Below are 564,523 nucleotides of genomic sequence, written 5' to 3'. Positions count from 1 at the left end.
ATCAATTGCCACAATCCTCATACAAAAGAAAAAGAAAAGGAAAAAGAAACAAAAAAGAAAATTTTCACCAACCGAGCATATGGTCTCCGGATGTTAGTCATAAACCTTCTAACATTCGGTAATCATAAATGTTGCATATTGTCATTGTTAGAGCACGTTTTAACCCGCTCAACATACAATAGTTAAGAGGTGAAATGGTTTGCCTGGAGAAGACATGAAGGCAGATCTCTCTCGACTACGGACATGAACGCGTCTCCGCCGCGCAATCAATGTGGATATCGATAAGTTTTTTTTTCCCTTGTTATATTTGATAATATAAAGTAAAGACTATATTTATACATTAACTGACTATTTCATCCATCTCCGTGTACCTATACCATTCCCACACCAAAGTGGTGACCCCGACGTGATCATTCTTTTTTTTACGACCAAGCGCAAAGTTTCGCGGAATTGTGACAATTAACGCGTGTTTGTGAGTGAAATTGTGAGTGCACGGCCAGACAGAAGTGCAGCAACATGCCTCTCATGCACGACGACGAGGGACAGGCGTCGATACAGACGCCTAGGCAACCGCTGGTGCAACCTGCGATAATAGAGCCGCCAGGATATTTTATGCCTGGACCTGAGGTGAGCCGCGTGGGCATGCGAATGCCGGAGTTTTCGCCCACGGATCCGGAATTATGGTTTAGCATCATAGACCGGAGTTTTCAAGCCGCAGGAATAACGGTCGATTCGACGAAGTTCGGGTACGCGTTGACGGCAATCGGTCCGCGTTATACCGCCGAGGTGCGAGACATCGTACTGAATCCGCCGGAGGAGCGCGCGTACGAAATATTAAAAGCAGAACTTATTAAACGCCTTAGCTCATCGCAGGAGCATAAGACGCGTCGCTTACTCGAGCACGAGGAGATCGGCGACCGCAAGCCATCACAATTTTTGCGTCATCTTCGTAGCCTCGCCGGCAACGTTGTCGGCGATAAAGTATTGCGAACGATTTGGCTGAGCCGCCTACCCGCTCATATTCAGCCGCATCTAGTGACGCGAACGGAAGATTCGCTGGATCAGGTGGCGGACATCGCGGATACGATTATGGAAGCGACGCGTGCCCCGCCGTTGCAGGTCGCGGAAACGACGCCGTCTTCATTTTCGCGCAGCGCAGGACAGGACGACGCGACATCCTTAGAAGCAAAAATTAACTTGCAATTAGCGCAGATGCGCTTATCGATGCAACAAGAGATGGCAGAGCAGCTGACGGCCATTCGAAAATCTATTGAGGCGATCGGCGAGCTCGAGCGGGGCCGTAGCCACGAGCGACGGTACACACGCCCGCGTTCGCGTTCGCGTTCTCGCCCGCGAGCTCATGGCCATGCAACCAATGGCTTATGCTACTATCATTGGCGTTTCGGCCCAGACGCCAGACGATGCGAGGCTCCATGCTCCTCACAACAGCAAACGGGAAACGCAACGGCCAGTCGTTAATGGCGGCAAGCGATTCCGGCCAGTTGACACGTCGCCTCTTCGTAACAGACCACGATACGAGAGTCAGTTTCTTAATTGACACGGGAGCTGATCTTTGTGTCTATCCGCGGAGGATGGTGCGTGGTCCGCGACAAAAATCGAATTACGAGCTGTCGGCCGCAAACGGAACAACTATTCATACATATGGCACAGAATCTTTGGCACTGAACTTCGGATTGCGACGAGTTTTCGCGTGGCGTTTCGTCGTAGCAGATGTATCCAGGCCGATTATCGGGGCCGACTTCCTTTCGTTCTACGGACTGCTGGTAGATCTGAGAAATGGTCGACTCGTGGATGGCATGACGAGTCTGACGGTGCAAGGACGATGTTTACGATGCGAGACTCCGAGCATTAAAACGGTAACCGGAGCAACTCCGTATCACGAGTTGCTGATGCAATATCCTGACGTGACGAGGCCAGAAGGACGGCCGAGAGAGACCAAGCATGATACACGGCACTTTATCAAGACGACGCCGGGTCCGCCGGTGGTCGGTCGGCCACGAAGACTCGCGCCGGAGCGGTTGGCAGCCGCGAAAAGAGAATTCCAGAGGATGATGGAACTCGGAATTGTACGACCATCTAAAAGCTGTTGGTCCTCGCCCCTGCATATGGTGCCGAAGAAAGGAGAAGAATGGAGACCTTGCGGAGATTACAGGGCGCTCAACGCACGAACGATTCCCGATTGCTACCCGGTGCGTCATATCCAGGATTATGCACAGAACCTACAGGGAAAGAAGATCTTTGCAACGTTGGATCTCGTTCGAGCATATCATCAGATCCCGGTAGCGGAAGAAGATATACCAAAGACTGCGATAACAACACCGTTTGGTATGTATGAATTTCCGTACATGTCGTTCGGGCTGCGCAATGCCGCGCAGACCTTTCAGCGCTTCATCGACGAAGTTCTTCAGGGTCTGGAATTCAGTTTTGCATATATCGACGATATACTGGTCGCATCGTCAACGGAGGAAGAGCATAAGGAGCATCTCAAGATACTATTTGAGCGACTGCAGAAGTACGGAATCGTAATTAACCCGGCTAAATGCGTATTTGGACAGCCAGAAATACAGTTTCTCGGATACCTGGTGACGGGAGAAGGAACTCGACCCTTGCCCGAGCGAGTGCAAGCTATCCGACAATACCAAATGCCAAGGACAGCCAAAGATCTTCGGCGATATCTAGGCATGTTAAACTTTTATAGAAGGTTTCTGCCGAGAGCTGCCGAATCACAAGCACCGCTCAATGACCTTCTTCAAGACAACGCAAAAGGAAAGGAACCGGTACCGTGGACACCACAGGCACAACGAGCGTTCGAATTAACAAAAGAAAGCTTGGCACAAGCCGCTTTGTTGGCACATCCAAGGATGAGCGCGGAGCTGGCTTTGTTTACAGATGCATCTGATCATAGCGTCGGAGCCGTGCTGCAACAACGAGGTGACAATGGTTGGGAGCCATTAGCATTCTTTTCGAAGAAATTAAGCCCAGCCGAATCGAAATATAGCGCATTTGACAGAGAGTTATTAGCAGTGTACCTCGCGATTAAACATTTTCTGCATATGTTAGAGGCGCGAGTTTTTACAGTGTATACAGACCATAAACCATTAACCTTCGCGTTTCGACAAAAACCTGACAAGTGCTCACCACGTCAATTTAGACATTTAGACTTTATAGGCCAATTTACAACGGACATTCGATATATATCCGGAGCGGATAATATTGTTGCCGATACATTTTCGAGAATCGACGAAGTGCGGTCGCCGTTGGATTATGCAGCATTAGCGGCGTCGCAGAAATCTGACGAGGAGCTAAAAGATTTTTTGAGCCAAGAATCGAGTTTATGGTTGAAAGAGGTCGAGATCCCTGGAGCAGGAGTGACAGTGTGGTGCGATACAGCAACTGCAACGCCGAGACCGTTTTTAACGAAGATCTTTCGCCGAGCGGCATTCGAGAGCATCCACAACCTGGCCCATCCAGGAGTTAAAGCGACGGCTAAGCTCATATCTCAGAGATATGTTTGGCCGTCAATGAATACCGACTGCCGAAATTGGGCTCGTGCATGCGTACCGTGCCAGCGATCCAAGATTACGCGACATGTGGTAGCGCCCGTCGGAAAGTTTTCTGCACCATCCAGTAGATTTGAACATATCCACATAGATATAATTTTGATGCCGAGCTCCGAGGGAAAGAGATACTGCCTCACGTGCATCGACCGTTTCACACGATGGCCAGAGGCATTCCCGCTGGAAGACCAAGAAGCGGAGACGGTTGCTAGAGCTTTTTACGAAGGATGGATTTGCCGATTCGGAACACCTCTCCGAGTTACTACTGATCAGGGACGTCAATTTGAGTCCCATCTCTTTCGGCAGTTGAGCGAGTTGACCGGAACAGCACACCTAAGAACAACAGCATACCACCCGCAAGCGAATGGTATGGTGGAGAGATTTCATCGTCAGCTTAAAGCGGCGGTGAAGTGTCATGCGAACAGCCGCTGGACCCAAGTGCTGCCGACCGTTCTGCTAGGGATACGAGCGGCCTGGAGAGAGGATCTGCAAGCGACTGCAGCGGAACTTGTTTACGGAGAGACACTTCGTCTTCCGGGACAGTTCCTGACTCAACGGCCGATGGAGAATTCAGACGATGGCGCTAATTTCATAAAGGAATTGCGCCACCGTTTTGACGATCTGCGCCCGATCGATGGAACCCGCCATGGGGAACGACGTCCGTTCGTCTTCAAGGACCTGGGGACAACCGACCAGGTGTTCGTCCGACACGACGGACCAAAGACAATGTTGCAATCACCATATGATGGCCCGTTCGTGGTCGTGAGACGTGATGACAAGAATTTCATCATAAGCATGCACGGGAAAAATGTAACGGTTTCAATAGACCGTGTTAAACCAGCATATCTGCTTTCAGATTCGTTAACAGACGCTGGCGAAACACCACCAGAAGAAACACAAGGACACAGCGAAGATAGCACTCGGGGCATTCGTCGAGAGCAAGACGAGAACGCGCCGACTCCCAGGGAGCAAGGAGAAACGGTGACGAGAGCCGGACGAAGGGTTCGCTTCCCGGATCGTTTCCAGGCGGGCCTCAGATAACAATAAGATTTATCCAAACATGCATCTATTTTATATGACAAAACGTTAAATATTTATAGATGTAAAAAGATCGGAAACACGTATTATTATTATAATTAATCATTAACATGCATTTACGCAATTTGCTTATTTTAGTTATCTTAATTCATTATTTTCTTTCCTTGCATTTATTGTAATTAAGCTTAGAATATTTATCGTACTGCTGGTGCATTACTGGCAGGGGGGTCATGTGGCAATCAATTGCCACAATCCTCATACAAAAGAAAAAGAAAAGGAAAAAGAAACAAAAAAGAAAATTTTCACCAACCGAGCATATGGTCTCCGGATGTTAGTCATAAACCTTCTAACATTCGGTAATCATAAATGTTGCATATTGTCATTGTTAGAGCACGTTTTAACCCGCTCAACATACAATAGTTAAGAGGTGAAATGGTTTGCCTGGAGAAGACATGAAGGCAGATCTCTCTCGACTACGGACATGAACGCGTCTCCGCCGCGCAATCAATTTGGATATCGATAAGTTTTTTTTTCCCTTGTTATATTTGATAATATAAAGTAAAGACTATATTTATACATTAACTGACTATTTCATCCATCTCCGTGTACCTATACCATTCCCACACCAAAGTAGTAATACTATAGCTCTGATGAAATAATTTCAATTAAATGTTTGAATAATCCAATCAAATATTAATTACATTAATAATATACTAATATTAATATTAGTATATTATTAAGTATTGATATATTATTAATTAATACCAATATTAATATATTACTAATATTAATATATTCACATATATTACATTAATCTATACATTAATAATCAACCAATTAACAACCGGTTACTAAATTTGGTTATATTAACCGAAGCTTAGTAACTATCATCAAGACTCGATTATTATTACCAAACTCCCTTTTCAGTGTAGTGACTCTCACATTTTTTCCACGCGGGAAACTGTCGTTCCTATCGAGTCCCCGATCTGGCCGTTACATCACGTAAAAGATCGGACTAAATATGATGTTCCGGCGACGAGAAACAATCGGGGAAAGCCTTGCAACAGGCATAACATGACACGTAAACGAGCGCGTTACGATTTCGCGGTCGCTAGAAAAGTCGCGCGCGGCCATTCTACTCTCGCGACACACACGCGAACACCGCGCCGGTCTATCGATGCGAGCAGATCGCGTCAGGATAAGTCAGACACGACGTAATTTACTTCTCTGATGGCTCGGCATATCGAAACTTACGGTAGCTCGATCGTTCGCCCCGCGTTACGTTATGATTACGCTCCTGCCAGCGTTACTGCATTGACGCGAAATGAGAATGCATGGGCGCTCAAATAACTCGTCATTAAAAAAACTGGCCATTATTCCTCGATCGGCACTGTGGCATTTAAAAAATCGTGAGAGGTTTCATAAAAGATATCGGCTAACGGTAAACGTCAGCATAATCGTATAATTAATTTCATGCTACTGCATAAAATTTTTTAGTTATTTTAAATCGTAATAAATAATAAATATTTCTAGCTAATATAAATAACATAAAACAAAACAATACTTTTCATCATTCATAATTATATTTATAAAATAACTCTATAAAATAACTTTTATAATTCTTTATAATTCACAAAAAAATTAGATTAAATAATAGATTCTTTATATTTAATAACTTTCTTTAATTAGCCTTAACAATCTTTTTTTTAATTAAGCTAATTCTAGCACCTATTTTCATCAGCTGTTAATATATTCTTAATTGACGATCTCAAATTATATATAATAATTTCCGTCGGAGTTATCAAAGCTCGTGAACATTCCAATGCGATCGCTTCTCATATACTTCTGTATTTTTTATCGACACGGTTGCAAGATGAAACTGAAAGGTGCTCGTCGTTATCGCCAATTCAAGGACTAAATCTCGTTCCTTCTGTGCGGCGATGGATGACAATAACAGCGTATAATCCGTTCAAGGCTGAATAGAAGCCGGCGCGTAATCCGATGCAACCGACTGACAGATGCGGCGCAACGAGTGCAACGAATTCTCCATTCACCTGTCGGACATGCTCGTGGAATTGTAAACGAATGCCGGCACGAGAAAGAAAAGAATTCGCGGGAAAATGTACGGGGTGCGTCGAAAAACAGGATATACGTCTTAATTAATGAAGCAGATTGCGATCGTAATTCGTGTAACTCGAACAACGGCGTTTCCTTTTCGTACTACGAAAACGATAGGAATGCATTACGGGGAACTTCGCTAAAGCGAGAAATCTACGTTTGCTTTAGTTAGGTAAGATAAATATAGCAGCGACTAAATTTGCAGCAAGAATAGGTAGAACTACTGGATTTTGCTGAGTTTTGCTATTAGATGCTAAGTTAAGTAAGTAGAAAGATGTCAAAATCCAATAAGCTTACCCATCCTTCTTTAATGATTTTTTCGCAAAGCATATATTGTAACATGCGTTTTAAATACTATATTATACAGTACAGTATGAACACATTAATCCTTTTATTAATTTATAAATATGTTATATTTATGGACCATGGATATGTGTATATTTTAAAATAAAATAGATTATTCCAACTATAATATTGCATATTTTAATTACCCGAATACTTACAAAATGAATTTGGATACAATTATGACTTGTGATTAATTTGATCGAGAAAAATCAGACCTACTAAAACTGAATATTGATTAATCCTCCAGATGAGACACAATAGTCGACCAATTGCGTAAGAGACACCACGATAGAATACAAAATGCTCCAATTGAAAACGGTGTATATGTGTGCGTGTGTGCGGGCGAGTAGTTAAGTAACGACAGAAGAAAATACGGTAGAAAGACAAGGAAGGAAAAAAAAGCATGAAACAAGGAGAAAGAGAATGAAAAAGAGTGTGAGTGAGTGAGTGAGAGAAGGGAGGTTATTCTTAATTAAAATGATTACCGACATTACGGCTAAACTCTCGCAATTATAATTCTCTTTCTCCCATAAATGTGCTGCTTGATGCCCGCTGGTGTTCGTCGTATTTTCAGCTAATAACAGTCTTACGCCCCGCGCCATTCTTATCGGAGTTCATCATCCAAGAACAGCGAGACGAGTGCACCGGTGTAACGAGCATCGGCGGCTAATTTCGATGAACTCTTAGCCTCGGCGCAGAGCGAGGCGACCTAATGACACGTCGAAAACGCGCGTATCTTCCTACGTTCTCCTCTCCCGGGAACCGGCTCGGTAAATTAGGGTGGTGGACCCCTCTCGGGCGATTCGACCACGATCTCGTTTCTTCCCTAATGAGCGATTAATACGCGAGTGTTCACACGCCGTGAGCATCGCGCTCGGTTAAAAAAATCGAGCTCTTACGTCGAACCGTCCTTCTTGCTATGGAGTTTCAAAGATTCGCAGTTCCTTTTTTCAGCGAAACGATTTACATATATAAATTTATAATGAAGATAATCGCCCCGAAATTCATTACATGTATCTCAGCTTGATATAGCTCAGATTAACTTTATGCGAATATTGATGTTAAATGTACACTAATATTTCTACAATATAAACAGTGAGAGACAATATTAGTTGTGCGTATCAACATTTTGTATTAATTTATATTACAATTTATATCAGTATGTAAATTCATATAATTTAAAGATCCATATTCCACGGTCCATACTGCATAACGTATCCTGGAATTATGGAGCACTAGTTTTTCTATTACAATTTTCAAAATAATCAATTTTGAATATTATAATAGAAAAACTGAAAATTATAACATTTCCATAAAAAGAAATAAATATATTATATATTTCTTTACAAATAATTAATAGCAATTTCTTCAATTAATTTTATCCTAAAATTAATTAAAGATAATTGCTATTAATTATTCGTCGGAAAATGGATCGTGTCTCGCTGATCCAATTTTCAAATTAGCATGTTATCTAATTTGAAGTCTGTTTTCCGTGTTTCTAATTGCTTGTAAATTCGTTAATTTAATAATTGTTTAAATAATATAAATATATTAATTGCATAAATGACTAATTAATGTGATAATTTTATCAAATAATTATATAATTGTTTAATTAAAATATTTATTAAATTTGTAAAAGAAGGAGCGTCGTTTCGTTCTAGTTCATTAAAATCTAGAGAAATTGAATAAATATAAACGACAAAAGTAAAAAAATAAAAAATCGGTCTTAAAATACGACGCATGTCCATCTGATGCCACGCCGCTAAACGTAACGAATCACTCGAGGCAGGCGCGTCATCGGAGGGCCTCCTCCTTTTATCAACCATCAGCTGGACAGGCTATTCTCGAATTCGCAGTCTCACAACTCGCGCCTTCTTCGTCGCGGCGCGGCGCGTCGTCCGAAGCGGGAAGCTCGACGACAGGGAAACACCGTCCCGTAAATATCGCGGTCCCGCGACGCGAGTTAATAGCGCGACGGAAAGAGAGATGACGACGGCGATGCGACACGCCGCCGGCCGGTTAACTCACACTCGAACGAGGCTCGTGACTCCACTTGACCGGACGACCGGAGGAGGATGCGGGAATCCGGAGACAGGTGCGCGCGCTCGCGTCCGCGCGCGAGAACCGCCGTCGTCGTCGTCGTTGCCGTCCGTCGCGAAAAGTGACCACGCCGGTTTACGCCGGCAATCGATTTTCCTACCACCTTTGATGATTCCGTCCGATTGCGCCGGCTGACATTCAGCCGCTGATGTATACGGGCTTTAAGCCTATAACCTGTCCGCGGGCCGTTTCGTTTCGCTGTATTCGTATACGGGAGCCTGAACGGGACGAGGGGAAGACCCCGCGAGACGGGGCCTGGAGCCGGTCCTCGCGACATCTGCGACGGCTTCACAAACGCCGCTGTACGCTGTACTGACCAAGTGCTACGAGTGATCGACGATTGCGCGGACAGGTGGAAAGAAAATTCTCTTTCTCTGTTTCAGCCTGTATGAAAATTCCTCTACCCCGCCACCTCTCTCTTTTCTATTAATGCACAGTTTTTGAAAAAAAAATGCATCGCGTATGATAAAACAGCAGAGAATGCAAGTATCTGCGATATTCATTAACTTAACAGAATTTAAGTATTGCATATTAATAAAAAAAGAAATAAAATAAAAAAATAGATATAAAATCAAATAAAATAATTTATCTCTATTAATTCATCTCTGTTTTAAAATAATTTAAATAAATACATTTTTTAAGATGCATTTTATTACGTTTTACTACTACTTTTTTCTCCAAAAACATCTTTGTATTAAAAAGTGTTACCTTGCAATTTTATTTATTTTTATATTATTTGTTTTAATTATTTATTATTTTTAACCCAATGATTTTGCATGTATGTATACAATATTATTGATATTTCATAAACTTTAGTTTCAAACTATAACAATTTCGAATTTTTGGATCTGAAGTGAGTTCGAATTATTTAACATTCAATCTTGAGATTCAAAGATTCAAACTGTATAAATTAAAATTTTATTTCGCGACATTAAATTTACGACAAAATAGCTAATAAATTTATAAATAATAAATAAAAATGTTAAAATTAAATAATAGAAATTATTTGAGTAATTAATAATGTAAATCTATCTCCAACTTTTTTCAATGCTTATATACATAGTACAGATAAATAGGATAAAAACGTCAATCGTTTTAAGCATAAAAACGCATCTCAAAAGAATACAATAATAATCATATCTAAGAATAAATAATTTTTGACAAATAAGAGGAAGAGTAGCACAAAAAAGTACGAGGAAGTGAGTTAATGAATCAGATAAGCCGATTTAGCTTTCAGTCCCCATTCATCCACCATTATTATAATATAACTGACTTCATTCTTTCGCAACGACGAAGAACGGGCTTCTCCTTTATCGCCGCTTCACTGAAAATGACAGTGCAGTTTAACGGTCGGGATGTGACGAACCCCACCGGCGTTGCAAAAGATAAAGTTAATAATATAATTAATACAACTCGCTCTCCGCCTTTGTGTCTCCCTCGGTCATCTGCATATCGACAATCGCCGAACGTTATTATCGCCGCGATTACCAGCCGATAAATGAGCCGTTCGTTACAAACCGGCGCCGTTTCTCGTCACGCAGCCGCGAAGAAAGGTGTCGAGCGTCAAAAACCGGCCCGGTTCTCGGCCGTCGCGCGCCAAGCCTTGCCGATCGCCGATCTCCATCGTTTCGCGTCGGGCCTGTGCTCGTTTTGTGTGCTGCCCGCCGTACTGGTCGATATTCGGCCTAATTGCCGCGTTTTTAATAATGACGTTAATGAGCGATGCGTATCGCGTGTCCGGTGGGCCCGGACTCGGCCCAACTTGGCGCGTTGCCGATCCGATTAAAGGCAAATCGGATCTCTCTCCCGATGGTTTCTTTCCCCTCTCTCTCTCTGTTTCTCTTTTCCTTTCTGTCTGTCAACCTCTGTTGAAACGGACTTGTCCCCGACACCGATGGCGATACCGATCGTCGCGCACGCGTACCGTGTTTTCGTCTACAAGAGACAAGGGGATGAAAAAAGCGCAGTTCACACAGACAGCTAACAACAACGAGCTCTGATCCTTCGTGCGCCTCGTCATTTGATCGAAAATAACGCGTTTTCTGCGACGCCAAACGTTCCTCGCCGGCTACCAAACCCGGCAGATGTCTCAACGTATTTTTTCAGCGTCTCTCGCCGAAACGAGCGATAAAGGAGAATTGACAATAAAGACGACGACGATTGTTGCTTAATGCGAGAGATCATAAATGAAATTGCCCGATATCAACCAAATTTGCATCTGTGATTCAATATACGTTTGGTCTGATACAGAATCTGGTCTGATTTTAATATTCGCTTATAAATATTAATGAATATTACCTATATTATATGCTCATCTATATGCAAAGATAATTTTGCTAAAGAATCTAAAATTTTAATACATCTGAAAATAATGTTATAATAATCTGAAAATAACTTCCTTTATAATTATTTTGATAGTCCAACATAATTACTTTCAGATTTGTATCTAGCTAAAGTTTTACTCTAGCAAAATCGTTGTTTCCGTGCACTATTTGAAACTTGAAGAACCAGAAATCACTTTCACTTTCTTTTTATAGTTCATAAATTATTTTTATGAAGATAAAGTTAGCTCCAAACTGACACCTAAGCTTCTATAAATGTTGCAACAGCATTACAGTTCTATATATTATGAAGATCAAATGTTAAATAAAAAATTTTAAAGTCACGGTTATATTCATTTTAGGATATATTAAAAATAAAATTTTTATTAGTCATTATTCTTAATGTTAAATCGATACACATTTATTACATGTCTGTATGTAGATACAGACGTTTATCTGTTAGATAATTTACAACATAGTTTATCCAAAGGTAGAAGAACAGACCCTTAAAGTTCACGAAAGTTAAAGCTCGCATTTTTCTTCGAGATAACACAAATAATTACTAATTTCGACGTACACGACGCACGAATGCAAAACTAATGAACTGCAGAATAAATGCGGCACTTAGAAAGTTCTTTTCGATCGATCCGATATGAATATCAGGAATTTACGTCCAGAGTACATATTGCAACTTTGTTTCCAGATCGCGATATCAAGCTGCTTAACTTGAATCCAAAGTGGAATAACTTTTAATCTTCTAGATATACCAAAGTTAAAGTAGCGAAATTAATTGGGCACTTCCTCGAGTCCGCGCTAACAAGGTGGCTCGCGAATAGTAATTAATCCTCAAATTGATTTCGTCGTTTAACTTCTTTTCGATATTGATATGATATCGATGCTAAATAAAAAGAGACGCAATGCATATCAATGTTCTCTTCACCATATTTAATTTTGAGAAGACAATTCGTTTAATCGCGCAAAAGGAGAAAATGGGATTCTGCGACCACTCACGAATTAACGTCGCGATAAAGTGGCAGTGCACATTATGTGTTACAATTCATTGTAGTAACTTCGTTTTCCGAAGGAAGGCAACTTATAAAAAAAAAAAAGAGAGAGAGAGAGAGAGAATCAACGTATGCGAACGTAAATCCTTCGAAAAGAAGAGATATTAAGCCGGATAGGTTTTATAACGTATGCCATTATTCGTCGAGTTAACAAACTTGCGCCGAAGGATGCTCGTGGAATCGCGTCCACGATTGCCGATGGCTATCGATGCAAACGAGAGGCGCGACTCCGATCTAGAATGAAATCATTTTTCAAACGGTCGACGGACGAACGGACGCGGCGGATTGCAAAGAGCGGCCGAGACAAGACAGGCGAGATGGAAGCCGCTGACGACTCTATAAAACGACATGCGTAGCTCATCCAACATATTGTCCGGTAAAATCGTGAGCTCTCTCGCCCGCATCGCGATAATAACATGAAAAATGAATTCCGCCGCAGATAATCGGTGAAATTAAATAATTGCATCGGGCGGCGGAGCGCCGTTTCCATCGATTGATCGCATCTTTCTTAACCCTTTCGCTCCGAGCGTAAATGCGCTTTTTATTTATTCGCGGAGGAAGTAGCCTAAAATGTATTCCTTATCACAATTTGGCTGAAAAGCAAACAATGATATCTCAAAACTGATCGGCAGAAAGATTCTGACATGTTTATAGCTCTGTAGAAATACGCGTACAACTTGACGTAATAAATGCAAACGTGTAAAAAAAACAAAAAATTTCACGCTATTTAAATTCTCATTCTACTTCTGGTACTCAACGTTGTTATCTAAAAATATGAAATATTCATTGCTTTTATTTACATTAAAATATTTTAATTCGACGATACTTCCATTTTCCGGTTATCCTCGTAAAATCGCGCAAAAAAATCGCTGCATGTTATATTTAAAAAGAAAAAAAAAAGATATTAGAAGCGTAGTCGAAAGGAATGCGATGTTATAAACACTATGGTCATAGCCGTCGTCGGAATAAAGATGGAAACGTTAGTCCGAAACATTAATAATAGTCGCAGGACTAATTACTCACTGGGCGAGCGCATCAAATACTCATTACACAATTCGTTACCCTCAGACGCCTTAATCAAAACGTACCACACGTGAACATGACATGGTGGCAATATGTGCGCGATATATCAGTCTGTGACACTGTGTAGAACGTCTGCCAGCAAAGTCATTCAAATTTAAAGCAAACATGTCAGCCGAATCTCTCATAATTTTCAAGAATTATTCATAAACTAATTAATCCCGAATAACTTCTTCTTAAATAATCATCGAGTTACAGAGATATATCTTTATTATAATTAAACACATGTATGAATATGTATGTATTTAAATAAGCTCAATAAGTTTACCGTGTATTGCTAAATATCTAAAAATATATGTATACTAAAATTATAACAGCCAACTGCATACTGAAAAAATTTGTTATCAAATAAATATATTTATTTTAGTATTATTTTCTCGATTACTTATATAAAATATATTCAGGAAATATTTAAGTAGGTTTAAATAGGCTTATTAGAAAAATTATTTTATACCTGGTAATATTTATTTAAATAAAAAAATGATACTAAAATAAATATATTTACTTAATGTTAAAAAAAAACTTTTTCAGCGTACGGTACGATCTTGTATATGTAGATAAAAATGTTGTACTGCTTTATTAAAAAAAAATTTATTCAAAAAATTATATGCTGAATAATTAATAATTCTAGATATACTGACACGCGTTCGCGAAGATTAGTTCTATAGAAAAAAAATTGCATAACAATCTATTCTTTTCTAAAATGTCGGGGGACCATTTTTATCCTTCGATTAATTTAACGCGCATCTACCGCTGGAGTTCTTTGAATTTTTTCTGATTTTCTCTCGATTACTAGTTTCATGCAAAACATCCTCTGCATTCGTCAACGAGTTTTACGAAGTTATTCTGACAACGCGCCGCAATTTCTCAGCGTATTAAAGACCAGCACTTTCAGACCGTCTACGTTAATTAACCATGACGCTTCTGTCACCTTATAGCTGTACATACCTAATAATTAAATTGCGGAACGGACTGCTTTCTTATTAAGCGCGTAAACGTTGCAAAAACTTGACCTCGAGATATTAAAGGTATCGTCGTTACCGTCATTTTCTTTTTGTTAATGTCTATAAATAAAAGCTTCGAAAATAAATCTCAACTTCTATTTCTTCGTGATGTCCGATCAAAATGTACTGCCAGCGTGAAACTGTATTTAAATCATCAATTCCAGTTCATTTAAATTTGTTTCAAGAATTTATCACGTGAAAAATGTGATTATTTAAATGAAATAAGTTTTTGTTTGTTAAGTGAGGCGAGATCGGGATTAATCGTGACTGCGTCCTATCGAAAAATCATCGATTTACCAACTGCCGCTGGCACGAACAAACCGCGAACAGCGATGTTTACCGCCAAAAAAAAGGGGCACGCGCGTCTCGTCCCTAAACGATCCGATCGCCTTGGCCGATCAATGTTCGCGCGCGAGCGCGTTTATAAGTAGGCACGCCTATGCTAATATATCATACACACGTGTAAATGTATATCATAAACGTCCGGGAGAGATGCGTAAGTCCGCGATGGAGAGATACAGCCGGGCGATACGGTTACCATCTCGTTATTACGCCTTATTTGCATTTTCCATTTCGTCCTCGCACCTGGCAGAGCGAGAGAAAGCGAAATAGAGAGAGAGAGAAAGGAGAAAAAAAGAATGAGGACCCGATAAAAGGGAGACGAATGAGAGAGAAGCAAAACCAAAGAGAAATCAGCGAGACAGATCTGTCGGCCGAAAACCGGAAGAGCGCAAAATAAAAATACTTTTGATAACTCGACTCATTAATTGTTAAGAAAATCTGAATGTGTGTGTGTATACATGTCTCGTATAAATTAATTTTATACGGTGTTAACTGTGTAAGAATGTCTGAGATTTTATACAAAAGAAAAGGACGATGAGTAAAAAGGGTCGATTTAAACCTCCGGAGTGTGGGGCAAGTAAAGAATTTAAAGGTCAGAATCGGCATATAAATATAAGCTGATTTTAATACTTTTCCCATAAATTAAAATTTTTTTCAAAGGTCAGAATATGTAAGAAGCTATCATGAGAATAGCATGTTAATGAAAGTATAAAACTATAGTAAGTATAAAACAAACAGTATTAAGTAAAAATCGCAATGTGTAGACAACATAAATTAATAAGTGAAGAAAACTGTATTCGATCCAAGTGGATCTTGATATTTTTTAACGCGAATCTTACAATACTCTCAAGTGCAAGTCAAGATTTAAAATAGTTGCCATCGATAATACGATGTTTTTAGATACTAATATTTTTTACGCTTTTTTTATCAATCACACATAAATTGTTAATAAAATCTTATAGCAAATGCAAAAGAATTACAGCAAATTTCAACTTAGACTGTACGCAACTTAATGTGACATTAATATATGAAGTGCTCAAGATAAACATGCTCCAATTTCGAATCGGCGATCATTATGACGTCAGACCATCGCGAACGAAACAAATAGACAATTTGTCAGATAAATATAATAAATGTACCGCTATTTTCTCCTTTCCTTTTTGAGAAAGTGCTTATTGCAATTGCGATCCATTTAAAACGAGGGAATAACATGAAATACGCTCCAATATCGATTAATCGCGCTACGCGCGTGACACTCGAAAAATTCGTGCGGCTAATTACTATCGCGTATCTTAATTAATCCAGCCCGATACTTCCGATACTACTCGAGTGCATTCAATGCACTTCAGACGCGGAGGATGCGTCTTGATAATTAAATCGTTCCAATGAACGCGGCGTCGACTCGACGCGCAGCAACGCATGTCGATTGCAAATATCGAAAGATCTATTAATTATGAGCGCACGCGTTAATTAACACATCGCGCACCGATTCATCATTCCTATATGCAACTCGCACTCGATTGGGAAATCTCGCGGAAAATTCCGACAACCTTCGCTGAGAACCACGCGAATATGAGAAAACAAAAAATCGTTTATAGTCGACTGATAATTATCGCGTATCGCTCATTTCCTACAACACGTAACTAAAAAAATTTTCATACCGTAGAGAACGAGTAACGACGATACTTTATTCTTCTATAATCGGTAAATCAAATCGCATTTACAAAAATAATATTATAAAGTTTTTATGATTAAAAATATTCAAATTAACTTGGTATTTTGAGTTATGTCGTTGTAGCAAATGAGCGATATGTAATCTTAATTAATCTACATTTATTAAGTACAATAATTTAATCTCACTTTGATTTTACAGCGATAATCTCGGTATCTATAAAGCACGATAAAGACAGTTCTCGGATTTATGTTTTATGTTTACTAATTAAATCAGTTAAGTCAATTACTATTTCATAATTTACACGCAGTAAAAAAAAATTAATTTTTCTATATTTGCGCGATAAGTTCAGTGTCAAGACCACATAATACAGATAAAAATTGTATTTCATTATAAATTAAACACGAACCATCCCAATTAGGAAGCGATATTGCAATATATTGTTGTGTGTTACTTTCGAGCGAATGTTTATATGCTTTTCCCCGGTGTGTTTACGTGGAAGCACTATACCGTGCAGTTTTTTTCCGCGGATACGACAGCCTTGCCGCCACGTTCGCGTGCTCTTTAAGCAGCGATATCGAGGATCGCTCAATTCATTAAAATTGCAATGAAAAATTTCTTCGACTTCGCCAAGTATAATTGCCAGCATTAAGCGCTTGTTTCACTCGGATACACCCCGGAGGCACAGTCTGAGATATTTAAAATTCGCATAAGTTGATAACGACGTGATATACGCAACGCGTCTCGGTTATAAATCTTTTTTTCTACTAATTACAGCGATAAGGACGTCGTAAATCATCGAAATAATTGGCCGCGCACGGTCAGTCACGCATTGTGTACGATCCTATTTACGTGTACGATCCTTTTAACGCCTGTCCGTGCACATAGAAGGGCCTTCACGACACAGCTATTAAGTTCTCAAACGCATCGAGCGAAAACCGATCCGGAAAAACTCCTCGCTGCGACATTTAGTCACGCTTAATCGAGCATTAAATGTGATACGACACGTGAATGAGCTCCGAGCTGTAGCCTCTTTAATCATTCCCCCTCAATATTTTATTTTACGTGTCCGACAAGTCTATCAATTTGATACGTATACGCAAATACAAAGAATCCGACAGATAAAATAAATCAATTAAATTAATTATTTTTAAACTGTCTATAGTGTTATCTTCTATTTATACAAATGTATTATATATATACATGATCAATAAAACTTTCTATTTTGTTTCATTCGTGTGTTTTGAAATAAATTCACATAAGTGTGTAATACATGTGTACTAATTCATTACATATTAATTACAACTTTTCATAGACATTAAAAATAATGGAAAATATACATCCAGATATTTTTTTAATTTATTATTAATATTATAACTATTTCTCTTTTTCTCCTTTTTTCTGCTATAAATAAAGGCTTTGAAAGATTAAAATAAAATTGGTATGCTAAGAGAAAAAAGATCACATTAAAGTATTTCATGTTAAAAAAAATATAAATTTTTGTATGTGCAGTAAAATTATGAAATATCTTCAGTTTCTGCTTATATTAAAAGAATATGAGTATTGAGACGTCTTGCACCAATTTTTCTGGAAAAGTAGCCAAAATAGAAAATCAAACGCAAACCTTAAATAGGATTAAAGGAATTAAAAAAAAAAAAACAGTACAAACTGATGATTTGTTAGTCATAAAAAGGAAGTAAAGAGTAAATGGCGTTTTGTTCGTCACGAATGCATTTCAAGAAGTGATAGCGCGACGACACGCGGAGAAGATCGCATCACTACACACTCGCTTGCGTTCTACCGTGTGAATGGCGAACAGTTTCTGTGCACAAGTCACTAAACAAATGTCAACGCCATCCGGCATCTTTCTACGAAATATAAGAGTTCAATAAAACATGAATTCATTTCGAAAAATTATGATTTAATCTCACCTTTCTTTAGTGTAGTAAACTCATAGAATTTTATATCTCTCGTTCTCTTTCAGAGCATGAAAAATTGAAGAAAAAGTAAAGTTATTTATAAAATAATTTTCGAACATTTTAAACGAAATAATAATAAATCATTATTTATGAAAATAAATATTTTTTTAAGTCTCAATCATTTTTTAAGTGTATGCAATCCATCATTGTTAAAATTTTTATTAAAATTTGGCTTATATAATTTGCGAGTAATAGTTAACATTTTCTATTAAATATCAAATTGTGAATATTGATTGCAGTCAACAATACTTATCAATTTTATTCCATTTTTAATCTTTCATTGGGCGTGGTGTATCTAATTATCAGAGGTGTATCATTTGATCTAATAACAAGTAAAATATTTTATATTTCTTGCTTGAAATTAACTTTAGGACTTTTTCCACTACCAGAACTCTCTCTTTCTCTCTACTACGTCAATCATTATAATGTTAATTGTGCATGTGTGAGATGTCAAGAGCGCATAAAAAAATTAAAATAAAATATTATATGTGTGTGTAAGGATCTATTTAAAAATAATATATCACTTCTCTTAATTACAAATTCTCATATGTCTTTCAGCAAAACAGATAACCGTTTCTCTTGAAATTGAAGAAATTTGTCGAAGAGAAAAATAGCGGCACTGAGAAAAATTAACATCGGCAGATTTCTCTTACAAAAAAAACCCAACTTCCTCCGTAGTGTTGCATTCTGGCGCAGAGACGCGTGGAGGACCGCGCCGGAAGCGCGGCTCGAAACCGAAGGCTGAAGGCGCGGAGCATCGAGAAGGAGAATCAAGGACGACGCGCAGGAGAGACCTACCAATAATAAGACTAAGTGGCGTAGGTTAATTGCCGAGATTCTCGTTCGAGCGGGATCTCTGCGACCGGTAGCGCGGCGAGCAACGGCGTAGAGTGCGAGAGAAGAGGAGCCTCGGACGTGTGAGAAAGGCGAGGGAGGTACAGCCTCTGGGGAAGATCTGCTATCTGGAGCTCCGGAGGGTACCAGAGTACAGGGACTATCGCACACCGCCTCTCTTCGACGCCCCGGCGAATTCACCTCTGGGGCCCGGGGGACTTTGCCACCTTATTCTTCTTCTTCTTCCATTTCTTACACTTCTTCCTTCTCATCTCCTTCTTCTTCCATCGCTTCTTTCTACCTCGAGGCGAGGGAGGCACGCACCACGTGCCTACTTGAAAAATCAGCGCAGTTACCGAGGGCCCTAATTAATTTACATAGAGAGCGAAGGAGGAGGAGGGGAAGGATTCCTCACGGGTTACTACCCGTGTTACTCGGATTAATGTTGCCGATCGAATGCGAAGCTGTTAATCTTGTTAACAGCTGCAACGCTCGCCGAGGCGCGAAAGACGCTTTTTAATCGGGGGCTACTTGTTTCTGCGGAACGGAAGTCGTTGGCGTCGATAACTTAACCGGAAATCAAACCTCGCAATCAATAGCCAAAGAGTACAAAAACGGAAACGACAGTGCGATTCCATTAATGTTTTTAATGTCACAATATTTTGTGTACTTAAACGACACGATTGAGCTCATCGTTAGACTTAACTTCGACTCTTATGATTGCCAAGAACAATTGTTGTACTAAATAAACATACATTTACGTGTAGTAAATATTTTATCAGCACTATTCAAATAAATATTAAAATTTAGAAACGTTTCCCTCAGTGTGGTATTAAAATTTTATTCCTCCTGCCACCAGTTCTCTAACAAATCCTCTAAAAATAGAACATAAATAAGCGAATAAACAAACTATTGTTAAGCGGGCCGAGATCTATTATTTCTATCTTAAATTCCCTCAATTAATCCCACACCTTAATTATTCGTTCCCACGTGATTCCCCATCTTAATTATTCGTCACAAGTCACAGTTACGATCCTCTCCATTTTTGTCTACATAAAAAAAAAACGAAAAACATAACGAGACTCTAAACACGTATATCGCAAATAGCGAAAGCGACGGGGCGAGGAATGAGGAAGGAAAGGACCTTACGAACGCGGGAACTCCCAGATATCGGAACAGATCGGGGCGACACTCTGTTGGGAAGAGCCTCAGCAGAGATCCGAGTCCCGACAATGAATACCTATTAAAATGGTGTGAACAATGCGCTGCGGGTTAGGTCGCTGCGTCTTTCGCGCGCGTGCAAGCCTCGGCCCTGCGGTATCGCAGCTGCAGCAGCGAGCAACATAGCGACATAACGGCAGCAACAAGAGCGCTAAGTAGAAGACCGGGCCGCAACCTCGCGCGCGGGTCCCGGGTGATATACTGCGAGATCCGCGATATCGCGCGGAGGTAGCCAGCAGCGTGCAACGCACGTACACAAACGGACGAACCAGCATCACGGAGGAGGCGTCCTCCTCCGCGCGCGTTCAATCCGGATTCGTGCCCGTGCATTACCTTGCATACGCTATTGCGCCCCGTTGTATCTGCCATCTCGCTTCCTCGCGTCCTCTCGAAACGAGGATCGGCCGTTCCCGACTCGCGCGCGTACGACCATCGACCGCGCCGTGTGATGCCCACCTCTTCCGCTAATGGACTCTTTCCCACCCGTTCCTCCTCCGTTTGCCACTCTCTTTCGAAGGAAACGCCGTCTCCTAGTCGTGCGCGTTTAGCACGACAGTCGTACGTCTGTAGTTAATTGCCCCTATTTGCAGAATCGGAAAATCCCCAAATTTTTAGATATCAAGAAGATTTTAACGATTAAACATAACAAACGATGATTCAGTACAATACTAGTGCCAATATCACATTTTTTGGACAAAAATTAGAAATAACTTATTTTTTAACTTTTTATTTTAAATGCAAGATCAGTTTTAGTCACATCTTTTGACAAAATTTTAAAAAAATTTCCAAAAGAAATATTTAATATTTATGTCTTGTATTTAAACTTTAAAAAAAAACCAAAATTTTTATTAATTATATTAATATTCTGAAAATAGAAGCATTAATTTCACAAAAGTGATAATCGTCGCATTTAAATATTAAAAAACTAAATTAATACAATTAATAAAAGATAATTCAAAATAAAAGCAAATAAAGACAAGACAAAAGAGAATATAGAAATCTCAATTTAAACGAATAATAGTAATAAATCTATTCTATTTGCTATGTTTACTTTAAATATAATTTTATATTTAAATAAACTTTATAACACAATCGTTATTTATTGATGATAATTATTATATCCTCGTACAATTTTTTCAATTGTAAAATTAAGAATTATTAATGGAACAAGCTACTGTTATAAAGAAACTCTTGAAGCAAAGGCCATTGCAATAGGAACTTCATTGAATAAATAACCTCTTATACATATATGTATACATTAGAACTGACAAAGATACGCTTTAAATGGCATTGATGCAATTCGACTTAACGTCAAAGAAAGTGAAAAATGAATGCAAAGACAATCTCATTTTTTCCGCCTATCCCGATAATCCCCGGCGTAAAATCAATGAGCTCGATTTCACGTTGGCGCAGAAGTCACTTTGCTCGTCGCGAGATTGGAAACAAGGGACGAAAGCACGGTGGCGGATAATGGTAGAGGAAGAAGACGAGAGCGTCTACCCATTATTCCGCGGCGATTCTTCGATTGGCCCTACCTGATTGCGATTGCAGATGAGATTGCACACCCGTGGTGCAGGAAGGCGTTCTCTCGCTCAAGTTGCATAATTTCTGCATTGCAACCGAACGTATTACTCGCAGCAGCGAATCAGTTCTTTCCCTCTCTTTAGATGCAAAGTACGACAAAAATAATCCCGGAAAAAATTCTCGTTAATTATAAATGAGAATTAAATATCGTTCATATAAACGTTTACTTTATCACAATGCTTTTTTACTAATTTTCTCGTTAAATAAAATTCATTCTAATATATTAATTCTTAGCATTAACATATAAAATATCAATTAATCTTTCAATGTTTCTTATTTATGTTCTTCTTTGTAATCTCTTATTATGAGAATAATACTGCATTTAATGGTTTAAAGAATATTTTTCATTGTATTCGAATAAAAGATTCAGTTCCGATACTTTATTCCCGTGCAGAACATGATTTTGATATTAAGCTATCAGTCAATGGATTGTCTAGAAGAATGATAGGTAGGTTATGGACCGCGCATTGTTTCCGGATCATATTGTCTTGAAAACGTAATGAGTATCTCGCGTGCTAACGGAAGATCATGATTAGTTGTATGATAATGGTGTTCATAGCTACAACTTAAGATATTTGTTGTCGGTATTCTGCGTATATCAGCTATCATCATATAGACGATGAGGAAAAAATACATTAATAAATTACATTAATTCTATCATCAGCTTCTGATCTAACGTAATTATTAAGTGAGCTATTAATAAATGTACACGTACAATGTATGCAATATGCTTCTCGAATGCAAACCGTCAAATAACTCAGACTCGTATAATCTAAACCGGATTAGATTTCTGAATGTAAGCCGTATTATTTTACATATTTTATTTTAAATCTTTATATTGTATTTCTCACAGAATTGTGTGGGTAAAATTCTCACGAGATAATCTTACAAGAAATTCTCACAAGAAATATGTGGGTAAAATTTATACGCGATAAATTGCGATAATGTACGCACAATGTAACTCCGAATACTAACCTTGAAAATAGCTCTTGGTGCGGAGGTAGCTTACGCTGAGTCTGAGGATGCTCAGTCGATCCAGCTTGCTGAGGATATTTTGCTCGAAAGGAAGTAACGATGCCAGCGTATCCAGCTCGGCGTTTAGTCGCTCTCGATGCCGCTTGCTGGGATTCGACTTTGTCACCCCGTCTTTCTGTGGTGGTTTTAAGCTGCAATCAGACAAATACACATTTATGTAATATTTATATTAATATAAAGTTTAATAAATTGAAAGAAGAGAGAGAAACTAAAGATAGATTCTTTGACAAATGCGTTATGTTATAAAAATACATTGAATTTTAAAAGAAGAAATAAATAACAATGCATTTCTTCGAATAATTTCGTATTATTCTTTAAATAAAGAGTAACAGTATTATTTACTCTCTAAAATCTTTGGAGTGAAATCCCATTCTAAAAGTGTGAAAATCCTGCCAGTCTTGATAAAGAGTGGCAGGATTTTTACACTTTTAGAGTGGAATTCTTTTAGATGAAATTCCACTCCAAAAAATTTAGAGAGTAGTAAAGAAATTGATTTAAAAACCGGAGCGTTTCAATAGATATTGCACATGTACATTGACGATGCATTAGAAATCAAAACGCTCGTTCTGAAGCAAAAAACTTAGAACTGCAGAGCAAAAATATAAAAAAAAAAAAAAAATCGACTTCAAATTTTAAAAAATATAATTAGTATTAACGAAAATCGCTGTTCAACAGAGATTGCAAATAAAAATGCAGCGAAGCGCCGCTCTATAAGTGTCGGGAAGACTCGTTGCAGTTTGCTAAAAATAAAGCTGTTGCAACGCGTGGCAATCAACGATCTTGCTGGTCCGTGGCGCGATGAGGGTTCAATAACCAGCGGGCTTTTGTTCCGAGTTCCATGACTAGGGGATTAACTTTAATAATCAATTCGCGGCAGAGCGGCGGCACGCCGACCGTTATGTGTGCGCGGATTTACATTTTACTCTTCATTACTGGAATCAGCGTGCGCTTCTCGAATCGTTAACAACAGGCGGCCCGTGTCCCGCAGGATTTCGATAATTAAAAGTTGCCGGTGTGCCAGCCGGACTGATTGACACCCTGCCGACGCGTAAGTGCATCCACTCCGCCAATGTCCTTAGGCGAGGATACGCATGCCAGGCTCGTAATTTGAAGTATTTACGTCGGCGAGCGGACCGCTCGATTCGGCGTAAAATGTACGAGTTATTTTAGTAGATGTGACAGTGGTAACTGACGAGTACGGCTACTACATGGTGGCCCGATCACTGGCAGGTTAATATCTGACGTAAATATCTTATAGAAACGTCTTCGTTCATCTAATATCACATTTAAGGAGCAAATTATTTTATTTGTTAAGTTAATCTTAAAAAAGTATTAAACCGTTTTCTTTTCTTGTTGGCAAAATAAGCAAATTATATATACAATGTAAAATATATGAGTTATCATAAGTAAAATTAACTGATGAATCTTAGAAGATTATCTTTCAAGAAATTTCGTTAATTAATAAAACAATCTTTCGGGATTAAAATAAAATACTAAAAAGACTCACAGACGTTGCGAAATTTTCAACATTCTAAAAATATGCAAATGAGACAGTGAAGAGAAGCGACGTGTGACGCCGTGGTGTCGGCAACTTACAAAACATTAACATGCAAACTTCATTTTTAAGCATCGCGCTGTCTGCGTAATTAAAACGTGAATATGAAAGCCATTGACACGCATCATGACACATAATATGACACGCAATCCAATAGCAATGGAACGCTAACGAAATTAACATTGTAATTTCGAACAAACGAAGCATATAGAATACTTAAAAATTGGCAATAATATGTGACTGTAATACCGAGAAAATATTGCGTATTAGAACCCAAATATTTGCTCAACTATGGAAGTTAACATCCAAAGTTAAAAGTATCATTGGAACTCGTAATGATAATTAAGTTATTAGAATATTAATCGCGAATATGGTTTTCTTTATTGCAGCATTATTTGCAGAGAAAAAAAAGTCAAAATATCCAAAAGTAAATGTAAGACTTGTTTCCTTCGATATTGGTCGTAAAAAAATTTTGATGCGACAACAGAATATACATTTCTGTGAGATACAACTCATTTTTCTTACTAATTGCTAGAAAAAAAATTTATTCCGCTTTCCATATTTAAATGAAGATTTATTTCAGTAAGATAAACTTATATTTCACAAATAAATTTTTAAATATCTTTTTCTCTGTGCACGCTTATGGAAATACAAGGCACTCTGTAGTAGTTCTAAGTTTCTTTGCTCCAAAACGAGCGTTTCATTTATCTTCAATTACAAATATTTCTCTCTCTTTTTAGTCACATGATCCAATACGTCCATTGACTCTCGCTGCGTTTAATGCACCGTAAGTTATGTCGTTAACGACTTTTGCGGTTTCCCCGCCATCGACTACCCGCGGAATTAATATGTAAAATCAAATTTTACGCATCTGGCTCGGGACTGTTTGTTTAATTGAAGCGCTCTTTCACCATGGGAAACGACGACTACATCACGAGACCAGAGGGCGGAATACTCTCGGACTCGTCAAAGACACCGCGCTGACCGCGCGATGGCCATTCTCGCGCAAGCCTATACTTAGGAATAATTATTATTCTTACGCAGTATATACATATATTTAACGGCCTTTGCGCGGCCTTTACTTGTGGTGCTCCCGAGGAGCCGGCCAAGGCTGTGCAAGAAAACGAGATGGACACGTCGGAATGGTTCGCGGGCAGGACCAGTTCTTATCGCGGGTTATTAAGAAAATAGTGTTAATGAAATGTCACTGTGAGTTCTGCCGCTTCTAGAGACGCTTCGTTCGAGATCGATGCCTCTCATTTCCCGGCTTTTGCACCCGTGCATCTTGTGTTGCACTGCATTCATTCGCAAAAATACCAAAGTATTTATAAGTAAATATTATAAAAAATGTTAGACATAATTTTCGGTGAAATTATTCCAATTGACATTTTGTTTAAAGAAAGATTCGTAAACATGTGATCTTTAAAATATTAAGAGAGTTTGGCTTGCAAAGCGATACAAGCCTTACCTATACCTCACACTTTCACTTTTGTTATTTTTATATCTTATTGCTCGGACTCTGTGCGTTATTAATTTATTCACTTATTTATTATAGTATTAACGTTCTTTTTTTTGTAATTATAATGCGTTTCTATGGGCATTTTTAAAATAATTTGTTTTGCAATGTGATAAATATTTTTAATTTCATTGTACAATTTAATTTTTCAATAAAAATATACAATTTTCTTCATATTACACCATTTTAAAATTTCATAGCGTATATTATCTTTATACATGTTGGTATTAAATCTCTTAAATAGATACAATCTTTAAAAATATAAATCTCAACAAAGCTATAAACTTTTGTAAAAAAAAGATTATCTTGTAATACAAAGATACATGCGCAAGCAGTCTGCACACGATATTGAAAATTGCTTATGATCACTCGGGAAAAAAATTGGAGAAATTATCTTATATCCTAACAGATCAGAAAAGTACCTGGAACTTTTTTATCCCGAGAGACACTTTGGTATTAAGATTGAATTATTAGAGATAAGTTTCATTTATTGAGAAGTCTTATAACTTAAAAATCAATGTAGTAATATTTATAATCAAATAAGTATTAACATTTAATGATTTAATATTGGCTACGAAAAATTCAAGATATAATAAAAGAAATATTCTTATTATACTTTAAATCAAATTTACAATTATTAAAGGCTGTAGGGGCCAAGCTAAGTAGACGTGCTAATATAAATACTATTCATATAAAAACATTATACTTTAATATACTAAACGTTTCAATCTTGAATTTGGTCATCCTCAGCAGGCAAAATGTACAAAATTAATTAACAGATATATAGATAAAAATCAATCACATTACACGGATAATTATCACGGATTGTAGTGAGACGAATTGTTAATTAATTTTGTACTACCCAGCTTGGCTACTACAACCCTTAGTACTTATAAATTTGATTTGAAATCTTCAGAGCGTTACCTTGTTGTATTATTGTAATTTTTTGTTATACTTTAGCCATAAACACTATAAATTCCAACCTATTATAATTACATAATTATCGAAACTCCATCATTCTTCTTATTTTATATTCTCCGTTATAATATCTGCGCTTGGAGGGACAGTTTCGAAGCAGCCCACAAGTTCGTTTTTAGAAGCATATGGGTCCAATGGACCCAACGGAGGGGACGTAGGGTTAATACCGGACCCACGCAGCCGTGGTGCCGCGCCTGCCCTGTCCACGGGCCCAGTAATTAGCTTTGTTTTATCGAGGAGGAGGAGAAGAAGAGCGAGGAGGAAGGAAAACGAACGTCCGGTGAAACGCTAATAGCATTCGAATAGGATTATTCCTCGCGGACCTCCGTCACTCCTCGTCCCGGATAATGGATTTGGTGTCGTCTAATAATTAATAGAGTGCTTCTTGGTGCGGCCGCGTCGCGCAGTATACGACCGACAATCTCATTCATCACGCCTTCTAACCCCTAAGCATTTTAATTAACAGCATCGCTTTTTCAGGGCGTACGCCGCGCTCACCGTTTTCGAAGATTCGCGGCTTTCGAAGACAATAGTATCTTCGTCTGTCTAAAAAATTACGTCCTATAAATCGTCAGTTGAAGAACATTGTGAAACGCACGAGAAAATTGACTATGCTAATTAAAATAAAATTTTTTTCACACGCAACATTAACTTGTAAATCCTATTGCTAAAAATTAACAATAAAAAGAAAAGCGCAGCGTGATTTGAATAATGATTTTAATTTCGAATTATATAATTCAAAATTGCAATTATGTTACATTATTCTTTACAAAAATTAATACTTTGACGCTTTATTACGTAATGTAAGCACCAAGAAATAATTGCTTACGGTTGTTCTTCTTAAAAACAATAAAAAAGATTGTAAATAAAACCAATTTATAATTTTACGTATTATTTATATGCAGATTTAGCTAATTAGTATTTAACTGAGCCTTCTAATTACATTATTAACGTCAAAATTATTCAATCGAAGTCAAAGCGATATGACGTGAAAGTAAGTCGGTCAATCTTGCATAGGGCAAAGCCTGCTTACGCGTATCGAAAAAAATCTATGCAGTGAGAAATCGTGCAAACGTAACTGCATATGGTATGAACGCGGACCATGGCCGCGTGGGCACGATCATAGCTACCTCGGAAATATAAACGAGGCCCAACGCTATAGCATTATCTGTAGGTGCATGGTAACTGTACCTCGATGACAGATGGATAAAAAAATTATAGATCCGAAGGAACAATGCGACGCGTCCCGCCTCTGAAGAACATACACGCCGTTATGTAATCGACAACACGCCGCCACTACTGCACAGAAATACGTTCTACATTCGAGACCGCTCCGATCTTGTTAACTTATATTGGGAACGGAGTCAATCTACCCTTTCGAAACATTAATTTCGATTAGACGCGGTGTATTATTTTATATTATTTTCATACCTGCTTGGATTCAAGTATACGTTTCACCTCGCGCGAATGAATGCTTCAATAAATTGAAATGAATTCAATTGAATTCGAAATTTGATATTTGCATTTGTTGCCACGCGCAAAAAAGCATCAATTTTACTGCCAAAAAAAGCGATCATTCAATTAATATTTTTAATAATCTTTAATAATAATTATCTTTAACAAAGAAAATTTTCTTAATAACTGTCTTAAAATATACTGTACTTATTACCATGTAAACCAACAACTCACAAGCAAAACTTACTTTTTGAAGAATAGTACAAAAAAAATTTTTTTTAAGAAACATCAAAATATTAGCAAATCAAATTTTTATTTTAACTTAATATTCTTGAATAAAATATTAAATTACTAAGAATCAGAATATATTTATGATAAAGTGATGATGGATTTATGGTTATATAAACTTATGAAATATTTGTGAAATAAGAAATATCTAATTAATTCAAGTGGTTTATAGTACATATCTTTCCGCGTGTACGTAGAAGTTTATTTTAAATGCGCTAAGAAATTCTTTGTAAAGATAACCGTTACTTAAAAACAAAAAATAAAAACTTGATTGATTTCTTAGCACACGAGAATGATATTATTTCGTGTGCGGCATAAAACGTAAGAATAACGGCTCGATTATTTCATCTTGAGTGCTTATCGATTATTTCAATCGAGCTAGAAGTGACGCATGATTCTGGCCCGGCCAGGTAGGCCAGGTGATAACGTGTCAAGTCCTTGCGCCCCTCCCCGATAATCCACACGCGTAACGCATTTGTAGCATTAGACCAGTTGCGTAGATGCGTATCGACTCCGCGAACCGTGACACTATAACACACTCGAAACATACGCGTGTATATACTTCAGACTCCGCTTAATGGCCGGCAATGTTACCGCGGTCGTTAAGGAAAGGTCTCCTGGCAATTTTCATCCCAGAGCACTACCAGGGTAATTTTCGACGGCGTTTTCCTGGAGAGACAGGTTCACCGACTTTTCGAAGAAAATCGCGCGAGAGGCTCCGTGTGCCGGCAAAAACGCATTCCTGCATTATATTCGAGCAGAATGCGTTTTTTTTGTGACTAAAGAGGAAAAGCAAAAGCAAGGCAATTTATCCTACATTGTAATATAAATCAACATTAATTAATAAGAACTTATTTCATTTCATCCGTTAAATTTGTAAGAATTATTCACTTATATCCGTATTTGTAAAAAAATTAGTAAATTTTTTCACAGTTTATGTATAAGCTTTACGGTTTATATATCACGCGACTTGTTGCGATTTGCATAAATTTAATTTAGAAATCCTTTTGCAACAATAACGTGTTACAACACGTGTGTTACAACGATCAGAAGACAAATTTCCTCGGTATCTGCAAGTGCCGAAAACGTAACTGTTAACTAGTAATCGATTGTTCGATTAGAAATTATAAATTGGTCGCATTCTCTCGTCGGCTAATTCCGTAAGCGACTGACTGATTAGAATTAAATAACATGAGTTACAAGGTGGCGCGTTCAGACGGTCGGAAGCTCTCACCGCACGCCATCCTCGAATCCATCAGGCGGGTAAATCCCAGTCAAGGTTGCCTCGGTGCTCGCATTAAAGCCTGTTTTGTACACTGCCATCTTCCGCGCGCACGGAAAGCGGAAGACGAGTGGACAAAAAATAGCCGATGATTCGAAACTATAATCGATCGATATTTCAAAGATTGAATAAACATGAAAAAAAAACAACTGCACTGACAAGAAAAACAAGATCAAAAAGCATTTCTCTAAAAATGACCCATTGACTTAACTTCTCTATTATAGAAGTTTAAATCTTTAAAGGATCAAATAGAGAAACAAACTTTATATTCTTGCAATACTTTGAAATAATAAATAGTTTGAAATAATCGCGTTACGTATTATTTTCTTTTCTAGTCAGCTTTCTCTTCTATCGTGATTGAATTATCTTTAATTCTATTGAACTATCCAATCTTCTCACGTACATCTAATTTTTCAATGGCAGTCGACGTGTATTTGAGATAGATAAATACATACGATACATTGCTCGTAATAATATAATATTATTAGCTACGTTTTGTTTATGTGTATTTGCTCGACGCTGTTCCGCGACGAGGGCAAGAACGAGGGATTGGTCGTTGAAATGAAACCAGGAGATGCGCAGGCGCCACCGAGGGTGGGTCCACTATGGATTTTCGAGGGTAGATACACCACCGGTCGAGTTCCGGGGTGGCAGACAGCATGGGGTAGCAATGGAAGCTCCCGCCGCGGGAGGGATGGTCACCCCGATAGCCGCCGCGTACGGGGGTGATATATACCCCTCAAAGAGAGCGTAAGAGAAGGGTGGAGGGAAAAGCTACCTGGGAGTGCTCGGCTTCGACCTTGGACCGATCCCTTCTCACGCGAGAGAGGCGATGGCAGCTAAAATGGAGCACGTTGTCTGTCGTTTCCGAAAGATGGATTGTAAATGGAATAGAGCGTTCGCGACTAGTTGGCTTGTGTACTACATTGGTGCATCGAGTGCTTAATTTAGGCCAGAGAAAGAAAGACGCTCTGTCATTGAGATAATCACATCAGTCTATCGGTGAGAAGATGAAGTTTTGAACGACAACAATCGTATTATTGTAAGTTTTCTGATACCTAATAGGTTTTAATTTTCATATATTTTTATAAACTATGATACATTAAATTATTGGAATCATGATCATTCGCTGCGATAATATGAATAATATCATCAGTTTTATACGTAGGTAACAGTATTCCAGGGGTTAAATCATGAATAAATACTATCGAACGTTATAATCTTAAATTAATATGCAGACGAAAAGAGCAAGGAGCTCTTTTCGTGTATATTTATTGACTATATATCCAAAATAAATTATGCATGCCAAAATGTCTCCATCGCAGTTAATTACATTTTACACGTTGCTGGCTTTTCGTATTCCGTGAGAGATCGGAGAACCGATTTTATCGAATCACAGATCCTACGGGACGATATCGTAGGGTATCGGTCACGTGGCCGAAAAATTATGACTTGCTTTACTGCGGATAATGGTTCAGGTGCTTTCCAGAGACACGTTCGCGATAATTACATTCTAATGGAAAAGTGAAAATTCCGTTCCACCGGAAATGACATGCGCAACCGGCTGTCCATCGCCTCAAAAAAATATCCGATTGCATATTCACACAATAATGAATAGAAACCCAGAAATAAACGCATGCATTTCAGCTCCAAAATGTATTTCTATTCACATTTTTATTATATTGTATATATATTCAATTATACATGAACAAAAATCAAATAAGGCAGTTATTACAACATTGACGTTGGTAATAAATTAGAAAATTCTAGTTAATAAATTTCCCTCTTTCCTATTTCCTTCAAATTTAGTTATTATTTCTATCCAGAACAGAATTTTATAAAAAAAAATAAATATTTATTGATATTAAATTATCTCGTCGTTATTCGTGCAGTTTGCAGTGATAAATCGTGAACGCGTATCTATTTCTTGTTTAAATTGTAAAAGTAAACGACATAATAAATATCGTAGCACAATTGTCGTAGTCTATTACGAAAGATTTAACGGTCCGTAACTGACAGATCTCAACGCGAGACGGGGCATTGAATCTAATAAGTGACTATCTCCAACGCGATCTGGAGCCGGTAACAATACGCTGAATTCACGGCTGCATCCGTTTACCCGGTTCAAAAAGATTCTCCCAGCGTTCATTATGCCGCGTTGAACCTGTTTAGAAAAACACTGCACATTATGGTAAAAACGCTTAACCCTGTTGGAAAATAAAAATTACGAACAGCCGCTATAAATTACTACTGCCATGTAAGTATCCTTCATCACGCCACAAAAGGCGAGAGAGTGTCGAAAAAGCATATCCTTGTTATCGCGATATGCTATCGAGTGCGAGTAAAGTGGACATTAATCCTGTATTGAAAATCAATTACCCAAATAAAACTTATTATATCCAAATAAAACTTATTATTCGAACACAGCTGGCACTATTTTTCATAATTTCGTAAACGTTTCTCTTATAAGTATGTTTCAGTGTATAACCCCATGCTTCAATTAAAATACATAAATATTATGCTGAAGAAAAAAGTCAAAATATCAAGAATTAAATGCTTCTTGTGATGCTATCTTCGATATTTCTTAATTATAATAAATTGATATTAATGACTAACATTGCTGTGAAATATTCTATGAAATAACATATATTTTTACAAAATATGTCCTAATTAAAGAGATAACACGTAGCTTGCGGAAAGATAAATTATTTCCTTACCAAATATGTATAAATTATTTATTTATTAAAAATAAAACTTTTATTTCGCAATATTTAAATAAATAATTTATTATAAAAAAAATACTTCAAAATTTAATTGTAAAATGTATATTTCATTTCAAAAATTTTATTTGTAAAAAACTAACCAATTAATAAAAAAATAAGACATTTTACAGCAATATATACTTTATCATCACAACTACAATTTTTTATAATCAATAAATATAAAAAAAGATCACAAAATATATTTGATTCTCAATATTTCTACTTTTCTTTTAGTGTAAAAAATAATAGATATACATTTTTAATTTAGTTTAATTATTAAACTAATTAACTATTAACTAATTTAGTTTAACTATATTCGAGAAAAGGTTCCTATTATTATTAAATTACGTTATTAAATTAATGCAAAAATTTAAAAATCTAGAAATAAGCTCTTTTCTTCTCTTTCTCTCTCTCTCTCTAAATTCGTCTTATCGTTATTCCCTGGAAAACTGTATTTCTCCATACAAATAAGGTGATGCTACTTAAGAATCTCGCGTTTCGCGAATAAAAAGATACGTGTAACTAACTTTGTAAGGATGGACTTGCTAATGAGTAATGAGCACTCTTAATAAATTGCGAAAATTGCTATTTACCTAGCTCTACAAAATCATTTCTCGCAGGTCAACCATGCGTGGAGCGTGAAAACGCATTCCACGTATCGTTAGCAGCGCAGATCCCGTTTCCAGTCCACATAACGCAAAATATTCCATAAAGGTTTACTTCACGTATATATTTCACTGTGAAAAATTCCAAACACCGAAATTATCATCACAAATGTCTATTTATCACCATTCTAATAGCAGCAGAAACATGATAAAAAATTGCCATGGCAAATAAATGTCAGAATATTTCAACATGATATAAACTTGAAAGATTAAGTGATCTATTATATCACGATCATTTATAAACCGTCCAGAGACATTCGGTAAAAAATGCTGTCAATCAACGCGCGTATATTTTTTCATATATATATTTCAATAAATTTAAATTATACAAACAATATCCCCAAAATTAATGTACTTTTTAAGTAGAGATCAAAATTGATATTAAATTTCTATCTTATCACACACGTCGCACGATCATCCATCTTACGAGCAGCTCTCGGCTGGGCCAGAACAGGTTGCGCACAGCGTCGGGGATTACCGCATCTCGTCAGCGCGGTCGGCGCAATTAATTTCGCACAACCGCGGCGATTATAATAATTAACTTTTAGGAAGCGGTAAGAAGTTCCGCGACGCTCTGGTTCGGGACGACTCTTCCGGCGGCGCTTATCCACGTGTAATAGCATGTAGCACCATACGTCTTCCACACGCGCTAATGTGTCTAATGCGGCGCGCGTGTAAGGAGAGAACAAGATACTTTACGCTCCCGTTAATATCACGCGCGTCTCGGAATATCACGTATAATATGCCGATTATACCACGGATCGTGCGCCATTACGTGAGGCGCGGGCTGTTGGTCGCGCTGGAAAAGATCCTGCCGATTAAGCCCTAACAGGATATGAAATTTTACGTTGAGAGGAAAATTTGTGAAATTTTAATAAATATTTGAATAGTTGCAATGAAATATTTACTTACGGTACATAAATATTTACTGAATAAAAAAAGATATTTAAATTAGTAGTTCTTATACTAAATAATTATTTATTTACATTTAGTAAATATTTCATTGTAATTAATTAAACAAAAATATTTATTAAAATTTAGTATCTCATTTTTTCTCTCAGTATACATTCTCAATGCAAATACAAACCGATCTTGAAGTCAACTCGTTATTTACACACCCTTATGTTTTAGACACATTTTCTTAAAATTATTTTCTCGTTACCTTTATTTCCACTTTGACTCTAGTTGTTTATACTTTATTTAAAAATCAATAAAAAATTATTTAGGTGCAATATTTTCATTATTGCATGTATAAATGCAGTACTAGGCTGTAAACATTCTAAAATTACACTAAAATTTTGAAAAATTGTACAAAAAATTTAAAGAAAATATGTAAACTTTCTCAATATTTCTTAAAAATGTTCCAATTTGTATAAAAATTTTAGGAAACATTTTTACCATTATCTAGTGTGTAGACTTAACTGCTTAACCGTTATCAATTTAATTGCCATCGCTTTTCTTCAAGAGGAGATCACGGAGAGAAACATTAAAAATATTTTATGTTACGCCAACAAACATGTGTATAATTGTGCACCAATACTGTAAAAACAGATGTGCTAAACTATGTTGAAACAACATGATTTAAATCACGTTAAATCGCTTTTCGTTAAATTAACCCGCCAGTTTTTTGTGTTAAAAGTAGACACTTTAACTTGAAGCATGTCGTTTCAACACATCTTTTTCGCAGTGAAAGCAGAGCTTCGAATTAAACCGACAGAAATGGCCATTCCGGCCGAAATTGTGCAGCCCCATTGCGGAGAGAAGACGCGCTGCGTCGCGACGCCCGAGCCTCCCCTCGTCCAATGCGGCAGCCTTATGCGGCATCGTGGTTGCGCGTCTGCGATGCGCGTGCAATCTCTCGCACGACGCTATGTAGAGCGCGTAACTAGCGTGACAAACGGAATTATTATGCCAGCACAAGCGTGTTATCGGGATGATGCGATTCCGCGGTGCCGGAACTAATTGAGTATAGAAGTCCGCGACATTCTATCGTGGGGCATCGCACTTTGGGATGATTGACGCGTGGATTTGGAGCAAAGCGATATCACGAATCGATTAGGGTCCATCGAGAGTTTTATTGCAATAAATAACATTAACAGTTGAGAAGTCTAGAAAACGCAATCGTAAGAATTTATCGAAAAACCAACGTAGATCGTATCATCGCAATTTTATCGAAATAATAATCCAGATAGAGGCCTGATACCTGCCTACATTGAACGAGTCCATGATTCATTTGTGATTAATTTTTTTTTTTTTTTTAATACAACTGACAGTTCTAGAATGATACAAACGTTTAAAAACTTTAATTGAAGTTTAAATGTGCAATTTTGTATAACATTCTCAAATAAATATATTTTACAATTTAATGCAGAAGTGAGAGATTTAATAATGTAAATTCATTGGCTTTTTCGTCGTATTTGTAAATCACGAGATCAGTAATCATCCATTATGCGTTATCGATGCAAAGCTACTCGAGAAATTATTCTGGTCTGAAGTCTGAACATGATTTTCAGGGTACGAACCATTCATACATCAGCTCGTTATCCGCTTCTCGTTATCCGTCGCATTTGGCATTAAATTACGTGCATCAATTCACAACATGCAGCAAAAACGTTCACATCGCTCTCGCACATTTTTCAAGATTAATTCGCTCATTTTCGCTCGATAAGGAAACATTTCGTTTAAAAGACATGTTCTTTCCAAGAGACATACTCAACACTGAAAGAACTGATCAATAAATAATTAAAAAAAGTTTCAAATAATTTTAGATACACAGACAAAATATTAAGAATATTCGACAAAAACAGAAGATAGATTGTATAATTAGTTTGAAATGTGATTTTAAATAAAACACGAATCAAAATTAAGGCAACGTATAAACTTTTAACAGAATGTTTGAAAAAAATTTTTACTTTTTTCAAAATTAATATCTTTACTGATATCAAGTACCATTAGGAAAAGCATCTACAATAATCAGACACATTTTAATATACATATATCGCTAATTTGCTGCAACATGATTTAAACTTGTCATTTCTGAATTATGTGCAAAAAAAGAGAATTCTGATGAGAATTCAATATACTAAATAAAGAGCTAATAAGAATTTTATTTTACCATTTAGCATCAATATATCAAATTATTACCCAGACAGTAAATAATATTTGCGATAAATACTCATAATTATTTATAACTGTTGTTTGTTTTTCAAAATATTTTATAAATATTTTATACATGAAGGAAAAAACTCAAAATCTTTATATAACATGTATTATTAAATTATAAATTAAATATTATATACAATATTTATGATAAGTAAAAGAATTAATAGTATCTTATAAGAATATTTTATAAACATTTTTATTGTGTGTGATATTTATAATAAATCTTTATAATTTGTTCAATCTAAGAGATCACAAAAGTATTTATAAAGTATTAATAAATATATTAGTAAATATTTATAAAATATTAAAATAATTATAATAAATATTTTGTAATTCTTTTATAAATATTGTGTACTGTCTTAGTACATCAAAATTGCATTTAAAAATACTATTACAACATTTTGATGATTCCAAACGGAAAGTTTCGTTTTTAAATTATGTCGTTGAAGCAAAACGATATATAATAATGTCTTTCATCGAGAAAGGAGGAGGCGAAGAAAAAGGACACGCTATGACTTTACAACATTTCAAACACCACAAATCGAAACGAACGTTTTTGCGCATCGCGAATTTCTCGTAATTGTTGAACTCGGTAGACATTGACGTTCACAATATTTCGAGCATGCGTGGCGTGCGTGCGTGTGCGGGAAACACAAAGTACAGCCTGACGCATACGAAAGTTTCGTGCCGACCGCCGGCTGCAATTGCATTCTCGACGCGCTGGACAGCGTATTGTTTGACGTCGCGGCTGAAAACCACTAATTCGGGTGTTTCGGGCATTCGGCCGGCATTCGGTGCGGCATATGGCCGATTGTTTGGCACACAGGATGTCGAAAGTTGTTCCGCTGCCAAAGTCACTTTCTTTCCTTCTGACCGATACTTACGAAACTCTACGTCTGACTCGAAGTCCGACGCGTTTCCGTTGTGCTTTTTTTTCTTTTTTCTTTCTGTATTTTTTTTTTTTTTCCCCTGATGCAACAGCGACGGAAGAATAGACAGGTCACCATGACTGCTGTACGTTTCGGTATGTTATTTTACGCGAGGAAAAACGTATATAAAATAAATCCTATGTCGTAAATTTGTATAAAAATCTCTGTTGTATATAAAACGAAAAATAAAAAAAATATAAATTAATAAGAACATGAAAATAAGTAATGACTACAGCTGATTTTAGTGAGTAATTAATAAAAAATTAACAAATAACAAAATCATGCTCGCTTTACTTACAAACGTAATAAATCGAAGATTAACAGTCTCAATAATGTAAAATTAAACTAAAACGTCTTTAATGTGTAGATATTTCATTTATTTTCGAATATATTCTGTAATTATTCTATTTTAATTCAAACGTTTTGACTTGCACAGAGTTTTAAGTGTATAACGCTCTTCGAACAGAGCATTATACACTTGTAAATATCTTATCTTAGAATTTTATCAATCTGATTCTCGTTTTGACAATCTCGTGAATGATCGGATTCAACCCACTCTCAAATGAAGAATAGATGATGTAATTTTTACACTTGGCCATTTTGAAGTTTTATCATACCGCACTGACTATTCAAGTCCGTATTTTTGTTATTTTATATATGTAAATCAAACGTTATTACATCTTTTAGGTTTGCGCAACGCTTGCAAAATAATAAATGGATAGGAAAGCAATGATCACAATCGAATGTGGAGGGACAAAAAAGACGATTTCCGGGGTATCTCTCCTCCGCAATTCTCGTGATCAATCACATTCGAGTTACGACGCTTTCGTAAGAAAAAAAAGGGCGTAGTAGACGAGCGATAGGTGAGAGAAAAAAAAACGTGGAAAGGCTACTGGATACTCTTGATAGGGTAACGGTAGGATAAATTAAAGTCAGATTAGGGCAGCTTCAGAACATGGCCGTGCGCCTACCTGGAGCACACTTAAAAAGTCATTAGCGGATATTGGGCTGTGCCCATTTCTCCCACACTCGGTGTTCGGAAACAACGAGGTTCGTAATTCTCGTTGTGCTCTTCCTCCATAAAAATTAAAAACATTCCCGTATGAGAAAACGATCATAATATTTATCCAACATTTATTCGATTGCCGATTTACTTGTATTTTCTTTGCGAATCTTCCTCTACTTAATGTGAAATTAATGAAATCCACTTAATATAAATTTAAATATTTCAAATTATTTTAACAATTTCCCATCAATCTTCTTCAGATAAAATTGCATACGCTGCACTGCTACGTTGCATCAAATAAAAAAAGTTATGCACAAAGCGATTAATACACAAGAAATTCGTTCAAAGTTAAACTGCCTTGCTTTCTCACGGCACGCCGGGGAGAAGAGGTTGAAGATCGCTGAGGCAAAGTCTCCCTTGCATTTGGATGCAGCCCACGAGTCGTTCGTTAGATACCACTGATTTAAATTTCGCGATGGGGCAGCTATCGAAAAGACGAGTGATCCCGAGAAGGGCTTGGTAACCGCTGAAGAGCATCCGAATACCTGAATACATTACTCGATGGAATGCTAATTGCGAGGCACTTTTATTACGATTACACGTTAATCACCAGACACCCGGTCCCCGATAAATCTTTTTCCTCGCATTTACGAATCAAATTTTTCTCAAATATGTACAAATTTACAATTATATAATTAATCAATTATACATAATATAAAATTAATTAGTTTTTGAAATCAACCTCGCGTCGACAAGCAAACCGTCTTTGACGTAGACAGTGATGGATTTAGAGCAAGGACTCTATGCGACAGGACATTTCAAAGAGTTCTTTTTTAAAACTACACATAAAAAAAGAACATTCTTATTTTGAGAATACCCTTATTTTCGAAATGTTAAATATTAAAATAAGATTACATAGGCAAACCATACAAACGTAACTTGCTTACACAAAGAATTTTGTATAGTTTTATCAAAAAAATTTTATCAAAAAAAAAATATTCTTATTATTCAATAATAATTTTAATGAATTGAGAAAAAAAGTATCAAATAAAAAATATCTTCTAACTAAAAATGAGAATCTTTTTTAGGTATACTATTATTATCAAAATAATCATATTGTGCTCAGATAATTATTATAAAATATAAATATAAATATAAAATATAAATATAAATATAATATTTTGCTGAGATTTAAGATCAAATTTTTTAAAGAAGATTAAATAATGTACAAGTAAAATTATCATTATCTCACATATAAGCAAGAATATAATTGCTAGAGAGAGCATATTAGTTTTTAATTTAACATTGCTTTTTCTGTGTATTAAAGATACAGAATATCGAGAATGGAAAAATAAAACAATTTACATTACTGTTTAAAGTCAGCGTAGCGATCAAAAATTTTTGCTCGCCAGTAATTACGTCTTTCTAAAGATATAGGTAGTTATAAATTCACAAGTCGTTTTAAAGATCCATATCAATCACAGCTTTATACGATCGCTTAGACAGTTTATCGGTAAATCCACCGTCGCCACGTCGGGGCGCGTGAGTATGCAGTATGCCGATTTACGTAGCAACCGGGCGGCGAGTTGATTATTGCAGAAATCGAAGATATCACGGCGTGGAGATCGGCGCTCAATTCCGTACAATTAACGAAGATCCGTGAGGCCCCTCTGCTGAACGTCCCACGTCTTCTTGGCTTTGTTTACGATGCTTCTCCGGCGACGTTATTCCCTCCACTGATCCCTATCGGCCATTTCTCGCCGCGCCACGACACCACGGTTTTGCACGGATTTCCGCAAATGCGATTCCTCCGCGCAAATGTGCGACAGCAATGTGGAAATCGTAATTTTTAATGTAAAACGCGATATTACATTGCATATTAGATGCCATCGCGACGCACGTTGCTACGCAAAAACTATAAAGGATACAACAACCTCTTTCCAGTAATCGCTTCGCTTTGAAATTATTCTATTGCAGAAACTCTCTCAGAGTGAAACTGCACGATATTTACGCGGATATCCATTTATATCTTATTTTTTAATCGTAGCGCCATAATCGGCTGTAATTTCTGCTATATCACTTCGAAAGAACGGATTCCAGATAAAATAATTGGCATCGCGCGTTCACATCCAAAACAAATAAAATAGTTCACATGAAAAATTAAGATATTTAAAATTAAAATAAAGTGCTAAACTGTAAAGATAATTAAATATAATTACACGTTCTAATTACTTTGATATCACAAGCATCTGTTACTTAGAAATCATTAATTCAATGTGTGTTTTTTTCAAGCTTTCTTTTCCGGCAAATTGGTAGAAAGCCTCTCTTTTGATTCGTTGAACATCACTATATTCGTATCTAATTTGGAAAAATATGAAGTCGATATGAGAACGTCACGCAAAACAAAATGCTTTAATTTTCCACAAAAACATTTATATACTAAATGCACACAGAAAAAAAAGTCATTATACTTGACTAAATTTTTCAACTTGATTAAATTTTTTCAGTTTCAGTATTTATGTATTAATCAAATTTATAAATTCTGTCAATTTAACAACTTTTTTTCTGTTAAAATCGATTTTTTTGTTATATTTTCAGCATTTAAAGTGCTGCAGCAAGTATACAGTCATATTTTGAGGGAAGAAAAAAAAGGTTATAGAAAAATGTGCAAAGCGAACATACGCATTTGCGAATAAATCTAAATGCGTAAATGTGATACGCGTCAATCCGTGAACTAACGCATAAATCGGCACGCAAGACACTAATACCTTATTACGTGCAAATGCATTCGCAAAAGTCGGCATCCAAGGGGAGAAAAAGGTCCAACGGTGAAAATTGATCTCTCGAAATCGATAAATCTGTCGCACGGATCTTTAATCAGATATATCGGTCGCACGAATCGACTTCGTTATTTCTTAGGAAATGGACGGCCTCCGTGTTCACAGTGGGCAGTTAATGAATTGCCTTTTTTTCTGAATTTCCTGTCGCCGGTAAAATACTTGCTCACAGTCTAGTCACCTCGACGTGGCTGGCCATCGAAAACGACTAAATTATACCGTGAGTTTATAAATCGCATTGGATCGCTTGAAATTCGACGAACGCAAAATTCGTGTCCAAGTAGCTAATTATATTGATTTGGACTGATTGGATTCGTTCCTGTTGCTTTTTAATTTACAAAAACATTCTTTTTTACCGCCAACATGTTAATTTTGAAGCTTGCATAACAAAAACTGATACAAATTTATAAAGATTCTACTTCTCTAGTATCTATTGTTATTTATAAAAATTAAGAAGTAATCTATTTTACTCTTAGAAAAGTTTTTTTCCGAAAAAAAGTAATATTCGTATTATGATATAAAAATTAATATTATTAATGACAACGATGGAATTATAAGAAAAGAAACGCGAAAAAAATGTTATAATTAAGACATAAACTCGTTTATGCAAATTATATTATAACAATATTATATATAAATATTATAATAATAAGAACAATAAAAAATAACCTTTTAGTTGTTTTTTTATAAAAAAAAACTTAAACGATTTTTTTCCTCTCACATGAAACCTGAACAAAAATAAGCAACGAAAATGCCTCTCGTTTCACTACCGCATTACATGGTGCAGCGTCACACTGGCAAATCCCTTCTTAGCCAGTTTCTTTTTTTCTTCGCTACATCCTCTCCCTTTCTCTCGTGTAATCGCACGACGGTATACCGAATTTCGAATTTCGATCGGGAGAATTTATGGCGACGCGTTCGCGAGCGGGGCTAGCGCCAATCCCTAGTAGCTGTCCGTGGGTTTGGTCCCGAAAGTGAGAGAGAAAGAAAGAGAGCGGTTCTGCACCCGTCGGGTTTTTCGGCAGTCGGAAGATTTGTGGAGCCCGCGTTCGAGACGATTTAGATGTTCATTTAATTTAGTCCTCGTCCCGCGCGGTCGGCCACCGTGGACCAGGCGGGACGTGCGCGCGCGCGCGCGCGCACGCTCTGCGCGCCATTAAGGGCACCGTGGAAAAAAGGAACGGCGAGACGTAATTTATATACACGTGTTCATGTTTCATTAAAATAATGTATCGGCCGGCCGCGGCCGCGGCATTAATTCGTGCCCCGGCGCGCTCGGTAATTATTAAATCACTTATATATTGGGCCCGCGGTGCCGGGGAATTTTTCGCGTGTCTAGCTCGCTTCTCGATCAGGTTCGCTCCCATTAACATTAATTTATTGTTAAGTAGTGTCTAACTGATTCCCAGTTCTCGTGTATATGTATATTAGCCCAGTCCTTAACAAAACTCTAATAAAGAGATGGTTTCCTAAGCATCTATTTATAACCTCGTTAAATAAAAATCGGTCGTCCGGATTTTAATAGCAATATTTATTAGAGAATACATAGAAAAACTAGACTTGAGCCGATATTCATAGTCAATTCTTATTTCAAGATCGTCTTAAGTAACGTCTCAAGATGCTAATACAGCTCTCTGATTGGTTGATGGCATCTTAAGATGATACTTAAGATGATCTTAAATATAAGAATCGACTATGAATACTGGCCATAGTCCGTTCTTATATTTAAGATCCTCTTAAGTGTCATCTTAAGACGCCGTCAACCAATCAGAGAGCTATATTAGTATCTTAAGACATTACTTAAGATGGTCTTGAAATAAGAATCGACTATGAATACTGGTCTTGGTGTTAAGGAATTCGTAAAGATATAAATATTATTCACCAATATCCTATACACTGACCTGTCTAGTTTACTGTAACGGTAAGGCAAGATAACGTGCGCGAGATAAGTGAAGTCGAGGAAGATTAAGGGGTGGCCGAGTTGTTAAAACTATACGCTACTGCATTAAATTGTTTCACGCATTTGTTACGCAGCGCTCGCCGCGGGAATTCATTTCCGCGGGCACCCGCAAAAGAAAAAAGAAACGACGAGATACAAACATCGGGGTTAAGTCGACTCCGTCATCCTTTATAATCATGCGGAATAATTACTTCGGATGATATATAATTCACCGCATACACGTGATTTATTACGCATCGCAGCTATCTAATCACCGTGTGCAGTACTTAGCACTGGACCGACGGTCATTCCCCAAATAAAACGCGCACGATAGAGACGTTAGCTCTAGTATTATCAAAGTATTTCTTCTAACTGTACACCCTGCACGTATAATATAAAAGCGTATTTCAATCTCTGTAGTACAAAATAATATAAAACGGTTCGAACGCATATTTGTCTTCCGCGAAAATTCTCGACATTTTTTTTTTTGTTTCTCGACATTTCGTTAAATTACTTTTTTTTACGGAACTTTGATATCGTAAGTTAACACTTTCCAAGTAAAAATTAGATTAATCCCCGGAGTTATTGATGACACTTTAAATGATCGATGACGCTAATAATGTAGTAATCGTCGATGCATACACATAATCAATGATCATAAAAATCAATGATCTGGAAATTGATACATAGGTATTCACGGCTATTGAGTATCCACCGCGGCTGAAAATGAGTCGAGCGTGTGATCATATCGCGTACATTTCGATAAGTACGAAAAGCGGTCGTGAGGCCATATGATTCTGAAAGCGGTGTCGTTAATCAAGCAATCTTTAGAAGTCAACAGGTGCAAGTAGAGCGCCGGCATTCGAGCACGGGTGTGGCATATGTGTGACAATCGGCAACTTGCACCATGCACACTCTACATTCGTGCAAACCACGAGAATATCTTATGTATCGAATTACGTATGTAAACATAAAAATATACGTGTGCGATAAATTTAATTTATTTTGAATAATAAAAATAATACGCAACTCGTACATGCCTTGAGGCGTAAAAGTTGATTAAATATTTTTAATTATGAGGCCCTGTAAAAACATCTCGTTAATGTTATGAAGAGTGCCTAGTTCTATGATACAATTAAGAATAATAAAAAAATTTTTATAGTAAAGACAAAATATGAACAATTATTTCTTTACAATTAATTTAAAAAATAAAAAAAATAAATTCTTACAGCTTAAACAGATAAATTTTAACTATCGAATCAATTTTAAATAAACTTTGATTCAAGAATTAAATTACGAACGTATTTAAAAATAAAACCTTTCTCTTCCAAAATTCGTTGAAAAATGAGAGCTTTAATTATATTTAATTAAAAACAAACGTTTCGATCACTAATACTTTTTTGCTGAACGTTATCTTATGATAATGTCATTAGATAAATAAGTTAGTGAATATAAATGATGTGCAATTATATTCTTTAATTGCACATTTCAGCTATGCTACACCATACGACACAAACACAAACGAAAATTCATTTGTTTGTTCCTTTGTGTGCGATTTATATATATTCGACGAGATATGCAGTTACACACTAAATCATACGCGGCGATTAGCACGGGACTCATTTACTCGTACATATGAGAGAAGTAGAATTAGGTGAATCCACGCAAACCGGTTTGTTTCACCGCCGAGCGCGTACTACCCATCCTTTGCTTATTGAATTACGAATAGTGGTTCTATATCGGCGTAATTACTAACCGCGGTCTTGTTAAGTATAACATTAATGATAGTTGAGAAGCTGCATATGTAAATATTACGTTCGTTTAATTAATTATCTGCCGATCTGATCTGATTATCAGGTAATAACGTAATCACATCATAAGCACAGCTTTCTATGAACCAAGTAATTCATCATCGCGTGGAACGAGTCGTAATCAAATCGGGAAATATATCACAGGACTAAATATTATAATAAAATTTAAGGATGCATAGTTTTTGCCAGATTATCTATTCTATTATTTGTCAATCGAGACACAATGTCATATTTTGAATCCTTCAAGAAGTTGAGGAAACTATATATCTTGGTTGAGCAATTATAAGTATTCAGAATTGGAAATAAAAACTTTTAATTACTTCCTTTAATAAAAACGCAAATCCTTGTAACATCTGGAAGTTTTTATACGTTTCAAATTTTCATTACATTCTTATGTTAAAATACTGTACAAAAATAAATATTTATATCGACCTGTTCTTCTTCTCTCATACTGTTTTTAATACTTTTTTTTTGTACTGTCGCGTTTGTAACAGCGCATACAAAGTTTGCGAAAGGAAACTGAAGGAATCAAATAAAACGGATAAAATGAAGCAGAGCAAAGTGGCTTCGTGAATCTATATAACGTGTGAAATTCATCCCATGTTCTCGTCTCCGTTCTAAATGCGATAATGAAGAGATCGTCGGGACACGCAGTTCTTAATCAATTCCTCGACGATTTCTTCGTACATGTACGCACACACGGTACGGTTTAGTGCTACCGAATTCGTGTGACATAGTACAAGCAATCCCGAACACGAACGTTCTGTCCGACGTAGAGAGCAAAAAGCAAATCGTGGCTGACCTAAGGGAGGGAGGGGAGGAGGAACGAAAAGGGTAAAAGAGAACGATCTCAAATCCATTTATCGGGTGTTGGCCCCTTGCTTGTCGGCCTTTCACCGCCGAAGATTAGTGGTTCGAGTCTTTCCTCTCTCCAACTTCCTTTTCGTTATTCCTCTTTTAACTTTACTTTTTCAGAAATTTTTTTAGAATTGTAATAAAAACTGGGAGTTCCAATTTTGTTAGACCGGAACATTACATTTTTCATTTAATTAGTACAAATGTGTGGGAGAGAGTTTCCAAATTAAGTTCTTTTTTATTAACCAGTTTGTTAACCAGAGTAGCACTTAAGTTATTTTTTTATTATACTTTTTGTTTGGTACTTATATGCAAATAAATGTTGAAAACTGTAGCTCAATGCTTCAAGTTCCTATTACAATGTTTAATAATTTTCACTAATAAATTAGTTTATTATAAGTCTTTTACGACGCACTATAGAATATCACTAATTCCTTAAATTATACTGCTTTGGAAAATATCAAATTTATAAATTAAAATTAAAAATATAAAAGTTATTAATACTTATTTTATTAATAATTTATTAAATCAATTTTTTTATATTTAATAAAATAATGAAAAAAGATCAAATATTTGATAATTAATAAATAATGAAAAGGTAAAGACGTCAAAATAAAAACTAACAACGAAGAATGCAAAAATTGTACAGTAATACGTACACGTAGTAGAAAGATACGATGATATTTACAGATTTAATAATAAATCGTAATTAATAATAATAAAATAATGCTAAATAATGCTAACATCAAGCAGGTTCGCGGAGCGTGCAGTTCGCGAAGAAACATAGAAGGGGAGACCTGTAATTATACTTAATTAATTTCCCACTTTCTGACCGACGACACGACGTACATCCTCCGCCGGCAGAAAAACTCGAATAAATAAGAAGGACCGTTTGTATCCCGTGCCGACTGGAATTCGCAGGTGACAAGTCGGAATGAGATATGTTTCGTACGTTGCTGCCCCTTTTCTCCGGCAGCAAGTACGCGCGGAAGGGCTGCGACGACCTATCAATGTGCGTCTCCGCGATGCGTGGGCATACGTGAATAAACCGGCCGAAAGTGCCGTTCGTGGTGACTACCGTAGATGTAAATATCCTACGCGTCACACATTAACATACATCCCCGCGGCCTTATTAAGGACGAAATTAATTATCTAATGGAATCATTTCTGTGCGCCATGCCGAGCCCCCCCCCTATAACCGCGGTCAGTCCTTTCCAGTCTCTCCGGCCCCGGATACGGAAAAGTTGCGTCCGTATGACGCGGAATTTGTCAAGTGTGCCGGATGTCGGCCGCATGAAAGACGCATTTTAAGAAAGCACACTCCTCTCTTTCTCTCTGTTTCGATAAATATTTTATAAAACAAAATTATGAGTCGCGGCAAAACATTTTAATAAAATTTAATCAAAGTATTTTCTAACATAAAATTATTTGGTTAAATTTTGCTAAAAGTTCATTGAATTTTATTAAAATTATAATAACATTTTTCGAAGTCCTCGAAAGTTATCCCTATTGCTATTTTGAGAAAATAAATTCTAGGAGAGAATTCTTCCCGTGTATTTCAGTACAATTTTTTGCACAGTCCACGAGATCGTTTGCAAAGATTCTGCGAATCTCTTCTGCATTTCTATCTCATCTTTGCAAAAACCGCGAGAAGCCGTAATCTCGTCAACGATAAGCGAAAGATGACAAGCTAACTGATTTCAGCGCCAATCGATGAATTATCGTACATCCACCACTGCGTACGCGAAGCAATCAACGAGAGGGTGGAGGTAAGAAAACACTACGGAGACATAGAGAAGCAATTATCCTAATGGATGCGAGTCGCGCCCCGATCCCTGCACCGGGCATGGTAATGAGTCGATATCACCGCATACCAGGACCTTGTATTCTCCCGGTTCGGTCCCGGAGCCAGCGCTCGCGCGGAGGAGGAAAGGCACCGTGGAGAGGCATCTCTTTCTCCGACTCCTCCGCCACCCTTTTTCTTCCTCTCTCGCGTATCTCTCTTCGTATCGTAGCGCGGATCCTCCCTTTCGCTCCCTCTCTCTCCGGAATCCAGTCGGACACGAAATTCGCGGTCCACAGTTCGCACCTTAAACGCGCGACCGTGTTCACACATTCGTCGCGCGCACACGAGGGCAGATAACGCGGCAGACGTCTAGCTACCTCGCTGAGCTGCTTCTGATTCTGTCTCTACCGTTGTTTTTCTGCTGGAGTTCATTCACACGACGGGGCGTAATCTAAACTGGCATTCTGATCAAATGGCACAAACACATCTCGTGTTTCTATAGATGTAGATGAATATCAAAAATCTTCTTCTATATAAATCATAATTGTAACTTTGAATTATTATTTTTTCATCTCCTTATATAATTTATAGATTAGAGGTGTGCGGACTATTAAAATACAAATCGAATCAGGTAAGATTCGATTCGATTCGGATTTGGACTTCTATGATTCGAATCCGAATCACATACATTGATACATATTTAAAATGACTTTATATCATATAATCAAAGTTATTTTTCTTGTAGTATAAAAATCTTTCGTTATTATCTATTAATAAAATATATAAGCTAATTATTACTTCCATAATAATTAGCTGCGGCAATAATTGTATTGTTGCAAAAAATATTTCAATGCTTTAATTTGATTCAATTCAGATAAAATTTTGTCAATTCAATTCGATTCGAATTCGAACAAAGAAATAAAATTCGATTTGATTCGATTCAAATTTCGTGCGTCAAGAAACTGATTCGCAGAGAAATCTGATTCTAGACTTTTCTCTTTTCTACAAATACGAAATAATATAATGGAAAACTGCATCACTGTGTTGTTATACAGTACACCGATGAAGACATTCGTCGTATTCGTGTTTGTACGGGATATTTCTATATAAAATAAATTTTTCTATCAATGAGAAAAAAATAAATTGCAATTGGCTCAATACTTGAAATGGCTTCGCACTTGCCGCCCAGCACAATGGGATTATCAGATCCATTCGTAGAAGGTGTTTAGTAGTGCAACAGAGGCATCACGACATTATGACCCCTGCTGCTCGCGTACCTGCTACACGTTGGTACCTGCCATCTTTCGAGTCGCCAATGACTCGCTCACGATTCTCTGAACCTTCGATTTAGCTACTCATCAAAGAGCGAACTGATAATCGTACATAGTCATGTATAGCAAAATCATTAATAATAAACACTTGCTAAATGATACGTCCATTGTTATAAATATATAATAACATATGTATCAAACGTTTATAATTATTAAAGATATCAGGAAAAAGCACTAGTATATTTTATGCTATCAGAAAATGCTATTAGTATACACTAAAAAAAGAATAGTTAACTTGACTAAAAATTTCAACTTGATTAAATTGATTTAATTCAAGTTTATATATTTGAGTTAAATATATAAACACTTGAACTAAAGAAATTTACTCAAGTTGAAAAATTTAGTCAATTTAACAATTTTTTTTCTGAATATACAAATAGTAAAAAAATTGATTAAAAAAATTAATTTTACTTATGTGTTTAAAATATTGTTAAATACGCAAATTGTCTGTATAATAACAAATAACTTCAAAAGAACGAGTTTACAAAACAAAAATGCAATAGCAACAACGATTTTACTCCGGCAGCAAAATTCTTTCTTTTAATGTATATCCAGCAATTTATCACCTTTGTTATTATTGCAAATTTTTTATTTAAAAAATCACTAACGAAAAAGAGAAAGAGAGATGCATCTATACATAAATATCTTCTTAATAATAATTTAAAAAAAAGACTATTATGAGTACAGTTTCGACTAGAATTTTTAAAACCTTGAAAGTACCTAACTAGAAAAAGATATTATTTGCTAATTATTCATACATGATAATCTGCAATAAAAATTGCCTTTTATCATGAACATTATCGCTAAAATTATCACATTTAAGCAACAATGATTGAATCTCGACTTTGAAGTTTAGCAGTATGTAAAGATAATCGTGCGTAATACCTGATTTTCCGATTTTCTCAAGTTAAATGGATGCGAAAATTGCGATGAATACGCGATGGTATCGGAAGTTTTGGTATCAGATGTCGGGTTGAGCACAAAGAAGTCGGCGAGCGTGAACATGACGCAAATAGCCCGCGTTCGCGGCGCAAGAGCCGAGAGTTCTCATCGGAGTAAGGACGCGAATAAACTGCGGACAATGCGCGCGTCTCCAAGAGTTTTTGTACGCAGCAAGTGCATTGATTGAAACATGAACCAGTTAAAGGGTGCAACATAATCCCGGAATAAACAGATCTCCGACAAGCGTAACGTACTGCGGGAACTTTTACATTATACCTTCTATTGCCATCGTCCCGTGCTATTGCTTCGCCCTAACCTTCGCCGGGATTTAGATTCGGTAACGGTGTCGTTTTCCATCCGCTCACGGAAACAAATAGATTCGATTAACTCGCGGGTGGGCTCGCGGTGAGAACGAATTAAGTGAATTTGCGATAAGATGAGCGATCGAGCGATTGAAAATATTTCCACGTGAAACGATGAAGCTATTAATTGTATACATTATTGTGCATATCGCCGACACTCGTGAATGATTTCTTGCAGCTAAACGTTACACGTTGACACGATTTATTATTAATATATTAATATTTATAATTATAAAGTCAAAATTAACATATTTATTTTTAAATATAGAAATTATAAATATACAACAGCGGGACATGTATTTGACTTACAAGGACGCCATATTAACGTGATGCAAAGCATTACTTTTGCTTTCTTGTATCTTTAAGTAGTTTATTATATTACAGATGTTTAACGAATTTGTTAATATAATTGTATACGAAATAATAATTGCTTGAATAATATTCATTTAAATGCAATTACAGGAAATCTAAAATTAAAACAAAAATCAAATATATTTGTATATTGCGTAGATAATGAAACAGATATAAATTCTTAAAGTTATAATATGAAGATGAAAGAAATAGATACAAAATTATTTTTGCATGAAATATAAAAGTCAATGTAAAAGTTAAATAAATGTGTCAAATAAGAAAATACTTGTTTCTAAATTTTACATATATTAGATATCTAGTTAATTCTAAATAATGATGTAGTTATTAAAATAATGACATATCTCGTATGGACACTTATACCAATGTTAACAGTCCGATACCATCGGATCAACATTCCTGGAATTGATTAGTTAAATTCTAAAATCACCGCTGTTTTCCCTTGCAAACTAATCCCAGCACGAAAAACGAGCGGATTGCGGTTCACCGAGAGCAGCACCGAGTCATGTCACCCTAGAGTAAACAAATTAGATTATACGCCTCGATACCAGGGGTGTCCAACATTCCGCAAACGTCAGTTTAAATTACAAAACGCGTAATACGATCTGAATTAACTCTCAAGCGACTATTTTCGACGACCCTTTTAGCTTAAGTTCCGTGTGCCGTCGAAAACACAGAATGCGTAAAAAAAAATACACGTCGTTCGAGTCTTCGTTTTCTTTTATCGCGCTCCTACTTCTCGTTTCTATCCTTCAACTCTCAATCGAGAAGTCGCGTCGCTCTCGATGTTAGCAATCGATCGCAGAATTTTTTTTTTGCAAATTTTATATGTAAAATATATACAGCTTTTCGAGAAATAATCGCACTCGTTTGGGCGTGGTTTGCCCATTTCTGGTCAGCGCGGATAGGCTGGATTGGCGGAACGGCAAACGAGATTACGCTGATCCCGAATCCAACAAACTCAGACTGATGCCTGCTAAGCGCAGCTTCTCTGCACTCGTACACTTCGAATAACCCGATAGCTCACACCGGCATCGCGCGACGTCGCTGGCTTACGGCCGACATATCCTGCATTCGCATTCATTTTTGTAGGATGCATCGGAGCGTCATCGACGCGGACGTATCGAGTTTGAGATCCGCTAGCATAGCTGGCTTATATAACGCGGATTAGTTTAGAAGACCGAGAAATGTCGTGCCGATCAAAAGGGCTGTTTCGTGGATTAAAAAAAACTACGAAAAAATGTAATAATAGATATGAGAGTGGCCTTCTTACATTTTTAAGCGCCTTTGCTGACAAATCAAAAAACTAAAAATTCAATTGCAGTAGAAATAAATTATGACATAAGTCATAACGCAGGCTATTACGTAAGCTATATTTCGATTTAAATTACTTACTTTTTCTTTTAAGTTACCTTTTTATATATTTGCACTCATTTCTAGCACGCATTCATATTTATTTAGAAAAAATGCTGGAAACTACTTCATATGCATATACGAGAAAATTTTATAGGGACTTTTATTTATTTAGTTAATTGTTAATTTATAAAATTAAAATTTTCGACTAGAATCAAACTGCATTGGATGACTGAATAACAGCTTTTGTTATTCAGCAATAAAAGATAAAATTAAGAAAATTATGTTTTTCTCATGTATAAATGCAAGGTATTTCGGAATTCTAAAATAATTATGGCTTTGCACTATACGATAATTACAGCATAAGATTATATGGCGTGTAATTACTGAAATAATGCATACTGCAACGCATTCATACTGGAACTTTATGTAATACAGAGAAGAAAAAACACGTTGGTTATATTATTTTACCTGGTTGATAGTATCACCCATATCATATGAAAGAGAAACTTGTTTAAAATTATAGGCTCTAATGATACCCGATAGAAAGACTGCGCTAGTAGATAAACAGATAAAGTGCTTGTAGTCTTATGATCGCAATCCAGATCGTCTACAGATACGCGTTGCAAAAAGAGAAATATCCGCATATAAATGGTTTGCATTTGCTCTTAATTTCGACATTAGCAATTCTACACTTGCATTTCTATTTCTATATATTTTTTTAAATAATAAGACCTCGTCAAATTAGTATCTCGATAAATACTACAATTTCCAAGAAAAAAAAATATTTTTTAGCTCATTATCAAATACTCTTATGAATATTTAACATTACGCTACAGCAATTCGTCTTAATAACTTTCGGAATAATAAAATTACATGTTCATATTATATTATAAAAATTGTATAATCTTTACTGTTCATCTATAAATTTCTGGGCTCGTAAATTGACATATATTTTTTAATTCTGTTTGTTTAGAAACAATTCGAGCGTATTTTGTTCTAACGCTTTTTAATTTTATAAAATCATAATTTTTAAACTTGATAACAAAAACATAAAAAAAAGATGTAAAAAAGGTGAAAACGAAACATTGCCACATTGCTCACGATAGACCGTCCAAAATTTGAAGAATGCAAGCATTTAAAAAATTATTTTAAGTTTCAAGTACATGTAAACATTTTGATATTCTTGCATCGGACTTTGTGTGGAGACCTACAATGGATAAGTTTCACATTTTCACCGAGAGACGCGCTTTCCAATCGCCCATCATAAAAGATATCGTTGTCCCAAAAGGCGATCTCGCGGCGCTCAAGCTGGCGGCTTAAAAACGCTCGCATCGCGTCGACGAACGTCGTCGTCTCGATCGCGAGGTGGTCGGATAATTGCATGTTTGGTTATCGAGAACAAGAGTCGTTCGCTCACGCGCGTTTCCCTCGGCGGTGGGACCTTCCGTGTGCTGCCCGTACGCACACTCGCTCGCTCTCCCGTATCTAAATTACTCCCGGCGACTCGAAGGTGCAGGCTCACATCGTAATTCCATCTTCTTCGCGTGTCCCCTTCCGTTCCCCGCGCCGGAACCGAGGTGAAGCAGTACCGGCTCCGCATTACACCGGCGTAGCACCCAGGGCAGATGCGACGACTAATTCTCCGATTATCGCGGCACGCGGCCGCTATCTTAACGGTAATGTCGGCCGTTTCGTATTCCAACAAGATTATTTATAATATTCGACGGCCGCAAAATCGTCGAGCCAGTCCGTTGCTCCGACCGACCGACCGACCGACCGACCGACCGACCGGCCGGCCGGCGGCACTCGTCTGCGACAGCTCGGACCCCGAGCGTACGATCGCTCCGATGCCTTCTTATTTATTTATTTAATTTACTTCTTAATGCCGGACGGTTAAGTGAACGCACCGATAATGAGGTCTCGTTTCCTCGGCTTTCGACTAGCGACGCGCAGTGAACAACCGTAATTTCGGCTGCGAAGCAATGCGAATGAAAGCGCATCAGGACCGGTCTGTAAAATTCTATCGATCCTTTTTCTAGTTTAATTAAATATCTAGCGTATTGCTTTAAATACTGAACTGAATACAAGTGATAAATTGGGAAAGCGTAATATTACTATGAAAAAGAGCTTTTTATGTCAAATAAATTTTCAAGTGTACGTAATATCTCTTTCTAATGAATAAATTTTTTCTAGTAGTAAACACTCTGTATGCAATTACACAGCTTATTTTATTATTTTATATTGTCCTTAACGTACATCTCTATAATATTATGAAAGCAAAGATAAGACATACATTTTCGGAATTTGGAGCATTTTTCAATTACGAGCTGATTTCTTCAAAGACAATTTTAGTCTCTAATTAATAAACATAACAGTGATTGAACTTTAAACGGTGGTTCAGCGCCGTTTTGTGACTCAAAGGATTTCGATCGCTGACGATAATCAAACGATATCCTCGATTACGGCTGAATTGAATTAACATTAGCGAATGATACATTTCAGTCAGTGGGGACGATCGAGAAACATTTTCAATCTGTAATTAAGTCCAGCGACTGGATACTCGCCTTTAGTGCCATTGTTATTACCGGCACTCGATCGTTACCACTTTAAGACTGAAATTAATGATCGACCGTTAAAACGATACCCTTCCTGCACTCGTAGTCGAAAGTAAGAGCACCTGCTCACCTTGAGTGATTTCCAACGAAGCGTAATGTGTCGCGGAGAAAGGAAGATGTCGGTTATATTTAGACGCCCTGATATTAAGTTGCCTTTTTTTAAATTGTTTATTACGACTAATTATAAATGGCACTTTCAATTACAAAATCATTATTGACAACCTATTGATAACGAGACAACTGATTAGATATTGAAAAAATTCGAAACATATTAATCTCACTGACTCAATTGTCCAACGCACAAGTTCAAGTTTAGTTCAAGTTTATTAAAATTCGTCATAATTTGTGCGATTCTTTTTTTTTTAAGCTAAGATTGTAATTTTTTTTTAAAGCTAAGATTGAAAATAATATGATAAAAATAAAAAGATTTCTAAGGCAAGAATAAGGTTTTTTTTACTTTTTTCTTTATACAATGTATAAATTATACAATGTATGATTTCACGATGTGGAAATGTTTAATAATCGCGTATTGACGAGGATTCTTCCTCGCGGAATATCCGGGCTTGGCCATTGCGACGATCCGTGCTGATCGAATCGATCGGAGAGACGTCGTGACGGGAGGAAGAAGGGGACGCGGAAGAAGAAGAAGAAAGAGCTCGAGACGGAAGCGCACGAAGCGCGCCCGGTCGCGGTGTCTTCGTGACGTTCGACGTTGTAGCTTCGCGTGGTCCATTCCGCGGGATGGTGCACGCACGATGACGTGATCACGTGACCGTTAAAAACCTGACCTAACCGACACGGCGCGGCGTCTGCCATGGCACGCTATCATACGCGCGCACCGGTGCTGGTGAATGAACCACCGAGGTGCGCCGAAGTGTGCACAACCTCGGCGGCAACGGCCCCGACGACGACCCCGTAAATCTATCCGTTCCTCCTCGAGACCGGGAGACATGCGAGAACTGATGAACCGTCCGTCCACCCCGTTATCTTCCCACCCCACCCCGTCTCCGTTTGTCCACGCGAGCAAACGCGTGTGCATGCGTTTTCTTTCCGTCGATCGTTCCGGCGTCCGTCGCTCTCGGTTCAAGGTCTTCACGTGTAGGCGCATATCGCGCGGATTCACCTCGCGTGCTGCATAGACTTATATTTTTCGATAGACGATTAGCCATCGATGATATCAGGACAGCGAGTTCGGCGATAGGCAGAATTGACGATTGAAGGTTTTTTTTTCCTCCGAATGTCGGAAATAAAAATTACTGCACGCAAACCAAATAATATTTATAGTAAAATTATTATTTTTTTTGCATATAATGTAGTTACTAATTAAAAAAATTATTAAAACAGACAAAATTTAACAGAAATTCAACGCTTTATTAATAATGTTATTATAAATATATATTTATTAATTAATGTTTTGTGAGCCGCGTTTTTAAAATAATCGTTTTTTCCCCATTTTTCCGTAAATTCTCTCAATTACAGGTAAACTTATCCAATAAATTTTGCATCCCTTGAGAAAGAAACCAAGAAAATCCGTGAAAAATTGAAAAGCTCCAATTTTTTCGAAGCTTTTAACTATAACGTCGTATCATTATTAATATAATATTTTAATAACAAATGTTTAATTATGATTATTAAAAAAAAAGATTGTGCCTTTCTAGAAATGAATTTCTCAGATAGTAGACAATTACAACAAACCGCAGATTAAATAGTAAATTCTATAATAATTCTTTGTAATATTCACCGAAAGATGGATAAACATAGAGCACAATAAAGGATCCCGCGTGCGTGCGTTACACTATTATTCCGTACATTTATCAGGTTAGCGTGTTGCAAACCGTAATTTTCCATCCCGTATATGATCGTTTACGCTTCAATACACGCATATGTTTGCCACGCGTCTTTTTTTTTTCGCGACACGAAATATGAATAAACCGCAAAAGTGACCATCTATATGCTCGCTACAGCTAACTACAATACATTATTACCTAGGGGCCCGTCGTAGGGTTCTATTAGTACAATGGCCTCAAAATACCGCAGTGTTCTCTCGTTACAAGTACTCGGCGCGATGAAGTGTCCCCGCCCGTTCAGAAACATTCGCGCTTACGCGCGTCGCGAATGAATGAACGGGCTACATCCGCGTGCACTTTGTTCCACATGCGATCCAATGAACCGTTGTCCTTCCTCATCAGGAGTGCGTGCGCGTTTCTTTGCCCGATCGGTTCAAGGTCTTACATGACCACGAGCGCACCGTGCATCGCGTGATGCATCGGTATTCGGTCGTCGGTCAATAGGTTAGCACCGCCGCTGCCGCGACGACTTTCACGTACACGTGATTCCCCACTGTCATTGAACCGGAATAATTACGAGGGCGAAGTTTTCACGTTCGCAGTTTCTATAACTTCTTTTTTTATTGTTCTATCAATAAAGGATGTTACAATAATTTTGTCATTATTAACGAGGGGAAGCCCAGAACGGTTCGTCGAGTCTTATGCTAATTTTTTGATGGTTCTTGAGGCAAAAAGAATATTTGTCGCTGCGTTTATCAACATGCGGCTTTGTTTTCGAGATACAAATTTTTGAAAATTTCGAAAAATTAGACGATCGCTCCGCGGCAAATTTGCATTCTAAGTTCAACAACTTTTCTTTTTATTGAATATGTGTTCTATTGTGTTTGTTGGTTCTTCCAAATAATTTTAATATCGATATCATAATAACAAATTTTCGTTAATAAATTTCTCGCAAATACTTTGCTGTAATTGCTGTGTCAATATTTTAGCTAAATATTATAACTTTAATGTATTTCAATAAATCCCTACAAAAAACAAGAATTGGAATCAAAAACAAAGCGATCATCCAATTTTCTAAATTTTCAAAAATTCACAACTCCTCGAGAATAAAACCGCATGTCGATAAACGCTACAATACGTATATTTTTCTGACTTTAAAAATCACCAAAAAAATTGGCATCAAAAAACGCTTTCAACACTTTTAAGATTCTCCTTGTAAGTTGTAAATAATTAATGTAATTGCCTATACGAAGAAAATCTATTATAAATTGTTTCGTAATGTAAAAAACATTAAAATGTCGCATTAAAATGCCAATCTCAAAGAAATGTGAAATGTAAACACATAGAAATAAATTTCGAAAAATTAAGTCGAGACGGACGAAAATGTTGGCATACGTATCTTTCAACAGAGACCGAACGGTTTCTTTAAAGCAATTATTTTAACAATCCCGCAAGAATTTGGAGTAGAGTATCATACGTCCCCATGTGTACACAAATGATATTTAGAATAGAATTTTAATTGGTGACATAAAAGAAGAGATTCTCGAATGCTGAACTATCTCGAATAAAGTAAAGCCACCCGGTGGCAAACGGCAGGGTGCTATTACGATTCTGTGCTCTTCCCGGAACCGCCGTAAACGTTAAATACCCCCCACCTGACCTCATCCAATACGATATTAATAAAAACAGATTTTATTGGCCGACCGACTGACTGTGGGAAACCGCGCGAAGAAAGCGAAGGCTGGGCCAAGCTCGACTACCGGCTAATCAAGTAACTCGGATCGATACCGAGATTTGGAAGAGAAAGACGTTACGAGGGTGGACGACTTCGGCATTCCTTCCGAATATTTAATTCTATTCCTCTAATCAGTCTACTTTCGCGAAGAGCAATTATAAGATCGATGAAAATAAATACAACCAAAAATAGGAAAAATTGCATCTTAATTCGCGAAAAAAGAATCAGTTGCAGTTAGTTGCAGCAGCAAAAATCTGTTTGTGCTGGTAGCTGAATTTTAGCTATATATAACTGAAATTTAGCAACCACAAACAGATTCTTGTTGCACCAATTAATCTTTTTTCCTTGTTATAAGACTGTAATAAGGAACATTACAAATATGTGAACTACGAATACTTAACTATATCTTCATTCTTACAACCTATGTTATTATTACATTATTTTACACAATTTTATTTTAAGGAATATAATTAAATAATGTAAAAAATTCAAAAACCTTTTAATTTTGATAATTAAAAGAGCTGTTTAAATAATAATCCTACATTGAGAAAAAAAAATTGGTTGAAAAACTGAAATATTTAGTCTGATACGTTCAACTAAACATTGGGTTGATTCAACAATTATTTAGTTGCACAAAAAAAATATAATTTATTCATATCAATAATTAACATTTTTAAACCATGAATAACTAAACCAACTCAATATTTAATTGAACATATTGGACTAAATTATTTAAATTTCCCACTAAACTTTTGTTCTTACTGTAACTTTATAAACCATATTTATTATAACTTTGCGCGCATGATATTAATGAATGTCAATCACAAGCAAGCTCTTAAAGCAACTCCCCCCCCCAACCCCGCAGCAGCGAATCGAAAGTCGGTTCCGATTTCGTAGATACGCCGTACATTTCGGGAGACAGATCGGCAGATGGGACTGCCCGGGCACGATTTCGATTTCGATCTCTCGCTCTCGATCCCATAAATATCAGGGCGAGGCAACCCGCCGGATAATTACGTATCGCTGCCATGTACGTGGGGCGGAGAAGAACGTGGCGCGCGTTCAATAGGCGCCGATATTACGAACTATACGTAGTCGTGGCACGCTTGACCCCCTGACATCCGGAATGATATAATAATAATTGTAATATCGCGGTAATCACATTCGCGCGCGGGTCCATCGGCGAAGAAGGAGCAGGGACTTTCGCAGAACGCAGAACCTCCCCCCTCCCTCCAGATATTGCTCGGGGTGGCCCGACGCACACGGGGTGGAGCACGTAACTCGCACTTCTCACTCGAAAGAGATACTGCTCTCGCGTTAAAAGGTTATTAAGGCCGAGAGCTGCGCGGGTCAATCTCTTTGCAAGACCAAAATCGAAATTGTGTTTTGCGATGCTGATGCTGGTGGAGTATATTAAAAGCATCCGACTGAATTCTTTTATTATAATAAAGCTTATTACTTTTTTCAAGAAGACTTTTAATCCTTTTTTTCTGTGACTACATGTACTTATGCGGCACTTATCTCTGACTTTTTATAAAAACGTGGATAATGTTCTTTCAATAATACAATAATGTAATAATACAATTATACTTAATAATATTTTATTTTATTTTATTTTCCCACTATATTTAATAATATAATATATTTTTACCAAAGAAAAATTTTTTTATATATAATTATATATAAAAATTGTTTTCTAAGTTACTATACATAAAGCGTGTGTAATAAAAAAATACAAAGTGTCTCGAAACTCGCGAATTAAAATACTACATCACGAAAGTTTGCAAAACAATTATTTATAAATTTTTATTTCAAGCGGTATAAGTTTCGAGATATGAGGGCTTAAAGCTGGTCAATCAGAGATTACGTTTAGATGTCATCTGTCATGCAATCAGTATTGCACGTGCAACTCACGGACATGCAACTGATTAAACGCAATGTGATTGGTCAACTTAAACATTTTTTATTTAAATAAACTACTGTTTGAAATAAAAATTTACAAATAACTCTAATATTTTATAAAATTTTTATTTTTTATTACAATACTTCGCAAATTTTGAAACGCTTTGTGTATTTACGTATAAACAGTTTAATTTTAAAAAACTATTCGATAACTTCTTTTTAGGTAAAAACTTTTATTGTTACTGGATGAAACTATATAATTATTAAATTGTTAATCTGTCTTACTAGTTAATAAAAAATATTAAAAAATATCTTTTGCAAACCATTTCGTTGTCGAGGAAGACATGTACCTCTCAAGAACAAAACAGTTTGTAAAATTCTTCATAAAATTTCTCTCGAAGTATCAATTGCACGATCGATCTCTCAACGTATAAAAGTAAGGCGGTTCGCGAATTTAATTTCTTCCGCCGGCGTTTCAATCTCGTTCCACGAAGGAAATCCCAACTCTCTCGTCAGCTGTTCTCCCGTGGGGAGAACAACGGATGTAGCTGCGTGAGAAGAAAAGGAAAAGCAAGAGAAAGGAGAGAGAGATACGAGCGCTTGCAATTGCTGCGTATCGCGAGGCGAGTGGTACAAGCGCGGAGGGTAGGAAGGAAGGGACAGTGAGGTCGTGTATAGTAGAGCGATGATCGGCCGGCCATGAAATACGTGGCCATTAACGGCCATAACCATTACCGATTCGACTGAATTGTGAGGTTAGCGTGGTCTGATCCCCCTACGTGCTTTACTTAACTGTCAAGAAATTAGCATATTATCTGAACGGTGGCTTCTCGCTGCCTCCGATTCTCTGGGAGAAACGCCACGCCGGTGATTTGTTCCCTCCTCCCTCGCGCTTCCCTTTCGCTTTCGGAAGTCCTCTTAAAGCGCTCAGGATCGGCGTCATTACGGTCATTAAAACTGGAGTAAGCTCGGAATAATTAAAACCTTGATAAGTCCAGCCGCTCCCTATCTGCCGCGCTTGATGAAACATTCTCGTTTCGAACGCGAAAATTCGTTGGGGCCAGTTTATTGCCTTAATTAACTTTCAGCATTTCGCAAACGCGAGAGAACATAAATCATAACGAAAACGTGATAAACGACGTCATGTTAATCCAAAAATAACTTTTTCTTTATCGGTACACTAATCTCCAACCTATATGCATCAGTATTTTTTATTTCTCGAATTTTACGCATTTAATTCATGTAATGCAATAATTATAATGCTATACTTATCAAATTTATATCGTTTCTATTTAAGTAATTAATGGAACTATTGTCTAGCACATATTTTTCAATTAGTTTTTCTTTCTATAAATTTCTAAGAAGATAATTCCCAAACTTTGTTACAGATGTTACGGCTTTGGATCTGCTGAATCAGTGAAGTTCTTGGTTGTTTGAACAAATCTATTTTTTCCGCGAATATCTTGATTTTTACCATCGAATCAGTTTTGCATTAATCTCCCTGATCCGCTGCTCTCCATGAAACCAACTGAATTGATCGCAACCTTTGACCGTCGCAAAGAAAGAAGACGTTCCACTGATTCAGGTGCCGCACGCTCGAAAAGTCTCGCTCGGCAACGAGAGATCGATAACGAGAGACCGTTTCGGGACGAGAGAGCCAGCAATTATGAACGAAGCATTGTCGAAGGTTTCCTCGAAACTTCGTCATTGACCCGGCCGGTCGTAATCGACAAAAGGGAAACATTCGCGGCGGCGGCGATCCGAGCGAGCTGTCGAAAGCCGGAAAGGTAAACACGGAGCCACGGAATACCGGCAAAACCGTGGTTTTAAGTAGGCTTATAAACGGGTAAGAAGCGCGGGAGCGTTTCTACGTAGTAAGAAACGGTGCGGGATTATCGGCTCTCTCGTAAAACTAACTGCCGCTCGTTCAGCGATTATCTCTTATTCTTCCAGCTTTCGAGCAGTTTCGTCGGAGACGGAACTCCGACCTCCTGCCAGTCTCTCTGTTTCTCTCTTTCTTCGTTCCTTCTCATCTCTTCGAGGCAGTAAACGCCCGAGATGAACGGGAATCAGTTGAACGGGTGGCTGGTACCTTTCTATGAAGCTGTTAACTTCTCGCAAATATACGCGTTACTAACTCGTTGTGGTCGCGCGAAACTAACCGTCGATTTCTTAAGCTCTTAAACCTTCCACTAAAAAAATGATCACACTGTCAAGACCGTGCTGGTCTCCATTGAAGACAGCTGATCAAACCTTATATTTATATTATATAAACACACAATATTACTAAAATATTATACAAATATTATTAAAAAATAAATAATATTACTATCAATATTCCGAAAATATTATTCGTCATTTTTTAATATTATAAAAACAGTGTGTTAATGTTATAAGTCCGTTTTTACATAATATTAATATATTACTTCAGTATTCGTAGAATATTGTAAAAATGTTCTACGATTATTATTGTAGTTAAAATTTTATGTGAATTATTATACACAAAATATTCATAAACTTTATAATTATTACATTTAAAAGTTATAATATTCCGAATAATTTAAAATATTGAAGTAAATAATATTATTTACTTCTTTATATAATATTATTAAAAATGAACATACAACCATTTTTATTAATATATTTCAAAAATATTATTCAATACTAAATAATATTACACGCTTTAGGGAATACATATTATTTGAAAATAGCGTATTATAATCGATGTATTATGTAATTATACAATTTTAAACAAATTAATGTATGCGTATGAGTTACAATAACAAATATTATTCTTTATAATACTCCAAAAAATGTGCAATAATGTAATAAGATTCTTCAAATTTTTTTACGTAAATTAAAAAGAACTAAATTTATTTCTATATTAGATTAAACAATTTGATCAGAAAACTAAGCAAATGATATATCATTTAATATTATCATATTATCATTTTTATCTTAAGAGTCTCCAGTAACATTTGCAAATTTTCAATTATTACGTACGATATTGCAAAAATGTACATACTGTGTAACTGATTTTAATTTTTATCATAAAAATTCAAAACAAATCTTTCTTCCATGTTAAAAAATTATTATCGTGTTGATTTATTGTCGTGTATATAGTATTTTCACATCAATAAGTGCTGCAAACTTTTAAACCGAATTTTTAAAAAATCACAATAGCGAACCGTTATTTTTCACGTTTCACAGCGCCAGGCAATAAACCCGAAAAATGTTTAACGTAAACGAACATAATTGGATCTTGGAAGAACGAAACGAAATAAAGATCGCGGTAGCTTCTTACGGCATCGCGAACTTAATGGGGTTAACCCCGGCTAACCCAGGTATAATTAAAAACAGAAAATGATCCGGGACGAATCAGCATTATTGATCTGTACTTTAATTTCGTACCTTTCCGTTATATGCAAGTATTTGTAATTACTACTTCACAAAATTAAGATTTCACATCCACCCTGATAAAAGCAATTCAATATTTTGCTTAAGCAATTAGAAATATTATGCCTTTTGATTCATTTCCTCCGCAAATAGCTCATTAAAATGTTGCTGCGTTATCACATAACGAGCTTAAACGATTAAACGATTGTGCGTATCAGTCATCCCTGCGGGATTTGTATAAAAAGAATAATTCGCGAAATGCATCCCGCTAAGTAAGATTTCGACGTTAAAGAAGCAGATGCGCGCACCGGTGCAACCAGTGCCACGCGTAATGCGTATCATTGGCCCCAGTCCTCGTAAACACGAGTGCAAAAAACAATTATTAAGCGGAGATTGAAGAGAACGGCGATTACAGAAAGGAGCAGAGGGCAGACGCGCGAGGCGAGCATCCTTAGCGCGAATCCCACGGTCGTTCTTGCCCCTTTGGTTTCGGCTGCACCGGCTGTGCATCCTCTTTAGCGCGAAGATATTAATGCGCTAATCGTAAGAATCAAATTTACTTCGGCTAACGTCGATAAACTGGAGCAAACTCGACAATGTGCCGTTGAAAGCTAACGATATAAACGTACTTCTTTTTTTCTTTTCGCTCAACTTTTTTATATCAAAAAATCAAATCTGATCAAAACATTGATAACAAATATTTTCAATTTGACTTTTTATTAAAATATTTTGTTGTTTATATTTTTTCTTACGCGTGTTAACTTTTTAACTGCATTGATTATTGAACTGTACAATATGTAACATACAACATAATAAAAATTGCAACGACCGTTATAGAGAAATTGAAATAATTAAACATTAATTTAAAAAAAATGCATCTGTAATCATTGCTTTAGATTTTTAGAAATAGAGTAGGTGCATTTTATGATTTATCCATCTGCGTGCTATGCGTACGATAAACTGTAAAAGTCATACTCGCATGCCACATTCGATCATTAGATGTAGCGTTCGATTCTGAACTTTATATACAACGGAGATAGCGTGCCACGTTATTATGGGTTGAGAATCGCATCGCGGTGCATTTAGCGCTAAATGTGGGATATGAATGCGGGTCTGAGACGTCAACGACGAAGCAATTGTATCGATCTCGCGGCTGCCGGCGCGTGATTGAACAATTCCAAGTTTCTCACGATTACATAGCTCGAGTCAGCGGCCGACATCGATTTCTGCGCATCGTGAACGGCTCACTGTCATGATGCCGTTTGAATAATGAAAACGGTCTCTCTCACCGCGGCCGCGCCCGGCATATGTGGAATCGCTCGAGATTGCAACAGCAACAGGAACGATAATTAGAATCGTTAATTTCTCTTCGGAGAACCTAGCCTAACGATCAAAATCACTTCGAATTCGAAATAATTCATGATGATTGGCTGACAAGAATTTTGCAACCAGTATACATCACATGATTGTTATTAAATACAAGATTAATGCAATTAGTATTATGATATTTATTCTAAAAATTTATATCTATCAAAGACAAAATAAAAAATAAAAAGTCGTGTTTCGTGCACGATTCTTAATGCTGCGAAAAATAAAGAAAAAATGAAGAAATAAAAAAAAAAAAAGAAATATTTTTTAAAATCCGTTTCATGGATTATTCGCTAATTTACGTATTTATTGCAACAAGTTCCTAGATAAATCATGAAGCGTATATTGTCGAAGCAAAATCACTCGAGTTTTATTATTATCATGATTAAACGCGTGAATAAATAAAACATATACATTAAATTGAAATAAATTAACCCCCGTATTATGCCAATAATTTCTAAACCGCGATAAAAATAGCACGCAGATGTAGGAATACAAAGGTCGTCGTAAGATCTGCTCGCTTTGCGGCGAAGATCAAAGATTTAACGAAATTGGACAACGAGTACTCGTCATACACTTGACGTCCCGCGACTTGAAATACTTAGAATCGCTAATTCGAGGCTTCATGGTTGAGACTGTCGGTCGGAACTCATGCCCTACCGGGTGTCTTCAAAGTACTGTTGCACAACACTGCGTTAGAATTTTTATTAACATTGATAATTGATGCAGCAATACTCCTATTAATTACGATACATTTTACTTAAAAAAATTAGAATTAGTTTGTCAAAAAATACGAAAAAAAAATATAAGAATGCTTGACATTTTTATGTTTTAATAAAGCTTTCAAATAATCACAAGTAAAGCTGGAAACTTATAATTGCGTTAATATAAAAAAAACTGTGATGATTATATTCTCAAAATTATGAGAAATTAAAGTGGTGCTCAATAAACAAGTTAAAAAATGTTTTGCCTGCTTTTCCTAAATATTTATTAATTAAATCCACATATGTTGGATGAAAAGTGATTAAAAATAAACGTGATGATTTCTTTCTTCTGAGCAAAGATAATTACAGTAGTACAGATTGAAAAGGATCAAGAACGCATTTTCTGACAGAATCTTAGCATGATTCTGACAGAATCCGTCGAGACGGATTCGTATCGACTAGATTGACGAACTTAAGCATCACAAAAGGGATATATAAAACTGGAGGGGATTAGAACGGGAAGCGGGATTAGCGATTGAGGAGAGTGAGTTAGTACCACCACGAGAAATCGCATATTTATAAAATGCAAATTCTAATTGCGGTAATAGAAACGCAAAATTAATGATTGCATTTAAAACGCTTTATCAACGAGCGGCGCAATTTAACTCGCGCTACAAGCGGCACCTACACACGGCGAAACGTACGATGGGCTGCCTACATAATACTAAGCCAATGTACGCGCGATCGTGCATAGAAAATAATATGGACATTAGAGCAGCAAGATCAAACTGCGGAAACTTTATGCCCGACACTACACATACACACACACACGAAATATAATACATTGTGTCATTGTATCGACGTAGAGACTGCTGATAATTGCACATTCCTAATTAGCGTAATTAACGGTGTAATTGAACCCTGCCTCAGTGCATGCAATAATTTCTACCCTCGCTGAGGCTGTCAGCCCTTTTTCCCCACTCCATCCCGGAAGGGGCAATCTTGTCGACGCCATTTCTTTTCCTTTTCCCGAGAACGGAATATTTTAGTGACGCACACGCTCCATTGTCCTGATTTGACGGTGTACACGTTCTGCTTCAATCAACGATTTTAATTGGGAATATGATAATATGCGGTGTTAGAGGGTAAATTAGAAATCCACAAACTCTCTCGAATGGAACCTGCCCTAATATCATTTAATATCTTCTACGTATTTCACGTCATTCTGCGAATGTTATCTTGCGAAACAAAGGAAAGCGCAAAAGGCTCGTTGAAAGCCATCAATACAAATGCTAATTAATTAAAATTTCTTAGATCTGGAATAATCGTCCAAATATTGTGGTGTTATAATCATATTTATAATGACAGGTGTCTGATTTTTTAATTACACCTCAAAGAGACAGCAATTTCTCGAGGTCTATGAAACAATAGATAAAGAGTTTTCTCTTCAAACAAAATTTTACACCGTAAATTTGAGAAATTCTCCCTTCGGGGATCAATCTACGTTTCGCGGTTCGACGCGCGCGCTCAAGTTTCTGATAGCGCCGGCTAACTTTCGACGGAAAAGCGAGTTAAAAGGTAGATCGAACGAACGTAGAATTTCCGGTGTGCGCAGTCCTCGCGAAAAATAGAAAAGTATTTTCGTTATCGCCCCGCCGGGGCGAGCAAACGGGCGACCACCCGCCCAATGGGCGGGACTTGCATTTCGCGACGCTTTCACATCGGGTACGTAAATAGTCGGCGAATGTGCGTTGTAGGGTTAGACTGGCAGCCGACCACGCCTACCAGGCGGAGAGAACTTTCGCACACACCGGCATATTACGTGATCCGGCCGATACCGGAAGGAGCTTTCGTTATTTTGTATGAAAACGCACCCTGCGCACCGGTGCTCTGCGCCTGGCCGCTATCTTTTTTTCATTCCTGCAGGGAGGAGCCGAGTCGTGTCACTCGCCGCGGGGCGCGACGTGCGTTTCAGTATTGCGAGTATTACACGGTTTGGCGAACCTCTCTTTGAAATATTACAACAGAGAGCGAACAGCTTTTTTTTCACCAAGAATACGCCAAGTCGATCATTTTTACGAAATGTAAAATGCGTGTCGCGTTTCTACCGCAAGACTCGCTTCAATAGCTTTAAATCTGCTTAAAATGAAATAAAGTAACTATACAGAATATTTTACACGATTTCATTTAGACGTGTGACAGAGCAAAAGTGATTACACTTTACAACAGTAAAATATTCATTCAAAAAATGATTAATATGAATACTTTATAAGTAAATTATGAACGTCAGCTTTCTATTCACTGATAAATTTTGTACACTAAGACCCCCAAAATGTCTTAAAGTTGTCACTGGCAATGTACAATGGCTAATATTAATATAAATTTTAATGATACGCACCTGCCGCAAAAGAGGTGAGACGCGTGTATCTCTGCTACGATTAAAGAACGACGCTTCATATTTCACATTGACTAATCGCATCACGTGTTAATTTAAACGGGAATCGGCCGCAAGCTGATTACGCACGTGAAAGTAATTATTCTTGTGCACACGCACTTAATTTATGCCGGAAGAGGGTTTTTGTATCGCCTAGAGGAACGGAATGTCTACCGCTTTATGTTCATTAAGATTTTCTGGCTTTTTTCCGGCTGCGTGCATTGCGTATCAACTCAAAACCTAATTATATATACGCGTCTGAATATAGACGTTGTGAATAAACGAAGAAGCGTGTTCATCCTCCACGTGCAGCCAGCCAAGGTGTGCAATTTATCTAACCGTGAATTGAAACGTTACCACCGTTCTTCAGTTATCTGGCTAGAGAATTTCCATGTCCAGATAACAGGTATTGGCACGCGATACAATATCGATATACAATAACTTTTCAACTAAAGTAATATCATTCATCAAGATAGAAAAGCAATAGTTCTACAACTGTTCTACAAAGGTAGAAGAACAATTCTGCAACTATATTGCTTCTAATCTAAAAGATGATAAAGAATATAATAAGTAAAATTGACGAAATCTGAGAATTTATTTTGCAAGTATCATTTTTTAAACATTTAGAAGTGTAGAAGCAGTAATAGGGGAGATTGCAGCGTGAATGAACATCACTTAAGTTATATTTTATATTTCCCATTTGGTATACTGATCTATACACGAATAGACGTTGGAAATTGTAGCTTACCTATTACTACAATGTTTAATTTTTCATTAATAACAAATTGATTAATTACAAGTCTTTTTACAACATACTGCAAACAGTATATAATATAGGTAATTATAGTCACTTAAATCATCTATCTCCTGACCTAAATCATAGCGCCTTTGAAAATATCAAATTTATAAATAAAAATAATTAAAAATATAAAAAATTATAAAGTAATATTTATTTTATTAATAATTTATTACAAATAAGAATCAAATATTTAATAATTAATAAATAATAAAAAAGTAAGAATGTCGAAATAAAAGCTTGAATTTATTTTTGCAATTTACATATTTTTAATCGTTTCAATTATTAGTTTTACTGTTATTACTTATGTTTTACATTATCATTTACTGCAATAAAATTTGTGATGGTATAATTTGAGAAAGTTAATAAATTATATAAAAATATCTATTTAATGTTTATAAATTACAAATATATGTGTACAATAAATGTAAAATTTTCTGGAATATTTTTGTAAAAATTCAATATAAAATTCCATTATTACTAGCTATATAAATTGTTCAAAAATTAGCACCAACTGATATTTTAAAGTATTGTTAGACAGACTCATACAAGATGTAGTCTGTTAAATTTTTGTCAATATCTTATTTCTCAATTATTTCCTATTTTTGTCACTAAATGTTGTTTATATTAAGTAAAAATATAAAATATTAATAAGGTGCAATTTAGGCGACCGGTACGCATTCAGCAACTTTCCCCTACTTAAGAAAGTATATATATTGCTTTATTATTACTCTCTCAGTTTATCAACATTCGTTATTTAAGTAGAATATATTAGTTGATCTTATGGACGCATCGATAAGACCAACAGTCGCAAAAAAGAAAGATAACATATCCGATTATTAATCTGTCACCGTGGGCCGCGAAAGGCTTTACACGAAACTGGAAGCGTGCAGGTGCAACGATACTAACATACTGCATATACGTTCATTAATTAACGCGGTTTCCCATCACTCGTTAACGATCGATAAGTATCTCGGCGATTAATAGGGTATACCTCGTTTCCTTTAACACGTCTGTATAAGTGATCGCAGTTTGAGAAACAGAAAAAGGGGCGCGTGCTGCAAGGAGGTCGAAGAGAAGGGAAGTGACAGAGGTGATCTCGATAGTTCCGGAAGTAACGAATCGAGGCGAGTGACAGTAACGTTGCCTTCCTGTTTGTCGCGATGAATGTGACGTTCATCCGGTACAGAATATCCAGGTTGTACGATATACGCGTGACAATCTGATCTCACTAGGAAAAAATGTTCATGCCTTCAGCAAAAAGCTGTTTAAAAATTGAGGAATTTTTCAGTTCGTTTTATAACAACAAATTTAGTTGCTTCTGCAAAAATTCGGTTGCTCCTGCAAATTTTATATATCAAACAATTGATTTTCAACTCAATTTTTTTTATATATAAAACGGAAAATTGTTAAAAAATCCTCAATTAAACAATTTTTGCTAAAGACACTACATTGCTTTTTTATGAATATTAAATAATATACCCCTAATCTTTAAGCATAATTTCACATTTTAAATTTTTTTCAGTGACGAACAACAAAATAACTAGTAAATGCTAGATAAGATTCTGAATTAAAATTTTGGATTACTAGGCATCAAGATTCGCGAAAAAGTTAGATGTCAATGTTATTTGAAATTTAAAACGAATATCATTACGCACTATTAACTTAACGCACTTTTAAGCGGGTGGAGCTCAAAGTGATCCAAACACAAATAAATAAACCTTTCTCTGTACTATAAATAAAAATCCAATAGGTTTTATTTTTACATCCTATAATGTCACGGTCTTTATAATCGCACGAAGTGTTGAGCGAAGAAAAGTGCTCGGTCGATTCGTCACGAATCGTTATCGCGATATCTCTTCTCTCGCTCTCACGAGGAGACGCTTATAGGACCGTCGCGTAACTGGATTGTAGTGAGAGAACCCGCAATTTCTCGCGTTCTTGCACCACGTCGCTCGCTCGCTTTCTTCGCTCGGCCGAGTGTAATCGAATTCGCCATTATACCCGCTTCTTTTCCACAAATGGGCGCGGCCTCGCGCAGTGAGTAATTCGCTCCGGTTCCTTTTTCCGGACTTTCCCGTCCCTTGAGAATGCATGGCCGGCCAGCCGCCGCACTTTTCGCGTGGAACTGTCGCGCGTCTGCGCCACAGGGACCGGTTACAAAGCGCACCATAAACTTGATTAATCCGCGAGCGGCCGCGTCACGAAAGCCGCGTGTGTTGCCAGCGTTCCGGACAGATGATGAACTCGGATGGACATTGTGATAAAAATCAGGGTCAAATTAGACGTGCCGAATTTGACGCTCGGAATTGATTCGATTCAAATTCGTCACTGAGAAGAGATGTAACGCATTTTGAAAATTTGAGCCAAGTCATGTTCACCGAACTGATATAGTGACAGAATAAGGCTCGATCAGATAATTGAATTTCGTATAAAGATACAATACATATTGCATTTGTTGTAATAATATTGTAAATTATATTACACCCAAGATTATTGTATCTTAATAACCAGCCAAATTAATCAAGTTTTGAGACTCACTCTATAACTCAAGTTTGATATATATAATAAAATTTTTTCCCCTCTGTACTCTAAGAATAGAAATATAATGACGCGAAATCAGAACTTTAAAAATAATGTTGCATTCTGATATGAAAGTCTCGGAATTTCATTTCAAAATTTCTCGTATTAAGATATAATATTTCCGAGATTAAAATATCTGTCGTTTTCTTTTTTCTCGTCTCGTTTCATTTTGTTGTAATTAAATCTCAAATCTTTTTTTCTTTCTCTTTCCTCACATCCAAGAAATATCAATTTACAGAACATGAGAAACTGTATACATCAAAAATCGTAATCACGAGGTAATTACAGCTATACGAGCGTACATAAAGAAGTATCCAGATATTCGGATACTCGACACGCTAAGTGAAAAGTCGAAAAGCTGTGATGGTTTCGTGAGCGCAAGTGCCGATGTGATTTCCGTCGAAATCGCCAGGGCCGCGCGACGTAAATTTCTCTCGCGCCGACGTGACCGACACGCGCGAAACACGACGCGCGAAGCGGCATTAATATGCGCCAACTCGGAAATAAATCCTTTTTACCCAGAACGAGACTCGATTTCCATATTCGCGCTTGTTGCCACGCGAAAAATATTTGCCGCACCGGGCAACAAGCGAAAAACGAATCGCGCGCGGAAAGACAGGAAGAAAGAGAAGGAGAAAGAGCAACGGAAAACAAGGAGAAAATTAATATAACGAGCTCAAATAAGAAGAGGAAGAAGAAGAAACAGAAAGAGAGAGAGAGAGAGAGCGAGCTAATCTTTCACGCCGGGGTAACGAAAATTATGAAAATTTCGGCACCACGATAGACAAGGACGACGTCTACGGCAAAAGAAATGCGGCGAGGAGGCGAAGGCCATTAGAATCTTTCGCAATTACCGAGCTGGATTAAATTAGTACCCCGAGGTTTCGCGTGCTCGCTAATGGCCTTAACTGTTTGTAAATGTAATCGTGGATCCTTACGTATGCACCACAATGCATATACATGCGCGCGGATCTATAAGTGTGCGCGTGTGCGTACGTATGTAGATTTGTATGTGGAAGTCTCTGCTCGTGTGTTGGAGAACGGGTGTACCAATGACAGCCAGGCTGCATAGTAGACTGTACGATTGTACGACTCATCCGCCCGTCGTACCGGCTATCACGGTGATTCGTCTGCGTGAACAGCGTTTTGAAAGCGTAATGTATGTAAACGGACCGAGTATATTGTCGTTTTGCGCCTCTCCTTATCCCGTTTGCTTTGCCCTTTCCCTCTCGTCGACGTCAGAATAACGTTTAGTTGTCATTAGCAACGTTCTTTCTTAAGATGTATCGGATTAATATTAACACTTCAAATAAACTGTATAATGTATGAAAATTGTGTGGATAAGATTATGTATCCATTTAATAACAAATTTTTATAGCTTATTTACCCTGTTATTAAAAATTAAATTATTTTTTACAACATTAAAAAAATCTCAATTTTTTTGTATTATATATGTATTTTAAGTATTCAAGATAATTTATATAAAGTTTTACTGTAATTGTCTGTTTACTTATTTTGCAAATAAATAAATAAATTTTGATTATTTTACAGAACTGATCGCTGCATCGTAATAAAATTTTAAATAAATCATCTTAAATATTGAAATTACTTAAATAAAAAATTCAGATTCTTTTCATTATTTCATTATTAATTATATTTTCATTAAAGCACATGTCTATCTCTAAAATAATTTTTTATCCAAAATATCGTCGTCAACTTTTCTCTATTACTTTTAAAAGCAACATAAAACAATCTGTAATTTTCTTAATGTTTTGAGAAATGTCATATACATCCTTAAGCTAAGTAAATAGCATGCGTATAAACAAAATCTCATTGTCAGTGCAACGATATTAGTGGCATTAAATTTTATTATTCTTATATTTGATGCGTTTCGAATAAAAATAAAATCAAATTTGTAAAGTTTGCTGCAAATAATGTTTCAATTTAGAAAATTTGCAATTCACAAATTTAATCTATTTTTCAAAATAATCATTTGATATCTTTAACGTAAATTTCATAGGAGTTTGTTTCTTAATAACAAAATTAAATATAAAGCAATCTATTTATATTTCTTCTATAATCTACATTTCTTCTAATTTTTAATTTTTAATAGCAACGCAACTTCATAAATAGGATAAGAAACGCAAAGATGGATCTGTATTAATAAAAACTTCTTACAACTTTGCTCATCAAACTAAGCTTACCTGATTGTTTGTCGATGTATAAAATTTAGGCTCATATTTATTATTCCAAGAGAAAAATTATGCACGATGACTTACCTGAAAAGAACAAAAGACAAAATTATTAAGACAAACAATGAAGAAGAATATACTGATTTTTTATATAATCTATTAAATAACAGCAATCTCTTTAATTTCTCGATATGTAACGTGTGCATATTAAATTACGCGGCATGCACGAGAGTAAAAAGATTTATTTTATTTATTATTTATGGTTACCATTGCAAATAAATTTTTGGCATATATTTCACTCAATGTCCGCAATTAGTATTTTCTCGAGAAATTAAAATTACACAGAGGTAACAATAACCTCGTCACGGGGAACATATTGATAAAATAATATAGATGTGTTTATATAACGTCACGAAACACCGTGGTCGAAAATTCTGCACCGTAACGCATCGATCTTATCCTCATTCATTTAACTTAAGCACGTTCCCGCAATGAAACGCGATTGATGAAAGACGCCGGCGGCGAGGTTGTTGATCGCGCGTGTCGCAGAGCGATCGCTGATACCAGAAAGACTGTATAAGTCCGATAATAAGTCTTTTAATCACCCGTAGGCATCGCGCACTGCTCTGTCCAAATACATTTTCTGCAATAAATGATACATCATCGCCCGGCGAACAATTTACGAAGTTTTATTGATCGTTTACAACGCAACAAATTTTCGGTGAAACAAGATATTTATTTACATCTGAATATTATATCTGAATATTATCAAAGTAATAGAAAAATAATTTTTTAATAAAATCTCGTGTCTGTAAGCATGTGTGTGAGATTCCGTATTTTATACATTATACAATTTTATAAGACAAATCTGTGTCATTAAAATATATTAAAGTCCCGCACGTCATTGGAGTTTGTTACACGTAATACGTATATTTAATAATGCATGACGTAGCACTACATGCAAACGGCACGCAGTAATTTTAAGTGGTTTAAAAAATGTAAGAAGATATATTATTTTACTTTATTTGCAAATTTTTGCGTGCTAATGTGCAATTGAAGAACGATCCGAATATTCAGCCTCGCCGGCGTCCGTGTCACAGCGCACGAAATTTATGCATTTAATTAACTAATCCTTCGCCGATAACGTTAAACGTCACGGGAAAGGGTTGACGGAGGATAAAAAATAAGTTAACGGCCTATCAAGAGAGTTCATGATATCACGACACAGCTTCAAAAATTCTATAATAAATCCTTCAATCAGCTGTAGCACTGTATAATTTGCAAAATTAACTTCATTAACAACCCTTTCTTAAGTATAAATTTCTTAAATAAAATTTTATTTATTCGAGAAAAATTATCATAAAAATTTAAAGCAGTTTTTGCAATAAATTATTTTATGTAAATATTAAAGCCGTTTAGTTTGGTTATCATTTCCGCGATCAATATAAAAGAAAGTATATCTTTCATGAGCCAATTATATTTCTCCCTCACATTAAACAACCAATTTTTTAAATAATTTAATGACTTGAACCTTTAGCAAACTTGCAACATGTACGTATATTAATGCATTTTCATGAATTGGCCGTTTCCGTTTCTACAGTAGCGTAAGACAGACTAAAAAGGGGATGATAGTGAACAGGGAGAAGGAGAGGAGGCTCTACTGATACCAGAGAGACTTATGTGCTCGAGCTTTACCATCGTAACCCACATCTTGACCGGAAATTAGCCGGGGAAAAATGAAGCCGCGCGCTATCGACGAAAATCACTGTGGAAGGTATTCGCAATTTTTTCGTGTATACGATTCATCATTGCCCAGACGTTTACGTAACGAGTTTGGAGGTCGGACCGAATAAATATAAATCCAAACATTATCTTGATCACAATCTTGTCACTTAACAGTTTCTTATTAATTATAATTTTATCTTCTGTACCTAAACAATTATATTAATCGAATTCTGGTTTAACGTAATACTCTTTATTCAATTTTTCTTTATCATTTGAAAATTAATCTTAAAAAAATTCATCCCCCAAAAAATTAAAGTAAAATGATAAATGATGCAAGACGTTTGTCAAACAACATGTTAACTCGAGAGGTACGACTTTTATATGATGTATTGCTAACTACCAAAGCGAAAATCGTTTCTCTGGCTCAAAGTGCATTCTATTAGATATATCTACTTCGCCGTATAAGTTCGCGCATGATGCGACTGCGGCATGGTAAAATATGGAAATACGTCAGCCCTTTAGGGCATATCTGGAATAAGCGCGTCTACGGTGGATATTAAGTAACATTAGGCCATTACTTTCGAGTCTAGCTCGGCAGAACTTCGCAGGGGAGTCTGACTTTAACTCGGCACGCCTCTGCAAATTGTCCGACCATTAGGGTTACATTGCGCAAAGATGGATACGCGCATATATACACGCCGTGCCAATGGCCGATTCGACGAGTAATCCGTATCTTTTTTTCCTTTCAAGCAAATCAAATTATCGATCGATAGAATACGTAAAAATGCGACGCGATGTGGGAATAAGAAGACCAACAACTAGCCGACAATGATTGGCATCAATGCCGCGAGGTGTGAAACAGCGTGACTCCGCCAAGAAAACAGTTATGTGATTTATGCACAAGGTTCCCTCTCTGTATTAATCAACCTTTGAAATTAAATGTTGTAACAAGGTTCATTGAAATTCCTACGTTTGAGTTCTCCTTTAAAATTTTTCTATAACATATAGTATACACGTAATTCTACTGAAAGGACAATTTTATTGAAAATACAGATATGAAAATAATTATGTTGGACCATTAAAATAATTACATTGCACTGAAGAAAGGATTTGGTACCTTTACCAAATTTAGTAATATTTGTTTCTATTTCTTTCAGTGCAATAAAGAGCCGAACACGAGGTATTCGCAGGTTAATACTGTCTTAATGTATTCTTCATAAAAGCTTTACGTACAAACGATCACAGGATTTGAACCATCTTCGGTAAAATATTTATCAACGTTATTGACTTTGAGTCGGGTTCCATACAAACAATGATTCAAACTAACTCCTGCATAACAAAATAATTGTCAGCAAATTAAGTGGATTGCAAAAATCTATTCTATATGTAAAGTTTTTATAAAGAATACGTTAATACATACGCGAATGCAATACCTTGTGTTTAGCTCTTTATTGGAATTACGTGTTATATGTTTGATTTATTTCAATTCAACCTATTGGATTACAATTTTCTGTAATGTATTGATATTATGATTCTTTCACTTTATGGCAAAGTTCAATTAACTTTAGAACTAAAATATCTTCTTTCTATGTTAAAAGAAGGACATTAAATACATAGAAACTGTAATATAACAAATAATGACATAATATAATTCATACAAATTTGTATAATTAAGGTTCTCTCTTGGTAGCATAATTATTTTATGATAAATTTCAAAATAAAAAAGTTTGCAATATTACAGTCCATAATAAAAATTATATGCTTTGCATTTATTTTCTCAATGAAAAGCGAGACAAATTTAAATGACTCCCATGATAATTACATAAATTTCTCATTCTTAGGATTATGTGCAAGATGCGACTCTTTCTCTCTCAAATTACAAATTGTCTCTGGGATAACTTTATAAAAATCGCGCAGAAAACTTGAATTATATATTACATAAGTAAAAGAGAATATACAGATGGCTATGTAATAAGAGATAAAAATTATCGAAATTTAAAAACTAAAAATTTCTCTAGATTTATTCTCTTTTTCCTAATCAGAAACAAAAAATTTTAATCGCAAATGTTCAAATTTCGTGTCTGATACTAAACAAAAAAGAAAACAATAAAATATTTAACTTATAACGGTTATTGCAGCAAAAATTATTATATTTTGCTGCAGTTTTAAATATATTAATTTTAAACAAATAAATGAGTCTAAATAAATTTTTACACAAATATTTATTAAAGTTTTATTGTTATTAAATGTAAAAAAAATTTGATTTAATTGGTAATGCTACTTCCCTATAAAATTTGCAAACAAGTACTGCAAAACGCAATTTTACATAAGAATCAAGAATAAACAAAAAATGAAATAACTTTTAAACCATTAAATAAATTGTGTTGTTTTTCACAGATAGTTAAACATAATACTAAGATATTCTATAAAGTTTTATATTTTTGCTAGTGTTTTGAGAGATATGATCCATACATCCTTAATTCTCCATCCAAAACAAAGCAGTTTCCGCATGACGTATCTCTCATTCACGGTGTCTGACCGTTCGCCAGTATAAGTAAAAAACAGAGAACCTGCTTATGTCCCGACACATATAGTAGTAGCTCTCTAATACCGTCAAAACAAACACGTACACGAATATAGACACAAACAACATGCCGATACTCGTTCGCACACATAACGGGTCACGAAAAAAAAACGTGTGGCAGGTGGTCGCATAATAGTTTGCATATTCATTGGTTTTCTTGCTTATCAAGTCCGTATCATCAACGGCGTGCTTAATTGACTTCAGATTCTCTCATTAGCGCAAATGGGTTAATTTCGAAACTGTGTTGCGACGTGAAGAGCCACGAAATCGCAATCGCGTTCGAAGAAACGTACACGTACCAAAAAGATCAGACTCCAAAATGCAAAAAAAAAAGATACTTCAAGCGAGATCCAGATACAGCAGTCGCGCGATTCAGAAATTTTTCCTCTCGAGATTCTCTCTTGCACTTTGAAAAAAAGTCCCATCGTTTCCATCAAGAGCGATATACGGGTTCGTCATATAATTTACGATATTACGTTTTACGATTGTTACCTCGCAATTACGAAACGAGCGGCGCATCCGTAAAGTTCAATGAGTCGTGATATTTATCGCTGAATGCGCACATAATTCTCAAATTCTCGGGGCGATTCTTCAGCGGCGGCGACAGCGGCGACGGACGCTTACTTTCTATGGCGAACAACAATCACGATGATTCTATACCGCGATAATTGACGTGCGGCGCGTGTAAAACTTCCATAGGTTGCCTCGCGCATCGCTCTTTTAGTTTGAGCGCTTTGTGATAGCTCGTCGCAACGCGAACCGAGAAAATTCCGCGGAACTTTCAGAAGCGAGTTCGTGCGGACGACACGGAGCCGCGCGCGCGGCAGCGACAGAATTTCGACGTCCCACGCGTCGAGACCTCATAATCGAGGATGTAATTTCGAGCAGTTACATCCAGAACAATTTGCCGGGCATGCACTTGCCGAGTAGCGTCTCTACTCGGTTGAAAAGAGTAAATAATACCGGACGAATGCCTCCGAGTTATTAGCGAGCGGGAATGCGCGGGAAACTTTCCAGACTGTTTCCACGGGACACAAGAGGCGGCATAAACTTCTGGAAATTCCGTCGTGCATACGTAAACGAAATTTACTGCAGTACCTTCCAGCTCGGATAAACTACAACTCTCTAAATTTAAGCCGGCAAGTTATACCTTCCGAAGCGCTCCACGTTCCACATTAACTGTGCAAACAGAAAAGCCTTTGCTATTAACTACTGTAATTCAGTGTCCACTATAGAGAGAATTATTCTCTGCGTTTCGCGTACCTATTTGAAGATTACCATAATGTATGTGTATCAAGATGTGTTATCTCAGTGATAAGATAAATGTCTCGGTGACCAAACGTGATCCTATACCTAGACACTTTTACGAAAACTTATTTTTATTAATCATGTGTTTTTCTTACAACTTTAAAATTTAATTGTACTGGAACATAACCGACCAATCAAAAACGCGGAAAAGAGGCTTCAAATTAAAGGTTTCAGATTAGATAACACGCAAACTTTAGAAGAGATCTTTAAATACTTTAAAATATTGATAACGTAGGTTATTTTAAATATTACAAAAATTAACATTAAAAAATCTGTAATACGACTAGGTTAGCGTTTACAGTTTGATGATCTTACAATTTTTTAAGAAACATTGTATTTGTCAAAATAATAATTTTTTATTTTATAAATAATATATTAAAAACAAATATTCAGGAAAAGCGTTTTAGATTATTCAGATAATTGGTTAATTTTATTCAGATGCTTTACATAATTTGTAATAATTTAATTTAAACTTTCTTCGTATTTTAATATATTAATAACAACATTTAATTTTTTATAGTTGCTTATATAATTAGATTACTCCGGCTGAAATATCGTTATGGTACTTTGTGATTTTTAATAAAATTGTTACATACTAACATGCAGTGAGAACCGTGACTCTCATTAGCCTTTTCATAATGATCGTTTTTTTTTTAGATTATTTTATACTGTAAATCCTTACAAAAAATCAACAATCTTGGCTCTGCATCGTTACATATCCGGTTACAGAAAACATTTAGCTCAAGTACCATAACAATATATTAATAAATTAAAACATATGGTTTTCATTTGAGGGAGAAAATTATTTTTAGATTTACATTTAACCGCAAAAAGAAAAATTTCTAATTACAAACAGGATGTTTTCCACAAGCGGATACTCCCATACATACAGAGAGATCTCTAAAATGGTAACACTATTCCTATTGCACACCACAGCGTGACTATCATGTTGCAACCGCGCCCACAGATAATTTTTAAAAGCGATCAATTTTTCTGGTGGCCATTCGGTCGAGAAAAGTAAAACTCGAGAGCAAAACCCAATCGTGCCACATGCTGAGAAGATTCTCTCTTCTCGTCTTCAGCTACCACGATTTAATCTATTCTGAAGTACAACATTAAAAGAATCGCGATTTCATCTCTATCCATCGTCGACCAAATGCACAGCGCAATCTCAGCTCAACGAGCTTACAGACGGCCGCAAGCCTCTACCGGGTGTTCAGTTGATTAAGGAATTTGTTAAAGGTTTAATACTGCACAAAGTCTAATGTCAAATTATCACTTATCAAAATTTTTTAATTTTCTTTACTCTACTGATTAAATTTTGAATGGAACCATTGTTCATAAAAAAATTCAATTAAAAGTAATTGCAAAATATAATCAAAATTGTTCACTAAAGCAAAAGTTTATTTTCAAATAAACCGATAAAAATAACAAAGAATAATTCAATATGCAATATATATTTTGCCAGGGAGAGGAAAATTATTGTGCTCTTGTCTTTTTTGTTAATTAATGATGCTTCGTTATATTACTTCAATCATAGCACACATCGACACGCTACACAAACGATCGTTTAGGATGTTAAAAATCCTATATGAATATCAAAATAGACGAGGACCTTCGTTAATGAGAGAACCGCGCATTTATTATTTATATCGCGTTCGGGCAATCAACAATCTACTACGCAGCAAGTGTACGTTCGTGTCGAGAAAGTGCCATAACTTTGTGGCCCGTAATGATTATAATCTAAGCTTTGTTACCTGTAATCACTGCCACAATGTATCTTTGAATTATGTTTATTCTCAGATCCTAATCGAGGAGGAAGAGAGTCAAAAATGTGGCTTCTAGATTAAGTTTACGCACTATATAGTACGAACCGCTATTATATTACACTCGTATCGTGAAAAGCCCTTTCCGATAACGATACAAGGAGACGTTATCAATAGAAATTTGCATATCTTTTATATTTTTATGCATTCAAGTTAACTACTTATTTGTGCGTTAAAATAGATTCATATCTTTTTGTACTTGATAATAAGTAATCTTAGAAAAAATGCAAAATTTTCTCAAATTTTTCTTTACAACAAAATACTTTTGATAAAAAATTGGCATATATAAAAAAATATATGTATTTTATATAAAAACAATAACTTAGTTCCACAATTAATGATTTAAAAATATAATTAATATTGGACTGTATTATATATAATAATCTTATACATTTTTATGAAGTTTTTATGAAGTTTTATAAACAATTTTTATAAAAGTTCTCAGTGTTCAAAAAACATTGATTTACGTGATCCACCTTTCTCTAGATTTTTTTCAAGTGTCGAATCTCAACAAATTGATGCATTATTTATTATCTTGTTTCGGCTATCGATTTGTCGACTTCAGGTTGCCATCTTAAATCAGTGCACTCGATTTTATGTATCTCCCCGTTATACTTGTCGTGGGCTGATGTATATATTGAGTAAATCAATTTGTTAACCGTCCCTGAAGCCGTGTCGACGTGATGTTTGCAAATTAATTATGATGGCAACGAGTAAGAGAATTTATTGAATGATCGGATAAATATTAGAGATTGACATCTGCACAAGTATCTCAAAAATTATGCAGTTACTTCCAATCGCTAATGGCAGCCAATTTAAATTTTCGAAGGCAGTTTCCTTAATTAAGTATGTATAAAAAGATAAAATAATTTAAATCAATTATTAAAATACAAAGTACGTGACGTGCGCAGATGAAGTTATAATTAAGCGATATTCGTATGCGAATCAAGGTTACTTCGATGCATTTTATGAATGATGCGCAATAAATATCACGCTTCAGATTTCATTAGACAATTATGACGACGACCCGCTCGCACGCGCGATATAATCATAATCTCGCTAATTAGAGCGCTCGTTAACTCGCCTCTTCGATGCTCATTCTAGCTCAATTATCGTGCGTTTAGAATTGAACGTTTCCATCATGTTATACATTTTATCATATAATCCATGTCAAAATTCTCCACCCGATATTCCTTCGATTGTCTCGTACAACGTATGATTATATTTTCTAAAAAAAGAACGATTAACAGAAAAATTTGCTTAATCGTCCTCCAGAGATTCTGCGAATTTCTCTGCCGTATCGCGTTTTCGCCAAAAAATATGTAACGACATTACCCGACAACGCCCATATAAATATAAGAGAGTACGGCGCTGTTTTGTTGCTCGCGATATGTTTAATTAGCATAATTTCATGCCCGCCAGTACTGGCAGGTGGGACATGAGCGGACGGCCCCGCTTCCGGCAGGCATTCGAGAATCGAGTCACTGCTACTTCGATGCGATTTATTTAACCCAATTACGCCAAAAAGTAAAGTAAACGGCCAAAATTTCATCTCGGTCTTTACAGTATACCAAAATTTCAAGTCCTGCACGGTCGCCGTATGTAAGGGAACGATGCTGAATGCACACCGGTCGTGTTAAAGCGTACCTATTCAATATTTTACATTTTTACTTAATCAACATTTAATGACAAAGATAAAAAATACATAAGTAGACAAAAATTTAACAAATTTTATTTTTTACCGATTTTTTAAACTTTTCGCAGCATGTTACAGAAAAACTTATAACAAATTAATTTGTTATTACTGAAAGGTTTAAAACGTAATAATAGATGACTGAAACATCAAGCTACAATTTCAAACTTTGATTTGCATCCAAAACACCAAATGCAAAATGTAATAAAAAATAGCTTAAGTGGTACGCATTTAGCAACTCTCCCCTAAATTTTGGTCATCAAGATGCTTTCTCCACGGTACGGATTGATATTGCACCAAAAATAATACTATTTTTATTTCTTCTATCTATCTCTCTCATTCTCTGTCTTTCTCTCTCTCTCTCTTTCTCTGAAACGACCGATGCCGCCTGCTAGCATGCAAATCCCGGCGCAATCGTTCTTACAAATTCGTGTTAGGTCGGGTCAGCTTGAGCCAAACTCGGCTCGCAGACGTGTAATCTGCCGAGCTAGCCACTAGGCGGGGTAATGATACGCTCGCGATCGGCGCGGAGGGGTATCAAGATAGTAGTAGCCACTAGTATCGCTATAGAGAGACGTGGTACGGTCGAAGGCGCGGTGGTGAATACTCGGTGAGACAAGTCGGAGCTTCGAGACGGGAGCGATCTATATTTACGTACCTGACGCGAACGCTTGATCTAGACGTACAGCTACCGACCAATTCAACCGTACTGCATTTCCACCGTCATTCGCTAAACGCGAGTAAAACTGCCGCGAAACTGCCCGCAAATCTGTCATTGAATATTATGATTCGATCCTCTCGGTCTGCAATTCGAACGCTTTCTTTTCAGAAACACGCCGCGATCAACCTAACAATTTTGTGCACGTCTTTATGAAAAATTTTATTACCTCTACAAGATACGTCTTTTGTCTTGAAAATCTCACTGTTTTTTTCAAAAAAATTTCTTTAATAATAAAAGTACGCTTCCTATTCATAAGAAATTTGTAATGAGAAAAAATAAGATTAATAAACGTTTAATCTAAACTTATTTGTTTCCTAAGACTTCGAGCAAAATGCTATTTTTTTTCAAGCTACTTTCTATCTCGGATTTTGATAATTCAATCTGGACGATGCGGTATATTATTGCGCTCCCTCGCATTTTTACGTTATGGGAGAACGTACATTTCGCAATTTCTCGCGGAACGTGACTAATTAAACGTCAGGCAAAGAATTTTATCTGTAACTGCGCAAAACTGTAACTGTCAGTAAGTGGTGCAAAATGTGCATCTAATCAAAGTTGGCAAAGATATTGCAATATACGCTAGGCGGGATTATTTTACGCCACTTGCCTTTAAATGCACATCGTGGCATTGCAATGCTGTATAAATTTTACGGATACGTCTCCTTGTATATTTTTCCATTTAACGCAAGTTGCAGCCTGTTTGCCAATCGTTATTGAATTTATTCACGCTTCCAAAAGTAGATAGCAAAAAGACAACAGAATTAAAATATCTATTTAAATTTAAAAAATTTACCATATAAAATATTGATAAAGTTAAATGTTTTATCAAATAAACGTTATTGCATTCAGTGACCATAAGATTAAGTATGCGTATTACACATATTTTCAAAATTATAAAAAAATATTATTAAAAAATTACAAATTATTTTATATTATATTTAAAAATAATTCAAAAAAACTTAACAAAAAATTTCTACTTGAGTAGCAATCATATAACTTTTTCTTTAAAATAAAAAAGTAAAAAGTAAAAAATTTCTTCATTAATTTCAATAACAAAATTTCTACTTTTCACGTTTCCGCTCTACAGAAAAAGTTACATGATACTCTAGATGAAAAATTATTTTTTATAAAAAAATAGAAATAGGCTTTAATGCAAATGTATTAAGAAATAATGACAAAGAAGTCTAAATTTTTTTATACAAATACATACTTAGTATTCCAAATAATTCGTATAAAATTTTATTACACATTAACTGTTTTGTAAATAAACAAGTTTTATTTATTTATTTATTTACAAAACACTTAAGCTCAGAATCGTAATAAGAAATTTTGCAAAAATTATCCCAAATACTTAAACTACATGTACAAAAAAAATTAGGATTTAAATCAGTATTTTTTAAGTTTTAATAAATCAATAAAAATTAATAACAAATAAAGCAAATAAATCACAAAAATATTTTTAACAGATTTACGTTTTTAATGTAGCACCCCTTCTCTTTGTGTTGCAATTGACGTATATACAGGGTGATTCAGAACGACCCATGTGTCCCTGTAAAGACGTGTTCTTGGATAAATTCTGAGACGATTTTTCCTGTACGAAAATTTTGTCCGACGCTTACTTTTTGAATAATAAGAAGATAAAGTTAGCAAATCACGGGCCGTGTACACATGGTAGACAAAGGCGGCGCAACTCACCGTCCGACGCGGGCGCTTACCCGTATCGGACGGTGAGTTGCGCCGCCTTTGTCTACCATGTGTACACGGCCTGTGATTTGCTAACTTTATCTTGTTATTATTCAAAAAGTAAGCGTCGGACAAAATTTTCGTACAGGAAAAATCGTCTCAGAATTTATCCAAGAACACGTCTTTACAGGGACACATGGGTCGTTCTGAATCACCCTGTATGTACGCTAGTTTTATTTAATACAGCATCAGTGGATACGAATTTGCTAAATACGAAGCAAGAATTAATTGTATACAATCACTGTTATTATTCCTTCAATTGAATGTCTTTAAATCTGCATGCGTACCGACAGTTTTAATTGCTACCCGCACTCTCTCTTTCTCTCTCTCTCGCGACGCAACACGATTCCGACTATGATCCCGAAAGTTAATTGTACGGACAAGAATTCGGCTCGTAGTAGTGACTCTGAGATAATTTTTGTATGCGAATCGAAAGCTCTTCGCTCTAATCGTAAGTCAGTTCGTAATAATACTGGTTGAGAGAATAATAGAGGTGCAATGCGCGTTGCAAAAGATATCGTACACGCAACTATCGTGGTAATAGTAATTAACTTTACAAGAGGATGTCGCTCGTTCGACAATTTGATAGAATTAATTTCCTATTTTTTAACAAACGCTCGGCATATTCTTAGACACACCTCTATGAACATATACAAAACATATTTCTACTTTTTATTATAAATTAATATTTATTATACTTTGACATAAATTTGTATAAATCTGCAATATGATGTTAAAGGTTTTGTTGACGTTAATTCTTTTTAAACGAAACGAAAGAAAAACACAATCATAAATTATACTATAAAGATACGTATGCATCGTGTTGATTACGGAACACGTGTCTATGTAGCAACGCAAATTGATTATAATATATTCAATTTACGTCACGGGAAACAAATTACGTCAGCCGGGATTCTCATGGCTGCTGGTTAAGCTTATACACATATATTACACGTTTCCTTCGATAAAAAATAAAGCTACATGTTTCGATGCACAGAATATGGTAGTCAAAGCGTCCTTTAGAGACACGCGATGTTATATATTCATATAATGCGTCGATACGCATGAAATCTATCACGAGGTAATCAATCGTTACAGTCGATCCCCATTTATCGGTTAGTAACCATGTCCCCCGAAGGAAAATTTACAACGTCATGATAGCAATCAGCAAGCTTCACAGTTGCTACAATTAATGACAATTAACAGCGATAAAAAAAATGATCTCGACTACTTTTTGCTGCAATTGATTATACGACATGGAATAACTGTTTGATTTCTTATATAAATACGCTGCCTTTCACTGAATCAAAGAAGTAAAGGACGGAGGAGAGAAGCTTATAATGGTGAGAGGTGGACCAAAGCATGACGAGAAATTTAATTGCAGTTATCTTAATTGCACAATTTTTTCCAACATCAATTTGTAAAATTAGCTGCTATTATTAAATTTATGCAATGCATAAGATTCAAAACAAGTTATCCAATTTATCGCGTATGTATCTTATAAAATAAAATTAAATTAAAAAATGGAAACATCAAATTACTGTAATTTTTACAATTTTAAGAATTAATAACTTTTTTTCTTCAAAAAACATATTTATACTATTTATATTAACACAAAAAAATTAACATCTTTGTCGTCTGTTAGACAAAATTAATGATACTTTTATTTACAGAATAAGAACGCCACTGAAGATGCAGCAAATAGAGGTTTATCCAATTAACTTCCACCCCTTTATTGCCAAGAAAATAGAAGAGTGAAACTCCCTAAAGCATCAATCCTGTCAGTGTAATCTCATTTCGGAGCTCATCGGTAGCCTCACTTTTAAGCCAAAAACGGAAAGCTCGACATAAAGTCGTGCTACAGCGGAAGATGATGTGAAGTCAAAAAAGGGGGTCCCGGACTACCCTGTGTTTATACGGTGCGGCGAGCCGCCCCGTGAGCATTAGCTCTATCTTTCTACCGCCCAATCTCGCGTTTCTGAAATGCAAATTCTACCGAAACGAGCGGATGGTGAAATGAAGGGATGCGGCGCTTCGACGACGATCTAACCGTCGGTTCCCGCGACTTGTCCCGAACGCGTTGCATTCGTCGCGTCGGTACGAAACAGAAGTTTCTCTCTAATCGATAGTTCTTCGTCCTAACAGAAATAGAGTTGATCAGAGTGGATATTTCATATTTTTAAAAATACAATTATATCATTGAAAATGTCAAAATGTATATAACTTAATAATTAAAATCAGAAAACATATTATTCTAATAAAAAAATAATCTTATATTAAAATTGGTTTTAAATTTAAATCTACATTAAAGGAAATCGTTTAGTGAGATCAAAGATTAGTTAAATAGTAATTAAATGAATTTTATAGTTACTCGCCAAAAACTTAGTTACATTTAATAAAACTTTTTATAATTAGTTGTATAAAAATAATTGTTTGGTTAAGATTACAAATTATTACGTCAAAAAAACTATATATTTAGTAATTATAACTATAAAATTTATTTGATCACTATTTAACTTAATTTAAAGCCAATTTTTAAGATTAAATATAATTTTAGGTCTACAAATTTGACATCTCATTGTATATATTGTTAAAAATGTCATGAAATTTAATGTATGTTTAGGTTACACATTAAATTTAATGTACTTATAACTGAAATGCATGAACATGAAATTTAATGCATTTTGGACAACATTTAAAGTGACATCAAATGTACATTACATATCTTTAATGTACCTGCTTGGAATTTACTCTTATTACATTAAATTCTAGTGCCGATTTTTAACAGCGAATGTATATTACATAATAATGAATATAATAACGAATTTTCTATGAGTATTAATATCAACATGGATTACATTCTCACACTATTAATAGAATTCTTTTAATGGAGTAGATTACTGAAAATATTGCGCATTAATAAAGAATTCAGAACAAGATTTTACTGCGTCTGTTATAAGCGCATTATGGAGCACGAAGGCAAAAACGAACTATTGCTAACGATTGTCTTTCAAGAAATGCGATGATATAGAGTCGTCAGCGTTGACATGTGTCGAGTTCACGAAAACCCCGTTATTCAAATCCGTCATTTTCTTATGGCGAACTTGCACGTGACTTTTCAATGGACATGTAAAGAAGGTGCAAGAAGCTATACATTTAATGACAGACAAATGCGTAATGCTTCGAAATTTACGAAAATGTGATAACATAATCAGAAAAAATTTTTCTTGAGTAGAATAAATGGACATAAATAAAATAAATAAAGTAAATAATAATTTAATTTTTAAAAATGCTTTTTACCTATTAATTATTACTTGCGTTTTTTCTCCGTTTCTTTACATCAAAATTTATTTCAATTACTCTTTTTTGTGTTTACTAATACTAAAAAATGAATAAAGTAATAAAAATAAATTAAAAAAGTATTCTTCAAATAATATAAATATAATAAATACAATAAAAAAGGTACAAAACCTACTATCTAGCGTGGGGAATCAGTCTTAAACTGTACAAAAGATTAATACTCGTGAAAGCTTTGGGAGCAAAGTGGTCTCATACGTTAATTTTGTTAAACCTTACGAGAGGACTGGCACCAGCACCAATTTCGTTGTGCCTGGGGAGTAAGCCACACCCTAATAGGAAGGCGAATTCAGGATACGCCAACCATCGGGTATACAAAGTGCGACATGGGGAGTGAATTCTGTCACGAAAGAAGGGCAGCGGTGGTACTTGAACTAATGACAGGACTGCCTAATTAGGAAGACGCAGTCATGGGGAATCAAGCTACGAATTGTACAATTTACGACTGAATAACGTAATGTCAAAAGAACGTTTAACGTAATTATAATTCTCTATAAATATTTTTAATAAAACTTTTAGATTTCTATGTTTTTATATACTTAAATTGTTATTACCATATCGCTGAAGTATAAATGGTTAATTCTAAATAATTTAAATAATTTAAATTTGAAAATTTAAGTGGTAAATCCTAAAATATATTATACTGTTTTAATTTTATATTAATTATTTTAACTTTAAGGTGTATTTCTATATTTTAATAATATATGTTTTCACATTTAAACCGTATTAGATTGTAGATTTGTACACTAAAGAAAGCGTAGTAATAATAATCAAACCTAGATGATAATTACTAAGCTTTGGTGAAATAGTTACAATTAAATACCAAATTTTAATTTAATACCAAATATTTAGTAATATTTACTAACCGTTTGGTAACCGTTTAATAATTGGTTACTATTAACATAATTACTAAATGTTTGATTATATTAATCAAACATTTACTTGAAAATATTTCACCAAAGCTATATCATTATTATGCTAAACGCTTTTTTTCAGAGTAGTGTCCTAAATCGCAAAAAAATTTTCGATAGATCGTTTTTCAAAGACGATTTAACCGCTGTCGCTTTCAATCGGATATAGTTGGCAAATTCCCAACAACGTTACGTGCATCGCTAATTCATAAACTGGCTCTATGTTGCGTTCGAGGTTCAATCAACCACGTTTTTCAAAGGGAAATCGTACACACGCGGCCAGCGTTAATCCTCCTATCCTTCTCAGAGGCTAGCCATGTATAATTACGATCATCAAGCCCTCTATCCTCGCGGTGAGAAAACGGACGCTTGAAAAACCAAATGACAGCCTCTGGTGACGTAATGACAATGAGAATACCCGCCTTTGCCTGGCACCGGAAGTGCCCGCTACGTCGGAGAACCGAACGGTTGCGCCGGGCCGCCAGTGTCATATATACGCCGGCGTCTTCTTCGTGTAACGAATAAATGACTAAATTGCCGCGGAACGATTGCCGCTAATTATCGACCTTCGGAAAACAACAAAAAGCGACGCTTCGCGAAATGATACGAGAAAACCTCGCTCGCCGAACGAAGAAGTCGGATTTACGACGAAGTTAATCTTTACATGAAAGTCCGATGGAGTAGATATTACAATAATATCCGACGTCAATAAAAACAATTTAAATTAACACGGTAAATATCAAGTCATACTTTCCCTTAACGCGATAAACTTTGCAACACATTTAACATTCCGTAAGGCATTCAAAGCGATTCAACAACTTTGTATCGCAAATTTCTTTTCTTTGAAAAACTAATTAGTTATAATATTTATTTAAAAAACTGTAATTAGTTATAATATTTATAAGCAATTTTTATACAACTCTTTTTAAATAAACAACCATACTGATACTTCCTAAAGATGTTAAAGTATGTGTAAGAGTGAAAGAGTTGAAGAATTTTTTTATTTATATAATAAAAATAATAAAAAATGACTCGGAAGTGTTGTGGCTCAACGTGTATAGAAAGAGTACCGGAAACTAATAGTGTACAATTTTAAATCGACCTTTACTTGCAAGTTTCTATCCATGAGCATAAAATTTCTTGGCAATCGAATCTTAAAGTTAAAGATTAAAAAAGGAATATTATCAAAAATAAATTTCTTTAAAATAAAATCCAATTAACATTGATTGAAGAGTAAGATCTGGTTAAAAACGAAATTCTTTTCTTTTCCAAGAATTAAAAAAAAAACTTCTTGTTGGAGTAAAATATCAAAGTTCGTTGGAGCCGTTAGCAATTTAAATCACATTATTGTTGCTCTTCCATAACGAATTAGCCGTTTGGTAATAGCTAGCATGATTATCAGCGAAAAGCGTACAAACGACGCTGTTCTGTCTTATTCGTCATCTGCGAGAAGGACGTAACATAAATTACGCATAATGATACCGCCTTGGGAATTTGCAATCTAAACTCAGAAGTTCTAGTGCGCTTATACGCCAAATTTATTTGAATGCTGGTTTTCAGAGCACATTCTCACGATCTCTGATAAAGTTTATTTATGTTGATTATTCGCTAATATAACTATTTATAAAAAAAAATAGAATAAAGTATATAAAAATAAAAAACGTATCCTTGTACATATAATTTTCCTCCTATATTTTCTCGTGACTTCAAGAAACAAAAACTACATCAATAATTACAATTACACATATATGAAATTGAGCAAACAATAAAATATAAACAAAAAAATATAAATTTTAATAAAATAATATTTTGTCAAAACATAAAGATTGTCATTATTCAAAAGCTTGCAATGTAGAAAAAATTAACTGAGAACTACTTACTAATAGTCATTAATTTTCATTAATACCGCACAAAATCGCATCAAAATTTCGAATGCTTTTTAATGCAAATTTGTTGCACATACAACTTTTAACTCGGCGAATACTAGATGAGCGAAAAGTCCACGTATTCGGACTCGTGAGGCCAATGATCGTTCCTATCTTTTATTCTGGTGCACGAATTTCCGAGAAAAAGGGGCATATTCGTATCCCGGGACCCGCATCAACTATTTAGGAACGTGTTCGCGCGCGACTCGACAAATCAGCACAATGGGATTGGATGCCGCGCGCGCCAAACAAATCGCGACTAATAAGAGGTTGATGCATGGTGCCGCGAACTGGAGGGGGCCAATACATAAAAATAAGATAAATTTTACACTCGGCTGGTGATGAATGGCGGGATGAATTATTGAATAGTTAAACACACAGCGCCTTACCGGACCGGCCGGGCCCCGGGCCCGGGCCCAGGCCCGAAGCCGGATGAGATACATCGTTACCGACCAGAGCCAGGGCCGCTTCTTGCGAAACGGAGTCTCGAATTCCGCCTCGAAACGCCGCCGGATCGTGTCGACAAATCGATTTTTCGCTACGATGGGTTTTAACAATTCGGCTACGTCAAATAATCGTGTCCAAAATCGATATCGATTTCTCCGATTTTTATTATGTTCGATCAAGTATCGACAAATCTTTTTCACGTGTCTACGACATTACAGAGAGGTTCGTCTGTTCCAAATAAGAATCATATGCAAGATCAGTGCGAAATAAGAAAAAGAGGGGGAAAAAAGAGTGATTGCATTGTAAAACAAAATGAAGGTATTTGGCGAATATGACGTATACGATAGGTAACAAGTGGGATGATGAATTAGGTATGCGACGATACTATCGTTACTTTTGCTTTCCGAGACGGGCGATTCTACGGTTTTAATGGCTGGGAAAGCTCGTAATCGCCTTCATCGCGAAACGCCTTACCAATGTTACATTTGAAAGGGTAATGGTGCGACGGAGGTGTACTTCGAGAAATACCAACGAGACGCAACGCGACACATATCCCGCGACTATTTATATTTAAATTCTTCCCCGACGGAGATCGCCGCGTCCGATAACGAAATTTAAATTCCATTTGAGAAAGTGTAACGAAATTCGTATAACTCGTCGAAGGAAGTCAACGCGGAGATTGAAGTGCATGTGTTGTTGGTGGCGTAACGCAATGAGTAACAGCGATAACGGCGTTCCATATTCAAGCTCTTAACTGTGTCGTCGTGCAATACAAATGGTCCAATTATAACGACCTTAGGAGTCTCCAGCTTTCTATATATCATGAAGAAATCCTGGATTTAAAAATTTTCTAAACAAACACTGACCTGTACAAACTTTTTTCTTTTTGTTTCTCTTACCTTCTTTTTATGCGGCATCTAATTATAAATAAATTGTTTAAATTGATATTTAATTAATATTTATCAACATTTGTAACAGTCTCACTAACTAATTTAGTTTATTTGAGTTTTGTAGAATTTTCACGTCTCGCTTCACGGAAAAATCCTCGCAAATCTATGCAGATATTCATTGGACAGCAGCGCTAATATCTATATATCACTCAGAAAGATAAGACGCTCGTTTTTCAAATCGCGGTCGTAAAATGTAAAAAAGTTTCTCATTAAAACATACGCGTAAATAAAATTGTCGCTGCAAATACGAAGATGCATAATTTTTTATCGGGCGCCGAAATTGGTCATTCGAGATTATGAAGTTTGAAAGCTCCGGTGGTTCGACGTCTCTCCTTCTCTTTCTCTCTCTCTCCCTCCTTCCATGTGCCATTTCATTCGTCCTGCCTCTTTTTATCTGTCTTGTCCCTTTTAGAGTTCGCCTCAAAGGCACTCTTTCTCTCGCTCTCTCGAAGCTCGAAGGCGTTTCGGCGCTTATTGGTCTCCTCGTCGGGCGCCTCCGTTCCTGCGGCATAAATTCACCTGCGCGTTTCACTTCGTTATGGCTCTATTCACCAGTGCCGTAACCACGCGAGGACGGATATTCCTTGCTGTGCGGCCCATTCAACACTCTTGAAACACCAAAAGCATCGCGCAGCGCCAACCGCGGCTGGAGAACGCGCATGGTGCATATCGGCCGATTGTTTATGCTTTGCTCTCCAGAGAGCAAAGCATAAATGTGGCGAATGCAATCATAAAAACGTACAAATGACATTATTATCAGCGCAATATGTTTACGGCGTGGAAACAATGTGGCAAGATTAAGTAAAAAAAAAATTTCTTAACGGCGTTTATAACGAGATGCAGAATGCAAAACGCACGATTCCCTTGTACCATCTTATTTATATAATAAATTCATAAAGCAAACTTTAATTAATTTTAATATACCGGTATTAATAATAGAATTATTTCAGTGGAGCGATCGGTATCTTCAATGCTGTCTGAAAAACATTAAGCGTTGAATATAGTGCAAAAAACTAGCACTATAATTCTATTCATTGGCATTCCTCGTGGCAGCTACTACCAGTGCTATACGTTTCGGGAGCGACGGCATCGATACATAATGCAGCATCAATCACACGTGCGACAAGAGGCATCTTTGTAATTGGATACGAGGTGTTAAATCTGCTGGGTGTGGCCGCACACTAAAGTTATGCCCGCCACCAATAATCCTCTTGTCGCGTAGAGACGTTATATACGTATTATACACGGCCGCAACGCATCACGGCGCTGACTAACGTAAGGGGAATCTATTAAATTACAGCGTACGCGTTACGATGTAGAAAGTAGGTAAGCGATATCCTTCTTTAATGCGGAGTGATATCGCGGGTGGTATGTAAGAAACCAAACGAATCTATTTTTGCCGACAAACGAAATTTATAACGGGGAAAAACGTATATGCGAAATATTCCCGATTGAAATAACACGATTCAATTTTACGGATTGCGTGCGCTACATTTATCGCCAGCGTGTAGCCCGGCTATAAATTGTATTGCATAAATTATGCGGCGCGTTATCTATAGATACAAACGTCACGAATTAATTTGGAGCTCGTTGAATGAAACAAAAACTACAACTTTTAATTTATTTATGGCCGGCATAGACCATCGCCCGCGCTCGGAACTCCCGATATGTATTCCCGGCCATTCATTGATCGTCCGAGTATCCGCGAGCCATTAATCGTTAATGGTAAAATCGATTTGCGAACCTGTTTAGCCGATAGCGTAAATAAATGTGCTACATTTTGTGGGCATCGGCAATGGTTTAATGAAAAACGAAAATCTTGTGCGCGCCTCGGAGGCTTCGGCCCACGGTCCTCGACTGGTTGAATGGAGCAAAGGTCTTAGAAGCGGGTTCATTACAAGGCTATAAACGCGCGTTATAAGGCCGTAAGGATACGCGGCAATTACTTAAGAACTAATCAGCCGAAACCCGGGACGACGGCAGCTATCCATCAAGAAATCATCGACCCTAAGTCCTGCTGCGCCTTCGCGTAACTTGCAATGCTCATTGAAATTTTTCGGTTCTCTCGTTATAATTGAAAATTCTCCAGTGATCTCTTGTAAAAGATTTGTTTTTACGAAGAATTATTTAACTTCGCAGTTCCTCGTAGAATCTCCTTTTCGATTGTACAAAGATTTCTCTGGCAAAGAAAACTAATTCGCCTTTAATATTCTTCTCGTCTTTGTCAAATTTTTACGCAAATATAGAAATAAAAACCGTTTTTCAAGTTCTATACTACGAAAAGATTTTTCAAAGAATTTTTATTACATATTTGGAGAATTGAAAGAAAGCCTAAAAAAATTGTATTTTTTATACATTTTTCATCGTATGTTTACTGTCTGATAATAAATCTAATAATAAATCATACATCGAAAAAATAATTTGTTGAAAAACTAAAATATTTAGTCCAATACGTTCAATTAAATATTGAGTTGATTTAGTTAGTTCTTGACTAAAAAAACATTTGAATGATTGACATGAATGAATACAATTTTTTGTGCAACTAAATAATTGTTTAATCAACTCAATGTTTAGTTGATTGTATCGGACTAAATATTTGAGTTTTTCAACAAATTTTTTTTTCAATGTACTAACTAAAAAACGATATTATAATTAAAAATTAATTTACAAAGATAATTTTTCCACACGTTTCTACAACACCTTGATAAAGTCAATTTAATCCAAATATAATTCAACAAAAGATAAACATCCGTGAGAGTATAATCCCTAACGACATATACACCTCTACGCGGCTACTGGTGTCGCGCGAAAGGATCTCGAAGCTGCTAATAGGCGAGATACTAGATCGTGCTTTCAGTGTGAGCATCGCGCGGGGAGAGCGGGGAGTGAGATTTGCGTGGTTAAAGGATCGTTCGGAGGATCGCGCGAGAGGCGGAATGAGAGAGAAAAAGAGAGAGAGAACGCTCGTCCCGCGGAGGAGCGCCGTGAAGGCGAATGAGAGCGAAGAGCTGACAGTCGAACGAACGGGTCAAGATCGGGAGAGTGAGACTGACTGAAGTATAATCAGGTTTCGACTGAGTCCGCGGCCGCGTGTAATAACAGTAATCCCTCCCTGCGCCGGTAATTTGGCTGTTCGCTCAAAAACTCCAAATTATAGAAGCTGCTGTCATTAGGCCGCGGCGAGCACCGTGCGCGCAGCATCGCGCTGCGCTCGCCCGCTTCCCCGAACCCAACAGAATTTTGGGGGAAACTCGACAGCGAGTTCACGTCCGATCGTTAGCGATAAAGTTCCCTTTGACGTTGACAAACCCCGCGGCCTGGACATTTTACAGAACTTCGGAGTGCTCGAGGTGCACGAGGATGATATGATGTTCGACGGTTCTTCTCAGATACTTCTTGTTAGACTTAAGTAGCTGTCAAGCGGCTCTGCGATGCGATTTTCGATGCGAAAGTAATTGGCGAGTAGAAGAGAAGCGAAGAACAAAAAGGAGGAGTATAGAGGAGATTTTGTCGTGACATTTTGATTAGCGTATTACGTATAGCTTGAAGATATTTCTGACAACATCTATCTTCCTGCCGTTTCAAAATTATATAATTCGAATAATCGTAAATGTTACCCAAAATATATGCGTCATTATTTCAAAGAAACATTTCAGCTCGATATTATAATTTTTGCAAGCAAATTGCATTCTGCAACGCTAGTGAGTCAAAACAATGTTAAAAATGTATGCAACTAAATATATCAAATATATTCTCAGCAGAATTATTAAATCAGGAAAAGCTCGCTGTGAACACGACAGCTAGTGCTACACACAATGGCACCATCGATCGTCGCAGTCTTCGATAATTCATTCGCACATTCGGAGATCGAGACAAAGCGAAGCGCCGCGCCGCCCGCGCGAAGCTGTTTTAGTCGAAATGGAATTTGCGAAATGGCGCTCCAGACGCGCGCACGCGCTTATGCGCCTTCGAAGGTGCATTCGCCTAGGACCGGCGGAGCCCGAGGGAAGGACTTCTTCGAGCGAGGGATCCTAAGGAGCCAAAGCAAGCGAAGAAGAAGCGCGGGGGAACGAGCCAGGCTGAAACCCTGCGGGCATTCTCTGCATAGAGCGCCGTGTCCGTTCTCCGTTGCCTCCTCCCTTTCCCCTGCCTCGTATCGTATCAAAAGCGACTCGAGGGGCAGGAATGAGAAAAACATCGTCGATCGTTGCCCGTATGCCTCGAACGACCGTTTAAAACTCCATTACGCCCGTTCGTGATCCCTGAACGGCGCGATCACCGGGTACGCTCCTCACCGTAGAAGGCACCTACGTGAACTGGAAAAGGGTTCGACCGATTACTCAACGTGACACGTTGGTCCCGAAGCTACGGGGGAGGAAAGAGACCGTCTTCAACGTCGGGGAACTGACGTTGGCTGCTCGAACCTGCGGGACGCGGGTCCACGATTGTCGCGATCATATACATTATACACCCTGCTTGAATAAATATCTGAATAGGCCCTTGATGCACAGAATTTTTCAAGAAATATTTAAGTACTTGCATTAAAAGCTTCAAGTTATCTTTGTTGCATTCCACATTAGAGTTGCAATATTGAATAATCACTTGGTGCTCGAATGATTTATTGTTAGTAAAGACTTATTGTTAGTAAAATTAATGTGTAAAATTAAAAATGCGTGAAGTATAATATACAATTATAATTCTTTTGTTATAGTATTTTGGTGAAACATATAATTATATAAATTAAAGTGTGTCCGTATTAGCTACACTTATTGCTGTAGCAAAAATAAATACAGATTGATATTCAATACTATTTGTATAATACTTTTTAAATCTTAAAACACATATTTCTTTTTTTAACATACTTGTATTTAAGCAAATTTTCAAAAACACATAGATGATTATTTAATTTAAAAATTAAGAATACATGCTACCCGATTTTGTTTTCATGAAACAGTGAGCCTATCTCAACGTACTCGATAGAAATCACATTTTTCTCCAGCGGGAAAGAAATGTACGATACATATTAATAAAAAATGCAAACGGCTCCGAGACGGCCTTCAAAAATTAATTCAACAAATTAATCACGCCTCCTGCCTCGCGATACTTTATGAAGACATTCAAGCGGGCACACAAAACGCCAAGTGTACAAAGTGGTTGAAGTTAATGGGCTACCCCGTATACGTATCAGTGGCTAGCCTTCGCACAAGTTCGCCTTGAGTAGCACCAGCGAGTCTGCAAAGTACTCTGCATTTGGAGGCGCGACGGTCTGCAAACGCGCCGTTGCAAGCGCGATCCATTCCGAGGTTAACAAGGTTGCGGAAGAGTCGCGATTCGAAGGAGAGACTCCGGGGGCTCAGAAGATTTTAGTCTTCCGCTTCTGCGCAATCAGCCGAGCCGCTCCATCTCTGTCGGCTTAGCGGCCGACTACCCTAGGTGCATCCTCCTTTTGATGCATCGAACGCGCCGCGTGTGCAACCCGTGCGACTCAGCAACCCCTCGCGATTCATGCGCACCCACACACACGTACGCGAGCGCACACACCGGAGCGCATCGTGCTCGCGAGCGAAGAAGAAGCACCTGGGAGCATGCGAGATCGTCATGAGGGGATTAAGAGCTTACCAGATTGGTGCAGATTGCCTTAATTTCTCAAGTAACGCCCGAGCAAGACGCACAGTCTCGCGGTGAAGCGATGAAAAAATTCTACGGCGCTCGATTTGCTAATACAATAAGATACTAACGCCCCTGATTTCCTCTTTTTGCTGACGGACGGCGCGATTTTTTCGGAAAATTGCTACTAATCGCTCCTGTATTACACGTGTTAACTCGAAGTGTAATGTAACGGAAAGTCTGTTTTATAAAAACAAAAGATTTAATTTTTAATCGATTACCACGTGGGGAAATCATATTTTGCAGAAAATGGAAAACATACTCGTCAGAGTATTACGTACATTTAGAAACGTCATCATAACGTCAATCATAGTGATATTCGATGCAAATAAAACGAGTGAGTATTTCTTAAAACTGGAATTCTGGAAGTTTGAGTGCTTCTACTTGTCTAATTATTTGCGGATTTCTTTTTGTAGCGATGAAGCTACTGAACTCCGCGGAACAACGGCAGAACTATGCATTCCTATGCAAGCACTGCCAATCTTAATTCCATTAACGCACGCGAGCCTAATTAAACATAACGAAACTTTCAGGACATCAATCATCAAACTCAACTGCATCAGCATAATAAACTGTCACGTAAAGACATTAAAAACGAATCGTAAATTAATGTCTCCATTATGTTTCACAAGAATAAGAAGTGATCAAAGTTCATTTCAGCTAATAAATTATTTTCCAAATATATATGTTAAAATTATGTAGATTTGTTAATGCTTTTTCATGCAAAAATAAAACTACATTTAGATTAAACTGCACTTAAAGTATTTTCTATTTTTGTACGTATTACAAGACAGATAATTGTGTTTTATCAAACGCGAATAATGTATTTCTAAGCAAATATGGGAGTTTTCATTGGATTCAAGTTTCCTCGAATAATCGTGATATAATCACATTGCATCTAGAAAAACTAAATTAGCGTGAGACAGTAAACACAAAGAAGAAGCATCGCACATTCGATTTGATGCTCGGAAAAATAGCTTGATACACATGTTCCAGAACAAACAAACACGCGACCGTACATCTTATTCCGGCCCCATCATTGTTAATATGTAACCGTATCTTGTCTGACAAATCACAAATGATCGTTTGCGGGCTCCTGGCTTCCACCTAATTCGCCGCATATGTGCGCATAGGAAACATTTTGTGGCGACCCGTGCACCTGCAATTTCGGTCATCAGTCGCAACGTTATAAAGGTAACAACAATCTTTTGTGATGCGCATCTATTATTACGCCTTGAAAGCCGCTGTGCGGTATTGCAAATATTATTTGCCTTCATGATAAAAGTATTATTTTAATGCAATCGCGTTTTCATTTTTATTTCCAATAAATTTTGAAAGATAAGAAATTGAATAAAAGTGGAAAAAAAAATCTTTGAAATATTAATGTCTATTAAATAAGTCTATATGCTACAAAATAACAAGGCATACGCATTGATCAAACAAAAATGGTTAAATTAGAATTACATTTTTGTTACGTTTTTATTTTTTTCGACATAAATACTTTGAAAAGCGTAGAAAAAGAGTAGAAAAAGAATCAAGCCTTAATGCTAATTCAACAAAATATTTAATGTAATTCAATCATCGCGTAACACAATCATATTTGATTAATTATTGAATAAATTAAAACAATATATTGTAAAGTATTATGTAATAAAAGATATAAAAAATTAATTTTTGTAATGTTTTTATAAAGATGTAGTTTCATAAATTTCCACAATAGATTATGTATACCTAATTAATTAATAATGCGAATCTAGGCATAAAGCACACTCAAGCTACTCATGCAAGCTAACTGAATAAATACTGAAGGATGTCTGTGAATCAGTCATCGATATTAACTTTATGAGTGAACGTACAACTTTATGTACATACGAACACTCGGCTTCGCCCCCCATTAGCACCGACTCTGAACGCGTGAATTATGTATGCGTTTCCAACTACGATACTTTGAAATCTATCAGAATTAATCCTATAGTCTGCTTTTTACGAACTTCAATAACCTCCCGAGCGTGCAAATAATATTTGCAATTAAATCACGAAAATGTTAAATCACTTTGACGTTTTTGTAAAATTCTTGTAACCTTGCGCAATTTTATATTTTTTGTCATAATAATTTATGTAAATTGTGACATAAAAATATCATTTTAATATCGCGTGAATTTATTTTTATATGCAAATATCTCTAGCCTGTGTCTTCAATTACGTTAACTCGTACTTATTTCCTTACTTGGTTAATCATTCCCTATTACACTTAATTGTGTTAGAACAAATGTGCAACATCATCATCATCACACCTCATTCACTTTTCCTTAATTAGATTTTTATTTCTGTTATAGGTACATGTGAACAAAACTCGCCGCTGTAATGCTCATTGGTTTTCAAACATTCTTCGAAACTTAAATCTCTTTTAATATTTTCATGTTTTTATATTTGTAAGCCCAATAGTTTATTTCATTTCATTATTTGAAAGCCCCTTTTAAGTAGGTTAATCCAACATTCTCTAATCCACACATCTCTAATCCAAAATATAACGGATCATTGCATTTTATTTCAATACTTCGAAACGAGAACAACTTGTATCGTTTCGCGACTCAGAGATAAAAAGAAACGAAAGAGTGTCACGCATGCAGCACCAGCCCGCTTTCCGCTTCCGAGCCACAAAATAACATCGGTCATTCTCGTTCTGTCTGTCGTATCGATTTAACGGGTACTCGCACCGACCTCTTTCCGTTCCGACGCCGTCTCTTGGTGGCGTAGACGGTCCCCAGCTGGCTCATGGCGACGGGGTTGTTGGGGCCCGACGCCGACGTCGGGGTCGGCACCGGCGCCGAAGTGGGCGTCATCGCGGGATCAACGACGTGGGGCTGAGGGTGAGTGGCGGTCAGGGTGAGCTGCGATCCCGGGGGATAGCATGCCGCCGTCACGTAATCCGTCGGCGCGAGGGACGCGGTCGGCGGTCCACAGATCCCAGCGATCCCCGATGCACCACCGCCCCCGCTGCCGCTGCCGCCGCCGCCGCCGCCACTGCCGCCGCCGCCGCCGCCGCCGCCGCCGCCACCACCACCACCGACACCGACACCGACACCCCCGACCACCCCCAGCCCCGCCGAGGCGGCTCTGTCCAGCGCGTACACCGTGCAGACCGTGACGCCCCTTGCCTCTAGCGACGACGCTACGTCATCCTCTGTCACCGTCGGTGCCACTGCCACCAGCTGCTGGCGTCGGGGCACTTGCTCCTGATGACACCACTGTACGCGCGCGGCCGATTACGACGCGGCAGCTGCGACAGCTGTTGCCGCCGCAAATTCGCCTTGTCGAGCAAAGTCGAACGACCAGTGTCCCCTGTGGACGCGGGATTCTTTTGACGATTCGAAACCGAACTCTCTACGCGTCACCACTCGTCAATTGACATTTAACTACTTCGACGATGAACAATAGCCAACTGTCATTGGATAATAAACGGATCTAGACAGTTTAAGTGTATGACTCTGAGAGTTCACATCGGGTGTTTCATTTTTCTTCCCTAAACTTCACAAAATGTAATGAATACGTAGCGTTATTAGAAAATTCTTAGACTTGGCCAGCGATTCGTCGATATCGTTCTCAGCATCAATGTGAAATTCGCGATACACTGTACACGGGGCAAGATCATCTTTCCACGTCATTCTCTACGCAACAAGTTCACTGTCACTGGGAAATCGCGGCGCAACATCAACTAGATTGCAATCGCTAGTCATTCACTTTCCCCGCTGATAGAATCGGAGCCAACAATTGCATTACGATACACTGTACGGGGAACGTTCAGCAACGTTCAAAAATCAGCGACGATCACGACACTTGGACAGTACCATGTGATTTTCCACTTTCAGCCTGGGATGAAAACGAGACTCTCGTCCCATCCTCGGCTCCGATGGACTGCGGACGTAATCTAATCCTCACTGCAAACACACGTAAATTTCACTCTCACTATCTTGACGAGCGCCAGCATCCTGCCCGGTACCACTCGATATTACTATTATCCGATTGCGTGACGGTCATGTAACGCGATATCTCGGTATATCTGCCCAGAACACTTGGGACATCCACAGTTGGTCGACCGGTGCACGACGCTTATCACCGAGACTTCCCGATCCGGTCGTGTCACGTGTGCGCGGAAACTGACCCGCACTCGTCCCTCTCTTGTCACACGATCGTCCTCTCGTTCTCTCCCTCCCCCGATCGGTGTGTCACAGTCCCTCCCTTCCTATCTCGCGAACAGGAAAGAGAAAGCCTCCTCTTTCCCCTACCAGAATCTCTCTTTACCACCCTTGCGATTCGTCGGAACGAGTCGATTGATATGAATCGCCGAATAGGTGATCCCGTTCAAACGCAAATCGTCAAAGAGCCGTCGATCTAGGATTTATCTACACTCGACAATGCTGGAGAACTCGAAATCAGTGGCGAACGCGAAGACTAATCGGTAGGTTGGTCGCGGAACCCTCGTGCTGGCAGGTTCGCGATAGCGGAGTGTGAGCGCGTACGATGCGGTGCTCGCTTCGTAGAAGCGTATCGTGTACTGACGGGCCTGCCGGGCGTAGCATAAGTCAGGAGAGCGTGGCATAGATCGGAGAGTGGAGGCGCAGGCCAGTGGTGGTGGGCCCAGCAGAGGAGTAACCCTCCATGGGTCGACCGGGAGACCGGCCGCTGGTTTCTATCCACCGTGACGCAGGGTCACCACTCTGACCCCCACCCGCAACGCTCGCCACGCCTACGAGTAAGCCGAAGAGACCAATCGTGATGCCAGCATGGCGCTACCGGCCTAACCACCGCGGAACCACCGATGGAACGATACCATCGCGCGCGCCTCGAGATTCCACCTACTCCCGGCGTGCTTTTCCTTCTTCCACCGCGTCCGCGTCCTCCTCCTTACACTAAGTCCGCGAACCTGTACATAGCGCCTATCTGCTCTCGGAAACGCATTGATAGAAACGCGCAAGATATTTGACTACTTCTCGGACAAGTCCGGAAGAACGGTTGATGTTTGTCCATGTTAAGCAAAAGTACTGCAGTTTATTTCACAAAGAATGTAAGCAATGTTGAGAAAAGTTAAGATAGCTTCTCATAAAATGGGAATAAAAATGCATAAAAACATCTTGCATTATATCTTTAAATTACTTTAGTATAGAGCATGGATGAGCCAATCATTTTAAATCTAAAACGCAAAATTATAAATAAATGATACTATGTTTAAAATTTGATGCAATAAATTGAATATTAATTGTGATTCTGAGACATTCAGAGCAATCAAGATAATAATTAGAATTAATATCTATTAATAATGCAAATTAAAACAGTTACCTAGTGTAACGTAGATAAAACTAGGCAATTAAAACAAAAGGAAATTGTCAAATTTAAATTTAAAATTATAATTGTTTTAATCAACAAGCTTTACGCAATTTAATAAAAACCCTATAAACACTATAATATTGCTTAATATTAAATAATATTCCTAAAATATTAATTAATATTAATAAAAAAAGAGTTATATGCTTACTCCTAAATAATATTATATGAATATTATATGAAAAGTAAATAATATTATTTACTTTAATATTTTAAATTATCTGGAATATTATAATTTTTAAATGTAATAATTATAAAGTTTATGAATACTTTATGTATATTAATTCATACTAATTTTTTACCACAATAATATTCGTAGAACATTTTTATAATATTCCAAAGATTTTGAAATAATACATCATTAAATTAGATGAAAGCAGACACATAACATTAATACAATATTCCCATAATATTATTATAAAATAATATTGAAAATATTGAATAGTATTTTCGGAATATTATTTTAAGATTATTTTAATTGTTAATAATATTCGTATAATATTCTAGAAATATTGTAATATACATAGAAAATTAACGAGAAAACAAAATTTTAATTCATAAGTTAACGATCACGTGTATTCCGAGATTAGCCAAGTAAGTCGTATGCCAAGTAAGAGAGAACGCACATCTCATAACCAAGATTCAATCTATTAAATCTGCATCTATAGATGCAATAACACGCTTCCTCTAAACTCGTCGCAACGTGACATCGATCACACACGTTTGGTAATCCAATTGCAAGCCACAAAATACATATATAAATTGCACGGCCGCAGCGCACGATAAGCCAGACCGGAACAATAATAATGTCCCGCGATCGTTGACGATTCTCGTGCTACGCATCATCCTGACGGGTGACGCGTATACACACGCTCGTCCGGCGACACGTACGTTCCCCTCTTATCTGAAGAGCCTGAGCTCTTCGTGAACGCTATCTGATCGCGAGACATGAGCGATATCACCGTGGCTAGAAACGACAGCAGTTAAAGCGAACGCCGGTATCGGTTGTATAGCAACATTACGATCGAAGAAAGATCAACGGTCTCGCGGAGGCCGCGGCGAAAGCGATTCCTCATGCACCCCGGCATACATCGTAAACTGATATCGACAAAGTCGGATATATGCCGAAAACGAGTTTGTAGGTGATCGAAACGCTTGGACGACACGCAACACATCGCTCGGCGATATTTTGTGTTATCGGTAACAATACGTCGAACACAGATAGTTTCCGTATATTGTTGTTGCGATGTACTTTCTTATTTTTCGAAGACTCACGAGATAGCGAAAAGTATTGACGAATCACTAGATAAGATTCGGTACATATAATAATTGACTTGAAGACAAATAATTCTATCCTTTCTTCATTTAATTCTTCGGTAAAATCCACATTTTTTATTCACGACGTTCTCGAGCCGCCGGACGGCGCGAGTTAAGATGGCACAAGCCGTCGCTTGCATCGCGTAACGTTGGGATTAATTTTATTATAATCGTGTAAATTATTCTTCCTTGAATTACAAGAGAAGTTGTTAATTTTGAAAGAAGCCGACAAAATAATATTATAATGTACAATTTAATATTTGAATTTTTTCATTTCAGAGATAAAACTTCAATACAGCTGATTATAGTTGTATAACATGATTGCAATAATATATTTCGTAATTTAATGATAAATAAATTATATTAATTTTATCGCGATATATAATAAATTAAATTCTACTTATTGCTTTTAATACGAGCCAGCATAACTTTATTACTACTAAATCGTTAAAGATATTCATATTAAAAATTATCCTTAATAAATTGCAATAAAATTTATTATCAGCTTAATTCATTTTACAAACTTATTTTATTGCTCTCATTTCGTAATGTTTAATATTCTGTATTCGACAAACCAAAATTTTTCATGCTTGTGGTTGTCTGATTTCTCATTTTACTGTGACGTCGGGCAGTGTTTTTGTATTAAATAAATTAAATTAAGAGATTTATTATGTTCAACGCAGAATATGTAATAAGAATATCCTTTTTTTGTACATAGAAAAGAAATTAGTATTAAGCGGACAAGTCATTGTTTCATATATAAGCAAGAGTATAAAATCTCCTTGAAAGATTTTGATAATCTTAAACAGACATAACTTGCTTACATGAAAAAATTTTGTTTCTTCATGCAAAAAAAATTATGTCTGTTTAAGGCTTATATATAAAACGAATCGTTAACTTGATACTAATTTTTTTTGTGTACCCCTTGCAACTTATACGGCAATCTCTCTTTTCGGAGTCGCCCCACCTGTCTATTACCGAGTAATAAATACTCCGTACTTTGTCTTGTTTTAATAACGTATTACACACTTTTTTACGAAAAATCTCATTCGCGTTAAGAACTCATTTCACGCATGTGGCACTATAACGCTGTGCGGATGCTACCTCGCGTCGCGGGGACTTCTTACACGCGAGACGACCTGCGGCGTGTACCAAAAGCTGTCTCTCTTTCTCTTTCATCCACAGCTGAGATCGTCCTCACCCTCCACTGTCCTTTCTTTCTCGTTCAGTCAACGTACGTTCTGTATCGTGCCCTGTCTCCTCTCTTTCGTCTGAGTCACGCGAATTCGGGCAACGTAGCTCGTTTACTTCTTCACCGGAATCGAGATCTGACAACTTTTACTTTCGTCTCCGGTCTGCCGGCGCACGTATGCACATCGATGCCCCTTAATTATGAAACTTAACACCGCGTAACCGACGCGTCATTTTTTAATATGGATGCGTGCGAGACCCAGCTACGAATAATGCACGCGGCGTGTTACTTCTTGGTGCACAAGTTCAGACAGACTTGCGAATAAGGAGGAATTGTAAATAGAGAAGTCATTAAAAATTGTATGGCAATTCTATCAATTGTACAACATGTCTGTTGCAAATGCTAATATTTATTATTCGTTTTTAGGAATGCGAAATTTAACTGTCATAAAATTTTACATTTTATTGAAAGCGCTAGTTAAGAAATCTATTTCTTTTATCACACAGAGAGAAAATAACCCCCTTGACTGAACGCAATATAATCATTGTCTTCATAATTATAGTAGACTTCATATGTGGAAACCTCCTCTTTATGACTTTTCATCATCGGTACATATAGATACTGGACAAAGAATTTTAATAGATTTGTCCTCCACTATAGAAATGATTGTTAACTACATTCGCAAACGGCTGCACATTTACATGTAAAATCGTCGAAACAAAAAAAAGGAACAATAAATATCTATTACATAAAATTGCATTTATATTTAAAGATATTTTTTATAATTGTATTACATTTTTCACACCGATATCTTATGATATAATAATTCAATTTAAAATTAATGATATTTTGATTATGTATGTAGACATTTTAAAATATAATAAATTATACTCTTAAAATTTTTTTATCACAATTATTTTAATGTTTTAAAAATCTTAAGAACTCTATCACCAAATACATAAAATTTATATGCAATTTTCTGATGATACATAACATTATTATTAATTTTTATAAGATATTAATTTCTTATCAAACTCGGAAATGAGTATTTACGACGCAGAATCATTCTAATGTAGATTCTCATCCTTTTAAAATAAATTTCCTTAAATTAAATATTTTTTTATTTTTACGAAAATAAAACGTTTCTCCACAACAATTCAACAATAGTAATTCAATTAAATTGTATTAATAAAATATTTGAAATATTATAAATACATTTTTTTATTTCATAATAAAGTATCAGTGTAATAGAATAATAGATATATATCTTTAAAGTAACCTTTTCCGCACAATTTTGGTGCAAGTTTGTAAGCAAAATATCCATCTGTAAGTGAAATAGACCTGTCATTTTTTTGTCGTATCACTAAAAGAAAGATATAGGTATATCTCGCGCTTGTTTCCTGCGACGGAAGTGCGATATCAGTGAAATTGCCTTCAAAGAAACGAAACGTGTATCTTAGAAAGCGATTAAGAGAGTACGTAGATTTTTCCAACTATAGGAAAAAGAAGGAAAACAGTGTGGGAGATTAAACGCAATGCTATTATTGTTCCTTCCTTACTATGTACGATTTTGCAATAAAAATATCCACGTTGATATACGATGCAGCTTTTAATCTGTTAATTTTACTTATATTGTACAAAATGATTTCAAATTGATTTCAAAATAATAAAGAATAAAAATTATGCGATTTGATACTTCTCTTAAATTAGTTTTTTAGAAAGAAAAAAACAGAAGAAAGAACTTGTATTCTAAATATACAAAAAGTATTAAAAAAAATTTTTTTTAATTAATGTTATGTCAGTTTGCGATTTTAAATATTTAAAAAAATATTAATGAATTACGGAGAGATAGGTTATTCAAATATTAATGTATTTATAATTAACATTTCGAAGATTTAATAAAAAACATTCTCTAGAATTATAATTATAAATCAATAAAACATATTTTATTTTAAAAATATAATTACTTTTGAATCTAGTATTATCAAAACTTTCCCGATTTCAAATCAAATTATTATATTGCAAAAACTCAACATCCTAAGATGTGACACAATAAGAACTTTTCCAGTTTTTACTCGCAGTGGAAAATCTGAGAAACTGGCTTACGTAATTTTTTCATTGTTATAAGAATTGTACATTGTTACAACATCACAAACACATGGAAATCATACATACAAATCATATATTTGCCCTTGCTGTGAAATATCAGATATCATCAGTAGATGTAGATAATGAGAATCAGACTTCATTAAGCATTATTATTATTATTATTATTATTTCGTCCAATCTTTTGTGTAATATTTCAGAACGCAAACAGAATTGTAATATCGATAGCATCTTATGCCGATTTAATTTTAATATTTATTATTAAACTCAATTTATTTAATATTAAAATAATTTACATACTCTTTTTATTCTGCTCTCAATATTACAATAACAGATTTTCGTTGCGCATCTCGTTAATGTATTGCATTAGGTATTAAATATTTATGATATTTGTGACGAGTGACCTTTCTAATTACGTGCACTTGTAATTATTGAATACGCGATACAGGTGTTCGATGTTCGGTGCAAGAATCAATTTCCCGGTGAACTGCACGAAAAAAGATTCATTTGAATCGTATAAGCTGACCGCAGTAGTACTTATGCAAGCTGCAATGTGTTTTTATACACATTGCAGACAATTGCGAAGAAAAGAAACTTGCTATTGCAACCTAACCTCATAAAAATTTCGACAAGTTTTGACAAAGTTCTTGAAAACTGCTTTAAATAAAGTTTATTTATAGTTAACACGTTACAGGTGTTAAAATACAGTAAAATGATAGGTTACTCACCTCCCGCCGCCCCCCACGGTCGTCCGACACCACCCGACACCAGATCTTTCTCTCAGAATCCTACGTGCCTGCCTGAGCTGCTTCCCCATGGCACTCACACATACGTAAAAACGCGCGATTTCACGAGCGAGTAAAAACGCGCGCGCGCGCGCACTAATTACCGAAACGCAACGAACACTGGACCGATTATTACGCGGACCAATATTTCCCGATTAAACGTGTCGCGATTCAGGACCGCCTGGCTCTCGTCGCGTGTCCGTGACGTTTCGTTGGCCGTCGTCGAAAATTCCGATGGAGACAACATCTGCACTCCGGTTTGACGCGCGCGCGGCACGCTAGGGTTAGGAATGCCGAATCGAGAAATGCCGGTCGAAATCCTTGCTTTCCGTGCATACGTTATTTAGCGCGAACGCACGTCTTTATGAATCACTCGAATCGAATGCGTGTTTTGTTCAAACGTGCCCGTGTAAAGTAAACAGACCAGAGATTTTTTGCGCGCATTGAACGCGCGGCAACGCGTACATGGAAAGGAGGGGTTAACTGTACACAACGCGACGCGACGTGACGCGACGTGACGATTCGTCCGGAAATACAAAGAGACGGAGGAGAGTGATACAGGATTCAGTATTCAGTACAATGGTAGCACAATTTTCGCGCGAATTCCGCGAAACTCGCGTTTTACTAACAGATGGATCGGGGATTGCTGTTACTCGAGTACGCGACTCGCGACACACTTCGCGCCTTTCAACGATCTGAAGTTGGCGGATGAACGGCGGGCGCTTCAATCGGTGCGCGGTGAAAAGTTCAAATCGTTCAATGCGATGTATCTTACGTACATACAATCACGTAATAATTATGTGCTTTAAATTAAGCTTGGTTAACAAGAAGTCAGTAGCTAAAAGTATATATATATGTTCAAATAATTTTTAATTATTAATTCCTTTCAAACAAATATTATATATATTCATTCTCAAAGATTAAATTTCAACATACATAAAATAATTGCAATTGAATCAATACAGTTCTTTGGCAACAGTTTGAAAATTGAACAAAAATATATTTTTTATTTTCGTAAAAGCAAGAATACACGGCAAACTTAAAAAAGATATGCCACATACAAAGAGAATGTAGCCGAAAAAATAAGCTAAAAATGGTTTGCCAAATTTTGTTCAGAAAATGTATCTCCACGCTCTAATCGGTCGACCAAATCAAAATTTTAATCGACAACGATTAGCACCAAACAACTTTACAAATCGCAAAAATATTCAAACATTAAAAAAATAACTGAGGCACTTACATGTCATTTTATGTCCAAATTTTGCCCAAAAAATCAAATGAACTAAACCTAATACATTTATAATAAGTAATAATATATTACTAAATATATAAATAAAATAGTTTATATAGCTATGACTACTTTACAAATACATTAGTTTGACTTTTCTCATTGATAATTCACATTTTTTTAATTTTGTTATATTTTATACATAGTATGTATAAAATGTATACTAATGCTATTAAAGGGAGAAGATAAAAATTAATTATTAAGAACTGCTTATTTTTGAAAAATCTTAAAAAAAAACAAAAAAATAAGTGAGTGTAAAAAGTCAATGAAATAAGATCAATGAAAATTAGATATTAATTTAATAAAATTATATATTTAACACAACATGAAATTTAAAGACACATTTTATTTTTATCCAAAACGCTGAAAATTATTTCTTATCATCCACATGAAATAGTATAAATTATTTTAATCTAAATACTATTACTTGCATTAATAAATTTTACATTCCGTTCTTCTCATAGGCTTAATTTTGATTAAAGGAAGAAAGTTGAAGTATATACTTCACCATTAAGCAAAACTATTTATGAAAATAAGATTTATATTATTTACACATTAGCTTTTTACATTCAATTATCTCGTTAATTATCACACGAACCGTTTAATATTTCTTTTAATTTACATTATGGTATATAATTCCCAAAAATAGTTGTGAAACACATAAGATCACTTTTAAATGTAATACGTTCGCCATCTATTGGTGAGACCTTTGACTATCCCTTCAGTGTACGATAAGACACAAAATACCTGCCGGTAGGCCCCATATTTCCCACATAATCTCATAATTACTTTGCTTTTTTATATAAAATATAAAACAATGTAATAAAAAAAATATTGTGCACAAAAATGTTAATACAACAAAGCAATCAAAATCTTTTTATTAATGATTTTTTCTGATCATTTGCGATCTGAATTTTTTATAATGCCATTTTTCATAACAAAAAATATATTAATAACGAATATGTTTTAAGAACATAATGTTACCTTTTATGCAAAACTGTACAAAATGATCATTTATTACAAATTATTATTTATTACAAATATTTCATTGAACTTTTTACAGTTAGTAATTAAGTTCAAATTTCGCGAAAAAAGTCTGAAAAAAAAGATTTTGCTATTTAATTGCATTCTATGAATTTTACTTAATAACAAAATACAGGAAGTTTCAGCTTTTTTTTAATTTAATTTTCAAGTCAAAGAATACATCGTTAAAAATAAATATTAGTCTTTTAGAAATATCCGGGAATGGCTATCGGGGATTCCTATCCCTCGGTTACCGTTAGCTTCCGCAATCGTAGCAACAGAGAAATCGCTTTTAAATTCCACGAAATCTAAAGAGAGGCGAGTGCCATGATTGCATGTAGTTACGTTTCCGTAGACATGGAGAGAATGGACGAGAATGAACGACTCCTGTACGCGGCTTTCCGGGAAACTTTTTCCTCGCGTCACCGGCAAAGGCGATCACGTGCGATTTACGAAAAAAAGTGAAATAAAAAGCGGCTGAAGAAGGCGAGGGAAGGAAGGGATCGCGATCGGAGTGGGGTCGTGGTCGTCTATCGCTATTTCGTGCCCCTGGAGTAATGGGCGCGCTGGGATAATGGGCGAGCGTACAACAACGAAAGCGCGGCTAACAATGCAAAAGTGAGGCTTAATTAGATAAATCATTGTTTTGAAACGTGAGCCCGCAATCAGGGCCGCAACTAGCGCCCGCAATTGATGCAGCGATACCGTCGCTGCGCCAGCGCGACACGGCCGCGCACTGCTCGTAATTGCGTGCTATGAATAATTACTTCTGCACTACCTGACCAGGGGTAGCCAACTGCGAGACGCGCCGCGGCTTTCTTTTACATAATATTATTAGCGGCACCCGTTTCAAGGAGAACCGAAAAGGACAGCCAAAGATGTAGACATCTTTCAACGTCGCTGCACAAATATTAATACTTTTGAGCAGTAAAAGTTCCTCGTACAAAGTGCGAAATAACTCCATTTGTACTTCAGTAAGCAAGGTCCAATCCTCGTTCTACATTTTATTAGCAAAGTTACATGGAAAGAACAATTTTACTACAGCGTTTAAAAACTTAACTACACTGAGAGACAAATTTTTTTAATAAAAGAGAGATACGTTTTCTTAAAACCATATATTTTGATTCCAGCATTTGTTTGTTCTGTTTAAGTAAAAATATGTACTTTTAAGTAAATAGACATATTATCTTAAGTATATAATTATATGTATTTTTACATTTTTTTATATGTAAATAATGATTTTACAAGTAAACTAATAACATTACTAAACTTAATTAAATTACTTTCTCAGAAAAATCTGATTATCTTGAATATAAAAATAATCTATATTAACAATAAAATATTTTCTAAAACTGCAAAAAAAATTACTTAAATAAAAATTATTTCTTTATTTTATTTACCTAAATATTTCAAATTAGAAATGTTTAACTTGACTACAAGTAAATAAGCTATCAAAACCCATCGAATAAATAATTTTTTTGTGTTAAATAAAATTTTTTTGTCATAAGATATTCTTCCTTTCAGATACAGATTAGAAAATAATTTTATACAGAGTCAAAATAATTATAGACGCACAAGCCTGATAATATTACTGTAAACAGTTTTGACATTCCAGCAATCAAGTTAAACATCCGATACAATTTTTTTAACGGTTCGACATAATTATTTTCAGATCTGTATTTCAGCAAGATTGTTCCTTCCGCGTATCAAATTCCAAATTAATCAGTAACAAAATGAACTTCATAGATATCACACAGAGTGTTTCAGAGTGTATTCCTCAACCGTGGAAAGTTTGAAATATCCTGTTTCCATGAGGCAATGGAAAATAAAGAGGTATACATAATTTAAGTATACAAGATATCTATTAAATATAAAATAATATCTAATGTAGATCTGAGATTATATTCCGAGATACACGTTTAACCCATTCTAGCTTTAATTGCCCAATTCTGTTTCTATTATCTCCATTTCAAATAATCTTCCGGTGTGGTATAAATAAAACACTCACACAAAAATAATTTCTCTCAAATCTAAAAAAAGACCTAAACCGTTTCGACAGCGAGACTAAAAGCGTCTTTCTCACTTGGCTCGACACGCGAAATCGCATTTCATTGTCGAGAAAGTATTGAGGAAATGACCTTCTTGATTCTTTCGCTCCTAAGTCTTCGACTTGTTTCACGGCGCATCTAAAAGCGAGTATATACTCGAAAAGAATACCACGACAAAAATTCGGAAGCTCGACGGGTCTTTCGTGATGCGTGGCCGCACCACCATCTCTCGACCGTCAAATTTCGAACGTGCATAAACAACCGATCCATGAAATTTCGGCGTAACGGCTAAGTCCGCCGGCTCTTCATTTCCCCCCGGATAGAAGACTTTGGTTTCGTCGCGTTCTTTCCGCGGCCGGTCGAATTTAATGCAAACAACGGCGCGGTCTGCGTGTCTACGAATTCGCCCTTTAGTTTTATTTTGACCACCACCTAGCGCAAGGGGAATAGCGCAAGGTTGCCGTCCGACAACGCGGCGGCCTCGCGGATTCGCAGTTTCTCGACATGCATCGCGTGCGCGTGTCATTTACAGCGGCGCTGCCATATAATGCGCGATGCGCCATGAAAACGCTTTTTTCCGCCGCGATCGGACGACCCCGCCGCACTTCAGGCGTCGAAAGAAGCGTGATGTCCAGTTGAATCAACAACGAACTACTATTGATACGTTGACAAAATTATTAGTTTCACGTTCTATTGATCACATCAGTATCGTCACATAGTAATTACCTTGTCCCCATGGGGGTAACTTCGCTAAGAGAATTTCTAACGAGTTGACTTCCAAGAAAACAATTGAGAGAGATAAATTCTGATCTTTTATCTCATTATTTATTTCCATAAATACTAGGCAATTCTAAAGTAATCTTTTCCCTTAACATACTTAATGTGAGATGCTCTTGGGGATTTCAACGTTTTCATTATGTATATAAATACATACTTTTTATGCCAAGGGTCTTTTTATCTCAAACGAAGAAAAAAATACGATATTTTGAAATGTTTATGTATGTTATTGTAAAGAAACGCTTTTTTAAATTATTTCGAGGTATTATTGAGAAAAATATTATTAATGATAATAGAATATTTCGCAAAACTAACTCCTATCATAAACTTTTACATAAATTCTAACAGACAAACAAGTAAATACGTAAAATAAGTTCTGCTATATACAATTATTCTTATATTTTAATGCAAGTAGATGTGTAATTATTTCTATATACGTAATTGGATACAAATAATAAATAAATCATCTCGTTAACGATCATACCAACTCACTAAAATGTAATATAAAACACGATGTAAACAGTTCACGTTTTCTTACACAAGTTTCGCGTTTCAAATAAGTTGTATTATGTATTTTATTTTAATAAATTATTTCTGTATTATATCATATTCTTGATACGTAATAATATCGTCTAAAAATAATTTTAACATCGTTTTGAAAAGTAAATAAAAATAAAATCTTGTTTCTTAATAATTTAGGTGCAGTAATAATTTTTTAAATTATAAACAAACTTATCACGATATTAGAAAAAATATCTATATTATTTTTTCTGTCTTAAATCTTTATGGTTTTGTAATAATTTTCGTTTCAAATTAATTACATATTAAAAATATTGTATCGACTATTAATCTCACTGAACAAATAAATAATTTTATCCAACTCTGTATCAAAAAATGAATGAGCTATCGATAAGTTCAGAGTCAAAATACGTAACCCCAATTTCCAGTCTGAAGTATCGCTGACAAGCCAAAGTCAAAGCTAGGCGCCATGTCAAACGAAGCACTGAACTTTGCCACTGCGGGGCCTTTCGAATTAATGGCAATCGTCGTCGACAGGTTTCGCCGCCTTCATGCGATTATTGGGGCCAATATCGGACGCGATCAGAGTACATTGAACTCTATATACGCAAGTGGCAGAATGACAGCATCACAAACACAATTCTTTTAAAATACTAGGAAGTGTACGTAGTTAACGGTTGCTCGGGGTTGAGCATCAAAGACGGACAGATGTTATTTTACTTCTTTCGAAGCATGCAACCTCACATAGCGCGCGCGATAAAGTATTTATTACAGGAAATAGAAGTATCAAACGAGAGATTCGTTCATCCATTTTCTCAGAAACGTTCCCCTCTGATTGTCACTACAGCAAGATCACTAGAAGCGAAACACTTTCGAAAAAGGAAGTCCTATTAAAAACTAAACGGACTCTATATATAGTCGCAACCGTATGAATTCCAATATCCGTGCAGACATTGTAAATGCGTTTTCGTGTATTGCGCAGCACGCGATCCGCAGTGGTACGTGGTACACGTGGCGCGTACGTTATCCCTTCATTATCGAAAATGCAGCAACGCGGCTCGGCTCGGTACGTCCGCGAGACTCGGGGCGAATAGAGAAAAGAGCAGAGAAGGCGAGCGAGATCCAGGGGCAGTCCCAGCTTTCTACCTACCTACTCGTGTTACGTTTATCTAATTGGCTCGGGACGTACGTAGCTGAGAGCCGCAAAAATACATATCCAGAGCCCGTATCGCGGCGGTGTGTGTCGAACCGATGATTATCCCGGCTTCCAGCGGGCCGTGCGGCGCGCGTTACATTGTTATTATAATGAAACAAGGATAAATACAAGCCGCCGGTACGTGATCGGTGCAATTACCTTCTTATGATGATTTTCGTGGCCGAGAAGAGAGACGAGAGAGTGGTGGTGAGCGGTGCGGTGGAAGAAAAGAGAGAAAGAGAGAAGAAACGGAGAAAGAGGGACGAGGCTGGCCGCGCCAGTTCGCTCGGTCCGGAGAAATTATCAGAAATTATGAGCGAAGAAATTGGTAGTCTAGCCCGCGGTTGATTGACAGCCCGGTCTGCCCAGGCTGCCTTCTTATTCACCCCCCTTGCCCACCCGGTATCTGTCCCTTATACCCAGGCATCTCTCAACCATCGCTCGTCGTACCCCTGTTCCTTCCGCCAGCCACCGTTCTCTTCCTCTCTCATCGACTCCCCGTTTCGCTCCCCTCTTTGCCCCGCGTACTGCGAGAAGCCGCGCGTCGCGCGCATCTTTTTCCTCGATTGTCCCTTAGGACGACGGAGAGATAATCCCATGATTGGAAAGCATTACGGAGAGCCCTAAGCGACTCTCTCAAGCGGCAACGTATGTCGGAAGAAACAAAGAAGCCCCACTGAAATTGTCGTCAATCGTACGCTATAGTGGGGTCGGCTGTTGCGACTTGCTCGCTTGACCGAGAGCCCGGCATTCCGGGAAGGCTGGCGGACGAATAATTTAATAATTGTTAGGTGAACGATTTGAATGCGGGGCAACGATAATGGAACCACTGTCCTTGAGCGCGAGAATTAAAGCGTGGAGCTGTTCCCGTTTAAAAAGGCTGTTCCCTCTTATTGTGAAAATTTGAGGATGTTCCTTTTCAATATGTAACATGAAGAATGCCAAAGAAAAAATTCCGAAAAGGAATTTCGACCAAATTTTAAATGCTTAATGTTATTATTATATAAAATTGTTCTATATTTTAAATAATTGTTTATTAACAGAGAAATACTCAGTTTCTAACTCAAAGTTAATGCGGCTTAAATCAGCAAAGAAATCGTTGTAGCAAGATACGATAAAACTGTTGTAATCAACACCAATTAATAACGCGTATAACACGAGCAATATCTGAAATTCATTAGAATAAGATTGCACGAAAATTCTTAATGTTCTTAATAAGATTTCAAGAACATTACACGTTGCGGGTTATGTCCGCGCACATAATGATCGGAAGTATCCATCACAGCGCCGACATATGCTCAAGATGGCTGCGTCTGCAACCTGGCTGCAATAATTAAAGTATTTAGTGTGGCTTCCTTTTTAGCTGATGAAATCTCGCTACCTCACGAGATCTTTTTCTCGGTAACAGTAACTATGTATTTTCCACGTTCACGTTTTTCTTAGAAATATATATGTATGTATGTTGCATAGAAAGCGAAATGATGGCAACACACTGTTTTATGAGAATTAAATAAAATTGTATATACGTAAATTAAAATTGGAAGCAAAATCGATGTGTAAAATTGGTATTTAAATTAATTTAAGCATAAGAAAAATTTGAAATAAAGTTGACGCATATGTTACAAAAAATTTCCATTGAACGGTAAACAAAAGTGGAATCTTATAAAAAAAAGAAGAGAGTACACCGATGTAACAAAAATACGCCTTACGTTTCGAGAAAACCAATAATAATTCTATTTTGATTTTTTTCAACGATCTATTAAAATACACAAGAAGCAGATGTTATACTCACAATCACAATTCAAGCCTACAATCAGTCGTCTGGCGACTAAATCTTGTTCTAAAGTTTAATAAAAGGCGTTGTTCCAACGAATTTATGATATCGCGATTGAAATTACAGCACCGGGACAACACGAGACGCAGTACGCCAAACTAATGCACGCTTCGCGTCTCTCTGATCGATACCGGCACTTTTCAAACTTCGCGACTGGCTCTTTACAGTAAATTACTCCAGTGTATCGTGATTATCGAAGCGGACAATCGGGCGGACTCGATTCAAATGTCAAGGATGGAATAACATTAACATTATTAACATCGTAAATTACATTATATTGTTATGTAGTTCCAAATTTTACCTTCTCGCTAATATCGAAAACTTGGTTTCTATCGAAATAAAATGTGAAGAATCAATCGATAATTAAAAAGCCATGAAGGAAACATCGATCACGAACCGATTCCCTGCATTCGTGCTTATTAAAACTTATTGCTAGATTTAGATTAGATTCTCAATTTTGTTCAGCACGGAAATTCTGGAGAACGTTCGATAAAACTACTAAATTACTTTTGCCTCAAGATTTATTGACGATTATAAACACGAATGTAAGCTTAGCTTAATTTCGAGATATCGCAATATGTTAGTCAAAAGGGAGACTATCTGTCAAATGCAGAGGAATATTTGATCACTGTTCAAATTGAACCAAATGGGGAGATATCAAAATATATGTACATCTGTATTAGAATATTTAGGGTTCATTGTAATCCTCGCGATAACTTTCTTTTCAATTCTTCGTTTTTATAAGAATATATGGAAAAAAATAAAACCCTTAGTCTCTCGTAATATAAAAATAATATCATTTTTCGTAGTGAATATTATATTTTGTATTAAGTACTCAAATATGTGTTACACGTACGTATAACAATGTGAGAAATAAAACTTTACATAAAATGTTATAATTGATTCGATGGCTCTCTGTAATTATACATCGTAGTTCTTTAAAATGCGAATTGATTTTAGCGTTATTATACCTTTTATTTTAAATTTATCGTTAACGGCATTGCTTATCACATATCAAGTCTATAATATTCTCTCACAAATGTAATATCAGATTTTAAAATTATATTCTGACGATTAATTAAAACCAGAAATTCTAAAATAAAACATTTTGAGACAGTTTTGAGATAATTTTAAGTTATAAATAGTAAAATTTGTGTTTAAATCCGTAATTTATGCATATGTTCTAATTTATCAATAGTTATTTTTATATTTAAGATAATATAGGTTTTCATAATCATAATATAAAAATTCAATATTTCATAATTGAAATAAAAAGAAATGTGAGTTCCAAATAGAAACAACAGAATGTTTAAAAGAAAATTTAAACTGTGGGCCTTTTACGTAATAAATACTGCAAGTCAGTATAAATTTTTTACATTTTTATAATGTATATTTTATAAATTTTTAATGTTAATATAAATATTTCACTAATATACTAATATTCTTTTTACACCAAATTATTTATGTAATGTTATATTTCTCATCTTACTTAATTTCAAATATTATAAAGTTCTAATTATTAATATATGCAAAATGCAATACAGATAAATGCAATTAATAATCATTAATGTTTCATAAATAAATTAATGACCTAGCGTTTATCATTTTTTACCCCTCCCCCCCCCAACTTTACTTTATCTATAAACTATATCTTATCATTTATGAGATTACTCTATGAATTTTAGATATATCTTATATTTCTTATTATTTATAAAATTACTTTATTAATTATTTATATATATCACAATTAGTATTTTATCATATAAAAAAAAATGTAATTAATGACACAGAAATGTACTTTAAGTAACGTATTGATATAAACTCGAATTTGTGATTTCAATATGTGTACATACAAGAGCATCTTCGTACGCATATAAATTCTAAGATTAAATAAGTTCTAATTTGTTTTAATTTAGTCTATCTTAAAATAATAGAACTTTCAGTCATATTTTTATATTCTCAACTTGTGATATGTACGTACACAATTGAATATATCTTGTACATCTATTCATAGATCTGTTACCTCAAATAATATCTAATAAATTGTAATTTATCACTCACCAATGCGATGCGCAGCAGCGGAGTTGATTTGTGTTGAATTACGTCGAATCATGTCGAACTGTAACATACAAGCATATCTACATTATAACAGCGTTTCAAATAATATTTCAAGAGATAATTGATGCATACATAAATAATAATTTGTTTACCTTCTAGAATTCTAGACGCTTCGCCGTCGCTCGATGCCTCCCAAGCCTTTTCCTCCTCTCAGCTTCCTTCGATGCATTCGCACGATACTTACGAAAGCACTGTAAATTACATAATTACGACTTAATACACATACAAAAACTACGATCTGAATTAATAACTATGACGTAAAAGTTTAAAAATATAAAATTACTTTTAAATCCATTATATCATAATTGCACGCGTAATACGTTTTGATTGGCGATTCATTAAGGATGCATCAGACATACAGTCCGAGCAAAGTAAATAATTTTTGAAATGTATTTAATATTAATACTTGAAATATACATATAAAAGTTGTGCAAATAAGAATAATTATATTTTTATTTAATAATATATTTTTACGATTTATTTAATATATTTGTTATTAAAAATTAAATTATTTTTTACATTTAAAAAATCTCAATTTTTTGTATATTTTAAGTATTCAAGATGATTTACATACAGTTTCATTGAAATTGTCTGTTTAGTTATTTTGTCAATAAATAAATAAGTAAATTTTGTTCATTTTACAGAACTGATTTCTGCATCGCAATGAAACATATAAATCATCGTGAATATTTAAAGTACTTAAATTAAAAAATTTAGATTTTTCATTATTGATTATATTTCAGATTAGAACATATGTCTACTTTTTATTGAAATAATCTTTTAGCTAGATAGAAGGTTACCGCCAAATTTTTTCTGCTACTTTCAAATGCAATATGTTATACAACTTGTAATTTTTCCATAATTTTTTAAATGTTTCGAGAAATGTCCTGTACATCCTTAAGAAAACTACGTGTGTTGTTAATAAATAACCGATGCCTTTTAACAAATTGCTCAATTCACGAATAAAAATATAGGTAGATGATTGTTTAAAGAGACACATGATTGTTGACCGTAAGTATCATAACAAAACAAGTTTATAATCTTATTGTTGTTTTGATTCCGATAACCGTTATCTCAAAACTTAAAAACCACTAAGAAGTAAATTTTTTTTTTATTAATATTGACTCACACAGCACATCTGACATTTCTCCATTCGAGGAACATTGCGACGTCCATGCAACGTTTCTCGAATGAAGTGTGTTGTGTGGGAATTAATTGTTTCTAATGAATGATCCGTTCGGTATTCATCGCAACGAAAGAGAGTAAGACACCGCAACTACCTGTTTGCTCAAGTCTCGCATCGCTAATGAAAGACAAATCGACTTCGTAAATATAATCTATCGTACACCGATGATAAAGTCGTTGACAGCGAATAATATCTGAAATTATCGTATGCCGAATTTTCTAACTTAAATCTCTCGAAAATCCTTGACGAATATGTCTATATAAATATCATAACTTTCTATTACGCGAATCGATTCATATACGAGTATGTATTACTTTTCATTGTTACAACAGAAATGATAAGTAAATTATACCTGTGAATTATACTTCTACAAAATGCGACTTGAATCCAGTAAATAAGAGTAGTTAAAGAAATAACCAGTCGTAAATATCACGCCAAAATAGCGATTTAATATAAATTTTATTTGCTTTCGCTTACGACTTTAAAGATTAGATTAGATTACTTCAAAGGAAAGGATTAAGTCGCGCGAGATATATCTGTTTCGAGAGGTGGATTAAACATGAGAATAATCAATCGCGCAAACCAGTAATCCTTCACTGTTCCTAGAGAATACGATCGCGTTTTTCTGTAGTATTTATCGCTGTCACGTAGGAATAATATCGCGACGCAACACGGAGCACCGCGCGCTCTGCTACCCGACTATTCAAGTGATACAGCGCGAATGATTGCCCAGTGTAATAATAATACGCCGTACGCTGCATAAAATAAAAATGCTGAAAAATGTGTTTCAACCGACGTGCTTATCGTTGTACTATGAAATATTTAAATTGTAAAATTTATATCTACGGCTAAGTATTTCTGACATAAAGCTCTGTAACGACTTTAGATGAATTATAAATTTATGCCGGAATTCATAATAGAATTCTATTTATAGTGTAACGTGCCGTGTAACAGGAAACAGTTTGAAGAATTATAGATACACACACATATATAAAATATAATATACAAAAGTACATACGTAAAAAATAAGATTATAAAATCATTTTATTCTTATAGATCGCCTAGTATAGACAAATTAATCTTTAACAAATATATAACGGCTTTCTATTGTTTGAAATAGATTCGTGCAAAAATAATTATGGTTTTCATTATTTTGAACTTTGACGCTTATTTTGGAGTAATCTTTTATTCGGCTATTATTTTTTGAACAACTCAATGTTTAATTAAAACAATTCATATATTTTTCATGCAAATCTGTACATTCTTCACGTTCTCACCACAGAAATAAGGCAAATTATAAGTTAAAAGAATAAAATGTAATGTGTTCAATTCAAATATCTATTAAAAAATTATTTTTCGCAAAAATCACAAAAAGATAATTTATAACTTCCACTATTATTATTTCAAAACAAAAGTATATATCGCAAAATATTTGCTTCAAAAAATAATCACTGTCTTCATGTAAATCGTTAATCATAAAAAGTAATGTAATACAAGAAATGAGCGCTAAGCATTACGCACACAATTCTTTAATGCAAATTATTTAATGGTTTTTAATAATTAAATGTTTTAGTTGAAGATTTATCAAATTAAAGCTTATTCAAAAAACAATGTGTTTGTTTTATATAATGAGATAAACGTTTATATAAAATTAATATTACCCGTTGTTAATTTTTTCCAAGTTATGATATCCCGAAATTAATAAAAATGTATTTTAATAAATTAATAAATATAAATCCAATAAATACAAAAACGAAACTAAATCACTAGCAAAAGTACAACTTAATCTCATTTTCTTGATTTATTAAAATGATAATTTCTAAAGGCACAAAATACCGTGTGTGGGAAAATAGTAATAAAAATACAATAGTAGATTAATTTTTAATTCAATAAATAAGACAATAAATCGATAAATTACGAACTTTAACACGGCGAATTCTACGCGATACTATTGATGAAATTTATTTACATTAAAAGAAAACTATTTTGATCCCAAGATCAATTTTCAGATTAAATTTTCCGATTTCAATCAGAAAAGAATGCACCATTGCTATACGATAGTCTTTCAATCCTACCGTTTCAATTCACCTCGCTCAATTCTCATAACGATGTCACAAAGAATGCGTTGCGGTGTCTTAAAAGCGACATGTCGATCAAAGGGACTACGAGAAACAAAGTGGCATAGAACTTGACCTGAAAGAAGCGATTCTACGGAATGGCGCGGAATGGGACCACGAGATTCGGCGTAATTCTTTAACAGCCCAATTTCACGATATAAAGGAGTCGGGACGTTATAATGCCGCCTCTGCTTCCTTCCAGGGAACTCCGTCGCGGTCGATTGTTTTGTGTTTCGGGGAGGCCCAATAAAGCGTAGTGCCGACGACGGTGTGTCTCGATGTAAGAGAACAGAATGCGCCCATGGCGCTTATTAAGGCTTCGGATTTTCGTCCGACCCGTCGCTTCATCTTGACAAGGAAATCGCTTTCAATCGTGGCGGCCGCGATGCCGATCCGAGGCCGCGAATATATATATGCAAGCGGAAATTACCCGAATTTACGTGTAGGAAGTGCGTTAACCTCTGGATATAGGAACTCCTTCTAGGAATCGTTTTGTGCTTTGAACAAAATACTCGAAATATCATTAAATTTTTACGAGTTGTTCAAAAATCTTTTTACAAGTCAAAACGTTTACTCTATAATTCCTAAACATTCTGCATATATTCTTCTGAAAGTTATTTTTTGCTAAAAATAGATGTAATAGAAAACTTTGCATGTTATATATGTTTGTATCGTTTAATGATAGTTGATGACTGATACCATGAGTTAATAATTTATAGTAATGTAAATTAAATCCAACTAATACTTTAATTCTTATTTTAAAAATGTTATGTGTCAAACAGAATTTATTAACAATCGCGTCTTAATGTTAAATAAAATGTATGAAAATATTTTAATATTCTATATTTTTTTTTATATTTCCAAAATCAGCTGCCAGTTGCGAGACATTTGTACGTTCGGTGAAGAATATCTATAAACTAATTATTTTTGGGTGTGAACGGAGTAAAGAATAAATTATCAGTGCAAGCACAAGACGCATAAAAATGTAAATAGCTTCAAACATTTTATGCATTGTGAATTATATGACTGTACAATGGGATTTATGTGTCATGCACGTAAGAGAAACAGCAATGGCGTCGTTCTTGAGTCGGACAACCGACTCAACCGAGACGGCGAAGCAGAATTGAGGAGCGGAGGTGCGATAATGAATAAATTGACGGCAAATATAATGAGTTATACTTGAGACGAAAAGATCTGCGAGTATAACAAGGTCATCTCAAGACGTACACGATTCTGTCTGCTACTTTATTTAAATATCTAATTTAAGTTGTCAGTATTGTGTTAGAAACAAGAAGACGAAAATTAGCGGAGCGTTTCAATCAAATCCTGCATCTGATTTCTCTTTCTTTGTTTTCTTCTTTATCACTCTACGTAGGAAATCTTATTACATTATTACTGCTCTGTATAATGATAGGGGAAAACATAGTAATTAAAAATATTATTTTAATTTTTAAATCTATATTAAATCTTGAAGAGAGTGGACAAAGTTAAAATTTGTTAAGTAGCACTCGACATTTATAACCATTATTCAAATTAACACATTAATTAGCAAATATTTATTAATAATTAATTGAATGCTCTTTCTTTATTACTTAATTATCCAGATAGTTTCGTGTGGATAGACGAATAAAGCGTTCTTATGACATTGAAAATTTCAAACGAAAGTGAAATATGTGACACATTTAGTTATTAGAATATATTTCCATAAATTTGCATAAGAACCGTTTTTGACGCTAAAATTTTCTGGGACGTAATCTCCTTCAATGAGTTCTATCGTGGCACCTATTAATTTCTATGATATCAATGGTAGTGCCGCAATGTAGCTCATTGATAGCGTTATCTCGGGGCGCATGCACGTGAAGCACGCGATATTAGCCGACATAAAGCGAATATGGGCAAAGGAATCATACTAAAATTTGCATTAGTTAGCTAAATCGCTCTCAGTTACATAAAAAAAGCAATAAATTGAGGGCAACCATCTTATTAAAGATTGGCTATGACGAGGCCTTACGTATCGATACATATAATTTACAAAGCATACCGCTCCGTTTGTAGTGTGTTTATAAAGAAATAGTTTTAAATATACGTATATAACATTTTTTTAATGTATTCAAAATTAATTATTCAAAGAAATCAATATATATTCATATATTGAATAAATGTCTTTTAATCGCTGTATACCTCTTACAGATTATTTATTTCCTAGATTAGATTATTTTCCAGATAATTTAGAAAAGAAGTTATAATTTCGTTTACTCATATCAAAGAGAACAATCGGTGGTTACATAAAGAAGTATAAATTATGTATATAAACATATATAATAAAAGATTAAAGATAAATATTATATATATATATAATCTCTTAAGTCCTTGAATTCACAAGATGAATTAACTTGGTAATTCAAATAATGACACGTTTCATGTGGGCATGCAGCTGTGCAAAAATCGATGTAACCTTTCAAAACTTGATTATTTCGTGTTCAATTACATGTTTTCCTTTAATAAAACATGATATTTCGCAACAATATAGAAATATAAATTGCAGTATTACTCGAATTACATTTTTTGCTGCTAAATCATTAATTTATATTAGGGGGACGATGCACCGTGTAATATCAGGAAACAGTTGTCTGACATCAATACGTGTTCTTAATGCTACGAATTAATGGTAAAATTATAACAAAGTTAACACATGAAAGAGAAATTATTAGAAAAATATATCTCGCGCTATCGATTTCAGCACGTCTGCCATGTATGCTGCACTTAATTATAATATTCTGACTGTGCAAACTTAAATATGTGTGTAAAGTAAATATCGTGCATTATGGATGATACACGCTATCCTGATGACTTATCAATGAGTGCCGTCATGAAAAAGAGATGTGGAAAATTCCTTGTACAAAGTAGTATGAGTAGAATCTATAAAACGTCGAAGTTTTTCACATTTTCTTGTATTCATCGCAGAAATTAATTGCACAATTTTCTAAGATGTAAATCATTCTTTAATATCTTCTTTTAATATTCTAACATGTCCTTCTACGCAAAGATTTAATGCTTTTTACGGCGCTTCATTCAAAATATCCTATTCTTTAGAAATGCAAAGTTCTGCAATCTTCTTTATGATTCTATAATACATTTAATTATAAAATTTTATTAAGTACATCACGACTCTTTTTCATAACTAAAAGAACATATTCTGTAATGTATAGAAAGTAATATCTGATTAAAATGAAATAATGACAAATAATTACACAAAAATTTTACAACTTTTAATGAATCGCTCAATGTACAAACTATTGCTATTTATATAAATATTACAAATAATTTTTATATTATGTCAAGTGTTTCTCGGATCCGACGGCCAAACGCCGTCGGATGTCTTCAAGACACTATATACTTTTATATCATCCAAAATTTATTAACTTATAAGGCACTCAAACGCAATTATTACTACTTTATTTTAAATAAAAAGATTTTGCGTATCCAATAAACAGTTAAAAAATATATTTGTTAAAACTGGAAATAAACAAAATTTAGCTCATTTAATAATATTTCATACAACCAAAAAAAATAAAAATCAATGTTTTATAGAAAGAAAATTTTGACTAAATTTTTAGATGTAAAAAAGAAAAGCAAAATTATTACAGGAAACATGCATTTCAAGCCGCATAATCCATCTCTTTCAGCACACGATTGTTTATGGTACAGTGAAGTGTCGTCACTGCATTTTTTTTCGCATATGTGACATAACGAGAAAGTCTTCGATTCTTTGTCTGAGAAAACTCACATAGGACTGTCCGTGCTTATGTGCCCGTTAATAATTATCATTAATTCACTAATTATCAACTGACTTCTTTTAATAGCTGGAAAATGCTGCAACGTTTAATGACTAGTGTCACGGATGTCATGCTGCCCCAGTTCTCAAAGATTCAGTCTTCAAAGTTATGTATATCATGCGTGTACACACATAAGCGACGCGAGATTAGTTTAAAAAGATTTGTACGTACGTTTGAGCGTTAACATGTAAATTCATCTAATTATTTATTTCTGTTTTGACGTGCACGAGCGTTAAAAACTTATAATACGAAATAATTAAGTTTTGAAAGTTGTTATCTTTGCACTATTGCATGTTTTCACGAAAGGAGGTATTATTTATTCGAATTAACGATATGATCTTTGTATAACCAAGAAATTAAAAGACTTGTATTTGTGTTCGTGTAGTTTTCTCATATTATATACTTTAAGTTTATTATTAACTATTTAAGAAACCAATAAGAGACATAGAAAAATGTTTCATATAAAAGTATTATACAAAATTTCAAGTAACAGCTGAAGAATGTTCAACAATTTGACCAAACTCTTTAAAAGAATGGTTTTTCTTTTTAATTGGTAAATGTAGAGTATATGCTTTCTCAATGTGCTATAAACCTCAAACTAGGTTGTTATATAAAATCCGTAGGAAGTAGTTAAACATACGTTGCAATATGCAAGATGACGGATAATTTGTCAAATGTAGGGCGAATAAGTAACTAATTAATGTGTGATACGATTTAAGTCACGTTCGAAACGAAACGAGCTATTGCGTGATGTGCGCCTATTCCTACCACAATTAAACACTTAAAATACAAGAGAACAAGCTATAAATGTGATATCCATTTATTGTCATTATGATCCTATTGGGATTAATTATAAGGATTATAGTTAATTCTACGATAAGAATATTGCAATATTTAAAAAAATCTGGGATAAAAAGAAAGGCTTCCAACTGTAACACAATTTTAACGGTGAAGATCATTCATAAACTTGCTAAATAATCTTTCAATTCTTCCAAAAAGCTTTGAAACGTACGTCATCTATATTTCCGAATTTTAATCAACGCATGCAACTTAATAGATTTATAAATAATCCGAAATGAGTTTAAAAGTAGTTATAATTGTTTTTAAAAATTATGAAATTACTTTAGACAAAATATTTTCTGTCATCTTTTCTCTAGTAAAGGTAAGAAGATCGTTTTTCTTTTCACGGACAACGTAAGCTCAAAGTTATTTCGCGAGCTACATACTTTACAGAGATACAAAATTGCGCGTGTAACCACTCTGACTACCCGGCGATTTCCAGAATATTAAAAGCGATTTGCACCCTGAGAAAATAACAGTGACCATCGACAGGATCATATTTAAATTGCATCACCGACCGCTCGTCCAAATCGTTTTTACCTGGGTTAACGCCGTTATTTTCCTTGGTTTTTTGATGAATAAAACATGGCGGCAGCGGCGGCGCGGCCAGAGCGGCGGATCGGGACGCGCTCGCCTCGTCTTGACGTTTAGGATCATCAGTCGCTGCCGCCGCCACCGCCGTCGAAAATTATTCCAGTCCATGGATTCCAGTCGGTAGCTGTGGGATGAGCCTCACGCTATCCAGAAGGAATACACTTATTTCTCTCTCAACGTGGAGGAATGGTCGATAGATCGCCGAAGGATCGGCCGCTTCTAGGCCCGATGGACGAGCAATTACTCTGAAATTACTCGGATCTACTTTCCTTTTTGGGTTTTGTTTCGGGGCGAAAATATCCCTACACGCGATCGCCATCATCGCCCAACGCCAAATTACCTACCGATAATTAGGTTAGCCACTTATTCGAGGAGAGTCTCACAGGCAACGCCCGTCCCGTCCGACCGTTCGCCATTCTACTTCTCGCCGGAGCACCGGATAATCGAATGTAAAGACAATCGTACATATCCGCAGTAGAAACAACTATTACACAAAAGTCGCATTACTGCCTACTGAAATAACTGCTTTTCTTTTTTTACTTTACACTTATTGCACGCGTGAAACTTTGAAGAGAGAGCGAAGAAAGGAAACTAACAAATGGTTCGGAGATCCGAACATGTATCACGGATTTTAGAAAGTTCAATATTAAGATATAAAATTTGATATCGTAAAAAAATTTGATATCATATATGATACGTAACATTCAAGGCATCGATCAAAGTGTTGAATTTTAAAATTTGGAATGATTGCACGCGTGATAGATATTACAGCGAGTGATCAAAGTTTCAAACAGAATCACTCTAGCCTAAGTCCTAATTCTCTTAAATTTGCAATGTTTTAAATAATACATATATAAAAAATAATTTAATGTGTTATTAAACATTTTGGTCTTTTTAATACTTTCAAATAATTTATTTAAAATGAATATAAAAAAAATATTTTTTTTAAATATGTCTGTTTTATAGAATCGTAGCGGAAAGAACGATTTTGCTGAAGTATCTAAAACTATTCTTTAGCTAGATACATATCTGTAAATAATTTTATTGGACCATCAAAATAATTATGACGGATATTCAAGCATGATGAGCAAGGCTGCAAAAAATTTGGACATTTTAGTAATCAGTTTCAAAGTCCAACAATAATTATTTTGATGGTCTATCAAAATTATTTTCAGATCTATTCAACTAAATTTTTAGATGATCTAGCAAAACTATTGTGTAAAACAAATTAAGAATACGAGAAAAAATGCATATATATTAAAGAAAAAAGAGAGATATTATTAGTCAATCTCTAATAATAAAAAAAAAAACTTGTGAAAAGCCTATAAAAAATAAATCTAACATTCTCCATTTGACTATCATGTAAATAAAAATTAATTATTACACATAATTGTAATCTTTTTCTTTCAATAAATATAGAGACTTTCTTCTTTTAATAAATACAGAGTTTAAAAGTATTAAATTTTGTCATTTTATATTAAATACCATTGTTTTACATTAATTACGTATTTAAAGAAGTTGATAAATTCATTAATGTAATAAAATCGTTGCGGAAATAGCAATAGTATCATTTTCTATAATTTTGTTGTTATTGTTTAACAAATTTTTAACGTTTTGATATTCGTTATGCTGTTGATTGAAATTAAAACACACATATGTAGAGAAAAACTGTGGAAATTACACAACTAGCTGCCTTTCACGTTACCTCTATGTTTCTCGTACTGCCAATAATGAAAAATTACCATTTACGTAACGGTCTCTATACTGCGGAAAAGTAAGTAAGACATCGTACTTATCAGAAACAAGAAAGTTCTCATTTATAAATTGTTTTATAATACCTTGCAATTAATCAATAAATTCGTAATACAATTTTAATTTCTTTTTATGCTTCCGCATTGTATCAAGGATTGCAGATAATTATTGTCATCCATCACGCGCATCGTGTAAAATATAATTATTTTATTAAATCATATTAGTAATAGAGAACTTTAACCGATATAAAGAATTATTTTATTAAATCCTATATCATGCAATGTTAATATAATTTTAGCATTATTATAGAAATGTTATTAATAATTTCTCAGATTTACGTCTTCTGTGATTTTATGTACCAAGACATCTTGTAACAATTAAAATATTGAAGCCACAAGAGCAAAATTATAATAAGACATTACTAATATTTGCACGACTGTTATGACTGTTACTATATAATAAAAAGTTCAACTTGTTTATAATTAAGTCGAAATAATGTGTATAATTATTAATATCAAATGAACGTGTTCGCGTTTCCAACATTCATATTTAAAGTAGCATCAAAACGATAGAGCGGATATTACGCGAGTTCACGCCGCATGGCGCGAGATCCATCCAGAACTGTCGTGTACAATAAAACGTAAGCTGCGTGACCAGACAGCCTCCGTCGTCAAGGAGTTCAACTACCTGTATGATGACAAGTTAGCAACGGGAATTAACGTCAGAAATCAACAGGTACCATGTACCGGTCAATTTCTTTCTACTGAATATGCATCAATCACATGGTCTGCACAAAATCCTTCAGAGGTGTTTATCATACTAGTCACTAATGACTTAAAATTGCTTCTCGAAAAATACGAAAATCTATCACGAGATGTGTTCTGCTTTAATTACGAATCACAAAATAAGATATCTGGAATACAAAATTAGACAGTATCAGAACATTGATAATTTTACACGGCTTGACAATATTTATATCTAATCGGCACAATTTCATAATTATGGATCGCTTCAAAAATACCGTTTTTATTTGTCTTTAATTTTATCATTTCAACAGTTTTAATTTTTTTTTATATGTATTAAATGTATAAATTTATTTACAATGGAAATAGGCCATATATAATCATAGAGAAATTTAGCTTTATTATAGTTTCATATATGTCTAGGCACACAGCTATAATTATACGGTGTCTGACGGTATTAACAGTCACTTGAAATAACCGCGAGATTTACATTACATAAAGTAACGGGCGCGCGCGCGCGCACGTTATTAAGAAAATGTTGATCACGTAAGCATGACGCCTCGAAGTGCATAGTCGTATACATGTATGTGTATGTCCGGCATCTTTCGTATACGAAACATTTCATAAGGAGACCATAATTGTCTGGGAGATCCGCCACGTATGTATTTTTCATCGCGATTTCACTACCGCGAGTGGGCAACAATCAGGAGTAGCATATAAGAGCCGATTCAAAGCCAGGAGCGCCGAGGGGGAGTGAGGTGTGCGGGGGGAACTGTGGGTGCGAGGAAGTAGGTATAAATGTACACGTGCTTGCACCGTTTATCAGTTTTGATAAACAAGGGCAGCGTACCGGCCAATGTTTATCAAAACAGGGTGCTTTGTCGGTAGCAGCATACCTCAGCACGTGATAACCGCCGTTGGGGGGAGGGGGAGGAACCCTCGGTGTCCGACTTTGAACCGACCCGCAAATTTCTTAGACGCGCGCGGGGCTAACGCCGCCGCGCAGAAAATAATAATTAAAAAAAATAATTTTAAAAAAATAAATAATTAAAAAAAAATAAAAATTTACCGCTTAATTGTCGCTGCTTGCCACCACCACCGCTCGCCTGCAACTGCTGCCCGCCGCCGCTCGCCGCCCACCGCCACCACCACCACCACCCCCCCTCCACTCACACTAATGTTTTTTTTTGGTCCTTGTTCTCCTCCTCCTCCTCCTGCTCCTCCTCCTCGTACAGAGTCCGATCTCGTGAAGGTCCAGCCTGGCCTTGAGCCCTCTCACGTCGCATCAAATCTAATAAAGCTGCCCCCCGACCACGAGGAGCAGCTTCGGCAGCATCATGTAGATGACGAGGCGGGCGTATGGGCAGGTCTAAACGGGGGATGTTTAATCGACCACCCCCGCGGCCAACTAGTGGTGGAATAGCCTGATGTAAAAGATGAAAGTTCAAGCGGCCATTCCCGCGACCACCATGAAAAATTGATCCATCGGGCCACCAATTTTCCAAGTCCTTGTCCTTCTCTTCCTTCTTGTCCTTCTTGTCCTTCTCCTTCTTGTCCTTCTCCTCCTTGTCCTTCTCCTTCTTGTCCTCCTTGTCCTTCTCCCCCTTCTTGTCCTTCTCCTCCTTGTCCTTCTCCTCCTTGTCCTTCTCCTCGTCCGGAGCCCGATCTCGTGAAGGTCCAGCCTGACCTTGAGCCCTCTCACGTCGCATGAAATCTAATAAAGCTGCCCCCCGACCACGAGGAGCAGCTTCGGCAGCATCATGTAGATGACGAGGCGGGCGTATGGGCAGGTCTAAACGGGGGATGTTTAATCGACCACCCCCGCGGCCAACTAGTGGTGGAATAGCTTGACGTATAAGACGAAAGTTCAAGCGGTCATCCCCGTGATAAAACCCGCGACCATGAAAAATTGGTCCATCGGGCCACCAATTGTCCAATCCGTCGTTAGACGGTCGCACTCGAATCATAATATCGTCACGACCGAACAGGTCGTCCATACGTCGCACAAACTCTCGGCGATTTATAGGTAGAATAATTCTAGGAGTCTTGAATTCAATATTTCGAATTGAATCGACGGGGATATTCGAACCGTAACCCATTTTTTTTTTTTCGTTGTTACAGTCACGCGAGCTCGACTGAGACTGACGAGCTAGAGCATTCTCCGTCGCTAAAGGCCATGCGGACCTTCGTAAAGAGATCTATTTCATATAAACAGACGACCTATCTCGACCATTCGTCTAAAGTAACCTTAGACGACTGAGCATTTGAAACACATGTTTTTTTTTAGACTGACTTTACTCTCGTATACTCGCATCTTTTTAGTCTGACTTTACTCTTGTATCTTCGCACATTCTTTTTAAAATATTTCAAAACTAAATATCGCGGTATTGATACTAATGTATAACTGTGGATTTTTTTGGAAGAAAAATAAAAAAAGTTGCAATTTAAATTTAATAATAAACAATTTATTGCCTGTTTTGAATACATTGTTTATGCAGTAAAAAATAAAGCTAACAGCTCACAATCGACGAGTTGACGCATATCGAAGATATTGCTCTCGCGTATCGCTTTTTCTTGATTCATTACATTGGACGCGATGTTTAAGAATTGTGTGTACTTAACATCGACTGTATCAACGATTCTAACGAAGCACTCGAACATTACGTTGATACACTCGTACAAACTGAACATACGGCGTAACGTAGATTCACTGTCACATGCACGTTAGAAGATTCGAGACGTATGAGCCTAACGTCATTCATCGCACTAACTTTGATTGCTAACGGTCCGACGCTTATAAAATTGTCCTTGTAGTCATTCCGAATTAATTTGGAAATATTCCATCGTTGCTCGTAGAGACCTTTCCACGTTTCGACAGACAGTATCAATTCTCGTCCTTGATGATCCCCTATGGCGATCTCCACGTAACTCGGTGGACCAACGTTAATTCCAATCTCTAAATACTTGTAACTCGTAGCTGTCAAAGCGTAACGTCTGCTCAATAAGCGCGCTGTACGCTCCGTCGAAATGCTGTAAAAGAAAAATCAAAAGTTTATCACACAACGTTGCATAAACGCTATTAGAATATCAAAACTTACCCATTGCATTCCTTCTTCACTTCACCACTGTACAATGTGTTACTTCCCTCGGCAAAATACATTGCGAATCGTTCGTTCGAGCCTCTGATGCAATACTGATGTTGCAAGAAATTATGATGCTTATTTGAAGATTAATCTTCTGCACTTTTTAAGGAGACGGGAGGCTTCCCCCTCTTTCAACAATTTCATCATTGTCGTCGTTATCGCTTTCACATGTCATGACATGTTTATGCTTCTGCATTTTTTTAAAGGAGAAGGGAGGTTTCCCCCTCTTTTTAAAATAATTGCATCATCGTCGTTATCGCTTGAACATGTCACGACACGTTTTCGCGGTCCGGCAACGTTGTACAAGAATGAAACGTTAAACATAATGTACATGACGTACGTGAAATATGAAACATGTATAAGAACGTTAAATGAAATATGAACAACCTATATGAAACATGAAAAAACGTTGGAGAAACGTTGATGTAATGGAGGGGAAAGGAATAGAAAACAAATCTCGTATATTACGTATGTTTATTCACGTAATTGTGTCCACCAATTGAAAAGTTTGAATACATTTTGTAAAGCACAATGTTTATTCGTACGGTGTTGTCCACATTGAAAAGTATTAGCATCATCTAGATTATTCAGATTATCCACGTCTTCGTAATCCACATCCAGGTTCTCGATGTATGCGTATTCTCGCCGACTGTCCAGACTCAATTCTCCCAGCCATTCTCGTTTCTCGTGCCCTTTGACGTACACAATCTCCTTGTTGTCATAATTTTCAGCACCCAGTACTGCAGTTGTAATCACTTGTCTCGCTTTCCGGTACGGAACCACCCCGTCGGTGCCCCATCTTAGCCCATGATGACAAGCAGTGAACCAGGAAGCACAGGAGTTTTCGGATTTCATCAACCAATCCCATGGCTGGGGGCTGTCAAAAATATAATGCGCAAGAACGTTTCCCCCTCTAAGAGCAGCAAATTCTTTTACGACAAAACCACTTAATCGTCCAAGGGGGAAACCTTGCAGATCCACGAACGTCGGCACAGACATGTCGCGGTCAAAACGAAGACTGTGGTCCACGTCGATGTATTGTATAATATATATATACAGGATGAGTCATTTTAATCTATGGACCCGAATATCTTCCAAATAACGGTATCTACAAAAAAATGGTTTAGATAAAAGTTGACCAGGACAGAGGGGGTCATTCAATTGTACCATTAGTTTTGACCTTGAGGTCAATTTTGAAGGTTATTTCAAGGTCACAATGGTTTTTTTTAAATGGGACACCCTATTTTTGACTGCGGATTTCGAAAGAGCGGAAAATTTTACATCAAACTTGTCTTATGAAAAAATTGTTTTTATGACTTTGGAAAGGTTAAAAATGAAGGTGAAATGCCTGAAAAACAATCTGGTGTACTTTTTCTGAAATGACGTGGTTTTCTGGGTAACACAAATGTGCATAATGCTTAAACAAAGTCAATGAATTGTAAAAGTGTTAATCACTTTGATTAGCTTGACCTTGAGGTCAATTTTCAAGGTTGTTTGAGGCTCATAACGCATTTTTTGATTAGTAAACCCTATTTTTGATCGCAGAACCTGTTTCTTGACAATGGGCTCTTAAACAATGGCACTTTTTACATGAGCATAGGGATTTTTTAGTTTTTCGACCTGACCTTTTGAAGGTCATATCAAGGTCATATCAAGGGTAAAAGCACTTTCGTCTTACTTTTAACGTTACTCGGAAACAACGACGTGGACGTAGTAAGTTCTGTTTTCTTTAGGGTGCTTGATTATCGTGAGTCCCCTTGCCTCTCACGTCGGGGTGCTTGATTATCGTGAGTCCCCTTGCCTCTCACGTCGGGGTGCTTGATTATCGTGAGTCCCCTCGCCTCTCACTAACACTGTAATTTAAACGAATTACCCACGGAGTAATTGTTCAAAATTACCTCCGTTGGCTTCGAGGCATAACTGCAATCTGTTTTGAAAACTATCCACAGTTCTAAGCAGGGTAGCTCTAGGAATGGCTGCACAAGCTGTACGAATGCGGTCCATAAAATCATCTCTTGTGGTTGGTCGTTCAGCAAAAACATTTTTCAAGTATCCCCATAAAAAGAAGGCGACGTCAAATCTAGTGAGCAAGGAGGCCATTCAACTGGACCCCTTTGTCCAATCCATCTGTCATTGTAACTGGCATTTAAAAAGGCACGTACAATGAGTACATAATGCGGTGCAGCACCATCTTGTTGAAGCCACATTCTTGCTCTTGTTGCTAAGTCAACATCTTCTAATAAGCCTGGTAAGTGATCTCTTAGCAACGATAAGTAACTGTGTCTATCAACGTTCTCTTCAAAAAAATAAGGTCCAATCAAATAACCATTTACAATGCCGCACCACACCATAATACTCCATCGATTTTGATGATCTATTGGCCTATACCAGTGGGGATTAACATCTGATCAATAATGGCAGTTGTGTCTATTAAGTTGTCCGTTACTATAAAATTTAGCCTCATCTGAGAAAAGCACATACTTAAAAAAATTAGGATCATCGTGTAACATTTGTAAAGCCCACTGGCAAAAAACAATACGCATCAGATGATGATTAGACTGTAAAGCCTGCGTAAGAGTGATGTGGAAAGGGTGATAATTTAAAGCTCTTAAAATTCTAACAACAGTTCTTTGTGGTATACCTATTTCCCTTTCAATCTGGCAAGTACTAACATGAGGATTAAGGTAAAGTATTGCTAAAATAGTTACAGCTCGCGCATCATTTTTCTCATATTCATGATGTTGACGTTGACGAACAAGATGTCCATTGCGAGCTCTTTGGACTAAACTACGTATTGTCATATCAGTTGGATGTCGCCTTTCAGGAAAACGCTGAGCATAAGGCCTTGATGCTGCATTTTAATTGCTACTCCCCTAAAACTAATATAATATCAACAATCTCATTAGGACTATAATCAGCCATTCTGGAAAGGTAACTTTAGAATGTAATTACCTACATACCCTGTATGTATGTTTGGAATTTTTAAATTTAAGCAACTTTAAATAGTAAATTTTTCAATTATGCAGAAGTGAGTAAAAAAGAAAAGGAATAAAACTCTATTATAACAATAATTATAAATCTTAAATCAAACGTAATTGTTTAGTTTTTTTCAATCGTTGATTATTAGCATTAGGTATCGCAGTGCTGTCAGCTACTTGCAACTTTCGGCCGGATTTTTCGACGCACGCCTATTGCTCCCCTCCCACCGCTCGCGTCTTAGCAACGGCGCCGCCGGACGGCGTAACTAAGGAGCGCGATACATTGTCTCAGGACCGTGCGTTATGTCGTCCGGCGGCGCCGTTGCTAAGGCGCGAGCGGTGGGAGAGGAGCAATAGGCGTGCGTCGAAGAATCCGGCCGAAAGTTGCAAGTAGTAATGTTTAAGCATTATGCACATTTGTGTTACCCAGAAAACCACGTCATTTCAGAAAAAGTACACCAGATCGTTTTTCAGGCATTTCACCTTCATTTTTTACCTTTCCAAGGTTGCAAAAACAATTTTTTCATAAGACAAGTTTGATGTAAAATTTTCCGCTCTTTCGAAATCCGCAGTCAAAAATAGGGTGTCCCATTTAAAAAAACCATCGTGACCTTGAAATAACCTTCAAAATTGACCTCAAGGTCAAAACCAATGGTACAATTGAATGACCCCCTCTGTCCTGGTCAACTTTTATCTAAACCATTTTTTTGTAGATACCGTTATTTGGAAGATATTCGGGTCCATAGATTAAAATGACTCACCCTGTATAATGAAATTGCATCATACAACATCTTGTATTTATATTTAATGCATTATATTGCCCATTTGATAAGACTCTTTCCACGAAATCCTCAGGGTGCTCACTTTGAACAGAGTTACATCCACTATCGTCACATAATACGGTCTCTTCGTCTTCATCGACTAAGTTATGATTATTTCTCTCTAAATCTTCGAACTCAATTTCCATACTATCGTCCGAGTCTATGTCTTCGATACGGTCATTTCTTTTACGGCTGCATATTGCGATCGATTCGGTATGCTTCCAAGACACCTACTAAGGTTTGAGTGCTAATTATCCTATATATATATTTCATCTGCAATTCCTTTGTCCCTTTATCTAACTGGGCGGCAACGTCATTATCAACCATACATATTGAAGGATCATGTGCATTGAAACGGATCATGTTCACACCGATGTTTTGCGACTTTTATCTAACCGGTGCATTCGTGTCATCCAGTGGTAGCCAAAATACCCTCGCCTGTCTTAAATCACCCCTCGCAAAAAAAATCAATTCACATATCAGAGGATCATGTGCCTTGAAAAAACGGAGAAGAGGGATCATGTTAACACCGATGTTTGTGACTTCTTTGTTTAACCGGTGCATTCGCGTCATTCAAAGTATCGGCGCCTGTCTTGAATCATTATCTCACGACCTCCCACGTATCAAGGGGCAGCATTAAATAAAAGATGATCATCTTACCTCTTTTAAGTTGTTTCACAAACGTAGGGTGTCATGTATCAAGGCAGATAACGAATTGGTTAGTTAAGTAACTTATGTAAGTGTATATCCTTTGTTCATCCGCGTATTTCGCGCTTATTGATAGCAGCGGTCAGCACATGCGTATGCATGTATATTTGTACGTATGCGTGTACATTAAGTAAATACGTATATAAGTATATGCATGTACATATGCAAATACATTGATTTTTTTCTTTTTAGCATACTTAATTTGACGTTATTAATCGCGGTTCGATCGTGTAAAAAATTAATAAAAAAATAGAATAAGCAAATATTAATTCTAATAGCGAGCGTAGTCACGGCGTATGCTTAGCTCTATCCTTTGACCGTAATAGTATAGCATAGATAAGCTCCAAAATGTAAATAGACGAAGCGATGGAGAACGCTCTCGCTCGGCCCTTTGTTACTCAGTCTTGATCGTGCCCTCGCTTGATTAACACCGGCAGTGATTAGTGAGTTAAAAAGAAAATGAATTCAGAACTCTGCACCGGACTCGAGTTGATGCAGGATTACCTGCACAGAGTTCTCTGTCTTCTCCCCGTCCACACATTGGACAGAATTATTGCTGCAGCAGAATCCGCCCTTCATGGACATCCTCCTTAAGACGATATATATATTATAAATTTATTTAACATTTTTACCTTCCTCCCGTCATTTATCGTCATGATGTTTTGGGACATATCCCGACGCATCCTGGCTGAGGATGCGGAAGAATCCCAACAGATCCGGGTACAAAATGCAGTGCAAGAAGAGGAGGAGGAGGAGGAAGTGGAGGCGGTAGATGTAGAGATGGAGGAAGAAGAGGAGATGGTGGAGGTGGTGGAGGTGGAGGTGGTGGTGGTGACGGTGGGTGGCGGTGGGCGGTGAGCGGCGGCGGGCAGCAGTTGCAGGCGAGCGGTGGTGGTGGCAAGCAGCGACAATTAAGCGGTAAATTTTTATTTTTTTTTAATTATTTTTTTTTTTTAATTATTTTTTTTAATTATTATTTTCTGCGCGGCGGCGTTAGCCCCGCGCGCGTCTAAGAAATTCGCGGGTCGGTTCAAAGTCGGACACCGAGGGTTCCTCCCCCTCCCCTCAACGGCGGTTATCACGTGCTGAGGTATGCCGCTACCGACAAAGCACCCTGTTTTGATAAACATTGGCCGGTACACTGCCCTTGTTTATCAAAACTGATAAACGGTGCAAGCACGTGTACATTCATACCTACTTCCCCGCACCCACAGTTCCCCCCGCACACCTCACCCCCCCTCGGCGCTACTGGCTTTGAATCGGCTCTTATATGCTACTATCAGGTATCTCTCTCTGCATTGCTAACGCGAAAATAAAGAAAATGTTAAAAATAGGATCTGATTTCCCATTGTACTTGTGAAACATCTTCGTTTCATAAATCTTCTTGATTTTTATTTTTCTTTTTTTTTATTATTATTAAAAACTCGAAGGATATTTTGTACAAATCACCTCCACGACATCCTGTAATTTACGAAGGCGTACTATAATCACGCACATACTATACGAGATAATTAAAATCAAGTGTCGGTACATAGATAAAAAAAAGGGCATCGTGTGAAAAATTTCAACGTGGCCTTCTGATGAAGATACGGCTGCGTTAAAATCGTTCATTTCCGCTTTTGCAGCTGAAAACTAAGGATCATCTCGAGAAATACTTTTATCATTAATGCAACCAAGGGAAGTAATACGTTAGTAAATTCCGTGAACTTTTGTGTGTGCTGTGCGCTATGTAATACTATTTTTTTTTTTTTTTTTTAATAAATAGAAGATTGCTATAATACAAATGTTATAATGTAAACAAAATACGTAAATAACGTAGTTTTTTTTCTTGAAAACTATAAAAAATTGGGCGCAAAATCATAGCTCCTTTGTTAATTATCAAAATTATTGCTACCTGATGAGTATCCGTATCAATTTCCACGTGTTGCTTTTATCTAAATTACTTGGCATGAAACAGCAACGGGTATATATTAAAAACAATACTATAAAATTTTATAAACGCTTTCTGAACGGCATTTAAAAAATAATGGAATGTTCCAAAGCAACATTACGAAGGTTCGCACGGGTAATACAAAGTTAATGTAATTTATCCCATTACCGCATTTGTCGGCAAGTCGTTACTTTATCTCGTAAACCGGCATTAAGAGATGGCCAATTATAGTCCGCCATGCTGAAATGACAATTACTTGTAATAATACTAAGCGCGTAAAGTTGATCGTGGAAAGAACAAATTCGAAGCCAAAAGAGTGCTGATTTAACACAAAGTGTTTTCAATATAACAAAAATCGCGATTGTTTGCGACATTGCTTATTCGTATACCTATTTTCTTCTAATCAAAAGTCAATTCGTTATTTATATCTATTTATTTACTGTTGAAAATTAAAGTTTGTCTCGCAGATGCGTACTCGTTGCGAATTCAAATACAAACTTGGCAAAATTAGTGTGTGCGCGGATTACGCACACGAAAACAAGTGTAAAAAAATTTATCACAAATCTATAATATGCGTAATGAATATTCATTCATATGCACCCTTGTGTTTTAAATTAATGGAAATTCAATTTTTATTAAGAGCGCTTGTATCGGCGCTTATCTTGTAAGATATCTAAAAAGATTCGAAGAAATCTGGAAAATTACGTTTTAAAAATCTTTCAAATCTCTCACTTTTAATATATTTCTTTAAGCATTTGTTCAAAATCTCTTGTAACATTTGCAATAAATATATTTATTTCACGTGCGTGTGCGTACTATAAAAATCCATGCACGTAATAAAAATGATGAATTACGAATGCGCATAAGAAATAAACCGTTCTGCTGTGAATTGCGTTAAAATATAAAAATTTCTTTTATTCTCTGTAATTAAACTTGAGTTAAATGTATGCTGAAAGATTTAAATATAAAATTTATCAAAATGTTTTATATTATAACATATCAGATAAGTAGTACATCCATCGTACAAGTTATATTCGCAAGATTTATATAAAACGTTTAAAGAGTTCTTTTCAAAGTTAAATCGAAATATCAATTTTGACGCTTCCAACAATTGTAAAAACATTCGTCATAATCAAATTTTCATGAGAAATTATTATAAAATCGGCACAAATCATTTAACGTATTTTTTTTATATACGTTGTATTGATATTGTTTGCACATTATTTGAAAAATGATATGAATCGGTTAAAAGCCATGTATCCGAGTCGACATGTATTTTCCAATAATTCACGTTATCAGCGAACGTGTCGTATGCGACCGACATCGATGTGGACGCATTTTTCATGTATTTCTCCGATTACCGAACGAAGTCGGTGTGTATATATATGCAGGTGTATGCGCGGCGACCGCAATTTACGAGTTGAAAGGTTGCGCGCGGGAACGGATTAACATCTCGGAAACTCTGTATCGCCTCTTTTTTTTATTTAGCTTAGCCGCCGATACATAAAAGAGGTTCATTTTTTTCATATCGCGAATCAAGATAGCTGGTGTCTAAACCGCAGAGCTCCGGTTTTCCCTCCGTGCGCGCGCGCACGTACTATATATACTCAGCAATTTAATGTTAAATGCACGTGCGCGATAGTTAGCCGCGGCATACCCCGCGTGCTTAAATCGTGATAATATCCGCGGCGCATATGTCACAAGTGTATAAAGTTAACAATGCTTAATAATGCACGGCTATATAGTCGCGGCCGGGCCGATCCGCGGTATCGATAAATGTCAGCCCGTTTAATACCGCTTTCGAATATCGATAAGGGTATGAAAACGTAACAACTGCATATTCCCACGAATGCGCCACCACAAAAGGTGCTGTTGAAAAATTTTATCGGCGGCGCACGATATATTCCGCGCACGAAATATCGGCATTCGTCCGTCATCGCCGGACAGCGCGCTTTTACGCGCCGCGTAACCGTCGGACTTTTATTATACCGGCTCTCTCGTTCCTCCTAAACGACAACGTCGTAACGGTAAATCAGCCGATCTGTTAATCTCGCGTCTGCGATTATCGATACCGGTGTGTGTTGTAACGTCTTATCGGTTGGATAACCGACGACGATAATCCATCGCGGGCGCAATAAATACTGACAATTACAGACTCGCGACAAAGTTGTAATATTGGGTTTTCTCGCGTTTGTTAATATCTCCAAGATTTTATATCTGCGTTTTGCATTAAGATAACCCACTCGCGAAGCAACATCAATGCAAATGCATTATTTGCGCTTCGCGCGCTTTTCAATGAGACGATCATGCTTCAAAAATTCACAAACGCGACGCGTAACATTTGTAAAAAACCGATGCAAATAGCGCAATTATAATAATGAACGTAGCATTGAGAAGTCAATGTGCAATCGATACCGTGAAATATTCAAGTTGCAGTTTAGTATGCTAATTGCAATATGTAGCATAAATACTACGTTAATTTATGTAATATACTTGATATTGTGAAAGCAATCATCTTTCTAAAAAAAAAAGTATATTTAACCGATTTCTGCTGAACTAGGTAAAAAAATTTTTTTAAGAATTTATGGATTTGAAATAAATTTGAAATTCAAAATGTTTTCTTAAATTTTGTAAAAAAATTCCCCCCGAATTTCTAGATTTTGTAAAAATTTTATTTATGATTCCATTAAAATTACAGAATTTTTTAACTCAGCTTTGAAATATTTTTATTTTATTATATGCATAACTTTTTATTTTTCCTTAATTAATCATACAATCACAAAGAAAAGCCATTTAAATATTTTATTAAGTACTTGGAATATTAAATTCAAGAAGATACTAAAAAATATAAATACATTATGGCACACGACGATGTCCGCAATACACAAATCCAGCTCACCGGAAATACAAAATTTTAAAGATAATTGAATACATAACGATAATTAAAAACGATATATTATCTTCCGTTATAAAGTTGTTAGCACACGAAAGAGAAAAAAATATTTTCTAACTTTTCTCGGTTTTCACAATCACTTTTTGGAAAAATTCCCTAATTAAGACCAAAAAGAAGAACTTAATAAAAATAAAGAAAAAAATATTAAAACTTTTTATTAATTACAAACAAATTTTTTTGAAATATATAGAAAACGATAATATAAAGTAACATTTTGATCAAATTTTTAATGTATTTTTTAAAGCATTTAAAAGAAAGAAACTTTATTGCACTTTTGAGAAAAAAGCACTTACTTTTCATTTATTTCTGAAATATCTTGAATTCTGTCGATCATAATTTACAGTTTTTTAATTTTTTAATATTATATTCTATTTTTACCGTTTTAATAAAAAACTTTTATCTTGACATTACATAATTTTTAACAATATTTGTAGGTAAAATAAAAATAAAACATCTCTCACAATAAATCTGTTCGCCTTCAAAAACTGCATGATTATTGAAGTATTTTATAAATATTTTGTATCATTTTTTTATATCTTGTTGTGAGTGACTTTTAAAACATTGTTAACATATATAAGCCTATATATTGACCCTGCGCAGGACATTTGAAAAGCATGCAAATCTAATAAAAAAATTTATTATTGACTCACCGACCGATGCGCAACGAACGGAGTTACTCAGCCACGAAGCTACGATGATACTGTAACACACAAACATAAGATTTAAAAATTAAAACTGTGCTCAAAATAATCGACATGTAAAAAATGACTTTTTATACACCCAGAAACAGGTCTCTTTGAATCAAAAAACATTTGTTTGACTCAAAGAAATTTGTGTATTGCTACTGTTAGAAAAATTTCTTTAATTCGAAGAAATTTTATGATTGTTCCTTTTATTAGAATTAAAGAAATAGTTTGATTGTGCATCGCAAATCTTTCTTTAAATAAAAAAAAAATATATTTTTAAAACTAAAATAACTACCTAAATTGTGTCTTACATTTCTGCTAGTACTTTCTTTGAATTAAATAATTATTTATTCAAATTAAACCAATCATTTGAACAAACAATTTAATTACTTTAAAAAAAGATTGATAACGTCATTTCTTGAAATCAAATAAATTTTTATTTTCCTCAAAGGTTTTTTCATTTCAACTTAAAAAAATCAAATTAAAGAAACGATTTCATCAATTTAAATATAATTTTTCTCTAGATGTGTATAACATTTTCTATAAATTTTCTTTAAGTAACTTTTTAATTTATTGCTTTAAGATCAAATAAAAAAAATTTATTGAATTTATATAAATAGAGAATTATATTTACCCCAAAGTTGCTCCGCTGGAGCCCGATGCCTCTCCCAGGCCTCCTCTTCCTCTCAGTGTCCTCAAGGTTGTCCTCTTCCACTTGTTGCACACGCGGAACACTCACGAATAATACTAAATGTGCGCGCGTGGACTTATTATTTATTAAGTTTTTCGCGCGATACTGCGGCACTTCGGGTTTATAAAACCCATGATATGAGTTCCCATTCATAGAAATTCCCGTGAATTCAGCACCCCGAGTCGGCAAGTAGAACGCACGCGTACCTGCCCCCGAACAAGGGTAAGCCCCACGCGGAAGAAAACGAAATCAATGGTATTGAATTCCTGCGTCTCTTGTCTCACAAAAATCACGTCTAAAATTGACTCGTTCATACGCCCAGCCAACGGATCATCGAGATCAGTCCCACTGGATCTTATATCCAAGCGGCGTCGACAAGACACTCCGGCAGGACGACAGAAGAAGGTACTCATTGCCGACGTCTAGCATTTTAGACGAATCAGGAAATGAGAGCCAGCCTCTCGACACAAGCTTAACCTACAAGGCCAAGTTCTGACCAAGTCAGATTAAACGTGATTCACTGGCTCGAACCCCAGATCCAAAGAATCCAAAAAGGGTATCAAGGATCTAAGAAAGCCTTAGGATAGTGGACGAAAACAAGAGAAACGCGCGAATCCAAGGCAATCGATCCAAATTCTAACCGCTTAGGACCGAACCGATTGCCGAAGACAGAGCGTGTAAACCTCACACAACCAGACAGCCGCGCAACATGCACACGAACATGTCGTACATGCGGCCCGGCATTGCCTCGTGCACGGGCACTCGGCATGGAACGTCGCGGTGCGCCGCGCACGGCCACCATACGCAACGCCCCAGTGAGGATATTCACTGCCAAGCAGCGAGGGTGCGATTTCCGGCCCTCGAATTAGGATTCTATCAAATGAGAGTTATATAAAGTTCATTAGTCCAATACTTAAACGACACTCCCGGAAAAAAACGCGCGACGCGACGAACCGGCTGCGGTTCGTTTGTTTTATTACCAATCGGCGACGATGGGTGTTATCCTCTTCTTGTCGTTTTCCATTTTGAGAAATATCTGTAACATACAATATCTATTATTGTAGCAAGAACCATCACTGCAAGGAGCACCATCGTCCCGCGATAGTGTTTCTCCGATTGTTTCGCCGAAAATCGATATAGCACTTCCTGCTTATTGTTGGTCGGAGTAGTGGAAAACGACGTCTTATAAGTTAGCTGAACAAAGTGAGCAGAATCAATTAAAACTATTTTTTTTTATTTGTTGTCCATTTGTTGCTATTAGTTTTTTTTTTTAACGTTTTGCTAACAAAAGATTAAGTTAGCGGGATAATATATGTATAAAATTGAATGTAAAAATAACAACAAAATTTGTTGCTTATAAAATATGTTAGTTTCGATTTTGTTAGTCGTGCAAGTATACACGACAGCGGAGAACTCATCAGCAGACAGATAAAGAATAAACAATCAGAAAATAATCTGTTGCTCTCATGATTATGGCATCAAAACTATTCTCATTGTCAAATATTATAACATCGAAATATACTATAATACGACTCAAATTAGTTGCTAATAAAATAACGTTAAAAATAATTAATTTATTTGAGAAATGCAAACGCGCAGTTGTAAAATCTGTTACGCAATCAATGAATTTGATGCTCGTATGATTATAGTATTAAAATTATTCTCGGAACATCTTACTATCAAAATATAACAAGATTCGATTTGGTTGCTATACCATAACGCACTAGAAATAATTTATTTATCCGAAGAACGAGCAATTTGGACACTAAAGTTCGCTACTCGATCATCAAAAAATTTGTTGCTCTCATGATTATGGTACTAAAACCATTCTCAGATATTGTAACATCGAAATATACCACGACTCAAATTAATTGCTAATGACATTTATGTTAAAAATAATTAATTTATTCGAGGAACGCGAACGCCAAGTTCTAAAATCTGTTGCGTAATCAATGAATTTATTGCTCGTATGAAACCAATATTAAAAGTTTCTAAGAAACATTACAAAAATAAACGAAAATCGAAATATATTATTAACTGTAATATAACAAAAATTGGTTACGTCAGTATGAAGAAATTAAATAGCGGCGTGCGCATTCTATGGAACAAATAATTAATTTTAAAGTCTTACGATTAACAACAAATTCGTATCTTGGTATAACTTGATAATACAATATCTGAGGAAGATTTTAGTAACATAATCATGCGAGCAACAAATTCTTTGACGATCAAGCAACAAACTTTAGTGCCCGAACTGTGCGATTTCCAGATAAACCAATTATTTCCAGTGCGTTATATATATATTTCGATAGTACGATGTCCGAGAATAATTTTAATAACATAATCATACGAGCAACAAATTCATTGTTCGCATAACGGATTTTAGAACGGCGTTCGCGTTCCTCGAATAAATTAATTATTTTTAACGTTATGCCATTAGCAACTAATTCGAATCATGGTATATTTTGATGTTATAATATCTAAGAATGAAAGGTTTTGGTGCCATAATCATAAGAGCAACGGATTATTTTCTGATTGTTATTCTTTATCTATCTGCTGAGTTCTTCGCTGTCGTGTATACTTGTTGAACGATTAACGAAATCGAAACTAACATATTTTATGCAACAAATTTGGATGTTATTTTTATATTCAATTTCATTATTATACATATACTGTCCTGCTAACTTAATCTTCCTAAGCGGAACATTATTTTAAATAAAAACTGACAGAGCAACAAATTTTTTTCTTTGGCAACTTTTTAACAACAAATGAGCAACAAATAAAACAAATAGTTTTAATTGGTTCTGCTCATTTTGTTTCGCTAAACTTCTAAGACGTAAACAACCTGATATCCTTCTGAAGAAATAATACTGCAGGTGTAAGAGAACAAAGATTGTCCAACAAGTTTTGCCGGTAGTAACTATGGAAACTAGAGCTATCTCGGTGTCAGGAGCTATCTTATCGAGCAACACCTCTTCGATGTTCTCCGTCTGCGGGAGATGCCTAACGCGGATCGCTGGTAACGGCGATCCGGACGACCCTGGCGACCCCCGTACGGGCTGCGAAAGTGCGGGTTCGGTGGAAAAGGCTTGAAAAAAGAGCCGAGAAAACGAACGAGTGCACGCGACCAAGATGGCGTCCAGGCGGCCAGGCCCCGATATATGCGATAGACAGGATACGGGGGACGAGAACGCGCGGAGCAGGAATGGAAGCCGCAAAAGGAGAATGGGGATAATTGCGCGCGAGGCAATGCACGAGGCTCCTCCCCTTATTCAAGCCTAAAGCCTGCAACTGCAAGTGCCAAGCTGCTCACTTTGCGGTGCGCACACATGACACGTTCGGCCGTTCGCGACGCGCATCCCGCAACGTTGATGCCGCGCGCTCCGCCTTTGCGCTATCGCACTACAAGTATGTTCATTATGTGTATACGAACGTCTGCGCGTATGTGCCACATGTGTGTGAATGTGTGTGTATATGTGTATATTTGTACTCAACAATGGCCAGGACTCCCTGGAAATCTGACTCACTTGACGACGCTCGTTGCGTACGTCTATCGATCCGCCTCTTTCTCCTTTCTAGATTTGACGGGTTTCAGTATTTCAAGAAAAAATTTGAGAAACATCGCGACGGATGAAGGGTTCTCTGTTTTTCGTACTTTCCTTCAAGCATCCGAAACGTCTGATATTAAATGGCATCGTACAAAAATGAGATGACTGCTAAATTGAGAAAAAATTAACACACGTAACGAGCGCAACATAAAAAAAACTTGAAATTCCTAAATTAATGCACTCGTGACTGGAGAAATTAAATTTGTTTTGTACATATTTTTTTAATCACAAATAATTGATATCCAATTTAATTTAGGTATTATAATTTCAATAGACTTTTAAAAAATCAAATAATTATATTTGATATTATTCACAGCATAATATACAAATAATAATTAGAAATGCATATTGCATCAACATTTTTTCAAGCTTTAGATATTTAGATATAGAAAAGTACTCGGAAAAATATAAAAGAATCTGTTCAAAATTTAAAAATATTTTAAAAATTATTTAAAAATATTAGGCATACAAATTTCTTTTAAATCGTCTATATAAATAAAAAAATTATGTGATAGAAATAATATAATAAAAAGATTCAAGGTGTATTTAAAGATGTACCATGAGACATGAGAGTCAGAAAACTTTACATACATATTTAATTTACATACATATTGTTAATTGTTTTAGTCAATTGTTGGAAGAAAAGTAAAAGATAATATTAGAAAAATTTTCTATAAATACAGACACGCATTGAAAAGATCCCCGTTTTTACACAAACAGTTTTTCTTCTATGATTATTTTTATAATTAAAATACATTCTTACAGATAATATCTGTGTGTAAGATCTTACAAAGATAAAGAGTCTTTAAGACTAGAATAATGAAATTCTGAGAAGGCATCTAATAATCGAAGGCATTAAAACACAGTATAAACTCAGTGCGTACGCCGCCATTATGGAAAGTACATATATTTGTAATTTCTCCAACAAAACAATCAAGTTTACATAAAGTACTATAATGTGTGTATCTGTATATAACGTTTTCACTTGATAATAAAATTAATAATCTGATAATATTCGTTACGCAGTTGTTGGGCTATAGCGGTTTGCAGATATTTACGTAATTGCGTAGAATTTTATACAAAAAACTGCATGTAAATGTGTGAATTTATAAATGTACAAATATTGTAAAGTACATGTACGCAATATTGTAATTAAATATTGCATCGTTTTTATATTTCTTTAATTATATTACATATTTTTATTCTCATTTTAAATAGACAGATATTTTTATTTCTAATGCTAAAATTATTGTTACCAGCAAATTGTAATTACGTATTGATTAATATTCATAAATTTGCTTTATCAAAATGCAAGACATTTTATGTAATTCCAACTTAAACATAAAACTTTACAGAATCACTGCACTGCAATATTTATAAATAGTTAAGTAATAATATAAGAACTGCAAAGTAGGTAACAAAATAAAATTAGGAACAAGTGTAGAAAAAAAGGAAAAAATCTTTTAAATAGTAATTTCACTAACAGCATTCGAAATACCTACTCGTATTATTTATATTCACACAATCTTATTTGATTTATCTTCAATTTATAATAATATATACAGCATAAACAACTGAATGACATTCTACTCTATCATATTACAATTAGGTTGTCTTTATAAAAGAAACAAATAAAAAGTTATTTTTCTAAACAAGTATTTATCTCGGAAAATTTTAGAAAGTTTCTACAGAATGCACATGTATAAGTATTTATTAATACTTAAAATAATGTAATGATCAAGTAAATAATCCAGGTTATATTCCACGTTTTTTTAATAAAATCCATGCCAATGGTAACAACCGGTTTTTATCGATATTTTCAGGAAAAGTAGACAAAGCTTATCTTTTCTATTAAAAACGATAAAATAGATAGAAAATTTATAGAACCTTTTAGTAAATCTAAATAAAAGAAAATTGCAATGATACATTAAAAATAAATGTAATTCTCAAATTTCATTATTTTTACTTCAACGCATATGCATATTATATAAATAAATTAGTTTTGTGTTACAAATTGTGGCAAAACACGGACTAGATTTATATTGGCAAAAATTTTTTATTCTGTTACTATTATGTTTTCATTTCACCAAACTAAAAATTAATGTAAAATTTATTAGTAACATCTATACAAACAAAATTTTTATTTTAAAAATACATATGTATTTCACACATTAATTTGAATAAAATAATACTATTATTATAAAGTTTCGTTAAGATTCATTAATTTCAATTTTCTTTAAACTGTAATGATCAGCATGATGTATCAATTAAAGCAAAAAATATCTTTTTGCATAATTTTATATCAATATATTTTAAGGTTATATATGTATAAGTCATTTTTATAGTTTTTGTCAATTTCAATGAACGTATTAATACTCAAAATAAATTATCACACAACTGAGGCTATGTGTGAGGCTATCATAATTATGAAATTAAATAATGAACGATTAGCTTACTCACCAGGAATATTATATAGTTTGCTCCATCTATTGCAAATGCCGTTTTGGAAGCATTCCTTATCTCCATCGAGACCTATAATTAGATATCATTTCGTTTTATTATTGCAATTATAAATTCTAATAAAAATTTGATAGAGACAAACACTTTTCATAATAAAATATAAATGTATCAATACTCAAATTATCACACAACTAAGAATATGAGTTATCATAATTATGAAATTAAATAATGAACGATTAGCTCACCAGTAGGAATATTATAGTTTGCTTCATCTATTGCAAATTCCGTTTTGAAAGCATTCCACATTTCCATCGAGAAAACGACGAACACCGGAAACGAGCACTTAATTACGGACACTAACGAACGAACTTTGAAATTCCTTACGCAACTTACGCGATACACAAAATTCCATAAATTCCCTACGTGATACGCGAAACAGATTGTGAAAAAAATTTTGTTCCATAATACGTACATATAATTGTAGCTGATTATTATTATCTATGCTCAATGATATATTTTCCATTAGATACACAGGTAGAACTTCATTTATTTTTCTAATAAATCCAATTATGTTTACAGACTTCAAAGTATTGTTACGAATTGTGTGTGTATGCGCAATACGATGATTATCTGATTATTTTCTCGGTATAATGCTCGTTTTTCTACGTTCTGTTTATATCTGCACTCATTATTCAGATATGAGCCAAGTGATTCTTAGATCTGTAGCGACCATAGCATCAAATGCAGCTACATATGCTTCTCATTCATAAAATTATAACCATTATAAAATATCAATAGATCACGCAATGAATATAAAAAATAATTTAATTACATCATAAATACTTGTAATATTAGTACATTATAAATGCTGTCAATCATCATATAAATAAATCCTCTACATGTTATAAGGTATTAAGAATAGGTGTTTAAATTAATTTAGGTATAACTTCATATAACAATTGCAACATTAACAACAATTTTGCATTTCTAATTTACAGAACAATTATAAATAGTGATAAAGGCAAAAAAAAAGAGAAAATCTAACTAAATACTACTCTCTAAATCGGAATCAATTTATTATTCACTGAAAGACAGTGAACAGTTTGATTTCAGTGGTATACTTATAATTATATCAAAGATATATGCACTGCCTTTCAGTGATAATGCAATAATTCCAATTAATGAGATCAGTAATAATACACTGTTTCCGATTAGTGAGAGTACCCCCTCCCTCCCCCTCTTAAGTAAAGTCACAGAAAAACAGTGAATAATCGCTCATTAATCATAGTTATAAATGTACCACTGTAAATCAAAAAGATTTTACTGATTCAAATTTAGAGAGTATATTAAATTAATTTATGGACGTAAATGTAATAAATATTTTAAGTAAATCATGCAAATAATCTTACAAACGTAACACTTTACAGCAACAGTCACCGACACAAATATCACTACTCTTTAATATTGCATTTAAATATTGCTATAAATATTACATTTACATTAGGCTCTGCGCACAATAGAGAAATATTAGATATTAGGAATTACAATTTTAAAATAAATTTTCTTAATAAATATTATATCTAATGTACATAATAGATATGAATAAGACGTAAAACATAAATGTGTCATATAAGATATAACATAATTCATTATTTATTTGGATTTATGAAGTTAGCACAACATTCTGTTAATATGAAAAAAATATGTAGAGTTCCAGTGACACTTTTTATAATTCCAAAGTTCCTTATAAAAATAACAGAGTTCTGCAGTTTTTAATCCTCCTAAAAAAAAAAAAAAAAAAAAAAAAAAATGTGCTACTTTCGTGAATCTAGCACAACATCTCCTCCTCTAAAATAAAAATAAATAAATATTAATATATTTGACAAGAATTCTAGTTAGTACTATCAGAGTTCTATCGTTGATTGCAATTTCAAAACAAAATTCATACAATTAACATCTTTTTTACACTAAAATATTAAACATACCACGACACTTAGAAAAAACGTGTTGCGTTTCCTACTTATCGCAGTTCCAGCAACAGTTCTTGCCAGTTCTGATAGAGATTTATACTACACAATCATTTTTAAAAATAGTTCTGGCGATTGCAATTTTAAAATAATTTTTTAATACGAACAAGCATATTATCTCATATTAGGCAGCACGACACTTAAACAAAAAGTGTCATGCTATGTAATATAAAAAAAAACATTTAACATTATAATTCAATATTAAAATATTGAACGGCATATTTTGTTGAAGTCCAGTGAAATCTGGTACAGTCCGGTGATAATCCGTGAAATCCATGAAGTCCACGAAATTCGATAAAATCCGGTAAAATTCGATAAAGTTCGGTGAAATTCGATAAAGTCTAGCGTAGTCCATGAAGTCTATGAATTCCGATAAAATCCAATGAAACTTCGATAAAGTTTATAACAATCCGTGTAATCTAGTGAAGTTAGATGACAGTCCGTGAAAGCCACGAAGTTCGATAAAGTCCGGTGAAATTCAATGAAGTTCAATAAAATCCAACATAGTCCGATAAAGTTTAGTGTAGTCCATAAAGTCCATGAAGTTCAGTGAAATCCAATAAAGTTCGACAAAATCCATGACAATCTGTGGAGTGCGATGAAGTCTTGAAGTCAGAATTTCGGTGTACACCTATTTTTTGAATGGTTATCCCATAGAATTAAATGTTAAAATGTATCCTATAAATGAAATGCTGGAAAGTAAAAATGCTGGAAAATAAAAATGCTGAAAAGTAAAAATGCTGGAAAGTAAAAATGCTGAAAAATAAAAACGCTGGAAAATTCAGCGTGGGTCATCAGTAACCACATAGTACGTTTTAATTTAACAAATTAATATTTAAAATTCGAGTACTAGTAAAAAATTTGATTTTTTATATTAAAAAGTACTTATAAGTATATTTCAAATCTTGCAGGTAATTGTTTTTAAGATTCAAAACTAGTCAAGATCGATTACTTCGCAAGAACACTGTATAAAATATTATTTCTTATAAGTCCGATAAAATGCAGCATAGTCCATGAAGTCCAACAAAGACTGATGAAATCCGACGTAATCCAATGAAGTCCGTGTAATCCGATGAAGTTTTGATGTCAAAAGTCTTGAAGCCAGAAATTTTAAAGTCATGTAGACCGGTGTATACCTATTTTCCCAGTGGTCCATAAAGTGCGCGAAGTTCAGTGAAATCCGACAAAGTCCGATGAAGTCTATGACAGTCCGTGTAATCTGATAAAGTCCAGTAAAGTCTTGAAATCTTGTAGTTCGATGTATACTTATTTTCCCGGTGGTCTATGAAGTGTGTAAAGTACGGTGAAATCCAATAAGTCTATCCGATGAAGTCTATGATAGTCCAACAAAATCCATGACAGTCTGTGTAGTCTAATAAAATCTTGAAGACAGAAATCCTGAAACAGAAAATCCTGAAGCCGGAAGTCCTGAAACCGGAAGTCCTAAAGCCGGAAGTCTTGAAACCAAAAGTTCTGAAACCGGAAGTCTTGAAACCGAAAGCCTTGTCCAGTGTCTACTCATTTTTTCAGTGGTTCATAATGTGCGTGAAGTCCGATAAAATTCAATCAAGTCCGATGAAATCCGACGTAGTTCAATGAAGTCCATAACAATCCGTATAATCCGGTAAAGTCTTGAAGTTAAAAGTCTTGAAGCCAGAAGTGTTGAAGTCATGTAGTCCGGTGTATATCTATTTTTCCAGTAATCCATAAAGTGTGTGAAATCCAATGAAATCCAATAAAGTCTGATAAAGTCTGACGTAGTTCGATTAAATCCGTGATAGTTTGTGATGACAGTCTATGTAATCTGATGAAGTCCAATAAAATCTTAAAGCCAGAAGTCTTGAAGCCAGAAGTCTTGAAACCAGAAATCTTGAAACCAGAAGTCTTGAAGCCAGATGTCTTGAAGCCAGAAGTTTTGAAATCAGATGTCTTGAAGCCAGATGTCTTAAAATCAGAAGTCTTAAAACTAGTGTTATAAAACTGTCAATGCCATACGACTTTATGCTTCTAATCAACAGATTAATTACAAAACAATGATCATTGTTAATTACATGTAAATGTCAATTACTATACATAGTAAAATTGTATATAAATACTACAAATATTATTAATTATTACATCTCCATTAAATTATATTTTATATTCATTAAAATCATGTGTAAATATTTCAATTAAATGCACAAATTTATTACAAATAATGCTATGGTCATAAGATTTGATAATTTATTTGATAAATCTATCGCATATTCGCATTCAGCTGAACAATATATCGTATCCAGTAACGCTACGATCACACGTAGTTCACTTGATGGAACTGACGTTTACACTCTACCGACTCTATATTATATTTAAAGCAGATTTTGCATTAAACGAAACAGACACACTATTACAATAATACTATTACAATTTCTGATGCTGCATCTAATAAAAAGTTAATCTCGTTTAGTCTCTAGAAAAAAAATAACAATTATTTTTAATTATTACTACAAAGACCAAATTAAAAAAAGCAACTCTTTAATTGTTTCGAGAGAGTATTATGTAAACAAAAATGTAGCAATAAAATCATTAATGAATATTTAATGTTTAATCATGTGTAAATATGTATTTGTAATGAATTCAAGGATATAATATCTAAATTACACTTGTACCTAATAATTTGTTCAAAGTATTTCTTTTCCAAATTAAAGATTTTACGTACCAAGCAAAATTATAATTACTGAAGTAAATATGATAGTATTACAACCTGTGTGATAAAAAGAAATACAACCGCTTTGTTGGAATACATATTCTTCCTTTTTGTTTTGATAATTTAATTATTCACTCCATCGATACGATTATTGTATGCAGGGTTGAATAAATTAATATATTTGTTCAACTTTAATATTAAGCCAAAGTTAATTATAAAATTAATTTTGTTACATAAATGAAAAACTAACTAATTAAGTTACGTTAAAATTAATTTAAATTTAATAAAAAGTTACTCTCTGAATTTGAATCAGTAAAATCTTATCGACTTACAGTGTTATACTCGTAACTGTGATCAATCAATCATTATTCAGTGTCTTTCAGTGATTCTGCTTAAGAATGGGAAAGAAGGGGTATTCTCACTAATCAGAATCAGTGCATTATCACTGATCTCACTAATTGGAATCAGTGTATTATCACTAAAAAGCAGTGCATATATCACCACTGATTAATATAGTTATAACACTGTGTGGAATCAGACTATTCACTGTCTTATGCCTATTTCCACCAACGCAGATTAACTTTAATCTCAATTTAACATACTCTTTATCTTTCTTTAGTTCTAAGAATTGGAAAAAGATAAAGAGTAAGTTAGACTAAAATCAAAGTTAAACTACATTGGTGGAAATGGGTATTACAGTGAATAATACACTGATTCCTATTTAGAGAATTTTTATATAACAATGTATTTTTTCTTTTATACTTCTTTTTCTTCTACACAAATTTTTTTAATCAGAAAAAAGTTAATTAATTAAAGTTTACATATTTTAAAAGTAGCTAGTTAAAATTAAAAATTAATTTATTTAAAATTAATTAAATGAAATTAAAAGTAACTTTTTAACTTTATTATTTGTTAACTTTTTAACTGTTATTACCCAGCCCTGATTATATTATATATTGATATAATCTCGATTTTGTAAGCACAGTATAAACGCATATTCGATGAGAGCATCCTAAGTGCAATAATTCCAGGATTAAATAAATTAATCTATTTCATAGCTTGTCCATATTAACTTTCAAGTACTGACAATGAGGCTGATCCATGGGACCACACAAAAAAGAAACAAAACCTGTTTTTATTCCAGTTTTCGTTAATCGATGTTCCAGGAACCAACCTCAGTAAGTGTCACTATTTTCTACCATGGATCTACGAACAGTAATGATATTGTTGTACTGTGTCAAAACTTGTGATAAACACAACCAATTTTCACAGAATCACGAGCATCTACACAGCTGTATGGACGTCTACAGAACATTCACAGACGTCTACAAGGCATTCTATACTATCTAAAAACAAGTAAGCGTAATATCATTACAAGAATTAAAATTTCCATGTCTAATCGCAAATACCATTATCCGAATCCAACATACGGATCAGTTTCGCGTATCACTAGCATCTAGCATTGGAATTCGAGCTCACTGGACTCGTTGGCATCATAACCACCGCGATCGCGATGAAGACGAAACGGCGAAGATCATGAAAGTCCGCGATAACCGACACACTCCGGCAATTGCCCATCGTCTCGATTAGCACTCCCGACCGAAATCCGGACTCGCTGTACAGTTTTAACCGGTAAAATCCGCGACTAATTGCGGAGCAATCGCATTCTCGCGCTCTGAACCACCGCGCTGAGAAACTGTCATGGCGCCCCCAGTCTAGCGCGCGCAAAGTCCCAACCTCCCGCTATTGGAGCAATTTAAAATCCAGTAAATAAATTCGCGATAAAAATCGGATGTTTGCTACACATTTGTTAGCAAGCTCCCGATGTTCATCGGTATTTTCTCGTGGTTTTCTATGGAGATTTTTATAGTTGTGTAAGTATTCGCGTGCAAAAAACAGAATAAACCTTGTTCAAATAATAACTTGGTGCTTACTTTTTCGCTGATCATTAAGGTGCAGTTACATGCAAGCGTCGAGCGTCGAGCGTCAAGCAGCAGACTTCATTGATTGGCTGACCAAAATTCAACAGCAGCCAATCAATGAAGTCTGCTGCTTGACGCTCGACGCTCGATGCTCGATGCTTGGCATGTTAGGGCCTACGCACATAAAAGAATATAACGACCGTATTCATAGTTCTTCCTTGAGAAACGAGGATTCCTTATTATTGTCTGTCTTTGCCTCATGTACTACATTTTACCCTATGCAAACAAAGACAGACAAAAACAAAAAAATCCTCATTTCTTAAGGAGGAACTATGAATACGGATATAAGGGTGTTTTCCTTTTAAAGAACACAGTCGATACTTTTAACACAAAGCAACACATTTCGCTTTCCATTTACAAACTCAATAGACACTTTTCGACTCTACTCAGGAGGAGAGTCAGACTGCATGTGTCGAGTGTGTTAACTTGTGTCGATTTATGTCTTCTAAAAGGAAAACAGCCTAAGATATTAGGAATAAGAATTAAAATTTTAGTATCAATTTTCTCAATAAATATTAAATATAAAGCACAATGGATACAAATAAAACGTAAATATGCCGTACAAGATACAACGTAACTTATTATTTATCTATAGTATTCATTAAGGAAACTAATCCTAAAATTTTAATTTCCTTAATTTTGCACCTTTAGGCACAATACGTGATATCGCGTAAGATTTTTTATAATACATTAGTGATTTCGGCTGAGATTGGTGTGCCACCTATGTAAAGCTGACGCAAGTATGTTGTACAGTGCGTACACCTATGCTTCCTAACCGACTGACTGCTGCCATTGCGTAGCGGCGTGATTCACGTGACTGGCGCGTGGCCGCGCCTGCGCGCCGCTGCGCCGTTATCGCCGCCGCTACGCAATAGCAGCAGTCGGTCGGTTAGGGAACTCGAAAGCGAAAAGTCGTGGCGCGTCGCGGCGCATTTCAACTCACATCCTTGTCGTCTCGCATGAGTTTTTGACGCGAGTGAGTGTTTCGAGAGAGCCGTAGAGTACTGAAAGTCAAATGAAATGTCGGGCGTTCGTGCCAACATCCGTCGTCGTCGTGTCGGATACGATCGATGTATGGTCTGACGTCGTGTCAGGTTAATTCAATCGTGTTTCGCATTTTCACCGTTGCCTCGTACATGAGTTTTCGACGTGAGTACCGCGACAGTGTCGAAAACGAAGGGTTGTTTTAACTTTTTAACAATTAAAAATCTGCTTTTTCTGCTGAACGCATATCGCGACGAAAAACGATAGGGGAAAGTAGGGTTATTGTACGCACTGGGTAATTGTACGCTTCGTGGTTTGGCACCTTCCCGATGAATAGAAATTATATCACGACGATATTTGTAGGCTGAAGGCATTTTTTAAATATATAACCATACGTTATATCATTTAAAAACGTAGTTAATTGAAAAAATAAGAAAAAGTAAAATCATGATTTTTCTTGCGATTTTGGCGTTCAGAAAATAAGGCAATAAGTCCGTATTTTTACTTTAGTCATTTAATTTTGTTATACCTAACAAAAGTACGTTTTTTCCTGCGTTCTTTGAGCTATTGTTTATTAAATTTAATTAAATAGTCATCCAGTAATTGTTTATTTATCAAATCAAGTCCGCCGTCGACAATTTTACGCATCCATCTTGAAAGGCGTGAGACCACGTGAGATCAACTATAGTGCCACTAGTACAGTGTAGTGCAGTGTAGTGTAGTTAAAAGAATGGGCTATAACCTCATTTTTCCTCCGCGTCCATTTATCCAACCGCACGTACAATTACCCAAGGCCCGAGAAATTTTTTCGTTTAACCACTTGCTTCTTTTTGCTGAATATAGCATTACCAAATAAAAAATTGTTCAATATGACAATACATAATGATAAAAAAATGTTTAAAGTTTCTATTTCTGTACTCGTATCGATTTCAACTTTAAAAATCACTTCACTGCGATAAATTTCCCTTAGGTGCGTGCAATTTACCTACTTTCCCCGATAACCAATCAGGCTCTCGTTTTCCTGTTAACTTCTATGCCGACAATGGCCGACAATGCCGATCGCCGACTAACCGGCCAACTCGCATTTTAGGGGGAGAAAGAAATTTGTTCCTCATTCCCAAGCATTGGCGTCGGCACAGGAACCAGGAACGTGCAGGAACGAGCGGAAGCGGACCGCCGTGAACTAACGGAGCAGTCGCGTGCTGTCGTCGGATTGTTTGTCAATATTGTTCTCTTCTTCCACCTTCGCTTGCGACGCCGTTTATCTTATCCCCCCCGTACTTCGGGGTACGTTTTACGACGTTCGTTGACGAGCATACTCGTCGTCACGCTGGCATGACGGACGGTCGGCGACAGGTTCGGTAGCGCGACGAATTGTCATTACCACTTCTTCCTCTGCTCCACCGCTTCCTCCTCCTCCTCCCTCCTCCTCCTCCTCCTCCTCCTCCTCTTCCTCCTCCTCCTCCTCATCCTCCTCTCCTCCTCGCGGCTCGCCCCTTCGTGCGACGCGCGTGACGTTTCGCAAGATTTCCTCTCCCCGTGGCCGTCACCGCTGGCCTCGTCTCTGACAACGCCAAGACGCTGGAATGCGAGAACGCGGTGGCATACGCATGTAACGGGCGCGTATCACACGGCACATTGACACAGCGCGAGCGCACGTGCGTGCATACACGCACGCACACTCGCATATACAATGCGCCGACGAACTCCTCCATCCTTCTCGTTGAGAGGATGCACCGATCCGTGACCTCGTCGCCGGTGAAACTCCAGGCTTGACGAGCGGCAGCGGCGAGTTTCGACTCCCAGTACATCGTCGCCCAAGGGAGCTCCGCAGTCTCCGTGGAAGTGAACTGGACCTTGGACGAGTACAGTTCAAGCGGAACACAGCAAACGAGTTTCTCACGCTTTAATTGAGGAAAACGGAAACGAGACGTACGCAGAACATCGTCCGCGATAATAGAGCGACGTCGAATTGTATAAGTTTTCACTACGCCGAGGGAGGGGGCAGGAGTGTACGGGACTGACGGGACTGAACGTGTGTAACACACTGGAGAGAAACACTTCCAGTGTTTATCAGCGTAAACGAATTTATTATCGGTGAACGGCGGGTGTAAATAATGTGAGTTAATTTTTGGAGCAAACAAGAGGTCGATTCCATGATAAACAGGGACAGTAGTTTGCGTTGGTTATTAAATTTGATGTGTCTCTAAGATGCCAATAAACTTCATAATGATTACAATTTAATTTAATTTGGAAACCAGTTTGAACTATATCTATTATTATCTAACTCTCTTCTTCCAAGTTGAAGAAAAATTTGTTCTTTTTTTTAATTGATTTTCTTGCACGATTCATCTTTCCTCTTTTTTTACACTGGAGAGAAAAGGAGAAAAGATGTGCAAGAAATTTATCTGAAAAGAACAGATTGAAGATATCGAGAAGAGGGAGAATGTATATCCACTTTTAGAAAATATTAGCTGTTTTTCTGAAATATTTATTAATTTCCTTTTTCAAGACGTCCCTGGCTTCATTGAATGTCAATCCAAATGCTTTCTAGATGTATCCATAAGCTTAACAGTTTTGTAAATAATAATATTTTGCTATTACATTGCTGAATATAGTTTCTGTACAAAAATACAATATCTCAATGTCACAATGCTTTTAAAGGGTATTTTTTCATTGCAGATTCATTGGAAGAAAATGTGTGATGTCAAAGTGATAGAATATAGAGACATAGGTGGCCAATACAGAGCAATTGATTACAACAGACTATTGTGTATCTCGCTTAGTTGATGTACGGAACTTTGCCTTAGACATTTGTCTAGCACTTTTATTGCATATCTTTAGTCGTTGCTCTGGTTAGAAAATACTCCCGTGTTCACAAAACTGCAAAATTTCATGAGGCCGAAAGTGCCTCAAAAGAGGGGAAACTTTCTTTTGAGAAGGTACAGCGTTCTACGATCGACTGCAACGAACAATGAACCATTCGGGAAGCGGAAAACGCCAGGCGAAGGTTTTGGAAGAAAATTATTGGGACTGCAGTGTCTGCACTTATAGGAATACAGCGGAAGCATTTAAGTGCCTCATGTGTGACGTCCGCAAAGGTACCTCTACGCGGAAACCCCGCATAAATCCCCAATTGGTAGCTCAACAGGTCAGTCTAATCATTTCTCAATGTACATATATCTTAGTGAAAATTTTCTCTAAATTTTTTATATAATTTTTTAGAATTTCTGTATAAATTTTATACCATTTTTAGATAATTTGTTAGGTTTTTTTTTTAACAAATTGGAATATTTTTCAGAAACAATTTGACAAACAATTTGCATATTTTTCAAACTTTTTTAAGTAAAACTGAAATAAAATTATCAAAAAAACTCAGTACAAAAAACAGTTTTTTTTTTAAATTTTTTACTTAAATATATATTTTAGACATTATTGCTGTATTATTGTTTTAGAATTCAGTTTTTGCGTTTTGCCTGAAAGATTTTTATAAAAAAATAGCTGTAAACAAAATATATTACAATGCTTAAGACTAATTTTAAATATAAAAATCAACTATGAATGCTGACCGATTTCTCATTCTATAATTTTTTAAAGAACTTTAAAAGTCTGAAAAAATTTCAAGTATTTTTTAGAAATCTTTATAATTTTAAAATATAAAAGATTTTAAGAAAAAAATTTTTACCAAGATATTAATGTAATTTATATATGAAAATTTTCAAAAACTAAAAAAGAAATCCAAAGAATTAAATTTTTAGAACTTTTAGAAGAAAAAATTTTTTTATCTTTAAACCATTCATTGTACAAATATAATAATTTTTCTTTTGATATGTCATAGATATAAGAGAATAATATTTTAGACTTTGATTAATATTTTGAGATCTTATTAGTAAAGAAATAAATAAAATATCTCTAGACTTATTTAGTTCTTGCAGAAATTTTTATATACAATTTTTACCTATTCGTACCATTTTATACTATTTTAATGTTTTATATTTATCTTGTTATTAACATTAATAATGATAAAGAATGAAATATTATTTAAAATAATTTTTTACTTTTTATTCATTTGCAAATTTTTTTGCTATTCTTGTATTGTAGAACAGTAGATGTTAAACTCTTATATTTTTTTTGTTTTTTGTTTGATTTTTACCTGAGTAAAATTATTTATGATATAACACTGTTGATAGAGAACAATTTAGCACAATAATCCAGATTTTTTAAAAATTGTTATTTGATTCTTATGAAAAATCCTTTATATAGAATAGAGGAATAAGTTTTTAACTTTAACGCAGCTAGTTGTTTTCAATTTATTTCTGTCGTTATTATCTTGAAATCAAAGTTTAATGCGTAATCATTATTGTTTTATATTTAGGTTGCGCAGCAACAATATGTACCACTTTTGAAACCGGGTAAAAAGGAAGGGAGCGGTGGTGGTAGCACGACCAGCGGCGTCAAAGAAAAGGAGCGCAAACTGGACAAACTGAGGCGCAAGAACAGGCATCCGCCGCGTCTGAAGAATATCGACCGTAGCACTGCACAGTCGAATGAAGTAACGGTCAACAATGTCACCGTCACTATCACGGAGTACAAGCCTAAAGTAAAGAAGGGCTCGGATCAGTCGAGCAACGCGAGTTCTGAAGGCGGCAGCCAGCATGATTCAAATCAGGACTCCAGAAGCCTCGATGTAGGAACCGACGCCTAGTTTAAATGCTAATGTTACAAATGTGTGTATGAATTATTCTAATTAATATATTGTATGTATGTCAACTCTATGGTCAACTGTACATCCTTTAGCAAACGTGACCATTCGTTGACAGTCGGCTCTTTTCTCATTTGACTATGCGTCGTAAGTATGTATGACAAATCTAATGAGGTCATGCATTTTGTGCTGTCAGCATATTATTATTGACTGATTGTGAGCATGGTATATTATCATTCAAGGAAGGAAGAATAGGAATATATGTACATTATACGTTACTGTTTTACTGTTGCAAAATATTGAGTATCGCAGATGGAGATAATTTGGGACAAATTTTGTTATATTTTTTAATGAGAAAAGAGTTTAGTAATAATAATTAGTCTAGATGATAATTATTAAGCTTTAGTGAAATACTTTCAATTAAGTATTCAATTAACATAACTAAATCTTCAGTAATATTTAATAATCATTTAGTAACCGTTTAGTAACTGATTGATTGTTATTATTATGTTTGATTACTATTAATATAATTATTAAATATTATTAAATATTTGGTTATATTAATCAAATATGTAATTGAAATTACTTTACGAAGACTTAATCATTATTACCGAGCTCTTTGTCAGTGTCTAATTTAAATGTAATATGATTTATATCAATACAAAGATCTTATATTTAAGGCCTTCTAAAAATGTGGAAACCCTTTAATATTTTGAAAATCAAGTATTTCCGAAAAAAATATTTCAGACAAAAGTTTTAGAGTTTAAAAAGATCTATCTTCTGTTCTTATCAGTTTGACCCTATGTGGCGTCGCCAAAGTCAGATCAAAGTCATATCGATTTTTTTAAAATAAAACGCCCTATTTTTGATTCCAGAATCTAAAACACTATAATGAGATTTGAAAATTACAGTATACATTTGCAACAAGATTAGTTAAAAAAATTTATTACCCGAATTATATCGAGTCAAAGTCGCCCTTTAAAAACTTAAATTTCTTTCGTCGCCTTACTGACTTTTTTACTACTATTGCTAAAACGCAACAATTACTATCGTAGTAATTTTGTTATAATTTATCTATAAAGAAAGAAACTGTAATTTTTTTTAATTTTTTCTGGTGATTCATACATAAATATCATGACCAAATTCAACAAAAGTACACTTTGTTGAATTTCCAAAGTGTTCCAAGATTCTCATCTACAGTAATTTGCATCATTTTTCGTGCTTTTTTTACGAAAACAAAAAATGTACTTAAAAAATCATTGACTTTACGGACGTTATTCTTTTGTTTCGTGATATTTATTAAATTTGTTGAAATAGTCTACGCTATATTTAAATGCAAAAAAAGGAAGGAAGCAAATTGTAAATATCAGTGAAACAAAATTTTATGAATGAATATTGTTAATATATAATTATATTCTCAATTTTTATTACGAGATCACTGCCAGAAAGTGCATCGTAAGGCAGTTACTATTTAAAATTCGTTAACAAGACTAACCAGCATGGACTGACATCGGTACATATGTACATTTTATTCCATTCCAATTCTAATCATTAAAATAAATTTTCTTGAAACAAAATATTTAAATAATAAAAAAATTATGTTACTGATCTCCATGATTCTAACTTATTCTGTATTTTTTATTAAGCACAGTTAAATTCATTAATTTATAATCGTGTTAAAAAATGTTTAATCGCAATTGTATGTACAGATCGAATATGAATTTTCAGATAATGTAATATACATGTACTTCGCGTATTGAATATTCAAACAATCAATCCCCCTCCCACCTCACCATTATAAAAAAAGACAAAATTTCACTTTCAGAAAATATGCAATTCAAGACTGTTAAAAGAATAAAAAGACGTAACACTTTGTTTAACAATGCAAAGGCATATGTGCATATAAAAAAATCGTTCGAGTTTATATTTGTAATTGCTTTACAAAATGTCATAGCACTTGTATTTATTCAAAATTAAAAATTGCAACTACAAGAAAGACATTAACAGTTCTTTAAATGAATGGTTAAATGGAAAAAGAAAAAGTTTCCAACACGGAACAACATTGTTAATACTTAACGCATATCTTTGTTTTCTGGACCCTTACTACATACTACATACTATGGGTAATTTTCATTCATCACTTTTACAAGTATATAAAAAATATTAAGTCATTCTTACATGTACTTTAATATCTTTAAAAAGTGTTTGTATGGTTGTGTATTAAAAAAAAAAAGTTGTATATAAATCTTACAATTAATTATAGTTGTCAAGAAATTTCAAGAAAGAGAAATTCGCAGACACAAAGATTTTAAGATATGTGTTAAGTAATTAATATTATCCCGATAATTATACAATATCGAGATCATTGTAATATGATTCTGCATTAAAAAAATGAAAGTAATTATAAGAATCTATCAGTATCAGAGTAATTAAATAATTAACAAATAAATCGAGGATTGTATACTTGAAAAACGAATAATATTACCAATGTTTGGTAATATTAATCCTTTTGGGACAAAACAGCGCAATATGCGGAAGAACGCTCTAAGTGATCAGAACAAAAATAGTAATTCTCTTTACTCTGAACATACATTCAACGTATATACATTCAACAAGAAGTTTAATCGTAAGATATTGAAATGTTTTATTTCTTGTTTGCATTTGAAAATGTTTTTATTTTTTATGGTGTTTAGATTCAAAACATTGTTGCAAAATATTTTTAAGTTTTAAAAAATAGAGACATTTATTAACGAAGAAATAAATATTTTAATATCTTAAAATTAAATACCTCTATGAGTGAGTAGCTAAAATAAACTTTTTCAACATGTATATACATCAATAGTACTCAAAAGGTTAAAAGGAAAAAGAATTCTCACGACTGCCCTCCAGACTTGCTTTTCATATCACCGATATCTTGAATTTTTAATCAAACGAGTTGCAAGACCGTTAGCTTTTACAAATGGATTTTTAATCGACAAATAACGACAGATAATTAAATAATCACTTTTACAAAAATCATACGCAAATAATATTTTTACAATTTTGTGGAACCATATAAGTTATATCGATCCTTTCTTACATGGGTAATCTACTTATTTTTAATGGCGTAAATCAATCTACGTATATTTTAATAGAACATGAAAATTTCGAGTGAACATAACGTATTTTCGAATCTATACTAAATGTTTAAATTCTTTTGAATTAATATTTCGAGAGATGAAACAAGTGTTGTTGCCCATTATAAAGTTATAGCATGGCACTGCGAATCAGAGTAAAACCCGCTTCGTTAAAAGAGATTTTTTTATGAAAGAATCTCTTCAGAATGTTACGTTGATTATTGATATCGTACAATGTAAAAATTCAGCTGATACTTGAACAACGTACTGTACGTTATTTTCAACGAAAATTTTACATTACGTGATATAAGATTCTTGGAAAAATAATCATGGGATTAAAATTATACTGTTAACAGGGAAACAATAAATCATGTTTTGAGAAAGAAAAATAAAAGGCGTTTTAATAATCAGTCTACTAAATATATAGATACAATTATCCTCTTATAAATAATTATTATGTCAATGTTGTTAAGATAGCTCTATATATTTAAAAAAAAGACGTAAAAAAATTATATACGATTTCTATGAAATTTTATTTTAATGTGTTTTAATTCTATACAATTAAGATTTTAATCAATCTTGATCAATATCTATATACAATCTTCAATTTTTCTTTTTGCTCATGCCTGATTCCGGAACTTCAATTTTTATATTTTCCATATTTTCGGTAACATCCATCGCCTCTTCTCGCCAAGGTTCCACAGAATTTTTCGAGGCGACACGTTTCGCAAATCTCTCTCGCACTAATAATCACAATAAGAATTAACGCAATGACAATTAACATTAGAAATTATTTATACATACCCGTAGGTATCTCCATAAGATCCAGCACTTTAAAATTATGCTCTTTATTGTCTCCACCAATAGTAAATACAAATCCATTATCCGGGTTCGCCGCGAGACATTGTATTGCACCTAGATTACTCGTCTGTTCCCATACAAGAGTAGGAGATTTTTGGTCTATATCCCATATTTTTATTACACCGTCGTTTGAACAAGAGACTAATAATCCTTGGCACCACGTGCTAAGAGAAAGACCTGGAAAAAATTTTAAATAAAATTTACAAACACACTCTCTCATTTACTCTCATAATGCTACAGAGTATGTTCAGTAATAGATGGAAGAAAATTTAGAAGTGATTGTAGATGATAAAGTAAAACAGCAATTAAGAATAACACAATAATTACAATTAAGGCTTCGTTTTTTAATTATATGTTTAAATATTCACATGTTTTAAGTACTTTTATATAAATATTTAAACATTGCAAATTACAAAAAAATAAAGTGGTACAGTAATTCCATTTTTAAATTATGTCTAAATATTCACATGTTTTTACTTTTTACTTGAATATTTAAACATTTAAAATAAAAATAAAGTTTTAATTGCAATTTTATTTTTGTTTTTGTCTCATTTTATTATCTAGAATCATTCCTTAAATTTTCTCTCGCTCATTGCCAAACACCCTGTAAATATAAAATTTCAAGTTTAAGTAAAAGTAGTAAATTATATTTACCTGTAACTTCTTTTTCATGGGCTTTAATTTGCCATAACGGTTTAGGTTTCCTTACATCAAAATATTCTATGTAACCGTTATCCGTACTGACCTACGATAGAATGCAATTGTTACAGATATAACAAAAATTAATTTTAGACATACATAGAATACTTACAATACAGTGATTTTGGTCGTAATGATTCCATAACACCCTTTCCACTTCTCCCAACGCCTTCCAGTCTGTAATAGGTACTTGATTCATGCAATCAAATAATTTCACTAGTCTGAAAAAATATTGCATTTAGATATTTATATGATATAAATATTTATATAAGATAGTCCAACATACCCATCTGCACATCCTATCAATAACTGATGGGTTTCTTGTGGATGCCATTTTAGCGTTTGTATTTTTTCGTTGAATGGACCTAATTTGTTCACTGGTTGACCGTTCTCCAAGTCCCATAACAAAACTGTCCGATCGGCCGAACCGCTAGCAAGAACGTGTCTACAAGTATATTTTTGATAATTACAAAGTTAGGCATCGCATTGATTTTGTGAAATTGATAACTAACGTATAATTATGATTCCACGACACGTCTAGAACTGCATCTTTATGACCAATGCGTTTCTGGTTCTTTTTTTTGCTAGGTTTCTTGCCTAATTTGTACGCTGGTTCTAAGCAATCTATCAAGTCCAAGTCCCATACTTCAATTATAGGAGTCATATTACCGATAGCGCATAAATTGCCTAAAATCATAAGTGCATAAATCTTTAAGTATATGTTTCATCATATAGGAAATAGTTTAGAATTTCTATGAGAATATTTCTAATGCACTCAAAGTTATGCACAAGATTGGATAAACTTTGTAAAAGTAACTAGAGACAGTTATAGTTTTTCTCCTTCTAAAATAACCAGTTGTTATTTTTCAATTACTTTTCTGCTAATTTTTTGTAATGTTTATGCATTGCTATTTTTAATAAAAATTTTACATTTCTATCATTACTAAATTATTTTACTTATACTAAATACTTGATAATATGCTGCATTATATTACATACAATGCATCAGTTATTTTGAGAACTCGAAACCAAAATACAGATTTAATATATTAACTAATTTAATAAATTTATAATTAATATTTATACTTAGAATATTTTATATATATATATATATATATATATATATATCAAAATTACTATTTGTCAACTAAAAAGTTTGCCAAATTTAAACTTTATAATAAAATCATTGTAAATCAATAGTTTAAGGCTTGTTTTAAAGTCTCAATTTTAATGTTTATATGATAGCTATTCTCAATGATGATATATTCACTTTATTCTGTAGGATGTAAAGTACATATTGACGAATAAGTTTGAAATATATGAAGCAACTACTAAATTAATCACTACGTACTAAAAATATGTAACTAAGTTAGGGTACAGATAGAAAAAAACAAAGTTACAGTTACTGAAAAAAAAGTAAACATAACTTTGTTAAAAGTCACGAGTTACTTTCCTATTCTGATTATGCTATTACATTACTCACTTGGTTTTGGATTAGTGGGATCATAGTTAAGCCATTCTATGCACAATGGAAACGAAGGAAGCAATATATCATGATGACAGTAAAAGGATCCTTCTCTCTCATTATATACTGCAATTGTACATATAAAAAGTTATTATAAATAAAAGCAGTCTAAAATTATCATGTATCTGGGAAAAAAATCTTATATTTAATATTTTTAAAAAATTGTCATATTTTATTGTCATATTAAATTTATGAAAATTTCTGAAAAAAATCTTAAAATTTCTTCACATTTCAAGCTTCTAAAAATTATAGAATAAGAAATCTTAAAGTATTTCAAAGCACACATATTTAAAAATTTCTAAAAAAAAAATGTAAATTTTCTTCTAAAAAATGTTGCAATTCATATAAAAAAATCAGAAAAAAATTAAAATAATACAGAAATTGTGAAAAATTTGGAAAAATATATAAAGAATTCTAAAAAAAAATTTTCATCAGAAATCACCAAATGCTTTATATGTATATTTAACCAATGTTATACAAACCAAATACTTCCAAAATGCTGGCATCTCCCTCAACATGCCCAAATAACACCAAATTATCATCAGCCTTGATAATGTCATCATCTTTATCCGAATCTTCTTCATCATTTGTTACAAGAGGATCTTTGCCACTTCCATCAAAAGTGGCTAAATTAGAAATATGACAATACATATTGCCAGCTAAAATAAAACAAAGAGTCAAATTTGAAAGTACATTTTTATTATACAGTCAGTATTTAAAACTTTTTCTCTTACATTCATTATCATAAGCCTTAAAATTATATTCATCAATGCCAGCTGTTGAAGATTCTCCTTTACTTTCTATATTAGACTGTGTTTCAGATGTGGCCTCTTCATCAGAATCATTTCTATAAAAAAACTTCTTACAATTAGTTTTTAAACTTATTTAAAAGCTTTTGTAAAACACACAGATTTATTCAATATGAATCAAAAATTGTCAAAGTTATCAGAATATATTTTAACAAGAGGTCATCAATCTGAAATTATTTGCAAACTTAAAATTAAAATTCAGAAATTGAATTCTCAGTAGAGAAAATAGGATATCAAATAGAATGGAAGACAGGATATCCGAGAACATATGAGAGACGAGATGAAACAAATCTATTAATTCAAATTTATCCACCATATTAATGAATAGATAATTCATGCGACATGCATTATTTTATTACATACTCCAAAGCGGCCTGCGTCTCCTTTATAATCTTCTCGAGCTCGTCAGGTCTTAATTCAACCTGAAAGTCACAGGAAATAAATAACGTTTTTAACAAATAATATAACCTATAAATATCTTTAAGTATCAACTTTTTCCGGAATGGCAGCGGCGATTCCTTTTTTCACCCACGTAGTGCAAACTATGATATTTGCTTCCATGTTTATTGAAAATGGAAACTAATTGCCCGTATTTTTAAAATAAAACTTTCACTAATCTCTCCAGGTACGATGTCAAAATTTAGGTTCTCTCAGGTTCTCTGCTCAGTATCTACGCACGTGTTTCCTAAACAGTGATACCAATATGTTCATTGCTTATAAAATATATTCCCTGCATTTTCTACTTTTCAAGAATAAAGCAGTTATCTCAAATATTTTTGATTTCACAATTTATAAATATATCAATAACTCATAAATTTGAAAATTTTTTCATTGCAATACTTTTTTTATTTTTATCCTTTCTGCAAGTAATAATTTTTCTTAGAGTTTTTAATATTTTAGAAAGATTTTTAAAAATATATATTATAAATTTTTTCAGATTTTCTAAGTTTTTTCTTAAAAATAAAAGAATGAAAAATCTTAAAATATATCAGAATTTTCTTTAAAGATAAAATTATATGCTGATAAATGGAATTTATTAAGCATAAAATATACAACATGATCTGTATCATTTATATTATTTTTCAGAATCCAACGTACAATATTATATTGATATAAAATCTTGTTTATACAAATATATAAAAATATATCAATAGATATAAATATATTGTTGCATTCTATTTTTACGACCAGTTATACTAAAGCCTAGCTGATAACGACAAACAGGCACAATATACACATGTATATACATATATACAATACGTTTAGTAACCATCATTTGGAATGCAAAATGCTTTGGTTTCGTCTTAAGCTTGGGTTAGTTTTCCAGTAAAAAATACAAATAAGTACTGTATAAACTATTAAATTTAATAGTGTATTTTCTTCCCTCCAAAATCTAAAGTTTTTCTAATTGACAGTGATATCCATATATGCTGAAAAGCATTCTTATATATACTCATAGAAGTGTATCATTTTAAGATATTAAAATATTTTATTTCTTGTTTCCGTTTTTCAAAATTTTACTTAAAAATGTTTTATTTTTAAATGGTATTTAGATGATAAACACGTTTAAAGTTGTTAAAAAGATTTCAACTTAAAACGTTTTAATGTTTTAAATCCAAATACCATTTAAAATAAAAATATTTTTAAGTATTGAAGACACAGAGACAAAAGATAAAACATGTTAAAATTAAACGTCTATAAGTATAAATATCGATTAACATTTTTGACGACTCTTCTTGGCAAGTATAGCCACTCCAGTCTTTGAATGATTTGCTCTGCCTAACTGTTTACTGATGTAGTTGCCAATCTCTACTATTTTATCTAAATCTATGTCAGTTTCTAATCCTTGTCCCTGCAGGAAATACAGTAAATCTTCCGTGGCAACATTTCCCGACGCACCAGCGGCATACGGACACCCGCCGAGTCCTGCTACCGAAGAATCGAAAACTTTTATACCATCTTCAAGACCTGCATGTATATTTACTAATGCCTGGCCATATGTGTCATGACAATGCAGCGCATAGTAACTCATGTCGTTTGATGAAACGTGGCGTAATTCGTTTAAGACGGATCTGATCTTCTTCGGCGACCCCACGCCTATAGTATCGCCTAGAGAAATCTCGTAGCATCCTAAATCCAGCATTATCGAAGCTAGATGCGCTGTAGTGGCCGGTTTGGTTTCGCCCTCGTACGGACACCCAACGATGCAAGACACATAACCCCGGGTCCTAATTAACAGAATATAAATTTGTAAAATAAGATGAAATTGATAAAATTGTTCAATAAAAATATATTTTTTGCAATTAAATAAAGCAAAAAGGCAATGCTGGGTAAAGAGGCAAAGAATATATAGAAAGAAAAACTTACTAAATTGTTAGGGCCTATCCAGACAAACTTGCTTAGCTGTATGTATGAAAGTTTGTCTGAATAGGCTTTTAATGACACTAGATTAATAAAAATAAAATTTTTACAAAAATAACTGATTTTAGTTCTAAATTTAAAATTCAATGAATATCATGACTAAGTTCAGCAGCTTTGCAACTATTGCAAGATTTTTTAATATGATTGGTTTGTATTTCAGATTCGATAGGGGATTCGACAGGAACTAAAAACAAGAATCAAAATCAAAGAATCTTACAACAGATGAAGAACTGCTTTTCTATAGAATACAACCAATGGCATTCAATAAATAAATAGCTGCATTCAACAGAAAAAACAGCTTTGCAACTATTATAAAATACTTTAATAATTAGTTTTCTTTCTTAGTTTCTGCTAGATTTGAATAAACTACAATCACATTAAAGAATCTTACAACAGTTGCAAAGCTGCTTTTTCTGCTGAATACGGCCAATGTTATATCAATACAAAAATATTTTGTTCATACTGATTACAAAATGCTGATACCTGATGCTATGCTTCTGTGCCTCCTCCACAACTGCCCTGAAATTTTTTACACTCTCTTCAATGGAGCAGTTAGTGTTTGCTTTAGAAAAGGCCTCCGACGCTGCACCAAACACAGCAATCTCCTTTACTCCTGCTGCTATGGCACTCTCCAGACCCTTCAAATTTGGTACTAGAACTGGATAGGACACATCATCTCTTTTGTCAATTTGCTGGAAGACTTGTGAGTTATCAGCCATCTGAGGCACCCACTTCGGTGAGACGAAGCTTGTAACTTCAATGCTCCTCAATCCAGTCGCCGACAACATGTTGATGAAGTTGACTTTGATCTCGGTAGGTACGACCTTCTTCTCATTTTGCAGTCCATCTCGTGGCCCAACTTCGACTATCTTACGGTAATTATTCAGTTTAGTGGTTATCAACTCTAACGTTGATAAAATTATGCTTTACGGTTATTCTTACCTTTACGAAATCACCAGATGATAATTTTGTTGCGTAATTTCGGACACGACTGCAAACATTCGATGACAATATCGTCCGTTTTAAGAATAACTCTATCATGATGAGGAAAACTTAAAAAAACTTATCGAAACTGTGCGTTAGTTAAAAATATGTTACACTATTTACAAATTGGAGCTGTTCAAACCTAAAAAATGCGATTTGTTTATCTAGTTATTTCTCCAATTTTACCAATAGCCAAGTGTTTTCTCTATTCTGGGAATATTTCACTACACTACAGGGCTGCATTTCAAAATCACAAAATATTCTTTAAAAATTTCAGCAAAATATATTTTTATTTGGATGTTTTATTTGAAGACATTGAGATTTTGTTTTGATAATATTAATAGTATTAACAAATTTTAATTCTTGGTTTAAAAACATTGTTATTTTCTGTTATTTACATTTTTTTTAGTTATGAAAATAAATTATTAATTATAGAAATAATATATTTTTTTATGCAACTGTAAAAAATTTTTTTATATAGCCATAAATTATAGTCTGTTTGACACTTAATTTCAATATTTAACAATTAATTCGAAAATAAATATTCTCAAATATCTTTCAATAAATTCTTTTTCTCCGTGTACCTGAAATAATAAAATAAAGGAGCAATATATATTTCAATTAATTGATAAATTTATTTTTTTGTAATTGTGGCTGGGCTCGTCCCCAACGCGGTAATTGTAATTACGTACACAATTCATCAACATAATTCTAAATTTAAAAGTAATCCCATATATAAATGCAACAGTTAAGGTATAGAATATTCCTGCATTTATTTCAATTAATACTATTCGGAATGTCAACTTTCTTGAGCGAGTTTTCAAGTATTAGAAGCTTATGATCTCCGGTACAATTCGATGACAACTGCTAACATGTCGTTCCATTGTCTCGTTTTCACGCAAAATCCAGTAGCATATCTTGCAATATCTCTGACAGTGAAATTTGACGTGAGTCGACAAAGAAAACAAAGTGGCAATCGGCTCTTGGCAGAGATTGCACATGTATTTTAAAGCACGTCGATTAGCAACCTGAAAAATTCGATAACAATAAAATTTTAGATTTTTTTCAAAAAGTCGACATTTTCGAAATACTAAAATTATCTTAGCAAATTACTCCTTTAAAAAACACAAAATTATAACAAAACTTGAAATTCTTTTATTATCTTCAATATAAAAAAACTCCTATATTTTTAATAAACTTTGTATCGTAAATTAATGTTCTACATATTAAATATAATATGAAACAATATCTACGGAGAATTTTGTATGTCCATTTATTCTTTTCCCTGAAATAAATTTATAAAATTGGTCTCTAATTTAACTACATATTTCTTGTTGTTTTTAATAATATAAGCTTGTAATTAAAATAATTGAATCATTTTCTCATAGGTATGAAAAAATAGAGCAACAAAACTGTTTAGTACAATTACATAAGACAAGAATAGTACAAAAATTAATTTCATTACTTTAAAACGTTTATCAATTGCTTTGCAATTGCTAATTTTTTGCAATTTGTTTGATTATTTAAATTGTTTCGCCTATATTATATTTCATGGAATTGTTTAAGAACTGCTGAGAAGAAAAAAGTTTGAATATCCTTAGCGAAACTGAGGGAAAAAAATTGTTCAAGGCCAATAGTCATAGTCAATTCTTATTTTAAGATAGTCTTAAGTAATGTTTTATGATGCTAATACAGCATTTTGATAGATTGATGATATTTTAAGATGGTACTTAAGACAGTTTTAAATATAATAATCAGCTATGAATATTGGTTCAAAATTGTTGTCTTTTAACACGAAACGGCGACTGGATATCACTTACAACAGTTGCATCACCGCTACCACCATCGTCCACTAGTTTCTCAGAAATTACAGTATAATGTGGCATTTTCGAGCCGGCGGTGTCTTTTCGTCGTAGCAAGATAATCGATTGTTTTTGTACCTCGACCTGCAAATTACAATTTTATCCTGATGCACCGAAATGCAAATTTCAGAAGTTGTTGACGAACGACAATAGTTGTATGCAAGCATCTATTTATTTTACTTTCATGAAATACACTATTCTTGAAATTATAACGCTGGAAACCTGTCCAAAAGTAATTCTCTCGTCATTGTAAATAAGGAGAGATACCTTTCGTACGGTCTGCATAGGTGTAGGGATGTCATAGATGAAGTCCTTCTTTGTCATTTTTTCACTGATATTGCGATTACATCGTAAATTGTACTTTGAAGCATCCAATAATTTGGCAGTTGGCGATACAACCTCTTGGCAAACGTTCATATTTGCATTTTAATAGTCATTTTTTTCGCGGTGTTTACCAACGACTATCGATTGTTTTAAAACAAAAGCTTTTTGCGTGAGAAACAATTGAAAAACAACGTATGAATACGCATGCAAAAGCAGCACTCTACTTGTATCTTCTGAATCTTACCTATTAGGATTTTTCTTTACATTACACTTTAGACCTTTAGACACTCCAAGAATAAGATAAGTACAGTAAACAAATAAATATTTAATAGACTGCTTAAGACAAATCGATGTAAAAAATACGACGAAAAATGCCGCTGCTGATTTCAAAGTATGAAAAAGATATATACACTAATCTCATTAAAGAAAAACTAAATTTATTATGAAATTTATTTTTATTTTTGTCATAATTATAATTACAGATGTTCCTTACAGCATAACTTCTCATTTCATGAGAATCACATCAATATAAGATTTAGCAAAACGTATTCTCTTATTTAATGTTACCTATTACATGTTAATTCATTTAAAAATCATCAACTTCGCGTTAAGTTATTAGATGTTGCGCATGTAAACAAGAAATGAATAGTCTAAATTTTTGTTTTAAATCTACTTCTCAACAACCTCCATTACGTCAAAGGACGAAGGAAAACTCGTACCTTTAACTTTTATATATATACGTTACCACAGTCTCCGGAAAAACTGCGATATTTATGTACATGTGATTCTATCCTAGTCATCAATAATCAGCCGCCGTTGTATGTGTTTTTTTAATGTATGTATATACAAACATGTGTGCGTGTAAATATATATATATATATATATATATATATATATATATATATATATATATATATATTTAATATGTATATATTTATAATAGTCAATAAAAATAAAACGTTAAAAATAAATAGAACCATATGTTATCTCTAAAAAAAAAGAAGTATATTACGGCGCGATATTAATTTCATATGACTAGAGAATCGTGGCATTGAGATGTGATTAAAATTATCAGACAAGTAAAATTACTACTTTCTTTCTAGTGAAAAAAAAAATTTTTTAACATTCTAAGGAAGGACTAACCTTTAAAGTCAACTCATTTACAATCGTAATATCCTAATTGTCACTGGACAAACTTTTGACATATGCTGCATTTTTAGCATAATAAAAATTCATTGGATTAAAAGATTAGATCTATATAGAAATTAACGATGTAAAAAAACAAGTTTTTTCATGTTACAAGAATCAAAATTGTATCAAATTATTTTAGTTTTCATACATATTTACATAATTCTAATTAAAATAATAAAATCATTGTTGTAATTTAGGAAAAAGCTCCAAAATTATATTGTTTTACATTCTGAAAATAATGTGAGGTCTTAATATATAGCAGCTATTATAGAAATAGCTGCTATACATATATTAATTCAGTAATAGATCTTAAAATATTAAAAATTACAAATTTATTTAGAAAAATTTATAAAAGTATCACAATATTATACATTCAAAAAAATATCAAAAATGTTTACTTTTTCATATTAGATCTAATCCTTTAAATCAATTGCATTTATATGTATATAGATCCTTGCTCATTACGTCAAAATATAAAATATACATAATAATGTTAAGTGTGAATATTTTATATACAAAATGTAAGCTTTTAAATAGGCCTTTAATATTAAGAATATAGGCGTTATTAGATCGTTGACCACACACAGAGAAAGAAGAGAGAAAGGAAAAGAGAGAAAAAAACATATCTCTCTGCATTCTGTGTAATTAAAAATATTTAGAAGACACATAATAACCTCTTTATAACACCACGAGAATGCTCAGACGATTCCACTCTCGGGTATATTGCAACTACTTATTGTAAAATAAATCATGGATTCGTCATAATAAAACAGATAAAAACCACTTTATTCTTCTAAAAAATGACGGCCATTGCGCGAATCGGACGCTATTTAAATGGAAAATTTCTAGTGTTAGGATTCTCAGTTCTTTCTTAAAGAAGAATCTTGATGCAACAGAAGCGGTATTCTTTCTTGCCTAACCTCGGGAAGCGTTGCTAGTTCTTGAATCGGACTTCGCTGCCATATACTTCTCGTTGCCATTTCTTGGTAACCCCTTCTTCTTACCTAGAGATCAGATATTTCTATTTGTAATATATCCAAGCACTCTCGTCGAAATCGCTCGTAATTCGTTATGTCGCACTCGTAAAGTTGGTGCTATATCATAAAAATTATACTCTTTAACAAAGGAAGTTATGCAGGCCTAGACTTGAATTTCTTCGTTTCATAGTGTAAAAGCATCTTCAAGGAAAATCTGTTTAAAAGGGTGAAAGTAGTCGACTTTTAAAACTACCTCTAAGATGATTGTGACACGATTTTTTTCACGAAATGTAACAATTCAGAGATTTTAGACCCATGTAACTTTTTGTCAAAGATTTACTTACTTGTCTATGATGAAGCTCATGCAGGTACAATGTAGACAAAGACATGTCGGCAGCGATTAATTCAGTAGGTACATACGGATCCGTATACGTTTCTATAACATAACTGTGGCCCGATCCGAATACAGAGGCGCCTAGTGATTGATTCGATATGCCTTGCTGTAAATCGTACAGGAATCCTCTGTCATTGTGCAACGGACCCTCTGTCTTGGTCAAACCTCGACGTTGAACATTAGACTTCGTGGCAAACGATTGATCAATGGTAATCGATGTAGCTGACGTACCCGGCTGATTTGTGAAGATGTTACTCATACTGGGTACGCTCACTTGATTCATTGTGCTTCGAATAATATTCGACACATGATCTTTATACTGTAATAATATATTAATATATTAATATAATATACACAAAACAAACAACTCTAGAAAAATTGTTTAAGGAGGTTCTCCAGTTTAAAAAGGTGAAGGGAAAGAAATTGTGATTTTTCATTCATATGTATCTTTTAGCAAAGAAGTTTCTGTCATTATCATCTTCAAAATAATATATAATATTAAATAAAATTTAAAAAATAATAATTTGTCATTTAAAAATATTTACTTAATAATATTAATAAATATCGAGGTAAAGAGAAAAAAATTAGTAATTGATTATAATAATAAATTTAAATGTAGTAACATAAGCATTGTTGCCACATTTTCACTAGTATGATGTTATATTTAGATAATTATACAAATATATAAATTCCTATATAAAAATAATACAATGAAACACTTTATTTTTAATTTCAAAATGTTCTTTAAAATCCATTCTTTCTTACAGTTTTTTAGTGGGATTAGTACAACGGTTTTATTGTGCACCAGTGCACATTAGTGCAATTGAATTTGCTACTGTTTCTAAAATTTCATCAAATTCTTACATCATGTGAACAGATTGAAGGGTCTTCTTAAAAAAAAGGAGAGAGGGGGGGGGGAATACTTACGCCAAGACCGGACAAGCTGTTCAAACTAGCTATCAGGGGATTGTTGTAAGGATCAGGGTCGGCAGTAACTTCCTTCTTAGCTCTTTCTCTCAGAGCAGTTACGAAATTTTCCGCATGGGACGGCGGCTTCCATTCGGGATTCGTCAGAGTGAAGTGTATGAGGGATAATTCGGTTTTGCCGTCCTCAGCCTGAGTGTAATGATTCGACATCGGTACGTGATATTTATCCGGATCGATACCATATTGATTGTCATATCCCGCGCTATGATCTTCTGGCAGCGGTGAGACCGTAGGACTGTGCGCCACAGTCTGCCACATGGGATTGCCATGCTTACGTACATCCATCTGAGCGAAACTACACACGTCACCGACTCCAGCCACTTCGATCGTGAAGTTACGAAAAAAGTCTACGATCTCTAAGGCTCGGTGTCTCATACGGAAGCACAAAATATACGTCGTCACAAATGGAGAAACCAGCTCTTCCAGGAGGTGCACCGCGCGATATTGGAACAGCTGCGCCACTTGAGCTCTGGTAGTATGCGTGTGAGCGGTTCCTCTCCAGCTGTCTGGTCTGTAATGTGTGTGGGCCAGTACAGCGGTTAAAAGAGTCTCGGGACACCAAACTAGATTCTCATCGGGTACAATTGCTTTCGCGGCTGCCGCTACTGCACCCAACATGGTCATAAGGGCGACCACACGCTCCATCGAGAATGTCGGCTCGTAGATCAACGTTATAACCAGCAACACCGACAATATGCTACCGGTGATGAACGCAATCTGCTTCGCAAGTATCGTCATTATCGGGGATGTGAAGCTGCTCATGTATTTTGAAGCGGGACGGTACGCACGACTGAGACGCGCGTTCATTTCGTGATCGAGTTCGTTGAAATGACGCAGATACAATCGACCATAGAGGGACCACGTTCGCATTGCCAAGACGCCTGGTTCTCGTTTAATAGTCTATCGATAATATTATTATGTTAAAATTGATTACCGTAATACAGGGTATTTACACAAATTTTCTAAAAAGAATTTCTAGATTTTCCAGGAATTTTATTAAAAAATTTAGCTAAGATTGGAGAATTTTTTAATGCATTTTTGAAATATTTATTTTATTTCAAAATCTTAATTTTTTAATGTTGCTTAATCACGAAAAAGAAAAACCACTTAAGTTTTAAATATTAAATTTAAGAAAGTACTAACTTTTGCTTTTTAAATACTTTACACACTTTTAATATCAATTATAACTTTTCATTTAAAATTTGAGAAAATACTTTGATTTCTTTAAATAATATGAAATGGTATATAATGATCAGCATGCAATACACGGATCTAGTTCACAGAAAGTACAGAACTTGATAAGTGATTAAACGCACGATGCCAAGAACAATTATATACTTACTAATTCTTTTATAAAAACTCACAAGTTATACGAGAATGTCAATGGATGTGTATGCCATACTCATTACTAATAGAATATCGATATTTTGCATTATTAAGAAGAAAATGATCAAAAACAATTTTCTGTTAAAAAGAAGAGCTTTTAAATTTAAAAGTAAAATTCTCCAAAAGTTTTCCTAAGTAGCAAAATTCCATGAAAATCAATGATTTTTAAGAAGAGACTTTTAAGAAAAAGAAAATTAATTTCCTGAAAATTCCAGATTTTTCCAGTAGTAAACAATATTCCCTCCTTATTAAAAATTTCATTAATATACAGAATTGATAAAAAAGTCTAATAAAAAAAATTATGATAAAATTCCGAGTTTTATTGTCCCGGAATAAAATTGACAAAAACTGTAAACCATTAATATGTGACACTAAAATATATAACTTTATAAAAAAAAAAGAAAAATGTTTTTCTTTGATTAGTAAATCACTATTGTTTAAAAAAAATGAAATCAACTAATAGTAACAAAATCTTATAATAATAATGGCTTTTTAAATTCAAATTGATGTGCAAAATATATTTTTTTAAAAAAACTTTGGAAATGTAAATATAATATTATTAAATTTTAGTTTAATGAGAAAAAACATAATAATAGAATTAAAAATTTTTATATTAACGTAAATCTGTTTTGCGTTTACTAATCAACATCTTGTAATAAAAAACTAATTTATTTATTTGCTCTATGCTGATTCATAAATCTACTGTGAATTTTATTTTCAACAAAACTTAAACTAAAAAACTAAAAAAACTTTCAAAACAGAAATAACTTATTTTTGTTAGGTTTTTTAAAAGAATACTAATTTATATCGTTGGCATAGATTTTATAAATAAATGTTTATTATCAATCCTGATATATAAGTATAATTACTCACCTCGGCGTAATTGAAAAACGTATAGAGAATCTGCCACAAAAGAATAGGGAAAAACAAGAGTAAATTTGCGATACCGAGCCATAGAATATTTTTAGATAGCGATCGCGCGAGTTCTTGCCTCTTACTCAGCTTTTTATAATCCTCCTTTAGATGCCAATTATTTTCGAATGGTGACCATGGTCCCCCTGGAAAAGCGATATAAATTAGGTTATATAAAATATTTTTACTAAAGTTATATCTATTTATCGTTACGTAAATTATACTTACAAAATAATAATAATTCCATATTATATTTCAATCCTCGTGTCAAAAAAATGACTTCCCCTATAATTGGGACTTTGAGTCGTACGGGTAAGAGGGATTTATTGATCATAGCTACCATGTAATTTTTGTGTCTTAATATCCTATGGTATATATCTAATTCCGTGAGTTCTCTTTTATGAACGCACATCTCTTGTTCTTTTTGCACTTCTATCACTCGCTTCTGGACCTCATGCCATGTAAAATTGTCTAGCTCGTTATCGCCAATTTTGAGTGCGGTATTGAAGAACATTTTAATCTCCCAGAACTGCATTAGATGGTACAAAACTTTGAGAAGTTGGAGAGTAAAGAAGATTATCGCGACCACAAGAAGTACCCAATAAAACGAAGAGATTGTCTTAATGCAATCACCGACGCACATTATAGCATCGCTTCTGTGGCTAGTTTCGTTACCATCTCCACCACCACCACTAAAATTATATAGCGTCAATAAAATATCCCTCGAGATAACCGTATCGCAAAATAATTCTTAAACGTTTAAAAAAACTTATGAATACCTGTAGTTTTAAAAAGTTACAAGTATTCGTGAAGTCTCAACAAGTTTTGACATACCTATATAATTTGCTGTAGTCAATGCAGTGAAAGAGAAAAGTAACGAATGAGACTACAAAAGAGAATTGCAACAATTCCAAAACTTCTGTGAGCATCATACAGACGAAGCCATGCTGCTGGTGATAGTGGTACATTCGCGTAAAGAATGAGTCCAGATCCTCGATGTGATTCCATCGCGCTTTATTACCCTCCGGTACGACATGGATGATGACACCTGATTCCTGAGGCGCTTCTTCGCGATCGTCCTCATCGTCTGCGTCCTCCTCTTGTCCCTCGTAAGGCTGTATGCGTTGATAGCTACTGTCCAGTACCGTCGTCATCTACAAACGCGAATGACGTAGAAGCATATAGTGTTTACAATGATTATATCTCATTGATGTCCATTTTTACCAATATAGATTAACTTTAATTTCTATTTCTTACTCTTTAACTTTTTCTAATTCTTAGAATCAAAAAACAATAACAAATAAGTTAAATCCAGATTAAGAGAGCATATATACCTGGAGTTAGTTTCTGGTTAACTTAATCGGCTAATTTTTTTTATTAAAATTGAACAATCATGCATATATCGTTAGGATTAATCAGAAATAATCAATCACAGTTGACAAGTAACTGATCGATTGAATTAATCAGAAGTTGTGTTAATGAATTAATGAATTAATTCCTAAATGACTCAACGAAAACAAATCCTAACTTTGCACATTTTTTTGGAAAAACATGAAGAGATAAAAAAATTATGTTTATTTCATTCTAAAAATCATGTATTTTTTTATATTTAATATATAAATTTCATTTAAAAATATAAAATGTCGCTATCCAAGTTTTTCTTATATTATATATTTTTTTTAAAACGACATTTAAGATAATTATTACTGCTCACAGTACTCATCAAAAAACAAAATGGTAAACTTTATAAAGTTGAAACATAGATCATGTTTAACATAGCTGTTATTTGAAATATTACTTTGAACAAAAGTTAGTCAAAGTCAACATAGTAATTTTTTTACTAATAATCTTTTGCTAATTTTTTGGCTGTAAAAAACTAAGTAACATAAAAAATCCTATATTAAGCATTAATTTTTAATGTCTAGAAGTGTGTAAAATTACAAGTTTGATAGTTTTTAAAATTTAATGATTTTTGAAAACATAATTTGATTAGCCATTTTTACACTATCTTTTAACAAAAACTAAATGTCAAATGATGAAATGATCTTTACAAATAAACACAATTTATCTATATTTTTCCATTTGTTTACAAAAAAATCACAAAAACTTCGTCTATGTATATAGATTTCTTAAAATCAATCTACATTGATAGAAACATATATAAAAGATAAATATTTGAACAATGGATATAAACTAACAAATTTTCAAATTGTACACAGAAATAAATTCTCGTGAAAAGAAATGTATATTATAATTAGGATGCAGAAATAGATAATTATTAGATCTTACCGTTTGCGCTCGTCGGTCAGGCTCTACACAGGTAATGACAGTTTCTCGTTTCATTCTTTCATGTCATAAAGTTTATTTAGCTACCAGTTGATGGTTGCCCCACAAGCATCTGAAATGCAAAGCAGTTACTAATTAAATTTATTAACTCACAATCAGTACAGTAGTTTCTGATTGCCATACATTTTATCTCTGTAAAACAACCCCATATATAACGATATATTTAGTTTTATTTACATAGCAAATATAAATTTTAAAAGTGTAGATAACAATGATCACAAATTATTAAATTTATTAATGAGGTAATCTGACTATTGTATGATAATGCACAAAAATTTAAAAATATCTAAAAAAACAATTAACAGTAAAGAGAAATCTGATCTTTTTTTAAGAAAATGTTTACTTTTTTAATTGTTTTAATTTTTCAGGAAATAGAAAGAAAGAACTTCTTCTCTTGGAAACTAATGTTTCAAAAATTCTACAAAAATTACCACAATAATTAAATTTTTATGTTCCTTAATCATACAATCACAAAAAGCTACTCAAGTTTTGAATATTAAATTTGAAGAAAAATACAAACAGAATTAAAAACGCGATTAAACATATATAGTTAATTTATCATAATACATTGTTAATAATTTTTCTCGCAAATCACATGAGACCGTACATGTGAATGTGATACATATACATAGATTTAGATCTATGCATATGTCTGTTGCTAATCAATTGTCGACATTTATATTATTAAAAATTAATAAAAGTAATAAAAGAAAACATTTCGTCAATTTGAAAGAAATAGTATTAAAATTAAAAAGTAATATTTCGAAAATTTCCCCGAGTTCCAATAAAATTCCATGAAAATCCACGATAAGGGACAAAAAGTTTTTTGAAAATTCCAGATTTTCATAGCAGTAAAACCCTAAATAAACATTAAATTGTCACAAAAAAATTACAGTTGCTTTATTCGTCGATTATAAAATATTTTACATGCAGTGTCATAAGTTTTCTCGAGCTCGAAAATATTTGTCGAGAGAATGTTGCAGTTAGAAGCAAATTCCAACACAAGGGTAATTATATAGGTAACAACAATGACGATAACAATCAACCAGTGCACAAAGAAAGTCACTTGGTGCTCTTTAAATGACACATCCCTCTCTCTTATCGCGAAGTTAGAAACCACGGCGATGGTTATTTAAGCAAAGCACGTTCCGAATGCATGTCGTTTAAATAAATTTCTTCTTTTATCATTTCTTTCGAAATTCTGTTTATTGAGCGCTTTATCACCTGATTATTTCAACATCGATCACCCGATTACTCATCAAATCGTGCACCTCGCCTTGAACTATTTCAACGTTACATTAATGTGCGACACACTTCTCTTTCGCGCCTACTTGTTCCCCGAATAGTGAGCACCTACGGATGATCCGAGAGGAACAAAGAGTCTAAAAGTCTAGCGTGCATTACGACACTTGTCGCCCCTCTCGCACGAAACAACAAAGCTTCAGGAGGGGATGCTCCGAGAGGAAATGTGACAAAAGGCAAATAGCCTGAATTTTCTAGGAAATTTTTTCTAGGAAAAAAATACAAAGAAAAACTTTTCTTTTTTTTCTCTCTCTCTCTCTCTCTCTCCTTCTTGCTCTTTTTCAGGCATTAAACCCAGGCAATAAATCAGGTCGGGTTTCTCTCCGTTATAAAACTTTGTTTTTTTTTCTCTTCTCGAGAAAGTTTTCCTTAGAGCTGTTCGCACGAACAACGGATGCGGCACGGTGCAGCACGTGCAACGACCACGCTACTCGATCGTCCCCGCGTTCGGTTGACCTTTATCCGACGAAAATAGCAGCGTGGCTCGTTGCTGCTGATTTCGCGAGGGAAGGGTGACGCGGATGTTTTGGGGGGCACAGCTGATCTCCATAAACAAAGGCACATCCTGCGCCTCTCCGCGTACCTTCGTGCCGCGATCAACGGGGTCCGCGATCGACGCCCGGCCCACGGCGACGACGAATCTCTCCTCGAAACGCACGCACTCAATCCCACCTACGGGCTACTACGCACGACTGCCCGCTCGCATATCGGCCGTCGTCCACGCGATTATTCACTGGCGATTTAGACATTGGAACGTTAGAACTGCACATCTGTCTCTCCGCGTTTCACCATCTTTGCTGAGTCTTCGCTCTCCTCCGTAAGGTGGGGAGAGATGGAGATACGGTCGTCGGTTGGTGGCGACGCTTAGAAAATCGGTGGACGAAACGGTGAAAACGAGACGCGCGCGCCGAATGCGACGATTATCGACGATCAACAATAAAGAGACGCATAATATCGCCTTAGAGAAAATTTTTCATTCCTGGAAAAATTTTAATATTTCGATGAAATTGACGTTTTATTAAATTTGATGAAATTTCAGTAAATGTGCGACAAAATTTTAATTATTCCTGGTAAAAAAATTGTACTAAATTTTGCGAAAATTTTGCTGAAAGTGGTATTTCAGCACAATTACTGAAAAATAACTAAAAAGTTTCACTAAAGTAGATTAAAAAAGAAAATTGTAAAAAGGCACTGAAATTAAGAATTTTTTTCAAACTTATTTAAAAATTTCTCTGAAAATTTATTAAAATTTCTTTAACATCCCAAGAAGAATAAAAATTAAACTCATCATAACATCAAAATGATGAATAAGCCAATAATATGAATAACAAATAATGTGAATAATGCAAATAACAAATAAAATTTTATTTAAATAATCATCTAAATAAAAAATTATTCGAAAAATAACAAATAATGCCCAACTCTGTTTTTTTTATATTTATTTTTTATTATATATATTATAATTATACGAATATCTTTGATATGTGCAAATATTGTATTTTTTTTGGATATGGTAAATTTAAAAGCAAATGTAATACAATTAATTTTATGTTTAATTGCAATATTTACAGTGTAACTTGGAACATTGTAATTACAAAAGTACCCTTACGCATTGCACACGCAGTAATAATCCTAAAAGTACATCCCCGAGAGAGGATATTACATATGTATATAACTATGCATGTATCACGTTAGATATAGTACTTCGATAACTTTGCACAAGCGCTAATCATTAAATAAAACTCGCCAAATTAAATATACGATAGTTACATTTATCGCAGTATAAAGACTTGAAAATACTTATCTCGTTATATATATTGCGTTGGGTTACAATTATAATTGTCATCCACGCGAAGATGATACATATCGTGTTTATAAATTGGTTTAATGTATTAAATGCATTGATCAATATATAGTTCACGAGAAAATCAATAATTATATCATTATTATTATTAAAAAATAGTCATTTAAAATCCATATTCATTATCTATTTCAACTAAATCTAACTTATGTGTATGTAATTCCGGTAAACAATAAAAAGAAACGTCCGTCGCAATTTTAATTCATGCATTTTATGTTAAAATGTGTTTCAATTTTATTTTTACTAAAAATGAATCTTTCGATAAGACAATTCAACGTAGTATAATATTAATAGGACGTTCATAAATATTAAACTAACTTCATAAAGATTATTTTGTTTAATGTTAATCGGAAAGCACACACTGATTTAGATGCTTTTCATAGTATAGTTAAAATAGCATTACAAATGTGATCTTTTAAAAGAAGCTATTCTTGTAAGAGATACTAATACGTACATCTGCTATTTTCTTAACACGCAAGATGTCGTTTTGTCGATCGGAGAAAAATATGAGGGAAAACGTTACAACAGGAAGATGTTGAGAAATCTCGTTCCGAGATTGACATCCAATGTATCATTTAAAAGAACAAATCGCAGGATATTGATTAATCCGAGAGTTTTATATTCTTTCATTCTTCGCGTCGCATCTCGATTTATCACGGAAATCGTCATTCAGATCCTCAAGTGGGTGCTTGATTTGCGTTGTTCAGGACACCGGAGTGTCATTTCTTACTCTCGGGCGACTATCTGACCTGGACGTCGCGTCGATATCCTGCGTCGGGGTGCCAGGAGGCCGCTCAGACCGCGCGTCTCTTCGTGCTTTGTGCTGGCCGCCGTGCTGGTCTCGACAAAGACTGCTTCAGTCGGGTCAGTCTCGCCGGAAGTGGTCTCCTCTTCGGAGCCAATCTCCTCCTGGCTCGATTGGGCAGCTGGAGTCTCTACCTTGCGTCGCGGTAGCAGCGGTGATCTCCTGATCGCCGGCGGCAATGACGATTTTGTCGTAGCCTTCGGTTGCACTTGCAGCCGATTGCGGTTGCGCAGTTTGTTCAGAGGATTCGATGTAGTAGAGCGTGCTGGTGGACTGGTTTCTGCTGGTGCCTAAGAAACAGAGGAGACAATTAGCTGAACAATTTAATAGACAAGATTCTCGGAATTTGAACGTTCTACCGAAACGCTATATTATTGTATATTAAAATTTTTGGAAAGAGATTAAAATTACAATTAAAAATTAAATTTAAGAGAATTAGTTTCTTAAATTTAATATTTTTAAAGGTGAATTATAAAAGATTGACGAAAAAATTCAACTTTTAGAATTAATCTGCTTGTAATAAAGCTTTATTCCTCGCTATTTTCTTTAACCCTTTCTCCTTCGATCTTTCAATCTTATCAGTATTTGTAACCCGTGACAACCGTGAAGCTGTAAAGTCGAAAGGTGAAAAGTGATCGTGAGCCGTTTCCCGTCGTCTTGTTGATGACATTTCGAAAGGCCATCCAGTGAAAGTAAACTTCAAGAGAGAACTTTATCAAGCGACATCACGGTGTCCTCGTATCTAATCTTGCAAAGTATGCAGTTATTATGCATATGATACACATGCATATATATATTTGAAGCAAAATTTCATATTTGACCTTATCTTTGGCACGCGGAATTGCGATCGAGAGAAAAAGATTGATATTTGCATAATTATACTGCTTGTTTGGTACAGACACATTTGTTGAATGGTGTCTGCATCAAACAATGTGTAATCCAATTGAGTTAGTTAAAAAATTAAGTATAAGATGTACAATTTTTTTTACTTTTTTTAACTTTCCAAATTTAAGAATAAATATGCGTAATCAAGCATTGTATCGTTTGCTAATTGCTTATATTTATAAATACACACGTATATAATGTGTTTTATCAGAGAGAAAGAGAGAGAGAGAGAAAGAGAGAAAGAGAGAAAGAGAAAGAAAGAAATACCAAATAAAAATCACATTTTTCAAATTAAAGCAATTTTTTATTTTCTCTTTCCTTTTTTGAATGATATATTTTGAAATATATTTTTGTACGAAAAAAGGAAAGAGAGAATCCAAAACTGAATGCGTAAAATTAGGTATCGACCTCGTGAGTCTCCTCCTCGGTTCCTTCTCCGGCTGGTTCCTCGACGGCTCCTTCGGGGACTTCCGGCGCGATCGTCGTCGTGGTCGTCGTCTGTCCCGGTTTTTGTCTCAGATTAACTCTGCCACCAGTCGGTCTGATGGCCGGTCTGATCGCAGGTGCGGCGGGAAGCCTCGTGCGAACCGGGGATTTGGGGGATGCGTTTTCCGATACGGTCTGGACGACCGGGCCGGTTTCGGGATGCGTCGCTCCCTCCTGCGGTTCCTCGCTTCCCGGCACAGTTGTGGTCGGCCGTCCGCGTCTTCGATTAATATTTAGCTTGTTGAAGGTGGGCCGTGCTGCCGCGGCCACCGTTGCTCCGTTCGGCGGCGCCGACGTCGTCGTGGAGACGGCGATTTTGCCGCCGGAAGGTGCGCGGAATCTGCCACGACCGGCTGGCGGTTTCTCTGCGTTCACCGAGCTGGCGGTCTCCTTCTGCACGGTGTCCTCTTCGATCGGCTTATGGTGGCCACCTGGTCGAGGTCGCTTGAATCCACCACCGTTCGTTCCATTACTGCCGAAACGTGTTCGGGTTTTTTGGGTTGGGATCTCTGCGGATGCTTCGGTTGTGCTGGTACCACTATTGGACTTGAACCTGAAAATTGAAGACAAAATTACATAATTCTTGTTACTAAGGTACCTGGCTGAATAAGGTCCACTTAATTTATTCTTATTTCATCAAAACTTTATTTATGAGGATAATAAAATGTACTATATTTCAATATTTTCATAAATAAAATTTTCAAAACTTAAAATAAATTAAGTGGATCTTTCTTGTTTAAAAAACCAATAAAAAATGGTAAAAATATATTTAAGTTTTAATAAAATTTTATTCAATTTTATAGTAAGGTTTAATTGAAACCACATTAGAGCTACCATAGAGAAATTATCTATTTCTATCGTTGCTTAACAATAGAGAAAAAAATGGGGGTTGTGAGATAGGTGTGAGATGATGAGACACTATGATAATTCGCGTTGAATTCTAAGAGCAACCTTAAAATTACTTTGTTACAATATATTTAGACATTGTAAAATAGTTATTAATATTCACTGGTTATTAGTATTCATTGCGTTTTTATAAAAGTTGAATTTTAATTTTGCTAATAGCAGCTATTTTTACAGGTTTATACTTTCTACGTAATTTTGAGAAGTATGTCAGATATTAATTTTTTAATTTGAGTTTAGCTTGTGAAGGCTTTAAATGTGGCTTTCAAATATCCTCGTAAAAATTCTCGCGCTGCATAAATACCAGAGATACCCTACATAAACTAAAATCATGATAATATTAATTTCGACATGATCAGATAGACATTGTGCGTGATTAAAGATAATTATTAAATTATATACTAAAAATGACATAAAGAAAATAAATTTGATATTTCCAAACTAAAAATAAATAGAATTTTTCTTATCTATTTCTATTGGATCTTTTAAAAAGGGTTACTCAGCTCAGATATCACAAAAGATTTATAAGCAAGAATTTTTAAATCAAAAAGATATTAAAGAGAAAAAAGTATTAGAGAGGATCAATTTTAATAAAAATATACCGATTTCTCGAGATAGCTGGTCCGCCAATTCCAGGTCGTCGGAATTTCCCTCTTCCCGCGGGAGCTTGAGTGGTAGTAGTCGGTGGTTCCGTGGTCGTTGTCGTTGTGGTCGTTGGTTCGATCGTCGTTGTCGTTGTCGTCGTCGTCGTCGTAGTCGTCGTCGTCGTCGTCGTTGTATTAGTGGACTCATTGGCGATTGTAGAGTCGGCAAGTTCCGCTGTTGTTGTTAAGTCGGTCGTGATCTCGTCGTCGGACACCGTCGTGCTGTCTCCAACCGTTTCACTAGCCTCGCTACTGGAATCAATCAGGTTACTTTGACCTTGTTGCAGGAAAGCATAAAGGTCCAAGGCAACCTTGTCCATCACTGACGGATATTCCGTCGTTGGATTATCTGTGGGATCAGCGGTAACGCTGGGATAGACCGGCGAAGTTTCTGTATCGCTGGACTCTTGCGATCTGTCCTCTAAAGAGACGCGTTTGTTTGCGGGTCTTTCATGCTCTTCATCGTCTTCCTCGCTCAAACGTATTGGTTGACCTCTGCTTAATTCCAATCCGCTCTGAAAATCAATTTGTGTAATTTAACATTATTATACTACTACAGAATACCTCTGTAACTTAAATATGTAATCAGTTATGATCAAATTATGGCTTTTGTAATTAAATATATTTGCAAATTTAATTAAAATTGTGGTTAATTATAAAGTATTATTTAATATTTATTTTACGTTTATGTTAGTTTTCAGAGATTGCATTTTAATTACTTAAACATTAATGTTTCCGTTTCTGTTACCGATTTGATTTATAATACATTAGAATATTTGGATAACGAGTGCTCTTTAGATTAGAATGCAACTTCGCATTTAAATAATTTCTTTTTACAAATTAACTCATTTTAATACAATTAGAATAATTACTTCAGATGATGCCGTAGTGCTTAGGCGTCTCCTAGGTGCTGGCGCATCATCAATGGTTTCCTCGACAGGAGCGGGTTCTTGAACTCTTTGAGGCCTTGCCCGGTTTCTAATCAAAGGTTTGTCTTCATTGTCTTCATTAGGAGTAACACCTAAGAATCTAACTGGTCCTTTCGGCAAGGTTTGCGGAAACTCGGGACCCTCTTGATGAGTCCGGAAGCTGCTGGAGTCAATCAGCTCCAGACTTGGTCGCGGTCGGTTACTGCGAGCTCGCGGAAGCTCCGTTGTGCCTGTGTTGTGATTTGATCGCGATCTGTTAACAACCAATCATATAATTAATTGAATTAATAAATATTTCAGCATAACTAAAGAAAAAGTTTAGATGTGCATAAATAGGTGAAATTTTTTGACAAGTTAAAACACTTGTAAAAATAAGTTACAAAGTAAGATACAAAACAAGTTCTCATATTTAAGTTTTTGTCAAACAAGTCTTTATCGTCGGTTCTCTTTGATGACTTGACTTCAGTCAATCGTTAAAATCAAAATTGCTACTTTGAAAATTTGCTGTATCATTTTCAAACATGGTTACTGGCACAACTTCTTCACAAAATGTATCGCATAAAATTTTTTTGTTTTCTGCTTCTATTCTTCGATTAAAGAAGGAACATGTAGTGACAAAAATGAATTTTGTCGGAGTTTATTAAAAAAAAGAATAAAACAATGATTGAACAAAACTCACAAAATTTTTCCGCACATTAATCAGATGTTGGATGAATCACAAGATTGTCGATACTTTGTTACGGATATTTATATTTTTGATCTCACACATAGATTTAATTAAACGTTACACAATTGGTAGATACCTCGGTGGGAAACGAGTGTTTGCGGGCAATCTTTCCTCGGAAACGTCCTCAGTTTCGATCAATTGTCTGCCCCTATTACCATTTCTGTTCGGTATGACCTCGTTGTTACTGGGCTCCACGGTGCTCGATCTCTCAACGGTACTGTACTTGCTCCTGTTGTTGGTGGCAGCGCTTACTCTTCTGGGCGCCGAAGTTGTTCTGGAAAGTATGTCGTAAGAATTCGTCACAGGTGAACCCGCTGTACCTGCTTTGTTCTCATCCTCCTCGTCATAGTAATAATACACGTACTCGTATTCGTAATCTTTCCCGTTCGGTCCTTTTTTCACCTAAAAGAATATTAAATGTAAAAAAGGACAAATTGCATTTTAATAAAAAATGTGATGTTTGAAAAAAGTAATAGAAATAGAATTACCTAGAAGATAACAGTGGCAAAACCCTCCCAAAGGTGTTACATATTTATTCATAGAGTGACAATTTTCGGGCTTTCTTTAGATCTTTCATATAGACAAGAGGTGTTAGGGAACGAGTGTCAGCGCACGATCAGACAGAAACAAACCGTGGAACGATAAACATCGAAGGTTGAGACCCCTGGCCAAGGCTCCTGATACTTGCCGTTTAAGTATTAAACGTCGTACTGTGGCTCTGTTGGAGCCAGAAATTCAAAGACCAAGAAGAAGAAGAAAAAGAGCAATAAACGTCGAGCAGTACAGAGACTGCACACATTACTATTGAAGAAGATCGTTAGTAGATTATCTGCATTAATAGCTCCACGGTTTCATAATTCGTGACAAGGCCAATAATCGAAATCACTGGACGAGTCTTGGAGCCAAGAACCAGATCAGAAAGCGTTGAGAAATTCCCGGAGAGGCTTGCCCAAACAAAATAAAGGCGAACAACTTGCGCCTGGACAACTTGTAGTGGTCAAGCAACAAGGCCTTGCACCACTTTAATGGATTATCGATCGTATCAAAGAAATACATCCGGGAGAGGATGGAATTACAAGATCTGCTACGGTGACTACCGCAAAGGGTTCGATTGTCCGGCCACTCACTAGTTTAGCAATTTTACCAATGAAAAATTGACGACTGGACACACGGATTTTCACAATTTATAGATATTGACGCAACTGGTGTTTGGTAACTTGCATCTCATCATTTTGTATTCGACAATTTTAATATGCAAGATGCATTTTATTAAACTGAACACAAGGAGAATGTATAAATAATTGTAAAATCAAACGAACTCACCAAGTGAAGTTCGATTCATTGATTTTGTAATAGCATACCTGAATACGAGAATTCGTACCAGCTGGTACCAAACTCACGTCACCCAAGTCTCCAAAATTCGTGTCCGAAAAATGCGAATAGCCATCCTTACTGTCCTCGCGAATAATGTTTACGGGAACAAAATCAAAGAGGCTGTCTTTGCTACGTGCTTCTCGTGGCGTTGTCAAAATGGGTAGCATAGTCGTTGAATATTCCGCGCTAAGGATACGCAAATCATATCACATTGTTATTAGAATATAAAAAATTATTTATGTTAAATGTAAAAAATTCTAAGAGTTAATTATTTTAAAAAATAGTGGACAGGAGATATAGCTTATAGAAAATTGACAAAATCACGTTAGTTTTTTTAAACAAAAGTAGATAAATTAGAATGTTTCTTCTTCAGATAGCGCTAAAAATCTAAAAAAATCTGAAAGAGGTAAAGAATTGAGGCAAAAATGTATATTTCCAATTAATTATTTATCGATCATTACGAATCGTTAAAAATTTATCTCAGCATCTACAAAAATATTCGCAATCAAGCGCGAGAACATTTTACCTGACATAGACTCCCGGAATAACCTCATCTTGTTCGGCCTGTTGTGGCCTTTTACTGTCAATTTTCTTTATTCTGCCCTCCTGCAGAACTTTTCCAGTGTCGCTAAAATTTTCGAGCTCAACTCGTGCTTGCCTTTTAGCGGTAAGACTCTCCTCATCATCTTCCTCGGCCGAATCTAAACGTCTGGCAGGTTCTAAGATCGCCGCTTTTTTCTCGATATTTTCGAATTTCTGAGCAACTTTCTTAACTTGCTTAGTGTCTTTAAACGCAACCTTTTTGTCCTCAATGTATTCGTCATCGTCGTCCAATGGTTTCGCTATACTTTCCGGAAATTTGTGCGATGACACATATTCTGAAAATTCAAGATTTATAGTATTTCGCTAAGTCGATAGTAATTCTAGAAAACATACAATAATAAGTAATAATTCTTGCTGGAATATTATAAATTTGAAAGATTTATCATGATTTAGATAAAAATGAAACATGAATTTATTCTTATTTTTTGTCTATCCAATGTTCAACTAATTTATCTTGCATTTGATTGAGCTTGTAAGCTGATACGCGATTGCTAAATTTTCATTCTAATTGGTGTTCTATCTACCTTCAATTGCGATGGCTCGCGGTGGCTGATATGTCGTCGCTGCAACATGTTTTCGAGTCAAACTGTCACCGGATATCTGCACGATATCCGATGAATTGTCAGCTAACGTGCCCACAGTGACGCATATTCTGCAAATTTTAATATAAAATCTCATTAATAAAAATCCAATGTGATTAAGTGCGTCATAATTTAAGGTATAAAGTTTGAACATTTTATTGATTGATTTCTATGATAGAGCTATATTATACAAATAAATATATAGTTAACATAAAGAGAGAACAAAAGAAAGTTATCGTATATTGTAATGATGCATTGTCAGCGAAAGTGATAAGGCGTGTGTGAGATGCAAGGAGCCACGATGTGTAAACGATGGCGGAATGTGTATAGCTAATGCAAGACTTGATTGGCGGTGAAAGTTCACATCTGGTCGTCGAATCGTAAGCGAATCTGAGGCTCGTCCGGATCTCTCGATCACACTCGATTCTTCACACCTTCCCGTTGCGTAAAAATTAAAGTTCACCAATAACACAAAACTTGAGAATTTGTAAGAATATTTGAGTAATGTAAAGAATTTTGCAATTTAAATAAAAAAAAGTAGCCAAAAAAAGTAACTTTTACTTTTTTACAAAATATTTTAGTTTACTAAAGTAGAAGATAAGTTGCAGAAGTGAACAGAACTGCTTTATTATAATATATTCAGAATAATTTTATTGTTAATTTAATTTCTTTTTTTTTTAGAAAAAATGTTAAGATCGTCTGGTTGCGAATTTCCAGATATCAATTTATGATCTGGTCCCTCTAAAATTGTCGAAATTGGTGATTGAGAGACACATAGCGTTCACAGTTGTTAAACTTTTAATGCTCTTAATTTAATCTAAATTTGCCTATTGTAGCACGTAACAGCAATGAAATCTTGAAGTTAGTACTTGACATAAAGTAGTTTCTACATTTTTCATAAAAAAATTTTTTATGAAAAAACAGAGAGAGAGAGAGAGAGAGAGAGAGAGAGAGAGAGAGAGAGAGATCTTCAACGTTATTCAAGAAAGAGTAGCGAGAAAATGAGTATCTTGTATTTATGGCACTGCATTCAGAAGGACGATTGGATACGATCAATTTCCTTCATAAATGAAGGAGAACCGCTTTCGAAATTAACACGAATGCTCGAAGTTTTTTCCTCGGCAAAATGTGGCCAGCAAGGGCATTACGTGGTCATGAAATTGTTATATTAAAAAAATGATTTCTTTGACGTAATGCCACATGTATCTTTAAGAAAGTGTTAAGGTAACTTATGCAGTTTAATATCATAACGATTTTGTAATTATTATTACTTGTAATTTGTCTTATTATATTATTATTTTTACATTTAAAAAATGCAAAACTTAAGAATATGTTGCTGTGAATTAAAAACATTTATGCGTTTTAGATACGTATTTATTGCCTTTTTTAACTGTGTAAAAATTTAATTTTTATCTTATTAATATAAAATAGAGTGTGTATTATTGATAAATACAGCACAATTTAAAAAATCCTGTTTTTACAAGGAGTTGCGCCCTTCATGCTGTAAACCAATGATCCAAGATTCATTTTAATTGACACAAATGTAATTACTGTTGGAATTAGAATAAATCACTTATTCTTGTAATATTCGTTAAAATAGCTAACAACTAAAAATAAAAAAACAGAATTTTGCAAAATATTTTAAACTTTTCAAGACAGTAAAAAAATTTTAGTTCCAACCATAGCTACAAGTACTACAAATATTTTGCTTCAAGACAGAAGTCTATCAGTTCATTTATTTCTGAGGAAAAAAGCCTAGGACCAAGTTGAAGATCATCGATTTGACAAGAATACATTTAAAGTTTTACAAAAGTTTACATATATAAAAAGAATAAATTATATTATTCTGCTGTATCAGGACTATAAAATGCATTTTCCTCTTGCTCTTTTGACATATTGTTTGAAGACGAAGAAAAAAATAGGTTTTGATAAAATAAACAAACAAAGGCTAGTGCGTTATTTCACGTCGTACCATTTCATAAAATCGAGCATCATTTTGCCATATGTAGCGTTTTTCAAAATGTGAATACAACAACAAATTGTTCAAATTTTATTAAATTGTTTTATAAGATTAATAATGTAAAGATTCAAAAAGTGACCGAAAAAATCAATTTTTTTGATGAATTATACTAGAATACCTTCTTAATTCTTGTAATGTATCATGATTTGGTGCGTACAATTGCTTTGCCTTTTTTATTACAATTATTAATTTTCCTTTAGATTAATAAAATATTCTATTTATGTTAATAAAATTAATGTTTATTATTCTGTAATTAATTTGCTTATAAAGAGAAATAAATTTACGCCATTTAAGACAGAAAATCGTTATTAAATATGCATTGTTCTATTTGAATAATCTTCCGATACAGGAATAATTTATAACTGGAAACGGGGGAAAGATACATTTATAAATAAAATAGAACAAATTATAAAACCCGTTTTTTTCTCTTGTATGTGATTAAATTAGACTGATAAATAATTATATTTGTATATAGGATTTATAAGACTATCCATAGGTTTTGTATTCAATTCATATGAGAGCACAATTCTTCTGATTTAGAATTTTTTACTTACAATTGTTAGAATTGTTTTCTATCTCAATCTAAAATTTTAGATCTCCACTACATTACATGTGAAAACATTAATTGTAATGCAATAAAAGGAGATCGTGGCATACTATTAATGACCGTAGAATACTAATAATAATTGTTGGCAATTTTAGTTACAAAAAAATTACAAATTCATTATTTTTTTGTAGATTTTATATACTAATAAGTGCCACAAAACAAAGTTTTATAAACATTTTATCAAATACGTTTTAATGGAAAAAAATTTTATAAATAATTTCTTTGCTGCTAGTAAGCATCACGCAATATTTATTATGAGGTTGTAAAGTCGTAAGAGTGGTTATAACATTAGTAATGTAATATTAGTATTACATTACTAAAATTAATAGTACATTACTATAATTAATAATAATGTAAACGGCTCACGATCCGCTCCCGTACATAATACTGTCTCCGCTTCGCGTGTCACCTGGCGCGCAACGCGACCGCACCTCTTTATAACTTTATGTATCAAATTTATACACACATTACATTACATATTAAATTAAGTTATATTATTTCAAAGTTACATTCAAGACCTTTAAGCTAGACTAAAGTTGAAAAATCAAAATTTAACATACTTCTTAAAATTACGTAAAGTATACACCTATAAAAATTTCTGCTATCGGCAAAACTGAAATTTAGCCTTTATAAAAACGCAATGAAAACTTTACACATTCTTTATTGAGCTTTAGGAATTTTAAAAATCTGAGTTGTTAATAAATTTTATTCAATTATTTAATATTCAATTTTAAGATTATAGTTTAAAAGCGACGCACTACATGTATTTAAAACCATTTTAAACTTTAGATATTTGTATGTGTTTGTGTCTGACAAAATTGACAATTTATTGATTTAGAAAAGATTAAATCTTTACGTAAACAAGAAAAATTTCTAGAGATCTTATTTTAATATTTTAAATAAACTTTTTCAACACGAACAAATATAGTTAAAGGTTGCACACTATTTACGTAAAATTCCAAACCGTTTTTTAATTCACTCTTTTATATTTTTTATGTTAAATTTGTCTTATAAGATGTAATTAAACAATTAAAACAAAAATTGAAGCAAAAATTTTTAAGATAGACAATTAAGAGATCAAGAGACATAACGGCGCATCCGAAACTTAGACCAAAAATGGATGCTTAAAACAAGAATTTATCGTGAAACCGTATGGAGAAAGCGGTCTCGCTTACAAGCGTATCTGCATAAATATACTGCGTACGTAGGTATCTCCAGTGGCACGAGACACTGGCATTACGTAAGTCACAATATTACGGCAAAAGCCTATTACCGGCCCGTAAATGTTTTTTCGTGCCGCCTACGAAATGCGGCGTTCTACACATACATTTGCTGAAAGTTAATAGGAAAAAAATGCAAAGTTTTATCTCAAATTTTTATCAATTTTCTTTTTACTCTTTCTTATCCAACATAAAAAATTATCAAAGATATATGTAAACAATTTGATTGTTTAAAGATCCAGTAATACAATAATACCTACATATACTGGTGACAGCTTATAAACCACACTAACTAAAGTTAATTGAAATTTAATTACTCTTCCAATATTTAGTTCTGCTTTTTTAATCTAATCCTACAATAGTTTTATTTATTATTTTAATGGCATAAAATTCTTTTACGGCATAAGTATGTGAACGAATATTCGAAATGAGATTTTTCTTGGCAATATTAGCATATTTAAAAAGCCAATAATGGCGGATAATATTATGAAATCAAAAAAAGAATGCTAAAGCATTTAAAAACACTATATCTATATAACTTTCTTTTGTGTACGTGAAATTTTGTGATAACTATTAAAATTACATGTATTTAATATGTAAAATAATAATTATATTATTATTTAAAAATCCTCACGCAATTTTATTTCTTAAATATATAATATTATTAAATGTAGATTAGAAATATTATGAATGTTTCATTCACATACACATATTTCATTAAAAATTATCTTTCTTCAACAATGAAATATTGTTATTAATAATTATTATAAAATCGAAATGCATCTAATGATGTGCTTTACCAAATAAAGCTCTTGCGACACTCTCGCCAAATATGATAATATCATAGAATCTCACGGCGTGAGATCACACTTGCTTCTTTTACTTCGTGAATCTCGCTTAGAAAAATCTTAGGTAAATATAAATTGAAAATTTGTAAATCAAGAACATATGGAGCAGAATCGATTTATTTAACTACTACTGTATTTTATTTATTAAAATATATAGTTAAAAGGATATGTATTTACATACATATTTACATACTCATATATATATATATATATATATATATATATATATATATATATAAATTTATATCATTCTTGTATATAAATTTATTTATGTGCAATAATTAGTATAAATAAATTTATATATGTATGTAAAATATATTTATTTATAACATACGTAAATATATTTTCTTATTTAATATGTTAATATACATAAATTTTTTAATTATTTCTTACTTTACATATTTCAATAATTTATATGATTAAACATTTTAAGTTACAATCTAGTTAGACTAATTTTTTCCTCTGATCGACAGTTTAAAATTGAGGGCACGTCTGGAAGTTTCTCCCAAATAAATTATACATACATACGCCTGAATGAAACTGTAAGTAATTGGCGTATCTAAGAGAGTGACTCGCTGATTGCGCGCACCTTTCGCTACGGTAATTCTCGTAATTCAGAAGCGTAATATCTCCTGTGCCCATGAAAAACCGCTTTCTTTCGTATCGATAATCATTTATAATCATTAGCCGTGATTTCATATTAATTATGCTTCAAATAATTTTTTACTATTCTTTTTCACTATTATAAACGGCTTTTCACATTCTTATAAACGGTAAAATTGAGGTAAAATAATCTTATAAATGTGAATTATCTTACAAATGCTGTGTGTATGTAATGATAATTTTCTGAATACGATATTAGCATACCATATTTATCAAGTCCTTGAATGATTGAATAATATAAAAAATTAGAATAAAAAATAGCAAATGAAATATGATAAATAGACTTCGTCCTATTGTCTGTTTTCCATAATAAAAATTGCAGAATTTTTTTGTACTGCAGAAAAATCATAATAAAATTAAGTAGAAAAATGAATACAAAGTATTCCATGACGTTTATATAAAAATAATACGTAAACAGGAACTAATTTAAAAGTGCAATGCTATAACGTGTTGATTACATCAAAGATACGCATGAAGTGTTCACTGAAACTCAATTATCATTTTTAGTGACCGTAGAAAGGAATTTTGATAAAGAGATTGAGATTGAAACAAACTGTGTCGAATCTATAATTCTGCATTGCTATTCGTAGATAACCGGCATTTGGTAATTAAGTTTTTATAACTTCCTGAATTCTCAATATATTAGAAACTTATAATATATTAGAAACTTTTAATATCTATAAAATGTTTTTAATAATTAGAAACGATATTACTCGTCTATGCTTTTTTTTATATAACTTCCATTTACCCGTGTCTTTTGTGCCTATAACTTTTTAATACAATCTATTCAATTATCAGGTAAGTAAAAATATCCCATTGAACGGATTAAACAAGAATTTTTTAATTGCTAAATAAATTATTTATTTTAAAAGAAATTTTACTTTAGGTGTTGATATCTATGTAAAAATAGATTTTTTTATGCCTACTATTTTTTTTTTGCAAGCTTACATCAGAGATATGTAGAAAAGGCTTTACGGACACGCAATATTTTTAATATTACCAAATCAATTCTCTCGTTTCTTTGAAAGTGAAGCTTTGCCTTTTCTATAAAGAAACTAGCTCAATTACGTTGTAATTTCTCACAACTAAAATCTGATTTCACAAAGATCTAATTCTCACACGCGCTCGTCACTGAGATCGCTCTCTCAGATAAACGAGAGATGCGAAAGACTACTGTTGACTGATTTCTTGACTACTCACAGAAGCACACTTCTTAGCCACATGTCTGCACTGCACACAGTTCTCTTCCTCGTCCTGCTCGCCTTGCCTCGTTCCGCTTCCGTCGTGATACGTGAACAGCTGCTTCAAATTAACGAAAACTCTTCTCGATATCGGTATGTACCCGGCGTATGTAGGCACTCTCGAGAATATCGATCTATATTCTCTCTGCAAATACTATGTTCTTTATACGTATCGTCACCGGACACTCGCGATCATCTCTCTGTCCTCTTCTCGACCGGTCGCGATCGACACTCGTCTTCCAATTACACGATATCTTCACTGGATAAGCCTAGGATGCAGCGTGTACGTGCGCTCCGGTCGACGTGATCTCCGTCCAGCCTCGTGACGCGACTTCGCCGACTAGGCGCGAAACGAATGAACGAATGGCAAAGCGAACGCGCACCGATAGACGGGGAAAAAAGAAAGATCAAGTGAGAGTGTGCATACGTGTGCGTGTGTGCGAGAAAGACAATGAGAGGGAGGAGGGAGAGAGGGAGAAAGAGAGAGAGAGAGAGAGAGAAAAGATAAAAAAGTGGAAAAAGGGGCACTAAGTAAAAGTAAGAGGTAGCCGAAGGACGTGGTGAGGGTATGAGAACGGTGGCGAATGCAGGCCTCTACTTATACCGCCACCCACCACGGCCACCCGGAGTGCACCCCACCAGCCCATGAAAAGTGGACACCACGTAGTCGAACTCGACTCGACTCTCGGTCTGGTGTACATTTGATCTGCTCACTGGGGGCCATCGGGGACCCGGGAGATCCTGGGCTGCCTGGCTGACTGGCTCTGCACGTTCGTTTGACGGCATATATTTCAGTTTAACCACCTGACTTCTCTTACGATGTCTGACCCAACTTCGTGAAGCGCACCGTTTCTACTAACAAAAGTGTATTGAGAAGTTCCGTTCTCTTCGCCTCTCGCGGGTACCACTTCACGTCTGCACCCGTGAAAGCAACGTGCGAGCGATCTCGGCGCGAGCTGAGATTCCGTTTTAAAATTAAAGATATACGAAAATAATATCTTATTTGAGAAAGTGATTAACAAGTTTCAGACGCGATATTTGCGGGACTTTCGATGCTTGTTGATTGCTTCCCGCCGCTATTAAGCGATTCCGAAATTTCTCCTCACCAGTGGTGTAAAGTTATTACACTGCTGATGCAATTTTGCCCGTCTGGCGGCAGATATCCTCACGTTCCCTCTCTCTTTTTTTTTTAAATCTCTTCTTACGGAGGAACCTCCGATTGCGCAGGGAGGGATCCGCGAAGATTTCGTGGAACGTGTCGATTAGCATGGATGCTTTCGTAATATCCAATTTTGCCTGAATCACTCCGGGTACATCGAAAAGGCGGTTCTTGCATTAGAAATGCGGAGCCGATCGCGTCAAAGAGATCCTCGTGACAAAATAAGAAAAGGGGCACGAGACCGTGAAATATAGAATCGCTTTCCGACGAGTTTGTCGTTTCCTCGCGGCGAAGCGACAACCAGCGAAGCGCAGTTCCGCCATGGATACCAAGAGCGAAAACGTGCTTGAAAGGATCGATAATCTATATTGGGGCCATTGCATAAGCCGCTGCAGCATCTTTACTTCCTCCTACATTCAGCAGAGAGATTTCTTTGCGAGTTCCAACTTTGCCTCGCTCAACTTTTATTACCTATTCTAGGAAAGTTGCAAATTCTTCTGTCGGATGCTAATTTATTTCTCAAGAATATTTTTTTGTGTTCTCTCTTATCTCGTTTCCTTTTTCTGTACGAGCAATCGGAATTGTATCAGTCGTATTGCGATCGAGAATAACTTTTACTTAAATATTTCAGCAAACTGGATGACATCAAATAACGCTCTAATGACTTCTCATTGATGTTAGAGACATCATTCAAACGTTATTAAGACGTCACTTGATGTCACCTTGTTTGCTGAGATGCCGTCTCAACGAGTTCTAAAATTAAAAGTATCACTTCAACCAGTACTCGAAACGGAGTGACGAAATGATTCGAGAAATCCAGCAAACGAGATTTGATTCGCTTGTAAGATCACCACGTTCGATTCGTGCAATCGTTGGCGAGAAATCGTGTGAGACTTCTTTTAACAGTTCGTAAAGATAGTGCGCGCCGATCGTCACCGTAGGTGTCAAGGCCCAGTGAAACCGACAGTTGTATAAATTATCTAGCCTAGAGCGTCGCGTTAAGAACCAGAAGGCGGCGGCGTTAAAGGTCTTTGCGTCTCGTTGCGCAAGAAGAATGTCGAGCCATTAGGACCAAGCCAGGCTATGATAATCCGTGAGCGAGCGTGGAGAATATCGAAATGATTGTAATGATGTCGGTTTGCTTTCTTACGAGGGAAATTTTAGTAGAACGATGTGTTTTAAGGGAAACATGGTGTTAATATTCGAAATCTCATATAAGTGCGAAGTATTCCTCGCGCATCGTTAGCACGGCAAAGAGTGAGAAATGAAAGTAGAGAGACATTTTTTTAAATATATTTCTTAACATACGTGCGATCTTGTGAATCCTGTTTTATCGTCATCAATACCATAACGAAAGACAGCACATATTTTTGACAGCACTAATTTTAATATTTTTCATTGTGCAAGTTTTATTTTAGTATCTAAGAATACAAAAATAATTCTAAAACATTCTTTTAAGTATTGACATTGACATAGGTCTTTTGTAGAGTTAAACTTTTTGAATACTGCTTCAACATTAGAAAAAATTGACTCTTGATTTACAACCGTTTACGGAAAAACGTTATAAGAATACTGGTAAAAAATTATTGGTACATTATTAAAGATCTGCAGATGGATTTTCAAACTGGTACATCCACCGCTCGTATATCTTCCCCTCTAGGGCAGAAGCATCGTTGTTATGAACATTTTATATGTAGAATAGAAATAATCGTAATATAACCGGTAACTGTAATAACAAATTAAAATAATGAATACGGCATTACCGATCGAAAGCAGTTTTTAGTGCTCAATAATTTTTTCGAGGTGAATTTTATAAACATTTACAAGATTCCCTCAATTGCGCGTCGCAATTTTGCCGAACTTAAAACACAGCTTGAAAGAAGAATCCGAATGTTACGTCACGAAATTAAATTGCTAATCAATTTAATTATTTATTTGATGCTTGTACGCAACTCTTCTATCCCCCCCCCCATCTCGATTTGATATATAGATTAGAGATGTGTGTTACGTCAATTTGTAGAGCACAAAAAGTATATTAAAACTGCATAAGTGCTAACAACTGCAACAGCTGCGGATCAGTGTTATAACTTCATCAATATGATATGTGGAGAGCGTCCCGTTTGGCCACGTTGCAATTGACCACAGCCACTTATAGTGCAGCTTTTCTTTAGAAATAGTTAATCAGAATATTTTATATTAAATTAGCCAATTAGCGATATGAGCAATTGGATGTCTACCTGATACGTGAGATATATTAATTTTCTTACTTATGCAAGATGTTTTTAATCAACTGATAGTCTCATGCAATTAAAAAATTTCTGGAACTTTTTTATTCATTTTTGTCTTTTCCACAAAATGTATTTCTATTTCCGATTAATTCCGATATTCCTGCTATGATGACATAACATACTTTCACGGACTTAACCAAACAAATTATGTTCAAAAAAACTACACCAAAAGATATACATTTGTTTGTTACCGCTGTTGCCGCGAGGAGATACTTTGGACATAAAAATACACAATTACATAACAAAAAACCGTCAGTTGATTAAAAGCATCCTGCATAAGTAGCAAAATTAATGTACCTCATATATCATATTGATGAAATCGTAACACTATTGTAGCTGTTGGTACTTGTGGAGTTTTACTATATTCATTATGTAATCTACAATTGGATTACTCATCCCTATGCACAATGACCCTAATAAATAGACCATTAAATAAACCATAATAAAATAGGCAAAGGTCTTTCCCATAAGAGTCAGTGATAGGTTTGCAGGCTTCTTTAGAAAAATTGTAGACATATACATCTTTCTACTTCTTAGATAATTGACCAGATAGTAGAGTACAAATGACGAGTCGAATCACTGACCAGATTCTTCAGTCAAGTGTTTCAATAGCTACTTATACTCGCGGATACGCGGACCAGAAACAGAGAATCTCCGTAGGCGTATACGTATGCACGTGCAAGACGGATAAACGTGTACGTGCATGGTATATGTACGCGAGTATCTACGAGACTTTCTCTCAGCAAGGAGAGCACCCGTGCGCGCCCCTCGAATAGGCAGGCACGTGAAACGCAGGAGAACAATGTCTTTTTTGCCGCGCTATTACACCGCGAATGGGGGTGACATAACGCGGAGTTCAATTGTCGGAACAAGCTTTTCGCCACGTAGGCGAACGTAATATTCGAATATTGCATTGTGCACCGAGCGGAACGCGGGTCGTCCCGCAGAAAGTCCGTATAAAACAATATTCAAATCGCGAGATCTCGTCTAGGTACTCGTCCAGCAAGAATAGTGAAGCAACTGGGTAGAAGAGTAGGAGCTCCAACTATGTAGAACATGATCGTTATTCCGCTGCCGCCAATATAGCCGTGGAATATAAATACAATCTTCACATCGGTCTTTTCGCAAGAGAGTTAACCACAGTGCCACGAAAATCCGCTTAAACTCACGGTTCAATTCCTATTTCGCGGCAAACCACGTTTGCAATAAGAAAACAATATCAGAAACATAACGAATCTTTCGAAATCCTACCCGCGAGATGTATTTTTATTTGGAAAGAAAACGTCAGAGCAAGAAAGAAATTATAATACTCTTGCAAACAATTAACATAATAATATGTTTGCTCTTGTAATTCACGTGCACTGATTGTCTCTGCAAAAAAGTATATTTAATAATAGTATGTTTAAATATAACTGTTTCAATTTTATAATGATTGCACATGATACCCATGGAATGTCCATAGGACCTTCTGAAGATGTTGTTCGGTCTTATTAAAACTGCTTAAAACGTTCTACGAACGACTTTAGAAGATATTATTAGAAATAAATTTAGATAAATTAGGAAAAAGCATTTCAGATTTAATTTAGGCACGTAATATAAAAACATAAAAAAAGAATTGATTTTTTAATTTAATTTATTTAATATTAAATCTCTTATTAATTTGAAATTTTTATTAATTTATTATACAAAGATCGAAACGTATCCATTATTACTAATTAATTTTCTAAGACTTATTGTAAGTTAACGCTCAAATATCAATGGAGGCACTAAAGACATTTAAACTTATACTTTTGAGTTATTCATAAGAGTGATAATAATTTATTTCCATTGCAAGTTAATTAATTTGACCTCTATTTTCGTACATAAATTATATTGGAAAGATTTTCTCTTAAAATTAAATCCTCAAAGTTACGATAGTCGTGCGATAACATTGATTTTGAAGAATTTTAGTGTAAATTTACTAAAATTTAACTAAACTATTTTATATTATAAAATTGTTGAATTAAATTTTACTGATTTGGTAAAATTTACATATATTTTATTTTATAGTATAAAAAAATATAAAAAAATTTTATTAACTTACAAAGAAAAGCTGCGAGATAGAGGTCACTGATTTTAATAAAATTTTATGGGTGTGTATTATTCACTCACACATTTACTGTAGTAAAGCTGTTCGTTGCGGATATTGAACATTCTCGAGAAAATAATTTATTTTAAAATTTATTTCATTAAATTTTATATTTTTAAATTAATATATACAATTTTTAGATTGTTTTTAATTGTTTAATATAAAATATATTATAAAAAAATCAAGGAATTTAAAAATTCTCTCCTTATTAAATGAATTAAAATTGCTCATAAACACAAAAAATATTTTTTTTTTCTTTTTTTTCTTTTGTAGCATGTTAAAATATGCATGGTTTGTATTTCCAAAAATATGACAAATGAAAGAAATCTTTTCCAAAACGTTAACAAAGTTTGTTTTCCAAATTTTCTTAATCAAATGAAATGTAAAGACTGTGCACATATCAATGATTTTATGTGCAAAGTGCAATGAACCATTATGTTTCAATTGTTTTTACGATAAGTATCATCCTAAAAAGTTTACAATAACTTGTAAAAATAATTTTACAATAACTTGTAAAACAGTGATTGTAAATTTTTATTGCAAATATGTTTTTAGTGTTCATAAAAAATTTTAATTTATTTAATAATAAGAGAGGATTTTTAAATTCCTTAATTTTTTTTATAACAAATTTTATATTTAATAATTAAAAACGGTCTAAAAAGTGTATATAATAATTTAAAATTATAAGATAAATTAAAAAAATATTTATTTTCTCGAGAATGCCCAATATCCGCAACGGACTGCTTTACTACCATAAATACGTGAGTGAATATAACACACCCATAAAATTTTATTAAAATCGGTGACCTCTATCTCGCGGCCTCTCCTTACTAGCAAAATTTTAATAAAATTCAATCAAATTTTATAATTGTAAAATATTAAATTTTACTAAAATATATCTAAAGTTTACAAAAATTATAATAAAATTCTTCTGAGTTGACTACTATGATTTTTGATGGCAAATTAAAAACAAATTTTCTTTATATAGCATATAAAACATGCTAATTTTTTGTTCACTGTTTAGCATTGCTTAATTTTCGAGCCTGAATAATTTTGATTTATGAATACGAATATCTGATGAGGGTTACGTTCTTTGAAGTACTGACTCGATAACGGGAAGGCGTTTATAGTGTGTACGATCACAATTTGTGTATGGGCTATTGAAGCTCGGAGACGATTGCCATTCATCGCGGCGCGTGCGATATCCGCTGCAGCGCGACGGCGGACCTTCTACCTGCGAGTCGAAGGCTAAATGCGGTCGGCCATTGACTACCATGTATGAACACTCTTCTGCGCGCACGTGAAAATCGCCAGTGTCCAGCGACCTTGTCGCGAATAATAATGATCCCCTCGCTGACTGCGATCGCGTCGGGAACAAACGAATCGCGCGAACGAAGAAAAAAGCTGAGAAATTTCAGGGACGACCTTTCGTACGAAGTGAAATTTCCGTCTGTTGCTTGTCTCGTGGCTGTTTTATTGCCGAGGTAAAATCGTGTCGAGTTTACACTTGATGTCCGTCAGCGCGAATAGCAAACTACGTAGATGGACGGACAATTAACGGCAACGATAATTAAAACGGTCTATCGCAAAAGGAAGTAGTAAATCAGAACTTAGGCTGGCATTCTATAATTAATTACAGATTTACAGAATACGAATCTATAATTAATTACAAATTTGTAGAATACAAATCTGCAACTAATTACAGATTTGTAGAATATAAATCTGTAATATGCAAATTTATATTCTATAAATTTGTAGGTTTATATTCTATAAATTGGCATTAGTCTTATAAATTGCTTGTAAATTATTTATTTTTTTCCCATTTGATTTATTAAAGGTGTTTTGGTTGTACAATACGAGATAAAAGTTACCAAAATTTAAAAACTAAAGCCTTTGGAGCAGTGAACCCAAATAAATCTTTGCACAAATATTTATTAGAATTTTATTAATATGCGTAAAAAGTTTGATTTAAGTGACTGTTACTTCATCAAAGTTTCAAATAAGTACTGTGAAATGCAATTTTATATGAGACAAGAGCAAACAGAAAATTAAATAACTTTTAAATCAATCAGAGAAATATGCTTGAATTTTACAGATACTCGAACGTAATAATAGGACAATCTATAAATTAAAATATTTTTGTTAATACTTTGAGATGTGACACATGCATCTTTAATTCTATTAATATATTATTAAGTACTATCAATTTATTCAAAACGGAAGAGTATAAAATTTTAGAACGATAAGTGTTTTTAGTTTTGGAAATAAGTGGTGATCTCTATTTTCGACATACTTTCCGTCTTATTTCGAAAAGAGATGCTTCGTGGATTCTGAAAGGCATGCGAAACGACTCGATGCACTTTGCATCTTGAACCGTAAGAGTGACGTGTTATTTTCCTTTCTATCGGATAGGAGGAACTCCCACAGGTTACCAGCTCTGCTTTGAAACGGTTCTCGATCTCGATCGCGTGTCTCTTCGAGCCGAGGTCGTTGATACATACACTTTATACACTTTAAACACTTTATACATACAGAGTTAAATGCACGTACGCGTAGTAGGTATATGTTGGCGGGAAACGGAGAACCTTGACTGCACTTTCGCGGAACTTGCGCTGCATCCCAATCGACCTTTAAAGGACCACAGCCGACGTTTTCCCAGTACTTTCGAAAAGCAGTTGTGGCTCGCGGGTTCGCATAATACCTGACTGGAATTCTTGACGCCACCCAAGGATAAAGACATTTTTAATATTTGCACTCTGCCGAGACTTTAAAAACTCGCAGTGGAAAGCCCGTTCTCCATCCGCGACTCTCCTTCTTACCTCTCGTCGTGTTTCATTGTCAAACGTTTAAACTGTGAGCTATTCAATTAGCCTCTAAAATGGATTCCTATCCACGAAAGGATCTCGATCGTAATTATAGGTACGCGAATGCGGAATGGATAGTATGAAAGTACTTTCCCAGGAAGTAGGTAAGATTGTTTATCTCATATTGGACCTAGAAGTTGAACTTAAGAAGTTTAATTGTGGACTTCTTAAATAGATAATTAATTAATTTTTACAATATTATTGTACGCGTTCATACATGAAGCCTTTTATTTTCTGTATTTTATTTTTCTCAACTCGATTGGAAAGTACTTTCGAAGAGTCTGAAGATATTGCTCCACTTTAAATAGATAGGTACTGTTTATCTTCACTAAGAAACATTCGACGATCGAGAGCTCTGTCATTAAAATTTCACAATTAAAATCAGCACATGGATGTATGTCACAGGATATGTTAAAGACTGTAATCCTTATATTGTTTAAAAATTGATACGCTTTAGATTAAGAAATATTAATCTTTTTTCGTGAACCGTTTTCTGTAATAAAACTAAGACATCACTAAAATTCTCTATTTTATTTAGAATTTTAGATTTTAATATTTTTTTTTTTTTTTTTTTTTTTAGGCAACGTTTTAGAAGAGACTTTACTAGGTTCTTCACTGAATTTACATTGAAAATTTCAGCAATATAGATTGGACGAAAAGATTATAATGTGAACTTTTACTTTTGTTTGTTTTTTGCGTAAGTTTTTATCTTTTAATTATATTCAAATCAGCAATATCGCAAGCAATAATTTATTAGTCTAATATAGAATCATAAAGATCTTTTGCAAAAGATAGCGGTAATTATAATTTAATTTTAAGTGAAGCTTTCTTTAGCAGCAGGAACCCACATTACCACCTTTATCTCTATTATATTCCACTTATCTTCCCACATTGTTTAAATCTACGATTCAATGCAGATTCCATTTACATTGTGTACGTGCATATGCTTCATAATTTCGACGTGACTTGACGAACTTGCGTGGATGAGTTATCGTGGGTGTTTCGGTGACATTGATCTATTAATAACGCTGCTTTTAACGTGACAGTTTTACTTAAGTATTTTATTGTTCCAGAAAGAAAACAATCTTTTTAATGCTCCATATAATTCGAAATTGAAACGCGCTACACTGACGCAAATTGTGATCATCAGCAGTGCATCTTCCGACACATCCTATTTTGTATGCAAGAAGAGGTTTCTCACTGTATTTCATCTTCTATTATGCGGAATAAAACAGCAAAATATTTAAAACCAATTTTGCTAGAGCAATATTATATCGATCTATGATATAAAAGATTTATTGATTATTTCATGATATTATTTCATAAGTCTACAAAGATGATAAAGGATGGAGTATGCGAAAATGTGCGAACAAGTGTTTAGCCCTGTGTGTACAAGTTATTCTTTGTCCAGCTTAATTGTCCTACTACTCACGAGTGGCCATAAATCCCACTATAACTTTTGATATGTGGCAAGAATTTTTTCAAAGTTTTTTTTTCAAATATAAGTAAATACATATTTTGGGTTTCTAATTTTTTTATCGTAGTAAAGAGTATAAGGTTTTTATTCGTACAGTTTATTTGCCTTAAATATGGCAAATAAAACTTGATAAATTAAGTTTTCTTTAGGACGTATATATCGGAGTTACCTTACAAAATATTCGGCAATTGATTAAAATTGTAAAAGGAGTATTAGCATATTATTAAATACTTAGAATATTGTTATATTATATTGTAAAATTATGTTATTATTGTGTTATATTACATTATATTATATTATATTATATCTTATTATATTATTATTGTATGCAAAATTATAATTTACACGATATATGGTTTTTTTTAAAAGTTTTCAGTCACAAGTAGAAAGTATTTTAATCGCATGCATTTTGTCGTGGAACATAGAGCGTGATTAATTCATGTAAAAGTATCGCAAACGATGGCGACTCGCCAGAGAAGTCAGCATTTTAAGTAGCCGCACGCTTTGCAGCTGGGAGCATCAAACGAGACCGATTAAATGTAAAAACATCACGACAAATGGCGTGTAGCCAATAACCGGCTGTTGCTACCAATAAAGTACAGTTCGTGCCGTTTTCAATTCGAATTTACTTTTACAAACTTCGCTTTCTCTGTGAAGACACGAATCCACTTTGTCGCTCCTATTTTCGAAACATGTAAAATGCGAATGTGAGCTTCCGTTCCTTGAAATATTCTATTAAGACCATTGTTACAAGCATTACATAAAAATATTAATATCATTGTAAGACAATACACAAATACTCTACATGATTAAAATTTAATAACAAATTTAATAACAATATTAATCTAGTCTGTTAATAACAAATATTAATCTACTCTGTTAAAATCTGATTAAGGAATTATTGCCGTAAATTTTTTATAAGATATTTAATAATGTTCACATATTTTAATAAGAAATACAAGGCAAATACTTCGATTCTGTAATGACGTTCTTCTTCAGTGTTAAATTATATAAAATAATATTAAATCAATCAAAATTACCGACATAATAAAATTTAAAACGTTTAAAACGAAACGCAACGCTATTATGATGGCATATTGCGGTCTTACGGTCATAAATTGAGTATTATAATCTGTTGGTTATTATTTTTGGTTATTATTATCACAATTGTGTAGCCGGAATGAATAATTATGTGTCATGTGTGAAAAACTATTATAAACCACTTTCATAGAATCAAAAATATTACACTGTCAGTTTATAAATTGATTGAATATTATTGTAAAGAATATAAAGAATATTAAGCTACAAATTATATTAAAAATTTGTCAAATTACATAAGACTATCTGTCCAATATATTGTACAAAATATTAATAATTTACTTTAGTGTAATATCTAGGCTGAATAAACCCCATTTAATTTATTTTACTTTTTAAGAACTATTTAATAAAATTTAAAAAATAAAGAGCTGTACCTGATAGAACTCTATCTATAATACTTTAATAAAATTTGGGAAAAGAGAAAAGTCTATTTAATAAAGATTTTAATAAGTATTGTAAAATCTATATAAATTAAGTGAAACTTATGCAAGTAAGTACTCGTATGTAAGTACTTTAATAAAAGTTTGAACAAAATAAAATTGAATTTTCAAATTTGTTTGTTTCAATTTTAGGACAAAATTTATTTTACGATCAACGACGGCATAATTGAGTGTAAATTATGTTGGCTGTAGGATCATGGCTGTTTGTAAAGCTTTCGCGAATACGACACGTCAAAGTGAAATCCCGGCACATTACAAAATATCTTCTCGCATATCTAGTATCGAACACTAACTCATTCAATGTTAAGGACAGAAAAGAACCGGAATTTCTAACACTCGCATAAATATTAATGAAGACGCGAAGACAATGGCATCATTGGCAAAAATCGCGTGTACGATAGAATAGTCCATTACTAGTTTAATGGTTTGCACGCCCAGATTTAAAAGAACGGAATAGAGAGTACGATATAAAAAAATGAAAAAAAAAAGAAAATGTTTTTAACCAAATGTCGATTTCGATTTGAGAGAAATTAGAATGTTTCTACGAGATAAATTTCTCTCAAACTTGTTCGATTCATTTCGCGTGGCCAAGTCAAGGGCTTTGTCGCCGCGTAATAAATCGCCAGCGGAGAGATACGATGTTCGGCGAGTGATAATAAAACGTTTTCGATTTGAGCGGAGACGAGACGCGGCGATGATGAAATCCGTCGAGGCGCCCGAAGGAATTTCATGGAAAGTGCCTCCCACTCGCCTCTCCTCTCTTTCTTTCTTTTTCTCTCCGTTGAGATCGACCGGTCCAGGCATTTTCCTTTCTCGTTTATCCCGATACTCTCTCGCTCGACGTTAGTGCGTCTCGACTAATAACGCGTATACGCACGTCTCTCGCGGAAATAATCCTTTTCCATATGCAAACGCATATTTATTATCGAACTTATGGGAGATGTCTCGAGATGTCCGTGGACGTCGCCAGCGGAGCATGAACATACGCAAACATCCGCAACATATTTCTCTTTAAATTTATTTCTCTCTCCGCCTTCTACCGTTGCGCTTCCTTATGTAATGATTCATACATTACTCGTAAAAGAAATAACGGGATGAAACCGTTAGAGGAACATTAGCACTTTTCGAGAGATTGAAAACAAAATAGTAATACATTATCTTCACTGTTTTGATCAACCGATCTTATCACATTATAAAATTATTCTTCATTTGTCTCACTTTTAATGAATTAATTTTTTTTTTATTATCATTTATTGATGCGATATTTTTGTGTACCAGTGGCTGAAAAAAACTTAAAAGACATTCTGCAGTATTATAGTGCAGTAAATATAGGTATATTGATTTTAATAAGTCGACAAATTAATTTATTTGTTTTAGCTTTTTTATTTTTATTTAATCGCTTATTAATGCACAAAAAAAAATGGTTACAATTATCATAATTTAATTACAGTTTATAGTCATTTTCAGTGCCAACTATATATTTATAGTTGTTCTAACCATGTAAATTATAGCTATTAGTTATTATGTATATAACTATATAAATAGTCAATGTAAAATATAGTTATATTCTATAATTCACTATAATTATGATTGCATTCCTTACATATAAATAATTGCATTATTTTTACCATCCATATCTTGATATTTTATAATACTATTATTTGCCATTATCATAATTTACATTAAAATTTGTTTGTAATTAGTAAAACTATGAATATAAGATTATTATTACTAATATTATAGTAATAATAACTATAACAATGGGATTCTTAATTACGGTAATTATTTTATCATACAATTATAGTTACAAATATCAAATACTTTTGTCTTAACGTACACTATTAAATATTAAAAAATCAGATTTAAATCAATTTCATGAATTAAATAACATTTTTTTTTATAATTCTACGTGTATTCAAAATTTATTATTTTAACACGGAATATGTAATTAAAAAAACTTCATATGATTAACCTATTTCTGTGGTTAAATTGCTTAGCTTTACAGCAAGTAGTATCTGTATTAACGTATGCATTTAGTAAATAACAAATTAATTTTGAGTCAAATTTAACACTTTTATAGTTAAATTATTTAACTTCATTGTTTTAGTTTAAGTTGACGATATATTAAGTAGGAGCAATGGCAATCTACAAGAATAATTAAAAGTAACTCAAATTGGATAAAATTTGACACTTCGAATTTAACAGTGTAGCCACTTGACATGTCTACTATTAATTTTTACAGGGGACAATATTACATGTACATATGTATATCTCGTAAGATTAGAAAAAAATTCATAAATTTTCTTAGCGTATAAGTTTTTACATGAACAGCCTTTTCCTTTCTTCAACTGAATATTTTATGCGCATCTAATTCCTTTCACGAAATGCATCCCATTCGAGAATCGTTCGTAGAGAAAGATCTCGCGCGCGGCCAGGCATTCCGGTTTTGCGAAACCGGATATCAACTTGACCTACTTTGCATCGCGACGATCGTTCAAAGTTCTACATTTCGTTGCATGCATAGCGAATACAGTGAATATTGCGCAGAATTATCATCCAATGATGATCTAAACGAACATTAAACTGTAAATAATACAAGCTATCTTCAGCGTAAAAATTAATAATTCGATGATAAATAACATTTTTTTCTTTCTCAATTAAATACATCTGGTAATTAAAGTTTAAGATGTAAATTATAATATAGAGAATCTTTTTAATCATTTAATTTTTTCATACATCGCGTAGAAGCTTAAAAGAAAGCCGATAATGATAATTTACACTATTTAAAAATCAACAGAGATGAGAAAATTGTCTTGACAAAATTATGACGTTATTAATTTTACGTAGCAATAAAAATTCCCATTGTCCTAATATCTTTAATGAACAGATTCTAAGTAACGATGTGAAACAACGTTACGTTCGAGACGTTATTTCTTTACCGGTGATAGTTCTGAGATACCTTGTATGGTGACCTTAACATTGGTAGATACGACATACACACACGTGACACGTGTGGGCGCCCAATATCAATCGCAGTGTGCGCCGGCGAAAACGTTATAATTATACTGTCACTCGTTATCTTATCGCTTTTTTTTATATTCGATATATTAATTTAATATCGCGTCGTACGCATCGCGTTTTACGAGAACGTCGTACATCGCGTATCGATTCGCATCGCGCATTACACAATTTGGATATTTAAATAGATAAAACGTTGCGTAAGAAGTTGGATAAAAAGTCAAATAGAAGCAGAAGTTTCATAGGTGAAGTATACGGATTCATCGCTACAGTCGCCGTTAGATAACAGGCTGGTTTAACAATTGCAAATTCGTCACGGTGATTCCTCCGACTCTTTCGAATAACTTCTTGTAATTTCTGCTTTCTCGCTTACACAGTCGCGTGATAACTCGCTGCTCGCGTAAGGCTTTTCCGGACTTCTTGAAACTCAAAAAGAAGCAAATCGTATTTGTTTGTATTTGCAAGCAGAAAGAAAAGACGGGAGAAAATAAAAACGTTCATTTAAAGATAGTTTATTTTAACAGTAATGTTAAAAAACATGGGATGTCTCTCGATTATGACTAATTATGGTTAAGAAAGACTAAGTCGAAACGTTCCTTTCGATTATTATTGAAATAAATAAGTTTTGATGGGACATCTTTATTTATTTATTTTTTTTGCTCATTTATTTCTATTTTTCTCATGTTCATTATTCATGACTGAAAAGCGTGATCTCCATTTAATGCTCTATCCTAACTGTCTTGGCAAAGATAGTCTTGGTGATTTATCATTGCTTACTAAGAGATTGTGATTAATTAAAAATCGGATCTGTTTAATCTGATGAGTAAATATTTGGGAGAAATGGAATATAATAATTGTAAGACGTCCAAGAAATATCTGATCTTTTTTAAAATATTTTATCAAAAATAAAATGTGCATAATTATAAATCTCTTTTTGAGAGGGATATAAAGCGGAAAAAATGTAGAAAATATAAAAGATATAAACTGCAATTGTATTTCTGAATTTAACATAAATTAAGATATATATATAAAATTTGCACTGTAATCCAGTATGACCTGTAGATGTAATTTGATTTTGAATCTTTCAAGTTGAAAGCATCATTATTCTTAATTTTAAACTACTATTATTTTTAGAAAAAGAAATTATTTTATTTTTAAGAAGTAAATTAAAATTTATCCAATAAATTCGTGATCGTAATTTTTGATGAATTTATGTAGTTGATAACAATTTTATAGTAAATTTTTATATTTTCATAAAAGAATGTTTATTGTAGAATATTTCGTGTTAATTGTATAAGTTGAATTTTAAAACTTGGATCTTTGACACAGCATGCAGAGACGCGCAACTCTTACGCCACGATCATCACACGTTCATTTTTATATTTCATCGAAAACGTATCCTATTTTATAATCGAGCGAGAGAGCATTTATTTTCCCCGCTTTCGTGCCGCGCGCCGTCCTCACTTGTTGGTCCTGCACGTTCGACGCGCGTGGACGGATGCGATATCAGGGAAAGTGAATAAGGATCTCCTCTCCGTTCCGAGAGAGAAAGTCCCTTCCTCTTCCTCCCATTGCCTCTCTCCGCGTGGTATTTCATTTTACTTTACCGCATTGCCTCTCTCCAACCCCTCAATCCGCGTTATTATCGTTCATTGATTTCGCTGATCAGGATGTAAACCGCTCGAATCAGCAATCCTACACGCTACCGTCGTAAACGTCAACGACACTTGTTGCGCCTTTTTCTTATTGACACGCGTTCAATCGAGACAAGAAAGCTGTTAGCAAACGAGACATCCTGTTCGCGATTCTAAAGATCGATAATGGACTGATTAATCGAGCGATCAGGAACACATGACACTCGATTCTTCAACATGTGTTCTTGTGTATAAAAGAATTTATATTTGGGAGAAATGGAATATAATATGGCTACAAGTTATAAGACGCGCGCGCACGTTCAAGAAATATCTGATCCTTTTCAAAATATTTTAACAAAAATAAAATATGCGACTATGACATAAATTTTTTTAGAGATATAAAGTAGAAAATGATTTTATTACTTTTAGAAAATAAAAATTATTTTATTTTATTTTAAAAGTACGAAATTCATCATTAGGCACGACTGATGTTAATTTTTTATCAATTTATGTAGCTGCATATAGTCATTCAATTTTATACTAAATTTTGATATTTTCCTTACATTTGCACTGAGAAGAAAAAATTACTTAATTATAATAAATATTTAAATATATCTCCTTTAAAAGTCAAATACGTTGAGAAAAAAATTACTGAATTAAAAAACATTAAGATTTGTTGGAATGCTTGCAGTGAAATATGTATAAAATGTAAATATATATTTATTTAGTAGAGAAAGAACTACTAATTTAATTCAACCATAATTTTTTTTCTCAACGAATATTTGACTTTAAAAGAAGATTGTAAAATATGTCGCATTTATTGCATCTGCAATTATTATAAATAAATTAATATTTATTTGTAAAATCTATTAATATAAAGTTTATTTTACATTGTTTAAACAAAATAAACTCCATTCTATAAAGTATGAAATTTACACGGAAATCTGCAAATTATTCTTGGTAAAACATCATCCTTATCGACTTACATTGTCAGCTGATCCGTTATATTAATCAGCATACTATTACACTTCATTCTATACTTCCTGCGTAGTTCGCTCTTGTCCATATATTTCTCTCCAAGCAGTAGATAATATCTCATTATTATGTCATTCTGAGATGAGAACATATTCGCACTTCATCTTGATGCGACGTCTTGTGTAATTCCTAGCCTCGCGAGAAATGATATATCAGGATATCTCTTTCTAACGTAACACTCTCTTTTATCCTCGCAAATGAAACGTAATTACGAGCTGCTATAGCGCGTGTGCAATCGGCAAACATACTTATTCATTCCTGGAGGATATGCACTGTTACAGTTTGTGCAATACTCTGAGTTATGCATACCATATTTTCATAATCGTTTCCTTATGTTGCAATGACATTTTGTCGGCGACAGTGAGTGCAATTGCTGAGTTCGCTGAAAGATGCACGCGTTCGTCATAGTCACGTTTGTCGAGAAACTGTTTCCGTATCGGTAATTATTACGCTCACTTTAGATTACATTTTGAAACACTACAATGACAACAGAATTCAGAGTAATTGAGCGATAAAATTCATATCTTCAAACTTAATTTAGAATCCCCAAAAAATTTATATGTACGGTAAAATGTCATAGAATTTATTGTATCGATATAAGTTGTACCATGCTTTTTAGATTATACATTTTAAAACAATAAAATGACAACAGAATTTATAGTAATTAAATGGAAAAAATGTAAAATACCTTTAAAATTAATTTAGAAGTCATTGTATTGGTAATTATTGCAGTGCTTATTTCAGATTTTGTCTTGAAATAATACAGTGACAACAGAATTCTAATTGTAAGTACTTGAGCGGAACAAATTGATATCCTTAAAATCAATTTAGATTTCCAATACAGTAGAGCCTCCCATATCCGAGCTTCCATTATCCGAATACTTTAATATCCGAACGTTCTATTATCCGAATGTCGTAACATATTGTGAAATTAATTTCGTTTTCTTTACGTAAAGAATTTAAGTTTTTTTGAATATATAAAGTTCTTTTTGTTAAAAATTTAAGTTTCTGTTTGAATAAATAAAATTTAATAAAAATATGTATGAAAATATGTTTATTCCATTATATTCGAAAATTCTCTTATCCGAACAATTTTGTGTCCCTATTATTTCGGATATGGGAGGCTCCACTGTATATTCAAAATATCTATATATAAACGATGAAACATCACAAAACAAATATTATAAAGTAATACTTTTTTTTTTAATAATGCATTCTACGAAATGTGCTATAGCCTATATGGACGCGTAAACAGATGTGTAATAAAAATGCAAAGAAGACATGATTACACTCCTGCAATCTCTCCTGCGACATTATCGAAAGGTCAACACGGGACTTGTTGCATTGCCCACGGATATTTCTGTATTTGCACTTAAAAGTCGTATATATTATGACTATCTCAGGCATTTAGTTATGTAATTGACTATAATATATGCAATGGAGTAGAATATAAATATATATTTGTACAATCATTTCACATCATTACAGCAGACGGAGATTCAGAAATACATAACAAATGACAAATTATTTCCAGCGAAACTTAGTTTCGTAGAGTACCAACTCTTAAGCGCGCAATCGCACTAGCTTGTTTAAATGTTGAAAATAAAAAAGAAGCCGACAAGAATGATATTTCACGTAATCTTCGCCGAGGAAAAGACGTTACTAAATTCACCAGAGGCCTGTAGACAAAGGAACAATCAGAGAATGGATAATGTTCGGAGATGAAGGCAGGTTTAACCTTTGCCATAATAACGGCGATAATAAATCGTGACGGTAAAGAGCTTCGCGCGCGTGAAGCCTGAGAAATCGCAAATAGCGACGTCAAAATTCTTCCCTCTTCACGTTACTTTTTTTTCCAGTGGTCAAAGATGAAGATCATTTGATCGTTATCTTCCTTCCGCAATGACGATAACGGTTTCGCTGCGGCCGAGGGTGGCGGCAAGTGTCAACGATTGCAAGAACGACGGAGGTCGGGAGAAACGGGAAATTCCTGACGGAATGTCGTCGCGATCAAGGATGACCGGTGAACCGGGCAAGAGATCACTCTCGATTAGAATCTTACGTAGGCGCAGTCGTGAAAGTATTGCCCATACACGTGCGCTCGCGGATACGCGCACGTGTATCCTCGCGTATTTGTCTCCGATCAAAAACATTCCTCTCTGATTATCATGTCTATTGTAATTAATGTTACCGTTTGATTTATTTTATTATGTTCTCTTTCCGCTGAGTTCAATGTCGATTTTCCAGATGAAATTCATAGTTATAAGAACGATTTATTGTTAAATTACAAAATTATTGCAATTCCAGTTTTATTCTTCTCTTTTTGGGTTTTTTGAGACGAGTTTATTTTAAATTGTTTACGAAGAGAATTTTATCTTAGAATTTACTTTTAAAATTTTATTAGTAACAAGGGACAACGTGGTGTTAAAGAATTTTATAATAATTTTAAAGAACTTTAGTATTATTTTAGTAAAATAATAAAAAATTACACTAAAATTTTACTAAATTTTTACTAAATTTTATTAAAATAATAAGATCTTTTAAATACCACGTTGTCCCGCTGATTTTCAAGGGTAAACTCTGAGAGAAAATTTTGTTCACGTACTGTACTTCATTTCAAATGTTATCTTATGAGCAATTAATTTAATATTAACTTTTTTATTGTAATAAATTTGCAGGTTCATTTTGGAACGAAAAATGTCTTGTGCCCATGACATTTCCTTTTCTTTTCAGACTTCTAAGAATAGTGTCGTTTTACGCGAGCCACCGACGTGCTTTCGTTTTTTTCCTCTCCTTCTCACCTTCCCTTTCGTCGTTCGTGGCCAAAACGTGGCGTCTCGGTGTCAGGACGCGGCTCGGATGTTCTTTGTGAGTGAAATGTTCCTCGTAAAGGCCTCAAGGCCGACCAGATGCCACCTCCTCTCACTTTCCTGTGCCTGTCGTATACCTTTGCTCTTACGAGTACCGTCGCGACCACCTTTCTCTCTCTCTCTCTCTTTTTCTCACTTGTTTCTTTTCGTTTCTAGCATTTTATTCATAATCTCTTTCTCGTATATCTCAGCGATTCGCGGTCCTCTTATTTCGCGATCCGCAACACGATCCAAGGCTCTGCGCAGGACAACCAAAACCACAAATCCCCTCTATGAGCCCCACCCGATGAAGTCCATGATGAACTTTAAAGTTCAGCGCTCTCGTGCTCGCGGCCGAATTATAGGTCATGTAAACGCCAACGTTTCGATTAGTTTTGGACGGCAGTCATAGATTTGTATCGTAACCTGTCGATCGTGGCTTTCCATCTTTCAGATCCTTTGTGCCGAAAACCCAATGTGGTCAATACGAGAGTCGGTATGTCAATATGTGTTGAGACGTGCTATTGCATCGCTAATATTGAACGACGGCGAATGACCGCCGCTGTCTCACTCTAAAGATTTGTTAGTTATGAATAATACAGTTTGTATTGGCATTACTACCAGTAGCTGTACTAAGAAGAAAGTATTTGCTATTTATAACTGCAACTGAACTGATTAAGTGACGGGAACTGATCAAGATAATTATATTTAATCGCTCTATTTTTATAATTGTTATTACTATAATGTTAATAATCATAATAACACATAATATATATTGATAAAAAAAGTGGATATCAAAAATTACTATAATTTATAATTTTTTTTATGTCAACTATATTGAAACTATAGTAATTGCAACCATTTTTTGTCAGTAATTTTATTATTACTAACATTACCTATAGCAGTAATGATTATAAAAATGAAGTTTCTATAATTAACACATTGAAAATACGTTTGATAGTAATAATCAAACCTAGATTATATAGTTATCAAGTTTTCGTGAAATACTTTTAATTAAATATTGAGTTAATAATAATCAAATATTTTAGTAATATTTAGTAATCATTTAATAACCGTTTAATAACCGATACAGTTACAATTCTTATTTTTGTTTATTATTAATATAATTAATAAATATTAATAAATATTTAGTCAATGCCGGAATATTTAATGGAAATTATTTCACGAAAGCATAATTATTATCACCAAAATCTTTTCAGTGCATTTAATAATAGCCAAAAATACGAAATACTTTTTTCTAAACGTATATTTAATTAGAATGCGCTTCATCACTTCATGGTAGTTATAACGACAGTTTAAGCATGTCGACTCGTTTAAGCACGTTACTTTTTTAAAGATGGAATCGCGTTTTCCTCCGATCGTGCCGTTCGAGACATTTCTGTATCTCGTGAGTTCGGGCGTGTAAGAGACATTTCGATGGGGGTGAAAGGCATTAAACGCGAGCGTTGTGAAGAGGTCGTGATTGGATTATTTATCGGCAATAAAGTGGGTCGGTCGTACCAAAAACTTTCGGAGTTTCGGGAGTGGTAGGTAATGCGGTACTTTTCGTGCGCCACACTCGCATAATGTAAGAATGCGGGAGTGCACGCCCCGTACGCCTCCAACATTCCAAAGTTCGTCGTAGGACGTTTTCTCCCGTGTGCACATTCCGCGAGGATGCGTGTGCATTATTTTTACACGGCTCGACCGTTTGCGAACTGTGACGGGACAATAATGGTGAACGTGCTAGGCGTTCAGCGCCGATCGGATGAGTCACAAATTGAATATGATTTGCTACGAGATTACCTAAATCTCATACTACGAGTTACGCGTTTAGGTTTATTTTCTGAGTTCCCAAAAAATAAAATAATAAAAAAGTATTAAAAAACAAAAAATAATAAATTTTTACGTGATTAGATAAAAATATAGCGTGGTTTAAACAGAACGTTTAAAAGGAATTAGTCTTTAGATATATATACAAATATTTAATTGCTTTAATTATTAATTATATTCGAATATATGCAGTATAAATATTAAAAAAAAAAATTAGAATAAATTATATTTTCATTATGTGTTAGCAACTCTCTTTCCGGAAGAATAAAATTACAAGTCACAAACAAAATGTTTTGCAATTGTTGTCGTACACAATTAAGATGCACCTACTGGCATAGCCTAGCGACGTTCATTTTCTTTCAATTGCATCTCATCTTTGTTCTGATGAACAATGAGTTATTGTATTTTTTTCGTGCGATCATTAAAGTATATCTCATAATAAGACGAGCTTAACAATACATCTATATTATGTAATTACAAGGATATGTAAGAGATAATTGATTGACAGTTACTCTGACCAATGTCACGATTAAGAATAGCATTTTCTTATCTGTACACAAAATAAAATTTAATCGTCAAATTCTATTCAAAAATACATAACAGTTAACAAATATTTTATTGCAAATTATACAAAAATATTTAAAATATTGATTTATTTTTATTAATTATTTAAATAAATTAAATTAAATTATTTTGATTTGAATTAAACAAATTGAAGAATTTTTGCTATTTTATTTGCAATTATTTTATATTTGTATGACAAATAAAAAATATTTCCACATTTTTTTCTTTCCATTTTCTGAATTTAATCATTGCAATTTAAACTATCTTTGATGTACAATATAAAAAGATTACATATAAAAAAGTATAAATTTACACATGCAATTTAGTTTGCATATTGATTTTAAATATTCTATTTGATTTTTATGCAAGTAACAATTTATATAATTACCTTACTGAATTAACGATATCATATCGTTTTATAATAATAAGATTTTCACAATGTAAAAATAATTGAGAGGCATGGAATAAAGTCGCTTTCCAGAAAAACTTTATTGTCATATTAATTTACATTTATACAATAAGTGATTTAGGTGCTTGACGGACAACATATTTTGCTATGTACACATCACTTTTCTATCATCCCTTTAACATGCACGCGTCGATCAAAGCTTACTATGGCTAAGGGAAAGATCTTGTTCCTTTCGATTAATATACGGAAAGAACAGTTTCACTACATCATCTAAAAATTTAGCTATAATAGATACAGATCTCAAAATAGTTTCATGTTGGTCTATCAAAATAATTATGTAGGTTGCTCAAGCATGATGATTTTTTGTTGTAATAAGTTTTGATATTCTAGCAATCAGCACAGACGTCCAATAGAATTATTTTGATGGTTCAACATAACTATTACAATATTTTCTATATTTCAGCAAAATCAATCTTTCCGTGTACCTGTCGTATGTCAATACTCGTACCTCACCTTTCGGTTGATCGTTCACATTTTTAACATAACCGCGCGTAAGACATAAATGAGGTGTCGCTCTTCAAGAAAGACGTGATGTCTCCATACGATTCGTGTCCAAAATGTGTTAAAATCCTTATTTAGTGCGTCAATTGTGCGTCGAAAGTCCGCGTTAGGCGGAAATCGGAACTACGCTTCACAGTATTCCTACGAATTCGGTAAGTAAGATCGCTTTTACATAATTGTACAATGTGAGAAAGACGACGGTTTTCGGACGTTGACCGATTGTCAAATTCGATTGTTGCGCGTTCTAAGAAATTAACAAGTTTCGGCAACTCTCATTGCGAATTGGCGATCATTTTAACTGCGCCTGCGGTAGGAGCTAGCTTTGGTGGGCTTTACTTGGATCTCCTCCCGCTGGGTCTCTTCGACTTCCTCAGGAATAGTCTTTCCTCTTCCGCCGAACCTACCGCGTCCTGATGTTCTTGCCTCGTTAGCCGCGCTTGTCGTAGCCTTGCTACGATTGCTTGTGCTAGCTCTAGAAATATATCAGGTGGATATAATATACACGTCTTACTAAAAGAAACGTATGACGTTTAAAACAATTATTTTTATAAAATATTCTCTTAAAATGGAATTATACATACAGAGTCATTCTCCTGTTATGAAGAGCAATTATTCATTTTTTGGTTTTTTTTTAGTAGCGGTTATTTTTATACATTCTTAACCACATCTTAAAATCAATTTATTATTTATTTAAATCAAGTAATATTTATTTAAAACAAATTTTTGTGTATACACAGAAAAATATATATTTGAATTAAATAAATATTACTTATATCAAATATTTCATAAGATTATATCTGCAAATCTATCATAAGTTTATCATAAAAATCAAATTTATTTAAAATATATTCTGAGTTCTTATGAGTAATTTATTACATCAATCAAGAATATTAAATAAAAATGAAAATTCGATTTGCTTCTTATTCTGACTTTTTTCAATACAATTTTATAATATTCTTTAAAAGAGTATATTCTTTTTTTTCAGTATATAATAATAAATTTTTCTAAAATTTGCAATAAATATATTTTAAGACGATTATAAAAAAAAATACTTTTTGTTAACATTAACCGTTACTTACTAGAAAAAAAATAAATTGAATAAACGCTTTTCTTGACAATATTTTTCTGTGTGTAGTTATATGAGAAACCTATTTGGTTAAATAAAAAATAAAATTTGAGTCAACAAAATCTTTTGTTTGAACATGAACAAACTAATGCTGTGGCTGATGTAACAAGATAATTTGATTAGAAAATTTGATAATATTAAAAATTTAATTTATAATAAATAAAATTTTTAAATATAAGGCCAAATTTTTTGAAAACTATATTCAACAAAGTGGTGATACTTTGGGGAGGGGGGGGGGACGCTGGGCGTCCCTCTATCAATAGTGCCCATACCGCATTTTGCGGCATACATTGCGAGGTGAACGTAAGTACTTCTCATTGCTAATTACTATTTGATAAAACAAACAAATTCATGCAAACAAAAAATTTAGTTATCAAAAACAGTGTACTTGTTTGTAACATTTTACTTGATTTTGATTACATAATTTTTTGTTAATATAAATAAATTATAAATTCAATCAAACAAAATGGTCCAGTCAAAAAAATTTTGTTTCATTCAACCAAACGAGTCTCTCAGTACAGAATATATTTTTTCGAAATATTGCATTACTTTGACTTGGGTGTGGTATGTTCCACTGCGGAATTTGTGGCAGCAGTTTCACGTGAATGACTACTGGGACCGGTTTGAGCTCTTCGCCTCTTTAAGGCAGCCAAAAGATCTTCGTTTGATCTAAAATTAAGTATGCATTTAAAAATCTGTATTTATTAATGATTTGGGTATCAAAATATGTACAGAATATTTCAGAGGAAATTAAGTCGTAAAAACTGGTCTAGCCTTCCTAAAGCAGTATCTTCTTATTTCTCGGAAACTAAACGGATTAAATCATCTTACAAGCTTGTAGCTTATTAAAATTGTTTTTTTTATTTTTCTTGTAATGCGGTTTGGAACATAAAATCTCTAATATAAAGCGATATACCTTTCCAGCCAATAATTACGAAATCTTCAATTGCAATGTTGACAGATGTTTCATAAATCTTTTTACATTTTCTTTTACACTAATAAGGTACCCAAAAGATAAGTGACGTAGGAGGGTTTAATTCTAGCATTTTAGTTTCATAAATTTTATTGTTTAATATGTAAAATATATAAAAAATTAATATATAAAAATATATTTTATTATTGAGTTTATCAATTTATTTTATAGTTGTGATTTCTTTCCTACGGGATCGCGTCTAAATCCTATTGTTACTGTCTACTGTGCCAGTCTTAAGGCCCGATTTTTCAGATGCTCGTTTTGTGTTATGTTGCAAAAACATTAACTTATTAGAAAACACGAAAGAGTATTGTAAAAACCGCTGTATCATCTAACAGAAGGTACTTTCTAATTTGCACTTGTGATCATTTTTAGCTTTTGTTTAAGAAATATTGCTCAGAAACAAAGTAGTATGGCATTATCGATACCTTTTCTTCATTACATAAATAATTATACCTGAAGGGCCTGACGCCACCATTATTTCGAAGTTTCTTCGCAGATTCAGTCGTCGTCGTAGGCACTTCCTGTTCCTGAGTTTCATCAAGCGGATCTTCATCTACCAGCTCTTCTTCGGGTACCTGTTCTACTGGCTTCGACGTCGTTGATTGTGCCTAGAAAGGAAAAAAAGAGAAAAAAGATTAATCTAAATAAAAGTAAGATGTTGAATTTATTTTGATATTATTTTTGATTGATTTCAAATATTGCAGTACAATATTTTAATACAAAAATAAAAAAATGGACTCACTGGTGCTTTCTTTTTTCCTAAATTTGCTACATTGACGCGTCCCCTCGAAGCTAGAAGACCGCCCAGTCGACCAGGTGCTGGCTTAGTTGGCGCTGGCGTCACCGGCGCTGCTGGCTCCTCCTCGTAATCATACTCTTCTTCGACTGATTTGCAAACGGCTATTATACAGAGGGCTAATATTCTGCGAAGAACAAGTTTATGTGCATCATAATTTCTGACCATATTATCATTTTCGAATTTACTTTATCTTCGAATGTTATACTGCTGGTCAAAAAATTGACTACAAATAAATTTTAAATATTCCAGTGAAACATTACTTAAAAGTTCGATTCATGTTTTACTCAATATTTTTTCTTAATTTAAATTAATTAAAATAAATAGGCATTCAACACAGTTTTCATCAACATAGTGTTGTTTAATTAAAAAAAAAATAGACTACTTAAATAACACTTTTTCAAAATTAGAACGATAGACTCTTTTAGAAGTAAAAAAGTTTCTATGAGCCAATCATAGTCATTCCATTCTTCAGAGAAATGCTTATAATTGGCCAGTTTTGTAACATCGTTGTGGTTATTTGGCTAATAACCATAGATATATTAGACAGGCTCACCATTTATTCGTTCGACTCGCCTAAAGTTAATTGAAATTAGCAGAACGGCAAATAAAATAGCAGGTAATGTTGTCTTTTTCTGTCCTTTTTTGTGCATTATTGACAGAAATACACGATAGTTGCCCAGATAGCCAAATGAAAACCCAGCAAACAAAAATGAATTAAATAGATATCAATTCAACTTTTTGATTTTTCAAACGCACTTTAGATTTTTCAAATACATTTGAATCCAAAAATAATATAATATGGACATGAATCCATCCAAATTCAAAATAATAGATAGCTCGTTTTGTATTTTTTATTTATTTAAAACCAGAATAATATAATGAGGACATGAATTCATTCAAATTCAAAATAATTAGTACATTTCGTATTTCAATACATTTAAGTCCATTTGAATCCAAAAATATTCCTACTAAAGGGAACTCTACTACGCGAACTCGGATAAATTGAAATTGCAATTTTCAATTCGTTTGAATATATTTCTGTTTGCTGAAAACAACATGTTGTCATTATACTGGCACGCATGCCGCATTCAATTTCGGGAATCTATCTAAGGATAAGATGTTTCCGTAAATTGCCTGTTATTTGTTCTCCTATTGTTAACACAGTTCCACGTTAGATTCTGATGTCAGAAAATTGACAAATTTACAACACACGTACACTGTATTAATTTGTCTGATGTGCTAAAGTTCGTTTGGCTATCTAGGTGTAACTTGTATTTCTGAGAATTTCTGTGATGTTCAGAAAAGGGCAGAAAAGGATAGTATTTTCTGCGATTTCGATCCTCGCCTTTCTGCCAACTTCATAAATAAATAGGTAGCTAATGCTGAGTTTATCTTATATGTCTGTAAACGTTATTGTGTATAAATATCGTGCATCGACAGCTGCAAGATTGGTATTTACCGTCAATTTTTATTTTAAGTTCAGTTTCTAATATGACTCTGTGATTGACTGATGACGTTTTAAGTCAGTACCTAAGTACATAGCAAAAACATTTTTATTTTAAGAAAATCCGTATTTTCAAAACATTGAAAAGAAATTAAATAGTATTAATCCAAGAATGCGAATGCACACGTAGTTTTTAGCAAACGGTTTTTCTGACCGAGAAAAAAGTGCCAAGACATCGAACGATCGTGTGAAATCCGTGGCAATTTATGCTGTCGCTATTTACGCTCGAAAAAAAGTGTGTTATTTAAGATAGCAGCGTAACGCCGTCGCGAAACAAGTTTACGGCGTTTATTGCGGTTAAATTGACAGGCTGCACTTAGAAGACAGCGGAATACGCAGGTTGATCGGACTGTTGCCTAGAGAACTTTGTAGCTGGTGCGCGAGATTGTACAGTTGTTAAAGATTTAAAATGAGCCATTTTATGTATCGTGAAACTCATTTCTTACATAACGCACATCGTGACTTTTACTATTTTTAAGATCTTCATTCAAGATCTTTTTTATTAGAGAGTAAGATTGCTTAACATCCATTTTACGTACAAGTTTTGGCTTGAGTTTCTTCGTTAAATTTATTTAATTCTGTTAATTCCGTTTAGTTAATACTGGTTTAAATCTATTTAGTTTCATATAATTTGCACTTAACGGCTGCTCCATTTAACTCTCTTCAACTCTCGTTTCTAATTTTAAAGACTTTTCTTGAAAGAAATAAAATTTTCATCTTTTTAACACCCATCCATTTCTATTTGAGAGAAACCGATTGTTCTAGTTTCTTCTTTGTAATGGAAACAGATCGAGCGAATTCGTACACGCGAATTTTGCCCAGGACGCACGCAGGACGGTCGTTCGGCAACGCAACTTTCGCCAGGATCGAAAAAGGAATCCGAGGACGAGAGATCCTACTCGCGACGTGCGCTGCAACGATTATTACGTACGCTCGGCGCGGAGCTGCCCGCTCGTTCGCATGTTCGCGTTCGCTCGTAGTAGATCCGCGTATATACCAGGTGGATTTTGACCTGTGACATTCACGTACACGGGACTCACTTTCTCTGCACGGTTCTCGTGCAACTCGCGCGCCGCGGCGCTCGGGATTGGCCCCGCCGCGCCGCGTCGTCACGACGGGACATTCATACGTGAGGCGGCTCACAAATGTCAAGAAAACCAGCCGAACTCCGGGCCCCGGGTAAAGAAAGGGGGAGAAATTTCGAGGGATTCGCGGGAGATGATGAGATCGGTGCGATCTCGCTCGATAGATCGCTGGACGATTGCGAAAGCCCCAATTTGAAACCCAAATTGGAGCGAGAACAGGGATAACATCTTAGACATTTGAAGATAATCGGATACCGTCGCTGTTCGAAAAACGTGTTATTTTTTTAAATCTGAAGAATACTTTTTAATATTAATTTATTATCTTCAGTAATATATCAGTAATATATAAATTATTTTTGTTTCTTTTGTAAATAAATCCATGAAATTGAAAACTGTACACAGATAAAGGGAATTTTCTTTTAGAATTTATCTGAAAAAAAAACCGTGGGACAAAATAAACTTTGCAGAATTTTATTATAATTTTAGTAAAATGTACTAATCTTTAATCATATTTTATTAAAAGTATGGCAAAAATTGAACCGAGAGCAGGCACACCATCTCAGGCATTCGAAAATATTTGGATAACAATACCGTTGCTATCGTTCAAAGAAACGTATTATTTTTTTAAATCTGAATATCTTCTAATATTAATTTTTTATCTTCAGTAAAATATCAGGGGATAATTGTTTTTGCTTCTTATGTATGAATTCATGCACACAGGCAGAATTTTCTTCTAGAATTTACCTTAGAGAAATGATGGTAGTCGTGGGACAAAATGGACCTCAAAGAATTTTACTATCATTACATTATATCATATTATACAATATTATGTTATAAGAATTTTTTTATTTTAATAAAATTTATATACATGTATATATTTAATTAAATTTTACTAAAATTTTACTAAAAGATTTTTTACAAAAAATATAATAAATAAAATTCTTTGAATTGTATAGTTCTTCAAAATTATATTTGTCTCACAACTACTATAATTTTGAGCAAATTTTAAGAGAAAGTTTTTTCTGTGTACAGAGATCAGAAAATAATTTTATGTTGGACTATCAAAATTATTATATGAATCATTCAAACATAATGATACTGCTGCAATAAGTTTTAATCTTCTAACATTAATAGAATTAGTAGTATAATAGAATTAAAAATCTTTACTACAGTTAGAATTTTATTTCATCAATGCAAAATGATCGTCGATTCACAAGGAGGATTGGTTCACATTGGTTTGAGATTAATTCATTCATTTAATGCCTCATTCATTAATTATAGACGTGCTTACACAAATGGATTGGCATTAGCCACGTGGGACGTAATGATCGGCTAAAGACGTACTTGAATTCTTTGCAAAATATTTATAGAAACCCTACGTATTTATTTTTATTGTGTCTATTTTAAAATGATTTGGACAAAAATTTTCGTAATACAAAACTATGTTTAATGGTTCACAAAATTTATTCAACAATTTCGTACTTCAAACGTAAAATAAATAATTCCAAACAGACAGTCGACATTTCATTTACAATGTCATTGTATTCGCGTCCTCAATTCCCAACAGACATTTAGGATTTATATTACATCATGTCCAAACTTGGTCATTGCTTGTGCAGAATTCGTAAGCAGATTCCCTAATGTATTTATTGATTAATAGCGTCGTCTACAAAATAATTTTGACGAAGTGTTTCAAGATTACCTTGTATTATCTATGTATCTATCTTGATCTATGTATCTATCTATTATTAACAAATTTCATGACAGTCTCAATACGTCTACAAAACTTTCACTTATAAAATATATTCTAATTGATTCTACGCGTTTCGCCATTTGATTAATTCACTATTACTATTTATGCACAGAAAGAACATGTTTGCAAAGTATCTAAGAAACTTAGCTGGATATGAAGATAATTTTATTGGATTATTAAAATAATTATGATAATGTCAAGCAATGCTATAAAATGTTTTAACACTCTAGTAATCAACTCGAGCTTTATACGAGTACATAATTATTTTAATGGTTTAATCAAATTATTTTCAGCTAGATTATTAGATAGTTTAGCAAAATTGTTCTTTCCGCGCAAGAACGAATAGAATGTGCTTTAAGCAAAGCGTAAAAAAGCAGCGAGTTTTACTATCACTATCAATAATATTTATATTAATATTTATATTAATATTTATTAATATATTATTAATATATTATTATGTGACACATATTAACTTCTTGAAGTGCAATTCCTTCGGGCAATTTTTTTATTTGAAGTTTTTTTATTTGAAAACGAGCACGAGTTTCGCAGCTAATATTAGCATTTTTCAACGTGTTAAGCGTCCTTTTTCACTTTCACAGAGTTTCGAGCTTCTCCTTCTCTTTCAAAGGTTGGCCTTTAGCAATTTCTTGACACAAGTTTCTTTATGCTTCTGGCTATAATTGCTGTTACCTCATTGCACAGAATTCCCTTTATTCGCGAGGCACGATCAAGCTCCTTGATGGAAGGACACGCACTGAAGGATAAAAATTGTTTCGCAGCCTGTTCTCTGTATACCAAGTTAATTGAAAATAACGTGTACCATTTATCAAATTGTGTCCCTCATATTGTGGATACGCTAGCCGGCGCTTCATTAATATTCCAGATGAATATTCTCGCTGTGTCGAGGATAAAAGTCCGACTTCAGAGTTCTTCGAAACGAAACGTTGTCGCTCATTATTCATTACGCGACATCACGCGATATCTTTTACCGTTAGCAAGGACATTTGCCGTCTACGCTTAACGGGATCAAAGTAATACAATCGGTACATTTAATTGAAGTGCAAACAATCGAAGATTAATAGTCTTATTCTTGTTCTCTTTGAGTGTTTTTTCGTTCCACTTTTGCTTCTAACAGTATATAATTTCTGCAGATTGTAATCCTTTCTTATTGTAAATTGTAATCTTTGCATATTCTATTTAGATACATGTTTATAAAAAATATATAAGATGTACAATTTCAAATGTAACTTTAATTAATTGTGCACTATAATATTACATTAAATTTCATATTATTGTAAAGAATAAGTAACTTGGTACTTTTCGGTATAAATAAAGTTAAAGTTAAGATATTATAATTATTCATCATTAATCTTGCGTTTTTCTTGAGAAATTAGATAAAACTTTGATGATGAATCGCTGAATAGTAAGAAGCATCTAATTTAAATCAGCAAGAAGATTGTAGCCATTAGTTTATCGATTCATGATTATTAAAAAGATGTAGCATTGCCTACATAATATGTCTAAATCCATTTGATGTCATAATATAAATGCTAATGTGATGATGTTGCTTGACGCGCGCTGGTTAAGTCTCATCGAATCGTCGTAACTTTTTAACTTTTCAAAATTGCGCCTATTTTTCCTCGTCATATTTTCTGATATTTAATTTAATATTTACCTTTTTTATTTTATATTTTTTCAATACATTTAACATTTTTATTTAATAACGTTATGTGATTTCTTCTTAAAAACTATTTCAGGAATACACAAAATGTTCTCGTTGGCAAAAGAGGAGTTTTCACGGTTTGAAAAAAAAAACAAAGCGTTGATAATTAATACAGATCAATCTTAGTGGAAAGTTAAGATAAAACGCAAAAGAAGTCGCGCAATTGATTTACCCGCCTGTGGAATCTGCGATCTACTTTTTCTTTTTATCGGCGAACCGGTTCACCGAGTAAACGAGAATAGCCACTCGGCGTAATTAATGAACATAATCCCCCGTTGTGCGCGGGGACTGCGAGACTGCGTCCGAATGCGGAATATATTTTCGCGTTAGCATAATACCGCTCGACGCAAATCTTGATTTATATCTCGCGAGTGAAGTAATTCATCGTCCGTCCGCGCGACCGCGTCGCGTCGCAGTGACGCGGGAAGATCACTGAACTTGCATAGAACTTCGCCTTGGAAGGAAGCGATTACATTCGCATTATATTCCGCCTGCAGGATGTCGTTAGCGTTTACGCGTGGGCTCGCGATTCCCTCCTATGTCCTGCATAAAGAAACCTTTCGTCGCCTTCGTACCTCTCATCTTTCTCTCTTGCCATTGTCCTCTCTAACACTTAGTAATTTTTCTGCATTTTAGTCTTCTCCTTTACGCCTTTACTTTTCTTCCAAGTTTGGTGAAAAAGATTTATTATGCGTGTCACGTTGTCAAATTGAAATTATGATTCTCCGTAACACAAGTTTCAACGCAAATTTTCATCAAAACGGCCAACGTAAGTTTCAAATACATTACTTTCACGGAAGGAATATTTCAATGCTCTTTTTTTTATTAAATAAAATTGAAACAGAAATTTTATTTGAAGTACAACTTAATAACGAATGTTTCGCATGAACTAAGATATAGAACTACACTTAAGTTTTTGTATATTTTTCTCTTCCGTCTTTTTTAAAATTAAACTTTCAGTTTTTACTGTCTCTTTTTCCTTTCTTCATTTCTCTCAGTTTATTTTAATATTTTTCATTCAAATCCTCTCATTCCTCTGACTGTAATGTGAATTTATACGCTGCGTCTGATATGTTTTTATTACACGTGCTTAAAAAAAAGGCTTTTACTTCGGGAGAGACATTGAAATGCAAATAACAAATGTCTCTTTCAGTTTTTCCTTCACGACTTGTGTAATACAGGAGCGAAGAAACACCGCCGCGCAATGCTTATTATTATAATGTCAAGGAGAGGCGACGGTAATATCCGCGCTCTAAAAATTTAGAATGCAAATCTGTAAAAGCAATTTTGTTAGACTATCAAAATAATTATGTTGAACGCTCGAACTGGTTGCTAGAATGTCGAAACTTTTCGCAGCACCGCTTGAACGTTATTTTCAATTATCTCGACGGACACTGAGAAAGTTATTTTCATCAAAATTTTTAGATAAATTCAGTAAAATCATTCTTTCCGCGCGTGATATTCATACGAAATTTCTTTTCACGTGTAAATGAACACGCGTTTATCAATCGATTTCAATAATAATCACCATTACGCGCTCTCACTCTCGCTATGGCTTTTCTAATCAATTTCCTGGTCAGAACCAGGAAAGAACTCCGAGCAGTCACTGCAATCGTTTCGTTTGCATAACGTATATCTGCATCCCGTTATTAACATTCGGCTCGCAGCCGCCGTTCGCGCCCGAGTATGAATCCGAACGAAATGTCGTCGAACGGGAGTGTAGCGTGCAGTAATCAATAGGCGACGGTTTATAAAACGTATGGCGATTGAATAACTTCTTGCGAAGTCAGGGCACGTGTTTTATAGTCGACACAACCGGTATGCATTATCCTCAGAGCGTGTGGAAACGCCGCGTTAAACGATCCAGGATATATTGACTATTAAGCGTCATAAATCGATCCACGTCCGCGCGATCGAAAGTTATCGACGCTTGCGGCAGCCGCAATTTCCGCGGACGTTAACAATTTCGATCGCGGGTAACGGGATGACAGATATTAAGTCTGAAACGACGTGTATCGATACAGCGTGCTGTACCTTTCAATCACGAATGTATAACCGGCCTTGGAATTATTCAGATTGTCCTACCAAAAGTGACCTATCGATAGCCTACGGTCGCGCGAAATTAACAGGTGGACGATTGAATTTGGTCATTAAGCATTATCAAACCCTTTAATCGCCCTTCATTTGTTGCTAAACAATGTAATGCATCTTAAATGCATCTCGCTTGGCAATTAATGCAATTCCTTTTCTTTAATTCTCGTGATTATTTAATTTTTCCGCGCGCGTATATCTAGACTTACAAAAGAAGAATCTTGCCACCTACCCCTGTTTATCATTATCGCGAAAACAGTCGTTTGAGGAGGAAAATAAAAAGTGTACGAATTGCAAAAGGACGGCCGCCTGTAATCACCGACGTGATTGCGATTTCATTATCATGGAATCTCAATGCGATATCAAAATAAATCCATAATCCGCAAAGATTCCCTTTGAATTGCATGAGAGGACCTTATAAATTATGGATTTCATTTTCGCGCTGTGCACCCCTCGATTATCGTCGGCGGACTCGGCGGACTCGGGAAGCGGTCGACGGTGGTACTCACGTGAACAGCGTAAGTTTCATGGTGTCGACGGCCTATAGGGCGGATTCACTCGGTCTCCTATGCGGATGCCCTTCTGCAGCTTGCGAGCGTGCGGGAACCACCGGTCTGCGGCCGAATCTGTTACCACTGGCGCGAGGCCCGCGAGGGAATGAATATCAGGCGACAACCTGGTGGAAGGAAACCGAAAGAGGCACACCACTGCAATCGCGGAGGCTGTGTACTTTGGAGTGCCGAGTCGAGTTCCCCCTTCTCTCTATATATATAGCACTCTCACTCTGGCAGCAACCACCCGTGGTAAAGCCGCGTCCGCGGTAGCGTGGTACGTACGTGTGATATACTCCGATATCTGATACACTCACCCCCTTACGCGTCGCACAATGTGTGTGCAATGTCGCGAACAGCCGGGCCTTTATACGCTGTCTCTCGCGCAAGCCGGCAAGTCGAGATTACTCATTTGCTTTCACTGTTAAATTAGTAGAGGAAAGTCACCAATACTGGTGTACCACTTTGTTTTCGAGTAATAGTTCTTAAACAAAAGTTGAAAATAAAACTTTATAAACATGAGTGCGAACTAGAAAGTATCTTCTATTAGAAGATATTTTCTTCAGCAGTTTTTAATACTGTTTTGTTTTTTGTAATAATTAGTGTTTTTGTAAAATAATTAATTCAAAAAAGGCCTCTGAGAAATTAGAATCCCAAAACTGATACAGCGGACAATAGCGGAATTCAGACACAGCTTGGAGGGAAGGAGTTATATATATATATATAACTAGAAAATAAATTAATAAACTAAGCAATAAAATATACATTTGTATGTATTAAACAAAGTTTATAGAATTAAAAGTTTAAAATCAAATCCTCTCTTTGTAAGCCATTTATGTAAACTTTTCTGGCATCTTATTAGTATATCGCGTCCAACGTTACTTTTTTTACCTTACAAAAATGTGAAAAACAAACAATAACTACAAAATCTTTAAATACAATTTTTTAATTCCTGAAATATCTGTCAACATTGTATTTGAAGATTTTGTAGTTATTGTTTGTTTTTGCGGAGAGGTGTGCCGGTAACCGGTTTAAGCTGCATAGTGATTTTATGTTTCAAACCGCACTGCAAAGAAATATAAAGAAAACAATTTTAGGAAGTTGTAAAATAATCCAGTATTATTAATATTCATTATTGTTTAAACTATGAAATTTGCATAAGAAAATTGTAAATATTTTTATTTTTCCAGAATTTATTTTTAATTGAATAGAGAACAAAGCTATAAAAGTATGAACTGAGTTTGTTTTATTTCTTTAATTATCTAAGTAGATATCATATTTTTATCAGCATTAATACACTGCAATGTTTAATTTTTAAAAAATAAAGGAATGCCACTTTAAGAGAGCTGCCAATATTGACGATTTTGCTTTAATGTCGAATTGCACCTAATTTGAATTATTTCTTAATTATTCTTATGTCGCCACTGTTCCTACTCAATAAATCGTTAATATAACTAAAACAATAAAGTTAAACAATTCAATTAAAAAAATGTGTTTTGACTTTCAAATGTATTATAAGTTCTTATTTACCAAGTTCATACATTAATATGACACTGCTTTTACTTTAAAACTAAATAGTTTATTCACAGAAATAGGTTAATTAGATGCAATTGTTTATTTAAGATAATAAAATTTCGACACACATGAAAATTAACAAAATATTATTTTACTTAAGGAATTTAAATTTGATTCTTAAATATTTAACAGTGTATTTCTATTTAGTTTTTACTCTGAAAGCTTACTGCAAACAATTCCGTTAATATCTTTGGAATGATGATTATATATTAGCATATTAGTTACATCGAAAAAAGTTGTCAATTTAACTAAATTTTTCAACTTAATTAAATTTTTTCAGTTCGTATCTTATCTATTTAGTTTTATAACGTAAAAGTTTTCGAACTAAAGAAATTTAAATTAAAAAGTTTAGTCAGCAATTTTCTTCTCAGTATATATTGCGCTATTGTCTTTGTACCGTAATAATCGCAAATTTTCGTCGTCATTAACAATTATTTTAATACTAGAATGTACTGAACTTTTCAAGCAGCATTAAAGGATTGGGAGAGGAGTCGATCGTCTTGGAGTCTTGGGCAATGGCACCTTTTCACATTTCGATTGCAGAACATTTGCCATATACGCCGTCGACTGTGATATACATTGCCCGATAAATTGACGCGACAATATTTTCAAAGGTATTTACTTTATTTCGCAAAAGTATATAGATTTATTACCCGTAACGCGGGTAATAAATCTCGAATAAATATTCTGCGATTTTGGATAAGAAATATCAATTTCATTCAACTGACTGTTTCTTCTGAAGTGCGGTAGTCATTTTCGAATGGTATCATCGAAATAGATATGTGCACGCGACTTAAACTTTGTTATTTAACTAAAATGTGTTATGATGTGCTATAATCAGGGTAATACTGACAATGAATAAAATATTTTCTGAAGTGCACTTAAAATGCTAAATGTAATGTACTTTAAAAAATATATTTCAAATTTGACATGTAAAATGGGTTTTTCAAATCTATTTTAAATGTAAATTGGATAAACAAGTATTTTAAATGGTTGTCAAATGCAAAATAATTTCTTAATACATGTTTTCTAATAATAATTTTTCTAGTACGTGTAGTTTATTTGGGTATTAATACATTTCATAGATTTATTTGATAAGCACGCCGTTTGCTTTAAACAGCGATTGCTTTTGACTAATGTTCCTAAAAATATACAATATTTAAAATTCAAACTATAAAATGGATTTCTCGAATCCACTTTAAATGTAAATTGGATAAATAGGTATTTTAAATGGTTGTTAAATGCAAAATAGTTTCTTAGAATGTGTAGTTTTTCTAGTAACAGTTTTGAATTTGTTTTTTAATTTATCTTTTGACCTACAAATACGAATCTCTAATGTCATCCTCGGTAATCAGTTACTAATACATGGAGGCAACGCTAGAAACTCCGGACAACATTATTTTAGATCTCTGATTTATCAATACTATTTAATAATGTTCGCAAGATTATTGCTGTAAGTTGATGTATCCTATTCTTATTACTTTTACCGAGTTATTACATAACTATCTAGTTTTTATTTAATTTCATCGGCAGATTGATTTTTTGGCATCTCCTTACTATGCTTATTTTTAACTCAATGACATTCTTGCCTTGAGCCGATGAATTACATTATGAACGAATTTATACTCTAATGGATCTAACACTTTCCGGAAAGTAAAGATCTTTCTGCATAGGCTAAATCGTCTCACATGTCGATTATTAATTTCTGTTCAATTTTAATAAGGTTTGTGTTTCTAAATCCCTTTTCAATATGCGACTCCATATAGTTTCTTAACATTAAATATTGTACAATATTGTGCAATGTATAAAGGCGTAGTATAATTAAAATGTATTGTCATGTAAATATAATTTCTCAAAATTTTCTTTTAATTAATATAACCTATTATTTGTTTGTAACTGACCATTACTCTTCTTTCTATATTGCATTGCAAACAACGAGCGCAAAATATTTATTTTTCTTACAATTAGTAATAGTTTTACATGTAATTTATTTTGGTAATCGTACATTTCATAGATTTATCTCAAATGCATGTTGTTTATTTTGAATAGCAATTGCTTTTGACTAGTGTTCCTAGAAGTAAGAATAAAATGTAGTCAATATTATTCTTTTTTTTTTATTAGTTTTATAGACAATGATGAAACCACGAGCAAATTGCCGTCCGCAACAAATTTTTTAGTAATAGTTTAATACAAATAATTCAAATTATTCTTTTAATAAAACCTTATCATTATGATAATAATAGTACATTATGCAATATGGGGCCGAGCTTTGCCATTCTCGACTGAGAGTGATGTTTTCAGTCGAGAATGCGCTCGGCCCCATGTTGCATATGGTATTTTATGCAAAGAAAGTTCGTTTTTTGCGGCATTCGAGGAAGAACTAGCGTGTGGCTTTTCCTGTCATTGCCTGTCCCGGTTATAGGTTATAAGAGATCAGTGTACTATCTTCGCTCATCTTCGCATTTTGACTCTACACTCAGCACATGCGTCGCGAAACGTGTGGAGTCATGTGACTAAAGTACGCATGCAAAACTGTACAAGAATATTGATTTTGTCCATTTTGCCGTCCACGGATGGCAATATCCCTCACCCCAATTGCCCATTTACGGCCGTGTTACCAACTATCCCGCAATGTCGCGAAAAACGTGCTTCTTTTGCATAAAATTCATTGTTGTAATTAATTTTAACTAATTTTAATTAATTTTTTATTAATACAGTGACTACTTTTATTGCATTTATGTAGAGTTTTAGTTCAGTACACTTTGGCTACAATATATCTAATATAACAAAATAGATCGTATTTAAACATATACGTTATCTAAGTTTATATATAGAGTGTCCCATAACCCGTAATTAAAATTTTAATAACGAATTCTTTACTTAAAAATAAGACAAAAATCCTAATACAAAAATATCAAGGCTATAATACTTTTCAAATTAGAAGTATTTATATTAAGCGAATCAGGTATAGAGTCTAAAGATCGCACACTCAGTGACGGTACAATGACAGTGGGTTCTCTTGCACTTTTGTAAACTTGCTATTACATTGAAGTAATTACGATATTGATGATATTGAAATGCTTTATTCATTGAATTATATTTAAATATAAATTAGTATATGCATTGTACATGTCATGATCATTTAAAAATATTACAAAATATTAAAAATAATTATAATTATTAAAACTCACGAGCTGTCAATGATTGACAAAATAACCAACTTCAGATAAAAGATACATATGTCATACAACTCGGCAATACTTGATGAAAAATGTGTTGATAAAAATGCGAAATTTTCTGACACATAATTACATTTCCATTGATATGAAATAATACTTCATTACATCATACTACAATATTTATATTCCCCAATAGGCACAAATATTGTTGTATAATGGCACCACATGTACAAATATTATTGTATAATGGCACCACAAATTGACGAAAATTTTAAATAATTGCGCTAAGAAAATATGTTATAACGTAGCAGTTCGTCGACATAAAGTTTTTAAAATAATATTCATCAAAAATCAAATGAAGGAGTATGTGCCTGACAACGTGTCCGTTCGGTCGCCAGTCGCCACCATACGCGCTCGCGCGTGTCAGGCAATCACCACCAATAGATGGAGCGTTTATTCGTGAGCCAAATACTATACATACACAAGGCGTACACCCAAGGACTTTGATTCTGTCCATGGGGAAATTTTCCAAACTGAGAAGTCACCACTTTCTACATACTCGCAGTTCATGATTAATGAAACAACTAAAGCTTATTGGTTGTTACGTTAATCATGAACTGTAAGTATGTAGAAAGATAGCGACTTTTCAGTTTGAAAAATTTCCCCATGGACAGAATTAAAGTCCTTGGGTGTACATAACGCGATTCGTCCTTACGCAATTATCAATAACATCCCCCAATTCACCAATTCTGGTGTGGATAAAGGGGGTGTTTTATATTAAGTGGCTTCAGGCTTCACACGGAGCTTCAACACAGCCAGAATCAAAGTCTTAATATTTTTAATGTTGGATGCAAAATAGGGATGGGCAAATTTAACCGATTATTCCAATAACCGGTGTTTTTCTCACGGTTAACCGCTTATTAATTGGTTTATTTTTTACACTCATTGTCAGTATAATAGCGTTTTTCACTGGGAAAACCAGTGCGCACTGAGTGTGTACTCGCTGCTGGCAATTGGACGTTTCGGTTCGCGCGATGGCGATGCCAACGGAAACGCCCAATTATCCACAGTGAGTGTACAGTCGTGAGCTAAAAGGTTGCAACACATTTTCTTCGATTGTTTTTGAAATGTAGACTTGCTCATCAAACGGCGAACATAATTGGTTCTTACCTGTGGATCCAACCAATTATGTTCGCTGAGCAAGTCTACATTCCAAAAACCATCGAAAAAAATGTGTTGCAACCTTTTAGCTCACTGTACACTCAGTGCGCACTAGTTTTCCCAGTGAAAAACGCTATAATAATTAACACTGCTGCCCGGGAGTGCCATCAGGCGCTTGGGCGCCACAGTATATATTCTGTTTACTATTATCAAAAAAGCCTTTATTATTAACAAAGATATTTGATAATGATAAAGGCTCTTTTTAATAATGAAATAATTTTTCATAATTTCAATATCTATAAATGAATATATATCTTTAAATTTAAAATTTTATTTATTTGTGCCCTTTATTTTTTAATGTAGGCGATCGATGTCTGAGTTTTTCTTCCATATAAGGTAGAAACAATAAATTTTTTTATAAGAGAAACAATGTAAAATCTTCATTAAAGAGTTTGATAATTTTAAATTTCAGTATATTATACTTTTATTTCAATATGATAACTGTCATTTGAAGAACACAGTATAATTTTATTTTGATAACAACAGTATTAAAAAATTCACATTCCTTAATTTGACGATACTGTTGCTTTCTTTTAAATATATATATTTTTTCTTAACTCTGATGTGAAATTTATTATTGAATAGAAATGAATATATTTTTTAAACTATACAACATATTTTCATATAAGCAAGCTTTCTTTAACAAAATTTAAAATGTTTCTACAAATTTTCTTATATAAAATAATTAATAAAATATTGATAAATTGACCTTAAGAATCAAACGCAGTTATTTTTGTACGAATAATTACACCAATTCAAGACTTATTGACAGTACAAAATAATTTTTATCCAAAACTTTTATTTCACGTTTTTGAAAATTTTTTGTACTAAGCCTTGAAAATGCCTCGAACTATAGTCGAAACGTTAGCAGTGTAATCGCAGGATTTTCGGAAAAATGCAATAAAGTATATACATGGTTTGATTATTCGCGCGAAAATAACAGAGTTTTAATGATTATTTTATATAAGAGAGTTTATGGAATTTGTAAAACATTTTAAATTTTGTTAAAGAAAGATAACTTACTTATATTTTTTATAAGAAAGTAAGCAATTATCAATATTTTACAAAAAGTCAATACTTCTACATCTACTTTTTTGCACGCTCTTATCAACACATTTTTCATTAAGTATTACTGAATTGTATGACATACAGGTATCTCTTCTCTGAAGTTGATTATCTTGTGATTCATTGACATCTCGTAAATTTTGACACTTCATTATAATTATTTTTAATATTCTGTAATATTTTTAAATGATTATGACATGTACACTGCATATACTAATTTGTATTTAAATATGATTCAATCAATAAAGCATTTCAACATCATCGTAATTACTTCATTGTAATAGCAAATTTACAAAAGTGCAAGAGCACCCACTGTCATTGTACCGTCACTGAGTGCGCGATCTTTAGACTCTATACCTGATTCGCCTAATGTAAATACTTCTTATTTAAAAAGTATTATATCTCGATATTTTTGTATTAGAATTTTTGTCTTATTTTTAAGTAAGAAATACGTTATTAAAATTTTGATTACGTGTTGTGGAACACCCTGTATATATAAATGTTTCACTCAGAAATATTATGTCACTCTTTGCATAACGTTATTAAGTAATTAGTAGCATGCAATTTAAATAATAACTTTATTAAGTGCAGGAGAAATTTTATATATGAAGGCAACGTAGGAAGTAATATCTCAAGAGACGAGGGTCAGCAATGATGCTGTCTATAATCTAGACTTTTCTCATATAACATTATTATTTTAGTTACATTTCTTAATTTATTTAAAAAGTAATTACATTTCTAATTAAAGTATCTATGATGAATAAAGCCCACTCAATTTATTCTTTAAAACTGTATTTAATAAAATGATAAGTATTAGACCAATATGTAACAAACGGATTTCCGTCCTTAAAAATATTTTCATATCAATTATTAAATACATCTTTCCATAAACTGTGTGCTAATATAGTTATCGGGGCTTAAAATGTAATCGTAATTAAAATTAAAAATAATGTGTCAAATTAACTTGATTTTCAGATTTCATAATGATGTTGTAAGCATCTTAAAAACCTATGTGAAACTTGTTGAGAAAAAAATATCCTATTTAATAAAGTATTTAGTAGAGTTTTTAAAAGACAAGTTTTAAAACTTCTTTATTAAACTGTATTTAACATAGTTTAACAAAAATTTAAGTAGACCTTAATTTAGCACCTTAATAGTACCTTTTAGTACCTTAATTAAGAATATAACCATTTTAATTAGGGTACCTCGGCTAAATAAGACCTACTTAAATTTTAATTAAATTAACAATATAACTAAAATAATAGTAATATTCTAAGAGAAAAAGAGAGAACAAAAGAAAGAGAAATAATAATTCTGTAAAATGAGAATGTACACTACTATGAAGATTAATATTCCTTAATTAATATTCCGTAAAATTTGAGAGAAGTAATCAAACGTTAATCTTTTTTTCTTTTCTTTTCTTTTTTCTTTACTCTCACTGTGCCAGCCTCAATCCGGATCCCGAGGAGACGGAGGCGTAGAACTCCTCCTGTGATTCTTCCTTTCCCTTTTATCTGCAGTTTAGAAGACGATCGATGCCGCATGCCTACATTTCCCCATGTGTTACTGTTCCTTTTCAATGTTCCCCCGCTTCACTCTCTGTCATCTTCTCTATCTCGATTGGCGACGCCGCACACACACGTTTCGCGAAATTTATGCCGCGTTGGAGAATCCGTGGCTCGTCTTCGCCCAGCGCGATGTAAATTTAAATTCCAGCGGACAACGGTCTTGTCGCCGATGGAACGGCAAAGGTATTGTCCAGCTGGCGATTGAAACAGACTGATCGCGATCAAGAGGAGTCGCGCTATTGCATTCGGTCGATCGACATTCACGAATTACTCGATCCGATCTTTTTTCATTTTGATTCGCATCATGTCAAGTCATCCCGACAGTCCTTCGGGATGCGAAAAGGTGTCGCCGCGAGAGACAACGTGTCTTAGATCAGACCGCGAGCAGTGAAAGTAAAGACACAGGCTCCTACAGCACTTTGTGCTGTAGGCAAGAATGTCATGGCACCCTGCTGCTGCTGCTGCTGCTGGCTCCTACAGAGGTGCCCTATCGCCCGTTTTATTTTGTCTTCATGTCGAAAGAAATCACCGGGCTTGTGTCCTTCTCGGCGGCCGTGAAAATCGTGGCAATCTCTTTTGATTCTTTTCTCTTTTAAAAACTGGTTGGTTCTTCGAAACACACCGAGTGAGGCGATCAACGGCAGGTTCCAGTATCGCGCAGTATCAAATTTAAAAAAATCAGAGAAAAAGAAATAACATGAATATCGCAATGAACGAACGTGAATAGAATTTCTACGGCTATCACGTGAGCAAGTGATATTCCAGTCTGAATTGGTCATCGTTTTGTATGCAGATCGCGAAATAGTCATCGGAGTTTCGACAACGTCAAGTCCTTTTGCGGTAGTTTACAACTTTCCGCGAACAGCGTATTCTACAAGAAACTGACGTACAAAAATAAGTAATGTCAGCAAACTGTTAAAAAAGAAATTTTAAATGCTGTATAAACTCGATTTAATACAGTAAAAATAATAAATAGGTCTTTTTTATAGGTATCTAAAGTAAAAATATAATTAAAATAATAATAAAATTGTCATAGAATAGACAATAATGTTTATAAAATTATTTATTTTTTTTACTGTATTAAATCAAATTTAACAGTTTTTAAAATTACTTCTTACAAACTTGTTTATTTTAATATAAAAATCGTAGATGAGAATTTCGATAATGTCATAGTTTTTTTGCAGTAATTTACAACTTTTTCCAATAGTGTATTTGTAAATATAAAAAACTGACAAATAAAAAATACTAATAAAAATCAGCAGATACAAATTCAGGAACTTTAATTGTATCATTGAAAAATTTTAATATATTCGATGAGAAAACTGGCAAGATGCAAGTTGAATATAATAGATAGAATATAATAGAAAGAATATAATAGATAATAAGGAATCATATGTGTCTGTTTGCATGAGAAGATTTTTGTAAGATAGAAAAAAATGGAAAGAAAGAAGAAACTTTCAGCAACACGTGTGTGTGCGTGTGTAATTTGTATACATTTCTTGAATATTTTCTCTAACGTCTTAAGCGATCGTATTCATGAATGCTGAGAAGATTATAAATTGTTAGTGATTTATGAGCTTTCTTTTAATCATTATTTACGTCGAAAAAAACTTTCAAAATTAGGATTATTATCTCTGAAATCTTACATTGTAGTTAATAAATTAAAAAAAGACAACTGTTAGAAAGGTAAAATAATTTTTAAAAAAATATTTTTTTTTATTTTTATAAATTTTTAACACTTGTTTCCAATTTACTCGAAGTATTGACACATAAAGCATAATTGATATTTAATATACTTAATCAAATACTTTAAATTTTATGTTTATGTGGCAACGTAAATTTTAAAAATATTATCTTTTATTTTAATTTGTTTTTTATTTGAAAATTTTATTCTTACATATTTAACTTTTATTTAAGAAAACTTTACTTTAAATTTGCCAAAATAGAGACAGTTGTTAGAGACAAAGAATGCTAAAATTTATTTAACATTTTAAAAACAATCAGAATAATTAGAAGTACTTTACGATTTCTGTGTTGTTCATGTAAATATCAAAGAAGCAAAATGCTTCAATCTGGTCACCAAATGTCTTAATTCATTAATTTACTTTCTGCAAAAATATTGGACATCTAACTCTCAAATCAAAGAAATTTCTTTTTGATTAGAGTATTATGTACAATGAAAATTTTAATAAGTAATGATCTAACTTATGCATACATACGTACTTATATTTTAGCAATAAAAATAATTTTAATAAAGCACATTATAAATAAATTCTTTATTTATTAGCGCAAATAAACCAAAATAGAAAACATTGGAATATATCAAGGGGAATTACTGAGTAAAATGAGAAGGAGAAAGCACGTGATATTACGTTAATTCCAAAAGGGATAGACATCCGTAAAAGAAGAAAGCGCCTATTCGAATAGAACGCAAGCGAATTTCACATCAATTTATAATCTGCCGCGCGTGCGTAAGTGATTTCTTTGTGCTTTCAAAAGAGAGTAAATAAAAAAATATTCGGCTAGGCGCCACTCAAGATTGAACTGCGAGATTGAACCTCGAAAAGAAAGTTTCTGTTGACATGTGCCCGAATGACAGATACACCGATCAACGCATCGCCCGCGGCTTAGACGAGGGAATGGTAAGCTCAAATCGTTTATCTCGATCGATCTGATCTATTTATTCGATCAAGCCGTCCGATACTCATCGATACTCACTTCTGTAATGAGGTCAGGTTTAATCTCCTCGGGCGACGCCAGTTTGGCGAGTGTTTAATTAGTTTACGATAAGAAATCGATATTCGACGTGACAAAATTTGTGACATAATAAAATAATAGAAATAATATTAAATAATATAAAATATTACCAAAATCTAAAAATTCGATATTATAAGATGATTATAATTTATGCTGGAAGCAGAGACACATATCAATTGTATACACTAAAACAAATTATTAGTTTGACTAAATTTTTCACAACTTGATTAAATTTCTTCAATTCAATTTTAATTTAAAGTGAAGAAATTTACATTGCGTCGATAATACGATATCGTCGCGTGAATTTTGACGAATGGTATCGACGGCACCGTGCTGCTGCAGTGTTAAGCTTTTTGTGTTCACAATACTAGAAAATGGTTCAAGATCTCGGACAAAGAAGGAATTGATCAATCACATTAGTTATTTGGCCGATCTGTTCAAATGTGTGATTGATTATTTATTTTATTGGTTGTAATCCTCTTTCTGTACGAAATTTTGAATCAATTTCTATCATCGTGGACAGAAGTCTTAAGAATATTGAACTTCATTAAAAACAAAAAATACAAAATACTTTAATAGATTCTTTTATATTGACACATGTAAAAAGTGCTCGATTCGTGTTATGTAGTTTGGTTTAGTCAGATGACGCACAATAGAATAAATATACGTAAAACGTGAAATCAAGTTAAAAAATTTAGTCAAGCTAACATTTTTTTTCTCAGTGTAATAAAACTTTTCCTTTTCCATATTTGACATTGGCGATGTTATATGTTAAATGTTTTCTGCATACATTATATCAATTTTGCAAGATTATTTTAAGTTTGCTTAAGTTTATCGTAAAACTAATTAAGTAAAAATAGTCTCTTTTTTGTTTAAATTTTATGCGAATTAAATAAAATTTTTTTAAAAGTTCTTGTGCGATATTAGGCGATAAAATAGGACTCTCTCAATTTCATTACGAACATATATGGATTTCTATACTGTATCTGTGCTGCCATCTACTGTGTATCTTTCTAAGTAAATATGGGTTAATTTTTTATTTATTCTATACTTTTATTTTGTAAAATTGCAATAAAAGCACCTTTTTTGTCTTATTTATTTTATTATGTATTATAATAAAAACGTTTTAAGAAAGTTAAAAAAAGATTAAAAATTATTTATTATTTAAAAATGTATAGATCTCTTTGAATATTTTAAACAATCTATTTATAAAATACTTTATAAAATTATTTATCTTTATTGAGTTACAAATTAAACATTAAGTCAAATTGTGAGTTTAAGAAACTATTTTAGCAATAAATTTTGCTTACCAACTTTATTCTGCTTGCATAACATATATAATTTGATATTTAATAATAAATAAATGTCATTCTCAAAATTTAATTGAGACTAACGACACTATATGTTATACTAAAAATACTCTTTTATAGTTTTAAAATAAGTTGAAGAAAATATTAAAATCTGTGATTAGTAGCGATTCAGTCGGTAAATTAATGAAGACTGAGTCTCAAATTGCTAAGGTGCCAAAGTCTTTTTGAATGTTTTTTGAATTTCTTTCTCAAGTATCAGATTTATCGATTATATAAAAGTTTCTAAAAAAGGTTTCTTAAAAATTTCGTCAGCGTTTAATTTGTAAACATTATTTTTCTGGCAAATGTTAACTATAATAATTATTGTATCAACATGTTTATATTTTTATCATTAATAAGTGCAACAATATTTTCGCTTAAGAAAAATTGTTGCAACAATTAAATCATTTTTTTTATAATCTCTGGTAGACATATTCTGTTGTTCGCAATTAAAATTGAAAATGTTAACGTTTTTAATATAATACTTGTAAAAAATATTACATAGGATGTTACATTGATATATGTAATTACTTAATTAGTAATATGTTCAGGAGACCTTTCTGAAAATCTATGCGGGTATTGGAAGTAGTAATATATTATTGAATCTTTAAAAGAGACTATTCAGACAAGAATAAATTAAAAACGCGTTTCCTGCTCATCGGTTTTCATATTCATCTTAATCTCATAACTTTTTTATTGCACTGCGTGCACAAAATTATAACGATCTTGCTCGCGAGGATAAAAGTCTTTCTTGTTTTCTTTTCTTTTTTCCGGATATTCTTTCAAATAATTTCAGAGCGATAGTCAAAGGAAACCCGCCTCACAGGATCGAAAATATAATATAAATTCCTTGGACATCAAAAATTTTTAATTTTAAATATTTTACTATTAAAAGTGTTTAGCAAAATAGTTACATTTTTTATTCCTAAATTAAAATAATATTTTGAAAAAGAAAGAAATAAATAAAATTCATTAGACCATTCAAGCATTTTATTGTTTTGATGAAGGTAAGCTATGTAATTTAAGCATAATAAAAATATTTCAAACATCATAAATTTTGTAAAAATATTTACTATTTTATTGTAATAACATATTGAATAAAGGTTTTAAAATGTTTCTGCTTTGTTTACACGAAATATGTAAAAGTGTATAAAATAATACAAATATATATAAGATATTTATATAATATTAAAAGAAGTAAATAGTAATAAAAACTTACGAACATTTATCATAAATATCATGTACCGTCTGAGTAGGTGCTTAGTAGATGCTTACATATAGCAGTAATCTCGTTATTGAACTCGCTGACTCGTGTAAAAGAGGCTCGGAGTCTCTCTCGCTTCGCGTGCACTTAGGCACGAGACGCGACCGAGCCTCTTGATATGAATACGCTGTAAAATTAAATAATTAAAAACTAAATACGATTACACAATTTCCTGGATCACATTAATATGGCAAATATTAAAAATTTTGTAGCACGCCACTTATATAGTAGAAACAGCAATGTTTTGTAAAAAAACTAATTTTTTCATAAACAAAAATTTTTCTGTTTCTTTTTTCAGCGATTTGAAAAAAGCAATTTTTTTTTTAACTGAATTAGAAGTCGAGAATATTATCACATTATATCGAAATTTCTTATAACAACGCTACTTAAATGAAGTGGACGTAAAAAAACAATAAAATGAATAAATGTCCGAAAAATTTTATATTCAGCACTGTGCGCGCCGCGGAGCGCGAGCGCTTCGAGCGGTGGCGCCCTCGACGAGCGCACGCACGCTCGCCGCGAACTACGAGCGTCTACGAGCCGCGGAGGCTGTCACTTGTTGCGTCGCTGTCGGGTCCATCGTCCCGTTTCGCTGCGCGGCTCCGGCTCCGGCTGCGGACCCGGCACACGCTACCGGTGACGATCAGTGACGATTGCCCGCGCTTTGTTTTTACGCGCGTCCGAGCTCGCGCCGCCGCTCCGCTTTTCGAAAGACGCGACACGCAGTGCCGACGATTTACTTACGCGTTCCTTCGCTCACGCGCGTTTCCTCGTGCTCGCGCGCGACCGTGCAACGGTATCGTTCACCTCTCGTCTCCACGCCGAGATCTCAGCGCAAAAATTATGGTGAGTGCAACGCAAAGTATGGTTATCCCCGCGCGAGTGATCGAGTCGCGCGCCTTTGATTCGACTCAATCGCGATTGGTGACGTTCCTCATTGTTTGAAGTTCGTAATTGTGCGACACGTGACACAGTGGTGCGACGATGTGATTTACGTGGACGAGTCGGATTTTAATACAAATCCGCGAAATACTCGAGCTAACCTACACCTTATGCGTGTATCTCTTCACGTTTTTCTTTTCGTGTTTCTTTTTCTGCTTTATAAATTATTTTAGCTGAATTTTTCTATGAAACTGTTTCCACGTTACGTGAGAAACATCTCGGTAATTTATACCCGTTCCACTTTGTCCTCGCCGCGAGAACAAAAAAATATCAACGGTGTAAAAACGATCGTGCCAATGCCAGTACTTCATTACGAGTAATCATTCTCCCAACCGCGTCAGAATCGCAAACGATTTAGCTATTCTTCTGATTTTCAACATAATCCTGATTTTTCATTCAACAGGGAATTTTTTGCGAAGGACGTCTCGTTCCGAAAGAGATGCATCTGCCACGCGAAAACTTCCCTTTTAAATCTCATAGATTGAAACGTCACTCTAAAAGAGTGAAAATTAAGATTGTGCAATTTTTTGAGTGATTTGTCACTGTAATAAGAGTAAAAATTCACCCCTGTAGAGCAAAAATTTATTCAGAGTAAAACTTGAGCAATCCTTCGAGTAATTTTTCACTCTACGAAATTTAGAGTCTCTTATATTTATTCTCTCTAAATTTTGTAGAGTGAAAAATGCACAGGCTCAATTTTCACTTTATAGGGATGAATTTTCATTCTACAGGAGTCAATTTTTACTTCTATTGGAGTGATAAAATACTCGAAAAATTGCATAGGTTCAATTTTTACTCTGTAGAAGAATTTTCAATCAAGAGTTAATTAAAGTAACAAATCACTCGAAAAATTGCACAGGCCCAATTTTCGCCGGTTTAGAATGAAAATTTCACTTTACAATGAAATTTTCATTCAACTTTTACTCTTCTTTAATGAAAGTTTCACTTCACGAAATTGAAAGAATTTATTTCCATCATATTAACTTTTGACCTCGGTTTAACTTGCTCCTTGCTTTTTTTTAAGGTTTAATACCCATTTCTATCAATGTAGATTAACTTTGATTTCAGTTTAACTTACTCTTTATCTTTTCCTAATTCTTATAACTAGAGAAAGATAAAGAGTAAGTTAAACTGAGATCAAAGTTGATCTGCGTTGGTAAAAATAAGCATAAGAATCAAAGAGTAAATTAAACTGTGATTAAAGTTAATCTAGCTAGTCGCTGATGTGGAAATGGACATTATTCATATATAATTTATTATGCAGTTGGCGCTAGGAGAGTTTCGCGACTTTTCGTGATTTCTCTGTGTGCTGCCGTCTGAAACGCACATCTGAAATAATAAAACAGCAATAATCCCCAGCGATCGGCGATAGAGCTTCTTCGCGAAGCATCGAACGCGTTGCGATCCTTTCAATCAGAAACGCTCAACACGCGCGTGCGAGGAGCAGAGAAAAAAAGATGCACCGCCCTCACGCTGCAAGCGAGACGCGTCACCGCCGCCGCCTGTCTCAACTTTATCTGTTCCTCGTACTCGCGTATTCTGCCTCCGTCTCCCGTTCACTCCGTTCTTCCCTTTGTCTCCTCGTCTGCCTCTCGAGCGTCGAGCGGGCTGCATCCAAAGTTGCACGCGCGTCTGTGCGATGTGAATCCTGAATTCGCACCGTGCGTTAACACGAGCTCGCTACGAGTTGCCAGCCTTGCTTGCAGTTGCCTTCATTCGTGGATCGTGCGACCAATTTTAAGGTCGTGTTCGGCTTAGCGAAAATTCGAGCCCACTCGGCTCGATTGTCGTAACGTTTCGACATCAAATAAACTTATTGTACGAAGAAAAATTCCTCAGGACTTAAAATCATGCGAGATCGGTTATAAAGTAAGGCTTAGCCCATAAAAGTTTCGATATTTTCAGTCGCTCGTAAATTATTTTATCGAGGATAAAACTACATTATTTTTATGTTATTCGTGTGTCATAAATTGTGTTATTTTATCACTAAAAAATGTTGAATATTAATTTAACACTGAATATTCAAATAACATATATTCGCATTACGTTAAATTAACATTTGGCTTTGTCAAAAATTTAACACGAAATTTTTAACAAGGATTTTGACATAAATGCAAAATGGTTTTCTACTTTGTAAATTTATGGTGCGTGTACATGATGAAGGATGATAACCCATAAAACGAAATTTATTGCGTCAGAAGAGTTGCCCCTAAATTTCTACGCCCATGCTTCGCCTTAGACACCAGTAGTGTAACCATATTCCTTGATTTCTCTTTCTTTCTTTCTTTCTTTCTCCTTCACCTTTTTCCTCTTTTTTTTTCTTTTTCTGCTTCTCTCCATACACTCTCGTTTTTCGTTTATTACTTTTTGCGAAGTTTTCAACAGTAAACACAGTAATACATCACCGTGCTTAATTTAAGATAAATCTATGTTAAACTAATTTGATAATCTCTGCGCATTATTATCCCTTAATATAATATGCATTATACAAAATTAGTTTTGAGTCTCCGGATTGACAGATTGACATTGATTCTATTATCTTGCAAAACCGTTAATTAATCACATTTTATTATTCGCGCTTCATTGCAAAATATCTGAGTGAGTCTCTTTGATCCCCAAATTCCTAATTGTTCTATTAATTATAAAACAGAATTGCTATTATAAATTGATACTGTAATATCGATTAGCAGCAATTCTGATAATTATTGTGCGTATGTGTCGACAGCAAGTGCTCCGATAGGCACATTGTGCAAATGTTGTACAATAATACATAACATAAATTGATAAAATTTTTTCAGTAATTACTCTACGATACGTCGTAACATAGCAGTTTTATCAAAGTATTTGTCAAAATTTTTTGAATAAGATTTATTAAAAATCAAACAAATCTAAGATTGAGGTGCAAATATTTTACAATTATTTCCAAAACGATTTAATTTTTTATTTAAAATTTTGTCATGCTGAATGTGTAATATTTCATACTGTAATATTTCTACATTATAATTCAGGAATAATTATGCATTTTTGTACACATATAGGTTGGATATAGATTAATTACATTTCAAAATATATTATACGTAATACAGCTAAAATATTTGTTTCGATTATTAAACAATTTCTTTCTAATTTTTCTCAATTTCTTTCTATTTGTCGAAATACTATTTCAAAATTAATTACGCAGTCATCAATATTTTGTAAAAGGTCAAAACGTCTACATCTGTTTTTATAATTCCTTCATAATTGCTGCAAATTATAATTTTTATGCAAGATTTCGTCATATAATTTAATAAATGTTGTCCTATAGAGGTTACACATTACTATTGCAAAATGAAAAAAATTTCTACTTTAGAGGATATTCTCTCCAGAATACAATAAATTTTTCTCTCTCTCTCTCTCTCTCTCTCTCTCTCTCCGTTTTCTTTCCTTTTTGCTGCATCTTCTTCTTCCTTGCTTCAATACTCCGTTCGCGTACGCGAGCTCCCTCGGAAACCAGTTTCCAGCTGTCAGCGTCCAGTTTCACCGCGCCGATATATACCGATATATTACGCACGCAGTGCAACGCAGCGCATACGCATTTTTCTTTTGCGCGCGAACGCGCGCGTTGCATTCATCTCGTTGCGTGAGGCGCGCCGCAGAGTGACCGGCGAATTTGCACGGGTCATTCCGAAAGGCATCGGAGGACGAAGACGTCGTAAATTGCAGAAGAACTCCCGCGGGTTCTACCTGTGATGCGTGCCATTTTCCAATAGATTCCTAACTTTTCCCACGGTTCTTCTCGCCGAACAAAACACACGTCACTGTGCTCTTCGTTCAAAATGTAAAAAATGATCGATATTTATATGCGAAAATATAATCGAGATGTTTACAGTCAAAAACCCATTAAATTAAAAAATTGGTAAAATAATTATATATTCAGTATCGTATATTGCTAATTTTTCTTTCTTCATCTCACGTTTCATAAATTATCTGCCTGATATAGACTTGTATCTGAATATTTCTTGTACTTTGATCAACAATAAGCTTGGACTAACTCTCGATATTATGCAGTAAACTGAGTTCTATTGTCTTCGGCATAAAGTGTAGATCCCAGAGCTCTTGTTGGATATCTCACGTTCACGGGTGCTTACCGATAACGGAGAAGCGATTCGAGGTATGGAAGGATAGGAGCTATAATAGGATCCCCATAGTCTTCCGCGTCGCGAGAATGCCACGTTAGTGAACGATCGTTAATCGGGCCGGGTGTAGTAAATCGAGGCGCCCGTTCCTCTACGCCTACGCTACGGAGAAAAGATCGCTGCCCGGCTGCCAGAAATAATTTTCTCCCCCAACGAAAAGCGAAGGGCGCGCGCCTGCACAGAAATAGGCGGATGTGAGAGACGAACCGACGCTTTATGTTCACGTATTCATTCATACGAGTGAGAGGAAGGACGCGAGAGCACAGGAAGGGGCTACGGGGGAGGAGAGGGACCTATCTGAATTTAAGCCTCGGTCAAACGTTGCTCGTTTTCGCTCCACAAGTTCGAGTTCGAGTTCGATCGCGAGCGATATCGAGTCACGACCGTAGATCGTTCGAAAATGTGTTGTAAAAGTTGTTATACCCATTTCGACACTAAAAATTGCGTTACGTCTTTAATTTGTGAATAGAATGCGATGAAGTTTATCTTTCCTTCAGGACGAAATTAAAAATGATGATTTTTTTTAATAATTTAAAAATTTAGGAGATTGGCAAAAAAATCGTTTTCTGATTTATCAAAGGATATACTTTTGTTCTCTGCAAATTTTATTATATTTAAATATAAATCGTGCAAAACAAATTTTGTCGTGTTGTGTGCGTGTGTATAAAAATTTGTAAAACAAATTATAATATTTACAGCTCTAGTTTTTAGCTTTCCTGCTGTTTTCTTTCGTACTTATGAATAATTTCTTGTGAACATTTTTCTTAGGATATGTTTTATTTAATTTTTTAAAATTTTTATATAAATTTAAGAATTTTTTAGAATTTCTATATATAATAATTTTATAACTTTTTAGAAAATTTCTCAGGTTTCTTATATAAATTAAAACACTTTTCGAAAATGCTGAGAAAGCGTACGTCTCTTTTGAAATTATTTATATACGTAAATTCTGAAATATTTTAAGATTTTTCATTATATAATTTCTTACAAAAAAACATGAAATCTGAAAAAATTTTTAATATTTTTTAAAAAATCTTCAGAAAAATTGGAAATCTGAAAAATGTTGCGTAAAATTTAATTTTTATGAAAAAATTTTCTCATCAGAGACGTTACGTGCAACAAATTCGGAAAGAAAAACTCTAATTTTTTAAGATAAGTGCAAATGTAAGTGCGATTTTTTTACGTACATACATGTTGTACACATGATGGTAAAGTAGCAAACATTTCGTCGGAAGGTGTTCCGTAAAGAAAAGCATTTCTGCCGGCGTTCTTCTGGTTCTCTTGGAATCTTTCTTTCGTGAAAATCTCTGCGGAGGCAGATGGCGGCAGATGGTAGGCTACTGGATCAGGTCAGATCTCGCGAACAAAGCATCCGAACCTGCCGACGCCAACGTGAGAGGAGAATCCCCACGGTAAAGCGCATTCCTCAGCCCGGGATTGGGCGGCTAATGTGCACGTACCTGCAACGGGCACTTCGTGTAACGGGGTCTTCACAATCGGCGCTTTGTGGCGGCGCGTAGTTGCCGTTGCACTCGCCCGAGCTCGTTCATCGGCGTGTTAAGTCTTGTCCTTCGCCCTTCCGCATTCATTCTGGGATTCCCAGTTGATTTAAACGGCGATGACGTCATTGCCGCTCTCGAGTACCTTAGGGACCTTCGCAACTTGAGAGATTTAGAAGTGGTATATAGAGATCTGTAGACCAGAGACGCGTGGCCCCACGTGTCTTACAATTTTTAATGTCGTCAATACGTCTTCTCATTTATACTCGATGCAAAATCCTGTTTATTACGAGTATAATGGCCGGTATTCATCTCTCGTATCTAGCTCTAAATATCACGCCTTCGGCGTGAAATCATTGCACGCACTTGATCCTCGTGTGAGATGAATAAAACACAGAAAGAGAAAATTATGAACCCGTTAATACGAACCAGCTTATTTACCAAGTCTTAAAAAAAATAAATAAATAAATTAGGTAGGAAATTTTTTAATGTGTAGCTACTTACAATTAGTAAAAACATTTTGTATTTGTGTTAAAATCGATCCTTATTAAGAACTTTTATGTTAAATTTTTAACACGCACAAAAGAATAATTTTGCTAAAATATCTAAATATTTAACTAGATACAGATTTGAAAATAATATTGTTGGAACATTAAAGTAATTATGTTAAACGTTCATACATAATAAGCAAGGGTTGTAAAAAATTTTGACATTCTAGCAATCAGTTTGAGCGTTTTACATAAGAAAATTATTTTCAAATTTGCGCTTAACTAAATTTTTATATTAATTGTTTTAGTATTAATTTTTAGTATTAATTGTTTACATGATATTGCGTTATTTTCTAACGCATTTATCTCATGTTAAATGTAATACAAAATACTTTATTGTGTAATGTTTATTTATTTAATTTAATACTTTATTAGAATGCACGTTGTTGGAAAATTGAAAATGACAAATGCAGGATACTTTTAATGCGGCTATATGTCATTACACTTTAATAATATAATGCAGTGCACTTAACATATTTACATTTATCATTTACATGTCGATATTTTGCATTTCGTTTCGCATTTGTGTATTCAACTCAAAATTAGTTTGCGCGAAAATTTGTTGTGCCAATAGATATTATGGATACATGTTCCTTTATTATCGTACATCCATCGAAATTATTGAGTTAAAATAGCAGTAACCATGTTTCGTATTTGGCAATCAGCCTTTGTCGATTTTAGTTAATTTTATCGTAAACCCGTGTATATTCTAGAATAATGGAATACACACGGCCTCGAACAATGCAGTTAAAGTTGAGCCGCAAGGAAAATTATTTCTTACAACTCACCGCTTTTAATTGCAATCCGTTTCTATCCGCGGCGTATATGTGACGTAAATCGCATGAGGAAGAAAAACAATTGTGAGAACACCAAAAAAAAATCAATCGGAAATGGAATTTGGTATAGTTATCGACGATACGGCACATGTGAATGGTACAGTATTATTTCTCGTCAATCCGTTACATAATACTGCTTTCGAAATAATTCTCATTACATTTCTCTATTACGTAATACTAACCTCTTGATAAAAAATGTAAGCAAGGAAAAATCAAAGGTATTATTGAATTAATTTTGTGCAAGGTGGGACAAGTTAATTTTTTTAACTAAATCAAGTTAAAATTAAGGGTTTATAAAAGTAATTTAGTTACATTATAAATTACATAAACAAAAAAGCTATCTCTTTCTAATTCAAAAAACTAACTTAAAAATTGTTTAAAAATTAAATTAACTTTAAGCTTAATTGAAAAATAATTTTTAAAAGTGTTATTTATATTAAATTAAAATGTCATAAACTTTTAAAGTTAAACCACTCTAAATAACAAACAGGGATCACCAAATAAATTTAATGTTTTGTTTGTAAATTAAATTCATATGAAATAACAGAAATTATTTATGTACGGGAAAACTTTTTTTCTTTTACGTAAGTAAACTTTTATATAAATTGAAAAAAAAAAGTTAAAGTTTGTGTCTTAAAAATAATTAGTTAAAGTTAAAAATTAACTCACTTAAAATGAACTAAGTTAAGTTAAAAGTTATTAACTTTATTATTTAACTTTTAATTAATAACAACTCAACTCTGATTTTATACAATAATTTTTATACAAATCTTACGTTAAATATAAATTTTAGAAATAACATATCCATTCTTCGTAAGAAAGCAATGCTCCCCAATTCACAAAAACGACGAAGAAGAATATTTGCAATGTACTCGTTGACGAAGTTATTTTTACATTATAAATTTCGTATTCATAAAGCACGGTTGATAAAAATCTTTTAAATAAAATCTCTGAATCCGCAGTGCTAAAAATTTGCATAAGCGTATACATGTATTTGGCGTTACGAACGTGTGTGAGAGAAACAAGGAAGGGTAAGAAATTGCGTGCACTTTGTCATACACATGTGCATTATGCAACCATGCTTGTTTCCTGGCGTAATTACGCGTTTTGAATTTATAAATATTAATGAAGTACTCGTCTAGACGGGTATCCCGTTCCAAATTGTTGCTTCAAGCGGTGAATCTCCTTTATTCAAAAAGAGAAAAGAGATTTGAGAGGCAGGTTGTGTGAATAAATATCACTGATTCAATATTTCAATGATTAGCGTTATGAATCACGGAATAAACACGTAGATGATTATGCAATTAAAATAAATATATTTTGGTGCGCGATCTGATTATATATGTTTCACGATTTTTATTATGTACTTTTTTATTATAGTATTTGTAATAGGATTGAGTAACTTAATATACTTTTTAAGTAAATTAAGTTAAAGCTAATGATTTATAATATTAATTTAATTAATTTTGTTTAAAAATTGTATAAACAAAAAACTAATTTAATTAAAAATTATATTAAGATTAAATTAATTTAAATTAAATTGAAATTTAATTTTGATGAGCATTATTCATATTAAATTAGAAATTGGTAATATTTTAAAGTTAGATATTTCAAAAAGTATAATATACATATATATCGAATTTTTAATATTTTATTTGTAACTATTTGTGTAAAATAACAAAGTAATATAATTTTTATGTAAAAATATAATTTTTTTATTATTTTTTTTTACATAGATACATTTTTAAGTAAAGTGAATAAATTAAAGCTTGTGTTTCAAAAATAACTAGTAAAAGTTAAAAATTAAATTGTTAAAAATTAATTAAATTACAAATTATAAACTTTTTAACTTTATTGTTTAATTTTTAATTTTTTAAATAGTTAATTCTGATTTTGCTACTTAACCCTGATTTTTAATTCTGTATTGTTATTTAAAATTCAGAAAAACGGTAAACTTTTTTGTATATTTATTAAAATATTTCATTAATAATTGTTATCATGTAATTATTAATTAAATTTTGTATTTAATTGAATTATTTAATTATTAAATAATTTATAATGTCCATATATTACTTGATAGTTCAGAAAGAAAAGCGTTGTTCATCGATTTCGTTCGATTATTGAATTAAGAATTAGATTATGAAACAACTACTGATAATGTAATCACTTGTATTGATTAGGCACGTATCATTGTTTAACGAATAACGCGCGATAAGTGCATAATAATCATGATCTACTGTGACATTTTATCTGTCAGCGTTTCGTTTTACACTTTCATACTTCGCATATTATCACAATGCAACGCTCAGCATAAAATATTTACAGTTCTATCAGATTGTTTTAATTTATAGTGTAATATTCAAAAAATTATTCTCTCAAAGCGTAATATTTAACTAATTAAAGATTTAATATTTACATTATTTATGTAAGTATTATTACTTCTACTATTTCATTGCTCGCACACGAATAATAGAAATGAGGTTTTCAAAATTACAAAAAGATGAATCATCTCGTTTATTGCATGTTTAATGTCTACCTTATCGACTACTCTCGTGTTTCTCGATCTTCTCTACTATAACCGTCGTTTATCGACAGTAGGAGTACTTGATGTTTCCTGCGCCTGAAGAACTGTGTCACCGGCACAATCGATTGTACTGTATCAAGACTCCGCAGGAGTAACTAATCTATACGATTATTTAAGATTACAAATAATGAAAGAAACATTTGATAAAAAGAAGAAAGAGGCGGGAGGGGATAAAATACAATTTAACTTGAAAAAATAGAATAAGAATAAAAGCTAGGTTCAAATAAATACGTGTCTGATAATAAATGGAGCAAGCTAATAAAAATTAATATTTTTTTATTATATTATATTAAATAAAAATGTATAAAGAAAAAATGTGCAAAAATAATTTCAGGGATGCCTAATTATAAATAACAAGATATTTATAATCACTTTAGTGTCTTTTATTTTCAAATAGAAATAGAGTTGACAAATGATTCGAGAAGGAGAAAAGATATTCTTTTTTTTTAAATTAAATAATGCATAATTTTTTTTAACTCCAGTGACAGGATAATACTGATAGGTCTTAATTTGTTATTGTAAATAGGACATTGTGATGCGTGGATATTAATTGAAGCAAACATTTATCATCGCTGATGTTGTGTATGGCCGCGCAGACGATAGCATTATACATAATTCAAATCTCCGTGACCCCGGTGTTCCACTATTGAATTTTTTCGTACAGTCGAAGAAACACACCGGCATTGCGGTATCGAAACTCGGCTGCATACTCCACACTTCTTGCGCAAGCAGTCGTTTACCTTGCAACTCGAATGTATTGTGTGAACGTTTGATCGGTAAATTATGACCGCACGATCGACGTTCAGTTAAAAAGAAAAAATGAAAAAAGACACGAATGAAGAGAAATAAGAAAACGAAATAAATATTTCGAAATGGATTTAAGAATCGCAGAGAATCGTGGAGATTCGATTCCATGCGAGGAGAAATAAAAGGACGCGAAGGTCGAGCAGCGGGAGACTCGGGCGAACGTTCCCGATCGTCGTACGCAGTCGTACGCTTGATTGAAGCCGGAACAAAAAAAAATCCATCCTGTGTGTGTGCGATCGAAGGAGAAGGTCTCGGAAAGACCGTTTTCATCTCGCAGGAAACTTCAAGTTTCAGGTCTCTGATTTACAGATCGAGTGCGCTGTCCCATGTATTTGCGGAACGCAATACGTAGTATCGCAACCATTTCTGTTTGCTGCGCGATAAAAAGTTATGCGATAGACGTGATATGCTGTCGTCATATGAGTACGACAAAGTATGCGGCGATCGTATCGTTTTTGCAGCTTTCAATATTTTTTCGATGCGTATCGAAAATCTTGATCAATTGAAAACCGCGACGAATCAAACACAATCTTTATAGAGCAGATGCATTCTTTAAAACTAACCTTTCTACGTCTTTTTGTTGATATAACTTTCAAAAGATGGGAATCACCGCGGATTGTGAGAGTCGCCCATAAATCAGAGATATCACGTGGTTCTATAGAATCGCGATAATACGAGCTGGTGATAACTACCTTTGCGGTAATTCTCAGTTCACACGCAAGGTGCTTTAATTAAAATTCCATTTGCTTGCTCAGCTTAATAGGAATTTTTTACCTGGGTACTGCTACATTACCAGGTGATACCTGTCTGTTCTTGTCGTACTTATAATTCCAGATATACATATGTGGATAATTTAATTTTAATGCCCTGGGCAAGCACTACGTAATAATATGTAAAAAGAATGTATAATCACACACGTTTAATCCCTGGTGAAAATTTCTTTTAGATTTTTTTTGAGATCTAAGAAAAATTTTCATCTAAAAAAGATTTTTTGAAGAAAGATTTTGCATATACTTTTTTAAAATTTTGTAAATTTTATAACTTAGAAAATTTCTAAAATTCTAAATATAAATTAAAACATATTTTTCAAATATTAGAAGAGTGTACATTTTTTCTTAAATTTTTTTTATATCACGGTAAGAAATGTTTCTTTAGATTTAACAAAGTCTTACATTTAAAGAAATTTCTGCTTTAATTTAGTTCAACCAAACCAATGTTCAAATTAAAAAATATATTTGTTTAATTTTTAAAATAACACATCTTTATTTTAAAGTTTATCTTAAAATAAAAATATATTTTTTAATGCTTAAATTTCTTTTTAATTAAATAATTTTATTATTTCAGTAAAACTATCGTTTCACTTATAATCCATGTATTCATGTTATATAAATTAAAATTGTTTTTTAACTCCGCAAATAAAATTCATTTGGGAATTATAAATAGTAGTAATAGTATTCACTGTTACAGTGGAGAGCTGGTTGAAACTCGCGCTGTACATCTTTATATCCGCAATCTTGCTTACGAGTTATTAACAGTTCTGTTCACCATCTGATGTGATAATTCGTTGTATGAGTGAGAATCGCATTAGGAGATCAGGAAAGTTATTAAATATATAATCAAAAAATTATTATTTCCAAATAATTTTACAGAGCATTTTTAAACAGTCACGTTTCGAACAGTCATGTTTCAAAAAATGGAGTTCTTTTTTTCCAAACAATATACAGTTTAATGTGACAAAATTAAAAATTTTGAATTTAATAAAATATTTTTATTGATACATTGTCTCTGTGAAATAAATTTAGTAAGCTGATTAAATAAAAGTATTGAATTCACAATTTAAATTCACAAATATTTTAATATTCCTTATTTTAAGTAATTTTCAAAGAAAACTTATGAAATCGGGAAAAATTTTTATAAATTGTAAAATATAAAAAATTTTTAAAATCAGATATAAGATACAATTTTCTCTTATTTCAATCATGAATAGTAAAGAGTTTTAATATAAAATATTACAATTTTCTCTTATTACAATGATGACTAGTAAATTGTTTTAATATAAAATATAGAAAAGAAATTATGTCGATAATAATTTATTTATAAATTAATTATCACGATAGTGATAATAACTACACACTTTAGAATCAAATAATTAAACTGACGATAACTCATATGTCTGTTATTTGCAGCTCGTTTTACACACGTTAAAACAGAAGCAAATTATAAAATATTCAATATATATTCTCTAATAAAATAAATAACAGATGTTTGTACTTTATTTATTAATGTAATCAGGATTGACGAACATTTCTATTAAAAACTCAATGACATCAGATTGAATCTTTCTCCGAAACGTACTATCGGCTGCGATCAAAAATCGATGGTTTATAGCCTTTTATCGAAGACTGAGAATCACTGCAATTTCCCACCGATAGGCGGATGTGTCATTGGTAAAATACATATGTACCTGTAACTTGCGTGTTATCAGCGTAGAACGCGCAGCCCGCTCACAATCGAGTCTTCGCTCGCGTGAGAGGAGAGCCCGCGGAGGCTCCGCGTCTCTCTGTTCTCGTCGGTTTACGGCCAGTTCTCTCCGTCCATTCTCTCTCACTCCTCATTATTCCCTACCCTGATCTCACTCTTTCTCGCGTCTCTCTAGTCCCCCCTTCCCCAGTATTCTCTCTTTCTCGTACTCTACGTATATTATACGAACAACTCGTCGTCAGTCAGTACAGAGACATCGTTGCCGGCGCCTCGTCCGTCTCACTTCCTCCTCCTCTTCTTCCTTTCTCTCTTTCTCTCTCTTTTTCCCCAGTCCTTTCAGCCACCACTCTCCTTAATTTCGTTCAATTTTTCTTCCCTCGTTAACCACGTGCCGCGTTATCACCTCTCCTAGAGTCAGCGCTCCTGTTCCGGAGTTTTATTTAAATGTTCTTATCCGCGCGTGTCTCCGCTCCGCGTAAGATCCTCCTCTTTATCCGTTTCGTGTGCGCGAGGAAGACGATGCCGTGAAAAATCGTGCTCCATTTGTTAACGGTGCGACAGTGGCAGTGACAGTGTGCTCATGTCCGAGGTGTGACTACGATAAAAGGCCCCTCCTTTCCACGTTTGTGATAAGGTCCGTTTAATCCGTCACGCATCAGAGATACGCGCGAGACCGGCGTCCTCGGTTTCTCTCGGCGAGTCGCGTGCATTCGGTAATTGCCCTTGGAATAGCATTCCATACAGCATAGAGAAATATTGTTGCAATATTGCTACAACTGCAGCATTGCAACGATGTTGCTGCAAGCCTTACGCTGCATGGAATCTCATACAACACAGTATTGCAAAAACATTGCAAAATATTGCTACAACGTTTCAGCAATATTGCAGTAACAATAACAAAATATTATATATGTTGTTGCGACGTTTCAGTAATATTGCAGCAATGGTAAAATGTCCGCTATAGAAATATTGATATGTTTACATGTAAACATATCAATATTTCTATAGCGGACATTTTACCATTGCTGCAATCCCAAGCAAAACAGGCAGTCATCACGACGTCAAAATGATGTCAAAGTGACTGCAAAATGATCATTAAGAGTCACTTTTCAATCAATTACGATTCATTTTGATGTCATTTTGACACAATTGTGAATCACTTTGATGTCATTTTGACTTGTTGTTCTGCTTGGGATATTACTGAAACATTGCAGCGATTTTTGCAATGTTTTTGCAATGCTCTGCTGTATGGGATGTAATCGCTACCTGCAGTGAGGACTGCCGTTCGCAAAAATCGTGGCGCTTCTCTTTTTCTCGCCGTTCCTTCGTCTTCTCTTCGCGACGCGGAAACCACGCGAGAAGTCATCTTTTATTCCCATTCTATGTTTCGCATTTCGCGTTTCGCTGTACGCGATTTGATTTTCAAATAAATCCCGAATGGTGCGACACAACATAAATGTGTAAATATTGTTACCTTCGCCATAATCCCCGGGACGTGACGCTTTCCGCGACGTACGACGCGATTCTATGCACGCGCGAGTAGCTGCTGCAACAAACAGCAATCGGAGCGGACGGAGAGCTTGTAAGTTTGCATTTTGCAGTCTTGTAAATTATGGCCATGCGTTATCTCGCTCCTGTTTCGTGCCAAGTATGTCAACAACGATCTTGCCACTGATCTTGCGAGGGCAGCACGCGCTGGAAGTAATCGAAAATAAAGACTGAAGAGACACTTGACGATCCCAAAGATTATCGCGTACTACCTATCGACTAATTAATGCCAAGGCAAAATTGCAGACCGGCCGGCGCGCTGACGGTGGCGATTAAATTTAGGAATGATCAATGTAGCCGCGAACGATGCGAACCGTGCACGACGACGCCGTACCCGACTGCGAACATCGTTCGCAATATTATCATATTATAGAGAATTGAGCGGTACTCGTTAATCCGTTGGACGTTCACACTGACAGCTTTACATCGTGCCATCGGAACCGGTGCGTTCATGCGATCAATCTGTTTCTTGTTTCTTGTTTCTTTCGTCCGAGTCGGTTTATGTTCATTTCCATCAATATAGATTAACTTCAATTTCGATCTAACTTACTCTACTTTTTTTAGTTTTACACTGAAAAAAGTTTTTATGTTAACAAAAATATATTTATTTTAATATTATTTCCTTGATTAAAAAAAAAAACATTTTTTAAGTTTGAAAATTATTTTATACTAGTTAATATTTATTTAAATCAAGGAAATAATGTTCAATAAATATATTTATTTGAACATAAGAAACTCTCTTTCAATATAAGAATTAGAAATAGATGAAAAATGAGTTAAACCGAGATTAAAATTAATCTATTGTACATTGATGAAAATAAATGTTAACTGTAAAATATAACCAACTTATAGCATTCCTTGCAATTATGAGGTCAATTTTATTTTCTGACTCGATCAAAGGTTATAATTAAGTTTATCTTCTTGACATAAAATAATACTACAATAGTTGTCATTATTGCTTTTATTTTTAAAAAGTATTGAAGAGTTTTCTACAAAGATAAAAAATAAGTCAGTTTTTTTTAAAAATCTGCGTTATGATATCAAATCTTTATCAATAGTATCATTAACCGTTACATTTAAAGCGAACCATTTAAAGATAAGAAGCTTTTGTCTCCTAAAATTTATATTTATTTGTAGCAGTTTTTATAGAAAATCCTTCAATTATATGCAAAACCTAATTTTATAATATAAAAACATGAAATTTTTAGTAAGATGTAGTTTTATAAATACTGAACTTATATGCATTGTTGAACCTTCAGAACAGAGATTATACAATTTAATAATCACAAAGCCTTACGTTAATTGGTTTTCTATCATTTATTGATTATCTATACTGAAAAGAAAAAATTGTTAAATTGATAAAATTTTTCAACTTGATTAAATTTCTTCAGTTCAAGTATTTATGTGTTTAATTTAAACATATAATTGCTCGAATTAAAGTTCAAATATTTTATGTGCATTATTTAAATAAAATACTTAGATATATGAACTAAAGAAATTTAATCAAGTTAAATAATTTATTCAAGTTAGCAACTTCTTTTTCCAAGTGTTGACGAAATTATTACAAAGATCGATTTGTGGCTTATTAATTACTACAATTAAAAAACGTTCTGAAAAATGTTACTGCGACTGTGTAATATTTTCATTATTGTATATTCATATACTTACGGAATATAATTTATATTCATAGAATATCCATGTGACATAACTGAACTCTTACCGTCGCAGAAACTTCGAGCCTGTATGTCTGTTCAAAGAAACCGACGTGCTTTCGATGGTTATCTTCGGGTAACCGCTCTTTACGCTACTATACAAGAGCATTGCATACTTGCGCGTTTGCGCTCGTTACATATTATCTGCATGCGAATCGAGACGTGCGATATATCGTTGAACGGGGGAAAAGAAAAGGTAAAAGGATATTCCGCGAACTCGTTGGCGCTAGGAATTATTAAACGCCACATAGAAAACGCACGGCGGATGCATTTGATGCGGAAAGAAGCAAACCGGTTTGCGACGCGTCCTTTTTGCCACTGAGAACCGCACGTCGCTCGGTATACCGATATTTTATTCACGCTTCCGTCCGGAATCGAGAGAACAATTAATACATAATTAGACTCAGGCGCCGGTACGTGTATACCTCGTTTTATTTGTGCAAAACGTACCAAGAGACACATCTGCGACGGAAACGCGCGCTCGTCGCTCGCTATCGAATAACCGCGTTTCGCGCATTCGTTCCTGCAAATATGACTGCGGGATTGTGGTTTCCGTAAATACAGGTACGAACGATACTCGACTCGTGAATAGGCTGGTGTAGAAAATTCTTGGCACGGATACAAAAGGCTGGTGTCCTTTTTGTAATTCCAAGCAAAAACAGTATTTTTCACATCGAGGCAAACGCACGTCGAGTGACGGCCTCTGATCGTTTGAGATAGCATTGTATTTTCTAATTAAGATTTTCCTGTTGCATCAAATACATCCTTATATTAAATATATGTATTAAATTAGTACAATGTGTGCACGTGATTTAGCGCACGGTGTCTCATGGGAATTTACATTTTTTAACGGCAGAGAGAAATATGAGAGGTCAAACGCTATCTTTTCACGAATCTGACAAGTGTCTTTTTCTCTCCATACATATATCTGCACATTGGACTTTATCTCGTCGGGTTAGTACATTCCGCCATACGAGCCCCGATTTTTCCGGTCGAAAGACCGGATTGTACTTCAGACACATACAAACTAACTTAACCTTTGCATTATCCATCGTTTTGCCGATTTAATCTAACACGTGAGAAAGGAATCGTTATTGTACCGTACTGTACATCACTCGCAATGGAGCGTCTAATAACGGAATTGGCTGTCGAACCCGAAAACATCGATAACTTTAATGAAAAATGTAAAATGTATGCAAGATAAGCTTGAAATAAATTTAAAATGTTCAAACGTTCTGGAAGACAAAGCTTTTGATTTACGAACGCAAGATCAATTTTTGTAATGCGGATGTACATGTATGTCCCACAATGCATCATATTTTATACAGATGTTTTGAAAGAAAGAGATTTTAGTCATTATTATTATTATTATTATTATTATATATAAAGTTAAAAGAACACAAGGGATATAAATATAAAATCTATATAAAATTGTCTAAATAATTTAGATAAAGAAATGGTTTTATCTTATCTTTATCTAAATTATTGTAATGTATATTATATCTTTATTTTTATCTTAGATAAGAGAAGTGTTATCTTTTTTTAAATTATTTAAGTTAACAATAAAGACAACAAAGCATTATCTTTAGCTTCAACCTCCGAGTTACCATTTATCCTCCCAACAAGAAAACTTTTCAAAATGATAACAACAGTTACGTTTTGAAATTCACTGTCAGTACTAAAAATTATAGTATATGTAACATGAGGAGTATCGGAATGCATACCGGAGCAGCTCGGATTGCACAGATCGGTAGTAATAGTGCAATATAACAATTGCCCCAAAACTATGAATCAAAAACTTTTACAAGAAATTTTATCAGTCATTGTATGAGTTATATATCCCTTCTGCTCTTTCAACTTTTATTTCGTATTTGCGTATTGATTCAAATCTAAAGAGAAATATTTTTTGTCAAATTAAATTATTGTATTTAAAGAACTTTTATTTAAAAAATAAAGATTTAGAAATAAAAATAAAAACATATTGTTTTCATATCTTAAATTATTTTGCTTAATAGCTTACTATCTAAAAATTATGTAGATAAAACTACATTTAATTTTATCTTTATTTATATAAATTGAAATTAAATTCATTTTTAGTTTATTTAAAATACATTGATATGTAATTTATGACATTTATCTTACTTTTATCTAGATAATTTTAAGTTATCTAAGTGCAACACTGACATTCATAATTGTTCCCCCGCGATTTAGAATGGCTTTGTTAAAATTAGCGTTTCCATATCATAGATATCTTTTTTACATTGCATATCGTAGAATAATCTAAATTAAATTTGACTAGAAATGTCTCAGAAGGTTAATTAAAACTAAAATATAAAGTAACTTATATCATAAAAAATATGAGAAATCAAACAGCATTGTATTAATATTGTTATTTTATGGGACAAAATCAAATTATTGCACAAAAGAGTGAAACTAAAAGTTTAATTAAAAAGGAGCTAGTCTTGCCTAAAAAGCCAAAGTCCAAATCAAAAACTAAATTCCTCTTTGGTCCTTTTTCTTTATTTCTGAAAGAAAGCTTTAAGAAACCACGTAAACAAAGCTTTACGTAAGAGAGCATTTTTAAAAATTTAAAAGACAAACTAAAAGTTTTCTTCTACTACATTCGTATTCGACAAGACACTCTCGTGCAGAATAGTTTCCAATATCTCGGATATATCGGACATATCGGAAAATTCTTCTATTGGATTTGTCTGCACATACGAAAAGAATTCGTTAGAATCAATATTCGGGGACAATCACGTTGTTATAAAGTGTAGGAGGGTGATCCACGGATATACGTACACGTGTATCGCGTCCGCAATCAGTGAATCGAACGTTCGGCGTACTCCAAAGGGCCACTTCCGAATCGTCCACTTGGGATGCTATCTAATGACGATAATTAGATAACCGAGTACCGCGATAATTAAACGGTGCGCCGGTCGAACAAAGCGCGTCTGTCAATTACCGGCTTTGTTCTTCGGTTCCGTTTATTTCTCTGTCCCGGCCGCGCGGTCGACTTGCCACGGTCTCGCCACAGTTCGCCGTTCAGTTCAAGTTCTTCGGCTGATGATCATGAAACGCGGATAAAGGACGATGGCGTTTCCGCATTATTACCGCGTTATTCTTGCATACTCGCCGTCGTTATCTACCATCTTCAACTTTTTTGCATTTATCGCCAGAGTTATTACGCCGCGAAGCTAGTTACGTCGGCAAATATAAATTAATCCTTAAAGAGGCAATGGTTGTACTTGCGGACGTTGTTCCTTGAACTCTTTTCCTAAAGGCTTTTATTTATTATTTTTTTAATTATGTGCTATGATAAATGTCCTAGTAATCAAACATGTCCCTAGATGAACACTTAACCCCACTTCAAACAACTTCGCTTAACTTTAAATCGACGATTAATTCGATCGACAGAGTTGCTAACATGGAAAGGAAAACAGTTTATTATTACATCAAGTAAAACTTTCTTCTTTCTTCTTTACAACATATTTGATCGATTATAGCATCTGATATTTTTATTATAAGGGTGAGTTATTAGCAATACTGCTGATGTAATTAATCATCGATTAAACAGTTAATCAAAGTTGGTTGCAGTTTAAGGTGGTCCTTACACAGAATTTATTATTTTATTAATCTTAAATGTCTTTTTATAATATTAAAATGCAATTATAATTTTCAAATACTTTAAAATGAGGTAGATTATTTAAAATGTTATAAAAATTAACGTTAAACAAATTAATTTTTGTTACAATTGGGCTAGTTTATATTTTGATAAAGTTTTTAAAATTTTTTAAAAAGTATTATATGTATTTAAGACATTAAATAAGATTGTTCGGATATTGGTTCACAAAGGCTTTACAAATTTTTATTTTTTTTTATTTAGTAACAAAAATTTTTTGTACGTTAATAATATATATAATTAGATCATTTTATATCTTATATTCTTAAAAAGATTTAACTCTCTTGGCATTGCATCATTACAAACCTGGTTTACAGGGATTTACTTTAAGCACAGACTTTCATTAAAATTAAATAGACAACGAGCTAATAAATATTTTGTATAAAATATTATGAGTCGAGTTCGAGGTTTACTTTGTAAACATTTATGTGAAACGGGTTTAACTTATCGTATTCATCGTTATTCCGTTATTAAAACCCAAGACACGTGTTTCGTACATGTATTATATCACATTGCATAAAAAAATGTTCGCATAAAAAAAACTCGTCTCTTGCTTTTTAAAGCAAAAAGCACACGCGGCGTGCTATTATTTTTGTTAATTGAACTGTCGTGTAGTTTGACTAGGTAAGAATTTCTCGGCCATCACGCGAGCGTACATACTTTTGCAATTGCGTCGTAATTGTGCACACGCCACGCCACACTAGCAAATTATTTACGTAATCGGCGGCGATATCGACAAGCACATATTTTGCGAAATGATCGTATCGTAAGTTAACACCGGTGTATTGATTTCACCTGTGAATATTACATTTCTCTCCGCTTCCTACTCGCTCCTTCCCATGTCGCCGTGTCCACGCGTCGCGTTCGCGAGTAACGAGTAATGCGCGAATCCTGGTCAGTTGATTGTAAACGCCTTCCGGGAAACGTCGTCGGCCCGGCACGACGCGCCGTTGTGCGGCTAACAATGTTAAGTTTCATTCGCACGCGCCTCGGACCGGAACGTATACCGGTGAACGATGCACTCGCTCGGAGGAATGTCACGCGTCGCATCGGAATTGGATGCACTTGAAAGTGCGCCGTGATAAGAACTAATTCGCCTTTTCTTCACCCTTTCGTCTTCTCTTGTCTTTTTCTCTCCCCGGGAGCGCGAAATTCCAGTTTAAGCAAAGAGCGTAAGAGCGTGCAGAATTATTGAAGCAGAACGATGCACTGGGAAAAGAAGTTGCTGAGTTGATTAAGTTTTTTTAATTTGAATACATTTCTTCGGATCAAGTATTTATATATTTAATAAATGTTTGTAAACATGTGATACTTGTGAAAGGTGTAACGTAATGTATTGGTTTTCGTATTAAACTTATTGCTTCAAAGTAATAATTTAGCGCACTAATTCCCGCGACACCGAAAAAAGTGTTTTTTTTTATTGCAACACGGTTTTGCTGTATTGAGAAAAAAAGTTGTTAACTTGACTAAATTTTCGACTTGATTAAATTTCTTCAGTTCAAATATTTATGTAATTAGGTTAAATATATAAATGCTTAAACTAAAGTTCAGGTATTTTATGTATTTAAATTAAATAATAGATAATAATATAATAACATAACAATAATAGATGATAAATATATAACATAAATACAGAAGAAATTCAATCAAGCAAGCGAAAAAATGTTGTCAAGTTGAAAACTTTTTTTTTTCAGTGTGAAGTATCTAAAAATTTAGTTGGATATAGTTTGACTCTAGCCACCAATTTTAGTAGCTTATAATTGATGGTTTAACAAAATTATTTTCAAATTTATATATCAGCTAAATTTTTAGAAAAATCGTTTAGCAAAATCGTTCTTTTTGTTAGATTCTTTAATTTGTTTGTCACTGTTTTTGCTATTTTACATATTTAACTTATATACATAAAATACTTAATTTGAACCAATTTAGTCAATTTAAAAAATTCAGTTAAATTAAAACAACTTTTTTCCTCGGTGTATAAAAGGATCGTTTCATTAATTTCGTGATAGTTGTGAGCAGTTGATGGACATCTGGGTCAATATGCGAGTTCACATACGTGTGATAGACATCCGCGACCGATAGTTGCGCGAGAAGGTAGTTGCGCTCGTTATTTACCGATTTATGCGATATTGAACGTATTGATGCCGGATTAATAGCGAGCATTTCCCTTCTTCCGGCAAACGGGAGTGTAATGAGTCCGTTAGCAAAAAGTAGTTCATTTTGGATATTGCCGTAGTTTCTGGGTTAACGCGCCATTAAATGAATATCATTGGGCACTTTGCAGACTGTGCGATCGGTTAGAGTTATTACAATCGTGAAATTAGGCAAGTGGATTCAATGCTCTCCTTTCTCTCATCTTGTATTTTCTCCCACTTGCACGGTATAAGTATTTTCGTCACGTAATTCTTTCCCGAGAGAAATGGATCTTTTTGCATCTCTTCTTTCTCATATTTATACGTGTTTATCTTTCTTACACATATGAGTTTACTTCAATTTTTTTCATTCTATCCATTTATCTCTGTCCGTTATCTCTTACAAGAAGTTCGTTTTCCTCTTGCTATTCTAAGAGATTTTCTTTCGTTACTTCAAGTTTAATAATAAGTTACCCTACTAGAACAGCATTTATAAAATTGACGTAATCTTGTAGGAAAATTATGGTCAGCAATTAGGTAGTTGTTATATTTACAAAAATATATGTACAAGTATGACCTTTTATTAAATGATTGATGATTGTTGGCGCGATTATTTGCGAAATAATATTTTGACAAAACTATAACAATATGGCGAGTCATCACAGTGATATATTTGCAAAATTAAATTTGGAAATGATTGAGAATAAATTTTAGCTGTATTATGTTTAAAACATTTTGGAAATATCATTATGCACGAAAGATTCAAATTAATTCTTTTTACTTTTTCCATAATATATATATTAAAAAATATGTATTATGGAAAGAACGAATTGCTGAGTTTAAAAATTTAGCTAGATACGCATCTAAAAATAATTTCATTAAGCTATAAAAACAGTTGTGTCGAATACGCAAATTGCAAAAATGTTGAAATTTTTGCAGTCTTGCTCATGCCTGAGCTTCTTATACGGAAAGAACGGTATTGCTAAAATATTTAAAAATTTAACTAGATACAGATCTGAAAATAATTTTGATAGATTATCAAAATAATTATGTGAGACGCTCAAACTGATTGCTAGAATATCAAAATTACAGCGTTGCTCATAAGGCTTGAATATCCATTATAATTACTTGGATCGTCCAACAAAATTATTTTCAGATCTGCATCCAGCTAAATTTTTAACTATTTCTGCAAAATTGTTCTTTGCGTGTACGTAATTATTTTGATAGTCAAACAAAATTCTTTTCAAATCTGTACCTAGCTTAAGTTTTTAATATTTCAGCAGACTCGTTCTTTCCGTGTATAAAAATGCACAATAATTTCTAATTTCATTGTAACATCACAAAAAATAATGTCGGAATAATTTCAAAATAATAATGAAAATCACTTTTCGATCGATGACGATTCATTCTTATGACAATTTCATGTTGTAATTTATCGTTCTATTTGCGCTCACGATAATTATAGAACAGCATATTGTCATAATTACGTATGTGTTTTAATTGCATTGTACTAATGATTAACTAGTATAATAACGTTAAATAGCATTTGCTTTTAATTTAGAAAAGTTTATTTTAGGTTTATTTAGGTTTTTTTCAAAGGAAAATTGATAAACATTTTTCAAATACGGACTTCAAATGTTTACTTTATTAGTACGGCATAAATTCAAGAATATATCAATAACATATTGTTTTAAATATATTATGCACTTTTTATATTATACATATTTTAGAAATCATATTTATATTTATTATATTAATCAGATTGCAAATACTAAATAAATATAAAATAAAACACACATTAAAAATATATTTTATATATAATTTATATTCAAACTTTTAATATTTTAATATTTGCGATCGTTTAATACGTAGAATATAACAAATATTTAAATATTACATGCAGCACTTTAAATTTATTAAAAGATAAAGTTAAAGTATTTCAGAAATAACATTTAAATTTATTACAATCAGAGAATTACGGTTAATAACTTCAAAATGATTTCAGTCTTTTCAGTAACTTTTATGTAATATTTCAGAAAGTTCTGCAGATTTTTAAAGTAATCTTTCAGCAATTTCTCTTCAAAATTTTAAGTGCAAGAAACGTAGATATTTTGCTATTCTAGAACTGTTTCAGAAATGTTGCAGACATATTTCGCAACTTTTATGAAATGTTTCACACACTTTGTAGTTGAAATATTTTAAAGTAGGTACATCTGAACATTTTCGCCGTATGTAAATTACTGCGTTGGCGAATCATTTTAGTGTAATTATTGCGAAATTTTCATCAATTTATAATGCCATTATTGTGCAAAGTTTCCACAATTTGCTTATCGGGTTTATATTTACAAAATGTAACTTACTCTGGTATGTACTCTTGAATTAATAACATCTGCAGAGAGCTTCTGCCAACACGTGAATAAATGCGTATTTCTACTTCTCTCCCTTTCGACGGGTATATATCCATAACGCTTACGTCACTTTCGAAAGGGAGAGGAAATACGAGCGGAAGTAAGCATAACGGTATCAACAGGGAAAAAGGGATTCGGAGACGGGCACGGTTGTATATTCTCATTTTAGACGCTTTGTAAGTTCCCGAACGAATTCGTCACGGTCGTTGCACTTTGCGACTCCACGTCGCCTCGCCACCTTTCGAGAGAGAGAAAGAGAGAGAGGGGGACGTTGACCGCGCGCGCGAATGAAGGCTACGGACCGAAGAGATTTTCCGCTTCGATGTTTAGAATATGCGCGTATTTAGGCTACAGTGCACGCGGGGTTTGTTGGCGCTCTCGCACGACCCGGGAACGCCGCCGGCACGTGCTCGCGAGTGTATACACGAGCGGCTGGTGCGCACATGGCCGCGTACGTGCACCACGTACTTGACCGGGTCAAACATCGGCGCGGCCACGATGGACTAATGGGAAAATTTCGAACGACCACGCAGACACTTATCTAGTTATCTCGAGTCACCCTCGTACTCTCTCGACGTGTCTGTGTCCCTGTCTACACTGGCGTTTAAAATTGTACATTGAATATAAAAGATAATGGCATTAAACAGGGTGTCTTTTTTGTAGCGAAAATTAGTATTAAATTGACAATCATTGGCTGTGGTAGCTTCCAGCTACTACACGCTGATGTTACATGTGTTATTCCGTTGTGTAAGGTTCTTGTTGGAACACAAGTAGAGCTCTACAACTTAATTTCTGATAATAGAGGAGAAGAGGGTTGGTACACTGTTAGAGCTCTATAACTTAATTTTTGATCAAAGAGGAGAAGAGAGTATTATGGCTACTTTGAACATTATGGCTACCCCCATTATCTCCGTTATTAGATGACGAATTCTAACAATTGTTTATGGAATGATTTAATTAGTAATCCGCCGCTTTTTAGTGATTTAAATTTTATATTTAGTACTTATTTATATTTTTCGTTTTTGGTTTGATGAGTACAAAATTGTTTACGACACTACTGAGAAAATTATTTGACACCATTACACAAATCTTTTACAAATAGACTTGCTTGGTTTTTGTATGAAACCTTTCAATTATACTTTTAAATTATACTTTTATCTATTTTCCTTGTTTTGTAAAGTATATGCCAGTCACGAACGTATGGTGAAGATCACAATGCAACTTTTTCAGGCGCCTTTAAGAGGAGAACGGTACGCAACGAACCAGCATGGAGCCACAGGAGGATTTCTTCGGTAGCAATTTTTCGGAAACGGACGTGCGACATAATCGGGACTCATTTAAGGGTGACGGAAAAGAAGCGAGAGCAGGTAACGTACAGATTGTGTCGGTCGACAAAGTTACTGTTGAAAAAATCGTTCTCGAATCTTTAAACGGATCGCGAGAAGTATTGTTAACGAAAAACGAAACTTCGAGGAAACTGTCTCTGAATTCGGAAACGAAGCCGAATGTTGTTAAATATGTGAAAGACGAGCGGCAGAAATCAGCGAGTAACGATAGATTTCGTGTCACGGAAAATGCGTTTATGAAACCAAAAGATTCTAAGACCAGCAGCCAATCGAAACTTCCTATTCTGAAGAGCCGAAAGAGTAACGGTGTTATTATTTCAAGCGAAGAAAGCAGAATCAAGCCGATTAAGTTCCCTACAAGCTCGTCGGTCGGTAGCACCGTGATCGAAGGTTCGAATTCGACGAACGAGAATTTCAAAAAGAAGAACACAGTGCCGCCAAAAATCTCGGAGAAATCTATAACTAAAAATGAGCATAATTCATCTTTGATAGAGACCTCGGTCTCCCTCGCGAAAGCAGAATCTTCAGAAGATTTATTATTGAAAGAGGAAAAAGTTGTTGACGAGATAGTGGCTGAGGTTAAGCAAGAGCAAACTGAACAAGAACTTCTCGAGACGGAAGACGCTACGGTCGATGAAAAAGGTGACAGTATAAGCTGCGTCGAAATCGTTAGACACAATGAGACTTCTGAGGCAGCAAACGTGAACTGTAAGCGTGAGTCAGACGAGATTAAGAAGGAGGACGACGTTGAGAGGCGTGAAAGAGACGCGAGAGTTGACAGAGACGTGCGCGATCGTCTGGAGAAGAGTCAAGCGACTATCGACGATCTTCAGAAGAACCTGAGCACCAAGATTCACGCTAGCACCGCGCGAAGTTACAAGGAGAAACTGTTGGGTCTTCAGGGGAATTATGCTCTGAAGCCACCGATTATCTCGGAGTCGAGCTGCAGCGAGAGATTAAGTTCCGGATTCGACAAGGATTTTCTCGAGAGGCACAACCTGGATAAGCGGTTGAAGATCGAGGAGAAGAGGCTGTTGGAAACCGATCTCGATTACACGTCCGACAACGACAGAGCCAGCGAGACCGACGAGCGGCCATCGAATAAGATCGACGTCAAACGGAAGTACAGCGAGAAGGTGACGGAGGTGGAGAAAAGATGGTCCGGGGAATTCCTGGATAACCGCTTGCAACGGAACTCCTCAGAATCTTCCAAGTCGTCTTACGTAGAGGAGTTCGGCAGCGTGTCCTCGCGCGAGAGTATCGTCGAGGGTCGCGACGCCCTGGTATTCTTCGATCGGAAACATCCGGAGGCGAAGTTCACGTCGATCGATGAGCCGAAAAGACGAACTTCGGAGGAGATCCTTGAGAATAGTACCGTGAGCACCGTCGACTCCGATTCGTGTCTGGAGGATAGAATTAAAGCAGTCGACGAAGACATCGCCCACGCGGCGCGCGGAGAGGACGAGATACAGACGGATGACAACGATGATATCGAGGGATCTGATCGAGCTTACGACGACGAGGAAGATAAAGATTGCATTCGATGGAATGAAGGAGTAGACAGGGCTGATGCAATTATCACGACAACGGCGATAGTTCACGAGGATCGAAGCTCGAGAGAAGAAAATATTAAAAGTGATGCTACTAGCGTTACCAACGATACGAATTCGAACGAAGTGAAGAGTGACGATAAACAGAACGTTGGAGAAACACGAAACGAGACAATTGCCGATGGAAAGAATCTTTTAACTGAAAATAAAAACGATCAAACTTTCAATTCTTTTACGGTGATTAATTCGAAGGAATCCATTGAGCCGACGACCTTCGTCGTCCTGAGTCATCGCGGCAAAGACGGTTACGCAAATCTCGTAAAGGAATTCGCAATGGAGGCGGGATCGTCTAAGGTGAAGAAGGAAGAGAAGCAGAAGAAGAAGCTCGGGTTTCGGCGTCTCTTACCGGCTATCTTCTCCCCGAAGGATTCTCGAAAGGATTACAAAAAGAAGGAGCAGAAGGAGCGAAGGCGATACGAGGAGCGACATTTCGCTCGTTATCAGCAAAATGGAAATTACACGAGATCGCCGGACACGATGAACCTGAACGAGGACATCAAGAGAAATGTCAAACTGGATAACAGCCTGAACGGTTCCATCATCGAAGAGAGATTGGACGAAATCAAGCGCGAATTGTTTCCCGAACAAGGACCGATCACTAGTACGCCCGATCACTTCCTGCAGACGGACGACACGCGACTTCTTCGCGAGAGGACCAGAGGTCAAAGGTCGTATACCGCTAATTCCAGCCTCAGCTCGATCGCGCCGGAAGAGAGGTGGTTAGAACGAAGCGGACAGTTCGGTATCTCGCCCGACATCAGGAAGTACGAGCAGAGGCAGAGACGCGAGGAGCACGACAGCCGGCGATACGGCCATCTGGAGCGCAAGCACAGTCTGCAAGAGCCGAATCACGGCGGCGGGCGTACTTACCTTTTCCAGAGGAATCACGCTGCTTCCGGGCGAATCTCGGCGCCGCCCGGGGAACGGTATTACATACGGTCGCGGGCTATTCATCCTGTTGACAGGCCGCTGCCCGATATCCCGCAGTCGCGACTCGAGCTCTCCAACTACGAAAATTACCAGGACGACATTGATCAGTTATGTGACAACCTCACTGGTCTGGACGTTGCCGACAACGTAGATTACCGAAGTCGATCCGGGCTTTATCAGAACGACAGGAGCCTCGAGACGACTCTAATCCACAGTCCGCCGCAGTCGGTCCCAGCGCAAGTTAAAATTACTCGACAGCCAATCGTGAATCAAAATCAAAGAGCACCATTGATTGGAAGAAGCCCGGCGAAGTATCCGTCATCCGGTTCTAGCCAGAAGTCCGGTGACTACGCCGACTCGAGTTGCACACCCAATTCGAGTCAAAAGAGCGAATTCTCGCCCACTAGCTCGAAGAGCGGCGAGTACTACTTGAACTCGCCTCGTAGCAGCGCTCGAGCTTCGCCCGCTGACCGACCGGTCTTCGAAGATGCGTGCGAAATGATTTACGAGAACGAAGGTCAGACTTCCCAGCCATCGGGTAACTACGTCGACGAACACGTTTATGACGAGACTCCACCGTCACCGTGTCGCGAGGATCGTTTCCCGTGCACGGAAACATCGGATCGTATAGCGGAGAATTCGCCGGAGAAAAAAGATAACTTGATCTTCGAACAAAAATGTTCATCGAATCAACAATCGCCCTCAAAGAATCGTTCCTTCCAGTATTGCGAGAATAACGAATGTTTACGAACCGAATCAAAGCGAGAAATGGAAAAATCGCGCGAAGATTGCTTAAAGAGTTGCGAGAATGCTGAAGCAAATTTGAAAAGTGACTCGTTAGCGTGCAATCAAGCCGAGAGATCGTCCATTCAGACCACATCGCCGTCGAAAGCTGGCACGACAGTAGCGACGTCCCCCTTGGCGGGTTCACGGACCAGGAGGTCACAGCCCGACGATCAAATCTTGATTGCCTCACCCAAGCGAGAAGCCATCTGCCAGTCCCGTGTTCCTCGGCCATCGAACGAGGCCAGGTTCTGCAACACGGAATCGCCCGTTCCCATAGCGGATTCGCGCGACAACATCTCTGGCATTGTTCCAATCGAAGTGCGAAATCAGTACGGCGGCCAGAATTCTTCCGCCACGGGAATGAGGAGGTCTATTGTACAAAGAAGTGTATTATCTTTCTCGAAGGGTATCTCGCGTCCCGAGCCAATTTACGGACATCGCGGACAGCCGAGTCCATCTGCTCGCGTTAACGCGGTAGCTTCGGAAACGAGAGATGGTGGGCGCGAGAACGATCAGTTGTCGCCACCCGATCCGTACGGTTTGATTAAACCGTGTAGTAATGTCGACGAGAGGATGGTTCGAGTTCAAGGTCGGAATTCAACATCGCGAAGTCCACAGTCATGCGTGTTGGAGACCAAACAAATGCTTAACGAATCGGGAAGACGAGTAGCACGATCCCCGATACGCGAGCCATCGAACGCGACTCAAGAGATTTGTCCGCAACGGCGACACGACGCCACACAGCAACAGCGAACATCTCCGTTCACGACTACAGCGTCGTCATTGGAAGGTCAGCGGCAGACGTCGCCGACTGCGAATCAGGACAAGATGTACATAAGCGCAAATTCGCTACAGCGCGAGCCGATTTACGAGCAGCGCCAACGACAGTATCAACCGCAACAGCAGCAGCCGCGACAAGGCCAGGAGCTGTACGTTCAACGAATTGCCGACGCAACCTGCGGCCAGCAAAGTCATCCGACTTGCGGGCTATTATCGCCTTCAAAGCAAAAGACTAGGCAGCACTTGGAAGCATTTTATTGGCAGCAAAAGGCGCTGGAGGCGCATCGGAAGTCGACGAACTCCGCTCAAACGAGGCAGGCCGCGCCGAAGATCGATCTGCCAGAAATGAGAGAGGCAGTATATTGGCAGCAATTGAAGAAACTGGATGAGGAGCAACAGCGACGGATCTACGAGCAAAATTCGATGCAAGATGGAGTGTACGAAACGTACCACAAGACGAGTACTGGTAGCCCTATGATGCCGGCTGCGTTGCCGAATCAAGCATTCGGTTCTAACGCGACGGCGCTCGGCCCCGTTATTCACGGGGATGGATCTTCCTGGAGTAACGTGCAGCAACGTCTCAAGATGAGTCCGACCGGAAAACCGCCATTGATGCAAGCTCAAAAGGGTCAAAATCAGCCGGTGCTGATAGTCAGGCCGCAGCAGGCGCTGCGAGATCGTCAGGAGATGTCAATGAAGTCTATGAATCCACGTGATCCTGCGGGACACGACGCGCAGAGATCGAAAAGCGCTTCTCCGCACTTCCATAGAGGCGACATCGAGCGTACCAGTCTTCACGTAACGTGCAGAAAACCAGTCGCGGAGGGAAGGGCCGGCACGGCATCCCCGGCGAGAAAATCGGAAGTCGGTGGAATTTACGAGGAAGACGGTAACGACAGCGATGTCAGATGTCGGCCGCATCCTATATTCAAGCGAGGAAGCCTGATAGGGGGAGAGTCGGTGGAGTACGGAAGCACTGGTCCCAAGAGAGTCAGTTTCTCTAATCAACCGAACGCCGGGCCGGATTTAGCGGCTGGCAATTGGCCGACTAAGCGTGGGACGGCGCCCGAGCCGCCGACCAGGCGACACAAAAGTGAAGACAGCACCTCGGATACCGATTCGGTGTTTCTGCAACAAGACGGAGCCCAAGATGCTTCGTACGTCACCCGCAACGCGGGCCCGTCCTCGAGGTGTCGCTCGGACGGTAGTTGCTCGGAGCAGGAATACGATGCTAATAAACCTCTGCCCCCTCCGCCCTTGATAATCTTCCGTCGCGGAAACAGTGCCAGGAATTACGCTTGCAGCGATGCCCGATGGAGCAACGAGGAGCAACGCGGCAGTCGGCGAAAGCAGAGTGGTGAGTCGGCTTTTGATTTATTTTATTTTCACGAAGGATTTTAAATCAGTCTACACTAAACACGCGAAAACCTATTATAACAACAATTTTAAAAAGGAAAGAATTAACGTTTTGTACAGATCGCATTTCCTGCGCGAAATAAAACTAATATGGTTTTTTAAAATCTAAAAGTAAAACTACAATTGCGTGGAGTAATTGCTCTAATAAAATAAAAACAACTTTTGAAGCTACAATAACTCGTGTCGCTGTACGAGAATTCAGCCGTGGAACTAAACCCGTCGAGATGAGAGAGGGAAGATCGTTTGCATTTATCGTTCTGCTGAATCGGCGGGAAGCCGCGAGAATAAGCCCGCGAGCGCTTTTTCATCAAATAATCCCGAGCGAGGATGTGCTTTGCAGCTCGTAATTCGGTCTAGACGATATGCACGAACCGCACGACACGACTGCGTATGACCGTGCATTCGAATGAGCCTCTTAAGACGCGGAGATGGGCGTATCGTGTTGAAGCACGTTCGCGCAAAAGGGAAGAGGAGTGGACGGGCGGGAGGGAAGCGAGAGATACGTTGTTTCCTTTACTGTACCCCTTTGAACTTGCAGCCAGTGGGGCACTAAGACACTGGGATCTTATGTGGATTTGCTGTTTTCCGTGGGACTGCTGTGGGATCTCTCGCATATAGATGCATAAACACTTGATTTTAGTCGCGCGATTACCAACACGCCTTCCGTTCGCTTATTCACCTTATTTAGCCCATCCTTCTCGCTAAGTTGTTTGAAGTTATGCAAACAGCGCGCGGTAAACCAAAGATAACATCATCGACTCTGACTGAATTTTAAGATTAACCGCGACGCGCTAGCTTCGTCACTTGAAATGACGCAATTCTTCGTGACTACGCAAATGCCCTTTCGGTTTCTGACGCTTCCTTTATTCGATAAAGTTACAGCACTCTTCAAAGGCTGCATTTTAATGTATTCGGTGATATTATGTTTCTCCCTGTTTGAAACTTATTTACATTTATTTTTGTTCAAAAATACCGGAAACAATATATTAAGTCGATGCTATTCAAAAAAATATATGTATTTTTTTTAATTTGTTTGATTTTATTAAGAAGCAATGTATTTTACTAATTTTAAGTTAAAGCTAAGTATTTAAAAATAAGCAGACTAGTATTATATAAAGAAAATTGCGAAAACAATTTAGACATACATAAATGTTTAATAATGAACGCATTCATATAATATAATTAAAAATAAAATAAAAAAACAAAATTTTTTTTATATACTAGATTGACATTCTTTTAAAGTACAACTTAAGATAACTAACATTAATTAACAGTGGCATTATATTAATACTATAATTTCTTGCTCAAGATTATACACTGAGAGAAAAATTACTAAATAGTAAATATTTATTCGAATAGTACTAATGAAATATTTAAATGTAAACACATATTTATTTAGTACAAAAACTATTAACTTAATTTAAGTATTATTTTTTCTTATAAAATAAATATTTATGTACTGTAAGTATAAAGATTTCATTGGTACTATTCGAATAAATATTAAAATTAATAAAATTTAGGAATTTTTTCTCTCAGTGTATAACAACATGTATTATACATATGTTGTTAATTAAGAAAATATAATATTGAGATGTAATGTTAGCTGGAATACTCACTGAGAGTTCATAGTCTGTAATTTTCATTTGGAAAGAGACGTTACGCGTCAATATTCGACGTAATTTCAAGCATTTAATAGAGCATAGAGCAACATTGTCTCAGTTATTAAGTGGGCAGAATCACGCCTCTGGGTAGATCTTTCCGCAACGGCGAACAGAGCAATTAATCGTTCGTTTAGAGCGCAGTAAATAAGGTCATTGACATTGCATCTCGGTAAACTGTTCAACCGATGCGTAAGACGTCGCTTCGCCGACTAATGCACTTTTGTACTCCCACGCTCTTCCGGTCGTGAGATGCATCGAATCGCCTACACGGAAGACAGCTTCGCGGAAAGCATGCTATCGATAATAATATTAGTTGGGGTACTCACTGCGGTACTACGTCATACAAGAGATATTACGTTACAATTACGTTAAGGTAAATTGCAAATTTGTATGTTGCACGCTAAACAACCGTTTCTTTAAATTGTAGTTTCCGCAAAACTAATTTCTGCGTGTTGCTCATATTTATTTAAAGTTCAATATAAAATTTAATATTTTTAAAAGTTTAACATTTTTAACGTAACGTATACATATATGGCTGCTTGTGTCCTCTTAATTGGTAAATTAAGTAATCTGTCTATGATAAATTATGTAGTAAGTAAATTTTAAAACGTTGTTATTTCGAAGGTATCTTTTGCTTCGTAAATGAGAACACAGGGGAAGAAAAATAGTTGTGTAAGAAAGTAAAATGCAAAGTATGAGATCTAGGTACTATTTGTTTCATTCCTACCTCAAGCGCCTTCACTGTCATTCATGTAAAATCCACGATGTTGCCCTACTGCATTGCATTAGAATTTTATAGCTGCGAGAGTACACTTACAGAAAGTGTACGCGACTCCGAATACGTCACAGAAAATGTTACGATCTAACAAGAACGTCCTCTTTGATTCTCGGCAGAGTTCACACGAGTAAAATTACATTGCATTTACTGATTTGCTGATTGAGCCAGCTAGACTGTTGAAAATCTGCAATGCAACAACGATAATAATAATGCTACGGAGACGCAAAATAATAAGTTTCCCTTACATTTCAATATTCACAGTTTAAAATGATATATTCGACGTACGTAATAAAGAAAAGTTGCCTTTACATTTTATTATTGCTGTCAGATGCATTTTGCTTGTCTAAAATCTTATTACTTTGATGCAATGTACAAACGCGGAAAACGTGATGTGTCAATAACATTAGTCTAATTAGAAATAATCCCGTTAATTTAATACGTCGTACTCTTGTTTTAATAAAACAAGTATTTGTTTCATTTATACTATTGAATTAGCAAGATTATTTCCAATTAGATATAATTCTCTTAAAACAATACTATTTCACTCCATGTTCTCTATCGAATAATTTTACCGTGTCGCGTACATATAAAGTTTGTACATGTACGTGTCACTTAGATTGCCGAGAGTAACAAACCCTCCGTACTCATAAGGACTACTATATCTATATAATTGGTCGGGTTCAATGCTCTTTTCTTCGTTACCTCACGATACAAAACGATAGGCAAAGATCGGGGATGACAATCGAATTCTTTTAACATCTCTTTTCGGTCGAAGGGACACGCGCGTGAGATTTTCTCTTTCCCATTATTCTCAGCCCGTACACGAACGTCGGTCTCGCTGGATCTCTCTCCTCTCGGAGACGAAGCGGCGAAAAATCGGGGATCAAAAGACTACGGGGCGAGGACATTATCCTTCCTTTAATGCCACTTGAACGCCGTACTGGCGCACAAGCGATTTCCGGGGACAAAAGAATTCCTGATGGGGAAGTAGAATAGTAGTTTGCCGAATTTCCACGCGCGCGTTGCACGGCGCAATATCTATGCAGATTAACCGGCCCGCAGATGCAGATTTGAATGTTCGATGTTTGGAATGGAGAGTCATGCCAACGCATCCCCCGGTCTCATAACGGAGAGGCAAAATAGCGATGTGGCGGGTTCGGGGCTAGTTTTACCCTCATTAATTACTTCGTTATATCCACGGCTGCGATGGATAATTGATCTTGCAAAACTGGTTAATCCTCGCGCAGTGCTTCTATTAGTCATCGGACTGACATGCCAATATATTGTTACGGGACTTCGTTCGACAAGTTTATATTGACATATAAAATTGACGCGCTCAAGTCAAAAGAATGGACAGCTGACTATTGTTGTAAACTGATTTCTCCTTGAGTTATTGACGTATTTTACAGACTGATGCGAAAAATTACGTTTCAACTGAGGAACCATTTCAGCGAGTTTGACAATTAGATTTTGATATAGGTACAATGATGTATCGATATATTACTTTAATACAATGTTGATTTTGGAAACAGTTAATATTGAGTGTATTAAAAAAAACGGATTTTTTAAATATATATGCGTAATTCAAATATTTTCGTTTTAATTAAATGTTTAACATTTATAAAAATAAATTAGTATTTTTAATTGGTGTAATTTTCTTCTCTTTTTTTATGGATGGATGTGTCGATTTGAATAATAGAACAACAGTGAGCGTTATTCACGAGGAAACAACACACGTTTGTTTCATATACAGTGTAACCATTGCTAGTTATACGTCACTATAAATTTTTTTTATGTAACATCATACCCTAGGTAAAAACTTTCCCTGTCCCTTGAAAAAATTTACAAACATACAAGCAATTGTTACAAACGCATGTGAAACGCGTTTCATGCGAGTATTCGGTAAAGAAAAATGTCACGCGTTCAGATTTGATCAATAATTTCAACAATGAGACTAATAATGATAATAAAAATATATGAACATACACAATTAAAAAAAAAAAAAAATAATAATATATAAACTTGTGTATATAGAGTATTAAAAAAAATAGATTCGAGCGCAAAAATATCTTTTGTGAAACTTGTCCCTTTATACGGTACGCGTTTCCTCCCTTCATTCATCCTCGTTCCATTTTCCCGCCACACTGTCCCTTCGCGGGATCGCGCTGCAACCGCGAGATCGCCGGTGCACTCCATCCGGCAAGGAATTACGCCCTTCCGCGCCCTTCCCGTTGCGTGGTGCGTGGCATCGGCTGCGTACGTACATCCGGGGGGGTCACTAGAGGTCGTCGAGGGAACGGTCGAATGTTTTCTCCCAGGTCAGTACCGTTCGGGAGAGAGAGAATGCGGGCTCGGAGGTGGGCGTTCGGGATCGATCCCTGACTCCATTCCCGTGACGTCACTCGAAGGGAAGATAGAAGGAGAGAGGAAGACGTTGGGAAGGGTGGCAAGTGGGAGGAACGGGGGATGGTGTAGCCGGGACTTTCCGGGCGTTCCAGCGACGTATCGTTCTCTCCTCTCTGATGGTGCTGCCACTGCTGTTGCTGCTGCTGCTGCTGCTGCGGCTGCTGCAGGCGCACCGACGTGTGAAACGACGTGTAGCCGGCACGGCATAGTAGTGGTGGAAGGCTGGTGGTAGTGACGGTGGTGGTGGTGGTGGTGGTAGTTTATATCTCATCGTTTCCCACACTCGCCCCTCTCGCATGCGGGCGTCTTTTTCGAAAAGTACTGATCGATCGCGACCTTCGTTGCCGTGAGTCGTCGCGGGCCAGACGTACGCGCCACTCGTCTCGTAGACAAGTCGCGGTCACATAGTCCCGGCTGATATATCTTAAGGGAGGAAACCTCGCCGGGTCTCCGAGAGTACAACCCTCGCGCTGGTGGTAGTGGTGGTGCTAGTGCTGCTGCCGCCGCCGCCGCCGCTACGGCCTGCATCCCGTTTTATCGCATCGCGTGAAACGACGTGTAGGTGGTGGTTGCAGTTGGCCGTGGTGGTGTGTCTCGTCTTTCAAGTTCGTCCCCCCTTTGAACGTCTGTCGGCGGACCAACGACCGTAAACGGCTCGTAAACGTAAGGGACCGTTGTTACCGAACCGTCGTCGTCGTCGTCAACGTCGTCGTCGTTGTCGTCGTCATCGTCATCGTCTCGACGCGCCTAATCGCGACGATAGACCGGTAAAATGTTGTGCCGACCATTTTGATTGTGGTCCCGTTGCGGCACGGTGCGAGGCAACGTGTGCTCGGTTTCCTGCTTTCTCCGCTTTCCGATCGTTGCTGTCAATTTCTTTGACGCGAGGGAGGTTACTGGGTACACACGGTAATCGTGCTTGTTGTTCATTAAGTCGGAACGAGAGATGCGGGCATGTCCCTTGCCCTCCGTGACAATCGTATTTGCGCAGCGTATTGATTAATAGTTTCAAATATCCTTGGAGGAAAATGGAGAACGGGACGTCGCCGGTAGTGCTCGTGCTGACCGATGCAGGCAGCAAAATGGTGAACCGAGTGCCTTGACCTCGGTGCGGCCGCCGTCCGCATGTGGGGTAGCGCGTAGCGGCTATCTTCGGCTTATATTCTTCCCGTTTCACATAATCCTTGGATAAGTTTCTGATACGGTACCCGTTATGAATGGTACGATTATGTGCTGTGGGTGTATGAATGTATCATCGATGGAGTAATCTCGTGCAGTCACGAAGCTGTTGTACTGGCACGCGACACGAACGTATTATAACACGTTCTCACGATAGCGTTTTGTATCTTTTGTATCTCTTTGTCGTGACCGTAACCTCAGATATCTAATGAACCCGGGGTATTTAACAATTATTGTCAGTATGAGTCTTTATAAGAATGAGTAAAGCATCAATTTTTGATTTTTTTTTATCATTACCTTTGAAAAAATTGTGTACCCTCTTTCCTTAAAATAATTGTAGTATCCGTAATTATTTGATGAGCAAGTAAAAATTAAAGTTTCAAATTAAGTAAGTAAAATAAAATATATATTTAGCGATATAAATATGCGGCAATGTAGATTAAAAAAAAAAAAAAAAAACATTACTTTTGGCACACATTCAATCCTCTGTTGTTTTCAAGTAAATTGTTATAGTGAATAGAGAATGTGCAGAAATCAAACAGAGATAATGATTTATATCAAAAAATGTTATTTCTCGAGCAGTGATAAAGGAAACCATAATCCATCTTGTTCTTCGCAGACAGGGCGTGAAAAATAAGAAAGTGACAATTCCCAAATGAGTTTTGTCCTTACGCAATATAAGAAATATACTTAATATTCGTGAAATGAAAGTAAGGAAATAAAATAGAAAATGATAAGGGCGTTGATTTATTACAAGGGAGGAAAAAGAAGTTAATTCTCGTTTCGTGAATTATTCATACTAGTGCCAATCTACTCCTGAATTTTTCACTTGCCATTTTGCAAAATTTAATGTTGCATTATTAAAATATATTCTAAGTCTTCTAAGACGATCTTATTCTAATATAAACTAATTTTATAGCTTTATTCCAATGTAAAAGTTGATGATTTGCCACTTTCAACCTTAACTATGTCGGTGAAGATTGCTTGTGTTTCCCTCTACTTAGGGAATTTCTTTGGAGTTTAACGACAGTCGCTTTGAACGTTTACGAGGGCGTAACTTGAGGGCATAGTCATAGCTAGTCTGCTGGTTGGAATTTTCCCAAAAAAGCTGTACGTTGACCCGTTTGAAATCCGCGTAGCTGGTACAAGGTCCAATTCGATCATGGAGTAAGTTTTGTGGACAGGCTATAAATCAAGCTGAACGAATCAGAATGAAGTGGCTCCGGTGAGGAATAAACGGTCAGAGGAGTATTGCCAATCGAATGATTCGCGAATCTCTTTGCCGCGACGTTCGTTCGTCTATTCGTTCGTTGATTCGTTGACGTCGAGGTATCAAAACGTATCGAATGACCGCCGCGAGTTGGAATAGCGCTTCTTCCGCTATTTGACTGCGCGCAAGGGAGCGATCACTTCACTCTAAAAATTTAATTAATTACCGCTTTATCGCGAAAGTAAAAGATCCAATTAGCGCGATTAATTAACCGACGCGCAACACTCTGAGTTTCTTGCTCGCTTTTCGGAGATCGCTGTCGTCGTTTGCATCACGTTTAATAGCACTGTGAGCCTCTTCGGAGGTGTGTGGGCGGCATCAATAAGAGGCTCGGTCCAGATTCATCCATATTCCTTGCTTCAATAGACTACCGCGATTATCGCGGTTTCTGCGGGCGAGGGACGACGACGCGAATTTCTATTCTATTGAAACGGGCCGCGAATTCATAAAGGCAGTCCGTTAAATTTGCTGATTTGCGCTTTTCAATTTAATCCGCTTTGATATGGTAAAAGCCAATGAGCGAAATTTCAGTCAAAGTGAGTTCTGTTGGCGAGCGATGTTGTATGAATTATTAGCTTGGAATTATGTTTCGCGTAATGTTATTTTAGCTCTCGCGTTACTGTTTAACAGGAATATCTGTTAATTAGTTTTGACCTTTCATCTTATTGCGATTTTGCGAAACAATGAATCTGATAATTGCACTGTGAAGTTCGTGTTTGGTACGATATAATCTATGTAACGTGAAGTAACGTGAGCCCTCATTATAAGAGACTTTTATATTTTTTAAATCGATACGTTTCATCGATATTACGCCTAATTAACACGGCTGATGCCGTTTCGCAAGTGATGGCGCGATAACGACGTAGACGGAAAGGGAAGGGGGTGAAAAAAGGTGAAAAATGCTTCACGTTTCGCAGTTGGAATTGTTGCATCATGGAGCTCCATCGATACTGAGCGATGATAAATGACGTCTAATTAACACGGTCGATGCCCTTGGCAAATTGTGATAGAATAACGTTCGTTAGGAGAGTTCGTTCGAGACGGCAATAAAAATCATAAATCCTGAACGGGGCTCGCCAGTAGTCGTCGGCTCGAAGTAGAGCGCGATATCTCCATCGTTTTTGGCTATCCATCATCGGTGTCTTTCACGAACGTCTACGGTTCCGTTTCGGAACGTCAGGAAATGGGTGAAGGGATAAACGAAGTTATCTTATAGCGTGATGCCTTTATTTCGCTGATCCGGTTCGTAAGCATGCTCGAACATCCGTTTCTAAGACACTCGGCATTCGGAAGACGTCGCAAAGTCAATGGCGCCGAGACGCCGCGGCGACAATCGCGATTTTCTCCTCGAATCGGCCATCTCGATATGATAGGATCCAACGTGGGAGTACGTTTCGTACATACAACTTAGCTCGTACCACAATGTTCTCCACAATGGCTCCTCCGTTCGTTAGCATCGATGAAATTTCGTTCATTTTGTGTGTGTGTGTGTGTGTGTGTGTGTGTGTGTGTGTGTGTAGCTCTTTTGTCTCTTTGATATTAAAGGAAATTATGTGAACACACTAGGAGACGATCCTTAATTTTTTTCTGCTTTCCTCACGATTTTCGAAATTATTTAGATTGGGTAGATTTAGAAATAGATTATTTCGATAGATTATAAAAATGATCCGCATTGTTTGATTAGAGATTGCTTCAATAGAATCGCATGCTTGTGACGAAAATTCAGATTGAGAAAGATTGGAAGTATTTTTGATGATCATGATACGAAAAAGGATATCTATTAAATCAGTGATTGTATTCTCAGATAATGAATCATGAATCTTGTTAAACATATCCTCAGATTAAACTTTAAAGATTACTGATTTTCAATAATTAATAAATTATCTATAATTATACAGGTAACTATCTAATGTGATCACTTCTTTTATTTTTGCAAGATACGATTGACTTAAAAATGTGTTCAGATAAAAGTTGTATGAGTTGAAAGGGGACATAAAATAGTAAAATTATTTTTTTCTGAAAAAAATCGATTTTTAAGCTTACGTGAAGGTCATCGCTTTTTTTAAAATAGAATTAAAAAATTTTGAAGATTCTGATAAAATGATTCAAATAGTGTAAAGAAAACATTTAGTTGCTTTAAAAAAAGTAATTTGTATAAAATGCAAATTGTACAAACTTTTTTGAAAAGTAATGCGTTTCTTTGCTTGAGTTGATTTATCTCATTACTTTATGCATAAAGATATTAAGGAATAGTTACCAAAAAACAAACAGTTTATAAAATATTTTATTTTTTACATACAAATGTGCTAGAATGAAGTATAAAATCTTGTAAGCTATTGATTTTTCGATAACTCTATTTTTTTTATATAAAAAAAATCATGTAATTCCATTTTAAGAAATAATCATTATCTCCATGTGACTTTGAAAATTTAATTTTTTATCGAAAATTGATATTTTATTACCTATTATGTGTAAATAATACAATTTTAATCTAAATATATTTTTGATTTGATCTTACCCTGCAAAAATGAAAAGAATGGAATATCCTATATAAATTAATAACATTAATTTACAAAAAATACCTTTTTAATTATTTTAAATCAGATAAGATATTTTTTACAGATTTTTGGTTGTTGGAAACGATGCTGCTAATCAATTTTTACCAGCACTTCAGGTTTTAATCAAATAACTGAGATTTAATCTGCAGCAAATGACTTTTTCGTGGTATTTGAAAGTTTTGTGTAAAAATTAACGTTATCTTGAAATTATTTTTAAAAATCATGAATATATTGTTCATTCCTTATAAAACAGTTTTTTTAATTCAATACCTTACTTTTTAATTATGGTATGAAAGATTTGAGCATAGAATTTTGCTCAAATAGTAATAAGGTCATATATACTTATAATAGTTATAATATTCGTAGTCTAAGATTATTGTACGATACTCGTACAAAGCATAATTTATCTTGATAGATTCCACTAAATGTATGTTTACATATAAGGCGTCTTATTTTAATTGCCCACTTCGAATTTTTTGAAACAAATACATTTTCGAAAAAAAGTGTTTCAGACAAAAGTTGTATAATCTGAAGGACAAATAATGATAAAATCTTTCTCTGCCTGAGCCGCTAATAGTGCATGCGATGTTATTTTAGAAGTAATTCTTAATTTTAATCTTTCATAGTATGGTTAAGAAATAAGATATTGAAATACAAAGAATTGCATTTTATAGGGGATGAATAATATATTCATAATATATTTCTGATCAAAATTTCCAGACAACACTAGTTTCCTCCACAAAAAAACCTCAAACATTGTAAAAGAAGCCATTTTTATGTCTCAATCATTTTCGAAACACAATATGCTGATGAAATTTAGCTTACGGCATCGTTTCCAGTACCCAAAGATTCAACCTTATCTAATTTAAAATTGATAATTTTGATAATAGAATTTGATTATTGTTAATAGATAATGTTTTACACAAAATATTGAATATTTAATGTGAATCAAACGTAATGATATTCTTATGAGTATATTACCACCAAGAGATGATTTCTATAATCACTGGAGATAGCAAATTACTAATATCTCAGTATGAATCGTATACATCTGTGCTATACACAGAATGCCCTTTCAGTAATCGTGGTCATCAAAAAGATATACATTTTCGCAATTAGGCGCGACGCAGTTTCAGATAAGACTTGAAAGCTTGGCTTAACAACTTGGATTAATTCGCGTTCGATTCGCGAGCGACTTTCGCGGTCTCGCCGGCGAACTCGCGCGGAGACGATAGAGGCGGAACGCACCCCGATCGTCGATCATGGACGACGCAACGAGACGGCGGGTTCGCGTGGCAGTGCGACGTACGTCCGTCGTTTTTATGCGCCCGCAGCATCAAACGATGCGAGCCGCGCGGCTACGTGCCATCTGCGGTTTGTGAACGTGCGCGGTGCGTCCAGCCGCGCGACAAACGCCCGTGCCGTTTTCGCGCCCGATGACGCTGCCCTCGAGACGCTGAGAAGGAAGCTGCGGAAAATGTTGATTGGACGCTGGAAGAGCAAGGACAAGAGCTCGAGCAAGAGCTCGTCCGGCAGCGGCGGCGCTGGCAAGAAGAAACGCAAGTTCGGCAGAGAAGGTAAGAGTGCACCGTCGACGCGACGAGTTCAAGGCGATCTTGATTCTCATAAAACAGATTTCCCAGCGAATTTAGAATCGACATTTTCTTAGTCTTGAAGAAACGCCTGGTTACTGACAGAAAGAATTTAACAAGTTTCAGCAGAGTTATATATAGGCAATTGAAGCTGGAAACGAAGAAATTTTTGCGAACTGAGCTAACTTTTAATGGATTTTGCTTCGATAGATTTTTACTTAAAAAATTGTCATTTATCAATTATTTGGAATGTTAAAAAATGCGAGTTTGCGATAAATAATAGCCTCTTCCGCCATGTCATTGACACTTCCGACGGAACATTGCTTTCGAACTCGTGAGAAAATTGATTTAAAGGTTTAAATCGTAGAATTAAGTCGTTTATTATAATAGCTTAAGTGCCGATAAATCAAAAGCTTCAAGCGCCTTTAGCGAAATGTTGATGACTCTGTTCGTCATAACTTGCACACTGGATCCACGTAAAAATGCTTGTAATTTATTTCTGCGGAACTGTAAACTGACGTAATACGAGAACTTAGTTAAAACGAGTGCTGCTTATCTTTTCCGCGATGAGATGTTTTTCAAGAAAGATAAAGTGGGTGATTTTTTCACTGAAATAACGGAGCTTATGTCAAGACAGCCGGCGTCCTTATTGCCAATTAAGCGCCTAATTGGCTCGCTTGTGTAATTTTAGGTCAAAGTGGAAAATGCACTTATTAGTTACTTAAGTAATTCGCGGACGATAAACGTTAACAACTCGCGTTCAACGGAAATTTTAGATCGTCCATTTTCGGATAATTTACCTAGCACAAAAACTGTAGTCGTTCGAAGAGCGAGAGCAATTGAATGATTTTCTCTTTACACGAATTTTCTTCCGCGATGTAACGCTTGCGCTACCTTTTTCTTGTTTGCCAAAAAAAAAATCTGGAATTGTTTGATTTTCTTCTTAATCTAGCTGAGAAAATTGTCATTGTGTTTAACATTGAATGTAGAACGCCGTGTTTTCTCAGCATTATCGGGCTGAAATTGCTTGTCCACGCAATTTTAAATGGCTCGCTTTTTTCCTCTCTCTCTTCATTACTCTTTCCGTCTCGTTTAAGTTAGCGCGCGAGGAACCTGCGAGCGTCGCATGATCCGCAAGGTAACTTCGCCTATCAGCTGTCTGCATGACTCCGCCGATATATCAACGATTATGCGCGACGAACGACGAACGTCGGAAAGCGCTGGTAACAGAGGCGGCAGCCGCCGGGTGCTGACGACTTCATCGATTTTCGATAGGCGATTCTTTTCCCGGAACGACAGGGTCGAGATCGTTCAGAGTCTGAGGAACACGGCGGTAGATGGGGGAGCCATTTCTCTCCATGACCTGACATTAATTAAAAATCGGCCGGGCGGCGCGTCTTTGATGGCAACTGAAAATCCGTTCTGTTCGCGATCCCCTTCGATCCCTCTTTATTTCCTTCGAAAAACGTCGATGGCAGACTGGGGGGGGAGGTGGGGAAAAGGACGGCACTCCACGTTTCCCTGCGCGAGAGTTCCAGAAAGTTTCTTCTGCGAGATCGTAGTTTATTTAGCGCGTAGGGATATTTTTGCAGAAAACAGAGTTAATAAAAAATGTACAGATACGTAACGACGTTAACTGCATTTTTAACATTGTTTCTACGTGTTATAATTTCTGACTCAAGCCAAAGAGAATGTTGAACTTCGACATTAAATGTTATACCTTTAAATAAGGCAATTAAATGCCGCGTGAATTTGTGCTTTCAACTGTTTTATATATTCATAGATTTTATACAAATTTTCCACAATTAGGCTCCAACAAAATAAATCTTAATCGTGCTAATATAGTGTCAGACATAGGAGCTTCACGTGCTTGATTGAAGGAAGTCTAAATCGCCAACCGAAACGTTTATACTCATGTGTAATTTATCACAAGAATTTATTATTATAGACGTAAAGATCATGTGTCTGGTTCTTTATTGGCATCACTCTGCACGATTAAGGTTCACAAGTTCTATAATTGATAAATCTGATTGGTTTATTAAATCTGTACACATCTCGTTATTTTATTTTTACACCCATTCGTGTTTCTTTCATGTCGCAGACTGTTTCATTCTATAAAACATTTTTATTTTCTACAGGATATTATAACAAAATGCCTTAATTACAATATTATTCTTTAATTTTTGTATCTCTTTTTCTTGTATCCGCGTCACACTCGCGAGTTTGTATGTAAAATCGCTGTAAGAGCGGTTGTGTCTCATTATAACAGTCGCTAAAGCGGATCAACGTCGACCGGCGAAAAGTTCCAAACTTGTTTGTCCTGTAGGTCATTATGGTTTGAGCCAATACTTCAAGTTGCGAGTTTGAAAGTTCCAAGAGACGGCAAGAAAAGTTGAGAAGACCAAATGGACGTATAGCGTCGTCAGTGTCCCGCGTTTGTGAAACGTTTTAATAGTTAAAGATAAAGGAGAAAATATTTGTAGTCAGCATTTCTGTTGAAGAACTTAGAGAAAATCGAGACGTGATACGTTTAATAAAACGTTTAATAAAACGTGATACGAATAAATCGATATTGAGAATCAATTTGATTTTCGCTATGTCAATAAGATTAATTTTAATTTTTCGTAAATTGATTACTTTTATCAAGAATTTTTTATTAATAAATTTGACTTTATATTATTAAAAAAAAATGTTTGATAATGCACTGAAAGAAAAAAATACTAAATTTAAATAAATATGTCATTAGTGCTGTTTAAATAACCATTTTATCAAATATTTAGTACAAATAATTTCTTAATGTTTTACTTTTTTGTAGTAAAATAAGTTTATTTGAATAGTACTAATAATATATTTATTTAAATTTAGTAATTCTTTCTCTTGTTGAAATCTATAACTTTATTGTATATAGTTTTATAGATTTCTTCATAATTGCGATATTTTGCAGTTGTATAGTATTTTAAATACTATCAGGTTTTATCGGATTTGGTATCAGGAGAGAGATAATCTTTTTACTCTTCACAATCAGTTTTTTAATTAACTTTTTGTAATCAACATACAATACATCAATTGATCATTAAACTGACTATTGAATTCTCTCTCTACGCATTTTCTCAAAACTCTCTTTTTTCTCAAAACATGAAATTTTATTCTGATTATCTCATTTTATTCGTATCTTTATATAAAATTCATTAATAACTGTAAATAAACATGTTAGACTTCACATTATTAACACAAAAACTTGTACAGTGAACAATATTACAATACAAAACTGCATTTATTATTTCAATTTTATTGTTCTGTTTGAAGTAATATCTGATTCAATTGAAGTAAAATTTGATTCAAAACCTATTTTATTTCGATTAAAAAATTTTTGCTTTGGCATTTGTGATAATTTCGTCTATTAATGTACAAACTTTTTTCTGTGAGAATTTATTTTTTGTTTTTCAAAGCTTTTAATCGTATCGATCCAAACGATATGATAGCATAAAATATTCGAACAGAATAACAGGGTTAATTCTTACAGAATAATAAGAAGACTGATTTTAAAAACATTTTTAATAATTGAAAACAATAACGGAATATAGAATTCTTATTGAATAACAAGGATGTTTGTATAAAAACGTGATTGATTCCGAAAACGTGTTTAATAATTAAAAAAAATAAAAAATAAAAATACGATCTGTTAAACTCAAAATAAAAAAACCCGACAATGTTCAAAATAATGCTACATTTTTCATTGTAACATAGGCGATAATGTAGAAAATGGACTGCAACAGGGTTTCATTTCCACAAAAGCCGCTTACACGGTCGAACTTGTTTTTTTTTCTGATTGATATATCGTGTCGACCTTTCCGTGATACAATATGTGGATTAATGAAAGTCAGGGGTGGAATAAACAAAATTGAAGGGATACAAAGAGGGCGCACTTCCGTTTATCTTAAATTAATTATATTCTCACAATCTTGCGAGTGAAAAAAGGTCAAAGGGAGAAAATGCATCACTCTGTTACCCTCGAAATCCGCCTACGGTCCCCTCATTCGACATTCTTCCTCATTTGTTAGGCTCTCTTGTGACTCGTGTTACTTCGTTCTGCGCGATTCGCTGTCTGTCTCTGTCCTTGTAACGCTTTATAATGATCCTGAATTAGGAACGGGGTGGCACAATAAATGCTAGAGCATCAAAATGTCGTCCGTCCACGTGAATAATAGCCGGCCGTGTAATATCATGCTGTTACACCAAGTCCGTTTTACATCTTGCTAACGCCCTAAGCGGCGTTTGTACATACTATTAACGCGCTGTTTATGACAACGTTAACACAAACGCGAAATTACTTCAATTTCGATGTTCCCTGTGAGAAATAAAGCAACGTCATTTAACGGCATTGTCAACGCTCCAACGATAAGATAGCGTAGGTAACTAAATTATGTTTTATCTTGTAAAAGGAGCACAAAGAACTTACGTGCGAAGTAAAGAAGAAAGCGTAAAAATTATTACAAATAATTTAAACATAATAATGATATCGTATTTAATTATAATAGCAAAAGGAAGTTTATACTATATAATTATCAGATATTTTATTAAAATATCTAATAATGACAAAATGTTTTATTTAAATGTAATGTAAATAACATACGAAATGTACATTTAATAATAAAAAAAAAAAACAATGGTTTCGCGTAGCGTAGATTTTGCTGAGTTCAGCTAATTTTTTAAGTAGACCGTACTTACTACTTTTTAGGAATACCGTACTTACTTCTCGTTAGCGCTTAATAAATGATTTTGTTCGTTTAATTCAGGTTTTACATCCTACATACGTATTATTTTTTTTTTTCAATTTTTAATCAACTTATGTATATAAAGTATTGAATTATTTATTGGTATTAAATTATTTTATGTAGTTTATTGAATTATTTTATTTTTTTACTGAAATTTTTAAGAGAATGTTTAATTTGATCAAATTGTAACAAAATATCCAATCAAACTCATATCAAATTCGATCACGACACAGTTATATCGCGCTATATTAATTTCTCCCAACAGCTTAATCCGCTCACGATCTAACTTATAATCCTGGGTGTTGAAATATGAGCGCCTGTTAGATCTCACAGAAACATGAGAGCAATTCCTTCAAGTTAGTCAATCTCCTGCTTGACCTGATAAATTCAAGAAACGAGATTTCTTGGATGTAGAACAGATAATTCTTGCAGAAATAGGGTTAGTAAATTCAAACAACGATATTTTTTTCTTGTCTCGATTTTGTGTTACGCAAATACGTCAAATATGAATTTATCTGTTTCACCGTTTCACCGGTTCTTATATTTTCGCCCCTCATTAATTGGATTCGATTAATGCGAATATTTTTGGTCAAACTTGCGCAGTTAGCAGATGAAATTGTTTGCGTTATTCGAGAAATATTACATAAAGTTGCAGACCATAAAAATTGATTATTGCAACAAAATAGCAGCCACGAAAAATAAATCAAAACTAACAATGTTGAAATACGAATCAAGTTTTAATTATTTTGTCTATTATTAATTGAAAATACAAGCAGGAGTTTTTTTACCTACGTTCGATATTTATGTTACGAAATTAAGAGCTGCACAGAAATCATTGCAATTATTTAATTTCTGTGATCAGCCGCTAATACTCCAAATTGCACACAAAAAAAATATATTCTCGAAATAAAAGGACTATATTCTTTTTCAACCTTTTCAGCTTTAATGAGAATATATTCTTCTTTTCTAGACTTTTTTTTGAGAGAAATTAAGAATATATTTTTTCTAACGAACTTTGGAACAATGATCTATGCAAATTATGTTGGATTTAGTGTTTGCAACAATTATGTTGTTATAATTTAACCCTTACGATAATATGCTCAAAACGGTACCTCTATCCTGGGTATCTCGAATGTGTTTATTGTTTCACAAATTTAAAATAATTAAAAATATTTTTAATAATTTACAAACGTACTTTCAGCTTTCTAGAACAAATATTGAAACTTTAAAAAATAATAAAATATAATTTAACAATTCATCGAACTTGCGAGAAACTTATATTAACAAGAATTGATCGCACACGAAATACTCAGGATAATAGGGAAACTATTATGGGTTATATAATATAATATAAACAACGCAATGTTTAAAGCCTTAAACATTGTAATAATTAAGTAATGGATGGAGTAAATGAAGTAAATGACTTGGAGAACCAATCTAGTCGTTTCAGACAGCATGCATGTATTTTAAAGATTAATATTTATCATTTTTTATTAATTTGTTTTTATATTTTAACTTACATAATCGAATTGTGGAAAATAATGCTTGTTCGAATAAAGTTCAATATTTTAAAATTATACATTTTTACTGTTATATTTGTGGAAAATCAGTCTTGGTGTAAATTCTATTAAAATTTTACCTAATATATCTAAATCTACTACTAATTTATTTCTTAGAAGAATTCCTCCTGAAGTCACAAAAATCCTTTTGGTATTTATTTTAAAAAAGATTACTATAAAAATAAGAGGGAAATTGTAAAGCTTTGAGAATACAATTCTTTTATATACCATAATCTTTTCATATAAATAAGTATATTATTTGGAATATACAAAATTTATTGTACGTTCCATGTCTCAGATTATTAGATTGTTTTGTGAACTCGGTTTGTGTTTCATGTAGAAGAATACCATAGTCGCGATGAGAACTAAAGAACACATATGAGAAGATCAGATTTCCTAAAGTTGAAGGCATTATGTGGTACTTGCTTCTCCCTCTTCCTTTTAAATTTGATCTCAGATAAGCGGTAGATAAACTTATAAGTTTACGAGGAAAGTATTCGGCCCTTTGTATCCGTAAAAAAAAAGTAGAAAATAGGAAGGTTCACCTTTCGAAGCATCAACACAGGAAAAGTATCAAGCTTTTCGTCCTTGCCGCGAATAAGTACATTCAAACATTTGACGTCTAAATTCTAAAGCATCACGTTGTACAAAGGTAGCGGATTACAATTTCCTATTGCTCTCGGACATCTAAAATAAAGGCTGGACTTTAAAGACTACGCTGCCAGCTATGGATAATGGACTTCTCCGGAAGTGAGAAGAGAAATTAATTTCAGCGACATCGAAAAGATAATAGCTGGCAGGATACGTTAACGTGGACATAACTCACGTTACGACAGTTCGGATCGTGCAGTAAAAACCCAGCGGTAGCGTCAGTGCCGGAAGACAAAGGGATAAATGGTATTTTAGTACGTCTCACGACAGTTATTATCGTCGTACATCGTAAACGGATGGAAAAGTGGAACAGTGATGGTCTGCGGAATAAAAGAAAAATGAAGAAACGGATCGAAGCGATTTGCCAAGTAAAATTTGTCGTTAAAGTAATCAGTCACGCACAACGTCTCGTGTTCCTTGCGTATTTTACGGCTTAAAAGCGTGATTTGATAGAGTATCTAGTTTCGTTGATATTCAATCGTTACCCGTTGAATTTATCCCGAAGCTTTCGTAGGCGAAACGATGCAAATTGAAACGCTCTCGCAGATCTCTGCGAGCTGTAACGTGATATAAAACATATTTCGTAACATGAAAAATTGACAAGGCAATGATTTTTTAACCTCGAAATTAATGACTGTTATATTTATCTGTTTTTGTTGAACATTAAAACCGCTGCAGTTTTTGCAATGAAGAGTTCTGTTATTATACAATAATCAAATAAGTCCAAAGGTTATATTTTCCGGAAACAAAGAGTACTTTTCATCTTCAAACCTTTCATCGTATAAAATTTTTCTCCGAACATGTAATATAAGGTTTAAGAACAAAGATAACTTTAGGCTTTGAATAATACTTTAAAGGCTAACTTAAAGAAAAAATAAAAAAAAAACCTGTGACTTTGTTTGATCCTAGCAAGAATTTTGCATTTACCACGTATTTATCGCACAATATGTACATTTATCTTTTTTATAACAATGATGAAGTAGAAAACTTTATTTAAAGTGTAAAGTATTGTAATATAATTTTTTATTTTTATTTACAAAATTTTACAAATTGTTTTTATATATAACAAAAACATTTCTTTATATTTTTTTATCAATAGACATAATTGTTCTCCGAACATTAATTGATATTTTGAGAACCTATTTAAAAAAAAAATAGAAAACCTTAGAAAAAATCTAGACTTGTTTGTGGTTCTTGCGAAAATTTTATATTTACTACTTACATTTACATTTTCTGTTTTCTGTTCTACTGTTACTGGGACAAAATTGTTTACGACGTTACTGGTAAAGAAAAGGATTTGATGCTATAATAGAGTAGAGATTAAAAAAAAAGAAAGAAATAATTTGTATTTATAAGAAACCTTTTATTTATTTCTTTCATCTTGTACCTTACATATCTGATTTATTCACTTGATTCGTCTCAACGACTTCACTTTAATAAGCTGCACGGAATAAAAACTTCAACTTTTTTCATTCCCTAAGAGCCTCTGTCGTTTGGTAACGCATAGCATCATAGCAAAGGAAGGCGAAGCGGAATGAGAGGAAAATGAGAAACGTTCTAAAACCGCAGTAAATGTTATCGTATCCCGTATCCGTTCGCCGTGCGGTAAAAAGGGCGGTTCGGGGGAGGGGAGTGCAAGACAAGGGTTCGAGTGAGGCAGAGTAAAGGGTGGTAAGGAGGGATAAAGCGGTGCGCCTTTACCTGTCTGCTACCTCTAGGATATGCATCTGGACGGGTGGATAGGCAATGCACCGCGCGGCTACACCCTACGAAGGCTTCAGCACGCTTGCGCGCAGGTTGCGCGCACCACACCGTTCTCCACCCCCGCCTTCCTTCTTTGCCACCTCACCGCCACCCCCTGTCTTTCTCTCTCTCTCTCTCTCTCTCTCTCTCTCTCTCTCTCTCTCTCTCTCTCTCGGTCTCGTCGCGACGGCCTGTTCTCAGTTTATGTCCCGGGTGCATGCACACACCCCGTACAGTGGCACCAGCGCGCGGCGTCCTCCACTCGGTGTGCTCACCCTGTCCCACCCTGCCGTTCGTGGGCAGCGGTCCTCGTGAGAGCAGTTACGTCGCATCGTCCTGCCGCGTAACACCGTCGCGGCGCTGGACCTCGCGGCCGCGAAACCGCGCCGTCTCCGACTTCCGAAATTGTCTTCCCGACGAACGCACGACGGACATACGGTCGTTGACTCTCTGACGCGTGACGCAAATAAAGAAACTTGAGGAGAATAAAGGGGTACACTTGAGAAAAAGAAAGAGAGAGAGAGAGAGAGAGAGAGAAAGGTTGTTGACTTGAATCGATAAATTAATTTAAAAGCGTGCAGAGACAGTAAACATGCGCAAGGAAGAGATTCAATCTAAGGTTGAACGAGGGCAGACGTGCTAGATGTAGTAGAAGCGATGTAAGGGGGTGAAGAAAAAAAAGAAGAAATTGCGAGTCGCTAAGCGATATGGAAGAAAGAGAAAATTTTAACGTAACGAGGATCCCGTAAAAATTGTGAATTAAATAGCGGAGAGTGACAGGATTTGCTGCTTAAAAATACAATTGGTGCGAATCGATTAACGATAATTGAAAGTAACGGATGACAAATGGCAGTCTCGGGGAGAAAAGAATATCGTAATATCAAAATCCCATTAATTAAGTGTGAAGTAAATGTTTCAGTCTAGTAAAATATCAATCATTACGTTGATACGAAAATTTAGCGACAACAAATTCTTGAAACACTAGATATTCGCGCGCGCTGACGTTTCGTTCCACGCCGAAGATTATAAGCCAATTATCGAGCAACAAATCCTGGTCTTCCTTATTTCCATTATTTCCATTTCACTCTCGAGGTACGGATATCGCTGCTCACCACGGAGATCGAAGATCGATCGAAGAGAGCGCCTTCGAGTTAGAAAGGCAACTAGTTTGAGAAAAGAAAAAGAGCGCGACGAGAGAATCACTTAGAATCAAGAATATTTCGTGACGAGAATAATTACATTACATCGCCAGAAGCGAAGGCGCGAGAAATGTCTGGAGTGGCAAATGATCATTGCAATCGCGGGAGCGAGGAGAGAGCGCTCTCGCTACGTAGAATTTCGTAAGAGACCAATCGACGATCTCGTGTAGCGAAAGAGGAGCAGCTGGACCGTTAATATAATTTAGTGTCTCATTCATATGGATGAATAGCCACGGGATCGATGAAGATGATCGTCGTCGTTCGTCAGCCGGGTGTTCGCGGAGAGTGCACAGTAGCCGATTCCCATCGATCAGAATGCATCATTAGGTTGCACGGACCTCGGCGATTCTGAAAATCCGGCGGGTCAAAGTCTTCCAAATTGGTTCAGTCGTGTGCCAAAACGTGCCAAAATCCGCGGAAAACAGTAACGAGCCGAGCACACATTCGCTCTTAATGGACCGAACGTTCGAGGCCCGAATGTTGGCGACCGCGCGGTAACTCGTACTCGCTTTAAATAACGAGCGCGAAAAATCGATTGCCCGACCAGGCGTACGCGATTTTTGTGTGTAGTTAGCGTGATCCAGGTAAATACGCGATTCTCGGACCACGCAGAGATGCGCATATTCGTCTGGAGGCATTGCGTGTCGTTGGACGGTAAGAAAGCGAATCGCACACCATTGATACCCCAGCACGAAGCTTTTGGCTCAATAATGACGAATGCTGATTATCATTCTCACTTTTAATATCACGCGTGTCTCGTGCCAATTTCCAACGTTCCGATATCGGTGTAAAAAAAACGCGCACCTGTCGCTTAACTGTGTGCAGAAATATTTTTGTTATTTTCAACTGTTTCTTATATTCCCCAAGAAGCAAAAGATATTAAATAAATTATAGAATTTCATGTAAAAAATGAAAGAGAGATTTATATTGTTACACACGGAAAGGACTTTCCCTTAGAATTTACGCAAAATTATAATAGTCGTGAGATAACGCATGATAATTCGAAGAATTTTATGTGATGTTTTTCCGATTTATTAATAATTTAGCGACGTTTACCACAAATAAAATATAAGAGTTTTAAATTTTACTGAATTTTGTTATAATTATAGTGAGATTTTCCGAGAGATCCTGTTATCCCACGACCCTCGCAATTTTAAGGGTAAATTTGAGGGAAAAAAACCTCTCTGTGTAGCTAGTGTACTTATTTAGGTAAAATATATTTGGATTACGCTTTACATAAAGCATGTATCAATTTTATCAAGTTCAACATTACCTTTTTCATCATATAAGAAATCATACAGTCGAGATCACGTTTCAGTTTAGAAAATGAAGCGGGTATCGGAAGGTCGATTTCCGCAGCGAATTCGCAGATGCTGCAATTTAATACTAATGAGCAATTAAAACTGTATTGACTAAAATTGAGCAAATTAAGAGTAAACATATTTGAAAATCACGCGCGCGTCATTATTGGTCAAAGCTCATTCTTTCCTTTCTCTGCAAAAGAAAAAAGAAAAAAGAAAAGAAAAAGGCAATTTGCTGAAAGATATAATAGTGAAAATTGCCGACTCTTGTTTGCGATGATTTGTAGGTGAATCTGTAATTGCTGCACTGACAATGAGCTAAAAGAGGAACGTTTAGAAAACATTTATCGTTACATTTCCCGACTATTGTCGGAGCATTAACAATGCACGGCATTTCTTCGCTTTTTCCTATTCTTACGCTGACGTATGCATATCGCATCGCGAGACCTGCATTTACTGCGCAAGGAACTTGACTGGCACCTCCAAAATGGATGCCGCAAAGTTTGAAAGATTTCAAACTGAGAAAGTTTCGCGTTGCGTCATATGTAAATCGCGTCCCGCATCTTTTTTTCCGCTGTACAGCTTGTTTCCGTTTAGCGAGCTTCTTTCTTTTAATGCTAGAGGAGCATGTGAGGGAGATTTTTTTAGACAAACACCGGTAAAAGTAGAAACGAATTCGAGGACTATGACTCGTTCCATTTTCTCCGAATGTACTCGTATCTATTTTTATTTTTTTTTCGGGGTGCATCTTGCAATTACTTCAGTTTTCATTATTATTTTTTTTAATGATCAAGCGGAAATGATTGCACACGCAGAAAGAAAATATATTTAATGCATTTTTATAAAATTTCTCAACAAATTACGTTCATAGGAAGATGGCGTAAAGCAACGCAGGCAAATTTATTAAATGATAAGATCCAGTTACATGATAAGATTCAATTTGTAAACATCCGTAAAAAATTTAATCCTTTACGAAAGGGCAAAGTACGCTCGACCATTAATCAGATTTTGCAATATAAATTTATATTTAGCTCTCTAATTAAAGTTTATGGCGATGATATCTTTCCACGGAATTTTTCCAAACGCTTTATCGCACACAAAGAATTTTCTTTTCCCTTACTCCATAAAGATATCACGGCCAAGTGCTCCTCTCTTAAACAGCATGTGGCATGTCGCGCGAGTACGTAACGCTTTCACAAAAGTTTCGTGATATTTTAAGGACCCCTGTCCACTTTGCCCTGAAAAGGGTTAAAAGATTTGCCTGGGAGCCCTCTAGAAGTTGCCGCTGCGTGAAAATGAGACAATACAAGTGACGGAAACTGTGTGCACGTTGCTTCAACGAGAGCGTCTCGGGGCATGCGGTTTTGTACTTTTTGTTCCCTCGTCATTCCGGTGTCGCGTTGCGCCGACCTAATTGCGGTGCACCTTCATTTATTTCGGCCAACGACGCAATTAACGATGCACACTCCTCTCCCTCCTCCCTCCCCCAGCCAGTCGTTTGCGAGAGCGATGCTAATTAGAATATTTCACCGAAAAGTAAAGCAGGGAAATTTGCTAAATTTTGTTTCGCGATTATTAAACGTTTCCGCGCGAGGGCGTCACGTTTTCGCGTTCCGCGCCGACACGCCATAAATGTTAATTTCGTTCGGGAAATGGGTTTTTCAACAACACCCATATGGCGAGGCGTCGCTTGTCGATTTGCATTTTGCATTGATTTACGCGCGCACGTTATTACTACGTCAGAGTGAATTTCTTTTATTCGCCGTGCTTCAAAACGTCGTTGTTTTACGCTGTCATTTCGCGTTCGCGGCACTGACGAGAATTTAAGACACGTAATGGTTTTCACATTGCTTTGCGTATACCATGCTAATACAGAGACGAAACGCGGACCAGTCATCGTGAAAGAGTTTAACGAGCAAATAATGTCTTACTTCACGATAATGATGCGAACACACGGCGAGGATACTTGCCTCGTAGTACGGAAATTTACTATGCCACTTCGCAATATCGTGACCTGCTTATTGTACGTACGCTTTCATCCGAACTTTCGCAAGAGCAATGGTCTCATACCGTAGTCCGTATTTTTTCGTTTTATTCATGATTATCGATCAATCTTACATAAAGGCTCTTATAACGATCGCAAAACATTTCGTATTACAAATCACGGACAACCATGAATTCGTAAATTCATGAATTGTACAAATAGGAACGTAAATTGAATAAAGAGTAGAGGTAGAGAAATTCTCCAATAGTTTTTCTTGGTTTTTTTTGTTTTTTTTTTAGAAACGGAAGGAAAACAGAAATTTCGTATAGAGATTTCATAAGAGAATTATTATTACCAACATCTTTATTTGTATTATTAACCCGAGAATGGTATTGTTATTGAATAATGTACAATACTCATATTTTTCATTCGTAAATTTTACGTCCAAGGAAATTTTAGGTTATTTTTAATTAATGTAACATAACACTTTTATATATTTTACACTTTTATTAACGAAATATTTATAATGTTAAAGACTGTTCTCGCACGGCAACGATGAACCAGCTGTGTATAATGTCAATTAATAGACAACACGTAAGGGACAGAATTCGAAATTGAGATACATTAACATCATACATATGCACTCCAAGTCGTGCGAAATTATGTAACTATGATTATTATTAATTACAAGATAGAATATTTGAGTAAGTCCTTGAGTAAATTCTAATTTGTAATTAGTGACTGCTGATGAAGGTTCAGTGAGCCCGAAACATTCCGTCGTATTTCGTCATACAGTATGTTATTAATATTAAAATAAATTATATTATATAGATAATAATGAAATTTGCTTGTCTCGGCCTTTTGTTACTAATTACAGATAACCTTATTATTAACTTTAACATTATAGAGTTGAAGCCTCTGCTGATCAATGGTATAGATAGACATAATTGGGTATACATAGTTCAGCGCAGAAGGTTCATTAGGGTGAGTTAGAGGGTAGATAGAAGGAATGGAGTACGTGGGGCTCGTACGTTCAATATCATTCTAGGGTTAAATACACAATTATTACAAATATATTTAAAACTTCTTACTCAAAAGTAATGCCACTTTAATAGTTAATTTTTCGAAAATACGAGTACAGTATATCTCAAACTTGATTTAAACATTTTTAATTCTGTTTCAATTGATACGTACATATCGTTATCATAATCAACAGAGATCGGCCAAGCGCAATATATGTTATAATAATAAATTTGTTGATGGAAGTTTCCATTCCTCGAAAGCTTTAATTGTCCTTAAAATTCTACTAAATGCTATTTTTGATACATTAAATGATATCACGAAATTGCTATGTGAGCGCCTTTTTAATATATAATAGTTCGCGAATATATAGTCTCATTCATCCTCACGAGTATCTTTGAATATATTAGGGTTGCTTACATTCCCCTTAGGTAGCAGGGATATCTTAAATTGATGATACAGGCCTTGGCATATGCGTGCGACGAATAAATTGTCTCATGTGGTTACTTTACGACAACGTAATGCGGATACAGAAATGTTCTTCCTGCTACATGAGCGGCCGTTTATAGTTCACCACCACGGTGACCCAGTTACGGAAAATGTGTTTTGATCCCGACAGCAGTATTATACTCTTTCGCCTCGGAAACAGAAAACCCCTGGAAATCTTTTCCAATATTTGAAACCGCGGATCGATCGCAATCTCTGTAATCATCTACGCTTTAAAAATATCGAAAAGCGTTATTTTCATATACAAACGCAGTTGTTTTGATTCCAAAATATTGGTTCAAACAAATAAAGGATCAAAAACTTTTTCTTTTTCACAAAAGCCCAAAAAAGTCAGCATTATACGTGACTTTCAATATAAATTGAATATGAGAGATAAATTTAATCAAATTAAAGCTAGCATTTGTATATTTAATGACATGTATCCAGTGGTAAATCACTTTACAAAACGTACTTTGATACATAGAGAATTACGACTTTAATTGTTATATAAATTGGAAGCATTTCTACTAATTTTCAAAGAATTATAAAATGAGCAAAAAATATTGGATCCCAGTAAATATCTCGAAAATAAAACATTTGAGAGAAAAATATTTCGTATAAAAGTTGTACGGTTTAGAGGGTAACATGAGTAATAGTAAAACTAATTTTCAAAATCATTTTTTTAAAGTTATGTAAACGTGATCTTTATTTTGATAAATGGAATTATATGATTTTTTTACGTAATATGATTTTTCTCATTATTTTGCATATAAAAATATTAAAAAAAGATTGATCGAAAAGCCAATAGTTTATTTTATATACTTTAGTCTTGCGTATTTTGACATAAAGTATAAAATATCTCGTACTGATTTTTCCGATAATACTACCTAAAGCTTTTATATGCCGTATTACTAGAAGAAGTGTATTATGTAAAAGGATATAATTGCTACGTCTTGTTGATATTAATTTATTTTATTAATTTTCATTCATTTTTTACTCACTCTATATCTAAAAGATTAATTTGATTTAGTTTCACCCCTTTAACTTATGAAACATGATTTTTCTTTACGATATTGATGCCACACATCAAATAATTATTAATGGTCCTCATTAATTGTCGAATATATAGCTCATACTAAAAACATTAATGTCGCCAAAATTGTACGAAATAAATTGGAAATGGATTTCTTGTGATCCCAATAATTAGTCAAATTAATAATGCCAATCTATAGTAATTAATAAATGGTATAATAGATTGTTTATTAATTAATATAATAGATTTACACATAGTATAAACAATATAATTAAACGATATAATGCAATAAAATTATTGACTGCAAGGTAACGAATTACCACGATAATGCCATAGAAGCGTTTGTTTAATTATACATCGCGACATATTGTGTCAACTTGTTTATGCGAAAACTTTGACAACTGTGTTCTGCTCACAACAATAATACGTTATTTGTAGCTCGCGAATGATTTCCATTTAGTTTGATCTAAAGAGATACGTTTCCATGCAGTTGCATCTTCGTAATGGTCCAATTAGATACTTGACACATCGATATAAATCTCCCGGCCACATCCTTCCCCTCTTCTGGTGCAGTTTTCTTGGCAATAACTCAGAGGCAAATAACAGGGAGGCACGAACGTGGTGTATAGTTCGCTAACATTTAAGCCTGTCTTCGCTCCGCAAGATGAATTTCGATGTTGCCCTTCTCAAGACCAAACTTACCATGAAACTTTCCGAGATCGTGTAAATAATACATTTGCTTCACGGCGATATATCCTGAATCGCGAAAGGCTAATTGGTTAACGTTTTATGATGACGAGATATCAATGATTAAAATGAGAAATGTAACTGGAATTTATTGTAACTGGAATTTATTGTTGTAAATAATGTTTTTGAAATATTATACTTTTAAAAATATTATTGACGTAAAGGAAAGTTACCAATACTATCTACTTCTTTTAAAGCAGTAGTCCCATATTCCTCGGAAACATTGTACTGTATTAATACTAATAAAAACATAAAATAAAATGATTTAAATAATTAAAAGAATGAAAACTTGTAATGCCATGGTTTTTGTTATATAAAATCTGCTAAAAGACGAATTCTTGAAAAACGAAAATAAAATTTGCACGATTTTCTCTTGCAAATAACAAAATAGTTGAAACGATAGTGAACATATTATTGATAATATTACATCATTTTATATATTTGTTGTTTCCTAAAACTGTTTTATTTATATTTTTCTCTTTCTTCGTAAAGTGGTTTGAAACATAAAATCGCTGTGCAGCGTAAAGCGGACCACCTTTCTCCGTGAGAACAGACAATAACTATGAAATCTTCAACTACAATGTTGGTAGACGTGAACTTTTCATATTTTCTTTAATAACTTCAGGTAGAAAGAGTAGCTTTGGACACGACTGATCCACTCATAAAGTGTCAAAAGTACATATAAAGTGAGAAGATTTAATTTTAGCGTTTTAATTTTATAAACTTTATTTTATAATATATAAAAATATATTTTATTACCTAGTTTTTTTTTTTATCAATTTATTTTATAGTTTCCTCAAATTTTCTCCAAGTCATTCTATTGTTAAATCAAGAATATTATGAGATTCGCCATAAATTTTCATTATCTAAATCTGCGTAGAAAAGTTAATGGGACAGCATCAAAATTGTTTTATTCTAGATTTAAGAATATTTTTCTCCCAACAATAACTACGTCTCTGTTATATCAGTCGTCTTATTTTACGATATATAGAAGAGTAACAACATTGAATTCAGAAATCTTTTTCGTGGGCGTATGATTCAGATATTGGTCGATCAGAGTGCTGGAGATTGTAAAATCCCAAAACTCGTGGCAGTAGCTCCGGCTATAAATATCCGAGATTACCCGCATGTGAGTTTTTTATTTGCACAATCACTATTTTCATTGCAATTTCATCGATTGTCAAGAATTCAAGGCTTGTACAAACACGCAGTGAAAAATTTTTCTTTTTTTTTTATAACCGCGACATAACTAGCATTTAGCACAGGTGCTTGACACAACTTTCGGGCGCTATAGACAACGGGAATGTTTTCTATGCCAATCGTGATTGATCGTTTGTCGTGTTCAACGTTGTAGTTATCGTCCGATTGATTTTCAACTGTGGGTTCGGCGGTGACCTAATTGTGGCGGACCTGTCACCGCGATTCGATCTTCCGAGACAATTAAACCACGAATTTTGCGGGATGGAGTATGGAATATCTCCAAATATATTCCTCGTAATATTGCGAATATAATGGACTACGTTAATAGATCGCGCGTCGGAACGTCTGCCTCTAAAGGAATTAGCAATGCAGTTTCAACCGGTTAAATATACATATACTATTGAATACATATCTCCTTGCATTACACTTTCACGCGGAACACGATTTTGAAACGCTCGAATTCCTTCAATCTCGCATTCTTAATTACATTATTGTCTACGTCTTGCAATTTAATTATGAAAGTTTTTATTTATGTCCTACTTCGCGCACGCTATTCACTACGAATAAAAGTTGTTAACTAAACTTTTCAATTTGATTAAATTTTTTCAATTCAACATTTACGTATTTAAATTAAATAAATATTTACCATAAATTAAAAAAATTTAATTAAATTGGAAAATTTAGTCAACATTTTTTTCAATGCAAATTAATTTTTAACAAAAACTTTTATAAGCAAGTTTATTTAAAAAAAAAACTAACAATTTAAAAAATGGGAACAGGAAAAAAATATTGTAAAAGTGAAGGCAATGCAATAAATATAGGGAGGTCGGAGTTCGTTGATTCAGTTTTCACAATTTCGACATTTGACATTTTAAATAACAAATTATGCTTAAATTGTATTAATGTGACGGCGAGAATTCTGTATATGAAATAGTCTCTTTGTAATAGGAAATAAGTAAAATACGGACACACTGCATTGTAGCCAACTTGTTTCGATAGCAAGGTAAATTGGCACGTATCATAGTGTAAATTATCTTACACAATAAACCCCGTATTAAATTAATGGAAACGTAATAAAAATAAAATTTAAAAAAACGCAAGTACGTATTTCTTGAACATTGTATCTTCTGAGTTACTTTGTAATAATCAAACAGCAAAATATTTTTACAGGAAAAAAATGTAAAGTATTTTAAGTGTAGCTTGCAATATCGAAATATTACATATAAAAGGTTTTGTTAAAGTTAATCTCCCTCTTGCGTGAGCTAATTGTACGTTTGCTTTAAATAAGAGTCAATATACTGCATCCTTACATACAATTGATTTCGAGCGTTTTATTATAACGAATTACTGTTATATTATTCAAAACAACATTTCATATAGTAACAGAAACTTTCTTTTTAACTAATATGTGCGTTAGGTGTATTCTGAAAAATCTTAATAAATTTTGAAACGCTCGGAAATCTACATGTTTCCCCTTGAATCAGATTGTTCCCTTTCTTTATTGTAAGAATACTTGTTTAATTTAAATAAAACTTTAGGAATGATACTTATAAAAGAGTACAAAAGAGATATTTTGTGATCATTTCTCCTTTATTATTTTTTCTTATGACAAATCGCGATCTCACCTACTACACTTATTTAAATGACATCAACAAATTTAGATGACAGATCACATGATTTATGACGTGGGGATCACGGACACGTCTTTAAATAGGCTTTCTCAACGTGATATGCGCCAGTGACCTAATTACATTAAAGCCCGGATATTTCGACCTTTAGAGATAATAAATGACTAATATTATGACGTATAAAGTAGTCTGTACATCTTGGTTTAATAAACTCCGTTTCTGGAGTGCGCTTATGAAAAAGAAAGATACACGTCGGCATGTATTTTAAGGTATACTTGAAATCGATATAGAGCGGACAAGGAGGCGCGGGTTGAATAATTTAAAATATCCCGCGGCAAAATATTTTCTGCGTTTCTCCAGAATGCAGAAACGTCATCCTCGATAAGCATTTTACAGAAGCTCCCGAAAGCGCTTCCCGCTGCGACGATGCGCGATATCGTAATCGTTTATATCTGCTTCACGGTGTTTACGTTGCACTCCTTTGTTGTCTATGATTTACAAGCCTAACAGCAATATAAGTTACGCGGTAATGGGAGCGTGTTACGTATGCATAGGCACATTTACATAAGTCCAACTTTTCGTTCTTTCCTATAAATAACGTTGATTAAATCGCTGTTTCCGCGCGATTCATCAGCATCTATATTAAACGCGGGATTTTTATTCGCAAAAATGTTAACCATCACTGGAATCATGAAAAATGATGGAGGAGGCTCTCCCGTGGATTAAATGCAAAAGAATATCATTCTAATTGCAGATAGGCTTCCAATTTAAAATAGGCTCGCTTAAATAGAATTTTAATTGGAGGCTTACTTAGTTACTGAAATATCGAACATTTAATTGGCGAGATTGTAAAAAAATTATATATTTCCGTCTCGAGGAATAATTGATTTTATATTTTTCAAGGAAGAGAAATCCACATACGTATTCTCTCATCGACGATTCCGCTTTATGTAACGTAACGAGTATGACGTTGCTATATCACGGGCGCGGAATTAAGTTTGTTGAGGATTAAGGGGAAACGCCTGGGTGTGACGGATCGAAAAATAGAGTTGACTTTGACGTGCAATTGTGCTGTTAATAAATTACACGGAACATTTAATCTAATACGAATTTAAAATTTATATTTTATATATTTAAAAGAAATGTGTTAAGAAATATTAATTTATCGCAAAAATATAGAACGTTAAAGAAAGCCTTTTTTTTTTTAAATCCGTCTTCGCAGTTAACATGAAATCTTCATATCTAGATTTTTAAAACAAATGATCTTAGTGCCATTTTAATCCTAAATGATGTTGCTATTGTTCGCTCGCAGCTTTCTCGAAAATACTAATTTTTAACCAAGCGGCGGCCATCCAAAGTTGAAAGTTACAATAAATTAATCTTGTTTTTAAAAAATACATGATAAATTTTAAATTCGTATTAGATTAAAGGTTCCATGTAAGTTATTAACAGCGCAGTTGCCAAAGTCAACTCTACTATATTCGATGCGTCACCCTGGCGTTTCCCCATAAAAATTCGCGAGGCGATGCGCGTTTTACCTTGAAAGTCATCTCCCGGCGAGCGTTCATCCGAGCCGGCGGCGGCTGCGGCGGCGGCGGCATGCAGACGGCCTTTAAATTGATCTTCTCCACCGTGACCCACGTCGGTGACCTAATTGCGGACGCCGCGCGCCGCCGCCGCCGCCGCCGCCGTCGCCGCGCTGCTGGTGCTCGCCGATCCTTGCGGATAAATTGCGTTCGCGGCGCAGCGGAACCGGGTCCCTAATTCAGCCGATGCCTCGGAGGCTTCGGCTGAAGTTAATCTATCCGCGTTCTCTCCGCTCGCCACCTGATGGAAAATGCACGAGAGCAACGGCAGCGTGAGCGTCCATGCCGTAAATGTTTTAACAGGCTTGAGTGCCACGGGGTTTAGGTACTTGGCGGCGGCTTCTTCGCGCCTAACCAGCTGGGAATTTTCTGCTACGCTCCCGTCTCTACGTACGGCCTACATCTGTAGATTATGCTTCTGTCGCCGCGCGAAGTTGCTACATGACGTCAGCTACCTCGTTCGAAACGTCGTTAACTTTGTCACGACGATGTGTGGCTGATGATAATGCGAGAAGCGGACCGGGAGAAAAATAGTTACAGTCCGCTTTTGATAACTTGGTTCAACAAGAAGTAAGTTTTTTTTTTCGAACCCCAGAGTAAAACTAGTTACTTCCTTTAGTTTTTGAATGTTGAATACGAATTTGCTTTTCAAACTTCTGCCACTATTTTCAGAAATTTGCAATTGAAGTTACAAAAAAGGGCTGTTTTCGCGTGCTACTTTGTTTCATAATTACGATACGTGCTGGCAAAGTTTTGTAACATTCAAAATTAGGTTTGATATGTAAGTATTGCTGGAACTTTTAACTCTTACAAAAATGTTTTGTGTCGACTATGATTAATAAGATATTCATGATTAAAACACGAGACATACAAAAATGTCATTGACTTTTTTATATATCTCGTGTTTAATCATAAATATCTTATTAATCAAATGATATATAATTTTCTGCCAAAATCTAAACATGATTTAATTTTCGTCGGTTATATTTAACTCCATTTTGAATTCGTCAATTTTAACATTGAATTTGGTACCATGAAAGACGTCTACACATAAATTTTTTGCACAAATCCGGCCATTTTTTAAGTTTTAACATTTGTCATATTCAATTTATTTTAAATTTGACAATTTTGATATTGGATCATCGACTTAAAAGATCCTTAAATTTAAATGAATGTAATTGAAAACTATCTAATAAATCGTCGATGATCTAATTCACAGCTTTATCGTAATAGAGAAACCCTATATTTTATTATAAATATTTTATAAATGATAGCCGACAAGAACAATTTTTTTTGATAAAATATTTAATTTTGATTGCAATAAAGCTTTTCCAACATATTGCACATTGTAATTATAACTAGTGACGAAATACGTGAAAACATTCCTATTTGCAACTTCATTTGCAAATTTCTCAAACATGTGATAAAATGGAGAACTTCAGAAACCGGATTCATATTCAACGTCTAAAAAACTACGAGAAATAACTAATTCCGTTGAGATGCTTTTTTCCGTGTAATCCACATAAGCCGCTTTTAACAAGTTCGTGACAAGTCTAAAAAGAATCTATTTTGCTTTTAAAATTCTTCTTGAAAGCATTGTCCTTTTTCTTTTATTCTCTCTTATATTTTTCCTATCTTTAATACCTTTTAGGATCAATTAGATTGCGCATAGTTTATGCGAAATGCCGTGTATAAAAGATGAATCGTATCAATACAATGAAGCGAGAGAGAATTCATTGTCATCAATTGCAGTTTCGTCGAGGAGAAAGGGGCAATCTTAATTTTAACTTAAAATTTTTAAGGATGATAATTAAATTTATGCTGCGCTCGTCTCGTCAGGTTTCAAAAAAAGTCGTTCAACAAAGGAAGGTTTCCAACTCGAACATATAAAAATAATAAAACTTTGACAATACATACAGAATATTTTGATATGTAACAAACTATTTTTTCGTTACTTGAATTCACTCGAAAGGATAAAATCAATTCCTAAAGAAAGGTCCAGTTCTTGTTTTCGTTTTATTATTCATTAATAAAAAGAAATAGAACAAAATTTCGTAAAACAATTATTTATTAAATAATTTAGTTATTTATTCTTAATGAGGCTTATCGATTAGAAAATTTATCAAAATATAAACGTTTAATATTGTTTAATAACACTGGACAACAAGAATTTTGTATCTTAACAGTTAAATAGAGATTTTTATGAATTTTTATTTACTGAATATGAATTCGTTGATCATTGATGACTACTTTATTTTATTTTGAGAAAAGTGACGTCATAAAGACGATCAAAAAAGGACAATTTTAAGAATTTTGATAACGTTAAAGTACTGCGATTTTTTTTATAAATTTTGTTAATGCTACATAAAAGTATTAATTTTTATCTTTAAATGTATTTTGGTTTGTTTCAATGTATTTTGGTTTGTTTCAATATGATTTTTTATTTTTTAAATAAAACAATTTGACAATAACTCTTTTCCCATGTATAACTTTTTCCCAACGCATACTGTCCTTTAAAATTGATCTTTCTTTTATATCAATATATGAATAGTTATTCTCCATGTAGTTTTGCCCATTGAACGGGGATCAGTTGTCCAAATTTAATTATCACGTCACAATGTTGAGAAAAATAACATCAAAGAGACCAAAAACGACAAAACCCTGAAAATCATTGTTTTCCCCAAAATTGTAACATTTATAGCCCAATTTTGACAACGTATTCAAAAGGCAAAATACATAAAAAAATAACTATTCACATTCGCGATATATATAAATGGTCAAAAATTTTATAGCATAGTTTATTTAAACAAAAATTAAAAGTGTGCCAATTTTTAGAACTTGTTTTTACCTCTTCAGAACGAATTAGGGCAGCAAGAAAATACTTTATTACATATCAAGAGGGATATTCTCTATGTATTGTTCCCTAATATTTTAAATTTCCAAGTGGAGAATTTTCTCTCGTAAGCTCGCGTTTCAGCACTGTGAAAGATCTGATACGCAACTAGATTCGCTTCGAGAGACGCGTGTAATCACCGCGCGAAATAAATCGACGTTGCCGCGAATAAATCCGACGGAAAAAGCATTTCGCGACGATCGTTCGGTAAATTGGAAAAAAAGAGTGAAAGAAGGGAGGGGGAAAACGGGTTACGACAGGCACAATCGTCGAACGGTTTCAAAGGCATTATCGGCACGCTGCAGTGCATTTGCTCGTCGCATCATTCACGAATGCATCACGGCCATCGCCGCCGCGTCTCAATGGCACCTCCATTCGCCGATGAAAGAAACGAGGAGGAAAGAGAGAAAGAAGTAACGGACGTGTCGCGTCATCGTGGTCGATGAGGACCGTAAGAAGGCCATCGTCGTCGTCGTCGTTGTCGTGGAGAAGTACATCTGAATAATTGAGACCCGCGTCGTCGCGGTCTCGCGAGATCGATCTAATCGACAATCATTCCGTTTTCCTCCCGCGATATATGAAGTATCGTCTTTTTTTTCTTCCCGTTTCCATCTTCCGTTCTCGTCTCCGGCAGCAGCAGCTGCTCCCGCGCCTCTCTCATCGCGGCCCACTTTGTAGAATTGCTTTTATTCCGGCGCGCTGATGTTACCGCTGTGAATTTCCGTTTTCAGTCCTTTTAACTTTGTATGAGATGTGAGCTACGTGCATTTAATACGAATATACACATAACACCCGGGGGGGGAGGGGGGAGGACCGCGCGGAGGAAACGATAGAGCTTGCGTCAGCTACCGAAAAATTTTAAATAGCTCGCTCTTAAGAATTACGTTACGTCCCGCGAAGTTCACGATTCTTTTCCCATTATTCAACTTGCCGCGCTAAGACAAATTGTTCCGTGAAAAGGGTAAACCGTAAACAGAGCCCGACAGGTTGCGTTCGCTTTGAAATTTATTATTTTAAGTATACCGGGCGTACAGCGGTCCGAGGAGGGCGAAAGACCGGGCGTAGCCGCAATCGAGAAACGGCTTGAGGGAATTTTTACGCGAACGAAGGGGAACGAAGGGAAACGAAGTAACGTATAGCGGTACGGAGCGGACGCTGGGAGAGGCGGGGTGAAAGAACGAGGACGAACGAATGAAGACAAAAGGAAGGCCGGCCGGTGCCGCGCTAGCTCGGTGAAGGGCCTTTCCGTCGTCTCCGTAAGCTTCCCTGCTCTTCCGCTCTCTCATCTCTCCAAGCGTCGAGCTATACGTGCTCAGAAGTCTCGAGCAGCAGTCGACTGTTCTTTCAGACCGTTCTTCCGTTCCGTTTGAATCCCCAAAGGGTGGTACCCACAGCTCTTTTCTCGCTCGCCGGCCTTTACTTCCGTCACCTTCTATGAAAGACATATCCTCTAGGTTAGAGATACGAAGCCCCTTGGTGCATCCGGCGCGACGCACCTCTCCGCGGATCGTCGTAAATTTGATAAAAAATGCCGGCTACGCCGGCAATACGACGACACGGCGAGAAATCTTGTTGGCGCGCGCTACAGCTTCGCGTATACGCGAACTGGCTACATGCGCGGCGCCGTGACGTATTTTAATTACAACTCACGAAAAGTTCATTCATTTGGACCCTGTGGACGCGTCGCGATGTGTGTAATTTTGGACCGGCATGGCATTGCGTATTACGGTCGAATTTACGCCGCGAAATGAAACTCAGGAACACCATCCGACGCAATTAATGCGATGCGCTCACTTGACGGTGGACCACCACCGAAGGTGGAAGTCAAATTTCATTTCCATCAATTTCAACGAATTTATCCTCGTGCATATTTAAAAGTAAACCTGTGCAACTTTTTATTTATTTAATATAAATTTTCACTTTTGTGTTACTGAAATATTAAGATAAAATATTAAGTAGCTTAAAGTATTAATTTGACAATACTGTTACATGCTAACTAGACAATATAATATAATTAGCTTTATTTTAATACGGATTATATTTTTCCCAGAGCTGTTTTATAAAATATTATCGAGGATACGTTATTGACGGGATGTAATCAACATCCCTGTTATAAATAATTCAAGACACATCGAATAAAATTGGAATTTGCAGAAACCCGTGTTATAAATATTCAGATATCTTCTGGGGTTCCAATATGAACCCAATAAAAACCTTATAAAAGAAGTAATTTAATTTCCTTTTTGTAATATAAAAAAGTGAAGCACACATATTGTTTAATATTCGTATCGTCTGCTTTTTCATCAAATTATCGTATAAGATATTGTTTTAAAGATTTAAAATCAGAAAAACGTATAATCAGAAAAACATTTCTGTTTATATTATAAGGGAATTTAATTCAAAAAACAATTTTTCCATTGTCATTTTAACATATTCTAATGGGTATAGACGAGCAAAATTTTTACTTTTGAAAAACAATTTGAAAATAAAATTAATGATTTAAAAAAAATGTTTTAATTATTGTAAAAATATATCGTAATGATATTGCGCTTTTGATACATATATTAAATTTCTCGTTATCGTAATAATATAAAATCGAAGCTAATAAGGATGAATATGTAAAACCAATGAAACGGTTTTATGAAAAAGATAAAGTAAAACGTTAATACTGAATAAAACCGATATTACATCGAATCGACGTAGCGCAAGATATGCCGGAGATTTATTGTCGATTTTCTCGCGGTTGGTGGTACACTTGAGTGATGCACTTGTTTGAGCCGAAAGGAACGAGATGAAGTCAGACGTGTGTTAAATCCGAGCTAAAACGACCACGGGCGATTTTGTTGAAATATCGACAGTCCTCGGGAACATGAAAAATGTAACGATTAAGAAACAAGTCATACTAGAGCTATATAAATCGATATATAAAGATATCTAGATTAATTTAATATTTTCTATTGATTTGCTAAATCTTTCTCTCGACTGTTATTCTCGCTGCTGGCAATTTTCAATATAATTTTCAAGAATCTTATTTTTAATAATTTTCAAGCCTGTAAACTTTAAAATTCTTGTGATTCATAGAATTTTATACACGGCACGGAAATAAATAAGATTAAGCACGTGGAGAGAATTTTGCTGAGATACAGAGATCTGAAAATGATTACGTTGAATCATTTAAAAAATTGTCGGACGTTTAACTTGATTGCTAGAATGTCAAAACTGTTTGCAGCAACATTATCATGCTTGGACGTCTTACATAATTATTTTGATGGTCTAACATAAAATTATTTTCTATCTGTATCTAGCTAAATTTTTAGATGCTGTAATAAAATTATGTTTTCGGTCTACATCATTTACAAGGTAAAAACTTTGCGCGTATCACTCTAATGTAGTTATTATATCCCTTTAAGAATATCAATTTTTCGTTTTTTATACCACGCGCACATTTATCTAATTTAACTTTATCTATCTTATTCCAAACATTGTTTCATTCTTATTAAATAACTTTCGCAAAATATAAATTTTACTTTTGCTCGTTTACATTTTTATTTTTTCCGCATGCTCGTTTGCTTCTTCGTTCGCACGCGCGAGAGTTTTATCACAGAATAAGTTTAACGACTTGTATATTCAATTAGTTCCTACGCGACGATATGCGCGATATTTTTAATGACGTATTTAGAAGTTTGTATTTTATATAGCAACGCACGTAATCCTCCGCGCGCTTAGAAGTAATGCGCCGGAAGATAAATTTAAAAATGATGAATATCTTATTTAAAATATTTTACGAGAATATTTTACGAGATCTTTCTTCATTGTTTGCTGAAGCATTATAACAAAAAATTCGCAATATGTATATTGCATAATGTCAAAATGACAATATGATTAATCTGTATATATAGCTGATTTAAAATTATAAATATTGAAGAGCATTTCTGAGAGAATCGGTAATGAAATGTGTAGATCTATAATCGGCACTTTAATGTGCACAATATGCGTATTTGAAATACGTACGCTGCATTACGTTAATGGACGCAATACGCCGTCCACAATTTAATGACGTGACATCCACAATATTATATGGTCGCTAACTCGATTTTCGCGATTACGCGTTAAGCGATTACAGCAGCTCATCGACAGACTAATCGAAAGGTCACACACATGCACGTTATATTTATAACGTGCATCGGTCGCACCAAAGCTTATACATTGATTTTTAATTAACATTGTACATTAACGCTATCAATTATGTAAAAACTCATAAATTTGTACTTATTCACGATGATTTGATTTCATCCGTAATGACAAATACAGAAATATTGTGTCGTATCATAAATTATCTTTTTTTTTTATCTTTCAAATATTTTCTATAAACCCTTATTTTAGGATAAACTTAAAAAAGTATAAAAATCATACAAGAGAAGATTCAGCTATGACGAATAAGGCTCATCTTTAATTAGCTGTGCTTTCACATACATATCGTGTCTATTTTCCTATTACCATTTGTTATATGTGCCTTTGACATGCGTTCGTTTAAACATTACCGGTTGTTGCAAAAAATATCATCATATGCCTCACTGGTCAAAGCATCTAAGACCGATATTCATATTATAGTCTGTTCTTTTATTACAAGATTATCTTAAGTAATGTCTTAAGATGTTGTCTTAAGATTTTGTAATTGATGTATGACATCTTCAGACAACACATAAGAATTTTAAACTAAAAAAGATTTTTTATGTTCAAATAAATTTATTTATTTCATTAATGAAAAAAAATATTTCCTAAGTTTAAAAATAAATTATATTAGCTAATATTTATTTAAATCAAGGAAATGACGTTAAGATAAGCGTATTTACTTGAGTATATTATAAAAAACTTTTTTAACTGTAAACTTTTTTAGTATAAAAAAAATATAAGATCTATATATGAATATCAGTTTAAGACACCCGCCCGAAAAGTTGAGAGTTCCGGATTCGTTTCTCGGTTGAGGTGCTATTTTTCGTAACACATTCTTTAAAATATTTGCTAGAGAAAGGATAATAGATGTTTAATATCATCATCATTACTAAATCATCTGTGTTCGAGAGCGAAAATTTTATTATATTAACAAGATATATGATTGAATTGCGTTTCGGTGAAATCTAACATAATTTTCGATTATTACAATACGACTCGAGATTGTACAATTAGAACGTTTAATAAATTTTATTATAATCCGGTCATTTCTACAAGATTTATGATTCGTTTTTGAACAAACGTACTTACTGGTTGAATCTAACCAAATTTTTAATTAATTCAAGAATTTTTTTCAGTGTAAGAAAGATCAACACAAAGATCCAATTTCTCAAAAGCTCATCTTTAATTAGTTGTAAGATTTTCACCTTACTTTTACAAATCTATATTCTTTGATTACTTTTTATTCTTGGCTATTTGCGAACTCTAAAAATTTACACAAAATTAAATTTTATATTTCCATTTCCGTTTTTCTCTCGGAATATCGATCTTCGCAAAATGCTCGTGCGCAAATAAACGCGCGTGTAACCTTCGACATTTCTGCACAATTGTTTAGCAATAACTAACAAAATTTCAAATATCCGACGCACGTGAGATAGACAAGCTGTCTTTCGCGCGAATGCGAATAGTAAAATTCTTTGAAGATAAAATAAACGAATATCGATAAGCTCGGCGTGAATGACGTGACATGGCTTGTAACCACGGGCGGCAAGCAGCGAGCTGCGATATCGACGTTGGCGCTCGCAGGGACTCCGTTCCTTCCGTAGTAAAGAGATTGGCCGGGCTTACCATTCGCATGCCTGCTCCACTTACCCTGCCGCAAACGTGCCTCGGATAAAACGCGCCTCGGATCACTACTGCTCCGATCGTGCAAACATCGGTATCAATATTTGTGTAGCTAACTCTCGCAAGATAGCAGATCCAATTTTTGTGAAAAAACACTCGTGTTGCAGATAGAAATCTACAAAAATAAATTCGATCAGGTGTGCCGCGCGGCATTTTCGAAAAACCTCGAAATACTTGTTTGTCATTGAAATCCGAATTGTTTTCAAAACGGACGAGAAACAACAATGTCCTGATAAAGAAAATTGTAATTTAATAATTGCATCGAGATCAATTTTATCGCTTAATTAGTAAGTTTACAAGAATACAAAAATTCACTGTTTTCATTTTTATGGAGCTGTGACATTATTTTTGATACGCGTATATTTTTTTATTTCCTTTTTCTTACTAAATTTTGTTTATATAAGACTGTGTAATTACAATGACACAATTCGATGTTTGCACCGTAACACGTTAATTCTTCATTTAATTCTAAAGTTCTTAACAGAAGTTTAATTTAGAATTAATATTGAATAAAACTTGGTGCTTTACCAGATACACTTAATTAACTTGATTTGATATCGAGTAGCATTTAATATTGAAAATCGAGTAACCGACGCGACGTTTCTCATTAAAATTTCAGCGACAAAGATTTCCTCCAAGATTTACCCGGAGATCTGCGTGTAAACTGATGAAATAAAAATAAACAGTAAAAAAATCCACTATTCAATTAAATTAAATTACTCAATTAAATTAATTAAAATTCACATAAAACAATTAGCTACGAGCCAAGCAAGCTCTTAATGCTATAAATTATTATTAACATTGTTATATTTAACTATTTTAAACTTGTTAAATTATTTTATATGTTTCATATTATATGTATTATATTATACATTTAGAAGATTTATCTGCACTAGATACTGGAATTATTTTTGTATATTTTTACTCACATATTTGTACTTTTATGAAAGAAATTCCATAAAAGGATATAAAGACATTACTAATTAACTTTTTGCTTGGTATTCTAATTGTCTCGTCACGAACGATTTCTTCAGCATTGAATAGAGCGATTTGTGGAAACCGTCATACTTTCGAACTAATTTCCTCTTGGATTCAGTTATCAGTGTTCCACATTTTCTCAATTTCGTCTGTTTCATTTCTAAAGTTCACGTACCTTCGCGGCGCTCGAAAGATATCGAGCACGAAATTCGTTAACTTTCACGTGCCGATTGCATCCTCTTCAAACCTTACAATTAATTAAAACTTTCGGCGTGAAAATAGCGTTTGCTATTAGCCGGTTAAATTTTCTGTAAACGTTTACGTTTCCGGACAAACAATTTTGAAACGCTTCCCCACAAAATGTCGCTTAGCGAGCAATTTTTATTTGTTCTGCGACAAAGAGTTTAAGAATTCTGAAATTTTGATTACTCAAAAATGCTGCTCGAGCCGAATTTCTTGTGTTTGCTGTAATTAATTTTCCGTTTTGGTGATTATTTTCTCATTTGATTGCGGCTTACCATTTTTGCGTCAAACTATTTGTAGCAAAATATCCGTTAAAAAAGAAAGTTGTTGTAGTTACTGCACTATTTATTGCATAGTCATCAATAAATGACTGAGAAAAATATTAAAATGATAAATTGCTAATTGATATTTTTGGATTTAATTTCCATACAAATTTTGATCAGAATATCATTTTTTTCTTGAAAATGTAAACAATTATATTAAGTAAGAAAGAAAACGTACTTTAATGAATGTATCCTTTACAATTCACTGAAAGTAAAATAAAATATACGTTATGAAATATATATTAACAAAATAATTTTTATATTGAATGTTTTATATTAAATAACTTTTATATTTATTTCCAAAGACCTTAAAATCAATTTTTTGAGATAGTGTATCACTAAATGTAATTTATTATCTTTTATTAACGTATTTCACTTGTTTTTCTTTACACTTTTAATTAAATTGGATCAAATATTGGTTCATTCCGTTTTCATTTGTTTTTGTTAAAGTCCTAGGTAATCAGAGAGGCATTATTGAGGCGTCCTACTCTGATTATCAATCATGTAATAACCACTCTGTGTTGATCTTTACTTTATTTAATTATTATAAGAAAAATAAAATAAAAGGGAAATAAATCTGCAGTTTTTGTAATGTAAATGTGGTAATAATTCATGCAGTATATAAATAAAGCTATTATGAAATTTCTATTTGTGTAAATAAATATTTAAAGTGTGTATTTAGAATTGCGTGCAAACTTAGTCCAATCTAACCTAACGTTCTTAGTAGTTATATTGTATGATTCTTTCTTCTGAAGATATTTTTTTATGACAATAAAGTACTGAGTGTGTAAAGTGTGTACTTTCTAAAAATCTTAAAATCTTCCTTTTTTACTTCTTTATAATACTAAGTACTCAATATAATACTATACCGACATATCGATTATGAAATGATGCCTCTATGATTATCTCGGACTCTAATGAGATATCGGTTATTAGCTAACGAACCGAATGTGAAACCGACGTATCACTGAATAATTATTCATGTTCAAGTATCAACAGATTAGAGGTCGTAATGTGATATTTACATACCTAGGGTTAATACTGATCTTTTTAGTTTTTATTTTATATTGATATTTTAAAAAAATTAATCATTATTACAGAATTATTATTTTTAAGTAACGAAAATAAATTATTAAAAGAACAGATTTATTATATGAATATGAACAAAATGATAAGTTAACATTCTTTATATCTTTTTACAGTACATTACTTGCAATATTTATTTCAATTTTAACGCAATTATTATGTTGAAATCTAGAGGAAAGATTTAGGTAAACGAGAAATACTGCAGATTTTCCTACTGGGTAAGAGCACTGCAAAATGCTGCAAGTTTAAGTAATACCGAAGAACTGTTACTATTTTGTGTAGTTTTCTATGAGTACTATTAAAATAAGTGAAACAAGTTATTTATTTTAAGTCATTTATTTTAATTAAAAAAGTTATACTTTTATCAAAGATATTAAAGTAAAAGGTTGTATTTGGTTGGGTTTTCATCAAAGTTATGATTACGAAAGATTATAATTATAAAAATACGTGTATAAAATATTCTTTAATATAAATATGTATTGTTAATATTTATGCAAAATAAATACACATAATAAAAATTAAAATTTGCAAAATGCATTTAATCAAACATTTACATTTACTAGAAATATGTATTCTTTTCTGTTAAATGGAAAACTTTTGCTCTAATTATTTACTAATATAAATCAGTTATTAATTAAAGCTCACTGGTCATTAACTAGTATTTTTTTACACATTTTCACTATTTTAATCTAAACTATTTTTTCTCCATTTTTTAAAAGTAACATATAATATTTTTAAAGAGTAAGTATTAAGAATAAATATTTATTATTATTCAGCGATTTATTAATTTTCTCTTTATATACGCATTATAATTTACAATGTATATCGTGAATTTTTTATTTATTATTTATTTACCGGTGTAGTGACAAATTACAACTTAATAATCTACTTATCATAATTTTGCTGAAATTCTTTAAACTCGCGACCGAATTAGTAGTGTGGTCTAAAGTCTTAATCCTTTTACATTTCAACTTTTAATCTCTATTTCCCTAGGTAGTTCAATTAATGTAAAATTCGCGGCAAATGGGGGTGTTTCTATAGCAAGTTCGTTTTAATCTCGTTATATTAAGTTAATATATCCGTGATCCTTTTAATGCATAAATTTCTCACGCCTCTGAGATACGCCGTTTCCAAGATTTTTCCACGGGAAGCTTTATAGCTCGGGTTTTTTTTATTTCCACTTCAGAGCAAAGTGATATTGCTTTTCCACTTGTGACATCAATAAAAATATATAATGTATGCATTTTGCATGACTTACATAAATTATGCAACTAATAATTTGTCACTATAATTATGATTATAACAATATTTAACATTTCTCGCGGGCTCTCAAAAATTAAATATAGATAAGTTTATTATTGAGCAACAAAGTAGACATCCTCTCAGCAGAAAATAGGCTTAATTAAGAATGCTTTTATGGACACGAACCGATAATTATTCCGATAAATGAAAGCTTCTTATTTTATGGATCAATTGCATTGACAATCTTGATTAACAACAAAATTCAGCAACTTTCTTCCTGGATCCTCCTTCTGATTACAATATAAAAAGGAAGTAATCGCTCTTGCGGTTAAAAGATGTTTAATGGGTTTGTGCAAAAATTCGTGCTCTGCGAACTCGATTATCTCGGGTCAATTTCTTGTCCGCGACAATCGAGGATAATCTGGGCAACTTCCGTTACGTTAATTATTAAGTAATTTCGTACAGTTTTGTCACAATTTCTTCAATTTAAACGAACAATGGAAGTGCAGCGGGAGGATCGATAGACGAAGCCCCGTTTGAGTTTGCTCCAGACGAACTTTCCCTTGAGTAAACCCTTACGACCATACGAAATTCTACGAGCCACGAAATTATGGTGAGTCAATGACGTTGAATCGAAGCAAAGTTTCACATCGAAGTTTCACCCGCCTTGAGGTTGCGCCTCCTTGAGTTCACTCGCGAATTCTCCGTCGTGCCACTTGTTTATTTTCCAGAGTACGCGGGCCGAATTACGCTTTCTCATCGGGAGTTGACGTGCGGGACCAATCTGGGCAGGGGGAAGAAAATCGATAAACGAAAAACAGTTTACGCACAATCGGATTTATCGTTATACGTGTTCGCAATTGAGAAGAAAGGCGAGTGAACCTAACCCAAAATTATCGGGTTTGAATATCACATTGCAATTAGGAGAAATACGAGAATTACAATTTCTGAATTTTGAATAGAAGTAAAGGCGATTTCTTCATAGCAAAGCGCAATAAGGTTGTGATAAAATATTGCCATAATTTTATTAAAAGTTTAAATTTGATTAAAAGCTGAACTTTTATAATACTTGAAAAGATGATCTTACGATGTCATCTCCTTTCATATATACTTCGATATTTTAGAAGAATGTTTTGATTTATTTAATCGCCATTTCGCAAAAAATTAATGGCGTAGAAACGGAGTTAGGTAATACGTTATTACTCCAAACTTATAAAGATCGAAGTGAGATGATTAATTTAACTTAAAAATATATAAAAAGAACAAAATTTTTGTTGAAAAAATCTAAAAATAATTATGTTGAAACATTCCAAAAATTATATCGGACGTTCAAGGTGGTCGCTAGAATGTCAAAGCTTTTTATAGTAATTTTATCATGTTTAAGCGTCCTACATAATTATTTTGATAATCCAACAGAAGATTATTTTCTGAGCTGAATCTGACTAATAACAAATGTTTAGATAATGTAGCAAAATTGTTCTTTCTATATATACTTAAATGAAATTCAAAATAAACATTTCAAAAAGGAATTGAAGACGAAAGATTGATTTTGTTAAAAATTTAGTTGAATACAGATTTGAAAATAATTTCGTTAGACTTTTAAAATGAGCATGTAAGGTGATCAAGTTGGTTGCTGATTTGTAAAAATTTTTTTGCACCATTGCTCATCGCGCTAAAACTTTTTTTTTTATAATTATTTTGCTAGTCTTAATGGATAAATATAATTATACTCGGATCTACATCTAGCTAAATTTTTAGATACTTTAGCAAATCCCTTCTTTCGTACGAACTCTGTTCAAAATTAATTTTTTAATTGATCGTTTGAATTTAATAAATTGATTGATTGCACATAAACGACCAGTGCCAGCTCTTATCGATCAAATATCTTTTCGTTATTTGTTTTTATTTCTTATACAAAGTCTCTGATTATATTTTTTAAAACCTTTTCGTTTTTTAAGAGCTGTTTTAAGAAATCTTAAAAGACGATTTTCTACAATTTTTAATAAACTACATTTTCCTGAAACGAGGCCTTTGAGACTTTATAATCATATAAACTTTTTTATTTATAATACGACTTCAAAAGTCAACTCCTAAAATATTGAAATACCCTAAATACTCGGCATGTTCTGCTCGTGTAATTTGACGCAGTATTACGGTAAACATCGACAGTTTTTGCGAGCGCTTCAGGAAGTGCAAAGGATTCGACGTGACGATAAGAAATAAAAGTCCAAGGAAATCGAACTTGCGTACCCTCGACTGCCGGTCGTCGTTTGACCTCGCGAACCGAGAACGGAGGAAAGCTTATATTCCCCGATCTGTCCCGCGGGAAATGCACTAACATCGCGCATCGTGCACTCGTATGCGTCCCTTGCACCGTGGGTGCGTCCCTGTCGGCACATCCGGGTGCATGAATTTAATACGATAAAAGTTCCGACTTTCACTTACATTGAATATCAATATCCCGTGTTTTTTTTTTTTCGAAGGGCTCAATTTTGTACTTCCGTGTTTTTTTTTTTTATCATATACGGGATAAAGATGTAATCCTGAATTCGCGAAAATCAAATTGTAAGGCGTGAAAATTTGTAAAAAATTAACTCTCTTCATAATCGATTAATCCTTTTAAAATTTGCTGCTGTAATCTTCGTACCTTCCTGTTTTCTTTTAAGATAGCGATACGCGATACGATGTAACGATGATACGAGATAACGATGTAACCCTGACTTAGCGAAAAATCAAATTGCAGTGGCGTAAAAATTTATGAGAAGTTGACTCTTTATTCATAATTGGTTGAACCCTTTAAAAACTGCTGCTCGGAGGAGGAAGAAATCGCCGGCGTTTCGCATTGCTTAATTTTCCGGAAACTTTTGCGCTGCCATATCTCACCTACCCGTATTCCCGTATACATCCCATCGGGATGAAGACAGAGAGAGAGATTGTTTGATGTCGTCGAGGAGGTCGAAGGGGGTTGACGTCGTTGAGAGAACGAGAAATTCCGCCGCGAAGACTGCAGCTGCAGCGACGTTCGGTCGTCGACTCGGATGCAAGAGGGTGGCAAACGGGTCAGGGGAGGGGGAGGAGGGGTCGACTCTGGACTGGGGGTCGGGGTCGGGGTTGTCGGTCCAGGGGGATGAGGAAAGACCGCACCCACCCCGGTTTATCGACCGGGTTACACCCTTAGCCGACGCTCTCGCAAATTTCCCTCCTTACCTGCGCTCTCCTGTCACCCACTTTCCGCGACGCGTTTTCTTTCCACGTTGCACCGAGCGGTGGAGTGCATTACGCGTTCGAGTTTCAACGTTTCCGGCCAGGAAACGCCGTCGTAACATTTGCGGTCTCGTGCTCGGGGACAAGATGATTACGTGACAAACGATGGCGTTGACGAAGTTTATCGTTAAAGGAATTCGTAGAACTCGATATTTCATTCCGACGCGCTTTTCATACAGGAGTTATAAGCTGTGATATGACTTTGTAATAAAATTAATTGAGAACTATTTAATCTCTGAAAGCATGATTTACAAATCTGGATTTTAATACTCTGAATTTTGGTGCTTTGTCTTACAGTCAAAGGTTATTTATTTTTAAGAAACATTTAAAAGAGAGAGAGTATGATGACGCATTTTTTATGTCAATTAATTTGTACGAATAAATTCTTCAATAAAAGTTTTTGCAAACCTGACTTCTACTTTAAAATTTCTATATAATATATACACATTGTCGTATAAATTTAAATATAAACAATAGTCATATAAATGTTTTAGACACTCATAAAATCGAGGATTATAATGGTGAATTTTTGATGACATTTAATCCGTACGATTAAATTCTTTAATAAAAATTTTCTGAAGCTCCTTGCGTCTTCAGCGGAAAATCAGTTGATTATTTATTTTACATAAAAGAAAATCAGGATCATCAGTTGCTTCAATTGCATAATATGAAATTTGTCTTGAGGTTTAACAACTCATTTTTTACGTACTTTTAATTTTAATTTAATTGTGAGTTTGGATTTGCGTTCAGCGGCATCAAAAATATAATATAAAGTCATATTTTGGTGGAAATTTGTCTTTTAGAACTAAATATGCCTCTGAATAAATTCATAAATTAGAGATAGATTCATAGATAGGGTAAGTTTAATGTTCATTCTTGCCAATGTAGATTAACATGATCTTAGTTCAGCTTACTATTTATCTTTTTGTAATTCTTAGAACTAGAAAAGAATAAAAAGTAAATTAAACTAACAAGGGACATGTCACAAATGTCCGGCATTGATTTGATTCTCTTTGAAATATATTGTTAAACACGAAAATCTAAAAGACTCGTATTTTTTTATATGTGCGGAGTCTCATGTTTAGGACGTGAAACATCTCTTTGAAAAAAACGATATTTCGCTTTGGAACGAATATCGTCGAAAGTATAAAAGATAAAACAAATTTTTTTTAACAAAAGTTGTACGGTACAAAGAGTACTTTAAACTTGTAAAGAAAAAAATTAAAAAAATTTTGTTTTGTTTAATAAAATACCCTTACCATTCAAAGCTCTTTTCAAATTACAAAAAAAATTTTTCCGCCAAATTAAAAATTATTTTTTTCCAAATTCAACCGTGTACAATAAAATTTATAAAATTTGAAAAAATTTTGAATGATGCAGCTGTTTTGTTAAACAAAAAAGACAAAAAATTTTTTTTTTTACAACTTTGAAATACTCTTCGAACCTCTAAACGTGAGATTTCGCACATATAAAGAAATACGGGTTTCTTGGATTTTCGTGTTTAACAACATATTTCAAGAAGAATCAAATCTGCGTCGGACATCCGTGATATGTCCCTTGTTAGTTTTATTGATTCTATGTGGCGCACGTACTACGTCACGTTGTTCCTTTTTTCCTCTTTTTCACAAGTTCCGCAAATAATCCTTTCATCATTGAAATGCATTTAGCCGCATGTCGGGGGACACGTTCGTGCATACTTTTTTTTTTAGATTTGGAAATAAAGTTTCCTTCTCGACGTGCATCCGAATAAACGTTTCATCTCTATACATATGTCCCTTGGCTGTGCTACGTTTGTCCCTTTTAATGTCTCTACTGACGAGTTCTCGTTGTTGACACGGATTTCCCGTGAGGTACGATCGTCACTTGAACCAGCGAAATACTGCATACGGTAATGTACGATTAAATGCCGGGCATGTCACAGAATCAGTGGATGCTATTTTCAAGGGAGATTCCACGAATAATTTGCATGCGACACATCATAATATTCTAAAAAAGTGTAATTGACTCTTACATTTTTATTCTCCTTATTTTAATAACGCGAGTAGAAAAGTGATTATTTTAAATAACTCTGTAACGATTACACGGGCTTGCAAACAGTTTTGCATTTCAGTAAATGATAACATTTTTCACAATTTTACTGTTCTTAATATATTTTTTTTTCCTGTTGAACACGAATCCTTTGTTCAAATTTGCTATCATAACATAATTTTGAGCGTTAAAATGATGTTAAAGATGACGACTTTAATTCATATTTAGCATGCCAAAATATATTAAAAACATCCAAAATTGTCAAAAAAAGTTTTTATGACCTTCAATTTCGCAGGCCTATGTTATTATATACATTACGGCAAATTAAATGTAATTATCTTCATATTCGGATTAGATTTATTTAATCTTCCCAGTTTGTTTCCGAATCCGCAACAAAAGGAATTTATTTCGCTGCGGATTATCTCTTTAAACGCCACGTGTGCAATTGCCGCGAAACGACTTTTTCCGACGAGGCAACTCTCGTCACCGCATTTTTATCTCTGTCACCCCTTCTCCATTTCTTTCTCTCTTTCTTTCAAATTTTTCTTATAGTCCCGGTGACATCTAGTGAAGAAAAAAGATCTGTGTCGAGAAGCACATAACGAAGCATCGTATTGCGTTTTTCCAGCTCCGCGAATACTTGTTTCACGTGCAGGCCATTTATCCTTCTCCGGATTTCGTTACCGTGCATATATAGTTGCAACACATTATATTGCTTTCCATGCAATTTCGTAATCGTCGATCTCTCTTGCTCTATTTCTTTTTTTAACAAAACAAATTCTAACTAAATCGAAAATAAATTCTAGAGAAATATTACTAATAATCTTTTGAATTTTTTGTTTTACTATAATGTGAAGTACTATAACGAGAAATACTTAAATGCGAAATTTAAAAACGATGAGCAATATAATGTTCCATAATAAGGTATTCCAATCTAAAATATGAACACGGAAAGAATTTTCTCTTAGAATTTACTTTTAAAATCATAGTAATAAGATAACATGGTCTTCAAAGAATTGTATTTTTGATTGAATTTGATTAAATTTCAACTAAAATTCTTCAAAGTCCTTGTTGCTTTATCTTCAGAAAAATATTAATGCTATTGCTAAGAAAAGTAATTACTCAATTAAGTATTCTTCTTTTTTCTTTCTTTCAACAGTTATCTTTAACAAAGAAGATTTTCTTGATAATTGTCTTAAAATAGACTCATCACAAATTTAAAAATAACTTATTATTGTATATTAAAAAAAAATTTATACTCATTACTTTGAAAAGTATTATGAAAATTTATCGAAGAAAAGTCAGAATAATAAGCAAATTGAATTTTTTTATTTAATATTGATTTAATATTCTCGATTGAAGTATTAAATTACTGCAACTCAGAATATTTTGAATAAATTGAATGCTTATGACAAATTTGTGATAGATATGCGGATGAATAAACTTACGAATTATTTGAAATAATTAATATTTACTTAATTCCAATAATTTGCGGTATGTATTTTTCTGTGTACACAGAAGTTTATGTTGAGTAAATATTATTTGTTTCAAGTAAATGATGAATATATTTTAAAGCCATTATCAAGAAAACATTCTTTGCAAAAATTACTGTTACCTAAAAGAAGAAAAATTAAGTAATCATTTTTCTTGACACGTGAATAATACTTTTCTAAATGCATAAATCATAATTTTTTAAAATTAAGTTCTAAGAGAAAATTCTTTCAGTGAGGTTGTGGAAAAAATTAGAGACGCATTATGTAAGAAATACAAGAAGTAGTATAATTGTGTTGTAACTGTATGTTATTTTAACAGTACGTCACGCTATACGAGAGGTAATTTACGTTATGCACCAGCGTCATGCTTGCATAAATGTTCTCCGCGCTGATGATATCCTATGTATACGGCCGGAAAATAATGTGTCTCGTACATTCTTTTCGCATCTTCTCTCCTCCTTCTTCTCCATTCGTTCTTCCTTCTACCCCCTGACGCCGCGTCGACGAGTATCGCACGTGCGTTGCCGACATAAGCGTATGAGTTTTTCTTGCAAACCTGCGCTTTGACTTTATCGTGCCGTAAATGTAACGTCGCGTCAACGTTTAATATGCGTACGCATGTTGTTACACATGAACATGGCGCACAGCGAGTAAAAATAAAGCGGCTGGAAATTAAAACGCGAGCGGCACATCTCGTGCCGCGGGACCGCTTACAATTAGACGCACGAGGTCCGGAATGAATTCCAGACAACATCATTTTTTGCGTTAGTCGCTAATTTTGAAAATAGCGTACAAGTTGGGCTTTGAGGACGTAATTTATGGCGCAAAGTCCAACGATTCACAGATTAAAAATAAGATGATAACTATTGCACTGGTCAATGAACAAATAAAAAATTGAACTAGCCAATGAACATATAAATGAAAAATATTTTAATACAATTTTTATAAAAATTAGATCATAAAAAATACAATTGATTTGCAATTTATTCTTTTTAAGTCTTATTATTTTAATGCTTTTCTGAAATAGTTATTATTTACTGGTGACTGTTCAGCAACTGGTACAGTGACCCACTTCCAATATTTTCACTATAGTGTATGCATCTCTGCTATTCTTTGGAAATCTTTGCGCTCAATAATTTTTTAACAAATATTAAACGAAGAGTCTTATAGGTCAAAGCTAGATATTGGTGCTAATATTTATCGTATGATTTTATATACATTTTCAAGTTCACGAAACTACGCGTCGAATAACTTTTCAAGTCTTTATTCCTGAGGTATTATTTTTCACAACAAATTCTTTACATGTGGGAAAAAGTTTTCCCGTGTAGATGCTTGTTAGCACCAGTTATTATTAAATTGATTTTTAATTTAATATCGTGATATTACTATTTCTTGTTCAACTTAAAATTATATTTTAAGAGTGAAAAATTATTTGGCGCGTAATTTCGTGAACTTGAAAATGTATATAAAATCACACGATAAATATTAGCACTAAAATTTAGCTTTGACTTATAAAATTCTTCGTTTAATATTTGTGTTTTCACACATGGGTTCATGTTTTCTATTTAACATGATTATGATTAATTTATTTAAAATAAATATAATCATAATTTTACATATTATATATAATAATAATAATAATAATTTTAATGTAAACATGCTATTTATTGACGAATAGTAGAATTGTATATTACTAACAAATATTTAATTTCCTATGTTACTCATATTCACAAGAATTAAATGGCGCGGAATTAAATTTATACCAGAGATTTTTATATATAAGATACCAGGAAGGAAAATTGCGCGCCAGTTTAAACCGAAACAGCAGTTAATATGCATTAGGCTTCTATCAATAATTATTAAAAATGTATTTCATCATTATTCTCTCTTACAATACAGTAATATCGGTATTAGTAATAAAGGAAAGGGAGAAGGGAGAGAACAGCATCAGGTGTTATTCAGGATTTTATTCAGAGGCATTTGTTCTCCACTCCAGAGATTTTATTACGCAAGCATATCACGTAAATCAGTGGGAAACAGCAAGTTTTCTCCAAAAAATGCACTTCAGCGATATTGCATGATATATTAATAGACACAATTTAATATACGAACGAAGTATACGATTTTACGTAACAAAAGGAACAATCTGTTAACTTTTTTCCACAGGAAAGAAAAACTCCGCGTGTGCTTTTACAATTGTGCAATTGGAAAATTTGGACAGAATTTTTTGCGAAATATAATTGCATTCCTAGTATTTAAGTAAAGTGAACTTTTACGTCCGGCGTAATATTTATCTTTTCCGCGTTTTTCCATTATCATTTACAAGCACTTGTTAACAGAACACGACCATTGGTAAGTTATTGAACAAAAATTCGAGGTTTATTAAAATTGTATTTTTCCGGCTGACGAAGAGCGAAGAGATTAAAAAAAAAACTAAAAAATAATAATGAAATTACCGAGATTTCATCTCCAAATTTAAATATTACGTGATTAAACGTATCTCGTGACAATTTTAATAATTGCGAAAAACGCTAAAGCGTTGTTTTAGCGTTTTTTTTTTTGAGATTTTATTGCAAATAAAACAATGTTGCAATTAATTCCAATGGAAATGGACTTTATCTGTTCTTGTCAGGAGACAAGATATACTTCCTATCTTAGATTTAATATGCTTCTCAAGTCTCGCAACTTCTTCCCGATCCTTTTTAGCAAACGTTTCACGTAGGCCACTAGAAGGAGAAGACGTATGTTCCCTACAACGCGGTCTTAGTTTTATCGTCACGAGCGACATTAGCCCTTTCTCAGTATAATCTATACGGCTATGCATTCTAAGAATACCTTAAGGCTTTAAGAAAATTGCACACGCTCTTAACGGCCGCTTTATAAAATTAATTTTCATCTTGATTATTTTTCTTGACGTACGTTTATTACACACGTACTCTTTTCACAGTACTTCACATGAGCACACACTAAATGTAAATATGCAAACCAATTTTAAAATATTTTAGTTTTATGTTGGCAGGAAGATATAATTTCCACGTTGGAGGAAAAAAATTGTCAATTAAACTATGCTTTGTTATAAAATATAAATATTTTTCATAGAAAATATTAAATTATACGCAGAACTTGTTTCAACATTTTGAAATTTTTCTGCGGATGAGAAATGAGAAAGTTATAGCTTAACCGGACAAAGGGATCTGAATCCCTTTTATACTCAAATATTTGAGTTGGAGTAGTGTTTAGTGGTAATTCAAAAATCTGTCCACCAGTTTTCGACAAACATCAAGCGCAGAGTTAGGACGCATTGTTGCAGATTTCTGAAGTTTGTCATGATCAGTTAGTCCCCTCTCTCGAGCACCTATTTCAATTTAAAGTTACGCCGGGCCGAAGACACAGTTGTAATTTTGTAATTGTTCGCAAACTGTTTAGTAATTTCGGTACACGTGCATCGAACGTGTACGGTCTGCGATCAGTTTGCGATTATCAGAGCAGAAATAATTTACGATAGCACGATTCACAAGTGATATTGAAGCTTTCTAATATCATTACTCTTTACAAAGGCTGTCCTTAAATTACTTATAAGATACGTTTCTTAATTCTTTAGATATTTCTATACGTTTCATTATCTTTGGAGTTAAAATGAGAGAATATTAATTATAAAATAATACATTAATATTTTGCCAACTTTTAAATAAATAGAAAAAAAAGAAAATATGATAAATAAGCGATTAAATACATAATTAAAAATATTATTAGAGAAGAGTTCAAGAAAGAAGGAAAGAGAAGAGCTAAGGAACTTTAAATAACATATTATATTTTACATAAAATTCTTATTGTACCTCTATTTTCAATTATTTCTATAAAAATTAAGAAAACATGGTGCGAAAAAAGTAGAAATGACGTAAAATTTCTTTAGAAATAATTTGTAGTCGAAATGCTTAGTCGAGTTTATGTGAGCCAAGAACTATCTTTATTAGATTGTATCGATAGTTCTGTACCGGTATCATAAAATCATTCGGGTCTTGATATTTTGTATATATCAATATTGTGTGTACATATATATATATATATATATATATATATATATATATATATATAATTATAGGATGATTGAAATATCTCTAGACTGTAGCCTGCGGCTGTTGCAAATGTAGCTACACTTCGCACGAACGCGATGCATTCGCCAAGGGCGGTTTTCGGAGCCGATTTTGTGAGGATCGCGCAGGACCACGATCACACGTCAGTCAGACGTTTCATTCTCACACGAGTGATTTTGTGCGTTTGCGTGTGAAAAGTTTTTTTATATTTACGTTCGAAAAAGTGCAAATTCCCGTTTGCAGTCTGCGTGACGATGCGATCGCGATGCGAGTTGTAAATGTGATGTAAAACGTAATGACACGTAAAACGAGGTTTGAGTTTCACGCAAAACAGGAAAGAGTTGTTTAAAAAAACGATAACGTGAATAATTTTTTCTTATCTCGGAAAATATGAAAAGGATGTTTATAGCGGTGCGATTTAAATTTCGATTGTCTTATTGTATTGTCGTTTCACAAGGCTTCAGGAAAACTGATACCTGTTGAAATTTTTGTATTGAATTTTCAAGATATCTGTTAGTTTAACGTAATGCAATTGTGTCATTTGAATATTTTGTGTTAAATTGATATTCAACGCTGAAAAAAAAGAAAAAAAAAAGACTGAATTGAACTGAAATACGAATGTAAACTTGTTAGTTCAGTGATATATGAATGACCAATTTTTATTAAAATAATCAAACACAAATTTGATTCTACTGCGGTTCTGATTTTGACTGCACTCATCTGGCTGCATCAATTGGAAATTTAGTATAGATTCGACCAGTATGTCGGAACGAGTCGGAAAAAAGTTTTGTACGAGCCAACTATAATTCAATCAGGATTTCTTATTTGTGCAAACATTCGTTAGCGTTAAAATAACACAATTTATGAATAAATAAACAAATAATATAAAAATCATATAATTTTAAAATAGAAATTTGAAGGTAACTGCATGTGCGAATATACATATTAATTTAATGCACAATATTACAAATATTAATTTTACTAAAAAAATTATATTATATATTTCTACAATTTGCTTTTAAGTTGTGTTATACCATTTGTATATATTTTTACATAATACTATTTGTTTTTGTTACTTTGTGATATTTTGTTTTGAATCAACGCAAGAATTGGACCATTTGGAAAATGAAAATGTGTGAAGATTTAACACAAAATTTTTAAATATTGTAACTTTTTCCTCAAAATAATATCGTGTACTCGCGATTGGATGCAACCGTCCGGCGAGAAATACTGTACGACAATTTCAAGACATTCGGGTCACATATAATAATTCACGCGGATTATCTGACCACATACGAACGTAAATTGAATGTTGCTCTTCGCCCCGAACGAATTAGTTGCATGCACATTGCTTGTGTCGAGACGCATCGTGTCGAGGACATTCAACCGCGCCGCGACAATCTGTGGTTATACGCGAAACTGGTCTGATTCGCGCCGATCGTTGAATAATTCGCGATGAAAAACGCCGCGGCATTTCTCATCCTCGCGCGCCGGCTCTCGGCCACCCCCGCGTTTTTCATCCGCGGACGTAAATGGCTGGCTTTTATTTCTCCCGTCGTTTTGAGTTAGTATTTTCTGCCGCATTGTGAGCTCTGGATGGCACCTGTGCCGTCGCGGTCTCGTAAGGTAGAAGATTAATGGCCGATACGGGATCGAAAATCACGGGGGTAAGAACGTGATGTTCTCTCGAAGCGGTATTAATGCATCCCATGAAAGATATTAATGCCAAAAGAGAGGCGTGTTTCGCAGTTTAATCTCATCGTTGTCGGCGTTTCGATTTCGCGGTACGGTCGAATGGAGTCGCACATTGGTGGTTCTCGAAATTTCAGACAACGAATGAAACCTGTGCGGCGGCAACGATCCTAGAGTTTGTGATAGACGACGAAGTTTAGTTGTATTAATTTCAGTTGTTTAGACTGAATTTTCGTCAATGTGTAGATCTGCCAGGTGTTACTGGCGTCGAATCCACGCGCGAAAGTTGCCGAAACACCTCCAATACACATAAATATTGCACAATATCATGAATTGAAAATTTCACAATAATTGCATTAAAATGATTCGCTGCAACATATGAATTTTGCTAAAATGAAATTTCTGAATAATATTTGTCAAAAATTAAACAAATCTAAGTTTGAGGTATGAATATTTTACATTTATGTAAAAAGAAACCGCTAAATTCTTTATTTAGAATCTGCATAATATTTCATGTTGCAATATTTCTATATTATAATTTAAAAATAATTGAATTAATATATACATCATGTACATGGATTAATTATATCTCTAAATATTATAATACATCTAAAATATTCTTTTTAATCATTGAACAATTTCTTTTCAAATTTAATTTTGTAAATGGCATCACTACTCGTCATGTCGTTATAGTTTCGCTGAAACAATATTTTGAAATTAATTGTGCAAACAGTTATCAATATTTTATAAAATGTCAATACTTTTACTTTTGTAAATATTTTTATATAATTGCAAATTACATTTTATCATATAATTTAATAAATATTCTATCGGGGTATTTTTTAATTAACATCACTACAGTGTACATTCAATTGATTTTTCGCATGAAGCAAGGAATGACAAAACAATAAAAATATTATATACGAGCATTAATCTAAGATACCTGATCTGAATAATGCTCACTAATTAATTTTAATTAAATTCACAAAGATTATCTGTCTGAGGCAATGCTATTATTTTCGTGTAAGTATTGAATATATAAAATACTAATCAACACATACGTACTTCTTAAATATGCAAATGCTTCAACTCAAATTCGGATTCTCTTCAATGTACATTTTGGTAAAAGTTTTTAGGTTTTTATTCTATTTCTATTAGAATGTGTTAAATCATTAAACGTCATCGTGATTGTTAAAATTTGTAAAAAGTAACTGTAAGATAGTTAATACACAGCATTTCAAATGAATACAGCATTTAATTAATTAATAAATCCTCACTAATTGGAATAAATAATAAATATTAATTTATTTTATATTTCTTAAACTTTGTACAAATTTAAAAAAATATAAATCAACTTTGAAAAAAGAAGAACTAATAAAGTGCTTATAATCAGTACAGTAACTGATGCTATTTTAATTTATTGAAACATTTTTTTTTAATGCGACAAGCTTTAATTAAGACTGTAGAGTTTAAAAATATAGTTTATAAAAATAAAATAAAGAACCTTATTTAGTTACACTTTTTTCCTTATTAAGAAAAATATCGCGTTGATCATAAAATATTTATTTAAAGAATAAAAACAAGAACGTTTCCTTCGGCGGCCTTGCAATCCTATAGACCTGATTGACTTTCAGTCATCCGGGTTGGACACGAATCCTCTGCCAGAGAAGCGTTGATCTCGTAATCGCGAGCGTACGCGGCAGTTGCCGAGATATCGGGGCTAAACTTGAATTCTTGCCAACGTGGCCCGGGTTCGCGTCATAGTCGGCTCTTTCTCGTCCTTTGACCCCTGCCAGATTCTCCAATGGCTTCCGAAATGCATTCCCGAAGGAAATCGACGAAAGCGAGCAAAAGAGAGAGAGAAAGAGAGAGAGAGAGAGAGAGAGAGAGAGGGGGGGGAGGGTTGATTATGTCCTCGCAAAAAAGCTTGTCCGTGGAAGTGGCATAATGTCGGTTAGGTACGAGCCCGCAATTAAAGGCTGCACAGTGGATGAAGTCCGTCGAGAGTGCGCCAAAGGAATCTTCCGAGAGAAAATAAATTTTAACGAGTGCAAGATGAAAGAAAGAAAGAAAAAAATTAGAGGACGCAACTAGCGCGATTAACATGAGGACGCGAATGGTGGAAAGCATGGAAAATTCGATCCGTGCATTTTAACCGCTCAAGTTTTCTCGACGTTTTACCTTTTTGCGAGAAATATACGCGTTAGAATTTACGGAAACAAGCTGATTGCATGAGAATACACAGTGACAAACAAACACGCGCGCGTTGAAATATGTACTTCTTTTTTAATGAAAGGATGTAGATTACGCTACTTGTAAAAAGCGGATTACACTTTTGAAACATGTAGCAGGTTTCTTTATATAATTGTATTTGTTTCCGGAATAATGTCGGAACTATGTATTATATAAAATATAGCGGCGCTAATTAATATTTGAAGATACGGCGATTCGAAGACATCGATTTACTTTTACATTTAAACAAAATTGATCGAAAAACTGAAATACTTAGTCAAATATGTTTAATTAAATATTGAGTTGATTTACTTAATTTTTAATTAAAAAAATTTTAATGGTTGATATGAATTAATTATACCTTATTTTGTGCAACTAAATAAATGTTGAATCAATTTATTTTTTAATTGAACGTATCAAACTAAATTTGAGTTTTTTAATCAATTTCTTCTCAGTGTAGAATTAATTCTCAGAATTACGATAAAGTTAAGTTTAGTAAAATTTAAACAAACTCTAACAAAACTATTTTATTAATAATAAGTAATATAATATTTATTAAATTTTATTGAAAGTATAGTGAAATCTTTAGAAGCCCATGTTTCACGATTACCCATGATTTTTGGAATAAATTTTGCAAGAAAAATTCTCTTTGTGTACTTTCTCTGTTTTTATTATTCATTACTATACTTTCCTCTAATAAATTAACAATGTATAAAAAATAGTACACACTTAGCGTCTAAAATGTAACTTTTATTCATTTTGCGCAAGATGCAGAGCGCTTTGCAGAGTTGCTAGGTTGTGGGGTTTCCCTCAAATGTAGATTTTGTTATTATATTATTATGTTGTCATGTTATTATAGTAATAGACACCGAATAATATGGTAATTCTTAAATTGGTAAAACTTCTTTATACAGTGACAATATAGTTACCAATTTATTTGATTAATGCAATATTATCAAATAATTTTCTTATAAGTACTAATTCATTAATTCATTAATTCATTTAGTTGTAACAACTAAATGCTAATTTTGCTTTTACAAATTATTATCAAATGATTAATTTTCAAAATTATGTTTGATAGTATTTACTAAATATTATATTAACATGTTAAATGAAATACACTCAATAGATTTCATAGCTATTATCAAGCTTTTTCTCTAGGTAGAATGGCTTTTAGATAAATATTTCGTATTACCTGGTAATATATTGATCGCTGCATTTTTATCCTATCCATTGTGCAGAGGCTCCTTTTACATTATTATTCCTATCATTACATGATACGCGCGTTTGTTCGCATTTCCTTGAAGTCTTTCCGTTAAAGGAATCTAAGCAGGGAATTAAATCCACTATACCGATCGGGATGGAACGCGAGTGACGACGGGAAGGACGCAATGAGATCGGGGAAGAGAGTACGCGGGAACTGATGCCGATCGCACTCGAGCCGTCGGGATATCTCGAGATCCTATAGTCGTTCGTGTCGCACGAAGAGATTTTAAGGGCTTCCTTTCCACGTTGGTCGCGGCACGTACATACATACACGCATACACGTCCAATGCCTCGGTGCAGTTAGTCCGCGAGTGCAGCGGCGGATCACACCACGAACGTGCGCCACCGCGGTGGTGCATCGTCGTCTGATGCATCGAGCCCTCTTTGTGGTCCCTCTCTTTACTTCCCTCTCTCGCGCCCGCACCTCTCGTCTACGACCGCGTATTTTACTTTGAAGCATAAGCTACGAGTAACTAAACTGAGGAGGAGGACCGGAGAGGAAGGACGTCGCTATTGTTCGCGGCATTGTCTCGTCGCGCGCTTATCCCGGTACGACGGCGATTATCCCGGTATGCTGTAAACGTTGTACTACTTACCCCGTTTCTGTTCCCCTTTCTATGTGTGGTACTGCGAAGAGCGGTAGTCATCATTTCGATTGTTATGCTTTCGAGCTAAGGAACGTTTCCATGCATTGTTTCCATGCATCGCGAACGTGTATATGCGTGACGTTCATGCATTTTTCGTGGATTGCGATGGAGAGCGAGACACGAGAGAGAACAAATCAGTCGTTTGTTTCGGCGGTTTTTCAAGGCTTCCGCTGAAATCGAACACGGATAATGTTTCCGTCTCGCAGTGTCTCAGAATAAAGCTTGTTTTCGTAAATTCGTTTAAATAAATAACATTAGTTCGCAAGGTTTCGTGAAAGAATATACGAAGATTGCTTCTAGGGTAATTTTCGACATTAAATCGGAATTTACCAATCGAAATGTTTCCATCGGTATGTTTTTTCGAGATTTAAGAAAAGACACTTTTTTCTCGTGAAATTAAAAAACAAACTAGTGAATCAATTTATGTTTTCTTTGTTTTTTATACAAAGAGGTAAATAAGAAAATTGTAACAATTGTGATCATGCAGTTCTTCTTTTCAATAATGTATTGTTCACAAACATAATAGAAATCATTTAGATTCGGCTTTAATGCCAAAAGATAATTTTCGTAAATAAATTCAACAATTCCTTCACCAAAAATACTTATTGACACAAGAACATAATTTTTCTTAAATAATCGATGCGAGAAATTAATTTTATCACGGAGTCATCGAAAATTGTTGCTGCTAACCAAGAAAAATCAGACATATATCGTAGGAATTTCCAGTAATTTTTGTTATATCAACGACAACTTGAACAAAAAGTCGACTTCGAGCTCTCTCGATCCGTTGGTGGTCGATCAATCTCGCGATCTTCCGGCGAGGAAGCGACTGGTCGTGGTCACTTCCGCTTGGTCTCCGGTTTCGCCCACGAGAATTGCGGACCGAGACGAAGACACAGACGGAGACAGAGTTAAATGCGTACATCGACGTGAACACACGCTCAAGTCCATTCTGCAGTAGCATAAAGGTGGAGGATTACAGGAGTAGTGGTAGAAGTGAATGTGTTGTATAACAAGGTTAATCTACAATGAAGTAAAGATACGTTCTATGAATGATGGTAGCATAAACGTCCTCTGAGCACTATGATTGGTTCGATCCTACGCTGTTGAAGGCATCGACATGTATTACTGAACGGAGTGCCGCGAAATTTCTTTGATCTCTTATCTTGAGGGATCTAGAAACGAAAGTAGTATACCGGGATATGGACTTTTCTTTCTGCTATTGTTTTATTGGTCGAATTTTGTTTAACTCATGTATACGTCCCGGCGGCGGTGTGAAGTTAGCATCCCAACATTAGTTCTCGAGAGTTCTGATTAGAGCTCTAGCTTCCTTTTGAAGAGTATAGGAGTATTCTTCAATTTATAAAGAGTTCTGGTGATTAACACCGTCCCGGCTCTTCAATATGAGAATTCATATTTTCCACAAAGTGAGTAGAGAGCTCTGCGCCTGTTTTCTATGTCAAAGATCCAGATTCAAATCTGACTAATTAGAAACATTTGATTTTACTCGCTGCTTCTGGGAAGGCAATGACGAATCACTGATAATACTTTATCATGAAAACTTTTTTAATTACAGGCCATTCGAAATCGGTGTTTAAACTGTAGGTCCCGTGTAACTACTTGAATTGTAAAAGGCGCGCAGAAATACGCCGAGGGATCATCACGTTTCTGATAAGGATGAAGAAGACAAATCTTCCACAAAAAAATAAAGATAACGACTTCTTTCTAAACTCATTTTAAAGACGAAGAAAAGAATGGATTTTGTGAAAAGAATCGACACCCTTGTGAGTCTTACCCTTTGATCTGCATACCTCGTCAAATGTTCGTAAAATGGGATAAAAGTAGAGCACACGTATATCTTTCACAAAAATGAAGAATTCTTTCCGGGCTTATTTCAAAGGTTAAAGTAAGGATAAAGATTAAGGAAAAGATACCTAGTAGTCCAATTTATTTGTGCACTATTGGTCCAATATATTTTCAATGCGACGATTGTGTTACTAGGATGTTTTTAAGTTAGAAATCTCTCTATATCTGCATACGGTTTTGGAAATTGAAGTCATCCGTTCGTCCTTTCACTTTGAATCTTCCGCGATCTCTTCTGCATATATTCGTAGATACGTAGAACCTAGTTTTAACGCTGGTTCCGAACAGCTTATTAGAAGAGACTTTCCTGAGCAAAGTTACTCTCTGTGGTGGTTTGCCTTTGCCTTCAGAGAGGTGGCGATCGCTTCTAAATCGATTGAAAACCGATTTAAAGTTATACTATTCTGGGTGGATTTGAACTCGGATCTTTGGCATAGAGAGCAAACTCGCAACTCCTTATGTCACATTGCCACTCCATTCAACAACTCACATCTCAGAATTAATCTCGGTGTTCAGATCGATCGAAGCTCACGTGATTTTAGCAAAAATACATACAACATTTTTAAATGTCTCATATGGCCATTGATTAATTGAGTCACTACTATCTCCACATTGCTCCTTGTCTTTCTACGTCTGTCAAGATAGTTTCGATCCTGTGCTCCGTTCAGTACTGTGTATGTCGATAATTGTGAGGTGCGTGGAAGATAAAACTCAACCATCCTTCACATAACACTTTATATAACCGGCTTATAACCATGCCTTGCAACAGCTTACTACTTACAGTCACGTTTACGCAATTGTATAATAGAATGAGCTTTAGATTCGACTACGCGTCGCTCGAGATGCTGAATGCACGAGAAGGGGGATTCCGTGATGAAGCTAGCGCTCGCTATTCGGATGCAGACAGTGGGGCTTGTCCAAGACGCAGGAAGGAAGACGCTACCACATGAGGAACGGGATTAATCCGTTCGGGAAGTGAGGATTTTGGCAAGCCGGCTTGCGTGACACAATGCAATTCGGAGCGAGGGCAATGTGGCGTTGCGCCCGACCCGACGCAATTCCGCGAGAACGCCGCCGCCACCGATGATCGTAACGCGAAAATCGTGTAGCGAAATATGAATTCATTGTTGCATACACGCGCGCGTACGTCGCGATATCCGATCGTGCGCTCAGCGCCACGGAAAACGCGAGTTATAATGCGAGCATGCAAATGAAATTCAGATAAATCGTCCGCCGTGCAAATCGGTGGAAAAAATTTTAAAAATACGATTTAAAGAATCGCCGAGTGGAATTAATTAATAAAAGAGAGAGAGAGAGAGACAAGTTGACGAGAAATTTACGAGCGCGGGATGAAACGGCAAAATCTCCGTGTTGCGGAGTGTCAGAGAATGCGAAAGTTTACCGTGAGGACTCGTGATGTGCCGTCTCTAGGGTGATGTGAGACGCGTTGGTTTTTCCTGACAGCGCCAATAGCCGAGTAGACGGAAGGTTCTGTTTAGATTAAGCGAGGCACGCAAAAAGTATTATACGCGTACCGCCAACGCGTCCCAGCAAGACGCGTCGCAGCTGGGAAAGCTTACGAATCTCCAGCTTTTAGCAACGTTAAGATGAAGTTTTATCTACACAAAAACTTTCCAGTTTATTTTTAATTTATTAGAGCTATTGGCAGTGTTGCGCTTATGTAACTTAAAATTGACTGGCTAAAAATAGGATAAATTAGTTTACACGTAACTGTATCTTAAATAAGAAAGAAATGATTCATTTTCCAGATAAAAGATAAAACATTTTTTTTATCTAGATAATTTTTAGACAATATTGAGTAAAACAATTTAAGATATTAGAACAGTATGTTCACACTTTTATTTTTTACAAATGAGAATTCTTCAAATATTCTTAATCTGATGAAAGATATTTGGATTTGAATTAACACGAAATTAACATAAAAGTTAAAAAATGGGAAGAATATGTAAACTCACATCATGCATTGATTGTTTGTAAAAGTTTTCGAATTTATAATTTTGGGGCAATTTTTACTACAATTGTATTACCACTGATCTGTGTTATCTGGACTGTGTTCTAGTATACATTACTACTAAAAATCTATAGTTTATGTTACGTACATTATAGATTTTTAGTATTGTTTGCACAGTAGTATTAGCATAGTATTATAATGTTAGTATATTATTGTTCCTTTACAGGAAAAATTTTTCTGTTAGGATAAACGGTAACTTGAAGATTGAGGCTAAGGACAATATACTTCGTTCTTGTTCACATTTTCTTAGATTGTTCATATTATCTTAGATAATTTGAAAAAGATAATGCTTGTTTTTATCTAATAATAAGCTAATGATGAAAACAATGTACATTATAATAATCTAGATAAAGATAAGATGAAGTTATTTCTTTATCTAGATGATTATCTTAATAATTTTATTTAAATAATGGCATACATTGGCTATCGAGAGGCAGCATGCAACATAAAGTATTGTCCAAAATTTATATTTTTACTTAATAGATATCGTAATATTTTTGAACGTATTATATTTTTGATAAATCGATAGAGATATTCCGTAGAATTAATTGCTCCTTTAAATTGAATAAATCTTTTAAATTGAAATAAATACAATTATACTTGACGCGGTCTACTTTAACAATAATTCTACCGAGAGCGGCGAGAGCTTTAATCTGCATTCGATTTGGAAGTCTACAAATGCCCTGATTTTTAAATGCGTTGGTTCATTCGCTCGATCGCGTTTTAGTGCAGCGTATCTCAAATTACCGTCGCATCTCTCTTCGGAAAGATTAGCATACAATAGCACGAATATTTTTTTCCAAGATTTGCATGTTAATTCCGTATTTGTAGTTCTATGAATACGGCGGTCAGCAATAAAATTCTGTGAATTTTTAACAGTCGTTGTTATGTCACTTGAATATTAGCACGTTTATTGAACTTAAAAAACGATTTCTCAGTAATTCCGAATAGTTCGCAATTTTAAAAGCAATTGTGGAGCTCTAGTTGATACAGTTTCAATTCTTGATTATCTCTCTCGATTATCTTTCTTAAAAATACAGAAAAGGATGAGAAACTGCGTGCAATGGGATTTGCATCAGAGCTCATGAACAAAAGAAACTTTGATCATGATAATTAAATGATAAGAGAAACATGTTGATCATAACAATCAATTAAGATGTAATTTGATCTAGACGGGAAAATAACCTTTCTCCTTTCACGTGAGATAATCAGTGCGTTGAAATGCAAAATTATGGATGGAAAAGCAGCGAAAGATAGAGGGATAGCGAGAGACGATACGATAGACGCGCTGACAGATAGGAAAAAGCTAAGTGCAGAAGTAGATCGCGGTGGGATAAAGCGAGGGAGGAATGCAAGAGGGTGAGAATAAATTTCGACAAAGCGGAAAGAGGCAGCTGGGACACGGAGGGTCCGGAGACAAAACTTGATAACGCAAGCGGGAAGGGAGCGAAGGAGAAAAACGGAGCGAGGGACGTATAGGTATAGCTCTCAGATGAGAGATCCAAGAACGACGGAGCGAGCTGATACGTAATCCGGCGGCATGGTCGGAGAAAGAGGGCATAAAGGGGTAGAAGAGAGGAACCATGTTGCACGAGTCCACATGGTGCGGAGCGAGAAGCAGGAAAGGAGTGATATAGTATATACATAGAACTAGATGGTGAGAGAGCCTGAGAGAGGGGCGGAAGAGCGGCGGGACTCGCTTGGGACGGAGAGAGACGGAGAACGGAAGAGGGAGCACACAGGGCGAGCGAGGGCGGGGAGAGCAGGAGATGCGGTGCGGTGGGAGCGGGTGGATGCAGGAGGACTGCGCGCGTAGAGTGCGAAAGAGAGAGAGAGGGAGGGTGAAGAGAGGACGAGGAGGACGAGGAGGACGAGGAGGACGAAGAGGAGGCGGCCTCGGAGCAACGTCGGTGATGTCAGTGTGCACGCGGACGCCGAGTCGGCTTCGGCGTTGGCGTAACGTCGCGACGCAACCGCACCGCGAACGCAGGGCATCGCTCGCCGATCGTCACTCTGACGCGCGCTGGGCATCAGAAGAGAGTGCGCGACCCCCCGGGAGTGACGACGACGCGCCGCCGTTGCGTCGGACGTCGAGAATCGCGGCTTTACGACCAACGACCACGACGACGCCGGTCGTCGCGACGACACGGCGACGAAGACGACGACGACGACGACGACGAGGACGAGGACGAGGACGATTACTACTGCGGCGTTCGGTGTGTGCGCGAGATTTCGTTAGCCACGTTGCTGCTGTGAAGTGTGTATATGCGACAGCGCAACGGTACGTTACGGAGATCATTATGAAGTAGGCGAATTGCAAAATGAGCGACTCGCGACTTTTTCACGAGTAGGATCGTCGGTCTGGCTGATGTCAGGGGAAGTACCGAGAGAGAGTGCGCGAGATTTCACGGCTCCTGCGGAATGAACGAGCCCTTTCACGTGCGGCACGCTATTAGCGAGCTTCCGATTATGATCGTTGATTGTCAATACTTTATGAATGATGAAGATCGTTGGATAATCCATCGTGATAATCTGAGAATTGCAATAATTTTAACGATAGTGTTAATGAAGCTTCATAATCTCACAGTGACCGCTTATACTTCCGATTATGAGTGTCGACTGTTAGCGAAAAGCTTCTTACGTCGTGAGAAGAATTGTCGAATTTGTCCGGTCATGATTATCCGAAGATTAGAGGGATTCATTGAAGCTACGCTAGAAACTTTAAATTATTATTAATGTCTTTAATGACTGAGATGAAGAGGACATTGGATACTCCAATCGTTAGTAGATTTCGATCGTTATTGCGTTAGGAAAATATTTTTGCTCTCTTTTTCTCTATTGAAGAAAGATATTTACGAACTGGAATAATTTACTGATGAAATCTAAAACTAAAAAAAGAGTTTACGGTTACAATTTTACGGTTATTATCAGCTACTAGGATTACCATCAACTGTCGATTCTGTCCATCGCTTTTAAAATTGCTGATAATAATTACACAAGAACAGGTTTAGTATGAACATGATTTCCACTTTGCTAACGAGAGAAGATATTTCACTGATAAATTTCTTCCTGTGATGATTTCAAAGAGGGAGCGCTCGTTTTACCCATTACTCGAACATCTGCGTATAATCTTTTTATTGCATATTCTATTACCGGCGAGATCGAGCGGAATTTCACCATCACCATCAGGATCGTTTGGCATCTAACCGTACGGAACGTTTTTACGCGATTTCTTTCAATGATCGGTCGATCGAGCAGGCGCTATAGAATGTGAGGGTGACATGCGAGCACGCTGGGTGTTATGACCATTGATAATTCACGGATGGTCGTTTCACGAGAGTGCGGGGGATGAGCGTGAATGATTTTACGATGGGGAGGGCTTGTTAATTCCGTAAAATCTCGTAGATGCACCGTTTACTTTTTGTCCGCTTATAACGCCGAGTATATCTGACGAGAATTTTACGAGAGAAGACACCAGAGCTTACATTCTTTTATTCTTTAAACACATTAGCGCGAGCTAACATAGTACAACAGAAAACATTCTATACTTATGTTAAAAGCAATCCTTGTTCAAATTGTTGTGTTGAATTTTTAACATACCCGAGTATTAATTTAATGTAATGCAATTACGTTATTTAAATATTTTGTGTAAAATTAATGTCCACCATTTCTTGATATCAAATTAGAAAAATGGTAGATAAATGAAAAAGTAATATAAAAATAATGGAGTTTGGAAACGTTAATTCTAAGATAAATGAATAAAATATGTACATTGACATGTTATAAATTTAATTAATTTAAATAAAAGTATATTTTTATGTTAATTTTATACATAATATTTGCGTTACTTTCTAACGTATTCATCTTGTGTTAAATATTTTAACTATGTAGTTTTAAATTATCGATTATATGTATCAATAATTAATGAATAAAATCGATTACTTTATAAACATGCATAATTAGCACTTGACTGTTTAAACTTTACAATTTGCTAATTGCTGTTTTCCTTTCTATTATGGAGGAATATATAATATAAGAAATTTGTGAAACACGCTTTATTATGAACGATAATTACATGTTATATTTTTTTATATTTTGCCAAAATAATTTTGAAAAGTATATTTATTTTTTAAATAGATTTTTTACAAACAATAAAATACTGTATTTAAATGAGCCATTTAAGATATTACTCTTGTTTTGAGTACTTCATAAATTAATATATTTTTTAATCTTCTTCATTCATTAAAAGCATTAAATTTATTAAAAAAATATTAATAATAATCAATCAAGAATATTAAATTAAAACATAAAAATTTACTTATTATTAGTTTTCTTCGAAATTTATAATATTTTTCAAAAGAATATAAATTCTTTTTTTCAGAACATGATAAGTTTCTTTTTGCGACGAGTATTTTAGAAATATTATCAAGGAAATATTCTTTGCTAAAAATAACGATTACTTAAAACAAAAGTAAATTGGGTAATCGCTTTTTTTAACAGTAGAATATTCTTCTGTTTGTACGGCAGTACACGATCAAGGATATTTTTGGACCATAAGAAAATTTGCTAGCTTAGTTATTGTTCATCCAACAAGATATAATAGGATAGAAAAATTTTTTCACCACTAATGTTCCTTGTTTAAACAAAACGAATTGGTACTCAATATTGCGGCAACCTCTAAAAAGTGTATTTTTCTCGCAATTTTTTTCATGAATAAACAATAATCACAACACGAAATGGATTACGTCAGCATAAACGGCAATATATAAAACAGATAAACGATAATTAACATTCGATCAACTTATCTTAATGATGCTCTCGAGCTCGAGGCTGCATTACAAACGTGACTGTCAGGGATCTAACAAATGATTCATCTTAAAGTGTTTCGGTGGCCTCGCACGCCGATACGCGCACGTACTTCGAAGGTGCGCGACTTTAACGCGATATGCGGTCACTTTAAAAACAGGTTTTCAACCCGTTACTCCATCTTCCACACTTGTTATAGCACCGAGTCCGTTGTTTCCCCTTCCGATAATGTACGCTATTATATCACGTTCTTGTCCCGACGAGTTTCCTGGCCACTTTGTTTCTACGGGCGCACGGTTAACGCTCGTATCCTCTTCCCTTTCATTTCAATCGTTGAATATATCGAAAGACTCGCATAACTTTTCAAGTTAAAACATTCGTCTTCTTTCAATCGGGCGATATTGCGAATATCTCCGCACGCTCCGCGCGTGCAAAGAATATAGATCACCGGTGGAGGAGGGCGGCGACGCAGAGAGAGTTAAGAGGATTTACTTTAACGAGTGACGAGTTTCGATCAAACTTCCGCGAGATTACCTTTATCTGATCTTATCTTTGCTTTTCCGACACCCACCTTTCACGTGGTATTACTGCGTTACATACGAAATTAGCGCTGACGCGATCCGTAGGGAAGATGCGCCTTATTAGAGGCCGATCGAGGGCGGTATCTGCACTAATTGCGTCACAAATCATCCAGAAAGCTGCAGACGCAACGCGATTATGCGGGCCGAGGTGGTGTGTGCAACAGTTGGTCTATAATAACGACAGATGACTACGAAGATTCGACACGGACTTCTATCACGGAGACGCGTTATCAGCGTCAATTCCGTGTGCGCTCTCACCCGTCGCGGCGGAAGGCGCGGATCGTCCATAAAATCGTGAACTAGCCTGCCAATTTTCCTAATGACGTCGTCCGCGGCGGAAATGGTGCTTGAGTGCGCGCCGGAAATTGATGTATGCGGATGCGAGAGAATAGATCGCATCTAACGAGCCGCCTTCGCCAGCCAGGAAATACGCGTTCGAGACAACGCGGGGAGGTCACGTGTGAATTTTTAAAGCTCGCCCCGAGTGTCTCCGTTCTTCTTTGTCTCTTTTTCGTTATCTCTCCCTCTCTCTCTCTTTCTCTCTCGCTTTTTCTCTCGACTCTCGGTTCCGCCAAGCGTCCTTGACCCGTCGCCGCGCCGGAGGCGTATTCACGCGAGAGGGCATGGACCAGCGAACGCCAGCTCGTCTCTGTGCTCCAGTTAATCGTGTTAATTTGATTACCCGCTGAATAATCGAGGTGACCGCGTTTTAAAAGAGACGCCCGGGATCATCTCGTTGAGGCGGTGGTGGCTGCGACGTGCGAACCGAAAACGAACGTACCACGGATTTCCTCTTTGAATGAGAATTGTTTGTCGACTTACGATGTTTGCGCACGTTTCCATTTTGGTTTCCCGTCAAACGGAATTGTGGAATTGTGATTAAAATCTCGTTTTTTTGTTCGTTAGCTGTAACTACGAAAGAATCTAAGATTGGACGGTATTTCTATTAATGGTTTGACAATTTTTCATATTTTTAAACAGCGAGGTACCTTTAAATCACTTTTATAAATTTGATCCTAGTTTAATATATATTATTAATATTATACTATTATTAATATTATTAATATTATACTTTTGTAAATACGTTTGTTTACGAGAGAAGCGATAAACAACGATATTATGTTATTTCTTTCTAAACATAGAGCAATGAATCTATGCTTGAAAATTTTTTACAGTAAACATTTTTATCATTTTCCGAGTTGCTATCCGTTAGACACGTGCGTGCTTTTATAAACTTGATAACAGTTTTTTTTTTATAGTAAATATTAGCGTAAAAAATATTAGTACGGCCTTGTAGATATATTGTTTGATTACAACAGAAGTTGTGATAAAAAACGATGTCGTGTTACGTTATATTTACTTTTATATTTGAAAAGAAATACTGAATATAGAACTTACTGAATGTAGAGCAATGAATCTATGTTTAAGGACCTTTTGCAGTAAAATATTTATACCGTTCCGAGTTGCTATCGCGAAAGTGTACGCGCTTGACGTAACAGCTCTTGAAAACTTCCTCTTTCCGCTTTATTTTTGTAAAAAAATTATCATGCAAATATTTCAAGACGAGCAATTCGACGAAGTTGACTCATGAATTATGCAACTTTAACACTTTTCGCTACTGTGAAGTTGGTATCGCATTTTTTTTAAATTTTTGACATGAATTGATAGAGTTCTGGGGCTTTTTATACCCAAAAGAGAATTTCAGAGAGTTTCCGATACGTGTCAAAAAAGATTTTAGCAATTAATATCTCGAAACAATGGAAAAAAAGCAAAAATGGAACGGCCATGATTTTTCAATTTACGGTTAGAAATTTTTTGTCAAGCTTCAATTAAATTAATTAAAAAAGAAATTTTTCCTGAATTTTGATATTTCCTGGAAATTGCCTCACAAGAATTCTAATGGAAACGAAAACAAATTTTTGTACAATGAAAAAACGCGAATTTGACCTATGTCTCTCAACGGACTTTTATTTTTCAGATTTAACCGCTAGAGCTTTTTCCGAAACGTAACTCTTTCGAAAAGTGGTCAGGGTTCTGCCATTTATGTGAAAACTCTGAAAATGGGATGTTAATTTCATAGAGGTGTACTTTACAACTCTGCTTCGACGATCAGATACTCGGCGAGCGCGATCACTCAGCGATGCTTTTTGCTACAAATTCGCAGCATTATGATCGATTCTTATAAAAGGAACGTGAGGGCGACCATGTAGCAAAAAAGGCTTTATAACTGACCCCGATAAGCTATCGCAATAGTAGTTAATCGAACGGAGGCTTGCGCGAGTAAATTTAGATCGATCGCTAATCATCCAATCTCCTCGGCTACGTGACTATCTCCACGGACTATAATTACTCATTTACTAAATTTAAATTGTTCAAATCAGATGCGCGTTCAATTTTCTTTAAGTTGCATCTTAGAGACGTAAATAAATGATGAAACATTCGTCATTCAATTTGATCCTTAGCAAAATTTTAATAAGTTTAATATATATTTATATTTTATACTTTTATATTTTAAAATTTTAGATCAATTGTGACAATTGTTTAAATATTAAATATTACAGTTGTAAGAAATATAACTATTTTCTCTCTCTCTCTCTCTCTCTTTCAACATTGTTGACTGAAGAAAGTAATTCAAATTTCATGAAGCACCATGTACACCTGCTTTCCGCCAGTTCTGAAATATATCACCTCTGTGTCTCTCCATATACCTGAGGAATAAAAATAAATCCTGCAAAGGGATGCATCGCTTTGCGATTGCCCTTGACCCGTCAACGTATTCGCGAGGAAGTGGAATAACCGCTCGTTTACACGTTCACGCTCTAGAAATATTTGCTACTCTGCCTATCCGTGAGACAAAGAGAAGACAGCGTTGATGCAGGAGCAGATCGGGGTTAAGAGCCGTTTTTCATCGATAGTAATCAAGAACACTTTGTCGCCGTAGTATACTTTAACGAATTCCGTTCAATGTATTCTTCATCCTTCTTTGAAGGATATAAATATCGCATCGAGTGCTAAATTAATCAATAAAAATATCGTTTTCGGACTTTTACCGTGATTATCCAGACGACATGGAAATGAAACTTAATGAACGCAAACTGAGCAAGGCGAGCGTTAAGACGAATGAGCCGATATACGAAAGTAAAAGCACCCATTGACCGGTTGATTAGATAAAGGGTTAACGAGGGCACAAGTTGCCGGTATTTTCCAGAGAGGGTAGTTATGCCGGATTATTAATTGCCAATTACCCGCCGTGAGAGCATCGTGTCAGGCGCGTCGACGAGGATCGCCTCGAGTCAATAATCACGGCTAGATATTATCCATCGTCACAAAACGTCGGTCGTACTCTCAAAGCAGCCGCGGGATCAGAGATCGATGCTTATCCGGATTGCCCTCGATATTCCTCGATGATACGACCCTTTGTCCTATCGCTAATTTATTGCCTCGTCTCGGTGACAAAAACCTCCCACGCGTTGCGAAAATCAGAACGGAGCTCTTGTGCGAATCTATTACCGTGTATCCAATATACGTTGATGTCACTCCTAACAAGAACATTTATCTCGGGGACAATAACTGATGGCCGTATTTGATTCTATAACTAACGTAATCTGAATCAAGAGTGCTATAGTGAGACTAATTTAAGAGAAAACGCTAATAAACGCAGAAAGATAATTGGTAACAAACTGATATCAATTAACAACGACAATTAATAATCAGTTTTCAGTAAAAATCAATTTTTTAAAGGCATCACTTTTTTTTAGAACTGTGTATTTTGTACACAACGTGATTTTTCTAATTATTTTACACATAAAAGTATTAAGGTAGTTATCGAAAAATCAATAATTTACGAGATATTTTATACTTTGTCGTGTATATTTTAACATATTATGTAAAATAACTCGTAAACTATTAATTTTTAATTGTACCTTAATACTTTTATGCATAAAATAATGAGACAAGTCAATTGATATAAAGAAAACATTATTGCTTTTCAAAAAATATCTAATTTGCATGTTGCAAATTGTATAAATTTTTCGAAAAGCAATTTGTTTTTCTACTTCAATCGATTTATCTCAATATTCTGTGCACAAAAGGTACAATTAATAAAATTAATAGTTTATGAAATATTTTATTTGTCAACATATACCAGAATAAAGTCTAAAAATCTCATTTCGTCAAAATATTGATTTATCGATAAACCTGCCTTTAAAACTGTCGTGCAGAATAATTAAAGGAATTATATTATGTAAAAAAATCATATAATTTTATTTAAAAGAAAAAGGGAGTGACTTGCATATGACCTTTAAAAACTGATCTTCCTTGAAAATTGATTTTACTATTATTTGTTCTCGCTTCAACGTTTTTTAAAATATTTTCTTTTTCAAGATATTCAAGTATCTTAGTTTAAATCTCATCCTGTGCATGAAATAATAATTGTCAAATAGAATATACCAGTTTTAATTGGATACTAATTTCCTTCTGCATATGCAACGGGGATTCTATGACGCTGCACGTGTTTCAAAATGAAATATATCGCACTCAGGATATTCAACACTCCTTCGTATCATTATGTACTAAATTAAAGTAATACTTTCTCGTGATATATTATCGTCTACATCCTATGCGCACAGTGTCGTGAGATGCATAATGACGCGGTGGGCACTGCAATGTTCCGCGAATTTGTGCGGAAAGTTCAACGATACATCAACTTTGTTCAACCTGACGGAGCCGGAAGTTCGCGATCAAACGAGCCCTGTCAACAAAGGGTGATGTACGAACCCTATCGTCCCAGGGAAAGTGTATTTTCGTAACGTGCGCATCTCTCTCTCTCTCTCTCTCTCTCTCTCTCTCTCTCTTTCAGCCCACTTTGATATTGTTTAACTTGAATCTAAAGAGAAGACGCGCTCCGCGCATAACCGTAATTACATAACTACAGCTAAAATTCCCGACACATGTTGATCACACGTGAGTCACGGCTAACATAATTATCGCGTTGCATTATAACGCACGTGTTAAGTTTCTCGACAGTGTTGCTCATTGCGAGCGATACAAATTGTGTCCATGTGCTGTTTCTTCGTTACGTCGCTTTTATTTCGATTTGCACCCAACGAACGCTTCATTGTCGCGTTTACGTTTTATTGCAACTCAATGCAAAACGCTGTGTTGTCAGCCATGAAAATCGTACATCATAAAAAAGTCGCTTTGCGACTAAACTCAGGGCGAGGGAAAGGAAGGGAGAGGAGGTGAAATAAACCGTTCCTTAATTACTATCGCGCTCATCTCTCTCCCGGGCCGCTTTAATTTCATAGAGAATACTCCGGTCGAGCCAGCACAGCGGATGGCGCCTCTTCCTCCGTGATAAATGCGCCGAGGGGCGAAAGGGGAAAAACGTATGATGTCCCGTGATCTTATAGAAAATGACTCGCATTTTCCAGAGTCGTTTTTTATCCCCTGCTGCAAAGATATTTTTGATGTACTTAGAGAAATGGCAGCTTTATCAAATATTGTTACCGTATATTTAATAATAATTTCCTCACAAATACGTTTTCTGGCTCTATCGAGTAAATAATATCACATTGCGCATATTATTTGCACTTTTAATTAAATATAATATGAAAATTAATCCAAAAAGGTCAAACGATAATACGTATTAATTAACGTCCGTCTATTTATTTTTGACTAAAATTTACGCTCCTACCTTCAAATTAACCTGTATATTTAATTAAGTTGTTTCTATATTTGGTATAGTATTGTTATAAGCACTTGCAGATGGCTTTTCATTATATTCTTTTACAGTCTTTACTATTGCAATTGTACACGTTTTTTTAATGCATTCCAATGTACTGTAATTGTCTCGCAATTCTTTCCGCCGTTACTTCCACGACCATTGTCTCTTTTCTTTTGTTCCATTTATTACGCTCACTACGTTAATGATCTCTTAAAGTAGGCCTGTTAAGAGTCATGATGCGAGAACAAAAAGACAAGAAAGAGAAACAGTAGCATGCTGAGAAGAGGAAAGGAGTGGACAGTAAACGAGGTGGAATTTTGCTTTTACAGATTTGATTTTTTTTTCCTTTCGCATTCGGTTCTTAATTCTACATTCCAGTGCTCTATCTACATCTAATCTTATGCTATCTCGAGAATAATACAGTGTCATGTGTTATAATCAACTGTTTGTAAAAGTGTGAATAAAATTAATGAATAAAGTTTAACTGAGAAACAAAAATTAGAATACGATACAACATTTTCGGCACAGTGCCAACGCAAAAATAATATGACATTAAATAATATTTCACATAATTGTTTGAACGATAATTTAATTTGACATTGATTAGGTTTACTTGAATTTCTTTAACGTCGATTAGATAGTTAAGTCAAACAATTATGTTCTCTAATCCTTGTGTTTTTCTACTCTTTGTAGATTATAGAGTGGCTTATGATTTAAGAACCAACTAAAGTTAGTTAATCCAGCTATTATGGTGTGATCCAATATAATCTAAAAAGTGCCGATTCCTTCGATTGTTGTTCAATCATCTTTTTGTTCCATGGCATTAACCTTTGCACTTTCTTTAGCAAGTAAAATTAAAGAATTAAAGTTAATTAAAGCATAAATATTTATACATTAAGTGTTAAATTAAATGTAGATTATAATTATACATTAAAAAGTGATATTAAATATTAATATCAGACTAAAACTAATTCTATTTAATAATCATGTGTGTGGAAGGTGAGGCGTTTATTTCATACACATAAAAGGAAGAAATTATATTTTTGTATATTCTTATAATTTTCTTGAAAAATTTTATAATCTTAAATTTCAGCGAAATATTATATCTTCATTTTAATAGTCATTTAAAGAGAACAATATAATTATTTTGATAATAATAGTATTAAAATTTTAATTCTTGGTTCGATGATATTATTTTCTTTTTAACATTTTTTTTCTCTCAACTTATGAAAATTATTATTGAATAGTAGACAAGATATTTTTCTTATACGATTATACAAAATTTCTTGATATGAGTAAATGCCTGTTTAAAACTATAATCTTATTTCAATATTTAAGATTTCAAAAATAAAAAGATATTCAAAACAAAAATATTCTTCCTTTTTTGTGTACGTAATTCACAATCTTATAAAAGTTGAGAGAGACAAAGAAAGAAAGACAGAGAATAAAGTTTGTTGTACCGTCATGGCAACTGATGCTAGGGAAAAGATTTTTAATAAACTCGTCGGCGCCGGATCTCTCACTTCATTACATATGACGATAAATACATAACCAGAGAATTATTAACGATGACATTGAATCGCGAAATAATTAGCGCGACGCGCAGCTGACGCATTTCTGATCGCCTATTGTGTTCCGACCTGCGCGGCTCGCACCAACTGTTCGATCATTTTTCGCTAATATCGCAAAAAACGTTTGCGTTTTTTGTTTGACCTCATTTTTCAAAAAACATTTCAGCATACTCCAGATATGAAATTGCCTCGAGAGAATACTCCAATATTTTGCGATAACACAAATCTCCGGATGTATCGAATCAATTTAAAATACTATACGCTTTGCCCCTAGTATTAGAGAGACATATTGTAGAAACGCGATGTAAAAATCAATTACGCATAGCTTGAAATTCTGTTGCAAAAAATCAGGTTTCTTTCTTTAAATATTACAAAACATAATACAGGCATTTAAAAAAAAAAATATGCATACATTAAATGTGTATAATCAATTTTGGTCATTTTGACTATTGAAACAATTCATGACTCGCTCACGTCTTAAAACCCTTTTGCCCGTTTAATACAGATAAAAAAAAAAAAAAAACGCCATACAGTGTACCACTTGCCTAATTTAGCTAAACAAATATATAGTACGCAAATATTCTGCATTATTCTTTAGTTTTATGATTATTCATGTATATTATTTTTAAATGCAAATTTTAAAAAATTGGTAAAAAAATATATATTTTTACCTTAAAAAATTTTAATATTATAAAAAAAATTTTGTTTATACTGTTAACATTTGTTGAATAAAGCAATGTTATTTTGTTTTTGTATATCTCCAAATTTTGAAACAGATATAAAGATTTAAAATAATATATTTATTTATATTTATATTTTATAATATTCACAAACAAATTGTACAGTTTTAAAGTAAAAAGTTTCATCATTTCATATTAATTCTTATTTTTATAAAAGCTTAACGAAATAAAAAACCTCTTATTTTATCTCGTGTTCAATTCTAGCATCAGCACATTAATACATCTAAAGAGACAAAAATATTCAACTTGCTTGCATGCAAATATTTTGTTGTTATTTAATTGCAGGTTATTTATACACGGAAAGAATGATTCTATAAAAAAAAATGTAAAAATTTAGCTGGATACAGATCTAAAAATAAGTTTATTATATTATTAAAATAATTACGTAAAATGGTTTAGCAACCCAAAGTATGGTTGCTAAAATGTTAATATTTTTTGTTGCATCTGTCATTACGCTTGAACTTCCTTTATAATCATTTTCATGGTCCAACGTGATCACTTTCAGATCTGCATCCCAGTGAGATTCTGTCGAATTGACATCGAAACGATATCAGTTTCATCATATCGACGTCGAATCGACTTCGACTTGAGATCGATTCTATTATCAATTCTTATTCTGGGATTTAGTTAAATTTTTAGATACTTTAACAAAACCGATCTTTCCGTGCATCATTATATTAATTTTAAATTTAAACTGTGGATTTTGTAAACAATGTATGTTTACATAATAAACCTGGAGAATAATGGATGCATGACATAATAAATTTAAATAGCATAAATAATCATAAAATTAAGGAATAATGCAGAATATTTGAATCCAACTAAATAGAAATATTTTCATTCAGCAAGAGATTGGACAAATAGCATATCTACTGTGCGTCGGGAGGATAACTATCCGCGACGTAGCAATTCGCCGCACGCGGTGGCAAGCGAAGCGTAGTTGAGTTGTGAGGTATTAGACAGAACGGGTAAAAAGGACGGAAAGGGAGAGGCAGAAAGAAAGACGAAAGATCCTCTTTAGCTGGTCGTTTCACGGTAGACGGGTTAATTCCGAGATCTCGTTACCACGCGTCCTGGACAGAAGGAAAAAGCGAGACGTAGGAGAAAGGAGCGAGAAAGAGAGTGAGAGGAGTAACCGTAAAGAGGGAGGGGGAAGAAAGAGACGCAATCAAATCCTGAAGAAGAGAAATAGAAGCAGAAAGATAGTAATGAAGTTAAGCTCGACGAAAGCCTCGTCTCCAATTACCTGAGCCCCGGAGTGTGTTGTGGATAGCGCGACGACGCGCCCGCGTGTAATTCGTAGCGGTGACGTCGGCGACCACGAAGTCGGCGACCACGAACGCGGTAATTACCACCGCGAGAGTATCCCGTAATCCTCCGGGCCGGAGGATGACACGCCGGGCTGGTGGCGTTCTCCGCTCGAATGTAGGGATGCTATAATCAGACTCTCGGCCACAAGGCGAATGCCACTAAGATCCTACGAAAGAGGGATCTATTACCACTAGAGTCCCTAGAATATAAAATCTGGAGCTTATGTTTTTCAAAGTGGTGTATAAAATGTATATGGTGTACTATATGTGTATCATCCTTTGAATGTATTACAATTTTATTGGTATCGCCAGTTTGAAGAACCTAAAAACGTGATAAGATAAAAGATGTTTATAAGATGATCAGACTTTGTATACTAAAGATTCTAACTTATACTACTAGCTCTTTTCATTCTCTTCCATCCCTTTCTTCTCTCCCTTTCTCTTTCGAGACTGGAAAACCAATCAAAACTGGCTGTCTTATCAAATTCTGATTGTAGAGTCTGTAGTCGAGCACTGCAGCCACGATATCCTCGGAAATCCTATTCGGTGCATTTGTTGCTCGTTTGTCGATCTCGTTCTTCCTCATTCTTCTCCCGCTTGTCGTGTTACGACTCCGACAGAATGCCACTCGCCTCGTCCAAATCATTCGTCAAGAGAGGAATGCCCTCGAATTCTACGACGTAGAGCGGAGAACGATTTTTTCGGATATTTTCGGAAGAATATCTCAAAGTTTACGTTCGGAGATTGCGACGTCCGATATACTCGTGATAGAGATCCATTTCTTTGTGCCTTTCGCAGTAAATCTTACTGCTCTGATGCGTGTATCGTTAATGAATCATCCGCGAGATTTGCGATACTCACAAATCATTCCGCAGATTAATCGCGCCCGCTGATATCTCTCCGAGATATTTGTACAATTCGTTCATACAAAACGTTATAATACGATGAAGGAAAGTCGGATTGCTCGATTGGTTCCACATGTATGTATGTTCCAGGCAAAGTTGCTAGAGATTTTTCTCCCCCAATTTTTGTTAATTGCTATTATTACAGACATTTTTTTAGAAAGGATAAAAATACTGTAGATCCATCTTTATATTTTTCTCCCCTAAAGATTTTCCTAAACTTTTTGTCCACCCAAAACTTTTTGCCCCCGTGATAATGACAGAACCTATATTTGTGGGTAAATCCCCCAATCTGACAATTCGGATTCCAGGATTACTGTCGTTTCCGTCGCCGTCGATGTGCAATGTACAGGCTTTACAATATGATGATAATTAATAGCGATGTGTCATAAATTTATACATCACGTACACGGAAGCATTAACATAACGCAAACGTAAATAATTTTCCGGCTTATTGCGAGAGAATCCGCACGGAAAATTCATGTCGCTCTCGGAAGCTGTTCTCGCTTGGCACTTACCCGATACTTATCTATATTCTCTCTCGTACATCTCTCAACGCGAATTGCGTATTCCTCATTGATGCAATCGCAAAACAACTCGTCCACTCTGTCGAATGTCGCGTACTCTTTTAAACTGAACTGATGAAAATATCACGGATGATCACAGTAACAAAACTGTGTTTTTTAATCGAGTACCTTATAATTTAACTGATACAGATCTGAAAATAATTTTGTTCGACCATCAAAATAATTATGTAGGACACTCGAGCGTGATAAGCAATCAGTTTTGCAAAACGTTTCGACATTCCAGTAATTAATTTTAGCGTCCTGCGTAATTATTTTTATAATCTAACAAGATTATTTTCAGATCTAGCTAAATTTTTAGGTATCTCAAGCACAAAACCATTCTTTCCGTGTGAGAATTAATAAGTTTGATTTTTAATATAATGTATACTTAATATAATGTATACTTAATAAAGTTAAAGTAAAGTTGTAAAGTTAAAGTTTAATTGATTTTAGAGGTTTCATTAAACGCACTTGTTTTTATAATATTGTAAATATGGTTATCGAATCATTTATCTCCAGACTCGAGATTTCATGCCCATTAGCCTATTTGCTTATCATGACTGTTGTATTTTACGAGTGTGTTTGTCTGTTAGTATACTTTGCATCTTTATCTTATTTTTGATATTATACTAATTTTTTCAGCGATAACAAACTGATTCCATTTCGAAGCATATGCGATGGCATTATTTTAGCAAAAACTTTAGAATTAATTTCTCCTTCTTGTAGATTTATTGTCATAAGAAAAGAATTTTGTTGCAACTCTTTATAGAATGTTGGAAACGTTTTTCAAACGTTTGAAATATTTCTAATTAGGATTTTGGAAAAAGTAATTAATTTTTTCTTAGAGCTTGCAATTGTCTCGCTAAAATTCAGGAAATGATGTGAAGCATTAGACGAGCATGCGAATTTTTCAAATCCTGTTAGCTTTTAATAATAATGATTGATTTGTGCAAACAGAACATTCGAAGTTTGGCGAGGGAATGAAAGTCGTAATTACTCCTAGCTTTTAAATTTCAAATTGTAAAAGCGAAATGGCGGACGCCTTTACGTGATCCGTTTACCTGGAGTAGAGGCGAGAGATAAAAGGGCAAAGAGTGATCGTCGTCGGGCTTAAGACCATTTTCTCGTTCGAGAGTCGAGAGATCGACGAGTATCCGTTGAACGGAACGGGAACCCTGTGAGCTGACCGGTACACACTCCATTGGAGCAAACTTGGGAGGCGCTTTCCGATCTTCCGTGCGATACGTCGCGGTGATTGGAGGAGCTTGAAACGCCGTCTCATGACCGCCCTGGGGTGGGAAAGCGTCTCGAGCACTTCGGAATTTCACAGCGGATTTAGAGTTGTCGATATCGGCAGTTGCGCTGAGTGTGTTGCCTCGTTAACCGGCCCTCTCGTGGGCACTGCGCGATGACGCGCGACCAAAGTTTAGCAACCACATTGCGCAATTCTCATGCGATTGATACGTCGTCCTCTTCCCCAATCGATATGCTAACGCGAGAAATGGTTCGACCTCTTCGCGATGTATACAAGTCATTTTTAAGCACCTTCGCGATCGATCCCTCTCGATTGAGACGGATGGATGGAAGATCGTTCTAACGTAGCCTGTCGATGCGTTAGTTCTGTTAGAAACGAATTGAAAGGAAAATCTCGGATAAATAAAGCAGTGAAACAACTGCAGGGTGCACTTAAAAGTGGCGGGGCTCTGTAAAGATCAGGCAGAAAAAAAGTTCTAACGTTATTTATGAAAATATCAGCTACCACGAAAATAACGTATGTTGCGTGTGTTTACGTTTATCGAGCACAATTCTAAAAATACTTTCTCCATTTATCGGCTCGTTGCAGCCATCGTTGAGTAAAATCCCCATGTGTAAAACAGCTTCCTGCGCAAAGGGTCACTTTGTGAACTGTTTGAGCGTGCCAATAGACTTGTCTCGACGTCGTGTGGAATAACACGAAGGGGAAGCATTTTCCAGACGTATGTTTATAGGAACTTTATTTAACCTTTTGGCATAGTTCGCCTCTAAAGTTTTTTTTTTTCTACGTTTTAACTCGATACTTTAATAGAAAAATGTTGGTATCTCTCTGCATACTCACAAGTCTTCAATAAATTTTCAACGTACGCTCTTCGAAGTCTTTACACTGAAGAAAGTCTAGTAATAATTATCAAGCCTAAATGAAATAGCTTCTAAAGCTTTCGTAACATGATTTCAATTAAATTTCAACTAAGACTAAACGCCGATTTCATTTTTCCAATTATTATCAAACGGTTGATTGCCATTATTATGTTTAGTATAATATTTATGAAACGTGTGCCAATGCGCTAAATAAAAAATACATCTAACAAATGTCAAGCCTCTTATTCAATATGCGCTTTGCTGAGCACTTTAAAGTGATCTCGTTGATATAAAGTGATAAGATACTTTCGACAATTTTACTTATTATCAGATAGATTCTCCATCTGAAATCGATATCCCTTCACCCGGGTAGTTTGCTTTGCAAATAATCTTGTTGCGTGGAGAAGCAATTTAACGAATCATTATTTCCGGGAGTAAAATCGTTTTCCCAATTTCTTTTTTTGCGTCTTCTCAAACTGCGTAGTTAAAGTAGCCCAAAGTTCATTGGCCGGTGAAAACGTTGACGTAGTTATCTGTGTTTTCAGCGAGTTCTTAGTTAATCGCCACTTAAGAAATAACTCGACTACGCCTCATTGCGTGATCGTATAACTGAAGAGGGAGAAAGAATTCTCCTCTTTCAACTACCGTTCCGCTGCTCTTGAACTTTCCTCTTTTTATTGTAGTTTATTGAAACATCTCCATCTCTCTCTCTTTTCAGTCTTTTATTTCATGATTTGTACATAAATTGAAAAAAGAAACGGCAGGACTTCGTTTACCGTAAAACGATGAATTTGTCATCGGAGCAAAAATTAAAAGATGAGAACGAACTTTTTGCGATTTTATCAAGTCATTAAGCTTATTAAATAGCAGTTTAATTTACATTACTAAAACAAATTATGTATTACATTTGGTGTATTTTATTGAAATACGAATTATTTGTACTTTCAATAGAATTAGAAATTCTGAATTTATTTGTACTTCTGATGAAGTAGAATTGAAGAAATAGATTCGCTTGTTTATCGTATAACGTTAAATATTTCGAGAGAGACTTGGGAAATTTAACAACTTAAAACTTTTCAAATAGTTGAAACTAAAGCTCCGATAGCTAACGTAAAACCAAAAGTATTTCTCGATATTGTGCCAGACGTATCGATTTACCGCCACGTTCTCCAATTTATTCCGTCAGACTTGTCTCGCACTTTATTTTTCTTTGATAATATCGTATGTTCATTTCGACGCTTATCCTGTTTTTCTAGTTACGACGTTAAAAAGAGATACGTGTAAACGTAAAAAACCAAATCGCGCTCGCATGATAAAAAAAATTATGTATTACATTTGGTGTACTTTATTAAAATATGAATTATTTCTGAATTCATATTTGTAATGAAATAGAATTGAAGGAATAGATTCGTGCGTTTACGATCGTGACGTTAAATATTTCATGAGAGGCTTGGAAAATTCAACAGTTTAAACTTTTTAAATAGTTGAAGATGAAAAGGATTTTTCGTGCAGGCGTAAATAAGGAGTACGATGGAATATTTAATCTCCTTATGCAATTTTTATCAATTGGAAAATGCTTGAGTAACCTTCTTCTGTAACGTTGTGAACAGAGTCCCTTGGCTCCTATTTGGTTGTCTTTCAATTTATTTTCTTTGTACTCCTCGTTATCTTCTTATCTCATTCTTTCCGTTCGCTTGAGAAGATTTCACTGATCAGAGGCGATGTGAAAAGCAAGAATGGAACCATTAATAATTGCGGAATCGCGCATTGTTATAAAGAACCAATATCTCTTTTAGCATAACGGAGTGATGTTTTAACAACGTTTCTTTTCTGAGTAAACATTATCGAAACGTCAAATTGCAAATTTCTGTTTTGTCTGAATATTTATACAACAATACGAATTACACAGAAAAAAATTAGTATCAGATTAAATCAGATATGTTTTACCACAGAAATGGAAAGTAACGACGTTATTGTTACTTTTTTATAATACGATGATAATGACGCTACAATTTCTCATGACTGCAATACTAGAATTGAAATAGTCACTTTTGACAAGTTATCATCATAAAAAATTGTAACATTATTTTCAAATTTTTACTATAAAAAAAAAAATAAAAGTATAACGATGTCTCATTACTTGTAACGTGTTACTTTTTTTTCTGTATTTTACTTAACGAAATCGTTTCACACATATAAGTAAGGATATAAAATTTTTTTTTTCAAAAATTTAATAATCTTAAATTTTAGCAATATTAATTTTTGTTTCAATATTATAATAATTTTCTAAGGAGCATAATATGATTGTTTTAATGGTGGTTAAAAGTTCTAATTTGAAGATATTATGCATATGTACATGGAAGATATTATATATATATATATATATATTTCCTATCTAATATTTATATTTCTTTTCTTTCACTCATGAAAATTATTATTGAATAGCGACAATATACTTTTCTTATTGAAACTATATAAAATATTTTCATGCATGCGAGTTTGTATAATAACGCTATACAATCTCGCTTAAATAATATTTGTATACTTCGAAAATAAAGATATTCTTAAGAATATTCTGTTTTTCTATACGTAAATATAGCTATAACGTCAATTTTTAAAGTGTATTTTGCAAAGATTTATGTAATCAGAAAGCTTCTTGTGATATAATTGATCGAGAAATGCGACTTTTGATTATACGTTCTTTGTAAGAGTTTATCTGGGGGACTGTTTGTGCTGTGGTAAACGTCAATAATAATCTCCATTAAGCGGTTGAGAGACAGGCGGCTGGGGCGCATATGTGTGTGCATGCTTAACCCAATTTCAAGACGAATTTCGTCCCTCGTTCGGGGGAAGAGAACTCTCCATGGCGTGCGGATGTCCAGATTCCAGCAACCGAATTACGTTCATTTGAGGTGGCGTAACTGCGCACACGTTCTCTTGACCCAGCTCCCGCAACACAAACGCGTCAAAAATGATTTTCCAGCAAATTTAATAGAAGCGCGAATCAAAGCGCCGAGATAGAAAATTCGCATAATGGCGAAATGTTCGGGAATCCAACGTGTAACACGAGCAATATTACTTGTCGACAATTATTAGATTATTCTCTATTGCTCAAAGCGAACTCCTAATCTTATAATATAAATAAAAGAAAATCGCGACGTTTAGAAATATTAGGAACGATATTTGATAGAGTTGTCACGCGTTAAATTTAGAAAAGCTAAAAAAGAAGCAGCGAAACAAGTCCAAACGGAATCAACAGTTGACGTTCATCTGCAGAATAAAACCATAACTAAGTTCTGCCGATCACTCTCCCGTTGTGTAGGTACGGCAAAATACACAGCTGAAGCGTTCGGGCGTGCGCAAAAAGAATACAAGCGTTGACGAAAAATATAATATTTATCTCCAGATTTAGTTATATCGAAAACGTGATGAAGCTTTTACGCGAAATATATCGCTGAAGTTAATGAACGGAACTTATTTAGAACAATAGATACGGAAACGCGCGGAGTCGAGCAAATTGCACGGTTGTGTTATCTACCAATTAAGATGCAAATTCCATTTTCCACAAGCGTAAGCAACATTTCTATATAAGCATCCCTGTTTTTAAACACGAAGGCTTCGAGAGCTTACATGAATAATTCAGTACTCGAGGCGGTACGACGTCAGATCGATACGCGGCGATCGTGCCCAAGCGATTCGATCATATCTGCGCGTACTTGTTAGATAGTTTCTGAAACGCGTACCGTTTCGCCGATCTCGCGGAATTCACGTTAAATAAGATGTTACGACGACAGAACCGGCGCGGATACCGTCGTGGTAAGCCACTGAGTGACGGACGAGAGAACGAAAATGCATGTCCTCGACGGCCTCCCAGATAGAACATCAAACCGTAATAAGATCAAGATGACAGGTACATTTAAAAGAGAAGTTTAATTTTAGGATATGAATATTGAAATGTTGTTTTTCTGTCTCCGTTTCTTGAAATTCGCGGCAAAAAGATTTCTTATCTCAAGTGAAACATTTTCTTCAATTATAATTTATTAATTCGAAGAAATAATTATTTGTAACCATAATTTTTTCGCTCCAATGAAATATCTTGATCAAGATAATATTTCATTGAGACAAAAAAATTATTATTACAAGTATTATTTTTTTAATCAATAAATTATAATTCAAGAAAATGTAATTACTTCAGACAAAAAGTTTTTCTTTTTCGTCATATACTTAAAAATGTTTTAATTTTAAATGATATTTAAATTTAAAATAAAGTTAAAATCTCTAACAGCTCTAAACGTTTTAGTATTTTAAATCTAAGCACCGTTTAATACTAAAACATTTTAAAGTATGCAAAAAACAGAAAAAATATTATATAACATTTTAATACTTTAAAATTAAACACTTTTTTTTAGTATAAAAGTTATTCTAGGAAAAATCATTATGATCTTATTTACGCTCTTGACGATAATTTTGTAATAAATTTTTCAGCAGTAATTTTATTAAAATCATTTTTTAACTTAAAAAATTATTGCCATATTAAGAATTTATCATAATCTCATCATCAAAAGAGCGAAAAAAATCATAATAATTTTTTTGTAAAATAACTTCTGTTTGATGTCATCTTGATCTTATAAATTTATGTTTTTGTATTTTAATTGAGCTTTTTTTGACGAATTTGACTTGCGAACAATAGCCTGGACTAGCCAATCTCGTAGAAGACGATCACGAGCTGGACGTTTCGATTACATCGCGAGCTATTTACCGCGCCTCTTCGGGCATAAAGTCGATCGATCTTTGCGGAGCGTGCGGTAATTAAAAATACCCGGTACGGACAACGGGGATGCCGGCGACGGCGATAATTTAAAGGAGATTTTATTTTTAAGTCCAGCCATTTGCGGGCTCTAATAGACGGGAATGGGAATATCCCAGGAAGTTCCTACTACGTCCCGGAGAGATGTATTGACGTCGCGTCCATCCGACGCGTCGTTTTATTTTCGGACGCGCGTTTATTCTTTTTTCTTTCTTCTCTTTCTCTTTTCACGCACACTCTGCTGTGGTCGCTTTGTACTTTCAAACGGTCTTAGAAGCTATATTATCTCGATACGGTAATAATTAATCCACGATTTTCCCTTTATCTAATTTATTAATAGCTAGCATTTACTGCTATCTATTTAAAATTATCCAGACAATTATCTAGGGGAATAGCTTTCGTTTTATCTAAATTATTAGAAATAATATATTAACTTTCTCTTTATCTCAGACACAAAAGTGTTATCATATTCGAATTATCCAAGTTAACGTGAACGAAAATGAAGTATTGCCTTTAGTCTCAATCTTCAAGTTACCATTATTCTAACAAGATTTTTTTCAAGTGATAACAATAAATAAGTATATAGCAGTCTAATATAATAATTGCCCTAAAACTATAAGTTTGTTTTACAAAGCACTTTGCCAGTGTTTGCAATGTGAATTATATTATTTCTATTATTTTTTAATTTTACACTCTTAATTTGCGTGTTAATCCAAATAAAAAAACAGAAACATTTTTTTTTGTCAGCTAAAATTATTTGAAGATTTTTGTTTTTAAAAATAGAAATTTAAAAAAGAAATATACTGTTTTTATAAGTATTTTACTCTCAACGGCGATATTAACTTAAAATTATCCAGATAAAGCGATATATAATTTTATCTTTTACCTAGATATGTTCAAAATCAAACCACCTGTATTTTATCTGAGATGCACGTGTTTGTGTATCATTTATCTTATTACTATTCAGATAATGTTAAATTATTTAAACGCCACACTGTCAATAGTGCGTTGAATCTCACAAATACCAGGAATTCATACACAGAGAATTTTCTCTTAGAGTTTACCCTCAAAATCATGATTGTGGAACAACATGGACACGCATCGAAGAATTTTTACTATATTTTTAATAAAATTTAGTAAGTTTTTTGTTATGGCACTAGACACGCGTTATTTAAAATCCCATAAGCAAACGTTTGCGTATTTTTCAAGATGAAAAAAAGAAAGCTATGAAATCCTCTTTGGTTATTTTCTCAGGCGACACGTGTAGCTTCGTATTCAATGAATTTGTTGATAATATTCTTCTCAAATGAAAAACGGCTGATGTATACATATACAGACTTCGGAAGAAATTCGCTAGCTTAAATGAAGGGTGTTTGAGAAGATAGGAATAAGGCCTAGAGAGATTTGCGAAGTGAAATGACATGGGATTCAGAAGGAAATTGCGGGATGAGGTCAAAGCGAGAGAGAAAAACGCCTTTATGTGCTCGTTCTCTTGACATTGCCGTCGCTATTCCCGATTTATTTCTCTGAACTGTTTTCACTGCAAATACGATTGCTAGCGGCAAAACTCGTCAAAGGTATCTCTCGTTTAGTTGGCGTGTAAAATGATATGGCGAATGTCAAGTAGATTGCGGTTTCGCGCAATCGCATGTTCAAATCGTAACCCCACGATAATCAAATGCAAACTTCCTCTCTTTAACGTGCATCACTTTGATATAAAATGTCTGGTTGTTGATATAAAATGTCCAAATCTTGATTGAAGCAATTTTCTTTGCGGTTATACACGATGTGTAACCAGCGATAAAATAATGTGTTTTCATTACTGTGATAGAAGAAGGAGCAAACGTTAAAAAGGGAGAACGTTAACTCTTGAGTGTTACTGTGGTTGGATTTTCATTTAAAGTGTTAATTCAAGTTCTGTTATTAAAATTTTGACAGAAATGATTGAAATTTTTTAAAATTAATTTTATCTAATAATTTTATTTACGTTTAAAAAATATGCATAGGATTAATTTGCGTTAAAATAACACAAGATTTAATTAAAAAATAAGATTTTTTAACATTAAAATAGTGTTGATAAATAGTGTTGATAAATAGTTATTCTGACATCTTGCACCCTATCGATGCATCGATATTTCTTATGATAAAGTAAACACAAAAAAATGTAAAAAAAATTCTTAATTGCATAAATTTTCTCAGAATAATATTAGCCGCGGATACCGTAAGAATATTAAAACCCAAATAATTTTTTAACTTTGAATCATTCCGTAGATGTTAAATAGAAAGAATCGATTTTCCTCCCCCTCCCCTTTCTAAATAAACTTGTTGACAGTGAGGATTAATTATCGGCCAAAGAATGTCGTGTTTTGTTAGTCATGTTTTGCGGCAGCAACAAAGAAAAAGCGAGAACTTCAAATTTCCACGATGTCTATAAAGGATTAAAAAAAATTTTAAAGAACCACATTCCATGATTAAGAAAATAACGCGCGTACTTTGCTTCAACGATGCTATCGTTTGAGATAGTTTATATTAGAAGATTAAATAATTAAGCTGAAAATTTTTTTTAATAATTAAGCTCTAAATATTTTCTCACTTTTTTCGAAAATAAGGGAGATTATGGTTTTCAAAAAGAAAAAAAGAAGAAATGTGGAAAACATTGAAAACATTATACTTCTGCTACAGAATATATGTAAATGTACATTATTCAAACGTGCTCAAATATTCAAATCTTCTCCCTTCTTCTTCAAGCGTATTCGTAACGACGACATTGAGTGGACGCACCGCTGATATCTCTACCAGTGGTAACGAGCGTCGATTAATCAAGTTACATCCACATCATTTTCTCGTGTCTGGTCGCAAAGCGAACGTCATTCGAAAAAAGGTGTTCAATTTTAAGATATTAAAATGTTTTATTTTTGTTCCTGTTTTTTAAATACCTAAAAGTGTTTTAACTCTCTTTCGTGTTTGGTAAGGCAAGTCCTAATCCTTCAAAAATTAATTTCTTTCACACAAATAAAATCAGCGACTTGTTTCCGGGCTAATTTCAAAGATGAAAGATACGACTTTTCACAAAAAGTTATACTTGTGAACTTCACCTCTTGATCTGCATACTAATAAAATAAGATAAAAGTGCAAAGTGTATAAGTGTGTCACAGAAATTAAGATAACAAATTCTTTCTGAGCTTATTTTGAAAAGTGAAAAATTGAAAATGGGGAAACAAAATGAATTTTTCTTGTTCACCATTTTAAATTTTAAAATTTTCATTAGAAATTCATAATCAGCGATTCGAAAAACTTTTCGAATCAAGACGTGAATTGGAATTGCAAATTATTCCTAGAAAAAAGTCAGGCACGATAAGATTAAAGACGGTGTTTAGATTTAAAACATTAAAGCTTTCGAGGCCGTTAAAGATGTTTCAGCTTTAAACGCTTTAGTGTTTCACACACCGCTTGAAACTGAAATATTTTTAAAACACTTTAAACGAAGACGGAAATAAAACGTCTAAAGGCACTTAAAATCAAGCACTTATTTTTTTAGCGTTCTCGCTGGCGTGCACCGCTCACGTCATACAGATAATTGTCATCGTTGCGTCTGCAATTCCACAATTCCGTATTCTCCGCGCCGCCGATTCTCCTTCCGCGTATCGATCAAAGCGACCGCAATCGATTCAGTGCGAAGTCCATCGCATCGCATCGCATCGCTAAACCTTCGCGCGTAGAGACGCGTTTGCCAGGATCGATCGCGTACAAAATATAAAATAATCCCCGCGATGTGCCGGGGATTGTCCTGGGAACGAGGGGCGAGAGAGCCAGAGGGGGAGGAGGGGGTCGAGACTGGGGGTGTGTGTCGGGTCGGCCTCGAGATGCGTACACGCGCATGTACGCGCACCTATCGGTTATACCGCGGCCGCCGTACCGAATAGACACCATCGGCCCAGTGACCGACGCTACGACCGCGCGAGCGAGCGAGCGATTTCTCCACCGCGCCGTCCGTCGTCGCTCCAAGTGTGTCAGCTCTCACCCGCGGCTCCGCGTTACGCGCGTATCATTTATTCGCGCGGTGCAGCGGTGGATCGTCGCGATCGGTTGCGTCGGCGAACGCCCGCGACTTGTTGGACCTTTTTCGAGGCTCGCTCGCGCGCGACGCGTTGCGGGTTGTCACACGCCGCGACGCGCCGTCACACGACCGAGAGTTTTTTTTTTTAACCCCCTCGCCCGTTCGCCGTTCGTTTCCGCTTCCCTTTCTCGTTTGATAGAAAAAACGGTTTGACCGGTTCTTTCATCGCGGAAAAAAAAATTATATACATATGTACTGTGTTCCGCGAAATTCCGTTGGCATAGCTTTGTGACGATTGATTTGCCAAATACAATACGCGGTCTGTTCTCCCTCTGTTCGGGAGTTGAAACGGGAAGAGATCGGAGAGGTCGACTGTCGTTGATGAAAACTTTCGGACAGACGTTTTTTTCATTAAAAAAAAAAAGAAGGAAAAAAGCGACTCTTTCGACATTTGGGAGATATCGTGGCGCTTGCAGGTTTCACTCGCAATCTGATTGATGTTCGAGTGCGTGTCGATAAAGATGCCTCGTGTGCGTTGAAATTCCGGGTTTGAATTCGAATGTTAACCAAAGAGCGAAAAGAGCCCGCTCTCTTTCGCGTGCAATGAGTTTTCGGTTACGATATATTTCCGCGGCAAATGCGTCTGATCGACCTGACGAACAGGCGCGTTGTAACGGGCAATATTTTATATACGATGAAATCTGCGGCGCAGTACGGCGGAAGTAATACCGTTGGCAACTGGCGAGGGAATTAAATTCTTTCCGTAGATAGCAACGCACGCTTTTCATATCTGACCTTTACTTTGCTTCGCGCAAAGCCACTTTTTAGCTCGAGTTTCGGAAGCTACAAGTTACGAGAGAGAAATTCCGTTTCTTCTCCAAAGCGTTCGCAACAGTTATTGCTGATAACAGAGCCTTTTCGTTAATATTTCGTTAATAATCATTACGGATGATCTCTTACGTTTGTTAACAACTACTAATAAATACAATCTAATAGATACAATAGATCTGGTAAGAGAATACTTGAATTGAATAGGGTTTACCCGATTTATTTCATTTTTTTCAACTCTTTTAAGAGATTTAAAAAATTAAGGGGGACTAATTGGGCGTTATTAAAAAAATAGAATTTTAGAAAACTGTAACAAAGTTTTTCAAAATACAGCTTTAAAACTATATTTAATAGATTTTAAAGCTGAATTGCATTGAATAAGGAATTTTTTTAAAAACTCCTTTTAGTAATGTTTTAAGAAAAATAACAATTGCTCAGTCGTAGAACAAAAGAAAAATAGAAAACAGAGTACCTGGAATATATTCAAATAGAATTTTTTAAAAATAAAATAAACTAAGCTTTATTCAGTCCAGGTACTACGAGTGAGAATTATCTTCTTTGTCACTATTTTTGTCTGTAACAGTTGTCTTTGACACTTATTGTCTGTAACTGCTGACGTCCGTCTCCTATTACCGATTACGACTCTTATCTCTCCACGTTTGATCGTTATGCACGTTTTACGATGTACTCCAAGTCAACTTCAGCAACAGCTATTTATAAATAATTTACGTAATTTATTTTAATTTTTATTGTGATGCTCGCACTCGATAACGTTCATAGTAATAAACAAATAAATGCATTGGAAAAATAAAATTTTTTCAAAAATTTATGTCCATTTCGTGCGCAATCAAATATTTTGAAATGCCCAAAGGAATAACAGCAATATAACATGGTAATAACATGTTGACGAGATTTGTTCATATTCTATAAAATTGAAAATTGAAAAAGTGCCAATAAAGCACATCTTTCAATTGTTTTCTGAAACACGCAGAAAAAATCAATATCAACAATCTCATATGTGTATAAGTAAGAATGTAAAATCTTTGTGTAATTATTTTAATGACCCAACATAATTATTTTCATATCTGTATTTTTAACAAAATCGTTCTTCCCGTTTCTTTCAGTGTATGAGACTTTGATTGTTGATTCCATACTAATTTTAATACTGTTGTTACTGGACACTCTTTTTTATGTATATGCTGCATTTTGTGACGCAATATTGGAAATAATAAACGCGACAACCATCGTGAGTCGTTAGTCTTGCGAGTAATAGGGCTGGGCATCGATACGATCATCGGCGCGGCAAGCGTAACAATGGCCGCGCCGCTAAATGTTTCATATTGTCGACCATCATTCACAAGCCAGCCGATATTCGATCTGTATCGGCTCTAACTCTCCACCGGTTGCCGTCGAATAACCAAAATTGATAATATCCATCAATTATTCGAATTCGACCGATACGTAAGCGACGAGTTGTCTCTCGATATAGATAGATGCTTTCTCCGCGAGTGCCATTGCACTCGCAAACTTTCGATATTCATTCGCAAATTAGATTCGAGTGATTCCTTTTCTTTTGTTTTTTTCGAACGAACCTGTATTCTTCTACGAGACTTATTTTCTCATTGCTCTAATTTCGAATGATGCTTTCGGATTCAAGATGCCGCGAGGTTTTCGCGCATTTCCGCAGACTTGAAGTCCGCGCGGCACACACGAGAATGAATTTGCGTTCCAATAATCAATGGCATTTTCAGTAGCCACTCTATATCAGGAGAGACTCTAAATATGCACTTGTTCGTATCTAGTTTATGACGAGCGTTTCGCGTATGCTCGTCCATTAACATAACCGCGAAAACCGTGGACTGCGCGATTCACTTTCGTCGGGTTACGCTGGCGCGCGCGGATCGTAACACGGTGGTTGGCAAATATCGTGAAATTTATATCTGCGAACCAATATTCTAATGACGCAGTCATTATTAAATTGGATTACGAACGTTTATTTAATAATTGAGCTCGCGTCCGAGTTATTATCAGTTCGTGATCATTTGCATCCGCAAATTTAACGCAAAATATTATTTTACGTTTGCGTTAATTCAAGAGAGACGAGTAGCATTTAAAAAAATATTATTTAAACGTTAGATCTAAGGAAAATATTATTTAAAGAGTTCCCCCAGTTTAATAAAGTGAAGGGAAGTTACGTAACTTTTTATTTATATATCTACACGGAGAGGACAATTTTGCTGAAATACATATGTAAAAATAATTGTATTGGACCATTAAGAGAATTATATTGGACGTTTAAATCAGAATTTCAAAACTTTTTACAATTATATTATCATGCATGAGTGTTCGACATAATTATTTTGATGGTCCAATACAAAAATATTTTTTCATCTGTATTTAGCAAAATTTGAATATAACAATACTGCAAATTAAAATTGATCTTTCCGCGTATTAACGCAGGAGTTTCTGACAGTGCTATCTTCAAAATAATAATTAATGAACAAAACTTAAGCAATAAGAATGATAATTTGTTACTTAAAATCTTTTCTTTATTAGTATTGGAAAATTTGTACATGACAATGTAGCAACAAGTTGTCACATGTTCAACGTCTTGTTTAAAGAGAATCCATGAATATTTTACACTTTTACACCAAAATAATACGGTAAAACTTTGCTTTTCTTATTTTCAAAATAATTTTTATGAATTTCATTCTTTCTTATGACATTTTCTTTAAAATTCTTATATTTCGTTTGCAATTAAATTACTTAAATCCTCTTTTTTATTAAGACACGATGCTATTTTTTAAAATTATTTATAGAAAACTATACAAAGTCACAAAAGTCAGTCTATAAATGAATCATGAAATTCGATCAAATTCCCATAGTATGTAAAAAGACCGGAGAAGCTCCTTAAGAAAAACTGGATTACCACGATTTTTTTATTTTTATTTCTGACATTTGCACGATAAATCTCGAGTTTGGCCGATCGGGCCTTAAGGTCGCGTCAGCTCAACAGTGCGTTTATCATTTCAATTGTCAGAAGGGATTTTGGCTTTTATAGAAGTTAAGCCCCCTCCCCCTCTGCCGCTCTGTGCGTTGAACCATAAAATTAGGGCATTCTGTCGCTATGAGCGACCAAAGAATCTCAAGTAGGAAATTCCCTTGCAGTCAAGCGCTCGCGGCTTTACGATGGGAATCGTGAATCGTCGGTGAAACCGGATGCCACGGTTAAAACCTTCCGTTTGCGCGCGATAGTCGACGCTCGATAATCGGCGACAATTTTCCCGGATTGGCCCTTTTCGCACGCAGAAACGACGGCGCGGCGCGGCGGCGGTCACGCACGATAACGCCGCCGACGAACGAAACCGCCACGAACGAAGATAAGTGCTAAGGGACGTTCACGTCGATTTTATTGCCGGGGACGATGTGCAGCAAGTGCAGTGAATGCTGCCAAGGATCTAGGCACAGTGTGGACGCTAGCCCCACGCCAGGCTCCGATTCCGATGCCTCAGGTAACTGATTGTAGCTGATTTCTAAGGAGGGAAAAACTCGAAACTCGCCGATCTCGCCATTTTTCACTTTTCCTTTTTTCCACTTTTTTTCTTTCGATCTCTCTGGTCTTGCTAGCTCCCATAGCCGAACTCTGTCCGTTATCTCTATCAATACCTCTAGTTGCATTAACGTAATAGGAAGTACGATATGAGCTCGTGTTATGGACTACTCTTGGTGTGGCTATTTTTACATTCGTGGCAATACGATTGATTTCATTGCTGCAGTATGTTAGATAAGAGCTGATTTCATGTGATCTAGATGTATGCATCACATTCGTTTCGACTGCTATAACTGATTGCCAGTATGCAATAATGACTGCTATTCATTTTAATTACTCCTCTCTTACCCCTGTTCTTGCTAATGCCAGCTGTCAGACTTAGTACTGCTTGCACAATGTTTCTAATTTTAACCAACATTAATCAAGTTTGTGTGCGATTAGTTGGAAATTTTTTTCTTTATACTAAACGACAAAAAGTTATTTATTCTATTACCTTTAAGATAAAGAAATGTTTCAAAGAAACCGGATTAATCAAACAGAATTTATTACTGTTTAGCGCAACGAGATAAATATTCGTTTACGTAATTCTCTTATAATTTTCGAATATTTGTGAAACACCTTTTAAAACGTGTTTTTTTTGTTAAAAATTCCATTTAACAAAGTTTGTAAAAAATAAAATAAAATTTTGAAAACTCTATTTAATAGAGTTTCATAAGAATAAAAATAATTAAGGAGGCCTTATTCAGCTTGGATTATCAACGCGCAAGAAACGCAATTTATCACGAATCCCACAAACGATCTAAATACTTTCATCTCAGCAGGCATCTTTCATAAAAGTACATCGCTCATCAACGATAACGGGACGCGACGAACTTTTAAATAACATTCCTCCGAAAAAAAGTCAATTAAAGTCCAAGCTGGTGAAACAAGTTGCGACTTTTGAATCAGATTTACCTCGTCCTATAAATTTTCTTTCCGCCCCTTTGTTCGATTTCTCCGTTCCTTTGCTTGCTCCTCGCACTTTTGTGGATAACGTCGACGAGCCTTGATCTTCATCGTATTTTTCCGTGTTGAATTCCGTTTGCCCAGTCGGAGTTTATTTCTAGCGTTCTTTTGATAAACCAGACGCCGCGAAACTTAAAGTTCTAACGTATTCGTTTACCATTCGCTCACGTAATCAAGCTTTTCGCAAGCAAGTCTAGCATAATATAAAAAAAAAGTTTCGACTGCGCGGTGTGGGAATTTAGCACTTTTTTCATTTTGTTTCGCGATATTAATTTATTTGCGATATTAATATTACCTCCAAACTATCATCGAATATAAAATTAGTATTTTTGCAAATTTTGGCAAGAAATTAATTTTTAAAGTAATTTTGATTTTCCCAAAGTTTGATTTTTGAGCACACAAAGCTAATACATCTACGTTTTATTCAAATTCATTGTTTTCGTCAGTAATGCAAGTACCTTTATTTCATTTTTACTTCAGCTAAAGGTAAAAATGTTTCCTGAGACAATTACAGATATCTTCTCGTGGCAAACATCGAGCTAATAGAATGAGAACACAGAGAGCACTTCTAATTCCAATAACGATATTTTATTATAGGAAAGTAATGGGAACTTTCGCAAAGTTAGATTAACGACACCTAAGTGTAATAAAAACGCGAAGATTCTTCCATGACCTTACTCTACTTTGCTACATTTCTTCTTTTTCTTCGCGATACATTCGCGCATGGTTTTCGCTTCCTACCCGCAACTTTCTTCTTCCTGCGCTAGATCCGTGTTTCAGACTCTATTCAAGTTAGCGACCATCGAATCGAGACCACCGAATTACATACAACTCTCAACGGAAAGTGACGAGAATATTTTCTCTCTCATATTTCCCTCATAGAAAATTAATCATTATAAAATTAATCATTATTAATCATTATAAATCTAAACAAGATCTACTTAATTAAATTTATTTTCTAAAAACTTTAACTTATCTATTCGAGAAAGTTTTTAAAAGAATAAAATAATAAATTAAGTGGGCCATATTCATTCCCGAGTTCATTTCTATATCATGTAATTTTAAAGATAAGCTTTCGTGTAGAAACGAACGTCAGCTTGACCTAAAAGTGACAACTTACATCAATACACATATCATATGATATAGGTGATGTATATTGATATATATATATATATATATATATATATATATATATATATATATAGGGTGAGTCTAAAAAATGTACGTTTTCCTCGAAAATGTTTAGGAGAAAGCTATCTACTAACATGACTGTACGATAAATAGCAAGCATGATAATTAGAAAAATTACATTATGCACAAAAATTACGTAATTTCATAAAAAGATTAAGGTACTTTTAAATCTTATGGTCACTTCCACGTAGAAAAAAGAATACGTCCCTGCAAGATGTCTCTCTACTTACATATTCTACAATTTTGATAATAAATGTCTTCTCCTTATCTCTGACCATTTTCCAGAAAAACGTGAACTTTTTATCAGGCTCACCCTGTATATATCAATATACATCGCCCATATTACATGACGTATGCGATAGCGATAATATAACTAAACTTCTCTACGTAACATTCAATATTGGCTCTCGCATATTTTCGCGAGTGATATTTTCAAGTAGATATATATCGAATATCGAGATTTAGATTCTCTCGCAGATATATTTTATCGTTTCTCTACGCCTTTTTCCCTCCGTTCAATCCGTTTTCTCTCATACGTTCCTTTCCTCCAACGAGTTTTACTCGCCGTCCTATTACGGCGCCGGCTATTTCTCGATGTACACAAACTCTCCTTTGTACGATGGATAGGAAGTATTCACGGAGCGTCGCTGAAATATGAGTATTTCAAGATGTATACCGTCGACTTTTCGCTCCCTTGCGACCTCTTTGTCAAAGATTTTACACTGCCTAAACTTGTGAATAAACGTTCGCGCGTATAAACCTAAACCGAAAGGATGAGAGAAGCAACACGAGAGTCAGCTGATAAGTAAAAATCAACTCCAAAACTTTATACATATATACGTAAAGTTATATAATCGACACTCTTCTGAACGAGATTATAAAATTAAGTACTATCTCTTCGTTATAATTTTAATGCTTTTAAATCAATGTTAAGTTACTTAAGGAGGTAGGATCGAAAAATTAAACGCTTTGATCTGCTTAAAAATTATAGAAAATATTATTTAAAGTGAAAGTAATATTAAAGTAAAAATAATATTGAAATTTCAAATCGATTGACCGTGTAGTTTCTAAGAAAATAAAAGTTTAAGATAGTTTTATGCTATTTTACGGCAAATGCATCAAATACCGACTGAAATACCAAGTTACGTTATTTTTTAAAATGCTTCAGTATACATAAAAGTGACATGAATAGTTACAGTAAACTTTTTGGCAAATATCCTTGAAAACTTTATATCCATTTATACCACGTAGTTTTTTCTTATATAAATAAAAAGATGATAAAAGTGTGTTTATGAACTAAAGATGAAGTCAAGAAATATAATAGAAAATTTAGCAAAATGCTGTTAAGCAAAATGATTAAAAAAATGATGACAAAACTATTAATTAAAATTTAAACTATTGTAAGGCTTTAGGTATAGATAAGCATTGAAACGACGAGTGCTAGCTGTCTACAGTGACATTCGACATTTTTAATGCTAAACTAATTATAAGACTATACACAAACAGTATATAAAATTTTATTAAAGTTTACAAAAAACATTTTATTAATTTAATTTTACGCAGTTAAGAACCAACAGTAATCTTATGGAATTTAAATACTAAAAATCTCAACAATTGTTACGTGTTCTTAATAACATATAACAAGTCACTTTTTGTTGGAATTGTCTCAATTATACATATATAACCGGTTTATAGATTTTATTATTGCACGCGCATTACATATTTATTATACTAACTTACATATTTATTATACTACTTACTTAAATAATGTACTTAATTTATTTTTGCGTTATTTTAAGGATATGTTTTACATCTCATTATTACCAAAAATGTTTAAAATTTCAAAGACTGCTTTATTACGTTTGAGTAATTATATGAAATTGTAACCTGTATGAAATTTGAACATAATTTTTTTATTAATTTAAAAGTTATTTCTAATTTTTTGCTCCTATGTAAAATCGCGTTTTATACTACTTATTTGCAAATCTGATAAGAAAGTTGCAGTACGAATTAATTAAAATTTTTTTATATGTACTAATAAGCATTTGTACAAAAATTCACTTAGATTCACTTACTTGATTATTTACTATTTACCTTAAACCGCAGCAAAATAGAATCATTTTGCTCATTTTTGTTACACAAACTATTATAAACCTTTTTGTTTCCTTTTTTCTTTATAACTGATTTCAGGGCCAAAATTCGTGCACTCACAGCTAAATTTTTTGTCGTTTATTATGTAAGAAAAAAAAAGTACACAAGCCTAAGAAGCGTGCAGATTTTAAGTTTCAACAACTATATAGCTGGTAAATCCAAAACATCCCAATTGATGTTGGAATTTTATGAAGTTCGATCACGTCGTACATTGCGTCATGAGCGAGTGTTACGATTCCGAGACCGCAAGGTCAAGATAATCCGTCTAAAGAAGACAGTAATCAGGATTATTTCCTCGCCAAGGTTCAAACCCCGAGAGAGCGTTCGGGATTTAGACTCTTATCTCTGGGCGCCAGGTTTATTACTGAAACCTCTGAGTAATGGATGAGCGATGGCAAACGGAATTCCTCATTGCTCTCGCAATTCTTTTATCCAACTTTTCGTTTTTAAGTGGCTTTGCGCCTTTTTGCTTCAGAAAGTTGGTGACAATTCGAAGACAAGGTTTTCTCTGCATCTAACGATCTAACGATTCGCATCGATAATTTACGCGCGATATAGAGAATTCATCCGAATAGTCCACGTAATTTTCGTACGTGAATTTGACATAGTTTCGTATCCACTCGATCCTTCAATTGACGCGCAAACAACACGTATGCACAGTGTGTTTGCCGCGGCCGCCCCGTTCCCACACCGTTAATTTTCCATTCGAAAAATATCCGGTGGTTATCTATTGCGCACTCACTCATTCTCTCTCTCTCTCTCTCTCTCTCTCTCTCTCGTTAAAAGGGACGCAGTTACACGTTTCGCCAATTACGTGACGGCGGATCATCTGCAGCGCGAATCCACGAAAACACGCGTTGTATCGCAAAAAAGAAGAGAAAAAAAACATTTATTGTCGTTGCGATGACGATCGGTGACCGTGGTAATAAACGAGGATCGCCGCAATTTCTGTTCCCGGGTTCAGTGCCGTGATGAGCGGCTTCCCAATTTAAACCGCTCGCAGAATACCGTAAATTCCGTTTACTGTGCCAAACGCACTGTGAAAGAGTTCCGGATCCTTGGCTCGGGCTCGTAAACGGGGGTTGTGCACTTGAAAGGGAAGTAGCGAAGAAGCACGCGATGCTTCTTGGGTGCGCCGGGGATGCTCACCTTTTCGCTTTCTTTAATAACGACACGCTTTGATTCGCGTTTCTCGACGTGACTTTTCAAAACTCGAGAAAGCTTCGCTTTCCAGTACGTATTATACGTACTATGTGCACCATTTATTCGCAATTTGCTTTGATCAAGATATATGGTAATCCGGAATTCATATAATTGCTGTTTAGGGTTGAGAGGCAACCCGTTTACTTATAAATTAACTTCGTTACAATGTTAGAGTTATTTTTTTTCAGTATAAATATAACTTGACTTACGATTAATTACACACTTTTTTAGTAACTAGTTATATACTTTTTGGGTAACTAGTAACTAATTTAGTAGTCGCTTTAATAATCACGTTACATATTTCGAACTCATTTGCCAACACATGGTCTGCATTTAGCAAAAATGAAATAGTAAATCCTACTTTTTATGAGTTATTAGTATCTTCATTTAGAGTAGAACGAATCATTTCTGTGGCTTCAGCAGCGTTATATTTTTTAATACAAAACGAACAAAAGGCAGTGCGTCAAATGCTGCTTTTCAGATGTCCCCATCCATGTTCACTGCTATTTTCCTGTGACGTTATGTCATCTGTTTTGCAATTGAAAACTTGGAGATCTACACTTGCAAATCACTCGCAAATCACAAAAGGATGGGAAAATATTTAATTTTATAATAGAGTAATAGAACATTGAATATAAGGACACCGATTAATTGAAATATCTAATATCTTATCAGTATAAGAGATAACTATAGCGAAGTCAAAGAATTATAGAATCCTATTTTTTTTTACACAAAAAATATAAAATTATTTTAAAACGGTGTAATAACCGCTAAATATTGCCAATGTTAATTATTTATAAACTACATATTGTCGAAAAGGGAAAGAGAGGGAGATTAAACATTTCAAAAGATTGACTTTACGTTATCTCCAAATCGAGAACTTTCCCATAAAACTTAGATTAATTATCCCATTATCCTCCGATTCCCGTTAATAAACAAGGGTTAGCTCCGTTGTAAACGGCGTTAAAGACGAAGGGTGGCTTTGTTAATGAGCACCGATTCACTAACGAGTGCTTCCGAATAAAACGGGTCACGCGCTGTAAATCTAAATTCATATCTCCCACGTGGCTCAGAATACGGAAGCAGCTGTGGGTCCTTACAAATTCACTCAATCATGCATTCACATTATCAACTCGCACAGGCCAGTATACACGACACAGATACAACAATGTATTATGCATAATCGACATAAAATATGCTCGAACACGTGCGGTATAACATGCATACGTTATATTATAGTATGTATGGACAGAATAATCGTAATTAATAATGTGATATTGATATTTTAATTTTATCGATTTTATTACAAATACATGACAAATATTGTCATGCATAATGTACACTGTTTCATCAATTCAGTTGAACAAAAGTTCACTCGCCATAACTTGAAGCGCATCATCGTTTTTTAGAAATTGGTAGAGAATGGTTTCACTGAAATATATTTAAAATAATTTTTTGTTAGATCGTCAAAACACTGTAGGACGCTTAATAATTAGCAATACTGCAAAAAATTTTAATATTTTAATCAATCAATCAATCAGCTTGAGCTTTGTATAACATATAATTATTGTGACGGAACAACAACAAAATTATTTAGGTATGTGTTTCCAATTAAATTATTAAATACTTCAGCAAAATCATTCTTTTTATAGATAGTTTAAAAATTAAAGTAGAACGCTATACATTTTTATTGAAATTAAGAAATCTCATGTGGCAAAAGTTTCTTCATTTGATAAACATTATTTGTGCGAAGTGAATGCACTTAAAAAATGAGAAATTAAGTTGGTCAAATAAAATTTTTTTATTATTAAATGATATTTCTATCTTTAGATTGATTATTGCGTCATATAAGAAACATGTGGTCCATATAAATAAATTTGGTTCAATATAAATAAATAATCAACATAAAAATATGCAAAGTATAAAATTCATTCTACGAGAGTACCATTTGTGGTTTGCATCTAAAACCTCGTCAATTTAATTTAATATTATTATATAAAGGTTTGTACAATATTAATGTTTAATGTCTAATTAATATCTAATTAAAATATTAATTAATATCTAATTATATCTCATTCATAATTCTAGATTGCATAACGCTTCAAGAAACATCAAAATAATTATAAGAGAATTACAATTTCTGCAATAATTAGTCAAAAATTCAATAATAGCCAAAAGAATGATAAATAAATAAATTCTAAAAAATGTATATAAATAAATAGTAATTTTGAATTTTACATTAATTAATGATCTTGCATATTTTCGACAATAAGAATGGGATTGATGAAAATGTCAAATATGAAGATGAGCCCAATATCGAGTTACAGCGAATCTTTGTGTCTAGTAATAATCTTTGTGTGAATTTGTAGTATCTCTTCAGTTGCATGTTTATCGGTGTTGAAATACAGTCCTTAACCAAAGTCGGAATATCTAATATCATAAATTAAATTGCTAAATATTATAATAAATCAGATGCTAGCAAACATCTTAAAAAATGTAAAGAATTTATTACGAAATCAGCCCTTTTATTTTTATACTTTCATGTTTTACTGTATAGAATTTGGAATATCATATTAACGAAATCAGAATGCTTTAATCAAGATTTGAAAGATTATAAATTGAACAATTCCAAACTTCAAAGTGGATAACTGAAATGCCAGAGAAATAGATAAAAACATGTAATCAAATATAAGTGAATATTTCACGTTGTATCAAAACTAAAATTTGTAACTTGTTTCATTGCGAAATATTTTAATATTACGTTATATTTGTAAATTTCATTAATCAAGTTTACTGTTTAAAGTTTAAATATTATTTAGCAGAAATGTGTAAAAAAATGATTTTAACAAATAAATCAAAATTAATATGACATTCGAGTTTAATTTGTCCAAAAATATTCAAACTCTTTCTTTATATACATATCTTTATATATATAAAGAAAATTCAATTAATACAATACTTTATTTTTCTGTAAGTGCTAAACTAGTCATACATATCACGTAATTTATACACATAATTAATGTAATATGTATTGCTTCACAATTCAAAGAAATCTTTTGTTTTTATTTTTATGTAAAGGCTATACATAGCATATCATCAATTTTTATTTAATTGTAATTATTAAGGAGAAATCATGAAAATTGGGATATAATATTGGGATGTGAGATATCTACGCGTACAAGTAATTACGTCAAAAACCATACGAGTAACTAATAGAATTGATAGCGGACAACCTGAATTTTGAACTCCAAGAATCTATGAATTATTTTAAAATAAAATACTACCATATAATAATACTATAGACCTTTATATTTTTCTCTCCTTTCCGAAAAATTTTCCGAAACTTTGTATTATCCTAAAAAAATCCCCGTGATAATAACTAAATTTGAATGAAAATTTCCCAATTTGGGAACTCATCTATGGACAATGACATGCTGGGTTTGGGATATGCGCGAGGCGTGTACGCATGTTCGATACGACGTTCGATTTACACCTTGTCACGTGTGGACGTGCACTTTTTATATAAATACATGCACACGTGTCTATGCGCGCGTACGCGAAACCCGCCTCGGTTCGATTTCGCTCTTTGGTATCCTAGTTTGTCATACATTGACATGCGCTTCGCATAAATATCCGAGTGACGCGCGTAAATATCAGAATGAAAAAAAAAAAAAAAAAAAAACGCACTGCCACACCGCGGTGAACGCTCGGTCGATTTTCGTACGATTATGCATGCGCGACAGCAGCTTTCTACATGGAAATGCAAGTATACCACCGAATTCACGTATGTTCAGGAGGTAAAGCGTGAAAAATATTTCAACTTATAACTTTATTATGTATACAAGATGATTCTGGTAATTGAGTTTGGTTATAATTCTTTTCTAAATCAAAATGGAAAAAAAATGTTAGAGGAAAATGTTTTATTTGTTTAATATGACTGTTTTGGGATATTTTTTGGGGATATTTTTTTAAACAATACGTTAATGTGCATTTGCAATTGTATGCGTAGGTTTTTTATATTTTTCACATTGGCAAATTACTTGCTAATTTATATTGAAACTAGCTGTTGTAATTTATGTTTTAAAAATATTTTTGAAAATAAATTCTTGCAAATGCACGTTATCTTTAAAATATAAAAAAATGCTATACATGTTTTTCACGTGATGGTATTGTATTATTACAAAACATAATACAGGAAAAAATAAATGATAACGGAAAATAAGATTTAAAAGAATAGTAATAAGCTGCGATAGCATGCGTCGATCTTTCCAATTGGACTTTTTATCGTCGTGCCGAGTTGCCAGAACAACTGATCGAAATAATCGAAAGAGATGGACTTGCAATTGCGTTTTCTTACGTGCCCGAAACTTGGCTCGGAAGGTATTGGATGTTCGAATGGCGGGTTTCCATTCTATAGGCCTGTGCAATATCCGTAACTTTTCGAAATTTGAACTTTAGTCTTCTCTCTCTCTCTCTCTCTCTGCGCAGAACTTCTCGATACTTGTTACCAAAGTTTCTGAACTCTCAAACAGGGGCGTTACCACTAATAATTGCAAATTTGCTGGAAACCAATATGTGCCTTTCAGATGGAAACAATTCATTGCTATGGAAATTTGATCTATACATAACTTACGTTTACAAAGCCAGAATAATCACTTTGAAAACGTGGAGAAGATAATATTTATTAATACATAAGGATGCTATGCAGAAAATGAGATAGGAAGTAATTCAATTGTTATCGCAAATTCCGACAATAATGGCAATAAACCACTTTGGAATAATTAGACAACATTAGATAACAGTTGAACAAATCATTTATCTTTATTGTCTTGCCGTTAACGCTAAGCTGTCTACAATATTCTTTCCTGCTATATAGTAAAATATTGTTGCTAATTGTTGCCTTCTCCATTTGTTTACAGAGGAAGAGTGGAATCCAGATGGCAAGGGTCGGCAGTCCAATGATACCGGTGAGTAATAATTTCTTATTTCATTCACGAATTCTTGATAAATGAACTTCTTCAACTGCTCTTCGTCATTTTTCCCGATAGCTGTCTACTATTAATTTAATTTATTCCGAGATTGATCGAATCGCAACTTCTAGACTATTCATTCTCTCAATCAAAGGAGAGTTTATATTTTAACTGTAATATTTTTTTAATACATTGATACAGAATATTTCAAATTTACTGAAAATTTCGTTGATTAATTTCAAGAAAACTTTCTTGTGTAAAGTATCAGTTCAGCATACAGAAAGAATTTTTTCTTAGAAGAAAAAAACATACGAAGAATTCAATTCTAGTCTTTTACTTTTATAAACTGTTGTTTAATATAATACATAAAAATATACTTTATCACTCACAATCAGTACTTATTAATTTATTTTATAGTTAATTTCTTTTTTACGAGACCGTGTCTGAATTCTGCCATTATTGCCTACTCTACCAGTTTTAGAACTCAATTTCTAAGACGCTCTTTTCGGATTATGTTGCAAAAACATTAATTATTACAAAATACGAAACAGTATTATAGAAACTGCTACACCATCTGATGGAAGACACTTTCTAATTTGTATTCATTTTTAAAATTTTATTTTTAGTATTTGTTTAAAAAATATTATCCAAAAATAAAATGGTATGCCAGTATTGATGATTTTTCCCTAATAAATCGGAAAAAAATTACATAAAATACTTCAAAATATTATATTGATCTACTACTATGATTTTGAGGATAAATTCTATAAGAAAATTCTCTTCGTGTGTAGGAACGTTTGATAAAAATAATTTTCGCTCATTTATCGCTAAAGGGTTTATTTTAATCTAACTTGACAGAATCCGTGTTCAATGGAAAATAACATTATTTTATAGAAAACGGATATTTTTCAAGTTAATGTTGCATATTTTAATGAAATCTCTATATTCATTTCTACGATGATTTCTAATTCAAAATATAGACAAGAAGTAAATGATATTTTGAGGCGTGCCCCGTATAAAAATCCGAATGAACGACAATCAATAATTATCCTAACAAGAACGTGGAAAATTCACCGTCATCTTTTTGCGTACCGAAGTGACTGCACTTGTCGCGAATAGAGGTGCTCATTACCGTCTCATGAGATCGACTGTTCCACGAAGGGATTATCCAGATTGCATTGCCTGCAATCGCCTTTGGCTCTTGTTCCTTTCTCCCGTCCTCCCCCTCCCTCGCTCTCGCTATCTCCTTGGCCTTTAGATGTATTACGAGCTTAACTTAACCCTTGGAATTAGCGAGGTCTGAGTCAGGTTTCCTCAGTTCAAGTTTCACTCTCTCTCTCTCTCTCCTTCGTTTATTCCCTGAAGTGACTATGTCTCTCCCCCACTAACCCTCCCGTTCGTATCGCGTGAAAATTGATACGCCGAGTATCTCGAGTATAACATTCTGTCGTTATCATCACATTTTTGTCACGATTCCTGCTGCGACTGCAGACTCGCGACACAAAGTGAGAGTACTCTCCAAGTTACGCCGAGTACTTTTACACGGAAAGAACTATTTTACTACAGTATCTGGAAAATTTTAATTAGATTGCAGATTAAAAAATAATTTTATGTCTGACTATCAAAATAATTACGTAAGACACCCAAACATGATAATGTTGCTGCAAACAGTCTTAACATTTCAGCAATTAAGTTAAATATCCGATAAAATTTCTCAAATGGTTCAACATAATTATTTTCAGGTCTGTATTTCAACAAAATTGTTCTTTCTGTGTACCTGGTAACTATAACGGATGCAGAACATCGGTGCATGTATAATCAGAGTTATTCATTGGTGAAAAATATTGCTAAATAACCTTTATTTTATCTTTTTTGCCTAAATAGAAATTGCTCCATCATATAATTACGTTTTCACGTGTTTACACGTGTATTTGTACGTTTTAATCTGATACCAACGAGAAACGACGTAACAATAAAATCAGAGGTAAAATCAAAAGGAAGCAGAGAGGAATCCAATTATTCGATTTAATTGAACACGAGAGATAAAAAAAAATGTTTTGACGCAAATAACTTTAAGAACGACAAAGTTTGATTGAAAAGAAACAAGCCAAACGCACGCGTTTTCGCGACTGTTCCATCTATTCCACGAGAAAATTATACAAGGGACAAACAGAAAATAATTTCAGACCACGATTCTGAAAGGATCACTGCACCAGTCAATAAACAAATAAAACATTGAACCAGTTAATGAACATATAAATGAAATTTTAATATAATTACATTTTTTAATAAAAAATGTTACTTTAATAAAATCTTTATGAAAATTAGATCATAAAAAATACAATTAATTCGCAATTTATTATTTTAAAGTCTTATTATTTTTATTCTTTTCTGAAATAGTCATTCACTGGTGATTATTCATAAACTGACGCAGTGACCCTATCCTGAGAAACGAAAGGAAAATTTGAAGCATGAAAGGACGTAGCATACGCTTTGTCACGGATTTATCCCTCCCTCTCCGCTTCTTTATGCGAACAAAATGTATTTGTTACCGAGATGCATCAATAATGTTTCGTAACATTCGCGTATGATGCATTTCATACGTGTTTAATATGTACTTCATACAATGCATATCCGCGCGCGCGTACGGTAATTCTATAACAAATTAGTCCTTGGAAAAGTTTATTGCGTTAAGTTGATGATACAAATATTTCTTAATTACTTTGCGTCACTGAATACAGCCGCACAGTTATTTTCACTTATGCACGGTGATTTATTTTAATCTTAACGATTAAATATCTAAAAATCATCGGATTGTAGAAAGAAATGTTTCAAACAAGAGTTGAGTTTCGAAGGAGACAAATAATGGTAAAATCAATTTTCTCGGAAAAATCGATTTTTCAAGATCTTAAGAAAATTATCCCATTTTTGTTGTTAGTAGAAATACATGGTTTTTTTTACACAATACGATTCTTTTAATTATTCTTCGTATAAAAGTATTAAAGCCGTTAAAAAATTAATAGTTTACGAGACATTTTACATTTTATGTCAACCGGAATAAAGATTAAAATTAAAATAAAATATCCTGTATATAGTTTAACGTCGCTCATTAGAGAAGATTTAATAACAAATATTAAATATTTAACATAAACGTTTGGTGATAGGAAATCAACCGTGCAGGATGGAAATCCTATCTGACTAAAAGATTGCGGGCGTAATTCGAGAATGACTTCGATATAGGGAACGGGATAAGCGACAGAGCGACAGAATAATGGGCTAAGTGAAGCCAAGGGGGGTGGAAATAAAGATCCTTCAGCTAGGGATGAAAGTCTCTCTCTCTCTCTCTCTGTCTCTCCTTTTGCTCCTCTTTTCAAGACGTTTTTTTCTCCAGCGTTACTCGGGAGATCTCTCCTGAAATTTATACTTTTCACGGAACTTCCCCTTTTACGGCAACCCCTCGAGGATTATTCCACGACGAACCCGGGATAATTCTCGCGGGGTAAACTCCGTGGATAACCCATCGGCGTGCGGTGCGGCGGCGTGTACCGGCTCTCTCGACGCGCGGAAACTCCTCGCTTCCGTCGGAGCCGGCGCCGCGCCGCGCCGCCGAGATGGCGTGCGGAGTCCGACGGCGCGGCGTGTCGACGTCTCGCCACACCCTGCGCTGTCTGTTTCTACTGGCGAAACGTTGCCGAGAAACGTGCGCTGCGCGAGCGCGCATCTGCAAATCGCGAGATCGTTCTCCGTTTTTTTTTTGTTTTTTTTTCCGTAAAAAAAGCACAAAATTTGACAAAAATGTTTCGTTTTGTTATTTTCTTTTCACGCCGTGCAATCGCTGGGTGGAGAAAGTAGAACGTATATAGTCAGACGTGTGCGGCGAAGCTATTAAACGCCGTTATCCGCCTTACGGAAATTGCCGTGATAAAATTGAAGATAATGTATGTTATTGCAAAAGAACGACGTTACGTTAATCTTCGTGAAACGATATACTATAGTACTCTTCTAAAAATCTTATAGACTGAGGAATCACTGGAAAATTGCGCAAGTTCAATTTTCACTGTATAGAAATGAATTTTCACTTTATAAGAGTAAAGTTTTACTTTTATTAGAGTAACGAATTATTCAAAAATTGTACAAGTTTAATTTGAACTCGTAGAATAATTTTCACTCTACGAAATTTAGAGAGTAATATTTAAAAAAGATTTCAGTAAAGTTTTTACCGTAAGAAGTAAACAGAAGAGAATGGAAATATAGAACTATTTAAATTATCAGGAAATATTTAAATTATCAGGAGAATAATATATTTAAAATAAGCTTTTAAACAGTTTTACAATTTTTTTGAAACGTTTGATTAATTTTCAGAATTATTGTGACTAACGTATTGTCGTTATTAAACATGCAATTATTGAACGACACAGTTTTCCGTTTTTACAGAGGATATAACTTCCGCAAATGGGACAGCGTTTAATTGCATCGCCACGTCTGGCTGCATGCGTTTCATTTTCCCTGAATATAAAATTTTATAAATGGAGCGCTTCATTTGCTACTATTGTTAATTTTTTAAGATAAACAGAAGGGACGCGATGGCCGATACGCCAAAAAGTTTTATTTCGTAATCTTCTCAAAACAAAAAATCAACGAATCCTTTAAATAATACCTTGCGTCAGTAATTTTCCCAAAACGGATATTACGCAGCAGAGAAGAGATTTAATCACTGCAGAGATACGATAAAAAATAGAGTTATACGCATATAACTCCAATTAAAACGGTGTAATGCTCGCTACCTTTTTGCTGCAAAATCGATTGAATAATACTACACGAAACTCATTTACCGCCAAGCCATAGCACAATTCAACTGTAATTCGCATAACGCCAAATTCACAATAACGATCGACACGGAATTTAACTTTCTCATCGACAATAGTATTAAAGTTTACACGATTGTTCGATAAATACTGAGTGCGCAACTTTAGTCGATATTTACAAAATTAAAAATAATAAAAGTGAATGGAATTAATGGAAGAATTATAAGAATTAATTAAAAACACTTATTTTCCTCCAAAAAAGTAACAAACGTAAACTTAATTGTTCCCAGTTGACACAGTCCCAATTTCCAGTTGTATGTTCACTATGTAATAGCTGAAATTTCATTATTACATTTTATAAGTATAACGCGAAAATTGCAGGAATGTTGTAGTCATATTATAATTATAATTGTTTTCGAAAGTAATGATGATGGTACATTTATATCATCTTATTATAATTACTGCTTTTTTGTATAATGTCTACATAATTTCAATGTTTAAATTCTATACATTGAAGCGTCACATATTTGTTATGCAAATAATATGTAGCATTTGTACATTTACATTATATAAAAGAAAGCAACAAAAACAAATAATTGTGGCAAGTATCACCAAATTTATTATATAAAGTATTATCATCAAATTGTATATTGTGACGACTGGGTCCCCTGCTTCCTCCGTGTGTACAAGGCGTTTTTCAGACAGCACACAATATTTATAAAAAATTTACAATATATTTATAATAATAATTTGAATATTTTATAAATATTTACAAAAATATTTCATAAATATTTTTATGATTTTAGTTTGAATAGAACATATACATTTGTCATAAACATCATATAAAAATATTTATAAAATATGTTTCAAAGTATTATTAAAAATACAAAATTTGTAGTTTATATTTTACTAACATTTTGAATAAAGATTTTATAATTTCTTTTATCTGTGTATTTAAAATATTTATACAATATGTACAAAGTAAATAGTAATAAATATAATTTATAAATATTTGTTATAAGTATTGTGCTGTCTGAATTGTAAACTCTGTCTCCCAAATCCCTTTAAAGAGCAATCCGTCGAAATGATCAAACACGTATTTTGCAATTTTTCAAAATTTGTGGTGAGAACAGAATTTGTAGACACCCTGCATATGAATGTTAAAGAGAACATTTAATACATCTTTAAAAGATGTTTATGAAAATATTTTTTATTTCCGTAAATTTGAAAGAAAAGAACTCGCTAGTTTTTTTTTCAGATATATTAAGCAATGTGAGTTAAATCGTGGTAATCATGCAAATAACCCTGTCGATCGCGGGCGAGAGTCACGCCGCCATTGCTCCGCGGATACAACGTTGTTCAAAGCGGAAGCAGAACGTTAGACGAGCATCCGGTAAATATAGAATTTCAATTATTTGAACGAGGAGAAACGAATTCTGCATACATAATATATTTTTCATTATTTAATCATATTCTCAAGCCGAGAGACTAACGCCGTTTGCGTAACGATACGGTTATGCGCGGCTGTTTCTCTCGCAGTTTTCAAAATTTAAAGCATCCCTTTCCGGAGAGGAAGGGTTGAACAACCCTCGGGTTAACGGTTAAAACCCTCGACCGTCGATGCCAGCGGTTTATCCGCTCGTTCGCTCGCTCGCGCGAGCGGGACGATAAAGAAGAGACCGTTCTCCGTTGATGCGAGCGTACCTCCCTCGCAGCTTCCTCCGAATCTCCCTCTCCCACTGTTCGACCCCCACGTGACGAGCGGCGACGCAGCGCGGATCTACCGTCAACTAATATTGATTATAAAACCGGCGGCACCGCCGGCGGCAACGACGGCGACAGCGGCGGCGGCGGTGGTGGCGGTGGTGGTGGCGGTGGCGGTGGCGATGGTTTCTTCGTTCTCCTTTTTTTTCCTTTTGCCGAGCGGAGCCACGGGCGGTGGTACACGCGCACGAGACACAATACGCCCGTAGTGTACGTCGTGGCGGCGGCGGTGGCGGTGGTGGCGGCGAACGGTGGCGTCGACGGCGGATTACTCTCGCGAAGAGCCGCCGGAGACGACCGGCTCGCCAGCGGTGAAGTGAATAAAGCCCCCATCGGGTCAGACGCGTATCGGAGAGTCGTCTCGTTGTCGTTCTCGTTTCGTCGCGCTCGTCGCCGGAAATCCGCGGACAGGAACGTCTCGTCTTGCCGAACTCCGAAAGAAAGAGAGAGAGAGAGAGAGAGAGGAAGAGAGTGCATTGACTCCAGACGCAATGTAAGTAAACGAGAAACGTGACACGGTGCGCGTTCAGAGTCTTTAAAGCGCGGCGACCACTCGATCAACGGGGGAATCCCCTCGAAATTTCTGACAGATGTGTCTTCTTCCAGCGAGAGAACAGGCGGTTTTATTGTGAGTAATTGGAGTAACTTCTGCGATGGTCGCGTTAATTAACAAAATTGTTTTTGAAAAACGTACACACACGCTTACGTATGCGTAGCGTTGATTTTTTTTTCCAGCGGATCGCTCTTTCTCTCTTGCGATGACCTTCGTGTCTTCTGTGAACGAGACATGAATGAATGGTGTCGATAGATATTCTGTCCGATAACCTTTCCTAGTGATATAACTATTTTCATTCTTTGCCGCTGAGATTATTCCAATATTTTTGCGTAATGTTGAATAGCAGAGTAGAATCTTGTACATTTTGACATTTATTTGAATACTCTCTGTGTATATATACATATATTTAATATGTCTTATGGAAAATGTAATATTTTACAACGCAGAACGAAAGAACATTTTTGTTGTGCGAATATCTTCATTTTTGTAATATTAAATATTGAAATGGGATTATATAACGTCAGACACAAATAATTTGCTTATATCACTTTTGCTATAACAATGACATATCTTGAAAAACAATATTTAAAAAAAAGAGTTTGAACGTTTTTGAATCATTAAAACATTCAGGTTGGTATTCAGTCATAAATAATTTTTAATCTTTAATTAAAAGAAAAAAATAAATGAATTTATGAATAAATCTGTAATTAATTACGCTTTCAATCAAAGATAGAAAATAATCACTATGAATTCATCCTTAATCATAAAAATCATGAAAATATTATTTTTAAATGAGGATATACTTTACAGGCACTCTGTGCATGGGTTTAAAAAAAAAACATTTAATGCATCCTTAAAAGTTGCGTGTAAAAATACTTGTCATATAAATTTAAATGCAAGAAACTTGCTAATTTTCTTTTGAATAAATTAAGCAATGAGTGTTAAATCATAGTGACTGTGGCGTATATTTGATTCTGGTGTAATGGAAGGTTCGTTAGTTCTTCATTTACTATGGTGAATTCTCATTTATGATAAAAATAAATCCTTAAAACAACTCTTTTTAATTTATGTACTCTTGATATAAAATTTTTATTTCTCATTTTTTTTCAATTTTAAAAGCTCAATTACGTAATTCTATTCAGTAATAAGCATCCCAAAGATCCGTTTTTTGCTTACATAAAAATATCTTATCTTTAAAAATATCAATTTTTGAGTTATATTATTTTGTTCTAGTAAATGCGAGCAATATGAAAAATTTTGTACAGTTTTATGAAGAAATTTATATTCTCATTATACAACAATAATTCTTCTTGAGTTGAAAGAAAAAAAATACCTGATAAATAATAAAAATATCTTCAAATTAAGTATTAAAATTTATTAATACTATTAGTATTAAAACAATCGTTGTGCTCTTTAGGCAACTATTATAATATTCAGATAAAAATATATTTTACTGAAATTTAAGGTTATCAGATTCTTTAAAGAGGATTAAATTATATATGTATAAGAGTATATTATTGTTTCATATATAGCAAAAATTCTTTATGAAACTTAGAATTGTTCAATGAAATATAGTTTTAGTTTAATATTAACGTCTGATAGTATTTTTTCTATGACAAGCAACGTTTTTATACATGTAATTCAAATCATAATATAATAATTCTAATTTAAAAATTAGAGAGTCAAAAGTAAATTATATATTATGTTAGACTAATAAACATTTTCAGTTTCCGCAATATCTTTTAAATTTAGTTTCGACAACAAAAGCTTTTCATGTTTTACAACATTATAGTAGTTATTAATTATAAAGCATTTAATAACTGTTAGAATATATAAACAACTGTTAGAGAAGATTTTACAATAAACAAAACTAATTTTTTTTCAAAAATTTAGAAAATCAAAAATATACGATCGATTTGTTTGAGACAGAATTATTTAACATTCGAAATAGTTCTAAATAAACGGCGTGAATTTTTTATCTTCCTATATGTAATGTTCAGCAAGAAGTTATAAAGCTTTTAACGATATGCGCTATTGCTATTCGTTAATATCTTCGCAGGCGCAATTTTGCGAGATAAATAGACACCGTAATATCGACAGTACACTTGAGAAGACTGAGACAAGATATCGCGTTTAATATTAATGAACTTTAAAAATTTTAAAGCTTATTGCCCTGCTTCGCAAACTTACTTTGCTGTTGCACTCTGCTTACTCTTCTTTTCGAGAGACTTCATTGATCTACAGAGATCGTTGACACGTATGCTATAGCGATCGACCTATAGACAAGTTTTCGTTCGCATTAGCTAACGTTGGAAAAACACTGTTTATTCGCTGTCGTGTCAAAATAAAGTAACGATCTACTTAAAAGCATTAATTTAATCAGATTGAAACGTTATATTACGAAGAAACATCTAAATTCTACAGAGTAATTTCTAAATAAGTACAAACATTTTTTTAATGCGATCTTTTTTGGCTTATTTGAGAAAGAAAAGATTGTACATTTATTCTGTTTTTAAAGTACACGATGTTGAGAAAAAAATATGAAAGTTTCGAAGATATGGAAACTACTTAGAGATATTTTATTGAAATTTGGTCTGTGCACATATGACAGATGAAGAAAATTTTTCACTACTGATAAAACATTTTTATAGACGTACGTATGCTCACAGAAATAGATTGTCCAAAAAACAATTATACTTTATCCTTTTATCATGTTTATCATCTAACAAAGAATATTTTCTCTTAAAATTTTAAAAAAACTTGTTATCAGCTACTAAAGAAAAAAAAATTTTTTATTCTTTTGAAAAATATAAAATTAACTGAGCACATATAAAAAAATATATATATACTTTTTTAAATAAATTTGATGTTTATGATAAACTTGTGATGGCTTTGCAAATATATGAGTTTATGAAATATTTGAAAGAAATATTTACTTAATTCATATATATAAAAATTGAGTAATCGTTTTTTTTCCAAAATAATGTTTACCCACTTACAGAAAAATATTCTCACGGGAAGTGTGTGGGTAAACATATTTTTAAAATAAAGCAATTAAGCACATATGTTCATAGGGCTTTTCTTTTTCGAATAAGTCAAGAAATATCTTCTTAACAAAGTTTTTGTTTACTTAGGAATCATTCTGTATGTACAATAAGTAATAAATCAGAAGGAAGTGAAAGCAGTAAAATTTTTTTTAAGAAAAAAAAAAACTGCGATACTTTAGAAGAGATTCCAAAGTGCCTCTTACAGATATCTCTCTCGAGTTTGCCGTATTTTCGACGAAAATCTCGCTCACGAGGTAACGATTTTTAGTCGCTTAACGCAATCACCGGCACCAAACGCCGCAGCCACATGCGATACACGACGCAAATTAGTATTATCGCCTAAAGGCAGAGGCAAGTCGGTAATGTTATTATACGCGTATATCGCGAGCTTTATTACGCGTGTGCCGTATCGCGTTTGGGTGCCTCACCACGTCGCGCCGACGGATTATTGCTCCTCTTCGGCAAATACCTCATTGCGTTTGGGTTGGATCGTTGACGCGCGACGAGATTAAAGCGGATGGAGCACGGAATTGAAGTAATAAAAGCAGACGCTAATTGCACCCCGGTCGTTGCACGCGGTCGCAGAACGGTCGTATCGCCGTGGCGCGTTCGCTGGAGGGGGAATGCATTATAGATCGCGACAGAAACAATCGCGGATATGCGCGGTATATCGGCTTATCGCATCTTCGATACACCCCTCTCGAAACATCTGTCTTTTGCATGCGCCGCACGTGTTCCGAGAATCCGCCGATTATACCTCATTAGGCAGATGGTTTAATGCAATCGAGTTAACAACAGGGCGGGTACTCATAGCAGTGTATAATTGGTTTTAGCAATTTAACCCTTAGGCATAACGAATGCTTATAAATTATTACAAAAATTACGAATTATATTAGATATGATCGTACACGGAAAGAACAATTTTGCTGAAATACAGATTTGAAAATGATTATGTTGAACCATTAAAAAGATTGAATTGGATGTTTACCTCGGTTACTAGAATGTGAAAATTGTTTGCAGAAACACATGGATGTGAGGAATTTTGTCAATCTTTTCATCACAGTGCTCGAGGAAATTATTGTGATTAAATTTTCCAAATCTGCACTGATGGAACAAATGTTTGTAATGTCATAATTTGACTACAGCCATTTTTCATATCCACTATATATTTATAGTTTTTTAACCATGCAAATTACAATTTTTAGTTATTATTGCTACGTAAATAACGAATGTTAAAATAATATCTGTATTTATTATAAGTGTGAGTGCATTTACATTACTACATAGAAATGTTTATTTTATTTTTACTATTCAATATTTGAAATTATCATAATTTATATTAAAATTTTTGTCTAGTAGAAGCATGAGATTATTATTACTAACATTATAGCGGAATCAAATACTTTTTTCTCAAAGTATTACAAATAAATTAATAAGCACGTCCATTCATTTAGAAATAGTTTAAAATCATAAGACGTACCGAAAAACATGATTTCTTTCTTTACTAATATTTGCACTGATAATGAAAGAAGAAATGGTTGTTATAATTTAATATATAACGAGGGGAAATTCACAGCCGGCATTGGTGTACAAAATTTCGGCAGTGGACTGCCGAAAAAAGTAAGCAGTGACCTATAATATTGACGGCATTGTCGTCAGTGGTTGGGGAGTGGTGAGCTCACTTCAGAGTCGGTTTTTCGATCATGGGGTTGAGCACAAAAATTTTTGAATACTTCGGGAAAGCTTTAGAATTCTTGTGCAGGCATTGGCGTATGATAATGGGCTCGCGGTAGTGTTCATAATTGCATGGCATTGCCTTAATTTTAATATAGGATTGACGGCATTGTAGGCATTGACTAACAATAAGCATTGTCGGCAGTGTACAAAAATGTCGGCAGTGTTTTACAGCAATGCCAAAAATCGGCATTGGTGTACAAAATTTTGGGTTGTGAATTCCCCCTCGATATATAATAATTTGCAATTATTTTCGATGCCGACTATATTTGTAATAATTTTAATTATAATAATGCAAATTAAGTATATCTATTAGTTGTTATTAATACGTAAATAGTAAGCGAATGTTTAAAAAAGTGTATTTATTTTAACTGCGATTGTAAAAATGTTTATTTGATTTTTATCATCCATATCTTGACATTTTATTATATTATTATTAAAAGTAATAATTTCAGTATCAACTTTAAAATCTTTTTATAGTAGATAGAACTATAATATAAAGACACTAAGAGAAAGATATTAAAATGTTTATTTGAAGGTTATACATTTATTCCACTGAAATAAATTTTTATTTGAACATGGCAAAATAAAATTTTATCCTTAGCAAATAAACCAATGAATAAGAAAAATGAAATATATTTCGTCATTCGAAATTTCTTCATAACCAATAAATATCGAAGAAAACGTTACGAGTAACATTTGCTTGCCATTTCAATTTTTTCATTTTGCATAAGATTATTATTGCAACTGACATTATAACAGAGTATTAGAAATGTAGCTTTTAGCCATAATTATTTTATCATGCAAATGTAGTTACAAATACCAAGCACTTTACCTTCAGTGTGCCGAAAAGAGTTTTCAAAATTTCACCGAGACCTCATGGTCTCCAGAGTATATACTTTGGATTAAATAATTTGTTTCTCTTGCCAGAGTTATTATGGCGATAAATATACTCTCTCGCAGAGCTCCGAAACGAAACTTTTACGTCATCGTTCGCGTACCGCACCATACAGAAATAGATCACGCGCTCTTACATCGTCGTTTTTTCATACTATCTCTCAGCGCAAACGACAATTTAAAGTGCACAGTATGACGAGGAGCAAGTCGTTTGTACAAATTCGTCAGGGAACGTCTGGGGAATATACAATATACGCGTCAGAAACATCTAAATAGATCTGATATTTCTCTTCAATCAAACTTTTCTCGTTTCTCCGAAATCAATATCACGTAACTTAATATCGCGTAAGACTGAAAGTTTAATTGATAAGGCCGACAAGGGAACAGTCAGAAAGAATCGAGAAGTCAATATCGTTGCTTGCGCCGTTGATCCGTAACGAGCTTTGACGGTGACACTCGGGCCGCGATGCCGTCACGAATCGATCTCGGATCGAGGCTGATCGATGATCGGACAGACCCTTCCTCTGTACTGCCTATCGGCCGGAATCGATGATGAGCTACGACTGTGGCGAACGAGGCTCTTCCTGCGTAGTTCGGCGGACGCGCGGCGACGAGCGACAACGCCCGGTGACTTTGGGAGGGTCCCATTCATATTCGAACGATATTTCACGAAGACAGAGTGGAGCAGTTCTCGTTTGACTGAAATCGATTCCCCTTTTGTCGGCGTCTTCCGGCGTAAAATCGATATGTCGATACCAACGCGCGCCTACTACGTTTTCGCGGGCGCGCGCGAAAGAGATATACGTATGTATACACGCGCGCGATTAACTCTTCGCGCGCGTTAGATACCCGCGGGGAACTTGGCTAATAAATATCTCGTTGCGGCGGCGTTTTGCGTAGAAGGCGACTGAGATATTCATGGGCGCCGCGATACACTTGGTGCGCGATGCGGCGCGGCGCGGCGCGTGCGGTGGCTTTAACAACGCCGTGTCAAAATAACGCAGAAACTTATACTTGCAACGTAACGTGTACCCGGGATTAATAGATGTACGTACGCCGCATAATCCGCTCAGAATGTGCACGGATGTGTGAACGATGAAAGTTTGCGACGCGAGCGATGTAAGTTCCTAATTCGTTATGTCAGCCGCGTCGCTTCGTGCACCACGAAACGGATTAAACGTGACGATTATGCCGGTTGCGTTGAGTTTTGCATATACACATTTGGAAAATTTATGTTAAATTTAATATCGCGCGTCCGAAACGAACCGCTCAAATTTTTGTGTTAATTTCACGTGAGATGAATATGTTAGTAACACAAATGTTACGTAAAAAAGTTAACACAAAAAATGTGGCGCTTTGAAAGAAATTGTGGAAGCATATTCTTTAGTCAAATTAACATTTTAATATTTTTACATGTATATTTCATTTATTTAAAGTCCCTAACAGCACAAGATATCGTATGAATATCCTAGAATATTCAAGATATTGTACGAATATTCGTACAATATCATAATATCGTACGTATATTTATATAATATCACAATATTCATTAGATATCATGCGCTGTTAGAGTTAGAATTTACCGTGTGTGTTGTTTCAAAATTGCATTATTTTTATGTTATTCTATGTTATTTTATATTCATCTAATAAATTGTGTCATTTTAACACCAAGAAATGTTGAATACCAATTTAACACAAAATATTCAAATATAAATCACATTATGAAAAGGAGCTCTTAATCACAATTATTTTAACATTCAATAATAAATATTGTGACTACAACGAGGTAGTCAGGAATATTAAATATTTTTCTCAAGTTGATCAAATAAAGTTATATTCAGAACGCGCTTATAAAAATGTTAGCGCGCGCGCTTTTTCCATCACTCTATTGTTATCATTTATCAAGTGTAAAAAAGGAATGACGAAAAAGAGCGCTAACATTTTTATAAGCGTTCTAAATATGGGTCATAGACTCTATGAAATTGTATCGTACGAGCGAATAGCGAGTTAAAATCTCCAGATTAGATGCTTTGCATATATATACGTGACATTACCGCACATTTGAACAATCTTTGCGCTTTGTATTGCTCGTAAAGTGCAATCGCATATTTTATTACTAGAAAGAAGTAGTTTCACGGAAACGGTCGCGCGATATACGTAGATATACATGATTCAAAATCGTTATAAGCGCATCGTTACAGGCTAAAGTTTTGTAACACGTACATGTACCGTTTGGGACATAACTGCACTCGAGAGACTCGAAAAGCCAGCTTTTCATTTTATTTTCTTTTTATTATTGCGGCTTTGTAACAGGTGATCCTTTTTCCGCACGTATGAGTATATACGTTGCCATGAAATTTCTATAAAATTGGATTCTCTCTACGTGCATTTTACCACTTCGCAATATACCCGTCGTTTTGGGTTAAATCGTTTCTCTTTTGAGGTTTTCCCACGCCGCTTTGTATGTAAACGGCATAAATTGGAGAAAAGTGACTGAAAATTTGCTTCCTTTCTTCAAGTCAATGTCAAGCGTAGCACCTTGTATTCGACTACTCGAAAAACAAACTAAGAGCAGAAGCGTCGCGTCGCACCGTAAAGAACTTAAAAAGTTTTTCCGTTAGTTCGGTGGACCCGTATCTTTCTTACACGCCCTCGTGTCGAGAAACTACTTGCACGCACGTGCTCCCGCATAATATTTTTTGTACCTTTTGTGACGTGGAAATATTTGCAAAGTTGCCGCGTCTCGCGCATGTGCTCGCGTTTTACATAAACCGCTTTTGCCTCACTTTCAATTTGTCAAAACACGATGTGTTTGCGAAAGTCAGCGAGGTTTGGAAAATTTGCCCAAGGACAATTATATTCGCATATCTTTCAAACTACAAGCGTTATCTTAAGCTTTTCAGACGTGCATCACGATATCTAATTTTTATCGGCGTTATACTCTCTCGATCAAAGTTTCTTTCATGACTTTCTTATCACGCTTTAAATTTGAGCGCAACAAAAATTTGAGAAACATCAGCCACGTGTTTCGATTTTTGAAAAGAAATTTTTTCTTTTAAAACTAACTTTGCTAGCATTGTAATCTTCTTGTTAAAATTTCTTGTGTCTTTTACTTTATGCTTCAAATTCGAAAGCGGTAGAAAACTAAAAGTTCGCGCGTTCTGTCCGGGATTATAGAATTCCAATGAATTAAAAAATATATTTTTCAACACCATGTAAAAATTTTATGTAAATACACAGTGCTTCTGCTTTGAAAACAAGTATTTTAAGGTACAAAATTAGAATAAATGTAAAAATAAATAAATGTCCTAAAAAAATGCGTATCTGTGCATAGTTGAATTCAGTTCTGAAACTAAAAAGTAAGCAATTTTTTTACACTTATTTTCAGACCACAGAGAGAATTTTTTAAATTTTATAATTTTATTTTTCGTCAAATTAACAACACACATTTGAATTTAAAAATTGCATTTTTTCGAAAAATGTCTTATTTCTTTTCGTTTTAATTTAAGAGAAATTCAGAATCAGATAAAACCGTAATTCAATGTCGAATCCGTTGTTAAAAATACTGCTTAAAAATTTCAAATTAATTGGATAAACCGCAAGTTAAGTTATCGCTTTGAAAAGTGATATGTTGGGAACAAAAATACGTTTAAAATTTAACAACACATTTTAATGCAACTTACTTTTTTTTAACAAATATATATATATATTTTTTTTTTTTAAACAGAAACGGATTATATTTTGATAGATATAAAGCGATGTATTTTGTATATATCTCTTTAAAGATTTATATGATATTGAAAAATGCCGTCTTTTTTCATTCTCTATGAGATCTAATAATTCCTCAAGTTCTGAAAATGCGATTTTTTTCTTTCGAAGTAAAAAATTAAACGTAATGAGCGTCATTAACTTTGTTAGTATTATAAAATGTTCTTGTTAAAATTTCTCATAACTCTTGTCGTGCTTCAAGCACGAAAGCAATAGAAATTCATAAAACGCGGCGCATCACGGCGCCAGCTTTTCGCACATTTATTCGTTTTTTTAAAAAAAGTGAGCTTTTTCCATCTAAAAAAGGTAAAAAATGAACATCGACCAAAAGGATTAAGGAAGCAGAAATAAATATGGAGTCGGAGGGAACCGCGCGTATATACGTACATGAAATCCTAAAGTGAAGGAGCCTCGAAAAGCCTTCGAGTTGAAGCGCACCGACCGAATCCGCCGGCACGATACCATCGCGATACGACCAGGCAGTCAATAGCACACGTACACACGCACGTGCCCGTGCACAAGCAACGATCTCTCCCTCGAACAGGGCCCGGTTTCACGTATACGAAGTCGCAAGGGGTATAGATTTTTTTTCGTGCTGCACGCGCTCGCGCGGTGCCGGAGCGGACGCGCGCGCGTCGTTGAGTATGCCAGCGATGGTATTCTACTAACCAGAAAGAGACAAAATTAAAGGAATGATGAATGTGTGCGTGTGCGTGCGTGCATGTGCGTGTGTGTATGTTTGTGTGCGTGCGTGTGCGTGGGTGTGTGTGTGTGCGCATCACCCCAATATAGACGCGCGCTGTACTTCCGCTTTTCTAAAGATTTCCGTTCTTCGTTTGCCACCCATTCGATCGCTCCTTTTCACCCCCTTCATTCGAGTTTTGATTTGCACGCCGTTATTATTCTCTCGACGTGGCGCGAATACTAAAAATATTGATTTCGACTCGAAATGAGAATCTGATCGATCTCCATCGCTATATTTCAATCATACATCCACTTATTCTCTATAATCTCTAAATTGTCAGCTAAACAGATTAGAAGTAATTTAGTCGTCTTTGTTGAAACAGTCCGCTAGTTTCTGTGACGTCAATGCGAATGCATCGAAGAAACGATATCAATAATTCTAAATTGGAAGATTCAATTTGGATTATTATGAATTTCTAACGATGAGTTAAATAGATCACATCGAATAGATCTCGCCGTATATCAGATTACGCTTTGGAAATTCTGGAGAACAAATTGAAGATTAAAATTCGAGCAATCGGAATAAAGTGGAAATAAAATTAAAATTAAAATTTGACTGGTCGGAGTTCTAATCTCCAATTCAATTTTTAATTTTCAACATGTAGTCTGATTCGAGTTTAATCGACATTGCGAATTAGATGCGCCCTGGATATTCGAGATCTTGTAGTTATTTCAAAGATAAAGATGCTTTCGTAAGTCTGTCCGCTTGCTTTAAACTATTTTAAAGGATAAGTCATTCAGCGCTACCGCCTCGACTTTGGACAATTAGGGAGAATTAAGGCGCGCCACGCACTTAACTCTTTCGTTCGCTGAACTTGTGGGCGAGAAAGCCGTGCAATTTAAGAGCATAAAGTCTTTCGCGAGTCTCGACCGACGCAACAGCGCGTGAAAGTGTTGATTCATCGAGTACGCAAGGGCGTGAGCTTCCACATCGATTTACGCGAAACGTCGTTACGTTAACTCGTGCGAAACAAGTTTCTCGATCGATTTCGTTCAGGATGCGTGGCGACGTAAAAACTGTCGCGATAGGTGAGCAAAAGTATTTCCGTTGTGAAATACGAGATGATAATTAAACACGTACTTTGCGCGAAGATTGCGGATAAAATGTCGGAAATGTTTCGCCGGAAAATATTATGCAATAACGTAAATAAAGTCGAAATAATGTACCTCGGTAAAGTGAATAATTCGTAAAATTCTAAATACAACGAGGAAATGAAACGCGGAAATATTGTAAAATTGTGACGCTTCTGTGAATTCGTCGCGTTATTTCATCTCCAGTGCCGAAATTGAATCGAGTTTCAAATATTTGCTAAAGATGTATATTCGGATTGCGAATGCTCGTTGAATTTGTCTTTAATCCGTGAAATGCGCGGAAGCTTATAAATTTACTGAGAACACGACGAAGTAATGAGAAATGCAAATTACAAGAAAGCTTACGAGTTATTGTAAGGAATACGTGGCAGTTCACGTCACAACGGTAAGAGAGACGTGGTTTCTAAATTATTACTGGCAAACTTAACTTGAATTATTTTCGGTCAATCGACGATTACACGTCGAGACATATTACGCGCGCGAGACATATTATGCATATGCGCTCGAGATACTGAAGTTCGTTAACCTCACGTCAATGGAAACGGCAAATTTTTCGACGGCGAAACTATTTTGGCAGTGAATTATGCAGCGCAATTTTCTCGAGCTTTTTCCGCCTGGTTACATTGCGTTTGCTCTTCTTTATTTAATTTGCTCAAATCAGAAATACTTTTGCTATTTTAACTTTAATATTACTAAAACGTGTAATCCGTCTCGGAAAGGATTTCTAATGACAACACTAAAAATGTTCTTGTGACGCATGTAATCTTGGGCAATATAAAAATAAAGCTAATAGAGATTAAAGCGATGCTGAGGAGTCGCTAAATCATCGAGGAATTGAGCAGGCATTAAAATGTTTTTTTGAAATCGAGTTTTATCAAAAAATCACGTAGATGATGAAAACAATTTTTTCTTTTTTTTGTAAGTTTTATATTGCACTATTACTAATCTGTAAATTTGAGCAGCGTTTTGATTTACATTGCTAATACGAAAAATCTATTTTTCACGAGATTTTTCACGTACCGTATACTGTAGATTTTCTGTATCGACAGTAAATTTCGAAACACAACTCGGCAATTATTATTTGAAAAATTCTCTTGTTAGTATAATTGTAATTTAGAAGTTGAAACTTCAAGAACATTCCTTTATTCTCGTTAAATTTTACATTATCTCAGATAATTTGAAAAATGTAACATTTCTTTTATCTATGATAAAAATGATTTTATCTAGACAAAAATAATTATCTACATATTATAATTTTATATAGATAACGGTAAATATTGTTGACAAAAGTACTATTTTGTTAAACAAGTTATACTCCGTATTGATTTTATAGAAATATAATTTCTTTTACAGAATTAAAATATACATGCTAGTATACGGTTCTGGTCTCTTTTTTGCTTAAAATATGAAAAAAATTACAGATTTCTAATCAAAAAATGTTTCATATGGTTATAGACATAGACGTCAGTTTTCAGCAGTTTTCAAATCACTGTGATTGGCCAGGTACAATAAAGAACGGAAATTCAACGTTAAAAATTTTATTTTTATTGCCCGTTCCGAACGCAAAACGAACTACCTCGGGCATTTATGATATTTCAGAATAAAATTTTCAAATTTTCTTTACGTTAGTCTATTGTCAAATCAAGAACATTATAAAATTGCTACTTTTTATTGTCCAATCTAAATTTGTCTAAAAAAAAAATAGCGGGACAGCATTGAGATCATTTTATTATAGATTTAAGAATTTTTCCAGAAATCTTTTTTATCGGTGAAGAATTTAATGTTAATTCGGTTTGAAACGCTTTTTGCGCATCACTTGTTAGCGCTTTAGTCGAGCTTCTTTTAGAGGCAAGCAATTTTTAAAAATATTAACCATATAAAGATAAATATCTAAAACAAATATACTTAAGTAAAACACTCGAGATTTAAACAAATATATTTATTACGAGAAAGATACTGACATTAGTATCTATTCAATCCAAACTTGAGCGTGATTTGGAGAATACCAGAACGGAGTGTATTTAACGCCAAATGCAAAATACCCAACGTCTTCCGATTTTCTTGCGTCTTCTATTTTTTTTTTTTTTTTCGTTATCCGCCATTAAACTTCCATGCACTTGAGGGAGAAAACTCGAGATGGAAGAAATGGAAGGGAGAAGAGAAATGCGCGCGCTTATATATTCTGGATACTTCCGAGATACGGCACTCGACGAGGCCGACGGAGTCGGATGTGTTGGAAGGAGCGAGACGCGGTAGAAGTGCACTTTCGTGCGTATTTTTGGCCGACGATAATCGATAAGCGCTCCGCGCCCAGAGAACGCCGGAATGCTATTGTCCTATTGCGCCGGTGCTTTCGCCTCGGCTGCAGATGGACCATACTTTTCGCGGAGTTGATTGGAGAGCCAACTGCGAATGGACGCGCGAATACATCCGTTGGATTTATGAATGCTTCGATCTCATTTCGGAGGCAAAATATCGAAACTGAAGTGACTATACTCTGCGAAGTAATAAATATCGAAGCGAGTCAGATTCTTTGCGCGAGTACGAGACAGGGGAAGAATTGGAAGCAACGGAAAATTTTAATTAATTTTTAAATTCTTTAATTTGAAGAGAATTTTGATCTTTACTGTTTATATTGTTGTTTTAGTCTGACAGTTTTTACGTCCTATAGATTATACAAAGAACAGACGATTACTAGTTGTATCTGGAGAATCTTGTGTCTTATTATGTACAGAGAAAATAATTAAAAGATAGAAGGTTACCGATACAGACATATCACTTTGTGTTTCTTAAATTAAATATAAAACTTTGGAAACATAAATACAAATTAAAAATTGTCTTTTCCATCGGATGATAATCAATTTTTTTTATATTAAATATAAATGTCTCGAATTTTACAATAATGAAGTTTTTCGTAAGATAAGCATAAACGAGCGTCTGTCAAAGTAAATTTTCAAAATCGTCCATCAGTAGTAGACAGTAATGTGTTTTCCTTTTCTTTTTTTTAACATAAGTCATCTGTATAAAATGCTAAGTTAATGTATATAAGCATTTTTTTACTTTAATGTAAAACACTTGTGAATTTCTACAAATACTTTTATGTTGTGCCGCAAGATGTAACATCTAATGTGAGAATATATAAAGATTCGAGGGGAAATTCACAGCCGGCATTGGTGTACAAAATTTCGGCAGTGGACTGCCGAAAAAAGTAAGCAGTGACCTATAATATTGACGGCATTGTCGTCAGTGGTTGGGGAGTGGTGAGCTCACTTCAGAGTCGGTTTTTCGATCATGGGGTTGAGCACAAAAATTTTTGAATACTTCGGGAAAGCTTTAGAATTCTTGTGCAGGCATTGGCGTATGATAATGGGCACGCGGTAGTGTTCATAATTGCATGGCATTGCCTTAATTTTAATATAGGATTGACGGCATTGTAGGCATTGACTAACAATAAGCATTGTCGGCAGTGTACAAAAATGTCGGCAGTGTTTTACAGCAATGCCAAAAATCGGCATTGGTGTACAAAATTTTGGGTTGTGAATTCCCCCTCGTAAAGATTAGATTAGGTTACTAACTTAACAGATAGATCTTATAGTGCTACGCCTTTCATTCTGTGATTCTTATTATCTTATCGATAGATATGCCACGCTGTACTTTGATTTTACTTTTAAAACCACGTTATGAGAAAAATAAGAAAGACAAATATAAATAAAGTAGTTTTAGAACGCTACATATTGTAGAGAGAATGCTCTAATATTATCAATAATACATTCATTATTGTTTAAACTATGCAAAAAAAATTCGTGTAAATTTTATTGTTTTCGAAGAATTCATTTCTAGCAGATTTTATATTAAAGAAGGCCATGAATGTATGACAGGTAAATATGTACGACAGGTTACTTCTTTAATTATCTAAGTGGATCATGCAGTTTTTATAAATCACATTGCAGTATTTCGTTTCCAAGAAATAAGGTATTGCTTTAGGAGACCTATATCAGTATTGACTAATTTCTTCTATTAAATATGCAACATAAAGTAACGCAAAGCAACAGTACAAAATAGAGACGGTAACGCGGCATGTTTGATCGAAACTTTCGCGAATGCTTGTACTCTCCCCGAAATAGCCGAAATCACTTCGCTCTCCGTTCCCCGAACGGCGAAAACGATTGGATTACAAAGCTGTTATACATCCTTCTTCGTCGTTCTGCTCGCGCGTGCCCGCGGGGAAAAAAGCCCATCCGATCTCGAAATCGATTTTCTCGCGCCAACGCCTCTGTTACTTCCGAACGAAACTGCAAGTTAGATTAGACGGGTTCACGCAGAGACAACGCTTCAAATCTCAGGAGACGCGTGTCACAGTTCGTTAGTTTGTTACACACGATGCTCGGCAATTTGATGCACGACATTTTTACGCGGTTGGCTCTTAGCGGTAGAATAATGTTGAAGATTTTTCACGCATATTTTGTTACGAAATAATAATTGCAAACGACGCGAAAGACTAAATAAGAATTGATAAGTTGTTGACTTCCATCACGCGTATCCGTCGTATAAAAATATATTGATAATCCTTCGTTTTCCTCTGCGGTAAATGACATTGAATATGATTATCACTAATATAGCTATCGCTGCTTTTGAATATCGGACATCGATATTGGGCCGACGCCCAAGAATCGCCCGATATATCATATATCGAATTAAATTACTCTTCGCGTTTGTAAAACCGCACAGCGGGACATTATCCAAACGATATCACGCTTCATTAGAATATATATAGTGATACACCAATATTCAATTTTATACACGCACATGTATATTCCTTCTCATTTCTTATTTCACATTTATTATATTTCGTCTCATATTTATTTAAAGAAAAAAAATATGAAAAGCAATAAGAGAAAGACTAGACGTATTTCACTTCATTAGAAGATGTAATAAAAAAGCATAAGTAAGAAATGAATAGTCTTTTTCGGTCAACACCGAGGGGGAATTCACAACCCAAAATTTTGTACACCAATGCCGATTTTTGGCATTGCTGTAAAACACTGCCGACATTTTTGTACACTGCCGACAATGCTTATTGTTAGTCAATGCCTACAATGCCGTCAATCCTATATTAAAATTAAGGCAATGCCATGCAATTATGAACACTACCGCGTGCCCATTATCATACGCCAATGCCTGCACAAGAATTCTAAAGCTTTCCCGAAATATTCAAAATTTTTGTGCTCAACTCCATGATCGAAAAACCGACTCTGAAGTGAGCTCACCACTCCCCAACCACTGACGACAATGCCGTCAATATTATAGGTCACTGCCTACTTTTTTCGGCAGTCCACTGCCGAAATTTTGTACACCAATGCCGGCTGTGAATTTCCCCTCGGTCAACACGGATCTTGGTGCCTAATAGAAAAAAGATGAAAGTCGTGAGATATTGTGAGATACTGTAATATAATTCGCGTTGCATTCTAAGAATAACTGTTAAAATTACTTTATTAGGATATCTATTTAGACATTTTAGGATGATTACTGCTTATCAATGTTTACTGCGTTTTTATAACAGCTGAATTTCAGTTTTGCAGGTAGCAGCGATTTTTACAGGTGTACATAATTTTGAGAAGTATGTTAGATATTATTAACTTTAATCTAACTTGAAGATAATTTTGAATATGACTTTCAAATAATGTAATTGAATTTAATGTGTGTATGAATTCGGCACATAAGGTTACATCATGTGAGAGGGATCGTGAGACAGTCGTGAGCATTACAAGCGTACAACCGCTTTTTACAACCTCATAGTGAACGTTGCATAATAATTACTAGTAGCAACGAAATTACTTTAAAAAATCATCTTTCTTTTTTAAATAAAATATATTTTATAAAATGTTCATATAACATGTTCTGTGGCACTTATTAGTGTGTAAGATCTATGAAGGATCATTAATTTATGATTTTTTATAATTGAAGATATTTTTTATGACATTAATTACTAGTATTTTATACTTTCCACTCCCCGCTATCTCATAAATGCATCTTTTTTTCTTCTTTAATAATTGTAAATTATGTTTGTTATAGCCGAATAATAAAATTAAAATTTATTAACTTTTAACTTAGTTAATGAATTAATTTTTTAATGTCAACTAGTTATTTTTAAAATATATAAATTTTAACTTATTAATCCTTTCCTAAATTAAAAATTTATTATTGTAAAAGGAAAAAATTGTAAATAAAAAAGACATTTCCATATAAAAAACAATATTTCTTTGTTACATCAAATATACTTAATTTGCAAATAAAATAATTTATTTAATTGGTGTCATAATTGCTTATTTAGATTAATTAAATTTTAAAAAATTTTGATATAATCTAATTTAGTATAAATAATACTATTTAGAATTAACTTTAAGTTAATTTGATCTTATAATAATTTTTAACCGCGTTAATTTTTTTGTTCATGCAACTTTTAACGTAATTAAATTCATTTTATGAGGCATTAATATTAATATAACATAGTTAAAAAAATATATTAACTTACATAACCTTGATTTATATACATATATTTTCTATTTTTGTTAACTATGCACCAACAATTTCATCGATCTAGAAACGCAGTTAAACTTGAAGATGGAGTAATACATAATAACACAATTTAACTTGATAAACAATTTAATAACAATGATATCAACAAGAATTATAAAACACTGCAAAGAATTTATATATAAATTATGTATATCTAAGTTCACTCAATGAATGATGTGCATTTAGACACCACGATTTGTTCTGACTGAGAAAGTATTCAATTTATATCTGAGAAAAATATGTTCTTTCTTAATTCGAAGAATTTTCCCCAAAGAGCTTGTCGCGTTTTTATTTTTATTTTCGCGCTGTAAGTCTCGCTCGTGACGCTTCACACCGCCAATTTCGACCCTTTGCAACGCCTCGGTCCTGTTTTCGTCGAGAAGATTAATACGTGACGTCTGCATCCATATGGTCTCACGACGCCGATTCTTTGTCGTCATTACGGAGCGGACCGTACAGTTTCGCGTTTCTCTTCTTGAACCTCTCGCCTACACTCTTCCTTCGCAGACTTCCATCTCCGATTTCGCTCGTGACCCGTTTTCCGCGATCCTCCCTCATGGTTTATGGTGCACGATCACGTCTTGCGCACCGTGTTCGCCATATTCGCTGATGCAACGCTCGAGCTCCAAGATCCGACGGCGCGTACGTTGTACGGATCGTCGATTCGAGGGATTTTTACGCGTCCGAGTACGGAATTATCTGCTTTGTGATTTTCCGAAAGACAAAAATGTGAATCGGTTTTATGTGACGGCCATTTGAAAATGTTTTCCATCGACGCGATCTATAATTGGCGGTTGCGTAAAAATAACCGCGAATAACGCTCAAAAATTTATGAATGATATTATCAGTTTACCAGTTTTAACCAGACATTCTCATACGAAAGCCCGTATAAACGGCAAAGATTCAATTAATCAGTATCAATATCAATTGATATTGATATTGATATTGATTGATTGAATCTTTGCCGTTTATACGGGCTTTCGTATGAGAATGTCTGGTTCCATGTTAAAACTGGTAAACTGGAGAAATTGAAATTGCTCCAAAAAAAGAAGATGCCATAACGATGTAATTTAACAAAGTAATGTGAAATACAATCTAGATCTAGAAAGTTAACAAAAGCGTTAACCTAATTAAACTTTGATATTTAGTTACTGATAGATTAACAATATTAACGAACATATTATGAAAATAGAAAGATGTATGATATATTGTAAATGTATATTAATTAGTGCTTTTAATAGATACATAATTGGACTTGTACGCCTGCCACGTGCTTACAATTCCAATTAATAGTTTCTAGCGTAAATTGCATTTTATACTTAAAAGTTTCAACATTGAGTTTGATTCGACATAATAGTTTATTTTAACAATTTTAGTATTGAAGTAAATCTGTCGTAAAATCTTTATATATTCTTTCCTCACTTTCTAAATTAAAAGTATTTGTTAATTTTATTACATAATTCAGTATTCATATTAGATAAATCAATACTTCGTTTTGTACACATCCATTTTGGGCATCGCTCTCATTATTGCATAGTTAAATATTTAATAAGTTTTAATTTTTAGCGTCTAAATGTAATGCGAAAGGACACTTTTTTATCCATGCTTTAAAAGACATACATTTAGAAAAAAACTTTTTTTAATTTTTAAAACAGAATGTAATAAATTATTTTTAAATATATTAATAATTATAAAATATCCAATATTTTTTATTTTTCATAACAAAAGTGCCTAAAATTTTTATTGCATCGTCCTATTTACATTTCGAATTGATGGAGTAAAATATTAAATTTGTTACGTTAGCACAAAGAGTTAATCAGAAGTATAGGTATAAATTTAATTTACGATTGTGATGCGCAATTTTACATCAATAATACGTATATATTATCTTTGGTAGTATTGTAATTTAAGAAAGAGATGAGGAATTGCTTAAATGACCAAGGTTCACTATTGTTGGTTAAACCAAAGCAGCTGGGGGCCATTTGTCAGCTAGTTAACGACGAATTCCTAATCATTTGATCGACGCGCGAGTGATCTTAACTGGTCATCGAGGGACGGTCGTTTAAACTGGCGTAGCGCGTGACCACGTGGCAGCGAACGAATCCGAAGATAATGAGCGCAATGGAAATACGGTGTCGTCGTGTTGCTCCCGTCGTTACTACACGATATTCTTACGTGGAGCGCGCCTCTCTTCCCGCGAAACCTGCACCGACCGACGCCGACCTGGCGTGGCGTGGCGCACGTCGGCGTTGCTCGGGGTATTATGCAAAAACACACCGAGCAACAGATGGCACGCGGAGGTCGAGGAACTTAAGAGCGCTTCACGTGACAGTAGCTCCGGTAATCAGACCCAGTCATGCCAAACGAAATCGATCGCCTCGCCGAGACACATGCATAATGCAATCTTAATCGCGCGTCGAGAGGTCGGTCATCCGGCCGGTCATTCAGGAATGCGCGTTGGTCGTTTATCGCGCCGGACAGTAGGCCGTGCTTCGTTAAGCTTCCATCGGAATGCCTTAATTGATACGATTCGTAACTCACGGCCTTGCCTTCCTTCTGTTTATAATGCGGCACGTTGCCTGTGCGACTACAAATGCCATCAACAAATTGAGAGCGACGTATCCACATCACACTGAGAAAAAAGATTTGTTAAGAAACTAAAATATTTACGATTAATATCAACTAAACGTTGGGTTGATTCAACAATTATTTAGTTGCGTGAAAAAGGATGTAGCTCATTTATATTAACAGCTCCAATTTTTTAACCAAGAATTAATTAAATCGACTCAATATTTAGTTGCACGTATCGGACTAAATATTTTAATTTTGCAACCAATTTTCTTTCTCAGTGCAGAGAAAGAATAGTTTTGCTAAAGCATTTAAAACTTTAGCTAAATACAGATCTGAAAATAATTTTGTCGAACCATCAAAGTAATCATGTAGAACAAGCTGATTGTTAGAATATCAGTATTTTTTTTGCAGCATTGCTTATCACGTTTGAACATCCTTGAACATTACTTGATGGTTCAACAAAATTAATTTCAGATCTGTCTTCAGTGAAATTGTTAGATACTTTAGCGAAACCCTTTGTTCCGTATAATTTTTTTTTTTTCTCTTATATAATCGTTGGAGTGTTGGGGAATATTCATTTTAAATAGACTCTACGACCTTTATTCGTAAAAAGCGATCACTTTGTCGGGATAAAATATTGTATTGTATGCACGTGGAAAAACGCAGATATGTTTGTTACATATATAGGTCGGTAATTATTTGGACGAATTGTTTATCTTGAAACTAACGGTCCCATTTACGCAATTATTGATTTATTTAAAACACAGCGTATAGCATAGTATAACAGAGAATAAACTCTACATCGTCCGCTTCAATTATCGCTCCCAACTGTGTATTTTCTCCATTGGTATATCGATTTGATCTATTTTCGCACACGGAGCACGCAGCACGGATAGAAACGAGGTCGTAGAACCCTAAGTATCCCACCGACAGTACAGCCATCGTCGTAAGATCGTCGCTATAAGTTCGACCACTTGAATTTGTATGAATTATAAGCAATATAAATTACATTTTTGTGAAAATGAGATATTTACGGAGAAGAACAGAGGGAATATCTACAGATAAAATAGCCAGAAGCAAGTAATTTTTTTAGGAGAAAAAGATAGGAAATTAAAACTCAACAGATACTAGAATGTTAAAAGAGTCTAAAAATGGGAGAAAAAGATTAGTATAAAATTAAATCCAATATGTCCCGTTTAACGCATTGTTTTATATACTTTCATATTTAATCAATAATATAAAATCTTTAGAGAAAAATATCTTTATTTTCATATTATTTTGTTATTCTGTATTAGTTTTTTATTTCATGTGTATTATATCATTAGTTATTTAAAGAATACAATATGATTATTTTGATAACGGTATTAAAAAAGTTTTAATTCTTAATTTGAATAATTGTTATTTCTTGTCGATATTTTTTCTCAATTTATAAAAATTATTGTTGAATAAAAAAAATGTATATTTTTTTTGATAAAATTTCTTTATCTTAGCAAGTTAGTCTGTTCAACAGATAAAATCTTATTTCAACATTTACACTTCAAATATAAACGATATTCTCAAAACAAGAACATTCTTCTTTCTCTGTATAACTAAATTCAATTGAGAGACGCAATGTCGGTCGAGCGAATTGTTTTTTCTCGGTCACTCGTAACGAGAAAAGACCGCGTCGTATAAATGCACAGGGGCGGCATTAACCGGGACGTTCTACGACATATTTCTATATCATAACTAGACTCGTGACTTCGCGAATCAATGGGCCTCGCAATCGCCATTAAATTATTCTCCGACATTCATCTTTGAGTTAGAGTGGCTTAACTAACGTTTAGAGATTCTTGTAACGATGTTTCATATTCCATTCCTCGTTTTGCCTGCCAATAACATGAATATAATAAATGAGAATCTATAGACGTTTCTATGGGAAATAAAAATGATCTTCAAACATTGCGTATATAACAATTTCCAAATATTGAATATAAAAGAAACAGCCATTAGGTATATGTACACAACAAACTATATTGCTCGATTGTGGATATTTTTTCATTATATTTGCTGCCGATTCTCTCCCTTCTACAGTCCTTGACCATAAATATAAAATACCCGCGCAAATCAACATAAACATTCTACCTAACGAACAATATAATATAAACAGTTTTATTGAAAACTAATATTTACTTTTGCAACAATTTTAATATTTTCTTCTCTCGTAGCTTTTTCGACAAAATAATGCAACAAATTAAAGGTGCTTCATACTTGCAGCCAAGACTATTAAATACTTTTTTTCTCTCTTTTACTTTAACTTCTTACGCGGACCTTTGTGTTATCGAGTACGTTAGTACTTGTTTATTACTTAACTTTGTGTATTCACCGTATGCAAGCGTTCGGGGAAATCAGGATGTCGCTGATACGCGAGAGAAGCGCGGCCAGACAGGTATGCCCGACGTATGTACTTACATGTATATACATATACATATATATGTACGGAATCTTATCTGCGGCCGTGGATTATCGAATTTCCGAGCGTTAGATTAGATTTCTCGACGACCACGCGCGCTGGGCGCACTCGGCTACGTTGGTTTCTGAAAATAAACGCGTACGAGGATACCGCCGTCATCGTCGCCAGTATTCCTCCCAGCTTCGCGTATAACACGTCGCGCCTTCGACGCGCACGTGTATGTGCATAGGTCGTTTACGTATGTACACAGGGTGATCCGAGCGTGTCGCGATATCAGGGAGAGACGATTGCTAATTTATCGGAATTATTTTGACGCGCGCGAGTGGAGGGAAGTAAAGAGGTCAAATTTGAAAGGTGGATTCTCCGAATCGGAGCCGATCTGTAGCTTAATGAGAATGTCGACGGGAATCGGTTCATCCCTAGTATTTTTCCCCATTTTCCAACATTGAATATCTGCGACTAAAAATCTCAAGGTAAAATCTCGTGAGAGTCTACAGTAGATTAAAGGAGGATTAAATTATTGGTGCTCCGACATTGGTGCGTCGAGAAAAATTCATTGCGATTTCGAGGGGCGATTAGGCAGGGACGATAAGCCCCGGGAGCGTGGAGGAGCAAAACACGCGGAAATTCAATTTTATTCGTTACAGGGGTAGAACTGGTAAGGAACTTGAATCGTTCGATTTTCAGTTATGATGTAGACTACTTTTTATGAAACAGTCTATCTGTATTATACAGATAACAGAGTTTTCAAAAAATTAGATTGCGGTTAAACTCTGCATATAAGGTTTAATTTTCAACAAGTGATATAATTATGTTCAAAAGTTTACTAAAGAGTTTTATTTAAAAAAGTATTTGCTTAATTATTATATCTAATCGATAAATTTTTAAAAATGTTTTTATGATATTATAATCTTGAGATTGATAAAATGTTGAATTTAGTTGTATAGACCATTTTTACAAGACAGTTGTATTGCTTGAACATTACATCTTTATCAAAAAGTTTAAAATAAAATTAGGTTGTTGTTAAATTTTGCATATAAGATTCAACTTTAACAAAATTATATCTAATTGTTGTAGTAATTATTATAAAATATATCAAATTGATGAGTTTTTAAAAATGTTTTTTATAATATTTTAAACATAAGATTGATGAAATATTGAATTTAATTTTATCTTGATGGTTATCTTAACATTAAAAATTATAAGGTAGATTTTTTAAACTTTTTAACATTTTTTTTTTCTTTCCGTAGCGCTGACAATAGAGGAAATTCAAGTTACTCTAAGTCGGCTAATCTAGGATCTGCTTTAGTCTACTTACTGCAAAAGATTAATTCAAATCTATAAAAAGCCGATTAATATTAGTTTTTCAATTATTACAAATAAAATGTAATTTTTTTTGTTAGAAACTTATTATATGTTTACAAAATCAATATGTGTATTTATCGGAAGTATAAGTTATTTCAACAAATCCGAAATACAACTCAAATTCATTAATAAAAGGGTGAATATGTCAATTAAAACGATAAAAAGGCAATTTGTTATTATGTCATGTGTGTTATCCCTTGTAGTTTTTTGTCAGTCTTTACTTGATTTTTTATTACTCGAATTTTTCCGAATATTTATGGATGATAATTTTTTGTTCGTGGTGCACATGTACCTCGATTTTAAAAAAAACGTCGATCAAACTGACAGATGACGTTTTAATAGGCGTCGGACATGTGTTGTAACAGAGGACGGATGATATTACATCGTTGTTAAATTTAAAACACAACACAACCTGTTGAAGAAAATGGTAATGGACATATTCGATCAATTTACGTTTTTGTAAATTGAAGTAAAATTGATGGAAATGTACTTTTAACGGTTGTCATATTACGATTTAAAAACTCGCTAGATGTAAAAAAGTTTTCCTTGTTAAATACGCAAGGAGTAAATTAGCGTTAAGTATTCTTTAAAGTCTACACCTTTCCTAGATTTCGTACGTAAATTTTGAAATATTCCAGAATTTCTAAGATTTCCCATTTTGTAATTCTTAAAGAAAATTTATAAAATTTCTGAAGACATTTAGAGTATTTTTTCCGAAATCTTCATAATAAAATATGAAAAATTCTTAAAAATTGATTAATAAATTAAAGAAACAATATCTAAAGTAAGTCCGAAACATTCATATTGATATCTTTATGATAAAATATCTTTATGCTCGGTATCCAATTGAGATTTAAAGTTAATCATCATTACTCATCCTTATGGTTGTTCGTTAATCAACCTTTGTTCACTTCATTGTTCTTAAAAATTCTTAAAAATATTTAAGATATTAAGAGAATTACTTATTGTATAGCATTTTATGTTGGAAACGATAATGTCAAGAGTTATCTTTCGTTTCGGTAATTATCTTATAACACTATGATACGGTTTAGTTCCGTGTTAGATGCTTGTTAGGAATTTCAAAGTAGTTCCCTAGTCTATAGTTTAGCCTCGTTGTGCCAATTACAGGTATGGAACCTCAGAGCGTAAACTCCTTTATTGTAGAAACCAACGTAGCTTATTGTTACAAAATACGTGGCAGTGTCGCTGTGATAAGCAACTAATTTTCGCGCACGCGTGCAGTTTTCCATTAATTCCAAGTTATCTACCAATATCTTTGAATGATCAATAAATCCATTTTATCTTCTTGTAACCTGCAATTCATGTTAGGAACAGAGATAAAGGAGAAAAAGCCTGTAATTAATATCGATAACTAACGAAATTTAACACGATTATGAATACGATGCACTATTAAATTCGTAGTGTCAAATTTTACTCAATTTTAGTTGTTTTTAATTATTCTCCTAGATCGACATTGCGACCTCAATGTTAATTTAACTAAAAAGAAATTTAATTAAAATGAAGTTGTGTATGTGAACAGTCTAATTCAAGAAATGTTAAATTTTACTCAAATTACCTTCTTATCTGTTAGTGTTAACATAGACACTTCTTACTATACGATTCAATCGCAGAAATGGATTAATTACATATGTTTTGTGTTAAAATAATAAATTTCAAAATGTATGGAAGTTAAGAATAACAAAATATTGTTTAACTAAAAAAATTGATTTAAATTTGATTTGTTAATATTTAACAGTACATGGGGACTTAAAAATCTTCCAGTTTAGACAGCTCCCTGCTGAAAATTTTTTTCAGATTTTTTCAATGCACAATTTTCCAGAATTTCTATATAATATAAATCTTGGAATGTTTTAGAATTTCTGTATAAATCTTTTAGAAAATTTTTCATTCTTTAAACTTTAGAATAACTGAAGAGATCTGTATCTTTCCTACATTGAAAAAATGCTGTAATATGAATTGAAACGTAGTTTGATTAAATTAAACATCGAATCACGAACTGTCACTAAGATATGTAATTGATTTAACTAAATTTTATTCGTTTGACTATTTGTCTTTACTTTTAATCTTTTTGTTTTATTAACCGTTATTGAATTAACAAAATATTTCCATTTAGATTATGTTGATTTAACACCATTTTCTTCTCTGTTTAGATCGAGGTTTAGATTTTGTTAATTTTGAAATAGTCTAGGATTTCTAAGATTTGAAAAAGTTTAAAGCATTTCTTTTTCTTTCAGAAATTTTCATAAATTTAAAATATGAAAAATTCTAAAAAAATAGGTTGATATAAATCGTTATCAAAACGTTTATATTAATGAAAATATTCTCAAGCTCGTCATGTAATTGAGATTTAAAGTTAATCATTATTCATCATTCTCACGTCTGCTCATTGACCTTTGTTCATTTTGTTATTCTTAAAAATATTATAAAATATTAGGAGATTTTTTTCACTAGGATCATCTTGAAAAATCTCTTTTTCAGACGCAGGATTGAATATCGCGTGATAAACCTCGGTTTATACTTATCAACAGTATCTCGCCGAAAATGGGCGATCAAACGCGGATGCGACAGCAGTTTTGCGTCGTAACGTAAGGCGTTCATCGTATAACAACGATTTGACGTTCGCTCGGCACGGACGTCGCGCAACGTCGAAATGCGCAATGTCCGAGTGAGGAATGACGCGGCCGGGATGGCTGAATCGGTCTCGTAGATCCGTCGGAATTCGAATCTCGTCATTAATTGGAGGACGACGCCATCCGGCTCTCCCAGCTACGCCACTCTGACGGGGCTGACCCACTTTCCCATGTTGCTCCTCCCGCGCGGAATCCACATGCCCGCGAACTTTCCTGCGTCGTTAAGCCCCCACGTGACCGGGCGGTTCCGCCGAAATTGATTGTGACCCAGGAAGCGCGCGTTCATTTGGAGAGGCTGCCCTGTGTTCGTCGACAAGTTTGTATTTAATCAAGTCGAGAGCCGCTCGCCGGGCAAACGAGGTATAGCGTGACGCTTTTGCAATCCGGAAGTGAATGTTCGCCGGGTGTTCTCCGCGAGCTTGTCGCGTTCATCTGTTTGAGAATTACTGTGAAAATGATCCGTACATGCTGCGAAACTGTTAATCCCTCTCTCTCCTCCTCCTCCTCCTCCTCCTTGCATTTGTTTCACGAGCAACCCGGAAAAACGTAAAGGAGAGGACGCTGCGGACAGAGACACGTCCGACCGAGAGCGAAAAGGAATAAACGTTAAGTCTCGCGTGAAGGTCTATTTATCCCGATTTCTTGACCGTATTCTGGGTCTTCTCAGACATATTATTATTTAATGAAATCATATTTTTCCCTCGTTAGCGACGAATAAAGCGAGAGCACGTCCCCACGCAGGCACGCACGCACGTACGTGTCACCCGATAACTATTTCCGGCTACTCTTCCCCGAACGCGTTATTCTCGGTATACTTTGTCGCGGACCATTTTCTGCCAAATGGGTCGCTGGGCTGACAGGCTATTTACTTTGATTCTTCATCGGAAACGTTTATTAATATGTTTCGCAAGATCTCAATTTTTTCTCCTTCATCCATGATCTCTCTTTAAAAAAAATTTCTAAAATATATTGTTTAGTGTTTAACAATAAGTTTGGCTGAGTATAGGGTATTTATTTTCTTAATAATATTTTAGGACTGATTTTAGAATTGATTCTTGAAGTCATTTGATAAAGAACAAATTTTTATGAGCATCTACTTTCAAAGACCTCGTTTCGAGGTGTTAAGACTTTTATATAAGAGGCAAAGGAATTTTTTGAGCGAGAATGTATACTACAATAAAATAAAAATATGAAACAAATTTCTGTCCGTTGGCATAAAAATTCAAAGCACTAATGTACTAATTCATAATCTAAATCATTTTTGCGCCACTCATTTTTTATAAAATTATGGATAAACGTGAATACCAAAATTGGAAAAAGAAGCTTTCTTTGTTTAAGAGTTATTAAAAAATAAGGAAAATTTTTTATTAGAAAGGATAAAACAGCCCGAGAAATTTAATAAATAAAGATCAAATTAAATACGAGTCAGGCGTGGTAATTGATGCGTAGGAATACAATGAATTCCAGGACGTCTTGCAATTGCAGCAATATATTACGGACGTTTTGGTTCAATCTTTGAGCCATATTTAGCGACAATTCTTACGATTACGTTGAGCTCACAAAAGATTTTTATTTGATAATGTTATAGAATCTTTGACACTAATATCCTTATAAACAAGCTCCTTTTTGAGACCATATCACTTATTTGTTAGAACAATGATATAACTGAAAAATTGGTATTTTTGAGTTGCGTGCAAGAATGGATCTTTGGAATTCTTAATTATTACTGATAGTGTTACGTAAAACTAGTATTACGTGAACTTTCAAAATTGAAAAGAGAAACGAAAAAAGAAGACTTTTTATCAAGAATGTCATAAGTCAAAAAAGGTTGTCTTTAAGAATTTATTTTTATCATAGATGAGAATTTAATGATCTTTTTATTCCATTACAAACAAATATTACATCAAAATCGCATTTAAAAGTGATATTTCATGATTTTAATGATTTAATGTTTTAATGATTCAAAACGTTTAAATTGATTCTTTGGCAAACTTTGTTTTTTGAGTAATATCATTATTCTAGCAAATGAGCGATATGTTTATGACATTTTTTTTTAAATAACAAAATCAAATATTGAATAATATTTTAAAAATACTTTGTATTTTGGCTGATTTTTACCAACAGACATTATTCGCAATAAATGTTTCTGAAAGCCCGAAATTTGACATCACCCTATGAACCGAGTACATGTTGGTGAAAATTTCCATTTTATGAAAACGTTTCTATTATTTTGAAAAAGGTCTTAGTAGCAGTCGCTCGAGCGTCGATAACGATATCGTAAACAGGCAATCATCTCTGATTACAGGCGGATCTGTCAGGGGGGAGGTTGAACCCGGCTCGAACGAGCTCACACCTGGCAGACGGTCTGGCGGTGGCGGCGGCATCGGTGGTGGAGGCGGCGGTGGCGTCTTGGGGGTCGGCGCCGGCGGCGGCGGCGGGGGCGGCTCGGGGGGCCGCAGCTCCTCCGGTAGCCGCTCGAGGGACGAGCCGAGGAGGCACACCCTTGGCGGCGATCATCAACCCTCCCTACATCATCAGCAGTTCAACGCGGCGCAGCAGCTGCATCCCCTACATCCGCATCATTTGCCGCCACCACACGGCCAGTACGGCACCCCGCCCTCGCGACACACCACCATGGATCTCGAGGTGAATCTTTGCTCACACAACATGTAAATACAATACATAATTATTGTTTGCGATGATCTTTCTCAAATCTCGATTTCGCTCTTCGGCTCTCAAGTCCCTCGTCGACTTATCGACATTTACTTTATTATCACATCGGCTAATACTTCAAAATACCAAGAGCCTGCTCTGTCTCCAAACCTGTGGTGAACAGAGTCCTATAAACTTTTTTCTTTTCTCTCTTCAATTGTGGAATGTATTTTTCATTTGACTCTTCGACACAAGTTTTTCTCCATTCTATTTTTTCTCTCTATACTTTTCAAATTTATCTTGATATTTACAATATATATTTTATGGATTGGGATTGAATAATTCACTTGTTTATTCGATTTTTATATGTAATGTTGATTATTACCCGGCACTTCTCCCCCAGATACATCTATACCGATATATTTATACAGATATATTTTGTTTTACGTATTGATTAAGGAGAATCTTCATGTTTGTCGAAAAAGATTTTATATCGTATAAAGTAAAATTTTTCTCTGTTTTTCTTTGTGTATCATGTCGAAGTTTCCTTCAATAAAACTTCTTTTTCTCCTTTTTTTGTATCGAAATGACTCGACTTTGTGACGAATGATCGAACGTTTCCCTTACTACACGGAATGGTCCTTTAATGTCATAATCTATTATTCAATTCTGCATAAAGAAATAGCTCGAGAACACAAGCCCTTTTTAGAGAAGTATAATCAATATTGTATATTGATTATTTATTGATTACTAAATAGTCTTAACTATTAGATTGATTTTTTTCGTCAAATATTCCTAAAGAATATTCCTAAAGAACGATGGATAAAATTGATTATATTTAAATATTTAGCGACACAGAAAACTTGCGTAATACTTTTTAGACACAAATTAAATGATTTCACCTTCCCCTTTATGCTTTAATTCTTACGTAATCAAATAACAAATATCAAAATTAATTACGAATTAAAATTTATTACAAATCATTCATTATATCATTGTGTTTGTTCAATCTTATTTTATTATAATGGTAAATTAGAAAAATAGTTTAAAGAAATATTTTATTGTCACCTCCTCTTATATTTCCGGCGAGTCAGAATGTGTAAAAAGGATCCTCGAATGCATGAACATTCGGCACTCCAGTTTTGCTGACATTTCTCTACGTGCCGTTGTAATTTAGGATCATCCACGTGTGCAACCGAGTGTGCTGCATGAGTGTGTTGCAACTTTTTAAGAAACAATACACCGAAACGAAATTGAAAACCTTTGCTTATGTCGTTTGACGAAGTAAAATCACACTCATCGAATTTTACTCGCAGATCAAATTCTTACCGGCGTATTATTTACGCTTAGGCATTTCGATAATCTAAATAAACACGAGTGGTTCCCCATAGTTTTCTCGGGTAATGGCAAACGTTCAGTTACCAGAGTGTACGTACGGTGACGCGCGTCGTTCGCGCAACGAGGGAGAAAATCGTTTTCGCATTGAAGCGAAACCGTACGGGAACGTGCATTTTTCATTTTGAGAATGTTTCATTCGAGACAACCGCACGAGATCTACTCGATGCATCACTATCCGAGGGTCACCATTTATTTATGGCGCACGTGAATGCATACACGTCTTTTGCTCTTCTCGTCTCGAGCTCCTTTTGCCCGAATTTTCTTCCCTTCCTTCAACCTGTCAGAGAAAAGTACGTATATTGTTTGCTTTAGGGGAATCCGTCTTATAAGTTATACAGCGTTTGCGTTTTTGCGCGATCAAGTGTAAACGAAGAATGCATCGTAAAAGGACCAGAATTGATTTTGTTTTCCGCATAGCAGAATAAACTGAATTTTTCTCCTCTAGAGATTTTTGGGCACGATGTATTCCAAAATGTGCCATCAGAGAAAAAGACATATTGCACAAAAAAGAATTATCTTTTATTTTACAATAATATATAAAATCTTCAGAACATATAAAATTTTCTTTAGTCACTGCTAATTTATAATATTAATTTAATTCGGAATAAGCAGATAAAAATTAGTCAAATTAATTAATCAAATGAACAATTGTATAAACAAGAATGTAAAACATTTTTTAAAGAATTTGATAATCTTAAACAGACGTGACTTGCTTACATGAAGAAATTTCGCACAGTTTTATTAAGATAAAATCTTATTCAATTATAACTTTCACGAGTTAAAAGAAAAAAAAATAAAAAAAAATAACAAACATCTTCTAGGAATTAGATTTTTTTATTTTTCAGAACGATCATATTGTGCTTTTCGGATAATATTACAATAAAAATATAATACTTCATTGAAATTTAAGATTACCAAACTCTTTAAAGAAAATTTTATATCCTTACTTTTGCTTAATAAAATTGTACAAAATTTTTTCCGTGTAAGCAAGCTATGGCTGTTTAAAATTACCGAATTCTTTAAAAGAGATTTTATTTTTTTGTTCATAAAGCAATAATTGTCAATATAATAATAATTTTATTCTGTCCAACTATGTTACTGACAATTAGGGAATTAATGTACATAATGGTTTTGAGAGTTAATGATAAGAATAATCTCGTAACTCCATTCTCAATGACAAATTCTCGTAATCATTCAGTTTTAACCGCAGTAAGTTTAAAATAGTTTATTCAATTCATAATTGTATATAAATAATTTGTACAATTATGACTTATATAGCTGACATTACTATGCTTTTTTCTCTGAGTGTATAAATAATTTTCTTATCGCGTAATATACTCTGTGAATTGTAGTTGTGCATAATTAATGTGTTCATAATTGATGAATGCGGAAACTTACGACATAATTAAGCTCTTATGACATTATTGCAAAACTTTCACAAGACGCGTTTATATATATATATTATGCATCGTAATACTATTATAAACCTAATAACAGATAAAAGATTACTATATCGTTTATACGTTGTAATATTCTCATGTATTAATTACTGGGAAATGTTGTTGAAATAATATAATTAATATTATTTATAATATATATTAATAATATTTAACGTACGAGATTTAATAACACTGCGATAACACTGTATTGAACATTAATAGTGCACGTGTTTTATACGTTACAGTACAACCTATTTTAATATCGATTTTAGGTTTCGTTTTACACGACCGATTTAAAAAAAAAAAACTGTTTGAAACTATCGCACGTTAAGTGGTAGATACGAAAGAAATATTATTGCAATACTCGCGGCTTATTACTTTAGCGGGTACCGCGCGGTCAAGACCTGCCGGTAACGAGAGGAAGTGGTTAATTAATTACCATCCACCTACGACGTCCTCGTTTCTTGCGCTCGTTTCCGATAATTGAAGGGTACCAACACACCGAACGTAAACGTGTCTACATAGAGACTCGACGACCCTTAACGTCCCAGATTTCTGACTCATTTTTCTCTGCATTTTAATTAGGGTATTTAAACTTTTAACGATAATCGTTTAATAATTGCGAGGTAATATCCTAGACTTTGCATCTCTCTCTCTAAAATGTTTCGACACGAGAGTATTTACCTGTTATGAGTATTTTTTCTATACTTTTTTAAAAATAAAATTTAATAAACATGCGAGAAAATCATAAATGTTTTCGACAATGCATGTATAACAGTTTGAAATTATAAATATTATATATCTCACAGAAAAATTCAGAAAGAGAAAACATATTAGAATGTATTACACAAGTAATGTTTATTTCTTTGTTTTACATTTGTATATAAATATTATAATTTGTATGTAAGGAAATATATATGTATATTAATTAATAATTCAAAATAATGTGACAAAAAGTTAACATTCCTTGTTTTTGCTTCCACAAAATTATTATTGATAGCGTGGAAAATATAATATGCAAGAAGTAATGGAAGAATTTTATTATTACTTTCATATATATGTACATAATCCTCATAATTTATACATGTATACACATATTGCAAAAATTTTTAATTATTAACGTTCTTCCCTTTTTGTCTTTGGATTTGACTGTGAAAATACAACGTAATATCTATAATTTCAAACTAAATACACTGTCGTTTATAAATTCGGAAATATTTATATATGATTTTTTCGCATCTTACGAAGTTAAGTTAAAAGAATTTTAATTCGATTTCTTATTCATTTTAATTTGTTATTAAAAAAATTTTTTTAATTTTTGCAAAAATTTATGATAATTAAAAAATATTAAAGAAGGGAAAGAAGTGACAGAATACCATTTTGTTTTTTTAACATATTTCAATAAATATTAATATGACAAAATTTTAATCAACATCAATTGGTCGACCACTGAATTTTATCAATCATCCCATAAATCAGATAAAAGTTCATCGGCTATATAAAACAAACGTAAATTACAATTTACTAAAAGGGAAAAGAGGACGCGTTTATGGGATAACAGAATCAATACTAACATTTAATGTCATATAAGGCTAATGTTATATAAGCAATTTCTAATTATAAAATATTAAAAATTAATGATCCTTCGTAGATCTTAAAACACATTAAAAAGTACCAGAGAACAAGATTATATGAACATTTTATAAGATATATTTTATTTGAAATATATTTAAACTTTTTAAAATAATTTCTTTACTGCTAGTAAGCATTATGCAACTTCTATGAGGTTATAAATTCGTAATAACGGTCTTACGATCGTAATACAAATGGTTCATGATCATTTTATATATTCTTTATATAACCATACGTATATATTTTTTAATATAACCGCATAAAGTTTATACGAAAAAATATTATTGTGCATACTTGATCTCTCTCGTTAAACTAATTTAAACTTACAAGTTCATCACTCAAAATGGTAGTGCAAATTTGTATCAAGCTAAAAACTTATGTATGTATATTCCGTGTGTGTGAGTGACTTTTTATCTATTTATATAGAAGGATTATTTTCCGAATAATAAGCATAATAAAATAATATTGATAATTTAAATACAGTTCTTATATTTTGTACTACGCTTGAAAGATCTCAAGATCGTGGCACTCGCGTCGAACGGATGTCGCACGATCGATTAGCTTCTGGCGTGTGGTTATTGAGCATCCTCGGGGTGTCTCTCTGCGGTTTGTAGGGGATAATCAAACTCTGAGCGCAGGTGGTGTATATTCGAGACAGGGTGTGAGCGTCACGTCACCGTGTTCATCGAGTCTGCCGTTAATTGACGAACCTGTTCGGTTCATAACACTCGGTTGTGTTGCAAAACGACGCAACGTGTTTGCTTGAAAAACAAGAATGTGCTCTGAATCGTGAAATTTCGCTGCTCAAAACGATCACAGAATCACTTTTCCGGATCGTAGTTGCCGAGTGAATCGCGCGACCCAATTAAATAAGTTAACTAGGTTTATCTGTATTTAGAAAGCAAATATAAGTCCAGCAGTTCCCTGCCAGGCTCAATTAGCAAAGTAAATTAAGTATATATTTTTAGTATTAAATAGCGCAACATTAATGTATTAAAATCTTTAAAGTGTTACGAACTTGCGACAAGTTTTCCCTTGCAACATTGCTAAGAAGAAAATTTAATATTAGCAACACCTGAGAAAAAATTTTATTGCATAAATTGAAAAACTGATTTAACAAGAAAGATACAAATAGATACAATGCTTATTGGTAAATCAAATATTCTAGCTATAAACATCAGAAATTCAATCATGATAATCAGAATTCTGATTAATAATACCAGAATACATCTTGTATGTTACTTGTATAATACTTCTTTTATTGGTATAACGAAAACATTTTTCTGAGTGTAAATAATCTATAAACGTTTATAATATAGTGTATCGTTATTTTTGGACAAAAACGTAGAGGAAAGTCACCAACACTAACATAGACGTTCTAAAGCAGCACCTCCTTATTTTTAGAAAACTAAACATCATTGTATTAATACTGATAAAAATATGATCTACTTAGATAATCAAAAAAATAAAAATTTATAGTTCATAAAGTCGGCTTCTTTTTATATAAAATCTGCTAAAAACGAATTTTTGTAAAGCGAGAATAAAGCATTATTTTGCAAATTCACAGTTTAAATAATAGTGAGTATATTACTGATAATATTTGATCATTTTATATGTTTGTAGCTTCCTAAAACTGTTTCGTTAATATTTTTTTCTTTCATATTTTTCTCGGTTTAAAATTACTATTCAGCGTAAACTGGTATTCTCCTTCGTAAAAATATGTAGATAATAACTACGAAATTTGTTAACTATAACATTGACAGACGTTTCATAAGTTTTTTCACATTTTCTTTAATATCTTAACGTAAGAAAAATACCGTTGTGTACTTATACTCTAATAAGATACTAAAAATGTATAAAGTGAAAGTAAAGATTAAATTTTAGCTCTTTAATTTTATAAACTTTGTTGTTTGACATATAAAAATGTGTTTTGTTACTCAGTTTTGTTAATTTATTTTATTTCTTTATTAACTTCTTTTCTTTAAAGTCGTGTTTGAATTTTGCTGCTACCGTGCCAATTTTACTGGTGTCAGTTTTTCACACTTCGCTTTTGAGTTGTTTGCGAAAATATTAATTATTACAAAATAACAAGTAAAAACCAGTACTGCTATATCATCCGATAGAAGACACTTTTTTTATATTTTCAGAATTTTATTTTTAGCTTTTTTTTAAGAAACATTTAAAAACAAAGTGGTATACCAGTGTTGGTGACTTTCCTTTATATAACTGCATTGCTCGCGGAATAATTATTCGTCGATAATGTGCATCTAATGTGAATCTATGTGTTAAAAGCGCGAGTCAAAGAGCCAGTAATCTCATGTCCGTGATAAAGGCAAGCTCAGCTTTTTTTCCTTCATGGTACATGTATATAATACATACGTACACACACTGTAAACATATATATCTATTGCTATCCCTCTGTTTAGCTCGTCGCGCACAATGACCCTAACCCTTCGTTACAGTTATGCATTCACGTGTAACGAGTACTCGATTTTCCCCCTTCTCTCTCTCTTACTCTCCTTTTTTTATTTCTGTTGTCTTTTCTACCTTTTAATCTCTTATCTGAAAGCTTTGCCAACATCGGTATTTAACACGTGTGTCCCGTTCTCGAACGTGAGTTACGTGGACTTATATGGATGTTGCGTATCATAAGCATCGACCTCGCAGTTCCTGTCACTTTTTACAACGAATGCGATAATGCCGCTACATGCGTAACAAATCAATGTGTCGGAAATAAGGAATACCTCTGCGCAATCGCGTATTCTCTTTCACGCGTACGCCGTATTAGCCGTATGCATATTTTTACAAACGCCCAGGGAATAACGGGAAACTCCGTGCAGGGAACGGGATGTTATTCGAACCCCACTGTGAATATTTATTTTCAAACAGCTATTAATTACTTCTGTACGTGAAATTACCTAACGGGAATTAGCGCGGAAAATCAGCGTTTTTATATCAATATTGGATATTATATATTGCATTAGTACGTTATCTTGTGCTCACACATGCTATATTGTACTTAGCAATTATACATATTCAACTATACATTTTTTGTCGCATTTTTGTTAAATATAAAAGAAAATAAGGCACTATCTAAATTTGAACAAAATCTCATCGATTTGCAGTGCTATACTTATACTCTCTACATCTGAATCAGTGGTAATTTGATTACCAGTGGTATATTTGGCACTGATAAATCAGTGATTATTTTAACCTAAAAATCAAGGAAAAGTTACTGGTAATCATTGAAAAGTTCTTAACGGTGTATTAATAAATACATTTGTAAATACTAATAAATACGCAATAGTCATTAATGAATACACGAGACGATAAATTCATTGATTTTGCAGTTTAGATAATCACTAATTACCAGTGGCATACTTGGCACTGATGATCAGAATTATTCATTGATAATCAGTGATTATCCACTGATTCAGCTTTAGAGAGTAATTTAACTGTAATCATCAAAGACTATTCACTGTCTTTCAGTAATTCCGATTGAGAAGAGGTTACTCTAATTAACCGAAATCAGTGAACATACTATCACTGAAAGACAGTGTATGTATCACTGATACAGTTATAACACTGAAATCAGATTAGTCATTTAGTGAATACACTTCCGATTCAGACAAGAAGTACTTTCACATATAAGATGTCTGGCTTGATTATCATTAATAACAAGATTTACTTAATTTGTTCTATTTTAAAAAAATCCTATTAAATAGAATTTTTTAATCTCAATATTTTAATTAATAATTTTTAAAAATCATTAAAAAGAATGTTCAAAATTTTATTTTTAAAAGCCTTATTAAAATAAAAAAAAGATAAAATGAATCAAGGAGGCCTTATTCAGCTCAAGTTATTTTTGGACTCATAAATATACATATATGTACCCTCCTTTATTTTTTGTCACAAACTACGCAATTACACATCTCATAAACCACCGTGTATAAGCCGTGACGACAGGAGGAAATTGACATTTTAGGACACGACAATTACCGGTTTACGGAGCGTGATGTTTCGGTAGAACTAACGGTTCGATCATCGCGATCACGCTTTAGCGTGCGCGTCTCTCGAAAACCGAAAACAGTTCGCGGAACGTGTTCCTATTACGAGCAGGAAGCTGCTACCTATGTACCACTAGTATTCACCTGCCGCAATTTACACTCGAGTTACATGACCGACCTGTCAACGAAGAACACAGCTCGATCGCCAGTGATCCGGCGCTCTCTTACTCTCCCCTCTTCGAAACGATTGTTTCCGATCGATTGTCGATTTTTTAATCTTTTTCCCCCTTTTCTCTCTCTCTCTCTCTCTCTCTCTTTCTCACTCTCTACCCTCGTCTTTTTCCACCCTGCAATTCCATGTATTACACATCTAACTGGTTTTTACTTTGTGTGTGTGTTTCCGTGTTACCTGCCGTGCCGCCGACAGATGGGGACCAAGTCTCGCCAGAGAAAGGTAATTTTTGAATTTTCATGTTTTTCACGCAAGATTGCCTGCGGAATCAATTTTTTCGTTTTTTTTTTATTTCCATCAATATGCATGTCGTGCATGCTACACGATCGATTTTCATTAAGTGGCATCTAATAATCCTCGAGCTCCCCGTATGTCTAATTGCTCTAGTTCGGAAAATGTCATTGTGAATCTATTCACAGCGGCAGGTAATAACGAAATTCTAAGTGGATAAGACCGAGTCACCACTGTGAGACAGCTCAGAAGGATTCGATTTTAATTACCTTTTTAAACGACTGCGACAACTCTCATTTGGCACACGATTCGTTATTTAAATGTGCTACATTTTTACAATAATTATATTAGCTCTCGCGTGTGTCTCTGCAATATCTATTGCGATATAAAATGTTAATTAAGAGCGTCACAGAATAATTAAGCGCTTTTATGTATAAATCACGCTAAATTTGCAAATTTCATATGCAGTTCGCGCAAATGCTCACAACCTTGTCACCTATTATATTATCAATCGGCAAATAAATTCGTATAAATTCCAATTTAAACCGATAATGCTAATTCGTTTTTATTAGAATAGAATTAGATGACTAGAATTAGAATAGAATTACGTGAAAAATATCGTCTCACACATTGAGTTACTCGTTTGAATTTTCACGAATGCCACTGACAAGCGATTCACGATACGATAAAGAGATCACAAACGTATCGAAGCCTTATCGAGTTCGCGTGTTTTCAGTCGCCTCTGCCGCGTGGCTACCCTCCCCCGTCTTCAACGATGCTATTCGATGATGACCCGGGCATCATGTCCGAGGTGGAGACCTCCAGCACGGGATTTCGACGAGGGGGCAAGCAAAGGAGCAGCCTGCCCGTCGTACGAACGCCCAGCAAGACTTTGGAGCGACCACTAGGTATAATAATTCGCGAAATACATACGGAACTTGTCAGATAAATAAATAAAATCAAAATATTTATTATTTAAAAAGTTGATTATTGATCGCTGAGATTATTAATACATTAAATATATTAAAATATATTATTTACTGTCTTCTTTTCAACATTTAAACTTTTGCTTCGGGATAATAGATTTGGTAATAGATTTAAAAAATATTGATGTAATAAAATCCGAGTAGTAAAGTGTATTAATTTATTTTGTATTTAATGTTGATAATATGAGCATTGATTGTCGCGTAAAGACATATTAAATAATGTCTGAAGTTCTGAGAATCAGTTCTCAATCGCGATAGTTTCATTTAGATATTATTTGACTTTAGCGTATTGATGTGTTTCAAATGTTGCTGATTGTGCTGACAAGCATATTTCCGTATCTTCTAGGACTGGTGTTCCTGCAGTACAGGAACGAAACGAAGAGAGCATTGCTACCGAACGAGATTACAAGTATAGACACTGTTAAGGCCCTCTTCGTCAGAAGCTTTCCAAAACAACTCACTATGGAATACCTGGACAGTCCTCACGTAAAAGTTTATATACACGACAGCAACAAGGACATGTTCTACGAACTTGAAGATCTAAGGTAACACTTCTTACGCAATTATAAATTTATTCTTTTTCAATAACTCTCACTTTTTATTGTCAAGCAATTAAATAATATCTAATGTTTCAGAGAAAGCTCTGTTGTTAAATATATTTTGCTGGATTAAATTTGGAAACAAGTTTATAATTAATATATACATATATTATTCCTAAATTTTTTCAAATTTCTTGACCGTATAGTTTTTTTTCAATATTGATTTTTTTTTTTTAAATAGCATTGAATCTTGTGTGAAGAAGAGTATTGAGTAATTTAATGCAGATAAAATATAAGAATTTTAAAGAACTCATTCATGAGGAAAAATGTAGTTTAAAGAATATTTTAAAATTTTAAAATTTATGTTTTATCATATTATTGTGTCATGTATAAATATGAAATATTCATGATAAACAATCATTATACAATTCTCTTTAAAAACGGTACTATAATGAATATGTGGCAACATCGCTTGTTATTACATTTACATCATTATTACAAACCATTCTTTCTCAATTTTTTTTTACATCAATATTTATTAATACTATAAAAAAACATTTTTATATAATAAATTATCATTTTTATTGCTTAAATTTTGCTCATTATTTATTATTTTGTTGATGGTAATGCCACGAACTTTTTTGTTAACAGATATACGTGATAATCTTAATCGAACACTTTGAATATATCACTTGTTTTGATGGTTCAATAAAAATTTTTCAGATGAAAATAAAATTGTTTTAAAGAGTATATGTTTCGGTCACATTGTTTCTTTTTCTAGAAAATTTATTACAAGATTAACATATAATTTATCACTCACCGACACACGATGCGCAGCAGCGGAGTTTTCAACGACGTAATCTGTAAAACACAAATAAATATAACTCACATTATAGTAGCGTCTGCAGTAATTAATATTGCAAAAATTGATTACGTTAAATTTTTAGTCATCTTTGCCAAATAGTATTCTAATATATTTTAATATATATTTTATGTACATGCATGTATATTTTAATTTTCAAAATATTCTTCACGTGTAAAATTACAAACAAGACTCTGTTCTAAATTCTGAAATTCTGACGAAAAAACTCCACTTTTAGAGCTCGTCTAAAGTTGACTATGCAAACGTCTCTAATTTATTAAAAATTAAATATAATGAGAATGAAATGGACCGCGCACAATCGTCGCTATTCCATCAACCAGAGAAGATTGGAAAACGATGGCAACTCTTATGTGGACCGGAGATTTATTACGGCGGAATCGCTAGCCATCGGAGGGAATCGCGATGATTCTTGCCGAGCTACCAATAGTTAACAATTTTTTTTCTCAGTGCGAGTAATGTATAAATAACTCACCCACAGGGTTGTTCCGCCGTTGCCTGATGCTCCTCCCGAGCCTCCGCCTCCTCTCAGAATCAGTCACTGCACAATACAACACTCGCGAAGATATCAATTACGCACTACAGATCGCGCACTAATTACCAGAATAACGCGCGACACTTTATTGACAGCGTTGCTCCCGGCGATGCAACATCGTCACGTAGCGAAAGGGACACACGACTGTGCCAGGATATGATCGATATTCTGTCAAAACATTTCATCCGCATTTCGTCGCACACGAAAACTCGGAAATGACCGCGAGTACAAAAAAAAAATTCGTTCGACGTCTCGATAACGGCGAGCTGGTAAGCGATGCTTTGGCCAGACGGAGCCGCGGGGTGAATTAACCTCGACTTTTACGCTGTCTCCTAAGAACAACAACGCGCGTCTCCGAACGTTCTCGTTGTCTCGTCCTAACGTTTATCTTACTGCAAGTTACTAAGGAAACTCGGACGTATGTACGTGCGAAAAGAATTCCGTTCGCCATACTGATGACGTCATGCGAACGGGTACGCGTATGTATGTACGACACGAAGCTCGCGGCGAGAGAGGCTCGTCGTCGCTAAGTTCACGCCGTATGACGAAGAAGAAACGGGTGGAAAACGTTTGTTGCGAAGCGAACATGGCGGTCACCTTACTCCGCGTCAGTCGCTCGACGCACGGCGAAGAGTCAACACACACGTCTCAGGACGATCGTCATCGATCACGATACTCGTTTCATTCTACATCACTGCACATAAACAGTTCGCGAACTGTGACTGTGAGATACACACGGAAATCGCGCGACCCCCCACTCCTCACCACCACCCGCGCCCGCCGAAATGCGTAGTTACTCCAGTCCCGTCGGCCGTCGACTAATGGCCCATCGCCCGTCGCTCGTCGGCGGCTCCTCGTCGCACGATTATCACACGCGTGTCGAAATGGAGCTTCCTGCGGACTTACCGCAATGAACGCGGCACAAAATCGATCGGCGATCAGCCGCACGTCCACTCGCCGCCATCCGCGGTTCTTCACTGCTGGAGCAGTGTCGCCAAATTAACACCGAGCGATTCCGAAATGTCACGGTCGATAACGCGGGTACTTTCCAGAAACCAATTTTGTCCAGAAAAAAAATGTACACATCGAGAAGCGAGCGCGTCGCAGCTTTTCAATGTACGTTAACTCTGCTGTTTGCTTCGAACTTTTTACTTATGTACAATCGTGTCGTTTGACTAACGTAAATCGAAAAGCGGCAACATGCGATGGGTACTACATTTTTTTCCTGGACAAAATTTCTTTCTGGAAAGTACCCGCGTTATCGACCGTGACATTTCGGAATCGCTCGGTGTTAATTTGGCGACACTGCTCCAGCAGTGAAGGCTCGCGGGTGGCGGCGAGTAGACGTGCGGCTGATCTCCGATCGATGTCGCGCCGCGTTCATCGCGGTAAATCCGCAGGAAGCTCGATTCCGACACGCGTGTGATAATCGTGCGACGAGGAGTCGCCGACGAGCGACGGGCGATGGGCCAGTAGTCGGAACTGGCCGACGAGACTGAAGTAACTACGCATTTCGGCGGGCGCGGGCGGTGGTGAGGAGTGGGGGTCGCGCGATTTCCGTGTATGTCTCGCCGTGTGCATCTCACAGTCACAGTTCGCGAACTGTTTATGCGCGGTGATGTAGAATGAACTGAGTATCGTGATCGATGACGATCGTCCTGAGACGTGTGTGTTGACTCTTCGCCGTGCGTCGAGCGACTGACGCGGAGTAAGGTGACCGCCATGTTTGCTTCGCAACGAACGTTTCCCGCCCGATTCTCCTTGATGTGAAACATGAAGTTTGGCCTTGACGAGCTCCTCTCGCCACCCCTCGCGGCGAGCTTCATGTCGTTTGTACGCATACTCTTTCGCGTGACGTCGTTGACGATGTTCCCGAGCGGAATTTTCTTTGCACGTACGTCCGAGTTTTCGTGAGTAACCAGCAGTAATTAGATAAATGTTTACATTCGCGCGTAATCGCGTGTCCCTTTTGTTTCGCCGGGAGCAATGCCGTCAACAAAGTGTCGCACGATCGTAATTGATATCTTGTTCGCGAGAATCGCGAGTGTTGTATTGCGTAGTGACTGGTTCTGAGAGGAGGCGGAGGCTCAGGAGGAGCATCAGGCAACGATGGAACAACCCTGTGGGTGAGTTATTTATACATTACCCGCACTGAGAAAAACAATTGTTAACTATTGGTAACTCGGCAAAAATCATCGTGATTCCATTCGATGGCTAGCGATACCGCCGTAATAAATCTCCGGTTCATGTAAGAGCCGTCGCGTTTTCCAATCTTCTCTGGTAGATGGAGCGACGAAGGCGCTCGGTCCATTTCATTCTCATTACATTTCATTCTCAGTAAATTAGAGTCGTTTGCATAGTCTATAATCGAACTCTAAAAGTGAAGTTTTGCATCAGAATTTTGGAATTTAAAACAGAGTATTGTTTGTAATTTCACGTAAGAAATATTTTGAAAATCAAAATATACGTGCATGCACATAAAATATATATTAAAATATATTAGAATACTACTTGACAAAGATAAAAAAAAAACTCAATGTAACGTAATCAGTTTTTGTAGTATTAATTTAGTAAAGAATTTTTGTTGAATATATTGATAAAGATCTATTGCTCCAGATATTGATAGAGATCCATTGATAGAGTTGCATTAAAAATGGATGACCTAAAGTTTTTATTCAACAATTTTTTGCACGTAAACGTATATTTCAGTACGTAAAATCAAACTTGGTATATTAATTTGTTCGATTTAAGTGGTTTACTCTGTACACAACTGAAAAGCACACAACTCTCCACATTTTGAGATCGAAAAACCTTCTTAGTATTTAAAATGCATTTAATTTAATTTTAATTGTGATAATTATTTGCTTCAATAACGACGAATTTCAATAAATAACCATTTATCACTGCAGCATGACGTAAAAATGATTGTTTCGGCTTTCAGATCGCACCTGCGAGATATAAGGGATCGCAGTGTCCTGAGACTTTTCGAGAGTGCCGACGGAGTGACGGGGATGCCGGGGCCCCTGGGGGTGCCAGGAGGCGGAGGCGGTCTGCCTCCCCATTGGGAAGACCAGAGCTATTTCAGCGAACCAGAATTCGACAGCGAATATCAGCATCAGCACATTCACAAGAGCAAGGTAAGTGCACGTTAACGAGATCCCGTCTTTAGTTAATCGCTTTCGTTCTCTTTCCTTGGAGACAAGAGCGGTTTTTTGGTATTTTTTTACTCACATTTTTATGTCGCTTGGTGCGCAATGTTATGCAATATTACGTTCAAAAGATGTATTGTTTCACTCGTGCGAACTACAATCACGAGAATATCCGACAATTATATTTTAGAACTAGCTTGTTAGATATTTATATGAAGGTACAATAAAACATTCTTCGTTAATTGAATATATGTATAGATAATAGTATCTCATAAGAGGGAATTTTTTTTAAATATTTGTCTCATTAGGAAGACAATTTTCTTCATTTCTTTAATTTTATACGCTTTGTATTCGAAAGAAATATAAATATGAAGGATATCGTAAGATTCTTTTTTATTTGGAAATAAATAATAAGTTCTACTCTTTTTCGTGTGCGATTAAAGGTTGGATCAAAAAGAAGACATAAACATTTTTTTTAAAAGAAAGTGTCGCGTATTTATAGAAATAAGATGTTTTCCAACGTTTATTAGCAGCGTTACGTATGGAAATAAATGAATTGTCAGTAATGAGATATGCCTGGTTTCATGCCAGAAAATTTTTAAGGGCGAATCGAATGAGACACATAATGTTCGCGTAACGGTTTATAAAAATTTATTCGGCATACGACACATGTACACAAAATACATAAACTCCAGCCTAAGAGCTAAGTCTCGAGCTTAAGCGACCGTGGCGTACGTTAGCTGATCGATTAAGGCGGTTTCCGTCGCGCAATTAAGTCTTCTCCTTCGTCTCGCCGGGGTCAATCGATCAGCGCGCACCTTAAAATCGCAAGGAGCATTCTGTTAAAAGCGATCGTTGTTCTTGGTGATCAGTTTTTCAAACTTACAACATAATACTGTCCTATTACACCGACGTCCTTGCACTCTGTTAATGAAATTTTTCTTAATTAAATTCTATCCTTGCGCGTGTACGTATCAATTATCGCGACGTTCATCGCATATTTTTATTTATAAACTTTTGGCCACATGTAACATCAGCCGCTTTGCAAAATAAACCTAAAACATTTAGGCTGGACACGGGCCACTTAATTAATTTTATATTTTTAAAATTCTATTTAATAGCGTTTTTAAATGTACAGTTGTATGAAAACTTTGTTATATAAAATTTTTAAAATTTTATTTTTAAAAGCTGTTAAATAGTTTTTAAAAATAAAATTGATTAAGTGAGTGGGGGGAGACCTTATACTCAGATATCTTAATTAGAATTCTTAAAGTCTCGAAGTAAGACTTTTATATTATTTATGCTTCTTGCTGTCTTAATAACAAGAACTATGATTATTTCTTGTCACACATACTCGCCTTCACAGTATTCGAAGCTTCGACTTAATCATCATACAGTTAATTCGGCAGGGATTGAAAATAAATACGGTCGGCAAGGTGTTCCGTCAAGCGCAAGTTTCATGGCAATATCCTTTGTATATCTCCGAACGTGTTCTTAACGTTTACGAAGATAGGACAAACGGAAAAGTATTCGGCTACATCGTCAGAGCGCACGAGAGATAAAAAAAAATCGATGAACAACGTGGAGAAAATAAATCGAATGGTCGCGTGAATGACAAACATCTTCGTCCATAACAACTAAGGATACTCAGCGATTTAAAACATGGCGTGGGATACCTGGAAAAGGTATCCCTTTTCGTTCTCGAGAGATCGTCGATCCTACATCGACCGTTATCGAGGGTTCACACGTGTCATTACTCGACGGCGATTCGGATCCTTCCGGGCGTTCGATAAATTCCGCCTCGGAGGATTCACGCGACCGTCCCGGAATGTCGTTTCGCGCGCGCGATTCGCCGCGTTCGTCCCTCGTCGGTGGTTAGAACGCTTTGCACGCCGGTATAGCCGGCTCGTACAACGCGCCGGAATAGAGTTTCTTAGGCACTGCTCTCCAGGCTATGATCAATGCCTTGCCGAATGGCTCTTGGGCGCATCCGTCGCAGAGGTCCATCACTTGTCTGACCTCAGCCTCGGCAGGCTCCCTCTCGTCCACCTCCTCGTCCCTTCCCTTCAACTGGAGTCCGATACCCGTCAGTCCTGTGAAATAGTCGTCGTCCAAGTCTTGAGGACTGGAGTATCCGTCATCGAGGAGCGATCCGTCGCCTAGTTGCAGCAGTCCTCTCTTCTTCTTCTTCTCGGATTCGCGTTTTTCTAGTTTCTTGTCATTCGCATCCTCTGTTTTCGGCACGAAAGATACCTGAATTCGAGAAATGCACACACATGTGCAGCGTTACACACTATTAATTGAGCAAATAGAAATTTATAGTATGTGGAATCGGTGCACCAGTCAATGAACAAACGAAAACGACTTTATATTGTTACATTTTTAAGTAAAAATAGATTTTAATTAAATCTCTGTATTAAAATTAGCTCTAAAGAGTATCAATTAATTCGCAAGTCTTATTATTTCAAGTCTTATTATTTTAATATTTTTCTTAAACAGTCATTTATTGATTGTTGCTCATGTTACTGGTGCAGTGATACATGCACGGAAAGAATGTTTTTATTGAAGTATCTGAATATTTAGATCTGAAAATAATTTATTGGACCAAAAATAATTGTGACGGATGTTCAAGCATGATGAGCAATACTGCAAAAAATGTTGACATTTTATCAATTCACAGTTTGGGAGTCAAACATAATTATTTTGACGGCATAAAATTATTTTCAGATCTGTATCCAATTTTTCAGATACAATTTAGCAAAACCGTCCGTTCCGTGTAATTTTTTTGTTCGCTCGTTTTGTAAGAAAAAGTACAAGAAGAACTAGACTTATTTCTTGAAGCAATTTGCAGCGAAAATTTCTTGGAAGAAATTTAGATCGTACTTTTAATTCAGTAAGATTAGTTGATCACGTTAAGCGAAAGTAATAAGAGGTTGTCAAGTTGTTACTAATGTTTCGGACTGAAGTTTACTGGAAAGTGCGCGAGAGTTGCTCGGCGTGAAACAGATCTCTTCGATATAATGAAAAATCTCGGGATTCTTTTACAGGCAAGTCAAATCCATTCATTGAGATTATCTTCACTCTGATTCTCCGTAATCTTTTAATTTTTTTACGTTAAGTAGGTCGGAAGCTGCTAGATCGGAACTCTCAGTTTAACGTGTGTTTGCCAAGAAAGATTCTCCGCATTATTTCGAGAGCGAGTGCGGATGTTTAAAGTGCTAGTATAATAGAGTTAAAAATCGAAAAAGAATGTTCAGCGAGTTAAAACACCGACGACAAAACAAAACGAGAACGCGAAAGAGAGATTTTGGGAAATGTTTTATCAGCATGTTTATCTCTAGATTAAAATAGGTGCACAAAGAAAAATTGTGTAATTCAATTGTATTGCTGAAAGAAAAACAATCACTCAATTTATCTTTTTTCTTTTAAATAATGTTTACAAGAAATGCTTCCTTTGTAACAGTCAATACGTCAATTCATCACGAATTTGGAAGAAATCATTATCATGTAAAAAAAATTATATTCTTTCGAAGAATGTTGTGAAAATTTTATCAAAGAAAATTCAGAGTAATAAGCAAAGCGAACTTTTATTTTAACTTTTTTTCAATATTCTTGATTGAAGAATTAAATTATTAGGATTCAGAATATATTTCGAATAAGTAGTTCGATGCTTATCATAGATTTGCGGACATGTGAACTTAAGAAATATTCGAAAGATTCAACATTTACTTAATTCACGTAACTCACAGTATGTATTTTTCTGTGAGTACCCAAAGACTTAATCATGCTCACCTTTCCATCGGAACTATCAGCTTCCTTTGAAGTTTTCTCGGTGTCTCTCTTCGTGACCGATTTTTCAGTCAGACTCGACATTACCATCTCGTCTTTGATGTCCCGTTTCCTCGAGGACTCGTTCCTCTCTCTCTTGAAAAGATTATGATAGAGCCCCTCCGCGAAGATCGACGGTAACCGTTGCTGCGTCGGATTACCGAATTGTGTCGGCAGCTGCGGGAAGGGTGTCGTGAAAACTTCGAGATTCAAGGGCGGGAGCGGCTGCGGGGGCGACTCCGGCACTGGCGGTAATGCGGGATGACGAATGGTCAGACCGTTTTGTACGATCTGAATTGGCGCCCCCGGATTGATCTTCACCTGGAACGTCGCACGCATGAAACATTCATGCTCAATTGAGCGTGGCGGAAGAGAAATGGTATACATGAAAGGCGCAAAGGGGTCTCAAGTGGAATGTACATATGTCTAAGAGACGTCGCGCCGAGGCGCATGAAATAATAATCGCGAGGACGTCGCGAGCGGGACGTTTCGATTTTTCGGACGTCCCTAAGGCGACCTTTAAATGCCTCCGCGTTTACGCGAACGTGACACTAGTCAGGGAAGGGAAGGTAATTAGCTTGATGACACGGAAGCACATGCACACACGCGGGGAGCGCTTTCTCGAGTGTAATCAAGTGAGAAAACGTGATTGTACTTGTGTATTGATCTGGCCACCGGTGAGGAAGGGATGTACCGGCAAAGGAGGTCCAGTTACTGGCGCTCGCGTGGTGGTCCTCGGCGTGTTATTACTGGTGTCGTGTTCGTAATGATGGCCGTGATGGTGCTTGTGATCTTTGTGCGCCTTGCCCGCGGTCAAGGCGACTTTGTAAAGCTGCAACATCGTCAATTCTCCTAGATAACCACCGGAACCTGGAAGAGGAAGAGTAGGCATTAATTAGCAGACGCGTGTTACAATGACAAATCACGATGCTTTTGCGTAATTCAATGCATGATATTTAATCCGTTATTCTAGAGATAGCAACTCTTATGATCTATCAATAATCAAAGAAGAAAAATTACTGTTGAATTAATAATCATTCTCATAAATAAGCAAAAAAAAAATAAAATTTTTAAAAAATTTTATACTCTTAAGAAGAATCTTTATTAGAATCGCAATTTTATATTGTTTTGTCAAGAGGAAAATATATTCATTTTTATCCAATAATAATTTTCATGAGTTAAAAGGAAAAAAAAATCGAATAAGAAATAATAATGTTTTGAAACCCAGAATTAGAATTCTTAATTACTCATTAATATCAAAATAATTACATCGTATGCTCTTTACGTGATTATTATAATACTGAGAAATAAAAATATCATGTTTTGCTAAAATTTAAGATTATCGAACTTTTTAATGATTTTATATTGCTGCTTATATAGGGTGAAGCATTTAAAGAATTACAAACTATTATCCCTGAAACGATATGTATATCATAGCAAAAACTGTTCCAGAAGTGAATTGAAAGGAAACAAATAATAGTAAAATTAATTTTTGGAAAAAATTGGTTTTTTAAAGTCATAAGGAAACATTATCCAAGTACATATATATTATTTTATTGTCTATTTAGTATAGTAATTAACAAGAATAAAATAAATATTATCTATTAAATAATGTTAATTAATTGATAAATTTTATCTAAATTATTTATTTATATATATAATTTATAATAATAACCATACTCCTCATCGTTCTAAATTGATTTTGCATGTTTTATCATCTTTCGAATTTTATACTTCTGGTAGAGCTAGATCCGTATATTACGAATAGAATGTTACGTGTCACTTAAAGTTTACATTATTTTTTTTTAATACTTTCTAAAATTTAATATTTCAAACTTAAGTAATTTTCGTTTGTGATTACATGATTAAGAAACATTAGAAAGCGCGTATAATAAAATAAATTTATTTCAAAGCTGCGTTAAAGAATTTTCTAATCTTATTTGGAATTTCGAATAATTTGAAAAATTCGAAAATTTGGAATTTTTAGAGAATTGTTCTACAAAATTTGTTTGTGCCCTATGAAACGTTGATTATTGATTTGATATATTAATTTTTTTTATTTCTAAGTTTTCATATAAAAATATCCTTACCTGGTGGCGCGCCTTCGCCCTCCAAGAAACCGCCACCCAGTTGTCGTTGCTCCTGCCCAGAAACGGCGATTCCGCCGCCTTTGATAACGTGCCCGACTAGCTGAAATAAGCACGACAGTATAAATTCTCTCAGACATTCATTAACGGAATACATCTAATAGTGTATCTCTATAATCGCTTTGTTAATCGAGGAACTAATGTAAGCGATACGTGAAATTAGTCTGTAAATGCAGTCTGGTCCAATGTCGGCTTAATCAACCGCTTAAAAGAAAACTGGGAAAAAAAAGTGATATAAACCACACACTGCACTGGTGCAAATAAAATGAAAGCCCCCGGATTGTGTGTCTCCTGTGCACGATATGACGCAGTGGATAGATTGCACGTCCCGCAGTCGAGCGGCGTTATATGGAAATTTAAATTGGTTTCTGTCCTTTTTTATTTGAAAGTAACCTTGGTATCCGCGGATGAGAATATCGCGATACGGAATTCTATACCTTTCCATTTCCCGTTTATTCTATTTCGTCGCCATTCTTTCCTGCGTTTCGTTTCTGCCCAACGCAATCTAAATGCGGGAGACCGCCGCGTCTTGACGCGTTTGTCATACGTTTAAAATGTCATTTTAAAACGAAATGCATCTTCTACTTAAGTAATTGCGAATCTCGCATTTCGAATGCACGACAATTGCAATTACATTTGCAATAATTGCGTGACAATTGCGAGAATTTTACTCTAATCTGTATGAAAATTGAATTGAAAAAGTATTTAAAAATAAATAATTAATTGACATTTTATTATTTTGAAGTCTTATTATTAGTTAATATTTATCCTAAACGTCATTTACTAGTGATAGTGGCTGGTGTAATGGCCCTACATTATATTCATCTTATGATCAGTCAGATATCGTCGTGACGCAAACAAATTACCTGATGTACGATATTCTCGGTGCTCGTAGCGTGCACTATCGCTCTCGCGCGGTCACCTTGTTTACATTCTCATTTTATGAAGTATTGAATATTCCGAGAGAGGATAATAAAAAAAACAGATCCGTTGGCCTTGGCGTCTGTGCAAGTACGGTGCAACGGACGGCGCCGTTGTTTACGCGTAAAAGTGTGTAATCGCGCTATCATTCGTGCTGCGACACTCGAATCGACAGGAAGTCATCGCGAGTCGCTCCGCGCGTTACTCTTCGAAACGTCCTATCGTTTCCCCACGAGCAATTAGCGATCGTTCACCCCGCGCAGCCAATTAACTCTCGCGATCAACGTCTCGTGAACGGCGCGTCGAAGTGACGGCTACTTATCGGGACCTTATCTCACGCGATCTTTTCTTTTGAGGCAGGAATTAAAGATCCGAACGTAGTTTCCGCGTAATTACGGATACGGGAAGCGCGAGGTAATAAATTGATCGTCGGATCGAATAGTTCGAGTGAGGGAAAATCGTGATATATCTTTTATTAATAACACTTCGTATTTCGCGAACGCATTGAACGTGCGAGGATTGGTAATCATACGCTGCGTCTGCCCTTTTTTTTATCCTCGTTTAACATTTGATTAAACAATAAGGATATGAAATGATGCTTCAAGCGCTGTAAGCGCCACGTTAGAAAGCGGTAATAAATAAAAAACGATGCATCGCATCTCTCTTATTCTCGCGTTACTTACTAATCATCCTTATAATTTATGGTAAAATGACGCGTGCCGTTCAAAGTGTCGTGCGATCGTGTTCCGGATTGTAATTAAAGATGCGCGCTATTCGTAATTAATCGTGCTTTCACGAGTATGAATTTGAAAGAACTCTACGCATCATATTGGTGAGTGATAAATTGCACCAGTTTACCATGAAAAATTATCTCGAACCAGAGGACCAAGATGTTTCTTATAGATTTTTTGATGCTAAAAACGATATCGCACGTCAAATTTTACCATTATATTAAGCTTCCGAAATAATAGAGATTTAATATGCAGAAAATGGGTTTCTTTGCTATGATCGAAATTTTTTTGAAATAAGATTAACATTATTTCAAAATTCTGATTAGAAGTCATGAATATTTTGTTAATCCTCTATAAAGTGCATTTTTAAAATTTGAATAGCTTACTTTTTAGCCACGTTACGAAGATTTCAATATTAACAAATATTAGAAAAATATGAGTGCATTTCGGGAAATATTCGCGGAACGTTCATAAAAAACTGTGAAATTATGACAACCGTAGTACATCTTTATACGAAAGAATTTAGTTACCTGCAAAATTTAGCTTTGCCAGAGAATTATTGTTTTACGCGGAATGTAATATTGCATTCAACTCGAAAAAATGCGTATTTTTGAACGGATTGTTTTTTATCATTTTATAATTGTATTTAAAATATGCCACATGATATTTTATGAGACTTCCTTGTGCAAAAGACTTTCTTTTTATAATTTTACAATTTATATATTATACTTTTCATGCACATGCACGTCACGTACCATAAAATATAAATTAGTTCGTTATTTATTCTAAAAAAAATTAAATTTTCGAAATTTGTGAAATTTCAGCGTCGAATAATTTGGCAACAATAAATATTTCGAAAGTAATACAATTATACAGATGTAATAAAATAAAATAAAATTCTTTATTTTGTTAAAAGACTCGTTTTCAAATTGAGTCATTTCTACTTCGCTCGAATTATTATAAGAATGTCAAGAAATTAGATAAAATCACAATTTGTAACTGTACAGTAAAATTAATACTGCATAAATTTTTCCGTGCCGCAGTAGTGAGGCCACGTGTACGGTCAGACGCGCCCCTTCGTCCAGGAATAGTCACTCTACAAGCGCGTATTAACGAAAAGACTTTTTAACGGTTAATTAACTTAATTCTTTTAGTGCGCGCAATTTCATCGCCGTTGACATTCGCGCTATGAATTTATCGTGCGTTATAATTAGCAACGCATAATTACGAGCGTTGATCACACATCCTGTTTTTTTACTTTATTCTCAAAACTAACAATGAAGTCTATTTTCAATCTGCCTCCGCACATGCTGTTATTAAATCAATTTTATTTAAACGTGACAAATAATGTTAACATATGATAATGATCTAGTACTTGGAAAAATACTTTTATCATCATCTTATTGGCATTCTCATTGTACACTATAACTTTTTATCATGTTTAACATATCTGTGAACAAATGCTTTTAAGGATTATGTAACAATTGTTAAGTTTGCAATGAAACATTTTTTTATGCTCCCTATTATTATTAATTGTCTACATCGAGGAAACAATATAACTTTTACAACTTGATTTAATTCTTCAATTCAAATATACTTATTTTTATATACTTGATACAATTTATATATTTAATATGAATGCATAAAGTATGTGAAATTCAAGTATTTATACATTTAACTCTTAAATATGAAAGTATCTTAATTAAAGAAATTTAATTAACAATTATAATTGTCGCTGTATTTCCGAGAAACTTTTTTAGACGGCATAATTTTGAGCACCCTCTAAATTAATTAGAGAAGTTACTCACGATGCATCTGAAGATTTGTTTCTTGCATCTGACGCGACGCAAAATATGGATTACTTGAGAAAAAAAGAATTAAAGAGTGTGCGCTCTAATTAAAGTCAAATGAGGATTGCATGAGCGTGACGGTAACTATTTCAGCCGATGGAAGAACGACAAGACGACAACACGAGTTAGCGATTAGCGGTATAATCGTAAAAGTCGATTCTAGCGCGAGAGACAATCGGTGCAATCTTTCTTATTAAAATACCAAGGACAATGCGCCGCGATTACATCGTCACTTGTCGTTCGACCTAAATTTGCGCGCGGCACGAGAGGAGCATTTCTCAAGAGATCAACACGTTTCTTACGTATTATTGGCAATTGTAACTCCGTCCAAGTCCCAAAATCGCTCGAGGGGGTTAATGCCGGGCGCGCATGTAGCAAGTTCTTGGAAATAATGTAACAGCCTCGTCCGACGATCTTGTCAAATTCGCGCTAGTATAGTTGGGTCCGTGTCATTACAAGTTGCGAGAACACGTTCTCAGTAAATGAGAGGCAAATGGCTTTCTCACAGCGAGGCCAGAATTACGAATTTTCAACGAAAGTTTCGAAGTTCTAAGCCGGAAACATAGGTGAACCGAGAAACTTTAGAGTGTATAGTAGAGAAGCAACCGAACCGACGGTTTCAAATTTGAGGAAAAAGCTCTTTATTCGATTCGAAGTACTGCTTGCCAGATTTTAGATTTAGATTTTAGAAAATTTAATTATTATCTTACCCAAACAGAATAACATTAAAAAGATGTTAATTTTTTTTTCCTGCTTGACTTTCTCTTATATTAGCATCTAATTCATTTACTAGGGTCATTGATTATAAATTTGTAGTCAATATAGTGAATCAAAATGAATTTCACTTATTATAAAATTAGCATTTTGGTCCCCCATTTTTAATTTTGGAAATTTTACAGCAGATTTGTCATCAGCGATCTATATATACTAACTTAGATGTAAATACAAGTAAACCAGCATTTCTGTTCATCTACCGCATTTAATCCGCTATTTTGAAATTAAGTAGCGATTGTTTTTTCATATATCTATCCCTTATATTGACTTTCAAAACAATTCAGAAAAAACTTACTATTTTAATTTTTGTGAAAGATTTACATATATGTTCTTCATTTTTATTCCATTTTATGATTATTTAACGAGGTACGTAAATCAAGGAGTAAAACTGACAAGGGTATTAATTTTTTGTGAAGAGCGTCCTTCATTTTAAAATGAGAAAGAAGTCGCTATCTTTATATTTGTGGAAGATATGAATTTTTGAAGAACACATATGTCCCACCACGCACAAAAGGATTAAAATGAATCGAGAATAGCTCGAGAATAGGTTGAGAAATGACTTTTAATAAATTATATTTTGGAGCCATTTGACGCCATTTTGATGTCACGATGACTTATTGCTCCGCTTGGGTATACACATATATTCATCTATCTGTAATACCTATACTTACATATTTAAGGAACGTATAAGCAGAGTATAAGAATAAAAACAATCGCTTACCCTGTTATTGAACCCGCGGCCTACGCGCTCATCGTTGACCCAGATCTGCCATTCTCCAGTGCGGCCGTTCCAGCTCTGACAGGAGTGGTACCATTTGTTAAGTCTCAACGGATAATTCAATCTGTACAAGTTGTGACCGTTGACGTTGAGCATGTAGTATGAACTTCTTGGTGTGTTTGCGACCCACGATAGTATTCCCCGCGGTTGGTCGCCGACTGAAAGTCGAGGGTGTAAATTAGTCTGTCCACGGCGGAACGGGAAAGAGGGAACGGTTTTCCCGTTGCGCAAGTAGAGTGGATGTAACATTACCATTAGAAACTGTAACTGTCGAGATTACTAACGGTTGCACTAGCAGACACATATACGAAATTCTGACGGTTTCAAGCACGGGTTTCGTGTTTTCGGACGTTTTCGCTCCGGTACAGACTTTGCGAAGAAATATAAAGTACCTCGTATTTGTAATTTAAACATTCCTTTAAACTAGTTACTTAATTTAAAATTGAATTGTTAATTAACATTAATATGTCAACTTTCGCTATTTTAAAATCTTTAATAAATAATTTTTAGCGCGTATGATATTTTATTATTAATATTTTGTATAAATAATAAAATTATTAAATTTCATTACTTACATTTTATATAAATAATAAAACGAAATTTCCAATACTATTTATATTAATATTTTGTTACAACATCTTTTAATTGTAAGTATAAACATTTTCTTTATAATTTACGCCTAGAATTAATATTAATTTCAAAAATCTTGGTTAGATTGTACAGGTTTTAAGTTTATTTTACCAGGTAATTTCAGTTTAATGCACAATTTTTACAAATTTAATATTAAGATTAGTAACCAAATCGTTGATTGGCAAGGTCTTTAATAAACTTAATTTTTATCACTGTCTTTTTTATACGAAGAATCAAGGAATTATCTGCGGATTAAACATTAAAGGTACTTCTGTTTTTCACTATGATATAATCCTAATATACCTATTGAGTCTAAAAACCGAGAAGCGTTTTTAGACATATGCAAAGGCAGGAACTTGTTGGTATATTTATGACACCGCACATATCCGCCTATTGTCACGCACGTCTGTGCCAAGGAAAAAAAAGAAAAAAGCCACCGAGCGCGTGTGTATGCGTTCAACTTTCTATCAGCACAAAAAAATTATAAACCACGCGGAACCTTTCTAAATTGCATATTGAAAACATAGCCGGGTCATTGTTTGCACGCGAATAATAATGCATGCGGGCGTAAATCGATTCTTACGATATAAGGAGAGGAAGAGGAGGGGGGAAAGGACGACATAATCGTGACTTAGCTAATCGCTGATCTACGAAAAGAAAGAGCATTGCGTGGGACTCGGTTATGCAATTGACCGTTACATCGCGCCGTATGATGTTTGGTGATTATATTACATTTTCAATTAAAATTCTCTCGATACCTTTTGCAATAATGTTATTTGATACATTTTATATAAATCTCATTCCTCAAATTTACTAGGAGCATTGTTTAATAAAACGTTCACATTTATTACATGCGAAAATAATGACATCAATGAACATATTGTATGTTGTATTAAAGAACATAATTATATTAATGGATCTCGATAAACGTGTTTATTAAACGTTAGATGTTGCGATAAATCTATTATCGATATACACGTGAAACTCGATGCTTTTTTAATATTTGGCCGTATATAAATTAATACAAAATTTTATTGTATATAAAACAATTTTGAAGCATTATTATTAATTAGAAAAACAATTTCCGTGAACGAAAAATGTTATTTATAATAATTGTTTCGGAAAGGTTGGTGAAAAACAATCGGTTACTTTGTTCTTCGTGTATAAATGTGGGCATCGTACGTTCATTTTTGTAAGTGCTGACAATTGAATGCTCCGGTCCGTTCATTTGCAGGTTTATTGTTTGTTTATCCGCAGTTTCCGCTGTGTTAGTAAACAATATATCAATTACTAAAAAGTAGGTCAACGGCGAATTAGTACACATTGTAAATTTTGTTAATCAAACACAACTCGCACCACAATTTAAGGTGCACGAATTTTCCAGAGTTTTTACGCCAGTAGCAATTTTTCAATATAAAGAAAAAGACTCGGTTGTTTGCAAATCAAAATAATATATTAAAATAGTTCCGGAAAAATTAAGTCAAATAGTTATTTGTAAATTTTTATTTCAAACGATAGTTCTTATGGGTACAAGGGCTTAAAGAAATTACGTCAATCAGAGATTACGATTAAACAGTCACGTGGATCGCCTAAATGTAATTCGTGGTTAGTCGGTTTTAAATCCTTATATCTCAAAAATTATTGTTTGAAATAAAAATTTACATTTATTTTACATTAACATTTTGGCTATATTTTGAATTTTGAGATATTTTGTAAATATCAAAATGTGTACAGAGAAAAGTATTTAATATTTGACTAGAAGTGTACGTTAAAATAATCATGATTATAAATGATTATAAATTACAGTCATTTTTTATGCCAACTATATTTAAACTATGGCAATCATTTTTCGTGAGTGTGACATCATATGTTATTATCTACTACTAACATTACAGCAGTAATAATCACAATATAATATAATATAAAAATGAACCTTCTAATTATAATTATTTTAACATTTATTTTATAATTATTTTATTTTAACTCTTTTATAGTCAAAAATATCGAATACTTACTCTCAATGATGTTTCAGGAGAATTTTTAGCGAGCACTTAGAGCGGAAAAATGAGTGAAAAGTTTCAAGTTAATTAAATCATATTACTTAAATGTTCACCATTTAAATTTTCCGGCGAACGCGGCTGTTCTTAATTTATTGTTAAAAAAAAAATCTCGCCTTAAATCGTAATTGTACGTCTAGTGTATTACTAACACGGAAAGCCGATACCGTATCGCAGTTAATTAGCGTTACTTGTAACCGTTACGCGATAATGCGCGATACTTTCGGCGATACGCGCGGCAGGCTCGCGCTTTCACGTTCGATGTATCACACGGTGATAGTGGGTGAAAGGAAAAAGAAATGCGCTCCCGAAGTACAATATTTCGACGTGCACTCACCTGCGTAAGAGAACAGAGGATGGTCGTTGGAATGATTGTGGAATTTCGTCCACATGCAGAGGGTGAACTCCTTCATGTCCGGCAGGTCCACCTTGTAATGGATGTACTGCAAGATGGAAAGATGTATGTACATTGTGTATATCATTAGAGACCTCGCGGTGAGTAACGCTCGATTGACGCTGACGTTGATTTCGTGTGTGCCTATCGCGATCCGAATTGTCAATGCACCCGGTGCCGCGCGCGGCGAAGATTAATGCGCCCCGTGCGATTTAATCGCCGGAATGTTTACTCTGCCGCATGTGCATCACTCGCATTACACCGGCCTTACATTATTAATCGCCCAGCATCGATCCCCACGACTCTGCGTTTAAATGAACGTTAGGTAAACGCGGCGCGAGCGAGCACGTTTCCCCGCGGATGTAATCGAGCGAACGTAATCGAACAATCGTGGTATGCAATTGTTGTTCGATTCGACGTGGATGATTAAAGTTTGACGAGAATTGGAGGTACATCTTCACAAGGTACATCCGCCGAATAATATCGAATTATTGCCGAATGGAGGGACCTCGTTCGTGCGGAGGAAAGGGAAACCACCGATGTTTCGCTTAGATAACTTGAAATTATCTAGATGAAGATAATATAAATTACGTGTAAACGTATCTTATACAAGATAATTAATTGTAAATTTAATTAATAAGATATAAAAACAATATGTTTTTATTTTTATTTATAAATCCTTATTTCTTAGAAACAATAATTCTTCAAATAATTTGACGAAAAATCATTTCTTTTTGTATTTAGATCAATACGCAAACAAAACTCAAAGTTGAGAAAAATATAGAAACAAACTCGCGTTATGATGACTGACAAAGTTTCTTATAAATGTTTTCGAACCACCTAAAGTTTTGGAGCAATTATATTTTGCTATTTTTAGATCTGTTCTTATCACTTTAAAATATCATGTTAGTATAAATAGTAACTAATGGAGGTTGAAATTAAGGACAATACTTGTTATTTATATTAATTTAGATAATTTGAAAAAGACAACTCTTTTTTTTATATCTAAGATAAAGATAGAGGTAATATATTATACATTTTAGTAATTTAAATAAATACAAGAAAGCCATTTTCAGATAATTAGCCAGATAATTTTATATAGATAACGGCAAACACTAACTATCACGGTTCAAAGAGAACAGAAGAAGAACTTTTTATTACATTGTAAATGCAATTATATACATCTTCCTTTCATTTCATGCACATACGAAACTACAATGGTCATCGTGCGCGTCTAAAGTGGTCGATTATATTGGTTGTTGACGTGGTACACACACCGATCGATTGAAATTTATGTATGAACAGTGCTCTCCGCTCTGGGACATACATCAAATATATTGATGAACAGCGTATACACTTCGTGCCTTAGGCAGTGAAATTGCTTCGTGCAGAATCACGGTACAATAATTGACAAGCAAATATCATGTGTTTCAGTCTACAACTATCTGCGATAGAATTTCCGAATACAAACTCGAATAACGAATGACGAACGAAAACGCTAACAAATTATATTTGTTTAGAAACATAGTGATTAAAAATGCGGCGTCGTATTAAATAAAAAAAAAAAATTTTTTTTTGAGAATTTCTATGCGTGGCCGGTAGCAAATCGTGCTTGGGAATTTTTATATTTTGAACAGCATGTATATCGAATATGTACATACACTAACAAGTGGGTAAATGACACAGTCTGCCTTAGGCAGTGAAATTATTTCGTATAGAATCAATGTCAATCATAATAATTGACAGGCTAATATCGCGTTCTGCAACTATTCCTGATACGAATATAACGAATATGAATTAGTTATGACAAGATTGAAAACATTATTAATAAAGACGTTTTATTTTATTAAAAATATAATAAAAATTGCACTACTGTACATATTAAATAAATAAAAATTATGAATTAATGTGAAAATATACAACTGCGCAATTCTGTGATATACCGCTGCGATATACCGCTGCGGATCGCGATTTTTGCTTGAATCATAATACGATATGCAGAATTTTTAATCACAAAATCGCAAAGATAGCTCAAAATTGTAATAAATATTGCAATGATGTATTTATTCGTTTAATATTTTATTAAAAAATAAAATCACGAATAATTTTTATATCATTATATATGTATAGTGTCTCTCTCTTTTTAAAATGACTTTTAAAAATGTTATTATACATTTCAATTGTTTTAAAAATCGTATAAAATTTAAAGCTACGTGTCATTTAATCGTATGATAATTGCAATATAAAATGATACTCGATTAAAAATATTTCCGCGATAAAATAGGATATCACGTTTACTGCCATTTTTAAGGAAGATTGCAACCGCAATTTTGCAAATTGCATATCTCTAGTTGCAAATTATTTAAGAAAACATTATATTTCGAATTTTTGTGTTTGTGCGTTTATTTGCATTTTTATTTCACTATTATCTCTTTTTGTTACTTAAAAAATCACAATTTTTGTTACTTTTTTATTAGAGGCACAACGTGCAAGGTGACATGTGATCACGTCTTCTAAAAGTTTTATGACAGAATTATCGCAATTTATGCAAGATGTCCGTATATATCCGCAATATATTTGATTACTAAAGAGCCGTTTCTTAGACTGCGTTTTTTTACAGACTTTAAACCGATCTTTTTCCAAGTGCCAGGTGTATTATTATTCACGTCCTTCTTAAAGCGAAATAAGGGCGCATTCGCAGGAATGCACGCTTTTTTGTCAGCGATTGCATAAATTCGTGGTTAATCGATTACGCGTCGTGGATGCAAGAGAAGCATAGAACCGCTTCTTGCGCCCGTAGTTTCTCTCTGACGTTAAGAACGGGTGAGGTTGATGTTTCCCCCGTATGGAGAGCGGATTTAGCCAAAAGCGGCCGCAAAATCACGACGCGGCGACGACCGCGATCGAGATTGCACGAGGCGCACGTCCAGTTCCTTTTACGGTCGTCAGCTCACATGAACTTCCCCGTGCGTTATATCGCGGGGCGCTATATAGAAATACGCCCGTGTCACCGAGCGTTACGTTCACCGGCACTTGACAGGCAATGTTTCAGCCGGCCTCTAAGAGGCGACCGTAAATTTGACAGGCGGGATGAAATATTCAATCGTGTACTCGGCGATACCGCTCGCTCAATTTCCCTACTGTTTGCGTTACGGTGATTTGTACCTGCAATCCCACGTGACTTATCGACACGTCGAATTATAATGTCGCGCGATCGGCCTTGCGCATTTCTTCTCCGGCAACTAAAGTTTATTAATGCACGAGAGAAAATCTGTGTGATATTTCTCACATGTTTCAATTAACTAGTGGCGATAGTGATTGAGGAGATTCTCCAGCTTGTACAAGGGGCGAGAAGTCACGTGACTTTTCATTTATATACCATATGTTTTAACATGAGAGCTTCTGGCATTGGCATCTTCAAAATAATAAATAATGAACAAACTTTAAAAATTATAAAAACGACCATTTGAAAATATTTTTATATGACATTGACAAATGTTGATGTGTTGAAATATTGAAAAATAATTGTTTGTAAGATTTCAATTTAATAACAAATTATCACATATTCACTAGTATGACGTCACACAGTAAATCGAAAGATAGGAAAGAATGAACTTAAATAATAAAATTATAAAATCCAATTTTTTAAGTCAATATTATTTGCCAAAAAATAATTGTATAAAATTGATACTGTAATAAGTTTTCATTCAAAATTTCCGAAAAATTTAAAATTTATGCGATTCGCAACATGTAATTATTTATTTATTTTTAACGGTCACGTGTTTTCTTAATACCAATTGAGTTATTCTGCGCGGAAAAATATTATAAGGTATAGTTGCCAAAAAATGAATAGTTTATGAGATATTTTATATCGACGACGAGATGTTTTATGTCCAAATAAAGTATCTCGTAAATTATTGATTTTTTGATTCTATCTTATTAATATTTCTATCTTATTATACGCAGAATAATTAGAGGAATCATATTCTGTCAAAAAAATATAATTCCATTATTTATAAACATTCTATACTCTTACACGAAAATGGTGCGATAAAATTTTATTTTTTAATTTGAAAATTTTTACATTTTGTATGTGATTAAATTAATTAAAGCTTACTTTTTCAAGACTCAAATATTTTAGAAAGTTATTTAATAAAAACTGTACAGTTCAACAATTTTCAAAAATTCAAAGAATTGCTTATTAATCATAAACAATCATTTTCAAAATTTGATGAAGATCTTATGATTAGAAAAGACTGGAGAACCTCCTTAAGTACATTAAGTTATTCGGACGAACGTTCCTCGTCCTCGTTCGCGCAGAAACTTCGCTCAAACGGGAACAACCGAAAACAACTCGCCCTAAATAGCGATCTCGCGTTTATCATCATGATACTTCCTACACGAAAACGCTTCCGCTGCAACAAGATCGATCCATTTCGCTTCCATGTTTAGCTCCGTTGTCGCTCTTAACGAAACATATCGACGTATTCGTACCTAATGCCGCTCTCGATTTTCTCCGTGTGATAAATTTGCAAATCGCATTTCCACGAACTGGCAGCCGCGCTTAATGTCCTCGCCTGGCATTATCGACCGTCACGAGAGGCGTCAGCGCGGCCGTTAATTATGTCGGAGAACGAAGCTGATGAGTGATTGGAGCGATAGGCATCCTGCCTCGAGGAGAATGAGGAGAATGATCGCGTATTAACGATCGTAGAAAGTCGCGCGCCGGCAGATAGACACTAGGCCTTTGTTCCGTCTTTGCCTTTGGATCCATTTACGATCCGCGATTTCGCGACCGTCTCTTTTTCCCTGGCATCTGTGACTACAATTATGCCTGCCTGACGTCTGGACAACGTTCTCCGACATCGGATATCGCCTTGGTCCTAGTGGCCTGACGATTACATACAATAAATATACTTCGCTCGCGCTTTCCATCGTCAATTCTTACCACGTCGATCACGTCTACAGATTTCTGATAGAAGTTCTAACCTCGTTTCATATCTTTCGCATTTTCCTCATCCTTCTTCAGATCACGTTTTTCGATCATATTTTTATTTTTAGAAAAATTACGATGACGTATCGCATAATATTACATTAATATTGATTTGAGGTTTTATTTATAATGATAACTTTAAATATTATAAAAGATTTGTACACACACAAGCATATGCACAAAGAAAAAAATATTATATTCTATTCAACAATTATTGTTTCACACATAAGCAAGAATATACAAATTTTTTAAAGGACTAATAATCTTAAATTTCACTAAAATATGTTTTTACTTCAATATTAGCATAATCATCTGAAGAGTACAATATGATTGTTTTGATAATAATAATAGTATTAAAATTCTAACCCTTAGTTTGGAGATATTGTTTTTTCATATTCGATATTTTTTTTCAATAAAAGTTATTATTGAATAAAGATTAACATATTTTTCTTGATAAAACAAAATTTCTTTTTAAACATTTTATGTTCTTGCTTATATGAGACGATGATTATTGAATAGAAGACAATTTTTTCTCTATATACAAATGTTTTCTTAATATAATATTTATAAAGTTAATCTGATGGCTAAAAAGCACTTGATATTATTGCTTTAGACATTTCAACCAAGATTCTAAGAAATACAAAATAAATACAAAATTGCATATTTTAATTTGAATAATTGTATCTTTTAGATACTGCCACAAGAACGTTCACATCGTTAAGTAAAAACAATATTAGTGAAGGCCGTTGATATTACCATTCCAAATAAACCGGACTAGTTTTACTTCCTTTCTCCTTAAATCAATAATCTGTCATTCATAACGTGAGAAAACACACCTAAACTCTCAACACATTTTCACATTTTTATGGCGATAATTCGATCGCTAAAACGTTACTTTTGTCAAACTCGTTATACAACTGCAATTTGGATATCTCGGCATCGATATAGTATATCGTGTTTCTTATAGATATGCGATATATATAATTTTACATCGCCGGGTAATTTATCTTTCATCCGCTTCCTCACAATCAGTGAGATCCTAAAATTCTTCATCTTGACTTTCCTGAGGCTATTATACAAATTTGCCCAGGAATATTGCCGCTGCCGCATCAGACGAGCAAGTAATTCACTTTAGATGGAACGTTCACTTTCTCGTCTACCTGGGTTACATCAAAAACGAAAATGTAGAAGTGCTCTCGTGTACTTTACCTCTAACGAACCGTACAAAAGACATCACGACATCCGAACATTGTAGTACGGGTGCCTGGGATGAAAGGCAGTCGCAACGGGATTTCGCCGTTTTCGGGATCACGGCGATCGGTAATAATTCAGAACTCGTTTCGGCTCGGCCCCCGAGGGGATCGTCTAGCACATCGAGAGAGTGTTTTCTCTTACTTTCGTTGGCCGCAGAACGCATGTCATTTCGCTCGCGCCGGGGATCTCCCCCGGTCGGTGCAATGCCAAGTTGCACTCTCTCGAGCGTGAAGCGCGCTTCACGTAGCACGTGAACGACGGAGTTCCGTGTCAGTCACACGTGAAACGCACCTGTTAATGGTTGCGTGGATTGAGTACTGTTAGCCCATGTCATATAAAGAAAAAAGAGAAGAAGGATGAAGAGAACGAAAAAGAGAATGAGAGCAAGAAAGAGAGGAGGAAAAAGAAGAAATGAAAGAAGAGGACGAGAAGAAGAAAAAGGATGAGTAACAGAAAAGTGGAGAAAACTAGGACAATGAAAAAGTAAAGTATGACAACGAGTGAGAAAATGAAGAAGAATATGAAAAAGACGAGAAAGAAAAGAAGAAAAAAGGAGAGAGAATAATATTGCTTATTGGCAAGGAACAATTGTCAAATTCTTATAATTTATTTGACATAACACAATACGTACTTGAATCAAGAACTCTCGAAATTTAAGCAGCAAAATCCAATTTTTCGCTTAATAAAGCGCGTAACGTTCTCTCGAGTTGGAAAAAATAGTAAACCTTCTTCTCTCTGTCTTTATTTGATTCTTTTGTAATTTTTATTTGACATAGACAAGCACTTATTCACTTTGTGATAAAAAAAAGTCTTGAATTCGTCAAAATATGCAAAGATAACGCGTGTAATTTTTTTCCGTTTACGTACGTACTTATACACGTGCCACAATTATAACATATCAAATTAAACTAGAGTTCATCATTATCTTTATCAACAATCGCAAATTATAGAATAATTATTTCATTGATAATTTGTGATAGCGAGATCGCATTACAACATCAATTATGCATCGGATAATGTCGGAAATATGTAATACTATAATTAGCAGAGCGACGTTTCTCTACATCATTCAACTACTGCGTGAGCAACATGACTAATTTATATTAGGCAATAGCGATTGCAATATATTATACACGCGTAAGTGAAATATACATCGATATTAATATTGCGGAACTAGAAACAAGTACCGACCTAGAGTTTGAATAGCAAACATCCTACTTGCATAGAGATGTGTATTGACACTATTGACCATCCGGCTGCCATGATTACTCTCGCGTTGCACGTGTTTGTGAGTGATGCGTACACGATTCGAAATTCCCTATATTTCAGAGGTTTTTTCCTATGTCAACATTGATTTTGCCCCGAACTAGCAATACCAAGCTTTTAAATCACCAATCTGCAACTACAACGAGTACCTATATCTGGGCAAAAATCAATCGAAATAAAATCTCGAGATGCTTGATAAAATTTTTTAAACATCATCTCCATTTTAAAGTTCTAGTTGTAGAGTTAGTTTCATTTTCTGATCGCGCATCACGACTCGCTTCTTATTCTATCGTGTCTGTAAATTTGACTGAAATGTACACTCTGTATTCGGTTGATGATATAAAGATTAATCGACTTGAAATGACCTACCTCGAAGTACAGCTGCTGGTTCATAACGACCTTATAGAGGGAACATGTGTCTTGATCGTGCGACAACAGGAGATGATGAGGACTGTCCACGTCGTAAAGCGTCTGCGTAGGCGCATTTCCGAAAATCGATGCCTCCTGATGCAGTATACCTGCGTCGGCGTGGCCCGCCACGATCGGTCTCCAAGACGACGAGATCGCCTGCACCTCGCACGATAACGCAACGAGAATAACGTACGCAAGCGGGATCATCTTCGGGTGGCTCGTTCCTCTCGAGCTACCTACAAGAAGGATCAAACATACTTTTTTCTCGACTTTCTTGGACTTTTAATTATTTTGCAACCAAAAGAATTAAAAAAAAATAAAAAATCCTCCATTGTGTTGAATCTTTTGCCGTCCGAGATACGTATACTTTACGCTATGTTTATTTAAAAGTGACGATAATGCAATGTCATTACGTATGCGACTTACATATCATGTAGAATTCTTCTTTTCTCGTGAATATCCTTGCGCATAATAAAACGCGTAGCGCTCTCTCAAGTTGGAAAAAATAGAAAACCTTTGGACTCTTTTTTCCTGCCTTTTCGGTTTAAAAATTTGTATTGCAATATTAATACCAGAACTCTATTTATGGTATCACATATCCGACTAGAACTGCCAAAGGTGTTAGTAAGAAAAAAAAATTTGATAATTTCTATTCTTAATTTCAATTAGTGAAGAATTATTTTGGTATTTGTAGTAGAATTATTTGTATTACATTCATATACTTTCAATATTCTGTACGCGGTAGAAAACATTTCGTATTTATTTATATTAAAATCGATTCTTGCTAAAATTTTCATGTTGAATTGTTAACATATTTGAATGTTAATTTAATATAATGTTTTGGACATGTGATATATGTTAAATTTAATACAAATTTTCCAATTGTGTGTGCCACAAAAGAAATTGAAAAAATTGAAATAACTGACGGAGTCACAATAGCACCATCAGCAATTCTAGTGTTAATCTTCGCACGATTAACAAGGCAAATCGTAGGCGACCGCACACGTGCAAAGTTAGCCAGTGTGCAGGATTAGCAACATATTACGTAGTCAGCGAGCTTCTCCACTTGGTTAATTATTATAATTGGAAAGTTTACGCCGACTGTGCTCGATTTATACCCGGATGTGGGTAACGGACTCCAGAAAAGTTACTTATTGGATAGAGTTTCGATGGAACGAAGTCCACCACGCGAGTCCGCATGCCCACGCCGCCACCGCCGTCGTCTCGTATAATATAATACAGAAAAGAGCGTTGCGCGCACACGCAACAGCATCATTTTGTTGCGAAATTTCATTCAGGCGAGCGTGACGAACGTTGTAGCACTTAAGTACGCAGTCGACGATAAGCTCTCATTTCACACGATACATTTTCATTTCATTACGCTGCGAGAGCGTCTTTGGTATGCGAAGCAGCCTCGCGACGGGATTAGACCTAAATACAAAATGCAGATATCGCATCTGAATACCTTCTACACTTTTTTTCTCTCTTGCACCTTGTACTTGTATAATTAATCAGCGCCTTGTTGGTTGTGCTCGTTTTTGGATGCTCATTGATGGATTCGTATGTATCTACGAATGGAAAGGACCATTTTGCTAAAAAATAATTATAATGTGAAAATAATTATGTTAAACCATTTGAAAAATTATATTGAATGTTGAAACTGATTGTTAGATTATCAAAATTTTTTGCAGTAATATTGTTATGTTTGATAATATACATTCAGAGAAAAAAATGGTTGTACTTGTTATTATTTAACAATAAGTATAATTCATAGCAATTTTCAGTGTCAACTATATATTTATAGTTGCTCTAATAATGCAAATTATAGCTATTAGTTATTATCACTGCCTAAACAAAATAGTTACATTTACTATAATTGTGTGCATTTATGTAATATGAAAACGTTTATTTTATTTTTGCCATCCACATCTTGATGGTTTACTGATGATATATTAAATTTAAAATTCTAACAATTCATAGTAAAATTCTTTCACAGTTAGTAGAACTATAAACACAAGGTTATTATTAGTACTATTATACTAGTAATAAATTTAAAAAGGGAGAGCTCCTAACCATGATTCTTTTGCCATGTAATTATAGTCACAAATACACTTTTCTCTCAGTGTATAATTATTTTGATGGTCCAACATAAAATTATTTTCTGATCTGTATCTGACTAAATTTTTTGAGGCTGCAGTAAAATTGTTCTTTCCGTGTACACAAAAAGAATTTTTTCTTAGAATTTACCCTTAAAATCATAGTAAACGTAAGACAATATTAATATAATAATAGTAATATTTCGAAGAATTTTGTTATAATTTTAGTAAAACTTTATTAAAATTTAATATAAATTTACTATTGGATATTACAGCAGATATTGTATTAATAAAAGTCACATAAAATTCTTCAAAATATTGTTCCATGATTTTGATAAATTTAAAAAAAATTTTCTTCGCGTATATATAAATTTACGCGACACAAGCTGCATTTTTCTTCATGCGTTCTCTTACGTAACGTACGCCTCGTTCGTCAAGCTGATGGCGCGTACGGGAGATAGCCTTGTGAAGAAATGATGCGGGAGCGAATTTTACGACTGATATAAATTGCCGTTATCGAGACCGTTGTTTCTCGTCGATGCACATCGTGGCGACTCCACCGGCCTGTCCCTAATGCGCTCCTAATGATTTCCTAATTGCGTTGGAGCACGCCTTCTCAATCTTAATCCGCCGATAATGACGGAAAATCGGAAAATCGAACAGGAAAGTAGTTTTTACGTTAAAACAAAGTAATGTATACGTGCATGCTAATGTTTTATAGTGGTGCAATCGAATTAATGCAATACCAAACGCAACTGGAGGAATTTTCCATTTTCCAGTCTCACAATCAGTTGCAAGCAACTGGATGTAAATCCGTCAAACGGTAATGTTAACGGAACTGCGGGAGTAACGTAATCGTCTACGGAACTGGCTTCCGATATTGAAAGGGTATGCATATGTCCTGCAGCAAACATTTGCTCCTAGATTCAAAATAATTGCTATCTGCCACGCTTGAATAATTGTACTTGATTAACTACAGTTAGAAACTCGAAGTGAGATGAAATTGAAAGTCGGAGTCGTGCCGAGTGATCAAATGCTGTCATAAAGATGTCGATAAAATTACCGATATTATATCAACTTCTATTATTATTATTAATTTATTTTATATGTGATATAAAAATATTATTGATGTGTAATAAGATGGTGATTATTTGATAACGTAATTCTTTATAAATTTTAGTACTTTTTAAAGTTTTAACACAAATCTTCAATTCTTTTATACTTGGTTGTTATTCGGAATTGTTTTGATATAATTTTATTAAAAATTTGATAAAATTGCTAGTGATAATCGTCGATTAATAAAAAATACTGATATGTATCACTGTTTATATTTTAATAATATAAATGATACTGCTCCATTGTTCTTATTGATACATGGTTTAGATTCTTATCCATGTGTGCGTGTAATTAATTGTAAAAGTCTCCTTTCTCTGATCTCTTTGTGTCATTGCTTCTGCTACTTGCGTTAGCGGCGTCATTCTCATCTCACAGTCATTAATGCAACCGTTCACTTTGTCATAAGACTATCTCGCGCAGAATGTAGATTGTCGAGTTACTTTGTGACACTATCGCGACCAAACAAACTGCGATCAACAGTGAAAGCTATCAGAGCGAAAATTAAAATGCAATGTCCTGAATATTCCGACGCTATACTTTGCATGAATCACTCCAATCTCCTATCCGGATTGACGTCTAGCGTATTAAAATCTCTTTGTGAACAAAAAAAAAACAAAATAATATATCCAAATGGCCGCTGTAATATCCCATTTGCATGAAACACAAGTAATAAGTAACGGAAGAAAAATGGCAATTCGTACACGAACATTGCACACATTGAGTAGTAAAAAATAAGCGCAGTAGGGAATTGAAGATTCATGTTAAAACTTTAGAAGGCATTAGGATCTATAAAGAGTTATGTCGTTATTAAATCGTTAGTATCAGATTTTCATTTGCGGTATCACTCTGCGGGAAAGAGACTGAAACGAGACAAACGTCAAACTTATCACGTGAATAAAACAACATGCAAAATGTTTGTTTTCATAATTTTATAAGAGAATTTATAATTTTATAAATAATTAGTAAATTGTTAGCATTTCTTTAGTTATCTCAGCCTTACATTAAATGCAATCGGGATATAGACGAGCACTTCCGTAAGAAATTCACAAAGCACGATTTTGACATAGATCAAATGATATTCCTCGAGCATTTGGAAGTTTGAATCACCATCGGAGATTTAAACACACTAAGTCCTCCGTCAGTTTCTTTCGAGAAGCGCGATGTTTCGGGTATCGCAAGGCGATCGACGCGAAACTTACCCAGAGATAATGACCACGATCGGACTCGGCACTATGGAAGGAGGTAGATCCTCACGGTCTCGTAACGGAAAGGTAACTGCCCGCTCGTTGAGCTCGCCGTGGATCTGGTAAGCTCACAGGAGGTGTATGCACCTCTCCTACCTGGGTGTTTGATACACCTTTTGCCTCGCGAGCCTTTTGCCTCGCTCTTCCCCGTACATACACATCGACCGCACATTGTTGTCGTAAAAGCGGCTCTCACGTGTGCGCAATCAAGACGTTACCGGCCGATTACATCTACCAGATCGTTTGTTTACGTGTAACGTGTGTCACATGTTAATAAAAATGCGGAAAATGTACTTTGCAGTACGTTAATCCTTCCGGAAATTTTTTTTTCTATTTTTGTATATTTGTGCTGTAATTCTTGACTCTTGAAACATATGAATTGTATGTGTGTGTATTCATATTTTTAAGATTACTAAATAATTAATTTATAAATACATATAACATCTTATCAGAAAGAGCTGTTTATCAAAACTTTGTTGTAACAATTAATTTACTTTTTTATTTTGTTTATTACATGTGTATATACAGACTTGACCAAAAATATTAGACACGTGGAGAAAAAAGTAGTAACGTTGTATCCATTTACATTTTATTCAATAACTTTGATAATAATTAATATTTTATATTTAATCTTGAACGATTATATTGAAAGTGTTGTTTAATAGATTTTAGACTCAAAGTTATGAAATATTTATTACTTGGGATATGACTTATACAAATGTGACGGTACTGCATAATGGATGAAAGAGAAAACAAGGTAGTGCTCATTTTTCTGTGTTCAGAAGCACTAGAGATACTATTTTATTTCTGTTCAACATTAAACAACAAATGAAATGACATCTCTAGTATTTCTGAATGCAGTCTTCTAGAGTGACAATCGAAGAAATATTTTGATATGAAAATTTTGCTTTAGTAGCAATATTAATAAAATGCTATTGAATAATTTTGCATAACTTGAAATGTGTATATCCGAATAAAACAACAAGAAAACACTCGAGTGTATGTACATACATTCATATGATTCTATGCCCAAGTTTAAAAATAATAAGAAAGTATTTATAATCAAATGTTAAAATATACTTTGAAAAATACTGAAAAGTAAAATTGTCTTGTAACAATTGTCGGCTATTATGTATTGGCATATTAGCGCCACTATGTAATGGCGGGCTACTAAACAAATGATTCTATAAGCAATTGTTAGAATTCGTCACCCAATAACGAAGTTAATAGTGGTAGTAATGCTTAAGGTAGCCATAATACTACAATTTCCTCCATATTTTTTTTTATTTATCTGGAATTTTCTTTGTTTTGGTATTACTTCTTATTAAATAATGTTGTTTCAAGAATTTTTTAAACTTAAGTATAATACTGATAATCAACAGGAATATATCGATTTATATAATACCGATTTATTTGAATTTTTATTTATCTGGTAAAAGAAATCCAGATAAATGAAAAATATAGGTGCCTAATACTTTTGGTCAAGACTAAATATAATATAATAATGTGCAAAATAAAAAAAATATTTATTATACATGTATATTTAATTATTTTTTGATTCATATATATTTAAAAAAATTTTTTTTATAAATTATATACGTATATAATTATATAAAGTCTGCGAAATAAAAAAAAATTAATTACAGTTAAATTTTGATTAAAAAAATATAAGATTAATAATATAACTTAATGGACACAAATTCTCCATGTGACAGAAATGGCTTTACATAATTTTATGACTACTAAAGTGTAGGAAGTGTATTAATAATTTAACATCTTGTTAAAACAAATTGCCTTTAAATCTAAAGTTTTTATACGAATTTGTTCTTTTTATTCTATATTTTATTGTGTCGTACAACATTATATTAACAGGTTAGATCTAGATACAACTAGAAAGTAGAAGGTGAGGGCGACCGACAGACTTCTTGTACACGGGCCAAAAATGCCTGGGAACAGGTCAACGGGTAAGCTCGTTCGAGCGTTCGATCTGGAACGGCGAACGGCACTTGTGATCGGTACAGATGATTGTCGCTCGCCTCGTCCTTGAGGAAGAATGCCGAGGATTTTGCGATTTGTAACAGTAAAATTTCAAATGATACGTTTCGCAGATATTGCAGAAATATTCAGGGTCGCGCAACACCCGTTTCGTTCATTTTACTCAATAGTGAAGATTATATCTGTATCTTCTGCCGCGTGGGAGGTATAATAGATCGCGTGCGAATAAGTGCAATAATTATTAAGTAAAAGTAAGCCGCCCGCGCCGCTTAGCGTCAAATCTAGTATCAAGATCATGTTACTCTTTAAGCGGCGCGACGTTTTTCTTTTTTTATTTCCCGCTAAACGACGTGTGATTTCATATTTATTAAAGTCCCAATTAATTACATTGTTATCCGTTTAATTTAACATCCAATATCTCTTGTTCTGCTACATAAACGTGCAGAAGCCTGAGATCGGTATTGGCTAATTTGGCCTTCAGGGTAAATGCCGAAGTTGCGCTGTTGCAACGAGTATTTATGCAAGTATAACGCGATGCAGCGTAACAGCTTACTGTTAGATATAGTTTTTATTTCGCAGCTAGATCGAATTGCTATGCCACTAATCATTTTAACGGAATTGTCCGTTTCTTATATTGAGCTTTTTCATTGCGTTTATTGAAATTCGATTGATACATTGAGACAATTTTTTTTCTTAAATTTATAATCAAAATCATGGTATTTCAAAGAATTTTATTATAATTTTAGTAAAATTGAAAAATATTTTACATTTCATTCCAATAGATATTTTTTTTAAGTAAATCAGAAAAAATCACGTAAAGTTTTTACAATCATGATTTTGAGGATAAATTTTTAGAATCTGAAAAGAGAAAATTCTGTCCATATAACGCAGAGACACATTGAATTTGCCATTACTAATATTTTTTTTATTTTGTATTAATTATTGTGGAGTTGCATCACGTAATTACCGTAAAGTATGTTTACATAGGCACAAAGAAACGCGAAAGAAAAAAGAAAAGAATATGCGTGGTATTTAGAATTTTCCTCTGTAAACGCAATACAAAAAATATTCTGTCGACGGGAAGAACGTTAAATGAGACGCACGTGCGTGATTTAATAGCAATCGGTGGAATCTCGAGTTATATATCTCCCGTTTCACTCGGAACACTTTCACATATTTAACCCGCGATTAGTGTTCAAATCACATCTTGCTTTCCATATTCACTTCTTAATAATGCCCAAAGGCCTAATGAGTAATTACGAAATTTATTATTACCATCATTTATATTGTTAACGTTGAATTTAAATATATGAAACGTTTATGTATAGGTGTTTAAATTTATGTGTTTACGAAACTTTGCTTCCGCAAAAGATATACATTTTGTAAACGCTGCTTCGAATATAAAGCAACTGAGAAGAATAGCCTTTGTTTTGTAAAAGAAGTCTAAAGATTTAGAAAGAAATTGCATATATAAATATTTAAAAAAATGGCATAACTAGATGACCTAAGAATTTATCTTTCTCTTCTGTTATTTTATTTTACTTTATGTAATGTATTTATTACAACAAAACTATTACTTTAATACATGAAGTCTTACTTAATGTTGAGTATGCCAACCGCAACTTTCTTGTATCGTAACTGTAAGAATTGCATACAGGCTTTACGAAAAAAATGATTTGGCTGAAGTATCTAAAAATTTAGGTGGGGTAGAGTTACTTATCTAAAAATAATTTTCTTAGATAATTGAAATAATTAAAAGGTTTTCTACAAAAACTAAATAAGTTTGTTTTTTTAATTATGTTTATGGCATCAAATTCTTCGCTATCAATAATATTTTGAACAATTTTGTTCCGGCAAAAATCTAATAAAAACGAAAAATATAAAATATAAATATATAGTAAATATAAAATTCCCGCAAGAACCAAAATTCAGAGATTTTTTTATTTTATTTTTAATGTATTTACAAAATATTAAACAAAGAACTTTGTTCTTATTATACATATGTCCGCAATAATATTATTATTTTATATTTTAAATAATATATTTTTTTTCATTTTTATTATTATTAATGTTATAAAAAAGTTAAATGTATAAAAATATTATACGATAAATAGATAGTAAATATAAAATTCTCATAGAAATCAAACAAGTGTCCAGAAGGGTTATTATTATTATTTTTTTTTTAATGGGTCCTTAAAATATTAACTAAAGTTCACAACTTTATTCCTATTATGTGCCTGCAGAAAAATTACTATATTGATACAATGAACGATTTGAAGATGAAAAGTTTTTTATTTCCTGAAAATTTAATTTCTTGAACTTGTCTAGATTTATTTGGTTTGTAAGAAATTGATTGTTAAAAAAAAAATGTTAAAACTTTTTGCAACATTGCTCATCATGCTTAAACTTCTTTCTTATTTCGATGGTTCAACGAAGTTATTCTCAGATTTTTATCAAACTTATATCTAATTAACTTATAATTTTTAGATATTTTATTAATTGCTCTTTCCGAATATAAATGTATGTAAAAGTACTTTTGTAAATATTAGAGAGGAAACATTAAATAAGTAAGGAAATGTTGAATTGTGTAACTGTATAAGCAAAATGTATATTACAATTTTTATTACATATACACCTTACTTAAATGTGCTGAAAAACATTTAATACCCAGTTGCGAATAATCATGAATGACAATGTCATAAGAAATAACGACACGCTATATTCGCTTCAATGTGTAAGTACACACTTTCAAAATTATCCATTTTTACTGTGCGTATATTTTTCATGAATTTGTAATTATTATAATATTTCTATTGTCTCAAAGCAGAAAGTCGTAAGGTCAAACAAATTATTACTGCAGGAAATATTTTTAAAAATCAAAATCAATTATCTCATAACATACCAAATCATATAAATTATAAAGTATAATATAAAATAAAATAATAATAAAATAGAATAAATAAAAATAAATAAATATGTAAAATCGATAATTTCTCAGGCTCATTGCTTTGCGTCTTTCAGATTGGATTAAAGAAATGTTAGAAGAACTAGGTAGTATTTGAGAGTTACAGCTAAATGAAAATGTTACGTAGTCATATCTGTGATTGAGATACGCGTACATTAAAATGAAGAGACTGTATGTAAGCCGCGGTCAGCTGCTTTTTTCAGTTACGTATATATTCGTAATCTCGTCGAGGAGACGGACACGTTTCTCCTCGCTTCTACTTTCTCCGGTATTTTGTATGTTATGTGCGGCGCGCCTGATCGTTAAATCTGATCGGGATGAGATCGAGTTCTGCAATAACGGGCGCGCGCGGCCGCGCATTTCAATCGCGAAGAGATAATAACGCTGATATCGGCACGCTGACAGTGGATAGTTTATTGAATTCCGACGAGAAGTGACATCGATCGATACGCATATTATGCATCCTTTCCACATCCAGGTCTATCAGGTTATTTCCATATTCGCCGAGATCGATCGTCGGAAGTTATTATCGGCGAAGCCGTTTGCGATTTTGCGGCGCGCGTTTCTGAACGCGTTCTCGCAAAATTAGAAGGCGCATTCTATCGCGCGCGAAGGCGACTTACCGGAATGATCTCCGCGTAATCGGAGATGATAGCGGTTACACATCGATCGGTGATTTACATGTATTACGGTAATCGATGTAATATACCAGATAATCTTCTGTGTACCGTCGATTTCTCGGCCAATCGAAAGTCAATTCTTTCTCTCGGTAAATATTGACGAAATTTTAATATCCGACCTTAGCTCTCTAAGATTCTTACACAAATGTAATAAAATTTGTGTATCATGCGCATCTTCGGGATTTCCTTTTTTTTTTTTAACAAACACGCGCTATTAAATTTAAAACATTAGAAATAAAAGAAGACTTATTGCTTTATTATTCCTTCCTCTTAGCTTTATCTAGATTATTATAATGTACACTATCTTCTCCTTTATCTTAGATGAAAAAGTCTTTATCTTGTTTAAATTATTTAAGACAATGTGAACGATAACGATAATGAGAGAGAAATATTGTTCTCAAATTACCATTTATTTTAACAAAAATATTTGTCAGTGGTAACAAGAGGATGTTGTTCTGACATTCACAGTATATTGAAAATCTTTAGTATATATAATGTGAATACATCTAAAGTTTTAGTACTGGTAATGTATATAGGAACACAATCCAGATTGCACAGATCAGTAACAATGCTTAATATAAAAATTGCCCCAAAACTATAAATTTGAAAACTTGTCAGCCATTGAATAATGTGAGACATATACTCCTATTTTTTAACTTTGATTTTTATTTGCGCACTAATTCAAATCGTATTGATTCAAAGAGAAATATTTTTTGTCGCATTAAGTTATTTAAAGAGTTTTTATTTAAAAGAAATAAAGATTTATAAATAAAAAGTATATCAAAGTATATCAACATATTATTTTCATATTTTAAATTATTTTGCTTAATGGGGGATATTATTTAAAAATTATCTTGTATTAAAACTATATATAATTTTTTTTTAATTAAATAAATTAAGATTAAATCATTTTTATCTTATTTAAAATTTATATGTCATTTATATTTTCTTTATCTAGATTAACTTTAAGTTACCCAAATTCAATACTGTCTGTAATTAACGCAAGTGGAACGTAATGTGACTTTGTACGATTACCATCGGATTTAGCGAAACACTCAAATCCGTTTTGGAATCCGTCGCCGAAAGAACACAAGGCAGATCTGGAACAATTGTGAATGCGTTCAAGTGCCGAGGGAATCCAGTCCACTTGACAAAGGTAGACAGACTCGGAGGTGACGAACGTGTTGTCATCGCGCGTCGCGTCGTGTCTCGCGGCGACCGCAATTCTTTTTTTTTTCCTCCCTCTCTCGGTGCTCTCCTCCGCTAGAAAGCGGGTACAGGCGTGGTGCGTGCCGTATGTACAGCAGCGCGAGGGAAAACGGCACAGCTCGTTAAAACGTACGCATACGAATTGCGAAACACACAACGGAATTGATTTCGGACCTGCGGGCGTCCGATTCGTGGGATATTAGCCCGCGGCTACTAAAAATCGAATCCGCTCGAGGACGAAAAAATTTCCTTTCTAGGTCGCAGTAGGACTACCGGAACTGTCGCGTCGCACGTCGCCCGGCGAAATCGATTGTCAAAACCAGACGTGGAAGCTGCACGAAAGTCGTCGTCGAGTAAAACACTCCTTTCTCCTCGGGCGCTCGTTATGCTGCTTTTGACATAATGAACGTAGAAAGAAGACATATCTCTCTCTCTCTCTCTTTCTCTCTCCGACGACACGGAAGGGACAGCCGGTTGATAGCTTGAAATGACGGGTGTTGTATAACTTTGAATTTTGTCGCTTGATGTGTTCGTTGCTAACGATGAGATTATAATATCAATGCCTGATTATGAATTGTGTGGTAACCGAATTATAGTTAGTGCACGATGACAGTCGAAAGCAAAGGCTAAAGACAATGTCTACGTGCATAAAGAATAAAATTGTTCTCTGTGTTGAAGAAGAATGCATATTGTCTGCTACATCCTCTCTTAATTAGATAAAATTAAGAACGCAAAATTATAGCATATATTTATATATTAGATAAATTGTAAAATATGTTGTAAATTAGGTGGATTTGAATGTTACGTAATAACGGCGAGAAGGAACGAGGAGAGTGGCGCAGTTTGGGTAATAATTAGTTTTAAATCTTAAATGAACGGTCTTAATGGAGGTATCGCGGAAGGAGGAAGTCATAATTGCGTCTTTTATATTCGTGCTTTCATCGCATTTTTCATTCCCGTCCGCGGAAAGTCCGTTTATTAACCGACACGAACTCCGAAACGCGCCCACCCGTACATAATTGACATGCAAGTCGTATATCCCACGTTATGACATATCCAGCCTGGCTACGTGTCGTGTAACCGGTGCCGTGTATCCGCATCATCGGGTTTCAAAACCGGATTCAGATACTGCACAATGTGGCCGACAAAAGGCGGTCCTTTCTCTCTTTTTCTTCTCAGATTGTCGATCGCGCGTTACGTAAACTGTACGCCCGCTACACAGGGCCCTTTTCACCCGCGATGACGTGCCAAAAAGAATCCGTATTTATTCATCGGATTTGGCTTTCTCGATGTGTGTTTACTCGCAGCGCGCGGGAGAGACGCTCCGAAGCGGATTCGAGCACTTGAGGAATTATGAGTCATCGGGCGCCATTACGTTCATTTGCATCATTTGAGATGCTAATGCGGAGAAAACTGAAATTGGAGCGAACCCTCGGCCAATGGTATTTCCCACGAAACTGAATGACCGCGTTTGCGGTCGACCATTCTGACCCTGTTTGCCGGATAGTGTTGATGGACCTAGAGCTAGATCGCCAGTTCTAATTGGTCTCAACTTGAACTACGACCGACTAGTTTAGCCCGATCGATCGATTTCGCGCGTTTACTTGACGACAGTTATTTTTATTTCTCGCTAAAAAAAGAATATTTTGTATATGTAACTGTAATTTAATGTTAATAATTACGATAGGAGCTTTTTTTATAGTTATTATTGTTATAAAATGTTAGTGTATAACCATAATTTGAATACAGTTGCAGCCGAAAATTATTATAATTTGTAATTATAGTAAATTATAGTAATTGTAACCATTTTTATCAGTGGGGCACATTGTATGTTATTATTATTAACATTATAGCAGTAATAACTATAAAAATAGAACTTGTAGCCACAATTATTATTACAAAATTTATTTATAATCACAAATACCAAATACTTTTCTGCCAGTGCGCCACATTTATTACCGAGTATTCGTTGTAGCACGATCAATATTTCTACGCTGTATAGACGTGTCATAAAGAGGATGTTTTATAAGCTGAGGATAGAAAAAATGTGAACAAATGTTGCGCATTTCAACGCATTCTCGTTATAATTTCCATAAAAATCGTAATTCAGACATTCATGTCGCAATGACATATGTAAACAGCGTATAGGTGGATATGCGAGCCAGCCGCATTTGCATTTTAGATGCGCATGCATTTTCTTGACACACTTTCTGCATGAGGTACTGCGATGAAACTCGAGTTAAGACCGTTTGATAATGAATTTGCTGTAATTTACTTTTGATGCACTTCTATCTATTACAAACTATTGCGGCATGATATGTGTAACATTAGGTCAGTTTATAATTGCGCGTTACCTTCCGCCGGACGTGTGTGGGCATCGATATAAAATAGTCACGCGATTCTTTACCCTTTCGTGCTCCTCAATGTAATGCTAGTTAATTACAGGTGTTTTAATGCTAGAGCAAAAATAATCCTTTTATTAAATAGTACCACGTTTCTCTTTCAGCGCAATTAAAATCTTTATCAGAAGAAAGTTTCGTTAATTTTAGTTGAAATACGAAATGTTTCAACATTTATTTTCTTTACTTGTAAATTTAATTAGTTTGACTTTAATATTTTGAACAAAAACGTTAAAATGTTATGTACAAAGAGAATTTTTTCTTAGAAATTTACTCTAAAAATCGTGTTAATTGGACAATATAGAATATTTGAAGAACTTTATTATTATTTTAATAAAACTTTAGTAAAATTTACACAAACTATTTTATAAAATTATTTACATATATATCGTATTACTTATGTTATGAAATAGCTTGTTTAAATTTTGCTGAATTTTACTAAAGTTCTAGTAAACTTCTTCGTATCTTCCCACAGCTATCGTGATTTTGAAAGGTAAATTCTAAGAGAAAATTCTCTCCGTGTACCGAGAATACAAATTTTGTCAGAAGATATAAAATTTAGAACTTGTAAAATTTAGAATTAAACTTTTAATAATGAAACAAACGAAGACATCCGATATGTTAATTGTCTATTTTTGTCACGACACTTTTGATCTATTTGCGGAATTTAAATCGAAGCAAATCTCGAGTTCATTACGCAATTAGTGGCGAAGCAGTAATAATTGCCCGACACGAGAAGCCTAGACTGGTTCGCGATTCTATCGTTGCTTACCTGACACAGATAGACAGGTCCGAACTGGTTTGGTTTCTGCCCTTGCCTATCTGCAAGATATTATACCGCGGATTTCTTTGAAACGTTTTATTTCATGACGAAATTTGTATCGGTCTTATTAAACCGCACCTACGAGGATAATCGATCAAACTTCTTTTTGCCGCAGTTAATAAAATGTTGCTTCAAAGTTTCACAAGCAGGCTTTAATGCACTAGCTCTTTCTCTCTTTCTCTCTCGGAGCTTTACCTATCACAATGCATTTATGCATTGCTGAGAATTAAAGAGCATGAAGAAATAATAGTATCTAATTCTTCTGCATTGATCTCAAAGAAAAAGGAATGGGGAAAGTTTTCGAATAAAAAAAGGACAATAAATAATTTTTTAAATTGTTTTTTGACAAATTTTATTTTATTTTATATTTTTATCAATGCAATAAATATAATAGCGTTGTGCAACTCAGTACATATAATGTTATAAATATATTGTGTTTAACATAAATAAATAATTTAGAAACATTTCTCGATTTTCTACGGTATTTTATTTTATTTTATATTTTTTTTCTATGCAATAAATATCGGTGCATCTGAGTACATACGATTTTATAAATATTGCATCTATATAATGGCGAAGTTGTGATAGCACGGTGTGTTGAAATGTAGAAGGGGAATATCCTTGCACTTGATATTCATGCATCGTGAACACGTACATACGTAACATGCAGTTTGTCGACAGTCAACGAACGAGGTCGAACAAATCGCTAGCGTGTAGAAATCCTCGTGATTTTGTTGATCGGGCTCCTAATTATGTGTACCTTTTCCTCATTACGATCTGCCGATTTCTCTAACGCGCGTCGATACGCATCGTTGGCTTTACCAGGTCAGCGGTTAATCATAGGATTTTAACATTATTTCCTGCTGTCAATAAATTACGATCTTGCACATCCAATGGAAGATTCGAGTAACGCAAATCTTTCTCTATCCTCAAGTAGATATCGTGAATTTATTCTGATTTTTTTTGTATTCTCTTTCTTTTATTTGTTTTACAGTTTTTTCATTATCTTTAAAGAAAAAATTAAATTTTGAGAGAATTAAATAAACATTTTTTCACCTTTCTGTATTCGAACATTTTGCTCGCTTTATTAACGCTTTATTTATTAACATGAGCCATACTTCCGTTATCATCAAGGAAGGAAGTTTGCCCGTAGATTTTTACGTAAGCGTGCGTTTCTGTCTGAAGGAAAATCACGTTGCTAAAATCGCTTTCAGGAAGCGTCCTTTACCGCCTTTTACCGCATGGAAAATTTCTACGATAATGAAAATAGTCGTGGTTGAAAATATTAAAGCATCGCTGAAGTTAATATCATCTTCGCCTGATGCATTTGAAGATTACGTCACTTTTATGGTTTACTTACAAGGTTGTTAAATCCGTTATACTTTTTTTTTAACGATTTTTAACATCTTTTCATATTTTTTCTTAACATATTGAGCGTCGCGATTGATTAACTTTGCGTCTAAAAAGTGTGCTTTTTATTATACGATAAATCTTTAATTAAATATAGTATAAAAGTATTCAAATAAGTAACATAAAATAAAAATAAATTACGGTGAAAATTTTTTTATAAAAAAAATATGTAATTATATATAATGTCTGTATATGTTTTCTTTTTATTCTGAGTCAATTTAAGAACTGCGTTTCAAAACCGAAAGTAACAGCGCGCAATTCGAAGAATTAGAAAATGTGTATAAAGTAAGAAATATTATTTGAGCACTAAGATGATCGTTTGTCGGCCTTTTCCCGATTTTTTTTCTTTCGTATAATCTCTGTTTGTATATAAAAGTCATAATAAAAAGAACGATTGAAAAATGATTAGAATAACTTTCTTATTACAATTGAAGTTGAATAGGCTAACAACAATTGTAGCAGGATTTTAATGCCCAAATAATATTTCTTAAATGATTTTATATGTTATCTAGTTCTTAGAAATGTGCGCCGTTACTTTCGATCTTGAAACGCAGCTCTTAAATAAAACCAGAATGGTAATATTAAATTGATTATCAATTTAATAATTCTAATGCTTACTTTTTATTGTTCTTTTTACGAAAAGTAAAATTGCGATTAGATTACACAATATTCTACACATTATTATTAATATAATATTGTATATTTATTATTATTATATCTATATAAGATAATTTAGGGGCAACTTTGTTTTATTTTCTCCAATTTCACTTTTTATGAAACATGGAATGGTACTATCAAAATTATCATTTTATGTAATTATTTAAAAAAATTTTTCCTATTACTTTTTAATATATTCGAATAGAAATTATATAAGAGAATGAAAACGTATATGGACATTTTTTATAAATATTTATGTTTTTACATGGAAAAAGTTTTCTCTCGGAATAAAAACATGTTTATAATGCATGTTTATAAAAAATATATAAAATGCATTTTTAAATGTTAACATTCTTCGCTTTGTTTACTTAAATTTTTATTGCATGACACACGTTCTACAAACGTATACAATTAACACAGTACATTTGATTGCATTGCTGTTTGTTCTCTAATGAATTAAAAAATGTTTACTCGTTGCACTTTCTTGTCATATCAAAAGCAAGCAAAGAGTCACTTCTTCTCGATTACATCTGACAAAATAGTTACATTTCAAATGACTTTCACTTCGTTCGAAAATTAATCTCTGAGAAACGCTATACGCAACGCGAATGGAGAACGTAATGCAGATATCGCGCTGCATGTAAAATCAGCCGAACTTGACGCACCGTTATCTATATCTCTAACGGCCTTAAGATTACGCGCCGCGCGTTGTTACCGGAAGCCCGATCGCAGATATCCAGCCGGGAAGAAAGTCTCCGTCATGTATGAGCGTGCTCGTATATATCTGCCTATCTACGAGCAGCGGAAACTCACTATGTAGTCGCGGGAAATGCATTGGGTATTGCGAGAAAAATGCAGATCGCCGTGTGCAGACCCCTTGCCCGTCTCGCTCTCACCTGTTTGTCTACCGAAAACGTCTCTCTCTCTCTCTCTCTCTCTCTCTCTCTCTTTCTCTCTCTCTTTTTCTCTGTCTCACTTATCGAAGGCCGGAAGAAGCCAACACGCGCGGCGAAAGGACGACTCTACCCTGGAAAACGAAAGTCCATTCGCGCCGCGCGCGTAATTACGAGGCAGAAACGCGCCCGTATGTCTGAGAGCGATCCCGGATGGATCTTTGAAAGGTTTACGAAAGGCGCCGTACATACGGGACGTCATGTTTATTTTCTCTCACATTTTATACACTGGAAACAAAAGTTTGGTAATAATAATAATAATAATAATTGAGTCTAAACGACAAGTACAAGTACTCTAAGCTTGGAAATAACTTCAATTGAATATAAAGAAATAGTAATATTTAGTCGCCGTTTAATAACTGATTAATTACTATTATTACATTTTGTTACTGTTAATATAATTACTAAATGTTTGGTTATATTAATCAAGCATTTAATTGAAATTATTTAATTAAGCTTGATTATTATGACACTCTATTAATTATACTATTATTAAACTCTCTTTTTTAGTGTACAAGACAAATTAATATCTATAATTAATCGTGTATAATTTGCTCTTTTCTCATTTTTATCACATATTTGCTGTTATATGAAAAACTAAAAATTTAAAAAGTTTATATATCTCTCTCTCTCTTATATGTATAAATTTTATTCGAAATCTACTGTTTTCTTCATACATATAGAATGTAAGATTTCATCAAGATTATTATCAAACTCAACATCTATAAGATTAGGAGGGAAGATTGAAACTCACTCTTCTTCAAAATTCCCATCATTTCATTAAGATAGACAAAATGGACAAATACCTTTGAGCGGTAGTGCACGGAAAGAGAGTGTGAGAAAATATAATACACACGGCGCGCACAATCGACGAGCTTGTAGTTTTGCAACCGTAAATATCACTAACGTGTGTTTACTTTGCCGTGCGATTACTTTAAGCAGTAATTGTCGTCCGAGCAAAGTGACGTTTATCGTCGGCAATTTATAATTATCGCTCGTTTATCACCTTTACGGCGCGATCAGATAGCTCACAAATTACAAATCATCACATTTGCTTTCGTGGAGAGCATGCGAACTTTATAATCGAGTGTTAACGGGCTATAAACGCGAGAGACGTCGTTAAAAGTTATATATAATAATAGTCCGGGGACGAGACGTGTGTGCTATGTCTAATCGCAAAAATATACTGCAATCACCACGCGGCGAGAGACGAGACAGTTCGGAATGACGCTTCGCTTAGCGAAGAGAATGCGAACAATTTCATTAAACGCCGTAAACACGTGGACGCGTCGCGCTCGCGCTGGCAATTAAAAAACTGCGTTCAAATTCCCTTTGTTATTGCTCGGAAATACGCGCAACCCTACGTTTTAAGTGGCCTGCGCGCGCGTGCATTTCCGTTATTACAATTTACCTCTATAATTCCACGCAGATAGAAGCGTTAATTATCAAGCCCGCTCGAATAAACTGTTACATCATTATGAGCTTTTCAAATTACGTTTTATCACGCCGAACGCTTTTCCAGCGAAATGTATGTGTTCATTCGCGCGGTTTACCGGTGCGATATTTTTTACCAACATTGTTAATGCCGCGGCGTATTAAACGGAGCTGTGATATGGAGACGAGTATAAATTGAAGCGGCGCATATACGGATTGCAATTTAATGCAATAGCTACTTCAATAGAAGACAGAAATTTTTAGATTGATAAATATCTCGTAACTCTTTTAATTTAATTTAGACATTTAATTTAAATTAAATGACAAGACAACTTTGGTGAGTTACAAGATAATCACGTTTCTGTTTTTTTTTTTTTTTTTTTATATTAATTTGTCTTTTTTGTATTTTATTTTTTATTACTATTAAAAAATTAAGTATAAATAGTTCTAAAAATATATATAAATGATTCATGTTACTTTCTATGTTACAATATATTGCCTTTACCTTTTGGTTCGATAATTTATTTATACACAACAATTAGCTGAATCAGTACAGCGTTTATGCAATCGCGTAATTGGCACCTCGTACGGTATATCAATCGCGATCGGCAAAAAAATATATAATCGGTCTTCTCGTGGAATGTAATCCGTGTAAAGGTTTACGGAAAATGAAAGTCAACGGTACGTACGTTCCGCGAGATAAATTAGCAATGATCGGATTTTAATTACAAGCGATCGGCGATGCATTTATCAGGCACGAACCGTTTCTTTCGATTGCATAACGCCATTAAAGAGAGCTCGGAGCGATTCGCATTTATGGGCTACGGTTATCACTTGCCTGTCCCTTGGATATCTATGTGAATTACGTCAGTCTGACATTCTGCTCCTTTGTCATTTTTTAAATCATAAAATTGTTGATAAATTTATTATAGCCCGTAACATAAATCTTAAACGTTTGGCTTTTCAAAGATATATTTTTTTCTCTAAACAACATTTTCAATAGGATAAATTAGAAGTATTTACTGCAAATTAATTTAACCCAACTTTTTTGAGCACTTTGGAAAGCCAATTTTAATATTAAGAATATTAAATTTGCATTAATTTTTTTTTGCGCAATTATCAAATATGTTTAAATAATTTTTTTATATAAAACAAAAATATTTATTGCAAATTAATTTGCGTAATTATTTTGAGAATTTCTTAGTTAATTTTAATATTGAAAATAAATTTGGATTAATTTAATAAATATGTTTATTTACGACTCATAATATAAACAAACTCATTTGATTTTTTTTAGAATATATATTTTCTCGTAAATAATACCTTTCATGAAGCAAATTAAAAATATTTACTTCAAACTGATCTGAAATAACTTTTTCTGAGAATTTTAGATAGCATATTTTAAAATTGTGCATATTACATTTTAATTACTTTTTTTCCATTCAGCGAGGATTTATTATACCGGGACTAACGTATGTAACAGCAAGGCACTTTGTTCTACAAAAATTACGTGACAAGAGCACGCAGTGCTATCCATTGAAATGAGAGGAGGGCCCGTTACCGCGATCTCGTACACGATACGAGTGATATTTTGAAAGTGAAAGCGTAATTCGGCGCCAAAGGGATCCGGAGAAACGAACGAATACAATACTTATATATACATAAATAGTATATATATGTTGCAGCGAAAGACATGCCGTATAACTGATTTGCGCAAATCATGAAAGTTAGAAAACAGGAAAAACTTACGAAAACGTGACGTGGCATGAATCACGGCTATCTTAGCTTTAATTTTTGTGCAAATATTAATTTCCATAATATACACCATTGTATGTAAAAGATTTATACGCGCGGTATCTCTTTTAACTTAATGAATAAATTTTTTTTGTCACATTTTTTAATGTAAATGATACTAAAGAAGATCGTAAAAATGATAACAGCTTGTACTGTAAATTCAGAATATACGAAAAGTACGCTAAAAAGAAAATTGATGATTGAACTTTTTACGAGATTTTACGGCTTTGATCTAACTACACTGTTTGCGTGTCGATAATTTATTCCAGCTAGTCGATAATTCATAAAATTTCCATGTCATTTTGTGCAGAACATCATCCGTAATTGAGTAAGATTTATTCTGGAAAAGCAGTCGATTTCGAAATCTCATATCGAACGATAGATCTGAAAGTGGTCGGACGTACGATTCATGCGATTTAACGGGCGATGCGGATGAACAGATATGTCGCGATTTTATATAACGCACTACGTCTGTATTATATTATCATGCCGCGTGCGTGTTTTACGATAGTTCTTTCAGATGGAGAAAACGATTGCAATGTCGTTGTAACGAAAAGAGTCACATTTTGCATAATCGCACATCGCCTAACGGCGCGGCGCGGCGCGGCGCGGCGCTGCTCATTTCTTCGCGCCTATAGAAACAGAGAAATTAAGTTTCTCCCGTTATCCCTTAAACTGTTATGCAATTAATGCGTATAATATTGCGTACAATACGTATAATGTTGCGTATAATACGTATGATATTGCAGTATAGTGAAAACTTAAAATGAGAAATCAACTGAATGAGCAACGGTTGCAGAAGCTCTTTTAATTGTATCATTCATAGATTTTTAATAATATTCATTTTAATCCATTTTATCTAAAAAGATTACATAAGTCATAATTTTTAAAAATATTCTGTTTGAACAGAATAGAATTCTATAATAACTATGGTATTTTATATATGCACATATATATGTACACAAACACACACACACGCAAGGTATCTTATACCGATGCACCCCTTTTAAAATAAAAGGAAATGACTTTTATCAAATTTAAAAATTTTAAACGAATGGTGATATTTTTAACTTTTGGTTTTGACTTGCAATCGATTATTTATATCCTCTATAAAAAGAAGTCTTACATTTTAAAAATCAAAATCCAGATCGGCTGTTCAATTTTTTAAATTAAATATGTATTTTTTATTGCAGATTTGGATTCTATATATAAAAAAAAAGATAAGGAATTTTTGCCTAAAACATTTTTTCTGGAAATGCCTTTATTAAGTTTAAAATGATATTAAAAGTAAATGTGATGAAAAAATAATCCTAAGTAAAATGTGAATGGAGACATAATATATTTTAAAAGAAATGTTAGAGCTAAAAATTTCTTATTATTTTTACGTATAATTTAAATGTATAATAAAACATACAATATTCTTTTTATTTTAAGAGGAAATATAAAGGTGGTCCAGGATACTCTGTGTAGAAATGAGAAAACAATTCAAGAAATAGTTGCCCTTTCTTAATCTTATCATTTAACGATTTTAAATATATTTTAATCTATTTTGTTTAAAATAGCAAGATTGTTTAAATGATGATTTTTTATTCAAGTATTTTATTTAGAGTATAGTTATATGTAATAGGTACAGAGTTTATACATATAAATATAAATAAATGAGAAATAAATTAAATAAGACAGAATTGCAAAAGTCTTTTTAAATTATTATTTCTTAATTTTAAATAATAATTTAATCAATTTCTCCAAAATGGTAGACTGAATGATAATTTTGGAAAATATTCTGTTTAGAATATAGTTACAATAGGCACGGCGTTTTTATATATTGTATATGTGTGGGCATGTGTATGTGTACACTTGAAAAAAAGATTTTATTAACAAATCAAGTACCTTTATCAAATATTTGTAGCTATAGAAACAGCAAATGTGATTTGTTGTCATTATTTGTTGAATTAACAAAATCTTTTCTCTCAGTGTATAATATATTATTTACGGTTAAAAGAATTTTGAGGAGCGTGCTCTTGAATTAATAGCGGCATTCATTAACAGTTTGAACAATAGCCAAATCCTCTTGTTTAATGGACTACTAAAGCACGTTCACGATTAACGCGCTACATTATTCAAACGAGGCTGTTGACCAAATCGCCTAATAATCCTTTATAAATATTTATCGATCATAAACAATTATATTGACCAAAAGTATAATTTCTACTTTGCGTACGTGATGTTCCCCGAAAATTTTATCACATCGTTTTTTCGAAACGTGAAACAGCTGCGAATTTCGCGGCGCAAAATGCAATTTATTTTCTCACATTGACGATTATACCTTATTGTAATTATTTGATTCGTATTTTTAATTCGTTAATGCAATTACAGCCACGATTATTATAATAATCCACTTAAAAATTAACGCGTGCATCGAGGACACACAATTATCTTATCGGTCATACAAATTACCAATTAAATTGAGAATCAACGAAATTGTCTCCTAGAGCGGAAATATTCGAGATAGCCAGGCGTGATGCAGTAATCAAGCGCATTTTGCTTTTATTCGCATAGATGAATGTACGAGGGCAGCGGGGGACACGTAATGACTCATGCGCATAATGAATGCATTATGCGAGTTGCAGAACTGGCCAATGCCGACGGACAAAATTAACGCGGTAACGTGAACAGTAGTTTTCTTTGCAATTTTATCAATTATAAAAATATTTGTATTCCCTCAATCGTTATAAATTGGATGGCTCATACGCGAATGAATTATACGAATTCCAAAATTAGCCAGTGTGTATAACGAAATTAACATGATAATGCGGATAATTATATTCTTCACCAAAATATTTTTATTTCTCAATCATTACAATCGTCTGCAATAATGTTTTTTTTTATCACGCTGTACCGTTCACATATAAAACAAGATACATAATTCTCTTTTATACGCATAATTCTCTTAACATATTTACTTTTTGTTAATTAAAATGTTTAGAATCGTAAAGATTGCAATTTTGTTTTCATTTTATCGTTTAAAAATTTGTATTTTTTATTTTATTTTTGAGCTATCTTTTAATTTCTTTCTTCTCACTTTTTATCTTTGAGGAGCAACCATGAATGAAGGGATACTCTTCCGTTTTTTGCAGCGCCTCGATTGCACTCCGGCACAACCGACATTAATGTCTGCAAATTTTACATTTGCAGGCGTCTAATACCGTCGCAAACGGATAAAATTCGCAGATATCACGAAATTAACGGAGATACGCTCGAGACCGCATTGTTTTACGCAGAGAAAGTATCAAGAAGACAATGTGTTTGCTCCCCTTTTTCTCATCTGTTTCCAACGCAATGCGTCGCGAAACGTAATATTCTCTTTACATGGCCGCGGAGAGGCAGCTTTGCGAAAGAGGGCAAATGTGCGCAAATGAGCGGCTATATCTGCGAACCGACGCTTCGAGTTCGCCAAATAAAGCGCGACCGGGAGAGAAAACGCACAGTGAGACACGCGTAGTTGATGTAACTCTATTTATGCAATCCCGAGTTATTTGGCATTGCTCGCTACGTCGACGATATATGACACAACGGCGATTAGTAATAATGTAATTAGACTAATTAGTAATTAAGTACGCACGCGCGACCTCATAACGCGGTAACTCCTTCATAAAATGTGTTACACACATTTTGAAGTTACGTGTATGCAAGTAGAAAAAAAGAGGTAGGAAGAATATTTCTCAAAGTATTAGCTTCAGTTAAGTAGCTTCTTCTAAGGCTTAATTTACGGAATAACCTTCGACTACTTTCAGCAGAATACTATGAACATTACACGGCTTATAATCTTCTATTAGACACTTTTATCGCTGCAAGAAGAGATTATTCTAGTTAGACATATTTTCACAAGGATTCAGCCGAGATTAAATTCAGTATGCACTTAAATATCCGAACCAAATTCAATAATCGAGTCTTACTTTTTAGAAATGAAATAATGGTCATAAGAAATAACATTTCGTACATTGTAGGTATTTGTCAAGTGTAATCGATACCGACTAACAATAAATGACTTTTGAAGTTTAAAAATGAGTATCTACGAGAACTCAAAGTGTACTTGTAAGTACGTCTCTACCATAAAGAATCTTTTACAAGTAGCAAACTTTTACTGGTATTAGTATTAAATTCGGAACCTAAGAAAATTTCTTATAAAATTCCTATAAATAAAATTTCTAATAAAAAAATTTATTCTATTTTAATAAAATTTATTATTTGCTATACAAGAAATAAAATTTCTATTTAAAAAATGTATTCTCTTCCAAAAAGTTTATTTATTTGTTTATACGGAAAGGACAATTTTGATGTTGAAATACAAATTTGAAAATAATTATGATGATTCATAAAAAATTTATACCGGACGTTTAAGCTGGTTGCTAGAATATCAAAACTTTTTGCAACAATATCATCATGCTTGAACGTTTTATATAATTATTTTGATAATCCAACATAAAATCATTTTCTGATCTGTATCTAGCTAAATTCTTAGATAACACAATAAAATTGTTTGTGTGAAAATAACACTTTTTGAGGTATTCATAAAGATTCGAACTTATATATTTAATCTCGTTGTCAGTTTCATATAGAAATACACATGTATTCTGTATGATTTGATATTGCTGAAGTGTTTAAAAATTTAACTAGATACAGATCTGAAAATAATTTTGTTTATCCATCAAAATAATTATATGCTAAAATATCGAAACATTTTACAATCTTGTTCAGTATGCTTGAACGTCCTACATGAGCATTTTAATGGTAAAAAAATATTTTTACAAAATGATATCAATTTCAATTTTTAGATTATTCAGTTATTGCTTCAGCAAAAACATTTTTTTCGTGTACGAGTGTATCCAATTTTCTCCAATTTTATTGTTGTAGTATATACAAAGAGCGAAGATTCTGTACTGTCATTATGGGAGTAACGCCGACTATTCGACACATTTTATTTCCCGGCAGCGATCCGGATTGCGAGACGTAAACGGAATTTCAACACGCGGCGCGACTCGCCGCCGCGTCGGGAGGAAAAGCGCTTTTACGGCCGGATCCTCAGACACCACCGCGTTCGTTCGCCGGCGTTATCAACGTCAGCGGAAAATCCGCATCCGTGAAACGTCAGTGTCGAAACTCCGCTTACAAAGAGACAACGAACGGGCAGTGGCGTAACTAGAATTTGTTGGGCGTTCGTGTCGAGAGACGTAAAATGTTCAAAGGGGCGCTCAAAATCGTCTTCGCACAATCGCGCTTTTTAATTCACACTTTTGCTCAGTTTTTCTTTTTATTTTTATAAATTTACTTGCTGTATTTACATACGTAAGCTGCGTGAGTCAAAATTACATATATGATGAGTAAAAGATTGTTATTTAAATATATTTTGAGTATACAATAACAGCTAAAAGTTATCAAAATTGTAAAAAAATTGCAGGATTTTTCGTTTATTTTTTTTTCTTCAAATCAATAATAAAACATTTTAGTCATAAAAACATGAATTTTAAACTAAAATCAGTTGCAAAGGACAAAATAAAAAATCTTGCTAGTAATAATTTATGCAACAAAAGTGAAGTTGTTTTGTTTTGTTGAAGTTTTGGGTAAATATCTCAAACGAGTAAATGGATCCAAATAAACTTTTGCATTTATTAGTGTTGTATTGTATGTAAGAAAAAATGATTTATATAAAGCGTAATGTTGTTTCCTCATTTTTGTAAATAAATACTGCAATCAGCGATTTTACATAAGAGAGAGTCAAGAGCAAACAAAAATCAGAAAAATAATTTTTGTACCAATAAGAGAGAAAAAGAGAGAGAATTATGCTAAATTTTATACAGATATCCAAATATAATAACAGATCAATCTATGAATTTCTAAAATTTTTAGTAATACTTTAAGATGTCAGACATCCTTAAATGAGACGCTTCATACAATAATAATAAGATCATACGCAAAAAAAATAAAAAATGTATTAGTGTCTTGTAGCATGGTTTCTTATAAAGAATTCACGTTGAATTTATATAGTCCAACGTTAACGTTTTATTCCATAACGTTTTGTTCTGTAACTACGAGATGTCTTAACACCGAGATAAGCCGCAATGAGAACCTTATGCAAATTTTACTGCTTCTACAACTATTAAGACAATTTTTAGACGCCCTCTCGTGAATGCGTTTGGTCCGCCTGACTATCTTTTTCTTCTTCTACTTGAAAAAAAAGACATGAGCTTTGCAAGTTCCGCGTATCCTTGCAACTCATTTGCTCCTTGTCTCGATAGCTACGCCACTGACATTCAACAATTTCGCCAGGCCGGTGTCGCGGTTTTCGCGGGACATTTCTCCTTCCCTTCTCCCGTCGCGATTGCGTTCAAGGGAATTCTGTGAAACTAATTAACGCGCGACGTGGATCGATACGCGAAACGAGATCGTCGATTGCGGACGGGTGGCGGAGGTTTCACTCCGGAGATTCGCGTGCGACCATAAGCGTGCGGCCTGAAACTCCCCGAACTCGCGCAATCACGAGGGTGTTACGCGGATAGTCGAATGTCGCGGTGAAAATTAGTTTTAGCCATGTATGCACAAGGCGTAAATTGTCGAGACCAAAATCATTAGTTTCGCTTACGCTTATTGTCTAGTTGTGATTGTTTTAAGCTCGTTACAATGGCACTGATCAAATAGTGCGAACAATAGAAGATTTTGTGTAAAAAAAATGTACTATTAAAGAAAGAAGGGAACGCCTTCTCAACGAGAATAGCGTCAATGGCAATCAGGTTTTTACGGAGTAAAGAATCTGAAATTGATTCTTTTGATGTAGGTGCAATTAAAGGTGCACGATGAGAATTTTCTCTTGGAGTTTAGCCTCCAATTCACGTCGTAGGATATGTATTTCAAAGAATTTGACTATAAAATTTTATTTATTTAGTAAAATTTTAATAGAATTAAATTCTTTGAAGTTGTCCCACAATCATAATTTCGAAGGTAAATATAAGAGAAGAGAGAGAAAAAAACTTCTCGTGTACGAGTAGAACGTGCTTCTTCGTGTTTTTTACAAAATTGAAAAATTATATTCAGCTTGTGAAAAAAACGGAACAAGGAAAAATCTTTGCCAGGAAGAATATAAAAAACTATAGAAATATAAGAAATATGGAATCGCGTATCCAATCCAGATTTTTATAAAACTATCTAAATGCTCTAATCTTACGCCAAAAAAGTTCTTCTTTAAAGAAGCCAGCCAAGTCTTCTTCACTCAGAAATTAAAAAAAGGAAAATAAATTTTAAGCTTAATTGCTAAACTGCAATTTTCAATTTTCTAAGAATCTCGTCTCCGAGTTTTTCGGCACTCTTTTTTTTCGCAATCTTCAATTACACGCTTCCCTCTTTATTGGCTCGAGCCTCCGAGAATTTGCCACACTCGTTGTCGACGTTCTTTATAATGGCGCCACCGAACACTCTCACGGGCGTCCTGCTCCAGGAAATCAACATCAGCGGGCCACCTATGGGCGGGCTACCCCTGCCCAGTTGGCAACGGACGTAGGACAATTTCACTAATTGCAAACCTAAGGGGACGCCCGGCGATTTTCCAAGCGGCTCGATTTCTCCGGCCCAGTCGTCGATGCCGGGAGCGATCGCGTGCCTGCCAATCGACTGCGGCGTCTCTTCCTTTTTTGAGTCATTAGTAATATTCAGCGGGGGTGGCGAGATTGCGGAGTCCCCCACCGCTTCCGCCTTGTTCATTCGAGAAATTCTACGCGACCAATTAGGACGGAGCGCGAATAGGACCGACACAAGCCTGTCGAGGGCACGCGTCGCTCCGGGATCCGAATCGCGCTTCACTATTCCCGTCCGGGTTTCCGCGGCGAGGTGAATCTCCTCGGTCGAACCAGTGGCTTCATTGGTCGTGCGGAATGAAGGCCTTTGATGAGGAAGGCCGCTATTATCGAGAGAATCGAACGCCGAGGCCAGCAGAAGATTGAAGCCCAAAACCGAGCCCTCGATGCCCTCCTCGAGCCCCTTGTCGAAGTCCGTGTATTCCTGACCCAGGACGACATCGCCGCCCTCCGGGATCACGTGACCGGTCATCTGCAAGAGAAGCAAGTCTTCCGTTAACAATACGCGATGCGTCACACGGAGAGCGGATTTGGAGAGGGTGGAAAACTCCGCTTCGGCGGGAATTGACGAAATAAAGAGAGAGAGAGAGAGACGTGTCTTTCGTTACGAATCCAGATGGGACAAATTTCTCTATGCTCTCGAATTCTGGATTTTTTTAAAGGCGAATTTCCGGAGGCGAATAACCGGATTTACCTCTTCGGAGCGACCTTGCGACGCCAAATGTCCGTCGAGCCATAGGGCGTAACGACCGACCCGATTCTCCCAGCTTTGACATATGTGATACCAGCGGTGCTCGCGTATGCGAACCGACCTTCGGAGCACCTCCACGCCGCCGATTTCCAGGTGAATGCTTCTTCCGCGCGATGATATCCAAGATCGAATCAAACGTTCCCGCTCGTCCCCTTTGACAGTGAAAGAGGATTATGTTTGCGCATCGTTCCTCCCTTAGCCGAGAGGTATGTTATATCGCAAAGCTAGAATTTATGCAAACTGGCGTGTGCGCTCCGCCAGTTGCGTCCTTCTTGCCTTTCTCGTCGACTACGTACGTTTTTAAAACATGATTATTCTTTCATTACACAAATGACAGTCGCATCTCTTCCTTATTTATGCGTATGTATGCGACACAAATTAAAAACATTTGACTCACACAGGGTCGTGTGATATATAAACTAAGTTCGAATTATACAATTTGAGTCATTTTTAGTTGAAGGAAGTTCCTACGAAAACCAAGCAAGTCCATTTTTTTTAAATCTAGGCTGTGACGCCAAATTATTCTCTTTCTACCAGTATCATCGCATCTCGTGAACAATTTTGTTCCGGCAAGAATTAAACAGAAAATAGGAGGTATAAATATAAACTTTTGCATAAATAGTAATAAATATGAAAGTTCCGCAAGTACCAAACAAGTCCAGAGGCTCTTTTGATTTTCTGTATGTTCAGAGAAAAAATATTTATACAACAAGAAATATAAAAAGATGTTTTCGTGAAGAGCAATTTATAAAATTTTGTAAATAAAAAGGGAGAAAATTATCACTTTATATGTTAAATAATATTTTTCTCTTCACTTTCATTACTAACGTTAAAAAAGGAAAATATGAAATATGAATAAAATTATATATAATATAAAATAAATAAGTAATAAATATAAAATTTTTGCAAGAACTAAACAAATCTAGAGGTTTTTTTAATTTTATTAATGGATCCTTGAGATATTAATCAAAACTTTTTTTTATATCTATTGTATATGTACAGAGAGAAAAATGATTGTATTCATGTAAAGGCTTGAAGATGAAAAGTGTTTTGCTTCCTGAAAATTAACTTTTTTGACTAGCTTGTTTGTTTTTGTAGAAAAATGTTCAATTATCTTTATGAACCTCGATTACTTCTACTCAATATGTTCTTAATTTAACTAAAATAATGAGGCAGAATTTACATAATTTATCTCTCAAAAAATATTGCGCTAAACATTAAAGAATCAAATTTAAATCATTTTCTTGAGTTGAATAATATGTTGTTATTGTTAACTTTTGTGCGTTATGTCGAAATTTATTATTTCAACATAAAACACGTAATTAAAAATAGTTTTATCTAATTTGTTTCTATAATTGATTAAATAATTTAATTTAAAAGTAAGCAATGTATTTATTTTAACATAGAAATTAACTTTGAATAAAAAATCTAGTATATTAGAAATATTGAAAATATATGTTAGAACATAATGTTAGATTTTTTATTCAAATGTAGTTTATTATTTATTAGATACATACGTTAATGTAAATGACGCTTACTTGGAAACTAAACGATTCAACCACAGAAATGGGATGAGGTTGTTTTTAACCACACGTTTTGTGGTTAAAAACAATAAATTTTAATACACACATTTAAAAATAAAATGTTATTTAATTCAAGGAATTGATTTAAATTTGACCTTTCAATATTCAATAATGTATAATCTTTGTTTTATTTATTCGCATATAATTTATATCGCAGACCGCTGCAAAATTATTTTATGTTATAGAACATGTGTTGTTGCAAGCATTCCTAGAACACACCCAGAAAAAAATTTTTTCGACTTAAAAAATACATATAAAAAAATTTGTACGTTGCAGTTAAAAAAAAATGTTTCTTTAATTTGCAAAAATTTCTTATCCCTTTCTATTAGAATTAAAGAAATAGTTTGATTGTACAACGCATATCTTTTTTTAAATAAAACTATATAACCAAAGCAACTAAATTATTTCTTACATTTCTGTTAGTATTTTTTTTATTTAAAAAAATTATTTATTTAAATTAAACAAATAATTTAAACAGATAATTTAAAAAAGGTTAATAGCATTACTTTAAAAAAGATTAATAGCATTATTTCTTGAAAACAAGCAAATTTTTATTTTTCTCACCGACACTTCAACTTAAACAAAAACAAACCAAGTTAAAGAAACAATTCCTTTAATTTAAACATAACTTTTCTCTGAGTGTATTGTTTATAAGTGTCATCGAGGAATTAGCTGCTTTCCCTCCAATTTCTCGCGACACGTTCCATGATCATCGATTCTTCTAGGCGACGGGGCGTTATTGTACAAGGCGGTTAATATTTTAAGACTAATTAATATGAAGTAACGTATTCCGCGCGATGGGTGCAACAGCCCGCGGGCGCTCCGTCATAAATATTCAAATTCTGTTTATATGCCGGTTCTCCGCATCGGAGAGTAGTTAAATCTCGTGGGATTTCGTAATTCGAGCAATTAGCGTATCGCCAGCGGGGCCGACCGCTAGCGCCAATTCTCACACGTAAAAAGGATAAAGCCGCGGGGCAGAGCGTTTACTTAACATGGTCTTAAACTGCAAACGAGATAGTTGCACGCGCGCGTGCGAAGAGACGGCGCGCGTTTTCTATAAATGAAGATACTTTCCGCGAACTCTTGCGCAATTACTCGGTGAATGCCTCAGTGGAAAATAGCGCGCTACGCCATGTAAGACAGCGGCCCTCGTTACTATTTCCGAAACGGTTACAACAATTCCGACAGAAATGGAGCGGGAGGAGAGAGGGGAAAGGGAGAGCAGCGCTAAAACGCCTCCTTATCGCTTGCCAGGTATTACATCCGCTTGGATGTAGCTCAACATCCGTTTAGCGGATCCTATTATCCACGAACGAATAGCGAAACAGTGGATTCCTATTTTCTGCATTTCGAGCATTTGCGAAACGTGGAGCGTCTCTGCGTTAGCATCTCCGTGTGCCTTTTCACAAAGACGTTTCGTCTGCAAATTGCGCGATCTAAGAAAGAATTGCTGAGCAAGGTGAAAAACGGTGAAATTAATTGGTACGCGTTTTCTTCAACCTGAACTTGTCAGTACTGGAAACGTGTTGGTTTGTAGTCGGTAGAAAAAAAAAAATTGATACATTGCGCACGTAAATGCGTGGAGAGAAATTAACGGTACGTCCGACGTCAAGTCGCGATTTCATTAAGAATACTCACTTGAGTACGAGAGGATCGAGTGGGGATACGTGAGATCGGTCGACTTCACCCAGAGGCAGAATGTAAATTCGTGAATTTCCGGCACCGACAATTCCCATTTGAGGAACTGAAAAATGAAGATGATTAGCCAACAATATATCACGCGTTAATTAGAGCGACGCTATGTACAATCGTGAGCTAAAAGGTTGCAACACATTTTCTTCGATGGTTTTTGGAATGTAGACTTGCTCATCGATCGGCGAACGTAATTTGATCCACAGGTAAGAACCAATTACATTCGCCGTTTGATGAGCAAGTCTACATTCCAAAAACCATCGAAGAAAATGTGTTGCAACCTTTTAGCTCACGATTGTACAAGGTATCCTAGATGATCGTAATTTGTCTTTATGTCTACGGTGATAATTCTTTGATCACTTTCAAAGTTAAATTTCTCTCGAAAGAAATTTTTAAATATCTGTACTAAACATGTGAAATCTCCACTGCATCTCTAAAAATTTTTAAATATTTCTTAACTCTGCTTACAATATCCGATAGAATTAGATAAGAAAAAGTCTATATAATTCTATCGTGTTTTTGGTTCGCAAATATCAGATTTGTAATCGTCGTTTATGTTATTTTTACGATATTTAGCATATAATTCAATAATAATTTTTAATCAATGTTTACCCGATCGGGTTTTGTGTGTTTAGATTAGTATTTAATTGTTTAAGTAAGATATTCTTAAGAACGATAAAAACAGATAAAAACGAATAACTTATCTATCGTAACTCAACTTTGTTATAAAATGAGATGAAACGTAAATTAAATTTATTTTCATCGTTTTTTATCAATTTTTTTTACTAAGAAAATTTAAACATCTCTTATAAATTATATTCAATTTTATTTTAACAAAATTAGTATTTCTGAGAACTCTTTCTTAGAAATTTCTGTTTAATTTTGCAAAACGCAATTAGTGTCAAAAGTAGAATTTACAAAAAATAATTTTTATTATTATTCGGGAAAAAGTTTATTCCGAGTTATTCAAAGCATTTTTATAGGTAAAAGAAAGCTTAGAGAATCTAGGACTTGTACATATAAGTAGAAATGGGTATGTAGACCACGACCGGTGTTTTTTAGAGTGAGTGTTGAAAATTAGGCAATCAGTGTGAAATCGACTCTTTTTTTTTTATATTGTGGAACTGCCCTCCTGATCACGTAATCGATAGAAATCTCGCGTTTCCACGCTTCGTTGAAACATATGTATCTTTTATATTCGACAACATGGCGATTTATCATTATTTGTTCCCACTGTTTTGTTAGCTTTTCACTCTCGATATATCTAGATAATACAGGGTATTACGGAATGTTTTGTTACGCAATCTCTCTGTAGCCAATTTGACTAATCGCTTACGCGAACGTTTCAACGAAATTACAAGAATTCCTGTAGGAGTATGCAACAGCACAAACATGAAAAATCTTTATGTTACTAACTGTAAGCTTGACCAATTTAACAATTTATTATTATATAAAATAGATGCTACAATGTTAAATTCGTAATGTCAAATAGTACCAATTTGAATTATTTTTAATAATTTTCTATATTGCTACTGCTCTTATTTATTAGGTCGTTAATTCAATTAAAACAATAGTGTTATACAATTTCATTCGAAAAATATATTAAATTTTACTAAAAATCAGTTTATTATTTTTTAGGTGTGCATACGATAATATAATATAAACACACTGTTTACTTTGAAACTAAAATATTCAATCACAAAGTTTAGATTAGACGTCGTTTTTTTTAACCACTTGTTTTGTGTTAAAATAATAAATTTCGATACATTGAAGTTGAAAATAACGAAATGTTATTTATCTCAAGAAATTGATTTATCTTTCATTCCCTGTAATATTTAACAGTAATATTTAAGACATCCGGTATGTTTTTGGCACTTTTAAATTGTACATATTACTTTATTTATAGGTTATGCTTATTCTGAATTTTTAGTAGCTTTCAGTAATGTGAAATTACATAAATCATTGCGCATTCATAACTTAATGTCATGGTCTTTGATTATGATGTTACGGTATCTGAAATTTCTATTTCACTTCATCTCACTGCTTTCTCCTCTCCATACCGAGTACATTAATTACTAAATAATTTGTTGACTCTTTACAATTTTACATCGAATTAAACACTATACGTAGCCTATCACGTAATTCTTCGAGCATTCAAACGTATTGTACGCGATTATAATCGGCGAAATATATCTTCGCGAGATCTCCATAAATTTCTCCAAGTAATAAAAATACTTTGATGCACGTGATAGACGATCCGTTTAGATAAAGTTGAGGGCGAAATAATTATCTAATAATTATCTTAATCTTTGCACTAGTTATTGAAATACTTATCTTCATCTTTGAAATAATTATCTTAATCTTCGTACTAATTAGCGTTTGCGAGAACTAATTTAAATCGAAAAAAATTAAGCGAGAATGCGCCTCGAGCTCTCAAATTAAACAGAAAATGAAAATTTGACTTTCCCCGAATTACATCACGCCCAATTCTCACCTGAATATAGCCTTTTTGCGTAAACTGTACAGCGTGCATCGGCGTGCCGCCGAAATACCTCTCGATGCCGACAAGCTCAGTCGATACTCTCGAAACCGCTGCGACGAGCAAGCCCACGAGGATCAAGGGCGAGAAAGGCAGAATGCTAATTCCAAAGTGCAACGCGAATTTCTTCATTCTTATCCGATCATCGTCCTCGTTGCATCTAATTGCTATTTCTTCAATCGCTACGCCGTTTCGAAAGTTTGCCGCTTGCTTCTTAGTTTCTCGCTGCCTCGTCTTCCTCCTCGTGTACACTTATTCCCAAGAGAGAGAGCTTCCCCTTTCTCTCTCTTTCTCTCTCTTTTCGTCTCCTTGGCCCACGAATCGGCCTTTTCTCCGTTTAATCTTATCCCGCGTCTATCTGATCGCACTCACGAAAAGAGAGAATTGTCCTCTAACGTTGTCCGCTCAGCTCTTCTTGTCTGCCGGGATCACCCTTTTTCAGCCGCTGTAAGTTTTCTCGTCTTCCTCCAGTCCACCTTGCCGTTCAAACTGCGGAAAACTACCTGGCATCTCCCCCTCGTTTGCCCCTGGTTCTCCTTCACGCTCGTCGGCCCCGCGTCGATTTTTTTACACTCACCCGGTTCCTCTTCTGCTTCGCAAACTCTTTTTCGCGCTACTTTTTCACGACTTATTTTATACTTGTCACTCGCCAAGCGACACTTTCCGCGATCAGGACAATGACACGAGCGGACCTCCTGTCCCTCAATAGCGGAGACTTCTTCGGATTTACTGTACGCCGTTCTTTTTACTCGCATCTGCCGATACAAGCAAAAAGACTAAACTCCTCGTCGCGTATACTTCTCCGGTACACTCGACGCGATCACCGAGAAACCCGGAGGTACTTCGTCGCCTATCCTCTTCGCTCGACGCGTGACAACTTCCACGGCTAAAAGCACAAAACTCAGAACGACCCTTCTTTCTCGTGCTACCGAAAGCCTCGACAGCACTCTCTTGATACTTGCCTGATGATTTTTATAATTAAAAGCCCGCCAACTGTAAAGACTCTGCAGCAGCCGTATATTTCTTTGCTATCTCCTCTAAGTGTACAAAAGACGAGTGGAAGAATATTTGTCTTTCTTCTCTTCATTCGACGTATGATTAACGTCTGGAGCTATTATTTTCTTTCCTCTCGTTACTGCTGAGTTGTCTCTCGTTTGCCGCGAAGAAAAGGGTGCACGTGTGAATCCCGCCACGAAACTAAATAATCCCCTTTGAAGAGGAAAATTCCAGTCCTTTCTCCTTCTTTTCAGTTTTCTCCTTTTTTTGTGGATTTTTAGATACGGTAGATCCTTGGAAAACCACTCGCCATTAATTAAATTCTCGATCGATTCTCCCGTACGCCTCCCGTACAGACCTCTCTTCTCTTCTTCCCTTTCCGGCTGGATTCACCCGGCGAGTGAGGCGGCCAGCTGAACTCGCAGCGACGGTAAACAACGACTAAAGCGAAATCGATGTGAATCGGCCGAGTGCGAGCGCGCGAGTAAGAATCGGTAAGAGGGAGAGACTTTTCGTTGGCGGCCGCAGGTTAAAGCGACCCATTTTAGTTACTCTGAGCACGGCGTGTAATTTTCGTCCTGATACGAGAACGAGAATGGACTGTGAAGATGGGGATCGCCCACGAATCTCGAACGCCCATGTTAGAATGTCGGGAATGCACGCGCAACCATTCTCGTTCTTTTCCAGCTATATATTTGCATCGAGCCCATCCACACCTACTTACTACTGCATTTGTCACTACCGATTTATGATAGGCAAGCGGCGATAACGAAAACAGAAGTCGCAGGTAGAACTACAAATTGTATTATAGATAACGAAAAAATATAAGGAAATGAAGATAAAGAATACTTGCAATGATATATTTTTTGCTTCTCAAGTAAAGATTTTGAGGGATAACAAAAACAAAGAAAAATCGTCGGTGTAATAACAATTTACAAGTAATAAAGGGAAATATGAAAATATGAAACTATGAAGAAATATACTTAAAATTACTTTTTCCTTCTGAAGTAGAAATTTCGATGTATTTTTATTTGAAAATATAATAATGAAATATATAAAAAAAAATAAAGATAAAGAATTTTTACAATGATATATTTTTTGTTTCTTAAATAAAGATTTTGAGGATAACGAAAAATTGTCGGTGTAATAACAATTTATAGATAATAAAGGGAAATGTGAAGATATGAAGAAATATACTTAAAATTATTTTTTCCTTTTAAAATAGAGATTTTGAGGTATTTTCATTCAAAAGTATAATAATAAAAAAAATATAAAAAAGGAAGATACATGAATATCTTCAGAAATATACTTACATATCTTTGGCTTCTGAAATATAGCTTTTGAGGTATTTTTATTTGAAAAAACTATGCAATTTTTAATTTTTTTCAACTACTTAACATACTTGTAATACGAATAGTACAAATTGCGGTTGATTAGACAATTTATTGCCTACGTTTCGCCACGCCAACTTGGACATAATATGTGAGAGAAACAGCTTCATTTTATTAACTATTTTAGAGCCTCATGCGGGATCGCTAATCGTATATTCCATACGTGTCATGCAGTCTACTGTGATCAATATGGGAAAGTTAAATCTTTCGTGGAAAGTTGGCGAGTCAAGCAGCGCGAAACAAACGGGATGATACGGCGAATAACTTAGGCATTCCATGTTGCAAGCGGGAGCGGAATTACTAACGCTTTATTCCGCATACAAATATTTCCACCTGCTAACCAAGAAAGTTCAAGGCCTCTTGGTCTCGTATTCAGAAATACTTTTGTCTTAAAGAAAAACTCACATATCTACAAACTATTTTTGTTTTATCAAAATATTTAAGATAGACTTGGCACTATTAAAATTAGAGAATAAATTATATGTATTAATAGCGAAATACATGTACTATTATTATTGACGCACCAATTACCGCGTTTGACTCGTATTTTTTTTTAATTTAACTTTAAAATTAAAGATTTATCATTTTTTGAGCAAATCAAATGCGTCATTCATAAAGCTTGAAAATTGATATGTGAGAAGATATCGTTTGTATAAATAGTGTGCGTTAAAGTGATCGTAAAAACTACCGCGTTGGAAATTCGTGTTGGAAAGCTAACGTTAACGACGCCGAGTCTTGAAACCTGTTGCGAAAGCGGCAGCCGGAAGACGCTGGCTATAAACACGAATTCTATCTCGGTGATTCCGGAGATAACAATCCTGAACAATCGCGTTAAAAGATTTACAAATCTTGTGATACTTAAACAAGTATTGGCAGTTAATTATACGAAAGTCTCGCAACTCGACGTAATTACTAGTCCCGCTGATTGCTACAATTGCCGTATCGCCCTTTAATCGGCATTAGCATCTGACATTGTTGTTGCATCACACGTCAATTAGATTATTGCCAGTCTTAATTGATCGGCGTGAGGTATAACCGCGATTCCGCGGCCTTTGAATTATCGACGTTTCCCTCTGACAAGGCGCCTCCTTTCTGATTGCAGTCGGCCAAGAACTCGACATCGGGCAGTTACTACGTGGGCGGAAGCAGCACCCTGCCGCGCGGTGGGTCCCTTCTGAGGGCGTACAGCCCGGCGGCGTCGAGCGTCGTCGGGGGTCCAAGCTCGACCCCGACGCAGCCCAAGACTCTCACCACACCAGGTATACGAATGCCCGCGTTTCCTTCCTCCTTCCATTTCTACATCGGACGTATCGTCGTACATATCATTGACGCGACTCGTCAAACGAGCGGCCCAACAATGCTCGAAAAATCATATTTTTTCGCATTAAATTTCTGACTCTGTACCGTGTTAATACCTGATATTTACCGTCTATTGCAGAAAGGTCCATTAAATATGAAGCAGACGCTCGATAATTTATTGCCCTTCATCGGAGTAATGTTGATCGTTTCACAACTTTTCTGTATAAGTAGATTACAATTTCTAATTAACCGCTACAATTAATACGTATGGAATTAAACGGAATTAATTTAATTTGCAGAATAAATTCCTTTTCAAGTAATATTCATGATAAAGCCGCTGGTAATAAGCAAAATGTCGCGCATACCGTTAAAGAGATTACAGAGCGACAACTTTGGGCCGCTCAATGAGAATTTACCGCTTCGTGCGCCTGTGCATTTTCCTCATGCCTGCACCGATGTTCTCTGTAGTATATTACCATCACTCCCCCCTCCTCCTTGCCCCGCATATTAATTGCATAAACATATTATACAGCGCACGCTCTGTAATTTCGCATTCCTTCAAATATCTTACCTAAGGTGACCAGAAACACATGAAGTCTTTCTGAAAAAAAAACATCGCTATTCTAAAATTCTTAGATCCTTTTTGAACACTCTGACCTCGAGAAATTGCAATGCAAGCGCGATATGTAGTATATGTACATTGAAAAAGAATTTTGTAATAATAATGAACTTTGACGAAATAATTTTAATTAAATGATCGGTTAATATAATCAAATATTTAGTAATACTTAATAACCGTTTGATTACTAAATTATTATTTTGTATACTGTTAATATAATTACAAAATATTTAGTTATGTCAGCCAATTATTCAATTAAAATTATTTTATCAAAGTTTGGTTGTTATTACCAATCGTTTCTTTTTTTTGTGTACATATATATTGCGTCCTGTCTTTAAAATTATGAAACAGAGAAGTTTTGCAATTCGTAAAAATTTCGACGAATTAGAATAAGAATTTGAATTTGATTTCTCTAAAAGAATCTCTTTCGATGAAGAAACTGAGAGAAACTGGACAACGACACTAAATTAACTTTTCTCATTACTTAAAAAACATTTTATTCAAATACAAGACAGATTCCGTATTGGCATTATAAAATTCTGGTCGCCTTTTACGCAACTCGCTTACGTATCCTTGACGGTTTCAACACGTGTACGCGATATACACGGAAATATAAATCTCTTTTATTGTCTTGCTGAAAATTGGTCGAATCGATTATTCAATCGACTGAGCAATTAAAGTAATAAGTTTATGTTGCAATTTGTAGCGCAAGCATATGAAAATAGGAAGCAAAATCAATTATGATACATTATATGTATATGAATCGCCCGATTTTCTAATCTGGTATAACTTTTACATTTAATGCGACCAAGAGCTATTTAACTGCATCATCTTTTCAGAACAAACGATATACATTATTAATAATATTATTAATACATTTATTTGCATTTATACAACAATTGTTCCTCAATTTTTTGTCTTTGAAGACTATAAATGTTATTCCAGTTCATAAAGTTACATAATTTACTCGGTATTTCTATAAAAATCTATAAAAAAACTTTGTGTAAATTTACATCTATAATGGGTAATTAAAAAACTATTATAAATTTCCACGCATTTGTAATTAAACAGATTGCAGAAGTAAATTTACGAAATGTAGGAAAAATTATAGAAATAGTAAGGTAATAAAACTTTTTGCAAATATATTATTATACATTAAAATATTATCTCTCATACAAAGTTGTAAACAATAGAATGATTACCGTGTCTGCACACAGTGATGCTAAGCAGGACAGAATTTTCGCACATGCACCGTGATCGCACTTATATTTCACAACGATACACGGAATATTACTTTTGTATTACGTATAATTACATAATATATTTAAAATATCCTATCATGCACGTAATTTTTTATATAAAATATTTACATTATAAAAGTAAAAACATATTTTTTTGTGAATTTACATATTTTCTGTAAAATTACATGATTCTTTTACAAGACTAATCATGCAATTTTTATCCATTATTTATGTAAATTTACTGAATTTTTTACAGTGTTTAGAAGAAAAATTAGTATTAAATCAAATATCATTGTCTCAAAAAGAAACAAGATTCTAAAGAATTTAAGAATATAAAATTTTCTCTAAAGAATTTAATATTTTTTAACATACATAACTCGCTTACATAAAGAAATTTTATAAATTTTTTATTAAGAAAAATATATAATCTTTATTAGATAATAGTTATTGTGAGTTAAGAAGAAAAAATATTGATAGGAAGTAACAATACCTTCAAACTAATAATAAAATTTTCAATAATTTTATTATTATCAAAATAATTATATTATGTTCTTATATTCTTTAAATAACTATTATAATATTAAAATATAATATACACTTTGTTCTTAAAATTATTCTCTAAATTGCTTAGAGCAAACAAATTACTTAAAAATTATTCAATTTTTGACTTTGTACGAGTGAATTTCGACTCTTAATAGAGTGATAAATCATTCGAAAAATCGTCGCACAAGTTTTTTTCTTCAAGATCTTCTAAAGCGACGTTTCCCGTGATATTTCCAGCGACAATTGTCACTCTTTAAAATTTAAAGCGTATCGAACTCTTTAAATAAGATTTTTACATTCTTGCCCTATTTGTATATAAGTCAATGATTATTGATTTGATAGTAATTTTTTTCGTTTGATATTCCAAATTATATATTTCAAGAACATTATCTTCTCGATTCAATTGGCTGGTAAAGAAAGATGGGTAACGAAACTCGGTTTACACAGAACATTATTCGCAGTTAAGCGCGCTTTTCTCTTCTAATCTTCCTGAAACTCGACCAATTTTTTTTTTTTTTTTTCTCAATGCGTACCTCGTGCTTTGAGCTTGAACGTATACGTACATCCGCACAGACGCGCACACTCGCAATCGCCCCCCCATTCTTCATGCTTCCGATCGACGGTTGCAAGGTCGTTTCGATTCTTGATCGTTCAACGGAGATCGTTACGACCGTCGGCGTTGGCCGAGTGCTATTTGACACTACTCAAAAACACTTAACAGGCTACCTGCTAGTCCAAGGGGAAAGGATGGCCTCATTTCTGGCCGTCACGAGCGTTCTCTTTGTTGTCGAGAGAAACGTTTTTACACGAACATACTGAGAGCCGCGCCGCGCCGAGAGGAACGGATTTAGGACGCGCGTGAATAGCCCAATCGCACGTAGATCGATCGTGATTAATCATCAACAACTATGACGTGGCAGATCTGTTTTGTATATCAAAACGCGCGCGAGCGTCTTCTAAGCGCTGTCAGCTAAAAAAAACTATCAATTTATTAAACGAAAGCATTTTCTACAAAGGACATTTCTCTTGGCTCTACGATTAACGTGATCGAGAAGTGCGTGTAAAATTTATTCGACAAGCTATTACATCAATATTTCAACGACGTTCGTAATCGCGTGATTAAACTCGCGATACAAACCGGAGTGCGTGATAATCGTCGAAAGATTTTTAAAAGAGACAACTGTCTACTCGCGTCTTTTCACTTACCCACGCTGAGAAAGAAGTATTTGATATTTGCGACTGTAAGTGAATGTTAAAATAATTAAAATTAGGAGCTCCATTTTTATAATTCTTGCACTGAGAATGTTAGTAATAATAACATACAATTATTAATTTGATAACTTGTAACGGTCTAAATCTAGTTGAAACTGAAAATGATTATAAATTGTAATCGTTTTCAATATAATTAGTTTCAATTTTTTTAAATTTATAAACATTTTGACTATAAGTTACAGTCAATAAAAAATTGTGCTCCTAACCATAATTATTTTCACTTTCATTTTTAATCATAAAATACTTTGTTCTCAATGCAGAAGGCTTTCAGTCTCGCTCCGCTAAACAAATCGCGCGCGATCGTTTAGCGAGAATGTTATCGCGGCTCCCCGACCGAGTTGTACAACCATGTTTCGGAAGTATCGAACGTTTGTGTGGACGCGCTGTATGAATTTCAATTGGATCTCGCGTGCAAAGTTCGCGGAGAAACATGAGAGACGCGGTCCGAACGCGGAACTTCCCGTCTGGTTCACTTCTGCATGTGCACTGAACTTGTCGAACGGCTTAGCGGTGGGTGGCGGAGAGTTGGAGATACGTGCATCGGAGCACCTGGGTACATTGGTTTTTTGTTTGGTTTTTTGGATGGTTGGATAGGTGTTGGCGGGGTGCCGCCGGCCAAGCCGCTTCGCAGCTACCAGTGTGGTAAGAGTCCCCTTGGAAGCCTCGGGGGCTCGGCGCGCTTCTCTAGAGACAGCTCGGTCTCCCTCTATAGTATACCAGGTCAGTAGTATCCTTAAACATTCGTCAGACACAGCTCGATCCTTCCGCGACGGGCCGCGATCGCGGGACGATCGCCGATCAGTAGCACGTGCTTTGCGGAAGTCTCGACTGATCTTTGATGCCTGAGGCTTGCGAGCCAAGCGATAACGCCTCCTTTGAGCTATACTGCGATATGAACGACCGCAGGCATGTATGTGTATGCCTTGAAAAGTAAAATATCAAATGTCTATTGAATAAATTTTGTACAGAGTATGGACGATAAAAGATGTGTTGAATCCTTAGAGAAATTTAATATTAATGCAGTTAGTCATTCACTGCTTATTTTATTAAATATTAAAAGCACTACACTATACTGAGAAAAGTATTTGGTATTTATAATTAGTGATGGAATTATCTTACATCTATAAAGTTTTGTTTGCGTAATTTTCGAATTTTCTGTGATTATTTCGAAAAATAAAAGCAGTATTTTCAAATAGATTCCTGGATAAAATGGGTTTGAATTCTTTATAAGTATCTCGAAAAACAAGAGTGTTATTTCCAAGTGGACTCGAAAGTGGTTAAAATATATTCGATTTCTTTATGAGTATTTTACTACAAATTTATTTTTAGTAAAAGAAATTATTTACTAGCAATTTAAATCTCAAGATTCGAGTTACTATTTGTAAAGGATTTGATTTTTCATGATAAGAACCGTTTATGAGTACATTTAGAAATACATTTCAAATTATTGCAGATACTAATTCTAGAATTCGAAAATAACTAGTCTGGTATCGATTACTTCACAATTATAATATATGAAATGTTATTTCTTGTCGGATTTATAGCTCAAATCGTATTTAATTATTGAACTTCTTATTTTTAATTATAATTAAATATTAAAATTATAGTTAAAAGCAGTTTTATAGTTTTGTAGTAATTATTAACACAGAATGTATTATTATTACCGTGCAAATGCAAATTATAATAAAGATGGTTGCAATGATCAGAATTTAAAAATAGTTGGCATCAAAAATTAGTATAAATTATAGTCAATTATAATCATAAAAAGTTTCTAACTTTTATTGCTATTATGGAGCTTTAATTTCAAGTTTTAACATTCAATTATAATTACAATTATCAAATACTTTTTGTCATTCTAGTGCTTCTAATATTCAAAATAAGTATAAATTAATTGCATTAATTAAATAAATACCTACTGCCATATAAAATTTCTGTAAAAAAAGTTGAATATTTTTCTTTACGTAAAATCGTCCATTAAATGTATGTCCATGTATTACTAATTAAACTGGTAATTACTAATATTACTAACAGTTTTAGTAAATAACAATCATACGCGGCTTACAGCTAATTACTAAAAAATTTAATGAAAGTTAAAAAAGAAAACGCTTTTTATCCTAACAACAATAAATTCTTCTTTGATTAATATAAAATTTATGAAATGTCTTTAACAATTCACAGCGCGCACGTTTTCGGTTAAGGATTTTTGTAACCCGATACACAGAGAGATGTCGTACACTTTGTAAATATTGTAACAGCACAACAGCACACACAATCGTTTGCGTGTACAAAGTGAAATAGAATCCACTGAATAAAACCCAGTTACTCGCAAAAAATAGCAACGCGGTTATTTACCGTTGTTTCCTTAGCGGTATGCATAATCCGAGCGATAAATTTCCGCAGGCTTGATGTACAATAAATCAAATTTTAAGACGCGAGCTAATCTATCGGAGATTTATAAACGTACATCATGAGAAATCTTTTTGTACCTTTTACAAATGGTAGCCGTCGAAGAATAATGATAAGCTATGAGTAAGGAAGACTAAACAAGCATATCGACATAAACGTAACAAATGTGACGTATTCGTAAGGAGATACCGAACCACGAGGGTCGTTGTCACTGTGTTTGGAACGCAGTAAGTGCTGGAAAACCATAAATTGGCAGTCGCGATTAGCCGAGTCGGGTAAAGCCAAGTTTTAATTAAACGACCTCGAGACCGTGGAAAATATACAGTGTTGGGAATAAATAGGAATGGAATTAAAATGTTTTGAATTCGCGCCGGGCTAAATTTCCAGATGATATGAACGTGTCGCGCGAAGAAAAAAAGAACATGAAATTTTCTCGGGCATTGTCCCTAACATGTCGGAATATTGTACGAAAATAATATGCTATTGAAGGTGAAACTGCATTTTGAAAATTGATGTAAAAGAGTAAAAATTTAATTAAAAATGAGTTATTCGCTCTTATTTTCTGTTAATCAAAAATCAATCGGAAATATTTGACGTAGCGTTTCAATAATTTATTTTCTAATGCCATTTGTAATACCAAAATCTCGAGGTGTTTTAGTTTAATGCAGATCTCAATCTAACAGAAAACCACTATTATTTGTATTTTCTAAGCACTTCTGTTCGTAAATTATTGTAACGTACATAGAAAGTTCGGAGCAATTACGTCATTATGAAGTTATTGTAATTCGATATATATTCCCAACACTAAAGCTAAATCCTTCAAGAGCCTTTAGAAACATCCTACGTGTGTCGTCTCCCTCTTGTATAACGCTGTGTGATATCATAATGTACGAAAAGCAAATCATCTCTTTCATCTCATTTTTCATCTTCTCCTGCTGTCACTCGAGAAACCGTAGATTGTGTGCCCCTCGTAAGAAGCACGATCGTGAAAGATTTTTTTTCTCATCCTCCCTTATCATGACGACTGATATAAATGACGCTTCCTTCATCGATACGGTTCCCTGATTGTAATTTCATTTGCACATTTCGCGCATCACGAAACTCATACTCGACGGAGGTATCGAGCCACAAATAAATAACATTCATAAAAACTCCATTGAAAAATACAAGAAACGTTGTGTAAAACAAGTAGAATATGCGTATGAATTGTTTTTGTCGTCGATTTTTAAAATAACTGATAAAATAGTTGATTTTGATCTTTATTTCTCGTTTATTAATCGTTTATTGACTTTAGTCGTTTGTTACGATGTATGTTTGGTTTTATTTCGTGTATTGTTTAAGAATTAATATTTTGCCGCTGGTGTTTTTCTCGCATTTAATTGAATTGACATCTGATAATAATAATCAAGCTCAGATAATAGTTACTAAACCTTGGTAAAATAATTTCAATGTTTGGTTGATATAGCAAAAAGAAATTATACCAGTAATTATTATACTAAATTATTATATGATAATTATTTCTAATAATTTTATTTGTAACAAATTTTATTTGGTAACAATTACTAATTTTTGTTTATTAACCAAACATTTGATTGAAATTTATTTCGCTAAAGTAATTATCTTCTAGGTTTGACTATTATTACCAGACTTTCTTTCTAAATGTATCATTTTCTAATTTCCAACAATATTACATGAACGTCATTATAAGTTTCTTTGTGCATAGCAACTGATTATTTTCCAGTCTAATGCAAAGAGACAACGCAGCGATGCAAGGAAAGAGAATTTTCACGGTGTTTCTCACGTTGATCTCGACTAATACGAATCACTAAATCTCCGTAGATCGGCTACACGGGGAGAGTGGATACATGAGCAGCCCCGAGCGCGGTGGCGGCGTCGGTTCCGGAAGCGGAAGATATCCACCCGGGCCTTACAGCGCCGGCAGCAGCTACGAAGATCCGTATTACTCGCAATACTCGGGGACCGTCACGCCCGTCATCGACGAAGAAGCCAGGTAACCGGAGTTCCGAAATAGAGACGACTCGCGATCGCATCGCGGTGATGTGACCGTAATTGACGGAATTTTACGAAATTCGGAAGAGATTTTCTCAGACTTTCTTCCTCATTTTCTTTTACCTGCGAATTTCTCTGACGATTGGCTTGAAATTCATTTGCCTTTCACTGAAATGACATTTGAGAATTGAAGATAGTTGAACTAACAAGTAGACGATTTGAAGCTTAGAAATCCTTACCAATTATATCTTAAAAATGCAAATGGATAGAGAGATTTCATTCTTTGTTTAAGTGCAAGTTTAATTTTGGTTAAACTTTTATTTGAGATTTTGTTACGTCGAGTCACTGCATCAGTCAACGAACAAACAAGAAATTGAATCAATCAGGATAAATAGAAACAACTTTAATCTAATTACATTTTGAAATAAAAAAAAAATGATATTTTAATCAAAACTATATAAAAATTTGATCTAAAAGAATATTAATTTGCAATTTATTATTTTGAAATCTTGTCATGTTCATATATTTCTTGAACAGTCATTTACCAATATAATTGTTTAGCGCCTGGAGCAGTGACCTTATTTAAATTTAAACAGTTGCGCTGCTATTAACTAAATTTCTAAAATTAGATTAATTTCTAAATTAGCGAACAAATTCATTAACGGAAAGGAAAATATAGAAGAGTTTAGAGTATTCTGCATATATGTACAATAAATTTGAATAGGGAAAGAGTAACTATCTGAATGCGAGACGATAGAACGTTAGATACTTCATTACACCGAGACTCATTTCATTCGCTTTATTAACGTCCAACATTTCGTTCAATATTTCATTTACGCAGAATATATATTTTTACTCTCTCCCTTTGCTTAAAATATCCTGGAGCCGGTTGAATTTATGAAGTAACCGGTTGCAATTTATTACTGCCGTACACCCGTCTAATGCGGACGTGGTGTTTTTCGTCTTGACAAATTGTCGACTGAGCATATAAATGCACGATTTAATTTGTTACAATGTCTTTAACATAGTGTCTTTTTAATAAGAGATCCAGTACATCTATCCGTGTAAACACAGCGACGCCATACAAATCCGTATGAATAAACTCCGCTCATCCGGAAAACCCCCATCCACCAGCTCTCTTCCTCCCGGTCACGACCCCTTTACCAGAAAAACGTCGTGTCCAGTCCCATCCCCCGAATGACTGAGACCCACCCTCCTTTCCATCTTGTCTCCACCGACTCGACGCTGGTCTCCGCGTCGCGACCTCTCCTCCACAGGGATGTCTGATAGCGCGGATGTGTATGTCTGTTGTGGGTGGTGCAGCGATACGGAGCTGTTGGAGGAATCGTACAGTCTTTACGGCGTGAAACCACCGGGGCGTCCACCGTCTGGTCCCCCGCGGTCCCCGTTTCCTCCGGGGGCGCCAGCCTCCCTGCCACCCGGTGGACCGGGCTACGACGCTACTCGGTACTGCACCCCACGTCACGCACACTCTGTCGCCTGCGTGTTTGTCTTGCGTAGAGGCCTGCCTGCCTGCGCGGAATAAAAAGGAAATGAATAGAGCGTTAGAGATAGAGAGAGAGAGAGAGAGAGAGAGAGAGAGAGAGAGAGAGAGAATGAAAGAGAAGAGAGAAAGAGAAAATTGAGACTATTTGAGAATCGTGCCACGACCGGCTGGCTGGCTGGTTGGTTAGCTAGCTGGCTGGCTGTTTGCGAATGAATACGAGTTGCATGAGTGTCGTTTCGAGCGAGCTGCCTCCGAAAGCGGAACGCTTCCTAGTGAATCCGGGACTGTTGTTGGCAGAAAAGTCTCTCTTAATCCCGGAAATTGTCCTACATTATTTTTACAAGCATATAGCTACCAGTTACAAATTTTCCAAGCAATCACGTTTCTCGCTTCTCGCGTTCAGAAAGAAAATTCTGTGGTTTATCTCTTCGTTTAATACCTAGATTTGTCATTAAAAAACAAAGATGGATACGTTCGGTGTTGCTATTTTATCATACGTAATTTTATTAAACGTCGATTGCAACGAAAAAGTCTCAAATTTTTGATATTAGATCAGTCAAAAATCGAATGCTAATTAATTATTCGACATTATGACATCTTTTAAGCTTCATGAAATGTTACATATGATTTATATATTATAACATTAATACAACAAAACTGATATTATTTTATTATAAATCTTTTATTAATAAACTTTCCTTACATGAGAATAAAAACTTTGCAAATATTTGTGACATTGATAGTTGTTAAAGCTTGTTATTAAAGCTCGTTATAAAAAAATGTTTTCCTTGCAATTCGAATTATTTACAAATATAGAATTATTGTGAATTATATTTTCTATTTGTTTTGAGATATAATTTAACTAGTAAGTGCATTTACATATTATATTTTATTGTTTATAGTATTGTTCAAAAAATGTTCATCGTTCGATGAAATTGTTTCTATGTAACTTATTTTATAAGAGCAATGAAATATTTTCGACCATTTTTTATATTTTTTTTTAATTATTAATCGAAGTTTGTCTATTAAATTGCAATATTGATCTTTTTTATTTATTAAATTGCAATATCCACTGTTGTTTATTTATAGGGAGTGGTAGCGTCAACTCGAATGAATTTAATTTAATTTCTTGTTTACATTATTATTTTTTCTCAACGCAAAGCAATCATAAATTTTGCACTGATAGGTATCTTGTCGTTTAACGGGCTTCCTGGGTTTTATCGAAATAAGCTGTTTTAAAGAAAAACTTTTGATCTAGAAAGAAAACGTTTATAAACCTGAAAAAATTTGCCATTCCGGGAGTTAATCTGATCGTTAGACAAATGTAATTATTCGTATTCGTGAAATAGCAGTTTGACTGATTCGAGTCTGAACACCAACGATTTCCATTCGTAAAACTTTCATTGTTTTTCTACCGAGTTCAGTAATTTATAGGAATTTTATAACGAGTCTCTCTCGACCGAGAACTACGTTATCTTTCGAACGTTAACACTTCCTTTTCCACGCGAAGTAGAAACTGTGTCCATAACGAATCGCCTGCAAGTGCATGTTGTAGAGTACGTCGGATATCTTAATTGAATGATCATAAGAGAGAGAGAGAGAGAGAGAGAGAGAGAGAGAGAAAGGAAGAGCTGTCACTTTGCCAATTTCGTCGGATTATCTCTTGTGCAAGACAAAGTTGGATTGATCGGTGGCACGATTCTAATGAATGTGTACTTGGAAAGCGGAAGCCATTGAATTCACTATTACTACTTCCATCATATAAATTACATTGTTATAATTGGGCTAAATATTTGTATAAATTATGAAGTAACAATATTAAATAGAATTTTTAAATCAATCTATTATCTAAATAATATTTATTTTGTTTAAATTGACACTTTATTAAAAATATTAAAAAATAATATTGTTTTGTGCAAAGGTTTTAGTCTTATTGTATTTATCACTAAAATGCACGGTTATGATTTTTGCAGATTTCTTAAAAAAAAAATTTTAGTTTATATCTTTCCACTTTTCAAATAGCATGGAGAAATTGTTTGTATAATGTTTCTGACAAATCATAAGATTGCAAAACTAGATCTTAAGTCGTACGCATTCTTAATGAAATTAATTGGCAATAATATTAGAAGAGCTACTAAAAGAATAAAATCTCTTTTTTTTATTTGTTGCAAAATTCAGCTTTTATCCGGCACTGCACACAAATAATAGATTATATATATATATATATATATATATATATATATTATTATTATTAATTTAATCTGAATTTTACATAAATATATTAATTAATATAACATAAGTAATATTTTGTTTTTCAATTAATTAAACTTTTTCGAAGTTTTATTTGATATTCAGTTAATCAAAGGGACTAATAATGAGATGGATGTGATTATTAACGCTACGTTCTGTATGTCAGTTTAAAATGTTCATAAATTTTTTAATGTTCTACATACGCATAATAATTAATTACACTTTTTATTACTCAAAAAACAAGATATATATGAATAAGTATGCGTGCGTGCGTGCGTGCGTGCGTGCGTGTGTGTGTGTGTGTGTGTGTGTGGTGTTTGTGTGGTGTGTGAATGTGTGGATGTGTGTATTATATGTATAAATATGCCATAATTATTGTGACACAAAGAATATACGTGGATTGTTTAATAAGCTTTGAGCCTGAACATACAAATGACATCGATACTGGTTGGAAATTATTGTAAATTATGAAATCTGTATTATTTTAATGGCTGCTCCCAAATTTTTAGCCACATGCGACGCTTAAGTTTGTTTTAACAGTCATCTCAGTTGTATAACAGTATCAGTATATTTTTCACGATAGAAAAAATTAAATACATGAATATAAAAAGAAAGATCACAACAGAAATTAAAATTAATTTTGGATTCTACTTACGGTGACTTGGCTCCTTCATTTCCAACAGTTAAAAATTGCTCATTTATTCGTGGCTGTACAAATGTTTTTGATGATTAATGTCCGGACTGCTCGAAAACTGCAAGGACTGAGGAACTGTCGATAAAGTGCATCAAATCATCCTGAATGATCGAAAACTGAAGGTCAGAGAGATAGCAGATGCCGCAGATATATCTTCTAAACGCGTGTTCAAAATGTTACATGAAGATTTAGGTATGAGAACGCTGACCACACGATGTCGCGTTTGCTGATATTGGATCAAAAACGCATTCAACATGACCAAATTACATGAATTACACTCTGAAATGGTTTCTCACTCCTCCGTATTCATCTGACGTGCAACTTTTTCGTTCCCGAACATGAAAAAATGGCTGGAAGGAAAAAATTTGCGACCAATGAAGTGATTGCCATCATGAACGAGTATTAGATCAAATCTATTTAACTGACGGGATGAAGGCATTAAAAACGACATTGACCAAGCTTATTGAGCTAAGAGAGATTATGTTGAAAAATAAAATTGATTTTGCCAAAAAATATAAGTATTTCATTATTAGGCTCGAAACTTATTAAATAACCCACATATAGAAGTGTAACTTGCAATTCGGTGGAATGCAGCATGCCGACTAGCGATCGTAGACAAGAATGCATTGGTCATATACAGGGTGTTTTGCACGAAAAAAAAAGAAACGGATACAATCGTGAGTTATAAATTTGTTAACGTGTCTCGGAATAAATTCGACGAATGACATAACACAGACGGTTCGCGAAAATCTGTACAGTTTTCACTCTCGCCATGATGAAGCTAACGAGACAATCAACGATATTTGTCTCTCGTATTTCTGCACTAATCCACATAGAAATCACTGTAATAGTAATATTACTGCTTTACCATTATTAATCATTATTAATTATTATTTTTATGTAGTCTTTGTCATCCCAATGGTATTTTTTACTTTACTTTTGCACAAAGAGGGATAATTTTTATACTAGAACTTCGCATTCAATAATAACTTCCATTTTAACGGAGGAGCTATCTCTCCCCACAAAACGCGTCGATAACGACATTTAGCAGACCTTAAAAGCATTACACGATTGCTCTCTCTCTCTCTCTTGAAATTCACATCTGTTAGAAATCTCCGTCACGTAGACGCTCGGGGGTTGTCGCGAGCATTCTCGTGTAAAAGAACTTCCTAGATGGAATTGCCGCACTCGCGGAGAGCGAGGAGTGTGTATCGGGAAATTAGCCCGGACTACTTGTCGACCGTCCAAACTTACTTTACTCACTCGCGCGACTTTTACGAAAGTTGTATCAAGTCGAAACTGATCGCTATGAGAATCACGTAGCCCGACCGCTGATTCGCCGCGTGTCACATTTATCACCCTGTATATCATTTTATGTACTGTCACCATGACGTAGATTGGGCACTGCTGTCATGCGAAGCGATAGATGCACGTGATTAGCATCGTGTTATGTAACTCATATCCGATTTCACTGACAGGAAATATGGATTTGGAAATGAAGATTTTGCTATGTGTCATGTTGGCGCGCTAAGAGAGGACCTCTCTCTCTCTCTCTCTCTCTCTCTCTCTCTCTCTCTCTCTCTCTCTCTCTCTTTCTCTTTCTCTATTTTTTGTTGCGAAGAGTTTCATGTCCTTCCGGTGAAAACGGATATGCGTACACGGAAAAAAACGGTTTTGCTGAAGTTGTTAAAAATTTAGCTAGATCAGATCTGAAAACTAAGTTTGCTGTACCATCAGAATAATAACGTAAAACGCTCAAGCACGATGAGCAATGCTGCAAAAAAAGTTTTGACACTCTAATAATCAGCTTGATCGTCTTACGTAATTACTTTAATTACTAATAAAATTATTTTCAGATTTATATCTGATTAGAGTTTTAGATGCTTTAGCAAAATCGTTCTTTTAGTAGAGGCTCTATCAGTTTTTATTGTTAGTATGTTGTGATATGAAGTCTCTCGATTATAGATCGAATGCCAAAATGTTAGATTATAATGATAAGTGTACTTGTGTTCAGCAAAATAAAAATTATATTTTTTGCCCAGTAAAGTACTCTTCACTTAAAGAATATTTTATATAAGTATATGTACAATGTATTATTAATATCTCTGATCGATTGCGTCGATCATCTCGCTTTTCGTAATAGAACTACTGTCATCGATCATCCTATCATGTTTCATATGACATTCAGCTTATCATTATCATCTTCATTGTTAACACTATAGCATTATGAACGATGTAGTTTAAGATATTATAAAATCTCATTTGATAACGGAACCAATAGAAATCATTATTTTAAAAACTTTTTATCTCTTATTTACTCAAGAAATGTATTATTTTAAATTAAGGGAATTTTCTATTTTATCGTACTAACTTTTAGGAATTTTTTTAGAAAACTATACAAATATTTTTTTAATTTCTTGCTGTTTTTTATTTATTACTTCTTGAAGATTGATTTCCTATTTTTGTTATATAAAAAACATAAATAATAATTAATTAATAATAAATCTGTTTGATCTCTGCACGGTTCATCGGCGACTATAATTTCCGATTTCCCAGAAGATTGAAATTAAAAATTCAATCATCGTTTTAATTAGAATACTTGCGGTTATCGGAAGTAGAATTATCTTGACCTAGTTTTTTATATTACTTCAGGATTCAAAGAGAAAAAAATATAGTAAAAAATCAAACTTTTTTTAAATAAGTGCCATTTATTTATTTATTGGTAGCAAGATTTTTAATTAAAATGACGTTTGAGTTTTTAATTTCAATTTATTATGAAATCTGAAATCATGATCACCAATAAACTGTGCAGATGTCAAATGGATCTATAATTAATTAGTTATTTATATTTTTTATTAAAATGAATGGGAAATGAATCTTTGAACAATAATTTTTAAAACATAAAAAATAATTTTTTTACATTTATCCATTTTTTTTTAATTCTTAAAAATCTGCTAAAAAATTAACGCAACAAAGTAGACAATTCCCTTAAGACAAATTTAATTACATAAAAATCTTAAAAATTGAAAGAAAATTAAATCTAAATGCTTCTAATTGCTGATAACTTTCACTTATTGCATCAAATATGTCATTTCAATTGCAACCATTTAACATCTTGTGTAGCGAAAGGATTTCTTTTGTTCCGTATCCGATGAATTATTTGTCGTTTAGCGCATGAAACTGTCTGACGAGATCGTGATACGCAATGTTTGTTTAAAGCAACCATGATTCTTGCAGCATCCAGCAAGTGTCGTGTTCGCCGAACGCCTGGCGTATAAATTTTCGGAGCTGTCCCATCTTTTTTTTTTAGTGCAACAGATAAGCATTAACGTGACCGTTGCCTGACCGAGAATTATCTGTCACAGGATAAGGGTGGAGCACATGGAGAGACAACTGGCCAATCTGACCGGGCTCGTGCAAAAAGCCCTGACACACGCGCCGCACACCAGTCCTTCGCCGCGAGAGTACTTGCAGGTCCCGCCGGGACGTGATCCTTACGCGAGAGCAGCAGGTACGTGTCCCGTAAAACTCGCGCATTTTGTTTTTTTTTTGTTTTTTTTTTTGTTCATTTCCTCTCCAGGTTTCTTTCCGTACCTTCGATTTCGCTTTCACGCGATAACGTCGTTTACCACGGTTTTCGGTAACGTATTGCTATAAGAGGAGAGGCTTGTCTCAGGACGCAACGAGAATGATTTATTTTTTTCAATTTCTTTCGACAAAGGATCGCGAATGATAATCGTTAAAGTCTTGTTGCTTCTGGGACGAGCCGCGTAAATGCCGTAATAGCTTCACTCTTGCGGGCTCGGGCTCTTTGTCCGAGCAAAGACGATCGATTTAGCTGTTTAGCGATGCCACCTCGTTCAGTTCCCTTTCAATGCTTACGTTTACAGAAGTTTTAGAGCGCATTCACTTAATTCACTTAAGATAGTTTCAGCTAAGAGGCATACGAGACTGCTAGGCATCTCATACTAAGTAGTCTCTACTAACATTCATCTTGTTCGTTTCATCCGTGCCTGTTCATCTATTCATCTTCATCGTCTTTCGACCACTTTCAGATCATCTGTAATCACGGTTTTTAGTAACATTATCATACCGCAAATACATCGGAATCAATAGTCAATAGCTAGATATTGAGAATAAGGCGGCCACGCCGATTTATATTGCGTCACACTAATTTTTGTAATATAATTCAATCAATTGTAAGCAAATAATATCATTAATATAATTTCGAGAAAAACCAAATTTTTCACGCTCTCTCTCTCTTTCTCTGTTAGTAGAAACGAGAACAAATAAAAATAAAGCTGGAAATAAAGCTATATTAAAAATATTTAGTATTTGTACAAAAAAAAAGGAGAAAAAACTTTTGGCGTTTATGTCGTTTTATATTTCTGGTTTATGATTCGTGGAAAACGTCGTGGCCGTCTTCTAGATAAGCCGAGATTCGCTGCAACGACACAACTTTAGATGTAAACGTGCATACGCATACATATGTGTTGCATACATATACATGCAGATATACATATATATTGGAAGAATTTATGCCGTGAGCTACGCGCCAGTAACAATATGCCATTACTCATATCCAGCGTGTTTCGAAAATGGAATTAACGCTTGAGAATTCGGATTTATCATTCTGCAATATTTTCAGAGCACTCAGTAATATGAAGTGTAATTTTATTAAAATAATGTAGAATGACATGAAACGTTTCTATAAAAGGACAAATTGAATAACGTTCGTGATATACTAAAAAAAAAATGTTAGCTAGACTAAATTTTTCAACTTCATTAAATTTCGTCTGATCAAGTATTTATATGTATATTGAATTTAAATACAGAAGATATTTGAACTTTAATATTTATACATTTTATTTAACACATAAAATAAATAAAATGTGCTTGAACTTTAACTCAAATATTTTATGAAAAATTTAATTAAATTAACTTATTTTTTTCTCAGTGTATACATTTTCTGTATTATATGATAATACTTGTTACTATTTTCTTGAATCATTTCTATAAAAATTAAGAGGTCAGACCATCTTGACGAGGTCTAAAATACGTATAAATTCAAGATTTTTAAAAAATTAACTATTGCGTATAATTAAGTGATATCTTATAGATACAATATACACAATATTTATTGCAAAATTGTGAATTTTTAAGTAATTAAGTCCAAAATAAAAGTTGCACAAGTAATTCTTACAAAACTCTTTCGCCGCAACGGGTGTAAATTTTTTTTGGAAACTAATAGTCCGCGATTAACTTCATTTTTAGCACAGAAATATTTTTAGAAAAATTATCTATCGTGTGGCATACAGATTTTCTTTTTTTAAAAATTGTAAAAAAGAGATTGATTTGAAAAAAGTAGCTTACTTTTTGCCTTAAACTTAAAATATCGAACTTAAAAAATTTATTATAAACAAATGGATTAACATGCCGAAAAATCCGTACGCTACACGATAGATAATCTTCCTAAGAATATGTCTGCCAAAAATGAAATCAATCAAACTATTAATTTTCGAGAAAAATTTATACCTATTTACGGCGAGAAAGAGTTTTGTAGATTACAAAGAATTGTTTGTACAGCTTTTATTTTAAGCTCTATCACTTTGAAAATTTACAATTTTGCATGTACATATTGTGTACATTGTCTGTAAAATATCAATTATATGCAATAGTTAATTTTTTTTTAATCTTGAATTTCTGCTTATCTTAGATCTGATCAAGATGACCCCTTAAGAGTTGTTGCTGCTTTTCAATTTTGTAACGGGAATGTTTAAAATTACTATAATAAAGTAAAGTAAATTAATTGAAATTAAATTCCGTCAAATTACTAGATATTCAGAATTGTTATTAAACAGTTTTGTCATTTGAACGAGACGCGATCGCGTGAACGTAATTGGCTTTGTCAGCGAGCTTTGTCTTAAGTTTAAATACGCACGGTAGTAAATATTTTCGCGTAACACGCTCAAGAAGCCGCTTCCGAGGACATTGAGTTAAATTCGCTATATATAATTGCCGGCATATAGTTGCCCGTAGCGATGTAGTCTCACGGACTGAACTCTCCTGAAACCCTGCTGTACAACTGCTTTGTTATTCCGACTAACGCACACACCAGGCGCCGGGGACGAGTTCGACAAACATTCTAGCTCCAGCTCTGCCTCACTGCCAGGTGTGTCTCTCATCTTCTTCTATCTTCTATTCACCTCCGAATCACTGTATAACCGCTACTTATATATTTACATACGTTTATTTATATATATAAATATAATAATTAATTTATGTATACATATATATAATATTTATATGTATATAATATATTTTATATATATATATAGATATTATATAATTTTTATCTACTTTTATATATATATTTTTATACATATTTATATATTATATATATTTAACGTTGTCTCTACCTTTATATTGCTGTTAATAAAACGCGTGTCCTTTAAAATTCAAGTGTCTCAACCTGCCGTTACAGATGACTCGTACTTAAGGACTGACGTTAAACCGCCAAAATTAGGCAAAGGTGCGCTTCAATATATATGTTTCTTTTATATATGCACTCTTTTGCGAACGCTCGCCTCTTATCTCTTGCGTTGTCATCGTTGCACGCCGTCTCTCTCGCACATCCATATCTCGTTTTGTCTTCCTGCTCGTACAATATTAATTCGGTGGATAATTTCACCAACAAATTTTGATATCGCCAACATTTGTGTTAAATCCGCTCACCCGATTGCTGTCTTTTTCTATCATTTTCCTCATTCCGTTTGTCTGTGTCCAAATCACGCGATCGTTTTGTTAATTTCTTTTTCCGTGGGCTGAATTGTCATCTTAAAAAAAAAGTATCGTTATTTATAATGCATTACGTTTTCCGCAATCATCTACGATTTTTGTTTGCATGGTGCACACGCCAAAGTCTCGTCACCTTCATGATCGTTTATATTCAGCGTCGGCTTTAGGGGTAATTTGCGAAAGTACACAGCTCTTCTCAGAAGTAGAGATCGCGATACATCGTAATCGCATTAAATAAAACACTCGTAAATTGGATAAAAGGATCGAATGAAGTAAATTGAAGGAGAGTACGAGGTCGTGCTTTCAGCTTAATTACACTAAAAAAAAAGAGACTTGTTGTACTGGAAACCTGATAAATTCAATCGATATGTGTGTGTTTACAAATCGGATAGCAAAATCTGTCAAATTACTGTCCAGTTACAAAATCTTGAGTCTTATAATGACAACCAGAAATTCTGCTTACACAGAAAAAAAATTTAATGTTAAATCAACATTTCGTTGTTTCATAAACAAAAATCTTCTTGGAAAAATTTATAATCTTAAACAGACATAATTTGCTTACACGAAGAGAAAAATTTTCTTCATCTAAGCAAATTATTTGTTTAAGATTATAAATTCTTCCAAGAAGATGTTATATTCTTGCTTATATGTATATGAAACAATGAATCGTTGATTTGATATTAATTTTTTTTCTGTATAGTTTCACTAAAGTGCACTCAATCATGTACGTCTTGTTAATGTAATCAGATAATTTTTCTCGATGTATTTTACAGAGTATTTAGCAAAGTGCGATTGTTTCAACTAAATGAGAAAAAAAATTCCGAAAGCCCGCGCTGGTCTCATCCCCCATTCTCGAGATCCGTCTCAGCCGAATGCGCACTCACGTACACGCTTCTTACGCTTCTTACGCACATGTACCACGCGAAAATACGCTGATTAACATCTATTGCAGACAAGTCGGTGTCGTTTGAAAAGTCAGTGTCCTTCAGTGACGAGCCACCAGACATGAACTCCCCCAAACAACATTCCCCGCAACATGCAGGTAACGGCTAGTGCACGTCACGTAAAAACAAAAAAAAAGAAACAATCGCAAAATGTATGCTATAAGCACCGCTGTAAAGGCCAGAATACCGAATCGCACCGTTGTCGGATCACGTTAAGGAAGTGGTAGACGATCTAAACGCCAGTATCGCGAAACAATTCGCAAGAAGAAATTCTCGTTTTGCAACGATCGTCAAATACATGTGCAAATTTTAAGTCTTAACAGGACACCTGAATTGAATAAGACACTCATAAGACGCTTATAATTTATTTTATTTTTTTAAAAACTTTATTGAATAAAGTTTATAAAAAATCAAATAAATTATAATTTTTAAAAATAGAGAGCTCTTAATACTTTAGTTTAACTCTAATTTAACTTTAGGTTTAATAGACTTTTTACTACCTCTATTTAATAGAGTTTTTATAAAATCAAATTATATATACAATATAAGTAGACCTTATTCAGCTTAGGTATTTTATTTGTCTTATAGTCCTCCAAATTCTACTAATATTATAGGATAAATGACAAACTTTCTCTTCTCTGCGTACGTATTGGAGGTCAAATTACAATTAAAATTTGTCGTGATCACAACGTCGATCTCTTCTTGCCAAAGAAACTCTGTAGCGATTTAAGTACTATACAACTTTGTGTCATGATTGGCCGTTTCGAAATGAACAGGAATTAAAAGTAATTTTGCCACGGGATAATATTGAAGAGTACATCTCATCTCTCGATTGAAGTTCGATTGAAGATTGCCACAAGTAGCAAAGAACCTATAATAATGGAATTTGTATTTCTACTTTCAAAATCTTGCGAAACTTTCTCGTGCTATTTATGCTTGATTTCGATTCAACTCATTAACACGAATAATTGCTTGTGGTCTCATTTAGTAATTCTTCTCTCTACACGTTTACATAACAGAATTGTTAATTCGTAATTAACAATGCTAAATATGGTAATGAATCTGGCGAATTATGACATATCTTCTTGTGTCTTTCCCAATATCGATCTTCAAACGTTAACAGCATATCTTCTTTAGAAATAATGCAAATGGGATTTATATAACAATTATCGCAATGATTGATATACATTTTTTTTTTTTCAATTTTCTCTATCCCCACAATATTTCGTTGAACGAAATAATACAATAATTTTGTGAAACGTAATCAAAGTAATTTAAAATTAATCTACGTTATTTTTAACGTATATACAATAATTAACGTGCAATAAATTAATTGTAGAATCTATATTATTTTAATTCTTCCGATTTTATATACGAAAAGAAAAAGCCAAAATTTATTTAAAATATTGCGTCGTTTCTGACATGAATGTTCATGCATGAAGATTGGTATATGATTTTAGTTTCTTACGCGCCATTATTTCGCTCAACGACTTGTACAATTTTTTAATATTATACCAACAATTGTTGGTTGTAATTGATAATAATTAGAAACAAGCGGCCTACATTTAAATTACGATGATTCGTTTTTGCCACTTTTTATTACCCAGTAACGAATATCGTATTCAGTATTTAGTGAGTATAGTATTAGTGATAAGAGCTCGATTTAATCGTAAGAGGGGAATTTGCATAAAAGTAAAACTATATTTATATTTAAAAAAAAAGAACGATCCCGACGCGGATACTAACGCAATAATCTCTAACACCTTCTCGTATTCGATTCTGCAATGCCTACCACGACTAGCGGACACAAAACCCACGAAACCGGCGATCAAATCCTCCACGTTGCCGAGGATGTCGTCTCAAGGTAAAACTTCCCCATCTTTCTGTTAGGGCTGGAACTATTTGGTAGATTTTTACATATTTAAGGAATCCAATATCTTCATCAATATGAATGAAGCTCAAACAAAATTTATACTTAGAATTGTATTTCTAATGAAATATTCTCGTTCCTCTTATTTATAAACCTTTCTATTTAATTGTTAATATTTTTTTCTGTTCAACAATGTTAATATTTTTTTAATATTAAGAAATATTTAAGAATATCTCCCAAATTCTATTATTCACTGTAAAAAAATGTTGTGTAAAATTACATCTATTACAGTAGATAATTTTGAGACCTGCTGTAATAGTTGTAAATTTTCACGCGTTTGTAAATTTGCAATATACAAGAACAAATTGATTTCTTGATTTGTAATTGAGTAGATTGCAAAATATGTATGGAAAATTATAGAAATGATAACGTAACAATATTATTTGTATTATTAAACATTCAATTTTTTTAATACATGCTTGAACAATAGAATGATTATTGTGCCCGCGTACAATGATGCTAAACGGGACGGAATTTTCGTGCATGCAGGTGAATACTGATCGCATTATACATATATATTTTACAGTGATACATGAAATATTATTGTTATATTACGTAATGTTACAAACAATTTGCATTACATAAAATGTTGAAAATGTCCTGCCGTAATTTTCTATTTAAAATATTACACAGTAAAAAACAAATTTACATCTTTTGTAAATTTACATAAAATCTGTAAAATTACGTGACTTTTTATATTTACAAGACTAATCATATAATTTTTGTAAATTTAATAGTAAATTTACACATCCGTTGTTTGTGTAAATTTACTATTTTCTTTTTACAGTGATTCAACGAAAATAATGTAAATTTTACATTTCATCGAAAACTTCTATATTGAGATAAAATATTCAGTGACTATAAATACTCTAGTACATAGATATTAAAATATTTCAAACAACTTATTATTTATTTCATATTTATTTATACTTATTTAATAATTTCAATAATCCCAAAACGATAAATCATTCGATACATTACATCAATAAAAATTCTTTCATATATCTGAATTAATAACCACGTGTACTTAAACGAAGCTGTTATTATCCGAATAGTTCCAGTTCTAGTGTCTATGCTTCTTCCCTATGTGTCACGCTGTGTCTACCATATTTCTATGTTGTTCACATAAGCGTCGCTCCAAGTCTTTGGTACAATCTTCTTCCGCCGCTCCGTCGTTTTCGAGCTCTTTCTCTTCCTTTCTTATTTTCGTTTGTTCCTCGCCTCTCCTGGGACGGCACTGTGTATGGAGGGCACCGGAAAATTGTAAGTCCACTCTCGATAAAAAGCCGAGACGAGCATTGCCTGCACGTCGACGTTGCTGGTTTTTTTAAACGAATTAATACGCTCATTTACATGTAAATCGATTTTTTTTTCCCCAAAGTATGCCGTATGCGAGCGGAAACGCAACTTTTGCACGGCAAACTTTTGCACGGCACAGGCCGATGACAAAATAACCGAGGTAAATCGAGCCACGTTCGTACAAATAGCGTCCGCATGTTTTCATGCGAAACACGCAGAAGCTCGCAGAAGTTTACTTTGAAAAACATTCCGCATTTCATATCAATCACATTCAGTAACTGGCGAACATTTTATTTACTCTCTCACTCTCTCCGGGAATTCTCTCTCTCTCTTCAGTTTCTTTTTAAGATTATCCGCGAAACATCATCGCGCGACTTCATATTTCGAATGAGAAATTCACATGTCTCCGTCTCTTTCACCGCGTCTTTTTTATTTCAAACCAAGCTACGTATCGTTCGACCACGGTCGTCGAGGAAGCCCTCGACTGCGCCCTTTTCTACGTGCCCTTCATATATTAACCGCGTTGGCGAACGCTTCGTTCGCGGCCGCTTGGCGTACCGTTTGCGGGGGACAGGAGGCAATTCACGGTATTGTTTTACGGGACACTTGCGACAAATGCATTTCTTCGCGTTTGACGCTCGCGTGCCGCTCGCGTCTCATTCCTCCCCCGCCCCCATCTCTTTCTCTCTCTCTCTCTCTCTTTTGCTCTTCCGCTTCCTCTGTTCTCCAGAACAAGCGATATGTCACGGTTGCATATCTGCCGCCGCCGATCACTCGAAAACATCACGATACATCCGTCTTATCCCCTTCATCCCCTTTCGTCCCGCCGACCCTGCTCGTAAATTCATCCTTTATTTATCTTGTCGGGGACGTACTTTTATTTGCCCGCGGGGACGCGCGACGTCGCTTATCATGGGATCGGTTCATTCGGGATTGTCTCACGAACCATCCGACGTACGAAATCGCGACGCAAATTCTTTTTTCTTGGTCTCGCGTAGGACAGATGCACCTAATGAATGCACCGGTTGAAAATGCTTATTAGATAATTCGTTTTTTTTTTTTCGGGCACCGTTTGGTACCAGTTTTTGTCGTAAAAAATATCATATGGCCGGTTTCTGTCTTACTCCACAAATATTTAGAAGCTAACGGAGTATTGCGATTTTATTTATCTTTAGTTTTTGTATTCTGATAGAAATTGTACCGTATAAAAACGTACACGGAGAGAATTTTTTGTTATATTTTGTCGCAAAATTCGCTGTAAATTTTACCATGTGTAATGATAAACTTGGAACAACCTGACAACCTATCGAATATTATGACGAAAGAAATTTTTGAAATGCACAAAAAATATTTCATAAACTGATTAATAAACATTACCATGCAGCATTAAGGGATTTAAGGCAAAATTTGTTTTACAATACGAGTCAAAGTTTTCTTGTATAATGATATATAACTATGTACGAAATTTGTTCTTATGATATATATACCGATTTAAAAAAGAAACTTTTATTCTAGAGTAGGAGAAAAGGGGGTAAGATGACGAAGTCGGTAAAAGGACAAATTGTTAATTTTTACAAGTTAATAACAAATGACAAACCGATGCTTAATTCATTAGAGTCTTTAGTTGATCATAAGTAATTTGTGGTAGTTTGATTTCAATCTGCCCTCGAGAGTGAATGATATAATAAGAAATGTGTTTTGGAAGCACCTATACGTAACTTCTTGGTGTTTGTTCATAGGAAATGATATAATTATAGTAAATATTTTCATTTTCTCTATGAGATCACAATATTGTATGATTAAAAACGTATACAATAACGTATTCATATTTTTTAATTTTTATAATGCAACATTTTTTATTTAATAAATAAATAAACACTGTGGGTAAGATGACAAATGCTATACATGGGTAAAGGTAATGCAATTATGCATTAGTTTTTTTTATCTTAACAACATTCTGACTGTTTATAACGCATTTTACAAACGCACATACAAAAGTATATCCGCCAATTATTATACTGCATAGTAAAATTATTATTTTAACTTATTATTATTATTTTAAATTATTATTTTAAATTTGATTGGACTTTGCAATAGTGCAATAAAAATTGCAGTGGTGCAATATTATATCTGTACACTAATCCAACTTGAGTGTAAATATAGCATCACATATTATTTATCTTTAAATCAATTTGTATAGGACGATTTTAATGTACACTAATTCGTACTAGTGCGTCTAATCAAATTTGCTATAAGTTCTTAAAAATATCATAATATATTATAAAATTTATATAAAATATTGTATGTGTTTATCTCTATTTGGCATTTCTTCTATTTAAAACAAGTAATTTATATCTGTCTAACATGTGTGTGTTATAAAATTATTGACATTTAACAGTTTAGTAAAAATTATAAAACATTTTATATTTTACTGCGTTGAAATATAACATATGTGTTGTAAATATGAGCAAATTCTTTGAAATACGTTGTTGTTTTAGGACTATCATGATATTTTCAGGGTGAATTTTAGGAGAAAATTCTCTCCGTGTGTAAATACATAAAATATAAAATATATCCACATATGCTTTCACTCTCTTGTATAATCTCTGTCCGAATATATAAGAAAAATAATAAGAAAAAGAAATATTTAAAATGGTACTTTTGATTATTTTATAAAAAGCAAAATTTGAGATAATAAGAAAAAATTACTCTTCTAGAACTATAAATATAATAATTACAATAAATGTAAAATTATACATTTTCTAAATCGGAATCAATTATTATCATTAGTATTATTCATCAAGAGGCAGTGATTTGATTTCAGTGCTATACTTATAATATATTAATCAATAACATATGCACTTCGATATGTTCTTCCGTGATAATACATTGATTCCAATAGAAGTACTACTTTTTTAAAATTATTGAAAGACAGTGAATACTCACTGATGTTTACAGTTATAATACGCATAAAGCATTTCCCCCATATGTAAAATAATGTTCACAGTTATATGTATATTATATAGCATCCCAAATGCAATAAATAAGATTTTACTGATTCCGATTTAGAGATTAAATAATTATATATAGAACATTATAGAATCTAATTAAAATTTTACTTTTTGTAAAAAAAATCAATAAGAACTCATTTCTCTAATTATTTTTTCATTATTTCTTTTATTATTTTTTCCATATACAAACAGAAAGATTATACAAGAGAACGAAAAAATATATGAATGTATTTCATATATAATTTCATATATATATTTTTACATAACAAAATTTTTATCAGAATGTTAAATAAAAAGAGGCAAGAAGATCCACACGTTTTGTTATATCATCTTCATCGTAGAAACCGGTGTGCATCTATTCTACGTTTATCGGATACACGGGAAAATTTGTGCATGTGTTTACGCAGCGGGGAGCGCTGTCGGAAAGCTCAATTAAATCGCGCGCACATTGAGCAAAAGGAAATTAATTTTCAAGCGTACCATTACGTTCGCGCGACTTAATTTGATCGCCGGTGAAAATATCACTGCGATCACAGCAAGCGACGTCTGCGTTCGCGTAGATAATTATGTTATTGTGGAGGAACGTTTGCGGAGCGCTCAGCAAGATACGTCACGAAGGGGGTGTACGCATTACACGCAGAGATACAACACGCACACGCGTACACGGCCCTTCCGCTTGGAACACTTTCGACGACACTTTCGATCCGCCAGTTAGGTCATCCGTTGTCTCCTTCTTCCGCTCTTCCTGCCGTGCCTTTCGTCATCCATCCAATAAAACCGCGGTAAATAAAAGTGACAGTAAAATTGTGTTGTGTCGCCGACCCCTTTAACCGTTCCTTGTCCTCTCATTACCGGGTCCCGCTCTTCTATCGTGCGAAGCCGTTATGACGAGGCGTCGATCAAGCGGCGCGTACGAGTGGCGAACGTCAAATTTAATCAGCTGATTGAGGAACCGGCCGCCGACGAATCGTTTATCCGCCACGACAGCAATCAGCGGCAGCCGCGTTTCATTCCCTTCGCAAACTCAACACGGTGAAACGCCCGGGATGCCTCCCGGGTCTGATTGTGAGAGAAATACGAGAAAGGCAAATTTCGTCATTCCGATTAGCACATTTCGTGCCGCGTGAATTATCGGCGATTTACACTGGACCTTCTGTTCACATATTTCCAATAAGTTAATTAAATCCAGCTTATATTTTAAATGTGTAATCACTTTGTGAATTTGAATGCTTTAGAGAACGCTAAAGTGACGGAATTATCGACATAACGAGTTCAAATTTTCTTCGAATTAGCTTTATGAAATTGAAAACCCTTTTACATATTTAGTGCACACAAGAATTAAATAGCGGGAGATTTAACTTATAAACGAAAAAAATGAAAAAAATCTTATGCAGCAGTAATTTTTTTATTTTTTTACTTTTTTCGTTCTTAAGCTTAAGTTGAGACTCCTGGTACTTATTTTCGTCTGCACCTGAACACGTAAGAGGATTTTTAATTCTGTAAAATTAATTCGAAGAAAATTCAAATGTCGGTAATTCCGTGAATTGATTAGCAACAATCTTGAAGGATTTTTACTCATCCTTTATTACTAATATGTTGATTGTATTAAATTCAATATAGCTTATAACAAATTTGACTTAATCACAAATATTTTTATAATATACTTATACTACCATTCAATATATCTTCCATCGTAAATTTTTCAAATTTGATATAAAAAAATATCAAATTATAAAATTAGAAATTTCTTTATTTTTCAAATTTTTTAATTTTTTTTTATTTATTTTTTTGTATTTTAGAAAACAACAGTAGTTTTGATATTTTGTGATTGTAAAAAAAAACGTAATTATAAAATATTTTTGGATATCATGGTTGGATTCATAATTATAATGTACGATGTAATATTGGTATATCAAGTTGCTGTTTTTTTTTAATCTTTGTAAATTTAATGAAATCATTATGAGATACATTTTATTTAAATATAATAAACTGGATTGCCGGTGATCCATGTGGCGTGGTGGACAAATCCACCTATTGTAAAATTGCTCACATTGCGGCACGGAATGTGTTAATCGGAAGTTGTTTCACGATTAATCACGTCTGAAAATCGAATATATCTAGTGAAATAAAACGTACTGTCCTCGATTTCTCTCATTTAAGCTCATTTAGGGGTTTGCACAAATGTAATTTAACTTTAAACTCGGTTTAACTTACTTTTCATCATTTTTTAATTCTAAACATTAGAAAAAGATAAAAGAAATAAATTAAATCGAGTTTAAAGTTACATTGAGTTTTAGTTATTTTTTTCAATACTCTTTCGAACGTTTCGACATTATTCGCAAAGAGGTTCGAACTCGAAGGGCGCTCGTGGCCGCGCAGTACGACATCCCCGGTTCCAGACGTACGCTTCGAAGGCTCTCGCACGAAAGAACGAGCGGTGCCGTGCGAGCTTAAATCCCTTAAATGTTCGCGCAAAAATCGCGAGTGATCGCGCAAGTAACACGCTCTCTTACGCGTTTGAATGAACGATTGCAGAGAGAGACAGGCACAAGCCGACACCGCCGCCAAAACCGGTTGCGTTGGTGGCCGGTGGTCAGTACGTGTACAGGGATCTGGCGCTTACGCCAGAGATGTACAACCAACTGAGGGGTCTCCAGAAAAAGGCGAAGGACCTCAGGCAGGAAGTGAGAAACTTGAGGCGCATGTCGCAGGCCCAAGCCCACTCAGTGCGCGAGACTATCAAGGACACGTTTATCACGATCAGGTATGAACGCACCCTCGCAATTAATTGAACAAATTAAAGCTGACGTGACATTATAATTGAAGGGTTTTTCCTGCAAAAACCTAAGTCCATTTTTTTTTAATCTTGATTATGGCGCTGATTCAGTAGCGTCGTATCGTGAACAATTTGCTCCCGCTAAAAATAAACCAAATAGAAAATGAGAAATATAAATGTAAATTGGCAGTAAGTATAAAATTCCCGCAATAAAAAGAAGCAAATCCGAAGGCTTTTATTTTATATTTTTTAATGGATCCTTAAAATATTAATCAAATTCGTAAATATAAATATCATAATAATTAAATAAAGGCTACGAGTAATTTAGTAAGGACGGTAGCGCTTAATATAATATTAGTTGACCATTATTTATATTTTTAATAAAAATTTTTTTCAAAATTACAATATATATTTTAACCTTACTTGGTCTTGTTCAATCGTAGACTGAAAAAAGTTAAATAATATAAAAGTTCTATTATTTAGATTATATAGACATATTTACTTCGGTAGTTTACTTTGGTTTTTAAGTAACGAAAGGCAATTGAAGTTAAGTTTTTGTATAGGAATAGATTGTCCTACGTGTTGTCAAAGTCAAAAGTCTTTGTTTTTATATCTATTATAAGTCCGAAGAAAAATTATATTATTTATACAAAAAGAAATATAAAAGGACGTTTTGTTAAAAGCAATTTGTAAAGTTTGTAAATAAAAAGAGAAAAAAATGTTATTTTATATTTTAAATAATATTTTCTTCTTCATTTTTATCATTATTAATATTGTAAGAAAAGATAAATATAAAATATCATAGGCTAAATAAGTGATAAATGTGTAACATTTTTACGAAAACCAAACAATCTAGAGGATTTTTTTGTAAAGTTGTCAAAATATTAATTGAAGCTTACAATTTTGTTCTTATACTTTTATGTTTAGAAAAAATTACGATATTTACACAATGAACGATGTCGATCGATTGGACGATGAGGTTTCCTTTGTTTCCTGAAAGTTTGACTTTTTGGACTTGTTTGGTTTTGCAGGAAATTCTTCAATTGTACAAAGTACAATATACGTAGAAGGTCCAAAAGTTTTCGGCCCGAGAACATAAAAGAAGCGATAAAATGAAACAATCGTTTTTTTTTTCAATATAATCACTTTTTATTTCAATAGTTTTTAGAATAAATTAATGTTTTATACTACTAAAAAATATTCTGTTTCTTTTATCTTTAATACACAGCATTATTACGCACATTGTCCGAAAATACCGCGGAATTTAATTGAAACAACTTTTGAAATATTTTATAAAAGCTTTTGATATAAACGGGAAAAAATGGATGAAGCAAACGCATAAAAAGGAATCTTTATTGTTTGTGCATTACCAAAATATAAAAACGATATATTTATATAATATACCAAAAATATGTATAGAGTAAATAAAAAGTGCGCGACACCAGCTTCATACAAATATTACTGTAATATTTTATAATATAAATATTATTAAAGCAAATATACGCGCTTTAACAATTCTTATATAATAAATGATATAATATATAATCAAATTAAAACACACACTTTCTTTCGACAATATTTTATTAAAGGAAATACGTTGCTTATGATTGATTATTGTCGCAGGGCAATGCTATTATCAGGAGGGGACGCGGCTTGGACGGCCGGGGACACGGAGAAGATCCGACTGAGCCGCGAGGAGGATCTCTACAAGCAAGAGATGATAAGGCTGGAAAAAGATCTCACGTAAGTATCCACCGTCTCCCTAGAGACGACACGCTAAAAGACACAGTGCACAAAGAAACGTAAACGAGACGTTTGCGAATTTCAGCGAGCTAGAGAGCACCGTGGAGGAGCTTCGCGGTAACGTGATCAATAGAAAGACGCGTGTCAATATGTCGGATGTGGAGAACATGGCTTTGATATTGAGTAAATCCAGGTAAGCTACGCGCGCGTTCGATATCACTTGAGCAGAGAACGTCACCGTTACCGCTCACGTTAGTTAACATGCGGCGTTAGATTTTTACAGATGATCTAGTTTTGACTGGTGTTCTTAGTCCAAAAAATTGGGCAAAAAAAAACAATTTTTTTCTTAATTGTTTCCTTGTCATTCTCGAAATTAATGTATTATTCATTAGAAAGACAGTGAATAGTCTATATTTATATTATTTATAGATTGATATAGTTATAAGCGCTACTTTTATAATTGTTTCAATCAGTTATGTATGATGTTCACAAACTGATTGTCGAAATATCGAAACTTTTTGCAACATTCATCATCGTATTCAACCACTACGTCCAACCACCACGTAATGAATTTGCTGGTCTAGCAAAATTATTTTCTAAGGGTAAAGTTTTCCAGGTAAATTTTTAGATACTTCAGCAGAACCGTTTTGTTTTTTTATGTAGTACTGTAATCAGTATGATTTTACTGCTTTATATTTAAGGAGCGTATTTTTTTAAAGTTTTTTTCTTTTAAGATTATCCTCTTTATTGTTCTCTACGTCAATGGTTTTTCATGATTTTTTTCACATATAAAAACTCAAGTAAGTAATCATTATTAAAACCTGCTTTTGTTTTTACATTTTGTTTTTTTATATTTTGTGTAAAAAAACAAAAAAAAGAATTCTGTGTTTTTCCGAAAAATTAATAAAATTAATGTCAGATTATTACAGTCATTCCGTATTTTTTTGGAAAAGAAGGGAAAAGACCAATGTTTTTCTTCATTTCATTGTTTTGAAAAAAAAATAATACCTGTCTTGAACGTCTTCTCTTTATCGGCGATAATATAGAAAATTCGCAAGAATAGAATAAGTCACGTTAAAATTAACAGGCGACAACAAAAATGCGGGATAATTTTGCAGAATAATTTTATTTTTCAGCAAAACCGTGGCCGACCTGAAAGTACGGTTCCCAAATTTGCAAGAGGGTATGAAGGGTCTGCTGAGCTCCGAAATGGAAAAGGTGGTACGCGAGGAGAAGTTCCTGAAGGAAGAACCCGAACGACTGGAATCCGCGTTAAGACGTTGCAAGAAACTCACCGGCACCCTCGTGACGCTCAAACGGTACGGCTTTTTATTTTATTAGCCAATTCTAGTTCAATAGGACTGCCAAGTTTTTCAAGGCGCGATTGAAAATTACGATCGAACATTCTTGCGTTTTCTTTACGACATTAAAAAAATTATCAAATGCAGATTTTTGAAACAAATTTCACAACAAACAACGTTTAAAGTATTCCTTCACGTAATTAGTTTATTTATGACAAGTTTATCAAAAAAACGTTATGAAGAAAAAAAAACAAAAACGTTATGAAGAAATAAAACTATTGTACAGTTTATCGACGCAAGTTTTAGAGTTTTTTAATTAATTTAACAAAACTTGGAGGATGTAATTGTATTCAAGTTCTGTAGTTAAATTTTTTAAAGATAGCTCTATTCTTCAATCAGTAAATTGTACTTTTTTTTTAGCAATCGATATAAATAGCAATCAATATATCTTTCATCAATACATCAATATATCTTAAGATTTTTGCATTTACGGAAGTAAACCCTATTAAATGCAGAATCTAAATTTCTTAAATTAATTCAATAAACTTTAAAGTACCCTACTTTAGAGTCTCAATTAAATTTTTTAATGGTAGCATTTTGTTAGCAAATTGCAAGATTTCAATGTGTACTTTTTCTGCCATTAGAATAAAAAGGATTTTACGTTAGTCTTTTTTTGAAAATTTTTATAAAGTTTTTATGTTGAATTTTTAAAATATCCGACTGCTACTTTAACATATTGTAATTGTGTTATTTACATGTTGTGTTAAATTGATATTTAACAATACAACATAAAAGTGATACAGTTTTAAAACGTCAATTTTTCATTAAATATATGTTAATTTTACATATTATAAATGTCATTGTTATTGAAGAAATGTGCTTTTACAATTTATGAAAATGTTACATTTGTATCAAATTGATATTCAACGTTGTTTAGTGTTAAAATTTATGGGTAAAAGAATAATATAAAAATAATGCAGTTTTAAAACGTAAATTCTAAACTAAAAAAACATGTGATTAATTTGACATATTATAAATATTTTACTGAAGAAATATGCTTTCACATTTGTTAAAGTGTTAATTTTTTATATAATATTTGTGTGTTATTTTGTAGCATATTCATTTTATATTACATAAAATTTTGTATATCAACCGCTTTAGCAGATTTAGAAAAGTAGATAAATTAGGTCCAGCAGATTTGTTCTACTGACGAAACTCAGTTTCTGTTCCCCCGCTTAGCTTGGCGTCGGTGCAAGAGCAGCGATTACCAAACGCAGCGAGCGTAGATGCCGAGGACACGCCGCCTATAACACCGACGACGGCACAGCAATCCAAGGTAACCGCTCCATTGGCCCCGCTCGCTCGCTCGCTCGCTCGCTCTCTTCTCTATCTCTCTCTCTATCTCTCTTTCTCTCTCTCTCTATCTCTCTATCTCTACCTTCTATCGAGATCCAAATCCTCCTACCGATCTCCCGCTCCGATTTTTTCTTTGCAGTCGCGATCCTCAATAAAACGCACCTGTTCCCGATACCGAAAAGGTACCCGTTGCATGAGGTATCCCCTCGAGTTCTCCTCTATCCTCGTGTCACGCTTGAACATCCGTATCCACGTTCTTTCGTCCCGGCCTCTTCTCTCTCTCTCTCTCTTTCTCTCTTTCTCTCTCTGTTTCTGTCTCTCTCTCTTTCTTCCTCGAGGAAGAAGAAAAAGAAGAATCGGGAAGACATCGCGGGAAGATGGGACGCTCATCGCGGGAATTCGCGAATCGCTAATTCTCGATTAGAGTCTCGGGGCGGTCTCGAACGAGAGAGAAATTTCTCGTGTCGTCATCCTGGTTGCGGAAAGACCTCCCTCTACTCCGCTGAGTGTACACGCGTAATTGAGGTACTATTGTTTCGCGGACGACGACGCTATATTTCGTCGGAGGATGTTGTCCCGCCACGCGGGAGAGACGCGTTCGAGAAACGCTCGAGAGAGGGTCGCGCCTTCCGACGCGCGATCGTATGCTGAAAACAAGAGATCCTATGAGCTTCCTACGTGCATATATAATCCCTCCTTCTCGTTGCGTGCACATTTTGTCGTGTGGCACACTTTATCGCGAGTGGCACGGCACACGCACACTCTGATACGTGTGATGGATCGAAATATTGGTAATCGCTTTCGTTAGGAGATGGGCACGTCGCGTCGGACTTAACGGCCCTATTATGGGCGCGACGTGTTCCAGAAGGAATGCATCATATTTTCCAAGCTCGTAATTAGTGATTAGTGTAATATTATTATTGAATGTAGTTGGAAAATGATTGAAGACCATAGACATTTATATATTTACAAAATAAAAAATAAATGTCTATGTTGAAGACACGATTCACTTGTTTTGTTGGGTTGTTTTTTAGGAAAAATGTCAATTCTAATTAATCAATTTTCGAATTATGTGCCATTAAAAATCAAGAAACGTATATTTTGTGTGTTACTCATATAGAGACAATTTTTTATTTCTTATTGTTAACAGAATTTTTAAACAGATTCTTTCTTTAGAGAAATTTAGTTCTGGCAGTATTTATTTGGTTAGTGAATAATTACTTATTTTGAATATTAAAAGTACTAACAAACGGCATATACTGCTTTTAATAGTCATAGTAATTAATCGTTAAATAAATCTTCTGTGCTAGTATTAAATTTCTGTAAAAGTTTTATGAAATTTAGTTACTTTGAACTATGTAGTTTGAGGAATTGTGACAAACAACGTCTTATAGTTATGTATTTATTATTTAGATAGCTAATTTGATTAATTTGGTATTGTAGATGAAAAATAAAAATTATTAAGTTTAAACAAACCTACACAAAGCAATGGAAATTTTTTCTTTGATACAGTAATTATTATATGTTACAATTATTAATAATGAGAGATCAATAGTTTTGTAACATTTTAAACAGATATCTGATTTTTCTTCATATATAAATTACAATAAATAGTATTGGTCTCAAAAGTTTTTAATTTATCTAACTCATATTCATATTTACATAAAACATTAATTTCTAGTGTATTACGAACATTTCATTAATTAAAAAAGAACCTTTTTTTGGAAAATAAAGCATTTCTTCTGGAACCTTGACATTTGCATAAACATGTACTGTTGTAACTACTAAAATTTCACGTCAAATGTGAGATAATTATTTATCTTACGTAATTATTAAAAAAAAAAAAACGATTGTAATAAGATAACTTTTCGATTTCGACGTATTGACAAATTTTTGTTTACTATTTTTTATACATAGTATAACAAAGCGTAAGAAAACGTAAAAATGCACATTTCAATGAAAGATTGACTCACGAAAAAACTATAGAACACGACTGTGCCCATCGGAGCAGCTTCTTGTTCACCTCTGCGAACTCGTCACCGAACACTGTCTCACACGGCGGCAATATCTGCTATCTGTACTGAACAAGTAGAGTCGACGAGACCACTCTCCACGCTTTCGTAGATCTTTCTTGTCCCCACATAAGTAAATCGGTATGGTATTTTGCAAAGAAACTATATCCGACCACCGCTTACCCCCGTATCCTCATTATTGCTAACAAGCGCATGCAACGAGTGATATAGAGTTTTGTTCTGGTACACAATATATAAATATGTCTATAATTACAACATTATACGTAAAATACTCGCCTCTCTTTCTACGTATACACATGCATACGTCGTATACGTCATATTGTATATACGTACAGTAATATTTATTTTAACCAGTGCTGCGGAAAAATATTGAAATAAATTCTATAAAAAGTTTTATTTAAAGGATATATATATAAAAAAATATTATTTTGAAGAATTTTGTATAGTACACATGTAAAGAAAGCAAAAATAGTTAACGTTAATATTTACTTGAAATAAAACATTTATTTTACATTTTGATGTGCCGTGGATAATAAGGTTTTCTCTATTTTTTTATTGTTTATTTACTATTTCTCTATTTTTTATATCTTAAGAGTGCAAAATAGAAATTAAGGCTGAAGTAAAAAAAAAACAGCACATCCTTTAAATAAATATTTTTTAATTCAACTATTTTCCTCAGCATTGATTTTTATTTGTGTGACACGCCGATCATAAATGGCATTGGCATACACACATATAAATCGCTGCGATACGCGAGATCGAAAGTAGGTATCATCATTATATACACGACGTCCGTCTGACTGTGCCCGATTATTAATTATCGAATTTTGGACATGCGTCATCGCATGTGCGATGATCATAGGTGTATGAGTCGTCCCATCATATTATTCCCACCAAAATACCCGACTACCGCGATGAAAGTTTAATATGCGTAAACTGTGCTGTCGCCAGCAATAACATTATCATTGGCAGTAAAATATAAATGATCAAATTTACAGCTTAATTTTATTTGAGATATTTCTGTCAATCTTTAATAATGTTGAACTTGGATTTGCTCAATTACATCGGTTCGTCATGTTATTCGCGAAGCAACGCATTGAAAAAGATATTAAAAAAAAGAATAACTCAGTAAACCTAGCTGCATTAAATTCGTGACTAAAGCTCTAGGATTAGTTTAAAGTAATACTTTATCCGTAGTTTTAAAGAGTAAGTAGAACAATAATGGCATAGTCAGACAGACAGGGGCGGCTATCGAATCGGCGGAAATATATTTACGATTAAAAATTGGCACACGTATTCTACGCGAAATTAATAACAAGAAATTTATTAATTAGTCAATAGTACGAATAGCCATATTATTAAAATGTCTCAAAATTTGGCAACACTTATGTTGCCAACGTGACGTCGAGAATTCCGATGTGATTTTAAAACTAAATTTTTTTTTATCTTAAAGTAATTTCATTGATGAAATGCGTGAAATAAAAAATTTTCTTTATTAGAATATTTATTCATAAAATTTGCCTCTACTACGAATTATCCAATTTGTCATAGATAATACAGCAAATAAAATAGAGTGCAGTTGCAAAATTATGCACAGTTCCGTTATTATCGCTTCTCTAACATCAATAAACGCGAAAGTGAAAATTAAATCTTCCATTCAAATGCAATTTCAAAATTGCGCCATGTGAGTTCAAGAGTTTTTCTTTTTGGAAAATTTGACAGTGGATTATTGTTAAGTGTCACAAAAAGCCTTCTCCTGTCTTCGATCTTCCGACTAAGAACAAAGACCCGCAGTTTCCATTTTCCTATGCTCCTCGGCTATCGCTCGCTTTATTCCGCACCTCACCATCGCATTGACAGTACGAAATCTGATGTAAACCTTCTTACCAAGAAACGATCGCCTCTGCCTCTTTACGTACGCCGTATAATAGCACATGTCACTCGCATATGTTAATGATGCGTATCTTAATATTGACAAAGGAATGACTCATCGCTCATCTTTTATTCGGGAAAAAAATAGAATCCGACGACCGGGCAGTACCGAAATAACTAGAAATGCTTTTACAAATGTCAATAGTTGGCATAACACTTGAAAGAAAAATGACGTTGCTAAATACTAGTGCTACTTACACAGAAAAAAAGTTAGCGACAAGTTTTATTTAACGTAATCATTGTTTCATATATAAGCAACAATATAAATCTGTAAACAAGTTGATAATTTTAATTTTTAGCAATATTATATATTTTTATTTCAACGTTTCAATATTTATCTAATGAGCGCAATATAATTGTTTTGATAATAATAATATTAAAAAATTTTAATTCTCAATTTGAAGATATTGTATTTCCTATCCGATATTTTTTTTATGTTAATTCAGAAAAATTATTATTGAATAATGAGAACATTTTCTGTATGAAAAGAAATTTTTTTTTTATATAAAATTTTTAAGCAAGTTATGTCTATTTAACGACATATAAGTAACCCATTTGAGAAAAAATGTTTCATACAAAAGTTTGTATGATCTGGAGAGAGAAAAATAAAATTAATTTTTCAGTGTTATATGAACGTTATTTTTTTAAATGAAACTATGATTCTTTTGTTTTACATAAAATATAATTTTTCTAACTATTGTAAAAGTATTAAGATAAAATTATCGAAAAATGTATAGTTTACGAGATATACATATATATTTTATTATGGTATATTTTGACATAAAATATAAAACATCACGTAAACTATTGATTTTTTGTTAGCTTGATCTAATATTTTTATGAATTTAATACTATCTAAATATTTTCATTGAATAATTACAGAAAGCACATTAAAAGAAAATTATATAATATAATTCTAATGTCTTGTTTTCGAAATATTTTATTCGACTTTTTGCTCATCCTGTATAGAATATAAAATCTTTTTTAAAGAATTTCTTAATCTTAAACAGACACAACTTGTTTATGTGAAAAAATTTTATATAGTTTCGTCAAGAAAAATATATTCATCTTTATTCAATAATAATTTCCATAAATTGAGAGGAAAAAATATCAAATGGGAAGTAACAGTATTTTTAAATCAGAACTAAAAGCTTTTAATACTAGTATTATGAAAATAATCATGTGTTAATGATTATTATAACATTGAAATAAAAATATAACGTTCTATTGAAATTTGAGATTATCAAACTTTCTAAAGAAAATTGAATATTTTCGCTCATTCAAAATGTTTAGCAACAGGTGGAAAAAAATTTAAACAGTAATTCTAGTTAATGAAGTAAGACAAAAATCTAGAATAATAAATTTGTGATTAAAGCTTCGTTTTTTAATTATAAATGTTTAAATATTTACGTAAAAGTGCATAAAGCATGAACATTTAAACATTATGATTAAAAAACGAAGCGTCCACTGAAATTTTATTATTATGAATACTTAAATATTCACGTAAAAAGTGTTTAAAGCACGTGAATGTCTAAACATTTATAATTAAAAAATATAGCTTTAATTGTGCAATTTTATTATTCTAATTTTTTTTCTTATTTTTTATCATCTACTCTTTAAATTTTCTCCCACACCTTGTGAAACAATGATTAATTTGATACTAATTTGTTTCTTCGTAAGTAATACTAGCAGATCACAATTCTCTCACATTTGAAGATTATATTAGTGCTAAAAAATACCCGTCCCAAACAAGTATACGCTATCAGACAGCTCTATCGTCGTGTACAAACGACTGATGAACTTTGGGACTAGCTCTACTATTTACTCAACAAAGCACTTGACTTCCTGAAAAAACGCGCGTCTCCTCCACTTTCCAATTAAATCGCTCCTTCCAAGTCGAGATTAATTCTTTACTTTGATCTGCTTTTTAATCGCGAAGACATCAGTCGACGCGGACTGTCATTTTTTACAAAACTTTGCACGAGGATCGCTGCCACGCGTTGCGTTCCACTAGCGAACAGGTCGACGGCGGCCGACGCCGCTCATCCTTATCCAGGGAATGCCAACATCTCCATTTTCTACGTGTGAAACATCATCGAGTCTTTTCTTGCTATTTTCTTCGCTAAGCACTATCCTCTGGGGAGTAAAAAAGAATGCTGTAACCGCATAAACGAAATCGATGGCTCTCTCTCTCTCTCTCTCTCTCTCTCTCTCCTTCTCTCTCTATCTTTGCCTCTTTTTTTCTTTTTTTTTTCTCTATTTTTCTCTACCTCTCTTTCCTCTTTTCGCGAGCTCGCGCGTTTCTCCCTTCTCCGAAGTTTTTTTTTTTTTTTTTTTTTTTTGAGCCGACAGTTCAGTATCGCACAAAAGTATTCGGCGGAAATAAAATGTGCAATTCTCCTACAATTCTCTCTCTCTCTCTCTCTTACTCTTTCTTTTTTACTCTCTCTATCTATCTATCTCTTTATCTTTCTCTCTCTCTTTCTCTCTCTCTGTCTCTGTGATATGGACCCCATCGTCCTTACCCACCAAACCAATATTTTCAGTGTTTGCTGTGTCCCGATAGTATAGATAACTTTTATACATTTAGCGCATGGTGTGACAAAACATTCGTAGCCGTCGATGCTTATCGTTCATGAGTATCGGAAGAATCGAATCGCTCGGATCGGCTGTCTCGAGCTTTTCTTTCTCCCTCCCCCTCTTTCTCACACTCTTTCTCTCTCTTTTTCTTTATCTTTTATATTTCTCTCTCTCTTCCTCTCTTTCTCATCGTCATTCATTCGTTTCGAGAGCGATTCGAAGATTGCTTGAAGAGTTGCAATGCAACGTTCGCCTAAACGTCGCGTTGCTTTAACTACCTTCAGGATTACAGCGAATATCGCCTTACTATCCCACGAAAGCGATTTTGCAGCCTCGCATCTTGCGCTTTGCGTCTCGCCTCGCAACGCGAACGATATCAAACGATCAACGATACAGAATTACATAGAAACAGAAACAGAATATAATGGAAGCGTAGAGGTAGAGGTAACAGAGAGTTTTTATTTGCACAAAGAGCGCAAGGTGAAGGGCCGCGAGATCGCTTCGGTGGCATAGAGCGCAGATCGCTTTTTTTACGATCCTCCTCTTCGACGACGCCGATCACGATGTTTTGTCAGATCATTCATGAGTGTTAGTTGTGGTATAACGACGGAAAATCTGCGTCGCGACGAGTCTTCTCGCTCCCTCTCTCTTTTTTTTATCTTTTTTTTATCTCTTACAGACGTCGCGTATAATTCGACCGAATCGACGACTGTTTGATCAGCAATGCCGATCCTTGTCGTTGCGAATGACGAGCAGACTACCGTCTCGTTTCCGATAAGAAGCGAAGCGGGAGAGAGGCTCCCTTTCTTGCCGAAGCTTTCTCTTTCTCTCCGCATCTGATTCTTTTCTTTTTTTTTTTTTTCTAATTGCAACAGAATCGCAAGCGACGCGGGTTGTCGCAAGCTTATATCATACATGAAAAAAGAGCTCTGTATACCAGAGAGATTAGAGTAAAAACTAAGAAAAAAAAATATGAGCAAATGTTACAACCTAACAGATAGTGAAAATAATATTAATTTTTTAGTATGGCTGGAAGTGGAGTACTAACTTCAAGGAGGCCATACAGACCAGTCACGAGTAAATTTTTACTTATTCATACTTATAAATTATTATAATTATTATTACTATTATAAAAGACTACCGTTTATTATTCTATTATTATTATTATTATTATTATTATTATTATTATTATCATTATCATTATTATTATTATAATTATTATTCTGTACTGTTTTTATATATATTATATATACACGCATATACATATATATCGAACACACGGAATATATTTATATTTCATATTTTCTTTTTTATTCGGTATGTCTGCAGCACAACCATCATATTATTACCCACATCAATAACTATTACCCTTTCTCACGGCACTCCGGAGCATTCCGCCAAATCCTGTAATCCATTTTGTCATTCTGTCTCGAGATGTAAAGTAAAAGCTCTTCTCTCTGTCTCGTAAACCCCATAGGTAATGATTCATGTACTTACATTTCAAGACCATTTGCAAATTTCTTTATACACTCACGTACACGTAGATTTGTAGAACAAATACCGTCACCGTTGTGAAATATTGGTCTTGAGAGATCGAAAATTGGGAAAGAAATCGAGTTTACTCTCACGTATGTCGATAGATAATAAAATGTACATATTTCTTCGTGTGTGTATATACATATAAGTGTGCGCAGAATTTTCAATTCTTTCGCTGAGAGTTCACGATAAAATCGAACGTCTGTAGCAGTTTAGCGGAATTCTTCGGAGTTAATCCAACGAGTCTGACTCTCCTATCGCCAAACGCACATACACACACTCATACTACAATCATTCGACATTCTCTACGTCTCAATCACAGTCTTGATGCCACATGTGCTTGCTCTGAGACGAATCTTTTTGTTCGACTTCTTGATTCTCAATTTTTGTACGATCGTGTTCTCTATCACTGTGCTATATGAAGAAAAGTGTCGAAAACGACGGATACTTTTCCTTGTGTTACTTCATTGGGAATATCGGCGCAAAAGCTACCGATTAATTGACAATCTGTTGTCGTGTTCGTAGTGTATTTAAGAACTTTATTGATAATTTTTGTAAATACATTTATAAAAAGACGACCTAAAATGTGCAATAGATATAAGCAACTTTGAACAATTAGATCTCAGAAATCAGAAGATTTCTTCTCAATCGTTGTGTGTGTGATTTATCAATAATCTTATAGATCATAAAATAATAAAAACAGAAACTGTTATTGTACTACTTCTTATACATTTTATTTATAATGTTAATATTGAATAAATCTTTATTACTTAATTCCGTAGCGAAATTTTAAACATACATTCTTTAGTGTTTATAATTATGATTACGATATAACGATAGTATACCGAGAAAAAAATTTATTGAAAAAACTAAAATATTTAATCCGATACGTTCAATTAAATATTGAATTGGTTTAGTTGATTCTTCATTAAAAAATGTTAACAGTCGACGTAAATAAACTACCTTTATCTTCTAACGAAATAATTATCGAATGTTTCATCAACCTAATGTTTCATCGACCTAATGTTTTATCAATCTAATGTTTAATTGAACTAAAGTATCAGAGTAAAGTATTTTTAGTTCTTCAACAAATTTTTTTTAATATATCACACGGTATAATTAAGCATACAGTTTTATGCGAAGTGTGCATCTTAATGTTTATTATAATTCCTTAAATTTTAATTCTTAAATGTTAATTCTTCCTTTGACATTACGTTCAAGCACGTATCTACAGATCAATGCTCGAATCTTTGTAACTGCCAATAATTTATATTTATACCTTCTGACGTTATCTTCTGAAAATGCGATACTTCAGGAATGTTACTCCTTGGATCTCTGTTATCAAGTCCGCTTGTATCTACTGCACGTTTTTTTTTTCATGGAGCACACTGGAAGGAAGAATCGCGACGTCCGAGGCGCAAGGAACGCGATTTCTCGCTGCTCTGAAATTATTTTGCACTCTTTACTTGATTTCCTATATAGCTTTACACTTCTTTTCTGCTTGAGACCGTTCGAATATTTCTGCTAGTGCCTGCGTCCGATATGGATAAAATATGACAAGGAAAAAAAAGCCTTTGTCCTGCAGCTTCCGTGTGGTACTACATGTAGAGAACTTCTTTTGGAATTTCTTTCCAAAATCATTGGTAATCATGGGTGAATATCAAAGAATATCTATAATTTTAGTACAATTTAAATTATAAAATTATAATAAATTTTACTACAATTACAGTAAAATTCTTTGGTATCTTCGTTGTCTCACGATTAAAATAATTTTAAAGGTAAATTCTAAGGAAAAAAAAAACTTCTCTTTTTATACAATTCAAAATTTTCGCAAGAAGATATCTAATATGACACACTAATTGTCCAAAATTATCTAGTTATAAACAAATACTCGTACGAACACACACACACACACACATAGAATTATACTACGCAGACACATGTACATATATTGGTTAGTATCACAATTAGTCAGTCCGAAAGACGAGCCAACTTTCATTAAGACTTTGCTGTGCTACGTGCTATACGTCTTTGATTTTAGCGCTCCCACTTGGCCTTTTTCGCAAAATATACCTTTTTATATAATATGTATTTACACAACGTTTTCTTCCTTGGTTTCTATCGAACATTCGCGCGAACTAGTTCTCACCGAGCCACCTATGCCGATTCGACGAATGGGAAAGACGATGAAAAGAGCGCTTTCGAGTTCGTCGAGTATCGGCAACCGGTCGAGGATTGTCTTGACATTGTCGACGATATAACATCGATTTATTTTGGTACGGATAGTATATTCTTGCTAAAAAAAAAACTATGTTTATCAATGGTTTCTTAAATTTTGAACTGCCAGTTTAAATAAAAATATCTTGTTTACGCTCTTCATCGTAAGGTTGTATTTTCTTTTATCGCAAAACAATATATACACAAAGGAATTTTTTTTTAGAATTTATCAAAATTATGATAGTGGAACAACATAAACGAATAATGAATTTAATTGAGTGAAATTTTACTAAATTTTACTAAAATTATAAAGTCGTTTATAATTTTATTAATATTTTTTATAATTTTAGTCAAATTTTTAAAAAATGGTAAACAGTAAAATTTTATTAAAAATTATAATAAAATCCTTTGATGTAGATGTGATTTTAGTAAAATTGCAGTAAATTTTATATCGAAAGATTTTAGTTTTAATAAAATTTTACTGTTTAATTAAATTATCAAAACTTACTGTAGTATTATTGTAGAAAAATTTTACCATTTTATTAAATTTTAAAATTGAAATAAATTTTATTATCAAAATTATAAAATTGTGAACATTTACTGTAATTTTATGATAATTATATTAAGATTTTTCTATGCCCATGTTGTCTCACTATTATCGTGATTTTAGGAGTAAATTTTAACAAAAAATTGTCTCCGTGTACCTGTCCATAAATTTTGTGCTGAAATCGAGTCAAAACGAATCGTTACATTCGCTACAAAATAAACTCGAGGCGCACGATCTCGGCAAGCAATTTCCTCGCACTTCGAAGAAAGTTGCTTACGTTTATTCCATAAAAATGTTAATGCAAGGACTTCAAGACGTATCATATCCGAGAATCGTGCCCATGCCAAAATCTTATCTTTCGATCGCGAAAAGACGATGCAAGACAGTCCGACGATCACGAGGAAGTAGAAACGCGGCAGTAGTAGTGACCCGATCAAGTCAGACACACGAACACAGAAACACAGCACACACATACACTCGCTCCAATCTACTTCTTATAGTAAGGTCTCACCCGCACCCCTCGCCCGTCACCACGACACCCCCACACCCCCCTCAGTCCCCTTAACCGTCGTTTGTACCATCTTCGTACGTTTTTCAAGGTTTACATTGGATTTCCCCGTTTGCGTGACGTACCACGACGATGGCACGCACCACCCGCGCGCGCAAGTGCATCTCACAGAGATTCTCCCTTGTATTGCTGTGTTAGTCCATTTTTTTTTCCACTGATTCCCTCTCTTTTTCTCTCTCTCTCTCTATTTTTCTCTCTTTCTCTCTCTTTCTTTCTCTTTCTCTCTCTGTCGTATTTTCTCTCTGTCTCATCTCGTCACATCCGCCAGTCTTCACCGGACGACGAGAGGTCCACTCGACGCATGATGACACGTCCGACCCTTACGTTCTGTCCTCTGCGGCTGAAGTAAATCGAATCGGCCGGATTGCTCGCCGCTCTCGGCAGCGTGTACATATGTATATATAAATATATATTTTATATGAGACGTCTCCGAATGAGACGTTAATCGTCGCGATGAATTCGTACCGGTGCGGTGTACTGCCTCGTCACAACATGCGCGTATGAAATACGAGAAGTGGTTCCATCCTCTTGCTTGCTTCGGCCCCGAAGAAATACGCGTCGCTCATTTGCTATAACAACGATCTAAATAAAAAAGAAGCAGAGTTTTTCTGTTTGAATGTTTTCAATCATTAAGATTTTATAATAAATATATAATAATGAATGTTATATATATGCAGGATATTTATAAAGTTCCTATTTCTATTCGATCATTTCGAGAGGCTACTCTTTTAAAAGGAGGGGAGGGGGGGATAGCTCTTCTTTTAAAAGGGGGTTGAGGACTAGAGTAGCCCTTTGAAATAATCGAACACGTATTTCACGATTTTTCATAATTGAACCATGTCCAAAATATAAACTGTGGGAGCAGACAAATATCCTATGTATATAATATATATAATTTATTATATATAATTTTATAATAAATTATTATGTATATTATAATTTTATGGTTATAATATACATAATTTGCAATAAATATATTATTAAATGTGCAGTTTTGATATGTATATATAGTAATTTGGTGTCTTTATTAATTGTAAGTAAAGGAATAAAAGTTGATTTACTTTTCGCTCGATGTATTAAATTCTCATAAGAATTTTTTTTTACAAACAACTAAAAAATGATAATATTTTAATTATGTTGTAGCCAATGAGCGATATGTGCTTCTGTATATATGTGCGCGCGAGCATACACACATGCCAAATGAGATAAAGTCACACAATGATATAGTCGTACGGCAATTAAGCAGAATCGACCAAGATAAAGGGAATAGATTTTTCTTTTTTGTAACACAATGAAAATATTGATTCTTTTCAAACGATTTTTTATTAAAAAGTTACCACGTATAATAAGTTAAACCACTCATTTATTAAAGTCAAATCAATTTAGATCAAATCGGTTTATTAGATAAATCCAATTGATTTAAGTTACGCGCGAAATAAAAATAGTTTACATGAAAATACAAATTAGATAAAGTAAGGAACTGTAAAGTGATGTAGATATCATTCGATTTGTTTCAGTAACGTTCCATCGATTGCAGAACTTTACCAAGGGAAGATGTTATCATTAAATTTATTTCACTAACGTATATCATGTGCTCATCATTTCCTCTATTATGATGATCGATGGGGTGATACACGTTTACATCTAAATGCATACAACACTTGAGGATAATTTCCTTATAAATAGCGAGGATAATACACTTGTATTATAATAGTACGCTTTATCACTTTTTTATCGAAATTGAATTAACTGAAGCAATGTGTTTTATAGATTAATAATTAGAGTCTTTATAATTTGATATTAAATGTGAAATATTAATTATTCGTATAAACCATGGACAACTGAACTCATTTATACAATTCCTCGGTTTTTAATTTTTTTCCCGTTGTACATCACTGTTATAAAGCTTGTTTGACCGAACGTACACGCATTTACGTTTACATTCCACTAGTACTTGTGTTCACGCGCACATGTACGAAAAATGCGAGCGGGAACGAATCGAGATTCGTTAAAATTCTTTCTGTAAAAACTTCTTTCTATGGTGTTAATTCTCAAATTGATGACATTGAGGAAAAAGTTAATTTGACAAAATTTTTTAATTTGATTGAATTTCTTCAATTAAAATATTTATTTATGTAAGTTAAGTATATAAATACTTAAATTGAAATTCAAGTATTTTATATATTTAAATTAAATACATAAATAGTTGAAGGAAAAGAATTTAATCGAGTTGAAAAATTTAGTCTAGTTAATAACTTTTCTTTTCAGTGCAATTGCAATACATTGATACAAAAATGCGAGATGACTTGCGTAAGAGTTTAATGCAGTGAGATTTTCTTATGATCTCTCAAGCAAAACTTCGAGATATATCTGAAGAAGTTCTAATTTTGTTAACATTCTTCAGATCTTTGCGAATTTCTCCTGTTGCGTGGGAGATTATAAACGAAAGACTTGGGTTATATGAAAGACTCTTCGAGTCGCGTACTCCAAAACAATTTTCCAAATTATTCTGAAAGTAAATACGGAAAGCATCTAAGAGATGTTTAAAAGACTGGTATTCGTAAGTCTTTTTAAACGTCGACCAGATTTGATGAGTCTCGATCGGTCTTCACGAATGCAATCGCAATCGATTAAACGCGCAATGACGAGGCCGTAGAGCACCCCAGCACTTCGGAGCCGAGACGACCAACGTCATTCTATTACTCAAAAACAAAAGGGAAGGAAAATATATTAATTGGTAGAAGTATACGTCGGTCCTAACTCCAAGCCGCATAGAGTGACGTTGATTGTTTCAGTTCTAAGATGTTGCTGTTGTACGTCGCGAAAACTACTACTGCCAATTGCACCTATCTGTACGGAGTGGCCATAAATTCGCGCACATGATACCACAATGAAATCTCTCGGATTGATCAATTCGGAGATTGATTTCCATATTTTGAAGATAAAAAGAACAGAGTGTTGAAGATTCTTTCGCAAATCTGTCTTTACTGAAATAAATGAAAAATTTGGGTTTTATTTATACGGATTAGATAGATTAAACTTTAATTGCCATTTAGACGGACTCTCATGAAAAATCGAATTGATAAAAAAAAAAAAAACACTTCACTGCGCCTACGGGATAGGTTTACGGTCGAGTTTACGGTCACTCCGGTCTACACGCTGACGTGTAGCATCTCTAAAGGTCTAATTAGCTTCCTCACACTTATTTGTACAATATTTGGGTTTTTTGTATATCTATCTGGTTTCTCTACGCTGTGTCGTATTTACTCCTGTCAACGATTCGTCACCACGTAATATCACCTCTTTCGATTTCACCGATACCGATCGTCGAACGTCACTGTCGTGTCTCACATCACGTTCGATATGCGTGCTCCGCCCAAGATTCATCATTCTTCATTCCATCACATTCTTTCTCTCTTTCACTCTTTCTCTTTCTCTCTTTCTCTCTTTTTCTATTATATATATGTATATACCCATCCATCGAAAACACATTTTGAGAATTGATATACATATATTTTATATATATATATATTCTCTCCTTTTCTCTCTTCTCTTCCTCCCCTTCTTTATCTGTCTCTGTCCACCTCATTTCTCTGTCTCTTTTTCTATATATCTCTGTCTATCTATGAGTCTGAGTCCGTACTATATACTATATTGCCTTACTATAAGGATTAGACTGAAGGTTTTCTCTGTGTATCTTTTTTTTATTGGCCGACATTTTTTTTCGATATTTATGTATAATATAACTACCCTGTTGTTTTATTTTTGGTTTTTGTTCGTTTCACGATTAGTCGGAGTATTTAATTATTAGGCACGTTTCGTACGTACGTGTGCATGCGGCATGTGTATGTATGTGTGTGCGTATGCGTATGTATGCCTGTCACACATTAAAAAAAAATGCGTGTGTCGTAATCTTGCGTAGAAATGCGCATGCAGTTTCGCATGGGAGAAGGCATCCCCGCCGTTTTCTCTCTTTGTCTCTCTCTCTCTCTCTCTCTCTTTTGGTTCTTTCTTTTTTTTTGTTTTTATCCGCGCCTTCGAAAGGTGCATGCTATTATATTCTGCGTATAAGAGCCCTCCGTTGCTTCGAAAACCCGGAAGGTCGGCGTCATTTGTGCGGGCATCGACAATACGAGCGCACTCGTACTAATTCGTAAACCCGGCGAAAACTCGGTAAGAAAAAAACGACTCTGCTTTTCTCTCTCTCTCTCTCTCTCTCTTTCTCTCTTTCGATGTAACTGTGCGATCTAACATCTCTGTGCACCTCGATCATCGGCATGGGCACAACAATCTTCATACGATGTTTCATTTTGTTTTACAACAGGAGAAACTTGTGTGAACGGTGATCACGTACACAGGATAATCACTCTTGGCGCACGTGGTAACGTTTCTTTATCGAGAATCTAAATGATTTTCGAGATTCGATAGAATAAATGGTCCAGTTCGTGTCTCAAATACTGAAATTTCGATTTTAAATGGTTCCTTTCGATTAGAAGATTAAAGTTTTAATTTTTAATGAAATGTTACAACAATAATTAAGTAATTTTTAGGTGAAATATAATAATAAATATACTTCTTAAAAATTCAAATAAAATTAAAGTTACGTAATAATATAACTTGTGTATCCAAAAAATTGTCAATATTTGGAACATTGTCGGTAATTGGGTTATCTGCTCTACGCGGACAGAATTTTCTCTGAGAATTTATCATCTAAATCATGATAATTGTCGGACAACATTATATTCGAAGAATTTTATGTAATTTGTTAATATCTATTAATATTACAATAAAATAATTTAGTTAAATTTGATTAAAATTCTATTAAATTTTATTAAAATTATAGTAAAATTCTTTGAAATATCATGTTGCCAATTCTTTCTGTGTAAAGATGTTTGTAAACTCTATTTTTTAGGACATTAAATCAGTATTTTTCCGGATAAATGTTAAATGAATTTTATTTGAATAATTCATTGAAAATTACAAGGGAATAAATTTTTTTATTCGTGAAAGGAACTAATTTATCACGCGTAGTTTTCAACAAGCAATGTCGCCACGTCCGCCAGCAATGCGCTAGCTATCGAACGCCCTGTACGCACATATCTTCGTTTACAATACTACAATTCATCTGTCCGAATATATTATTAAAACGTGACGATGACTTTTTTCCCGTATTTAAATTTCACGCGTCCTTTTTTTGTCTCGTATAAAATTCGCCTTGTCGCGAGTATCGCGAGAAGATCCGCGCGTTGATAATTCGTATAGTTTCCGCGCGACTTTTTATTTGCTCTCGTAACCGATTTCCTCTCGATTCGTCCAATATGCAAGATCCATTCGGAGTCAATCTCGAAGCGACAGGTCGATGCCCGGGCGATGCGCTGCGCGTTCTTCGGTTTTTTCTCGCACGAGATCAGATTGATCGTACGAACTACGGACGAAAGTTCTTACGGGATTTGATAAAATCGATCGAGGATGATCGTGCCAACGTGGGACAAGGTCTGACAACGCAAAATTGCAATCTTGCAATATTATGATCAGAAAAATGTTGTATCAAGAGTAATTTGTAATAACGATCGTACTCTTCGTAACATAATTAATTTTTATCGAATGTTATATTGTAAATATAGCAGGGACACCATACTAGTCAATGAAGCAGAAAATGAACAAATAAAAATAAATCGATATATTTATCTTTTCAAATAAAAAGTGATATTTTAATCAAATCTGTAAACGAAAGCTAAAAATAGAGCTAAAAAATAACAATTAATTTTCTATTTATTACTTTTCTTAAATAATCATTTACTGGTGGGTGTTCAGCGACCTTGTGATTTGGCAATTTTATCAAATTTATTGAACGAAGAAATATTTCAACGATCGTTAGAACTCTTTCTCTGGATAATCTTGCGTTGTCGCATCCCACGAAACGCGAAACATCCGAAGAAACGTCACGAAGACCTTTAGGAAGACCTCCCGGTTTTTCTTGACGATCCTTCGACATGTGTTACGCGAATTTTCGCGCGATTCATCCTCAACTTTCCACGGGTCCGCGTTTTCGCGAGAAGTGACGGTCCTCTCTCTCTTTCTCTCTCTCTCTTTCTCTCACTCTCTTCTGTTTTCTCCCGCGCGTGGTCCATGATGCGGCCTCTGACCTCGAATTTTTGATTTTTGGTTTCTCTGTTTTTTTTTTTAAGTTGACTAATACCGGACAGCAATCGATGCCAAATGTAAAAGAGCCCCAAACGAGTACTGACTTGTAACACGCACAACGCACGCACAAAACGTATAACCGACCCGCAGGTAATTATCTAACGGAATTAATCATATTTACGTATTATGTCCTACGATTGTATGTCTTCTTTTTCGTTCACTTTTGCGATTCACGACTCATCATTGCGCTCTCTCTCTCTCTCTCTTTCTCTCTTTTTCTCTCTCTATCTGTCTTCTCTCCTTCTCTCTCTCTCTCTCTCTCTCTCTCTCTCTCTCTCTTTCTATCGCTATGTCTTTCTTTCATCCATTTCTCTGTCGCGCGCGCCTCTTCTCTTTCACTTTACTTTCGTCGTTCATAATATATTCTGCATTTTCATGATTTGCGCTCATTACATCTCTTATCATTCATCGTTTCATAGTCATGCTCTTTTCCGCCATCGTTATTACGCATGCACATTATTCGCACATATACGCATGACATAGGAAAAAAAGACGAAATTCGACTCGCGATCTTTCGATCGTACGATCGTGGTGTGTCGAAGTGCGTCTTCATCGCTAAATGTTCACACGGTTCAATGACGCGAAACGCAGAGTCCGGAATTAGAGCTGAAAATTTCAAGTACGGAAATTTATAAAATTAATAAATTTAATCTCTAATTGCATGCATTACAACGGTGCACATATATAATTCATATAGTTAGTAATATCTTAGAGTCGTTATAAAAATTATCGAATACATTTTTTACTCTACAACTCTACACTGAGAAAAAGAAGTTGGTAACTTGACTTTTCTGCAGTAGTATTTCTAAATTAGTTAAATCTATAGATATTTCGATTGAAGAAATTGAGAGTTAAACAAATTGAGAAATTTAGTCAAGTTAACAAACTTTTTTCTCAGGGCAGTAAAAATTAGTTAGACAATATCGGACTTTGCGTGATCTGTGTGTTTCGAGTACCATCACTCTGTTATCTCTCTCTTTCGCAATTCATCCTTCCTCTAATCTCATTGTTCGGCTCTTCCCATCGAGACGCCACTTTCTACGATCATCGCTCTCGTTGTCAGAAAAAGCATCCACAGCCGCCACTGTAAACGAGAAACTGTACCACGAAATACGACACGTGCAACGTCCGGGTACTGAACTACTTTCGGTCTGCACCAAAAGCACCAAGAATCAAATTTGAAAATATGTCTCTCTGTACATACGATCAAGTGTACATACAAGTCGATGTTGCAATCTTCGAGGCTCTTACGTATTAACGTTTTCTACACCTTTATACATCTGTATGTATCTATGTATGTGTTCGTCTCGTGTCTACAAGCGCGTAAGTATTTATGTGTGTCACTATGTACTTTATACACGTTTTCACATCGGAAACTCGCGAGGTACCGGGAACGAGGCGCACCAACTGGACAATCGCGCGCGCGGGGATGCTTCTTCTCAACGAGAGCGTGCAAAAAAAAAAAACAAAGCACGATCACACCTACGATGCCGAGGTGCGTCGCGCCAGCACGCGGAAGGAGCGACGGTCCGCGTCCCTCGGGCGGGACGCTGGCGCGACGCCGCGAGGCAGAGCTGGGCCTCCTGACGTTCTTGGCCCGACCGTTGATTCCAAGTGTCTGAACGAACAGGCAACTGCCCCTGTGCCAGCGGAACGCACTGTCATCGTGGGGGCAGCGAGCATCCTCGGGGGAGGGGGCCACCCTCACGAGTCATCCGCCGACCATCAGCAGCGTCCGGAGAACGCACTCGACGCTCTGCTAGACGAGCTGCAGACCTTCTCCCGACCGGGCTCGCAGTTGGGCCACGTGTCAAGCAGCCTGTCGGTGCACCCGGGCTCGAACGTGCTCCTGGCCGACATTGGCCGCACTCCAGCCTCCGAGGAGACTCAACAAGCGTCATAGTGACAGCCAGCAGCGGCGGTGGCGGCGGCGGCGGCGGCGGACGCGCGCCCAACATCAGCGATATCGGACGGAAGGGCAGCGTGGATTCCTCTAGCGGTACTCTGACCGCGCCTCCCACCATCGGCCTGATGGGTCTGCCCGGGATGACGCCGGGCGGCACCCTGCGTCGTCTGCACTCGTACCCCTCGAGCTCGGACACCGACACATCACCGCCCATCGCCAGGCTGCAGGCGCTGTCGCTGGATCAGCAGGCGCAGCAACAACAGCAGCAGCAGCAGCAATCGCAGCCGGGCATGCCGGTACCGTCGCAGAACTTCCTACCCGGGCAGAAGCCGCCGGTGCCGGAACGAAATGCCGAACTGCTGCAGTTGGCGAGCACCAGGAGGGTACCGCCACCACCGCCGCCGCGTACCAGCTCCCGATCGCCCCTGGCAAGCCCCACCAGCCCGCAGCTGCCACCCAGAAACCATCCGTGCAACCTGCAGAGCGGCAACGCGACCTTGCGCCGACCCTCGCGCGGTAACAGTAACAACGGCCTCGTCGCCAAGGAGGGTAAGCCGCCGATGGCCCTACCAACGAACGCCATCCTGTCCACCGTGGACCAGATCGCTGCGACTTCGCTGGCGCAGACCGCGCCGGGTGTCGCCCCGCCGCCGCACAACTCCTCGTCCTCGCAATCCGCGGTGCTGTCGACCAGCAACTCCAGCTCCTGCGAGAGCGTCAACTCGCAGGAGGGCCTACAGAGCAAGCGCGGCCGGCAGGAGCAGCTGGAGCAACGGCACCAGGAGCTACTCAGGAAACAGAAAGCTTTGCAGGAACAGTACGCTAGGCTGCAACAGTTGCAGAGAAACGCGGCCGGTCTTACCACCGTACCGCCGGCGCCACCCGATCTCCTGAAGAAGACCGGCTCCGAGAGCAACCTCTTGGCGAAGATGGGTCTCGGCCTGAGCACGGCAACTTCCGGATCTCTCACCAGCCTCAGCCTCAAACCCCAGGTCTTGCAGGACGCCACGAGCGACGGTAGTAATCAGATTGCCAAAATCGAGATCATCAATGGGCAAGCGATCCCGACGACCGCCGCGGCAACGACCAACGGTCAAGTCTCCGGTATCATGTCCACGATGGTGGTATCGGGCCCGACGACCACCGGCTCGGCCACCACCGTCACCACTACATCTACCACGACCACCAGCAAGGTCTACGAGACGGACATTCTGTGACCGAGAAGCCGCTCGCTGATCGGCTGCTCGACCGTCAAGGTCGCCACTGAGATCGCGCTGGCGAGTTAACATGGCGGCCGACGGGATTGCGAGGCTATTATCGCGTGATCCTCGGTCCTCGGATGACGACAGTCCCCGGGCAGGTGATCCGTCACATAAGAGGAGCAAGAGGAAGGGGACGAGCGCACGGAATGAACAGCCGAAGAAGAAGAAGATTCGTGTTCGAGTTTGACAACAAGGAATTGCTAGAATTAAAAAGACCAAGTTGGCTGGTGGAGACAGGAAGGAGCGCGACTTGAAGAGTGGGAAGAGCGAAAACTGGAGGAAGGCTGCTTCCGATATCCTGAACGACAAGAGGGCACCGCCGTATCAAGCGGGCGCTTGAAACGTCTCTTGAAAAGTAGAATACAGCGTAGGGATTCAGCGCGAAAGACGCGCGTAATAATACCACACTAATCGCTATGGTTAATATAATAGTATTAATGATTGGAAAAGAATCACACGGCGCGAGGGAACCTTTTTGATAGTGTCGACGTCCGAACTGAAAAAGAGAGGAATTAGAAAAAGGAAAGCAGAAATAGGAAACGCGACGTGTATCTCGCATCACGTAGCATATTCAAAGCGGATAGGCGGGCTACATCCCGATTTTCGCGTCTTGCCCTCGGTCTCTCGATCTTTACCCCAACTAAGACCATGCCGAATTCTCAAAGTCGACCTGAATGCCTCGCACAAGTCCGTACGTCCGTACCCCTCGTGACGTCTGCGTGTGCCAAATACGAGAACAGAGGAGGAAACACACTCGCGTACTTTTTTCTAAGATAATTATACATCCGTAATAATCCGGCTATTCGTTCTTTCTTCATTATAGTAGGACGAGCGTAAGTTCTACGTAGGCGCGATCATCGTATATAAATATTATACATATATATATACATACGTATTATATATATAAATATATACATACACGCTACACATGTACGCGCGGGCGGACGGGAGATTTATATAAATATATACACGTAAGTGGAGATAGATAGGTAGAGCTAAGTACATAGTATATAAAATTGTATATTTCATGTGTACGAAATATACTGCGAGACGTACATACGTATTAAATACACACTCGTGTGTGTCGTTAACGCCGCGCCATAGACACCATTGCGGTACGATCCTTTTTTTGGACGACAAAATTGCTCGTGTAGAAACGCGTTTTGTACACGACGACGAGGACGGTTCTAACGTGCACAGACGTGACTTTTATCAGAAAGGTTTAAAACAATTGTCTACCGTACGTGTATAAAATATACACACATCCAGCCGCATTTACACGAATATATATACACATATATACATGTACACACACGCACATATATGTATATATATATTTGTATATATATATTTACTATATACAAATTGCGTAGCGATAGGCGATCAACGTGATTATTCTCGTTACTGGTAAGAAATTTACAAATGGCACTGTGGCGAGAAATACACGATCTATTCAGGGGGTACGAAGGGACACGGTACAGCGGAGGTGAGAACCCAACACAATACGAGAAGGTCGACAAAAGGAGGGTAATAGGATGAACATCAAGATATATTAGCGATAAACTAGTCTAATTACCATAAATCAATCGGGATCATAGAAGAATCAAGTGGTATGAAATATTCTTGTATCGGCAGTACATGTATATCTGTATAATCTTCAATTGACGTGAGAGATACATCGAATTAATTGGAAAGTTTGTCATCTTTCTTTAGATTATAATTCTACTTTCACTTCAATATGCAGGATCGTTAATTACAAAATTGTTAGAATTTAATATCTTCCTGTAGGAATAAAATCAGAGAAAGGAACAAAGGAAAACAATCTGCAATTTTTCAGACACAGGACTTCATGTTTAATTTTTGAATTTTGTCGAATAAAAAAAAATATATGTATATTTTTTTTAAGTCCATTTTTCTCAGAAATCTAATGCAAAGACTACGCACAGAAAAATATTTCTACTGTTAAGAAACGCGATTACGCAATTTACTTTTCTTCTTTCAAGTAACGGTTAGCAAAGTATATTTTCTTTATAATAATATTAAAATATACATTAAATTTTTAAAAAACCTATTATCATGCGCTCAAAAAAATAATTTCTATTCTCTTTCAAAGAGTATCAAATTTTATTGAGGAAAAATCAAAATCAGACATAAAGATAATACTTGGTTTACTATAAAGAATATTTATTTAATTCAAGCAACTTATAGTATATATTTTTCTGTGTGTAGGTGAGTGAAAAAGAAAATTAATTAACCCGGAATTAGCACTACTTTAGTGTAGATATAGCTGATGCCAGTCCGAAATAACGTGGCTGATAATGATCGAGAGACACGGCAAGACGCGCGAGAAAGCCGGCGAATTTTTCCGGCGGCCAAAGGTGTGCGTTAGGAAGGATATTGCTCAATATTTGCCAACCCGAACGCAACAGCTCCGCTACATATACATCTTGTAACTAACGCCACGCAACGTGCATCCTGCGTCAAATTATTTGGACGATTTCGATCATTAGCTAATTATCACCCTGCGCCCTACCGCGTCACAGCCAGATGATCGTCAAATCATCGCGCTTCGTCATCTCTCCATTGTCGCGATTACCGGATGGATCGAATGTTTTGCGAACAAGGTGGCGAATCCGCGTTTCGCGATCAATAGCTGTCGTTTTTAATATATTTGCGACTAACAATTGAGTTTGTAACGCGATCATAGAAAAAGATCAAAGAAAAAAGGGCTATCCTAAAGTGCTATTCGTATGTTTCGTACGTTAGCATTACTTTAGAAATGAAAATTCATCCACAATATTTAGAACATCTTTTTACAATTTTAAGAAATTTTTTACTACTTTATACATGCATTTTTTACTTTATTTATCCTACTTTAAGTAAGTTGTAAAGTGTTAGAATAATTAAACTAACACTGTTTTAATGTAAATAAAATCTTGTTAAATGTTATTTTAAGCTAGCAAAATTTTAATAACAAAAATTGTACTAAACTTGATTTAGCAATTGGGAGTGTTTATCATTATCTATATAAAATTATCTAGATAATCATCTAAATAAAGAAATAGCTTTATCTTATCTTTATCTAGATTATTATAATATATATTATCCTTATATATATATTATCTTTATTGTAGATAAAAGAAATGTTATCCTTTTCAAATTATTTGAAATAATGTGACCAACAACGACAATGAAATACAGCTCAGATTGCACAGATCAGTAATACTGCAATATAAAAATTGTCCTAAAATTATAAATTTGAAATTTTTTATAAAGACTTTTGTCAGTCGTTGTATAGTGACATATATATTTCTTTTATTTTTGGCTTTAATTTTTATTTGCGTATTGATTCAAATACAAAGAGAAACATTTTTTGTCGGATTAAATTATTTGAGGAACTTTTGTTTTCAAGAAAGATTTAGAAATAAACATATAAACATATTATTTTCATATCCTAAATTGTTTTGCTTAATAGAGATATTATTTTAAAATTATCTAGATAAATTAAAATTAAATCATCTTTACCTAATCTAAGATAAAGATTCACGTGTCATTCCACATGTAATTTATCTCACATCTATTTTATCTAAATAATTTTAAATTAAGCCCAACACGCAGTTGGATGAGAGTTTATCCACAGTAGCACTCCAGCGTTAGAGAAGCTCGCGCGTAGATGCAATTGGAGTCTTGGAAATTGATATCAACATGAATTCGTCGCGAAGGCTTCGTGTGTCACCTTGATCGTTTCTCAAACATGCGATCGTCGGTTTTGCGTTATTTTATCGCAGCTTATATCATGGGACCTCGTCGTCGCGCCTGCCGGACAATCACAGATGTCTGAGACCCTCCGAAATCTATCCGCAGACGTCGAAGTATTTAAAATTGTTCTCTTCTCAGAACGACTCTCGGAGAGGCCCTCAGATTTCGTTCGCGTTGTTCGGATCACCGGTGCACGACGGGGTCGCATACTTTGCTTTGAGAAAGGCCTAACATTCAGCTGACATACAGTCACGTATATACATACTTATTTATTTTGTACGCTTCCACCCCTTCCGTTAGCCTGATCTGCTGTCGCAGACCGGTTCGACGAGACTCTTGTATCAACCTTCGGATGCGTTCGCGGATATTCCGCTTCGATGAACAGATGATTTTCTCTGGACGAGATCGCCGAGAGATTGCGCGTTTTGTTGAAGCGCGTTTTGTTGAACTTTCTAGCGTCCAGCGAATTCAAAGTATCCAAGCGGACAACGCATTATCAATTAAATAATTGATTGAAAAATTGTAAAATAAAATTTGCTATTTAATAATGACAAAAGTCGATGAAAAATCGATGTTCTATACTTGACTGTTTTCTAATTCGTATTATAGATTTTAAATATTCCTTTCGTCAAGTTAGCTAGTAGGTAGTTAGGTAAGTGATTAAATAATTATTGAAAATTGTTATTAGGCTAATTAGAGATGGATTATGCGTATGCTGCGACGTTGCTACCACGCAATGGTCGCAAGAATTGACGATTGCGCTGATGTAGTTGCACACGTGCTCTCGCCAATTATATTCGCGAAAGAATGAAAGAGCGAGAATCAATGTATCTCGTGATCGGTAGCTCGTTAATTTGTTAGTATAATTTTATAATTTGTTAGTAGCAATATTAACGTAACGAGCGACATGGGCGTCACATGCGATCGATTGATATTTATCTCGCAACCGAAGGGGAGCGAGGCTGATCGCATCCGGGGGTTGAAACTCGCATGCGGCGAATAAAGCATACCTTATTTTCCGCCGTCACACGCGTATATACACACACGCATACACGCAATCCGGAGCACGTCTTTATAGGGAAATAATAATTACCTACACAGTAAGAGTATACTAAGGATATAAGGCGAATGATAACGATTGATAATGAACATTACGATTTGTGAATGCTTATCAAGTATTATAAACGTCGCGAGGCGGTTTCCCCAACAGCGGGGAGATAGGAAAAAAAAAATGGAAATTATATAGAAAAAGCGGAAACCTCTCGTTCTTTTTTTTCCATTCGATTTCTTTTTTTCCACGCAAACGGTCGGGTTTGTACGATAACGTCTCGTTCCACGATTGTAGGTACTTACAGCGTGTCGCCACAACCGTAACGTTGCATTTGTATAAAGCTACCTTGAACGGTGCGTCTTCGCTCGCGACGATACACCCCGGGGTATCGGTAGAGCTGTTATATTCGTTATCGGATACGTTTAATCGCTTAAGTATCAATCGATCCCTCACCTGTTTCCATCTCCCCATCTCCCCCTCCCAATCGAAGCGTAGAGAAAGCGTTTCGCGCGCTATCCGAATACGCGCGCAATTATTCGATCGATTTTGCGTTTTTCTTCATCCCCCGCCCTCCCACCTTCTTCCGTTTTCTCTTCGTAATTACGCAAATTAGCGAAAGGTCATTAGTGTAATGTTTTTTGACGATCCTGTACGCCAAATCGAATTGACTTGTTACATTTGTAAATGTTTGTAAGTACTACCGTACGTAATAAAATAATCGAGTAATAATCATCGAATTGCCCCTGACGACCATCGTGTGTCTGTTATCCAAAATCGATTAATTCAACCTTACGAACAACGAATAAAGGAAATCATGACATACTGCAGCACAGAGTCTCACTCTTATTCTTTAGGGTGTCCTATACAAGAGGCGTGGCGGACTACCCTTGGAGAAGAATCCACCGTACTTTTTTAACGAAGATCAGAACTGACAAAATTATCGGACGGAATATATAGTCTTCGATTTCGGATCGCCTGTACACACTCGACGTTAAATGTCACTTTTCGCAACTTATGTGTTATCAATTTAACTCATGTGTTCTCTTTTCTTATTTCTAAACTACACTTTTGGCACTTTTAAGCGGTGATTGATTTTTGTTTGTTAGATTATCTAGTATATTTCTCGCGTGAAAAAATAAGAAATTCTTTGACTCTCCAATAATTATGTTTTTTATACTGATAAAATATTTGATTTTTAATCTCTAATCAAACCGTAACGTTCAAAAAATCACTATTGGTAAACAGCGGTCTGATAGACCACTATCATATTTCCGCTAATTTTATAAGTTTTTTGTAATGAAAAATGTATGTTTTCAATTATTCCGAATGCTTGTAAATAGGGAAGGTGAAGAAAGATGTTTTAATGTGAGGATTAGCAAAAAATCTCGTATACAAGATATTTCTAAAGTCTGTTATCACTTTCTATATTTCGTAAACGGTTTAAAATTATGAAAAACTGCGAAATGCGTGTTTGATTCTAAGGGGGTACTTTTTTAAAAAGGTTGTAACTCAAAAATTTCAACTCAAAAATTTCATATGGAACCTTCTATATTGTAGTATATTATTTGAAAGAGCTTCAAAATGAAAATCGGGCAGGAATCAAGAACAAGACCCAACCATATAAAAAAATTTG

The 564,523-nt window shown here is 34.6% G+C and overlaps 12 protein-coding genes across 24 annotated transcripts in view; 3 read left to right on the top strand and 9 right to left on the bottom strand.

The window, feature by feature from the left end:
- Window positions 1–155,925, bottom strand: part of LOC105204695 — a 288,926-nt gene extending 133,001 nt beyond the window's left edge. For 2 of the 6 annotated variants that reach the window (XR_005574404.1, XM_039447318.1), the window contains exons 1-2: window positions 101,592–103,772; window positions 23,256–23,446 (exon numbers count right to left, since the gene is read on the bottom strand). Coding sequence is in view for 3 of the 6 variants with exons in the window: in XM_039447318.1 (XP_039303252.1) it covers window positions 23,256–23,446; window positions 101,592–101,713 (313 nt within the window). In the remaining 3 variants the exon portion in view is untranslated. Of the gene's footprint in view, window positions 1–23,255; window positions 23,447–74,025; window positions 74,101–101,591; window positions 103,774–120,397; window positions 120,456–120,546; window positions 120,646–144,705; window positions 144,756–145,375; window positions 146,469–151,500; window positions 151,694–151,745 lie in introns of those variants that run through there. The other 4 variants (XM_039447320.1, XM_039447319.1, XM_039447316.1 and 1 more) reach the window with 4 other exon arrangements.
- A 4,395-nt stretch (window positions 155,926–160,320) lies between these two features.
- Window positions 160,321–165,911, top strand: LOC105204579 (RING1 and YY1-binding protein). Its single transcript, XM_011173709.3, has 3 exons — window positions 160,321–161,298; window positions 161,862–162,330; window positions 163,555–165,911. The coding sequence occupies exons 2-3, from the start codon at window positions 162,154–162,156 to the stop codon at window positions 163,882–163,884; spliced, it is 507 nt and encodes a 168-aa protein (XP_011172011.1). The 5' UTR covers window positions 160,321–161,298; window positions 161,862–162,153; the 3' UTR covers window positions 163,885–165,911.
- A 1,600-nt stretch (window positions 165,912–167,511) lies between these two features.
- Window positions 167,512–171,586, bottom strand: LOC105204578 (periodic tryptophan protein 1 homolog). The gene is made up of 11 exons (XM_011173708.3): window positions 171,384–171,586; window positions 171,255–171,313; window positions 170,817–170,929; window positions 170,565–170,741; window positions 170,041–170,148; window positions 169,070–169,244; window positions 168,844–169,002; window positions 168,670–168,778; window positions 168,513–168,603; window positions 167,802–168,035; window positions 167,512–167,740 (listed from the first exon to the last, which is right to left on the bottom strand). The coding sequence occupies exons 1-11, from the start codon at window positions 171,450–171,452 to the stop codon at window positions 167,601–167,603; spliced, it is 1,434 nt and encodes a 477-aa protein (XP_011172010.2). The 5' UTR covers window positions 171,453–171,586; the 3' UTR covers window positions 167,512–167,600.
- A 362-nt stretch (window positions 171,587–171,948) lies between these two features.
- On the bottom strand, window positions 171,949–174,476 carry LOC105204577 (hydroxymethylglutaryl-CoA lyase, mitochondrial). 2 transcript variants are annotated; one of them, XM_011173706.3, is made up of 3 exons: window positions 174,255–174,476; window positions 173,796–174,181; window positions 171,949–173,119 (listed from the first exon to the last, which is right to left on the bottom strand). In XM_011173706.3, the coding sequence occupies exons 1-3, from the start codon at window positions 174,351–174,353 to the stop codon at window positions 172,606–172,608; spliced, it is 999 nt and encodes a 332-aa protein (XP_011172008.1). In that variant the 5' UTR covers window positions 174,354–174,476; the 3' UTR covers window positions 171,949–172,605. The 2 variants fall into 2 exon arrangements, with proteins under 2 accessions (XP_011172008.1, XP_011172009.1); XM_011173707.3 differs by having other exon boundaries at window positions 173,796–174,177; window positions 174,255–174,471.
- A 434-nt stretch (window positions 174,477–174,910) lies between these two features.
- On the bottom strand, window positions 174,911–176,845 carry LOC105204576. Its single transcript, XM_011173705.3, has 3 exons — window positions 176,426–176,845; window positions 176,117–176,242; window positions 174,911–175,324 (listed from the first exon to the last, which is right to left on the bottom strand). Exons 1-3 carry the CDS (start codon window positions 176,573–176,575, stop codon window positions 175,124–175,126), a joined length of 477 nt encoding a protein of 158 aa, XP_011172007.1. The 5' UTR covers window positions 176,576–176,845; the 3' UTR covers window positions 174,911–175,123.
- Window positions 176,846–178,432: 1,587 nt separating this feature from the next.
- Window positions 178,433–186,795, bottom strand: LOC105204575 (autophagy-related protein 9A). Of its 2 annotated transcripts, none has more exons than XM_011173702.3 (8): window positions 186,561–186,795; window positions 184,619–184,727; window positions 183,164–183,483; window positions 182,558–183,021; window positions 182,291–182,475; window positions 179,972–180,931; window positions 178,995–179,363; window positions 178,433–178,677 (listed from the first exon to the last, which is right to left on the bottom strand). In XM_011173702.3, the coding sequence occupies exons 2-8, from the start codon at window positions 184,670–184,672 to the stop codon at window positions 178,534–178,536; spliced, it is 2,496 nt and encodes an 831-aa protein (XP_011172004.1). In that variant the 5' UTR covers window positions 184,673–184,727; window positions 186,561–186,795; the 3' UTR covers window positions 178,433–178,533. The 2 variants fall into 2 exon arrangements, with proteins under 2 accessions (XP_011172004.1, XP_011172006.1); XM_011173704.3 differs by lacking the exon at window positions 186,561–186,795 and adding an exon at window positions 185,900–186,547.
- Window positions 186,796–187,509: 714 nt separating this feature from the next.
- Window positions 187,510–203,040, bottom strand: LOC105197488 (mucin-5AC). Of its 3 annotated transcripts, XM_026132139.2 has the most exons (10): window positions 202,334–203,040; window positions 195,719–195,846; window positions 195,118–195,469; window positions 194,579–194,777; window positions 193,582–193,619; window positions 193,294–193,491; window positions 192,434–192,743; window positions 191,520–192,076; window positions 189,937–190,567; window positions 187,510–188,933 (listed from the first exon to the last, which is right to left on the bottom strand). In XM_026132139.2, the coding sequence occupies exons 1-10, from the start codon at window positions 202,354–202,356 to the stop codon at window positions 188,565–188,567; spliced, it is 2,805 nt and encodes a 934-aa protein (XP_025987924.2). In that variant the 5' UTR covers window positions 202,357–203,040; the 3' UTR covers window positions 187,510–188,564. The 3 variants fall into 3 exon arrangements, with proteins under 3 accessions (XP_025987924.2, XP_039302763.1, XP_025987923.2); XM_039446829.1 differs by having other exon boundaries at window positions 193,294–193,619; window positions 195,250–195,469; window positions 202,334–203,039; XM_026132138.2 differs by having other exon boundaries at window positions 193,294–193,619; window positions 202,334–203,032.
- Window positions 203,041–225,226: 22,186 nt separating this feature from the next.
- On the bottom strand, window positions 225,227–237,656 carry LOC105204574. The gene is made up of 5 exons (XM_011173701.3): window positions 237,298–237,656; window positions 228,576–228,756; window positions 228,287–228,441; window positions 227,407–227,526; window positions 225,227–226,203 (listed from the first exon to the last, which is right to left on the bottom strand). Exons 1-5 carry the CDS (start codon window positions 237,315–237,317, stop codon window positions 226,026–226,028), a joined length of 654 nt encoding a protein of 217 aa, XP_011172003.1. The 5' UTR covers window positions 237,318–237,656; the 3' UTR covers window positions 225,227–226,025.
- A 28,717-nt stretch (window positions 237,657–266,373) lies between these two features.
- LOC105204572 lies at window positions 266,374–561,155 on the top strand. The gene is given in 24 exon segments (XM_026132063.2): window positions 266,374–266,771; window positions 277,902–283,480; window positions 391,155–391,202; window positions 427,533–427,873; window positions 436,783–436,809; window positions 437,555–437,726; window positions 438,151–438,349; window positions 442,700–442,895; window positions 503,399–503,555; window positions 507,853–507,990; window positions 511,516–511,687; window positions 513,010–513,153; window positions 519,503–519,648; window positions 522,256–522,309; window positions 522,601–522,669; window positions 523,888–523,977; window positions 525,681–525,743; window positions 532,655–532,883; window positions 534,519–534,638; window positions 534,724–534,831; window positions 535,775–535,957; window positions 537,179–537,275; window positions 556,543–556,779; window positions 556,782–561,155. Coding segments are annotated over 23 exon segments (9,786 nt in total). The 5' UTR covers window positions 266,374–266,771; window positions 277,902–277,938; the 3' UTR covers window positions 558,036–561,155.
- LOC105204570 lies at window positions 350,797–380,562 on the top strand. The gene is made up of 2 exons (XM_026132064.2): window positions 350,797–351,408; window positions 380,304–380,562. Exons 1-2 carry the CDS (start codon window positions 350,897–350,899, stop codon window positions 380,335–380,337), a joined length of 546 nt encoding a protein of 181 aa, XP_025987849.2. The 5' UTR covers window positions 350,797–350,896; the 3' UTR covers window positions 380,338–380,562.
- On the bottom strand, window positions 443,536–469,606 carry LOC105204571. 4 transcript variants are annotated; one of them, XM_039447345.1, is made up of 9 exons: window positions 469,353–469,606; window positions 466,407–466,533; window positions 464,900–465,177; window positions 456,961–457,066; window positions 453,880–454,094; window positions 448,826–448,925; window positions 447,391–447,605; window positions 446,700–447,056; window positions 443,536–445,160 (listed from the first exon to the last, which is right to left on the bottom strand). In XM_039447345.1, the coding sequence occupies exons 3-9, from the start codon at window positions 465,146–465,148 to the stop codon at window positions 444,783–444,785; spliced, it is 1,620 nt and encodes a 539-aa protein (XP_039303279.1). In that variant the 5' UTR covers window positions 465,149–465,177; window positions 466,407–466,533; window positions 469,353–469,606; the 3' UTR covers window positions 443,536–444,782. The 4 variants fall into 4 exon arrangements, with proteins under 4 accessions (XP_039303279.1, XP_039303281.1, XP_011172000.2 ...); XM_039447347.1 differs by having other exon boundaries at window positions 466,407–466,509; XM_011173698.3 differs by lacking the exon at window positions 466,407–466,533 and having other exon boundaries at window positions 469,353–469,605.
- On the bottom strand, window positions 490,164–501,374 carry LOC113003269. Its single transcript, XM_026132065.2, has 4 exons — window positions 499,865–501,374; window positions 497,317–497,422; window positions 494,036–494,244; window positions 490,164–493,813 (listed from the first exon to the last, which is right to left on the bottom strand). The coding sequence occupies exons 1-4, from the start codon at window positions 500,039–500,041 to the stop codon at window positions 493,097–493,099; spliced, it is 1,209 nt and encodes a 402-aa protein (XP_025987850.1). The 5' UTR covers window positions 500,042–501,374; the 3' UTR covers window positions 490,164–493,096.
- Window positions 561,156–564,523: the final 3,368 nt, after the last annotated feature.

Source organism: Solenopsis invicta, chromosome 3, assembly GCF_016802725.1.
Source record: "Solenopsis invicta isolate M01_SB chromosome 3, UNIL_Sinv_3.0, whole genome shotgun sequence".
NCBI lineage: Eukaryota > Metazoa > Arthropoda > Insecta > Hymenoptera > Formicidae > Solenopsis > Solenopsis invicta.
The sequence above is the reverse complement of the archived record's forward strand: the minus strand, read 5'-3'. Positions and strand labels throughout refer to the sequence as shown.

Excerpts from the sequence above, each read along its gene's own strand:
- LOC113003269 (XM_026132065.2), bottom strand. The coding sequence starts at position 500,041 with ATGAAGAAATTCGCGTTGCACTTTGGAATTAGCATTCTGCCTTTCTCG. Across the intron at positions 494,245-497,316 it reads CTCGATCCTCTCGTACTCAA|GGGACGAGCGGGAACGTTTG; the intron begins GTGAGTATTCTT and ends TCACTGTCAAAG. Across the intron at positions 493,814-494,035 it reads CGCAAGGTCGCTCCGAAGAG|ATGACCGGTCACGTGATCCC; the intron begins GTAAATCCGGTT and ends CTTCTCTTGCAG.
- LOC105204577 (XM_011173706.3), bottom strand. The coding sequence starts at position 174,353 with ATGATAGAGTTATTCTTAAAACGGACGATATTGTCATCGAATGTTTGC. Across the intron at positions 174,182-174,254 it reads CATCTGGTGATTTCGTAAAG|ATAGTCGAAGTTGGGCCACG; the intron begins GTAAGAATAACC and ends AATTACCGTAAG. Across the intron at positions 173,120-173,795 it reads GCACAGAAGCATAGCATCAG|GACCCGGGGTTATGTGTCTT; the intron begins GTATCAGCATTT and ends TCTGTTAATTAG.
- LOC105204579 (XM_011173709.3), top strand. The coding sequence starts at position 162,154 with ATGAACCATTCGGGAAGCGGAAAACGCCAGGCGAAGGTTTTGGAAGAA. Across the intron at positions 162,331-163,554 it reads CCCAATTGGTAGCTCAACAG|GTTGCGCAGCAACAATATGT; the intron begins GTCAGTCTAATC and ends TTTTATATTTAG.
- LOC105204574 (XM_011173701.3), bottom strand. The coding sequence starts at position 237,317 with ATGAAACTTACGCTGTTCAC. Across the intron at positions 228,757-237,297 it reads ATGAAACTTACGCTGTTCAC|AATATTAGCCCTCTGTATAA; the intron begins GTGAGTACCACC and ends TGTTCTTCGCAG. Across the intron at positions 227,527-228,286 it reads GGTGGCGTCAGGCCCTTCAG|ATCAAACGAAGATCTTTTGG; the intron begins GTATAATTATTT and ends ACTTAATTTTAG.
- LOC105204575 (XM_011173702.3), bottom strand. The coding sequence starts at position 184,672 with ATGAAACGAGAAACTGTCATTACCTGTGTAGAGCCTGACCGACGAGCG. Across the intron at positions 179,364-179,971 it reads ACAGCTTGTCCGGTCTTGGC|TATAAAGATCATGTGTCGAA; the intron begins GTAAGTATTCCC and ends ATATTATTACAG. Across the intron at positions 178,678-178,994 it reads ATGAGCTTCATCATAGACAA|GTAAGAAGAAGGGGTTACCA; the intron begins GTAAGTAAATCT and ends TCTGATCTCTAG.
- LOC105197488 (XM_026132138.2), bottom strand. The coding sequence starts at position 202,356 with ATGTGGCTAAGAAGTGTGCTTCT. Across the intron at positions 195,847-202,333 it reads TGGCTAAGAAGTGTGCTTCT|AATATGCGTCACTGTGGGCA; the intron begins GTGAGTAGTCAA and ends TAAAATTTGCAG. Across the intron at positions 192,077-192,433 it reads GCACTACGGCATCATCTGAA|AGCGGATTGGAATTAAGCAG; the intron begins GTAATTATTCTA and ends ATTGATTTTCAG.
- LOC105204570 (XM_026132064.2), top strand. The coding sequence starts at position 350,897 with ATGCGGTGCGGTGGGAGCGGGTGGATGCAGGAGGACTGCGCGCGTAGA. Across the intron at positions 351,409-380,303 it reads GTATATGCGACAGCGCAACG|TCAAGCGCTCGCGGCTTTAC; the intron begins GTACGTTACGGA and ends ATTCCCTTGCAG.
- LOC105204578 (XM_011173708.3), bottom strand. The coding sequence starts at position 171,452 with ATGGAAGCAAATATCATAGTTTGCACTACGTGGGTGAAAAAAGGAATC. Across the intron at positions 168,779-168,843 it reads TTGATAGGATGTGCAGATGG|ACTAGTGAAATTATTTGATT; the intron begins GTATGTTGGACT and ends ATATTTTTTCAG. Across the intron at positions 168,604-168,669 it reads ACGACCAAAATCACTGTATT|GTCAGTACGGATAACGGTTA; the intron begins GTAAGTATTCTA and ends ATTCTATCGTAG.
- LOC105204571 (XM_039447345.1), bottom strand. The coding sequence starts at position 465,148 with ATGATCCCGCTTGCGTACGTTATTCTCGTTGCGTTATCGTGCGAGGTG. Across the intron at positions 448,926-453,879 it reads GCCGCGGGTTCAATAACAGG|CTAGTCGGGCACGTTATCAA; the intron begins GTAAGCGATTGT and ends TGCTTATTTCAG. Across the intron at positions 445,161-446,699 it reads CTGATAGTTCCGATGGAAAG|GTATCTTTCGTGCCGAAAAC; the intron begins GTGAGCATGATT and ends TCTCGAATTCAG.
- LOC105204576 (XM_011173705.3), bottom strand. The coding sequence starts at position 176,575 with ATGAACGTTTGCCAAGAGGTTGTATCGCCAACTGCCAAATTATTGGAT. Across the intron at positions 176,243-176,425 it reads CTATGCAGACCGTACGAAAG|GTCGAGGTACAAAAACAATC; the intron begins GTATCTCTCCTT and ends TGTAATTTGCAG. Across the intron at positions 175,325-176,116 it reads GTAGCGGTGATGCAACTGTT|GTTGCTAATCGACGTGCTTT; the intron begins GTAAGTGATATC and ends CGAATTTTTCAG.